Raw genomic sequence first — 448984 nt, 5'->3', positions numbered from 1 at the left:
GAAGCACCCTGACTGTCCTGGGATGAGAAGGGGTGCCCAGAAAGGAAGTGATTGTAGTGCTGAGCAATGACGACTCAGGAAGACAGACACAGGGGAGAGGAGGTGTCTCCACCAGCTGCATAAAAAGAGAAAAGCCCATGTATGGATGGCCAAGACACTTCCCTACCAAGTCAGGTCAAGTTGCCCTACTCCCTTTTACATACCCCCCTTTGCTAAACTCCCTTTGATGACTTATCGTGCCCTTTGACTTCCCCCAGTTCATTCACATCTGTGTGTATCACCACAAAAAGCCCAGCAGAGTAGTTTCTCATACTTTCTTGGGACTTCCATTCAGACCACTACCCTTTGAGACTTCAGCCCTGTCTCTAAAACCTCCTGATTAACTCTTAGACCAATAGGATCTTTGTGTCCATTCCTTAACTCTACTTGAGAAGCAGAGGGGTGGAGGGGAGAGTCAGAAAATAAAAGGAAGGGCTGATCACTAGTGAGCTAATCAAGCTTAGGCAGTTCTGATTATAAGCCTTTAGGATTTCCAGTTTAAGATGGTTACTACAAGCTGACTGTCATTAGAAGGCTCACAAGAAGAGCCTTTCCTTTTTCCCCTCCCTGTCTTTCTTCCCTCGAACCTCCACCATAATAAAGGCTTCATTATTAAGAATTCTCGTAAAATGCCTTTTGCAGAAAACAGTCTTCTCCTACTGCCTTGAATGTGAGCTATTTGACCCTGAAAAGCAACAGCTGTTTAGTGACCTGACATTTTTATGGCTGGTGAGTTCACACTAAAAGCTTGGTCTTCTAACGGCTGTTAGAGGCGCTGCTAGAAATGGGGTCTCTGGAAAGGATTAATGCAATTAAGAAAGGAGATTCTCTTACGTGATCTGGGGAAATGATGCTCCGAGGACAATTGGCATTGACTTTGTCTCAAAAGAAAATAGCAAAGGTGACCCTCATCACTGACTTTCCCTCACAAGAATGTGGCAAAGGTGAACCTGATCCATCAGCCTGATCAGTCCTGAAATTATCCGTAGTCATTAAAGTCTTTCTCACAGAAGATTACCCCCAACTTCCCTTACACAGATTTCTAAGCAACACTAGAATCTAGGAACTGAGTTCCAGAGTTTGTCTATTGCCATCAGATGGGAGCTGTAACCCTAGGTGAGTGCCCTAAACCTTTTTGGGAAGTTCCAAAATGTCCCACCATAGGGGGTTGTAGTCCTGCCTCTGAGGCTCCAAGTCCCTGGATGCTAGGGATTCACTGCAGCCGAGTCACTAAAATTAAACAAATTCTCCCAGTTGCACTGTTTAATGACCTCTGCCCTGGCTGTTTGGGAAGGGGAGGTGGAAAGGCAACTGCTTAGAGCAGATTCTATTTCAGCAGCAAAGAAACTCACTTGAGGGCTTCCTTTTGTTTTACCAGGTAACGGCAGTAACGCTGATCTCAGAGCCCCACTGGGGCTGCACCAAAACCACTTAATGTGTTGATTTAGTCACAAAATCAATGTCTGTCATTAACATGGCTTTCCCCTGTAGAGGTTGTGGTAACCTAGGATGAGTGTGGTTGGAAGAGGAGGAAAGAACAAATCAAACGAAGTGAAGGGGCCCAGCTGCATGCTGTGTTCTCACAGACACTGCATGTTAAGAGCAATTCTGACAAAAGAAAATGCATCCTGTTGAGGAGGTTTAAAAACTGACTCAGAATCATCCACTGACAAGAAGCTTTAAGCCTGCAGAACAAATTACTAAGGAGATATGACAGCTGGCCTTGTCTTTGAAGAAGTAAAAGACTTATTCTGTATTTTACCAGACAAAAGGGCTGTAACCAATGGGGTGAAAGTCACCCAGACTGAGTTCATTTCTCTTAGCTTGTAGAGAACTTTCAGACTCCGTTAGCTGACCAGCCATTGGACAGGCTACCTCCTAAGATACTGAGTTCACTCATCCTTAGAGGCATTCAAACCTATAAACTCAGAAGTTTGGGACTAAGGGGCCGATTGGATAGATGATTTTTTTTTAAGTTTTTTTACTTGGAAATAATTTCAAACTTAGAAAAAGGTTGCAAAAGTAGATATAGTGCAAGGAACACCTTATCGCCTTTTCTCAGATTCACCTATTAACATTTGCCCCATTTGCTTCATCATTTCTCTTGTTCTGTCTCTGTGTGTTTATGCACACATCATGTTTTTTCTGAACCATTTGCTTACGCCATGGCCCTTAATTCCTGAATAGTCCAGTGTGCCTTTCCTAAGAATAGGGATATACTCTTCAATAACCTCAGTACATTGATCAACCTCATAAATATATTGACACTTTTATCTAAGTAACCACCCAAGTTCCAATTTTGTCAGTTGATATAATAATGTCCTTTATAGTATTTCTCCCCTCCAGAAAAGGATCTAGTCCAAGGCCAGACGGTGCTTTAGTTGTCCCCTCTTTCCAGCCTCTTAGACGTTTTAGTCTTTGTTGGTTATGATGTTGACGTTTTTGAGCATTAGTCCTATGGGAGGCAGAATAATACACCCCCCAAAGGTGTCCATGTCCTAATCCCCAGAACCTGTGAGTATGTTACCTTACCTGGCAAAGAGGACTTTGCAGGTGTAAATAAGATAAGGATTTTGAGATAGGTTATCCTGGATCATCCAGGTGGGTCCAATGTAATCACCAGTATCCTTAGGGAGGCAGGAGAGCCAGAGCCAGAGAAGGAGATGTGAGGACAGAAGCAGAGGTTGGAGTAATGTGACTGCTGGCTTTGGAGATTGAAGGGCACCACAAGACAAGTAAACAAGTCCCCCGCCACCCCCCCACCCCCCCTGCTTTTTTAACTATAATTTTCCTCATGTTAGTCTGATTTTTTCTTTCTTTTTTTTTTTTTTTTAATTCAAATTAGTAACCTAACAGTGTAGTCTTGGCTTCAGGAGTAGAACCCAGTGATCATCCCAAAAAGTCCCCTCTTTAATGCCTATCATCCATTTAACCAATCCCCCCACCACTTCCCCTTTAGTAACCCTCAGTTTGTTCTCTGTATTTAAAAGTCTCTTATGGTTTCCCTCCTTCTTTGTTTTTATCTTATTTTTCCTTCCCTTCCCCTATATTCATCTGTTGAGTTTCTCAAATTTCACATGAGTGAAATTATGTGCTATCTTTCTCTGACTGACTTATTTCACTTAGCATAATACACATTGTTGCAAATGGCAAGATTTCATTTTTTCATTGCCAAGTAGTCTTCCATTATATATGTATATCACATTTTCTCTATCCATTCATCAGACAATGGACATTTGGGCTCTTTCCATACTTTGACCATATTGATAGTGCTGCTATAAACATTGGGGTGCATGTGCCCCTTTGAATCAGCATTTTTGTATCCTTTGGACAAATTCCTGGTAGTGCAGTTGCTGGGTTGTATGTAAGATAGTTCTATTCTTAATTTTTTGAAGAAACTCCATGCTCAGAGTGGCTGCACCAGTTTGCATTCCCACCAACAATGTAAAGAGGGTTCCCCTTTCTCTACGTCCTTGCCAACATCTGTTGCTTCCCGAGTTGTTAATGTCAGCCATTCTGACAGGTGTCAGGTGGTATCTATCTCATTGTAGTTTTGATTTGTATTTCCCTGGTGATGAGTCATGTTGAGCCTCTTTTCATGTGTCTGTTAGTCATCTGGATGTCTTCTTTGGAAAAGTGCCTGTTCATGTTTTCTGCCCATTTCTTCACTAGATTATTGGGTTTTTGGGTATTGAGTTTGGTAAGTTCTTTATAGATTGTGGATACTAACCCTTTATCTCATATGTCATTTGCAAATATCTTCTTCTATTCTGTCAGTTGCCTTTTAGTTTTGTTGATTGTTTTCTTTGCTGTGCAGAAGCTTTTTATCTTGATGAGGTCCCAAGGGTTCATTTTTGCTTTTATTTCCCTTGCCTCCAGAGACATGTCTAGTAAGAAATTGCTGTTTTCTCCTGTAGGATTTTGATGGTTTCCTGTCTCACATGATGTTTCTTTTTGTTATTTTAAGGTTATACATTTTTGGCTGGAATGCAGCATAGGTGGCACCAGGGAATCACATCCCGAGCATACAATCTTTGTTTCAAAATCACTTCTTGCACAACAATGTAAAAAACTAACCCACGAGAGAGTGCAGAATTAGTACTTCCTTCCTCTTCTGCTTCCCCTTCCCACATCCTACTCTATTCCATGTTGAGGATGTATTACCAAAAACTGTTCATAAATTACATGGGTTGGTTTTTTCTTTCTCTTCCCTTCAGGATGGTTATAGTAATCATTTGAAATACATTTTGGTCCATTTGTTTCCATTTTCATTTGGTGTTACTTAGGTTTTTCCTCCTTCTCAATGATTTAATTTTTATTTTTGAACATGTAGGCTGCTAACATAATTTTGAAGCCAAAACTATATGAAAAGGTGTAGTCAGAGAAGTGTCACTCTCTCCTGTATCCCTTTTCCTCCCTTCCCACCCCCACCCTTCCTTGTAAGTATCCAACTTTAGTGTTTTCTGGTTTATCTTTCCTTTGTTCCTTTTGTAATGATAAACAGATACATGTGTGTTTACTTATTTTTCCCTTTTTTGCACAAAAGGTAGCATGCTACATGTGCTCTTCTGCAGTGAGTCCTTTACGCTTAATACCTGCTGGAAATCACCCCGTGTCAATTCATATAGATCTTCAACCTCACTCTTTTTTACAGCTGCATGCTACTCCATCGTGTACAGGTAACATCATTTATTCAACCAACCTCCAATATTTTCCAATTACATATGACATTGTAGTGCATAACCTTTTGCATCTTTATTTGCTACTGTTGAAGGTATATTTCCAATCTAAAATCTTAGAAGTAGGATTGCTGGGTCAAAGAGTAGACACATAGGTCATTTTGCTCAAGATTGCTAAATTCCCCTTTATAGGGATTGTACCATTTTGTATTCCCACCAGCAATGTGTACATGTGCCTGCTAAATTCAGTCAGCTCTCACAATCTCCACTGTTAACATCCCGGACACAGCACCATCCTCTTTCTTCTGAATTAAGGCAATGGTCTCCTAACTGGTCTCTTGGCTTCATCCTTCCCCCAACTCTCATCACCACCACCCACCCCCCCCCCAACCCCAGTCTATTCCCAACACAACAGCCAAAGTGATGCTTTCAAACCATATGTAACATCATATCACTCTACTTAAGCTCTCCAAAGGCGTTCTATCTCACTTAGAAGTCAATGTGATAGTTCTCACAGTGGCCTCCTACACCCGGAATGATCTGGACACTTGCCAGCACCGTTACCCCTCTGACCTCATCCTCACTACTTTCCCTCTTCCTCCCTTTGCTACAGCTGCACTGGCTTCCTCTTCCTTGATTGTACCAAGCAGCGAGCTACATCTGAGCTTTTGTGTTGCCTGAACGACTCTTCCCTTAGATATCACATCACTTTCTCTGTCATCTCCTCCCTGCCTTCCTTCCAACTTAACCTTCTCAGTAAGGACTTTCTTGCCACTCATTTTACGATCACCACCCACACCCATCCCAGCACTATCCCTATTCTCCGCTCTATTTTTCTTCATAATACTTACATGTTTTGTGTATCATTGATTATGTCACCTGATCCTACCCTATCCCTTAGAATAAAAGCTCCATAAAGTCAGAGATGTTTATTGTGTTCGCTGAAGATTTGCAGCTCCAGGAACAAGATCTAACATACTAGAGAGGATCTCAATAAATACTTGTTAAATTGAATGAATCGCTTTAATATATCACTCTCTTTCTTTGTTAAATCAAATACACCAACAAACACATGATATTCATTCAATTGACAAGGTTGATCAATAGATACATTTTAAACAAAGATACAGTTTAAAAGATAAAGCTGCCTTTTCAAATGTTAATGGTAGCGTTTCTCAACAGTGTTATATTTTGTGCTAAATAAAATTCTTTATTGTGAGGGCTGTCGTGTGCATCCCAGTCCTCTACCCATTTACACACCTCCCCAACTTGTGACAACCAAAAGTGTCTCCAGACCTTGTCAAACATAGCCCTGGGGAGTAAAATTGTCCCCATTTGGGACCCACTCACCTATGGTTACATTCCCGAAAATGAAACACACATACACAAAAAGAATAGAATTTAACAATAAAAGTTTAAGCAAAAAAGATTAGGTCAAAGTTAACCAAAACTACCATCTAAGATCTATTTATAACAGGGTTTTCCAGATAAAATACAGGACACACAGTTACCTTATAAATTCAGATAATCATTTTTTTTTTTTTAGTGGTAAGCATGTTCTGTGCAGTATTTAGAACATACATGAAAAGTTTGATGTTTGTCTGAAATAAAAATTTAGCTGGGGATCTTGTATTTTTATGTGCTAAATCTGACAAGTCTTATTTATAAAATAATGAATATAACATCATTACATATAAAAATATAGCCACTACATACAGAATACAGCAAAAACTGAACTCCAGGCAAAGGCATGTTTGCGGATGCCTTCATTTCTTAAAAAGAAATGACTAAAACTGAACTGAAAGTTTAGCTTAAAAATGAGAAAACAACCAAAATAAAACAGGAAAAAAAATAAGTGCAGGAATATCACAGCTCAGTTAATTACAGGAATATCTCACAGCTCAGTTAATGTGAAGGAGGAATCTTGCCCATTCCTGCCTTGCCAATGTGACAATAACACTCCAAGACTGGTGACTCTTGATGGTGCTGGGTACATTCCAATGATGCTTTACATCTGCTCATCCTTCTTCTAGGTGCTTTATCAATATCTTCTGTTGATGTCCTTTAAATATACTACTTCATATCTCCATCATCTTGTGTAATGTCCATCAGATTTTGTTTACAGCCCCCTAGAGGAAGCTCTGTAGTCACAAGTACAGATATTATTACTTAAGCTCGTGGCTTCAAGAAAAGGCCTACTTTATGCCTACTTAGTCGATTAAGTTAGATTAACTGAGACCTAGAGAATCTTACTGTCACGTTTATACATGATCCCTCGGCATCTTTACGGAGGAGTCAAGTATTTTCCAGGCATTTCCCTCATACATCCTTTTAGACATTTACAGGGAGATGATAATGGCTCCCTAAAGGCATCAGCACTCAAGAGACATGAACCTGTGAGTGACTGCACTCCCCGAAGGAAGTGATTCTATCAGCCAACTTTGAGAACCAGGATGGAAACAAAGAAGTAAGCCCCATTGTGTTCAATCGGGTATCACCATATTGTCATTTCCTGAGCAACGTTCTTCTTATCAGCCATTTCTCTGTTGCTAAATTTCAATTGGAAAGAGCATTACAAGGGGGGAGGGGGAGGGGGAATCCAAATCTTTATGTAGTATTTCCTAGGTAGTAAACACAGGATTTCCTGTATCCGAACTGACTTCAACAAATTGCCTGTTCCTTCAAACATGACCTGGTGACAAATTTGGACACTGTTTCATTAAGCAGAGATAAGCTTGCTGATTGAAATCTCCAGCTGAGCAAGGGGTTTTTCCAAGTGTACAGGAGAGTTCACAGAGCTGCCCGGACCCACCAGGACTGTGAGCCACAAAAATGAGCCTACATTGCACACTGCTCTCTACTTGGTCCTAGCATTTCATGTGTTTACGTGTCTCCCCAGGTAGAGTCTAGAAGTACCAAGTCACCCTTCTCTTCTGAGAGCACCAGTGGGCAACATGGTGATGAATAAAAAGGTAGGTAGTTGGTAAACAAGTGCTTTTGGCTCATCGCTTTTAGAAATAATAAGTGGGGGAATTCTGGAGAACTGGCATTGAAATTTTGAACACTGGCATTCGCAGCTCTCAACCTCCAAAGGAAGGAAGGGTGCTCTGTCAATGGAGGGACAGGAATCTTTCCCTCTCCAACCCAGATCTGGTCACACGAGGATGATTTGTAAATCTGCACTAGAAACAGTTCCTCTCCTCATTTCCCATCCCTAATAAGGTGCTTATGATGAACTAAGTGAGTGGCATTCTCTCCCCAGACTTCAGTCCCTCTGTTTTAAAAATCCTTTAGGGAGTTGCTTCTGGAAGCATGTGGTCATAACTCCCAGTACACACTGCTGGCCTGAAACTCAGCTGTACTTTAGTCACCACGGTGATGTGCCAAAGAGTCCTAGCAACTGCTTCAGTTTGCCAAGTGACAGAGGCCGTACAGATTTTGATTGGATCAAATTCCTACAGAAATAGGGAATCCATGCCATTATGAGGAAGTTACCAGGCAGGAAACTGTTTCAGGACAAGTCAGGGTAACTCTTTGGCATGAGCATTTGTAATATTCATTCTACAGTGTTGACCCAGTTGAAACGCTAGCTGTGTCCCTGGACACAGTCTCTGTGACAGGTCCCTGTGTTCCTGGAATACAAATCTGCATCTTCAGTGAATTACCAGCGTTCACTTTGTTAGTCTCCTGGGCTCGGTTGCTGAGAATCCGAGAATATCTATCTGTTCGTCCTGTCTCCAAGCTCTAATGGATTTATGAAAATGAACTCATTAAAATGTGACTATAAATATTCATGATTAACATTTGAGATAAAATTCCCTTTCGGGATAATGACAATAACTATCGTTTATTAAGGCAAGGCATGGTAAAAAGCATTTCCCATAAAACAGCCCAATAAAAACCTAATGACTCACATTTTACAGATGAGGAAACTGAGGCCTGGGAAGATTAAGAAATTTACCCAGTGTCACACAAATTCAATCATGATCTGACCAAAAATCTGAGCCCTTAATACATATTCAATAAAAAAGCAATTGCAAAAGACATTGCTATTATCCCCATAATTTTATTTTTACTTCTGTGTTGGTGCTGCTATTTTCTGAGATTAAAATTTGAAATTAGAGGCTCAGCTAGCTCTCTGGGGCCACCTTGATTTGCTGTTGCAAGTGAAAATTTAATTTTCTTCTCTTTTCTTTTCCTTTCTTTCTTTTCTTTCTTTCTTTCTTTCTTTCTTTCTTTCTTTCTTTCTTTCTTTCTTTCTTTCTTTCTTTCTTTTGGCAGGGGAAAGACTGGTCAAATATTTTTCCATCTTAATCAGTGTCTTAGTACAGATTTTTAATTTTATAAAACATTTTCTCTTTTTTTGTTATTTATTGAGATATATTTGGCATACAGCATTATATTAGTTTCAGGTATACAGCATAAATGATCCAATGTGTTTATGTATTGCAAAATGATCACAAGTCTAGTTAACATCCTTCACTATACATAGTTACAGAACTTTTTTTCTTGTGATGAGAGCAAGTAAGAACAGCAATGGAACAGTAGTCATAGAATCCAGGGGTTGGAGGAAACCTCAAAGGACAGTAGTGTACATATTTTAGTTTCCTACAATCAACTCCCCCTTCTGCTAACCATCCTCTCGCACCTGAAAATGTTCCCATCCTTCTGCATCAAGGGATGGACAAGTGACCCAAACAAGGCAATCAGAACTAAGGAACACCAAGTGTGGTTCCAGTGACAATCCCTGAAGAGACTGTCCTTTAGCTCTTGCTACCCAGAACTCCAAAGCATCCCTGATTCCAGTCCTTTCTGAAGTTTGTTTCTTTAGCTTCCCCAGCAATCTGAAAACTGGCCCAAATCAGGTTCTGTTGCTTGGAATTGAAGAATCCTAACTGATGTAAGTGTCCCAATCTGATGTCATCAAGGGTCGCCAATCTGATGCACCAGGCTTCCACTTCTGCAACAGCAAAGGACTGTTTGAACCAAGGGTTTTATTATTAAAATCTGAAACATCACAAATCTAGTCCAAACACCCTCAGTCCTCAGTAGCTCAAACTGACCATTTAGCTCAGCTCTTGGGGCCTTTAATTTGGGCTTTTATATTTATTTTGCACATGAATTAAATATGAGGACAGGGTGGTATTTTAGGAGTTTATTTATTTATTGGAGCTTTTTTAATCTCACCACTGTTTGCACTCAATCCAGACAGACATGGAAACAACTACCATCCCAACTCACCTCTTGTTGACAACTTTCTCAAACACGGTTCCAACTCACAGCTGAACTTTCTTTTAAACAGCTTATTATTACCATCAAATTGTAAATGTGCAACAGCACTTTTGCCTGTGTACATATCCAGCATTGGCAGTTTTCATTATTTCCTACTCCATGCCTGTCAAAAGAGATTTGTTCAATAATTTATTCTTTAGAGTTAGTGAATTTGGAATTTGTAGAATTTTAAGGGACCATTCCAAATTCAGAACTAAGAAAGCTGAATGGAACTTCTAAGCTATATCCTTATTCCTCATATTATCCTTCTCCAAAAAAAGGCAAGAATCCAAAATTCTTTGTAAAAAGAACATAGAGGCTCAAATCTGATTTGTAGTGTTTTGTTCTTAACTTGAGATTGGATGTAATCAATCTTTTTTTTTTTTTTTTTTTTTTAGAAAGGGAGAGAGAGTAACAGAGCATGGTGGGGGTGGGGTCAGAGAAAGGAGACACAGAATCTGAAGAAGGCTCCAGGATCTGAGCTGTCAGCACAGAACTCGGTGTGGGGCTTGAACCAAGGAACCACGAGATCATGACCTGAGCCAAAGTCGGACACTCAACTGACTGAGCCACCCAGGCATCCCTCAATCTTATATTTAATAGTGGCTATCTGTCCTTTTTTTCTCAAAAATACATTTATCTTTTTTCTATTTTGATAAATGGGCCAAAGTCAATGTGAAAAATTGAAGGGCCTCTAAATTATTACATCAAAGTTGGGGTGGTTTTCCAAGTTCTGGTTGGGAACCTTGTGGTATGGAATTTCTAACAGATAGTTGCCTATATGGGAACAAATTGAATCCCAAACGTTCAGATGGGAATTAGTTGTTCAAACTTGAAACATGAAATCAAGTTGTTCAAAACTTGAAACATGGGGCACTTGGGTGGCTCAGTTGGTTAAGCATCTGACTCCTAATTTCAACTCAGGTCATGATCTCATGGTTGTGAGATCAAGCGTTGGTCGGGCTCTGCACTGGGCATGGAGCCTGCTTCAGATTCTCTCTCTCCTTCTCTCTCTTGTGCGCTCTCTCTCTCTCTCTCTCTCTCTCAAAATTAAAAAAAAAATGTTTAAAACTTGAAACATATTTTCCACTAGATATCATGTTTAAAATGATAGCCATGTTCTCAAGTTTAGCTTACAAAGTGCTGTCAGACTATTCAGTAGTCCTATTGTAGTAAACAGTCCTAGTTTATATGGAAAATAAAAGAAGTGTTAAAGTTTGACACCTCCTTTGCCCTTCCTCTAGCTTCCCAGTACCCTTTGCTTCCCCAGGTCTCCCCTAGGGATCTCTCTCCAGCTACTGCCCCCAGACGCTAATACCCTCAGCTTCCCTGCAGCAAAACTACATCAGGGGATCATTAAAAGATGAAGATATCAAGTCTCATCTCTTACATAGAAATTTCTAGAAGTAGGGCCAACGAATCTGCATTTTAGCTAGCTTTTTTACACACTGATCCTTTTACACACTGAGGTTTGAGAGCCCCCGCCATTGTTTTGGATTCTAATTTCCTACTTCCATCTCTGCCACAAAGCCAAATTTCTCTTCACTCAGGCTGGCTGATCTCAGCTGGAGTGAAAATGAAGGCAATAAATTAATGTGAGTTTGCTGAAGATTTAGCTTACGTTGTCCTCAGGGACAATGTTCTTTTCTCTCTTTATGGAAGCTCCTGATCAAAAGATAATCATTTTTAACTACTAGGTATATTTCTCTTCAGATAGAGAAATTTGGGGGAGGAGGATTTGGAATTATTATATATAGAGATTTTCATCTTTTAAAAAAATCCATAAAAGTACTTTTTAACCTTTAGGTATTTTATGACAGCAGAATTTTTAATGACTACCTAATATTTTAATCTTATGAATTTGAAAAGTTCCCTATCTGTTAACCATTTATCACTATTATAAAGCAAGGCTCTGATGAATATTCTTCAATATAAGTCTTTGCCAGAATCTCTCATTTTCCCTTGGCGTTCATTTCTGGAAATAGAATTCATAGTTTCTCACTACAGATTGCCAAAATGCCCTCCGGAAAGGATTGTACCCGTTTACACTCCCAGCATCTGAGTGTGAGTATCCCTTCACCATCATCAACATTGAGTCATCTCAGGATTAGAAAACTTTTAGGCGCTTTTTTTTTTTTAATTTGGGGTAATCCAAACTGTGACTTCAAAGAACAAAGGGACAGGGAAGAGAGATAAATGAGAGTTGCGGGCAGAGCCCTGGAGGGGGTGAATCGGGAGCTGGCTGTATGGTACAGGGACTTGGTGACTGTCAGTCTGTCTGAGTCTCAGTGAACCACACCCATGGGGAGGCTAAGTGGATCATGAAGCCACAGTCCAGGCAGAACGACGCACCTGGAGGTGCCTCTCCTACATTTCCAGGCGGTTACTAAACAGTGATTTGGACATATCAATTTGGATAAAAATTACACAAGGCAAGATTAAAACTCAGATTCCTAGGTCCGCCCAAGGATCCTGACTCAGTTAGCATGAGGTAGTACATAGGAACTTATATTTTTATTAAGAACCCTGCGTGGGTTCAACATAGGTGGCTGGGGACCTCATCTGAAGACATATTAAACTGAAGGAGAGGAAGAACATCTCTGGTGTGTCAACCCTGTAAACCCAAGTTTATTTTGTCTCCAGAAACGACTCCAATATTGCTGTTTCCAAGAGGAATCTACTCTGAACAGCTCCACAATAGTCTTATGATTCTGTTATATATTTTTGAAAAGGACATCTGTCCTCGAAGGCGGAGCTCCTTGAATGATATTCTTCAACTGGCCTACCTTGCAGTCTGGCACTGGGGCTGGATTTCTTCAGCTGTGTGCAGTTCTGGTTTGTAAGCCTTCACTGGTCTTCTTTCTCTCTCCAGCCTCATGCACAAGCCCTAACCTTGTTTGGTGCTAGGTTGGCGGTAACTAGAGAGCAGTTACAGCAAATGCTGGCATAGACTTCCAAGGGCACACTCATTTGTGGTATAAAAGCAGTCTGTGAAAGTAGGCTGCAGCATGTAGAGCCAGGGACCAAGGACCTTTTGACACCCTGCGGAAAGGGTCCCCAGGCCTGGTCCAGCCCATCCAATACTGCAAAGAGGGAGAAGAGAATCTGCATTAGCATCCAGGCTCCACACTGCCAGCTTCAATTACCGTCTAAATGCGTGCTTAAAGGGACTCTGTCAACATTGCTCAGATCTGAAGATGAGTTCAAAGAAGATAAAAAGAGTTTGCAGCACTGACTTATAAAACAAGCCTTAACCCCAGGCAATGTAGGTAGTTACCCACTGTGATGGGCTGAACTGCATCTCATCAAAATTCATATGTTAAAGACCTGACCCCCAGTACCTCGGGAAGTGACTGTATTTGGAGATAAGGTCTTTAAAGACCTTAAATTAAGGTTAAATGAGGTCACTAGGGTGGGTCCTAATCCAACAGGATCGGTGTCCTTATAAGAGATCAGGACACAGAGGCACGCGGGAAAGACCATGGGAAGATGGCGGGTGAAGGCAGCCATCTACAAGGAGCCAAGAAGAGGAGCCTCAGAAGAAACAACCCTGCTGACACCTGGATCGCGGACATCTAGCCTCCAGAATCATGAGAAAATTCTGTTTAAGCCACTCAGTAAGCACTTTGTTATGACAGCAGAGCAAACTAATACACTATAGTATGATTTCAATAAATCTTTCTCCCGTTGGTCCCTGGAATACTTCCATTAAAAACCAGTGGTCCTTTGGCTTTGGCTGGTCCGTTTAATCATTTCTTACTTCGTTTTAAATATTTATTTATTTTGAGAGAGGGAGAGAAGGTGAGAGAGAGTGGGTGAGGGGCAGAGAAAGGGAGAGAGAGAATCCCAACTAGGCTCTGCACTGCAGGATGAAGGGCTCATTCCCATGAACCGTGAGATCATTACTTGAGCTGAAATCAAGAGTCACTTAACCAACTAAGCCACCCAGGCGCCCTTAGTTTCTTACTTGATATTAATCATACACACACACTCACACACAGTATTTGTTGTTCCTTCCGGACCAGGCAGCAGCTGGCTTACTCATCTCTGTTGTCTTAGGCAACATATCAGGACCTCAATGTAATGGAATTCAACAAACATTTATTAAGTCCTTACTATATTCCAGACATGCTATGTGATAGTGACTGTAAAAGAGAAGATGTAATCCTTGTATCTGAGATACTCACTGTCTGGGGAGGGAGAACCATGCACAGTTTCCAGGCTGTGATGGAGATAGCTTTAGGAGGATAGACCTGGAAATGGCTGACTATGCCTGAGGAAGCTGGGGAGGCTTCGCCGAAAAGGTAAGATTGAAAGGATGAGTAGAAGGTTTCCAGAGAAGGAAGAGGGAAATTCTGACTAAAAGGAACGATAGGTACCCAACCACAAGAGTATCAAACAAAATATGTTTGGGAATGATGAGAACTTCAGTGGGGCTCAAGGGTAGGGTTGTTTGGAGAAAGTCAAGTGGTAACACATACCGTCCTCAGGATGGTGGGACAGGAAAAAAAACACTCTGCTTAGCACATGTCGGTCAGGAGGGTTCTCCAGTCTCCTCAGACTTTTTCAGCATCTGTGGAGCAAGTGGACAATTGCCAACCAGAAGCAGCCAACGCCACTCCCGTGCGTTTGGCTTCACAGACACAGGGAGCCCAGCAGAAAGGCAAAGTCCTACATCTCACTTTCAAGCAATCTGTTCTCAGACCCCAATCTCCCCTTCAAGAGAGCTGGAAAGTAACCAAAATCAGAGAGAAAGCTTAAGCTAGCCCCTAACATCTGCTCAGGAGAACATACTGTCTTTTTTGCTGTCCTTGGGTCCAAGGATCAGTCAGCTTGTCAGAAATCCTAATGGCGTCCCTACTCCTTTCTGTGTGGTCACACCAGAATCTGTGTGTTTTGGCAAATAAGTGATATTCTTCCTATTTATAGACTATTTCCCATGTTATTCACTTACGGGGTTTCTGTGGTCCAGCATTCTGTCCAGTCCCAGCTGGCTGGGAGCGTGTAACAGTCATTAACACTACAGCTGCTCATTTTATGGTCTCCGTGGACAGCCTGTTGTTAAATGTTCCTAGATAAGTTTAAAACTGCTGGTGTTAAGACACATATATCCAGCTGGGTAAAAATGCTTATTTATGTTAAGTGCCTTTCACAATTAATATGAAAGCCAAAAGTAAAAGCCCCCCTTTATCCAAATGATAAACTATTCATTTTTACCTTTGCAAGATATAGAACAGTAAAAAAAAAACTTCTTGAAAAAATGTTTCCTGACTGAGCTAAGCCAAAGCAAAATCTTTTATTAAAGTAAATGTACCAGGGGACTGCGCCAAGAACCGAATATCTTTTTCTTTTGTATCTCGTCTTTCTCCTTATAATCCATTTTCGAGAAAGAGAAAGCTTGGTAGATGTCTATTCAAATGTTGAATTTCCCCTTTCAAACAGAATTTTTAGCACCTTATGTAATGATTAACTAGCATCTCCTCATCCCATAATAATCCTAGATACCATTTTGAGTGCTTCCTAAAATAACAGCTTTTTAAAAGTCTTTTTTTCCCCTTCAATGTTTATTTTGAGAGAGGGAGAAAGAGAGAGGGAGAGAGAGAGAGAATCCCAAGCAGATTCCACTGTCAGCACAGAGCCTGACATGGGGTGCAAACCCACGAAACATGAGATCATGACCTGAGCCAAGATCAAGAGTTGGACGCTTAATCAACTGAGCCACCCAGGTGCCCCAATAACAGCTTTATTGAGATACAATTCACATACCATACAATTCACATGATTGAAGTGTACCATTCAATGGCTTTGAGTATATTCGCGAAATTGTGCAATCAGTACCACAATGCATTTTAAAACATTTTCATCACTCCAAAGGGAAACTCCATACCCATTGGCAGTTACTTCTCATTTCTCCCCACTTCCTTCCCCTCCAACCCTAGGCAACCACTACTTTCTATGTCTATAGATTTGCCTATTCTGGATATTTATTGCCTATTCATATGCATGGACTTCTACAATAGATGGTCTTTTGTGTCTGGCTTCTTAGCATTTTTTCATGGTTCATCCATGTTGTAGAATGTGTCAGTGTTTAATTCCTTTTTATTGCTAAGCTTATTGCCGAATATTCAATTACATGGACATACCACTTTTGTTTACCCGCTCATAAGCTGATGAACATTGGGTTGTTGCCACTTTTTGACTGTTATGCAAAAGTTTTTGTGTGGACATGTGTTTTCATATATTTCACATGAAGTGGAACTGTGGGATCATATCAATTTGACTGGTTGTCAGTGTTAAAGGAGGACACCTTTAGATTTCATAACTAATGAACATAGGGGAAGGTATTTGTTAATGTTGCTCTCATGGGCATAGAAAGGAGTCCATTTTGTTGCCAACGTCGCTACATAAATCTCTGACCAAAACAAGAACTGGGTAATTACTCCACTCTGACTTACTGAAGACAAGTCAGCTGGTCAGTAACCATGTCTACTGATTATCTAAGAAGGCATAAATGTTATTCAGATGTACAAACCACACAAACCAGATGTTCAATGTCAAAAGTGAAGCTTTCAATAAGATGTATTCCTCCTTTGTGTCATATCCAGTTGCTTAGTTGCTAGGTAGAATACTGTGATTTCCAGAAAAGACACAGGGACTGTAACATAGGGACGTTTTGCCTTGATTTTTCCAACACTAGTGTCGCATCTTTTCTGTTTATCTGTGGGACAACGCATTTCAACACTGAGCACGTAGAATGTGCCGAGACTTGTGTCCAGTGCAGGGGGGTAAAATATGACTTAAGACGTGGCCACTGCCCTCACAACGCCCACCAATGATGAGCTTGCCAATCATTACTGCCAGGTACATATTACTGCGTGACTGTTCAAATGATGGACAAACTGCCACCGGTTGGGACATCAGGAGAGACCTCAAGGAAGAGGTGGCATTTGACATCTGTCTTGATTTGACATCAAGATTTTGATATGCAAATGTTATGTGTAGAAGATACTGCAGAAATTCACATGAAGGAAACTACATGAATAGAGGCATATACAGTGTAGGGTGTATTTGTGGAGTTTAGATTTAAATTTTCTCAGTGCTCCCTACTAACCATAATACTTTGGACAATTTACCTAAATTTCTGAAGACGCAGTTTCTTCCTATGCAAATGGGCAAAATAATACCATTATATGGGTTAAGGATTAAATGGCATAATATGTTTTAAATGTCCATCACAGTGTCTAAAAAAAGTGTTCATTAAAATGTTGGCTTTGGGTGCCTTGGTTGGAATATAGGTAGGGACAAAGGAGCAGAAAGTAGGTTGGATCCATAACTCAGTGAGCCTTGATGTGGGATGAGAACTTAGAACTTAAATCCCTAAGCAAAAAGAAATTGTAAAGATTTTGGAGCAGGCAAGCACCATCATTGGACTTGGCCTTGGGCAGGAACATGTAAGATGGGATACAACTGGCTACTCTTTAGAAGGCTGTTGCCATAGTCCTAAGGAAAGGTAATGAGGACCTGAGATGAGGCGGGAGGTATAGAAATTTAAATGAAAGGCGCCTAGGTGGCCCAGTTGGTTAAGTATCTGAGTTTCAGCTCAGGTCATGATCTCACGGTTTTGTGGGTTCAAGCCCTGCATCAGGCTCTGTGCTGGCAGCACGGAGCCTGCTTGGGATTCTCTCTCTCCCTCTGTCTCTCTGCTCCTCCCCACTCACGCTATCACTGTCTCTGTCTCTCTCCAAAAAAGAAAAGAAGAAAAAGAAAAACAACAACAACAACAACACACTTAAATAAAAAATTAAAAATAAAGAAATTTAAATGAGTTCATTAGAAAGGCTTTATAAAGGCAGACTATATAGAATACAGCAACTGCTTACATTTTGGAGGCAAAAGAGAAGCCAATATTCTTGAGCCTGTGTCTCTGAGTAGACAGTAATGTCATTAACCAAGATGAATGAGTTCAGAGGAAAGCCAATGAGTTCCACTTTGGCTCTGAGGAGTTGGAGGTATCTGTGAGAGACTAGTGTGAAGCTGTCTGACAGACTGGTGGAATGGGGGCCACAGCATGGGAAGAGAAGTCCATTCGAGAGTTTCTGGAGCTACCTGCCAAGAACTGCTGATGGAAGTGAGGGGGAGCGTGACACAGATCTTCACAGGAGAGTGAAGATTGCCATAAAGAAGAAGAGAAATCAGAGCCAAGGCGAGTGGGATGAAACCAGTCCTGCATACCTCAAGAAGTTACCAGCAGGAAAATCCTTCCCAAGCTGTCAAGCACCGCAAAGACTCAGATGAGAAGCAGAGGAATGAACAGCTGCCATGGAGAAGGTCCCAGGGAGTCCCTTTCTGAACCAATGGTACAACGGTGATTTTTTTTATAGTTCTGATAAACAGTCATATGAAATAATCACACTGCTAGTCCTTGGATAGGATATAATAGCAAAGGATTCCTTAAACCAAGCTTTTTTTTTTTTTTTTTTTTTTAACAAAAGAATTGTTCCCGTATGCTTCAGATAAGTGTGCTGGTAATTCTAACTGCTTTTTGGAATCTGCACTTTCAGCCATGTTTCCAAATTAGGTAATGATGCTTGGTGGCTTTTATGACAAGGCATTGGTATAGGATTCAGTAGTTCCCCCCCACTGTCCCTGTCTTTGGTGGAGACAATTTCCAGAATAAACTTATTTTCTCTGTCACACGTTTTGCATCAGGTCTTCAAAGTATAAACAGTTCCACAGTTTAAAGTTAGTAATCAGTCAAGGGATGATGGCTTGTTGATGACATCTGCCTTTTAAGTTCTAGTGAAATCTTGATGTCTCCCCAGATGTTCATTTGGCAGGTCAGACCCCGAGGCTGGAGGAAGTCAAGGGACCATAATGACAGGAGGTCAAACACTCAACACCTGTAATCACAATGGTTTCTCACAAGGACCTTGAGAGGTAATTACTCTATCTCAAATTTTCAGGCAAGGAAACGGTGACTAAGAAAAGTTAAAGTTGACCAAGGTCAAAATCTAGTAAGGGGCCAACCTAGAAGTTTAACCTACGTTTGTCTAACTCAAGTGTTTTTCCCACTAAATAACTTCTGCCTGGCGTGTTGAACTTCTGCCTACAATGTTCACTACGGTCCCTGATGCAACAATTCTCAGACTCTTCAGGTGATGGAGTAGCTGCGACTCATGACATTGGATTTTTTCCCCCTTAAGTCATTTAACATTTTACCATTTTATGCTATATTCACCATCCCATAGATTTTCTGGATACCTTTTGTTTTCAAATGCCTCTATAATTGAATTAAAGAAAACTACACCTATTTCAGCTTAATTTTATTTCCTTTGCCCTTCTTAGACAAATCTGTAATGAGAGGAGGGTTAAAATAAACCTCACCAATGAAAAAGTGAGTCTCAGATAGCATTTATTATATAAACGCCATTTCATAACCAGGATTGCAGAAGTGAAAAGATAAATTTGAAAATATTTAGCAACAACAAAGCTCTATCCTAAACATGTGAGAATTACTAATAGTTGTATATTTTAGTGTCTCAAGGATAATGCAAATATAACAGCCATTTTGTACAAAATAAATGGCATCTCAGAGTAAGCTAAGAATTCATGTGTAAATTAACTTAGGAATTTAATAGCTTTTATCCTTCCCCCAAACAATATGCTAAAAAAAACTCACTTGCCCTAGGGAAGTACATACACAGTAAAGCATGCCTAGTGAGGTCTGCAATTTTACTAAAATAAATCACTACTTGCCAACATTAAGGGGAAACAGTAATTTATAGGTCTGTAGTAAATACAAGTTTTTAAACTTATGGTATGTCCTTGGGGAAAACTACCCCCATACAAATGCATTTACAAGAAAAAAAAAAAAAACTGGAAAGATTCAGAAGCCTGGGCACTTAGTGTATTTTGCAGTGGCATAATATTTTATTGCCATCATTATTTGCCTAAGTTAAAGTGCTTATCAGACTTGATCTCAACCCTAAGAAAAGTTAAAGTAGTAAAAAAAAAAAAAAAAAAGTGGCATTCAAAGCAGACCCATCTCATTAAAACAATAGTCCTTCTAAAGTTTTCTACATTCTTTATCACATCTCAGAAACAGTTTCTTGCCTAAAATAAATAAGAAATTAAAATATACAGATTTATAAGCCATTTGACAAGGGTAATTTGTAAATTAACTTGGGCCTAAGGATGAGCCTCCATGTTTTATTTAGATTGTGCGCTCACATAGAGCTGTGTGTTTCTGTACATCACCCCTGCCTGAGTTCCACTTCATTGTCTTGCCAGCCTAGGCCCAAGGTCCTCCATGTTAAATCCCCTCTTGCTGATATCCACATCTCCCTTGAGCTCCTGGCAAACTTCTTCCTTGGATTAATTCCATTGTCTGACTTTTCAATGCCTCACAAAGGGCTGCTATGCCCTAATAGTATAAAACAAACAAAGAACACACCCAGTCATGTGGATTAGAGCCACCTCAAATTCCTGTTGCCTGCGTGCCCCCCTTCCCTGGGCCTCAGCTCTGTCCCACAAGATGCCTTCTGTCCCCACAACGCAACCTTCTCTACCATCCTCTTCCGAAGCTTTTGCAAACCTCCTCTTCCTCCCTCAGACCCCATCACCTCCCACATCCTGTGTTCTCAGTACCTCCCGACTCAAACGTTTATCATTCCTTTCATTTCAAGGAACAACTTCTTTCTCAGGAAACTTGCTCCGTTACTATCTCTCTGGTCTGAATACTGTCTCTCTCTTTCTTGGCCGAGTCTTTTCCTTAGCAGACACAGACTCTTCTGTCCAAAAGAGTCTATCCCCAGCACCTCTCTGGTCCACTCTTTGGGCTGACAGCCCTTTAAATGTAGGTAGTTTCAGATTCTTTCCAAGGCTCTCCTCTTCGTGACTCTTTATACTTTCCTTGGGGACCTATATTCACCCTACAACATCCAGGGTCCAGTGAGGAAATGGAACCACACCAGTTATTTTAACCAAGAGAAATTAATATAAAGAATTGTTAACTAGGCATAAAGTTGTTAATGAGGTGACTGAAAGGGTGAAAAGAGAACTCTTAAGATATGGCAGAGATATGGCACCAGCAGGAAGCGACTCCACCTCTAGGGCTGAAGGAACAAAGGAAAAGGCTGAGTTTATTAAAACCAGAACTTAGAGAAAGTTCCTGTGGGGTGGGACCCAGACCTCAGGGAGGGGGTGTAGCTGCGTGTTGAAGTGTCTCTAAGTGGGGAGAAGGAGAAGAAGGTTCTGCAAGTGTTAGACAAACAACACACTGGATCCTGAAATGAACAGTTGCTGGAGTGAAGAAGTGAGGTCAAGGGTGCTCATACCTCTCCCTTCTCCAGTTCCGAGGCTCCCTCTGTTGGCAGAGATTAAGAAGGAGGCAACTGGCAAGGCAGAAATGTGATTTTCCAAGTCCCAGCTCCAGTATCTGAACATGAGCACAGAGAGTGAATTTGGATTGAGAGATAGAAATTGGCACAACCCATCAGGGCGCGTGGGTGGCTCTGTCTGCTAAGCATCCAACTCTTAATTTCGGCTCAGGTCATGGTCTCCCAGTTGAAAGATGGGGCCCTGCATTGGGCTCTGCACTGAGCATGGAGCCTGCTTAAGATTCTCTTTCTCCCTCTCTCTCTGCCCCTCCCTCATTCATGTGCTCGCTCTCTCTCTCTCTCTCTCTGAAATTATTAAAAGAAGGGAGGGAGGCAGGTAAGGAGAGAGGGAGGGAGGAAGGAAGAAATTGGCACAACTCCATAGCCTCAAAAACTATAAGAGGATTCAAAAACCTATTTCCCTTGCCCAAGCCTCTCTCTTGTGCCCCAGACTCATTCAGCGAAACCCTGTTGGAGTATTTACATGGATGCCCCATAATTACTTCAAACTCAACATATTCTAAATTGCTCTCATCCTCCTTCTCCTTCCTGAGCCTGTCCCCTCTTCCACCCTGCCTTCCCCAGCTGAATAAATACCACCATAGTGTATGTGTGGAATATATAAGGGTTACTTTACCGTTGACACCCCTGTCCTTTACCATCCACACTGAATCAGTCCTCAGAGTCCTTCCACTTCCCTTACGGTCTCTCAGGTCTATTCCCTCCTCCCCATCGCCACTTTTAGTCTACACCCTCGTCATTTCTTACTGGATTAAGGCATTGTCTCCTAACTAGTCTCACTATCAAAATTAAACTCTTTTTTTGGCTTGACTTAGAAAGCTCTCCAGTCTTTTTTGGTTTTTTTTTGAAAGAATGCATATGAGCAGGGGAGGGGCAGAGAGAGGGAAAGAAAATCCCAAGCTGACTCTGCACTGTCAGCATAGAGCCCAGTGCAGGGCACAACCACACCAACAATGAGATCATGACTTAAGCTGAGATCCAGAGTCAGACGCTTAATGGACCGGGCCACCCATACCCCGAAAGCTCTTCAGTCCTAATTCCTATTTCTGCTTCAACTCCCCACCCCTCTTGCTCAGTGCAACCAAAATTCAAGTACACTGCCCCTCTTACTTTTGTTCCGCTTTGCACCATTCTCTCTCGCCTCCGCATGCTCGCACATCCCAATTCCCATTCTGGGCTAATCTTTCTATTTCCTACTTCTGACTCTTTGCCATTCCAACTCCTTCCCATCCTCCATGACTGAACACAAGCTTTGACTCCTAGGAGATTTCTCTCCATCTCAGCCCCCACACCTAGCCCATCTGTTAGTGTCTCTCCTGTGAGCCCCCATAACCCATTTGGGTTTCTTCTTGGTGGTATTGCTGAATGGTTTAGCATGACGGCTCTGGAGCCAGTGTTCAATTCCCAGCATCTCATCTCGCTACCTGTGTGACTTTGGGAAAATTATTTAACCTTCCCACCCTTCGGTTCCCAAGTATGTAAACTGGGGCTTCTAATAGTACCTTCCTGACAGGCGGTTATGAAGATTAAGTGAGATGATATTTGTAAATGCCCAACCCAAGTTTTTAATCATTCTTTTCAAGGTGTCTCTCTCACTTCTCTGGTTGTTGGTAGATGTAGATTATTTTGCAACCTGGACACAAATTGAGAGTGTGCTGCTTTAGAACAACGCTGCTCTTCTGCTAAAACTCGTAGCCACATTTATTTTGGAACAGCCAGGACCAGATGGATACTATAATTGCCTTGATTCCATAATTATTTGGGGATGGGCTCAAATCTCACATTTTCTCAGGCACTGGGGCCTTCTACTTCCTCTAAGAAAAAGAGTGAATGCTTTGCCAGCCCTGGATCCTCTGGCTGGTGTTAAAGTGAGTTTTGGTGGGAATGACATTAACTTTTTCATGGGAATGATGGAATTGGCCGGCACCCTCTTTCTGCCTTCCAGTTTTGCTGGGGTCCTTACTGGGCCTGGGAAGGGGAATCCAATGAAGCATGAGTTAAGGCAGCATGAGTGCTTCCCCGGGGCCCAGTCAGCCAGCAGGCCTCTGTTCTACCTTGATGCAAACACTCCTCCTAAACATTTACTTGTGCTTTCAAACCCAAGTTCCAATGGGAACATAAAATATATCATTCCAAAAGAGATTACCCCCCCCCCCAACTAATTCTACCACACACAGAAAGAAAACCACACGCAAGCCAATAGCATGGAACTTCTCCAGAGAGCCTCTGACCACCATGTTTGAAGCCCTCAAATATAGCCGTGGGGATCACAGTATTTGGGGAGGAACATGTGCAGAGTGAAGACACATGAATATGTTTTGTTTTGATTCTCTTTTCACCAGACCTATCCTTGACTTTTCACAGATTTCCCAGCAGAAGAATCGGGATGGATGACAACATGGGAGAAAAAGGTTCCACTGTGGTCAGTTTGTGTTCTGTCGAAGAGCTGTTTGCATACACGTGGATAGGCAGCAGTGAGCCCCAGTTGGCTCACACAGTGGGTGGGGAGGTCATGCTGCTCCCTGGGAGCTGGGATTGAGTGACCTCTGTCTTTCGATCCCCTGGGAGGATGCGGCTCACGTTGGCTCATGTCCTGCCGCAGGCTGTCACCTCAGATGGCCTCACTGAGGCAAACTTGAGTTACTGGCTGGTTTGCATAGCCTGGCTGCATCATGGCCCCTCGTGTCTCCCCTCCAGGGAGGGGACTCTGTTGACTCTGGCACTGTCACCACTAGGCTATGAAAATTACTAGGAAAAGTGTAATAGAGATTCCTTCCTTCCTTCCTTCCTTCCTTCCTTCCTTCCTTCTTTCTTTCTTTTTTTCTTTCTTTCTTTCTTCCTTTCTTTCTAACATGATAACTTTTTTACCCTTGCTCAAAAAGTCCTTAATGAAAAGGCAAGAGGGCCTGAGTATGGGAAGGAAAAGCTAAAAGACTAGTGTCTCCAGGGGAATTTTCAATTTTCTTCCAGAGGAATACAAGATGACAGTGTGACTCATGCTCCCTGGGAATGGTTTATTCTCTAATAATTAATCTACAAGCACAAAATCAGACTGTGTGTAAGCATTTTGCGTGTATTCGTGATCACTGTTAGACATTACAAGTATATTACATTTACATCTAAGATATCGCAGCCACATTACAAGAGCCTTTACTTCGTTTTACTCCTTCTTCCACACTACAGCCCTCCTGCCTGACACGTAGAAGGACAGCTGACACACTGGTCCTACGTGAAAGGAAACTGTGTTCCAGACTGTAGGTGAGAAATGTTTTAACCATTTCTAAATTAGTAAGAGATACAATTTTCACTTTTAAAAGGGAGAGCTTGCAGTCGTTCACTGTAAAGAAACAATACAGTTAAAAAAGAACACACGCTGGCTTTTGAATGTATTTGTATATAAATATAGGTATTTGTTTCTAATTCTGAATTTAGTGTTTGTCTAGGACTTGGGGAAGTCATTTCCTGTCAAATAACCTGTAAGACGGATCAGGTTGATTTTGCATTTCTTTTAAGCAAAGAAAACCTTTTTAAAATGAAATCTTGCTTAAAAGCCTGATACATAAAATAGGCTTAAAAACAATGGAAGGGCTTTGGCAGAAGCAGAGGTTAGAGCTGCTGAGCCTAGCTCTCTTGGCTGTCCTGTCCACCTCAGAGTGACTCCAAGGACACTCAGGAGAGAGTAGTTGAAATAAACAAAAGGAGCACATGGGAAGATGCTCACCATCATTAAGCTGTTAGGGAAACGCAAATTCAAAGCACAACGAAGAGTCAGTGCATACCTATCAGAATCACTAAAATAAAAAAAAGAATGACAATACCAAATACTGGCAAAGATAAAACAAAACCAGATCACTCATGCATTCCTGCTGGGAATATAAAAGGGTACAGCTACTCTGGGAAGTAACTTGGCAATTTTCTTAAAAAAACTAAAAATACGACTACTATACAACCCCAAAATTGCACTCCTGGGCATTCATCCCAGAGAAATGGCAACTTATGTTCACACAAAAGCCTGCGCACACATGTCCATGTGAGCTCTATTTGTAATGGCGCCCAAATAGAAACAACCTAGACGCCTTTCAACAGATGAACGGTTAACCCAACTGTGGTACATCCATGCTACAGAATACGACTCATCAGTAAAAAGGGACCAATTATTAATATATGCAACAACCTGGATCAATCTCCAGAAAATTATGCCATGTGGAGAAAGCCGATCCCAAAATGTCATACACTCTATGATTCAATTGATATAACATTCTTCAAATGACAGAATTATAGAAATGGAGAACAGGTTAGTAGTTTCCAGAGGTTAAGAATGTGGGGGGTGGGGGGAGACGGATGTAGCTATAGAAGGACAACATGAAGGAATCTGATGGTGATGAATAGGTCCTGTATCTTGTCTGTAGCAGCATCAATATCCTGGTTGTAATATCGTACTATCATTTTACAAGATGTTGCTATTGGAAAAAACTGGGTTAAAGGTACATGGGATCTATTATTTCTTACAACTGCATGGGAATCTACAGTTTCCTTAGAATTAAACGTTTAAGAGTAATTTTTTTAAACTACCGAAAAGGTTGATCTCTCTGAGTATTGTGTCTATGATTCTGAATAACCCCATACAGCGATGACTTGGATGTCCCTTGCTGTGGTTTACCCTGTTCAGAACTGATGCAGATATCACTCTAGAGGGGGTCATGACGCCCTCTCAGGCAAACGTCAGGCTCCAGGTTAAGTTCAACTTTCCTCCTTTCCAACTGAGTCAAAAACACTTACTTGAGTAGGTATCATGAATCGACACAGGATTCAGTGTTAAAAATGAACCATTTGTGCTTAAAGTCCGTATCTTCTCTTAACTGCATAAATATTTAGGTGTGAAGGCAGTGAAAGTAAATGAGATAAATACTATCGACAAGAGATGGTTGGTTGGTTGGTTGGTGGCAGGTACCTAGCTAACTCCAAAACACGTACTATATAGTGTGGTAGGCTGAATCATGGTCCCCCCTGATAGGTTCCTGTCCTCCTCTCCAGAACCTGTGAGTATGTTATCTTACATGGCAAAGGGACTTTGCAGATATGATTAACATAAAGGCTTTTGAGGTGAGGAGGCAATCCTGGATTATCCAGGTAGGCCCAATGTAATCAGAAGAGTCTTTACAAAAGGGAGGAAAGAGGTCAGAGAGAAGGCAATGTGATGATGGAGGCAGAGACTGGAATGATGTGGCCCTGAACCAAAGAATGCTGGAAGCCCATAAAAAAAAAAAAAAAAAAGCTAGAAGAGGCAAAGGATAGATTCTTTTCTGGAGCCTCCATAAGGAATCATCTTGCTGGAACCTTGATTTTAGCCTTCTAAGACTCATTTTAGACTTCTGACCTCCAAACGATGAGAAAACAATAAATGTGTGTTGTTTTAAGGCACCAAATTTGTGGTAATTTGTTACAACAGGAACAGGAATTTAGTACATATACCATAAATCCACTAAATTAAGAGAGGAGAAAATAGGGGTGCCTGGCTGGCTCATTCAGTGGAGTATGCAACTCTTGATCTCAGTGTTGTGAGTTTGAGCCCCATGTTGGGTGTAGAGATCACTTAAAAATTAAAATGTTAAAAAAAAAGAGGAGAAAACAAAGAGAAATAAGATAAAGCAAGAACTTATTCTCTATTTCATTTTATTGAAATATTTGTAGGCAAGATTTACTTTTTGTAAATTGCATATAGACTGTATATTTGAAAACTTAAAAAAGGACCTCAGTCAACTCCCATAGCAAGTAGTTGGACCATCTCTAATAATAAACTTTTTTGAACTCTGCTAGTGAACAAGCCCATAGTAGGAATTCTTTAATTATTTTAAGAATTTTATTCAGCATTTCTATCATTTGTCTTGACCTCAGTAAGAGTTGAGCTCAATATTCTCCCTTTTTTTCTTTTACTTTTCTTTCTTTCTTTTTTTTTTTTTTTTTTTGTATTTCCATTTTGGAAAACCAGGAGTCAAGTAAGTCACAGTAAAATTATTTAGAACTGTCCATGCAATTCTCTATTCTTCCCCTGTTTCATATTTTGGAGGTAGCTTTACATTCTCTAGCATCACTCCCATTGTGATTAAATCATAACCATTCATTTATTCTTTCAATGGGCTAATTACTGACATAGATATGTCATTGTGTGTGTATGAATGTATATAGATGTATATATGTGTGTATGTGCATGTGTATACATACACATACACACACATATATACATCTATATACACATGCGCACACACTGACATATATATATATATATAAGCATACACATATATACAAGTATATATGTATTCCATATATACATGGAATTATTCCCTTTATTTATAGTAGATATTTTAGGATAGTGAAGATTCTGTTTTTCAAAAAAGTGAATCTCAGAACGTGATATCATGCCCTAGAGAGATCTTTTAGGACATTACTGCACAGTGGTTTGAGAGCATTTAGAAAAGACTATAATCCTCAGGAGTCAGCAAAATATTTTTCTGGTGGTTCCAGACATGACTAATCCAGACGGAGTAGGCATTCATGTAATATAGGAGCTTCTGCAAAGTGCTGATGTCTCAATATACTCCATATTCCACAGGCTCCACCTGGTATGAGAATCTTGTTTTCCAGAGTACCTATTGATACGTGAATGACCTGATTAGAAATAACGTTCTTGCCAAGCTTCTATATGTGTGGCTTGAAAATTAATCACAAAATACTCTATGAATCTGCCACACTGGTTTATAAACCACAGCGTACCAAGAGTAACCTTAAAGGATCCTTCTATAGCATCTACTTAAATACTCCTAGAGAATGGGACCCTACTCCCTCCCTCTTCAACCTATTCATCAGACATTTCGTTTACATAGAGCTAAATGCTGCCTCTATTTAAAATCAACTCTTTGCTCATCTGTAAATAACAAAGAAAACTCTGTCTCTCTATTCCACGACTTAAAGATAGCTATCAGGCCCTCTTGCCTAAATCTTCATTTTCCACAAATATCCTTTTTTTTTTTTTTTTTATTCACTATTCTTCACGGGAGAGTTACTAGGGAAATGCAAATCAAAACTACCATAAGATACAACTTTATGCCTATTAGAGAGGCTAATATTAAAAACAAACCAATAACCCATAACAAGTGTTAATGAGAATGTGAAGAGCCCTCATACATTGCTGGTAGAAACATAAAATGGTGCAGCCCACCCTGGAAAAGTTTGGCAGTTCTTCCAACTGGTAAACATAGACTTACGTTGAACCTGACATTTCACTGCAAGATATATACCCATGAGAAATGAAAACATACGTCCACACAAAACTTATACATAACGTCCATAGCAGCAATCATTATAGCTAAAAAAAAAAAACAAAAAAACAAAAAAAACCCCACAATATTCATTAGCTGATGAATAAACAAAATATAGTATATGGAATATGATGGAATTCCATCTACGATGGAATACTATTCAGCAATACAAAGACTAAAACAATAAAAAGAACAAAATGCAGATCCCTCTTACCATATGGATGAACTTTGAAAACAAGGTTCATTAATATGCTAAGGGAAAGGAGCCAGTCACAAAAAAAACATATATTGTATGATTCCATTTATACAGAATGTCCACAGCAGGCCAATCCATAGAGACAGAGAGTAGGTTAGAGGTTGCCGGGGGATGGGAGGAGAGGGGACTGGGAAACCTGACGAATATGGGGATTCTTTTCCAGGTGATGAACCAGTTCTAAAGTCATATGTGGTAATGGTTGTGCAAGTCTGTGAATATACGAGATCCGGCTGAATTGCCTACTTTAAAGGGTGAATCATATGAAAGTGAATGATATCTCAACTAAGCTGTTATGAAAAACAAAGATTCTGAACAGCGTTTTCAGTTCTACCTGATCATTCACTATCTCTGAGGCTTCACTGACATCCATAGACTTTTGAAGTGAACTTCTCAAGATGTCTAACGTAGAATCTCCCATTTAGAAAAATAAAATTTCAACACAGTAATTTTTAGTAAATCCTGAAGTTTGTCATGTTAGACAAATGAAACCAAACTATTGACAGCATGAAGTTCAAAAGTAATAAACTGTAGGCTTAAAAATGTGTGTCATGACTGGAAAGCTTGATTGAAATTTTTTTTGATAAATTAAAAACATGACAAAGTAAAAGCATATCATCATTGGTGTTTATTTAATGAACCTCCGATGTTATGAAAAGAACTAAAGCTGTTTGATTTGGCTGAACATATATTAATTACTTAAAAATATAGCATAGTCTGTAAAATAAGCATGTTTAGAATGCCTGTCCAGTGATTTAGAATTACCAAATAATATTCTGTTGCTCAATCTTTATATTTGTTTTACTGAAGTCTGCTAAATTAGTTAACATAAACTCAAACATACCATATTTCTAGCATACTTTTTTAAAAGTTAATTTATTTATTTTGGGGGGGGGGCGGTTGGAGAGAGAGCATGCGTGCACATATGGGGGAGGAGCAGAGAGAGAAGAGAGAGAGAATCCTAAACAGGCTGTGCACTGCCAGCACAGAGCCCAAGGCGGGGCTCGATCTTATGAATTATGAGATCATGACCAGAGCGGAAGTCAAGAGCCACTTAACTGACTAAGCCACCCAAGTGCTGTTCTAGCATACTTTTGATAAAATATGTCACAAACACGTTCTTTTCTTTTCTCTTTTTTAATGTTTATTTATTTTTGAGAGAGCGTGAGCGGAGAGGAGCAGAGAGGGAGACACAGAATTGGAAGCAGGCTCCAGGCTCTGAGCTGTCAGCACAGAGCCTGATGTGGGGCTTGAACTCACTGGCCCTGAGGTCATGACCTGAGCTGAAGTTGGACGCTTAACCCACTGAGCCACCCAGGCTCAGTCCCACAAGCATATACTTTTCTACCTATGTTTAAAATAGTTAATAGGAAGTTCTCTTGCATTGTTTTTTCCCAGGAAAAAGATACAGTAACAGGAAGTTGCACACAGGAAGTTTATTGTAGCGTGGTCTGGGGAATAAAAATTGTAGGGAGTTAAGGAAGCAGAATTGGACAGGAGAAGTTGAACTGTGATGAAATTGCAGGAAAGGCTTCAGTAGATCCCACAGAAGCTCGGGAGCTGGGATGGTCCTCAGAGTTGTCCCAAGTTAAGGTAAGAGGACTGGATGTTTGCACACCCACATCAACCAGTCACGGGGTCTGGGCTGCCCCCGGGGGTAGGTATAACCTTAGGTGAAGCAGTTCCTTTCCTCCGAGGGCAGGCCTTGGGGGAGGGATTAGCGATGAGCCATCAACAGGTAACACTTGTGCAAGCTGGGGAGATGAGAGCCTTACTCCAGAAGGGAGTATCCAGACAAAATACCACAGTTCACCCCTTGCATTGCTTGGATTCTCTTGTTTTATGTAAACCATTCATTCCACCCGAGTACAGCTTCTTCAGCCTTCTGCTTGGTTTCTTTCCCTCGGGAAACTTAGAAAAGTTAGCAGGATGCAGTATGATCCTCGCTACTGCAGTTGATCTCGGGCCTGCAGCTTCGTTCCTCAGCATCTCCCTTCGCTGTTACCCAGCCTGAATTCTCCTCATCCTTGGCTAGAACCTCCGCTAGTCTGGTTGGCTTACCTGCTCGGGTGACCCAGGCCCTCATTACTGTGCGATCCAAACCTCTGCTCACCATGCCCTTACCAAGTTCTGCACTTGTTCTCTGTCACATTAGGCAGGAGAGTACTAAAAAATGCCCAGTTGGGGCGCCTGGGTGGCTCAGTCGGTTAGGCGTCCGACTTCAGCTCAGGTCACGATCTTGCGGTCCGCGAGTTCGAGCCCCGCGTCGGGCTCTGGGCTAATGGCTCGGAGCCTGGAGCCTGCTTCCGATTCTGTGTCTCCCTCTCTCTCTGCCCCTCCCCCATTCATGCTGTGTCTCTCTCTGTCTCAAAAATAAATAAACGTTAAAAAAAAAAATTTTTTTTAAATGCCCAGTAGATCGCATAGGACCAACCTATCCTTTCTTTTTCCCTGTTGTGCCTCCTGCAGCACCTGTGGCTGTTTGCACCGCAGTCCAAAGCATGGTTACGTTCTCCCATCTGGGGCGCTTGGAGTCTCCACCCTTTGACCTCTTTCTCTATGCTTCTCACGGTAAGATTATTGATATTTCAATGTATACTAAGCAAACATCTATCTCCCAATTGCATCGTCTATATTTTTTCAACATGGTGTCGACAACCAACATGCCAGCACGTCAGTTTAGAAATGTTCGGAAGGTCTCCGAAAGTGGAGAATCTGTTCAGGAGGAATGTACCCTCCTCTTTCCCATGTTAGCTATGTTATTTGAGGATGACGGTCATATTAACTCTTCCGAAGGAGTAACCTAATTTCTAATGGGCTGGGGGCAGGGGGCATCTCATTGCATGCTAACTACCTACTAGTTTCCCCATAATTAAGGTGGATATTTATTCAGACAAGATGCATCAAAAAAAGTACAGGTATACAGACAGCATCCGGGTCCATGCTATTCTGGTTTTTAAATATTTTGCCTAACACACCTGCAGTTTGATCGTTCAAAGGTAAAATGTAGATACATAAAGTTGATTAGTCTTTTTGGCAGCAAAGGCAAAGAGCCAGTCTGGAATCTATTTAGAACTTATTTGACAGCATTGACCTCAAGTTCACCTCTGTTATCGACTTAAATGCTTTGGTACACAAGAGTATTTGATTTTTAGTTTTTATTTTTTTGATAGCCTGTCAGGTTATCCGCTTCGTGTTAAATCCAACATTCTACGTTTAATTTCAAATTATATATATCCTGCCTCTATCCCAATTATTGATATTTTTAAAATCCACTCTTTACTCTGACTTTTCTCCTCTATACATTTCTCAGGAAAATTTTGCAAATAGGCTGATAAAGTAGACCACATGGGAAGGAACAAATATATTTTTATCTGCGCCTTTAAAATATGCAGATGTGTACTAATATAAAAACATTACCCCGATTAAGAAAGCAAAGGGAAAAATAAAGTTAAATTGGAGAATATTTTTATGAAGCGATGTTACATTTTAATAGTCCAGAGTAGCTCATTTCTATTTACTTGGGTTTATGAATAAACTTACAGAGGATGAGAGGAATAGTGTAAAAAGAGAATGAACTAAGGATTTACAGCAACCTAATTTACTTTATTTAATAAATTTTGTGCTTCCCTCAACCTGCATGCTCCACAAGACAAAACAGCTGTTTCCCTGCTTTCCATTAGGGTCTGAGAGCCTAGCACATGGCAGACGCTCAAAAAATATACGTCAAGCTAATAAATGCACAAAGTTTTTATTGTTCGTCGGACACGCCATAATTGCAGCCAACTTCTTCCCTCTTTTTATCTTTTAAAGATATTCATTTTTAACAAAAAGTGTTTATTTTGAGAGAGAAAGTGTGTGTGTGTGCACGCAAGCAGGGGAGGGGCAGAGAGAGAAGGAGAGAGAGAATCCCAACCAGCCTTCACACTGTCCGTGTGGAGCCCAACTTGGGGCTCCATCCCATGAACTGTGAGATCGTGACCTGAGCCGAAATCAAGAGCCGGACGCCCAATCAACTGAGCTGCCCAGGTGCCCCTAAAGATGTTCTTTATCCCCTCCACCTCCTTATCAGTCCCCTTTTCTGCCTTTCCTCTCTCTAGGAAGGGATTTCTTCCCCTCCCCTCCCTTCTCCTTTCAAAGTAGGTCACGGGAAGAAACCTAGGAGACAGTCATTAGAGAATGTTCAATAGCAATGAGAGAACAGAAAGTTTACACAGGATCACATTTTCTATTCCTCCTCTACCTTTTTTCATTTTTATCAAATTCAGAGAAACCTGAATTTACATAATTTTATTTAATGTTTAAAGGGGACGTCGTTCTGTTGTGTGGGTGCCTCACATAATTAAGACAAGGAACCCACAACCGAAAAGCATTCCTGTCCAGACCTTGCCTTGTTGCACATGATTTCTAAAAGAATCTGACCAGTTCCATTTCCCAGAGACAACCTTTGTGGGACAGTCTGTCTGCATTAGCCTTAGCGTAAGACCATAAGACTAACTTGCCGTTTCCAAAGACAAAACTGGGAGAATCTTCTCTTTCCTCTAAAGAGGTGGGTCTGTATATAAGTTAAGAGCGGCCAAAGCCAGCTTTCATGCCGTCTCCTGTCCTTTCTATGGGGAGGATAGGAGAGGCTCCTAGCCTTGCCAGTTTTCACCACTACATGCATCGTGGGTGGTGTAATGGCAGAGGGAAGGGAGTGGAGTTGTTAAGGCAGCCTGAACGTCCCCAAGGACACCGGGTTCCTCCACGTGCACAGGGGGCATCTGTGAGTCTCAGTGAGTACCTCACCAGCTGGCTGAGGCTGACCTGAGAAAGGCCACTAGGTCTACTCTCTTAGTAGGGCTGGCTAGGGATGGTCGTGACCTTTAGGAAGCGTGACCAGACTTTCAGAAGCCGGTGGCATAGGTACCCAGTAATCATTAAAAAGTTATCACAGGAAGCATAACATTGATGCTTAAATTCAACTGACTAGAAAAACAGAGACCCATCTGGCAGCAAACAGGCTGATGAAGACGAGGGAGGCTGCTAATGTGGATAAATCACTCTTTTTGTAAGCTCCCAGTTAAGATTGCCCTTGTTGCGTCTCCTCTCATTTCCTCTTTACTTCCAGACTCACAAACCTTCACCCCTATTCACCTCTCTCCCACCCACCCCGGCTCTGGGCTCCAATATCAGTAACTCCGATACCAGCTGTGATTCTGCTAGAAATAAATGAAATAATATAAGCCAATGATCTAATGAGGCACTCAAATGCTAGCTACATCCAAAATCTCACTCTCTAAAGAAGCCTAAAATCTTAGAAGACTAAAACTCCTAAATCACAAACCTACTTCCATTTTCCACGTAAAGAAATGTGCCTCATTTCTCAGTTTCCCTGACGTATTTTATTCGTACATTATGTGTTATAAAATGAATGGTTAAAACACAGGGTTAATTGAACATCTACAGCACTAATCATGTTCTAAATTTGTTTTCAGAGAATTAAGGAGGCAAAAGAAAAAGTTTTAACATCATACAGTGTTATATATCTAGTTTTAACATCGTACGTGGAAAAAAATCTTAATTGTATAAATTATTTGTTATGTAACTAGTCAAATTTATAGCCATTTATAAATGTTACTACCAATATTTTAAGATAATACATCATCCAACAAGAAGTAGTCACTACTTTAATTTTAAAGAGTGATATTTGGGGTGCCTGGGTGGCTCAGTCGATTGAGCGTCCGCCTCTTGATTTTGGCTCTGTTCATGGTCTCATGGTTGTGGAATTGAGCCCTGTGTCAGGCTCAGTATAGAGCCTGCCTCAGATTGTCTCTCCCCCTTCTCATGCTCGCCCCGTTCTCTCTCACTCAAAAGAAATAAATAAACTTAAAAACAAGTGATATTAAAGCAATGCCATGGCCATATGTGTTATTGATGGGGCAAAGAGCTACGAAGCTGGTGATAATGATTAGTTTGCTTTATAAAGAGAAATAATTTTAGCCAAAGATTTTCTTATTTGACTTGGAAAGCCCAAGTTGAATCTCTATGACCATTCTTGGATCAAAGTAATAACAAGCATAAGAAATTTCTTTCAAATTCCTTTTTATTACAATTACCAATCTCCATCTTTTCTCTCTCTGTCTTGTTCTGTATACTCGGCTTGAATTGTGGACTTAACATGTGATACGTTTACCCTAGCTTTGCCTAGCACTAAGATGATACACTACCTTTTTATATGAGAATGAGAACCAGACTGTAATCAATGGGAATGTTAAAGCATGTAAAGACGAAAGGAATTTAATGCACCATGATGGGCTGCTGCTTTTGCATTGGTGGATGCTTTCCCTCTTTGAAAACTGTTGTACTTGATAATGGAGCCTCCTTGTGGGGAATTAGTAGTATTTCAGGCTTCCCAATCACAGGTGAAATGCTGTTTAACACCCCCTCCCAGCTTCACAATGGGAGCGTGGAGTCCTGCTCTCAAGAAATTATGTACTTGCCTTGGGCCCCTGGCATCCAGAAATCCACAGGAGCTCAACGACCACCAAGGAGGGGTGAAGTCTGCTGTCTCTCCTTTAGTTTGTCTCCAGCCCCCTGCAGCTACAGGTAAAACAGGGTTAAGAATGTTTTCAGTTACACTCATTGTTAGGGTCTTTGAGAGAGAACACGTGGACAAATTGTTTCCTTTCAAAAACTGGCCCATGTAGTGGGACCCTTGAGAACGTACTAGGCAGATGTCTCTCTTGGCCAAAGGTCTAGCATCCATTTATGTTCTTGTGTCACTAGTAGTTCTTTTGTATTGCAGAACCCACAAAACGAGGTAGGTGGATGCTTATGCCTCAGTGTAGGATCACAGGGATCGCAGTGGCTGCAAATGCAGACTGAGGCAAACGTTTTCTTCCCATTCCATGACCTCCAGAGCGGGGGCAAAGTGTGATGCAGCCCTCTAAAGTGGTGAATATTGCTTCATAAAAACCCAAACAGAACAAATGTAATAAATTTTCCATTTATAAAACACTTGCATTTTAAGAAACTTTTCATTATATTGAAGTATATTTAGTATATTCAGTATATTGTATATTGAAACCATTTTTTTTTAAACGGAGTTGAATCCTCAGCAGCTTTTTTTTTTTTTTAAGTTTATTTATTTTTGAGACAGAGAGAGACAGAGCATGAATGGGGGAGGGGCAGAGAGAGAGGGAGACACAGAATAGGAAGCAGGCTCCAGGCTCTGAGCCGTCAGCCCAGAGCCCGACGCGGGGCTCGAACTCACGGACAGCGAGATCGTGACCTGAGCTGAAGTCGGACGCTTAACCGACTGAGCCACCCAGGCACCCCGAAACCATTTTAAAATACTATGTTTCGGGCCTCCTGGGTGGCGCAGTCGGTTGAGCGTCCGACTTCAGCCAGGTCACGATCTCGCGGTCCGTGAGTTCGAGCCCCGCGTCGGGCTCTGGGCTGATGGCTCGGAGCCTGGAGCCTGTTTCCGATTCTGTGTCTCCCTCTCTCTCTGCCCCTCCCCCGTTCATGCTCTGTCTATCTCTGTCCCAAAAATAAAAAAATAAAAACGTTGAAAAAAAAAATTAAAAAAAAAATACTATGTTTCTCCGCAGAATGGACTAAAGGTATGCAGTTACCCAAGTGTCCATAGGTTCTCAGCTGTTTCAGGGTCTGGTGGGACATTTGAACACTGTCTGGAATGAGGGAAGATTCTTCCTTGGACAGTATTCCGTTATGCTTCGCAGGACACCTGGCATTCCTAGACACCGCTCGCTAAGCGCCAGTGACATTGTGATACTGAAAATGCTCCCACAGATTTCCAAAGTGCCCCCTTAGGGAGGAGTAATGCTCCTATTGATAAGAATGACCCTGTCTTTTCATCATGGTTGGAATTGTCAAATCCATGTCTTGTTCTGTTTATGTTGAAAAGGGCAAGATAATGAGAAGACAAGCCATAGCCTGGGAAGAAGTTTTTGCAAAAGATAAAGGACTGTTATCCAAAATATACAAAGAACTTTTATTAATTTTTAAATGTTTATTTATTTTGAGTGTGTGTGTGTGTGTGTGCACGCACACAAGCAGGGGTGGGGCAGAGAGAGAGGTAGAGAGAGAAAGACTTCCAAGCAGACTCTGTGCTGCCAGCGCAGAGCCCGACGTGGGGCTTGAACCCGAGAAATGTGAGATCATGACCTGAGCTGAAACCAAGAGTCTGACGACACTTAAGACACTTAACCGACAGAGCTGCCCGGGTGCCCCCAAGGAACGTTTTGAAAAAAAATTTTTTTCAATGTTTATTTTTGAGAGACAGAGCAAGCAGGGGAGGGGCAGAGAGAGAGAGAGAGAGAGCGAGGGAGACACAGAATCAGAAGCAAGCTCCAGGCTCTGAGCCGTCAGCACAGCTGACATGGGGCACGAACTCATGAGCTTTGAGATCATGACCTGAGGGGAGGCCTGACGCTTAACTGACTGAGCCACCCAGGTGCCTCTCCCCCCCCCCCCCCCCCGCCCACACACACACAAACTTTTAAAACTCAGCTATAATAAAAGGGTTTTGTTACTTATTTCTTTCCCTGATTCTCTCTGGTAAACTAGCTGGCAAACGTTTTACCATGTATCTCTCTCATGAAGCTATTAGCCTTCTCAATTTTTTTTTTTTTTACCACCGAAACTCCATTGTTTTGACAATGCCCTTAGACTTAAACTTCCCACGCTCTGTTTCAAATAAAGTTAGTTGCTTTGGGGAGAGCCGTAGCACTGCCTGCTTCGAGGCCTGTCTATACCCCTGGTCAAAATAGCTGAGCCAGAGCTCTAAAGCTGGGGGTCGGAGGGGGGCGGCAGACTTCTTTTGTCACTTCTTTTGGAGTGACACCTTGCTGTAGGAGCAGGGCCCTGGGTGTGGGCAGTGGCCCACGGTCTTCTCAGCTTGTGTCTCCTACAGCGGAGTCTCCATCCTACAAACGCGCTGGGTTGAGCGCACTCACGACCCTGGTATTCCCAGCACACCATCCCTGAGGTCAAGCACCTGTCCTATGGATGGAGGCTAGGCGGAAGAAGAGAACTCCCAGCCCCTTGGGTACACTCACCTGGAATTTAGCCTCTGCAACATGTAGCTGAAAATTTGAGAAGTTCTCATGGCCTGCTCCTTCCAGGGAGATACCCTACCCTCCGGTTGGAAGCTGGGGAAGAGGGAGCCTTGTGTACGTGGTTGTACTCACCTGAAGCGGAGTTTCTGTCACACTGAGAGCAGGGAGAGGGAGTAGGTTATACTTCAAACACCACTGACTCTCGCTACTGAATTATAGTAGACTTTCTCCAATAAATGTTTCTTCATTTGCTGTATGCTGTTACGACAACTTCCAGAGACTTCAAATGGTCGCTTTGTAAATAATTTTTACCGCCTATACTTGTTTCACTGGCTAGCAGGTCCACGGAGACCCTCACTGCCACTCCACAAACGGAACTCCCAAGCCACACTTATGTATCATTTTGATTTATTGACCCAACAATATCAAAAAGTATCAAGCAATCAAAAATATTTAAGGATAATTTTTAGGGGCGCATCGGTAACTCAGGTGGTTAAGCGTCTGACTCTTGATTTTGGTTCAGGTTATGATCTCATGGTTCGTGAGTTCGAGCCTCGCGTCCAGCTCTGCGTTGAAGGTATGGAGCCTGCTTGGGATTTTCTCTTTCCCTCTCTCTCTGCCCCTGCCCCACTGGCTTGCTCTCTCTCTCTCTCAAAAAATAAATACATAAACTCTTAACCTAATTTTTAAAAAGCAGCCTGAGACAGTATTATGGGTGTGGCATAGCCCTCCATGATGCTGAGACAGGGTAATTATCTTTTTGTGTCCAAAGAGGAGCTCTAAAAGTGGTCCATAGTTAGAGCTGGGTCCTCCCAGACTGAGTGAGGGAATAATCATGCATAAATTTTGGATGTGACTGGAGACTGACTGGTGGATGCCAGGACGGATGAATCACCACTGAAGACTGATGTTTACCAATGCTTGGTACTAAATAAGCCCCTAGAACCTAGATACTGCCATGTTAAGTTTCTATGTGGCAGAACAGAGGATTGGGGAAAATTTTAATTGCATAAGAATGACAATTTCTTGCACCATCAAAATTGTAGACTAGGATTTAGATCAGCTGTAAAAGTATAGGCTTTTTTTTTTTTTTTACAAGTTCAGCTGAAGGCAGGGAATTGAGAGAGATAAAAGGGAAGGAGGAATAGGAGAGGCTTTGCGGTTTTTTCCTTTTAAGTGAGAGCTTATGGGTTCACAAGAGGGATTTGGTTCAGTGAGAAAGACTAAGGATACCAGGAAAGTATCGATGGCATGAGGTTCCTGGGGCTAGAAAGGGCCCCACTTTCTTTACTAGTGGAAAGACAGAGCTGAGGACTGGTATAAATCCAGGTTAGCTTGTAATGTTCATCTTTCAAGAGGGGAAGGTCAGTTATAAGTTTGAGCAGAGAAAGTACGAAGGGTCACTAAAGTGAGCAGAAAGAGTGAGCTGGCAAGCAAAAAGGTTTAAATTGTTGGGCAGGGTAGAGGGGCTGAGAGAAGCCATGGACGCTAGGTGCAGAGGGTACTCGATCTGATCTACGATTTTCCTCCGGTTGTGCTCAGCTCTTCTGGAGCAGGAATGGAGAAGACGGACGACTGGGGTCTGCCAGGGCTGAGATTATACTAGAAAATAGCTGCCCAGCGTCTCTTCATATATTTGAAAATCACATATCTTATGTAGCTGTTCTCCAACTCAAACAAATCTTTTCTTTTACATTTGATGATATTTATTTCTCCATCCCTTTAGTGTTGTCTTTATCTTCTCTGGCTCTTCTCCGGGTTTCCCATTTTCTTTTACACGTTAAGAGAGGCAGCACAGTGCCGTGGTTAAGATGGGACTTTTGGCGCCCATCTGCTAGGTACAAATCTTATGTATAGTGCAAACTTCCTGTGTCACCGCGGTCAAATCACATAGCACCTCTGTGCCTCAGTCTTCTCATCTGTAAAATGGGGGCAGTGATAATATAGTATCTTCCTAGAGAGTTGCTTTGAGGAGCAGATGGGGTAATGTATGTACTATGGTGAGCGTGACTCGTGGCTCTTGTCATTCAAAGGAAACACTCAAACTGGGAGCAGAATGACACATGAAGGATTGCATGCTGACCAATATTTAACATATCTCAATATTTCATAGCTTCTCTTTCTCCTTTTTATTTTATTATTTTTTAATTTTTTTAATGTTTATTTATTTTTGAGACAGAGAGAGACAGAGTATGAATGGGGGAGGGTCAGAGAGGGAGGGAGACACAGAATCTGAAGCAGGCTACAGGCTCTGAGCTGTCAGCACAGAGCCCGACGCGGGGCTCGAACTCAACGGACCGCGAGATCATGACCTGAGCCGAAGTCGGACACTTAACCGACTGAGCCACCCAGGCACCCCTCTTTCTCCTTTTTAAACAAAATCACTATAATCGTGCACTCAATGTGAGGAAAGGTCTGTCTTATATTTGAGAGTCAATCTTTCTCCGTCTTTTATTCAAGGCATCGATTTCTGTCTCTAAGTATTTACAACCGAACCAGATTGGTTGCTGGCCTTTATCTACATATCTTTTGCTTCTAAATCCATCTCTTTTGATAACGGTTTCTGAAAATGTGACACCTTTTCTTCCCCACAGGTAGAGTCCGGATTAGGGCCAATTTTTATAAGCTCGAGGTCCTCAATTAGACTGTAAGCCCTCTTAAAGCAGGTACTGTGATTTTTACCTTTCAGTAGACTTAGCACCCAGGAAATTGCCCAATGTGAAGTAGGAAATAAAAACTCTAGATGATGATAATAGTGGTGGTGGTGGTGATGCTAAGTTCTCATCTTTAGTTTCTCTATCCTCTGACCATTGAGGAACAACAGAGGGTAAAGGAAGAGAACACAGGGCTCCAAAGCCAGACAGACTGGTGGTTCAAATCCTAGTTCTATCACTGACTAGTTGTATAGCCTCAAATAAACAAACAAGCAAATAACACTATAATTTTTTTAGTAACTTATTAGCATTGCTTTTTCTTTTCCCTCCCATTTTTGCCAACCATGACTCTTACAGGTCCTGACGGAATGGTTTCTTCCCCAAGCTATCCTTTTCTTAAAACTTCCTACCACTACCTACACCGACAGTTAGGATGGGACTCCTTTCCTGCCTTAAAGTCCCTCGTGCCACCACCTTGTCACTTCCAGTCTCTCAGATTTTCCCTTCACTCACCAGAAGGGTTATTCCACGCCATGTTAATTTTTAAATATCTTCCTTTGAGTTTTCTTTTCAGGGAATACCCCACTTTGTACATTTGCCTCCTTCCCCTAAGATCCCTAACTCTTTGCCATTATTCACAGTCGCTGAATTCCTATCCTCTGATAACTTTCCTAACTGGAAGACTTTATCATGTCCTCCCAAGTGCCAGACATGACTTCCATTTTCTCAGAATGCCAAAAAATACACAATTGTTTTGACTTTAACAGGCAAATACTGTAGATATACGTTAAATATTTGTTCAGCTGCATTAAGTCTGTGTGTGTGTGTATATATATATACACACATATGTATGTAGACATACACACACACACACACACACACACACACACACACATATATACTAAGTGCTAAAGAGTAAAGATTACCTCATCTACTTTGCACTACATTGAGTATAGCAAGATATATACAGATAATGTATAAACTTATGAACTTATGATTGTGATGATGCCTTGAGCATGGGGGAGAAATTAAATACCTTCAGCTCTGACAGAATCATATTTTTCCATCTTTGATTACAAAATACACCCACCTATCACACAGAAGTGTAAAAAATAATTAACATCTTTAAATGCAAGAAAAAAAAGGTGGCTATTTCACATTGAAATTTTAACATGATAGCTGATGTCATTTCATATCTAGTTTAAAGTACTCATTCAATGAAGGCTGTGAAATGTTGAAGGCAAGAGGAGCAAGTGGAGGGAAGGAAAGAAAGAGGGAGAAAACAGTATCTTTCAAAATTCCGAGTAAACGATTCTGTGAACGGTGGCATTTAATGTGCAAAATTTCAGACACACAAACCTGGAATTGTGCTTTTGAATTTTAAGAAGCGTCTTTGTTTTAGGGGCTCCTGGGTGGCTCAGTCGGTTAAGCGACTGACTCTTGATTTCAGCTCAGGTCATGATCTCACGGTTCATGGGTTCAAGCCCCTGCATCAGGCTCCGCACTGACAGTGTGGAACCTGCTTGGGATTCTCTCTCTCCCTCTCTCTCTGTTCCTCCCCACTTGTGCTCTCTCTAAAAATAAATAAATAACTTTAAAAAAAGAAGCATCTTTGGTTTTCACATTTCTGAAAATATTTCCAGCTTGATTGAAGTTACTTTCTGACCTTATGCCCAAATTATTAATATTCTACTATATGCAAGAACACCACATCTATTCTCCCTTTTTAATAATGTTAGTTTAGACAAATCATGTCTATAAAAGCAATGATTCATTTTTTTTCATAAATATAACCAAACTTCCAAATGTAGAAGGGTATGAAGCCCTTGGAAAGCTCTACGCTTATTCTAAGAATACAGCCACTTCTCAAAATATTTTTAGAATTCTTCATTGTACTCATCTTCAGTTAGCCACATAGGAAAGCCAGTCTTGTTACTTTATAGAGCTCTCATTTTTTTATATATATGAAAAAGTGTCATTACTTACCTGATTCAATCAACTTGACTTCAAGTTATATTTTTGGCTGCATCTGAAAATCAAATTTACCTCAAAAGGCAACGATCTTCTATTATGAAAGTTATTTTTTAAAAATGTAAAAGCACTCTGTGAACAGCATCCCCCATGTGATTAGAAACAAAAGTATCAGGTTAGAGTAAGGGTAAAGCCTCAAGACTTCCCAGGGCAGATAATTTGGGGGACACAATGAGGGATATTAATTTTTTTAAGTATAATTTTGGAATACATTTATAAACAGCCACACTTCTTTATTTTCATACTTCTATCTGCCCTTCAGATGGTTGATTTTATGGTAATAAGCTACCTTTCAAAATCCGAAAATGGTTTAAAATGGTCTATGAATATAAAATTTCCCACAAAGATTATAGGGACACGGGTGCGAGGAAGCGCACCAAAACGTGTAAGGACAAGAATTTTTCGTTCCCAACCTAAGCACCCAAAGCACGTGTCAGAGGTGCAAGTTCTAAAAATCTCAACTTTGGTGAATTCTGGTGATTTAGGGGAGCCTTCAAGTGATTCTGAGAGTCTCCATCCTTTCCTGAAACTCTCTGTATTTGAACAAATCCTGGTTGCATTCAATGATTTTGTTTGTTTCACAGTGTGATTCTTATAATAAGAGCTTTTCAGTAATTGTGAATGTTATTTTTCTCATTTTTGGCACTTACAGTTCACAATGCTTGGTTGTGTGGTTTAATATTTTAATTTTTGCATTTTACACTTGGCACTTTTGAAGAAGGGCACATTGTCTTGTATGTTGTTTGGGGGAAGGGGTAAGCCTCCCCCTCTGTCTCTTTTTTAAATGTTTGGCTTTATGAAATACACGATTCTCCCCAGAATCCCGTATCATCAAACGGTGCAGCTGAAAATTTGCCTTTACAAGCTGTGAATCCCAACCTTTCTTAGAGGCTGGTGTCCCCAGCTTCAGACTTAGGCTGTTTGACCGCTGCTGTCACTGGTTCTAGGGGCCCCTCCCTGCAGAAAAGCACAACTGGGTTTTTTCGAGCCCACATGGCCACGTCCCCTCCCATCCCGCTGGACGGGTTGGAAGAGGACATCCTGCTGAAGGCTCCCAGCCGGTTGGCGTAGCGGTTTCGAAGGCGATTGCGGCTTCTGGCCTGCAGACCGGGGCCCTGGTTGGGCAGGAAAGCGTCCACGTTCCTAGTCCGGTAGCCCTCTTCCCGGTTGCGCCCCAGGAGCATCGAAATGTTGGGGTTGCGAATGGCGTAGATGACAGGGTTGATGGCCCCATTGGCCCAGGTCAGCCAGACGGCCACCACATTGAGGAGCGAGGGGGCTTGCGCGGCCTGGGCCTGCCGGGCCGCAGCCAGCAGCACCAGGAAGCAGTAGGGCCCCCAGCAGCAGATGACGAAGACGATCATGATAAGCACGGTGGTGGCCGTGCGCACCTCGCTGAAAAAGCGCAGCACGCGCGCGTACGTGGTCAGGGGCCGCACGCGCACGTCGGACAGGCGCACCGTCTTGCAGATGTGGTAGTGGCAGAAGCACATGAGCAGGAAGGGCAGCAGGTAGCAGGCCACGACCAGCCCCACGCTGTAAGCCGCGCCCAGCTGCGCGGGGTCCGGGGACGTCCGGTACAGGCAGCCGTGGAAGCTCTGGGCCGCCGGGGGCTCCCGGGGCGAGCGGAGCAGCTCCCAGGGCAAGGAGAAGCCCAGGGCCGCCAGCCAGGCGCCCGCCAGCAGCTGCAGCGCGCGGCGGCGACCGATTTTCTCCCGCGGCGGCCGCACGATGGCGCAGTAGCGGTCCAGCGAGATGAGGGCCACGCTGAGCGTCGACACGATGCCGAAGCACGAGCTGAAGAAGCGGCTGGCGGCGCAGAAGCCGCGCCAGGGCCCCGCGGCGGGGGCGACGGGGGCGGCGGCGGCGGCGGCGGGGACCGAGCCCCCTGGCGGCGTGAACAGGTCCAGGAAGGCGGCGGGCAGACAGAGCAGCGCCGTGAGCAGGTCCGACAGGGACAGAGACAGGATGAAGGCGTTGGTGACGGTGCGGAGCTGCCGGTGTTTCACGATCACCCCCATCACCGCGCAGTTGCCCAGGCTAGACAGCAGGAAGATGAGCAGGAGCACGAGCGCCTGGGCTGCCACCGCCGCGCCGTGCGACAGCAGCGGCGCCGCCTCGGGGCCCGGCGGCGGCCTCCCCGCCGCCCCCGCCGCCCGGGGCCCGCCGAGGCCGCCGCCAGCCGAGGCGCCAGTGCTGTCGCCCCCGTTCCCGTCGCTCTGGTTCCCCAGCGCCGCGGCCGCCGCGGTCGCCACGGTGCTGAAGGAGAGCACGGCCGCCGCGGTGGCCGCGGAGGAAGTCCCTCCAGGTGCGCCGGCCGCGGAGGGGGCTCCGGGGTGTGGGCTGCCCAACAAGGTCATTCTCGCTGGCGGGCGGACCGGCGGCGGCGGCTGCTCCTCCATGGGGCCCCGAGGCGGCCGCGGCTGTGTTCATCCCGCACGGGGGGAGGCGGCCGCAAGCCGGGGGGGGGTGGCTCGGGCTGGGGCCAGAGGCCTCTGCCGGGAGTCGGGTCGGCGGGAGGGGTGGCGGTAGCCCCGTACCCGTCGCCCCGTACCCGGCCGATCCTTTGACGTGGGTTCTAGGCGTTGCCGAGGGAACGGTGTTTACGCAGGAGCGCGGGGCGGGACGCCGACCAAGCACCCTCCGAAGAGCCGGCCCACAACATCACTCCTCCACGAGGTTACCCGGCCAGGGAGTCTGGGCTTCAGCGGGGGCCAGGTTGACCCCCACCCCCAAGGGACTTCATTTATACGAGGGCCAGGTGAAGCGGGACGGGCCCTCATATAAATGGCCAAATTCAACAAGGGTTCACTCTTGAACTCTCTTGTCGGATACAAGTGTCCTACAGGAAGGCCTTTGCCGGGGACACTGCTTCCTGTTGATGTTTTTGGCACATGCAAGTAAGGGACCTAGAACCTAAGGTGAAAAACGGTCCAGATCTGGAGATCTTAAGCCTCGGGGGCCGAATAATGTGAACCAGGGTGTTCTCAAACTTGAACATGCAACAGAATCACCTAGAGGGCTCATTAAAACACAAGTGACCGGACCCAACCCCGGTTTCAGATTCAGTAGGTGTGGGGTCCGGTCCCAGAATTTGCATTTCCAACAAGTTAATAGGTAGTGATGATGTTGCTGGTTTGAGGAACACACTTTGAGAACCACTGAGGTGGTGAGCTTATTAAAACGCATGTTTATGGATGACTCCCAGAATTATTGAGGATGGGCCTGTGAATCTACACGCCACAGGTAATTCTGATATAGGTGCTGTGAGGAGCTAGAATATGGATCTCGGGAGACAGCAGGCCATCTTGTTTTCAAGGGCGCAGACCTCGGGACCATAAGTGGTTCACACGTGTGTGGCAGCGTTGGGTGGAGAGTGGAGACCAATGAGTTCCTTGCCCTCTTGGCGGCCTTCCTCAGTTCTCTGGAATGTGGTGTGTAGGAAGTGCTACCAGCCAGGGAGTCACCGCTGTCGCAGCTCCAGGTTTGTGGCTGGGAGATGGAGAACTGAAAGGTCCTGCCTGCCCAGGGAAGCTGCATCTCAAGTTTCTGGGCATGGCCTCTAATGGGGGAAAATGTGATAAACCCTTAGGTTCTCTAAAACCATGGTTTGCAAAGTGTGGACCCTAGACCCGCTGCATTAGCCCCACCTGGGACCTTGTCAGAAATGCAGATTCCCAGGCTCTGCCCCCAGTATACTGAATCTGAACTCTGGAGGTGGGGCCCGGCCATATGCCCCGCGAGTGATTCTGACCCACAGTTGAGAAACACTGCTCTAAAGAATGACCAGTGCACTTGCAGATCTTGGAATCAATGATATTAGTGCTTCGGATGCTTATTTCAATGAGGAAAAATATCTTACTGGAAATTTACAGTATAAATAGAAGTTTATTTAAGGTGGTAAACAAATGCATCATAGGAATTCATTATAGGATGTTTAACAGTAACTCTCGCCTCTGCCCACAACATGCCAGTAGTGACAATTAAAAATGTCCCTGGGGGGTTGGGGGGGGGGGATGACCACAACTGAGAACCACTGAATTAAAACAAAGCTATATAGTAGTTTATTTAGCAGATCTTCTCTGTGCTAGGTATTCAGAAACAACAAATAAGGATCTCAGCCCAAAGAACCTTACAGTTTTAGGCAAACCCAAATATGTTACAGTATTGTACGTGTTGTTAAAAAATATAATGAAATTCTATGGAGGTGATTATTCCTAGGGTAGCTGATGAAGACTTCACACGAGCAGTGACATCGGACTCTCCAAAATGAGAAGACAGAGAAGGGCCTTTGAAATTCATGTGTTAAGTCTGGAGATAAGTGCGTAAGTTACTTGACTCTTGGGTACTGGTGACTGAGGGTAGGGAGTGGAGAGAGAAATGATAAAATGATAAATGATAAAAGTTGACTGCAACCCTCTTATGAAGGCCTCGCATGCCATGTTATAGAGATTGAACTTCATCAGGGGGAGATGGGGTAACGGCACTCGCCATTGAAGGGTAGGCCAGGGTCAGGTATGTTCAGAAAGACAAGAATGACCTCACACGCTCCTGGTTTTCCTCCTCCCTCGGTTGCCTCAGTGGCCTCTCCCGTTCACCCCCATCATCTGGTCTAAATGCTAGAGTCCATCGGGGCCCAGTCCTCAGCAGCTCTGCACTTCCTCCTCTCACCCACACCCAGAGCTTTGAAAGCCCAATGTTCGTAATCCACATTGAATCTCCAGCCTCCAGCCCTGTATCCAGTTATTTGGCAGCTCCCCTTGATGTGCCAAATCACCTCAAACTCCGCGTGACCCAAGTGGACTTCATGGTCTTCCTCCCACTTTTCCTAAAATCCCTCGGTCCTCTCCATTCTGTGTCTCAGAAAATGGCACTACCTCCCATGTAGCTTATAAACCGAAAATTTAGGATTCTAGGCTAATCCCTCTTCCTCACCACCAGCCCATGTACAATTGACCCCCAAGACCTAGGGATTTTACTTGTTAAGTGTCTTTGTTTCCATTCGCTTCCTCCATCACTTCCTCCTCCACCTGAATCTCAGCTTTCGTTCTCTTCTTTGAGCTACCACGGCCACCCACCGGACAGGTCTCCGCACGTCCAGCCTCTACGCTACACTGCAAACCAGATGCCTTTTTAAACAAAATAAATTTGATCATGCCATTCACTTATGTAAACCCCTCTACGGCTTTCTCCTTTTAATTTAGGATAAGGACCCCAATCCTTAATGTTTCCTACGAGGCCCTGCATGAGTTGACATCTGCTCCCTTTCTGGTCTCATTTGGGGCCACTTTCCTTTTTGTCGCTCCAGTCTAGTCACACTGGCCTTTTGCGAGCTTCTTAAGCCTCCCTTCTTAGGTCATCTGCACTTGCTATCCCCTCTGTCTAGAAAGCCCGTTCCCTCGCCTTCCCCCAATGCCCTCGCATCCCCATCTCCCCGCGCATGTTAACCTCATCTCTCGGGAGAAGCCTTCCTTGGCTTGAAGCATATCAGCACTGTCTATAATTATATTGTTGTGATTAATCACTACCTGCCTCTCGCTATAGGCTGTCGGCTTTGTGAAGACTCGAACCTTGTTTGGCGTGTTATTAGATCCCTAACACTTAGCACTTTGGAAAATTGTTAGATACACAAAACCTATTTTTGAGTGACCGTAGGAGAATTTGGCAACCAGGAGACCAGTTAAGAAGAGGCATTGTAAGAAAAGGCATTCTCCCAGGGGAGAAATGAAAAGGGTCTGAATAAAGGCATAGTGGAGAGGGCGAAGAGATTGTAAGGAGGTAGGGTCTTTGGATGTAAACAATACAAACAGAGCATTGTCTCACCTAAGCAAAAAAGGGGTTTATTGAAAGGATAGAGGGAGTTCAAATTATAAAAGGATAATCTGAGGGAAGTCAGGGCAGAGATGGCAGGTAGAGGTGCAGAAACTAATTGAGGGTGATCACTACTGGAATAAGTCCACTTCAGCCGTGTTTCAGACTTTATGTCGTTTCTCTCAAGGTCTCAGGTCCAGGGAGAGAGAGTCTGATGGAGTACCCTCTGCCTGGAAGTCCAAGCAAGGCTACAATGCAGGGGATGGATAGTTTTCCACAGGAAAAGGTGAGTGTTGCTGATAAAGCAAAGGGGAGGGAATGATGCCAGCCGAATCCACTCACATCCACCTCCGGAGCATCAACAGACAGGACAGAATGGCGTGAACAAGGAGCCAAGGATAAATCGCAAGTTCCTGGCTCGATGGATGGTGGTACCATTAATTAAGGTGGAGAACACAGGAGGAGGGGCACATTATAGGGGGCAGAGGAATCTGACTTGTCCATCAGGTAGTGGTATGGCTCTGGACCTGAGGATTTAGAGATTTGGAAGTTGTCAGCCTCTCTTTACAAGAGAGAAAACCACCGGCATGAATGTGATGACTACGGACAGGGTGTTGAGTGAAGAGAGAAAAGAGCCAATGGGTGGAATGCTAGGGAGTAGAAAAAATTAAGAAGCAGGGAAAGGGTGAAAGGCCAGGCAGGTGAGTGAAATATCTAAATGAGGCATACTGGCCAGTTGAGAAGTCAGAAGTCTTGAGCTTGTGGTTTTCGTTTTGATTTGCTTTTCAAAACAAGGTAATCTCAGCTTCTTCTCAGGAAAGCTGCTGTGACCATGAGGTTACTGCTAGGTGGGGAGCTAACAGGCTTCTTTTGTATTTTAGAGCTAAAAGGAGAAGTTGGCAGGTAGGGGAGGCTCAAACTTGTAAAGCCTGGACCCAAATGGGTAATTGAATAGGTCGGTGAAACAGTTTTGTTACTCAGCCACCGTAGCATCAGCCTCACCTGGGAGCTTGCTAGAACTGCCCCACGCCTGCCTAATAAATGAGAATCTGCAACTTAAGATCCCCAGGTAATTCATACCCACCTTGAAGTATGAGAAACATGGTTCTACGGAGGGATGTTATGGAATTTGTGGATTTTAAGAGTTAAAGAGAAGGATGTCCCTATTTTTATGGAGTCTAGAGGACTTGGAGCAAAACTCAGTGCAATTTCATGGTGAAGAGAAGATGGACCTGGGCCCACGCAATTGCAACACCTGGTGGGGCTATGGTTAGGGTTAGGGGTTAGGGTTAGTACTAATGAGGACTGGGTACTAACTTAGTGACCTTGAGAACTTCAGTAAGTGGCTCTGTGGCTGACCCAGCACCAGGGGAATGGAGGTTCTTGCTCTACAATGAACCACACTTGCCTGCCAGGAGCAAGAATGGGTATCCGCCTCGGGTTGCATGAACCCTCGGGTGACTGGTAGACTTAACAGTTAGATCAAGGATAATTTCCAGTGAATAATGAAGTAAAAACCAGATGGCAACAGTCAAATAACAAATGGATGACGAGAAAATGTAACCAATGTGCACAGAATCAGGAATTTAGGAATTTGACTACAAAGATAAGGAAACAGGGGTCATGGCAAGCTAGAGAGGTAAGGCAGACAAAGGATGTTTGTTTCGTTTTGTTTATGATGAGCATATTTAAGTACTTAGAGCTATGAGATCAGTGAGGGAAAGGTGGTTGCTTGAGGGAGGTTCCAAGACCCTTACCAACGGTGGGAAAGGATAATTGTAGGCATATATAGAAGTTAGACTCACTGGGGCTTGTGACTGGTTAGATACATGGAGGTGTGGGAGGGGGCAGTTAATTTCCCTAGTGTCGACTCCAAGAGAGACAGTGAAGTGCAGAAGGGATAAATATTACTTCAAGGGTGAGGCTGTGGCTTGGAATCGAATTTAGGAAGATATAGGCACTATTTTTTAATGTTCAAGAAATATAACATTTTATTAACGTCCTCTATTCCAGAGCAAATTCTGGCTGTATTATCTTAGAAATGGAGGAAGTATAGGAGGGAAATACTCGACTTGGAGTCAGAAGTCCTAGATTCCCAGCCTTTAATGTGGCCTTAGGGGAGTTATTTAACATGTCTGGCTTGTATTTCCCTCATATACAGATCTTCTACTTACAATAGGGTTACATCCCAATAAACCCATCATGAGTGGCAATACCGTAAGTCAAAATGCATTTAATACACCTAACCCACCGAACATCAGAGCTTAGCCTAGCCTAACTGTCACATGCCCAGAACACTTACATTAGCCTGCTGTGTGCCAAATCGCAAAACCTATTCTATAATCAAGTGTTGAATAGATCATGTAGTGTATTGAATGATGTACTGAAAGGGAAAACCAGAATGGCAGTATGGGTACAGAATGTTTGTCAGCGTTCCACTGTTGACCCTCATGACCGCACGGCTGACTCACTGTGGCTGTGGCTCACTTCGGCCACTCAGCGTCACACGAGAGTGTGGTGCCACATATATGGAGCCCAGGAAAAGATGCAAATTCAAAGTCCGGTTTCTTCTGAATGTGTATCATTTTCCCACCATCGTAAACGAAAAATCGCAAGTTGAACTATCGTTGAGGACCATTGGTATATTAATGTGATAGAAACAGTGGTATTCCATGGGTGGGGCAGAGGGAGTGGTCCATCGTGATGCAGTTGATAAGGGAGTGTGCTTTGTCTGTAGAGAATTTTATTTTTTATTTTTTATTTTTTTTAGAAAGAGAGAGGGAGTGGGGCACCTAGGTGGTTCAGTCGGCTACGTGCCCGACTTCAGCTCAGGTCATGATCTCACGGTTTGTGTGCGTCAGGCTCTGTGTTGACAGCTCAGAGCCTGGAGCCTGCTTTGGATTCTGTGTCTCCCTCCTCTGCCCCTCCCCCACTCGCACTCTGTCTCTCTTTCTCAAAAATAAACATTAAAAAATTTGAAACAAAAAGAGAGCGCGAGGATGAGGAGTAGAGAGAGAGGGGGAGAGAGAATCTTAGGCTTCACATCCAGCATGGAGCCCGATGCAGGGCTCAGTCTCATGACCATGAGATCATGATCTGAGTCAAAATCATGAGTCAGATGCTTAACTGAGCCATCCAGGTGCCCTGAGAATTTTAAAACAATAATAAAATCCACTAAAGTCAGTCTGCTTTTTGTCATCACCAAGTGCTGACAATTTAAACAATGTCAGTGATAAAATACTCCCCACTCTTGGTAGCTATAGGACAATATGCATTTCATGCTGGACTTCATTAGAGGATACGGGTGTGGCACATTACAAAATGCTGTAAGGTATAACTTTTAAACAATGTATGTATCTTTTTCAAGTTAATGTGACTTGTGAAATTTGGAGAGAGAATAGTAGTTCTATTTTCATTTTAAAAAGAAAGTACAGCTAATCTCTTTAATGTGTAGAAAATTTCTTGGTCATAGTAAGCTAGTGATGGTGTCATGTTTTGAAGGTAAGTGATTCTTTTACCACAGAATTTTATAGGAGATGAGTAGAAAACATTAGTTTTTGTATAATAGGGAAGTTAAGAAAATTAACTATAAAGTTATAAAGCTATGAAGCCTTCATTTTGGTCAAGTAATTCAATCACAGACTTAACCCGATGACAAACCACTTAAAAGTAATCACTTCAGTTTCTGTATGCTCAGAAAAAATATATATATATACTATTGCTTATCTCACAGGACTCTACTGAATGTTGAGAGCATCACATATTGAATAAGTCTTTCATACTTCATTTTATTTTTTTTTTAATTTTTTTAACGTTTATTTATTTTTGAGACAGAGAGAGACAGAGCATGAACGGGGGAGGGTGAGAGAGAGGGAGACACAGAATCCGAAACAGGCTCCAGGCTCTGAGCTGTCAGCACAGAGCCCGACGCGGGGCTCGAACCCACGGACCGCGAGATCATGACCTGAGCCGAGGTCGGCCGCTTAACCGACTGAGCCACCCAGGCGCCCCGACATACTTCATTTTATAGTGACTGAAAATGATCAAATTTTATTTTTAACAGGCTCACAGACAAGTAACTAGCAAGAATTAATAGTTAACATTTCTTTCAGGTTTTAAATCTACCTGGCATTTAATTGGTAGAGTATGAAATGATTCATTGATTTCCACTGTGTTTATAATGCAGTAAACAACCCCTCTTATAAGAACCTTAACGATACAGCCAAAGTCTGATTATTGGTCTTCTCACATCAGCTTATGGCACTTCACCCACCTCGCTGTAGGAGCAGGCCTTTGCAATAGAGAGAACATCCTGGCAGCAGCTATAACATCTGCCCGAAGAAGCTGACCCATCCCAATGCTTCCCAGGCTATGTATGCTAAGTGCTGAGTACCTTATAATAATCCACCTCCCTTACATCCTGCTCGGAGGGAGGATATTATTTTACTCAAAAACTGGAAGACTAAAACAATGAACTTGTAAGAGGCATTGTTATGAGGGCTACAATTCAAGCTATTATTATCCAACGAGCATCTAAAACAACATACTGTAGTAACTAGCAGAGAATAACATTTTAAGACTAATAAGGACTAAGGTAGTAATTTTACCTGATAGGTTAATGACTAGAAAAACATTCTGAATTTTCAGCATTTTGTAAGCTGACAAAGGTGACATTTATACCAATGACATGTGCAAATATGAGGTATAATGATTACATTTAGTCACAGAAATACTATTTTAGAATGAATGGGACTTGGCTTACATGTACAATGTGGATATCATTTTCCATATAATTCAGAAAGAGTGCTGAAAAGTCACAGAAGTCACTTGAGAAGGAATCCATCCCTCAGTGGGTCATCATTTTCCACTATAAAACTTGCTGTACCTGTATAATGGGCTTGCCCAGATACTTCCACTATAACAGCTTTGAAATCCCCACATTTTGCTTCCTGAGAAAAGATGAAAGGGGTATAATATCAAAATACTGCACTTCTGTTGTGTCTGGCCTAAAAGTCACATTCCTGACTTTTATCATTTTAAAGAAAACCCAGGGTTCATCTTGTAGGTCATAGAAGGTTTTTAAGGAGAGAGACGTGATCAGCTTTGTGTTTTAGAGACGTTAACCTGTAAAATGGAAACAAATCAGAGAGGAAAGCAATTGGAAACCTAGAAACCTCTTCAGAGTAACCTTCTTTCATTGATGGACTCTAGAGTCACTAGGGTAGTTTTTAGGGAGGCTGGAGAAGAACATAACAGATACTTTGCAGGTGTAACTGGCGGGCATGAGGACTCACAAATGGGAGGTGAGGAGTATACATGAGTTAAACATGAGTGTAGTTCCTACTTGGAAGTGAAGCAGATACTCCCATTAACCAAGACAGAATGAGACAGGAAGAGCACATTTAGGAAGGAAGGAAGAACTTTTTGACAAGATGACATATCTCTGGGACTGTCATTTCCCTATGAGTTTGGTGGACAGTTGGGAATATGAGTGTTAGACTCAGGAGAGAGGCCGGCACACGGTGGTGGGCATGGGAGGGATGAAGGTTCAGGAATGATCATCAGTGGAGTGGTTGGGAGTTGAGGCCTCCAAAGTGGGTAAAATTACCCAGTGGCATCAAAATGCAGATGAGATGAAAAGGAAACTAAGGATGAAATGCTGGGGAGCAGAGGAAGCTGAGGCAGGGAAAGAGACTGAGAAGGCACCATCCTAAGAGCTTGGAAGAGCCCAGACAGAGAGGGAAGGCATGTGGTGTGAGTGAAGATATCCTGCCAAGTATGATTACTAACTATAAAGAAAGAACTCCAAATGTTAACTACCGAGTATCTTTATTATTTCTTAATTTTTAAACATGAGAATAACTAACTCTTATGATAAGATGTCAATCATTAGATTAGGACACAGTAGTTTCATTATCTTTTTATAAAGCTGCTATAATAAAAGCCTCATTAAAAATTTGCTTTGTCCAATAGCAATACAGTAGTGCTTAACAGGGCACGGTCTACACAGAGAGGTCCACATTCAGAGTCTGGCTCTGATAATCCGTTAACTGTTTGACCTCTGGCAAATTACCTAACCTCTCGAATCCTCCATTTTATCATCTGTTCAAAAAGGATAATAACAGTACTGACTTGCCAAGATTCTCACGAGGATTAAATGAGATGGTACGTATAAACTGCTTAGCGTGGAAATTAACATATAGTGAAATTAGCTATAGACTTGAAGACAATGTGCATGTCTGCTTTTGCATTCAGTCAGCTGGGATGTCACCCATCATATGGCCTCTGGAGAGCTCCACTATACACCCGTGGGGCAATGAAAGTGAAAAGCAAATAATGCCTTTGTATTAGTGCATGCTAAGTTTTGACCTTGTGGACCCTTAGGAAGGAACTTGGGGGCCCCTAGGGATTCCAAACCACACTTTGAGAACCAATATCCTAGCTGAACAGAAGTTTTTATAGGCCTGATTTAAAAAAAAATTTTGTTTTAAATGTGTGTTTATTTTTGAGACAGAGCACGAGCAGGGGAGGGGCAGAGAGAGGGAGACAGAGGATCTAAACAGGTTCTCCACGCTGACAGCAGAGACCCCAATATGGGGCTTGAAGTCATGAACTGCGAGACCATGACCTGAGCCGAAGGTGGACACTTAACCGACTGAGCCACCCAGGTGCCCCTAAAATTTTTTTCTGAGAGCTGAATGAAGAACCTTCCCTAACAGGGAACTCAGGCCTCTTCAGTTTCAAAAGTCACACACTTACAATTAAGAAGCTAAGGGTGTTACTTACCCTGACAGCCTTCCCTGTGAATACTGAGCCGGTTGTACTACTTTTAAAGGCTCTGGTCTGGTTCAGTTCTAGAAGCCCTTTGTGATACTGTAAGGCAATTCGAGCTGTCACTCCTGATCCAGTAGGACTTCTGTCAACCTGTTTCAGAGTAAATGAAGATAAGAGCATTCACAGTGTTCCAGTTCCACACAATCTGGCTTTTGTGGCAAACGTTACAGTTTTAATACCTGTTCATCTGCAAACACACAGATGTTGGTGGTTGGTTCCTCACTGTAAGTGTCTTTTCCATCTGTTAATATAGTTCCATACAGAAAGGAAAGGTCTTCACTCTCAGGATGATTAATTTTAAACTGAAAATAACAACAACAAAAAATTATCATGTAAAATTGTCAAGTAAAATAAATATTTTGATTCAAATTTATCTTAATAAGTAATGTAGAGGGGGCACTCTTAGGCATAACTTTTCAATCTTTGTCATTTTTAAAATACCTCTTGGGTCAGGGCAGTAAATGATGTCTTTGTGTAGATGAATGCAAATAGTTTTATTGGAAGTTACGGTTCTTATCATTCTTTGAGTCCTTTCTAAGGAATTTGTCCTGCAGATAGCCTCTACTAAAGGAACAGTTCTATTTATACACACACACTCCAAATGCTACACTCTTTGAAATACTGACCCCAGGATGGTTAATCCACAGACTGGCCATGTTTGCTCAAACAGGAGAAGCTAAGACAGTCAGTCATATGCTCACTCTCAGGAGTTTGAAGGGGATAATGTAGAAATATCAGACAATAAACAGCTAGAGCTGAAGTTATTACCATGGGCAGAGACAAGGACCTGGAAGAGAGGCCACGAGCAAGCAAACGTTGTAACAATGCAGAAGCTATTAGGTAAGAGAAATGGTTGGATGAGAAAAAAGATCTACTGTAAAGGATGAAGGCAGTTGGTATTATAAGAAGCAGCAGATACACAGAGAAGCAGGCGCCTGAGTGGTAAAGGATGGTCAGGCCCGAACATGCAATGCTTTCTGTTCTTAGGAGGTCTAGTTGAACTTTTCCTTGGTTTCTCTAATGCCTATTAGATTTCAAACCTGTAGCACCATTACATCACACTATTCACAGATATGGTCCCCCCACTAGACCCCCACTCCTTAAAAGTGGGTTTGCTCTTCCTTCGAATCTCTAGCATCTAGCTTAGCATAGTCCGACTCAGTAAGTTCTTGGCAAATGTTTGTTAAAAGAATGGATACACCTTTATAATACAATGAATATTACACCGTGCTTTAACTAACAGGAATTTAAGTAAAAACTTAAAAAAAATAAATGAAGATGAATTTTTATTAACTTCAGCCCCCACCAAAATGGCCTTTCCCTAAATCTGCATCAGCAGCGTGAATGGTCAACAATTCAGAAAGTAGCTCCGATGCCTGATTTAACACTAACAGATGATGCTATGGTTGGTCATCTCATATGTGATTCTCTCCTATTTTTCTTAGAATCCCTCCTCCCTCAAAGGCCACCCCTTGCCACCTTGGAGAGAAGTTAAAGCTTTAATGAGAAGTTCAAAATTACTCCTTTTATTAAGAAAACTATGTCTTGTGGTGCCTGGGTAGCTCAGTTAAGTGTCTGACTCATGATTTTGTCTCAGGTCATGATCTCATGGTTGTGAGATCGAGCCCCGCATCCAGCTCCGCATTCATTCTTAGTGAAAAGAAAATTGATATAAATTCAGAGCTTCAGAAGGTGCTATGATAAAATAATTCTAGATACTAGTATTGACAGTCCTGGAAAAATGACAATTTAGAACAGGAATACAGTATATATTTTCATCTTGTTTAAGTTATAAATTATGTTATTAAAGTCTCAGGTATGTTAAATAGGCCCATAATATTATTAGAATATTAGAGACTTTTTCACAAATTTTTTTTTTCCTTAGAATAGTAATTCTCATATGCTAAAACATTCAAATACTGTATATGAGTTTTACAGGTCCCAATTTTATTTTATTTTATTTTATTTTTTTACAGGTCCCAATTTTAAATGTAAAATGGCAGGCTTATGCTAGAAATGAAAGAATATTCTAGACTTATTTATCATCCAAGCTGATTTTATCAGAATAGTTTTCCCAAGCCAAAACTAGACTGACTTGAGTAGTTATTTAGGTAACTTCTTAGCAATATGGGAGAAATTCACTAATTAGGAATTACTGTTCTCTGTGAAATAAAAGAATGATCAGATTTAATGAAATCTATTTTGTAAGCTATAACTGACATTATTTTTAAGTTTTGCAGAATGACCACGTATAGCAAAGCATATGCATTTCAAGTTAGTGAAATACTATTTGATACATTTCCTATATGTGTAAATAATCACAAATTATACTAGTATGCATATAAAGTTATTTATTGAACATATATTATAGGTAGGTACTATTCTAAGTCCTTTACACGTATCGAACTTACTTCATTCTTATAACACCCGACGAAGCAGGTATTTCATAATTCCCCTTTTACGACAGGAAGGTTATGTTACTCTTTCAAGGTTACAAAAGTCACAAGTGGCAAAACTAGGACTCCTAGATAGTCTTGCTAGAGAGCCTAAGATTGTAACCAGTACCTTATTCTTAGTACTTCTAATAACCTAAATATATAAATATTTAATTTTCTGTATAGGGACGTAATTTATACTCCCTCCGTGCCACAGAGGAAGGCATTTGTTATGCAAGCAGTGTTTGTACTGACCTGAGCTTTGACTGCTTCCGTCACTGCACTTGCTGCATCCACAAGGTCCCTTGTCTTTGCAGAACAAACATCAAGTCCTACCTTTTCAGCACTAACAAATGCATAAAACGCCCCGCCATATGCAATGTCTACCACCATCTTTCCACGACCAGGAACATCCACTAAGAGATCTAAAAAAGATGTGTTTGAAAAGAAGTTTGTTTTTTAGTATTTTGGCAGGAACAGTTCACAGCATTTTTAATATGTGTGTTTTGGTGGAGGGGTGCTTTTTCCTATCATAAAAAGGAATGAAACAAAAATTTATTTTCAAAATAAGCATCAGATAAATATTAGATTTTTAGCTAAGTGCATCTATTTGTTCTATGTCTTTTATTTATTTATTTATTTATTTATTTATTTATTTATTTATTTATTATTTTTATATAGAATTTATTGTTAAATTGGTTTCCAAACAACACCCAGTGCTCATCCCAGCAGGTGCCCTCTTCAATGCCCATCATGCACTTTCCCCTCTCCACCGCCCCCCATCAGTTTTTAAGAGTCTTCTTATGGTTTGCCTCCTTCCCTCTCTGTAACATTTCCCCCCCCTTCCTCTCCCCCTGGTCTTAAGTTTCTCAGGATCCACATATGAGTGAAAACATATGGTATCTATCTTTCTCTGCCTGACTTATTTCACTTAGCATAATACTCTCCAGTTCCATCCGTGTTGCTACAAATGGCCAGATTTCATTATTTTTCATTGCCAAGTAGTATTTTATTATATATATAAATCACATCTTCTTTATCCATCTGTCAGTTGATGGACATTTAGGCTCTTTCCATAATTTGGCTGTTGTTGAAAGTGCTGCTATAAACATTGGGGTACAAGTGCCCCTATGCATCATTAAGTGCATCTATTTTTAACTTGATAATGCTTGCATAAGTTTTAGAACATCTAGTGCCATGTTTTTCTTAAATCATGTACACTTACTTTATAACTGCTCTGAGGATCTTTGCTAGGAAACCTTAAAGAGGCAGAGAGAGCAGAAATTCTGGGACATCAACATGTGAAAACTATGAAGGAAAATGTAAGTCCCTTTTCATACTATGAGAAATTGTTTAAAATAGGATTTTGGATCCTATTCACAAACTGGCTTTCTTCAACTGTAATGTCAAAACAAAATGAAAAAAAGAGATTTTTCTATTTAAGTTATATATGCTTATTCTATGTATTTTCATCTCATGATGAAAATCTATGTATTTTCATCTCATGATGAAAATCTATGTATTTTCATCTCATGATGAAAATCTATGTATTTTCATCTCATGATGAAAATCTATGTATTTTCATCTCATGATGAAAATCTATGTATTTTCATCTCATGATGAAAATCTATGTATTTTCATCTCATGATGAAAATCTATGTATTTTCATCTCATGATGAAAATCTATGTATTTTCATCTCATGATGAAAATCTATGTATTTTCATCTCATGATGAAAATCTATGTATTTTCATCTCATGATGAAAATCTATGTATTTTCATCTCATGATGAAAATCTATGTATTTTCATCTCATGATGAAAATCTATGTATTTTCATCTCATGAAAGCATCCTGCAAATACTCAGAATAAATCCATTTTAGAATCACTGCTGATGTTTACAGTATCTTTTTGTGTCAGAGTTTTTGAGTATTCTAAGCCCCTGGCATACCCAAAGTTTCACCCGAAGGTCAGTTGTTTGAAATCCTAAATTGGTATTTCCAAAGGAATGGAGCTGGATGATATTTGGAGATACTAAAACTGTTTTACCCCTTCTTGTATTTTCCTCTCTTCCTCCTCCCCAGTTCATTCTGGCTTGGTGATCATTGCCTTTGGGGGAGGCTTATGTCAGGGGAGAAAGCAGGTTTTATGGAAACCTAAGATCTCAGGGGAGAGAGGTTTGTTGGCAAAGCAGTATTCTGAAGGGGAAATATTTCTCCTGGTTTCCTCTGGAGTGAGAAAAGAGGCAGCAGGTCCTCAGTGCAGAGGACCCATGTTGACTTCCCCACAGCATACAGGGAGGCTACAGGGTGTGATAGAGATAGCAAAAAGGAGGGGAAGCAGGGGCAGGAGCCACATGGACAGGGGTAGATTATGCTTCGCTGGTTACTTGTGCAGGCTGATGGCCAAAAGGCCCTCCTCTCCAAGGCCTTGGCTCTTCTAAGAAAACTTTGCTACACATATAGCAGGAAAGGGGACACCACGTGGAGGGATGAGGCTAGGCAAATCCAACAAGGCAGAGTAGGGTCTCAAAATCAGACATTGTGAAAAATACAATGTTTATTATATTCCTTAGTTTGCACACTGAGTCATACAAAGATATTGGTATGCCTTCAGTTCCAGGCTAGCCCACAGAGCCCCTTTTGACACGTGATGTGTCAAAACAGAGCAAGTTGATAATCAAATATGCCTGCGGAACTTAAAAGCAAACACGAATGAAAAAGTTTTTGTCTTTATCGTGATGCTGGTGCAACACAAAAGTCAAACTTAATGAAAAGAGAATGAGGAAGTAGATGGAAATGAAGGACGGCTGGAAAGCTAAGCGTGGCTTTGGTGTCCTCGTGTGTAAAATGGAACTGCTAATTCCACCCTGAAAGGACTGTTTTGTGAATTCCATGCAATAATGTGTGGGGAGTGCCTGGCACAAATCAGGAACATAATAAATGTTGATAGTAAGGTCAAAAGGTTCATTTCCAGTGGGAAGAGGGCTATTAGGGGGATGTTTACATTTGCTAATCAGCATGTTCTCTCAGTTTCATTTATTTACTTATTCTACAAATATTAATTGACTACCTACTGTTCTAGCACTTAAAAAACCAGTTTTCATTTTAGCTGAAGGGAGTGAAAAAGAACCCAGTGGTCCTCTAAGGTGGGTACTGTGGTCATCTTCATTTTGCCGATCATGACTTTGAGGCATTGAATCCCTTTCACAAGGTCATCAAGATGGGGAGGGGCAGAGCAGTGATCTTGAACCCTGTCCACCCTTTTTGTATTTTTCAAAGTAGAGAATTTAGCATATTTTTTTAATGACTCAAAGTGACCATTAGTGCCCACTGATTATTGTATAGTCACACAGTGATGCTCTTGGGAGCTGTTGTGCTTATAGATTGGCTGTCCTGCCCCAACCAGCCCCGAATGATGGTGAACTTGCTGCCAGCTGTCATTTCCCACAATTCTAGAGTGCTTCTAATCTGGTGCTGGGTTTGCCTGGGGAGAAACTGGATAGCCAAGCTACTTAAACTGCTGAGATTTTTGAGATACAATCTTAAACATCCACCTGTCTCAAGTGCCCTCCCAATTAGGATGTGATACCATTCTCTTGTAGAGGGCAAAAATGGCATAAATTTCCCCCAGAGGAATTCTTCATCAACCTGTGTGTTTCAACTGCCTGCGGCTGCTCAGACTGGCAAATACCTGCTCATGCCTGGGCTCTTACTGTATCATCCATAATCAGGCTAATCTAGAATCCAAATCCTCAAGAAAGATTAAGATCTAACAGAATGATTTGCATTCGCTGAAGACTTACAGGAAAGGAAGCGATAACCCTATTCCTGAATGGACTAAATTAGCTCTCAGCTCACTTCCAGTCATGACTATTTTGGAGAGATCTCCCTCTTTGTAAGGGTTATAGTTACACACACTCTGTTTTACATGACTAGGCTCTGTGCTAAGGAACCCACCAAAACCTTTTAGAGGCTCAGCACTTGTAGAACTCTAGCAAACCTATATATTCTGCAGGCTTCTGTCTCTAGAAATGTCTTGTTAAATGCTAAGTACCTTGCATACTCTTATTTAATCTTCACCCAAAACTCAATGAGATAACAAATGAAAAAATAGGGGCACAGAGAGGTTAGTAATTTGATTAAGGTTGCATAGATAGCTTTAAGGGGTTGTCAGGATTTGGCCCCAGGCAACATCTGTTCCTGTTCTTCAAGAGTAAGAGCAGCAACATCTGTAACTTCCCGATTTGTAAATTGCCTAATTCATTCGTTGTTATTTAATTCTTTTCCAAAGAAGTGGAGAAGGCACTTTGTACAGGTGAGGAAAAGGAGACAGGGTTTAGTAACTTGTCAGGGAGTAATAATGTGTCTCATATGTGTATTCTTAACGAGCCAATGAACCCTGGTACATTGGCTGTTCTTTGCTCTTTCTAACCCTATGAGACTTACCCAACTGTGAAGTCTCTAGGAATGCCTGACAGTGAGGAGTGAGGCGCCGAGTAAGGGAGATACGGAATTCTGTACTCCTCAAGGCTCTCCCAAGACCAAGATGAATAAATCTGCGGGATAATCGAATTGCACACACCGCACAAATCCGCAAGGCTGACACGCATTTGATTTGGAATTACCTTTTTATTAACTGCAAAGGCATGAGAGTGTGTTAATTGCTATGCGTGGGTTCCAGGACAGAGAGGCGGTTAGTGGTGTTAGTTGCGTCCCGGAGCTAGGAGGGTGTCCCCGTTTACCTGTGGCCAGCGCGAAGGCCGGGACGCTGTGGAAGCGCACAGGGCCGCGACTGCGGCCGCCCTCACATTCCACGAAGGCGGCCACCAGCCCGCACGGGCAGTGGATGTTGACGCGGGCCTCGCGGGCAGCGGCAGGGGGCGCGGGGACCAGCCCGAAGTCGACTGCGAAGCGGCCCAGCGCCAGCACTGCGTGGCCGCACATGGAGCTGTAGCCCTCGTTATGCAGGAACAGGACGCCCAGGTGCGCGTCCGGCAACTCGCTAGGCACCAACACAGCCCCGTACATGTCCCGGTGCCCGCGTGGCTCGAACATGAGCCGTCGTCGCAGGTGGTCAAGGTGCTGGCGCATGTAGCGCCGCTTGGCCAGTAGTGTGGGGCCGACCACTTCCGGACACCCCGCCAGCACGATGCGCAAGGGCTCGCCGCCCGTGTGCATGTCCACCACCGACAGCGCCGGTGTCCCCGGGTCGTGCGGCGGCAGCCGCGGCACCGCCAGCGCTCTCTCCATCGCTAGCGTCCAGGAGCTCCACCACGTCACCGCCGGACGCGCTTCCAGCCTCGAGCCCACCCGCGCACTCCGCGCGCGAGAGAGGGTGGACGTGCGGCCGCCTCGGGGGCGGGGCCTCAGAGCGGAGACGAGGAAGCGCGAGGGGGCGGGGCTTCGGCGTGGTGGGGCGGGGCGGGGCTTCGGCGTGGCGGGGCGAGGCGGGGCTTCGGCGTGGTGGGGCGGGGCGGGGCTTCGGGTTGGTCGCCCGGGTTACCAGGAGGTGGGGCCGCCCTGGCTGTTGTGGCCCGGATGTCCGGGCGCCGCGAGCCGGGTGGCTGATTTCGGAGCTTCTTCAAGGAAACCTGCAAGCGGCCAATGGGTGAGTGGTCATCGAAGTCCGGGAAAGCGTTTGCCTTAGTCCCTGCTTCTTACCCTCGCTGGCGCCTCTGGGCTCTGCTCCTGCGGGTGGCCTCCGGGTAGCGGTGCATCCTTGCCCCTTGCTCGCACCGCCCTCGAGCGGGCCCGGGACTCCTCCAGGGGTCGGGACGGTCTCGGCCCCTCTCGGGCTGCAGAGGAGACGTGCCGCTTGGGGGATGCCGGCCGTGTGCCAGGGCAAAGGCCAGGTCTTTGTTGTTCGGGAGGTCACTTCGCTGCCCTTGTTTTAGTTCCTTTGTGTAGCGTTCATGGCTGACTTAAGAATTTAAAGCGCGGGCGTTAGTGCCCAGAAAACATTAAAGGAAGCTGAAGCTAATTGCTGCCTAACTGTTGTCGCCCGCTTCAGCGTCAGACGTTAAGTTTACAGGGCCCTTCACAAAGCGGCAAGACCGTTGCAAAAGGAAAAAAAAAAGTCTTAAAATCTTAGCCGTCCTCCAGGAAAGGAGATGGGAGGGGCAATTGAACGGACACGGGGAGCCGCGGTTTTGTTTGATGGGTGATGAGCTGTTGTTGGTTTCAGTCAATCATAGTGGTTTTCAGGCCTTGGATTTGAAATACATACATATGTATTTATAAAACATCTAGGTGCAAAATCCACGTGGAAGAAGCCTCCATTCTTTAATTCTGTCTTCTCAAAAAATCTGAAACAATTCATTTTTTGTCTGTTAGTAATTTAGGACATAGTGATTACAATTGGTTAAAAAGTGCCAAATAAGGTAAAGAAGACCATGGATTAAAAAAAGTAAGTGTGATAAAAGTGACATTAAAGTTGGCAGACTTTTAGTCTGTGCTATTGCTATTGTTTCTCAGCACAAGGAGAAAAAAGTCAAATCTACTTGAATTTGAAAGGGGAAAGGACATAGTGGACCAAGCAGTCTCTAGAGTGAATTCATGAAGAATTTGGGAAATGGTTATTCAAGAATAGTGAAAGGAAGGAAAAATTCTTCTCTACCCTTAGGGTTTTCCAGCTGGGCTAATGATTAAACTCACATGAGACAGATTAACAGGAAAAAAAACCTCAGTTTTATAACAAGTGTATGGAGAAACAATTATGAAATTGAAACCTAAAGAAATGACCAAGGCAGGGAGTTCTTATACGTTTTAGACAAAGAGACAATAAACTTGGAAGGAATTTACGGGTAAAGGAAAACAGATTTTGGGGCCAAGGTAGTAGGTTAGTAAAATAACAAGGTTTACTTCTGCAGCTTTATTATCACTGATAATAAAGGATGTCTTTTTGCTTAGTATAAGAAGGATATTTTTCGTATGGGAGGTTTGTTCCTTGCTTTCAGGAGAGAGGGTCGGAGTGTCCTTGCCCCCTTGTTTCTTAAGTAACATTTGTTTCAAATAATTGGTATGCCAAAGTAGCACATTTTGGGAACCTGCCCTTAGCCCCTGCAATGGTCATAAAATGCTTATTTTCCAAGTTGATTCATACTTGACCACAGGTGTTTAGGATTTATTCCTTAATATATAGTGCAGTATTGGTTTCAGGTGTAGAATTCAGTCATTTATCACTTACATATAACACCTGGTACTCATCATAACACGTGCCCTCCTTAATGCCCATCACCCACCTCCCCTCCAGAAGCTCTCTGTTCTCTATAATTGAGTCTCTTATGGCTTGTTTCCCTCTCTGGTTTTATCTTATTTTTGCTTCCCTTCCCCTATGTTCATCTGTTGTGTTTCTTAACGTCCACATATGAGTGAAATCATATGGTATTTGTCTTTCTCTGACTGACTGATTGATTTCGCTTCTGGATTTACTCTACTCAAGGCTCTAGGTTCTTTGAGGGCAGGGACTCTTGTTATGTTGCTCTGTGGATCTTTAGAAGTCCCTAGCCAGGGAATCTGTGACTTAATGCATGTTTATTGAATGAATAAGTCAATGAACAAAGGCAATCAGATGTCTCTGATGAAAAAACTCCTTTAATAACTTCTTCCTGCTGATGAGGTCACAGACAGTCTGTAGACCCAGAGTTTTTGTTGTTTTGTTTTGTTTTTTTTTTATAAAGAAGACCTGCTTTTTATTTTCCCTAAGCCTTGAGATCAGAGATTCTAAGGTAGTTGTTCCCAAATATTGGGGAGAGGCCCAGTGACAACCTTGATGAGATTTTCACCTGTCCTCGAAAAAAATGACAAAAGTTAGGACAATGTTGTAAGGTTTTTCCTAAAGGTAAATTTATTTATTTTAAAGGCCTGCCCTTTATTTCAAAGTTATGTATTTTCTGCTTTTCTGGTATTAAAATGTGTTCTATTATGAATGAAGGTGATATTTTGTGTGAACGAAAGGTGACGTGTGTGTGAATATGTGCACACTTACTGTTATGGCTGGGCCAAATGTGGGGTGGTGATCGTCTGTTAGTTTCCTGATTAAAAAATGGAAATGCAAAAGTCTAGACCATCTCATCAAGGGGGAGTAGCTCTTGGAGCCATTGGGACATACCGGGTTAAGCTGTTTTAAAAAATTTTTTTAATGTTTATTTTTTATTTTATTTTTGAGAAAGAGACAGAGCGTGAGCAGGGGAGGGGCAGACAGAGGGTGACACAGAATGTGAAGCACGCTCCAGGCTCCAAGCTGTCAACCCAGAGCCAGACGTGAGGCTTGAACTCACGAACCGCAAGATCATGACCTGAGCTGGAGTCTGACACCTAACTGACTGAGCCACCCTGGTGTCCCCCCGTCCCCGCCTTGGGTTAAGCTTTGAATTCTGGGGATAGATCCCACTCAGCTGGCTGAGGGGTCTTAATCATAAGGAATAGCCTTAACATCAAAGTTTCAGTATAACTTTCTGCATTGTTACAGTGTAAAAGGAGAAAGTTAAGTTTAAATATAAGCGTATCAAGACTTTTGTCTAATGCGTATCATTTTTTAATTGAACTGTGTTGAGGTATTTCTGGTACGTGCTTCAGCTGTTATTACTCTTTTTTTTATAATCATAAAAGATGTTACTATACTGGCATTTGTTTTTAAAAAGCTGTCGATATTCAACCAGCATGCCTTGGACTTTACTGTGGGAAGACCCTATTATTTAAAAATGGCTCAACTGAAATATATGGAGAATGTGGGGTAAGTCTTAACATTTAATGTGTTATTTCATTGCTAAAATCTTTTTGCTTTTGTATTTGCATACATAGAATCTTTTTTTCTTCAGTATACTCATAAATTTATAAAAATATGAGGCATTAATAAAATTCTTATTTGTCTTGTCATACTGTCAACATATTGTCATTTTTGACAGTTGCAGTTAGTATTTTTTTTTTAGTATCTTTTAATTTTATAGTAACTTTTACTTGTTATTAATGATATAGTACAGTGACTTGGGCAGTAAGTTAACATTAAAACTCCAGAACTTTTCTTTGCAATTATTTTTATATAGTGTTATTAACTAATCATTTAAAGTTTTAGTAATTTAGTAAAAGGAATTTTTTAGGTGTTATACAACTAAAACCAAATACAATATAGATTTAATTTTACTTAGGAACTTTCTTATTTCTAAAAGATGTACATGTAAACATGTTTAAACTGAAATGACTTTGGGATATCAATGTTCTAAAATAATATATGTACATAAAATATTGTTTTTATATTTTGTAGGTGTGTCCAAGAGGACAGAGAACAAATGCACAGAAATATTGTCAGCCTTGCACAGAGTCTCCAGAACTTTATGATTGGCTGTATCTTGGATTTATGGCTATGCTTCCTCTTGTTTTACATTGGTTCTTCATTGAATGGTACTCGGGGAAAAAGAGGTTAGCACTTTCTATGAATGTATCTGGATGGACTGATGTTGGAATAATCATTTAGAAGACCTTATTAAATAATTATACTTGTGTTGTTTTGAAAGTGGTAAAACTGTTTATATTCTGATTACATTTTAAAATTATTTATTTTTATATTGTAATTACTTTTTAAAAATGATTTATTTAATATAATTTATTGTCAAGTTGGCTAACATACAGTGCATACAGTGTGCTCTTGGTTTGGGGGGTAGGTTCCCATGATTCATCACTTCCATACAACACCCATTGCTCATCCCAACAAGTGGCCTCCTCAATGCCCATCACCCATTTTCCCCTCTTCTCTGCCCCTCCCGTCAACCCTCAGTTTGTTCTCTGTATTCTGATTACTGTTGACTCTGGCAAGAAAACTTAATGATAGGGCATGACTCAGTAATTATCTAGGGAGGTATCCTTTGTTTTAATGTTTAAATGATATTGAAGTAATACTTTTTTCATTTCTCAATTACAATCTTTATGGATTTTCTACAAAGAATTGGTTATGAGTACAAACTGTGTATTGTAGAATACTTTGTGATTTAATTTAATCCTAGTAATCTAAAATGTAGTTAAAATGATATAACTGCCACCTAATTATGAAAACTCATACTAAAACATTAAATCAACAGACATTTATGGAGCACTGTGTTTTACATTTAGATCAAGGGAAGAGGTACAGAAATAATTGATGTGGTTTATAGTCATAATCTTTAGAGAAGACAAATGTGTGTACAACTAGTTATAATGTGATTCAGTCTTAAAAGTGTATAAACAAAAAGTGTATAAAAGCGTTAGAACAGGATGCTCTGGAATCACAAAGAGTAGAAGAGAGAAATTGTGCCTGGTGAGGTCTGAAAGACTTTAGGAAAACATTTTGGGTAGAGGAAGTAGCATGAGCAGTGGCACGGAGGGGTGAAATACGTGCTGTGTTGTGGGTGGGACTGGAAGTGGTTTGGGGTGGTCTGAGTGTGGATTGCACATGAAAGAAAGGTCATAAACAGGAGAGTGGGAAAGTAGGTTGAGGCTAGAATGTGAAGATTCTTGATGAGGATGTGGACTCTGTCTTACTGGGAATGAGGAGCCCAATTAGTACATTTCAGCCCTACTGATTTTTAGTTGCTGTAAATTCTTGGCATCTTTCCTTCCCCTTTCATCAGCTTTTCTCTGCCTCAAATACTCTCTTCCCTATGACTGCACCTTTTTACCTAGCTGCCTTTTTCCCTTCAGATTTCAGTTTAAATTACACCTAGTCATAGAAGCCCTCCCTTCCTCAATCTGCCCCCTCCCTTATTTTTCTTTTTTAATAGCACTCTTCATTTTGTTGTTTTTGTTTTGTATTTAGCACTCAGTACAATTTATGGTTGTGTTTGTCTCCTCCGGTCTCCGACTAGAAGTCCAGAGGGCAGTGGCAATCTCTTGTTCGCCATGGCATTTCCAGAGATCAGCTCAGCAGCTGTCTCATGACAGGTGCTCATTTAGTATTTGCTGCGTGGATGATTTATGGGTAAAAGTTTTGGTTTAGAGAAGTAACATCACTGGCTGTATATTTATTTTAGGAAGGTAACTTCTATAGAGGGTAGATTAGAGGTGAGGCTGTTTCCAAAAAGTAGGGATAGCCAGACTCCAGTACTGTTGAGTGGGAATGGAATGAATGGTCCAGTGGAAATAGAATTAATAGTTTTCTGGATCCCTCCTAATAAATCCAGGGTGATTATTTATGTATTTGGAAAAGCATTCATTCTTTTTCCGATGGCTGTGTAAAAAGGTTTTTGAAAAAATAGCTCTCATCTTGCTTTTAATTTCTGTTACAGAACGTTGAGAGATGAGGGTGAGAAAGGAGATGTGATCAACCGAAAGCTGAAATGGAATGATTGCTCAGCTAGTTGGCTGGAACTTCTTAGCCACAAGCAGGGAAGAGATGGGGGTGTAGAGATGCACCTCACCAAATGTATTTGAATTGAAACATCACGTATGTTTAGAGGGAGAGTCATGGAGCAGAGGGTGGGGTTTGGTTTGAGGGTAGAGCGGAGGAGTGATTAGTGCTTGGGGAAGAAAGGAGGTGGGTTTAAAAAGGAATTCGCATAACTTGGGTGTGCTTTGCCAGAAAGGAAATTGGAAAGGAAACAGGGTGCAAAGAACACAAGAGCCATGTCTTGCATTGTCCTGAGATGTTGCCCTCAGGAAAGGAAGCAGAGGCCCAGCTGTGTGAGGCTAGACCTTTTATTCACTGTCATTTCCTTAAGTAAAGAGCCTATTTGGATATTCTTTTTCTTAATTCCACCTACCCCCATGAGACTTTAATATCATAGATAAACTGTTTATTTGTTTATGTCATGTATGCATATATGTGCGTTATATATATAACAAATGTAAGATTATTTTATCCCCAAGACCTGACTCTTGACCTGCTAGGTGTGAAGTCATCCATTGAGAATGCATGGGCCAGACTCTCCTAGCAGCTTTCCTTTGTGGTAACCTTGTTTTCCCCAGAGTTTAGTATTAAATTTATTTTTCTTTAAGGCCAGAGCAAAGATCAGCAGAATTGCATATTTTTATGTAGTACAGTCAGAAGTTGTGCTCCTTATGTAATTTTTTATAGAATTTGTAACTTTTAGAATGTATTCATTCAGCATCTCTAGGGATGTTTTCATGTGCCCAATGATATGCTGGGTTGTGAGATTCTGAGATGACTAAAATGCAGATGCTCATAGTCCAGTGGATGAGATAGACAAGCCAGGACAGTTTTTGTGAGTTTGTGTAATGGAGATATGTGCACAGTTTTAAGGTTGGCGTGAAGAAGGAAGAAGTTAATTTTGATTCTGAGAATAGGGTGGTGTCACACAAGAAAAAACTGACTTCAAGCTGGACTTTGAAAAGTGAGTAGTTTTTGATAGAGAAATTGAAGAAAGAGTCTATCACACAGCAGGAAAAACATATGCGAAAGGATAGAGGCAAGAAAGAGCACAGTATAATCAAGAAATGAGAGGTGAGGATCCTGTGAAAAAGTAGGGACTAAATGAGAGCAGGACATAAAGAGATGTGGGGCTTCAGGAGTCCTAGGAAATATAAGACCTGGGAATAATGCCAGAGCTGATCTTGAAGGATACACAGCTTGCCAGACAGGTGAGTGAAGCCTGCCCAGATGTGTGGAGGCTTGAGGAAAAAGGCATGTAGCATGGCCAGGAGGTGTGGAAGATAATGCTGGTAAAGAGTATTTTTCCTGAAAGACAGATGGGACTCCTTGAATAGTCTAATAAGGGGAGTTTTAGAATCAGATTTCATTTTGTAAAGATCATGTGGTTGGCTGCAGAAAGATTGAAAGGGAGCTTGATGGGAAGAAGTTACTAAATGATAGCAAGTTGGGGGGCTCAGTTGGTTACGCATCCAGCCCTTGATTTCGGCTCAGGTCATGGTCTCACAGTGTGTGAGATCGAGCCCTGCATCAGGCTTGCTATCCGCGTGGAGCTTGCTTGGTATTCTCTCCTTTTGTCTCTGCCTCTCCCTAACTTGTGCACACTTTCTCTCTTCCTCTCAAAATAAATAAACATTAAAAAATAAAGTAATAGCAAGAAATGATGAGATTGGGATGTTGCCTCTAAAAATACGAATTCTATAAGGAAGCAAAATATGGGAGTATATAAAATGAAGTTGTAGATGTTTATGTATTCATTGTTTCCCTATGTGTAAAATCACGTAGGAGTTCAGCTTCCAACAATATGGAGTAATAAGGGGCTCCAAGTGACCCTTCTGCAGGAAATAACTAAAATTTGAAAAAGGTATACTATTCAAGACATTGCTGGTCTCACTGGAAGCAGGGGAGATCTCCAAGAATTCTTTTAGAAAACAAACCAACCCATTCTAAGCGGGGGCCGGAGTAACAAAGCTGACTGAAAGGATGGGAGAGCTGCCTGAGATTAACTGCTGATAGTTGCAGATACTGAATCTGAGGCAGCCAGTGCTAAGCCTAGACTCTCAAGAGGCTGAAGCCCAGTAGTGACGGGCATGCTTCTGGCAAAAACAGCAAATCCTCTTTGCTGGGAATCTTCCCCATTCTCAGTTTAGGTCCATAAGATTCTTGTTCATTAATATCTATTAATGACCTTGTATTGCATGGTAAACAAATAAGCTTTATGCCTGAGAGTTGGTAGACATAACAATATAGTTATGCTTCCAAAGGACTGCAGATAATGGACTTACGACTATACAGTATAAAACTGCTATCTTTACAGTGTTAAAGAAATAAAGGATGCAGTCCCAAAGATCTCCAAGAGTCAACAAGAGATTGTTGGGAATGAATAAACAGATTTGTTTTAAAAACAAAAGGAACTTCTAGAAATGAAATTTGAAAAATGATAGGTCGATCAGTTGAAGATAGAATTAGTGAATTAGGAAATTGATATGTCTAAAGGAATAACAATACAGTGCTGAAAGAAAAGGATATAGAAAATATGAAACATATTAAGAGAAATGGAGCATAGAATGAGAAGCTATAACATATGTCTGTAATACCTGCCGGGAATCCACCTAGGCTCAATTAAACATTCAGACTTAATGTTTTGAGGTCATACCAAGGAAGCACCAGTGGACCCAGAAGGAACAGCTTGCCCCCAGGGCAGTGTCAGCTTTTGAAGCAATTGAGCTCAGCTGTAGGAAGTTAAAATCCACATCGAGTGGTTGTAGGAGTCCAAGCTTAAAGTATTATGCCTTAAAGGAGCAAGTCTTTCTGTAACATGACCATAAGTATGGTTTCCAGAGTCCTGTAAGGGACATCCCAATTATGGGAATCGCTAAACTCAAGAGAGCCAGACTGTGGTGTCCCCATCATGTATTTATTGCTCATTTATAGTTCTCTCCAGTTCGGATGTAGTTTGCCAGTGAAGAGGTTGTGTGTATCCTAAGTAATGTAACCTAGCAGTAAAGTTGGCATTCTGCCTTTATCAGGCTTCCAGAGGAACAGAGGTAGAGTTAAGTGAAGGTCAGTCTTGTGTACAGGGGGGAAAAGGTTTTATTAACTCTGCATAGTTTCTAATCAGAGTCTTCAGAAAAAATAGAGAAAATGAAGGAAAGCCAGTATTTATTAACTTTAGGTTTTATAGAAATAGTGAAAAACAGATTTGCAGAATTGCTTCTGGGGAAGCAAAACACATTCCAAGCAGAATAAGTAAGAAATTCATACCTGTCCACATTATAATTAAACCTCAGAACACCAAAGATAAGAGGCCACTGGTGCTCTGGTCAGCAGCCAGCTTTGTGCTCACAGCTGGCAGCTAGCATCTACTCCAGCCATTTGAGTTCGTCATTTTGAACTGTGCAGCCCGGTCAAGGCTCTAGGTGAGTACATCCCAATTGGTATCACACGGAACAGAAAGGACTGCTCAGGTGTGCCCAAACCACAAACTGGCGAGAGATAACCAGTGGTGCTGGTTTTAAGCAAAGAAGTGTTGGGATAGTTTGCTATGTAGTGATAGATAACTGAAATATTGTTCAGATAGAAAACTCAAAGGTATCTGTAGAATAGTTAATAGAAATAAGAGAGTTTACTTAGTAAAGAAGCCGGCTGTAAGGGAAATATACAGGATCAATGATCTCCCTATAGTTCACGTATGGTACCATAGTATTGTGAGACAGCTAAGACCAAGGTAGCTAAGCTACATTGGACTCCTATGGTGGTCCCTGACAAGCTAATTCTAAAATCTATATGGAAGTGCAAAAGCCCAAGAATGGCCAAGACCACTGAAGAAGTAGAAGAACATATGTAATATCAAGAATTACTGTCATATTCTCTTGCCTCAGGGATAAATGGACCATAGGAACAAAATAGCGAACCTAAAAACAGTCCAGTTACATATGAAACTTGTATGGCAGAAGTGGCATGGCAGTTAGGGCAGGGGGGGGGGGTGTAGGGTAAACTACTCAGTAAAAGGCTACTCCTGGGACCATTGGATATCCAAGTGGGAAAATCTAATCTACCATATATATATATATATATTATACAGAAATCTATTCTAGGTGAGTCACAGATTTAAATGTGAAAGCAAAACCTTCAAACTTTTAGAAGAAAGTATAGGATCATTTTTCTCAGAGTGAGGATTTCTCAGAACATGAAAATGCTAACCAGAATGTTAAAAATTATTAAAGCCAATTACATCAAAATTTAGAACATCTGTTCGTAAAGATTCCACAGTAGAGTGAAAATTCAGCTCCTAAACTGAGAGACATTTGCAACATATTTGACTAAAACAAATGGATGAACAGTGGAATGTGCATAGTAGTGAAAATGCGTAAAGCAGTGAAAATGACTGAACTTCAGAGGCACCTGGGTGGCTCAGTCGGTTGAGTGTCCGAGTTCAACCTTGGTCATGATCTCACTGTTCCCAAGTTTGAGTCCCCCCACGTTGGGCTCTGTGCTCACAGCTCAGAGCCTGGAGCCTGTTTCAAATTCTGTGTCTCTCTCTGTCTCTCAGCTGCTACCCCACTCACACACTCTCTCTCTCTCTAAAAAATAAACATTAAAAAAAGTAAAATGACTGAACATCTATAAGCAATGCCATGGGTGAATCTTGGAAATGTTATTTTGAATGGAAAAAAAACACCTCAAAAGACATATCACTTTGTAGTATTTAAAAATAAGCAAAACTAGACAGAGTGGTTTTGAAGCATAATCTAGTTGGAATAAAAACTTCAAAAAAAGTGATAAAGAGAGTTTAGTATGATGGTTACCTCTTGGGGGAGAGCCAGGAGTGGGAAATGGGGAAGGAACAGAGGTAAATAGAAGCTGTTAATATTCTAATTACTGGGTTAAATTATGAGCTTATAATGTTTATTATACTTTATAACTAATATATATTATATATAATCTTTTGTGTGCTTTTTATATTTAAGATAATTTAAAATGATGCATAGATAACTAAGACATTTTTTGTTTTGTTTTTTTATTTATTTTTTTTTTTTTTTCAATTTTTTTTTTCAACGTTTATTTATTTTTGGGACAGAGAGAGACAGAGCATGAACGGGGGAGGGGCAGAGAGAGAGGGAGACACAGAATCGGAAACAGGCTCCAGGCTCTGAGCCATCAGCCCAGAGCCTGACACGGGGCTCGAACTCCCGGACCACGAGATCGTGACCTGGCTGAAGTCGGACGCTTAACCAACTGCGCCACCCAGGCGCCCCAAGACATTTTTAATAATAGTTTGGCAATATACTGAATATAAAGGAAGCTCTAATTTCTGCTTTTCTATATACATTTAGATAATCCTGGCACAGTGTTATCTGAGATGATTTCTTTTTAGTAAAGAAGGTTAAATTCTCCTCAAGTGGTTCTCGTGTTCGACTTTTCTTACCTGTTTAGAAGATATTTTCGTTTCAGGATTTATCAGTTAAAATTTCCTTTTAGAATCTGTATTTTGAAACATACGGGTATTCTTAAAAGCCGTTTAAATACTGAAAATTTTCTGGTAATTGTGCTTCTTTTGTTTTATTAGTTCCAGTGCCCTTTTCCAGCACATCACTGCATTATTTGAATGCAGTATGGCAGCTATTATCACCTTACTTGTGAGCGATCCGGTTGGTGTTCTTTATATCCGTTCGTGTCGAGTACTGATGCTTTCTGATTGGTACACAATGCTTTACAACCCAAGTCCCGATTACGTTACCACAGTGCACTGTACTCATGAAGCTGTCTACCCACTGTGAGTATTTATATAGACTTAAGATCATTTTAAAAATGATAATTATAGATTGTATTCAGTTCAACAGATTGAGCATCGAAAAATGGCTTCTAGGCACTGGGGGAGATATACAGAAATGATTTTCTTCTCTCAGGGATACATAGTCTGATAGAAGGAAACAGAAATACATCTTAGTATAATACAAGTCAAAGTATTTTTGTAGTTGGTGTTGAAGTGTGTAAACCATTTCTAAAATAAGCCATAGATGTTTCTTTAAAAAGAATTCTTAGGAAGACCTTTAGGATATGCAGCAGAGAAGCAATATCTGACATAGAGGAAAGAGTATGGGTTCCGGAGCTAAAAACAGGCTTGAGTGTGAATCCCGAGCTGCTGTGGTAACGTGACCATGTTAAGAGCCTCTTGTAACCTCAGTTTTCCCATTGCTAGAAATGGGAATAATGTTATAAGGTGATTGGGAGGATTAAATAAATCGACACGTATCAGATACCACGTGCAGTGCCTCACGTACAGGAAGCACTTAATAAAATAGTAGCCGGCATTAGGAGAGTGCCGGAGTTAATGTTCCTTGTTTGTTTTTCTGAAACAGATGTTTGTAATTTCCGTGAGAATATTTTGTTTTAAAAATACCAAATTCAGAAGACTGTATTAGCCCAGACTACTTCGCTTTTAGAATTTCTCTTTGTGTTCATTTTGATGTGTTTTTCGTGGTAAAGCTCTAATATAACAGTCTGGTGTTTATATTCTCATAGTTGTAGCAAGTTACCGTTACATAATATGCTCAAGAAAATAGTCCTTTTTGTGTAGGTTCTTAAGAGTACTAAGTGTGAAAAATAGCCATGCACATGTGTGGAAAAGGTCATTAAAAAAACATAAGTTCTAGATACAGGGATAAGAAAATCTTTCCACCTGCCTACCGTTAAGTCCTATAAATTATTTATTTCCTGTATATATACTGTCTCTGTCTCTTTATGTACGTGTAATTTATATATAAGACTGCATATAAAACACTGATAATGTGTTCTTTGTTGCTTTCATAGAGCTGTAACTCTCAGCTTTGATTCATCTCTTCTCATATACTCTCCTGGGGACTGCAGAACTTAACCTGCTCTTTAGAAAGCTTAATAAGTGCATCAGATATACATATAACCATCTTATTTAAAACAAAATCAGACTCATTTACTGCTGGTCACATATATAGTGTTTTTTATATCTGTAAAGCACATAGTAGGAGAGTCAAATAGAAATGGCAAATAGGTGCTCTCGGCCCTCATTCTGCAGCCTTAATAGCCACATCCTCACACAACTTCACTGATTATGACATTTTCCATCTGTTCACCATCTTTGAATTAAGTAGATTCTTTTTCTCAGTAGCTTTACCAATAGTCACTGTGCAGTGGCCTGTCTGTGTTCTTGTATCAATCATACAAAACAGTGGTTTTTGAAATTACAAGAAGATTTTATAATATTAACATTGGGTTTATACATATTTTTTACTTCACATAGGCATTTAAATGTAGCTATATGACCAGACTGGGGCTGAACATTTCAAAAAGCAGCAGGACTACCCGGGGCTCCTGGCTGGCTCAGTCAGAAGAGCATGCGACTCTTGATCTCAGGGTTGTGAGTTCAAGCCCCACGTTGGGTGTGGAGATTACTGAAAAATTAAAAAAAAAGCTGCAGGACTACCAAAAGTTATAGTAATTTTTTTCTTTTGTGAGTCAACAAAACGGTACAAAATTATCAGAAACCTTTTGGAACACTGTTACATTGACTAATGGAGGCTGTTTTCTCCATTGGTGGTATATATAAGCTAGTTCCATACAAACTGAAAAATGCCCAGATACTTTACTGATAGTTACAGTTTTGAGAGGAACTTGATTAGATGAGACATGGAAAAGCATGCAACTTTCTATTATTAGAAACTTACTGTAAAAAATGTTTACATTGCTAAAACCTTATTTATGAGTTACTGAAAATGAGCAATAAATACTGTTGTAACAGAAATTAGCTTGTCAGATTTATCCTATCCCCATATGTAGGAGGCATGGCTGAAGGTGGGGTGGGGGCAGGTGGAAGGTAGGGAGTGGGATACGGGGTGGGATACAGGTGTCTGCTTCCAGAGACTGGTTTCCTGGTTCATTAGGAGAGTGACTCATGGTAGTTTTCTTCTGATTAAAATAATCGTCTTTTTGGCACTTTTAAGGAACTACAAGTTGCAGGAATAGACAGATTTTATTTTGTTTTGATGTGTTGGTAGGGTGTAGCCTAACAAGACAAAATTCCTCATCTAAGGAGGTCATATAATAATGTGTTGCAATTAGGGCGGCTGGGCTGAACCTAAAAGCTGTCATGGGAGCACAGGGATGCAGTATGATTATGCTGTGTGGAGAGGAGGCTTGTGGTCTGTGTTCTGAAGGCTCCTGTGCTTCCTGTGACTCGCCCCTGCGTAGGGAGGGGTTTGGGTATTCAGATAGTAAAAAATGATCTGAAAGGCTTCACGAACAGGAGGTTAGAACTATGTGCATAGAAATCCCATTATTCAAAATAAAGAGCTACAAACTATGGCCTGGTGATATAGAGAGATATTTTTACATTTTTCTTGATATAAAACTACATTGTAATACATTTGAAAAACAGAAAAAGCATACAAAAGTAAAATAATATGTAGTTCCGTTTCTTCAGATGACCGCTGTTAAAAAAGTTGTCTTTCCAGTTTCATTCTGAATAGGTGTATATGTTTTTTAAAGGATATTAAGGTGAAACTATACACATGGTTTTTGTAACCTTTTCTTGTCACTTCATGTTTTAGGCACAGTTGCTTTTGTCCTTAGTATTTCTTCCATAACCTGATTTTTAATGGCCACGTGCTATTCCAACATGAATGTACTTTAAAATTTAATTTCCTAATGTTGAGTATGTATTTTCTTCCTGAATTTTCCTTATTACGTGATTCAATAAAAATCCTTGTTTGTAAAGTTTGTGAACAGTCCCTGATTGTTTTCCTTGGATGAGTTTCTGCAAGTAAAAGTGCTGAATCACAGAGTGTAAACATTTCTGGAATTTTTGATCCATGTTTCTAAACTGCCCATTGGAAAGGAAGCAGCATACACTTTCCAGCAGTGTGTGAGTCTTTTTGGCCAACCCTCCCCTAGTCTGAATATTCAATAGGTTGACTTAATGCACTTTTTAAACCTTTTTTAGCATCTTCGATTTTAAATTGATCAGTAATAGATACATTTTTGGTGTCACGATTCCGTGTTTTATTTCACAGATACACCATCGTATTCATCTATTATGCATTCTGCCTGGTATTGATGATGCTGCTCCGACCCCTTCTGGTAAAGAAGATCGCCTGTGGCTTAGGAAAGTCTGATCGATTTAAAAGTATTTATGCTGCACTTTACTTCTTCCCGATTTTAACTGTGCTTCAGGCAGTTGGCGGAGGCCTTTTATGTAAGTTTGATGGGTCAAGTCAGTGAAATATGTTAATTTTTATATGTGATAAACAGTGTTTTCTCTAAGCATAATTTTGTATCTTCTTCTTTAAAATAGCTTTTATGGGGCGCCTGGGTGGCGCAGTCGGTTAGGCGTCCGACTTCAGCCAGGTCACGATCTCGCGGTCCGTGAGTTCGAGCCCCGCGTCGGGCTCTGGGCTGATGGCTCAGAGCCTGGAGCCTGTTTCCGATTCTGTGTCTCCCTCTCTCTCTGCCCCTCCCCCATTCATGCTCTGTCTCTCTCTGTCCCAAAAATAAATAAACGTTGAAAAAAAAAAATTTTTAAATAGCTTTTATAATCCCTGAAAATAATGTATTTTTGCTAAAACATATAATAAGTCTTATAAAAAAGTAAAAATGGGTTTCTTAGAATAGATATTATCAAGCTAATCAAAGCTGATTTCTATTTAGAGAATACTTTGTATCTGAGGCTTATAACCTCAGTAGGAATACTTTAAAAACCTGAGTATAAATTAAAAAGAACTGGTTTTTGTATATAATACATGGAAATTACTGTTGATTTTATATACACACACACACACACACACACACACACACACACTAGTATGTACTACTTATTAAGTTACGTCTTTGGTTTCTGAGTTCCTTTATGAAATCCTTTTGGGTACGGTAAAAGAATCCTCAGTATACTCTTTAGTGTAGCTATTCATTTATTCAGCAACTATTTAGACTGAACTGTGACTCAAAAGAAGAATAAGAAGTTGGTGCTAAAGAACTGACGTACTACTAGGAAAGCTAGAAGTAGCTGAGAGAACACAGTATAGCACTTAACCTGAATATGTGACATTGAATGTTGCAGGGATGTTAGATACCACCTTCTCTGTGGAGCCCACCAGGGTACAGAGGGCAAGGCTTCTGGCCTAAAAGATCTAGGCAAGACTGGGCATCACTATGTAGCTTGGTGATGAATTTGGCTCAAGATGAGGAAGGCACTGTGAAGGTGTGGCCAAGGGAAGAGGAAATTGGAGATTAGTCAGGGGTCTATTATCCCTCATATTCTAGTTACAGATCTATTGTTTCCATTGGGCCTGCATAGTATTTGAAAATGTATATTTCCTTCTAGCTCTTACCATTCCTTGTTTTAGTTTTGGCCCACTTCAGTTGTTTACTTGCCTGGCTGGCCTCTATAGGGGTTTGAGGTCACTATTCTTGCTCTAGAGAATAGGGTCCTACTCTTTAAGGATTTTAGGCAGAAGAGTGACATGCCTAGGTTTGCATTTTGGAAAGAGAACTTGGTAACAGTGTGGAGGATGGATTGGTAGGGGAAGAGAACCTGGGGGATCAGTGAAGAGGTTATTGCAGGTAGCCAAGTCTGTCTGACCTAACACAGAGAAACACTGGGAATGGAGAGCTGCTTTAAAGATAGATTTAACTAGATTACGTAACTGATTAAACATAGGGGTGACAGAGTGCGAGGAGAATATGATAGATAGCTTTTTTTTTTTTTTTTTTTTTGAGTGCACAAGTTGGGGAGGGGGCAGAGGGAGAGAGAGAGATAGAGAGAATCTTAAGCAGGCTCATGTTCAGCAGAGCCCAACGCAGGGCTTGATCCCACGACCCTGGGATCATGACCTGAGCTGAAATCAAGAGTCAGACACTCAACTGACCGAGCCACCCAGGTGCCCCCATAGAGTAGCTTTCTGACTTAGTAACTGGTGAATAGAGCAACAGTGAATATTAGAAAAAGCAAATTAGATATGTTGATGAGAAGTGAATTCAGTTGTAGGTATTCATGGAATATTCACAAGAGTACAGGTAATTATACTAGTCTGGTACTTGGGAGAGCTGTCTAGGAGAGAAAGATTTAAGAATTGTCAGCCTTCAAATCCCTGTGTCCTAACCTATGTATGGTGCTATTGTGTAGGACCTCTTGGTTATACGAGGACAAAAGGGGAAAAAGCTGTGGAAAGTCGGCCAGGGTTTGGGAAGTTAGCCCAAGGAGACTGCCAGGCACCATTGCTTCATATACTGTACCTGCCTACATTGAAAAATGCCTTTTCTGGGGCACCTGGGTGGCTCAGTTGGTCGAGCATTGGATTTCAGCTCAGCTCATGATCTCACGGTTCATGGGTTTGAGCCCCATGTGGGGCTCTGTGCTGACAGCCTGGAGCCTCCTTCAGATTCTGTGTCTCTCTCTATCTCTGCCCTTCTGCCACTCGCAGTCTGTCTCTTTCTCTCTCAAAGATAAACATTTTTTTTTTTTTAAAGAAAAATGCTTTTTCTCACAGTGAGTGTCTGATCATTTTGTTAACAAGCCCCTGCTCAAAACACATTCATTGTGAGGATAGAGGAGTCAGTGTTCACTTGCACTAAATATAAATTCATGAAGGCTCCTGAGATTAGTCACAGAGGACATTATACGAAGTCTTAATTTTATGATAATGAAAAAAATAGATAATTTTTTGTGGGGGTATCTCAGTCGTCTCAGACGGCTGTTACAATACTATAGGTGGCTTGCAAACGACAGAAACTTCCTCCTCGTTCTGGAGAATGGGAAGTCCAAGAGCAAGGCACCAGCAGATTTGGTGTCTGGGTAAGAGCCCACTGTGTCCTCCGTGGCAGGAGGGGAGGGAGCTCTCTGGGGTCTCTGTTTTGAGGGCACTAATTCCATTCACGAGAGCTCTGCCCTCATGTCCCCATCACCTCCCAAAGGCCCCACCTCTACCCTCACGTTGCGAGTTAGGATTTCAACAGGAGAATTTGGGGGGGACACAAACTTTCTGTTCATAACAAGGAGAAACAGAAGTCTGAGCAAAGTAGAGCAGCAAGCATCCTCTGGTAGGTAGCTTAAGAGATACTTGGGTCTAGGGAGAGAGGCACTGGAATTATTAGAGGCCTGTGACAAACTTTTACCTACTTAGAAATATTATTCAAGCCCGTTTTTAAGCGTGATCTGTATCTGAACTACCAGGGGAACTAAAATGTAGATTCTCGGCCCCCCCATCCCCCGGCCTAGTTGCTCAAAATCTTAAATTATTTTATATCCTAGAGTAAGAACCATGCCTGAGCCCAAGATCACCCTCCACTCCCCACAAATTTAGGCCTTGTTAGATGTTAGACCTTAGATGGCTTTTTACTACTCTGTCTTAAATTTGTATCACTATCAACATTGTTTAGCTATTTATAAATATTTATAAATGAATTGTTTGTTGAGGATGCTTATCACTATGAACTAAAATATTCTAAATGTCAAAAAGGTACTTATTAGTAAGTTGGAATCAGGCCTGTATAGATAATTCTGAGTTTCTGCCTTCTGCATTCTGAATTAACATTTGAAATTCTTCTAGACGGATTCCATTGCAATGAAAAATGATAAGTGGTTTCATAAATTGAAGTTGTTTTAAAATAATTATATGAAAAATAATTCAAGATTTCTTTTTCTCAATTTGCTCATTTTAGTGTGCTGTAAATTGAAAACATTTTAAGAGAAAAATAGTATTTTGTAAGAAAAAAAATTTGCTTCAAGTAGAAATAGCTAGAATTTTGACAAAGAATATTGGAGGGGCACCTGGGTGGCTCAGTTGGTTAAGTGTCTGACTTTAGCTCAGGTCATGATCTTACAATTTGTGAGTTCAAGCCCCGTGTAGGGTCGGGCTCTGTACTGACAGCTTGGAGCCTGGAGCTAGCTTCTGATTCTGTGTCTACCTCTCTCTCTCTCTGTCTGCCCCTCCGCTGCTCATGCTCTGTCTCTCTCTCTCTCTCAAAAATAAACATTAAAAAAAAAGAAAAAGATCCATTTATCCTTTAAGGTTTGTTGATACACGAACTTTTCTAAAGAGTAATTAAAACTGAATAACTGTTACATTTAGCATTTCTCAACCAAAGTCCTCTACCTGGATCATGAAACAAAATTATTTGAGTATTTTCTCAATCCTCCCAAGTCAAGTTTCGTACATACTAGTATCATTCTAGATGCATAGATGGAAGTTAATTCTTTACATTCAGTGGATGCCTTAAGGCAGGGGTCTTCAAAGCTAGGCCAAGGATTGTTTTACATTTTTTTAATGTTTTATTTATTTTGAGGGGTGGGGAGAAGGGCAGAGAAAGGGAGAGAGAGAATTCCCAAGCAGGCTCTGTGCTGTCAGTGCAGACATGGGGCTCTATCTCACCATTCACTTTGTGAGATCATGACCTGAGCTGAAATCAAGAGTTGGATGCCTAACTGACTGAGCCACCCAGATGCCCCAAGTTTTGCATTTTTAAATGGTACGGGGAAAAAAAGTAGTTAATTCTTAACATGTTAAAATTATATGAAGTTTGGGTTTTGTTGTTTATAAAGTTTTATTGGAACATAGCCACACCCGTTCATTTATGTATTGTCTGGCTGCTTCCCACTGTAACAGGGACTTGGGTGATTGAGACAGATACTGTATGGCCCACAAAGCCAAACATATTTACTCTCTGGCTGTTTTCAGAAAGTTTGCTGACCGCTTTTAGGGCATTAGGGCTTAAGTCTCTCATGGGACTGGTTGAGAAAGTTTTCAACTATGGGGAGAATTATACTGTTTCAATTTTTTTGATGTTTTATTCAAAATATTCAATTTTCAATATAATACCCATGTTTGTTTTTCAGATTATGCCTTTCCATACATTATATTAGTATTATCTTTGGTTACTCTGGCTGTGTACATGTCGGCTTCTGAAATAGAGGTAGGAAACCTTTTTTCGTTTGTTAACAGGTTGTTTTTTTTTTTTTTTTAATAGATTTGACAACTGAATAGGAAAATAGTACATAAATAGTACTCCTGATTGTTGTAATCCTGTAATCCTTGGTGAATGGCACTCAGTAGCTATTAGATGGTTAGTTCAGTTTATAAAAGGTTGTATGTTACACTGTATATGCTTGGGAAGTCAGTGAAGTAGTAGGCTCGACTATTCAGCATCTTGGAGAAAAAAACTATCGTTTCACAAAATTGACCCACATAGAAAATGTTTAATTACTGAAATGTTGAAAGTTGTTAGCACTATTTTGAAGGAAACATAAAATACTTTATTGTAAGTAGAATTAATTTTACATTTTATTTTATAATGATGATGACTAAGTCATCAATAATTATATACATTCCATACCCTTCTATATTTTGTTCCCAATTTTATCTTCTTGATTATGGATGTTTACTTTCGCACTCTAATATCCAAGATTTTGGTGATTTGAAAGAACATTAATAGTCACATTAGTTTTGATACTGTTCCTGTTTTGAGATCTCCATTTTGTGCCTCTTTTTAAGTGTTTCAGTGGAAGGCCACTGTTTGAAAGAACTCTTTGAGTTATTCCTTTAACTTGAAAGGAATAAAGGTGTAAAGTGTCTTAGTTCTCGTCCATCCTGCTTGCTACTCTAGTGCCTGGGCACTGTCTTCAACCGTGTACTGCAGTCAATAAGATGTGTGCTTTCTCTTAATTCTTTCTTTAAAAAAGTTCTAGAGTTCAGAGACTATTTTGGAGTCCTTGTTGTTGCTCTTTTTTCTGTTATGTTACGGAAAGAATGAGAGGGAATGGCTTTCAGGTAGAATAATAGAGGAAATACACAGAATATTTTTATGGTGATTCAAATGTTTTCATTTGTATACTGTCCCCATTTCTCCTTTGTAATCTTTAATCAACATTACAAGGTGTTTAAAGAAGATAAACAAATTCATTTTGTCACTTTTATCAACTCTAGGGAAAGATTTGAAGGAGGAAATGATTGGATATTTCAATAAAATAAAGCTTTTAAATTTTTGTTTATTATCTACAACTACTGTGGATAGTTAAACCAGCTTGAAACTTATTTCTCTGCCCCAGGAATCTCTCATGTATAAAATGTTTGTGTACTTCAATTAGACTCTATAATGAATCAGAAACAGGGACGTGAATCAGGAAAAGAAAATCTAATTCTAGATGAGTTGATGAGTTGTTTAATAAGAGAAAGTTGGTAACTAACCTACTGCAAATTACATTTCAGTATGTTTAATAGCACCTTCAGATACTACTTTTATAATAACTTGGTCCCTCCAATTTCTACATATTACAGAACTGTTTTAAAGATGAAAGGAAATCCCAGTGTTCATAGGTCATTTCTGTTCCCTTCTAATTATGCAGGCAGCAGACTCGAGGAATACTAGAGACTGAGGAAGTTGGGTGTATGTACCTCCTACTTCCCACCTGTAACCCTCAGCTACAGTGGATCAGGGCAGGAAGCAGGCACATAGTATGGGATTCCCTTCTAGTTCCTATCTCTCAGAAGAAACTGGAGTGTTTCCAGGGTTGAATGCTGGTGTGGACTAGAACTTAAGAGACATGGGCTCCTGTCTTGGTGCTGTCCCAGGAGTGCTTATATGGCTATAGGAAGCCTCAGTTTCCAGTTTCCTCATCTGTAAACTCGTAGCTAGAATGAGTGATTTCTTAGGTCCTTTTTAGGTCAAACATTGTATAATTCTGAGGTTAAGATTTTGTGTGGAAACAATATATTTTATTTTTATTGAAGTATTAACATACAGTGTTCTGTTAGTTTCAGGTGTACAATATAATTACTCAACAAGTCTATACATTACTCAGTGCTCATCAAGATAAGTGTATTCTTAATCCCCTTTATTTCCCCCACCTCCCCTCTGGTAACCACCAGTTCTCTGTATTTGAGTCTTTTTTTTTTCCTTCCAGTCCCTTTTTATCCTTTGTTTCTTAACATATGAGTGAAATTGTATGGTATTTGTCTTTCTCTCAGTGGTTACTTCACTTAGCATTATACCCTAGGTCCATCCATGTTGTTGCAAATGGGAAGATCTCATTCTTTTTTATGGTTAAGTAATGTTCCATTGTTCATCTATATGACATCTTTATCCATTCATTTATCCATGGACATTTGGGTTGTTTCCATATCTTGGCTTTGTAATTAATGCTGCAATAAACGTGGAGGTGCATATGGGGCATCTGGGTGGTTCAGTCAGTTGAGCATCCGACTTCGGCTCAGGTCATGATCTCACAGTCCGTGAGTTCAAGCCCCCGTGTCAGGCTCTGTGCTGACAGCTCGGAGCCTGGAGCCTGGAGCCTGCTTCAGATTCTGTGTCTCCGTCGCTCTGTGCCCCTCCCCCACTCGTGCTCTCTCTGTCAAAAATAAACATTAAGAAAAAAATTTTAAAAAAACAAAACGTGGAGGTGCATATGTATCTTTTCAGATTAGTGTTTTTGTTTTCTGGGTAAATACCCAGTAGTGGAATTTGGTTATTCTGTTTTTAATTTTTTTGAAGAACCTCCATATTTTCCACAGTGGCTGTACCAGTTGGCACTCCTACCAGTGGTACACAAGGGTCCTTTTTCTCCACCTCCTTGCCAATATTTGTCATTTCTTTTTTTTTTTTTTTTATAAATTTTTTTTTTTTTTCCAACGTTTATTTATTTTTGGGACAGAGAGAGACAGAGCATGAACGGGCGAGGGGCAGAGAGAGAGGGAGACACAGAATCGGAAACAGGCTCCAGGCTCTGAGCCATCAGCCCAGAGCCCGACGCGGGGCTCGAACTCACGGACCGCGAGATCGTGACCTGGCTGAAGTCGGACGCTTAACCGACTGCGCCACCCAGGCGCCCCAATATTTGTCATTTCTTATGTCTTGGATGTTAGCCACTGTGGCAGGCATAAGGTGATTTCTCCTGGTGGTTTTAATTTGCATTTCCCAGATGATCGGTGATGTTGATCATCTTTGCATGTGTCTGTTGTCCATCTGTAAATTTTTTTCGAAAACCCTTCATGTCCTCTGCCCATTTTTTAATCGGATTGTTTCTTACAGATATATCACTTGCAAATCTCTTCTCCCCTTCATTAGGTTTCCTTTTGGTTTTGTTGATGATTTCCTTCACTGTGTAAAAGCTTTTTATTCTGGTGTAGTCCTAATACTTTGTTTTTACTTTGTTTCTCTTGCCTGAGGAGACATATATAGGAAAATGTTTCTTTAGCCAATGTCAGATTACTGCCTATTTTGTTCTAGGAACTTTATGGTTTCAAGTCTCACATTTAGGTCTTTAATCCATTTTGAGTGTATTTTTGTGTATGGGGTAAGACAGTGGCCCCGTTTCATTTTTTTGAATGTAGATGTACAGTTTTCACAGCACTGTTGAAGAGACTGTCTTTTCCCCATTGTGTACTTTTGCCTTCATGGTCCTAAATTACTTTACCACATGTGCAGGGGTTTATTTCAGGGGATTCTGTTCCACTGATCTGTGTGTCTCCTTCTGTGTCAGTACAATACTGTTTTGAATACTGTGGCTTTGTAGTATATCTTGAACTCTGGGCTTGTCATACCTCCAGCTTTGTTTTCCTGTCTCAAGATTGCTTTGGCTATTTAAGGGTTTTTTTTGGTTCCATATAAATTTTACAGTTATTCTAGTTCTATAAAAAATGTTGCTATTTTGATAGGGATTGTATTAAATCTGTAGATTTCTTTGGGTATTGTAAACATTTTAACAATATTGGGTCTTCTAATCCATGAGCATGGAATTTCTTTTCCATTTGTTTGTGTCACCCTCAGTTTCTTTCATCAGTGTTTTATAATTTTCAGACTATAGGTCTTTCACTTCCTTGGTTTGTTTTTTTAATTTCTCATTCTCCTACTTCATTATTAGTGTATAGAAATGCAACAGATTTCTGTTTATTAGTTTTGTATCCTGCGACTTCACTGAACGCATTTATCAGTTCTAGGAGGTTTTCAGTGGGTCTTTATGGTTTTCTACATAATACAGTAAAACCTTGGTTTGTGAGCATAATTCCTTCCAGAAACATGCTTGTAATCCAAACTACTTGTATATCAAAGCGAATTTCCAGAACCATTGGCTCAGTTGTGATCATGTGACATTCACTGTCACTTACTACTCGTATTGCAAGACATCGATTGTTTATCAAGTCCAAATTTATTGCAACTGTTTGCTCATCTTGTGGAACACTCGCAGAACAAGTTACAATCCAAGGTTATACTGTATGTCATCTGCAAATCATGTAAGTTTTACTTCTTATCAATTTGGATGCCTTTTATTTTTTCTTATGTGATTGCTGTAGCTTGGACTTCTGGTAGTATGTTGAATAAAAGTGGTGAGAGTGAACATCCTTATCTTGTTCTGGATCTTAGAGGAAAAAGCTTTGTTTTTTACCATTTAGTAAGATTTAAGCTGTGGGGTTTTCATATTTGGCCTTCACTATGTTGAGGTATGTTCTCTCTAGACCTATTTTGTGGAGAGGTTTTATCACAAATGGATGTTGTGCTTTGACAGATAATGCTGTTTTGCATCTGTTGAGCTGATCCTATGGTTTTGATGTCTTCTCTCATTAATGTGATATCGCATGTTGATTGATTTGCAAATATTGAACTTGGAATAAAACCCACTTGGTTGTAGAGAATAATATTTTTAGTATATTTTCCCATTTGGTTTACCAGTATTTTGTTGAGGATTTTTGCGTCTGTGTTCATCAGAGATAATTGTTGAGTAATTATAATATGTAGATGTATAACATATCTGTAGTTTTCTCTTTTTGTGGTATCTTTCTCTGGTTGTGGTATCAGAGTGCTGGCCTCACAGAATAAATTGAGAAGCTTCCCTTCCTATTTTTTGGAATAGTTTGAGAAGAACGGGTATTAACTCTTCTTTAGTTTGTTTGTTTTATTTATTTATTTATTTATTTATTTATTTATTTATTTATTTATTTATTTTGAGAGAGAGAGAGCGCGCGCAAGTGTGGGGGCAGGGAGAGAAAGGGGGACAGAGAATCCCCAGCAGGTTCTATGTTTAGCACGGAGCCTGATGTGGGGCTCGATCTCAGCCCTGAGATATGACCTGACCTGAAGTTGAATCAGACACTTAATCAACTGAGCCACCCAGGCAACCCCTTAACTTTTCTTTTAATGTTTGGTAGAATTCACCTGTAATGCCATGTGGTCCTGGACTTTAGTTTGTTGAGAGTGTTTCAATTACTGATTCCATTTCATTGATAGTAGTTTCCTGATTCAGTTACCTGGTATGTTTCTAGGAATGTATCCATTTCTTCAAGGGTGTCCAATTTATTGGTGTATAATTTTTCATAATCTTTTTTAATCCTTTGTATTTCTGTGGCATCAGTTATTTCTCCACCTTTTCTAGTTTTATTTCAGACCTCTCTTTTCTTGATGAATCTGGCTTACCGATTTTGTTGATCTTCAAAGAACCAGCTCATGGTTTCACTGATCTGTTGTTTTTTTTAACTCTCTTTTATTTACTTCTGCTCTAGTCTTTATTATTTTCTTCCTTCTACTGGCTATGGGCTTTTTGTAGCTTGTTTAGGAGTAAGGTTATTTGAAACTTTTCCTGCTTCTTGAGGTAGCCCTCTGTTGCTATAATGTTCACTCTTAGAACAACTTTTGCCGTGTCCCAAAGATTTGAACCATTGTGGTTTTTTTTTTTTTTTTTACTTATTTACATTATTAAATACAATTTATTGTCAAATTGTTTTCCATAAAACACCCAATGCCCATCCCAACAGGTGCCCTCCTCAATGCCCATCACCCACTTTCCCCTCTCCCTCCTTCCCCCATCAACCCTCAGTTTGTTCTCAGTATTTAAGATTCTCTTATGGTTTGCCTCCCTCCCTCTCTGTAACTTTTTTTCCCCCCTTCCCCTCCTCCGTGGTCGTCTGTTAAATTTCTCAGGATCCACATATGAATGAAACATATTGAACCATTGTGGTTTTCATTTGTCTCATGTATTTTTTTAATTTCCTCTTTGATGTCTTGGTTGACCCATTCATTGTTAGTAGCATGTTATTTAGCCTCCATGTGTTTGTGTTTCTACATTTTTTTTCTTGTGATTGATTTCTAGTTTCATACCTTTGTGGTTAGAAGAGATGCATGATAGGATTTTAATCTTTTTAAGTTTATTGAGACTTGTTTTATAGTCTGACATGTGATCCATTCTGGAGAAGGTCCCGTGTGCACTTGAAAAGAATTTGGAATCCATTGTTTTTGGAAGGAATATTCTGAATATATCTGTAGGTCCATCTGGTTTTATGTGTCATGAAAAGCCACTGGTCTTACTGATTTCTGTCTGAATGACGATGTATCCATTGATGTAAGTATAGTGTTGAAATTAACTATTAGTGGATTACTGTCACCTTTCTTTGTGTCTGTTAATAGTTGCTTTATGTGTTTAGGTGCTTCCATGTTGGCTGCATAGATATTTATGATTGTTATATCCTCTTGTTGGATTGTTCTATTATTATGTAGTGTCCTTTTTTGTCTCTTGGTACAGACTTTGTTTTAAAGTCTGTTTTGTCCGATATAAGTATTGCTATTCCAGCTTTCTTTTCCCTATTTGCATACTTTTTTTTCCATCCCTTCACTTTCAGTCTGCATCTATCTTTTAAGTCTGAAGTAAGTCTGTTAAAGGCAGCACTTAGGTTTTTGTTTTTTATCCACTCAGGACCCTGTGTCTTTTGACTGTAGTATTTAGTCCCATTTATACTCAAAGTGATTATTGCCATTTTCTTACTTTCACTGCTTTCTAGTTTTCTGCTCCTTTTCTTTCTCTGCCCTTGTGGTTTGATGGCTTTACTGTTATGCTTAGAGTCCTTTCTATTTATCTATTATAGGTTTTTGATTTGTGGTTACTGTTATGTCCATATATAACTCCTTATGTGTATATCAGTCTATATTAAGTTGTGAGTGACTTTAGTCTGAGCCCATTCTAAAAGCACTAAATTTTTACTCCCCTCCCCCTCCCTTTTATGTATATAATCATACTTTACATCCTTTTATGAATCCCTTGCCTGATTTTTTTTTTCCCTTGACTGATTCTTATAGATAAAATTGATTTTACTGCTTTTGTGCTTTAATTTCCATACTGGTTTTATATGTGATTAATCTCTTATTATATTTTTGCATTTATCTGTGACATTTTTTTCCTTTCCTAATTTTCTTCTGATTATGGCCTTTTCTTTCCACTCAAAGAATTCCCCTGAATATTTCTTGTAAGGCTGGTTTAGCAGTGATGCACTCCTTTATCTCTCCTCCTATTCTGAATGGTAACTTTGCTAAGTATTCTTGTTTTTGTTTTTTTTTTTTTCCTTTCAGCCCTTTGAATATATTATGCCCTTCCCTTCAGTCCTTCAGAGTTTTTGCTGAAAAATCAGCTCATAGGCTGATGGGGTTGTTTTTTAAATATGTACCTGTGTTCCTTTCTCTTCTTGTAAAAATCTCTGTCACTACTTTTGCCATTTTAATTACTATGTGTCTTGGTGTGGACCTCCTTAGGTTGTCTGTTTCCCCAGATTAGGGAAGTTTTCAGCTAATATTTCAAATTTTCTGCCCCTTTTCTCTCTCTTCTCCTTCTGGGATCCCTATAATGTGACTATTATGCTTGATGGTATCATTGAGTTCCCTTAACCTATTCTTGTTTTTTAGTGTATCTTTTCCTGGTTGCTGTTCAGCTTGGCTACTTTCCATTATATACATCTTCCAAATCATGAATCCTTCTTCTGCCTCCTCTAAATTATTGATTCCCTCTTGTGTATTGTTCATCCCGGTTGAGTTCTTCATCTCTGACTCTGAGATCTTCTACTCTTCTCAAGTCCACCGAGTATTACTTTGAGTTGTTCATCATGCATATTATCTCTGTTTCATTTGGGACGTATTCCTCTGTCTCATTTGTGTATTTTTTTTCCTCCATGTATTAGATGCTAGTCCACTATATCTCCTGATCTTGAAAGCCGTGGTCTTCTGAAGGAGAGGTCCTGTAGTGCCCTATGGCACCCTGGTCACCAGAACCAGGCACTTCAGGGGTGTCTCCTGTGTGGGTACATATGTCCTACCGTTGTGGCCGAGCTGCGTTTGCCTTCAGTCAGCAGCAGTGGCCCCACTTCATCTGCTTGGGGCACACCAGGCAAGGTTTGGTGGGTGTGCTTTTAAAGTGCCAGTCCGGGGCCGCTGAGAACCTGCAGTGTGGCAGTCCTAGCGGTCAGACCAGATGCCTGACCCCATTCTGTCTTTTGGGGCTGCAGTTGCACCTGTTTCCAGAGCGTTCTCCCTGCCTTGTCTCCTGAGAGGTTTTCATTGGTTGGTGGGGCTGGCAGTCCCACCAGAGGCTTGTTCCCAATCTGTCTGTTGAGGCTACATTAGCATGGATCAGCAGGGTCCTTCCTCTGCACATTTGGTTATAAGGTTCGGCTATGTGGACTGCAGGCACACTCGTGTGTGTGATTATCTTCCCTTCTCCCCAGGGCAGGAGCCACTCTGGGGTTGCTCACAGGGTATGTTGGGACATGGTACTAGCAAGACAGGTGGAGAGTCTTCTGCTGGTTCCTGCAAGTGTCTGGGTAGGAGTGGGGAGAAATGGCATTTGCCAGCTCTTTTGTTCTTGGAGAAGTTTCCTAAAGATCCCTGCACTTCTATTGTACATTCTGAAATTAGTAAATCTCCTTCACAGATACCTCTGGTGCTTTTCAAACTGTTGCTTCCATGCTGTATCTCTGCCAGGTTAGGCCGGCTCTTTAATGGCTGGGACTACTCAGTTTCTCTGTTGTCTTCTGGGGCTCTTGGAGCTAAGCGCCACCAATTATAAAAACTCGCAAAGTGAAGGCCCACTATTTTTCAAAGCCTAACGTTATGGGGACTCGCCCTCCCAGTGCTGGACCCCCGTGCCTAGGGTTCCTGGTGTGAGGTCTGAAACTTTGACTTGTGGTGTCCCTCCTCTTTATGGTTAGTCTCTCCCTTCTTACCCTTGTTGATGTGGCCTCCTCTCTACAGTTAACTGTGGAAAATCCTCTGCCAGTCTTTGGGTCATTTTCAGAGTTAGTTGCACTGTTGTGTCTGTTACCTCAGTGTATCCATGGGATGAGGTAAGCTCAGGATCCTCCTGTTCCGCCATCTTCCCAACAAATAATACATTTTAAATTATAATTAATAAATTATCTAGTTTATTTAGCCTGATAATCTGTATTTGTTTTCTCTCTTTTATAACATTATATAGAATTGCTATGATCTTCTGGTGAGAAAGAAAAGACTTATTGTTCTCTTCAGCCACTGGTTACTTCATGCCTATGGAATAATATCCATTTCCAGAGTGGATAAACTCGAGCAAGATTTACCCCTTTTGGCTTTGGTACCCACCCCAGCTCTTTTTTACTTGTTCACCGCAAAATTTACCGAACCTTCACGGATACTGTCCGAAGGAGCCAATGGACACTGAATGTAAGAGCCAAAAAACCTAAAAAGTGTTCCTTGTGAAAAATATAAAATGTATTAATGCTCTTCTGTTGTACATGGAAATAAGATGGGGTTTGTTTGTTAACAGCCTTTATGGTTAGACTTGGAAAAATATAGTAGATATGCTATAGCACACTGGGACACTACAGGCTTGTTAGGAAGCGCTTGCCTCCTGTAACAATATTGTTATTCTTTAGAGCAAAACCATGTTTCTGGAATAAGCTGAAATCTTTAGCATTGACCTAATTTTGCATGTATTTGTTTTTCAAGTGTAATTATAAGGACAAACATACCTTGGTGGTCTGCTAGCAATCATGGAAATGAAGTACGTTGTTTGTTGTTATCTATTTATTTTTACCAATACAGTATTTTGATTATAAAACTAGAGCATAATTTATATAACAGGTTTTTTGTTTATAGGTGGTTTGGTTGAAAACATCTTCTGGTTGTTTCTGTTAAGAAAAAACAATAAAATGTTTACAAAAAAAATCTCAGATGTTCTGACATTTAATTGTATTTTGCCACACGAATTGTGGAAATAATTCAAACTATTTAGTAAGAGTATTCCTTTCCCAAATGAATAAATACATGTATTCACATAGTCCCTCCTTCTTAGGTCTCCTTTTTAAAGGCTGTATACCAGGGCCATATTTTATTGATCCTGAAACTTTTTCACATGTGACATCTCTGAATTAGGATGTATCTCAGAATTGATGCCTTCTTAGATTTAACAAAATACAGAATATATACAATACATAGTTTTCCTGTGGTTGTTGATAGGTGTGCTGTGAATTTTATGCTCTGAAGCCTTTAAGAGACTCATGTGGAACCAAAATAAGGTTTAGCACTTAACCTGATAACCTTCTAAACACCACAAATGGATAAACATGGTCAGATTATTTACCAATTCTGCTGTTTAGTGGGGATTATGCAGGCTTGTTAATCTCAAACTTAAAACTTTCACTGACCATTGCAAAATCTGAAAGAAAGTGCTCACTTTGTGCCTTTTGAATTCACAGCAGTTGTATCTTTGAAGTTATTATGTTATTTTTTCTCTGCTAATGCGTTTTTCATGGTACATTCAACCACCGGGGGGTGGACTTTTTTGATATGAACGTGTTTCTTCTTTTCTGTAGGAATAAAAATAAGAATTTTATGTATTTCATACAAGTTTGGGTGGTTATTAGTGTCCATTAAAATTCTAAATTTCCCAAAGAATCCTCAATTAGATGACTGTATAATCTGGGACTTGGGGGTGGCGTGCAGCCTGGGGAGTCGTCATCTGCTTACCAGTACCATATCTGTCCCGTTACATTTGGAACCATTTTAACAATTATCTCCTTTGATTTCCTAGTCTAGCAGAAAGATGTGTATGCAAAAGGAAAAATCATGTAAGTCATTATTACATTCCTCAAATGCAAAGAATTTCAGGAATACTTAAAGCAAATTAAAAATGCAGATATATATTTAAGAACAAGATCAGAACAATTCATAGCAACTGTGGTTGTTAATGTTAGTAAATCTGTTGAAACACGGTCATTAAAAATATAAAAAATGGGCACCTAGGTTACTCCATCAGTTACACATCATACTCTTGATTTTGGTTCAGGTCATGATCTCATGGTTTGTGAGTTCAAGCCCCACGTCAGGCTCTGCACTGACAGTGCGGAGTCTGCTTGGGATTCTTAAACATTTAAAAACACAACAACAAAAAATAAAAAACAAATTGCCCTTGTCCTAGCTCAGGTTTGTTCAGTTTTAGGTACTCATAGGCAATCATAACCCTCACTGCTATAGTACGTGGTAATTATTTTGCTAACCAGTGCTGAATAGGTAATTTAAAGGTCAAAATATTTTTACTAATTTGGGTCAGTTGATAAATTTAACAATTACACGTTATATATTTGTCTAAAACTATTGGGTTGCAAGACTTGGCTGACAGCATATACAAATTTGCTCTTTCTTTTAAAATATCCCTCAGTCTAAAAAAAAGTCTTCTGTACTACACATACCAAATGAAGATACTTAGTTAATATAAATATCTGTAACTTTAATACTTTTTAAAAAATAATCTGTACTCGGTTACTATTTGATTTAGGAATACACACTAAGAACTTGTTTACTTTTTACCTTAACAGTCCTTCTTCCAAATAAAAGGTAATCTTAGTTTTCAAGATGAATTCTGGCATTTCAAGTTCTGACAAGCCGTTCCTCCACCTGTGCCAACCGGTACCCCCGGTAGATGTCTACTCAGCCAGGCTACCGCGGTCCTTGGCCCAGGGCACGTCTACTGCCCTTTCAGGAAGACATCCTTCTGTATTCCCAACACCTAAAAAAAGGCTTAGAGGTGTCTCCTTTACCCTCTCATAGCCACTCACTAGAAGGAATCCCTTGTTTTCTAATCAGCTCTTTGCTTGTTTGCTCTCACGATGTACGTACTTTGAGGTTCAAGAACTGGGTCTTACTCAACTCAGTAACTGCAGCATTTGCTCTAGTGCTAGGCTCAGAGGTGCCCCCATCTGTTACTGAAGCCTGCAGGGCTACAGTGACAGATTATGTCCAGAAGAGAACAGGAGAGCACTGTTGAGCTGGAAGAGATCAAGGGCTTCTCTACAAGCCCCATCACTTGAGAGAAGCCATTCAAAAGGGAAAATCCAAAAGCCAGATTACAGGTGGCTCAGAGATGATTAAGTAATCCAAGGGGTCAAAGCTGACTGACTTCCTTAGGAGGGCCATAGATTTCAAGAGATCTGATGAGTGCCTAATTTGGGTCCGATGCTTTGTAACTTCCTGTTAACTATCCATATTTTACAATCAGGGAACCTAGGGAGTAGAGGTGAAATAACACATAGGAAGCAGGGCTGAGATCTGAGCCCAGGTCCGCCTACCTTCAAAGCCCACATCGTGCTGATGCTCTTCTAGGAGCAGAGATAAGTGGAGTTAGGGAAACCAGAAACATTCAATGTCAGCTCCATTTCAGAGACCTCTCCTCCCCCCCACTCCTCCCCCGATTCCTTAACTGGGTCAAAGTCTCATTCCCTGTTAGGTTCTCTCACAGTTCTTATGCTTCACCTGGGAAACCCCTATGACAACGGATTTTACATACATTTGTAGGATAACCGATTCTCCCATGATAGCAGAAGTGAGAAGACCAGAGCCTGAGGAGTTCTCTGACCCACACACTCTGCAACTGGCCCAGAATGTCATAACATTAGCACTGACCACTAACTTCCCTACTTTTGACCCTTTTAACCTTGGAACAACCAGAGAAAGCCAGATACGCTTACTAATGACATACCATGTCCTCCTAAGCTGCTCCCAGCTTCCCCATGCTAACAAGCTCCGATCGGAGCACATCAGACACCTTCCCTGTTTTTTCACATTACACCTTTCCCATTCCCCTGTCTTTGGATCTCTGCAAAAAGCAAAGGATGGTGACTCATTCTCTTGCTATACCAAGTTTTATGCCTCAGCTTATTTCCATTTAGCTGGTCTTCCTTTATTTTCACACTGTAATATTCTCCTTTCCCTATAGTTATCAATGAGACAGTCCACAAGATATGTGAAAAAGAGAGTATGGTATTACTCAGTGGGCTTAGCTTTTCAATCTAATCTACTTACATTTGCTCCAACATGAAAGATCCCATCAGGTTTCGGACAAAGATGGGAGACTCATTCATGTGAAAATAGTGCAATTGATGCTTTGAGGTGATTTCACTTTTAAAATTCTGCTTGATATACAGTTGCTGGGGATGTCCTAACTTCCCAAAGAAAATTTTACAAAGTGACCAGGGCCCATCAGCAACCCAATATGCACTGATACATAGTAAGTATCACCAGGCTGAAGCAGGACCGCAAAAATAGCTTTTTAGCTGATAAAGTTTACCCACAAAAGTCTTCAATGGTCACTAAAACATTATTTCCTCTGGTCAAGCAGTGCCCTGAGAACATTGGTTTTTACCAAATATTGGAATGTCTTTAATCCCATCACTTCCTATCTTATTTCATTTTCTACAACCCACCTTTAAAATTGCTTAGCTAATGACCTTCTTTAAAATGACACCTCTAGGGGCACCTGGGGGGCTCAGTCAGTTAAGCGTCTGGCTTCAGCTCAGGTCATGATCTCACAGTTCATGAGTTCGAGCCCCGCATGGGGCTCTGTGCTGACAGCTCAGAGCCTGGAGCCTGCTTCAGATTCTGTGTCTCCCTTTCTGTCTGCCCCTCCCCTGCTTGTGCGCTCGCTCTTTCTCTCAAAAACAAACATTAAAAAAATTTTTTTAAATAAAATGACACCTCTAATCCGTGCATTTGCTAGATGACATTCTCATTTCACCACTCCATTTCTCCTCTACACTCTATTCTCCTTCCTTCTGCCGGCCCTTTGTACCTCCATCATCCCGTCTTCCCCAGGGATTCCACCCCGGGGATCTCAGGGCTGTCCCTGTGCAAGGACTGACCTCCATTTCCTACAGCAGCCAGAATCTGCACAGAGTTCTGTGGCCCTCACGTCTAACGTGACATTAGAGTAAAAATTGAGAATGAAGCTGATAATCCTCTGGAGAGACTGGACTGCTTGCTCGTGACACAATCATGTTATGTAGAATGTGTTACATCTCAGGAGCCCCAGAAGGCATCACTATCACTGATTTTCAGAGAAGGCAATAGTTGCTGTTTTTAATACTAAACTCAACTCAGGAAGAAAAGGTAAAGTGATGTTTCATATCCTCTGCTTAAGAAGATAAGAAAGTGCGTAAAAGGGTTTTTTAAAAAGACCTTGAAAATAAGAGTTTTAAAAAACCAGAAAGAGGGGCGCCTGGGTGGCGCAGTCGGTTGAGCGTCCGACTTCAGCCAGGTCACGATCTCGCGGTCCGTGAGTTCGAGCCCCGCGTCGGGCTCTGGGCTGATGGCTCAGAGCCTGGAGCCTGTTTCCGATTCTGTGTCTCCTTCTCTCTCTCTGCCCCTCCCCCGTTCATGCTCTGTCTCTCTCTGTCCCAAAAATAAATAAACGTTGAAAAAACAAAAAAAAAAAAAAATTAAAAACAAAAAAAAAAAAAAAAAAAAAAAACAGAAAGAAATATTCAGTTATTTGGAAAATTCACATAGGTGGAAGGGATTTGTCTCACACTGCTGATGGACCACATCCAACCCCACAAATGAGAATCCATGTTTAGGTGAATGTGATATTAACTGAGGATGGACTATTAGAGATAACTACGTTCTTTGGTTAGCTTTTTGTTTTAAATGCTTTTTTTGATGTTACCATCAAAATAACAAGAGGTTCTTTGTTACCCAGAGCTTTTGAGGTGTCACTTACTATGGAGGTCCGTTTTCAATTCCTGTTCCATAAGAAAACGCAGCTCTTCAAGATTCCCTTGTAGCCAAATGCTGATACGCTCAATGTTTTCATCCCTTTCCTGCAGCCTCTCTGTTAGCTTTTTTATTCCTTGCAAAGTCTCACCACCACTGTTTACCAGTTCCTTTAAAAAATAATGTTTTGCGGTGTGTAAATATAAATTGCAACAGAAGAAATAAAAACGTTGAGTGAATCGTGTCCAAGACAAAAATATATATGCAAAGTTGGTATTACTCTTGCAAAATAAGTATACACAGCACATTCACAAAGTCCTGTCAAAGATCTCAGGGGAAAAATGGGTTAGCAAAGGAGACTAATGACATGCTCACTGAAGTCCAACTTTTAACTGGGTAGGATGGCGGTGGTGATGGGGTGGCGCCGGCATAAAAAGCCAGCTCACCTTCAAAGCAGCACAGAATTGCAGACCATCTTCTGCATGACTTACAGCTTAAGAGCTTTAGAATCAGGCTGGATCTGAGTTTTAAAGCCCCGTAAGTTCATGAACTGTTTCGTGTTGAGCAAGTTACTTCAACTCTGAGCCTCAGTAGCTTCATCTGAAAAAGGTTAAAAGCTAAGCCAGGATCATATGTAAACCTGAAATACTTAGAAAGTGGCAAAGCAGGATTTAAACTCCATCCTGCCTGCCTTTATAGTGCTGGGGGCGGGAGGCGGGGCGTGGAGAAGCAGCAGGGCTTGGTAACACATGGAGGGTAGATGAACTTCAGACGTGACAACTGTGGCCTCAAATAGTGTGTGTTCAATTTGTGTTTCTGGCTAGGGCGTGGGGGAGTCATTCCCTTTAACCTACTCCTGGTAGAGTAGGAAGACAATTTCCCAAAGGATTACGATTTCATAGTGACATTTGGCCCCGATAAAAATAAGACAACGGTCCCAAATGGAGTCAGATCACCAACGTGAAAATTAATTTAATTACAGTTTTGGTTCTCTGGGAAATGGAATCTTACATTCCTGAATGGTCATTCAGGAATCATCTAATCACCTGATCAGCACTAGTTAGGTCATCTGCCTGATAGATGCCTGCCATCAGCTAAAGGCAAGTGATCCTGCAATAACCAGTCTGCTTTTTTTTGCTTAGTATAACTTCCCTGTTCCTGCTCCCTTCTGCCTATAAAAGTCCTCTGTTTTGTATAGCTCCTCAGAGCACCTTTTTATCTGCTAGCTTGGATGCTGCTCGATTCATGAATCATTGAATAAAGTTAATATGATATTTAAAATTTACTCACATGAATTTTGTTTTTTTAACAACATTTTAAGATGATGGTCATTGTCACTCCCTTTCAATCCTGACCTCCTACACACACACACACACACACACACACACACTTTTTAGAAATATAATATTTGTGGAGACAACACAAAAAAGCTCACCTTAACTGTAGTCTGAAATTCAGCCCACAAATCCAAATACTTCCCTAAAATAAAAATTGTCAAAATTCAAAGGTTATGGAAATCTGAAGATTTTTAGAAAAGTAATGCTATTTGTTTTCCAAAAATTATGTTTATCTACAAATTTCTACTTCCAAAATGACAGAAAAACTGGACCAGACTTGCCCTCCTACTATCAGCAAGGAGAAAATATATGAAATATATTTGTTTTCCTATCCAGTTTTCAGACACTGGGGAATGGGCAGCACAGAACTGTGGTACTTGAAAGGAGAGTACAAATGAGGCAAGCCCTGTGCTCACACGGCTTACCGCTTGGGGACACCTTCGCAGACCCGAGTGCAGACAGAATGAGGCAGGCGTGCACACAGACACAAAAACCTGGACGAAGATTAGCAAGCTGAATCTAGCAACATATAAAAACAATAGCAGCTTTTGAACAAGTGTGTTTTATCCCAGGGATTTGGTTTAACATTCAAAAATTAGCCAATGGAGGTGCACCTGGGTGGCTCGGTCAGTTAAGCGTCTGACTTCAGCTCAGGTCATGATCTCACAGTTCATGGGTTCGAGCCCCACGTCGGGCTCTGTGCTGACAGCTCAGAGCCTGGAGCCTGCATCAGATTCTGTGTCTCCCTCTCTCTGCCCCACCCCAGCTCATATTCTCCCTCCCTCCCTTTCTCTCTCTCTCTCTCTCTCAAAAATATTTTTAAAAAAATCAATGCAATTTACCCTCCTAACACCATGAAGGAGAAATCCCATGTGAGCATCTCCGTAGACGCTGGAGTAGCTGAGGTCTCACAGGCACCGCACACCTTCATGACCAACCACCTCCAATCCATACCTTGAATGCCCAGGTCAGAGCGCCCCCGCTTGGCGCCGCCCTGCAAGTGCTGCACACATCATTACTGGGGAAGTTAAGTGCACCTGTGCGACTACACTGGGTGAGAACACCTGCCATTTTGCACCTGATTTCCTGTACACTTTGCCCCATGTGCCTTTTCCCTTTGCTGATTTTACTCTGTATCCTTCACTGTAATGGGCAATAACCATAACAACTTGAGCCCGGTGGATCCTAGCTAATCACTGAGCCTAAGGATGGTCTTGAGGACCCCTATCACAACACCTGAAAGCTGCAAAATCCTGCTGAGAAAAATAAGTTCTAAACAAATGAAGATATATACGGTGTTCTTGGATTGAAAGACTTAATTTTGTTAATATGTCAATTCTCTCCAAATTGGTTTACAGAGTCGGTGCAAACCCAATTAAGATCCCGACAGGTATGTGTAATTATAGATTAATAAGCTGATTCTAAAACTTATATGGAAATCAAAAGACCTAAAATAGCCGGAATAGTTCTAAGAGTGAAGCACAAGTGTGGAGAACTTACAGTACCCAATTTCCAGGCTGAATATGAAACTACAGTAATCAGGACAGGGTGGTATTGGTGTGAAGTTAGATATTGAGAAGGAACAGATGCATCAAATGGATATCTGAAAAAGTTGGAGTAGTACAATGCTAAAAAGACAGTCTTTCCAACAATGGTGCTAGAACAACTGGATATACAGAAGAGGAAGCAATGAAATTCAACTCTTACCCCACGTGTAAACGTGAACCTGAAATGAACTGGAGATGTAGACATAACAGTGAAAACTAAAAGCTTATAAAGAAAATACTGGAGAAAATCTTTGAGAACTTGGCTTAGGCAAAAATGTCTTAGAACACAGAAAGTACTAACCTTAAAAGATGAAATAAATAAAGCAGACTTTATCCAAAGGAAAGACTTTTGTGTTTTTTTTTTAATGTTTATTTTTGAGAGAGAGACAGAGCGTGAGAGGCGGAGAGACAGAGCGTGAGAGGCAGAGAGAGAAGGAGTCACAGAATCCGAAGCAGGCTCCAGGCTCCGAGCTGTCAGCAAAGAGCCCGATGCGGGGCTCGAACTTACGGACTGAGAGATCATGAACTGAGCTGAAGTTCGACACTTAACCGACTGAGCCACCCAGGCACCCCGACTTTTGCTCTTTTCAAGACAACATTAAGAAAATGAAAACTCAAGCCTCATACTGGAAAAGGACTCATTTCCAGAATACACAAAGATTTTAACGTAACAACACAAACAACACAAAGCAATGAGCAAAAGATTTGGACAAATGGCAGACTGCATTTTCCAGAGATGGCCCCACAATATATTCCATCCCACATGTGCTTCCCAAAATGTGATGCTGACAAGGCCTCCAATTAGTGGTGGCGTCTGTGTCCCCTCCCCTTGTACTTGGGATGCTAGCTTTTGGAACATAGCAGGCCAAGCAACTACATGGAGAGTCCAGCAGAGAGCCAGCGTCAACATAAGACACACTGAGTGAGTGGGTGGCTCTTCAGATGCTTCCAGTCCCCAGCAGCCAAATTAACCCCAGACATCAAGTTGCTCCAGCTAATGTCATGCAGAGCAGACATGAGTGGTCTCTACCAGGCTCTGGCCAAATTGCCAATTTGGGAGCAAAGTAAATGATTTGTAATATTTGTTATGCTGCAATGGATAATTGGTTCAAGGCACTTCACAAAGGATGATGTACAAGTGGCCAGAAAGCACATGAAAAAATAACATCAGTCATCGGAGAAATACAAATAAAAATCACGATGAAATACCATTATATACCTATTAAAAATGGCTTAAATGTTAACAATTTTAAGGGTTCCTTTTAATTTTTTTTTTTAAGTTGGTTCACTTTTGAGAGAGAGAGAGACAGAGCATGAGCAGGGGAGGGGCAGAGGGAGAGAGAGAGAGGGAGGCACAGAATCTGAAGCAGGCTCCAGGCTCTGAGCTGTCAGCACAGAGCCCGATGTGGGGTTCAAACCCACAAACCACGAGATCATGACCTACGCCGAACTCGGATGCTTAACCGACTGAGCCACCCAAGCGCCCCAACAATTGTAAGTGTTTTGACAATTCTGAATGTTGGTGAGGATGGGGAGTATCCCATTGCTAGCGGAATGATAAATTTGTACAACCGCTTTGGCAAACTATTTTGGCAGTTTCTTACTGCCAAGTTAAACATACACTAACTATACAACCCAGCAATTCCACCCCTTGGTATTTACCCAAGAGAAATGAAAACAAATATTCACAAAAACAAGTGTAAACAAAGAGTAACCAAAACCTGGAAAAAATCCAAATGTCCTTCAGCTGGTGAATGGACAAACAAAACATGGTAGATCTTCATAATGGAATACTTAATTAAACAGCTATAAAAGGGAACAAAGCAATGAGACATGCAACACCATGAATGATCTAAAAAAAAAAAGAAAAAAAAAGCTAGCTGAGTGAAAGACATGCGGTACGAAAGTGTGCATACTCCATCATTCCATTTGTATCTAATCCTTAGTGACGGAATGCAAATCAATGGGTTCCAGGAGCCGGAGATAGGTGGGAAAGTAGCCACCAAGGGTCACCAGGGAAACAAAAATGTTCTCTATCTTACTTGGGGTGGCAGTGGTTAGAGTGGCATGTACATTTGTCAAAACTCATTGAACTTAACATGGGTGCATTTTATTGCATGCAAATCAGTAAAATTTATTTAAATAAAACAAAACATTGGGGCACCACCTGGGTGGCTCAGTTGGTTAAGCATCCGACTTCGGCTCAGGTCATGATTCCGTGGTCTGTGAGTTCGAGCCCCGCGTCAGGCTCTATAGTGACAGCTTAGAGCCTGGAGCCTGCTTCAGATTCTGTGTCTCCCTCTCTCTCTGCCCCTCCCCAGTTCATACTCTCTCTCTCTCAAGAATAAATAAACACCAAAAAAAATGTTTAATAAAACAAAACAGTTATTCTTTATATATAAAGATCACCCATGACACATTACTTACTCTGATGAGCTGTCAGTTGCCAACACAGGTCACCTGACGCGCACTTGAGGTCTTCTTCTCTTTTTTTGTATAGCTCTATGTTGTTCTTCATATAGGCAATATACTGGAATTAAAAGCATGTGACTGTTTTAAGCAGTTTAGATACTGTAGATTAATTATCCATGAGTCATTCGGCAAACATTTATTGATCCTCTGTGCCACTGACTATTCTCAGTACAGGGGTAACAGAGCAGAACTCTTGTTAAGCTTACATTCCGGTGAAGGAGATAAGGGGTCTGGCTTCCCAGTCAACATTTAAGCCCCCCAAAACACACCGCATTCAGAATATAATTTGCCGTGAGAAGAAATTAAAAGATATTCTGCTCAAATACATCATGTCCACAAACAAAATATTGCCCTGTACGCAAAATGTGCATGCAGTAAATGTGCCGAGGCAGCCATGCTGCCAGACCGGAGGAGTTTGGTGTAGGACCTCAGAGAAAGGACTTATTGAGACTGGAGACCCCACAGATTTGTTCACTCCATTCAGAGGTTTCACTGGGTTGGTAATGGAGGCAGTAGGGGCTTGGGTATTAAAATCATCACTTTCTGTTCTGACCACCCAATGCTCAGGAATGCTAAACTCCAAAGTCTCTGGGAACTCTGAAAGCACAGACTTTGGATATAAATTTGGCACTCACCCAGTTTTAAGAGAGAAACAAATACTAGAAACTACTGATAAAAAGAATCTAGAAAATGGCATCCAGTACTATAGAAGGTGTAGATGCGGAACTGTTTATAAGCCTGTTGTAGGGTCTAAACATGCAGCCTTGATCTTGTCCCAGTCTGTGTGGCTTGTTGGAAGCTTTTGTAGTAAATCAAAGTGAAAACCCTGTAAGTCAAGTCCAAGTCATCATTCCTGCCCCTCGTTGAACGTGAATCACTGTTTGTAGACTTGCCTAGTTCAGCTGGTTTCCCGTAACTCTCAAATGTTTTAACACACTGAATTGTAACTATCTATTTATTTGCGACTTCCTCAGCTAGACTATGAGCTTCCTAAGGACTTGGGGCAGTGTCTTTTTCATCTCTGTATTCATTATGCCTTCCCCAAGGCCAGGGATTCAGTGGGGGCTTAAAACATTTGCTGAGAGTAGGGATGTAATCAGCAAGATGGAGAGTGGTGAGTGAATACGAGAACAGCACAGGGTCATTCGGGGCCTCGTAGACGGTCAATAGATTAAAGAGAATTTTTAGAATCAGTGTTTTCACATAGTCATCCATTTGCTTACCCATTACTAATGTAGCAAAAACAATTCCAGGTATTTTAGTAAATAATCTATGTCATCTTGATAGGAAGACAGTCTTGTGGAATATTTCCATGGGTAGACGAAATGCCTTATGAGATTGTTTTGAGGGCGAGAAGAATGAACATGTATTGCATGCGTGCAGGTTACCGATGATGGTGCCAGGGCTCTGGAGCACATTTACCTTTCCAAAGTGCATTAGTACCTCTTATGCCACTTTAATTCTGCCAAAAAACACTGGTCCTCATACTGGTAGATAACTGCTGTGATTTAAATGATGGAAAAAATTACCCAGAGAGGTAAAGGAATGTTTCCCTTAGTGTCTTATTGCTGTGGGACGGTTTTGATTTCTCTAGCTATTAAGAGTTATTAAAAAAAATATAGAACCTCAGTTTCCTCATGTATAAAAGGAACATAATATCTTATCCACCTTAAAGGTTACTGTGAGCATCAAATGGGACTGAATCCCCCTCCCGTGGCACTGTGCAAAACCCTTGGGATCCACTGATACAGATCCTCACCTTGAGGTCAATGTAGTTTACTGGAAAAAAATGATACAATCGATACAAGACAGACAGACAACCTAATGTTTTAAATGGGTAAAAAACTTGAACAGGCACTTCACAAAGAGGTATATGCGTGGCCAACAACATATAAATAGATGCTTCATTAACCATCAGGAAAATACAAATTAAAACCACAATGGGGGACACCACTACACCCTCCCAGAATAGTTAAATGGAAAAAAAACCAAGGTTTGGTGAGAATGTAGAACCAGTGGTGTTCTCACAGGCCCCGCTGGGAGTTGCAATTACTGCAACTTCTTGAGAGACGGCACTGTGCACTAGAATGGACAGTCCACATCCCTATGGCCTTGAGATTCCACTTGAGGGGTATACCTCACAGGAGTATGTACGTATGTTCCCCCGAAATACATGTACTAGAATATTCATGGCAACACTATTTGTAATAGGCCCAATTAGAAACTGTCTCACCGCCCCCATCCACAAAGTATATAACTGTAGTACAGTCATACACTTGAATACTATACATCATTAGGGATGAATAAACCATACTACACTCAATAATAAAGATGAACCTTACAAATAGTATTGAGCAAGAGTGCATACTGTATCATTCTATACATATAATGTTCAGAAACAGACAAAACTAATCTTTGGTGTTAGAAGCCAGTATAGTGTTACCCATGTGGGGAGGCCAGTGACAGGAAGGGACACAGAAAATATCTGGATACTGTTAGCGCTTTGTTTCTTGATCTGCATGCTGGTTACCCATGTGTGCTCATTATGCGTTTCACTTATGATTTGTGCACTCTTCTATATGTACTTTAAGCTTTATTTAAAAAGTGTTAAGAGCTATACTCTCCTTTTCTCCCATAACTATTACAGGTCTAGGCAACCAGTCAAACCACCACGCAAAGTGAAGTGCTCGTGAACTTACTTTTCTTAATTTTTCATTTTCCAGGAGCAAAGCATCTACTTTTAAGTCATGTACATAGATTTCATTTTCTAAGTTCTTGAGAGTTTCAAGATGGCTTTTGATCTTATGGCTTTCTTGGTCTCGTAAGTATTTGAGTTCTTTCTTCACTTTTTCCTGCTCAAACATAAAACCCACAATTAACTCAGAGTTAAATAATCAGGACACCAGTGTATTAGATTGCCCTGAACCACATTCAGAGACGGGGGTCTAATTAATTCCTGAATTATCAGCAGAGGCTATGTGGGAAAACTTGATGTGTAAAACTCCACAGTTGATTCACTTCTGGGAAGATGGTGCAGAAAGAGGATGCTGAGCTTATCTCAACCCATGGGCACACTGAGCCACATCTGTGTAACTCTCTGTGAAAGTGGCCTGAAAACTGGCAGAACAGACTTTCACAGAGAGGGGCCACACTGAAAAGGGTAGGGGTGGTAGAGACTGGTTAGGAACCCAAACCATGGCAAAAATGACCACAAACAGGAGAGACACCACAAGAAGCCAGAGGAACAGACCCCATACCAGGCACCCCAGGCATGAGGGACTCACCGTGGGAAGACAAGTCTCCATAATATTTCACTTTGAAAAACAGTGGGGTTTAATCTCTTGAGTCTTTACGATCATCAGGGTTTACTTCCAGTACTTTAAAAAACAGTAGGCTTAGCTTTGGGAGAGCTGGAGGACAATAGGAAACTGAGTCCCCACCCTTAAAGAGTCAGCATAACAAATGACACAACATAGAAACAACTGTTTCAAAAGTAAATCTATGCAGATGTATTTACTAATCTCAGAATGTATGCAGAACGCCCCCAGTCCGAGAAAAAGGGATCTTTAGGAGACCGTTACAGAACAAAAGTGCTAGCAGACGCCATTTCTCTTCCTCGCCCCACCACCCCATGCTAGTTGGCCAGACACTTGCAGGAAACAGCAGGAATGTTCTCCGCCTATCTTGCTGGCAACTAGTGCCCTGCCCCTACATTCCTCTGCAGATCAGCCCACTCAATCTGCCCTACTCCAAAGGCATCCCTCCAAAATGGCTCCAACCATGACACCAACCATGACACCCTGCAAAACAATCCCAGCAGAGACCGGCACCACTCCAAAGTGACTCCTTCCCTGGGGAGAGAGGAAGATATCCACACATACCAGTGTACCCACAGTCCCAGTAGCTGAACCTTATGGCAGCAGCACAATGAGAGTATGCCACTGATCAGTGAGACTGCAGCCCCAGCAGACAGACTGGGGGCAGGCATCTGGATCGGAGTGCGGGCCACACGCACCATAAAGCCTCTCAGAGGATGATGGGGAGCACCCTACAGTTCTATGCAACTATAGCTTCAGCAGACGGACTGAGAGCAGGCATCTGGTCTGAATGCTGATACCACCTAACTAGAAGCCATGTGATGTCTCTTTAACGTCACAGAGACCAAACCCTTCCTGGTGCACCGACAGCAGGCAAAAAGGGCCATTACAACTGACCTGACTGAAGGCAAACGTGGCTCAGCCACAATAGTGGGCTGCACGCAACCCACAAAGAGATGCCACTGAAATGCCTGGTTCTGCTGAACAGGGAGCACCGCATCACAGGACACCATAGGACCTCTTCTTCATAAGGCCACTACTTGTAGCTGAGTTTTCTAATACATAATAAGAAACAGAGTTAGACAGAATGAGGAGACAGAGGACTATGTCCCAAATGAAAGAACAGGATAAAACCACAGCAAAAGAGCCAAATGAAACAGAAATAAGTAACATGCGTGATAAACAACTCCAAGTAATGGTCATAAAGGTATTTACTGGACTTGAGAAAAGAGTGGAAGAGCTCAGAGAGACCTTCAATAGAAATACAAAATATAAACAGAACCAGTCAGAGTGAAGAACTCAATAACTGAAATAAAAAATATACTAGAGGGAATCAATAGCAGACTACAGGAGGCAGAAGAACAAATCAGTGATATGGATGGATGCATGTTATGGAAAACAGCCAAGCTGAACAGTAAACAGAAAAAATATATAATAAAAAATGAGAACAGGCTAAGGCAACTCAGTGATATCATCAAGCATAATAATACTCACATTATAGGGATCCCAGAAGAAGAAGAGAGAGAGAACGGAGCAGAAAATTTATTTGAAGACATAATAGGTGAAAACTTCCCTAATCTGGGGAAGGCAACAGACATCTAGATCCAGGAGGTATAGAGAACCTTCAACAAAATTAAACCCAAAGAGATCCACACATAGTAATTAAAATGGCAGAAAGTAGTGATATATATAGACTTTTAAAAGCAGTAAAAAAATTTTTTTTAATTAATGAAGTAAAATAAAACAGTTAAATACGAGGGAAACTCCATAAACCTATCAGGTGTTTTTTCAGCAGAAACTTTGCGGAACCGAAGGGAGTGGCATGATATATTCAAAGTGCTGAAAGAGGGGCATCTGGCTATCTCAGTCAGTAGAGCATGTGGCTCTTGATCTCTGGGTCATGAGTTCAAACCTCATGTTGGGCTTAGAGCCTACTTAAAAAAAAATAAAAGTGAAATCAAAGTGCTGAAAGAAAAAAAAATGCAACCAAGAATAGTCTTCTCAGCAAGTATGTTATTCATAATTGAAGGAGAGATAAAGAGTTTCCCAGACAAACAAAGTCAAAGGAGTTCATGAGCACTAAAGAGGCCTTACAAGAAATGTTAAAGGGAACTCTTTGAGTGGAAAAAAACCCCCAGCATATCAGGAGTATGAAAACTATGAAAGGAAAAAATTTCACAGGGAAATGCAAACATATAATAAAAGTACATTAATCACTTATAAAACCAGTAAGGAGGTAAAACACAAAAGCAGTAAAATCAATTATATTTATAAAAATCAGTCAAGGGATACACAAAGTTTTAAAAATATAAAGTATGACATCATATACATAAACATGGGGGTTAGTAGAAATTCAGTGCTTTTAGAGTGGGTTCAAATTTAAGTGACCATCAACTTAATATGGAGTACTATACACATAAGAAATTATACGTAAACCCAATGGTAACCACAAATCAAAAACCTGTAACAGACACGCAAAAAATAAAAGAGAAATGAATCAAAGCATAACACTAAAGCTTTCAAACTCTAAGGGAAGTGAACAAGAGAAGAAGAAAGGAACAACCATGAAACAGGTAACAAAAATGGCAATAAGTACACACCTATCAATAATTACTTTGTGTGTAAATGGACTATATGCTCCAATTTAAAAACGTAGAGTGAATGAATGGATAAAAAACAAAGACCCAGCCATATGCTGCCTATAACAGATTCACTTCAGACCTAAAGACACATACAGATTGAAAGTAAAGGGATAGAAAAACATTTACCATGCAGATGGAATAGAAGCAAAAAGAAAGCTGAAGTAGCAATGTTTATATTGAGCAAAATAGACTTTAAGACAAAGACTAAACCAAGAAACAAAAAAGGACACTACATAATGATAAAGGGAGTAATCCAATAAGAGGTTATAACATTTGTATCAAACAGGAGGATATAGCAATTGTAAATATCCATGCACCCAACATGGGAATACCTACATAAGGCAACTATTAACAAACAGAGGAAGAAACTGTTTCTTTCTATTATTGTTGTATAATAATAGCAGGGGACTTTAATACTCCACTTGCATCAATGGATACACCATCCAGACAGAAAATCAACAAGGAAACAGCTTTGAATGACACGTTAGGCCAGACAGACCTGACAGGTACATTGAGAACATTTCATACAAAAACAGTGGATTACACATGGAAACTTCCCCAGAATAGATTATATCTTAGGCCATAAAACAAGTGTCAATAAATCAAAAAAGTCTGAAATCAAATCACACATCTTTTCTTACCACAGCAATACGATACTAGAAATCAATCACAAGAAAAAAATCTGGAAAGAACATAAATACACGGACTTAAATAACAAACGACTGAACAATGAATGGGTCAACCAAGGTATCAAAGAGGAAATAAAAAAATACATGAGACAAATGAAAAAACAGTGGTCTAAAATCCTTGGGATGCAGGAAAAGCTCTTCTCAAAGGAAAGATTACAGTAACAGAGGACTACCTCAAGAAGCAAGAAAAATGTCAAATAAAAAACTTTACCTTACACCTACAGGAGCTAGAAAAAGAACAAAGCCCAAATCCAGTAGAAGAAAGGAAATAATAAAGATTACAGCAGAAATCAATGAAATAGAAACTAAAAAAACAATAGAACAGATCAATGAAATCATGACCTGGGCCTTTGAAAAGATCAATGGAATTGATAAACTGCTAGCTAGACTCATCCAAAAAAAAAAAAAAAAAAAAAAGGAGGACCCCCCCCCCCAAAAAACCCAGAAATGAATGAGTAGAAATAACAACGGACACCACAGAAATACAAGGGATTATAAGAGAATATTGTGAAAAATTACATGCCAAAAAATTGGACAACCTACAAAAAAATGGATATATTCATAGAAACATATAACCTCCCAAAACTAAATCAGAAAAAAATAGAAAACCTGAACAGATCAATTACTATCAATGAAATGAAATCAATAATCAAAACACTCCCAATAAACTAAGTCCAGGACCAGATGGCATCAAGGCTGAATTCCACCAAATTTTTTTTTTAGTTTATTTATTTATTTATTTTATAGAGAGAAAGAGAAACTGTGAGCAGGGGAGGGGAAGAGAGAGAGGTATAGAAAGAGAGAATCCCAAGCAGGCTCCATACTGTCAGTGCAGAGCCTGACACAAGGCTTGAACCCATGAACTGTGAGATAATGACCTGAGCTGAAATTAAGAGTCAGATGCCTAACCGACTAAGCCACCCAGGAGTCCCTCTACCAAACATTTAAAGAAGAGTTAATACCCATTCTTCTCAAACTATTCCAAAAAATAGAAGAAGAAGGGAAGTTTCCAAATTCATTCATTTTGATTGCAAAACCAAATAAAGACATTATAAGAAAAGGAATCTACAGACTAATATCTCTGATGAACACAGATATAAAAATCCTCAACAAATTATTAGCAAACTGGATCCAACAGTACTTTTATTCCAGGGATGCAAGCATGGTTCAATATTCATAAATCAATCAATGTGATACATCACATCAACAAAAGAACAGAGAAAAACCATAGGATCATCTCAATAAATGCAGAAAAAGCATTTGACAAAACATAACATCCATTTGTGATAAAACCTCTCAACAAAGTTGGTCAAGAAGGAACATACCTCAATATAGTAAATGCCATATATGAAAATCCCACAGCTAACATCTTACTAAATGGTGAAAAACTGAGAAATTTTCCTCTAAGATCAGGAACAAGACAAGGATGTTCACTTTCACCACTTTTATTCAACATAGTGCTAGAAGCCCTAGCCACAGCAATCAGACAAGAAAAAAGAAATAAAAGATATCCAAATCAGTAAGGAAGAAGTAAAAATCTCATGATTTACAGATGACATAATACTATATACAGAAAACCCTAAAGACTACTGGAATTGATAAATGAACTCAGTAAAGTCATAGGATACAAAATTTATTTACATAAATCTGTTGTATTTCTAAACATTAATAATGAAGTAGCAGAAAGTAAAATAAAAAAACAATCCCAGGGGCGCCTGGGTGGCGCAGTCGGTTAAGCATCCGACTTCAGCCAGGTCACGATCTCGCGGTCCGTGAGTTCGAGCCCCGCGTCGGGCTCTGGGCTGATGGCTCAGAGCCTGGAGCCTGTTTCCGATTCTGTGTCTCCCTCTCTCTCTGCCCTTCCCCCGTTCATGCTCTGTCTCTCTCTGTCCCAAAAATAAAAACGTTGAAACAAAGAAAAAAAAAAATTAAAAAAAAAAAAATCCCATTTACAGTTATATCAAAAACAATAAGATCCATAGGAATAAACTTAACCAAGGGGGTGAAAGACCTGTACTCTGAGAGCTATAAAAACACCGATGGAAGAAATGGAGGATGACACAAACTAATGAAACAATATGCCATGGTCATGGGTTGGGAGAACAAATATTGTTAAAATGCCCATACTACCCCCAAAAATCCATAAATTTAATACAGTCTCTATCAAAACAAAAACACTTTCTAAAGAACTGGATTAAATAATTCTAAAATTTGAATAGAACCACAAAACACTCCAAATTGACGAAGTAATCATGAGAAAGCAAACGAAGCTGGAAGTATCACAATTCCAGATTTTAAGAGACACTACAAGGCTGCAGTAATCAAAACAGTATGGTATTGGCACAAAAAGAGACACAGATCAATGGAAAAATAGAGAACCCAGAAATAAACCCATGCTTATATGGCCAATTAATCTATGACAAAGAAGGCATGAGTATACAATGGGGAAAAGACAGTCTCCTCAATAAATGGTACTGAGAAAACTGAACACCTTACATGCAAAAGAATGAAACTGGATCACTTTCTTACCCTAAACACAGAAATAAACACAAAATGTATTAAAGACCTAAATGTCAGACTGAAAACCATAAAATTACTAAACAAAAACATAGGCAGTAATTTCTTTCACATCAGCCATAGAAACATTTTCCTAGATAGGTCTCCTCAAGCCAGGGAAACAAAAACAACAATAAACTATTGGGACTACATCAAAATAAAACATCTTTACACAGTGAAGGAAATCCTCAAAACAAAAGGCAACCTACTGAATGGAAGAAGATATTTGCAAATGATATATCTGATAAGGGGTTAATATCCAAAATATATATAAAGAACTTTTTTTTTAAATGTTTAGTTTTGAAAGGCAGAGAGACAGAACACTAGTGGAGGAGGGGCAGAGAAAGCAGGAGAGATAATCTATCTGCAGCAGGCTCCAGGCTCTGAACTGTCAGCACAGAGTCCAACATGGGGCTCGAACTCATGAACTGCAAGATCACGACCTGAGCTAAAGATGGACGCTTAACTGACTGAGCCACCCAGGTGCCCTTATATAAAGAACTTACAAAGCCCAACACCAAACAAGCAAACTAACAATCTGGTTAAAAAATGCACAGAGGACCTGAATAGACATTCTTCCAAAGAAGACACACACATGGCCAACACACACACAAAAAGATGCTTAACATCTCTAATTATCAGGGAAATGCAAATCAAAACTACAATGAGAAATGGTGGAATAGGAGAATCCTAAGCACACTTCATCCCACAGATACACCTAGATAACACCCACATCAGTGCAAATACCTCACTGAACAACCCCAAAACTGTCAGAACAGACTCCACAGCTAAATGTAGAGAAGAGGCCACAATGAAGAGGAGAGGAAGGGCACAGACATGATCAGGAGCCAAACTGATCCGTGGGAGGAAGGGACACCACAAGCATACAGAGGGGAGAGGAAAAGACTCCTCACCAGGCACCCCAGGCAAAGGGGACCAGCATTAGGAAGACATATTCCCATAACATATGGCTTTGAAAACCAGTAGGGTCTAACTTTGTGAGTTCTTACAGTTAGTGTGTTTACGAATCAGTGGGTTGGGCTCTGGGATGGCTAGAGAACAATAGAAAACTGAGTTCCTGCCCTTAAAGGCAAAGCCCAACAAACAGCCCAGCTGACATACAGCATGGAAGCAGCAGTTTGAAAAATGCCTGGGGCATACAGGAAGGATATTTATTTATTAATCTCAGAACTGTGCTGTAAGGACAGGGATGGTTGAGAGATTTCTCCAAGAAAAATAGAGCTGGCAAGCACCGTTTCCCTTCCCACCCCCTCCCACCCCAGACTAGATACACAAACACCCTCAGGAACCAGCACAGCGCAAATGCTTTCCACCTAGTTTGCTCTTCCTCAAACCTCTCCCCTCCAACTTGGTGAGGCAATTTTCTAAAGTGGCTCCAGGTCCCCTCCCACAGAGGACTGGCAGTGACCTTGCTGGCACCACATGCCCCGACCCTGCATTTTCTGCAGAGCAGCCCTTGGCAGTTATCTAGGCCACAAGTTCTCTCCTGCAGCAGACCAGTGCACAACTTTCTAACAATGTGCACCCACCCCCACATGCTCTTATGGACTTGTCCTTGGCAGGAGTCCGTCCGAAGTGGTGCCACAAGCTGACAGTGTGCAAGCAGCCCCAATGGGGCCAGCACCACTCCAAAGTGACTCCTGTTCCTGGAAGTGGGGAAGATAACTGCGTACATTAGTCTGAAACCCCAGCAGTGGGCTGGGGGCAGACATATGGTTTACCTTCAGGTCTCATCCACCAATGAAAGCTTCTCAGAGGACAATACAGGGAGAGCATCTTGGTGTTCAGTGCTACCACACCTCTGGAAAATGCCTGGTCTGACTCAGCTCAAGTCCACAGCAGCCCTAAACTGGCCCAAGAACAACACAGGGACCAAGTCCTGCCAACAACAAGCAGAGAGAGCCACTGAAGACACCTGGATCAAAGGCAAATGCAGCTCCAACACAGAAGTAGGGTACATGCAACACATGTAGGAGATAAGCGTGAAGTGCCAGGTTCTTGTGAACAAGGGACACTGCACTACAGGGCACTACAGGACTCTTCTTCATTAGGCCACTGCTTTCAAGATCAGGATATGCAGCTGACTTTCTTAATACAGAGGAACAGATACCCAGAGTTCAGCAAAGTGAGGAGACAGAGGAATATGTCCCAAATGAAAGAACAGGACAGTATCACAGCAGGAGACCTAAATCAAATGGAAATAAGTAATATGCCTAATAGAGAATTTAAATCAATGGTCATAAAGATACTCACTGGACTGGAGAAGAGTGGAGGGCGCCAGTGAGACCCTCAACAAAGAGAAAACGTAAAAGAAAATCAGAGATGAAGAACACAATAACTAAAATAAAAAATATGCTAGTGGGAATAGTTGGTAGACTAGAGGAAGCAGAAGAATGGATCAGTGACCTGGAGGATACAGTAATGGAAAGCAATCAAGCTGAACAGGAGAGAGAGAGAGAAAAAAGACTAACAAAAATGAAAATAGATTAAGGAAATTCAATGACACCATCAAGCATTAAAACATTCGCGATATAGGAATCCCAGGAGAAGAGTTAGAAAAGAGGGCAGAAAATCTATTTGAAGATATAAGAGTTGAAACATCACTAATCTGGGGAAGGAAATATACATCCAGATCCAGGATGCACAGAGAGCCACTCCCCCCCCAAATCAATCCATAGATATCCACATCAAGATACATAGTAGGGGCACCTACTATGGGTTAAGTATCCAACTTTGGCTCAGGTCATAATCTCTCAGTTTGTGAGTTCAAGTCCTGCATCCAGCTCTGTGCTGACAGTGAGGAGCCTGCTTGGGATTCAATCTCTCTCTCTCTGCCTCTACCCCACTTGTGTGCTCTCTCTCTCTCTCTTTCAAAAATAAGTAAATAAACTTGAAAAAAATAAAGTTAAAAAAAAAGACACCTAATAATTAAAGTGGTAGAAAGCAGTGATGGAGAATATCTAAAGCAGCAAGAAAAAGGAAACAGTTGCATACAAGGAAAACCCCATAAGGCCATCAGCTGATTTTTCAGCAGAAACATTGCATACCAGAAGGGAGGGGCTGATATACTCAAAGTGCTAAAAGGAAAAAGCCTGCATCCAAGAATAATCTACTCAGGAAGGCTATCATTCAGAAAGGAGTTTGGATAGTTTCCCAGACAATCTAAAGTTAAAGGAGTTTATGACCACTAAACCAGGCTCACAAGAAATGTTGAGGGGAATTCTTTGAGTGGAAAGGAAAGACCATAAGCAGGAGTAAGAAAAATAGGAAGCACAAAAGTAGTAAAATTAAGCATATCTATATAAATCATTTAAGGGATTCACAAAATAAAAGGATATGAAGTATAATACCATATACCTAAAACATTGGGGCAGGGGGACGGAGTAAAACTTGACTGCTTTTAGAATAGGTTCAAACTTAAGTGACCATCAATTTAATATAGACTTCTATATGTATAAGATGTTATACATAAACCTAATGGTAACCACAAATCAAGAACTGGTAACAGATATGCAAAAAATAAACAGAAAAAATCCAAGTATATCACTTAAAAAAGCCAGCATACTGTGAGAATAAAGCAAGAGAAAACAAGAACAGAGAAGAATTACAAAACAACCATACAAGTAACAAAATAGCAATAAGTACATACCTATCAATAATTACTTTGAATGTAAATGGACTAAACACTCTAATCAAAAGACATACGGTGATGGAATGGATAAAAAAGCAAGACCCATCTGTATGCTGCCTACAAGAGACTCATTTCGGACCTAAAGATACATGCAGATTAAAAGTGATGGAAAAGCATTTGTCATACAAATGGAAGTGAAAAGAAAGCCAGGGTAGTAATACTTATACTGGACAAAATAGACTTTAAAGCAAAGACTCTAACAAAAGGCAAAGAAAGACATCATGTAATCATAAAGGGAACAATCAACAATGGGGATATTTCTAAATATTTCTGCACCCAACATGGAAGACACAAATACATAGCAGTTAATAACAAATATAAGAAAGTAATCAATAGTAATAGAATAATAGGAGACTTAAATACCCCACTTGCATCAATGGATAGATCATCCAAACAGAAAATCAATATGGAAACAGTGGCTTTGAATGACACATTGGACCAGATGGATTTAACAGATATATTCAGAATATTCCATTCTAACACAGTGGAATACAAATCCTTTTCAAGTGCACATGGGACATTTATCAGAATAGATCACATGTTAGGCCACAAAACAAGTCTCAACAAATTCAAAAAGACTGAAGTTATTACCATGCATCCTTTGTGACCACAATGCTATGAAACTAGAAATCAACCACAAGAAACATTTGGAAGGAACACAAATACATGGAGCTTAAGTAACATGCTACTAAGCAGTGACTGGATCAACCAAGAAATCAAAGAGGAAATTAAAAAAAAAAGTGGAGGGGCGCCTGGGTGGCGCAGTCGGTTAAGCGTCCGACTTCAGCCAGGTCACGATCTCGCGGTCCGTGAGTTCGAGCCCCGCGTCGGGCTCTGGGCTGATGGCTCAGAGCCTGGAGCCTGTTTCCGATTCTGTGTCTCCCTCTCTCTCTGCCCCTCCCCCGTTCATGCTCTGTCTCTCTCTGTCCCAAAAATAAATAAACGTTGAAAAAAAAAAATTAAAAAAAAAAAATAAATAAAAAAATAAAAAAATAAAAAAAGTGGAGAGAAATGAAAAATGGAAACATAACAGTCCAAAATTTTTGATATGCAGCAAAAGCTGTTCTAAGAGGGAAGTTTATAGCAATACAAGCTTTATTCAAGAAGATAGAAAAATCTCAAATAAAAAACCTAATCTTACACATAAAGGAGCTAGAAAAAGAAGAACAAAGCCAAAAACGAGTAGAAGGAAGGAAATAATAAAGATTAGAGCAGAAATAAATGAAATAGAAACTAAAAAAAAAAAAAAAAACACAATAGAACAGATGAATAAAATCAGGAGCTGGTTCTTTGAAAAGATCAACAAAATTGATAAACCTTTGGCCAGACTCATCAAAAATAAAAAAATAAAATAAAAAGAGAGAGAGAGAAAGGACTCAAACAAAATCAGAAATGAAAGAGGAGAAATAACCACAGAAATACAAAGGATGGCAGGAGAATATCATGAAAACTCATATGCCAACAAATTAGACAACCTAGAAGAAATGGAAGCAAATAACTTCCCAAACTATATAACTTCCCAAAACTAACTCAAACATTCAAAAAAAAAGTTAATACCTGTTCTTCTCAATCTATTCCAAAAAAAAAAAAAGAAAAAGAAGGAAAGCTTCCCAATTCATTCTATGAGGCCAAGTACCACCCTAATACCCAAACCGGATAAAGGCACTATAAAAAAAGGAAGCTACAGACCATTATCTCTGATGAACACAGATGCAAAAATCTTCAACAAAACATCAGCAAACTGGATCCAACAGTACATTAAAAAATTATTCACCGGGATCCAGTGGGATTTATTCCTGGGATGCAAGTGTGTTTCAATATTTGCAAATCAATTAACATGATACATCACATCAACAAAGAAATGGAGAAAAATCATATGATCATATAATCATTTCAATAGATACAGAAAAAACATTTGACCAAGTGCAATATCCATTCATGATCAAAATCCTCAACAAAGATGTGAAGAGAACATACTTCAAACATAATAAAGGCCTTATATGAAAACCCCACAGCCAACATCAGACTCCGTGGTAAAAAACTGATAGCTTTCTCCCTAAGATAAGGAACAACACAAGGACATCCACTCTCACAACGTTTTTTTAACATAGTACTGGAAGTCTGAACCACAGCAATCAGACAAGAAAAAGATATAAAAGGCACCCAACTTGGTAAGGAAAAAGTAAAAATGTCACTATTTGCAGATGACATGACACTCTACATAAAAGCCCTGAAGAATTCACCAAAAACTACTAGAATGGATACATGGATTCAGTATGTTTGCAGGATGCAAAATCAGTATACAACCCATTGCATTTCTATACACCAATAATGAAGTAGCAGAAAGAGAAATTAAGAAAATAATCCCATTTACAATTGTACCAAAAATAATAAAATACCTAGGAATAAACTTAACCATGGAGGTGAAAGACCAGGACTATAAAACACCAATGAAAGAAATTGAAGATGACAGAAACAAATGGAAAGATATTCCATGCTCATGGATTGGGAGAACAAATATTGTTAAAATGTCCATACTACCCAAAGCAATCTACAGATTTAATACAATTCCTATCAAAATACCAACAGCATCTTTCACAGAGCTAGCATTAGATCATCCTAAAATTTGTATGGAACTGCAAAAGATCCTGAATAGCCAAAGCAATCATAAAAAGGACTGGGGGTATCACAATTACAGATTTCAAGATATACTACAAAGATATTCTACTAGATCTTGAAATCACAGATTTCATATACTATAAGATATACTACTGATTACTACTGTTCTGTAGTAATCAAAACAGTATGGTACTGGCACAGATAGACATAGAGACCATCAGAACAGAATAGAGAGCCAAGAAATTAGAACACAATTGTATGGTCAATTAATCTTTGACAAGGGAGGCAAGAATATGCAAAAGATGGTCTTCAACAAATGGTGATGGGAAAACTGAACATCTACACGCAAAAGAATGAACTAGATCACTCTTAAACCATAGACAAAAATAAACTCAAAATGCATTAAAGACCCAAATGTAAAACCTGAAACCAGAAAAATCCTAGAAGAGAGTACAGGCAGTAATTTCTCTGACATCAGCTCCCGAGGCAAGGGAAACAAAAGCAAAAATAAACTATTGGGACTACATCAAAATAAAAAGCTTCCACACAGCAAATGAAACAATCAACAAAACTGAACGAGAGCCTAATGAAGAGGAGGAGATATTTGCAAATGACATACCAATGGAGGTTTAGCATCCAAAAATAGAAAGAACTTCTACACTCAACACTAAAAAAAACCAAGTAATCCAATTTAAAAATGGGCAAAAGACATGAATAGACATTTCTCCCAAGACATACAGATGGCCAATAGACACATGAAATGATGCTCAACATCATCCATCATCAGGGAAATGCAAACCAAAAACATGAGTGGGATGCCTGGGTGACTCAGTTGGTTGAGCATCTCCTTCTTGATTTTGGCTCAGGTCATGATCTCGCAGTTTGTGGGATCAAGACCCTCATTAGGCTCTGCACTGACAGCACAGAGCCTGCTTGGGATTCCCTCTCTCCCTCTCTCTCTCTCTGTCTCTGCCTCTCCCCCACTTGTGCTCACTCCCTCTCAAAATAAACAAACATTAAAAAAAAAAAAAAACCCAAACCATGAGATATCACTTCACACCTGTCAGAACGGCTAAAATAAAAAACTCAAGAAACAACAAGTGTTGGCAAGGATGCGGAGGAAAAGGAATACTTGGGCACTGTTGGTAGGAATGCAAACTGGTACAGCCACTGTGGAAGACAGTATGGAGATTCCTCAAAAGATTAAAAATAGAACTACCCTACAATCCAGCAATTGTACTACTGGATATTTGCCCAAAGAATATGAAAATGCTAATTCAAAGTGATGTATCCATATCCATATCTCTATATCTATCTCTATATCTCTATATCTATATTTATACCTACATCTATCTCCTATGTTTATTGCAGCATTATTAACAATAGACAAGATATGGAAGCAACCAAATTGTCCATGGATAGATGAATGGATTTAGAAGATGAGGTACATATGTGCAATGGAATGTTAGTCATTAAAATGAATGAGATCTTGCCATTTGTGACAACATGGATGGACCTGGATTGTATAATGCTAAGTGAAATAAGTCAGAGAAAGACAAATACCATATGACTCACTCTTAAACGACATTTAAGAAAACAAAAACAAAAACAGAAAAAAAAAAGAGACACCTCCCCCTCCCCCAGACTCTTAAATACAGAGAACAAACTGGTAGTTATCAGAGGGGAGGTGGGTGCAGGGATGGGTGAAGTAAATGAAGGGGATTAAGAGTATACTTATTGGGATAAGAATTGAGTAATGTATAGCATTGTTGAATGATTAAATTGTACATCTGAAACTAATATAACACTGTATGTTAATTATATTTGAATAAAAAATAAATAAAACTCCAAAGCTCTGGGAAGCAAGGCCATGGACTTAAGTTAGACAATTAAGACAAATAAGTTGTTGAGACAACTTTATAAATCTGATATTTGAACAACTGTATGCCAAAAATGGGGAAGAGGGAAGTGAAATTTATTGAGGCTTTTTCAGTGAGGATTTAATTTTTTTTTGAAGAGAAAAGAATATAATTTAATGGATTTTTCAGAATATTCTACTGAATTCTCTGTTTGATTCTTAGTTATTATACTGTTACAAGTCACATAATCTTTAGTCATTGTATGACCATCACTAGGAGCATCTTACCAAGCAAATAGAATTGCATATATACTTACTAGTTCTTTTCCCCTTCATATTTCTCTATACCCACATGTTAAAAGTTACTTCTGATATCAATGCTTCTCAAAAATAGAATGTTTCTAGTTTTAATTAACCAATTCTACATACACGTTTATCATTACTGATTATAAATTTTATAAAGGTAGTAAATGTCTCTTTACATGCTCTCATTTCATCTACTCTCACCCCATCTCTGCAACCTTTGTGCATTTATCCTAATATTCATAGGAATTTAACAGAATAAGAGATCTAAAAAGAACCTTAGGAAGCATCATCCCATCTCTACCTCATGAATAAGAAAACTGAGGCCCTCCCCCCCAAGGATATGCTCATGATTACATGTTAGTTGCATCTAGAGTCTCGCTCTCCATATACACACGCACACACACACCATATTATGGTTTGTATATATCAGTATTCCAATAAAAGCAAGAAGAATGAATACACTGACTCTTTACCGAGTTGCTGAAAAATCTTGAAAAGTCTCTTGCCATTTGAGAAGTGTAATCGTTCAGTAAATTCTGCTCCTGCTTTTGTGCTATATAAAAGAAAAAGAAAAAATAACTGCCCACAATGTTTAGTTTAAAAAATTAATCAAAATAAGGCATGTGTCTAGTTTTAAAAGTCAAATACTATGGGGCACCTGGCCGGTTCAGTCGGTTAAGTGTTTGACTTTGATTCAGGTCATGTTCTCACAGTTGGTGAGTTCGAGCCCCTCATCAGGCTCTCTGCCGTCAGCATAGAAACCACTCTGCACCCTCTGTGCTGCTCCCCCTGCCCCACCCCTTCCCTGCTGGTTCTCTCTCTCAAAATAAATAAATACAGGGGCGCCTGGGTGGCGCAGTCGGTTAAGCGTCCGACTTCAGCCAGGTCATGATCTCGCGGTCCGTGAGTTCGAGCCCCGCGTCAGGCTCTGGGCTGATGGCTCAGAGCCTAGAGCCTGTTTCCGATTCTGTGTCTCCCTCTCTCTCTGCCCCTCCCCCGTTCATGCTCTGTCTCTCTCTGTCCCAAAAATAAATAAACGTTGAAAAAAAAAAAATCCTCTCTTTAAAAAAAAAAAATTAAAAAAAAAAATAAATAAATAAATAAATACACTTAAAAAAAAAGTTAAATACTATTATAAGGCTTAAAACAAAAAATAGAAGTTAGATGGTTTCCAATGCAGTGCCTTCCAATGCAGATGTTTCCAACGCAGTGCAGTATCTGACTCCTCAGAATCAACAACTTTTAAACTCAACTTTTTCTTCTTCTATTTTCTTAAAAAATGCTTATATGACTATTTCTTGATTTGTCACTTTAAGACACTTTCTATCTTCTTCCTAATATAGAAAGTAGCACACTTACTCTCACCCCTACATCCCCACGTGCACTTTTTTTTAATTTTTTTTTTTCAACGTTTATTTATTTTTGGGACAGAGAGAGACACAGCATGAACGGGGGAGGGGCAGAGAGAGAGGGAGACACAGAATCGGAAACAGGCTCCAGGCTCCGAGCCATCAGCCCAGAGCCTGACGCGGGGCTCGAACTCACGGAGCGCGAGATCGTGACCTGGCTGAAGTCGGACGCTTAACTGACTGCGCCACCCAGGCGCCCCCCCACGTGCACTTCTAATCTCCCCATAAAGTCATGTTTTTTAAAGCGAATTTTAACTATATTTTTAAAAAAGATTTTGTTTTTAAGTAATCTTTACACCCAACATGCGGCTTGATCAAGAACCTTCGATCAAGAGTCACATGCTCTACCAACTGAGCCAGCCGGGTGTCCCTAATTTTAACTATTTAGATTATGACAATGTAAACATTCACAGATGAGACAAATGGTGTCGTATGATTATTCCTCCCCTCCTGTATAATTTTTTGTTTTTCCTGGAGCTAAAAATACCTCATTTTTTATTTCCTTAGTTTTCCATGTACACATTAATTCATATCTAAATCTATAATAGAATTATAAAATCTTTCCAAATATTACTTCCCACGTGGTCAAACACCTTAGGTGATCTACCAGTTTCATATCTCTTCCCTCCCCCCCTCCCCCCGCCCCACCCACCCCTTGCCCACCGCGGCCTTCTCTTTTCTGAGCACTTGGGACTTTCCTTTGCATTCCCCTTATGTTGGACCTCCTGTTTCCTGAATTTCGTGTCCTTTTCAAGTTATTCCGAGCAAATTCTCTACTAGCTTCCTGAGACAGAGTAAATGAGAAATTTTGATATCTTATATATCTAAACATGTCTCTATTCTCTATTCATATTTGACTAATAGTTTGGATGGGTATCTAATGTTAGATATTATTTTCTCTCAGAATTTTGAAGGCAATGTCTTTTTTTAGTATAATAGTACAGTTAAGAAGCCTAAAACCATTCTGATTGCTCATCTTTTGAGTGAGATCTGCTTTTTCTCTCTAGAAGCCTTTGGAATATTCTTTTTTAGCCTGAAATCCCACAATGATGTGACTTACTGTCTTTTCCTTTAGAAACTGCACTGGGGATTTGATGGGCCTTTTCAAATAGGAAACTCATATTCTCCAATTCTGAGAAATATTTTTGTATTATTTCTTGGATAACTTTATCCTTTCCATTTTCTTTTCTGGCCTCATATTAATTAAATATTCAACATCTCAGAATGGTCTTCTAATTTTCTTACTCTTTTATCCTATTCCTCAACTCCTTATTTTGTTCTATTTTTTGAGAGATTTCCTTTTCTTATAATCCTATTAAATGTTAAGAGTTTCGTTGTCAGGGGTGCCTGGATGGCTCAGTCGGTTAAGCTTATGACCTCGGCTCAGGTCATGATCTCACTGCTCCCGAGATGGAGCCCCAACAGTCAGTCTCTGTGCTGACAGTTCAGAGCCTGAAGCCCATTTCAGATTCTGTGTCTCCCTCTCTCTCTGCCCCTCCCCTGATTGTGCTCTCTCTCTCTCTCAAAAATAAATAAACATTAAAAAATTTTTTTTTAATTTTTTTTTTTCAACGTTTATTTATTTTTGGGACAGAGAGAGACAGAGCACGAACAGGGGAGGGGCAGAGAGAGGGAGACATAGAATCGGAAACAGGCTCCAGGCTCTGAGCCATCAGCCCAGAGCCTGACGCGGGGCTCGAACTCACGGACCGCGAGATCGTGACCTGGCTGAAGCCGGACGCTTAACTGACTGCGCCACCCAGGCGCCCCTAAAAAAATTTTTTTAATACAATAAAATATTGGTTATAGTTTTCATTTCTAGGAGCTCTTTCCTGTTTCTCTGTTCTTTTTCATACATGCAATATATTTTTTCTCTATGAATGTAACTTTAAGATATATTCTCGAAAACATATAGAATGTATATTTTCTTTAAATTTTTTTTTTTTTAACGTTTATTCATTTTTTTGGGACAGAGAGAGACAGAGCATGAACGGGGGAGGGGCAGAGAGAGAGGGAGACACAGAATCCGAAACAGGCTCCAGGCTCTGAGCCATCAGCCCAGAGCCCGACGCGGGGCTCGAACTCACGGACCGCGAGATCGTGACCTGGCTGAAGTCGGACGCTTAACCGACTGCGCCACCCAGGCGCCCCTATATTTTCTTTAATATATAGACTATATATACATTATGCATAATATATAGAGAACAGACATTCTCTAAGAAGATGTATCTTTAAAAGCATTCTTGTATTCATTGTGTCATCTGTTTCCACCAACTTCTGTTTTTCTGTCTGCTTTAGTTTCTGCCTTTCACATTGGAGTTTTTCCTGAGGTGTCTGGTGATCCTTGACTATCTAATCCTATTTAAGCATGAGGCACTAAAAGGCTCAGTTCCTGGGTGGGTTTCACTGTACGGTGATCAGGAAGGGACCAGCCATTTTGTCGGAGGATCCTCAAATGTTAGATTATGTGGGGCTTTTCTCTGGAACTGTTTAGTTTCCTTAGAGAAGAATCCAACCATCTCCTTTTCAAGAGTGGGGAAGGGATTACAGGACAGTCACACACACAATGGGCTGGCAGCCTTCATCAAGTTCAGCAGTGGAAGGGGGTCTCTGTATAGCGTCCGTCTTCCACCCTCTGTCATATCTGATATCCTGCAGTTTAGAACCCCCTGGTCTGACTTCTCTGCCAGCACTGGGAGGAGTAGTCAGTCGCTCAGCTGCACAGAAGATGGCATCTGACCTGGAGGTCTAACCGCTTGTTATAAAGATTTTCAACCAATCTTCAACCCTGTGACTCATTTCAGCTTCCCAGTATCAGGGTCCTCCAATGCCCAAGACTTGCCAGGTCCTTGCTTTCATGGTGTGCTTTTTATGCAGGCACTTGCTAGTCACACTTCCCTTCCTGTTAATTCTTCTAGCCAATTCTACCTTCTAAAGATTTGTTGATGTTTATTTTCTGCACATATCTTCTCTGCCAGTCTCTGTACTTGCAAGTCATAATTTTTCTCCCTAGAAAAATATTTTACACACATTTTTATGAAATTTCACTAGGGAGCACAGATAGATGCATGTTTTATGCATAACATTTAACTGAAAGTCGTAAGTCATAACATTGCTCTTTGTGTGTTCTGAGCCACTTCTATCCTCTGTAAGTCTCACTGCTGGCAGGTGAAGCATATTTTCCTACTCTGGAGCACATTACTCTTATGTTCCCTTTCTCTGGCCTTTCCCTCTTTTCTCTCCTTTCTTTAGTATTTTCTTTCTTTGCCTCAAGAGAATCAGCACTTGCAATATATGGAAACATGTTGCTTATTTTCAAACTCCTCATGTTTCTTACATCCTCCACTTTAGTGCAAGAAGGGATGGGAAGAAGGTTGGGAGAACAGAAAATTGGGGGTGGAGTACATAGGTTTCATGACCCTTCTTAAAGCAGCAAAAGACCAAGAAAATCTACCTGAGTTGACTAAATGAGAATCTGACAAGAATTGGAAAATCAACTGAGGAATGGCAACCAGACCAATTATTCAAGGTACTTATTCTTATAATCTTATATTCTTAAAAAACCACTTTCCTTGGCAATGACCACTATTTGCTTTTATTTTTGAGAGAGGGTGTGCATGTGTGTGCACGCACGCAAGCAGGAGAGAGGGAGAGGGAGAGAGAGAATCTCAAGTGGGCTCCATGCTCAGCACCAAGCCCCACATGGGGCTTGATCTCATGACCATGAGATCATGACCTGAGCTAATATCAAGAGTCAGACATTTAACCAACTGAGCCATCCAGGGCCCCCCCACCACTATTCACTTTTAAGTATTTGTTTTACATTTCAACATATTGGATTTCTATATGATTATATCTTTTTGACACAGACTATTTCGATGTCTCTCCCCATATTCATCTTTGCCAGCTGTTTATTCTCATCACAGTGCACATTTTTGGGGGGCTCCCGTTCTGGTCCTTTCTGTAACTTTTGACCCTGGTCTTCTGATTTTCAGGGTACTTTTTCCATCTAGAAAACAGAAATTCTGGAAGCTTTTCTGCTTATCAACCTTGTGGGACTTGTTGGTTAATGATACTCTGCTTCCCAAATGCAAGACAAAACTCTAGAGATGATTCTGGATTTATGAAATTTTGGGTGCAGAGTTAGATGACTACATCCTATTTTTCTGGAGAAAATAAGTATTTTTATATTTAATATACATGATTGTGCGCTGTAACAAAATGTAAAATATACATACTTTGAGACACATTTCACATCCTCTATAAAGCCTCCATTTCTAAGACTAGCTCTTATATATCTTTGCCTTAGGGGTGAGTTAGGAGGAAAAAAAAATCTGACGAGTACCTACTTGGTAAATGGTTAGAGTCATAACTGGAACAAGATAGAATATTCAAATTCGTGTTAAGAAACAGAAAAAAAGAATCCCACTTGGTACCAGATAAAGGTGCTATTTCTACTTTTACCAAGGAGAGACAGAAACCACATTATATAGTTGTCACTAATTCTTAATTTTAAAGTCTTTAAAAGAGAAAAGGAAACATTTGACAAGGGCAACATCAGGGCTGCGGTGTAAAGAAGAAATTAGTAGATGGGGCAAAAACTAGAGAAGAAAGAGTTAAAGGCGATGGGAAAAGTTTGCAGAGTTTCATCACTGGCTCACGAATGATGACCCACCTTGAGTTAGGGGATATCAGTGAAATCCTTACCTGTCTTAACGTTAATTACTGAGACTTCACACCTACCTGTAATAAAATGAATGAGCTCTTCCAGTTTTCCAGCTTTGCTCATATATTCTTCTTCTGCCACTTGAAGTTGCGGAAGATGCTCGACTAGTTCATCTTCCTTTACTCTGTTACTTTGCGTTTCCCTAGCGAATCTTAGCTTTAAAGAAAATAAAGCTAATTGTGAGGCATGATTTTAGAGAACGGACACAATTTACACTCCAGAGTATAATGTAAGTTCTTTGAGAGGAAGAGCCCTGTCTTAGTGTCCTCTCATCATGAGGTGCATACAAAGGTATCCGGCATATCTAGATATTTGAAACATTTTTGTTGGCTGATTCAGAGAGTCTCTGGAAATCTATGAAGTAAGGAGATTACATTCAATGGCCTCTCCAAGGAGCCCTTCATTTCTCTAGCTCTACTGCTATGATTCCATTAATGCTACCATGTACGTACCCTAAACACCTATTTGAGAAAATCTCTCTTGAGCATATTTTACGGAAAAACAAACAAACAAACAACAGGCAGCAATGGGACACCTGGGTGGCTCAGTTGGTCAAGTGTCTGACTCTTCATTTTGGCTTAGGTTGTGATCTCACAGTTTGTGAGTTCAAGCCCCACACTGGGCTTTGCGCTGACAGTGCGGAACCTGCTTGGGATTCTGTTTCTTCCTCTCTCTCTCTGCCTCTCTCTCTCTCTCTCTCAAAAAAAAAAAAAAAAAAGCAGCAAAACAAAATATACATAAGTCCTAAGAAAAGTGGATTACATAAGAAATGGGGAGGGGGTAGAAATAAGTGGATATATTATTACAATAAATGGGCAAAAAGCACCCAAAACAAAACATGAAGATGCCTGCTTAATTATCCAGGTTTTAGTTAGCTGGACCTCTCTTAGAAAGCCAGGATGGGTTTAAAATGGTGATAAAGCAGTGACAGCCAGCTGATATTTACTAGCCATTCTCCTGTCCCTCGATATCAGGACTCCTCAGTTCTAGCTCAGCATCTGACTGCCAGCTAGACTGATTTTTCAGCTTTCCTTGCAAGTGGGTGCGACTAATGGTTTTGTGAGCAGAAGCGGTGTGGGCCGCTTCCGGGTCCTCCGCCTGCACCAGGAAGCAGTACGTGCCCCCTTGGTCCTTCCCTTCGTCCCCTGGCTGGAAGAGAATGAGAATAGAAACTGCCACTTGGATCCACAGAGGTTAGCCTCAGGCTGAGGATGGCAGAGCTGCCCTTCCAACCTTGGGCCCCTTCCCTTTGGCCTGTAATGGGAGAGAAATAAACCTCTCTCTTCTGTAATGACCACGTCAGGGCGTCTTCTCAACTAGTTAGACTCTTAAGATTCGAATAGGCCATACTTGACCCAATTTATTCTTAACAGCTTTTTCGCTTTTTACCTTTAATCCAGGTTGCACACATACATAATCTGAAGGAAAACCCGGGCGCCAGCAGGGCAATGCCAGGCATGCATCTTCAGTGGGAGGGACCTCACACCACAGCTGACCAGAGGCTACTGTCCTTCGACCCCAGCAAAGTGGTAACTCAGATGTAAGAGGAAGATACCCACATGGGTGGGTGTGATAGGCACCTTGGTTTTGAAGCCTCATGTCCAAATAGGAACCACCTTCTCTTGGGTATACCCTCCAGGTCCCCGAAAGAGACGTGCCTACTTAAAAGAGGCACCAAGCCCAGGGAAGCCCAATGCTCTAGTTTCCCCACCAGTCTTTCTCCCGGGCAAGATGCGGCATACCAGTCATGGGTCACTGTTGACAAACAATGTTGCCTGACGACACAACTTTAGTTGTCTACCTTTGCCAGGGTCTAGGGGAATGACCCAGAAGGTGAAGCCAAGGTCAATTTCCCAATAAAGAAGAGAGGGTTTGCAACCCTTTACTACACATATCCTGCCTGTGTTCACTGTGCCAGATGTATTTTGGCATCTCTGATAGAGCAGCCTGTCTGCACCCTAGTTAATACAGCGATACACCAGCCTGGTATGTTCCCTCCCAAAGTGCAATGAGAATCCTTAGGGATAAATATAGAAAGATCAAAACACATGTAAAAACACCATAATTTAAACACACTACAATGAGGCATCAGGAGTAATTTTCTCCACACTGCATGTTAAGAAATTCAACTGTGTAGGGGTGCCTGGGTGGCTCAGTTGGTTAGGCGACCGTCATGATCTCGCTCAGGTCATGATCTCGCAGTTTGTGAGTTCGAGCCCTGCGTCAGGCTCTGTGCTGACAGCTCAGAGCCTGGAGCCTACTTCAGATTCTGTTCTCCCCCTCTCTACCCATCCCCTGCTCACGCTCTGTGTCTCTCTGTCTCTCAATAATAATAAATAAACATTAAAAAAATAAAGAAAAAAGAAACTCAATTCTGTATTATCTATACCATGTTCTCTAAAGAATAGTTTGAGGGTCTAAGGAAGTATGTGAATGCATTAATTTGTTCCCATTGCCTACATTGACTTAAGCTGCCAGAATTTCCCTGACAAGGAACCATGCTGTTGTTTCATGCTTTGAGGGAGGGTTTGGGTACCAGATGCTGCGGCATCTCAGACAAGTTGGTGTTCGTCTACCGGCTCAGGCAGGCCCACTACTTCTTCAGCTCCTTCAAGCTTCCCTGATTCCGGAGCCACATGCACACTTAGCTCAGTGATAATGGGCTCAGGCTTTTGCTGCAACCCCTTGGAATTGGAGCCTTGGAAAAGAGAGAGACTGATGCAGGTCCCACCCCTGTTCATCAGGATGAGTTCCAGCTCATCCTATAACTTCCTGTCCATCTTTCCTTCCCAACTGCCTGTCCTACAGCCTTCAGGCCCCAGTTCCAGATGGAAAGCAGACAGACTCTCTAGACTGTGTAACCAGCCACCACGATTCCAGAAGGTCAAATCCTTTAAGAAACCTCATTTCTGGTGGCTCTGCTTCTCTGACTGAACTCTGCCAGATATAGGGCTGTAGGACCCAGCAGATCCAATTCATGGTCAAGGTGTCAGCACTAGGTCAGAATGATGTAGAAGCCTGTGGCAAGCTCCAGCAGAATTGTAGCCGAGGCCCCCAGGTATTGGAGCCAAGTCTACAAAGGACTTAGTCACAGTACTGCCTGGGAGAAAAATGCCTCTGGAGATTTGGAAATTTATATTCTGAACCAGTGACTAACATCCAGGACTGTTTTCCTTAGACAAAATATATGGGTCAGGGGCCCAAGTGGTAGTGGACGTCTTACTATTAAATCTTATGATTTTGTTTTCCCTCCCTGTGAATTTGGGCTCTGTTCATTTAGACATTGTACAACACTGGTAAGAACGATTGTACCAGGGGTATAATAATGGTTCCGTAAACCAAAATCGGAGAATGCTTCTTCTCCATTTTGGGCTCCTCATGCTACTGAACCAATTGCAGAAATGGGATTCCAATTTGCTCCAGGTTATTGATAAGGACTATCAAGGGGAAGAAGGGTTGTTGCTTTATAGGAAGGGCACAGGCTGCTCTCTGTGCCTTTCTGTGAATTAGACACAGGTGGACACAGCCCTGCAGGGGGCGCACAGCCTGGCAAGTGGGGTGGACACTGGAAGACTGTCGACTTACCTTGCCTAATTGCACTGTGTAAGCTCAAGTGCAATATTACATAGCAACCTTATCCTATTCCTGACTTTAAGGGGATTGCCTCCATTGGTTCACCATCATGTATGAGAGTAAACTGTCAGCTCTCTCTCAAGAAATACCTGAAATGCTGACTACCTACTTCCAACCACCCCCTCAGCTACCACTCTGGATCAAGCTACTTGAACCACTTGCAATACTGTTGTAGCTTCCTAATTGGTCTTCCTGCACCCACCATTGCTCTCCTAAATTCTGCTCAACATAGCAGCTAGAATGATCCTATTTACATGAAAATCAGACTATTCAGCCCTTCACTCAGAACCCTCTCATCAGGAAACTTACCTTCCCAGCCCAGGCAGAGGAAAGACAAAGTACTCACAATGGCCTATAAGGAGGCAGACCTGGGGAGGCCCCTCTTGAATCATTCCTCATGGAAGGACTCACTCACTGCCTTGTGGCAAGGAGTATGGTCAGCTGCCAGCCTCCAGCGGCCGGCTCCTTTAGAGACTTCTCAGTTATCTGCTGAAGATCATGCTCTTCACGGGGGCCCCCAACCAACTGACTGAGCAAGGAGGTGGTACAAGGGTGTAGCCATTTCTGCCCAAGGCAGGGATCTGCTAATGGACAGGCCTTGCTCAGGAGCTCCCCAGAGATAGTTTGCGGGTTACATAATAGCCTGATGGCTTCCCCTGCCCAGTCCTTTCATAGGTACTACTCCCTAATAAACTTGACACTCCTCGTTCTGTCTCAGCATTTCCTTCCAGAAAATGGATCCCTCTCCCTCCTGGCCACTCCAGCCACACTGCCTCCTTGCTGTTCCTCAGATAGGACAGCCCTGCCTCCTCCCTCCCTGTTTGCAGCAACCCTCTGCCCTTCAGGATTCTACCCTTCCTTGTCCAACAATGCTCTTTAACAGGGCACACAGACCACATCACGTATGCTCGCCCTATCCCCAGCTCTATTTTTCTCCATAGCATTTCTCACTTTTGAATATACTCAAGGTTCCACTTGTTTATCTTGTTTATTTTCAATCTCCGTCCACCAGGATGTAAGCACCATAAGGGCAGAGGGGTTTTTTGTCTGTTTCTTTTTTTGTTTTTCAGCATCTAGAAGAATACTAGGCACCCAGACAGATGGCATCCAGCAGAGAAAGGTTTCCCACCCTGACTCTTCTCCCTTCTGTTTCTTCTCATTTTGTCTGAATTTGGGAATGTTTTCTTTCCCTTGTTTGTTCCCTGAGCTGTGCCAATTTCCATTTCACTTCTTTCTGTTTCTGGCCCATCCCCTTCTGACACCTCTTCCCTGAGTTCCTAGATTTCTATATTGCTGATCTTCCTTGGCACCTGTACGAAACTAAAATATATATTTTTTAATTCACAGAGGGATGCTTGATCGCAGTTTTCGTCTGTTCCAACACCATCTTCCTGAGTGTTCTTCAGTTGTTGGACAGTTTTGTTCCCCCTTCCACTTATTTTTTTAATAGATTTTTTAAAAAGTATTATTATTATTATTTTAATGAATACATTTTTTCCATTTATTTTTTTTAGAGAGATAGAGTGAGTGGGGGAGAGGTTTGGTGGGGGGGCAGGGAGAGAGAGAGAGAATCCCAGGCAGACTTCACACTAACAGCACAGAGCCTGACTCAGGGCTCGATCCCACCACCAACTGATCATGACCTGAGCTGAAATCAGGAGTCAATCACTCAATCCACTGAGCCACCCAGGAGTCCCCTTGTTTTTCTCATGGTATTTTTGTGTGGAGGACATAGCTGCTCCTTTTTTGTTATTCATATTAGAAAGAACTGGCTTTTCTTGGACCAATAATCTGTGGATGGGTTTCTGCAGGATGTGGTGGGGGTTGCGTGGGGAGGCATGGGGTTGGCCCAGGGCAAGATCTGAACTTTGACATGTAAGGACTCTCTGCTTCCCTGCTACAGCAAGGGACTATTGTCTTCAAAACTTATGGAAAGAGCCCAAATGCCCATCAACTGATGAACGGATAAAGAAGTTGTGGTTTATATACACAATGGAATACTACTTGGCAATGAGAAAGAATGAAATGTGGCCTTTTGTAGCGACGTGGATGGAACTGGAGTGTGTTATGCTAAATGAAATAAGTCATACAGAGAAAGACAGATACCATATGTTTTCACTCTTATGCGGATCCTGAGAAACTTAACAGAAGATCATGGGGGAGGGGAATGGGGAAAAAAAAAAGTTACAGAGAGGGAAGGAGGCAAACCATAAGAGACTCTTAAAAACAGAATGAACGGAGGGTTGATGGGGGGTGGGAGGGAGGGGAAAGTGGGTGCTGGGCATTGAGGAGGGCACCTGTTGGAATGAGCACTGGGAGTTTTATGGAAACCAATTTGACAATAAATTTCATATTAAAAACAAATAAATAAAAAAAACAAATAGTAAAAACAAAAAACAAAAAAACAAAACAAAACAAATAAAGCCCCTCTTTGATACAGCCGGGGCCTCTGTTCCTCTTCAAAACGAATCAAGTTCAGGAAGGCTTCTACCACCATCCCTTTTCTCCTCATTCCAATACCAACGTAGGTCTCCAGGCAGCACCCCCTTACCTTTCCGGGTAACACCAGCACCTTGAAAAGGTGTGTTTTCTGTTGTGTTTCCAGAGACCTGCCACCTCCAGGCCCCTTGGGTACTTTCAGTGCCTTTTCGCTCCACCTCCCCCAGCATCCTTGCTCCATTCCATCCCAGGGGGCTCCTGGCAGCTCCCAACTCAGCAGGATGCCCTCTCTGATAAGGATTTCCAAGCTTGGCCTCACTGGCCTCCCTTGCCCTTTGCTGCTTTCCCCAGCTACTCTCGCGCCAGCTCTGCCTGCCTTCCTGCACCGCTCCCCTTGTCCCCGGGGACTTTGCCGGCACTTCTACGTAACTTGGAGTGTCTAATTTTCTTTTTTTAACTGAAAAAATATTTTATGTTGCTCTTTTTTCAGGAAAAAAAGTCCTAATGAAACTAGGCTTGCTCACACTGGAGGTTTTACATTTAACCGCTTAGAGTAGCATGAAATAGGGGCAGCTGGGTGGCTCAGTCGGTTAAGCGTCCAACTTCAGCTCAGGTCACGATCTCACGGCTTATGAGTTTGATCCCTGCATCGGGCTCCGTGCTGACAACTCAGAGCCTGGAGCCCGCTTCGGATTCTGTGTCTCCCTCTTTCTCTGCCCTCCCCCACTCGTGCTCTGTCTCTGTCTCTCAAAAATAAAAACATTAACAAAAATTGTAAAAAGAAAAAAAAAGAGTAGCATGAAATATACCCCTCCCCCCATATGGCAATTTCAAATTGTTTTTAGATGCAAAATAAAACTTACCTCATACTTGCTCAACTCTTGAACTAACTTTTTTTCTTTGACAATAAATTCTTCCTCCACTTGTTTTAATTCTAATGTAAGTTTTTCAGTCTCTGCCAAAAACTCAGTGATCTCTTTTTGTCTAAAATTGGTCTAATCAGAAAGCAAACAAATTGAAGATCTGTCATTTGCCCTGTAGCAGTCAGCCTTACATTTTCAAAACAGCCAAGAATTAATATCTCTTTGCATGATACTTGGCTCTGGTTTCAGGTTATATATTTTCACAGCAACTACTTGAGAGGGAATTTATTTATTTATTTTTCCCTCCAGAGGTTAATTTATTCACCAAACAATACCTATAACCTACATGAGGAAATGGATGATGGGACTGATGGGGGATGGAGGAAGGGCGGAGGGTCAATACCAGCGCTGAGTAATGATGTTTGGTTTCTTTTTTAACAGAGAGCTTCCCTAAAAGTGAACGTCAAACGAGTTTCTGGTTACAGATTTCAAAAGCATATTCTAGAGACAAGTGCGACTTTGTTTGCTAAATTCCTACAGTTCACACACAGCAAATAGGAATTTCTCAAGAAAGTAAATAATTCACTCTAAGCATAAGTCACCAGAAAGGAAAATATCTCTTCATAAGGTTTAATTAAATATTGAAGGAGAATTACTGATATGCAATAATAATACTGGGTCCATACTAATATGGAACAAGAATATTCAAGTTCCTTGAGTTCCTTTACCTCTTGCAATAGTTTGATGCATCTAGATTCAGCAGTCTGTACTTCACCTAAAATTTCTTGTACTTCAGACTCCAGCTTCTTTTTCAAACATGCATGTTTTTTTCGTGAACAAGCAATTTTCCACTGAGTTATGACGCTGGAAATGAGAGCACAAAGAATTCTCGTGAAACTGGCCTAACAGTTTACTGAAAAGATGAAGGAATTCCAAGCAAAACAAATCCTACTATGATCATATAAGACCGTTTGAGCTATTGGCAATGCAGACCACGCACATTAGCTGAAAAAATTAGACAAAGCGATAACTGCTTCAGTGCCGTCGGCTTCACAAGCTTGCTTCGCTGCAACAGCCTGTGTTGGTATGTCCACTAGGACCGCGGACAAACCACACTTGGCCGCTCACCTCCTTTGGGTGAAGGATGGCAATGGGGAAGGTTCAAGGGCGGGCAGAAGTGACCCAGGCAGAAATAGCAGTTAAAACTACCTCATTTCAACCTTCTAGGTTCTCAAATTTTTCTCTCCACCACAATTTTAAAAAGCTGCACTGGAGAATGGGAAAGATGTGCATGTGGAGTCCTACAAATGAGATTAATAACCAGGACAACAACAATATAATACACCTAAGTTTTTGCAAGTACTTCCTAGGTGCCAGGTGGTCCTCTGAATATATAGATCGTCTCACTGGCCATTCACGGTGACTTTGCAGGACGGGTGCTACTATCATTGGCCACTTACTAGGGATGGGAGCAAAGAGAGATTATTAAGTAACGTAGCCTAAGTCACAGAGCTAGTCAGCAACAGAGCAACCAAAGTGGCCTGTCTTCAGAGCCCGTATGTTTAGCCACACTTCTCTGTCACTGCACATAACCTCCCCTACTGGTCCATATAGAGAAGCCTGGTGAGCAAGAGGCACTACACCAATCTTGACAATTTCCTTCTGCGGGGAGCTCACTTGATTGAAATGGAAAACTTTGGTTCCGTTCAAGCCCCCAAATCAAACTAACGAACCGAGAGAACTCACACAATTTAATTTAGGAGAATAATTTCCTTGGACTCTAGCAAGCAACAAGCACTCTGATTTCCTCCCTACTTTGAGGCACTGCGCATTAAGATAACATAGACTTACTCATAACACAAATGAAAAGAAAAAATTTTTTTTTTTTTTTTTTTTTTTTTTACCGTCTCTGACTTTCTCTTTCCCGGTTGTCATTCAGGATTTTTATTTGTCTCCAATATACTTCCTTTGTTGCTCTAAAAACAGGAAGACGTACACTGGGTTTTGCATTTGTGGAAGCTAGTAGACTACACAAAAGACTTTATGTATAATTCTTATGTACAATAAGACTACCATCTAATTGGGAGATAAACCAAACCTCGTGTAACAACGAAAGGTAGTGGTAGACTCGTAGAAGGACAATTATGGTTTTGTGCAAGTGCAAACTGATTTTGCAGAATTGTGGTAAACCCAAGGGAAAGGAAGAATAGATTCTGGGGAGGCAGCTGAGGAAAGGACATCGGAGGTTAATGTTTGACAGAGGGAAGAACACAGATTGCCGGAATGAAGGTGCAATTTCACCATGGGAAGGACGTCATCATTCACAAAGACGTGAAAAAGGTACAACAAGAGTTATGACCAACATAGACTTGCCACAGACAGAGGACACGAAGGGAAGCAACACAGTGACATAGGAGGGGTGAAGGTCAACAAATTGGTGAGGAACTTTGAATTCCTGACTGAGTCCTGGTTTGATGCAATGTATAATTCAGAAAGCCAATAAAGAGTTTTGTACTAGGGGTAAGTAGTAATTAAGGACGGAAGGGTTTCTTGTGAATCTAGGATGGGTGGAAATATGAAGAGTCTAGCATAGGTATTAGAAGCCTTTATTATTTTTATTCCCTCTTTCTCTATGAAGTGCTTCATATGCAGAAATGAAAGTGAAATATAACTTTGTATCTTTTGAAAAATAGAAATATTCAGGGGTGTCTGGGTGACTCAGTTGGTTAAGTGTCCGACTTCGGCTCAGGTCATGATCTCACGGTTTGTGAGTTCGAACCCTGTGTCAGGCTCTGTGCTGATAGCTTAGAGCCTGGAGCCTGCTTCAGATTCTGTGTCTCCCTCTCTCTCTGCCCCTCCCCGACTCGTGTTGTCTCCGTCTCTCAAAAATAAAAACATGAAAAAAATTAAAAGAAAAATAGAAATATTCATAGCTAAAACAGAACACATAATGCTGTTAAACTAGCAACACAAATGTGTTCGTGTTTTTTTTTTTTCCTCCATCTAAAATCACAGTGTGGGTTTTCTTTTTTTTTTTTTTTATGAATTTGATTTATTGTCAAATTGGCTTACTTACATACAACACCCAGTGCTCATCCCAACAAGTGCCCTCCTCAATGCCCATCACCCATTTTCCCCTCCCTCTCCACCTCCCCATCCACCCTTAGTTTGTTCTGTGTATTTAAGAGTCTCTTGTGGGTTTGCCTCCCTCCCTCTCTGTTTGTAACTATTTTTTTCCTTTTTTTCTTTTTCTTTTCCACTTCACCCTTCCCTGGAACTCTAAGATTCTTCGCAATGTGCCCAATCTCATTGATTTTATTTATTTATGTATTTAGTTTAATCCACAAAGTAGTTGAACTAGAGTGAAATAACAACAACATTAAAAGTACTAAATGAAAACCAGTATTGGGTCACAAATTTGGCTCTGAGCTTCCTGGTGATGGGAACCATGATGGCACAATACTTGATTATAGAATCTGCGTTATTCATGTGGAAAACAAACCCCTAACTCAACCCAGTTCTATTTTCCCACTCTTTCACAGGGAAGGGTTCATAGTTTCCTTTCTGAAACCAACATGAGAAACAGATGTTTAAATATGTTGTTCAACAGTGTAAGGACAAGCAACCTGCACATCCTGCTGTGTTCTAGATTTCTGTTGGCAGGAGTCAAATTTCATCTCCACTTGTCTTAGTGCTGTAAGTTAGTTTCTCCACTGCCCTACACTCAAGTCATAAAATATATTCAAATTATAAAAATAAAAAATATGCAACCCCCTATAATCTCGTAATTCAACTTTTAGGACGTTATTATAAAGAAACAGTTGTATACGTGGATATATGCTAAAGGAGGTTAATTTGAAAAATGCTTATAGTAGAGAAAACACAAAAGCCAAAGCATCAGTAGGGTGCTGGTTAAATAAAACATAGCATATTCAGTGAAAGGAATATTAAGCAGCTAAAGAAAGACTGAAGAATGAGGTCCCATCTATATGAATTTTGCCTCCTTCTGAAATAGTTTTAAAATCAACAGATAAGTGTAAAAATTAATACAAAGAATTCCCATATACCTTTCACCAATTTCTCCAAATGTTACCTTTTATCACACTTGTTTTATCGTTTTCCCAGATATATTTTTCCAGCTTTTTATGGAGATATAGTTGAAATATAATATTGTGTAAGTTACCCAGATACAATTTTAAGTGGATAAATTACAGTTCTAGAAAAGTACAATCCTATTTTTGGGTGTACGTACACACTCCTATTATAGAAAGTATGCATAGCAAACTGTTAACAGTGAGATCGCTGTGGGGAGACAGAGATTAGGGTCACTTTTATGCTTCTAAGCCACACTTTTTTTTTTTAATTTTTTTTAACGTTTACTTATTTTTGAGACAGAGAGAGACAGAGCATGAACAGGGGAGGGGCAGAGAGAGAGGGAGACACAGAATCAGAAGCAGGCTCCAGGCTCTGAGCCATCAGCCCAGAGCCCGACACGGGGCTCGAACTCACGGACCGCGAGATCATGACCTGAGCTGAAGTCGGATGCCTAACCGACTGAGCCACCCAGGCGCCCCAAAGCCACACATTTCTACATTTGAATTTTAAAATCACATCAGGTATTACTTATTTTAATCAGAAAAACTAAAATTAAAAATTAAAGTGATTTAGAATGGCAGAAATGAACACCATAGGGGGTCAGTGTTGTGATAATGTTCAGGCACATTCTTGTTCCTAGACTCCTGATGGGTCCATTTCTCATGTCCAGCAGCTTGTCCAGAACTCAGGACCTGTCTACCCTTTCAATGGTAGATTCAATGATAATGACCCTTCTATACTGTAAAACAGAGACAGTGAATTATAAACTTCCTTTTCTATAGGATATCAGAAACTGATAGATCTATGGTTACCATATATTAAAACAAATGCAGAAAAGAATGATTAAATGTTTCAAGGGCAACAAACATACTGATGAAGTTCCTGGAGAGTGACAAGTCCTTCCTCCATATTTTTGATGTCTACTTTTCTTTGCGATAGGAAGTTTTCTTTCCGACTAATAAATGCCATTTGTTTCTGATTCCTACCATGAAAAAAAACCAGAGTTAGCATATGTTGAAAGGTGAAATCATTTTTTTTAACTCTTCAGCATGAGGGGACATTGCAATCACAAATAAGAATGTAGAATGTAGGCTGCCAAGTTTGGTTCATCAACTATTTACTGAACAAATTAGGAAAATAGAAACAAAGTCTTTTTGCTAGTGGTGGTGAAATCTAAACTAATGAAAATTCCTAAGCCATGGAGAGAGCATGAACTGCTGTAGTCACCATAAAACCACAAGAACAGTCCTGTCCCTAGCACTCTGTCCCTCTGAGCAGGGATGTCTCTTTTAATATATATCAATTCTATCATGTTCTTTTGTGAAAGGTGAAGGGGTCAGTTAGACCAACTTTAAATACTGGCTTTGCCTCTTTCTAGCAGTGTGACCCTGAAGGAAACTTCACCTGGCGATGAGCCTCAGTATCTCCATCCATAAAACAGGGATCATAATACCTATCTCAACAGCTATAAGGATTAAATGAGCTATAAAGTGCTCAATCCAGTGCGTGGGACTCATGAGGCACTTTGTAAAAAGTGGTTAATATTTTGTCTCCAATTTGTAGAGAGAATAATAGGAAGTATACAGTTTTGTTCAATTTCAGTTTTTTCCAGACATTGATAGGGGCATTCCTGTAACAGAAAGTGCTTTATACAAGTATCTCGTCTTCTTCAAAACTTCTATGGACTGAACTGTGTTCAGTCCCTAAAATTTGTGTGTTGAAGCCCTAACACCCAATGTGATTGTATTGGAAGGTGAGGCTTTTGTGAAGTGACGAGGTCACCTGATTAGATGAGGTCATGACGAAGAGGCTCCTTGTAAGAAGAGACACCAGGAAGTTTGTTTTCTCCCTATTTCTACCATGTAAAAACACAGCAAGAAGGCAGCCTTGTGCAAGCCAGGAAAAAGGGCTCTCACCAGAACCCAACCATGCTGGCACCCTGATATTGGATCTCCATCCTCTGGAACTGTGAGAAATAAATTTCCGTTGTTTAAACCACCCAGTCTATGGTGCTTAGTCATGGCAGCCCAAGCTGAAGACAAAAACGAGTAACAATAGTAAATGTTTTAGTGTTACAATGATTTGTCATCAGCACATTATCAATTCTACCATGTTATTTTATGAAAGGTGAAGGGGTCAGTTAGACCAACTTTAAATACTGGCTTTACCTCTTTCTAGCAGTGTGACCTTGAAGGAAACTTTACCTGTAGATGAGTACTGATTAACTCAGTACTGATCTGGGGAAATCTTTTTTGCTGAAAAAAGCTACTGAAAGCAGACTCTTGGTAGGTTTTTCAGTTGAATGAGATACAATGATTGTAACTACTCTCTGCAGCTCACATGCTGCAATGACCATAAACTCAGTTTCACCTAACTGTGCCTGGACACTGTAATTACACTTCTGTGTGATCTAACTTTGTCTGTAGTAATGGATCATTACTTATAGAATTCATGCTTGCAAGATGTTATTATGTATTCGTTAAGAAAATATTGGTGAATGCCCACTATCTGCTAAGCAATGTACAAGGTCCTGGGGATGTAGCACTGAGTAAATACCCTGATCTGTTCATAGTTCAGTGGAAACAAGAGATTTATAGACTACTTATGACAATGCAGTGACTGATGAAAAGGAATGGCATCAGAGGGATGTTTCAGAAGGATCATTCCGGTGGAAGGAAGGTGAACAACTTAAGGGTGGTAAAGCAGAAAGTGGGGAGAACTTTGGAGGGACAAGCCAGTGCAAAGAAGCTGAAAGAGGTGACAAGAATGGAGTTGGAGAGAAGAATGGGATATATTTGAGAAATATCCGGGAGGTGGAATTGACAAGCCTTGGTACTTGAATGGAGTCCAACGGGTAGTAAAAGATAGGAATTTCCTTGAATAATTTCCCAGTCTCTGGGTTAGGGGATTGTGTCAATGACCAAACCCTTCACAGAGGTAGGGAAGAGATGGCAGAGCCAGTTTCTGATGAAGGTAGATCTCACAGTTTCTCTAAACAGTCTCATGGAGTAAAAGCAGGATTCTTTTTTCAAGAATCTGACGTAGAAGTAAATATAATGCTCATGGTGTTTATGGATTTGATCTAACCCATATGAGGAAAGCATTACTCAGTGCATATACAGGCAGATGAGGAGTGTGTGTATTTTTAGGTAAATATTTCATCGTTGTCAATAGATTTTAAAGCTAGGATGAACTTAAGTAGAGAGTTACCATTTTTTTTTTACTGTAAATTTTTTACAATGTTTTTTTTAATGTATGAAATTTATTGTCAAATTGGTTTCCATACAACACCCAGTGCTCATCCCAAAAGGTGACCTCCTCAATACCCATCACCCACCCTCCCCTCCCTCCCACCCCCCATCAACCCTCAGTTTGTTCTCAGTTTTTAAGAGTCTCTTATGCTTTGGCTCTCTCCCACTCTAACCTCTTTTTTTTTTCCTTCCCCTCCGCCATGGGTTTCTGTTAAGTTTCTCAGGATCCACATAAGAGTGAAAACATATGGTATCTGTCTTTCTCTGTATGGCTTATTTCACTTAGCATCACACTCTCCAGTTCCATCCATGTTGCTACAAAGGGCCATATTTCATTCTTTAGAGAGTCACCATTTTGATGCCAAGGAAACCCCATAACCATAACATGTTGATTCATGTACAGATCATGGATAGAAACATACTCATTATAAGTGTTCTGTTTCTGTATAAAAACTTTCTCCTCCTCACTTAAGACAATCTTATATTGTCTGGTAAGAGTATGCAATTTCTCCTGTAGATCTTTGCTCTCTAAATGATTTTTGTGTAGTTTTTCAGCCATCTAGGGAAAAAAAAAGCAATTAGAGGACACATTTCCTTTGATGGGAGTCAGTCATGTGGCAACTCTAGAACACTGGGTATGTTGCTTAGCATACAATAACTATGCCATAAATGTTGAGTGATTTAATTCTGTATCAAATATTCAGTTATACATTTTGGGGCCTCTCCTATAAATTATGACAAAAGTATAGAAAGGTAGTAGACACTGATGCAAACACCACAGAGTAAATCATTCATATTGATATAAGCATTGAGATTGATAAACGGAGATCATTCAACAGGATCCATAAGTCCTTTTCCCAGAAGATAAATTACACTAGGGAAAAGAAAATGTAACACCAATAGAAGCTCTTGCTCAAAACCTCTTTGATGAGATACTAGGTCTGCTTCTTGTTAAATATTTCTATTCAAGGACAAAACTAATGTTTATTAGTGAACTTGCTATTCGAGAAGTTTGTGTTTAAAATGTCTCTATTGCTTCAAAAGAGGTAAGAAAGTTATGTTCAGTAGGAGTGATGGGCTGAGCAGTTCACAATAACCTTTTGGCTGAGTATTACTAGAATAGCTGGATGAAAAAATATCTTAGAAGTGTTGAAGAACTAACAAGATAATGACTAATTCTACAAGAAATCAAGACTCCATAATAGAGGGCACTGGGGTGGCTTAGTTGGTTAAGCATCTGAATCTTTATTTTGGCTCGGGTCATGATCCCACAGTCATGGGATCAAGTCCTGCATTATTGGGCTCTGTGATGGGTGTAGAGCTTTCTTAGGGTTCTCTCTCCTTGTTCCTCTTCCCCTCCCCTGCTCTCTCTCTCACTCTCAAAAAAAAAAATCCAGAGTAGTAAATCTAGCACTGAAAACTCCTTTTACCCTAAGGACATTGATTGATATGGAAGAAACCACTTGGAAATAGAATTTTAGTTCTCTTACGTGACAAGAGGGACAAAAATCAACAGAGTTCATCCAGGTATTGAGTTTGATAAATCTTCTACCACTTTAACCTGTGGTCTCAAAAAGCTTCATGCTCTGGAGAAGGGTAAATTGGAAGCTAATAAGCCATGGCCCAGCCTAATTTTGATCACCAGTGAACCTAAGGGTGCATTAAAGTGGTTTGGGACTGGTAATACCCCAGCCATCTGACGGAAGTGAATTAAAGTCTGTTCCTGGAAAAGATATGATCATCCTAAGCTTCAAATTGTTTTTACAAACTCCCCCCCTCCCCCCAAATACAATGTCTGGTATACAGTTTTCTACTAGGAACAGAAGGAAATAAGACAGCATGAAAAAAAATTGGCAGAAGCAAAAGACTACGGAAACAAACCTATAAAAACATCAGATAGTGAGTGGAATTAGATACTGAACTATACAAATATTGTGTTTACTATAATCAAAGAAATGTTAGACATACTTGAAAATTACGGCAAGGAATTGAAATAGACAATGCAGATTTGAAAATTACCAATTTAAAAAATTCAATAACCAAAATTAACAGCTGAAATAAGACCATCCTGCCCAGAATACAGCAGGGGGAGACAAAAGATAGAAAACACGAAAGAGAGGGTAAAAAAACATAGAGGATGTGTTTATTAGCACAAATAATTGTATACACACACGTGCATACATATATATACAATTGGAGTCTCAGACCAAGAGGAAAGGGAATGAAATATGCGAACAGATAACGGCTAAGAATTTTGCAGAACTTGCAAAATACAGCAATTTACAGATCTAAGCAGCCCAATAAATCCCAAAGCAGGAGAAATAAAGAAAATGTGGACATATGATAGTGAAAGTGAATAAGTCAAAGGGAACAAAGAAGACCTAAAATAAATGAGGTACACCACTTTCATGGATTGGAAGCCTTGATATTGTAAGAATGTGACATTCTCCCCAAATTGATTTATAGATATAATGCAACCCCAGTCCAAATGCAAACAGGTTTTTTTGGCAGGACTTGACAGACTGACAGAAATTCAAAGGGCCAAGAACAGTGAAAGCAATCTTGAAGAGCAAAGTGGAAGGATTTATACTGCTAACTATAAAGGCTTATGTTAAAAGCTGCTAATTAAGAAAGTCTGGTTTTAATGTGAGGGGAGACAAGTCCAAAGGAACACAATAGGGAGTCCACAGATCTACACACATATTTACAATGTATTTATGATCTGCCTGTTGATTTATGACAAACTTACCATTACAGTATAGTGCAGGAAAAGATGTTCTTTTCATTAAATGGTGCTAGATAATCTTATGGAAAAATATGAACCTTGACCACCATCTCACAGCATACACACACACACACACACACACACACACACACACACACACACACACAGATTCCAGATGGCTTGTAGTCCTAAATGTGGAAGGGCAAACAATAAATCTTCTAGAAGATCATGAAATAGTATCTTCATGACAAAGGACATAAAAACCAAAAAGGAAAAGATTGATAAACTGTACTTCATTGCAACTAATAAATTATACCCATCAAAAGATATGTATGTACATAAGGATTGTACATTTATAGCGTGGGTACTGTTCTGTGTGTAATATCTTATAATAAAAAAAATTAAAATAAAGTTACAATAGAATTTCATCACTGAACTTGTCTCCTACACCTCATGAGAATTAAGATTGGCTGCCACCGAGAGTCCAGTGGAAATAGTAAATGGGTCAGAGCCCTGATCCCTTTGAAGCAGTCACTGACTTGAACTCATGGAATTTGGCTGACGGCTATGGATTAAAGCGAAACCCCTTTGCATTTGCCCTTTGAGCAAGTAAGCCATGCAGTGTAGGGGTCCTGGATTTTCCAGACAGTTGGGGGCCTGCAAACTACGGAGCTATCATCTGAAGCCTGCCTGACAGCTTCAGGAAATAAACGGAAAGGAAAAAGAAATCCTTTGCCCAGAGAATGAAAGACAACTTTAAAAACCAACCAACTGACCACCCAGCCAACCTACCAACCTTGTCTAGTTTCTGTCTTTCAGAATCTTCACAACTAAAGAATCAGAGTAGGTCTAACCTGGAGGGAAGCGGTCCCTAATGCCATTAGCTCATAACCAAATGGAAAGAATGTAACCGGTTCAAATCATTCTTATGGAAGAGATCCAGTGTACTGTTTTATATTCTATTTGTCACACAATAATATATTATGAGCTATTACTTAACCAAGGCCCTTTTGTTGGACTTTAATTGTATCTTCCCCCTAATTTTTCAATTATTATAAGGAATGCTTTACTGAATACCTTGTGGATAAATTTTGGTTTATACCCGTAGTTAAGTACTTATGATATTTCTTTTAACCAAAATTTAAAATGTCTAGAGAATTCTCCTGGATGCTAATCTGACTCAAATATTTCACTGCTTACTAAGCACAATATGGGTTGCTAGACTTTACAGGTACCACACAACAGCAAGAGGGTCCCATTTTTTTCTAAATAATTCGGATGAAAAATACCCATTGATCTGGATATTTCTAATGTATTATAACCATAACCACATGAAAAGTTACCAAACAAAGATTCACTTTCACATAGACAACATTTGCTTTTTCATATATTTAAAATATTTGGGGAGGGAATAAAATCTTTAAATCAATTACTACAAATGATCATGATTATTATATTATATTATATATATAATACATAATATATACTATAATATATATTATTATATTATCATTATTATATCATGAAAAATCTACTTTTGGAAAATTTCACATTTCTCAAATATATTTAAAATATTAGGGGCGCCTGGGTGGCTCAGTCGGTTAAGCGGCCGACTTTGGCCCAGGTCATGATCTCGTGGTCCGTGAGTTCGAGCCCCGCGTTGGGCTCTGTGCTGACAGCTCAGAGCCTGGAGCCTGTTTCAGATTCTGTGTCTCCCTCTCTCTGACCCTCCCCCGTTCATGCTCTGTCTCTCTCTGTCTCAAAAATAAATAAACATTAAAAAAATTTTTTTAAATATTAACCAAAAATAAAAACGAATAATAATCTAAAAGGCGTAATTTCCATCTTCCTACCTGCTTTATCTTCTGCAAAATTTCATCTTTTTCAACACTAGATGAATCTTCCAGTTTTTCCTTGTTATTCATAAAAAAATGCCTATGATCAAAGGAAGCCAAACAGATTCATATTAGGGCATGTTTTCCAGTAAAGCCACATTTATTTATGACTCCAGAAACTTCCAGTCCCCATCTTCCTATACAACATATTTATGGGTATATTCACAAAACTAAGCAAAAAATTTTTTACTTGTTTGAAGAATTAATACTTCCTTTATTTATTAAGAAGTAATTATTAAACACTTGTCCTCTGCAGGTATTATAGGTACTAGAGATACAGCACAGGTGAAGTCCCTGCCCTCATGGAAATTACACTCTAGTGAAGTAGAATATAAGCAAGTTATCAAAATAACAACAATTATTATTATTATTTCAGATAGTGTTAAGTGCTTTAAAGAACACAAAGTAGGGTGAAGGACAGAGAATTCCTGAGAGTGAGGATATTATTGTAGATAGGTGGTAATGGAAGGCTTCTTGAGATGATCTGTGAAAGACCTGAATGATGAAAAGGAGCCAGATAGGTGAAGATCTGAAGAAAGAGCTTTTCATGTAGAAGGAACAGTCAGTGATAATATCTTGAGGCAAGAACAAGTTTTGGGTATTTGGTGAAGAGACAATTATGAGAAAGTTGGAGAGGCAGAGACTAGATCACGTAGGGTCTCAAGGACAAAGGAGAAGTTCAGATATCATTGTGAAGGGAACCAGGGGAGAATTTAAGCAGAGGAGAGACATGAACTGATTTACATCTTGTAAAGATGACTGTGGCTACTTAGTGGAGAAAGACAGCAATACAGGAAGACAGACTATGTAGAAGGCTACAGCAGTGGTCAAGAAGAGAAAACGGTGGTTCAGACTAAAGTTGAAGTGGTGGAAGTAATGAGGAATAGTTGGATCTGCCTTTGGATTTGGCTGGAGGTTGGGTTAGGGTTAGGTAGTGAGGAAAACAGGATTGACGCATGATTCCTAGGTTTTTGGCTAGAGTAACTAGGTAAATGGCGATATGGAAGACTGACGGAAGAGCTGTTTCAAGGAGGTGGGAAATTAAGAGTTCCGTTTAGGACGTGTTATATTTGAGATATCTAACAGATATCCTTCAAACGGAGAGGTCAAATATGCTGGAGAGGTCAAATATGCATTTAGAACTCTGTGCTGGATATTTAATTTGGGAATCATTGGGGTACAGAAGGTATATAACACCCTAAGACTGGATCAAATCATGTATGGAGAGTATGAAGAGAAGGGCTGAGAACTCCCAAATTTAGAGCCAGAGAGAAGAACTGGAACAAATAAAGGGCCCTAAAAAGGGGCAGTTTAGTGAGTGACATAAGAAAATATGATGTTTGGGAGGCCAAGGGAAGAAAGTATTTCAAGAAGGTGGAAATGTGTCAAATTCCATTAAGAATTCAAGAACTTTAAGGAATAGGCTAAATCATTAACGTTTGGCGGTACAGGTCATTGGTAATCAGGAAAATCTTGAAGTCATTTCAACCCTTCTAAAAAAGCATCTATAATTTTCACAGCCTTCACTGCAATGGTAAGTGTATACTCAGGGTCACAAATTGGATACCATTTATACACAACATTTAGTTTCCAACTTCCTGTGTGCTGAAAACTAGCTGAATGGTGAAGAAAGACCATACTCGGTTAGAAATGCAGACACAGGATTTGCCTTTATTATGCAAACACATCATGCTGGACATCAATAATAATAATGAATAAGGTTTAAACTATCAATGCTTCCTGTGGACTTGTGGAGCATTTATGTTCTCTCAACTGTCCACACACAGAATTTTAACTCATGTTTGAGTGATTTGTTTTTCCTCAATATTTGGACCTCAAAACATGTAACAAGCTTGGAAATTAAAGACTTTATGGGGGAAAAATAAAGTTTATTGATTAATAGGAAGATGAGTTTGTGCAAATTATTTTAGTTTATTGTATCATTTATTCTTTTTTTTTTTTTAATTTTTTTTTCAAAGTTTTTATTTATTTTTGGGACAGAGAGAGACAGAGCATGAACGGGGGAGGGGCAGAGAGAGAGGGAGACACAGAATCGGAAACAGGCTCCAGGCTCCGAGCCATCAGCCCAGAGCCTGACGCGGGGCTCGAACTCACGGACCGTGAGATCGTGACCTGGCTGAAGTCGGAGGCTTAACCGACTGTGCCACCCAGGCGCCCCTGTATCATTTATTCTTAAAGAATCTTATGGACTATTATAAAACAACACTGTTTGGGGCGCCTGGGTGGCTCAGTTGGTTAAGCGTCCAACTTCAGCTCAGGTCACGATCTCGCGGTCTGTGGGTTCGTGCCCCGCGTCAGGCTCTGTGCTGACAGCTCAGAGCCTGGAGCCTGTTTCAGATTCTGTCTCCCTCTTTCTCTGACCCTCCCCTGTTCATGCTCTCTCTCTCTCTCTCTGTCTCAAAAATAAATAAATGTTAAAATAAATAAATAAATAAATAAAAAATAAAACAACACTGTTTGACTCTTCAAATCTACCAACCAAGATTTAGGTGCCTTTTCTCACTTCCATAAATTGAGTAAATGAACTAAAGGAGAAAACAGAAAGAACGTAAGAATTTTCTTTTAATTTGCTTGGTAGTAAAGAAAAAAGGTATAGTTTTATTAGTAACAAAGGGGGTAACTGAAATCTTCAATCACCAAATTAACCAAATGCACTTTTCCTCACAGAGATCCCATATGAATGAAAACTCTTGAAAAGCTGGGATAAAAAAAAAAAATGATGAGCCATTAAAAGTAGAAGATCAATGAATCCCCATTTCATTCTTGAATGTATATTTAAAACAAATTAGCTAACATGAAGACTACTTATCAATAAAACTTCATCAGTATAGCAAGTTTTTAAATCATAACTCCTAGAAATAACTGAAGACCTGATCTGTATCTTCCTCTATGATTATTTGCCTAGTTTTTCTTCAAAATATGCATGAACTAAAACTATTGAATCACTTTCAAAGAAAAAGATTTTTTTATTCTGAGTTTTAGTTATAGACTCGAGCTTTTATACTTCTTTTTAAAAAATTATTTATTTTTAAGTAAACTCTTTGCCCAACATGGACTCAAACTCACAACCCCAAGATCAAGAGTCACAGGCTCCACTGACTGAACCAGCCAGGCACCCCAAGATTTTATATTTTTAAATCTGGTACTGAGTGCAAAGATTATTGCCTATTTTATGGCCTGATGATGGTAGAATAGCACTGTACTGTTGGCAACCGCTGTTTTAGAAAACATAAAAATCACAAAACATTTAATCCTACACAGAAATAAGCTATATTATAATGAGATTACACATGGGAAGTTACTTGCCTTTTGGGGAACCTACTAAGTCCAAAATTTGTCTTTTAAACTGCCAGCAGAATCTAGGGGAAGGCCTGGAAGCCATATTTGTACTACAAGACCCCACTCTTCCTGGTCAGAGCTGAGCCAAACACCTTCTGATGGGAAAAATCTGGGAATTCTCCTGGGAGAAGTCTGTGGGCCAATCTCTAAAGATAGATGGACCTGTGACAGGTAACCTTTGAGGGTTTGGAATGGCCATGTTTAGCCATGGGCTCCCCAAGGAGAGAACATAGTATGTAGATAGAGAATGAAACATGGTTCCCAAAAGGAAGCAGAGACTGTTCCTTGGGATGGACAGATTTCCTTAAGTTTATGGTTCTAGTCCCATGGGTTTTGACCTGAAATATCCTTGTATTTTTTTCAATAAGTTCTGTAAGTCCCCCTTGACTAAGAACCACAACTATCATAGCAAGGGTAGGTGAACCTACAGGAGGTTCCACTAATGCCTTCCCCTGGGGGCATATTTGTTTGTAGGGAATCAGGAACTAAAGTGGGGACAATTCATACAGGATTGTATCCTCCTCAATTTTTTCTCTTGATCATGTGGAAGACTGGTTAATTTCCAAACGAAGAGGTGGTTTTATAAAGCTGACAATTGCAAATTTTAGTAAATTAAGAGAATATAGTTCTCAATCTAATATTAAAAAAATATATAACATCTAGAAACGTTTTAGTAAAAATAAAGCATTGAACTTACATTTTATCCTCCAGGATCTTACAGGATTTCTTCATTTCTTCAATCTCTTGTTCCCAATGCCTTATTGATTCTTGTAGTTGTGCTATCTCTAAATTGTGATCACTAAGAACCTATTGATAATTCAATAAAATTATGGTATTCAATTGTCACCAAATGATTCATGGAAGTGTTCAATTCACTAAATATTCATGTATCACTTATTCAACTTTTACATTGGGGGTACCTTTAGCTAAGATAAAAAGCAATCATTAAAATTATTTATTCATAGAACAAACTTGGACGGAAATAATTCTGAAATCATCAGAAAAAAAAAACCCTACAATTTTGGAGAGAGAGCAAGCAACCAAATATAGCAACAAGAATATGAAAACTATAAAAACAACTTTTAAGACATGAATTCATTTTGGTTACCTTTTAAAATAAGTCTAAACAAATCTGTACTTTCACAATCATTTTCAAAATATTCCAGGACATTAGAATGAGTATTATTTAAAAAAAAAAAAAAAAAAGTAAAAACAAATTACCTTAACTGACAAATATGCTCAGGTTAAGAGAAGTTTTCTTAATATTAATCAGTATTTTGGAAATGTAACAGCTGGGTGCTGTGGTAAAATATTAACATCATTTAAAAGAATGAAGTATGAATAGAGAAAACTCCAAGTGGCACATGTGTTAACAATGCAGTTTTGGAATAAAGAAAGGGGGAGGCAAACAAATTAGAGCCTTGGGTCTGCACTTCAGCTGTGAGGGAGAAATGGAAGGGAGAGAAAGTTCATCAAATTCCACTGCCCCCTGGCATGGAGTCACCACAGGCAGATTAATGGCATCTAACCCTGCACATCAATGTGGAGTCAGAGAAACATCGGTGGGGAACACAGGTGCTCTCATTCCTACTAGACAGGTGCACGAAAGCTCCCCTCAACTGTTTCTTTCTCTGAAGCACCCATATGACTCAACTTCTGGGCAATAACTAGTTTTAGAGTTAACAAGGGTCTGAAGTCGAACATGAGCACAATGTCTAAAGGACTGTGACCGATCATGAGGATTAGTGGCTGTGTGCTGAAGGCCCATTTAGGCCCTTCATCGGTCACCTCTCGCCTTCAGTCCCCCCTGCCCTGGGCATGTAGGCCACCTCAAGAATCACACACCATTATTCTTTTCTGGCAACATCACCTCAGCTTGACCGGGCTGCAGAGTCATCTAAAATGAAGACAACCCTGGAAGATTAACCTGGAATTTCCTGTTGTCTCAGTCCACAGCCAAACCCTGTTTTCTAATCGTGGATGGTGAGAGTAACAACCCCAATAACCACCTTTACCAAATACAAAGCACTCAGCTAAAAGTCTTATGGGCATGACCTCACTTGAGCTTCTAGCCCTTTGAAGTAGGCAGTATTATCACCCCGTTTTATAGGTGCGGAAACTTCAGGTTGATAGAGTTAAAAATGTGAACCCCAGGTCTCTGTGACACTCAAGTTTGTGCTTTAAACACTATTCTCCTGCAGTAAAGTGGAGTTAGGGTGGGCATGTTGGCTTATGGGAGGTGGCGATGACGCTGGAGGTGAGTTTATCCTTGCCATCTTCTAGCCTTGCATAATTTGGTCTTAGAGATCTTTGGAGCACAGGTGAAGGAATATATACTGTGTCTTCCCAATTGAGTTGATGGAGTACCTGACTCATGACCTATGAGATGCAAACAAAGGCAGGAGCTTGGGCCTACAGATAAAGTCTATCTGATATAACCCTTCTGTTCTCCTTTGAATCTAGCCTCACTCATGCTTGCTTACTATACAGATATTTGAAAAACAGATAATGATTATTTATCTATCTACTGATTTATTTATTGCACCTGCATGCAAGAGTGGGGGAGAGGCAGAAGGGGGGAGAGAGACTCCTAAGAAGCCTCCACGCCCAGCACGCAGCCTAATGACCTGGACCCAATCCCACGACCCTGGGATCGTGACCTATGCCAAAATCAAGATTTGGAGGCTTAACTGACTGAGCTGCCCAGGCACCCCAATGATCTTAAAAACACATACTGGGGAGAAATTTTGATTCTACTAATATTCTGTAATTGGATATAATAGACACACTGTAACTAAGATGATCAGAATGATCAGAACCACTCTATAAAAAGTGTAAGGGAAGTAGCTGAGTATTCTGATGAGAAGTGTGATGTTTCTGGTAAGAAATGTGATGACTGTTGCCCCATATAGTTTTACATGTAATTCTCAATACAGATAGAAGAAATACACCAAAGACTCGTTAATTCAACTAATTTCAATAGAAGATTAGCAGGCATTTCTGTTTTAATTAACACAGAAGGGGTATTATCATTACCCTCTTCCATTAGAACCATCTGAATAAGCTTCAGTTTTCTTATCTTTAAAATAAGGATAATCCTCACAAAACATTTATGAGGGCTGGTTTTCAATCAATGTTATCAATTTTAAAAAATAGAAGCACAGAGCTCTGAAGTATTTTCTACTTCATACGAATAGTCCCCTTTCCACATTAATGCTCCTGTAGCCAATATAAATCAAAAGCCTAAGCTGTTTTATTATCACACATTCAGAATTAAGGAATTTGCCCATGGCTATTCATTTTGTTATGTAAAATAAAACAATCTCATGGAGATGTTATATATGGTTCTGTATGCACCTGGTCAGTTCTGTGTGCATTTTAAAAACCCATTTTTACAGTATTCTGGTCCATCGAATGCAGTTTGTACCTAAGGTAATTCAAGCTTCCTTCTTCTGACCATATTCCCAAAGAAAAAACACAATCACACTATACCATTTTAAATAAAGTGTCAGAAAACCTTAGCACGCCAAAAACATTCTCTCAGAATGGCATGCAGATAGATTAAAATCAGCTCCTTTAAAAAAGCACCTGCTGCTGGTTATATTTAAGACAGTGTATATATATATCAAGGTGCCCTGGACAGGCCTGGAGAGACATAGTTTATTCTTTCTTACCACTGTCCTGGTACTAACTGTTTCTCTCATTTTTGACACTTTAAGTTTTAATGTATCCAATTCTTTCTTCTTTTGATAAGTATCCTTTCTCTTCAATTCACAGAGTTTTTTATATTCCTCAATCTGTAGTGATATACAGAATAAGCCAGTCAAAAAGCTTATGAGAACAACAAAGTTTAGACAATCTTTTTATTTTGTCAACCTAATTCATACTCAATCTAAGTATACCATAGTCAGTCTATCAACAACAACAAAATGCACGCGTGCGCGCGCACACACACACACACACACACACACCAAACAAAAAAAAAAAAAGAAAGAAACCAACCCAGGGTTTGCTTGTTTTGCAACATCACAGGAAGAATACTGAACTATAAGTAACTGTAATCATAAATGTCGAAACAGTAAATTTATAAGAGTAATAAGACAATGATCATTAATAGCAAATTATAAAAGCAACAGCCATTGTAGCAATTTGCTAGTAAAACACCTTAGCAATGGTCACCAGATTTATAGTGAGCTAATAAGATCAGGAAAGTCAAAGAAAGAAAATGAAGAACTGCCTGGATACCTGAATTCACTTTTTTTTTAATGGGAAAGAAAGCAGACTAAAAATAGAGTCAACAAAATCACTGGAGACTGGGCAGCATGCAGTCTTGGACAACATCTTACCATTTTACGAAGATGAAACATATTCTGATTACTTGTCAGACCCAATGAGGTAAGTCATCTTCTTATCAAAATCAAATATATCAATGCTGGGAAAGCAAGCTGGTGCAGCCACTCTGGCCAACAGTATGGAGGTTCCTCAAGAAACTGAAAATAGAACTAGCCTATGACCCAGAAATTGCACTACTAGGCATGTATCCAAGGGATTACAGGTGTGCTGTTTCAAAGGGACACATGCACCCCCATGTTTATAGCAGCACTATCAACAGTAGCCAAAGTATGGAAAGAGCCCAAATGTCCATCGATGGATGAATGGATAAAGATGTGTATGTATATACACATACACACACACAATGGAGTATTACTCGGCAATCAAAAAGAATGAAATCTTGCCATTTGCAACTACGTGGATGGAACTGGAGGGTGTTATGCTAAATGAAATTAGTCAGAGAAAGACAAAAACCATATGACTTCACTCATATGAGGACTTTAAGGGACTAAACAGATGAACATAAGGGAAACAGAAATAATATAAAAACAGGGAGGGGGACAAAACAGATATGGAGAACATAAATATGGAGACATAACATAAATATGGAGAACAAACTGAGGGTTACTGGAGAGGTTGTACGGGGGGGGGTGTGGGCTAAATGGGTAAGGGGCACTAAGGAATCTACTCCTGAAGTCGTTGCACTATATGCTAATTTGGATGTAAACTTTAAAAAATAAAAAATAAAATTAAAAAAATATATATATCAATGCATTTTTTTGGCAAAATGAATTATCAAGAACAAGGTAACTAACTGAGTCGTGAGGCCTGAGAAGGCATATTCAACTCTGTATTAAAGAGTTATGACAATGTATGTTTGGGTGGCTTTCTGTCAAACCTATCAGCCATTGCACCCGAAGTGTCTTGTGAATGAACATGACCATTGTCAATTATCTCAGTACCAGGGCACAGGTGCATATGAATGGAACCTTGTGATTAATACATTTTGTTGAAAATTGGAATTCTGTGTTTATTCTTTGGCCTAGGCCTTCTCCCAAGGTCTTGCAATCTCAGAAACAGTACTGGCAAAAAATATTTTGTTTTGTGTAAGGGGAGAGCTTACGATTTGTAGACTCTGACAGCTTTAATAGTTTTTCCTTTCTTGTAGGAAGTAAAGGAAGTTAACAGGTTGTTACCATAGCCTATCATGTGCTTTTAGTGAACAATGGTGGTTGACTCCATAATATCCACCCCACTTGGTCTATCCCACTGGCACACGGCGCTCCCTTAGGATCCATTATTGTTTGAGGGGTGGGTGCTGTCATGACCTGGCCAGATCAGACACAGCAAGAAGACTTACGGTCTTTGGTTGGAGAAGATTTTCCTGTTTCTACTTGAATAAGGAAGCATACAACCCAGTTGTTATTGGTGGCCATCTTATGACCACGAACACAGCCAGCCTTAAGATGAGGGATGGAGGAGAGGAGGGATGAGCCACTAAATTAACTAGTCTTGGAGGCTGCCCTCTACCTTGGGAATTCCTACTGTGTGAGATAATAAATGTTCTATTTAAGACAGATTTGAGTTAGGGCTTCTGCTATTTGCATCTGAAAGTATCTTTTTTTTAATGTCTATTTAATTATTTTGAGAGAGAGAGAGAGCAGAAGAGGGACAGGCAGAAAAAGAGAGGGAGAGAGAAAATCTGAAGCGGGCTCCATGCTGTCAGCACAGAGCCAGATGTGAGGCTCGAACTCACAAACTTGGAGATCATGACCTGAGCTGAAATCAAGAGTCAATGCTTAACCAATGGAGCCACGCAGGTGTCCCTGCATCTGAAAGTATCTTAACTGGTGCCCTTTTCCAGGGAGATAGACCAAAGGTAGGCAAACTTCTAGTAGTGGGCCCCAAATTTAGCAACCTGTTGTTGTAAAACTGCTCTCAGTCATTTAAGTACCATTCCTTTCATGCTAAAATAGCAGAGTTGAGTAGTTGTGACAGAGAGGGCCCACAAAGCCCTAAATATTTCCTATCTGGCCCTTTTCAGAAAAAGTGTGTGGATCTCTGAGAAAGACTAGTCACATATGGAAGAACAATGTGTCATGCTTGCAAATTCCCTAACCAAAGCCCCCCTGGGTTTTCTTTCTTGTGTTTTAGCATTTATATTAAAGAACAGGAAGGGAGGCACCTGGGTAGCTCAGTCAATTGAGCATCTGACTTCAGCTCAGGTCATGATCTCACGGTTAGTGAGTTTGATCCCTGAGTTGGGCTCTGTGCTGAAGGCTCAGAGCCTGGAGCCTGCTTCGGATTCTGGGTCTCCCTCTCTCTCTGCCCCTCCCCCACTGTGTCTGTCTGTCTGTGTCTCTGTCTCCCTCTCAAAAATGAATAAACATTAAAAAAAAAAAAAAAGAACAGGAAGGTGGAAACACTTCCCCTTAAGGCTGAAAAGGAAGTTAGAAACTCATTCATTCAATACATATTATAGAGTGCCTATCATGCGTGTGGTGCTTGGATACAGCAGTGAATTAAAGCCACAATCCCTGCCCCATGGAGCCCAAAAAGATCCAGGGAACTCAGCTTTTACAAATTCTGTTTAGCAGCTATAGACTGCCAGAAAGACTCCTTGCCAGCTACTCCAAAAAGCTCCCATTCCAAAGATGACAAGGGCTAACCTGTCTATAGTTGAGAAAATCCATGGTGTTAGTGTAAAACTATTTCTGAAGATATAGGTGTTTTGAAGGATAAAGAAGCTAAGACCTGATTGGAATTCATGAATAGTCCAAGTCTTTTTTTTTTTTTTTTTTTTACATTGATTCATTTTTTGAGAGACAGAGAGAGACAGAGAGAGACAGAGCACAAGCAGGAGAGGGGCAGAGAGAGGAAGACACAGAATCCGAAGCAGGCTCCAGTCTCCAAGCTGTCAGCACAGAGCCCCACACGAGGCTCGAACTAACAAACCGCGAGATCATGACCCAAGCGGAAGTCGGACGCTTAACCGACTGAGCCACCCGGGCGCCCCAATAGTCCAAGTCTTATCAGAGAATCGTCACTGTAAGAACCATATGTTGGCCACTGCCAGAATGTATTCCACTAAATTTTAACTAAGACTCAAGAAAGGCAATTTAACAAATCTTCCAACTTTCCTTCCAGCAGGGCTGTGAGCCCTGGCCAATTTTCTGCATTAAGTTATGCCCGTTCCCATCATGCACAGGGAAGAGGCAGGAACTCAACAGCAATTCTCATCAGGAGCTAGGCGGCCACACCTGGGGGATAGGGAAGACTACTAGAACACTTCCTATAGAGATAGGCCTGCCGCTCCTGGGGTAACTGGAGCAGAACAGAGAGGAACGATCACAAGCCATTCTGGTGGTGAATTTTAATTAACACAGTCTAGCAGACAACAAAATGCAATAGTTATTCTCACTCCACCCTCCCAATACTGCTAATCTCAAAATTCTCTTAAAAAATTTTTTTTTAATATTTATTTTTTAAGAGAAAGACGGCATGAGCAGGAGAGGCAGAAAGAGGGAAATACAGAATCCAAAGCAGGCAAGGCTCTGAACCGTCAGCCCAGAGCCTGACACGGGGCTCAAACTCGTGAACCATGAGATCATGACCTAAGCTGAAGTCTGTGCTTAACTGACAGAGCCACCACCCAGGTGCCCTTCAAAATACTCTTTTCTGCTGGAGCCCTGGGTTCTGCCTCGCCCCTCTGCAGGCTGCTGTGCTCAGATTCATTCAGTAGGAGCTGAAGCCTCCATCAGGGCTGAACTCCCTCCCCAGTCCTGTCCATAGAGACATGGCCTCAGAACGGTCAGAGGCAACGAGATGCCATGGAGACAAACTCCTTGTCCCTATAGGGGACAAGTCCCTATATGAGCAAGGGGCCACCCCAGTGTTACAAATCCTGTCACTCATAATCTTTCCCATGAGCTGAGATGCTATGACACATCAGTGTCTTCCCCAAGGGGCTCCATTGTGCTTGGGTCTCTGCTCTAGTCCCATCCCAGTGTTCACAGCAGATACCACACAGAACGCTTACTAGCCTTGAGAACACGTAAATGATTTCCCCTTTCCTGCCTGCGATTCTGTACAATTCTGTATTTTTTTAAAAAAGGAAATGGCGTCACTTACCTCTTGATTCAATTTTTGTTTTCTTGCCAAATATTTTGCTTTTTCTTTTTCCATTTGTTCCTGTATTTCTTTGAGACGTTGGTTTTGGAATTCTAACTCTTTTTTCTCCGAGTTTATTTTGGTGTAAGTCTCATTGATGTAAACAGTGACAGCAGCTTTTTCTTCCATCGTGTGGTTGAGTGACAGCACCAACTTTTCGTGCCTCCTCACCAGCTCCTCTTGCTGTTCACTAGGAGGAAAGAACTATTCATGGCCCCAAACGTACGGCTTTGAGGAAAGGAATTTAAAGTCTGTTTGCTGAGATGACCACCACAGAGAGGGAAATTGTAAGGCAGGCTTATTTTAGAGGTGTATTTGTGACTACCTAAACTTGGTTGAGAGGAGGATAAAGGGAACCACAAGACAAATGTAAATCTTGCAACTGTTTACCGCTGCAGAAATGTCATGTGGTCCTACCTCACCCCCCCACCCCTACATACCAGGAAATAACTATGGGTTATTTTCATTTCAAGTGTACAGAGATTCAAAAACAGTTTTGAACAGATGAATGGAATCTGACCAAATGGCTTGATATGTAGCATTGTCATAACTATCTTACCCCGAGACATCCAGTTAAGTCAAAGGAAGATAAACCTCTCACCATCCCCTCCAGCCACCTTCTTACGCCATTGTCCTGCACGGAGGACCCAGGAGAAAGAGAGCCTTCCTCTGACAGACAGGAGTCAGAGACGAGAGGGGAAAGTCTATCTTGAGTGTTCAGAAGAAGCTTGAAAACTAATTTGAATGCTCTTACCCTCTCCCAGCTGCAGCCAAATCTGAGTTCAAGAAGAGACATTAACCTCACATACCTCTTTCTGGCCACATCCATCTGAGAAAGACCTTAAGATTGTGAGAGGAGCCCCTGGGTGGCTCAGTCAGTTGAACATTCAAATCATGCTTTCAGCTCAGGTCATGATCTCAGTTTTGAGTTCAAGTCCCACGTCAGGCTCTACACTGATAGCAAGGAGCCTGTTTGAGATTCTCCCTCTCTTTCTGCCCCTCCCTGCTTGCACTCTCTCCGTCTCTCTCAAAATAAATAAATAAACTTAAAAAAAAATGATTGTGAGAAACACCTACCCCAGAACTAACAATACAGGACTTGAAGGAGGGACAATTGGCACCATTTCTATATTTTCCTTTTTTAAAACTCCTAAAATGTAAAGACTTTTTTCCTCTCTCTAGTCCCCAGGGCTAAAGACTTTGGTTCAGGGGGATTGTGTGCAAAGACTCAGGAAAATGGAAACAGGTTGTTGGTAAGTTTATTTTCCAGAAGTCAATTCTACCATGGAAATGCACTAAAAAGCCTAGAGTAGAGAGGGTAAGATAATGGGTGCTTTGTGGGTCTAGCAGAGGATTCCTTCTAAGAATGAATCAACCTAAGGAGCAAAGCAAAACAAAACAAGTCAAATAAAAAAAAAAACAAAAACCTAGGTGTATTGAGATGGGTTGAGAAGACAGCACCCAAACTGAACACAAGACCTAAGGAAAAACCCACCCAAAGAGCTTTCAGTTTTTGAGGACTGTCCAGGGGAGGACTGCCTGTTAGAGAGTGTTGGCATCTTGATACGCATCATTCTTTGAAAAGTGGATGCAACGAGATTGGACCTTGGGGACACTAGCTTATCAAGAAACCCACCTTATGCTTATGGTTTGCCTTTCTATAAAGATTTCTCTAGAACGGTGATTCTCACAGTATGATCAGGACCAGCAGCCTAAGCATCACCTGGGAACTTGCTAGAAATGCAAGTTCTTATTCCCACCCCCTAGACCTACTAAATGAGAAACTTGGGAGCTTTCTAGTAATTTGTGTTTTAACAAGCACTCCCAAGTGATTCTGATGCACACCCAAGTTTGAGAATCACTGGTCTATGGAGGTGTGATGTGCTGGCCAACTGACTTGAGTATTTCAGCTTGGGTATTATCTTCCTTGTGATTAGTTTAGAAATTGGTAGTCTAATTCATACAGCAGACTGGCGATTGTGACTGGCATGCACCATACATAAATCTGCACTGTGAATCCCCAATAGGGGTTAAGTTCTCATGTACTTTCTTTTTCATAGAACATCCCCCAGAACAGGTGCTCTGAAGGCCTAATATGGGAGAGGCATCCTGGACCTTGAATTCTCCCCCTAATTCCTGATGCTTTGATACCAGGTGCACCAAGCAACTTCCTGATTATTGTAGCTTCCCAAGAAGATTTCTTTGTTTCATGAGGGCTCTTTGAACATTTCTTCCTCTAACAAACCGACATTCTGATATCTATGCATTCGTCTTGTAAATTTGCTCATAAGGCTGAGTTGTCCTTAAGGTTTTGTTGGTTTTTCTTTTAGAAGCTATCTCTTCCTCCATGAGCTGCATAAATTCAAGCTTGTAATCCCCATTTTACAGATGGAGAAAATGAGGCGCACAGGGGTGAAGTTCTGGCACACAGCTCCAGAATAAAGGAAAGAAACTAACAAGTGTCAGAATCTGAGCGACAGGCAGTTATATATATATGAGTTATATATCTCTCCTTTAATTACAGATAAAATTTAGAACCCTCTGCTGGGAACCAATCTCAACCTCAGACCTCCAGTAGTTTATGGCTGAATGTCTTTAAGAAAGTAACCTAGCCACAATATACCAAGGTCGATACTATATTTATATATATATATATTATATTATATTATTATATAATATTATATATTATTATATATAATAATATAATATTTTATATATATATACATATATATGTATATGTATGTATATATATGTATATATATGTATATATATATAAATAAAATACCCAGAAAGACTTCTTTTTAGTGTTGGAGTTTGTAAACTTAATTTTACTAAAATGGAAACCATGGGGTGCCTGGGTGGCTCAGTCGGTTAAGTGTCTGACTTCGGCTTGGGTAATGATCTCACGGTTCATGAGTTCGAGCCCGCGTCAGGCTCTGCTGACATCTTGGAGCCTGGAACCTGCTTCAGATTCTGTGTCTCTCCCTCTCTCTCTGCCCCTCCCCGCTTGCACTCGGTCTCTCTCTCTCTCAAAAATAAATAAACATCACAACAAAAATTTTGTGTGCCTCTGTTTGGAGGGGGCTTGCAAGGACATGTATGAGCTACACACAGTAGCTGCTGCTGAGAAGCTGGGTGGCCTCTGAAATGTTACGGGTCTCCTAACTGCGGTGGTGAAAGAAGTTTTTGCTCTCCTCCCCAGCTCTGTGCAGTCATCACACACCCCTCAGCAGTCAGGGTCATCTGCTAGAAGTGATACCCACCTCCTACTTACCCTGTACCAGTTCAGAAACAGAAGGCAAACCCCTTAGGATAATTTTCACACTCCAGTCACAGACCCCAACTCCCTCATGTACCAAATTAAAAAAAAATACATACCCTAGAATTTCATTAATTGTTTTCAGATCAAGTATTTTCTTCTTCAGGAACTCTATTTCATTATTCATCCTTGTAACGTCCATTTGTAATTGATTTATCTCAAAAAGATTTAATCTGCGGGCATCTCTGACACATTCTTAAAAGTAAATGGAAATGTCACTAGATTATTTGAGAAACAGCACAGTTGTACATACTGACTTTTCCATTTTTTTAAAGTTGGTTTATTTTGAGAGAGACGGAGACAGGGAGTGAGTGGGGGAGGGGCAGAGAGAATCCACGGACCGTGAGATCATGACCTGAGCCGAAGTTGGACATTTGGCCAACTGAGCCACCCAGGCACTCCTGTAATGCTCTTTTAATTACGTTCCTGTATCAGACACCTCTTACCCCTTTGGGTCCTCTCAATCTTACCTATCAATTATTTCCCTTATTTCATCTGCTGCTATTAATAGGGTAAAATAGGATAAAGTAGGTAGAGACGGAAAGGATTAGGACCTGGGGTCCCTGGATGGGGAAAGACACATATTTTGGAACAATGCTGGGAATTTCTAACTAGAGCAAACCCCCTTAGGCGTAAGGTCCCTCTTAAGAATGTAACAGATACCACCTACTCCCCCTCAGGTTCCCCTCTGGAATTTGACAATCAAAATACTTAGCTAAACCATAAAACTTAGGTCATACGAGGGACAGTATGACCCATCTGACTCTTCACACAATGGAATCCAACCAGTCAGGAATGGACAACCCAGCACCTTGAGTTGTCAAGCCAACAAAGATGGGACCTGAGAAGGAACAAGGGGGAAGGGAAGGGGGGCTGACCAGAACCTTATAAAACAAGGACCCTTGCCTGTGGTCGCAAGCATTCACTTTCAAATTTCCCTTCTTCGTAAAGACAGTTTTCATACTATTCTTCTTTTCTAATCTTATACTCTAATAAACTTTTCCATGCTGTTCATTTTGCGTCTACCTCTTCATTCCTTGAAGTGGTGAGACGACGAATCCTGGGTGTTGAGGTAAAAATTCCTGCAGCGCTATGGTGACCAGCTTTCTATGGGCTCTGAACAACTTCAGACTGGTGCGGTCTGGCAGAACCTCATTCCTGCTTATTCTATCCGCTTCTCACCTCCAGTCTAGGACCTTCTTGTCACCTCTCCCATGAGACTTCTTTATGCACGCATACCCATGCTCGTGTAACTTGAAGTGTGGGAGGCTGGTGAACACTAGACTGATGACAGACAGGAGCTGGTGCCTGGACAGTCCAGAGAAGATGTAGCCGTGTATCTTGGGACATATTCCTATACTTACTTAGTTGTGTTTAGCGGCAGTCAGCATGGTATTGCACCCCATATCAGCGTTCTCTTCTCCCTGCTTTTCTCTCCTTATCCCGCCCTCCTCCTCTTTGGATGGTGCTCCCAAATATCAGTGTAAAAGCCTCTGGCTCTGCTTTCTGGGGGGAACTGAATGTGTTAATTCATATGTCATTCTTGTGTGATTGTGTGATCATTCATCAATAAATAACAAATCAGTGTAATCACATAAGACTTCAGAAGCATGATAGATATAAATACAAAAAAATAAAATTTTTAACACTGCTTAGAAGGTCCTGGACTAGCCATTTCCACCCAATAAATTCTCTAGAAACTAGCCAGTAGCTCCATCTGAGAGAGAGAGGTTATTTTTCTAAGGCTACTTATTAAGTTTGCTCATTGTAGCAGGGCATCCTGAACTTTTATGTCTCAAATAGACATATATATCACCTGGGGATATTATTGAAATACAGATTCTGAGAGAGTAAGTCTGGGATGGGCCTAGAGATTCTGGATTTTATAACAAGCTTTCAGATGCTGCTGATCCAAGAACCATACTTTGAGTAGCAAAGCTTTATAACCTAAGACCAATTAACTTTACTTGGTTAAGTATTCAGTGTCTATCAAGAATCTCTTTAGCTCATATGCTATTTACTTTCCTTCTAAATATTTTTCCTGATTATAAAAGTAACCCAACACATTCTTAATTCTCCCTTCAGCAGATTCTTTTTTTTTTCTGTATATAGAGTTTGTCATATTTTTCCTGCCAAACTAGAGTAATACCATGCATATTGTTTTGCAGCTGACTGTGTCACTCAGTGTCTAATTAGGAGACAGAAATCTTACAAATAAAACAGGGAAATTTTAGTATAGAGAATTATTGACTCCAACAGGAGGTTAGAGTAACGAGGGATCGAATGGTAAGAAAGAAAAGAGAACTCTAAAGGATTCAGGAACAGCAGACACGAGGAGCAGCCACTACCCCCAGGGGCCGAGAGAGTTCGTTCAAGGAAGCAGCAACTCCAGCCCTGGGAACCAGGCCTCACGGGAAAGTGCTGTGGCTCACTGGGCACAGAAGTTCTTGAAATGCTGGGCTGGTAGAACTCATGGAAATCTACCTTCTGGAGGAATTGAGGGGACCTGTCCGCAGGGAGTTGCCATACTTCAGAGCTCACTGCCAAACCACCCAAAGAGCGCCAGGGAAGCTGTTCACAGGCTGGTGCCTCACTGGTAGCAATCTACCATGAAGCTGCCCCAGGGGTACTGGAGGAAGCAGCCGGGCACTGTGGACAGCCACACATGGCAGGAGCCGGGCATGGAGAGGCTGTGGGTGCTCCAAGAGCTGGCTGAGAGAAGCACCCTGGGACCAGAAAGACTGCTGCTTTTTCTTCCAGTGTCCCTCCAGGGTTCTCTCCTGATGAAACGCTGTGGCAGCTGGTACAGGGGGGAAATTACAGGGCCCATCTCTCTCAATACCGAGCAGACAATGAAGGTAGATTTGGAGCTGCACGCAAGGCAGTAAATGGATAATGGGAACATCTACTTAAAAAGTGTTTTGTTTTTGTTGCTGCGGTTTGTTGTTTGTTTTGTTTTTAATGTTTGTTTACTTTGGGAGGGAGGGAGAGAGAGAGAGAATCTGAAGCAGGTTCCAGGCTCTGAGCTGTCAGCACAGAGCCCGACCCGGGGCTTGAACCCAGGACTGCCAGATCATGACGTGAGCCAAAGTCAGACGCTTAACTGACTGAGCCACCCAGGTGCCCCCAGTTTGTTTTGAATTTAAACCACTGGGTTGGAGGAGGCAGAGGTTTCACGGTAACAAGCTTTGGAGCGGTGATGACACTTGGGAGTTGTTCTACACTGAGCAAGGAGGCAGACTTCTGCATTCTCACACTGACTGATCACAGAGTGTGGGCCGCACGTGGGGAGAGAATGCTCCAGGATAGGGCAGGGGACGGTGTCAATTCCTGCAGAGGACCTTAGCTCTGAGGCTCACAAGCCTTAGTCAATATTCCTGGCAGTTAGGGAAATGAGGTTGGAGCCTTACTGTATACCACATACAAAATTTAACAAAAGGTGAATAAAAAACCTAAATATAAGAGCTAAACCTATAAAACTCTTAGAAGAAAACATACGAGGAAATCTTCATGACACTGGATTTAGCAATGATTTCTTGGATATGACACCAAAAGCATAGGCAGCCAAAGAAAATCCTAAGGGCACCTGGGTGGCTCAGTCGGTTAAGCGGCCGACTTTGGCTCAGGTCATGATCTCGTGGTTGGTGGCTTCGACCCTGCATCAGGCTCTGTGCTGACAGCTCAGGGCCTGGAGCCTGTTTCGGATTCTGTGTCTCCGTCTCTGCCCCTCCCCTGCTCGCTATCTGTCTCTCTCTCTCTCTCTCTCTCTCTCAAAAATAAATGAACGTTAAAAAAAAGAAAAAAAAACATTGACAAACTGGACTAAATCAAAATTTGAAACTTTTGTGCATCAAAAGTCAGTATCAACACAGTGAAAAGGGGACACCTGGGTGGCTCAGTCAGTTAGTGGATGACTCTTGATCTTGGCTCAGGTCATGGATTTTATTAATTGTGAGATCAAGCCCTGCACTGGGCTCTGTGCTGACAGCACGGAGCACGCACGGGATTCACTCTCTCCCTCTCTCTCTGCCCCCCATCCCCGCCCCAGCATGCATGCTCTCTCAAAATAAAAATTACAAAAAAAAATAGTATGAAAAGGAAAACCATGGAATAGGTCGAAATATTTTCAAACAATATACTTGATAAAGGATTAACATCCAGACTATACAAAGAATTCTCACAACTCACTAACAACCAAACGACCTAGTTGAAAGATGAGCAAAGTACCCGAATAGATATTTCTCCAAAGAAGATATCCCAATGACCAATAAGCACATGAAAAAATGCTCAACATCATTAATCATTAGGGAAATGCAAAACAAAACCACAATGATACAGCATTTCACATCCATTAGGATGACTATATTAAAAAAAAAAAAAAAGAACAGAAAAGAACAAATGTTAACAAGAATGTGAAGAAATTGGGATCCTTGTACATCTGGGGTGGAAATGTAAAATACAGCAGCCACTGTGGAAAACAGTATGGCAGCTTCTCAAAACTTAAAGGACCCCCTTACCATACAATCCAGCAATTCCCTTCTGCATATATGCCCAAAAGCATCGGAAGTAGGGACTCTAATAAATATTTGCACCAAATAAACACATTTGCATCAACTAAACAATTACTTATTTATTTTGAGAGAGACAGAGAGAGCGTGAGCAGGGGAGGGGCAGAGAAAGAGGGAGAATCTTAAGCAGGTTCCGCGCTGTCAGCCCAGAGTCCATCAGGGGCTCAAACTCATGAAACTGTGAGATCATGACCTGGGCCAAAATCAAGAGTTGGAAGTTCAACTGACCGGGCCACACAGGGGCCGCAGCACCCTCATGTTTACAACAGCTTTGTTCACAATAGCTAAAAGGTAGAAACAACCCAAGGGGCCATCAGTGGATGAACAGGTAAAAAAACATGGTACACACACAGTGGAATATCGTTCGACCTTAAAATGAAAGAAAATTCTGACACATGCTACAACGTGGATAAAACTCGAAGACATGCCAAGTGAAATTAGTCACTAAAGGAAAGTACTGTATGGTTCCACTTATATGAGGTACCTATATAGTCTCTAAACTTACAGGGACAGAAAGTAGGATGGTGGTTTAGGTGAGTCAAGTTGCCTAATTTAATTCGATAAATACCAATTTGGAACGGGCTAATCCAGATATCTTTAGTCTATTTAGAAACTAAAATATATAAGTTCAAGTTTTATATATATCATTTCCACTTACAATATGAGGGAGAATGATGATGGATCTGTGTTTGTGTAGTGTATTTTTTCTAGCTACATTTTGACAGAAAATAATGATTCAACTTGTCTTATTACAAGCAGTAGGCTCAATTTTCTTCTAAGATAAACTAAGTTTCCACAGTTGATAACCTTAAAGTACCTTCCAATTCTCTGCCAATGCTATTGGGAAGAGTTTCCAGTAGGAAATATAGTCTGCTGAGTTCCATGCTTTCAATTTCCAGGAGATCAATTGTGGCTTTTCTCATTTCTTCCTGAAATTTTAAATTACATATTTAAAAAGTTAAAGCATTAAAATAATAAAATTGATTTCCCAGGCAATGCCCCATTATAAACATTTTCAGAGATCAAACTTTGATTTTCATTCAATACCTTCTGCTTTTATTTTTATTTGGAATAGAAAAATAACTATTCCATAATCAGTTTTTAAGGTGTCATTGTTAATTTATCTTTTAATCTTTGCAGATTGCCTTCTCAGAAATCATGTTTCTTTGTTTCTTGCATGCAGTTTCAATCAACTTAAAAGGAAAGACTCCAACAAAAAGGGTAATGCTGAGAAAAATCTCCTTCATTAAAAAATGGAAAATGCCTCTAGAAATATGCTTAGGTATAAAAAGAACAATTTTTTTCTTTCTTTTTTCTTTTTTTAATACATACCTACAAATCTAAACAAATAGTCTGGTGGAGATTCTTGACCTTTTTTTGGTGGGGCTTATTTTTAAAGAAAGAAAACCGGGGTGTCTGGGTGGTTCAGTCGGTTGAGTGGCCAACTTCGGCTCAGGTCATGATCTCGGGGTCCGTGAGTTCGAGCCCCGCGTCGGGCTCTGTGCTGACAGCTCGGAGCCTGGAGCCTGTTTCAGATTCTGTGTCTCCCTCTCTCTGACCCTCCCCCGTTCATGCTCTGTCTCTCTCTGTCTCAAAAATAAATAAATGTTAAAAAAAAAAAATTTTTTTAAAGAAAAAAAGAAAACCATCCAAAAATGTTAGTGGAAAAAAATAGATAAATCATCTCTTCAGTAAATGGTTGTAATGGATATAGTTATTTTATGACCTGAGAAATCCATTATATTTTATGAGTAATAAAAAGCAGGTAACATAATTATATATATAGTATGATTGCTTTTCTGTAAAAAATTAAAATTCAAAACAGGCATCATCTATTCCCTGAAAGTGGGAAAGACATTCATCAAAGAGCTAATTATGATTATATTAATTTAGTTTATTATTTTATGATTATGCTGAGATCATGGTGGTTTTTACTTTCTTCCTTTTACTTGTCTATTAAAAAAAATCCAGGGTAGGGGAGCCTGGGTGGCTCAGTCGGTTGAGCGTCCGACTTCAGCTCAGGTCACGATCTCACGGTCCGTGGGTTCGAGCCCCGCGTCGGGCTCTGGGCTGATGGCTCAGAGCCTGGAGCCTGCTTCTGATTCTGTGTCTCCCTCTCTCTCTGTCCCTCCCCCGTTCATGCTCTGTCTCTCTCTGTCTCAAAAATAAATAAACGTTAAAAAAAAAATTAAAAAAAAAAATCCAGGGTAAACTTTCAGAATAGTGAAAATTTGTTACTTTCAAAAACAGAGATTTCACAGCTCAGATATTACATGGAGTCATACTAGATACTTTTAAGAAGCAGCAATAAATATTTTGACCCCTTCAAACTTGGGAGAAAAACGTAACCAAAAAGACAAAGCAGAGGTAAAGGTTTCCATGGGACCACAGTGCGGCACCACACAGACGCCTAGTATTTCCATACATGTATTCAATTAAGTGGGATCCTGAAGTATAATGCTGAGTATACATACACAACTATATATAATCACAGAAAAATATAATTATAAAAGAGGTGAGTTTTTCTCAGCAGTCTGCAGACTCAAACTCATTTACTTTACACCACATTTCTACATTTTTAGGTATTTGATGTATAGATTTTTATTCAATATTTTAAAATCAAATGAAGAGACCTCGCCATTCTCACTCTGTGGGGAAAGCACTGGAAACATCATCCAGGGCCCAGGGGGGCCCAGTTTGTGACACTTCAAAAGGAAATTCTTTAAATATTTCTTTAATGGGGCCAAGTTAGCATAAAAAAGAGTTGCTTTGTTTTCACTGACCGGCACTGTCTGGTCAAATAATCTTTCAACAGTTATATAAGAAATTGCTTATAACGAACTAAGTAAATTGGCACCATGCATGGTTTATACACTGGGGTCAAGCATTTGCCCACGTGGCCCACCCCTTCACTGAGCTCCTTTAGCACAGGTACTGCCTCTCCTAAGCAGGCCGGCCTCCATCCATACATAGCACAGGTCCTTAAGTCAGTGTCCTGAATGGAAAACCAGACAACATTCCACAGCTGATGAACACTGGGGCAAATGCTCAGTAAACTGAGGTAGAAATTTTCTTCACTCAAGGGAAATAGTTTCCCTATTCATCTATTCAAGTACCTTGAACAGAGGTGGTGCTAAATTAAAGGTTAATGAAGAAGTGGAAGATTGAAAAAAATAGCTCTTAGAGATAATACAATACCAATTTCTTAACAGCGATAGCAATGTCCTTAAGAAAGGTCCTAGCTTCTTCGTTGCATTTAAAATAGTCACTGTGCAGTGATTGTTCTAAAAAAAGAAAAAAATTAGAAAATGAAAGATCTCTTACGTGTTAGTCCAAATTCTATTTAACCTTTTAGATCTAGCTCAAATGCCTGCCCAGCTGAAAATTATATCTTCTATCTCTGAATTCTTCTAGTACTTAATATGAATCTCTTTTGAACATGTTTCCTATTTCATAATATTTTAACTTAGGTATATATTTTATGCTTCTTGAAGGCAAACCCTATCTTTGCATCTCTCATGATAGAAAGAGGGAATCTGTATAGAATGGGACAAAAAAATTCAACAAATACTTAGGAAAGGAAGAAATGTAACATGCCTATAATGTAGGTGTGAGAATGTTTTCATATACATATATTTGTATACATGTAAGTATAATATTATGTAAAAAAAAACCCACTCATTTAATTAACTGTTTAAAAGTCCCTTATGTCACTTCTTTTTCTGTGCCAATATTTTAATCCTGGGATGAGAGTAAATGTTTGAAAATTGGTAGGTGTGACGAACACAGAACTTCTAGCCCTTTTCATTCCCTGACATATGAAAAGTGTCTCCTTTCCCTCATACACCGTAAGTAGGAGGCACATGAGAAGAGAGGCTTGTGAAATATTAGCAATGGCAATGGAGACAAGATACATACTGAGTGGAAAGAAGGAAGGGAAAAAGGATGAAAGGAAACAGGAGGGAGAACAGAGGAGGCTTTACTTACCTTGGCTCTGTCACCATTCATGTGAACACCATTCATGTTTTACATGTATTATGTAAGTTGATTACTATAATCTTAGGATGACGCCCATGTCACAGGTGAGAAATCTGACTTTCGAGTTTATGTCATATGTTCATGGTCACAGAACACAGATAAGAGTCTAGATTCAACCCAAGTTGGTGTGACTCGAGTCCTTGCCCTTAATGGTCTCTACTCTCAGGAGAGTAGACAGCAATTTCTGCCCTGAGTTCCGGGGAGCATGGATTCTCTTAATGAACGAAGCTCTCAAACCAAGTGAAAATCAGTTACTGGGTTTGCAAACAAGTGCGCGTTAGGAAGAGACAGGCACTGCCTGTTATCTCCTTCCCCTTCTTCTAATGGAATGAATGAGCACAAGCTGTTCCCACTTGCAAACAGGCCGGAGAGCTGCGTATTTGATAACCCACACCTGAGGCTTCATGAAGTTTTTTTTTTTTTTCCTACAAAAAACTTCCTTAAAGTCCAGAAATTATTCGCAGAAAAATATTTGCACATCGAAGTGCTGGGATTAAATGCACATGCAGATCTAGAGATGGAGTATAAAGAGATTTCAAGGCCCTAGCTCTATCATTTGGCAATGACCTTGGGCACCTGTAACTCATTTAGGTCTCTGGTGGTTAACATTCTTCATGATAATATTCATCCAAGCTTATCTCATAGGAATTGTGAAGTTAAATTAGTTCATCTAAGAAGAAGAAAAGAAACTATCCCAAACTAATAGTAACATTATGATAAAAGTCAAGATGATTACCTTGAACCCATGAGAAGCTGATGTTAAAGACAGGAGATGCTTTGTTGTTTGGCCTAAATGGTTTATGAGCTAAACAAGAAACGCCCTTTCTTGGACCATATCTTACCTTAAACTTAGGTGCCTTGATTGCAGGTTCAGCTTTCTAACTGAAGAGGCATTTTAACCTGGACCTATCCAAGGTATCATGTTTGCATCCACTAAACATTCATGTCTAATTTTCCTTGTCTAACACAACAGGAACTTCTTAAACACTCCCTTTCTTGTTTGCCTGTTAAATTCTCCACGTTACCGTGGCAAAATGTTGGAGGAAGTTAACTTGCAAAGAAAAGGCAAGAAGGGAGACGCTGAAATTAAATGCATAATCTTTTTTTCTTTTGTTTTTTTAAAAGTAGGCTTTGGCCCAACATGGAGCCCAAGGTAGGGCTTGAGCTAAGGAATCTGAGATCAAAGGTCTACCCTTAACTCACCAAGCCACCCAGACACCCCTGAAATTAAATGCATCATCTAAATGTGGGTGGACACCCTAGTCTCAGGCAAATGGCAGTGGCCTGAGAGTTAAGGATTTGTCACCAGTCGCTAGTGTGAGCTGGGCCAAGTCACTTTAGTGGCACTAGAGCAGGAGAGCTGAACCCTGGGTCCCACCAAGCCGCCTCTCTCTCCCCCAAGGAACCTGAGGAGGCTCTGCTTCAGCCAGGGACTCCTGGGGTTCCCGCAGGCAGGTCCCCACTGAGGGAGGCTCCCCCCCCCCCCACCCCCCAACCAGTGCCAGCTAGATGCCACTTCCAAGGCCTCCTCCCTTCCTCCCTGAACCCGCAGGCTTCTTACCCACAACAAAGAGCTGCTCCAGCGCAGCGGTCGCGACCGAGGAGCCCAGGGAGGAGGGGAAGGTGCATAACTCCAGGGAGGGGCCGGTGGAGACGGCTGCCGCCTGCAGCAGCACCTTCCCGCCGAACCCCAGCTCTGGGGACCAGGAGCTCAGGGCCATCTTGCTGCCCCAGCGCGTTGCCTACCAGGCCTGACGCCGCCGGGGCTGCCGGTTGCCACGGGCAACAGAGACGCGAAGGCCTCGGGCGCCCCCTGGGGTAGATACCTCCCAAGTAAAAGAACCTGAAGTTAAAAGAAATTTCAACCACAATAATTAAGCGATCCTGGAGGGCTGGGCCGCTCTTCAGCCGCCCTTTCCTCCTTCAGTTTGCATTTCTTTAGCCTGGGTCCCGGATTTCTCTTGGGCCACTGGAATCATACTAACGATCGCTTTTGAACACACTTCTGTGTCAGGTACTACAGGATGAGCTTTCTGGACAGCAGCTGGCTTAATTTCCACAAAGGCTTTGTGAGGCAGGTTCAAGTACGATCTCCCCTTTTACAGTGGAGGAAACAGGCAGGGGTGACTAAGCGATCTGCCCAGGGTGACAGAACATAATTTTGGATTTAAAGTGGAGTCTTTGTAAAGCTCTCCACTATGCTGCAAAAACCCTCTTCTAGAACCTTCCCTGTATCTTCTGGTCTATCACTGAGCACATTTTTACGTTGAATCAGTGATTCCCCTCTGTCTTCTTGTCAAACGATGAGCTCTTGGAGGCAGGGATATTATTTCTTTTTCTCTGCACCTCGAAAATTCCGCCCAGTGCCAGGCTCAGACTGAGGGCCACTGTTAGTTCCCCTTTCCTCTGATTGGTGAGAAATCAGCAAAGATGCTTTAATCCTCCTCTTATAACTTTACAGATGGCAAAATTAAAATGATAGTAACAATGACAACAGCCATCATTTGTTAAATGCTTACTACGTTCAGGCACCTCCTAAGTCCTTTACAGTAACCCATTTAACGTTTAAAATATCTTCTGAGCTAGGTATTATTTTCCACTTTCAAAGGACGACACTGAGCTTATGCCCTGAGTCACTATGCTATACTGCCTTGGAGAAGACGTGGCACACCAATAACAAAACTAGTTCCAGAATCCAGACCTCCTTCCAGGGAGAGCCATATCCTGGCCGTGAACATCTCCTGGGTCCCCTCTTCTGCTAGACTTGGTCTATTGGCATTCAGATCTCTCCCTGCTTTTCTGTGCACCCCTCTGTGTGGCAGGGGCCAAAACCTGAAAACTACATTTCTCAAATACTCTTGCCAGATGGTTTCCTACGGTCCACCAACAGGGGACACTAGTGGGACGTTAGCGGGCTGGAAGCCATTCTCCAGGAGTGGCAGTTTCAGACCACCATAGTTGAGTGCAAGTCCCAGCCGTTTTGGTGGCTGCAGAGATGGCAGGAGTGGGAGCCGCTGCCTCCTGCAGTCTGTAACTGCTCGGCAGTCAGCGTGGGCATGGTGCAGGGCTGTGGCAGCTCTGTGGGTTCTTTATGTCCCCTTGGGTTCCTACAGACCTGTAGCTCTTTTTCTTTCTTTCTTTCTTTCTTTCTTTCTTTCTTTCTTTCTTTCTTTCTTTCTTTTTTTAGAGAGAGAGAGGGTGCAAGTGAGCGAGGGGCAGAGAGAGAGAGAGAAGTGGGACTCACCCAGGGGTCATACTTTACCCGGAGCAGGGCTTGTGCTCACCCTAAATGGGGGACAAGCTCGCCTGATGTGGGACTTGAACTCACCAACTGTGAGATCATGACCTGAGCCAAAGTCAGATGCTCAATGACGGAGCCACCCAGGCACCCTAAATTCCTCTTTCCTTGAGCTACATAGACTGGACCATCCCAAGCCAACCTTTATGCTGTTACCAGAATGTTCTTTCTACTACCTCATTTGGACCATATTGCTCTCATTGTCTATGAATGAGGACAATCCCTAAGGGGGCACTCAGTGCCCCCTTCCGCCCTTACTGGATTTTTTTTTTTTTTTTAGATTTTGTGTCTATTTCCTTCTTGTTCCTATTCTTTGTCCTGAACATGCTTTCTGAGGTATTTCCAGCTTCTACTTTGACTCATAGTTCCTTTTATGTGGGATGACCTTTACAAAATCCAAACCATCCTTTTCAAAAGGAACTTTATTAATCCCCAAATAGAAATCTAGGCAAACAACATGAACAAGCACTTCATAAAAGAAAAAAAAAATCCCATATTGAAGGAACATTTAAAGAAATTAGCAGTCAAAAAAAATAAATTTTCCTCACCATATTGTTAAGATTAAAAAGAATAATAATTCAAAATGTTGACACTAGGAGTGTGAATAGTATACTATACCTTGTCCTCCAGACAATTTGGAAATACACATAAGAAGACTTAGCATATAGCAATACTTCTAAGAACTGTTTCTTAAAAAATCATTACAGGTGTATCCACGGACACTAGCATGATCTTGTTTATTTCAGTTCTATTTTAAATAGTAAAATATTACAAAGAGCCAAAATGGTTTATGGTAGGACATTAGTTTTATTTTTTATTTATAATTTTTTTCAAACGTTTATTTTTGAGAGAGAGAGAGAAAGAGCATGAGCAGGGGAGGTGCAGAGAGAGAGAGAGAACAGAGGATCCAAAGTGGGCTCTGTGCTGACAGCAGTGAGCCTGATGTGGGGCTCGAACTCAGGAGCCATGAGATCATAATCTGAGCTGAAGTCAGACACTTAACGAACTGAGCCACCCAGGTGCCCTGGGACACTGGTTTTAAATAATCCAAGGGACAGCTGTGTGGCATATCCTGCGAGAGGCAGGCCACCCTGTAGTTCAGAGCATGTTATGAGGTAAAGTGAGAACTACCACTAACCAGATGAGTGTCTCTTGAGCAAGTTAATCTCTCTATGGATGCCCTCCAGGGTCCTGGTTCTGAAGGGATGGTGGTGGTTATAATAGTTCTTAGTCCACGGGATTGTTGTAAGGATTAAATTATGTCAGCATTTAATGCTGTGTTCAACACATGGTATATACTCAAAAAACACTAATGGTAAAATAATAATGTGGTAGCTATTAAAAATAATGGGTAGAAATTTACACCCACACCCACACACACACACAGTTCCCATGAGGTTAAGTGGAAAAAGCAAGTAGCAAAAGAGAGGTGTAATATTCAATTTTTATATATCCATATAAATGAATACAATGCATACAGGTATATATCTCTATATGCATATGCATGGGACATGGTCTGGAAAGAATTATTCAGTAAAACGTTCACTATAGTTATTCCTGGTTAGTAAAATCATGGGTGTGTGTGGTAGGTAAAATAATGTCTCCCCAAAATGTCCTTATCCCTGGAACTTCTGACTCTGTTATGTTACATGGTAAGGGGTAATTAAAGCTGCAGATGGAATTAGGGGTTATAATCAGTAGACCTTGAGATAGGGAAAGTATTCTAGATTATCCAGATGGGCCCAGTGTAACCACAAGAGTCCCTAGAAATGGAAGGAGGGAGACAGGAGAATCAGTATCAGAGTTAGAGATTTAAAGACACTGCCTTGCTGCCTTTAAGGAGGATGAAGGGCCATGAGCCAAGGAATGCAGGTGGCCTCTAGAAAGTGGAAAAGGAAAGGAAAGAGATTCTCCCTTTAAATTTCCAGAAGAAACATAGCCCCGCAGACCCCTTGATTTTTAGCCCAGTGAGACTTCTAAAGTCCAGAAGTGTAAGATAATAAATCTGTGTTGTATTAGGCCATTAAGTTTGTGGTAATTTGTTACAGCAGCCATAGGAAACTAATCCAGTGGGTAATGTGAACTTTTTTCTTCACAGTATTTCTGTATTTAAATATTTTTCCGTAAGCATGTATACCTTTGTAGTTAGAAAAAAAGTAAAGCTTTTTAAAATAAAAACATAAAGAAAACATATGCTTAATATAATTGTCTAAAAAAATTTTCTGATCCTTCAGTAGCTATAGATGCTGTTCACTGAGTCAAAAGCCACATCTCACTTCTCTTATGCATGTTTTTTACTTCAGTAATACAGATAGATTTATGTTTCACTTAATATTTTTTAAGTTTATTTATTTATTTTTTTAGTAATTTCTATACCCAGTATTGGGCTCAAACTCATGACCCAGAGATCAAGAGTTGCATGCTCTTCCAGTTGAGCTAGTCAGGTGCCCCTGTTCCAGTTTTTTTTTTTTTTTTTCAAATTTTTATTTATATTCTAGTTAGTTAACATATAGTCTAATCCTGGTTTCAGGAGCAGAATTTAGTGATTCATCACTTACATTTAATACCCGGTGCTCATCATAACAAGTGGCCTCCTTCATACCCATCACCCATTTAGCTCATCCCCACTCACATCCCTCCATCAACCATCAGTTTGTGTTTGTTCTCTATTATTAAGAATCTCTTATGGTTTTCTTCCCTCTCTCTTTTTTCCCTTCCCCACGTTCATTTGTTTTGTTTCTTAAATTCCACGTATGACTGAGATCATATGATATTTGTCTTTCTCTGACTGACTTAGCTCACTTAGCAAAATACATTCTACTTCCATCCATGCTATTGCAAATGGCAAGATTTCATTCTTTTTTATCACCGAGTAGTATTCCATTGTATATATAAACCACATCTTTATCCATTTATCGGTTGATGGACATTTGGGTTCTTTCCACAGTTTGGCTGTTGTTGATAATGCTTCTATAAACAATGGAGTGCATGTGCCCCTTTTAATCTGTATTTTTGTATCCTTTGGATTAATACCTGGTAGTGCAGTTGCTGGGTTGTAGGGTAGTTCTATTTTTAACTTTTTGAGGAACTTCCATACTGTTCTCCAGAGTGGCTGCACCAGTTTGCCTTCCCAACAACAGTGTAAGACAATTGCCCTTTCTCTGCACCCTCACCAACATCTGTTGTTTCCTGTGCTGTTAATTTTGGCCATTCTGACAGGTGTCAGGTGGTATCTCATTGTGGCTAACAGACACATGAAAAGATGCTCCCCATCACTCATCATCAGGGAAATACTAATCCAGTTAATATTTTTAAGGCAGACTTTTGCTCGGTAGCCAGGACCACATATTAGAATTCCCCAGTCCTATGCTGAAATTGATTTTTATTTATGGCTAACAAGTTGTTTCTGTTTACCTTTCACTGCTAACAGGGCCAAGAGAACCCAACTGCTGCCTGGAGTTTGACCCCTCAGTTGCATAGGAATATATATCCCCCTGTATTTAGGCTCATTGCAGTTTCTGCAGTATCCGATGTTTACATGCTCTTTGAGGATGATACCTCAAATTCTTAATTGTGTTTCTAGACCCTGGGTTAGACCTGGCCCACATACCATTCTTGATAGATGTCTCAAGCATCTCACATTTGGAAAGTGGTTGCATGTTGTAGGGCTTGCATGCAACATCTCACATCTGGAAAGGGTTGTATGTTTAGTGTATCAAGATCCATGATGGTTCAGTACACGACCATGCTCAAATCCTTGAGAAGTGAGACTTCTAGCAAACTGAGTCTCTGTCGTCCTCACTCTTAATGTTACCAGTGCCAAATGCAGGGCCTAATATCTGGCACATGGCCTTGCCTCCCCATCAGTGGTTGGTCAATAGGATCTCTTTATCAGTTTGCCATCGTTAGCATGTTGTCTTTCATTGTCAGGCTTGACATGGTCACAGATGGCTATTGTAACCCCAGACATCATGCCCTTGTACAAATCAGGAAGAAGTGGAAAGGGGCCACATGTAGAAGCCCCTCTTCTCTTTCACCAGGGAAGGAAATCTTCCCAGCTTCCTTCCAACACACTTATGTCTCAATAGCCAGAGCTGGGTCACAAGATCACCCACAAAAGGGACGTTTACAACCGTGAGTGTCTGGATTTCCAGCTTCTGTGGAGGTGGCAAGAGAAGAGGCTTCCAAATAGCTAGAGGATTACCAATGGAATGTCACCCATACATGGGTTCTCCAGACTAATATTTATCATCTGCAACATCAGGCCCAAACCAGTTGGTTGGGTGGGCCTTTCCTAGGGGTTGCAAGGGAATCAGTGAAGCTTCTAGGATTGAATAGAAAGGATGTCTTGGGGGCGCCTGGGTGGCTCAGTAGATTAAGTGTCCGACTTTGGCTCAGGTCATGATCTCACGGTTCGTGAGTTCAAGCCCCATGTCAGGCTCTGTGCTGACAGCTCAGAGCCTGGAGCCTGCTTCAGATTCTGTGTCTCCCTCTCTCTCTGCCCTTCCTCTACTTGTGCTGTCTCTTTCTTTCAAAAATAAGTAAACGTTAAAAAAAAATAAAAAAAGAAAGCATGTCTTGGTTCTCCCCTATATTGGTAGGATCTCCCCCATTTAAGCCTTCACATTGATTTTATGCCTAGGTAAGCAAGATGGTTATACATTAAACAAAGATTCCCTACCCCTTGGACTTCTCGCAGCTTCTAAAGTGCTTATCTCAAAGTTAGGCTATAATTCTCAGCTTCAGTGACTCCATCACACAGTCATTTGTGGCAAAATGGTAGGAAGAGCAAGTCCCCTAGTTAATGCCTGATTGTTAGAGAAGGAAACAGATGGATTAGTGCCCCCTGATGGGAGTTATGCCAAACCAGGAAAACAAGGCATTACCAAAGAAGGATAGACTATGTTGGTGTTTGGAGCAGCACGTGATTAAGAGTTCTCCTTTTCAGGGGCACCTGGGTGGCTTAGTTGGTTAAATATCCAACTCCTGATTTTGGCTCAGGTCATGATCTTGTGGTTCATTTGGTCAAGCCTCACCTTTGGCTGTGTGCTAACATCAGAGATGCTTGGGATTCTCTCTCTCCCTCTCTCTCTCTGCTCCTCCCCCACTTGCACTTGCATTCACTCTCTCTCTAACAAATATTTTTTTTTAAAAGAAGAGTTCTTTTCGACTTTGTCTCTTGACTACTTGTTTTCATCCATCATCGGCAATTTCTTAGGGCTAGACAGATTTGGATCAAATAGTGATGGCATCATTTGCTAGTGATTTTAGATTGGCTTGGGTAGTTTAACCTCTTAGTCTCCATTCTTCATTTGAAAAATGGGATTTTACACACTGGGATTCTGAAGCTTAAGCAGAATAATGATGTCCTCACCACAGACCCCATGCTATTTCCTATCTTTTTCTTCCGCTAAATGGAAAATAAAAAACATTTCTTCTGGGGGTGCCTGGGTGGCTCAGTCGGTTGAGTGTCCGACTTCGGCTCAGGTCACGATCTCACGGCTCGTGAGTTCGAGCCCCGCGTCAGGCTCTGTGCTGACAGCTCGGAGCCTGGAGCCTGCTTCATATTCTGGGTCTCCCTCTCTCTCTCTGCCCTCTCCTGCTCACGCTGTCTCTGTCTCTCAAAAATAAATAAGATAAACATTAAAAAATTTTTTTTAAAAAACAAAACATTTCTTCTGAAATACAAATTCTAATGTCCTTTCTGTCCCCCTCACCTTCCTTAAACCTCTCGGTCATTCAAACATTAGTGAAAATTGTTGTAATTAAATCAAAAGTTGCTGTCCCAGAGGTGGGAAGTCGGTTTTGTTTCCATGTCCTGTCTATTGGATGGCAGGGACTGCCTGGCGTGCTCAGTTAGGGAGAGTTTTGAGGGCAAACATTGGCACAAAGGGAAAGAGCCTGCCAGGCACCAGAGAAAGCCATGGTTGCACATGAGCCAACATCTGACTTATTGGTTCACGTGTTGATTGGGTGCTTGCTGTGTGCTGAACATTGTGCGAGCACTGGGCACATACAACAGAGGCCTATAGGTGGCATCGGGGAAGGCCTCCCGAGGTGAGGAACAGACACCTGAGCCATGAGAAGGAGCCGGATTTCTCTTGTTACTCTCTTAGCGAAGGAAAATCAGGGTTCGGAGAGAGAGAACACAAAAAGAGTACAGTGAAAGAAGAAGAGGAAGGTGAGAGAGTAGAGGTGGGAATCTGGAGATGTCAGCTGTCAATCTCCCAAGATCCTCCTTTCTTTTTGTTATGCCTAGAAGTTTACTTTCTCTGATGAATCCAGGTCAATTGGGCTTTGTCACATCCTAACACTCTAATCAGTGCTTTGACTAAACACATGGATAAGATCTGTCCTCTGTTCTCAAGAAAATGGCCCAGAAGTTAGGGGAAAAGGGTAGCTTCTGAAGTACAGTTCACAACCAAGTGTAATTCCTGTATGGTATAGTGTGGTATCACACCTCCAAAGCATTTTGTGCTTTTACAACATGTGCATTTTATAACTGCTGCCATGAGTTATGTAGTTCTTTATCATCATTCTCCAGGGCAATTATTATGATTATCTTATTTTTCAGAAAATGACACCAAGGTGAGAGTCAATCATCTTGGGGATAACCTTGGGACAATGACAGAACAATCCTTCTGACTCCAAGTCTGAGACACATTCAGCTCTACCAGAGCTGTTTTGTGACTCCCCAACCAGGGCAGGGAGCTGGGGCTGGGGTGGGGATGTCAGCAGAGTCACAGAGTGTGGCCAATGAGCATGGAGCGCATGGAGAGGAGAAGCAGGAGCCCACCAGAAATTTGGGTGGTGATTTCACCGTAAAGGGCCTCGAATTCTAAGCTCAGGAGTTTGGATTTTATGCTTCCGGCCCTGCTGCTGTGAGAATGTTGATGGAGAACAGATTAAGCTGCTCCCTGCTGGCAGCTGCTTGGTAGTTGTTTATTTTTGCCTAAGGTAACATTTTATGGTATACAGAATGTCATTATTAATTACAGGCATTGTGATATTTTCAAGTGAGCATCTGAAGAGTAATTAGAAATTAAATTGGGCCTGAAACAACAATGCCATATTTAGCAAGAATGTGATTCTTCTCTGAAGTCCCTGATGTTTCAGGTGGCATCCTTATTTAAAGTTAGCAATGATTGGGGCACCTGGGTATCTCAGTCCATTAAACGACTAACTCTTGATTTCAGCTCAGGTCATGATCTCACGGTTTGTGGGTTCAAGCCCCATGTCAGGCTCTTTGCTGACAGTGTGAAGCCTGCTTCAGATTCTCTCTCCCTCTGTCTCTGCTCCTCCCCCACTCTCTCTGTCTTAAAAATAAGTAAACATTAAAAAAATCTTAGAAAGGCAGCAATGATGGTATGAATATAGCAATGAAGGTAGCACTTAGCATTTTTTCTAGATATTTCCAACACTCAAGATCTTTAAGTAGCAGTATTCTTATTTTCCTTATTTTAATCTATTTAATTTTTAGAAAAAAAATTTTTAATGTTTATTTTTGAGGGAGAGAGAGCACAAGCTGGGGAGGGGCAGAGTGAGGGGGACACAGAATCCCAAGCAGACTCAGGCTCTGAGCTGTCAGCACAGAGCCAGACACGGGCCTTGAACTCACAGATCATGAAATCATGACCTTGGAGCCAAAGTCGGTCGCTTAACTGACTGAGCCACCCAGATGCCCCAATGTAATTATTTTTAAAAAGTGTTTTAGATATGATGATTCATCTGAAGATGATTCAGTAAAGATCACTGGAGTAGGTAAGCTCTCCATTTGATTTAAAAATCTGTCCTCTCTCTCTTTTTTGTCTTTAGCAAATTTAGAAAATGTCAGATAACACTGGCTGACTGTTCTTTCCATATATGGCTGCAGTTGAGATTTTCCAGATTCATTTGGAAAATACAAATATAAGTAAGTCATTCCAGCTTTCAATCCCATTCCTTCCCACCCCCTCAAGGACCTTTCTCAATCAGCTCCCCCTCACCTCATGTGTTAGTCAGAACTCTTGCCCAGGCATCTTACTAAACCCTTCTGCCACCCTCCCTCTCTGTTTCCCGTCATTACCAAACTTCTTAAGTGTGGTCTACATCTCGGCAGTCGTGCATCCCTTCACCATGAATTCTGAATTGCCTCCTCATCTTCTAACAGCCTTTCCTCAAGCCCCATTCCCACCCATCTTCTTTCCTGAAGGATTCAACATCATTACCCACTTTCCCCAGACCTTCTCTAGAAATTCATTCCTCATTGGTTCTGACTATTCCCCCTTCACTTCCCCTCTCTCTGGCTTCTCGTCTTCTTCCTCCTGTTTGTTACAAGGGGGTGATCTGCCTGGGCTCCATCCTTGGTCTTCTCTTCATGCTCTCTAAACTCCTCCCTCTACGGAAATGAATCTACACAAATAACTCTCAGGGTGTATCTCTTGCCCAACCTCTCCCGAAACTACTGGTCTTGTAAACTAAACATCTTCATCCGGCTGTGCTGCAGCATGTCGAAGTCAACCTGTTCAAGATCAAAGTCTGCATTGCAGGTGGTTTCTCTGCCTACTGAGATGCCAGCCCACCTCAGAGCTGTCTCATTCGTAAATTCTTCCTTGATCCCAATAATCTCAGAGCCTCCAAAGCACTTTGTTCAAACTTTTCACGGATGGCAATTATCTTAGACTGAGTGGTCTTACAGTTTTCTGTGTAGTATCTTATTACTAAATAGCTTGGTAACCTTTCTGCCTTAATTTTCTCATCTGTAAAATGGGGCCTTCATTGTAACATACTCACGAGAATTAAGCAAATTAATATAAAGTGTTTAAAACAATGCCTGGAACAAAATGAGCCACTCCATAAATTTAGTTGTTGCTATTATCTCTATACTAAGAACTCTTTAAAAGAGAGGACTGTGTTTTACAACTCTTTGAATCTCTTGTAGCACCCAGCATAGCAATTCGCACATAACAGATGCTTAAGATATTACTGAAATGGATAATAGGAAAAGAGCCATCCATGCATTCAGAATTTTTAAAAATATATAATTCAGGGGCATCTGGGTGGCTCAGTCGGTTGGGCGTCCGACTTCGGCTCAGGTCATGATCTCACAGTTTGTGAGTTCGAGCCCCGCGTCGGGCTCTGTGCTGACAGCTCAGAGCCTGGAGCCTGCTTCAATTCTGTGTTTCCCTCTCTCTCTGCTCCTACCCTGCTTGTGCTCTCTGTCTCTCATAAATTAATAAACGTTAACAATTAAAAAAATATGTATATATAATTCAAAATCTTCCGCAGTTCAGCATTTATTAGAAAAAAATACTAGAGGAAAAAGGCAACTTCTTCAGGGTCTCATAGCACTTTTATATCCAGGCCAGTATGGCAAGAACTGACATTCATGAAGATATTAATGATCATTGCTATTGCAAGACCCTGAAGGACATTTTGAATCACCAGATTCTAAGTCAATTGGTTCTAAGATTGGTTCCAAGTTAATTTTATTATACCTGAATTATTATTCAATTTTTATTTAAAAATGGTAACTTGAGGCGCCTGCATGGCTCAGTTGGTTAAGCTTCCGACTTCAGTTCAGGTCATGATCTCACGGTTTGTGAGTTCGAGCCCCACGTCAGGCTCTGCGCTGACAGCTCAGAGCCTGGAGCCTGCTTCGGATTCTGTGTCTCTCTAACCCTCCCCACTTGAGCTCTGTCTCTCTCTCAAAAATAAATAAACATTTAAAGAAAAAATGGTAACTCTTACTTAACCATGATTTCACAGTGAATGAGATTTCGGATTTCTCAGTTTTGCCAGATGAATGAGCTTCTGAAGTTGAAAAATGAATGGTCACAGCGGCTTGAGCTATTACGATTTCTTTTTCTGTTGCAATGTGGATGCGTGTTACGGTTTAGGATGAATGTGTGTGTAAAATTAAGTCATGGTATAGAGCTCTTTAAGGTTTGTGCACTTTCTTTTTTGCCCCTGTTGATGGCAGGGTTGTTAGGTAATGCCTGAATAAGTACCTTCTTCTTTAATCACAAAGGTCAAAGCACCAAAATTGTGTGTTTGGGAAAATACTCCATCCTCTGCAGTTAAGCCTTTGGAATTTGTATGTTCTTCCAATAAATGCCCATTTATGGTTCATATACTTTAGTGATTTTCTCTACTAGCAACCAAATAATCTTGCTGAGTCAGCACTGCTTCTGAGCTAGAGACTGTAGGGAGAGGGGCAGAGAAACACAGGAAAGACCGTGTCACTCAATGGTAAGAGCCCAGACAAACAGGGTTCCAAGTCCTTGCTTTATCACTTGGTAGTTGTGTAAACTTGTGTCAGTTATTTAAACATCTTTAGTTACAGTTTACTCATTTGGACAATACATATAAAAATATTAATCATGTAGGATTTTGAAATTCTGAGGATTAGAAACGATGTTTGTAAAGAGCCCAGCATAGTGTCTGACTCAATGATGCTATATCATTGCTAAAAGGTGTCATTTAATAGTCTTAAAATAATTGTTTTAAAATGATCTATTAACTAATAAATCAGATAGCTAAATTACATATATATTAGTCAATTGGCTCAAAACATTTAATATAATACCCAACTTGGAATTTAAAGAATGCAAATAAAACTAAGGTAAATGTTTGTAAAAATGAAAAAAGTTAAATGTACTTTACCTAGTAAGAAACCCTAGAAGCCCAGGAGGAAAGGCTCTTGGTTTAGCACTGTTCTTCCCAATGTAGGTAGGGAGATTAAAGACTCTGCCATAAACTAGGCACCCACATGGATTCACGCAGATAACCTAACAGAACATAATAGAGTCCTGAAGAAATCTCCATCTATTCTGTTAGAAATATATTTTGTGGTAGCCAGCATCTGGGTGTTCCCTCCCACTGATGGGAAACAAAAAGCCACGGGCTACATTCCATTAAGCAAAAAGGAAGACGGTATCAATTTGCCATCAAGAGATTATAGAGGGATAGATTCCCACAATGCGGGGCTCAAACCCACAAACCGTGAGATCATGACCTGAGCTGAAGTTGGATGCTTAACTGACTGAGCCACCCAGCGCCCTTTAAATTCCCTTTTGATTTCCTTTTTGGCCCAGTGATTGTTCAAGATTGTATTGTTTAATTTCCACATATTATGTGAGTTTTCCCATTTTCTTGCTTTTAATGATTTCTAGTTTCATTCCATTGTGGTCAGAAATGATACATGGTATAATTTTATCTTCTTAAATTTGTTAAGACTTGTTTTGTCAGTGATTCTGCGTGCGATTGGAGCGCACGTTGGCCGCTTTCTTCTCCGCTGTTTAAGCCTTCAGCCTTGCTGCCATTGAATTGCCAAGATGTCGCTTTCTAATAAGCTGACTCTGGACAAGCTGAACGTGAAGGCGAAGTGGGTCATCATGAGAGCGGACTTCAACGTTCCAATGAAGAACAACCAGATAACAAACAACCAGAGAATCAAGGCTGCTATCCCAGGCATCAAATTCTGCTTGGACAATGGAGCTAAGTCAGTTGTTCTTATGAGCCATCTGGGCCCGCCTGATGGTGCCCCCACGCCTGACAAGCCAGTTGCTTGGAGCCAGTTGCTGTAGAACTCAAATCTCTGCTTGGCAAGGATGTTTTATTCTTAAAGGACTGTGTGGGCCCAGAAGTGGAGAAAGCTTGTGCTGACCCACCTGCTGGGTCTGTCATCCTGTTGGAGAGCCTCTACTTTCATGTGGAGGAAGAGGGGAAGGGAAAAGACGCTTCTGGGAATAAGGTTAAAGCTGAGCCAGCCAAAATAGAAGCCTTCCAAGCTTCACTTTCCAAGCTAGGAGATGTCTATGTCAATGATGCTTTCGGCACTGCTCACCGAGCCCACAGCTCCATGGTGGGAGTCAATCTGCCACAGAAGGTTGGAGCTTTTCTTGATGAAGAAGGAGCTGAACTACTTTGCCAAGGCCTTGGAGAGCCCAGAGCGACCCTTCCTGGCCATCCTGGGCGGAGCTAAAGTTGTAGACAAGATCCAGCTGATCAATAATATGCTGGACAAAGTCAATGAGATGATTATTGGTGGTGGAATGGCTTTTACCTTCTTCCTTAAGGTGCTCAACAACATGGAGATTGGCACTTCTCTGATGAAGAGGAAGCCAAGATCGTCAAAGATCTGATGTCCAAAGCTGAGAAGAATGGTGTGGAAATTACCTTGCCTGTTGACTTTGTCACTGCTGAAAAGTTTGATGAGAATGCCAAGACAGGGCAAGCCACTGTGGCCTCTGGCATAACTGCTGGCTAGATGGGCTTGGATTGTGGTCCTGAGAGCAGCAAGAAGTATGCTGAGGCAGTCGCTCGGGCTAAGCAGATTCTGTGGAATGGCCCTGTGGGCATATTTGAATGGGAAGCTTTTGCCCAAGGAACCAAAGCCCTCATGGATGTGGTGGTGAAAGCCACTTCCAGGGGCTGCATCACCATCATAGGTGGTGGAGACACTGCCACTTGCTGTGCCAAATGGAACACAGAGGATAAAGTCAGCCATGTGAGCCCCGGGGGTGGTGCCAGTTTAGAGCTCCTGGAAGGTAAAATCCTTCGTGGGGTGGATGCTCTCAGCAGTGTTTAGTACTTTCCTGCCTTTTGGTTCCCGTGCACAGCCCCTAAGTCAACTTAGCACCTGTTGCATCTCTACTTGGCATTAGCTAAAATCTTCCCCCATGTCAAGATTCAGCTAGTGGCTAAGAGATGTAATGCCAGGAACCCCTAAAACAGTTACACGGCATCTCAGCTCTTCTTTACCGCACCAAGATACCATCTGAATTTCTTAGTGACTAAACCGTTGTGCATTCTAGATTGCATATATTTATATTTTGCCTGTTAAAAGAAAATGAGCTGTGTTAGCTTCCCTTTTTGAAGTAGCTTATTCTGATTAGCTCTGTTGTTGTTTCACTGCTCAGCATGGAAATAAGATGAAATTCTAACTGTGTGTAGGTAGGGAGACAAAGTGGTGATCTATTCAATAAATAATAAAAGTATCCATTGAAACTGGAAAAAAAAGACTTGTTTTGTCACCTAACATGTGACCCATCATGGAGAATGTTCCATGTGCACTTCAGAAGATTGTGTATTCTTCTGCTGTTGGGTGAAAAGTTCTGTATATGTCTATTGGGTCTATTTGGTCTCTAGTGTTGTTCAAGTCCCTTGTTTCTTTCAATCTTTCTGTCTGGGTGTTCTGACCATTATTGAATGTAGGGTGTTGAAGTCTCCTACTATTATTGTTTATTGTCAATGTATACTTTCAGATCTGTCAATATTTGTCTTACATATTTAGATGTTCTGATATTGGATGCATATATTTTTACAACTGTTACATGTCCCTGTTAAACTGACCCTTTCATCATTATATAATGACCTTCTTTGTCTCTAAATACAGTTTTTGACCTAAAATCTACTTTAGTAACCAGTTTCATACTTGAGTCTCTTGTGTTGCTGTTTAGTGTCCTTTCATTTCTACTTGAACCCTCCCCCCCTCTTTAAAAGCCAGAAGGAGCTCATTCCAGTAGAATCCCTTTAGAAGGAAACTGTGGCCTAGGATACAAAAGAATTCATTTCAATTTATTCATCAAAGAAAAAGTGAACTAATTCTGTAATGTTGAATGTATCAAAAAGAAAAAAAATCATTTTGAGGAGCTTAAATATGGTGCCCAGTATAAAGCAGTAGAGAAGCAGGTTGGAATCTGAAGGCAAATGGCCCTTTTGCCTGGATCAGCAGAGCACTAAACCACTACTACAATGGCTAACACCAAAACACCAGTGGTGGCTCTTTCATGTCCCCTACCTCTTCTCTGTACTCTAACGAGAGCGCTAAAGTTTGGGTGCTGGGAGCTCTCTTCAAGGACAGTGCGGTGATTACTAGAACCCTGTAGTAGTGAAGTGAGGTCCAGCATTCGGCCACACTCAAGTACCTTTGAGTAAGAAAGGAGCCAGTTCACTTCTTTTCAGCAGTACTTCCCTAGTGGGGAACAAGGGGAGAAATAGGTCTGGGATCTACACAGGAGGCAAAGTCTTCAAAATGGCATAAGGGCCATTGTGAGGCCTGGGGTGGTGTGATGGGTTGAATTGTGTCCTGCCAAAAAGAGACCTTGAAGTCCCTAACCCAGTACCTCAGAATACGACCTTATTTGGAAATAGGGTCTTTTACAGAGACAATCAAATTCAAGTGAGGTCACAAAGGTGTACCCTGATCCACCATGATTGCTATCCTGAAAAGAGGAAATCTGGATACAGAGAGAAGACCATGGGAAGACACACAGGGAGGAGATGGCCATGTGCCTGGAGTGATGTATCTACAAGCCAAAGAGCACCATGCAATGCTGGCAGAGGTAAGGAAGGACTCTCCCCTAGAGCTATCAGAGAGAACATGGCCTTGCCAACACCTTCACTTCAGACTTCTAGCCCCCAGAACTGTGAGGGAGTAAAGTTCTATTGCTTTAAGTCATCCAGTTTTTGGCATTTTGTTAGGGCAACCCCAGAAAACTAACACAGGTGGGGAAAGAAGACCTTTACTCCTGAAATGAGCCATAAGGCATACCACAGCTTCTGTGTCTCCCTACCCTGTGTTTGTTTGGCTTATCCATAGGCCGTAAAATTTTTGTACTGTGCACAGCTTTCAGGATGACCTCACTCACTCTGGGTCCCTGGGAGATCCTGTTCTTGGTCCTCTTCTTACCTGTTCATAGAGTCCTCACATTATATCCATCGCCCAGAATATCATGTTGACTGATATTATGTGTCCCATGCTCCCTTTGGTAAAATTCTATGTCCATACCTATCATTTTGTAAAGACAGGGGTTTCCTCGGGAAACGTTCTCCACCACTGCCAGCAAATGGAAATTTCTCCTTAGATCCTCCTGATGCGTGGCTGCTTAGGAAAGGAATTCTGGGCTAACAGGAGGGAGGAAGATGCTGCGAATGCAGATGTTGGGGGGAGGTTAATTCTACACAATAAAGCTTTTGGAGGAAACTTCATCTCAAAGGGTTGGAGACTGGAAAGCACACATAGAGAAAAAAGATCCTCTTCTGTACCTACTAACCATAAAGAATGGCAGGCACCAAACCCAGTTTAATATCTTCCTCCCCCATACCAGGTCTTCTGGGATTTCTACCCTGAAAAATGGTATTGGGTTCTCCTGAACAGCCAGTCTCAGACAGAGCTGGGCTAAGGCGAGGCACACGAGCTGCCAAGGGCGTGAAATTTGAGGAGGGCCAAGGTCAGCCTTGGTGTTGAAACCCCGCATCTAGTCCATCACCAACTCCGATCCCATCTCCCTCCACATCATCTCCTAGAGGCTCCTCTGGGCACAGTGGGTGCTTGGCACTCAAATTCCTTAGCATTCACGTTTCTTCCTAGTGGTCTCAACCCAGCCTTTCAGCTTCACCTGGCACCACATCTTCAGCCCAAGCACCTTACAACCCATTTCAACTTGTCACTCACCATTCTCAGTGGATGCCATGTATTTCTGTGACTTAGCATCTTAGGTGATGTTCTCTCTTTGTACTGGGATGAACCACCTTCTCCATCTGGAAAACCCAGCTGCGAAGTTCACCTCCTCTGAGAATCCTTCTCTGTTGCTCTAGTCTGGTAAGCCAGCTCGTATTTCCTGCTGCCTTTTATTTAGTTAGTTTATTTAGTTTTCACATAGCCAACTCCCATCTCCCGCCATACTGGCTGTTGGCACAATGTCCAGTTGCCCTTATGGTTGTCACACCACTTTGTACACAAGGGTACCTCCATAAGTGCTTATGGAGCCCAAGCGTAAAACTGGTCAAAGGCAGCGTTTTGTAAGTTACTGTTCCTTTTTTCTCCTACTACTTTTATTTTTCCCACTGCTACTATTTTCATCCACTTCTTCCTCATCATCTTTTGACTTTTGATCTTAACAGTGAAATAAAATACGCAATTGGATTTTTATGAAAAGCAGCAAGCAATCCTTAGAAGATTTGTCTTGATGATGGCAGGAACTGTCATCTCTCTTACTCACAGCCCTCTTCTCTGTGCTTGGCACCCAGTAGGTCCTCAAGAAATAGTTACCAAAAGAGTGGCTTCCTAGCAAATATAATTATTGCATATTATTATAAGAAGTCTATAGAAGGACTTCTATATATATATATATATATATATATATAAAACTACTTAAGATATCTACATCAATCCCACACAGTACAACATGAAGAGTATTTTCCAGTTTTACTACTTTGTAGTGACTTCTATAAAGACCCCAAAGGAACCATATACTAAGTTGAAGTTGGACCATGCAGTCCTGAAGACAGGAATAAAGTGAGCTCTTGGTCTCAGTCTTCCCAGCCTGTCCTCAGAAGATTCTAGCTCTTAGAACTTTTGCATTTTCTGGTAAGACCACAAGAAGAGAGGGAGAAGGTTTTACATTTAGTAACATTTATTTATGCATTCAGTATCAAGTACATAAGTGCAAATATCCAGAGTCCATAATTAGGTCCATTAGGAACTACAGAGAAAGTAATACAAATCGTAATAAAGTTAACATGCTGGTACTTTTTTTTACCATACATGTAAATCAGCCTGTCAGTCCCACACAACAAAAGTACTGCATGTTTTTTTGGGGGGGAGGGCAGGGAGGAGGGGTTATTCATTTATTTAATTATTTTAAGTTATACAAAACTGATTACCAGAAGTACGGTCGACTGTTTTTTTTTTTTATGTTGTGTGTTGGAAAAACACTAAAACATCAGTCTACAATTCTATATATTGTTATTAAAGATTAATCCAACCAGCAACCCAAGGACATATAAGCGATTTCCACTACTGCATCAGTGCACTCGGCAGGAAGGGCCTAGCCACGGGGAACGTCAGAAGCTACAGAAGCATTGCAGAGAGAAGGATAACACCAAAGAAGACAAAATAAGCTGGGCTCTCACCATCATGCACTTTTTTTTTTTTTTTTTTTAGCAACACAAAATTAAAACCACATCTAATACACTTTTCTCTATACTTTAGTGCTTGACACAAGTGACTCAAATATCCTAAGAGTACAGGAACAGCCTAAAAACAGCTGTTTTAAAGTTTGTCTCTAAGATTATGGTACTGGGGGGAGAAACAATCAACTTGCAGTAACATGTAAGAACAGAGTTGTTACCACTCCAGACATTCTGGTTTGTGTCCAGTCCCTGGTGGGATATCAGTTTACTCAGCATGCCTTTTAGCGCCTGGGATTTTAGCCTGAATCCTAAAAAGACAATATCAAAAAACAGTAAGTCACGAGTGTTATTAATAAAATCATTTTGTGACTTCATCATGTGCTGTTGCCGTAATTAGCTAGCTGACCAAATAGGCTAATATTCCAAAAGGTACTGAAGTATGTGAGTGTCTGTGAACACATTTCTATGCAACAATAGAGATCTATTTCTGTGCATCTACCTGAGACCCAGAAATGACTGGGACAGGCTCTATCCATCTATTCCACACAGAGAAGGGAGTGGCACTGAGGTCTACTGCACCAGGTCTAGGACTTTCTCCACACTCCTCTTAACCAATCTCTAGGCAGTAATAGGATGATGGTGCTGAGGGCGATGATCGTGCTGATGTCTAATATTTATTGTGTCTTACGTCCAATCCAAGTAAAAGTACTTTATAGACATTATCTCATTTAATCCCCAACAACCATATGAGTTAAGTATTTAACATTACTGATGTGCAGATAAGGAAACCAGCTCAGAGAGTCAAATAACATTTATGATGAACTCATGTAGCTAAAAATACCAGAAATGGACTCAAAGTAGTCTGATTCCAAAGATCATGTTCTTCACTGTTTTACTAAAATGATGTCGGTTCTTCTGCTGGGAATCATTCTAACATGGGATCAGAATTTCAGAGGCGAAGGAGCCTTAGAGGTAAGACCCCACCAAGAAATTTCCTTCCAGATTTAGTGTCAGGTAAAACAGGTTCTCTTCAAAAACTGCTGTTCCTTCCTTTCTGATAGCAGGACCGATATAACTTACGTAGTTTCTCTTTTTGCTAGCTACCGAGAAGCTCAGATCCAAATCTGAATGAAGCTCAATTATAGAAACCACATTAGTCCTTACGGGTAATGTTTTCTTTCTGTTTCTTTTCACAGCCTTGATTTCCAATTTTAATGAACAATTACATTGCACATGTAGGTTCATACATCGTACATTCTTTGTCTTTTCTCCTTTCCACTTTAACAGGCCTAGACTCTTGTCACCTTTTGTGAATTACCATAGTCTCCTAGCTGACCTGATTACGTTTCCACTCCCCTGTTCAGTTCTCCTCTCACTAGATTGTCACAGTATGCACATCTGTGTGCACATACTGTGCATATCACCCCCGCATAAAAACATCAGGGGCTGTCCATTTCCTGTTGGGCCAGAGTCACCATTCCTTACAGCGTTCAATACTTGACCTCAGCCTCTCTTTCTAGAGTCTTGGCAGTTGATCTTTCCACTCATTTAAGCTTTAGACACACTGGTGGACTCATTATTTCCTACATGACCTACATTTTCATGCTTCTCCCTTTGCTTACATTATCTCTTCTTCCTGCGATGTCTTTCCCCTCATCACCCACATGATGAATGTTTACCCATCCTTCAAGGTTGCCATAGACTGAATATTTGTGTCCCCCACCCCACCCCCCTGCCCCTTGCTCAAATTCGTATGTTGAAATTAACCCGCATTGTGTTGGTATTAGGGGATGAGGCCTTTCAGAGGTGATTAGGTCATGAGGGTGGAACTTTCATGAGTAGGATTAGTGCCCTATAAAAGAAACCCCAGAGAGCTCCCTTCCACTTCCACCGTGCGAGGACAGAGCAAGAAGTCTGTAACCTGAAAGAAGGCCCTAATTAGAGCCTGACCGTGCTGGCACTCTGATCTTGGACCTCCAGCCTCCAGAATGGCGAGACATAAATTTCTGTTGTTTATAAGCCACCAAGTCTATGGTACTTAGTACAGTGGCCTGAACTAAGACAAAGGCCTTCATTTTAGTGAGGATTTAATGCCATTTCCATTATCCCTCCAGGTAGGAACAGTTATTTCCTTATCTCCCTGACCTTAACATTTTATACAACTCCATTGTAGTTCTTATATTGTCTTATACTGATTTATCTCTTTACAGTTTTATCTGCACTGAGAGGCTGGGAGCTCTACTAGAGTGGGGATCAGCTCATTCATCTTTTTACCCTCTGTGCCTGTTCCATGGAGTACCTGGGGCATAACAGGCATGTCTCTTTTTGGAGCCAACCAACCTATTGACCAAATAAAAAAATTAATAGATGTGATTTGTTCAAGATCCCCAAACTAAGTATTGGATAACTTAGGACTAGAATGTCTAGCTTCTGATTTCTAGGCTCCTATTCTGGTGTTCTCCTTCCTATTCCGGTGTTGCTACAGTTCCCCAAAACACAGCTCTAATTGCCAAAAAGTTACCTGGAGAGTTCATTAAAATATGGATTCCAGGTCCCCAATCCTAGAAATTCGAATTCTCTAGGTCTGTTTTAAGAATCTGGGAACTGGGGGCGCCTGGGTGGCTCAGTCGGTTAAGCGTCCGACTTCAGCTCAGGTCATGATCTCGCGGTCTGTGAGTTCAAGCCCCGCGTCGGGCTCTGTGCTGACGGCTCAGAGCCTGGAGCCTGTTTCGGATTCTGTGTCTCCCTCTCTCTCTGACCCTCCCCCACTCATGCTCTGTCTCTCTCTGTCTCAAAAATAAATAAACGTTAAAAAAAAAAAATTAAAAAAAAAAAAAAGAATCTGGGAACTGGTGTCTTTGACAGTTTCCCAGGTTTTGGCAACCACCGACTTTTACACTATACCATGGTGCCATTCCTTAATACGAAATAATGAATACTTTATCCTCAGTTTGTTGATTTTCATGAGGTTTTAGTTGCATTTGGGTCCAAGGAGATAATTTCAGACATTTTGAAATGTGCCACAGATCTGATCTAGATCCAAATTCACCATGAATTTAGGAGGAAGAATTATGAGCAGTACACAATAAAACAAAACAAAAGAAAACAAGACAAAACGCTTCCTATAGTTTAGGAGAGAATCATAACTGATGATGTGCAAATCAAATAGCAGAGGAACTTTAAAATGGTTGCTTTCTCTTATCTGTTGGTGTTGTTGATACATCATTGGCTGTCTAACATATTTCCCTCTAATTCTGACCACCACTGAGGTCTAGCCCCATGATCCTAAGATTAGGAGAGGGAGTTCAATCTCGACATAGTCTAGCCCTTTTGTGACATGTATTTCCAGTTGGAGCCTAGGTCAGCTTTTGATTAAAACAAAATCAGTAACAAAATGACAATATAAAAACTATCATTCCAGGTGGTTTAGACTGACGTAAATTTACAAACACTAAATTTTTTTTTTTTTAATTTTTTTTTTCAACGTTTATTTATTTTTGGGACAGAGAGAGACAGAGCATGAACGGGCGAGGGGCAGAGAGAGAGGGAGACACAGAATCCGAAACAGGCTCCAGGCTCTGAACCATCAGCCCAGAGCCCGACGCGGGGCTCGAACTCACGGACCGCGAGATCGTGACCTGGCTGAAGTCGGACGCTTAACCGACTGTGCCACCCAGGCGCCCCAGCAAACACTAAATTATTTAAAAATTATGAAGAACTAAGTTTAATGTCCATACTAGCTGTGGATACTTATAACTGGAATCTTTATTTGCTAATATACAAAGGAACCATAACGTAGAGTCTGTTTAAAGGGCTCCTGGGTGGTTCGGTCTGTTGAGTGTCCGACTTCGGCTCAGGTCATGAACTTGCGGTTCATGAATTCGAGCCCCGCGTCGGGCTCGCTGCTGTCAGTGCAGAGGCCACTTCAGATCCTCTGTTTCCCTCTCTCCACCCCTCCCCTGCTCAAGCTCTCTCCCTCTCTCAAAAATAAACATTAAAAAGAAGAAAAAATAAAAAGCAATGTTGTTAATTAAATAAGCAAACACACACCCTTGTTGAGTCAAAATGGTGTAACAGAAAATATAACAAATATTACAGATTTAAACATTTTTTCAAGTTGGAAAAATAATTTCAATGGTTTAAAAATCAGTGCTCTTTACAGTGAGTGTTGTATGTAAGCAATGAATCATGGGAATCTACCCCCAAAACCAAGAGCACACTGAGCACACTGTATGTTAGCCAATTTGACGATAAATTATATTTTAAAAAAATCAGTGCTCTTTATTGTTTGAAAGATTGAAAATGTATGTTAATTTGATGGTTTTTATCTCAATCAAACTGTTGTAAATTAATTTTAGTTTTCTGAATCAGGCTTCCTTCTTTCCTCCAACCCATCTTGTTCTTGGACATGAGCCAGTCTCCAGATAAAACATAATATCGTTCATTCATTAGAACTCATTCATCATCATACCTGAATTAAACCACTGAAGTTTTATTTGATTAAGCATTTTAAAGTGTATAATTAATTTTCTGAAATAATATGATTGGGAAAGGTGTAAATGCCTGACTCCAGTAAGTGAATGATCATAAATGAACTTACTATTTTATTGTCCTTTTATTACCCATATCTAATTCACACAAATGCCTGCCTAAGATAGTCTCTCCTTTTGGGGCGCCTGGGTGGCTCAGTCGGTTAAGCGGCCGACTTCAGCTCAGGGCATGATATCTCAGTCCGTGAGTTCAAGCCCCGCGTCAGGCTCTGTGCTGACAGCTCAGAGCCTGGAGCCTGTTTCAGATTCTGTGTCTCCCTCTCTCTGACCCTCCCCCATTCATGCTCTGTCTCTCTCTGTCTCAAAAATAAGTAAACGTAAAAAAAAAAATTAAAAAAAAAAGAGTCTCTCCTTTTTAGGAACTGCACTGTGTAACTTACTTTGCCACAACAGCGTTTATGTGAGTCCTCACAAGTCCCAGATATTGGTCAATCTGTGCCTACAAAGAAGAAGAAATCATGAGCACATCCAAAGGTCACAAGGTCAAAATTTAAGGTGACTATCTGACATCACACAGGACTTACCTGGTGCTTAACATACACTACAGGTAGAGTAAACATTGAAACCACAGCTGGGATGAAAAACAAATACAGTATTAAAATTTTGAGAGTTATCAGTGAGAATAAGCTTTTAGATACATCTTTATATAATTATGTAATCTTATAGCATTATTTTATGGTAGCTAGCATTCTAGCTAAAAGATGGCAGGACTGGGGGCACCTGGGTGGCTCAGCTGGTTAAATGTCCGACTTCGGCTCAGGTCATGATCTCACGGTTTGTGGGTTTGAGCCCCGTGTTGGGCTCTGTGCTGACAGCTCAGAGCCTGGATCCTGCTTCGGGTTCTGTGTCTCCCTCTCTCTGTCTTTCCCCCAGCACCCCCGGCTCTCTCTCTTAAAAAAATAAACATTAAAAAAAATTTAAAAAGATGGCAGGACAGTCCATAAGGAAAACAAAGGGATGTTGAGCCCTTTACAGATACTGAGCCATTATTCCCAGACTCATTCCAGGAATGAGGGATGGATTGTGCTTTCCCACAATGAAAATTTATTTCTATCCATAATTGCCTACTGCAAACAAATATATATTAGAAACCAAATAAAACCAGTTGTGATTCAAGAGAAAAAAATCCTTCAAACTAAGAGATTCATTATTAATGTATAATATACACTCTTAAATTGAACTATGATGGTCAGGGAAATTCCCTGTACTATGGTGTTGTTTCTAGGACTCTACCACAGCAAGCTCACAGCTAACAGCATAGGAAGCTTTATTCTCGTGGAGAGTGTGAAGGAAGACATAACATGCTCATCTGTCCTTACCCATGAGCAGCAGGGTCAGCCCGTTGAAAAGAGCGCCAACGTAAGTCAGGAGCCACATCAGGACTGCAAACTGAAGAATGGAATCTTTATCAGAGCTTCTAAAACCATTTGTGACAGATGAGCGTCTTATTTCATTGACTTTTTTTAGATTAAAAATGGAGGGAAAATACACCATTTCAATAAGAAATGTAAGCATTTAAAGTTCATCACAGAATTACTGAAAGAGAACCTAACCTTTACTTCTCTTAGAATCTTTTGGACATCTTTGTCAGAAGATTTGAAGGACTCCATGAAATAATAAGGGAGGGGTCAGCAAACTATCGCCCTTGGCCTGTTTTTTTATGGGCCCATGAGTTAAGAATAAATTTCATATTTTTAAATGGTTGAAGAAAACCAAAGCAAGAACAACATTTTGTGATATGTAGAAATGATATGAAATGCAACTTTCGGTATTCATAAATAAAGTTTTATTGGCACACAGCCACAGCCATTCATTTATGCATCATGTATGGCCGCTTTCCTACTATGATGGCAAAGCTGAGTAGCTGTGACAGAGATTATGTGGCATGCAAAGCCCTTTACAGATAAGGTTTGATGACCTCTGCTCTAGCCTGTATTTTTACATTACAAATACAAGTAGAAACATCAACCTAAAAGCCCTTGGGTCAGTAATTATCATCTCCCTGGTATCTCTCTTCAGTCATTACTTGGAAAGTAGTATTATTCCAGGAGAGCATCCTCCAAGGCCACATCACTCACTTTTCCTTCTGCCCTTCCTCAAACAGTTGTTGGGCAGCCCCGGCGACAAGACCCCTGCCCAGTGTGCATACAAAGCACTCTGGGAGCACAGGGAACTCACAACAACCTCGCTCAGGCCCTGCTGAATCATGCCCCGTTGACTTCAGTCTTATACATACACCACAGGGTGGGCTGAGCAGCTTGTTCAAAGAAACCTAGTAAGTTCAGTGAGAGTGCCAGGAATCACACACAGGTGCCAAGGTCCTCCATGCTTCCGAGGCTCAGTCTCACAGCACACACCAGGTAAGGACACAGGGACATCTCACCATTAGGAGTCCACAGAGTTTCTTTCAATGAAAAAAGCATATATATATTTTTCACATTTCCAAAACTAGAATTTTTAAAGAACTAATTTTAGGAAATTGGCCAAGGGACTGAAAATGATAAGAAGAAACAACCTGGTGTGTTGTGAAAAGTATAGAATTAGAAGCCATGTGACCCTCGGTTTGATCCCAGCCAGTGACTCTCTGGGCAACCTCAGGCAAGTGACTTAGCCTCTCTGAACCACAGTTGTGGCATCTGTAAAATGAGAGGATTGGACTGGATGCACTCCATGGTACCACACAGCTGGAGGTTTTCTCACTCTAGAATGTAATTAGCACTTGCCTCTTATTCCCCATTATGTGGTGGTTTACGTTATACCATTAGGGAAAACAAAACTCAAGATTGTCAAGTGAATGGCTTAAGCAACCGTACTTTTAAGGAATCCACCAGGTCCTGGACAAGGAAGAGCCTCCTCAGTTCTTTAAGTGTGTTGTTCACATAGAACTGCAGACAGTCTGTGTACTTCTGGATCTGCTCCTGAGAAAGGGTGATCTCGAGCTCCAAGTAGGTCCTGTCAACAAACCATCCCCAGAGAGCTCCATCAGAGGTAACCATGAAACAGCTGAGTTTTCCTCCTCCCACTCTGAGGACAGCCAGGCCATCTCTGGGGGCTTTACGCCAGCCAGTGGGCTGCAGGGACCATACACACCCACTTCCAGTATACTGGAGAACCTGGGAATTATGGCCGTTAATGGTGTGCTGTGACTGTTTCTGTGTCCCCAAGACAGCATGACAGTGTGAGCTGATGATTCAGAGCAACTGGCTTGGACCAGGGAGAAGTCAGTCCAGAATCAGCTCATTCACTGAATTCTCCATAAATCCCTGGTCTGCCAGGTAAGTTGTGAAAGTCCTCATTTCTTCTTGGCTGCATGGAGATGGTTTATTTTTTTAAATAACAGAGGTATCTGAAAATCCTAGCTGCCAATCATTGCTCATCACCTCAACTTTAATATTTCGTGTTTGCATTTTGGAAAATACTCTCAGGTTTTATCTGGAGAGCTCTGAAAGCTCAAGAGACCTGGCCCCTATTCAAAAGCTCACTGTTTCTACTAAGAGCAATATTTTTAGTGACTGCATTTTTCATTTGTTCAAACGATGAAGTGTAACTATGGGCAGATAAACCAGGCTCCCCATGTAGTCCATCCTCCTGTTTGGCCATGTTCCCCCACCGAGGGCCCATCCTCTCTACCTCCTCCCCTCCTTCCGTTCTGTTTTAAGACAGCACTATGTTATCTACCCAGAGGATATTTCTAGATATCTTATCTAGATAAGTGCTTATCTAATTCTGAGAATTGAGAGGGAAAAAATAAAGTAGCATTTGGTTTGAATTTAGAGAGCTTACAATGAAATCTTATGGCTTTCCTACTCTTTAGGAAAAAATACAGAAAAATACTGATTTGTCTAGTTAAGTTTTGATCCCAAAATGTGCTCCTAGTCAGGTATTCCTTTTACTGATAAAAACAACTCAACCACAGGGAAGTTTTGTTTTGTTTTTGTTTTTGTTTTAAATCTGTTTCCTAAAGGAAGAAAAATTAGTTGAACTAATTGAACATGACAGTCTTGTGGGGGGCCAAGAATGTGAAAGAAACTAGCCTTTCTTGGATGGCTGAGGGCAGAGGCTGAGGCAGAGCAGGACTCTGAAGATGTGAACTCTGGTCACAGGCTGGTAGGCATGGTATAACCCTGATGTGAAGACACTGCACTTCTACGCTTTCCCCCCTTTGGGACAGGAATTTGTAGAGACAAGTTATAGCCCAGAAGACCCATTAACTGCATTAGAAGAAAGCCCAATACATCCCAAGGGCAAGAGTGCTCAGACTGTAACTGACACCGAGGCCAGGAACCAGAGGCTGGGAAGGGAGGTTGGATGTGCAGCCTTTTCCCTTCTGTCCCCAAAACACAGGCATCTTTTCACCTTTCAAGGGCCCGGTGCCCTAAGGTCTTCATTCAGCTTACTGGTGTGGGTGAGCCAGGGAGGATTTACTGAGTCTGGCCCAGAAGCCATCTGCAGCAGCATCTACAAGGCTCATCCAGGACTCAGAACTGTCCCCTCCGTTACAGGAACTGAGGACACCTATAGTACAGCTTGCACTCCGGGGCCAACAGCAGGGGAGGGGGTGACTCTGACAGTCAGTGCTGAAATTCCCCGGGCTCACAAGCCAGAGTCAGGAGACAGATTGGGGTGGAGTTGGGTGAGCTGGCAGGACTATTGCCTCCCTCTGCCCTGTTTCATTCATCCTTAGTATATGGCCTTAAAAACAATTCCTCCTCTTTAATATTCATTCTAGTCAGATTTCCCTAGTATAAAAATGCAGAGGAGGGCACGTTATAAGACTATTCATGAACTTGTACCCCTCAGAAAGTTGGCCCTTTGGTATGAAGCTTCCAGAGACCATAGAAATAAAAATCCAAACACCCTAGCCCTGACTCTGTGCTATTTACTGGCCATATGACCTTGGGCAAGTCACTTTACGTCTTAGAGCCTCAGTTTTCCCACCTGTACATAGAGATTAATTACACTGCTCTGCCTTCTTCACAGGGTAGGGAGGATTAATTGTTGCTTACTCCTTAAATTCTAAAACATTGTGCACATATAATGGATTATGATCACTATTAGTAATAATTAAATATAAAATATGAAATATAAGTGTATGCTCTATAAATTTATATTAAATATGCAGCTTAATTCATTAGTAATAATTAAATATAAAAACTCAATACAGCAAGTAAGTGTTACAATGGGGATAACAGAGTTTGCCTTAGAAATTCACCAGAAATATTAGCTATTAGAAGCCAGGGCATTGGGGCGCCTGGGTGGCGCAGTCGGTTAAGCGTCCGACTTCAGCCAGGTCACGATCTCGCGGCCCGTGAGTTCGAGCCCCGCGTCAGGCTCTGGGCTGATGGCTCAGAGCCTGGAGCCTGTTTCTGATTCTGTGTCTCCCTCTCTCTCTGCCCCTCCCCCGTTCATGCTCTGTCTCTCTCTGTCCCAAAAATGGATAAAAATAAATAAAGAAAGAAAGAAAGAAAGAAAGAAAGAAAGAAAGAAAGAAGCCAGGGCATTAAAGAGACTCGGAGACATCTGTCAGGTCCCAGAGACATATCACCCAAATGCCCAGGAGCTGAAACAGAGTCAGGGGGAAGGAGCCCCGTGAGAGACCGGGCCAGGACTGGCCCAGCTGGGGTACTCACTTGAAAGGGTGGCCCTCGTCGGTTTTCTGCACCGCTTGTAACACAGACTTGTAGATGCGGAAACTGATGGTGGCTGAGAGTGCGGCAAGAGCCAGGTAGGCCACGACACTCACAACGCTGAACTGGGTCAGGGAGAAGAGCAGTAGCAGGAAGCTCCCGAACACGATCCCAGTCTGCTTGATGTCCCGCCAGTAGAGCAGGTCAATAGCTGTGGGGAGGAGACCAAAGCCACACACACACTTAGCACTGGCAGAACTGCATCGGGACTCATTCCACGGAGCCGTGGTGGCCGCAGGTCCTCACCTCGACTCAGGATTCCCAAACACCAGCGAGCAGACACAGGGCTTTGGCCAGGGCACTGGCTGCCATTGTGTTTTGCTTTGGAAGACTCTTTCCCGTCCCTGAGGACAGTTTATAAATTGCAGGTAAGAAAAGGCTGGTGAGTCTCCAGCGACCATACCTCTATGAGTGCATCTTGCGGGGCCACACCGTCTGTGACTCTGAAACAAATCTCAAAGTACAGAGGACTCTGAAGTACCTGCTCCGCCTCTCTGGAAGGTACTGACTGCATGCATCTTGATACCCTGCTGACAAGGTTATGTCTTAATGGTGGCCTGGAGATGTGCACAGCAGTCATGTGACTGTTCCTGCTGCTCAGAAAGGGCAGGAACAATGAAAAGGGAGGTTTCAGAGAAGTGGTACCTTCAGAAGCATGGCGACAGGTCCAGAGACCCCAGCCAATGGCAAAGGTTTCTGAGTAAAGACACGGCCTGCCACCAAGGCCAGCAAAACTGAAAAGTTAGTAGCTATCTCAAGAATCCCTGAAGCTGACACTTGGATTAAACCATTTTGTACAACATAATTTATTCACTCCTATTATATGATTTAAAAATACGGAATGCAGCTGTAAAAATCTAGATCACATCTCTCACTCAGTTATTTCCCTCTTTTGCTTACAAACAAAAAACTGAGTTCAAAAGAACAAAGCCACAGCGCTTCAAATATGGTACAAAATGTAAATATTTTCCATATTCCGGTCACCAGATTATGAAAAAACAAAGAAGCCTTGCTGGAGAATGCATGCAAATTTATTCTCCAATTAGGCAAGTTACAAACGTTTTTTTGAGTTGAGATACAATTGGGACGCCTGGGTGGCTCGGTCAGTTGAACATCCAACTTCAGCTCAGGTCCTGATCTTGAGGTTTGTGAGTACAAGCCCCACATCGGGCTCTGTGCTGACAGCTTAGAGGCTGGAGCCTGCTTCAGATTCTGTGTTTTCCTCTCTCTCTGCCCCTTCTCTGCTCAAGCTCTCTCTCTCTCTCTCTCTCTCTCTCTCTCAAAAATGAACATTAAGAAATTTTTTCTAAATAAATACATTGAGATATAATTGACAAATAACATGGCATAAGTTTAAGGTGTACAACATGTTGATTGGATACATTTAAACATTAAACTAACACCTCTATTGTGGCACATAATTATCATTTCTTTTGTGGTGAGAACATTTAGGATCTAGTCTCTCAGCAATTTTGACGTTTATAATACAGTATTGTTGGCTACAATCACTATGCTGTGCATTAGATCTCCAGAATTTACTTACCTTCTAGTTGTGAGTTTGTACCCACCAATCAACAACATCTCTCCAGTCCCCCGACCCCCTAACCCTGGTAACCACGATTCTACTGTTTCTACAAGTTAGGCTATTTTAGATTCCACATATAAATGAGATTAAATCATATTTGTCTTTCTCTGTCTGACGTATTTCACTTAGCATAATGGCCTCAAGGTCCATCCATGTTGTTGCAACAAATGGTTTTTATCGAATGTTACATGAATAAATTTTCAGAAAGAGAAAATGAGACACAAAATCCCCATCTCACACCCGAATGAAAATGGCAGTTGCTTCATGTGCGGTATACCCAAAGGCAGCTGGTTTACTAAAGGATTAGATATCAGTCATTTGCTCAGAGGAAAACGGAAGTGACCAGGTTGAAGACAGCAGGAGCTGCTCCCATCATACACAGGTATGCAGCTAGCTGAAGGACCAGTACTGAAAAGGTCACATAGCCTGTGGCAACTGTCTGACGTTCTAGAGGGGATATAAGGAGTGCTGCGGAGCAAAGTTTTAACCCTCCGCAACAGTTTTACCTCAGGCTGGCTGGAGAGGAAATCAAGGACTTAAGGGGTGGGGTGGGGGCTCTTTTATAACAGGCTGAGGATACCTCAGCAGTGTGAAGCTGGAGGAGAATTTACTTTTTTAAAACAGTTTATTTATTTTGATAGGGGTGGGGGGGGAGGGACAGAAAGAGAGGGAGAGAGAGAGAATCCCAAACAGGCTCCACATTGCAGAGCTCGATGTGGGGGCTCGATCTCATAAACCGTGAGATCATGACCTGAGCCAAAATCAAGAGTTGGATGCTTAACCGACTCAGCCACCCAGGCGCCCCGAGAGAACTTCCTTTTGAGCTGATCTGTCATCCTTCTCCACCGACTCCATATCCACCATGACCTGGTCCACCAATGACATTAACACACAAGATTAGAGTAGTCTGCCATTTTGTTGGGCAAACATTTGTTCTTACAACACTTTTGTGATGTAGGAAGTAGAGGAGAGAAATCACAAGCGTGTTTTGGTGTGAAACAAAAGATTTTTCTTCTCTTGAGTGGGGCTGGTTCTACAAGTAGGTTTCCAGGGGCAAAGGAAAAGCACTGCTGCTCTAAAGCCCCTCTCTTCTCCCAGGCCCAAGCACCAGTCACATGGACTGACATTCTAATATTAGAAATTCACTGCTTTAGGTTAATCCTTTTTATCTTTTTTTTTTTTTTTAAAGAAGGGGATAATACACTGAAGATGAGCTCACCATTAGCAACAAAATTCAAATGAGTTTACCGATTGTGTTTTGTTTTAGAAGAGTTTGTTGAGACAAGAGCACCAAAGTAATACTCCTTTTCAGACAGAGAAGAGGGACGGATCTTTTGGAAGACATGACAACAAGAAACCCCTGGGCTTCTGAGGGCAGGTGATAGAAGTGGGAGAAGGGATGTTCCCAGAAGCCTAGCGCCCCCCTGTTGCGGAAGGGATCTGGAGTAGCACATTGAGGGAAGTCCAGGCCAGCAGGGCTAAAGGTCCCTAGGGAACTGAAGCCTCCTAGCATTTATTCTGTTGGGGAGGTGGGGGGAGGGAAGGAGAACAAAAAGACTAAAACATCACCATTATCTGCAGGGTTGCCTCTTTTACGTTTTATTCATTTATTCAGTATTTATTGAGTAAGAACTTTATTTTAAGTGCCAGGCTTTGTGCTAAGTCCCAGGGATACAAAAATCAATGAATTGTTAAAAAAAAAAAAAAAAGAAAGAAAGAAAAGCCACCCACAAATAACTTGTAATCTTCTATTTCATGACACCCCTAGATTCACATGGCAGACACGTTTAGAAACAAATACATTATAAGACAGAATGATTTGTGCTAAAGGGGGCACTCCTTAGTACTAGAGAAGGTGGGTTTACCTACCTCTGAGATGATGTGAAGTGGCATGGGAGACCCTGCGAGAAACTTTCAGGCAAAGAAAATATAAAGTTTGGTATTATCAAGTGAACCCCCACTTGATAAGTCACTTAACACTTGTTAAAAACGGTGTACCCTTCTAGAAAAGCCTTCTCAGTCTCTGGATACTTGTTTAAATAGCCAAGAATGGCAGGCACCAGGTAAGGGCTTTATGTGAAGAAACTATGGGCAGAGAGTGTGAACTATCAACTAAATTAGTTTGGTGTAGTCATTACACAGCAGGTCTTTCCATCAACGTGTTAAGATTGTTGGAGATTTCTGGGGTATCTGGGTGGCTCAGTCGGTTGAGCGTCCGACTTTGGCTTAGGTCATGATCTCATGGTTCATGGGTTCGAGGCCCGTGTCGGGCTCTGTGCTGACAGCTCAGAGCCTGGAGCCTGCTTTGGATTCTGTATCTCCCTCTCTCTCTGCCTCTCCCCCTACTCTCTCTCTCAAAAAAATAAAAAATAAAAATAAAACAAACAAAAAGATTGCTAGAGGTTTCTAATTAGGAGGTTAGCAAAAGATTCATCTTACAACATCAATGGGATGTTTATTCTGAGTACTTTTCTGATATCAGCTATTTACGTAGATTCTGAAATGTTCAAAGCATCCTCTGATACTATCTCATTTACACCTCACAGTCAACTCTGCTGGATAGGTCTACGTATAACAGATAAAGAAGCTAAAAGTTAAGAAACTTGTGTACTGACTAGTTAATGAGTTCAAACCCTAAGTGTGATGCTTTTTCCAGAAGAAAACAGTTGCCTCTCTCGCATTATATGGTTATAGGTTAAACATTCCCCAAAGTATGCAAAATTAATTTGAGCAACCTGATTTATTTAAATCTGCTTCCAGAGCTAGATATTGAATGTGAAAAAAACTTTTAGGTGATAACATGTCATTATCAACAGTAAATAGTTATTGGCCATCTATTCATCTAGTGAAACCAAGAACGAAGAGATCATACAATTCCGTTCCTGCTTTTAAGGGACTTAAGATCTAGCTGGGAAGACTGGTGCTCATTTACAAAATGCTGAATCAGTACCAATACATTTTGTGCTGTTGGAAGTGGCAAAAGTTGAGTTCAAGGAAGGGACGGTGCTGGAATTGATGAAAGAGGACGTGGGATGGTTTGTGAATGTAGCGAACAATTTGTTAAGGAGATGGAGTGGATAAAGGGAAATATTATGAAGGATTAGTCAACAAGAAGGGTGACTAATTAGCCGTGGGAGAAAGGAGGAAGAGCTAATTAAGGGTGAAGGCAACATTTCAAAGCTGGGTGACTGAGTGATTAATATCACTGACAAAAACAGGAAATCGGAGTGGGAGCTGGTTTGGGATAAAGTGGACACTTGCTTTTAAACCTCCAGGTTCTAACACGATGACATCAAAAAAGGGCATTTTGACACAGTCTAGGGCAGAGATGGGATAGGGATCACAGGTGAGATGAAGCTGACAGTTACAATACTTCCTAAATTTCATAAAGCTTAAAAACCAAATGATTTGGGTTTTCTATAGGCTTTGTCACAGAAGCCCTGAGTTAAATGGTCAGTAATATCATATTCCAATGATATTGAGATGAATATGCACAGTAGGAAACTGGAAATGCAAGACTGAAATTTAGTAAGGAGGGCTGAATATGAGTAGAAAGCATGATTGAGGCCACGAGAGTGGAGGAAGCCCCCATGACAGGAGAGACTAAGAAATGCAACTGAGAATGAAACCATAATTTAAGATTCAAAGAAGTAAATGGAGCATATCAAAGGAGTCCCGTCTGAGTGTCAGAATGGGTACCCCAACAGTGTAGGTTATGGCAGTCAAGAAGAAGGAAACTTCCCAGGACAAAAGGGTAGACTACAGTGAGGGGTGCTGATGACCTAACAAGGGAAATGATAATCGAGAAAGGACCCTGGATTTGGAGACTGGAAGGTCACTCATAACTTGGCAGGGAGTATTAGCAGTAGTGAGAATGGAAGCCATATTGTAAAGCGTTGGATAAATGGTGGGAAGTTCAAAGTAATGAAGAAGATGGCAAATACAATGGTAGTTTGGGAAAGTAGCAGCAAACGCAAACCTTTAGGTTGAGCAAAGCCTGGGGATATTAATAGAAAGGGAGGAGTGAGGATCCTGGAAAGAGGGGAGATTTGGCTGAGCAAAGTCTCAGAGAAGGGGCAAAAGGATGGGATTAGCCATAGCTCTTTGTTTTCAAAGAAGGGAGAAGAATGAAAAGAATGGGCAAAGAGGGAGAGACATTTGGGGAATGTATGGGTGTGGCTACAAATATGTGTTGAGGTGGGAAGGGAACAACATAGAGTGACATAAAGTGGCTTGAGGTAGATTTACTCAAATCCTGGAAAATGAGTTATGAGGTCTTCTTGAGACTGAGGAGGATAAGGATGGGGCTTGAAGAATTTAGGAAAAGTCCAAACCTGCCTTGTTTAATACAGTAGTGATGAGCCACACGTGGCTACTGAGCACCTTAAATGTGACTAGTCCCAAATGAGACGTGCTGTAAACTACCTATCGGATTTCAGACTTAATCCAAAACAAGGATGTAGATTATACATATAATACTTTTTATATTGATTTTGTTGTTGAAAGACTAGTACTCTGGACATGTTGGATTAAATATATTATCAAAATTAACTTTATCTGTTTCTTTTTTACTTTATTATTACTATTAATTTTATTTATTTTGAGAGAGAGAGAGAGAGAGTGGAAGGGGCAGAGAGAGGAGAGAGAAAGTCCCAAGCAGGCTCCACACTGTCAGCACAGAGCCTGACATGGGTTTCAAACTCATGAACCATGAGATCATGACCTGAGCTGAAATCAAGAGTTGAATGCTTAACCGACTGAGCCACCCAGGTGCCCCTCTTTTTACTTTTTAATGAAGAAGCTACTAGAAAATTTAAAATTTCTAGGTAATGACTCACATTATACTTCTATCGGACAGTGCTGATCTAGAAAAATACAGTCTAAATTCAGAAAGCAATCAATAAAAGGGCTGCCAGAAAGTAAAGAGGGTTTGGCTAAAGTCAAGGATCTCTAGTGACTGACAAGCAGCCAAGACTGTTGGAAACTGATGCACTGGGGGAATGGCAATGGCTGCGTGTGGTCAGAGTGACAGCAAATGGCCCATGATGATTCAGTAGGAAGGGTAGGAAGTGGTGAAGTGTGATCAGAGAAGAGAATTTCTGTGTTCCAATCTGCTGTGTAAATGATGATTTTTCACATTTTAATTCTGCTTAGAGTCATGTAAACTTGTGTAGGAAGGTTATAGCAGCTGATCCAGAAAAAATGGGTATTTGAATAAACTTTCCATAAAACCAAAGTAAAAAAAATATAAGTAACTCTATAACTGCAACAAATTAACCCCCATAGTCTTTGGTAAATTACTGTATTGCTTTGTCAATTGCAAAAACCAAAGTTACTTTGCTAAAAACCAAGGAGCAATGCATCGGCTTTGAAATGAGAGATCAGTACATCCTATCAATTGATAAATGGACTGGGCTTGGTGATCTCATCTTAGTCCCCAAACCACATGTGGGAGAACCCACTGCAGCTTGCCTGGGGCTCACCTAGAACTAATTCAGTCAAGGGTGAACTGGCAGATTTGGCAGATTTGAAGATTCCTGATTTCGCATACAGAAATCAGAGCTATCCTTAATTTCCATAATCCAATCAAGAACAGAAAAGAAAAAATAGAAGTGATCCAAGGTTTGAGTTAATAGCTAAATGGAAATAAAATGCTATGTCAAACTTCTAGAGAGAGAGCCCTTAGCTGCTGCCCAAAATGTTTTGGTTGAGGAAACCATTTTAAGTGTAGTCAATTATATGATCCAATAGCGGTACAGTATTCAGAAAGTTTATTAAAAATGTACGAAAGGCAGTGGTGCAGCTACTCCTATTTTATTTATAAGGCAAAATGTGGTATAAATGGATAACAATGAAATGGCAATAAATTATGCATAATTATCTGCATTATTGCACCATATTCTTAAATGTGTTTATTTATAGTCCATCTTGGTCCAGTAAAGATTTCAGGCAGCACTGCACCACTTGCTATGTGATAAGTAAGTGCTACTTTATAAAAGGCCAAGGGAGAAAATCCTGTTTATAGATAGTATCAGCATTTCATTGAAAGGACTGTTGAAAAATTACATGCTGTTGACTTTACATTTTAGTAAGCTTCTGATAATTGACTACAATACTTGACCACCTTCTGAAAAGGATTAGAGGCTCAAAAAACCTCACTTCTTTACAACCCAGTGTCCAAAGCAGTGACAGCCAGTTTCTCTGATTTTCACCGCCTTTTTCAGGCCGACAAAATATCACACCATAAAGAGCTAACAAAAAGAAACAGCAGTAACTTTCCCTACTTTAACTTTCCCTCGTTTGCCATCAAACCAGAGAAACATAATGGGAACTGATGTCATACAAGACATTAAACATGCACGGTGACCTTCAAAGATGACATCTCCTAGTCAACTACTCCATGAGTTTCCTTTGCTATGAAATAGGCTCCTACATATATTTAAACTTTAAATGGTGATCCAGAGGGAAACTGCTGGAAGAGACCTTTGCTGATAAAAACACCTGCAGTGATTCCATTTTCCAGGCTCTTCCCTCTCACTGCATAAATGCAGTCAATATGACTGTGAAGAGAAAAATGCCAACACTATTATTTCTGGATGTTTAAATAATTCAGCAGATGTTTCGAATGAGTAGATACATTACACCTGGCATTCTGTGTAGACAGTAAAAGAACAGAGCATTTAATCCACAGGCTACTTGGGGCGCCTGGGTGGCGCAGTCGGTTAAGCTTCCGACTTCAGCCAGGTCACGATCTCGCGGTCCGTGAGTTCGAGCCCCGCATCAAGCTCTGGGCTGATGGCTCAGAGCCTGGAGACTGTTTCCGATTCTGTGTCTCCCTCTCTCTCTGCTCCTCCCCCGTTCATGCTCTGTCTCTCTGTCCCCAAAATAAATAAACGTTGAAAAAAAAAAAATTTAATCCACAGGCTACTTCTAACCAGTGGGAACACATTCTCCCTGTGCTTGGAAATGAACGCAGTGGTGCTCAGGCCCGTTGTCACCTGGATGGGGTAGAATTGGCCAGGAAATGAAACAGCAGGGCCCAGTATTGAAGACAGTGTGGCCAGATCCTCCTGCTAAATCTTTTAGCAAATGGACTCATTTGGAGGGGTCTCAACAGGGCAACTGGCATCAAAAGAAGAGATGACCATATGGAGAGAAAGACAGGCTTTGGGCACACGGTAGCTGAGGGAAGCACGCACACAGAGAGATTTGCAAGGTAGTAAGTAATGGATGTCCTCATGTGCTTTTCCTTCCTTTAAGCTTTCTGACTTGATCAAAATACAAAACTGTTCGTTTGGTTGGTGGTAATCAGTCGCAATTGTCTGGGCCCTTGTCTGGGCCACATCTTAAAATCCATCATTGTATTGGAATAGAAAAGAACCATGGAGGTAGACAGCTATTGCTTCTTTATAGACACGGACTATATTTAAAATTTTTGACCAAAACCATAATGGCAAAATGTTTTTTGAACTAAAAAGGTAAGGCAAAGGTATGCTCTCTCATGGTACCTCTGTTCCAGTCGATAAAACATTATGTCCATCATAATACTTGTTACCACTCTATTTGATCTTGAAAGCGAGACATACTCATTGCAAAATGGGTGGAACTGTTGATAAATTCTAAAAATTAAAGCTTGTTACATTTGTACTTTTCATCTGTTCAAAATTAACATCAGTTTGGGCAAAGAGCTTGTAAGGAGTGCTTGAATTATAAGACAACTTCACTCAGATTTAACTTAAAAATAGAGCTTAGGGGCGCCTGGGTGGCGCAGTCGGTTAAGCGTCCGACTTCAGCCAGGTCACGATCTCGCGGTCCGTGAGTTCGAGCCCCGCGTCAGGCTCTGGGCTGATGGCTCAGAGCCTGGAGCCTGTTTCCGATTCTGTGTCTCCCTCTCTCTCTGCCCCTCCCCCGTTCATGCTCTGTCTCTCTCTGTCCCAAAAATAAATAAACGTTGAAAAAAAAAATTTTTTAAAAAATAGAGCTTAAACATATAGCTAAACAAATAGCTTAAACAGAACTCTACTTCTAAGTTCTAAAACCTCTAACAAATTTCTTATTTGGAATATATGCTATAAATTTGGAATACATTTACAATGACCAAGGTTTTAATGTAATTATTATTAATTGTCATCTAGACAAAAGATGGCTTTTAAAGGATTATTAATGTCTAATTCTTGACTTTCAAACTGTGAGCTTAATTATAAGGCAATCTTGTTTCTTTGAACGGTTGTGTGTACTTTCATAAGAAATGGAGAGGTGACAATATGTAAATGGTGATACATGGCCAAATGCGTACACAACTTAGGAAATCAAGTTGAGAAGGATGGGAAATTTTGTGGTGATGTACATTTATTTCCAAAAAGAAAGGAGATGTCCTGGGAGTTATCCACCTATGTTAGCTTTTGTTTGCTGGATTCAGTGAATTTTAGGATTTAATTCTATTGTAAGGTGATGTAAAATGTATCAATTACTTCATAGATTCTGTTCCCAAAACGTATTAACTAGTCTAAATATGAAAGAGAAATGAGTCAAGAATATAATTTCAAACATAAGGAGAAAAGTGGGAGAGAAGGAGGCAGGGAAAGGGAGGGAGGGAGAGAAACAGAGGGAGAGAAAGAGGGAGAGAGAGGGAGATGGGGGAGAGAGAGGAAGAGAGAAACCTTTTAAAAATGATTAAGAAAGGGGCCTGCTCATTAAGGATGGACTAGGAATCTGCAATCATAATCCTAAAGCTTTACTCATAGAGTATCAGGAATATTTTTGTTTTTTAATTATTTTATTTTATTTTAGAGAAAGAGAGAGCACATGCAAGCGTGAGAGAGGGGCAGAGGGAGACAGAGAGAGACTCTTAAGCAGGCTTCGTGCTCAGTGTAGAGCCTGATGCGCAGCTCAGTCCCAAGACCTTGGGATCATGACCTGAGCCCAGATCGACCGACTGAGCCACCCAGCACCTGTGTTCTTTTAATGAACTAACTATTAATTCAGGGAAATCTGAGAAAAATAATAGATTTGGAGATGTGGATTTAGATCACCATTTTTGTCAAGTTTTTCTCACTTGTGATGGGTCTTCCTCTAAAAACAAAGTTAGACACTGCACGGAGTCCATCAGTACAGTCTAAAACCCAAACATGAAAGTAAAAAATTATCCTAATCTATTGATGTACCTCATAGACTTTTTCTTAATTTTAGGAAGGAATAGCTCATACAGTAAAGAAACATGTATCTGAAGTTCAGCAATTCTCTGAGTTTCGTGTCAGTTTCTTCCATTAGATTACTTCAAGTATTTTTTGAGACGCATATAATCTTGTCTCATAAAAGCTGTTTTTGTTGCCAACCCAGTCCTCTAGCTTCACGTTACATGGTATGGAGATACTGGGCAATATTCAGCAAAATACTAACACTGATTAACTGTAGGTGGTAGGACTTTGCGTGATTTGCGGCTTTGATTTGAACCTTTCTTTGTACAAATGGAAATTTTCATAATGTGCATGTATCACTTTTAGAGAAAAATAAAGCCATCATTCTCTCCTCAAACTTTGGAATATTCCCTTATAAAGACTCTCTTGAAAATAATCATACACTGTGACAAAGTAGAGTTTTATTTTGCAATGGAGTAGTAACTACCCATATTTGGTATATTATCTGCATAATGAGTTTTCTTTCATTAAAAAAAAAAAAATCCCCAGATCCCCAGCTAAGCCAGTTTCCCCACTGGATCTCATTACAATCTGCAGAGAGGGAGTGTGCAAGTGTAATGCTTATGTTGTAATATTTGTACAGTATTCTAATGAGATTGAGCCCAAATAGAAGGTATTTGATAAAAGGTGGTAATGATCTGCCTTTATGTATGTATTATCTTTACCAAATGCCATTTTCAAAATACAAGCATTTCTTTCAATTACTGTAGCTAAAACAGATATTTTTTTCTGTGTATTCTGGGATGCTTGGCTGTTCTGAACTAGCATCTTTCAGAATGGACCACCATGAATAGCATTTCCCCAGAACACTGCAGACCAGCATAAAATATTTTATTTTATAAAAAAACAGAAACACTTTTAGTGTTTCACCCTTCATTAATATTTTACATGCTGGGAAAGCTTTAATTACAGAATGCTGCCACACAGAGTCAAGTGGCAGTTGAGCAGGAGCCCCAAACAGGTGACAAGTATCAACCCCACTGTATTACCAAGCATCCTGCCAGATGCATTTGTTGAGTACAATGATATCTGGGAAAAATTATCTTTAGAGCACGAATGGAATAATATGGATGAAGGATTTTGCTCAAACTTTATTCCCCTGCCATAGTACCATTTGGATTTAGGCAGTATAGTAAAGTCATTAAAAGCACAGGTTTCAGAATCAGACTGCCTTGTGTTTGGGACCCAGTTAAGCCCAAGGGCAAGCCCAAGCCCTCTCTGCCTCAAAACCCTCAGTTTCTTCCTCTGTAAAATGGGAGTCATACATGTAACAAGCATTTAGGATAGTTACTGGGACATAGCTAATATTTACAGAGAAATGTGGATGATGAGTTGATGATGATGGTGAGGATTACCATAATAGCATAAATTGGTCAAGATCACTGAAATTTTGCTGTCTGTAAAGGGAGAAACTATGTGAAAATATCTCAGCAGGAGTACATGAAAGTTTACTCTATAACTCAGCATGAGAAAAAGAGGTGGAGTGCTGTCACGGGAAGAGTTCTGGATTTGAAGCAGTCACCTTTTCACCACTCAATTCACCACTTATCAAAAAACCTTGGATAAATCACTTATCCTCTTTGAGCCTCATGATGTCCAAGAGTAAACTGAAAGTTCAAATGAGAAGATATGTGGCAAATGAAAACTATGTAAATGTGATGAGTTACTAGGCCCACAAAATCACCATCACCTACATAATTCATATTCTTAGAAAAACCACTGAGGAAAAAGCCATCTACCATTGAGGCAGATGGCAGAGCAGTGAGAAGCGAGGGGATCTGTGGTCAGATAGCCTAGGCCCGAATCTAGTCTCTTCTGCCATTACCAGCCATGTGCCTTGGTGGACGCCTTAGCTCATCACCTATAAGATGAGACGATAATGAAACTTACACATCATAGGATTTGTGAGGATTAAGTGCAATGATCCAAGTAAAGCATTCAGTAAAAGTGCCCGATAAATATTCGTATTGTTGTGATCTGTAAGATTACTATCTACAGAGCTGTTTTATTAGGCGATTGTTTTATTCTCCTTTCACTTTCACTGAGCTGGGTGGGCTTTGTTTTATTAACCAATATAGGGGTAGTTGTATCATGTTTTTTAATTGGAAGCAAAATCTTTGTAATGTATACATTAATGTACTAATGTACTGTAATGTATATAGTCATGTATACATTTTATAATCTATTACAAAGTCTTTGTACTAGCATAATGTGAACTTTTTAGTCTCCTTAAATGTTCTTGTCTCTAGCTGAAATCATGCATATTAATAAAGTAAATATAAGGTTCCTTTTGCATGTGTACTGCAGTTCTTATGACAACTGTATTAGTTTCAGTAGAGTCTTCATGAAATGTTCAATGGGCTGCAATTTCTCCACGGAATGTTTAAGAATATGTAAAAAACCTGAAGCTCACTTCCTTTATTTCTTTTCATAAGCAACACTTTCACCCATAATACTTGTGGAGGACCTTCTCAACAATGTTACACTGCCTCCTGCAACGGTAATTCACAGATGCTCCTGGATCACACCCATTTCATCATTTGTATACTCGACCCTGCTCTGCAGGTCTATGGACTGGGCTCACTAAGAATCACTACGCACCAGTGACTTCAACCCTGATTATGTATTAAACTCACTTGAGGATCTTTTAAAAAATACTGATACTCGACCCAATTGAATCAGAACCCCTAGGGGTGGGCATCCTTTGTGTTTTTAAAAGCTCCCCAGATGATACTAATGTGTAGCCAGGGTTAAGAACTGTTTTTGATAATGAGGGAACTAAGAAGATGCATTGAAAATGCTAAACAAAAATCTTATTGTAGATTTAGTTTAAATGCAAAGTTCTCCTAGTGGAAAGAAAAAGGGATAATTCACTTCTTACTATTCCTCTTTCATGCCTATAAACCCACCCGCCCAGTTATCAGTCAATTTTCAAGATAATGGCTTTGTTCTATCTGACAAAAGGAAATCAATGGTACTGAAAACTACTAAAGGTCACGGAGTGTAAAAGACCTTCAACGATCTTGCATTAATCTTCACAAGTGGCCTTATATTGAAAATGAAAATGATTGTTTTCAATAGACAAATGATGACATTTGCGTTATTTTCTGATTATCAACAGCCATGTACCTTTTTAACCCCTGCAGTGAGAAGGTCAAGTGAGGAAAACCCACAGGACTGTAATGAAATAGTATCTTCTATCGTATACAAAGAAAAAAGAAAATCTGCCATGTTTTGGCATCTACTTTTGGTCAGAATAGAAGAAACCCATAATAGTCTAAAAGCCAACTTTTTTATGTCCTCGTGTTCAACTAAACTTGATATTATATCAATCTATAGTTGTTTAAGTGTGTATCAAATAAACCAGATGAGTTTAACGCATAAGAATGAAATGTCACCAAGAATTTTCACAACTGCCTTCTGTATAAAACATGCTATTTCATGTCATTGTCATCATTCTCTAAAATTATGCCCCTGAACTGCTGGAGATTTCTTACTTCCTAGCTTTTAAATTTATTAGGCCCATTTATTTACTTTTGACAGTTGTTATTTCCAATAGACCTACATAATTTGAACTCGACAATTCTGTTTTATGTCACCGCCACCCGAACCAACAAATAAGAGACAGCAAAAGTGTTCTTAATTCTGAGATTCGTGTTTACTTTTTCTTTGCTTAAAAAATTTACTGAAAAAAATCCTACAGGGGCTCTAAAGATGAAAAGCCATCCTATTCCTTCTGTGATATAACATGACAAGGGGAAGATGCCAGGTTTAAAAAAAAACAAAACACACCAGCTTCTGCTCCAGAGTATTTTTGGTCCCCTGAGGGACGCTGCAACCCTTCAGGTTAAGTCAAAAGCGCCTTCTCCAGAACCTTATTTGTTAAATATTAAAAGACACTTCATCTTACAAACACCAGAGTTTACAACACATAATTCATTCTTCCAAATTCTCTCTTTCTCCTCATAATCTCACACTGCGCAAGGTGAAGGAGAGAATCTTAATGTAACAAAGGAGATGGATGTGTGAAGTATGAGGCTGAATAAAAATGGCTGCAAAGCAATCCAAGCGAGGCTGGAGGGTGGCCACACCCAGTGCTAATATGGACTGTTTCAAAATAAATCTGTTATGCCAGAGGGTACTGGGCACTGCTTTTATTTCCCCTCTACTTCTTCCACAGATGCCCATTATTAATAAATAGTAGTTACAGGTTACTCCAATGACAGACAAAAAACCCTGAAATATTTCAAAGTGAACCATCCTAATATGTGGCTACGCCATCATATTTTCAGGATTTCGAGAGCCAGACTGCATTTCCAGGCTCCTTTGTGTGACCACAAATAACCACCCTGAAATGGGTGTGTCCCTCTTAAAAGGATGCACTAGAGCCCTCTCACTTAATGCTTCTACCAGGAGATTTCAACCTTTCTGCAGAAATTAAATGCAACGGGATTCATGGAACAATAAGAAAGCATTTCAACTCCGGGGAGGAGAACAGATTAAACAAGTACTGAATGATCAATGGATCCCGAAAGAGCTCCCCGAAGAGGCAACTGATGCATTATTTAAATTTCTAGCATTACAACAAGAAAACAAAGGGGTGGGGGCGGGGGGGTGGTTAAAAAAAAAAAGAAAAAGAATGCAAACACCATCCATTTTGATTTTTGACATGACAAGTTTACTCCCCCCAACACAAAGCTCTTGGGTATAAAGCATGCATAGGTCCCACAGGTGAAATGATGCACAATGGCCGAGTCCGGATCCCGGGGTTCCCGTGCACCGCAGGCATGCACTACCGAAATAAAGAGAATACCCTGACTTTTCCAGTTGCTCCACACACAGTCCATCTTGGTGGAATCGGCAGTGGCCTGCATCGTGCGGGTTTTGGAGGTTCGCCGTTGCTCTCCTCGGGGGCGCGGAGCTGGCACTCAGGGTCTGCGCCCCGGCTGCAGCGGCAGGGCTCACCGTGGCCGCGCGGCTGCAGACTGACTGAGGCTGCACCAGCCGGCGCGCGGCGAGGGGCGGGCGCGTCGCGGGCGCCGCAGTCTCCGCGGCAGCGAATCAGCGCGGCGCGGCCCCGGGGCCGCCTGCGCGCACAGGGATGCGGGCGCCGCTCGATGCGAGAGCGCGGGCTCGGCGTCCGTCCTGGGGGCCTGCCCTGGAGACGGCTGAGGCGGCTCTGACCCGGGAGGCACAAAAGCAGGCCAGGTGTGGGAGGCGTGGGAGAAGAGGAGGGGAAAAGGGCCAAGGGCGGGGATCAGAGTGCGGCACTCGGGCTGTTGCTGGGAGTTCCTGACACGGGGTGCATATTCTAGAAATGTCTTAGACACCCAAGAAACCTGTTGGGTAAGACGCAGTTGATGTCAGCACAGATGTCAGGCTTTCAGCATAATGCCCCCTAATTGTCCCCGTTGCTCATTCACCTCTCGCTTCCCCAATTCTTTACATTCCGGCCACGGTTTATTTTAATTGCCTGGCATCTTCCAAGCAATCGCCAGAGCTTTTCCTCTTTCTGGAATATTCCACGGCTATCCAAAACCTTTGTTGGCAAGCCACAATCAGTAAAGAAATCCTGCTGCTCAGTAGGTCTTGTGTATTGCTCCTGTTGCCCCTCTTCTCCAGCTCAGTTTGTGGTTTGAACGAATACATACCATTCGGAATGTGGTGCCTGTAGGCTCTGGTTCAAAGCCCTTGGACTTCCCCACATGGAGTTATTTGTCACTGCACTGATATTCCAAGAGAGGTCAGTTGTGGGGGCCCCAGACAGAAGCCAGGGAAGAAAAGGGCATTCTGCCTCAACAACATCATCTTTGGGCTTGAGTGTTGGGGGGAGATGGAGGTGTGCAGTGTGTATCATTTGGGAGATACAAAATTGGTTTCCAATCCCAGTGAATCAAGATTCAAGTCCCCAGTCACAATGCAGATGCCAATGGGAGGTGTCCTACTATTTAAACCTTACCATGAAATATTTCATCAGATTAAACACCAAGGCTTTGAGAGAATGGACAGGGGATAGGTACATTTTCATGAAGAAAAGAGAGATGGCATAGAGGAAGGCCTTGAATTTGGGCATTATCTGGGGAAAGACAGTCCTGGTGGAAGGAACCCTTGAGGAGACAAAACATAACATGGGGACAGAGGGCACCTTGGGAACCACAGGGGCATACAGAAGGAAGAGTTCCCATTTTATTTGTTGTGGCATGGCATTATCCAGGACACAGGATTCCTCTCTCTCCCTTGAGGACAAATGGAGCCTTCACGATTCTTCCACAGCTCCCAGAGACGTTCCTTGCCAGACCCAAATCTACATTTGCACATCCTGTACCAGCGAGGACTTAATGACAGGAGTCTCAAGGTTATGCTGTAGATATGATTTATCTTTCATTTTATGAAGATTATACACTTTAAAATGGGATCTTTGAGATGATGTGTATTCTTTTTAGGATGCGAGCTTCCAGAGAAACCAAGCCTCTCTCCGTATCTCTGTAACCTAACTGAAACTACTCATGAAGCTTAATAAGAATGAGATTGGGAGGATGATTTGGCACTCCTGGGCAGCTGAAGTCTCCTACAAGAGGAGGAGTGTCAGGGCTACCACGGAGCTTACAGGAAGGAAAAAAGTTATTACAAAGCACTTTTCAAATTGACCTGCTCCAGTGATAGTGGTGACTTTGTAATATTTCTATTTCCATGCCCCCTCCCAATTTTTTTTTTTCAACATCACGGTCATGTTTGGGAATTCAGTCTGCAAAACACTGAAAAGGCAGGTACTGGATGATTTGACCAGCAGTGAATGCTCACTGTATGAGGCAAGGCCGGACGAACTAAAAACAGGTGGGGGGACAAGACTCAGAGGAAGGAGAAGAAAGGGGTTGCCATTGTGGGCTGCTGCCACACTGGCCACTTTTCTGTTGGAACCCTTTGGAGCCTTGGCCACTAGGAGGCACTGCCAGTCCAATGATAGCCCCAGTCTTCAGACCTAAGTCCAGAAGGTGCCCCCCACCAGTTACCTTTAGTGGCGAGTATTAAGTGTCCACTGAGTTACCAGAGCCACTGTTCATTGGTAATCTGACAGTACGGTTCAGCAAGCTGAGGGCAGCAACATCCCTGGTGAGGGAAAGCAGGCAGAGGCAAGCTCTCCCTCAAGTGAAGGGGAGGGTGTCAGACTTCTTGGGCCATGGGTTTCCATTGGCTACAGAGTTGACCTTGGAATGTCAGCTTAGCTGAAAGACCACATTGTGTTTAGTCATGCTGAATCTGAAGACGGAAGCTTGATGACACCCAAAAAATCAAGATAGCAGTTTGACAGCTGAAGGCTGGGGTGAGGCATCTGATGCCACAGAGATACACACAAATGAAATAAGAATTGAGGGGCAGAGGTAGTAGGTGAAACAGGAATGAACTTATTAAAGAAAAGTCAGGCAGAAAAGTATGAAGAACTTGATTGAGAATTGGAGGATGTGGGCATTAGTCCCACTTATGTTGCAAAAGTTAGTTATGTGGCCTTCGGCAAGGTATCACCTTTATCACTTTCTGACCTTCCTCTCATACAGATGAATTACAGCTTTAGATCTTTGTTTTTGTGAAATAATAATTTATTTCTTGTAGACACTGTAAGTGGGTACTTCCTTTGCACAAGTACCCACACAGTATGAATTGGAAGCTCTTGCCAAGATCAAAATGATAAAATGGGTAGAAACGATATGTAAATTTTCCTTGAGGGGTGAAAGAAAACAGAAAGCAAAATCAAGCTTGCTAAATGCGGGCAGGAACGGCCACTGTCTTTAAACCAGGAGAGAACAGACGGGCTTTGTACACAGCCAGCTCAGAACTTGGTTTAGGTGCCTGCCAGGAGAGGAAGTGATTTCTTTAGTGTTCAGGATGAAATCATGCTGTAGGCATTCAGTTCTAAGGAAAAGCAAAACAGTCAAGTTTTGAAATCGCATCCCAGATCAAGAGACGTGTTGAAGACTACAATGCTCAGAATGGCTGCATGGTGTCTGTTTTTGTAGCCCTAGGACTTTACCGATGAGAATCAGTGGCACCTACGCTGATACATTTATTCGATAAATATTATTCAGCACCTATTGTATTCCAGACACTGTTCTAGGCATAAAGCAAAACTGCTACTTTTAAGAAGTTTATATGCTACTACGTGTGGGATGGGCAGCTAATAATAAAAGAGGTAAACATATATTTCACTTGTGGACAAGTGTACAGAGGGAAATAAAGCAGGTAAAGGGGATCGAGAATGGGAGTGGGGTAGAAGTTTTCTATTTTATGAGGGGAGTTAGCAAAGGCCTACCTCATAAGGTAAAATTAGAGCAGACACTAAATGAGAGAGAAGGAGAAAGCCGTTAAGCTATATGGGAGAGTAGCATTTATAAATGCACTTGAGTTTTCAGGACAGAATGTAATAGCTGGTAAACTATATGAAGCTCATAGAACTCCTTGTATAGTGTGTGTGTGTGTGTGTGTGTGTGTGTGTGTGTGTGTGTGTGTGTTTAATGCTTTGAGAAGTATAGCAACTGGAAGGAAAGGCACAAAACCAAAAAAGTACTGCATTATGATCAAAGAACACTAAGAACTCTGCTTTATGCCATATGGAATAAGGAAATTTAAAGTAACAACCAATTTGGTACATAACCCACGGTACCAAAATAATGCATGAATTGCATTCAATTCAAACAACAGATTAGCACTTGTTATTTGCCAGGTGCTTTCTCATATGGTATATATTTAGTTGTTACAGGACCCCTAAGAGGTAGATAGTGTTTACATTCATTTTCTTGATTCATTCATTCATCCAATCTCCAAACAGTTACACAGTCCATACTAAGTGCCTGTCATTGTAAATACAAAGAGAGCTACCCACTAGAAACTTAAGTTTAGTAGGGGGAGATTTACACATAAATAGGTAAATGCAATCAACTGATAGATGTATGAGCAGGAAAGAGTGGATACACAGTGACTGGGGGAAGAAGAGGTTTCAGGAAAAGCTTCAGAGAATAGATGATAATTAGGTTGAGTTATGAAAAAAAGAGGATCACCAGTTTGAGCAGACAGATATGGAAACTTAATCATGGACAGGTGCAAGGGACAGTGAGACAGACTCAAGGAATGATACTGTCAGAAAATGAAGGAAACATTGCAGAGTTTCAAGGGGAGGAATAACACCTTGAGAAGTTGAATAATTTATCCAAATTTGGCTTAAGATTTCCCAGAATTGATAAAAGCCACACATTATAGCACTGAGCAAGACAAGAAAAAATCGATATCCTGACCCACATCATAGTGAAACTGCAGGGCATCAAAGACAAGAGAAAATCCTAAAAGCAGGCATAAGTAAAAGATACATTGCCTCAGAGAAACTGTTGGGCCAGCTGCAGTCTGTTAATTAACTGAAGCCAGAAGACAATGGAATAATGTCCTCAAAGGAGTGGGGGGAAAATAACTGTCATCTAGAATTTTGTACCCAGCAAGACTACTACAGGCATTTTCAACTATGTAAGAAATGAATTTCCCAACTGCAAGCCCTGCAGAAAAAGCTACCAACGTTCATACTTCTGGAAGAAGAAAACTGAACTTAGAAGAAGCGAAATGCATGAAAGAATGCTACGTGTAAAAACTGGTAATGGCTAATTTGGGGGTTTATAAAAGAAAGGTGAAATTAAAGTAGTAGACAAAAAATAGAACATAAGGTAGGAAGGAGTGATGAAAGTGAAAGCATCCTGACTTTCTAGTACTGTTCAGGAGGACAGTAGAGATCTTTAATTTTCTTTGAGACCTTAATTTTAGACTATGAAAAGTCAAATTTGTGTGTTAAATATTTAAGGGTCACCACTAGAAATAACTAAAACATATAACTACTAAATGAGTAAAAGGTATAAACAAGGTAATCAATATATTAAATCACATTGAGGTCAGGAAAGGAAACCATGAGAAACAAAGAAGAACTGGTAAATAGAAAGCATAAAATAAAGTATTAGAAGGCATCTAAATATATCCAAATAATGCCAGCTAAAAAGATGGAAACTCTCAGATTAGATGAAAAAAATCTAGTTTAAGGATGTTTATAAAAAGAAAATCCTAAAACATACTGACACAGTAATGTAAAGGACTACATCAGGTTAATAAATTTTTGCATAGTGATTTTGCTAAACTCGTATTAATTCTAATTGTGTATTCTCTTGAATTTTCTATGTACATAATCATATTCTCTCTGAACAAATATGGTGTTATTTCTTCCCTTCCAATCTTTATACTTTTAACTCTTTACTTTGACTTACTGCACTGTCTAGGACTTTCACATACAATGTTATGTAGAAGTGGTAAAGGTTATATATTCTTTGTTTTACTCTTGAATTTAGGGGAAAAGTGTGCTCAGAATTTTACATTAAATATGATGTTGGCTGTGAATATTTTAGCTGTCTTTTATCAGATTAAGGCAAGTTCCTTCTATCCCTAGTTTTTTTTCAGTTTTTGTCTTGAACAGGTATTGAATCCTATCAAATGCTTCTACTGAAGTTACTGAAATGATCAGAGATTTTTGTCCTTAATTCAGCTAATACATAAATAAAACAGATAGCATTTTGAATGTTAAACCAACCTTGCATTCCTAGGATATACCCCATATGGCTCTGATGTGACATTCTTTTTACATATTGCTACTCAATTTGGATTCAATTTTCTAATGATTTGTGTAGACTTTTCCTATATATATTCATGAGCTCTATCCTCTACCTTTCTTTTCTTGTAATATCCTTCTTGAGTTTTTGTAATATCCTTCTTATGCTGGCCTCACAAAAGAAGCTGAAGAGTGTTACTCCCTCCCATATTTTCTAAAAGAGTTTATGTAAGGTAGTATTATTTCTTTTTGGAATGTTTGGAAGAATTCACCAGTGAACCCATCTAGACCTGGAGGGTTTTTTTGTGAGATGCTTTTTAATTATAGATTTCCTCAGTAGATACTGGATTATTCTAATTTTTAACTTCTGCTTGTGTCAGTTTTAGTAATTTTTATTTTCCTCAAATCAATTCATTCATTTAAAATATATTGTCAAATTTATTGGTATAAATTATTCATAACATCATAATGTTATGATTGTAATTATCTGAGAGGCTATAGCCATGTCTACTTTTTCATTTATGATATTGCTAAGTTTTATTTTTCTCTCATTTCTTGATCATCTTATCGGAGGTCGATCAATATTATGAATGAATTTCAAAGAATAATTTTTTCTTTTTTTTCTTTTGTATATCTTTGTATATGCTATTTCATTGTATTCCTATTTTTATAATTATTATTTCCTTCTTTTACTTTTGTTTTTCTTTTCTTACCTCCACAAAATAGAGGCTTAGATTATTTTCAGCCTTTCTTCTTTGCTAATATATTCATATTCACTTAAAAATATAAAATTCCCTCTAAGTACTGTTTTAGCTGCATCCTACAAGTTTTGAAACATTATATTCATCTTATTTGTCCAGTTCAAAATACTTTCTAACAGTCGTCTGTGACTTTTTTCCTTTGGTCTATTAATTATATAGAATTATAAACTTTCGATGATTGTAACTATCCTATTGTTTATTTTCAGTTTAATTCATCTGTAGTCAGACAACAAACTCTGTACAATTTTAATCCATTGAAAATTTCTTGAGACTTGCATTAGAGCCTGGAATATGATCTATTTTGATACGTGTGTCAAGTGGACATGAATGTATATTCTGAAATGTTAAGAGTGTTCTATAAATGTCAGTTTGGTCATAGTGGTTAATAGCATTATTCAAATAATCTATCTTCCTACTAATTTTTTGGCTGGTTGTCTGCCAGATATTGAAGTATATCACAACATCTAACTTTCATGTTGATTGATCTATTTACCTTTCAATTCTCTCTCTATATATACAAACTTTACATAATAAATGCTATAAATAAATATATATACATCTTTATATATATTGAGCACTTATAAATTTAGAATTATCATGTCTTACTGTTGAGTTAACCTGTTTATCATATTATGAAATGTTCCTCTTTATCTCTAGTAATACTCCTTGACTTCAAGTGTAGTTTGGCTGATATAGATATATACACAACAGCTTTCTTTTGGTTGGTGCTTGTATGATATGTCTTTTTCTGTCCTCCATTTTCAAACTATCTGTATCTTTTTATTTTCTTAAAGACAGTATATTCTTGGGCATTTTTTATTTTTTTAATGTTTATTTATTTATTTGAGAGAGAAAGAGACAGACATTGAGCAGGGGAGGAGCAGAGAGAGGGGGGAAAACCAGAATCCCAAGCAGGCTCCAGGCTCTGAGCTGTTAGCACAGAGCCCCATACGGGGCTCAACTCATGATCCGCAAGATCATGACCTGAGGCAAAGTCAGACGCTTAGCCGACTGAGACACCCACGCACCCCTTGGGTCTTACTTTTAATTCAGGATAGTAATCTTTGTTTTTTTAAATTGAGTGTTAAGTCAATTTACATTTAATGTAATCATTGATATTGTTGGATTTAAGTCCATCAATCTGCTATTTATTTCTTATTTATCACGATATTTTCCTTGCTCCTTTATTTCTCCTTTCTTGCCTTCTTTCAAAATAATCAAGCCTATTTTTTATTAATCCATTTATTTGCTACAATAATTTTCTAGTTATACTTTTTAAATACTTTGGTGATTAGCTTACAGTGATAATGTTCATCCTTAACTTACTGGAGTCTATCTTATATAGTACTTTTACAGTTTCCTATGCAATAAAATAATTTTACAAGTGTAAAATCCAATTACTGCCTGCCACTTTTAAGCTCGGTTGTCATGTTATAGACACCAAACAATGTAATAATTTTTGTTGTTCTAAAAAAGTCAATAGTATTTTACATCTTCTAACATATATACCTTTTTCAATGTTCTTCATCTCATCCTGCATTACTCTATTTCCATCTGGGATCATTTTATTTCAGTCCAAAGAATTTTCTTTACTATCTTTCAGTTCTGGTCATGGCAACTGATTCTCTCAGTTTTGTTTTTCTTACTTTATTTCACTTTCATTTTTGAATGTTAGTTTCACTGGTTAAAGAGCTCTAATTTGGCAGGTTTTTTTTTTTTTCTTTCAACAATTTAAAGAATTAATCCTATTGACCATTGATCACTCCTAGTTTTGGTTGAAAAGTCAGCAGTTGATCTCCTTGTTTCTTTGAAAATAATGTTTCTCATTTTTATGGCTGTTCTTAAGATTTGTATCTTTAGCTTTGGTTTTATGCAGTTTGATTATGATAAGTTCATATTTCCTTTGGTGTCTACTGAACTTCTTAAATCTGTATACTGATTGATGCCTTTTACCAATTTTGAAAAAAAAATGTCAGCCATATTTCTTTAAGTATCCCTTCTGCCTCATTTTCTCTCTTCTTTCCTACAAATCCTATTATTCATAGGTTAGCCCTTCTGACAAGTTTCTTATACTCTCTTCTTTTCATATTTTTATTCAGTTTTTTCACCATTTTGGATTTTTCCTATTGAGCTATCTCTGAGTTCACTAATTTTATCTTCTTCTGTGTCCAAAGAGCTATTAAATGTATCTAAGTTTTAACTTCATAAATTTTATTTTTCAGTTCTCGAGAGTTCACTTGAATTTATTTTTATAAATACCCTTTCTCTGTTGAAATTCTCCATCTTTTTATCCATTTTCTTTCACATATTTATAATAGTTGTTTAAAAGATTTTATTTAATGTCAGTATCCAGATCATCTATGGGTCAGCTTCTATTGTCTTCTGTCTTTTTAAATTCCAGCATAGCTAATACATATTGTTATATTCATTTCAGGTGTACAATATAGTGATGCAACAATTCTATACAGTACTCAGTGCTCATCATGCTAAGTGTACTCTTAATCTCCTATACCTATATCAGCCATCCCCTTACCCACCTTCCCTCTGGTAACCATCAGTTTATTCTCTATAGTTAAGAGTCTGTTTTTTGGTTTATCTCTTTTTTTCTTTGCTCATTTGTTTGTTTCTTAAATTCCCCATATGCATGAAGTCACATGGTATTTGTCTTTCTCTGACTTATTTCATGTAGCATTATACTCTTTAGATCCATTCCCATTGTCTCTTTTTTATGTTTCTCAGTCACATGTTCTTGCCTCTTTTACATGTCTAGTAATTTTTTATAGCATAATAGGTATTGTGTATTCAAGAACTATAAAGACAGGCAGTTGATGCTATTTTCCCACAGAAAGGGCTCACCCCTTTGTCTGTTTAGCAGCTATGGTGAGAGGCTGATCACATCACTTCAATTATATGACAGACCATAAAACAAGACTCAATACATTTTAAAAGAATAGAAATCATACAAAATGTGTTCTTCAACCACTTAGAATAAAATTAGCAATCAATAAGGAAATTTGTAAATTCACAAGTCTGTGAAATTTAATCAATACACTTGTAAATAAGCAATGGGTCAAAGAATAAATCACAAGGGAAATTTAAAAATGTTTCAAAATACATGAAAATGAAACAATCAGAGGGTACAGCCAAAGTAATACTTAGAGGGACATGTATAGCTGTAAACACGCAGGACAGAAAAAAAAGAAATCAATAACCTAAACTCCTGCCTTAAGAGAACAGAAAAGAAGCACAACTTAAACCCAAAGCAAGCAGATGGAAGAAGTAATAGAAATGAGAGTGGAAATTAATGAAATAGAAAAATTAAAGAAAATCAATGAAGCCAAAAGTTGGTTCTTTAAAAGGATCAACAAAGTTGACAAACCTTTAGCTAGAATGACTGAGAAAAAACAAAGACTCAAATTACTATAACCAGCAATGAAAGAGGGGACACTGTTGCCAACCTTATAGAATTAAAAAGATTCTAGGGAAATACTATGAATAACTACAGACAAACAAATTAGGTAACCTGGATGAAAATGAACAGATCTTTAGAAAAACATAAACTACCAAAACTGACTCAAGAAGAGATAGAAAATATGAATGGATTGAGATGAAAAGACATTGAATCACTAGTATTAAAGCTTCCCATGAAGAAACGCCCAGGCCCAGATGGTTTCACTGGTGAGGATCTACCAAACATTTAAAGAATACTTAACACCAATCCTTCACAACTCTTCCAAAAAGAAGAGGAATTGAGAAAACTTTCCATCACACTCTATGAGGTCACTATCACCCTGATACCAAAACCCAACAAGGGTATTATGAAAAAAGAGAATTACAGATCAATATTCCTTATGAATACAGATGCAAAATTCCTCAATAAAATACTGCCAAACTGAAACCAGCAATCTATAGAAAGGATACATCACAACTCAGTGAAATTTAAGCCAGTGTAATACACCAACCAATGTAATACATCATATTAATAGAATAAGGAACAAGACCCACGTGATCATCTCAATGCAGAAAAAACATTTGAGAAATTGATCACCTTTCATGATAAAAAAACACCCAAGAAACTAGGAAAAGAAGGAAACTTCCTTAATCCGCTAAAAAGGAATCTCGAAAAAACTCATAGCTAACGTGAAACTTAATGGCAAAAGATTGAAAGCTTTCCCCCTAAGATCTGGAACAAGACAAGGAAGTTTTCTCTGACAATTTCTATTCAGTATTGCACTGGAGATTCTAGAATATAACAAGGAAAAGAAAGAAAACTCATCCAGATTGGAAATGAAGTAAAACTATCTTCACAAGGAGAGCCCGGGTGGCTCAGTCGGTTAAGCATCTGATTTCAGCTCAGATCATGATCTCTCAGTTCATGGGTTCAAGCTCTGCATTGGGCTCTGTGCTGGCAGCTTGGAGCCTGCTTTGGACTCTCTGTCTCCCTCCTTTTCTCTGCCCCTCCCCTGCTTGGACTTTCTCTCTTTAAAAAGTAAATAAATATTTACAAAGAAACTGCATTTCTACACACTAGCAGTGAGCAACAAAGATAAGGTTAAGAAAACAGTTACATTTACAATAGCATAAAAAATACTTAGGAATAATTTGAACAGAAGAAGTGTAAAGTTTATACTTGAAAACTATAAAACATTGTTGAATGAAATTAAAGAAGACTTAATTAAATGGAGAGACATTTTTGTTCATAGATCAAAAGGCTTAATATTGTTAAGATGGCAATATTCCCCAAATTAATCTACAGATTTAATATAAACTGTCAAAATCCAAGCTGTTTTTTTTGCTTTCAGAAATCAACAAATTGATCCTAAAATTCATATGGAAATGCAAGGAACCCATAACATACAACACAATCTTGAAATAGAACAGAGTTGTGGGTCTCACACATCCTGATTTCAAAACCTACTACAAAGCTACACTGTTTACGACACTGTGGTACTGGCATAAGGCTAGACATGTAGGTCAATGAAATAAAATTGAAAGTCCAGAAATAAACTCTTATATATATAGTCAATTGATTAAGTGTGCCAAGACCATTCAATGGGGATAAGAACAATATTTTCAAAATAGCGCTGGGACAACTTGCTATACAAAAGAACAAAGCTGGACCCCTAACTTACATCATATACAAAAATTAACTCATAATAGATTCAAGACTTAATGTAAGAGATAAAACTAGAAATCTCTTAGAAGAAAACAGGCATAAATTGTCACAACCTTGGATTGGGCAGAGGTTTTTTAATGCCCAAGGAACAAAAGAAAACATAAATTCAAATTTTGAACAAGTTTTTTTGACTTAGAAAAAAACCACTTTTGTGCATCAAAGGATACTGTCAAGAGAGTGAAAAAACAGTATTACCTCATACCTGTTAGAATAGTTAAAATTAAAAAAAAAAAACAAAAAAACAAGAAACAGTGATGCTTGGCTGGCTTGGTCAGAAGAGCATGTGACTCGAGCCCCACATTGAGTGTAGCGATTACTTTAAAATAAATAAATAAAACTTTAAAAAAAACACACAAGAAACAACAAGTGTTGGCAAGGATGTGGAGAAAAAGGAACCCTTATGCACTGTTGGTGGAAATGCAAACTAGTGCAGCCACTGTGGAAAACAGTACGGATGGTCCTCTAAAAATAGAATTACCATATGATCCAGTAATTCCACTACTGGGTATTTACCCAGAGAATACAAAAACATTCACTCAAAAAGATGTATGTGCTCCTATGTTTATTGTAGCATTATTTATAAGGCCAAGATATGGAAGCAGCCCAAGTATGCACTGATAGATGAATGGATGGAGATGCGGTGTATACATATACAACGGAATATTATTCAGTCATAAAAAAGAATGAAATCTTGTCATTTGCAACAACAGGGATGGATCTAGAGAATATAATGCTCAGTGAAATAAGTTAATCAGAGAAAGACAAATACCACATGATTTCATTTATATATGTAATTTAAGAAACCAAACTAACAAGCAAAGAAAAAAAAAGAGACAAATCAAAAAAAGGACTCTTAACTACAGAGAACAAACTGATGGTGACTGGAAGGGAGGTGGCAGGATGGGTGAAATAGATGATGGGTACACTTAAAATAGATGAAGAGTACACTTAAAAATGAACTATTGGGACCTCACCAAGATAAAAAAACTTCTCCACAGTGAAGGAAACAATCAACAAAACTAAAAGGCAGCCAACAGAATGGGAGAAAATATCTGCAAATGACATATTGGATAAAGAGTTAGTATCCAAAATCTATAAAGAATTTGTCAAACTCAACACCCAAAACCAAATAATCCAGTGGGCAGAAGACCACTGGGCAGAAATGGGCAGAAGACATGAATAGACACTTTTCCAAAGAAGACATCCAGCTGGCTAACAGACACATGAAAAGATACTCAACATCACTCCTCATCAGGGAAATACAAATCAAAACCACAATGAGATACCACCTCACACTTATCAGAATGGCTAACATTAACAACTCAGGAAAAAAACAGATGTTGGCAAGGATGTGGAGAAAGGGGAACACTTTTGCACTGTTGGTGGGAATGCAAATTGGTGCAGCTACTCTGAAAAAAGGTATCGAGATTCCTCAAAAACTTAATAATAGAATTACCCTATGATCCAGCAATGGCACTACTAGATATCTATTCAAAGGATACCAAAATGCTGATTCGAAGGGGCACATGCAACCATATATACACAATGGAATATTACTTGGCAACCAAAAAGAATGAAATCTTGCCATTTGCAACAACATGGATGGAACTAGAGTGTATTACGCTAAGCAAAATAGTAAGAGAAAGACAAATATCATATGACTTCACTCATACATGGAATTTAAGAAACACAACAGATGAACATAGGGGAAGGGAAGGAAAAATAAGATAACAGAGAGGGAGGCAAACCATAAGAGAATCTTAAATACAGAGAATGAGCTGAGGGTTGCTGGAGGGGAGGCTGATGGGAGGTGGGTTAAATGGGTGATGGGCATTAAAGAGAGCACTTGTGATGAGCACTGGGTGTTATATGCAAGTCATGAATCACTGGGTTCTACTCCTGAAACCAATACTACACTGTATGTTAACTTGAATTTAAACTTTAAAAAAAGAGTGTATTTGTCATGATGAGTATTGAGTAATGTATAGAATTGTTTAATCACTGTATTGTACACTTGAAGTTAATACAATACTGTATGTTAACTATACTAGAATTAAAAAAAAAGAGATTATATATGCTTTAAAAAAAAGATTCCTCCTCCAGATGGCTACGATGCTGCATCTCGGCATGAGGCCTGGTGAACAGAGTGTGAGCTGGAATCAAGCCTCATTTGCCATGTTGGCCAGGCATTCTTACAAAGGGCACAACCTGGCAACTTCGCATGGCAGCTTGGATTGCTACTCGGCCCACCCTCCAAGCCAGCCTTGTTCTGTCTCAGCCTCTACTGACAACACAACTCTGGCTCCAGCCAAAATCGCTGTCTGGAGTTCCTTGACAACCTGAGTTTATTGCTGTCCCTTTCCTGGTCCTCTCTTCCCATCACATGTCTTAGAATTTCTATTGCTGGACATAACTTGAATTGGTTTTTCCAGTCTACACATTTCCACCAGACCTGGGGCATGACTGTATTTGCAGATTTTTTTTCTTTACTAGGGATTTGGTTGTTCAGATTTGCTTTTCGTACATCCCTGCCTTCTAACTATGGGTGGCTCCAGATTTTATTTTTCTTTTCTTGCTACCTGTTGGTCAGTGGCTAACTGTATATATAATAATGTTATCATGCATGGGAATGCAAGCTGGTGCAGCCACTCTAGAAAGCAGTATGGAGGTTCCTCAAGAAACTAAAAACAGAACTACCCTACGACCCAGCAATTGTACTACTAGGCATTTATCCAAGGGATACAGGTGTGCTGTTTTGAAGGGACACATGCACCCCCATGTTTATAGCAGCACTATCAACAATAGCCAAAGTATGGAAAAAGCCCAAATGTCCATCGATGGATGAATGGATAAAGAAGATGTGGTATATATATACATACAATGGAGTATCACTCGGCAATCAAAAAGAATGAAATCTTGCCATTTGCAATTACGTGGATGGAACTGGAGGGTATTATGCTAAGTGAAATTAGTCAGTCAGAGAAAGACAAAAATCATATGACTTCACTCATATGAGGACTTTAAGAGACAAAACAGATGAACATAAGGGAAGGGAAACAAACATAATATAAAAACAGGGAGGGGGACAAACAGAAGAGATTCATAAATATGGAGAACAAACTGAGGGTTACTGGAGGGGTTGTGGCAGGAGGGGATGGGCTAAATGGGGAAGGGGCACTAAGGAATCTACTCCTGAAACCATTGTTGCGCTATATGCTAACTAATTTGGATGTAAATTTTAAAAAAATAATAAAACAAGTTAAAAAAATAATGTTATCATGCACACACACACAAAATAGCTTTTCCAGAATGCGTTGCACATAGCAGTGGCAATAAGGCCAGGTTTTAGCCAATAAGATATAAAGGAAAAATCTGCTGGAGGGCTTCTGGGAAAGATCGTTTTCCTCATTAAAAAGTAGGGAGAACTCTTTTCTCACTCTGGATTCCCCCAGCTTTCTTTGAGGATGTGATGTTTGGAACTGCTGCAGCGATCTTGTGATCATGAGGAGAAGGCCATAATAACTGTCAAGAGTATAGTGCCCTAATATTGTGGATGTGTTGTGCCATCAGTGTCTCTGGAATCTCCTACTTCTAAGCTTGTTAGTAAGTGCACACCCAGTGTCCTTATGGTTCACACTGATACTAATTCGGATTTTTCTGTCACTTGCAGCCAGAAGCATTCCTACTGACAAATCACTGACTGAGGTTCTATAAAAGGGTTACTTAACAGTGTTGTGGGGTTTTTTTTCTTTACATATAGACTTTAGTATATGGACTCCTTGTTTCAGTGAGGAGGAACAAAACCTTCTCCATTTTCTGCACTTTCTCCAGTCTCTCCATTTTCTGCACTTTCCTCTCACCATGAATGAGTTAGCATTTTCAACTATGCTCTTTGAAGATCATCATGGACCAGTTTGACAGAAAGCTACAGCAAACAGAATAACTAAATAAATGGGTTGCTACTGCAAAAAAATTTGCCTTGTACATCAATGTAAAATAAACATTTTCAATTAACCATATGTCATAGAGGGAGATTCTGATGATTTTGCAAGAGTACCTTATTAGTATAAAGTCACCACACACAAAAAGTTTCCCTCTGCTGAACATGCATTAATGAACAAAGACCAGAAACTAGATTAAAAAAAGATCTCATTAAACATTTACAGCACAGCAGTAAGTTTTTGCAAACAGTTACAGTTTTTCAAACCACCCCTAATATATCTAGAAGGGAAGTTTTAAAAATACTAGCCTAGGAAGCTGCTGGGGCAGCACTGAAAGTTTTTCTCAGCAAGAGGCAACCTGGATCCACAAAACTGGAGTCTCACTGCTTAAGGTTTGGAATTTCAGAGGAGGGCTCTGTATTAGGGAAAAAATAGACAAAGCACAAGAATAATTGATTATTGTGGGGGAATAGGTACTAGAAAAAACCCACTGCAAAGTTCTGTAGCACACAGCCATACGAGCTCAAAGGAATAAAACCACGAAGACTGAAACAATACGCTTCCTAAAATGTGAGCATCTCTTCTCCCTTAGCTAACCTAACAATCATGTAACCTCTCTTTTTTCTTCAACATGTTGGGTGGTATCTGTGTTATAGTAAGTCTAGAAGTTTTAGGGACCAAAGAAGTATTCTTTCTTTCAGAATAGCCACGGCAGGTCCCGGGCAAAAAACTCATGTGAGGTGAATTTTAAAAGATGCTTATAATAGTGACTCTGTTGCTGTTGTTGACCTTTGCAGGAATGCTCCTGAAGTTGGTTAACTGAAGAGATACACAGATCTACTTCTCAAAGGTCTACTGATCTCAGAAATACACTTGGAGACACTTCATTCAGCTTCAGTGTTCTTAGCAAAGACTTACTTTTGCGGTATAAAATATAGAGCCGTGCTCCAATTATATTCTTATTTTTCCTTTAACCTAACTGATGATGGTTTTTAAGAGCCTTGAAGGTTAGAGATACTGACTTAAAAGTAATTCAGCAAAACTGACATCTGATGTAAAACTTGAAGTTAATAGAGATCGGGCATGTGTTGACCAATCTCCTTCAACCACGTTTTAGCAGCTCCCTGGGAGGACAGTGGTCTTTCAGCCCATTCGTGTGCTTGAGGATGAAAAATATGTGCTGGTATAGGCTGAATAAGTGCGTGTATACTAAGTCATTATGCTCAAAGAAAGTAAATGACATCCAATGATCATAAATAATGTCTAGTGTATTTTTGCAATCTATTTTTTTAAGTTTATTTATTTATTTTTGAGAGAGAGAGAGAGAGAGAGAGAGAGAGGGATCACGAGTGGGAGAGGGACAGACAGAGAGGGAAAGAGAGAGAATCCCAATCAGGCTGCACACTATCAGCACAGAGCCTGATGCGGGGCTCAAACCCACGAACTGTGAGATCATGACCCGAGCCGAAGTTGGACACTTAACTGTCTGAGCCACCCAGGTGCCCCTATTTGCAAGGTATTTTGAGCCATGTTAAAAGGTGTTGACTGTAATCAAGTAGTTTCCCTGGAATACTCCTAAATATCAATACGGTTATTAACCAAGTCTTCCTAAGTGATTGTCATTAAAATACAGGCCAGTTGGGCAAGTTATGCTTGCACAATATTCTTTATGTGGACTTTTCTGCCTAAGCCACCACAGAAGCAGCAGCAGTGCTGGCACAGTGAATGCACACCCCTCCTCCTACCACGCCTGCAGCACTACAGACTGACTCAGCCTGGGGTTGGTATGCGTGGAAGTGTACATGGGGTGGAGAGAAGGCTGCTATTTAAGTTTTTATTTTTTTTTTTAATTTTTAGTTTTTTAAATGTAAATTTATATTTAAGAGAGAGACAGTGCATGAGCAGGGGAGGGGCAGAGAGGGAGGGGGACAGAATCTGAAGCAGGCTCCAGGCTCTGAGCTGTCAGCGCCGAGCTCATCGTGGGGCTCGAACTCACAAGCCGGTGAGATCACGACCTGAGCTGAAGTCGGAAGCCTAACCAACTGGGCAACCCAGGCGCTCCTGTTATTAAAGTTTTTGAAGAGATGTTTGTCCTGCAAAGATACATGTCAAAGAGTCAAATTTGTGAAAAGAAAAGGAGACAATGCCCAACGTCAAAGTTGCCCCTCTTTGGACATCCTTCTTTATATAGTATACAGATTTGTGGAGGATTCTTATTTCCTATTTTTAACCATTGTTAAAGACAAACCATCAGGAGTTTGTGGGAAAAAAAGTCCTTCTTATTCCTCCTTTTGCAACTGTCAGATAACACAGAATCAAGATTATACATAACTCATACATAAATCAAAGAGCAGAGAAACATTCCACTCCCAGAAGAATAAGAGTAATACAATGGGGCGCCTGGGTGGCTCAGTCGGTTAAGTGGCCGACTTCAGCTCAGGTCATGATCTCACATCCATGAGTTCGAGCCCTGCATCGGGCTCTGTGCTGACAGCTCAGAGCCTGGAGCCTGTTTCAGATTCTGTGTCTCCCTCTCTCTGACCCTCTCCTGTTCATGCTCTGTCTCTCTCTGTCTCAAAAATAAACGTTAAAAAAAAAAAAGAGTAATACCAATAATAGCACACATTCATTAACATATATACCAAGTGACAAACACTGGGCTAAATGTTTTACACGGGTGCTCTCATTTAATACAACAAACTTATAAGGAAGGGCTGCTAATACTTCCATTTATGGGGATGGAAGGTGCAGAGGGGAGAGGAATCTGAGGCTCAGATTAGGTTAGGTAACTTGATCCCACCCCCAAAGTCCCTTAGAGGCAGAATCAGGTTCAGACCTAGGTTTCTCCTGCTTCAGAACTCCGGCTGTGATCCAGGGCACTTTACTGCCAACTGACATTTCCTAACAACCACCCACTGTCTGTACCAGAGAAGCCAGGGGCTGGGCAAACAAAGGGTCTAAAGCTTCTAAACCCAAAAAGGCCGATCCCAAGGTGGAGGACAGCTCCAAGCCTCTGTGGAGCTGGACTTGGGCTCCGAATTCAATGAAGGGAGAGGATATTGTGTGTTTTGCCTAGTCATTGGCTACTGCCCACAAAATGAAGACAGAAAAGCTCAGATATTACATTTCTGACCTCTAGTTCTTGCCTTTCTCTTTCTTGAAATGGACACCATACAACTTGAGGCCATAGTGATTAGGAAGTGATCAGTTGGATATGCAAATGCTGGGAGTCTCCAAAGTCAGCCTTGCTTTCTCTCTGGACTTTGGGATGTGAGTCTAGTCTGGTTAAGATGCAGCAACGGCAGAAGAAAGATTTCTGGCTCAGCCATTCACTAGTCTCACTCCCTCAGATACAGTTTGACTTCCCTGTGCTTGGGTTTATCAGCAGGAAAAAGAAGAGAATGCTTACCACACACAGGTAACTAGGCCACATGTTGAGTACATAGCAGCTGGTGCCAGTTCAGAAGAGGGCAAAATTGGACAGTGCACCTCAACGTAAAAAGCCATTCCACAGTAGTAAGTAAAGCACTAGTAAGTTACCTCGGAACCTTGAAGGATGTCACTTTAATTTTTTTTTAGTGTTGATTTATTTTTAAGAGACAGAGACAGAACACGAGCAGGGGAGGGGCAGAGAGAGAGGGAGACAGAATCCAAAGCAGACTCCAGACTATGAGTTGTCAGCACAGAGCCCGACGCAGGGCTCGGACTCACGAACTGTGAGATCATGACCTGAGCCAAAGTCAGATGCTTAACCGACTGAGCCACCCAGGCACCCCTTGAAGGATGTTACTTTAAAACCCTATTATATTCCAAGGAGAATTACTATTTTTCTACCATGGTGTTTTGAGTTTCATATAATCCACACAAACGATATATCATGTGGCAAGTTATTTTCTAAATTAATATCAAGGGAGGTGTTACTTTTATAAAATAAATTATGTTTTGTTAGATAATGGCAGTTACTTAACAAATAATTTTGTGTTGAATGAATGAATACAAAGCATTCTTTTTTCGCCTTGACTTTTTTTTGCTCGACCAGGAAGTTCAAAGCCAAATGTAATATAAAATCAGAGGAACTACACTATCATTTATCATAGCACAATTACTTCATTCATTTTTCCTTATGGATTTAGTTTCCTATTTCTTTTTTACTTCCATTTAAAGTTTTTTCTTATTTATTTATTTTTAAGTAAGTTCTTGAACTTGTAGGACTTGAACTTAAAACCCAAGATCAAGAGTTGCATGCTCTGTTGACTGAGCCAGCCAGGCACCCTAACTTTCAGGGGTTTTTAAATGTTTATTTATTTTTGAGAGAAAGAGAGAGAGAGAAAATACACAACCAGGGAAGGGGCAAAGACAGCCGGGGACAGAGGATCCAAAGTGGGCTCCACTCCGACAGCAGAGAGCCTAATGTGGACTCGAACTCATGAATTATGAGATTACGACCTCAGCCAAAGTCAGACACTTAACTGACTGAGCTACCCAAGTGCCCCCAACTTTCAGTTTTTTTAACTGAAATTTTTATTAAGGCACTTGTAGATTCACTTTCGGTTTCAATAAATAACACAGAGAGACCCTGTACACTTTGTATAGTCTCCTCCAATGGTAACATTTTGTAAAACAACAATACGGTAAATACAGCAGCACAATCAGGGTGTGGACATTGATTCAATCCCCTGACTTTCTTCGGATTTCTTGTTTTACTTGTACTGGGGTATGTGTGTGTGTGTGTGTGTGTGTGTGTGTGTGTGTGTATTAAGTTCTCTACAAATATATCACTTGTTTAGGTATGTATATCCATCATCACAGTAGAGACACTGAACAGTTCCCATACCACAAAAAATCCCTCCCGATGCCCTTTTTTTAACCACACTCCCCTTGCACAATCCTCCCGCGTTTAATTCTGTTTTTAACAGGCCTATTTCCTACATGTCTTAGAAGTCCACAGGAGATAAGTAAGAATGAATAAATGTTTTGAAAACAAGGTTATACCTCATCACAGCCTTGTTGGCTACGTTGGCTAACTTGGCCAGAGAGCAAGGTGATGATGTCTCTATGTGTTACCCGTATGGCAGCTTTCCTGGCAGTGAGGAAACATACTTGGGGCAAGCACTCTTCCAGTTTTTAATTTAACAAGCAGTTGTTGATTGCCCAGTGTTTCAGGCATGTGCTGGGTGCTGGAGAAACAAAGATGGATAAAATACATGTGTTCATCAATAATTGGGAGGTGGAAATGTAAAGAGTAATTGCAATGCAGGCAATACCACAATTTCTTTCAAATATTTGGTTTCCAGTGCAGATTAAGCAATTCAGAGTTGGAGAAATAAAGAGCTATTTTAATGATAGCTAAAAATGACCAATTATTAAAAATGCTTTGAACAATGGTTTTACTTAAACGAGGGGGGGTTACTACTAAAGGAGCTATTTAACAAATGGCATTCCAAAACTAACCCAAACATAAAGAGTGTGTGTGTGTGTGTGTGTGTGTGTGTGTGTGTGGTATTCAACATACTGAAAGATCTTCATCTTTTATACTGAAAGAAGTTCTTTACAAACGGAAAGAAGTTTACAGGTTCATACTGTGAAAAGAAAGCAACAGAACATGAATAACTCTAAAATGAACCATGCAAACAACAGAACATACTTGGGCTGAAAGGCAGAAACAGCGAAAGAAGTAAATTAATACTTTAAAAATTGCAAATGGTAAAGAGTGAAAAGACAAGAGAGCTGTAAAGAACTATAATGGGAAGCCAAATAAAGTAAATACTTTCTTCACCTGAAATTAGGGGGAAATTGATATAGTTATTCATTCATTCATTGAGAACCTACCACAGGCTGGGCTTCCTTCTCGGTGCTGGACATAAAAAGGTGAGCAAGTCACATATGAGGCCAGGGAGCCTGGCAGGCCACGCAGATGAGCGCACACACAATTACACAGTGGGAGAGGCACCATTAAGGGGCAGGACAGTGAATCACAGGGCTCGTGAGAGGAATGGTTAACCAACATATGGTGAAGAGGGCCATTAAGGGTTTCCAGGAGGAAGCGGTGTCTAAGCAGAGTCTTGAAGGATGAGTAAACTAAGTCACACAAAGAATGTGTGCATACGGGCAAGAGGTGGGGCAGAGAGGAAAGAAAATATGGGAGTGCACATGCAAAGTTCTTGAGGTGGGCGGGGGGCGGGGGGCGGGGAGAATTGGAGGCAAAAGTCAGAACGCTCAGCAGGAAGCCAGAGTGCTGATTTGGGGGTCAAGAGACTAATTAAAGTACAAAATTCAATTACTTGAGGATGACAGCAGTTGGGGAGAGAAGAGCATTAAAATTTATTGAGCATTTACTATTCCAGACACTGCACTAGATGCTTTTCATGTGTCATTTCACGTTAATTCTCACAACAACCCTCTGATTTAGGGATGATTAATTCTGCTTTACAGATGAGAAGCCTAAGATTTGGAAAGGTTAAGTAACTTGTCCAAAGTCATACCATGTATAAGTGGTAGAGCTTGGATTCAAACTCAGGGGCCCTCAGTTAACTGCGTTATTTTTTATTATCTGTCCTCTACTGCAATTTTATAATTAATATATAAATTATAAGAAAATAAATCCTGGAATTTTATTTTCAATGAAACCAATCATCAAGGACATGATCTAGGGTCAACATATTCAGCCTCCATTCAGATGTTTGGTCCTACTTAACTTTCAGTCCTTCAAGGCCCCTCCCTGAGAGCCCTGCCCCCTCTAATACTGGGTTAGATGCTTCCATGTATGTGCTCAAAATTCCCCTTGTCTTCTTGTCTGCTCCCCAAATAGACTATAAGCTTTCATGAGGGTAGGTTCATCACTGTGTCATTAGCACCTAGTACAGTGCCTGACATATGGCAGTTAGTTTTAAAATAAATATCCATTAAATGGGGCACCTGGGTGGCTCAGTCAGTTAAGCATCTGACTCTTGGTTTCAGCTCAGTCATGATCTCACAGTTTGTGAGTTCAAGCCCATGTCTTGAACTTGGGATTCTTGAGCTTGGGAACTTGAGTCTTGGGATTCTCTGTCTCCCTCTCTCTGCCCCTCCCCCACATGCTCTTGATCTCTCTTTCAAAATAAATAAATAGTCTAAGGCCATATCACCCTGAATGTGCCCGATTTCATCAAAATAAATAAATAAACGTTAAAAAAATAAAGCATCCATTAAATGAATTTTCTAAATCAAGATTAATAGGAAAAAATTAACATTGGAATGTACATTTATGACCAATTATCTTCAATTGGCAAGTGGGAAAAGTAACGTTAGCTAGTTTTTGCACAGAAATTGTGCAGATTAATGAGTCAATGCCTTCTGTACACAGGTTTCTCCCTCTATCTAAGGTTTGCTTTATGCCATTTTGCTTCTACGAAAGACCTACATTAATACCTGTTTTTGTTAGCTGAAAGAAATCCAAAGAGACTTTTCACTTTCACAAAATGTTAATTGCTTCTTCACTGTGCCATTTTAGCTCACGAAAGGTTTCATTAGAGCACTCTACTTTCAGATAGCAGGGGACACCTGTATACCGGGTCCTCAGAAGGTTCTGTGCATATAGCAAATGCTGTTTATTTTCTGTAGCATATAAATGACCTTGAGAATATCATCATCATTATTTGTAACTGCAGTGGCGGCAACCAGGGAACAGGTTCAATTAATACTGGTAGTTTTATGGCCTGAGAGAGAAGTCAGAGTTTGATGCAAAGAAAAATTAATGGAATTCTGTGAGAAGCCCCCAAGAGATAAGCTAAAGCTTAATGGGTACCTAGCTGACTAATGACTGGAAAGGACTTCCGAGGGCAAAGGGCACATACACAAACATGGTGTGTGGTGGAAGAATGCCAAAAAAGGAGGCAGGACAGTATGAAAGATGGAGGAAAAGGGAAGAAGACAGTAGGGCAGTGTAGCTCTGTTCTATCAGCTTTAAAAAATCACTTGGTATATTCATGAAAAACAAAAATTTCTGTATCCACCCTCAAGTCACCAAACCAGAATCACTTGGGCTGAAGCCCTAGAATTTGCATTTTAACAGGATTTGGGGGTCATTATTAAGAACTGGAAAAAAAAATGACCCACTAGTTCTTAAATCCATGAAGCACAATAAATAACCACAGCACAGGGAGCCTGTGGCTCAGTCGGTTAAGCAGCTGACTTCAACTCAGGTCCTGATCTCGTCGTGGTCTCTGAGTTTGAGCCCCGCGTCCGGCTCTGGGCTGACAGCTCAGAGCCTGGAGCTGCTTCGGATTCTGTGTCTCCCTCTCTCTCTGTCCCTCCCCTGCTCTCTGTCTCTCTCTCTCTCTCTCTCTCTCTCCCAAAAATTATAAACATTAAAAAAAATAATAACCACAGCACAGAAAGCAATGAGGTCCAGATATGCTTATTCTCTAGGAGGCAAGATGAGCACCCCAAAGGGATTTCTTTTTTGAGAAAGGCCTTATGAATTCAGATGATGAGAACAGATTTGTCATAGTCACCACACCCTACTTAGGAAGCAGTTCTCACCACAACTCTACCTGTACACCCACTCTACTGCTCTCTGTTCAGGTCTCCCCAAATGTGAGGCACTGGCAGTCACCTCAGGGCTGTCTCTGGGGCTCCTTCTTCCTTCCAACGTGCCTTCTGAACCCCTTCCTCCATAATTCCAGTCGTTGGGGTCTTCTATAAAGAGCACACCCATAGGTGTTGATAGGTTGATTCAATGTATTCATGCATTCTGAATTTAAAAAACAACATCAGTTTGGTTTTTCTCCTATTTTGAGCTTCTAACAGGCAAAGGATCTCGCCATCTGATTTTTTAATTTTTTTTTTTTTTTTTTTTTTTAGTTCATTTTTGAGAGAAAGAGAGAGAGAGCACAAGCGGGGAAGGGGCGTGAGAAGGGGACAGAGGATCCAAAGCAGGCCTTGCACTGGCAGCAACAAGCCCCATGTGGGGCTTGAACTCACAAACTGTGAGATCATGACCTGAGCCAAAGTCGGACGCTCAGTTGAGCCACCCAGGTGTCCCTTTCCATTTGATTTTCATTGTAGATTATTCAGGACATCTTTTTGCAAGGATGATGGTACCTCATGCTCTGGTCAATGGGGTAACACTGGTTATTATCTTAAGACAAAAGCAACACATAAAGACACAAGAAAAGTCCTCCTTTTTTAGGAGGCACGAAGAGAGGCTTATAATTTGATGGGTAGCCCAAGGGATCAAATACTGCATTAAATGGATAGAATACGATGTAATAGGGAATGAAACAAAAGACTGATATTAATACTGGAGACTTTTAATCACCAAAACAATAGAACAAAAAAATCTGGCCCTGGGGAGGGAGATGATACAGGTGGTCATAATTACTCTGCCAAAGGAAGATAAGGACCTGGCTTCCACAGGTAGATGGAAATCAATGAAGCCTATGTTGGCTTTCTCTTAAGTCAATTCAAAGCATTTGGCCAGACTCGTGTATTCCTTTAGCTTTGAGAGGTGCCCCTAAGTCAGGAATCAGGACCTCATTTAAGAGAATGTGAGAAAGTGACAAACCACCTCACTCATATAAGGCAGTAACATGGATTTTATTTGCAAGGAAGTTTCCTAACAAACCATTTGGCCCGTTTCTGTCTTTTAATGTTAGAACAATCCCCTAAAATAGTATTTCTTACAAAAATAACATTCTTTTCCCACTCCCAGTATCTTGGCTTCTAAATGCTATTCTAAGCATTTTAGAAAGATAAATTAGTCAAAGTTATTTACAACAATAACTACACTGTCGTGGCCAGAGATAGACAGCTTCACTTGGATTGCCAAGAAGGGAACAAAGGTGTCACATAAGCCTTGGAAAACAAGCCAAGGGGACAAGTCCTGCTTCAGGCTCTGAGAAGATTTGGAAGTCTGACAAAGCTTAGGCAGTGTGTGTGTGTGTGTGTGTGTGTGTGTGTGTGTGTTGGGGGGGGTGCATGTGGGGAATAAGAAAAGGGCCTTTCTCCAAAGTCTTTTCTTAGGATTGCATGTTAACACTAAAGTGGCCCAGCTCAATTAGTTTAGCTACTCCGGCAAGGCCTTCCTATCAGCAAGAAAGAAGCCACCAATGAGTCACAAAACTTTTCATTTCTCTAAAAGGCTGGGGCCTAGTCTTTGTTTAATGTATGTTCTGGTTTCCACTATCTGGGGGAAAAAAATTGCCTTGAACACTTACGTAACTACAGATAACTCTCACCGACTCAGATTGCGGATCACCATATTCCTGTTTTTGTTTCACCTTGTGCCTCTTTGTAAATACTGAAGGCTTGTTGTTTTTTCATGCACAGACAGATCCAGTCTGATCACAGCACATGCTGAGACCTCAGGGCAGAAGGATCCTTGCTGGGCCCCTAGGCAGAAAGGCACAGGCTTCCCTTCTCCCTGGTACCACTTCCTCAAACTCCCCACTGTCCCCACCATCCCCATGACCACAGGCATGGATGAGGCTGTAACAGACTGAAAAGCTGCCTCTCCGGTGTTTGAAAGTGAGACCCACAGACCACTTGCTTCAAAACCATCAGAAGAGTGCATTAAAATACGGCTTCATGGGCCTACCCCAGGCCTAATGAGTCAGAATGGAGAGTTGGGAATCTGTTTTTAACATGTTCCCAGGTAAGTCTTACACGCAGGTCAGTTTAAGAGTCAAGACTATAGTGGGGGCGCCTGGGTGGCTTAGTCTGTTAGGCATCAGACTTTGGATTTCGGCTCAGGTCATGATCTCACGGTTGGTGAGACTGAGCTGCAAGTCAGGCTCTGTGCTGACAGTGTGGAGCCTGCTTGGGATCCTCTCTCTCTTCCCTGATCTCTCTCTCTCTCTCTGCCCCTCCCCTGCTTGCTCTCTCTCTCTCTCAAAATGAATATAGATAGATATAGATACAGATGACACAGATAGATATAGATACAGATACAGATACAGATATAGATATAGATATTGATATAGATATATAGATATAGACAGAAAAGAATCACAACCGTAGGTGCAAAGTCTTAGTCTCTAATCTGCTTGGCTCTTGAGTTCAATAGTGAATTCAAAAGCAAGGGACAGTATCTGGGTCTTGTTTGTTCCTGGGGTTTAGAAAGTGAGAGACTGGATTGTGAGGGATAATGGTATTTAGGAAGAAGTAGGCACAGGTAGAAACCTACTAAAAAAGACCAGCGTAATCGATGACTTATCCAGTATCATGTGTTAGTGTAACTGTTAGAGTAGCTTGGGTATCAATTCGGGAAGTAGTCTGCGTTTCCCTCTTTAGTGCTAAGAGTCACGGTGGTGCTCCCAAATTAAACAACAGCACAGCGTTCTCTGCTAAATTGCATTATCTATTAATCAGAGCCACGACGATAACCCCATATTTCCTATGACTTAGGTTTCATCTCCGCCATTGTATCAGTTTGTAAAATAAGGCTCGTGCTCAGGGCTTTCACTTTCATCGGTTCAAACTCCACCCATCTCAGCTGAGACTGCGAGGTCTTTATTTCTTCTTTATACCTTCATTTCCTCCATTATGGAATAGGCATGCTTATAGTACCAGTCATATGCACCTTTTAGGGTTGTTAAAGAGGGCTGACCAGTGAAAAAAGCAGGGCACAAAATCAGTATTAACACCAGTAACCACTGCTAATAATTTCACACAGTCACTAAAAATTAACAATGAGAAGAAGCTGATCTGTTTAACTAAAAGTCTGAGGATTACTTATGGATTTCAATTATTCACATTCTGCCTATCACCTACTGCAACACCTCAAAGTTCACAGTTCTTTGGAATACTATATAATTTTCTAGAGCTTCCACACAGACCTGCTTATTCTCTTAAAAGATGGCTGTGAGCCTTGCAAATCGCTCTCATTTCATTTTAGGTCTCATAGGTTAAGTTTGTTTTTCTTATTTTTTTTTATTTTTAAAGAAACTTTCTTTTTAATCTAGGTCAAATCTATCAAGAGAATCTAAATAAGCTTTGGTATGTTGTACAACCTCTACAACACAGCGATAACAAAATGTTTGTGGCAATTGCTGCCCTCATACTGAAAAGCATTTACAATACATCTGACAAAGTGTGTCTATTACCATGGTACCTATCACCATGGTAGCTGAGCAGCACTCCTGGAACAATCGGTAATATAGCCCTTAGCTACTGCCTCCTAAAAGCTTTGCTCCTGAATAAATAAATGGGACACTGTCTGTTTTCAAGAAGCCACAAAACCCCTCCAAAATTGTTGCTAAATACAGCTTAATTTTACTAAAAATAAAATAATAAGTCCCTCTTCCCCTGGATACCAGTTAAAGAAACATTTCTTCTCTCTTTCATTTAGAGAAGCATTTCCAGGGGCGCCTGGGTGGCGCAGTCGGTTAAGCGTCCGACTTCAGCCAGGTCACGATCTCGCGGTCCGTGAGTTCGAGCCCCGCGTCGGGCTCTGGGCTGATAGCTCAGAGCCTGGAGCCTGTTTCCGATTCTGTGTCTCCCTCTCTCTCTGCCCCTCGCCCGTTCATGCTCTGTCTCTCTCTGTCCCAAAAATAAATAAACGTTGAAAAAAAAAAATTTTAGAGAAGCATTTCCAAGTTTCTTGACCATACAAAACATACAGAATGTACTGTGCTTTGAACTACACTTCAAAAAAATTTTTATTTATTTATTTTTGAGAGAGGGAGAGAGCACAGGTGGAGGAGGGGCAGAGAGAGAGAGGCAGACAGAATCTGAAGCAGGCTCTAGGCTCTGAGCTGTCAGCACAGAGCCCAATGTGGGGCTTGAACCCATGACCACACGTCCCTGACCTACATTTTTAAGACTGTTTTGCATAAAGGTTAGCTAACAAAAGAGTCAGCAGTGATTTTTTAAAATAAGACCACCTTTACACTAATTTGAACTGCTCAGTGTATTCATTAAGTCAATAAAGCACAAGGATAGTGCCAGTTCCCAATTTCCCAATGATCCCAAACACAGGCTTTATAATATGCTTCATGGCACTGCCATATAAAGCTGACTGAAGTGTAAACCAATCCTATCTTTTCCAAAAACAACTTGGCAAAAGGAATGTGAAAATGTTCATACCTTTTAGCTTACTCCTTTTGGGCTACTCTTCTAAAATATCACAGCCTCGGTACCTTATAAATAACAGAAACTTACTTCTCATAGTTCTGGAGTTTGGAAAACCCAAGATCAAGGCACCAGCATGGTCACATTCTGGTGAAGGCCTTCATACTGGTTCATAGCCTGTGCCTTCTTGCTATGTTCTCACATGGTGAAAGGGGTGAAGATCTCTATGGGCTTAATTTATGAGAACATTAATCCCATTCAAGAGGGCTCCACCCCCATGTAAGATCACCACATCCAGCAATAGGATTTCAATATATGAACTTGCCGGCAGTGGGGGGTGGGGGAGGTAGGGTGGGGTGCGGAGGGGTGGTGTCCAGGCACAAATATTCAGACCATAGCATCTTTTAATATGGTAATTCTATATTTTCCATTTTTGAGGAACCCATGCATAGATATTATTTTAAATAGACACAAAGCTTTATAAAAAAGATGCTCATTGGAGTGGTATTTAAAATAGAAAAAAAAACCAGATCATTAAATTCTATTCCTGAAAAAAAAAAAATGCACTCTACCAACAGAAAAATAAATTAATTAATTAAATTAATAAAGTGTTGCTGAAATTTCATTCACTCTAAAAAAATAAAATAAATAAAATAGAAAAAACATTGGGGCGCCTGGGTGGCTCAGTCACTTAAGCATCTGACTCGATTTTGGCTCAGTCGTGATCTCACAGTTTGTGAGTTGGAGCCCTGCGTTAGGCTGGGCGCTGATAGCTGGGAGCCTGCTTGGAATTCTCTCTCTGTTTCTCTTTCTCTCTCTCTCTCACAAAATACATACATTTAAAAATGAATAAATAAAATAGAAAAAACAAAAACCTATATGTTGAACAATAAAGAATGTGCAAGCAAATAATTAGAAGATGACTGGTATCTTACGATGTCATTAAAAATCAAGTTTAAAGAAAGTTCTTAATTTAGGAAAATTATTACCATATAAGTAAAAAAACACACAAGATTATACATATAGCACGATATATATAAAGTATGTACAATATGTAAAAAAAACCCTGGAAAATGTTGAAATTGGTGATGGTTACCTTCTGTGATTACATTGTGAATGAGAATTTTTTTTGTCCTCTATACATTACTGAACTAATAGTAACGGTATGTCTATCACCTGAAAAATGGTAATTTGATAATATCAAAATTTTCTCCATCCTACTTTCCTCCAACTGTTTTTTCTAGCTCCAATGCTGATTATAGACAATGAGAACCATATCAATTCCATCCTCAAATGGTGAACAGACATTGCAATAGGCACTGGGAAATAATGAACCTGGGCTATTCATTCTATATGCTCCCCCTGGACTATCTCAGTTACATTCATGGTTACCACCAGAATTCATAGGTACCACCAAGTCTTTATCTCTAGCCTGGATCTTGCTTCTGAGTTCTAGACTCAGGTTACTAAACAGCTCTCCCTGAATGTCTCATAGGCATCTATGAACTCATCCTGCCTGCACTACCTTCTCCTTAGACTGTTCTGGGAACTAACACTCTAGTGCACAGTCAATCAAATGAGAACACAAAGATCACCTTAGATTCTTTGTTTTTTCCCACTGTCTCCTTCATGCCCACTTTCACACCTTCATTTCTACTTCCCAAATCTTTCTCAAATTCATCCCCTTATCTGCTACTGCTTTAGAGTGTATACTCTCATCACTCCTCACTGGATTTTTGTTATGATCGTCTAACAATCCTCTTGGTTGCCAATCTATCCTTCACATGGAGAAATCTTTCTAAATTGTAGATCTCCTTAGCATGCCCTATCTGATCTGGCTACTTCCCATCTGCCCTACTTCATCTGCTATGGCCTCACCACTGACATCCAACATCTCAAGCAAACAGAACCATCCTGGTTCCCTGAACCCACAAGCTATTTCCTTCTTTGGGGACAGATACTCTTCTCTTCAACTGGAATCCTCCCATCTGTCCCATCTCTTTTTTTTCCAAGATTTATTAGTTCAAGGTTCAAATCCTCTTGTGTCCCCTTCCTTATGGCATTACTACTTCTTATAAATGTTCTCATGATATCTTATTCATTCAATCAAAATTTACTAAGGATTCAGTATTATGCCATGCACTGTGCTGGCTACTGGATGTACAGACATGTCGACTCCCACAGAGGGACTCACATTGCCTTTACTGCCCTTCCTAATTATACCTTTTCTCCCCTTAACTTCTAGAGGGCTGGGAGTAGATCATGATCATTCTTGTATACCCAGAACATAGCCAAAGTAGGTTCTTTTTTTAACAAAGTTTATCTATTTATTTTTTAAGTAATCTCTGCCCTCAACATGGGACTCGAACTTATGACCCCAAGATCAAGAATCACATGCTCTTCTGACTGAGCCAGCCAGGTGCTCCAGCAAAAATAGGTTCTTAATAAATGTGTGTTGAACAAACTGCAACTGCATTGTTTTGACTACAGCATCAGAATGATGACATTTTACAACTGTAAAAGGAACTCATAATTTTCAAAGAGTAGTCTTTGATACTTCATAAGAGAGAAACACAACAATTCTATGTTTCCAGGGAGCAAAATGAACTGCATTTAGAAAGCACACGATTCAGGAGTCCTTAGCAATGCTTTAGGATATGAGTGGATAATTTCTAAGCTCCCTCATAATCTTATGATTAAAATCGACTGAGAGTGAGAACTATATTTAGATCTACTGTAGTCCACTTCCAGAAATTGTGATTTCTAATACACACTGCACTGATTTGCCTGATAGAAATCTTACTTGTAGGATTATTCAAGCAGTTAAGGCTACAGGCAAGAGAAAGAAGTAGAAATCTGATTTGTAGCTAGGGAAGTGACATTTTGGTTCTTTCTTTGGGCTGGGGGAGTGGTTTCCACTGAGTTACATACATACATTTATTTATTTGTTTATTTATTTATTTATTTATTTATTTATATTAAGTTTTAAAATTTAATTCCGGTATAGTTAACATACAGTGTTATATTAGTGTCAGGTGTACAATACAGTGATTCAACGATTCTACACATTACTCAGTCTCATGTTGATAAATGCACTCCTTAATCCCCAACATCTACTTCACCCATCCCCCACCCACTTCCCTTCTGGTAACCATAAGTTTGTTCTCTATAGTTAAGAGCCTATTTCTTGGTTTCTCTCTCTCTCTCTTCCCCTTTGTTCATTTGTTTTGTCTAAAATTCCACATGTGAGTGAAATCATATACTATTTGCCTTTATCTGACTGACTTATTTCATTTAGCTTTATATTCTCTATCTCTATCCTAGTTGTTGGAAATGGCAAAGTTTCATTCTTTTTTATGGCCGAATAATATTTCATTGTATATATATACCACTTCTTTATCCACTCATCTATCAATGGACACTTGGGCTGCTTCCATATCTTGGCTATTGTAAATAATGCTGCGATAAACATAGGGGAGCGTGTATCACTTTGAATTAATGTTTTTGTATTTTTTGGGTAAATACCCAGTAGTGCAATTAATACATTATAGGGTAGTTCTATTTTTAACTTTTTGAGGAACCTCCTTACAGTTTTCCAGAGTGGCTGCACCAGCTTGCATTCCCACCAACGGTGCATCAGTGTTCCCTTTTCTCCACTTCCTTGCCAACACCTGTTGTTTCTTGTGTTGTTGATTTTAGCCATTCTGACAGGTGTGAGGTGATATCTCATTATAGTTTTGACTTGTATTTCACTGATGATGAGTGATGTTGAGCATCTTTTCATGTGTCTTTTGGCCATCTTTATGTCTTTGGAGAAATGTCTGTTTGTGTCTTCTGCCTATTATTAAATTGGATTTTTGGGAGTTTTTTTTGGTGTTGAGTTGTATGAGGTCTTTATATATTTTGGATACTAATCCTTTATTGAATATGCCATTTGCAAAAATCTTCTCTCATTCAGTAGGTTGTGACATTTTGGTTCCTGATTAACATTTTAAAAGTCTAATGACACAAAATATTTGATATTTATTCTGTGGTTGATATATGAATCTGTTAATGCCAGTCTCTCTTTCTAATGCATTCTTTTGGCTTTGCAGAGAGGTTTATTCCAAACTCAATTTCATGTTCTGTTTCTATTGGAAATCACTAATTGGCATCCACCTTTTGCTTTTTTTCACTGAACAAATACATTAATTAATCAGTTTAAAAATATATAGGGGTGCCTGTGGCTCAGTCAGTTAGGTTCAGTCAGTCAAAAAATTGCACTAACTGACTGAGCTGACTGACTTGAGCTCAGGTCATGATCTTATGGTTTGTGAGTTCGAGCCCTCTGTCAGGCTCCATGCTGACAGCTTGGAGCCTGGAGCCTGCTTTGGATTCTGTCTCCCTCTCTCTCTGCCCCTCCCCTGCTTGCACTCTCTCTCTCTCTCTCTCTCTCTCTCTCTCTCTCTCTCAAAAGTGAATAACATTAAAAAAATAATAAATAAAAATGTACAGAAGTGGTATTAATTTTCATGAATTCATACCACAACTTATTTATCTAAATATTTCCAAATCATTCTAGGATTGGGTAAGTAAAAAAAAATTGCACATTTGCAATACAGTTGAGATGGAAAATGTATTTTGCGTATTTGAAATGCTATGCATTTAATATAAATCTTTATCATCTTATGAAGCATTAAAGACTAGGGTTTCTTTTTCTTTCTTTTTTTAAAAATTTATTTTAGAAAATTAAAAAAATCTTGGCGAGAGTATGTCTCTGGCCAGTCCTAGAACACTTTGCAGTACTTTCCTAAGATCCATTCATTGTAGGATTGAATGTCACAAATGATGGATTTTACCACAGCTTCTAAAAACTTTCTTTGTTCCTCAAACCAGGTGAGCCAAGTTACAAATCTGTTTATTCATTCTATTTCCTGAAAGATTAGATACTCTAGCTCAATAGCAAGTCCCTTGAAGGGCTCCTTTCTCTTGCTTTAGAATTACTCTTTATTTCCTCTTTGGTTTCAGGTAGTTGACCTTATTAGTCAGAAAAGTGTTTTTGGCTTTTGTCTGCATGAAAGAAAACTGATGACCCATCTAATTTGGTCTTCTTTGGTTTTCTATTCTTGTCAAAGCCAACTCCTTTCACTGTGAATAGTACCCTAGTGTTTTGATGGTCTTTGTGTCATTCTTCTTATCAAGTACCGTGCTTTGAGTAAGTTTCTTAAAAGTAATTTTAGTGATTGACTTTCACAGGCTCAGAAAGCTACTGCATTTAAAGGTTTGTAATGAATCAAGCAAAACAGATAGAGTGCATATTTAGTTTGCAATGGTGTGATAACATAACTGCAAAAGATTCTGTGAATTTTAATTAGAACAGGCTTTTTTTTTAAAGTCTTCCTCAACTCCACCCCATTCTTCTTACTTAGTTTCTGTTTTTTATGTATACTAGTTACTATGATTTATTTAAATGAATCTATTTTGCAACCAGTTCTTGATTTATTAATTTTAGGCAATATCTACTATACAAAAATTTTTAACAAGCTCAGTAAACTTTCACTACCATTCATTTCCTTTCCTGTTACTAATTTTTCACTTTATTTTTAGTGCCAATGTTTACAAAATGTACATTCCTTTAAAGAGTTTTAAGTAGTACTTCTCTGCCTTGTCCAAGGAGGTGATTCTAAAACTTATGGTATTTATAGTTACAACAGTATAACTATTTAAATATTAATTACCACAGAAATAAATAGTGAGTTTAGACTCAAAAAGGGGGAATTAGTCATCTACCACCAAAGCTGCCACAGCTCAACAGAAAAAAAAGCCCTAAACATTGAGATCCAACACATTTTCTAGCAATTTCTTTCCACCTGTCTTTGCTCTCATAGGTCATATTCAGCTACTAGTCTTGCTCATATTTTACTCCATCCTTTCCTTGAATTTACTTGTATTTTGTTAGGGTTATCTCCTTGAGAATTTTATTTTCATAAGGGGTACTTGAGTGCAGAGAGAACCTTTCAGAGTCTGCAAGTCAGAAAATATCTTGATTTTGCTGTTTTATGTGAATAAGAGTTTGGGTGAGTATAGAAGTCTAGGTTCAAAATCATTTCTCCACACAAATCTTAAATCGTTGCTCCTCTGTCTTATGTGTGGTGCCGTTCAGAAATATAATACCTGACTGATTCCCATGCCCTCGACCTATATTCTTCTTTCACTCACCCTACTTGTTCGTGAGGTGTGCTCCCCAGTAGGAAAGATGGCTTTCTTTGGAAAGGGTTCTCTAGTTTTAGCCGAGGGGCTCAAGTCCCATTACCAGCCCCTAGTTAAGGAGGGTAGTGAACCCTGTTTCATATATACAAACTCATGCAGAGGGGTCCCCTAGCCCACTTGGCCATGGTATTTGTTAAGCTGGGTGCGTCTCTGGTTTTCCTGGGGTGAACTGCACCAGGAGCTGATGTCTGGAGCCGATGCCAGTCCAATCCCATCTGCTTTCTGTTTTTCAGAAAAATCTTCAAAACTTCTTGTTCACTAATTTCATTAGATCATATTTTCCAGTGCCTATATATAAATTTACAATTTAAAAAAGTATTTTCTGTCATTTCAATGGGAAAATGGGAGGGAGAAGAAGTGGACACAACTGCTTGTTTTGTCATCTTGAACCAAAAGATCCTCAGGCCATTCTAGACATCTTCTTGAGACTAGTAAAAGCTTAAGTCTGTTGACATATTTTGCTCTGAATATGTAATCATTGTTTTATTAATACACACCTGTTCCTGGATTTGCTATAAATCAATTATAATTATCGGGGAAGCCACTGAACATCTTTGTGTCAGTTTCCTTCATTTTTATTTTTATTTTTTTAACATAATTTATTGTCAAATTGGCTAACATACAGTGTGTAAAGTGTTCTCTTGGTTTTTGGGGTAGAATCCTATGGAGTTTCCCTCATTTTTAAGTGAAGCGGGCTAATAAGGACTTCCTAAATTTCTTTCCAGCATTAATATTTAAGCATTCTAAACTTTTCTTTAGTATCACAGGATTCTGCCAATATTTGCAAAGCAGAGTGTCTGCACAAAATGTCTAATACCTCTTAAACGTGAAGGGTAGGTCCTGCATGTATTATATAACTAGAATCCTGATAGATCCCCGAGTTTAATTAGCTACTTCAGAGAGAAAACTAAAATACGATCATGTACAAGCAGCTAACTAACTGGTAGGTACTTTAGATTTAGTGGTCATGAGATGTTTCTCTGAGGAGGTATCATGCAGGTTGAGAACAGAATAACAAGCCAGATATAGCCATAGAAAAATCAGAAAAGGAGAGAATGCTGGGCAAAGAGAATGGCTAGTGCAAATGCCCTGAGGCAGGAACAAACTTGGTGTGTTACAGAAATGTGAAGAAGGTAAGTGCATGAGAAGGAAAGTGGTGGGAAGTAAGGTCAGGGAGTGAGACAGGAATGAGATCTTTCAGGGCTTTTTCAGTCCCATTAAGGAGCTCAGTCCACACTGGGAAGACAATGAATGGTTTTTAACTAGTAGTTGACATCCTCTGAATCAAGCTTCTCGGGTTGCCATGTGGAGAACAGCCTGTATGGGGCCAGAGTGGAAGCAAAAGACCAGTAAGAAATAATGAGCAACCCTGAAGATCAATTTTTGCACAATTCATCTTTTGCAGCATTTCCTAGAATATTTAACTCTATAGTCCAATTCAACATGGATATCACTGTCCAAAGTTGTTTTTCTCTTTGTGCCTTACTTTCGCTTAGAACACACTCAGACAATGCTAGTAGAGAAAAATGTATGCAGTCAGAGTCCCAGAGAATCCAAACAAAGGCTAGTCTATACTACAACAGGTACATGAGTTCAGCCAAAAAAGCAAGTTGGCCTATTCCATGGCAACACATCTAAAGGTGATTGCTACCAGACTCAACATGCTCAGAACCAGGACGACATTTTTCAGTTCCCTTTACACCTTTGTCCACACTTCGATTTGGTTTAAAGGAGATGCATCTCATAGCAAATGGTCCACTTAGGTTCTGGAACCTTACTTTAATTCTAAATACCATCTTTCAGCATAAGGTCTTCAACGTGTTCACTGTCTTCAGCCAGGTGTTTTGTTACTCAGCTCTTACTCCTCCGTCGCAGTCATTATTTTGTTTTTTAAAATCAGGGCTTTTTAATTTCAATAAAGTATTGATCACAGTTCGCAATAAAAGTAATGCCAGCATGACAGTTAAATGCAGCAGATTATCTATCTAGAAACAAGCAGAGCCACAGTTCAGGACAAGTGGGAGGGAGGGAGTGAGTGGAAAATCACTCCCAATGGGCATAAATGATTGACAACACTACACGAATGGAAGGAAGATATAACATGTGTGAATGTATGTGCACTCTTCCTCAGAAGCTCGTCAAAATATATTTCATAGGACAAGGATAATGAAATATCTTTTCAAAGAAATGTTAATTATAGGTTTCTGAAAATAATTCTGAAAATTTGCACGGTGCAAAAACATTAAGGTACATCAATTACAAAACTGAGAAAATGCCATATGGCGTCTCAGAACCTCAAAAATTCAGGTTGAAAAGAAAATTTCCCTTGTAACTTTAAACCTAATATGATATTCAAAACTGATTGGCAACCTCCCAACATTATGGATCAATTTGTAGTTAGGATATGCAAATTACTGGTTACACAACACAAAGTAGCCAGATAAGACTGGGAATTTACACCAGTTGCTTCTCCCTCCCTCTCCCCATTCCCAGTCTAACCCTGGAGATGCCACAGAAAGGAAAAAGAGGCTGACACATCTCAGAAACTCAGGCACAAATGGGGAAACTCTCAGGGGACAGTAGTGGCTGGGTTCCAGTGTGGACAGCAGACACAGTCCAGAGTGGGAGAGAGTAGGCACTCACAGAATTAAGAAGGGAATGGAGCTTCTTAGGGTTTTTTTCCCCCTTTTATTACTCTGGCCACTGGTCACTGGAAGCAGAAAAACAGCAATGCTAGCTTCTCAGAGTGGCAGAGCATTCCCTCCTCCTCCCAGGGGAGGATAACAAAGAGGTTCCAGAAAGACAAGGTCTCTTGGTGGTGTTACATGTTGAGTGATGTGGCGTGGTAGGTAGTGAGGAGATAGAGCAGGAGCAGGGGGAAGTCAAACCCAGATCATAACAGGAGAGGCTCTGAAGAACATTCCCTCTGCCATTCCCCAGGCTTACCATGTGGGACTCAGCTAGAGGCTCAAAATATATGAAGTATAACTGATCGAACTATGAGGCGAAAGAAATTCATCACAAATTGAAAGTGTAACAAACCCTGCACAGAAATTCATAGATCAAGCACACAGACGTTGTCAAAGATATATAAGATTTAAATATCATAATTAATAAACTCAAATTAATAGAGAAGTTTACATCCAATAGAAAAGATGTATTTTGCTTTCTTATGAATATAAGAAATATTCACAAAAATCAACTACTTGCTAGGGAATGTTCAAAACCTTCATAAATCCTAGAAAATCAACATTATAGACATTTAAACTAACCAAAATGTGATAAAATTAAAAGGCATACGAGAAGGGCTCCTGGGTGGCTCAGTCAGTTAAGCATCAGACTCTTGATTTCAGCTCAGGTCACGATCCCACAGTTAGTTCATGAGATCAAGCCTGCATCGGGCTCTAAACTGACAGCACAGTGCTTGCTTGGGACTGTCTCTCTCCCTCTCTCTGCCCCTTCCCCACTCCTGCTCACATGCACTCTCTCTTTCTCTCAAAAATAAATAAACATTTAAAAAAAGCCATGGAGGGGCGCCTGGGTGGCTCAGTTGGTTAAGCGTCTGACTTCGGCTCAGGTCATGATCTTGCAGTTTGTGAGTTCAAGCCCTGCGTCGGGCTCTGTGCTGACAACTCAGAGCCTGGAGCCTGCTTCGGTTTCTGTGTCTCCTTCTCCCTCTGCCACTCCCCTGCTCACGCTCTGACTCTCTCTTTGTTTCGATAATAAATAAACGTTAAAAAATAAATAAAATAAAATAAGCCATGGAGGAAATTTTAAAAATTTAGATCTGAATGACAGTGAAAATTCATGTCAAAATTTGTAAGTTTTAAATATATCAGTCAGAAAATAAGAAGGCAAAAGCAAACAAGCTATATTTTTGTCTCAAGTGTTAGTAAAGCAACAGAGTAAATCCAAAGACACAAGAATTAAGGAAATAATATCCGTATGAAAAGAAATCCATGAATGAGACAAGAAAACAATGAAAATGGAGATTAAAAAGAAAAAAAAAATGCTGGGGCACTTGGCTGGCTCAGTCAATGCAGCATGCAATTCTCAATCTCAGGGTCATGAGTTCAAACCCCACATTGGGTGTGGAACCTACTTAAACATGAAACAGAAAAAAGGAAAAGAAAAGGCTGCTTCTTTGAAAAGATTAATGACGGACAGGACTGATCAAGAAAAAGAGAAAGGAGCAGCAAACGGAATGCAACATGACCAAGAAGAATTAGCTATAGACACAACAGAGATTATAAAATAATATTGTGGGCAACTCTACATCAGTAATTTGAAACCTGGAACAAAATGGATATGTTTTGGGAAAATTTTGTACAAATTAGTATAAAGAAAAATAGAAATCTTACACTAAACAATAATCTTCAAAGAAACTGAAACAGTAATCAAAGACGTCTTCCACAAAAGAAACCCATAGGTTCTAGATGATTCTACAGTTCACTTCTACCACACTTTCAAAGACTCAATGATGCATATTTTATGCAAGTTGTTCCAGAAAGAGACAAAAAGGAAAAACTATCCACATAATTTTATGTTGCAAGTATAATCTTGATTCCAAAATGGGATGAGGGCAGTATGAGAAAAAAATGATTGTAGGCTCCATTCATTATAAGAGGCAGTAAAGCACAGTATGTAGAAATACAGATTCCAGAGCCAAATTCTCTGAGTTCAAGGTGCAGCTCCACCATTGACTAGCTGTGTGATCTTGGGAATGTTACTTTTTTGGTGCCCCAGACTCCTCATCAGTAAAATGAGAATGACAAATATTAGTATACATGTCATAGATTGTTGGGAGGATTAAACGAGTTAATATATGTAAAGTCCTGGGTCACTGTCTGGCATGGAGTAAATGTTCTCTGATTGTTAGTGATTATTAATATTGATATGAATATCCAAGTTGTAAATAAATATTAGCCAACCAACAGATATTAAAATGCTACATAAAATAGCAGTTAATCAAACCAGAGTTTATTTTAGGAATGTAAGACTATCTAGCTTTAGAAAGTCTACCAGTTTAGGGGAGCCTGGGTGGCGCAGTCGGTTACGTCCGACTTCAGCCAGGTCACGATCTCGTGGTCCGTGAGTTCGAGCCCCGCCTCAGGCTCTGGGCTGATGGCTCCGAGCCTGGAGCCTGTTTCCGATTCTGTGTCTCCCTCTCTCTCTGCCCCTCCCCCGTTCATGCTCTGTCTCTCTCTGTCCCAAAAATAAATAAACGTTGAAAAAAAAAATTAAAAAAAAAAAAAGTCTACCAGTTTAATTCACCACATTGATTGACCAAGAGAGAAAAATCACATGATTATCATAATAAATTGTTTAAAGTTAAATTTCTATTTTAGGACTAAAAATATTAGAGAACTGGGAATATAAAGAAACTTCCTTCATAAAGGCTATATGTCAAAATCAAATTATAGACATCATACTTAGTTGAGGAAGTTTAAATTCATTCCTTTAGATCAGGCATAAGACAAGTATGATCATCTATATAGAAACTCCAGAGGTTCAGCAGACATGATATGGAACTAACACACAAGTTTGGCAAACTTGTCAGATATAAAATGTATATGTACATATGTATGCACACATGCACACACACACACACACACACACACACACACACACACACAGTATTCCTCTGTATTAGTAATAACCAACAAAAATATGTTGCCTTTACAATAGCAATGGAAACTATTGGAATTAACCTGAAAAGGTAAAAGAACTTTATGAGGAAAAAGTTTAAACTTTATTAAATAATCATACAAATAAATGACTCCAGTAAGTGAAGGTATATACTGCTTGCATGAATGAAAAAGTTAACAAATGGCAATTTTCTCCTAGTTAAATATACAAATGCAATGCAATTCTAATAAAAATTCCAATATGATTTTTTGAGAATGCAAAAATTTTTTTCTAAAACTTACATGGAAGAATAAAAAAACAGGCCAAAGAGTCAATTTTGGAGAAAAGAGAGAGTAGATTCACCCTAGCAACTATTAAGACAGACAACTAAAGTATAATAGCAACAAAAACAAATGTGGCTCTGACACAAAAAGAGAAAATTAAAGCAATGGAAGAGAAACCAGAGCTCCGAAATAGAACCACAGAGATTGAGACTTGATATATGATAAAAGTGGTACCACAGTTCTGTGGGGAAAAGATAAATTATTCAATAAATTCTGTTGAGAAAATCAACTCTATAATTATATGAAGGAAAGATGCTAGCTTCCCAACTTACAAGTATATGCAAAAGTAAACGACAAATGGCTTAAGTATTTGTAGAGGCAAGTCTAGATATTAGAAGATAATGTAAGAAAATAAAACTTTTTACCTCAAAAATGTTTGTTGTTTTTATGTTTATTTATTTGTTTTTATTTTGAGGTGGGGGCAGAGAGAGAGAGAGTGGGAAAGAGAGAGAGAGAGAGAGAGAGAGAGAGAGAGAGAGAATCCCAAGCAAGCTCCACACCACCAGTGCAGAGCCCTACACAGGGCTTGAACCCAGAACCACGAGATCATGACCTGAACCAAAACCAAGAGCCAGGCGCTTAACTGGCTGAGCCACTCAAGTACCCCAAATGTTTGTTGTTTTTAAACCTGAACTAAAAAGCACAAACCACAAGGTAAAAATTTATGTATCTGACTACATCAAAATAAGGATTTCTGTTCAACAGCACAACAGTCAACAAATGGGTGACAAACTAGAAGTTCTAAACCAACAGGAGAATGAACAACAAAAAAAAGATGGAAGATCAACTATAATTAGTCAATTTACATATAAGAGGCCTCAATAGCTAACAAGTATTTGAAAAGATGCTCAACCACTCTGGCTGGTAGGAAAGTAAACTAAGAAATCTGGAAAAAAAAATCTGGTAATATTTAGTTAAATAATGTATTCAAATACCTAATGAGGTAGCAACCCCACCATATGATGAGTAGACCATAGATATTCTGCCACAGGTTAATAAAATGACACATATAGGATTTTTATGACAGTTATGTATATGGATGGAAAGCCAGCTAGGAGTCCATCATTGGGGATTAGGGAATGGGTAAGTGAAATCTGATGGATGCATTCAATGAAATATTATGTAGTAGTTGGAAGCAATGAACTAGGTGCACATAGAACATATTTGAAGCAGAAAATATAAGAAACAAAATTAGAATTGTAGCACAATACCACTCTTTAAAATTAAAAATACACCAAACGTTTGGTTCATACATACAAATCCAAGGATATAGATCAATCCCGTTCAAGTGGGTGATGGGAAGGAGAGAGGGGTGGGAATAAGCAGAAAGAAGGGCTAAAGGCAAATAACATAAAATGAGAGCTAGGACTTCAATGAAATACATTTCATTATAGTAAAGAGCATGATTAACTTATATCTCTGCATTTGAGAAATATCTTCCCTCCACTCACCGTGAATAAAAAACAACAGCCAACCATTTTATCTACGTGCCCAAGCAGAAACTGAGGTTTCAAGATTAAAAGATTTCACTTATTCACAGTCATAGGTATAATTAAATCCACTTTTTTATGTCTTTTTGTGGACCCTCAGGCTTAATCAACATTTAGCACTGTTGATTGGGAAGTGTCTCCTGTTCAAGACCTGGTCAGATTAATCTCCTCCAACTGGTCACTCTGACATAACAGCAGCATATTACAAATGTCTTAAATAATACGACATACTCTGATTGGCAATGTATTTTCTCAGAGTTTGAATTACCCTTCATTTGCAATGACTATATTATTGATGCATTTGTTCCAATGACTCATAGCTGATTTCTCTGCAACATCAAAGTATAGTTTGAAAATGGGGTATTTCTGCATTTCATAGATAATATCCATCATGGTCAGAAAGATACTTCGATCAGTGCTGACTTCTATTAAATTTGTGAATTTTACGTTTCAAGAAAGGATTTAACCCTAATATCAACAATAGTCACTGCGATGTGGACATTATTTAAATAATGCTCAAAACACAAATGGTTTTTGGGTCATTTCCATTTGTACTCGTTTTGGGCAATGCTGATGTTTTCCAGCTTGGGTGTCTACTCAAACTGCCTATTACAACTTGAGATGGTTACCCCAGATTTCCCTAGAAGCCCATCAGAAGGGCTCTGCTTTGTTACAAAACAATCAACCCCAGTAATTGCGGAGGAACCTAAACACCCCAGAAGCTCTGCTGTGTGGATTAAAAGGATCTGATTACAGTAATGTCATGTTTTCAAGGTTCCAAGTACAGTACTATCTAAGTAAAGCCTCACAAATCTCCCCAATGTATACTGAACTAAAAGGCTTTTATTTTCAGTTAGATCATTTTCAATGCGGGACATCACTTTTTATAGCAATGTAGCTGGATGCCAGGAAGTCCAACAAATATGACTACAATTCTAATGTTGATGTGCTACACTGTGTAATTATTTGTTCACATTATTTTCTCCCTCCTTTCTTTCAGCTTACTTACCCATCCATTGACTTTGAGCTTGGCTCTGTGGCATGCTTTGGCTAATGGGATGTGAGGGAACATGACATTTGCCATCTCTGAGCAGAAACTTACTGTGGCCATGTGGCTTGGTGGGGGCCCTCTTGCTCATCCTTGCACCAGAAGAAAGAACAACATGTCCTAGATAGAGGCTGCTCCTTTAGCCTGGCTTCCACAATTAAAACACACCAACAACAGCAACAGCAACAAAATACAAGTGGAGCAGAGCCCAACAGAGTTTAGTGGAGTCAAATGCTGATACAATGTGTGGAGGAAAAACTATTTCTTGTTGTAAGTCACTGAGATCTGGGGCTTACTTGTTCTAAAATAGTAAAAGATGAAAACTTACTGACTTAGTGGGTGACAAAAGGATTTCTCATCTGTTTTATCCATACAAACTAAAGATCATTCTTTATTTTTCCCTCTGAGGAATATTATCTGATTTTAATTATTGATCCCTAAAAACACCTTTGATTATTTCAGCACTATTTTGATATATCCTGATATTATCTATCTGTCTATCTATCTGTCCATTCATCCATTCATCCATCCACCCATCAAACTATCTCAAAAAAATTCTAGCACCATACTGGTGGAGTCTATAGAAAAATACTCAAATAATATGTTTATTTGGCCCCAAATCTTACACTATATATATTGCCCATGCATCATAACGATGGGGGTGGAGGGATGGTAATCTCAAGCAGACTTTATGCAGAAGAGCCAAAGGTGGCAGACGAGTGGTAAACCAGAACCAACAAGTACCTGAAGGTATATGTCATCATGTATACCTCCTTCAAGCAAATCCTTCGAGTCACCCTGGTCAACCTTCTGGTTTGATATTCGCCAGTACATTATTCCCCCAGCCTTGTAGGGAACCACCAGAGGGAAATGCTGATGTGATTTTCATATTTTTATTTATTTTTTATTCTTTATTTTCATGTAGGGTCTAGTATGGGGCTTGCAAATAATAGGCAATTAATAATGTTTTCTGGATGAGTGAAAGAAGAAATATATACATGATGGAATCCCCTATTGATGGTTTAAACCACAGGCAAAAAAGAGGCTGAGAGAAAACACGTGTGAGTTACATTCACTATTTCTCATCTTAGACACATGTCTGTAAGTGCTGCTTCTGCTTTTGCCTTTGACCAGAAGGAAAGAGATTGCCAGGGAAGATTCTTCTCTGGTACTCACTTTGCCTTAAGAACCTTCACCCAGTGGTACCATTCTTTAGAAACATTCAGCTCTAGGCTGATACGTGCAAAACCAATAAGGAAGCCAGGCTGAGAGCTTGAGAGGCAGAGGCAGGAGGACTAGTAATTGTCACTTGTCTTCCACTGAATTCTCAGTTGCTTCACATCAAACAAGACTGTGCTAGGTAGTCAGCATTTCAACCATGACAAAACACAATCCATGCCCTCCTGGAGCGTACACTCTAGTGGGAACACAATCATTAATGAATGAATACAGGGACAAATCTGTGTTTAAAAACCATGATAAAAGCTACAAAGAATAGCAAACTACCAGAAATTTAACGTAGTTTTGAAAGTTTTACTTTTTTAGGGCCCTTATATTATTCTTGGCTTCCCTGGAGATTTAGACAGATTTAGCAGGTAACTTTGTTGAAGTCAGAGCAACTATTCAACTAAGTTTCCAACAATTCAGCTAAGTTTTAAACTTCTCCACTTACCTTCTGTCAACACCAATTTAATGCCTGCATTTACCTGCCTGGCAGTGGACGAGGTCATGTGCCTTTACGCTGAGGCAGCAGGTAGAATGACTTTGCTTTTAAAAAATGCAGGATCATTGCTAAATGGCTTGGACACTTTGGACTAAATGAACGACTTGGCCTGCAGCAGAATTACCTTGGTCTTCAGCTGGCTTTCTGCCTGAGTCACTCATCATTCCCAGGGCCAAGACATCACTTAAAAGGTCAGCAGCTTAACTTAATAAAAGGACAAGTACTTTTTATATTCTCAAGTCTTGTTGTGAAAGAAGACAGACAGCTTTAATTTTGTTACAGTTTTTAAAGGAGAAAATCTCTTGTTAAATTTATTGTCCTTGTAGAGATACTAAATAAAAAATGTTATTCACTATAGCTGCACGAGCCGGTCCTGGCTTTTGGGCTCGCAGGCCTAGTGACAAATCCATTTATTGTCAGCAACAAATTTCTGAATTTCAATGCAGGTATGGAGTCCACTGTGAGTCTCAGGGGTCCCAAATACTTTGAAGAAGTTGGAAGATACTATAATCTAGCTGTTGGAGGATCTAATCTAGATAAGAGTTTTTCCTCCACAATGGATGAGTCAGTCACAAAGGAGAGACTTGGGACAATAAAGATAAGCTGTCAAGAAACAATTTTTCAGGATTTCCTATTCTTGGCTCATAGAGCCTAAATCTAAGGAACATTAATTAGTAAGAGCTTCCTAACCACCCGCAAGAGACAAAAAAACAGGAAAACACATGATCTAGAAAATCTCAAAATGGAATTTCCCATTTTGATAGAATGTAATTGCAATATCATTGTGAAGGAACCACTGGATACTCTGGAGTTTATAGGTTAGGTTGTCTATCATCGTCTATAGTGGTAGAGTCTCATCTTTTTGGTCTACTTGCTCTTCAACAGAAGAACTCTCAGGAAATTAACATTTTGTTTTCCTATGAATACATAACGATTAACAAACGACAATCAGACTCTCCTTTTCTCTCACAAATACTTCCTCCTCTTTCAAGACTTGGCTCAAAGGGTACCTGGGTGGCTTAGTTGGTTAAGTGTCTGACTCCTGGCTTCAGCTCAGGACATGATCTCATCATTTTGGGGTTTGAGCCCCACATCAGGCTCTGTGCTGACAGCTAGGGGCCTGCTTGGGATTCTCTCCTTCCTTCTCTCTCTGCCCCTCCCCCACTTGCACTGTCTCTGTCTCTCTCAAAAATAAACTTAAAAAAAAAAAAAGACTAGGGGCACCTGGGTGGCTCAGTTGGTTAAGCATCTGACTTCACCTCAGGTCACATTCTTAGAGTTCATGGGTTCAAGCCCCATGTTGGGCTCTGTGCTAACAGCTCAGAGCCTGGAGCCTGCTTTGGATTCTGTGTCTCCTCTCTCTGCTCCTCCCCTGCTCACACTTTGTCTGTCTCTCTCCCAAAAATAAATAAACATTAAAAAAATTAAAAAAAATGACTTGGCTCAAATATCACTTGGTCTTGGTACACATCATTTACCTCCCTGGGTAATTATTGACCTCTCCTCTGCATTCCTTGTTCACATCTTTGTTACTGTGCTCCTTATTTTATACTATAGTTATTTGTTTGGATGTCTTCCTCTTTACATAGACTACTGATTTGGTTGCGACATCTTACCTTGTTCATCACTGAATTCCCAACTCTGACTATAGTTCATTACCAAGCACATGCTGAATAAATGTTTACGGAATTAAGTTTAAATCTGGAGAGAAGTTTCTAATAGCCAATCACAGGATTTGGGCTCTCAAACCTTTCATCAATGATACATAAAAGCAAGTGATCATGCCCATAAATAACGTAAAAGTTAGCAGAGGTAGCAAATGTATTGAGTAACAGAATCCTCTCAAATCTTGGCAGACTACGAAAATGGAATTAACCTAACAAGGTTAAGTTTAACAGAGATAAAATGCAAGGTCTCGTACTTCCTTCCAAAGTGCCAACTATAATAATGTGAGATAGAAGAAATGTAACTTATTGATAGCCCATATAGATAAAATCTTAAGAGTATTAGATGATGTAAACTCAACACAAGTCAATAGTGTGATAGAGCTGACAAACAGGTAATGTGCCCATAGGTTGGATTGGTAGAAATTGGGTGTCCACAGTGAGAGAAGCCATGGTTTTGCTGTGGAATGTACTAACTTGCTCACACATTACTCAGAATGATGTTCTTCTTGGGGTATGATGCTCAGAAAAGGGGTTTGGAGGAACCAAAAGGCTACAAAAGACTTGAAACCAACCAACAAATGTTGGTTGATAGCAATGGAAATTTAGAGTATAGAAAAGCAAAAATGCAAGCTTATTATGACAGTTATCGTTTTATTTATGGCCCCATATGATACAATAGATTTAGTGGATATGTAGCATCAACATATGAGATAAACTTCAGAAGTGACCAAGGATGGAAAGTCAGTTTAACAGGCAGTGAGTTCCCTGTCACTGAGAATGTTTATAAGGTCTTTTGTACAGGTTCCTTCCAACCCAGAAGTTCTCGAATTCTGAGCTCTTTGATCAGTCAGGTTTTTGTTTTTTTGTTTTTGTTTTTGTTTTTAAAGAAGTTCCCTGATTTCCAGAAAAAGACAATATTATCTCAACATCTCTTTCTTTCTTTTTTAATATTTATTTATTTATTTTGAGAAAGAGACAGACTGTGTGAGCAGAGGAGAGACAGAGAGGGAGACACAGAATCTGAAGCAGGCTCCAGGCTCTGAGCTGTCAGCACAGAGCCCGATGCAGGGCTCGAACCCACAAACCACGAGATCATGACTTGAGCCAAAGTCAGACACTCAACCAACTGAGCCACCCAGGCACCCCAACACTTGGTCATTTCTAATATTATGCCCCACTGGAAAGAAAGAGTAGTCATAATAGCCTGCTGTTTTATTAAAAGATTACAACAGCTATTTTTTTTTTTTTTTTTTGTAAAGCATTAAGAATCAAGGCAAAAAGGGGCGCCTGGGTGGCACAGTCGGTTAAGCGTCCGACTTCAGCCAGGTCACGATCTCGCGGTCCGTGAGTTCGAGCCCCGCATCAGGCTCTGGGCTGATGGCTCAGAGCCTGGAGCCTGTTTCCGATTCTGTGTCTCCCTCTCTCTCTGCCCCTCCCCCGTTCATGCTCTGTCTCTCTCTGTCCCAAAAATAAATAAAAAAACGTTGAAAAAAAAATTAAAAAAAAAAAGAATCAAGGCAAAAAAAATATGGTGACTGAGAGAGGCCTTTCTGTAAGCACTAGATTTCGGATAACCATAGGGTTACACTTCTAAAGGCTTTTGAAACTTTCCGTTGTGACTGGAAGTCTGACTTTTATGTGTACAACTGGAGTTGTTGAGGAACATTTTAATCCGTTTTGGTATAGTCAACATTCTTCTGGCGTAGATTCAAAAAAGGAGCAAGAGGAAACCCATTTGAATATATTCCAGCTGGAAGTCTGTTGTCATCTATACCGACAAAATAGATACTGCAGAGAAATGCTTTTGGTGGCTGAAACTGCTATGTGTTCCATTTCATCAGATCTAATGTAAATACGTCCTATATGTTTATGGGCCAAACCAGAACATCATTACTAAGAAACGGAGGTAACATCTTTTCTGTAAGGGGACAGCAAAACCAAGCAAAACTTATTCCAATATCACCTAATATTGAGTAACCAACATATTTTTTAGCACTTAAATTTTTGTGGAAAAGAAGCAAACGGTATAAATAATTAAGAAAGGCACATCTAGCAAGCTGATGTTAAGAATTTAGTGTGGCAGGGGGTACATGGGTGCTCAGTTGTTAAGCATATGACTTCAGCTCAGATCATGATCTCATGGTTCATGAGTTTGAGTCCCACATCGGGTGAGCATGAGCCCCGCATTGGGTGAGCACGAGCCCTACTTCAGATAAGCCCTGCTTCTCTCTTTCTCTGTCCTGCTCCCCTGCCTCTTGTGGATTCTCTTCCTCTCTCTCTCTCTCTCTCTGCCCCTCATTCACTTGTACCCTCTCTCTCTCTCAAAAAAAAAAAAAAAAAAAAGAATTTAGTGTGGGAAGTAGGGAAGGAGCAACTTTTAAATTATATCTCCCAGAGACTTAACTTCTAAGCTGTGGAAATGAAAATGGACAAAAAGGTAGAAGCTCTGGAATTCTGGGCTGAGTTCTGGGCCCAGTTATTGACAGTGGCTCTTACATATGACTTTAACAAGTCACTTTCTTCCCTCATAAGAAAAGGATACTAAAATTTCAAGGAACAGGAACAGAATATCAGAGAGATCCAATGGAAAAAGTGATAGTCTAGGATTTGAACCTATGTCTCGCTAACCCCAAAACTCACCCTATCCAACATTATTTGTATTTCTCATCATCAAATAAATGATTCTGATTCCTCTTCCATCTTACCCCACAGAATATCTGAGGGAGAAAAAGAAGAGAATCAGCACTGTCTGAGAATACATTATGTTGATTAGCTAACTGTTTCTGTGAAGGGCCAGACAGCAAATACTTTACGCTTTGTGGGCCATATAGTCTCAGTTGCAACTACTCAACTATGTCCTTGCAATACAAAAGCCAAAGACGATGTCTAAGCAAATAAGTGTGGCTGTGTTCCAATAAAATTGTATTTTAAAAATCAGGTGGTGGTACAATATTATCATAGAGAATAAACTAATTAGGAATAAATTTAATAAAAGAAGGACAAGACTTGTACAATGATAACTACAAAACATTGTTGAAAGAAATGAAATATGACCTAAATAAATGGAAAGATCTGCCATGATCATGGATTTGAAAACATAATATTGTTAAGATGGCAATATTCTGCGATTACAGATTCAGTGCAATCCCTAACAATGGATCTCTACCAAGGTCTAAGCAATCCCTATCAAGTTCTGTTTTTCAGAAACTGACAAGTTGATTCTAAAATTCATATGGAAGTGCAAGGGACCCAGAATAGCCAAAATAATATTGAAAAAGAAGAACAAGTTTGGAGGACTTATACTTCCAGATTTCCCTTACTACAGAGCTGCACAATCAAAATACTGTGGTACTAACATAAGGCTAGACATACTGACCAATGGAATAGAACTAAGAGTATAGAAATAAGTCCTAACACTTGGTCAATTGTTGTTTGAGCAGGATGACAAGATGCTTCAATGGGAAATAAACAATCTTTTTAACAAATGATTCTAGGACAACTATATATCCACATACTAAAGAATGAAGTTGGATTCCTGTCTCATGCTAAATATAAAAATTAACTCAAAAGAAACCAAAGACCTAAGTATAAGAGTTGAACTATAAAACTCAGAAGAAAACATAGGAGTGTATCTTTGTGACTTTGGGTTGGGCAACGGTTTCTTACGCACCTCCCAAAGACCCCACCTCTTAATACCATCATCTTTGGGGATTAAGATTTCAACATATGAATTTGGTGGGGGGGATACAACTTTCACACCACAGGAGGGGTCCAGCATAAGAATCTCTGAATTCTAATCCCTTTAGGAATCCCCTTAAAATAGTTAAATCTCTGTCAGCTTCAAAGATCTACTTAGAAAATTATTTGGCATTGCTCAGAAATCCCATCCAATATTTAACAATGTTCCCTCTTAGCAAACTACTCCTTATGTCTTTGTGAGGATAGAATGAAAGAGCAGTGAGTACAATATGGTCTGCCATCAGGAAAAGGAGAAACAGAAATAGAGCTTTGAAAATCTGCTGGCACTTAAAGAGTCAGCTTTCAGAGTTCCAAAGGCAGGGAGTCACTAGAATCTACACGCTGGTCCTTGTTTGCAATGACAGGGTGTCCCTGCGATGGAATAAAGTGATGGCTGGGTTCTTCTGTTTTGAATGCAGCATTGTTCTGTGCAGACAGTACAGAAGTAAAGGAATATGGAGAAATAATCAAGCTGCCAGCTACCGAAAGAGAGGAGAGAAGATGTAGAAATGACAATAAAACCGTCTGGGGAGAGCCCTTGTTGGTCCTGGAGTTTGACTTGCTGCTGCCTCCACTGATTTTCCCCAACGCTGTGATCAGGAGGGAAATCCATCTCTCCCAAAGGCTGTGCCAGAGACCAGAGAGATGTCATTTTGATGCCAACCAAGCATATTGGATTGGGGAAAAGGAGGAGAAGTGGGTAACCAGAGGGCTGGATCATCGATATAAACACTCAGCAAAAAGCCATATTTACAGCTTTTAGTTAGCCCAGCAAATATATTCCTGGCCTTGAAAAGTGGTACTCAACTGATGGAAATTTTATATACAGTAAGGGTAATATGGCAGACTTAAATCTCTCCTTTATGCCCAGAAAAATCACACTAAAAGTACTCCAGAGAGTAGGAAATAAATAAGACACTTAACAGCCTCCTCCTATTCCCAAACTCAGTTTTACTCTTGCTTCCACACAGGCTACCGCTGGCTCCCAGGCACATGGCAGGAGAGACTGCATACTTAGGAGGGAGTACATACAGCACCCGCGCCTCTCAATTTGCAGCTACCCTGCCATCAGCCTCTACTGAGGTGGGCATTTACATTTAACAGTACAGAGGGCTAATGAGTCTCTAAAGTTAGCCAGTAACTCCATGTACATTGTATAAAGAGGAAAACAGGGAGACAAAACATTCTCACCATTCGCTTCTCTCCCACTGATGTGCTAGCACTTTAGCATCTGATAATGGTACTCCAGCTAATAAAAAACGATTCTAAGGGCACCTGGGTGGCTCAGTCAGTGAAGCATTCAGCTCTTGATTTTGGCTTAGGTCATGATCTCACAGTTCATGAGATCGAGCCCCGTGCTGGGCTCTGTGCTGACAGCACGGAGCCTGTTTGGGATTCTCTCTCTCTCTCTCTCTCTCTCTCTCTCTCTGTCTCTCTCTCTCTGTCTCTCTCTCTCTCTCTCTCTCCCTCTCTCCCTTCTCCCTCTTTCTCTCTGTCTCCGTCCCTCCCCCACAATCTCTCAAAATAAATAAATAAACTATTTTTAAAAACTGATTTTATTTATATGGCTTATTTTTCAGTAAACTAAAACAAATACTCTCACCTCTTTGGAACAATTCAACCTTCCTCCTTAAGGTAAGAAAGGGATAGGAATCATTCTGCTAACACTTCTCTCTGCCCCAGATTTTTTAAGAAATGAGAAAAGAGGCACAGAAAGGTCAGAATACTCATATAGCATCTCAGCCAATGCAGCATAAATCAATAACACAGACAGGGCTAGGACAAGTATAGCTTTGTTGCTCCTGTAACTCTTTATTGCACTAATTTATCTGTATCCTTGTCCCTACAAATACCTGTAGGCATTATTTATCTTAGCTCCCTCAGCCACAGCCCAGTCACTCACATGTAATAAGGTGTCTGAGACTTGATTCCTGAATGAATGAATGCCCATGTGAGTGCACGCACACACACACGCACATACAGAGGAATCCAATCGGTGGCTCAAGGTTCTAATGACCTCAGAATCTCCTTTGTTTCTAATTACAGAAATATTAGAAATTTCCATGGGGCTCAATGTTCAGCTCAAACTGACATTTAAAGAGGGTAGGTGAAGAGAGATGCATGGGACATTTTAACACTTCTCTCTTCTCTGAAGTCCAACATGATTGCACTTAAGATTGGTAGCATTTCTAGAGAGAGTTAATTTTAACAGTGCCTGGAATTTTTACTTCAATGTTCCATATGCATTTATTCCATCCCCTGGATAGGTTGAGAGTTGCTGAAGTATTCAGTGAAAAGCAACTGCTGGAGAGCAGGTCCTGGCTTAAAACCCCCCACGGTCCCCCATGGAACCCAGCAAAGAACTAGACAACATATAGAAGCTATAATTGTACGCTGAATTAAAGAACTGTCAACCTGAGGCAAGTCCAAGATTTACCTAGTTCCATCGCAATAGCAGAATCTGACAGCTTTCAAAGAATAGATTTGTTTTTCATCTGTGCAATGTCGCTGGTTAATGTTCAAAAATAATTGACTAACAATAAGTATCTGTCTTTAATAAGAGCCTCAAGGCACAGGCTTGGAGGACACATCTGTTGTCCTTGTTAGCAACCATAATACATTAGAGATGTCCATTGCAATATTTTAATCTTATCATCCATCTTTAACCATCCTATTTAAAGTAGCTTTGCCGCCTTCATTTTTTAATTCACAGCCCTTACCACTGCATGACACTGTAATATGTGTGTTCACTTGGATACTGCTAGTCTCCCCTGTAACGGAACTCCATGGTCCATGCAAGCAGGGCGTCTGCTTTGTTCTCTCCTCCCACCACCCACCCTGCCTCGGAAAAGAGCCTAGCACATGATAGGTTCTCCAGAATTATTTATTTAGTGATGTTGCTGAATTTACAACTGTTCACTCATGAAGAGTCAGGCATTCGTTTGAGATAAAGCAGAGAGGTCTAGGAATGTGTTAACTGCTTGGTAATTATCACACGCGTGCTTGCGTACAGCCACTAGGCTGAAGCAGAAGTCGTCAGGAAATGGATACCTAGAGCCAAGGGAATATATTTCTCTGACAGAAGCCTCATCCAGTGACCAGTAGGAAGAAACAGGGCCAATCAGTATAAAACATTTGGAAGGAGATTTGCTGCGTTCTACTAAGACTAAAAAAGAAAGTGGCGGCGGGAGGTGGTGGTGGGGATTGCTGCAAATAAGCCAGATGGGGTAGAATGCCATGAAACTTACAGCAGATGGCACTAAAATATTAAACTAGCATTTCCTTATGCTCCAAGCTGAGCTCTATGTTAACGCTGATTAGGAGAGTCAGTCTATTTTAAAACATTCAAATGAAAAAACGAATCCTGTACTGTTAAATCACTCTGCTAAAAACAACTCCAAGCATTAGCATCTAATGTGCTTTCACACAAGTGATATGTTAATATTATTCAGGCAAGGTTACGTCTAACAAAACCACCCAGAATAGGAGAGAGAAAAAAAGCCCACAGTCTCATGAATCTGTTCAAAAACAAGCTCAGTGTGGTAAAGCCATGAAAATCTGCTTCTCTGATCTCCATAGCAACAGTAGCAACCCTCAGACAGACGCTTTAGAAACCAGATTTGTTTTTCTCTTTTCCAAGTACCTTTGCATGATATTTTTGGATAATGTTGAAATACAACTGACATTGCATAAGGTGTAAACACACTGCCTGTTCCAATTGCTCCAGTATTAGGGTGGCTTGTCATTTTTCTCACCTAACCCACAATGGTGGTGCCACTGTCACAGTGCAGCACCTGGCTCTCCGGGGATACCCCAGAAAAGTACTGTCAACTGAAAGTCAGGCTTAATAATATTTACAGGCTGCCAGTTGGAGAAGAAGATACTCTCAAGATTTATAAACCGTGCAAAGTAATAAGTACACTATCTATCTGCTTTGCAAATATTATTTAAAGCTTCTACCTAAAAAGAAGCCATAGAATATTCACTGTCTAACTGAATCCAAGGTATGGACACTATCCAGTCTCAGTCACCTCAGCAAGTCAGAGAAGGAATTAAAAATAGTACCATGTAAACAGAGGTGCACTGAAGAACTCTTTCAACTATTCCATATGCTTGAAAATTTTTATAATAAAATATTGGGAAGAAAGGAAATACATCTGATCATCATATAACATACAACCCAAAGGAACTCTCCATTGTTCCATGTTATTACAGGCAACGTAGTGGAAAAATAAAAGCTGAGAGATATTTGCTCATTGGCTAATTAAAAGTGACCAACTGAAGGGGTGCCTGGCTGGCTCAGTCAGTAAAGCATGTGACTCTTGATCTTGGGGTCATGGGTTTGAGTCTCATATTGGGGGTAGAGATGACTTAAAAAATAAAATCTTTTAAAAAAAGTGACCAACTGAAAAAACAATTGGAGGAATCTTGAGAGAATTTGAATATGACCTGGGCATTAGATAACGGAAGGTATTTGTTTTATTCGATGTAACAATGGTCCCATGGTTACCTAACTAAAAATTCCTATTTTTAGAGATGTACACTAAAGTATATAGAGGTAAAATATCTTGATGGCTGTAACTTCATTTTAAAATGCTCCCCTCAAAAGCAATTGAAACAAGTGTGCAAAAATGGTAATGACTGTTAAATTTTGTTTATCTTTATGTGGTAGTTCATAATAGTATTTTCTCCAATCTGTATGCAACTTTCTATAATAACCTCTTTTAAATAGCTTTTTAAAAAGAACCAGGAGTACTCATTTCCAAATCATAGATAAGAGTTAAGTGTTTGAAGAGCTGACCATAACCTTGTCTTCTCTAAAGGATAATTAAAATACATACTAGGTTATGGATGACAAGTCTTTGTCAGTGCCTATGAAATGCCCTGTATGGATTTTGGGAGTTAATACACAATTATTTTTGAAAGTATGAAATTGGTGGAAAAGAAAGATGAAGCAAAATGCACTAACCAAGGAAGATATTACAAGAAAACTCCAGAGACGGAGATAGAACTTCTGTGTAAATCCCGTCTGCGCGGTGCCAGGTCCACCTATATGGGACCAGGCAGACAAGAAGAGACTGCCCTTGAATTGAACGCCCAGCTTACGTCCTACTTAGGACTGCCGAGAGCATATAACAGAAGTGGAAGAGATTTTTGAGAGAAATGGCAGTCATTTGAAGCATTTTATGTAAGCAACACACCCTCAAGGATATGCCTATCCATTTTAAAGAGGTTATTCCACGTTTATCATCGTGACAACATAGCTAAACCTTTACCCCAAACAATATTTCAAATATTCCTAAAGAATCTGATTGTTCAGAAAGTAGCTTTCCATAAAAATAAATCATAGGGATGAATCTTCTTTGTGTGCATAGTTACGCTTGGGGAATTGGGAAAGAAGAATCTGCAATTCTAAGCTTGCCATGAATTCAGTCCCTTTTAAAGGAAAGTAGCCTTAATGGTTCTGCTAAAGCTGCTACCACCCTGAGCCCTCTTCTGTGTTGGGAGGAATCCATCCTGCTAGCCTGTGCTGGTGGCTTGAACTAAACGTTGATGAAGGGGAGTAATGTCCCTGAGAAGGGGCTGTGACAGGCGAGCATCAGATGGTGATGAAGCAGCCCACTCAGATCCTCCCCATCCTGGGGAACAGTAATGCTGACTGTGTAGAAGGAAGATGGATGGGCTGCTGATGGAGCTCAGGTGCATGGCTGGGCTGCCACCACTGTGCTAGAGAGGCTTGCCATACTGCCAGCCTCCAAGGCTAGGAGGCTGATTCACTGAGGGGAGCCCATCCCCACTGCCTCACATTTTCTCGTATCCTTGGCAACTCCCATTACTGACTATAGCTGGGGTGTACACCTTATCTAGTATAGAAAACATGATCCAGCCATGGAATGTGGTAATAACTGCTGCCATTTACAATGTGCCAGATCTTCTACTAACCTAAGCCCCTTCAAACATCATTTAATGAATTCAATTTGAATCTCATTCCAATTCTAAGAGTAGGAATTATTGGCCACATTTTACAGATGAGGCTTGCGAAATTTTAGGTCAGCAACTGGTAGACTGGGGTTCAAACCCATATCTGTCTTATTCCAGAGCTCATGCCTTAGTCACCCCATAATACTGCCTGTCTCCACACCAACCTTAATAACAAGTCCTGTTTTTAAATTGGGTTCTGCTGCGTTCAAAATAACAAGAAGCATTCACCGCAGAAAGTTTTCCCATTTTATGGGGGTTATACAGTTTCAATAGACCGGACTTGTACAAATTCCATAGGCTCAGCAAAGAAAGGCTGCACACAGGCCTACAGTGATGTCGTCACCTTCTGCTTTGTCAACCCAAATCTGTTATTGGCTATGTCAGCTGAACCGCAGAAAAGCATCTTTCTCTGCTGACTCTGTTTGCCCTTTCCTGAGCTGATCACTCCAGGAGTGCACAGCCAAGAGGTAAATGCTCTTCATGAATAACAGTAGGGGATCCACACACAGTATTCTCTACTTAATTGGCCTATTATTCTTTAACCTTTCACTGGACTCAATAACATTTAAATGAGCTCTTGGGAAAGAGCACAGCTATAAAACACACTGACATACCACAAAATCCCATAATATACTCCAGTGTCTTCACCTATGTGTCTGGTGTCACTATTCGTTTATTCATCAAATGTTTGGTGTGTCCCTACTATTTACCAGGCACCATTGGAGGCACTGGAGACACAGCAGCAAATCAAAGTGTGTGATGTTAAAGAACTTAAAATCTACATGGCAGCAACAAGCAATAAATAAACAAACAAATGCGTGTATAATATAGTAAGTAATGGTAAGTGCTATGAAGTTCTAAAACAAGAGATATTTGTTCAAGAGGTCTGTGATAAGGACTTCATGCTCATTGAATTTCTAGTGTGTCCCATGCATCAGCAGAGAGTCATGTCACTAATTCTGGCTAATGGATGGTAGCAAAACTTAAATGTATCATTTCCAGGAGGAAGCTGTGAAGAATGAGCGTGCCCCTCCAGCTTTCTCTTCTGTCATGGTGACCTGGGAAACCATACATTGATATTCGGTGGCATAGAAGAGAAGAAGCTTGGATCTCTTTATAGTTGGACAAAGAAGAGCCCCCACCAACTAGCAACAGATTCTGTAGGAGCTAGAAGTAAATATTTGTTGAGCTAAGCCATTGAGATTTGGCGGTTTGTTACTCCAATATGGCCTGACAGAGTCAGAAAACTATAAATGCCGAAGCCTGGGGGGAAAAAACAAATGGGACTGAAGATTCAGGGAACTGCATACCACAGTTGGGGTCAACTCAGTGGCTTCAAACCTTACATGGGCATTTCAGATCACCCTGGGGGATTCTAAAAAATTCTGATATATGGATGTTACACGCAAAGATTATACTCTGGGATATTTAGGGTGGGACCTAAGCATATATATTTTGGGTAAAAAAATCAACACTTAACAGAAGAAGATAAATTGGGCCAGCTGGATTTAAAAAGCCTTCCCAGAAGCAACCTGTCCCACAATATGCTTGGGAAGGAGCTTATTAGTGAGATCAAGTCAACTTCCTATAAATCACTGGAAAGCAGCCAATCAAACTGTGACATATGAAGAAAACCTATAAACTTATTAATTGAAATTTTATGAAAGAATATGTTGTAGAAAGAATTCCTGCATTAAATTAGTAACTGGGCTAGATTCTTCCAAAGTCCTATCTCATTGTATAATTATTATTAACATAAATATTTAAATAGTAATAAAATGAGAGAGTAATTACTTAACCTATGATTTCAATTAACCCTCACAAGAATCCTGTGACGCATGTACTATTCTCCCCTTCGAACAAATGAAAAAAATTGAAGTGCAGACAGGTTAAATTGCCCAAAATTACACAGCTGGTAGTAAGTGGTGGAACAGGATCCAAACCCAGCTGGCCCCTGAGTCCTTGTCCCAGCGAAGAGAAGGATATACAATCAAAATCATACAGAATGAAGATACAGATTCAGAGAAGGGGAATCTAGACAAGGGGCCACTGGAGAGGGAAGGACCTTAGGCCTGGCTCCGGGATCCTGCTCTAATTCTAATTGAGGATCCCAGTTCTTAGAGAACAGTTCACAGGTTGCCAGAGTGAGATGGAAATTTCCGATGAAGCCATCCACTCTTCTTGCTCTAATTCTGTATCAGGCAACAATGAACTGATCTCCACACTAGGATGTAGTTCTCCTGGTACATATGCAGTGCAAATTTAGAAAAGGCATCCTAGTTTATTCCAGAGTCTAATATGTTTGTGTTTCAGAACATATACTACTGGGAATGGAGTCTTGGACTGAGGAAACTACTCCCTAAAACAGTGGACTAGACTTACCCTAAGGTGGCTCCTTCCTTCAGAGCCTTCTGGAGATCTGCTGCATAGGAAGAATCATACCCTAGCTCACTAACACATGAAAAAGAATTGGTTTATCAAATTAAACCTGTATAGTACACCCTAAGAAATGGGAAGCGTGAAGGACTCTGAGGATACAGAATATAGGGAATGCATGTTTTGAAAAGGAAGCAAGGAGAGCTCAGGAGCACTGGGAGCCTTCAAGTAGCTGAAGGACGGTGTTGAGGTGAAGGATGCGAGAGTGGTGGGAGGCAGAGGACCCCAAGATACTGTGTTTATGTCCCAATTTTGCCTGGGGCTAGCACTAGGCAGAGGGACTTTTCTAGTTCTCCCAGCAGTTTATCTCACAAAAACTTTATATGCTTTTGCTCTGGTGAACCTGATGGTCACCACGAGGGCTACTTCTTACTTTGCACAATTCCAGAGGGCACCAGCTACTCACCCTGCAGTTATTAAAGATCTCTTCCATTTTTCTGACAATATTTCACTAAGTTGCAACACAATGTCTTGAGGACAGGATTGTCTTCTTCAAACAGGATCAGAATTATGCTACCAGTAATTCTGGCAGAAGGACTGACCAACATCAGTAGAGGAGAGTACAAAATAGGTATAGAGAAGGAGAAGCAAGACATAAAATTGTGCAGCTATGGGACACGTGTTCCAACATACGTCCTAACTGTAGGCTTTTCTCAACCTCATGTTCCATGTTATCATATCAGTCAGGAGGAGGCTAGCTATAGTAACAACCCCAAAATTTCAGTGGCTTACCATGGGAGAAATTTATTTTGAGCTAATGTAATCGATCAACATGGAGTGCATTAGCAAGCAGATTTCCTCCAGGTAGCTGGTCCAGGACCTTGCTTCTTTTCCCTTTGTCATTCCCTAGCTGTAGAGCCTTGAAGGACAAGGTACAACTGTGTCTTCAACATTGCCCCAGATGTGACCCATCTCACTTCCACTCACACTCTATTGGTATGAACGAGGCTCATAGCTTCACCTAGATGCAAGGAAGGCTGGGAAATGCAATGCCGAACTGAGAAGCCACTTCCCAGCAGTGACTGTACTACGGAAGAGGATGTATCAACGTGGTAGAAAATCTGTCTTTACCTATCACAAAATAGCCATCATATAAATTATAAGGGCAAATATTATGTACAGTTGGAGGTATAAAACTTACAATTCAAGTGAATGATCTGTATCTCATCCTAGAGGCATAACAGTCCAGATGTGACCCATGAACAGTAACACTGAAATCCAAAAAGTGTCTCTTCAAGAGGATTTTGCCCTCAGCCTCTAGGGTTTGGCTCGGGGATTTCTCAATCAAGGAGTCCTTTTGTGTTCTTAGACACACTAATGGGATCTGAGGGAAAGGTGTGGTGTCCACAAGAATGAGAATGTGAACCACGAAAAGTTTTAGAAATCAAAGTCAAAGCCAGGATTTTTGGCTTTGAAATTAGAGCACATCTTTGCAGAATATAAAAAAATCTACCCTGAATTTCAAGATTCTGTTCAGAGGAATATAAAAGGGCATAAAAATGTGGACTCCAACAAAGGGGAAGAGTAAGAAAATAAAAGGGACAAATTCACAATGAGGCCATTTTACCCATATCAAAATTATCTAGAATCAAATTACTTATGATATTATTTATTTCCAACTTTAGAGTTGGAAATGTAAAACTGACGTAAAATCAATGTAAAATTGATTCATTATCAGTTGGCTAGCCTAAAATTAAAGAAAAATTAAATCCTTTCCAGGGTACTGGACTGAATTTCCAGCTGACTGATAAAGATAACACTTGACCTAACTGCACATATTGTGTACTATTATAAAAGTCCTATTTACGTACATATACATTTATGATAATAAATCTTACATCTTTATATTCTAAAGTAACTTGGCATAGAGAAACTTTTAAATTTTCTTAAAAACAACTAAACTACTTGGAAATCAATTTATTTGGAAAAGGGCACTAGATGCGAATCAATCAGATTATTATTTCAAATCCTGGTTCTTCTCCCCCTGAAATATCATTTGGAACAACTGACTATACCTAAGTTTTTGACTTCAATTTAAAATGATCCAAAAACTCCAATTAGTAGGAAACTATGGTTCATAAATTCTACATCGTGTTATATTTTGTGTTTTGTTACAGGCCAAATGGTATAGCTCAAAATTAATTCTGATAAAAACTAGGTTACCCATTTAGGAATATCTTTTGAAACACTGTCCTTGTGCTGGTTCCCCCCCCAAAAATATGGATAATAATTTAACTGATCAATCACCTCATAAATGGCCCAGCCATTTAGCCATTTAGTGGCCACTGTAAAATCATTCAAAGACATATTTTCTTATATCATATCCCAAGAGATCTTTAAATTTCAAATCCTGGCAGTTTGAGATGAGGCTAAAAAGTAAAGGTTGGATATTTTCATCACAACCACTGGATGGCAACAGACATTAACACTCAGTTGAGATAATGAATACAAAAACCACTCTTCTGCTTTACTTAATTTCCTCTGCATTTTTAAGGTGTAGAATCAAATCTCCTCGAGATGTTAGGGGCTGGTAAAAAAAAAAAAAAAACAAAAAGTGAGTTTGGAAGTAAAAGAATTAGTTTGGGAACACATAATCTGCTTTTGCTACTAGTTTGTGTGTAGAAAAATCCCCCATGCTTTCAGTGCTCAGCCAAGAGTTGTAAGAAAATAACTGCCAGAAGGGAAGACTTAAGCCAGAATGCTATATTTACCAGAATATGCAGCTTTGAACTGAATCATTAGTGGTAGTGAAATCTTTTATCTTGTATGAGATCAAGCTTGTAACTCCTCACTGTGCCTGGTAGTATACAGCCCAACTCCACCCTCAGGCCTTTTTTCTCTTCCATGAATTTTCCAAGCTATAAACAGAGGCCACCTGGGGGACTCTTCTGACTCAGGAGGCCCTACACTACTGGGAATGTGAATGGTTAGCTGTCTGTGTTCCCACCATGTCCTTCTGGGGTCTTTGTTCTGGAGGCTTTGTGAGGTCGGGAGATGTTAGAAGCATCCTCCAGAGTGAGCTGGTAAGACTCACATGACCTCCCCTCCCTTTCTCCCATGAGGAGGTGGAAGTCTCAGAGTTAACAGTATTATCTTCATTCTAAACTCCATACAAGAACCATTTTAATTAATCTCTAAGCCCAAACAGAAAAGCCAACTTTGAGGATTCTGGCTCAAGCCCTGAAGAAGTTGGGGCACTACAGGAAAAAAACTGCCAAAGATTACTCTGAGTGTTCTGAAAGTTCAGCCTCATAATTCCTCAAAATTCCCTCATCATTCTCCAATTCTGGTGTGCCTAGGATTCACTGGAAGCTACTTAATGAAGCAGATTCCTCAAGCCCCTCCCTAGGAGACCGTGGGGTGAGCCTAGGAATTTGTATTTTAAAAAACAAATTTGTTTCTGACATAAATGGCCTACCAACAACACTTTGAGAAACACTGTCGACAAGAAGCAAACAGTTCCACTGAGCACCTAGTCCTCTCTCCCTACCAAGTGTCCCAAATTTCCACAAGGAGAGAGAAAGTTCCTGTATCAATACTTCACCAGGCACAGGAGGACTACTGCCTCAAGCATAGGTCATTTAAAACTCAGAAGGACTATTACAGAGCCTACTGACTCCTAAGCACTGAGTAATCACAGACAAAGCCCACGGTCAGCCGTAGCCTTGGGCTGAGGTAACTACACCCAATGAAATGCTTGTCCCTCCTTCAGACCCAATTTGAGGGTTTGCCTTAAAGCTACCTTTCCTTTGACTTTAACCTCTGCTCTCTGCCAGGGTGCTATCTTTTCTTTGCCTGTTAGTATAATTTTTATTCATATTTAGGACTGTACTTTAGGATTTCTGAAGCTTTTATGAGTTCCAGCCTCTACCCAACCTTGTATCTAATTCTATTTTTTTTTTATTATTTTTATTTTAGAGAGAAGTCAGGGGGTGGGGAAGAATATGAGGAGGGGAGAGGGGCAGAGGGAGAAAGAGAGAGACAGAGAGACAGATTCCGAAGCAGACTCCACACTCAGCGCCGAGCCTGATGCAAGGCTTGATGCCACGACCCTAGGATTATGACCTGAGCTGAAATCAAGAGTCAGATGCTCAACCAACCAAGCTGCCCAGGTGCCCCTTATCTAATTCTATTTAAATAACTGACTTGCTTGTCCACAATCCCTGCCCACCTTACCACATGCCTTATTTAATCTCCACAGGTACCATATTTGACCCTCATTTCAGTTCCAGCCCCAGCCACCCAAACATCCCTGTCATCTAAACACACTGATGACCATTAGGCCCTCAGCTGCTTGGCCATGGAAATATACTAGATATACAGCTCAAACTGTGAGAGTATTTCAGTGCCATCATCAGCCAAATGGATGGTTTCTAGCAGCAGACACAAAAACACAGATTCAATGACAGCATCAAAGTGTAGGGTATTTTTCCCTTTGTAAATCTTTTTGCATCTACTTGTAATCATTATGGTGACGGAAAACTGAAATGGAACCGAGAGGTGTTGGGAATAAGATCACTGCAACCACCCATCCAATGCATCAGTAAGTCCTATGAAGTCAGTCTCCCAAATCCACCTCAAATCCATCCATTCCTCTCCACCTGCATTGCTACCACTCTCTCCCAGTCACCATCATCCCATGCCCCCACTACTGCAATACCTTCCTAATCAGCCTTCCTGCTTCCATACTTGTCCTCCTCCAATCTTTCCCCCCTACAACAGCCAATGTGACCTCAAAAAAATGGAAAGCAGGTCATGTTACTTCCAAGTTTCAAAATCTTTTGGTGGCTCCCTGCAATGTTTGATATAAAGACCAAACTCTGCACCTTGGTCTGGGTATGAAAGGGCACTGCCAACCTTCCAATCCCACTTCTTGTCACTGTCCCCTTTGCCTACCACACTCTATCTACACAGACCTTTTTTTTTTCAGTTTCTAGAATGACCCCAGAACTTTCTTGCCTCTGGGCTTGGTATTTTCTGTTATTTAGAATTTTGATTATTTCTCTCTCTTTTTTTTAAATGTGTATTTATTTTGAAAGAGAGTGAGCAAGCACACGTGAGCAGGGGAGGGGCAGAGAGAGACTAAGAGAGAGAATCCCAAGCAGGCTCTGCACTGTCAGCTCAGAGCCTGATGCGGGGCTGGATCTCACAACCATGAGATCATGATCTGAACCAAAATCAAGAGTCAGACACTTAACTAACTGAGCCACCCAGGAGCCCCTCTTGAATAATCTCCTGCGATAGTGGACTACGCAATTTCCTCCTTCTCTGACCTTTCTATCTAAGTGTCACTACCACCAGGAAACTCTCACTCTCATACACATCATTCTATTGATTTCCTTTTTCATCGAAACCCCTCCTCCCCACCAGTGTAAGCCCACAAAGGTGGATTCATGTCTGCCTTAGTCACCATTATATGGATAGCATCAGGCATGTAGTATACCTTATTGGTTGAATCAAAAGAAGGATAAATGAATTGGTAACATCTTGCTTTTGCAAGGCTGGCATACATTCAGTAAAATTTATTTCATTCTGTATTAGAGTGTTTTGTGGGGTTGCAAAGATAGAATCCAGAAGTGCAGAGACTATATCTGTGAATATCTCATCCAGACTTCAGTGGAAGGTGAGGCTAGCATTTAAAAGGGGCGGGGAATACCCTGGAGCAGGTCTTGGCTCTGAGAATTAGAAGTATGTGAGTTATATCCTCCAAGCTGCATGATTACATCAGCAAGAAAGGATGATTTACGTGAGTGGTAAAAGAGCTGGATGATGAATCAGAATCACCATCTAACAGGGTCATTATTTCTTAGAGGCACCATAATGCTTGCCATCTGTGAACTGTGTCTCTACAGGCAAGTTCAAGGTTGACCTGAATCCATCTTAGGAGCGAATCTATGCTCCACTCTGTGCCCAGGCAAAATTTACTAGGGAGTTGGGGTTTACTACGTCCCCCAAAATGACACTGAAATATAACAGAGATGTAATCAGCATATCAGATCTTTATTATACACACCCTACTGAAGTATCAAAGAATATCTGTCACTAGAAAGAATAGGCTCTGGGGCCACCAAGGGGTGGAGCAATTCTACCCAAGCCTGAAAAGAAAATCTCCCCAGTGTTCTGAAGTCACCATTTAAAAATCATAGATCAATATGCAATCCGGGCCAATGCTTGCCTTGTGACTACTTCAGAAGGTAAAGGCAGTGAGGTGAGAGGCTTACAGGCAGTCTCGTTTGGGATGCCTAGGCCAGGACAGCACCTTCTATCGCGGGGCAAAGTCTCATAAAAGTAGCTTAATTGTTGTGAGTAGTCTGAGAAGGAAGGCTCAGTGTCTCCATCTAAGTATTACATTGCATTCATCCTCACAGAAGCCAAACTTTATCCAGCAGCTACCAGGTCCGTCTTGTTGAAAGCTGGCACCGGGGGCAGCCGCTACAAGGGAAGGGGCCTAAGTCCTCAGAATGATTCTGAAATGTGCGCTGTGAAAGGTAGCGACTCTCCAGGAATCTTGACAGCCTGACTTATGAATTCAGTCTCATGAAAGCAAATAAAATATGGGACTAGAAGATGGTTTGTTTTTTTTTTTGCTTAGAATTACGGGAAGAAAAGTAAGTGGGTCACACTTATTTTGGTTCTCTTCAAATGTTTTAGGACAGAAGCAATATCTGGCCTAATAATGAGAAGCAATAATAAACATCATAAATGTTAGGTCTATTTAGAAGACCTCCATCTGGTAGCCTTCCTGCAAATCACTCCCCCAGGGAAGAGAGAAGCTTTTCCCTGCCATGAGGGGCAGAGCCCGGCAAGCTCCAGCTGCTGCAGCTGGTGTCCACAGAGAGAAAAGGTGCAGAGGCCTGCTTCCCGGGGCATGAGAGGGGATGGAAGCAGCTGAGAGCCCCCTCAGTCTCTCTAATTAAAAAGCAACATATACCTAGGGGCACACTCACCAAGGTGTTTTTTTACTATGGGTCTGGGCTGCCCGGCTCATCTGCTTATAACCAGAATGCTCTTCAGCACGCTCATTAAAAGTACAGGTTTATGCCCTGGCGTATTCTGATTCTGTAGTTCTGGGGTATGGGCAGAGTGGGAACCTGCATTTTTTAATTGGTACTCTAGGAGATTCTGAGAAACCTGGTGCTCAGGCAACACTTTGAGGACCACTGGCTTAACCTGGTATTTCTCAAACTGGTATCACTGCATGAGTTCTTAAGAGTGCCACAAAGAGGATTTTTACATTTTATAGTTTTTATTTTGATAATCGTTCAACTATTAAGAACATTCTGGATCATCTGGATGATAATTTTATAACCAAACACTACCACAAGACTTCCACTGAAGTGTTTACATTCAGGTTGCACTTTTAACCTTGTCTCAGGCTAGGGAGTCTTTATTTAGATCTAGACCCGATCTGAATGTTCAAGCCAACGTGAAGCCCAAATGATAACCTGTCATCAGCTCAGGAAGGGCACAGAGGAAGGAAAGGAGCAGAGTTTGACAAATAACATCAACATATTACATTTGGAGGGTCTATGGGATGTCCAGCCAACAGTGGGGAAATGGGCGTGGAGCTCAGGAGAATTCTCCAAAGCCAGAGATCTGCGAGGTGGGGCACCAAAGGCAGTGGCTAAAAACCTGTGTGGGGGACAGCAAGGAAATGAGGGACAAAGAAAGACAGGGACAGAACTCAGAGGCAAGACAGGAACTGGAAGGAAGGTGGCAAAAAAGAGCAGAAATGAGGTCAGAGAGTAAGGGGTGGAGCAGGAAGGGGAAACATCAGGGAAATAAGGAGGAAAAAGTTCCGAGAAGGAGAGAACAATGTTCACAAGAGTGGGGATTGTCCTGGAATTTACTGTTACAGGAAGTAAGTTACAAAGCAGTCAGTTCAATGTGATAGCACTTGTGGGGTAACAAATTGTATGTGCCCAAATACTTCAAGAAAATTTCTGAAAGGAACAGGAATGGCAAAACCAAACCAAAATCCTATGATTATCTCTGAGAATTAGATCAGGATGGTGGAGAAGGGGGACTGTAACTTTTATTTTGCACTATTTTGTGCAGTTTAAATGTATTATTTTGAACATACACCACTTTCTCTCTAGTGTTTTCAGGACTGGCCAGCAGGATGATATTAAATTACCAGAGAGGACAAAAAGATGAGATTCAAAAGAGGCCATTTTAGGGGCAAGAAGGTATCACTGGTGACTTTCATCAGGATGGTTACAGGTAGGAATGTGAAAGCTGGCTGCCACAGTCTAAAACACTGCTTCTCAAGCTCTGCCATGCCTAGGAACTACTAGGGGATCTTGTCAGAACGCAGATTCTGATTCTGTAGGTCTGGGATGGAGTGACATTTCTAATAGCTGTCACATAAGACTCACATGGCTGGTCCAAGCACCCTACTTTTGAGTTGCAAGGTAAAGAAATCAGAATGTAGGGAGTTCGTGAGTAGGAAGAGAACACTATTTCCCAAAAATGTGTTCCCTAGAAGATGAGCCATGAGGAACACTGATTAAAAAAAAAAAAAATCTACAGGTTTGGTAAATACCACACATACATCCTGATGAGTCACACTGGGTATCAGTGTTTTATTGAGAATCTCTTCATTGGCTTTTCACTCAGATGTTCCTAACAGTCAGGGTCAACCTTGCGGCAATGAAAACTTATCCATGCTCTCAGATTCTGATGTTCCTCACACACCTTCCTGGAAGGCGTGGGAGAGCAGAATTATAGGGCAGCAGAAGTTCAAGGGTGCACAGAGGAAGGGAACTGGAATATGACAAACTGCATTTCGTCTCCGGTGCAATAGCTCTAGAGGCCTCTGAAGGGCAAAAAGATCCAAAAATAAACCTTATCAGGGCGTGTGCACCAGTAAACCCCGAAACTCCTTGACAGTACATATTACGATGCCATCAGGTATTTGCCAAACCTTATTCTAAATAAATATTTCTGGACCTTTCTGCAACTTAGTTCAGCCTCAGCAACATGGCTCCAAAGCCAGGGAGATGAGCATGCTGTGAATACTTGAACTTGAATGCACTCATACGGCCAGAGGCTTCAGTGGGCAAGAGCAGGAAACCACAGAAGCTGACCTGACTTTACTGCTGACAGAGTCCTCCTTGACGTGAGCACAATCCTACTGTCCACTGACAGTGATTAAGAACGGCCTGGGGGATGCTGGGCAGCACTGATCCTCTCACCTGCTGAGATGGAGCAGGTGAGACAAGGCGGAACCTCAGAGCTCAGATAACATGCTGGCAGCGCTGAGTCATCCGCCCAAGACCTCGGGCGCTTGGCTGCCCCAGAACGGCCTTTTAGACTCTCTTTATACATAATGCAGCTGAGCGGTAAGTTTCAGCAGGAGACTGGATTTCAAAGGACCCCTTGGTGCAGAGAGCAGAGGTTATTCACCCTGGCATGCCTGAATCATTTAAAAAGACTGCCACTCTCTTCTCTCTAATGTCTAAACTTGGCAGCAGAGGGTCCAAGCCATATGGGGCAACTTGCACAGAGACTAGAATGACACTAGAATTGGCTCGGAAGCCTTTGCTTTCACAGCTGCGGTTGTCCATCGCCTTAGCTCTTCATGAGACGTCTGGTCACTCAGTCAGTCCCAGCTGTCACACTTACGTCTCAGATTTACTAGGGAGAGAAATGGGCCTGCACAATTCAATTTTCTCCTTATTAGCTTCCCAATTTATTTGCTTTTGAGAATATATATACTTGAACAGCGCTGCACACATGGTGACTATTTCAGGGATGCTATTTAGGGGATAAAATGGAAACACGTGTCTGTTAAAGTACAGTGATAGGAACTCAGGTTCAGCAAGACTCAAGCTCAACTGCTTCATGACCGGAAGGGATGGCACATGGTTTGTGCTTATGCTATTCCCCAGGGCTCCCTGCAAGTTTCAGGGTCCATCTCCATCACAGTCAGAGTGGTAGGAAAAGAATCCAAATTGGTTTCACTATTCACCCAACAAACACACACTGCCACTGTTAAATGTCATCAAATATCCTCACTATTGCACACACTAAATATACTTCAAACTCTCAGGGAAGAGTTATTTGGGAAATTCAAAGTCAGTTATATCGGCCCCTACATGATAAATGCCATGTGTCTAAGCCACCAGTAACCATGCAGCAGGGTTATCTTTTTATTACATCCCTCTAGATTCCCCTGTTCCAATGTGTTAATTTTAAAGAATTTAGAAGCTAGCTTTCAATCTATAACGGGAAAGATTTTGCCCTCTATTTTTATATGAAGCACTTTAATCACCACCAAGATCACTGGTTAGCATATACACAGGAAGGAGGGTGTACTCTTGAACTCATTTACCCGCAAAAGGCAAAATACTCCTAAGGAAGCGACAAGCAGAGGAGATGGGTGGAAGGGGACTTTGAATAAAGCTGTGCCTTTAGGGTTTGTTTTAAAGTTCTACATGGGTGTTCCCACCCAGGAGCTGGAGAGAGGTTCCCTCCTTTCCCTCAATGCAGCCCATGAACTAGACTGCACAGGGCTTAATTTATTCACTGACTCTTTGATTCCTTTCTGAATTCTGTAACACAACTGCAGTCAGGTGTAGTCGATGATTTGGGAAGAAGAATGCTACACGCTCTTCACGTACAAATATCTGTAAGACAAAACGACTTCCATTTCTTGCCCGTTTAAGTCTTCAACTCACAGGAAAATTTCTCACAGGAAGATTATAACGGCCAAATTAAAATCATTCTAAATTATACGTGACTTTAAAAATCAACTTAGGTCTTGCTTGAAGAACAAGAGAAATTCTGGCGTTAACTTTGGTCCCTGTCTTTCCTGACTAGTTGGGACACAAAAACCTTTATCAAGGTCCAAATGCCTTGTTCCCTGGGTAAGACAGAGGAAGGTGCTGAGATCCTACCAGGGCCATTTAAATGGGTGCGAATTTGGGTGCAAAATAGATGTGCTGATGATGGGTTGATGCAGCCACTCTCCATCACTGAGGGGTGGAAGATTGGAAATGAGCCTTGACAATCACAAAACACCCACCCTTCCCCAGTGAGGAAATCCAACCCCGGGATGAAAGCAAGGACACATTCCCTCCATTCAGGAGATCCAGGCGCGTCCACAAAAGTGCTCATCACTGGGGACACGCGGGGATTGAGCCAGCGCAGCGCGGCCCCCTGGAGCACGTGCCTCCCACGCAAGTCCCAGCTGCGAAGCCCGCTCTCTCCATCATCTCCTCACCCTCCTCCCCTGGCTGTTCTCTGGGCAACTGGTCGACCAGCCAGGCCAGGCTGAGTACCTGAGAGCACCCAGGGGAAGAACACTACTGCGCAGACAAGTCGCTTCAATGAGGAAAGCGGTCACTTTACCTTGCTGCTTACTGAGGAACAGCAGAGGAGGCGGGACGCCGGGACCCCGCGGCTCAGGGCCCTGGGCGGCCGCCGGGCTTGGACCGGAGCTCGTGGCTTCCGCAGGTTTGCACTGCTGCGCCGGGGGCCCGTCGGACGCCGGAGCCCGGTCCCCGGAGGGCAGCTCGGGGCCGGTCTGGGGGGCGGCCGAGGGGAACTTGGGGAAGGGGCCGGGCGCGCCCTCCTCGGCCCGGGCGCCGGGCTCCTCCCGGATGGCGTCCAGGGCGCCGGGCTTCATCGGGGGCGAGTCCTGCTCCCGTTTGGGGCTCTCCTCCGAGGCGGAGGACGCGTCGCATGACTCGATGATGAGCTCGCTGTCCAGCTCGGCCTCGCGCTCCTCCCTCAGGATGCTGTACTGGATGGACGGCGACGCGGGCGACGGCGGCGGGCCGCCCACGTGTCCGAAGGTCACGTAGCCCGAGGGCAGCGCATCCTCGGCGGCCAGCGGGTCCTCGGACACCAGCTCGATCTCCGAGTCCCCTGACTCGGCGCTGCTGGCCTCGTGGTCCAGGGGGCTGGGGATGGCCGGCAGCCCGGACCTGGCCTTGGCCTCGGGCCTGCTGGCCACCTGGCCTACCGGCCGTGGGCTCTCCGCCGTTTCATAGGATAACCCCTTTGCTTCTTTAATGGCAGTGATCAGCTCGTCCTCAGAGATGCTGCATTTTCCCTGGGATTCTGCAGCAGATGGTTCTGTCGTCCCACAAAGCAAAAAAGAGCCAGAGAGGCACGCACACGGACAGACAGATGGACATAGAGAGAAGAAATAAAACAAAATTCCATTAGGGGAGATGTTTTCTTGTTGCTGGAGAAACACATTTATCTCATTAGCACAAAAATAGTCTGTTTCCAGGGCTATGCTGAAAAGGCAGGCCACCTGAAGGAGAAGGCTAATTACTGTTATGGCCCAATTAATCAGTGCTTTACATACCTATCTATCTTAATCTAGCTACTTAAAAAAAAAATGACAAAGCAATTTCTTAGCAACAGCACCTCGGTTGGTTTTTCCCTTTCAATGTGGCAAACATCCTGGAAGTCATGGTTTTAATTTCTGATACCTTCTCTCAGGGAAGTGTTCCAAGTTCACAGATTTCATCAGGTAATCTGACGTATGTAACTCTCTAATGTGGCCCACCAATATCAACAAATCTGAACATCATCCATTACTCCTTGTCCATTGCTTTTCATGTTGCCTCCTTCAGTGAGCAAAGAAAGCTTAGTCTGGACCCTACACACAATGGCTTCTGAGCTTTACATTTCCCATAAGAATCAATACTTTTACTCATTTTTAGTGAAAAGTGTAACAAAGTAGGGCAATATAAGAGAAAGGTTTTGCTAGTTCTACCAAGCAGGCTGTGAAGATTACCATAATGCACAATCCCCCCTGGGCTTCTAATGGATGGTGGAGCCCACCATCATTCTTTTTCCTCTCCTCCCCTCCTCTTGAGAAGAACAAAACCTGAGAATCACCCCCAGTCCCCTGGGTGAATGCCTGCCTTCTGCCTGATGTTTATCCAGATGGCCTGAAAACTTCACCAGCAATCTTGCTGATATTTCTCTCCCTTAGACGAGACTACCTGGGAACACCATAACAACAGTTTTCAGGAGCTTGGTTTTTCCCTTGCCATACAGCAGGTCCTTATTTCAGAATATCTCAGACGGTAGTCTCTGGCCCTTTTATTTATTTTTTTTTTTTTAATTTTTTTTTCAACATTTTTTATTTATTTTGGGACAGAGAGAGACAGAGCATGAACGGGGGAGGGGCAGAGAGAGAGGAAGACACAGAATCGGAAACAGGCTCCAGGCTCCGAGCCATCAGCCCAGAGCCTGACGCGGGGCTCGAACTCACGGACCGCGAGATCGTGACCTGGCTGAAGTCGGACGCTTAACCGACTGCGCCACCCAGGCGCCCCTCTGGCCCTTTTATAAGCAAGAAATACTCGTCATTTCTCCAAAGCTTTGAGGTCACTGATTTGGGAGGGTGGTAAGGAGAGCAGACTATGGCTAGGTCATCTGTTGCTTTAGGACTGTGGGAGAACCTCAGTGGATCAAACATTTTAGATTTGTCTAATTCTTTATAGAGCAGGATTGATTTTATCCTTTAACCTGACAGTATTCACTCATCTGTTACAGGTTAGGCTTTCTTATAGGTGTTTGGGGGGCACCTGGGTGGCTCAGTTGGTTAAGTGTCTGACTTTGGCTCAGGTCATGATCTCACAGTTTGTGAGTTCAAGCCCCACATAGGGCTCTGTGCTCACAGCTCAGAGCCTGGAGCCTGTTTGGAATTCTGTCTCCTTCTCTCTCTCCCCCTCCCCCCACACTCACCAGTGCTCGCTCGCTCTCCCTCTCTCTCTCTCTCTCAAAAATAAACATTAAAAAAAAATTTCATAGGTATTTAGGATATATTAATGAATGAAACAGGTAACAAAATGTCTGCTTATATTTTAGTGGGAGAACACAGTACATCAACTATATATAATAAATGAGTAAAGTATATAGTATATAAGAAGATGTTGAGTGCTGTGAAAAAAAAAAAAGTAGAGTAGGGTTTAGGGATCAGGAGTGCTGGGACAGGGTGGGGTGAATTTGCAATTTTAAATAGGATAGTCAAGATAGACCTCATCTGGAAGGTAACCTATATTCAACACTCAAGGAGGTAAGAGAGTGACTCATGAGGATAATTAGAGGAAAAAGCATGCCAAACAAAGGGAACAGATAGTGCAAAGGCCCAGAGGTAGGAGCTGCGATGATTTCTAGGTATCACAAGGAGGCCCAAGGGGTCTGACCAACATCACCACTGCTTGTACACCATTCCTAGTAAACCACGAAACAGGCAGGCAGGGCCTGGGGCTCAAAGGCTACAAGGTCCTGTAAGGCAGCCTGCCCTGTGTGCAAGCCGACCTGGCGCTGCATGGTTCAGGAGACTGGCTAGACTGGCTAGGAGACATCGCTTCCTCCAAGTGAGGAAGGGGCAGAGAGAGAGAGAGAGAGGGAGGGAGAGAGAATCCCAAGCAGGCTCCACACTGTCAGTTCAGAGCTGGACTTGGGGCTCAAACTCACAACCATGAAATCATGACCTGAGCCAAAATCAAGAGTCGGACACTTAACCGACTGAGTCAGCCAGGTGCCCCACTCCAAGGGCAATTCTTTTTTTTTTTTTTTTTTTTTTTTTTTTAATTTTTTTTTTTTCAACATTTATTTATTTTTGGGACAGAGAGAGACAGAGCATGAATGGGGGAGGGGCAGAGAGAGAGGGAGACACAGAATCAGAAACAGGCTCCAGGCTCTGAGCCATCAGCCCAGAGCCTGACGCGGGGCTCGAACTCACGGACCACGAGATCGTGACCTGGCTGAAGTCGGACGCTTAACCGACTGCGCCACCCAGGCGCCCCTCCAAGGGCAATTCTAAAGTCACCTCCAGTTAGGGTTGGCAGAGTTAGCAAATAAAAATACAGGACATCCAGTCACATTTGAATCTGTGCTAAACTTTGAATTTTTTAAGTGTAAGGATATCCTATGAAGTATGAGTGTTTTATTTGGCAACCCTATCTCCAGTTGAAAACCACTGAGGTACAGCACTCAGAAAAGGCTCAAGGATCTTGCTTTATTTACTCAAGAATAGGATGGTATCAGACAGCTGTGGGGTGTGGGATGAAAGGCCCTAATGCCTTTCATCTTGGGCAGGTGAAGGTACTACCCTGAAAAGAATCCATCCTTAATATGAGTTAAAAGTCTCAGTAGAAATTATAGATGCTATCCTTTGTTCTTTTTTTTTTTTTTTAATTTTTTTTTTCAACGTTTATTTATTTTTGGGACAGAAAGAGACAGAGCATGAACGGGGGAGGGGCAGAGAGAGAGGGAGACATAGAATCGGAAACAGGCTCCAGGCTCCGAGCCATCAGCCCAGAGCCTGACGCGGGGCTCGAAATCACGGACCGCGAGATCGTGACCTGGCTGAAGTCGGACGCTTAACCGACTGCGCCACCCAGGCGCCCCACTATCCTTTGTTCTTAATAGGAACCAAAAGTTTAACAAAGTGCTAAGAGGAATCAGGGAAAAAAACTAAAACAAAATAGAAGTTTTTTGTACTCTTGCTTTTAAAATTTATGGACCTGTAGCTGAGATATTGGTTAGTATGTGTCACAACTGACCCAGCAAATCTAGAAAGAGTCAGTAAAAATAATTGAACAGATTATAAAAACTGGGAAGGTTAGAACTGCCCTGCCTGGGGAGATGTGTTTGCTGCTGCTGCTAATTATGACAATATAATTTAGAATGATAAAAGGAAAGGTGAACATGGGCCAGTTTACCAAGTCACAGATGCCACCATCCAACTGTGAATGATGTTGCCATTCAGGTCTCCCCTTTGCCCCTGGCTCATTCTTCAGTCACCATCCAGAGGAATCGTTTGAGAACACACATCTGATTCTGCCCCTCTTCCCTTCCTTCTCCCCAATCTGGCCACACTGACCTTGCAGCTGCTCCTTGAACACACAAAACATTCCCAGCTCCAAGCCTGGTACCTCCTCCTCATGTGTCTTCATGATTTGCTCCTTCCCTACCCCACTTCAGGTCTCTGCTCAGAGGCATCAGCAAGGAGAAGACTTTCCTCATAACCACCCCATCACTCTTTCACTCTATATCTTGCTTTATTTTTCTTCATTACCATTATAAATACCTAATATTATATTACACATTTATTTATTTGTATGTAAGTCTTCCCAATAGAATATAAGTTCTGTGCAGGCAGAAACCTTGTTAGGTTTCAGCACTGCTTCCCCAGTGGTGATGGGACAATGCCTGGCATGCATGACCATAAACGGTCAACACATATTTGTTAACTGAATGGATGAGTGAATGAGTGATGTCACTTCCCACATCAAAACCCTCTAGCAGTTTCCCATTGCATTTGGAACAAAATCCAAATTCTTCATCCTAGCATGTGAATCCCTGAACAATCTGGGCCCTGCCCCCCGCGCCCCCCGCCCCCCCCCCCCCGACTCTGATCTATGCCATACTTTTCCTTTGTCCCTGTAAAAACTAATAAAGGGAAACCTCACTAACAACTGAGAGGCTAGAAGGGGGTGCTATTCCACTCAATGTCAATTACAGGAAGAATTGTCAATTGCAGACCTCAACAGAAGAACCATCAACAGGAAAGAATGATCACTTACAGGCCCCAACAGAAAAAGATGTACATTGACTCTTCTAGAAGAAATTGATTACCCCTGCAATTTGGCCAATGAGAAACCATCATCACTCTGAACGCCTGCTTTTCTCTGATGGACTTTCATTCAGAACAACCCCTCCCAACTTCCTTGGTCTTATCCATAAAATAATGTTCTTCTCCTTTGTTGGACTTGCCTATGGTTTTACCATAGATAGCATGTCCTGAGTTGTAATGCTCTGCCATTCCTGAATAAATCAATGTTTTCTGGCAAAATAGCTATTTTTAAGGTTAACAGTTCTTTGCATCATCTTTCAGTTCCCAAATAATACAGCCTTGGGGCCTGTGCACTTGCTTTCCTCTGTACCTGGGGTCCCCATTTAACCCCCTCCTTTGAATTGTAAGCTCCTTCTCCTCATTCAGATCTCTGACCACATGTCACCTCCTCAAAGAGGCCATCCTTGACCCCTTCACGCCCAACACTCTATCACTCATTATTGTAATCAGACTCTGTGAAATTTCAGATGCTGCAAAACTGATTTACTTTTTATTGCTTATTTGTTTTACCAAGGGAAGCTGGGATGGTTTAACAATGACCTCTCGATTGCTGTCCTTTCTGAGGCTAACATCCTGAAGAACATCCATGACCTCCATAACATACTCTTAGGCACTGTGTCAGAAACACTGTGGTATCAGTAGGCCAATGGTCTGGCGTGTGTCAGGGACCTTAGTACGTTTTCCTAGAATGCTTTACTTGTGTTCATGACTGGTCTTTGCTGAGAAGACATTTCCAATATGTAAGCTGTAAGAATTTTTGCCTCTGTACCTCAGAATATATTATTTAACATGATGAAAATAGCTCAGTACTTTGGAGAAACTTACAAAATGGAATAATTTATTGGAAGTGAAGGAAATATATTAGACTCCTTGCTTAAGCTTCAGGGTGTGTGGCGAAAATTGTTCTAAATGAGAATTTCTCCTGATTCATAATTCACATAATTAGAATTATTAGACTTGGACAGATAATTAGAATGCTACTAATAATTATTAGAATCATTATTATTATCAGAGTGTCACATGCCTGGAGTGCCAGGGGCTCTCAAGACAGGGAAGGGAGTTATGGTAACCTCTTAGGATAAAAAGAACAAGGAGAAAGGCCTCAGTGACAAGTTAATTCCTCCTATCTTTCCTGTTAGTTTTATTCTTATCTGTTGTCATTGGACTCCGGTGTTATGAGGTGAAGTGTCTGTGGAGAGAGGAGCAGCTGAACATGGGAGAGGACTGTGTACTGGGTCTGGGGCCTTTCTTTTTCTTCAATAAGCTTTGGTTAGAATGTTTATTTGGAGCAACTGAAAAGAAAACATTGTCCTAATCCTGTGCTGTCAAGTGGACAACCCAAGGTTATAAAACTCCAAGATCATGTCAGCCAGATCTGTCTTTGTCTTATCTTGAAGTTGCTCCAAACCCCAATGGGCTATGGCCACTAAAAGAAAAAAAAGGATATTCCTTAATAATTCATAAACCCTACATCATATCAGGTCTTTCTCATCAGCTCTGTAAACTGTAGTTTTTACATGAGGCAGGTGCCATGTAAATGGACCTGTATTGCTGGGGCATTTCACTCTTCATGAAGATGGGCTGAAGTTCTTCTAAACTGATCCCCAGACAACCCTGGAGCTTGAGAAAGCACAGCTGATACTACAGCTTACATCTTCCAAGCATCAGTATCTTCAACTCATTGGATAACAGAAGGGTTTTACGATGCATTGTCACAAAGACCACAAGGAGGCTTTGAGACTTGGACATGTCCCTACCTTATGCTGTAATCTGGGACAAGTCATATCTAGTTCACTTGGAGCCTCAGTTTTCTTATTTGTCATCACTATCCAAACCTCAATTTATGTCACATGGAAATTCACTGTGACCTCACACCTCCATGTCCTTGAGCCTTCTCGGACTGGAAGGCCACCCCTCCCCCTCACCTTTATTTCCTCCTGCTCTGTTCACCTGGGGAGCTGCTGGACTCCGATGTTCCTCAGCATGCTATGTTTCCCTCTCTCGGAACACAGATCACACTAGTGTGACTATTTCCTTGGTCATCTATCCCACTGGAAGGTAGAAACTGGTTTTTGTTTTTTCAGTTCTAACCTCACCAGTGCCTAGCAGAGTGCCTGACCAAAAGAAAGTATGTGGAACGTGTTTGTTGAGTGAATGAATGAATTTGAAAATCAGGGAGGTGGCGCAGTGGATCTTTAAGACCCTTGGAGCTTTTTAGTTGAATGAGTCTGAGATCAGGTTGGGGAAGGAGAGGAATTGATGATAAAATCTTTAGAGAAACAGGGCAGGAGAGACTTACATTAAGTCCTCTCTAACACTTGGACTTACTGCATTATCAGGATTTAGAGCAATCGCTCCTAATAGGCTTTGGATCTGTTTTAAGACTTCAGTAAAAGCTCCTTCCTGACATACTGAAAATCTTTTTTTTTTTTTTTTTTTTTTTTTAATCAGAAAGGTTTGTAAATCACTCTTGAGTCAGGTAAGAATGCCAGACACTGGAGGCAGGAGAAGATCCAAAGACATCTCATGGTTCTCTCTATCCTGATACCTCGTGAACATTCAAAAGAAGTAGAGATACAAAGGCTCCACTTTTGCCACCTGGGACTAGGTCCCCAGGGTGGGGTGGGGACACTCCTGCTACCACTCTGGCCTTTCACCCGTGTATAGGAGACCCCTTTGTGTTTGAGAGGATATACTGAGTATGGTTTAACACCCAGCCTTAGGTCACAGTAGGAGAATGTCCAAGATGAAAAAGATCATAGTTTAGTGAATTTGGAACTTTTTTACTCTAATCAAATGAATCCTTTAAGTTTAAGAAATAAAACTGTATGCAGCACTTCAACAAACTAAAAAGACCAAAATGATCCTGCTGAGATTGAAGGGAGGGGAAGAGTATCCTGTTTTTAGGTTTCCTCTCACTGTTCATGTCCCTCTGAAGACCCTGAAGTCCACCCCAGCCCTCCTCCATGGTACAGACATGGAGCTGGGCCGAGGAATGTGAAATGCCCTGTCCCAGGTGGCCTGGCTGGTCTGGGGAGGACAGCTAAGGTGCTCTCTCTGGGATGCCTCCAGGTGACCTGGAGGTCTAGCTGCAAAGCAGCACCTCCCTCTCTGCTCTGAATAGTGGAGCCACATGAGGATTGTCATGTTTCAGTGATCTTTACCTCTGTCTTCAAATGAGGAAAGAAACACTTTATAAGGCAAATCTGATAGGACTTTAAGGAAAATCCCAGATTTCAAACTTTGTACCATGGGCACAAAACTGACAAAGTTGTATGTTAGGGGGCCTGGGTGGCTCAGTCAGTTAAGAGTCCAACTCTTGATTTCAGCTTGGGTCATGATCTCACAGTTCATGAGATTGAGGCCCGTGTTGGGCTCTGCACTGACAGTGTGGAGCCTGCTTGGGATTCTCTCTCTGCCCCCCACCCCTCGAAATAAATAAACACTAAAAAAAGACTGAAAAAGTTGTATGTTTAATTAAATTAGTTAAACTGAGACTTAAAGGGACCCTTATAGTAAAATATTTTGAATGCAGATTTACATCCCTTTAAAATCCAGATTTCCAAATCCTGGGTCTTCCCAAGGCAAGCAACACTAGTTCCCTTACCTGTTCCAGAAGATGGGGGAGTGACAGATCCTGGGCTGTCATCTTCAGGCTCTGAGACGGTGACTGTGGGGACTGTATCAGGACTTGGTTTCAGACAGATATCTTGCTTCTCGGGGGTCTTCTCTTGGGCCGCAGTTTCAACAGAAGGTTCGATCTCAGTGAGTGTGATTTTGACGGGGGCAGTGATCAGAGGAGCACTGTGCTGCTCTTCAGAGAGATCATCTACGTAAGGTGCAAATGTTGGTTCTTCAAATAAATGGTCCTTGAGGATTTTTCCCTCTACAGGAGCTGGTTTCTCTGGTTCACGGGCCTCTTCAGATTTTGTTGGGATTTCAATGTCCTTATTCTTAAAGTCCAAGCCTTTCTCTTCCAAGTTGGGGTGACACTGCTCCTGATACTTCACTTCCTCTGGCCTGGTTATGTCAATGTACTTATAGGCTTCTGCTTTCATCTGGTCTAGGGGGTCTGCTAAGATCTTGTTCACTTCAGTGGACTCTGCAGGAGTCATCTCTATTCCAGAATCAGAACTAAATAAGCCACGAGGCTCTGTCCCAGGCACATCTGGTAAGGAGGGCCCAGGGGTACTCAACTCCTCAGGGCTCTCTGAAGTGGTGACATGGCCATTTTCCTTCTGAAGAATTCCAGTGAAATATGTAGAATCCTCCCGAGGTGGGTAACAGATGTTGGAAATCAGAGATGTGTAACACGATCCTTCTCCATCTTTTGATGCTGTTGAAAAGGTATGATCCGTGGCACTGGAGACATCTGCCGCACCTATGAATCAAAACAGCAGTAGACAAGGAGTGGGTGTCTGGCTTCATTTCTCTCTCCTGCCTAACCCATCACCCACCCGGTCCTGTGGAGACATGGTATCCTTTCTCCTGAAGCCCTCGGAGTCCCCTCAGAGCACACTCATGTTCATTTTCCTGGTCTCCCTCACAGCCCTCAGCACTGCTGTTTTCTGGGTGGCAGATCACACAGGTTCACAGAAGCTGCCACACCAAGAAAAGTTGGGGACAGATCCCAGAGGACTAGAAAGCTGATTTTCAACATTTACTATCTCAATATACAGTGACTTGGTCCTTCTTGACCCTCTTAGGATCTCAAGTGTTAATGACTCCAAATAGAGCTGGAAATGTAGGCTGATTCGAGTTTGTAAATCCAACAATCGGATAGCCAAGTGGGGAGAGGGGCTGTTCTTGGAGACTCAGCGAGCTGGGAGAGGCCACAAGAGACCCTCTGGCCTGGCCCTTTCAGTCAGGGCCACTTGCTCCACCTGGATTTATGTTGTCCCTTCTCTTTTTAAAGGTCTTCAGAGAAAGGGACTCCCAGTTTTCCAATAGCCTCATCCCAAAGAAGTATCACCTTAATAAGCACTTCCCTATTTCTTCGGTTTTCCCCTCATTTTGTTTCCCTCTTTATTCACCCGCCTACTGCCCATCTTCTACCTCCCAATGATATTCAAAGTGATCCACTGGGAATCTATTGGTTCCACTGGTGGTGCTAAGAACAAAGCAAATTTCTAAAGTTTGACTCAATGCAATGGTTTCACCTGGATTTCATGCCCATAAACCAGCCCAAAACTTCACTAATAGCAAGAAGAGGGGAAACCTCTGTAATTTTTCTTTGCTGTAAAATGCTGCCAGAGGGGGGGAAACCTAACATTTATTGAGGGCTTATCATGTGTTAAGCAGTGTGATTTTACCTAATTCTCACAACTCTTTTATAAACTAAGCCCCACATTCCCAACACATCACACACATACATATGCACAAATATACACTAAACTCTTAGGACACACTGGAAGAATATTCCAGGGCACCAACTCATAAAAGTAAAAAAAAGTAGTAGCAGTGATACAATAATACTAATAGCTAATATCTGAACGCTTGCTATGCGTCAGAGAGAGTTCCAAGCTTTTAATTAATATTGATTCATTTAATCATCAAAGCAATCCTAGAAGATAGGTACTATCATTAACTACGTTTTACAGATGAGGAAACAGAGGAACAGAGTGGCCAAAAAACTCACCTAAGATCTCACAAAGAGAAGGTGGCCCAGCCAGGATTCAAATCCAGTAAGTCTCAAAGTCAGGGAACATCCCCTAACACCGTTTTTACCACCTTAAATCAATTTGTAGAATTTTCTTCGAAGTAATTTTGAGCCAGTTTTATCACAAATAAACTTGGCTTCTGTCTTCTCCTAGCTCTTTTCTTGGTTGCTTAAGCCACTGCTTGGGGAATGGAAAAACACAACGTCTCTAGCACCCCCCTGCCTCTGCACTTACTGTTTTCCTTCCTTGGAGCTCTCTTCCCCCGGATACCTGCCTACCTGACCCCTTCACCACCAAGTCTGCTCAAAGGTCACCTTCGTAAGGAAGATGACTCCAACCACTCTCTCTCAAATTGCAACCAGCCCTCACGTCCCCACTCCCTGGTGATCCTGTGCCTTCCTACCTTTCTCTCTACCTTTTCTTTTTCCTGTAACACTTGTCTCCTTCTAAAATACCACTTAATTAACCTATTTATTTATTTATTACCTATTTATTGATTGTTGAAATATGCTCTATGAGAGCAGGAATCTTTGAATATTTGATTCATTGAGGCAGTCCAACACCTAGAAGAGGGCCTGGCACATAGTAAGTACTCAATAAATACTTGCAAAGTAAAAGAAGGTAATCTGAAGTTTAGAATAAAACACAAATAACACGATTGTGTGAGAAGACACATTGGAAGATCCCCCAAAGTTGATAATGATCCTCTATTGAGCAAGTGGCAGAATTTTGTGAAAAACAGACCAGTTCAAATCTGTATATTTTGGCAAAGCTTCTAATTGTACTTCCTTTACCCAAGGCAGCTCCTCTTTGCAAGTTAGACAACAACAACAACAACAACAACAACAAAAAGCTCAATTACAGAAGGAATAATGGTAATGATGGACTTTATTACCGAAGCATACATACACCATTAAAGAAAAAGCTGTAAAGTTAAATCCATACGTGCACACATAACCTCTACCCTAAAGTATTTCAAAGCTTCTTTCATTATATGGGTTCAGTCTACATGTAGACCTCACCGGAGGCAGGAAATCAAACCTGAGGTATTTCACTACAGACATCTGGATCTGGGGATTGTCTACCACAATTCTCTGGAAGCACTTCCATGCATTACTAAGTAAGTGTTCGCCAGAAAGTAAGGAGGGGCTTGCCCATGGATATAAACAGTGTGGAGGTGTGGGCCGTGGGGACAAGGATGCTCTCCTGGAGAATATGCAGTAGGTGGTTTCCAGGACTGTGGCACAGTCATTGTCATTCAACTCCCACTTGACACTGTCACTGCAGGGGCCACCTCAGGGCTCCTGGCCCATAACGTCTATACCTGGCATGTTGCCCACGGTCTTCTGCCATCAGTTATCATACTACACACAGCTGTCAACAGCTCAGCCACTGGCCCCAGGGCTTTGCCCTGAATCACTGGATAATCCTTAAACTCTGCAGGCTGGCATTTGGGATGAGGTGAACGCCACATGGCCTCACTCACAGCCCTATCTCTACTGCTCCTCTCGCTGACCCTCCACTCCAGGCACACAAAACCCCTCACAGTCTCACACTTACTCCACCGGCTTTTCTAGACCTACCTTCCACGCACCAATTCAAACTCTGAGCTCTGGTTCACATGAAGTACCTATCACTTCTCCAACACTTCATCCTTCCAATCTTCACGTCCAAATCTCTGCCTTTTAGCCTCAAGCCATTAAAGATAAGTAGCTTTTAAATGCTTCATCCTCCATGATGAATTTGCTGACCATACTGTCAGGACCTGACCCCTTCCTATATTCCTCCCTCCTCTTTCCTGTTGCAGCTAATTTATTCTGCTCCTATGGCATGTGTCCATGTTATGTCCTACTAACCTGTCACCTCCTGGAATTTGAGGCTCATGTCTTGCACACTATACTGCACATAGTAAGTGTCTGATAGAAAATGAATAAACGGACCAATCGATCAATGAGTAGACTTATTCTATGCAGCTCCTCAGAACAAATTAGAACTGATGCAAGTTACAAAGAGGATGTTTTTAATCTATCATGTGAAAGAACAGTCTAGAATTCCAGTTACTCAACAAGGGTATGGTCCTGCATCTTGGGAACAAGAGTGTTTTGATCCCTGTGGGCACCCAGATAGAGAGAGGCCCAGCATCTGTCTAGGCAGGAGCAAGCATGTGGGCGGAAGTTGCTGAGACAAGTGCTGAAGTCCCTTCCACCTTTCTATGATTATTTATACTGACTGGCTGCCCCTGTCATCAGACACAACCTCCTCTACTTCTTTTTTATTTATTTATTTTTACTCTTTATTTATATTTTTGAGAGAGAGAGACAGAGTGTGAGCATTGGAGGGGCAGAGAGGGGGGTACACACAGAATCTGAAGCAGGCTCCAGGCTCCGAGCTGTCAGCACAGAGCCTGATGCGGGGCTTGAACTCACGGACTGCGAGGTCATGACCTGAGCCACCCAACAGACTGAGCCACCCAGGTGTCCCTCCTCTACTTCTGCCTTACCTGTAAAAGAGAATCAATATAATTTTCCCTGAGGTGATGCCACAAAGAATAGGGGCTTCCCAGATGTACGTTGGTAATTAAGGGAATAGGATCTAGAGTGCATTTACATCATCTGCGAGTCTATAAACAGAATCAACAGTTAGGAAGAACTCCCACCCCTGAAATTCCTGGCCTACCAGCTCTGTCTTGCTTAAAGAGCCTGACATCAAATTGGAAGGACCCCTCTGCCACACCAACAAGAGGAGGAAGAATAAAGTCATTTGTATAAACCACACGTTTTAGGTGCGAACATGTCAGGACCCTTGTAAAAACAACAAATAATGTCCCCTTTTCTTAAACTGAGCTAAATACCCCGAAAGTTTCTCTAAGGTCTAACTTACTGAAATGTGTATGCATTATATAGTGCCTATCAGACAGAACTCTTGAAAACTGAAAGTCCTTCTAGACAGTAAATTATGTGAGGGCAGAGTCCTGTGGGACTATAGATCTGAGAAGTTGAACTGAGCCTCAAGGCTCAGGAAAGCCAATTAATTCTTGTCAGCGCTTCCTGTAGAGCTGGCAGATGTGAGAACTGAGGCAGAGAGCAAAAGCCAGTTGCCCTCAGTAGGAACACTGTTAAATACAAATCCACCAAATAAAAGTGCTTTCCTTGTCTGTGCTAGAAATTACTACTTTTCTTTATATAACCGAAGACTCCTTGGAACGTCTGACTTCCTCATTCTCTCCAGCTGTTTCCTTGGCCATCTAGAAGTCTGACTTGCGTGGAGGCAGACGCACTTTGAGAGTCAATGTGCGGACCCACAGATGCTCTCTCGGGAGGCAGCTATACAGGAAGGCACAGCAAATTCACAACTTGGATGCATTTAAACGGGATTGACATTAAAATTTTCAATTTACAAGCAACTTTTCCGGAACGGGCTCACGATAAAAAAACCAAAGGATTCCCAGGCCACTATTTCTAGCCAAAAGCTAAGAGGAAGAAGAATGAAAATAAGCTAAAACTATTGTCATTAAAGCACAGGTGGGAATCAAATTAGGCTTTTGCCTCCGTCCATGTCCCAGGTCAGAAATACTAATCATGAGTTAGACAAATTCAGTAACTGCATAAAGGGTGGGTGTTTTGTTTTGTTTTATTTTATATTCTTAATCCTCTGGCGATACTAAGGAATGAGGTAGTAAAGATGGCTTGTGGAAGGTGGTTTTTACATTTCCCGAGGAAAGTTTCAATCCTAAAATCCTTCAGCTCCTAAACTCTGACTCCTCCTCACAGAGTTGAGCTTAAGGGACTGGTGGCCTGCAGCTTAGTTTTGTATTGTGGCTCTACTACTATCTGTTGGGAGACTCTGCGGACGCCTCTCTGTGTGTCAGTTTATTCATTTTGAAAATGGAGGCAGTAATAGCTCCTTTCGTATCAGGCTGTTACAAGGATTAGAGGACATAATGCACTTAGCTCTGTGCGTGGCACGGAGCACACACTCAATAAATGAGAGCTGTAGATTTGATTACTACCTCTATTTTCCAAAGAGGATACTAGCCATTTGCAACACACTCCCATCTATTTATTAGTTTGGGTCTTTATCTGTAACGAGGTGTGATCAAGGTCTTACGGGCTAAGAGTTAAGTATAGCCAAATCACCCTTGTGTTGCACTCTGGGGTCTGCCTTAGATGCTAAAGTCCCCAGAGTGCAAGGCCACGGCTCTCCGCACAGCATCAGGAGCAGGTAGTGGTTCCTTAAGTACTTTCTAGTGATGCAAATGACATAGATCCTTTCATGGATGTGGTGATGACCGACTTGAATGTGAAAAGCTGAAACTTACCAAGACAATAGACAGTCAAGGAACAGAAGAATTCAGTGTCCAAGGATGAGCTTTCTCCCTTGTGACTAGAGCTCATTCTGACTCCTCAGGGTGAAGAGAAGGCGTTTATGGTTTAACGTAATACTTATTATATTCAATAAAGCCCCCCCCCTTCCTGCTTTGAATGGAAACAGAGAGTACCAGAAAGCAAGACTGATTATACCAAAAAGGTTTTCTGAGCACAGAGGTAGATGTGCTCTATTAGAGAAACATCTGGTTTACCCTTCTCCCTGGATAAAAAACAAAACAAAACAAAAGAAAACAAAAGAAAACAAAACAAACAAAACAAAACAGAAAACACCAATTATTGTTTGAATAGAGCCAATGCTTAACAGAGTTTGGGGACATTAGCCCCATTAATTGAGAAGTATATTTTTAAAAAGGGGGTATAATTAATTTTTTTTTTTCAACGTTTATTTATTTTTGGGACAGAGAGAGACAGAGCATGAACGGGGGAGGGGCAGAGAGAGAGGGAGACACAGAATCGGAAACAGGCTCCAGGCTCTGAGCCATCAGCCCAGAGCCCGACGCGGGGCTCGAACTCACGGACCGCGAGATCGTGACCTGGCTGAAGTCGGACGCTTAACCGACTGCGCCACCCAGGCGCCCCGAAAAAAAAGGGGGTATAATTAAAAAATTGTGATGACAGTGGGGGTGGAGAGAGAGATACACATTAAAATTCAAGACTTAAAGGCCAGAAGCACTGACCCAAAGTAAATCTGCATTCCCTCTGCCCACAGTTGTCTGCCCTTAGGCTGCCGGTGTGATGGATGGCAGTAGCCTGCACCCGAGTTTAGGCTGTAAGGTTTTTTCCCTGAAACTCCCACTCATCTTTTCTGAGTGCGGAGATATCAGCAGGCCCACAGCACGGAGGCTGTGACACATTTGACAACAGAGCCATTTAAGAAGGATGAATATACCAGGGAGGCTGTAGGAGCCTCTATGTCACCTAGAAAACATTCTCCCTCTGAAGTTAAATGGCCTGTGATTTAACATGAAAAATGGGTGCTGAAAAATCCAGGTACACCATTCTTTAAAAATTTATCTAGGTGATTAGTTAATAGAGTGAAAAAAGAAGAAAAATGAGCCTGCATTCTCTAGCAAAAGACTCTAAGCCAAAGCTGATGGCAAGTTTGGGGGTTTAAGAATATGAGTAACTGGGGCGCCTGGGTGGCGCAGTCGGTTAAGCGTCCGACTTCAGCCAGGTCACGATCTCGCGGTCCGTGAGTTCGAGCCCCGCGTCGGGCTCTGGGCTGATGGCTCAGAGCCTGGAGCCTGTTTCCGATTCTGTGTCTCCCTCTCTCTCTGCCCCTCCCCCGTTCATGCTCTGTCTCTCTCTATCCCAAAAATAAATAAACGTTGAAAAAAAAAAATTAAAAAAAAAAAAAAATATGAGTAACTACTCTTTCTTCCCCAATTTGCTGACTTATTGAAAGCTTGTTTGTCAGGATAATAGATTTAGCTGTTGAGACTGCAAAATTAATGTTTAATAAAAAATGATTCAGCAAGTTTTTGGTTTTGGTGGGGGTTGTTACATTCTTTTTTTTTTTTTTTTTTTTTTTTTTTTTTTGTCATCTTCCTGTATGAAGAGCCAGGGTATGTACTGCCTGTGAGTTTTCACTTTAGCAGAAAATTCTGTTAGAGGAGAAATCCTGGCCTGGCAGACAAACCACTGTCTAAGTTTCTCTGACAGTTCTCAGCAGCGCCTTGGAAAACACAAAGCTGCAGAGCATGGAGATAAAACGGGACCAGAAATTCTGAAGAGCTTGGGGTGTGAGATACATTTTTGCTTGCCATCCAAGGTAAAAATGCAATTCTGTGATCTTCCCTGGGGGGCAATCATTTTTGGAGGGAGAGAGGAGATAATATTTCTAATTTACTTAGATCTTCAGAAAAGGTCCTTAAAACCCTACATAGACTTACCCTTGCCTTTTTTTAAACAGCTTTATTGATTCATAATTCACAAACCATAAAATTCCCTCTTGAAGTGTACAATCAGCAGTTTTTATATATTCACTGAGTTATACAACCATTATCACTATCTAATCTACCCACCCAATTCAGATGCATTCTCCTCTTAATGCTATCAATACAGAGAAAGCTCTAAGTTACCCCTGCCATGTAAAGAATTCTCTTTGGAACATAAAAAAGAACTATCCTATCCTATTTATCATTTGTTGATAGAATATTGCTCTTTGATTCCCAAGGAGGAAAATAATTGTTTTGGGTCACATTACTCCAATGCTATGTACACACAGGTAGTAGGGAAAAAAAAGGTAGGGGCACCTGGGTGGCTCAGTCAGTTGAACGATTGACTTCGGCTCAGGTCATGATAGTAACTGTTCGTGAGTTTGAGCCCCACATCGGGCTCTCTGCTCTCAGCGCAGAGCCTGCTTTGGATCCTCTGTCCCCCTCTCTCTGACCCTCCCGTGCTCATGTTCTTTCTCTCTTAAAAAATAAACATTTAAAAAAGAAAAAAGAAAGGTATACTATAACCTTGTACATTAATGGTTCATTTGCTCCCTCCCCCCACATAGAATCATCTAGCTAATCCCCATAATGCCTCTTACATGATCTTTCTCCCTTCCTTCCCACTCCATGGCCACCTCCTCAGTGAGACTCTAATCACCTTCCACTTGAATGACTGTGGCCAGTTCCTAAGTGTCTGGCTTCTGCCCTCACGTCTTCCATCCCCCACCTCTAGTCCCAGGTTTGTGGAAACAGACATCTGAAATAACTGGTAAACAATACGGCATAAAAAGAGCTTATCTCCCTAATATATAATGAGTTCCTAGGAATCAAGAAGAAAAAGCCACCAATCCATTTACTTAATAATAGACAAAGGACAAGAATAAACACTTTGCACGGGAAAATCAATATAAGTGACCCCAGAACATAAAAATACAAATTAAAACAAACTTAAAATAACATTTCTCCATTTTCAGATTGGGAAACACTCAAAAAAGTTTGGCAATACACTCTAGTGAGGCTGGGAGAAACAGGCATTCTCATACTGAGTGGAGGCTGGTAGGATTGGAATATGATATACCTCTAAGGAGGGCAATTTGGAGTGTCTATCCATATTATAAATTCATTTACTCTTTGAACCAGCACTCTTACTTACAGAAGCTAGTCTATAGACATATTTGCACATGTGTAAAATAAATATGAACAAAGCTGTTCATCACAGCATAGTTTAAAGTAACAAAAATTGGAATTAAGTCAAATATTCATGAGCAGGGCTGGGTCAAACACATTATATGCTTCCGCACATAGAATGCTGTGTGGTTGTATGAAGTAATGAAGACACTGTGCATGCACTGATACGGAAAGATTTCCAGAAAAATATTGCTAAGTGAAAAGTAAGGTGCAGAAAATATGGTCTCGAAATAACTATGGATATGCGGAATGATAAGTCTCTTGTAAGAAAAGGTGAAAATAAGAATATATATTTGCATTACAAGCATATATTTTTGCATAAACACTGGAAGAATTCATGAGAAATTATTTATTAACCACGGGGTTGGGACAGGACAGAGAGTAACAGAAGTAGAAGGAAGCCTTTTCATTGTGTCCTTCTTTTTAAAAACCATTTTCCTTTTTCCACAAAATGAATGTATACTATTTAAAGTTTTAATTTCATTTTAAAACAAAGAAAACGAAAAACAACAGGATTGCACAAGCTCTGATGGGAAGCCCCAACCCAGCTTCCTTCTTCCACAAGACAGATGCTCAAAGGTGTGAAGACAAATATGTCCTCTCTGAGGTTCTCCTGGCTCAGGCTAACACTTTCTTCATTCTCTCCTTCACGTGTTCTGTTCTCTGCACACTGAATTGCTAGGAGACACAGACTGCACCTTGTGCCTCATTGCTTCCCTCATGCTGTGCACACTTGCTAGCCAGCAAATAGATTTTACTTGGTAAATACTTATGGAGTGAATAAATATGTTTCCAGGTTCATCACACTGGTGGTTTCCATTGGGGAATGCACTGCAATATGTCCTTTTCCCCCTAAAATCTGAGTTGGACCTGACCATAAGCTGATGAATACAGGGTGGGACAGTGAGATAATTTCCCCTACCAGTTTTGATTCCCATGACTTAAACTTTCTATTTTTACTTACAAACTTTTTCATTTAATTTAATTTAATTTTAATCTCAGTATAGTTACCATACAGTGTTATATTAGTTTCAGGTGTACAATAGAGTGATTCAGAAATTCCATACATCACTCGGTGCTCATCACAAGTGCACTCCTTCATCCCCATCCCCTATTTCACCCATCCCGCCACCCTCCACCCCTCTGGTAACCGTTAATTTGTTCTCTACAGATAAGAGTCTGTTTCTTGATTCACAAACTTTTACACCTGCTGCCCTGCACTACTGGCTCATGTTCCATCTGCAAGCTAACCAAAACCTGTGGGCATAGAAGTTGTTCTTTTGTTTCTAAATAACTGCATAATTTCAAAATACACTTAACCCATAGCACTGGGTGTTTTTCATAAGCTTGGAAGACATCAAATTCAGATGCAAAGAATTTTCATGATAATTGCCTATGACCTGCATCTATCATTTTTTAAAAATATTATTTATTGCCAAGTTGGCTAACATACAGTGAGTAAAATGTGCTCTTGGTTTTGGGGTAGATTCCCATGATTCATCACTTACGTACAACACCCAGTGCTCATCCCAACAAGTGCCCTCCTCAATGCCCATCACCCACTTTCCCCTCTCCCCCCACCCCTCCATCAACCCTCAGTTTGTTTTCTGTAGTAAGAGTCTCTTATGGTTTGCCTCCCTCCCTCTCTGTTTGTAACTATTTTTTTCCCTTTCCATTCCCCCATGGTCTTCTGTTAAGTTTCTAAAGTTCTAGATATGAGTGAAAACACAGGATATGTGTCTTTCTCTGACTTATTTCACTTAGCATAATACCCTCCAGTTCTATCCATGTTGCTGCAAATGGCAGGATTTCATTCTTTCTCATCTGCATCTACCATTTAGAACACACTGAAGACCCTAGGAATGGAATTTACCTCAGTTTGGCATAATCCACAAAATCAAGCTAATGCTGGCATTAGGGACTTCACATTAGAATATGTTTCATAGGGGCGCCTGGGTGGCTCAGTCGGTTAAGCGTCCGACTTCGGCTCAGGTCACGATCTCACGGTCCGTGAGTTCGAGCCCCGCGTCAGGCTCTGGGCTGATGGCTCAGAGCCTGGAGCCTGCTTCCGATTCTGTGTCTCCCTCTCTCTCTGCCCCTCCCCCATTCATGCTCTGTCTCTCTCTGTCTCAAAAATAAATAAACGTTAAAAAAAAAAATTTAAAAAAAAAAAAAGAATATGTTTCATAAAGGGAAATGTACAGCCACAAAGCATAGGGCCGTCCCTGTAGGGCTGCCTGCCACCAGTCCATACTGTGTCTTGATGGAAAAAAAAAAAAAGATATCCTTCTTCTGGTGGACACAGACCTGTACCGCAGGCTTGCATCCTCTGCTGAAGGTCTTGGGTTTTGTGCCCGTGTGGAGAACTGATCATAGGTCGCATATGTCACTGGGATCTAAGACAACGTCATGTACCGCTTTGAGAGGTACATAAGGAAGGACAAATGAGGATGACAATGGAGGGATAATTCTGTTAGAAAGATGACGTGGCATGTGATGTGTCATGATGCGGTAGGAAGTCTGTTATGCCACAGTATAGTGTGGTGCGCAGTGCTGTGCTGTGGTACACGGTGGCGTGACATGACGACAAGACAGGACATGGTGTGTGGTGTGGTGGGCTTCAGGGTATGGCGTTTTGTGACAGAAAAATCACAGGCGTCAAGAGGACCTGGAGCTCCATTTTCGTCGAGTTACTGATCTTTAATGTCATTAAACTCTCAGGAAAAGAGGAAGGTCACAACGACAAACATGTAAGTTACATGCTTACTATGCTCCAAACAAGATAATTACACAGATTATCTCATTTCCAGCTTCAACGGTTTATGAGACATTTTTTAAATCACACTCATGCTATTGAAGAAGATATCGAAACTTCGAGAGGTTAAGGAACTTGCTCTGAGGAACACAACCAGAAATGGCAGGACCAAAAGTTGGATTTAGGGCAATCGGACTGCAAAGCGGATGCTATTAGCACTATTCTCAGAATTGCTGCAAGGATTAAAGTAGACTAAACGGTTTGTGGCTGGCTTCTTAAGCAAAGCTAGATGGATCTGATTTGGAGTCACGTCATAGCTAATAATGCAGTAGAGTGGGAAGAAACTGTCTTGCACAACCTGTACAAAGTAGACTTCAATGGCTGATCAATGTTCTTTTCTTACATAAATTGTTAAGTGGTTGTGGCAAGGAAGTGTGTGTTCTAGAACTTATGATTTAACTGAGAGTGTATCAAAGTGGATTTTAAAAACTCTTAAACTGACTGCCTTTTTGAGGTACCTGGGTAGAAGGAAGACTTCTGTTTTGAAATGTTAATATTTTGAAATATTTTATTTTCAATATTATCATTACTTGTCATTTTGCCTTTATACAGCATTTCTTCTTCCTCGAGTTTTCAAAATCTAACTCCTATATTTTGGTAGTCATGGAATATTTGAAATGTAATTTTGTGTTTTGAGCATTGTTGATTTCAAACATAATCTAATATTGGAATGCATCTTATAAAACAGAAACAGGTGAATGACATCTTGGGGCAAATTAGCTTCAAACTGGAATTTGGGGCACATCACTTGGTAGACTCAAAGGCAAATCTTTTGACTTTTACACACACACACACACACACACACACACGTGTGCACATGTGTACACAAGTACACAAACACACACAGAGTCAAGATCAAAATATACAGAGAAAATGTATTCTACTAGGTGTACAGAAAATAGACCCCAGGGGTAGCCGTACTAACCAAGGGAAGTGACAAGAAAGATTAATGTCCTTTATCAACAACAGCATTCATTTTGCTCCCCTGAGCTATCTGATCTATGGGCTGAGGTAAACTGTGTGTTTAAAGCAAGACAATAACTCAGCCATTGAGGTGCCAAAGTTTGGGAGTATTGATCCAAGTGGCTCTCAGTGCTAAGTCAGGAAACTCTATCAACATTTCTTTTCTTCCCACTTTCTTTCCTTTTAACCCCAGGAAGAAAAGGACAATAAACAATAAGCAATCAATTAAAAAAAATGCATAATTTCTGACATTCATCCAAAATTTCAATCACCTGAACATTCTGAGGGGTAACTAGAATATTGCATTTTTCTAGTACAAACTACCTAAATGATGATCATAAAAATACTTTGTTTTTTTAGGAATTTGAAGAAGGACCGCTACTGAAAGGATAGCAAGACTTGCTCCGGGGCTTTGAAAATAGGTATGATTTTAGAGAGGCAGAGGGAAGCAGTTAGAGGTTATTTCAGGGGCAGAAATAATAGCAAAGTCAAAGGCAAAATAATGAGTTGGAAAGAATCCCGGCTCCAACAGGAGGGATTGCTTGGGAAGCAGAGGGAATTCAGGCCAGAAGGGGTAGCTGGGAAGATGGAGCCAGCATGAGGACTTTAAAAAGTGGTGGGAAGGGGCGCCTGGGTGGCGCAGTCGGTTAAGCGTCCGACTTCAGCCAGGTCACGATCTCGCGGTCCGTGAGTTCGAGCCCTGCGTCGGGCTCTGGGCTGATGGCTCAGAGCCTGGAGCCTGTTTCCGATTCTGTGTCTCCCTCTCTCTCTGCCCCTCCCCTGTTCATGCTCTGTCTCTCTCTGTCCCAAAAATAAATAAACGTAAAAAAAAAAAAAAAAAAAAAAAAAAGTGGTGGGAAACAAGGACCCAGTGATTGTTCTAGTCCAAAAATAGCTTCCACAATGGCAGCATATACATTTGGGGTCATGTCAAATAAATGCGTGATTTTTAAAATTATAAACGTAATAATACATGATCACTATAAAAATTTTTTAAAAATATAAACATACATAACTTAAAAAGTTACAGTCCCTATCCCTACTTCCTAGTCTCTCTCTGAGAGAGAGAGAGACAGAGAGAGAGATCTGCTTTATATTTTAAAAGTCAGTATTCCATAGAATGAATGTTCTCATTCAGGCACTCCCCTTCTGTTGGACATTTATGATGCCACCATTCTTTTGCTATTAAAAATTATGCTGTAGGGGCGCCTGGGCGCCTCAATTGGTTAAGCGTCCAACTTCAGCTCAGGTCATGATCTCACGGTTTGTAGGTTCGAGCCCGTGTCCTGTTCCGTGCTGATGGCTCAGAGCCTGGAGCCTGCTTCAGATTCTGTGTCTTCGTCTCTCTCTATCCCTTCCCGCTCGTTCTCTGTCTCTCTCTCTCACAAAATAAATATATAAACATTTTTTAAAAATATGCTGCAGTAAACATCCCTTGAGTACATGACTTTTTGATGAGACCACTGGAGTTCAAGAATGTAACTATTTTGAACTTTACTACATAGCTATTTGAAAATGGCCTAGTAAAACATTCTTCTTTGTGCCAAACCTGTATGTCAAACTGGAAGAATTAGAAGAAAACAAAGAAGGAGCAGGATTCAACAATACAGAGGCTAAGAAAAGGGCTGTTTCCAGCAGATGCTATGAAACAAGAGTAAACATCCACCAGGACTCGCATTTAAGTAGAGCCTGGAGCTCCAGACTTCAGACAGAATTGCTGTCAAAGAGACTGGAGAAAGTGGGTTCAAAAGAAAGACTTTTTTAGTGCAGAAATGGCTGATTAGGAAAGTTTCACAGAATTGAAAGCATTGAAGCTCAACCTTGAAGGATGTGGAGGATTCATAATAGGCTAAAAAATAGGTAAAGAATTTCTAAGGACGGAAGTGTGGCTGCTTTGATGTTCAGTCAGATACATTCACAAAGTTATTTGAATTTCCATATATTCCATCTAAAGTTTGGACACCGTCTCACAGTCATCTTCTTTGAATAGTCTGAAAGGAATCTGTCATGTTTGAGGTAAAAAAGTTGACTAAACCCTAAGCAAGCTAGTACGTGAACAGTTAAAATATTCTGGGTAAAACCATAAATATAAATAAGATTTCATGACATGAGTGAGAGCAGAAGCCACAATCAAATGTGTCCTGGAAGAGGAACCAGCAACCAATTACTACGTCAATAATTCAATATAAGCATTAAATTTTCATAGTTTTTAAAAACTCTTTAAAATAATCTGTAGGACATTATCTTCTGCATCTGGTGTTCAGAGCTCTCTCGCGAATCATGACTCCTATGAATTATACTTTGCTCTAGTTAAGGACCGAATTAACAGATTGGGCCACAAACAAAAGTCAATTCTATTTAAGGGTGTGTTTTTTAAAAATTGGTTAACAGCTGGAATTTTAATCTGCCTCTCAAGACAATGTAGTTTTTTTTTTGAAATAGACATTTCTTGAAAAGAGCAGTTGGAAAGAAAACAGAGAATCAAGTTTCCTCTTTCCTAAAGTGTGTAGAAAACAGGCAAGAGTCGATGTATACCTTCTGTTCTATCTTTGCTTTATTATTTTTGCTCCAAACTCATGCATATTATTCAAACATATTGCAGTTGACTCTTCAACAAAGTGGGGGCTAGGGGCACCAACACCCTTCACAGTGAAAATCCACATATAACTTTTGACTCCCCCAAAACTCAACTACCAATAGCCCACTGTTAACTGGAAGCCTTACCAGTAACATAAACAGCCAATTAGCACACATTTTGTGTGCTATATGGATTATATACTGTATTCTTAAACTAAGTAAGCTAGAGAAAAGAAAAGAGTAAGTTATTTTAAGAAAATCATAAGAGAAAAAATACATTTACAGTACTGTACTGTATTTATCCACAAAATTCTCATGTAAGTAGACCCTTGCAGTTCAAAACTATGTTGTTTAAGGGTCAGCTGTATTTTTTATTTACTTGGAAGTGTGTAAGGCAGATGCTCTTACATTCTGGAAAGAAACCAAGGATTAAAACAGCTGTACAGTTGCCAGTTAGCTGCTGCTAATTGTTCATCAGATGATCCCAGAGACCTGATTTTTTGAAAATGATACCCTTTAAGGGAATTCTTTAATTCAATTCTTTAATGCTTCAGATTTCTTCTGTGAATGGCAAAATTAATACTTTCAAAGTTATTTCTTAACATACCTTATAGTCTATACATGAATCTTTTCTTCTTGACTGAAAGAAATGGAAGGAAATTTATCATTTGTTGAATATTTGCTGTGTACCTGCCAGTCAGCATGTTAATGCTTAAGGTTTCCATCATGCCAATCAATAAATATTCTAAAAAGCCAAACCTGATAATGATATAACAAACTTGATTTGTATTTAAAAATCAGTGTTTATTTTTCAGTGTTTTTTTTTTTTTTTCTTTTTGAGAGAGGGAGCACACATATGAACAGGGAAAGAGCAGAGACAGAGAGAGAGAATCTTAAGCAGCCTCCACACCCAGTGCAGAGCCCGACACAGGGCTCAATCTCACAACTGTGAGATCATGACCTGAGCAGAAATCAAGACCATCACACTTAACCAGCTGAGCCACCCAGGTGCCCCTATTTCACAGTGTTTTAAAACTTCATTCATTCAATACTTCCTGAATGCCTATAATGTGCTAATGAGCACTTATCCTGGTTTCTGGGGAAATAACAGTGAATGAGATGGATATATACCCCCTAGCCCCACAGAAGAGAGAAACAAACAACAAACAAAGAAAAACACAACTATGCAGGCATGACAGAGACTGCTAATTGTCCCCCTGTGTCTATTCTTTCTCTCCTTTAGAAATAGATAACCCCCCCCCGCCCCCAGGAATCTACCATATGGTCACCCAGCTAAATACTAAACAGAGTGACTCAAACAAACTCAAATTTCATTTCTCTTATTTAACTGTCCAGAAGCATGTGGCCATATCTAGGAGGATCCCAACCTCAATATGGCCACATGACTGGGATGTGAATGAGAGCCATGTGTGTTGCTTCTGGCTCACGTCTTCAAAGAAGACGTTCATTCAAGACAGAAGGAATCAAGTTCTGGATGCCCTCCTGGGACAGACCCTCACCTGCTTCTGGGCTGTTAAGAGAAATAAAATTCTAGCTTGTTTGAGCCACTCTATTTTTGCATCTCTTTGCTACAGCAGCTTAAGTTGTGCTCTAACAAAGCAGATAAATAAAACAACTTACAGTTATAATAAGTGGTCTGAAGGAAACAAACAATAGAAAAAATAAAAGGCTATCAGTGGGGAGGGGTGAATTACTTTCAAGAAGATGCACAGGCCACTCTGAGGAGGGAGACCAAAAGATGAGAAGAGGCAATATGTAGCTTTCAAATTTCCCTATTGTGCTTTTAGTTCTTTTTCCTTGCCTGTATTTTGACTGCACTGTTTTTCTTACTCTTGTCCACATACCAGGGTGCAATTACTATACCCCTATATCAAGTCTTGGGATTGGTCCCTTCCTGGAGTACCTGATCTCTCTGGATGTACCATTGTTATCCCCTTTATGTAAAAAGCCACATGCATCAGTTAACCAGTCGGCGACGAACCATATGAATGGTTGTCTACCTCGTCTTGTAGTCACACTAGACAGGGAGATATTTGAGGGCAAGCACGGTCCTATTGTCTCTGTACCCCTAGCACAGTACTTAGCACTTAATAAGAGTTCAATAAATTTTCTCGAATGATTACGTTTACAAGGTAGGACTCACCAAATGTTTAAGAGATTCCTTCTTCTTTGCAGCAAAAAGATAAAACCTCAAAGCAGCTGTATCTTTTAAGACAAGCTTTTCCAAAGGCCTGGTAATGGTGTAGTGACTACAATCAGAATGTATATCATGTATCTTGCCCTCAGTTTGGCTGGATCACTGGAGGTAACTGAGGGGTCGCTGTACCTCAGAACGGTGGATGTATCATGGCTCTCAATCTGGTCTGGTTTTGGCATCTTCGCCCACATGCCACAGGGCCCTGGACTGTACTTAGAGAACTAAACATCTCCTCCACACTCACTCCTCTGCCCCAGTTTCTACTATCAGTGACTCAAGGATGGGAGGGGGGGGCAGTCTTAGCCATGAAATGACTATACTTTGCCACTAACATGTTAACCTAGTCCTGCTTCCCCCCTTTCATGAAATTCCATGTGTCTCACCGTTAAACAAAATTATATTGCCTAATAAAAAGAATGACAATAACCAATTTATTTAACTTCCCTATGTGTTAAGCACCGTGCTGACAGCTGTCAGTGTATTAATTCATTTAAACTCTGTGACAACCCTCTGAGGCAGGTGTTATTATTGTGCCAATTTTACAGATGAATAAACTGAGAATGAGGGAAGGTAAGTGACTTAAACAAGGCATCACATAATGCTAAGGTGAGCATCATCTTGGTTTGCCCACGACCATGGGGTTTTCCAGGACTTAGGCCTGTCAGTGTTAAAAGTGGGAGTGTCTTGGACAAACCGAGACAAACTAGTCATCCTGTCAGTAGCTGAAGCATCTGAACCTGGGTAGTTGGATTCTAAACCAATTGCTTTTTTTGTTGTTGTTATTAATGTATTATTTATTTTTGAGAGAGAGTATGTAAGTGGGGAGGGGCAGGAAGAGTGGGGGACAGAGGATCCGAAGCAGGCTGTGTTGACAGCAGTGAGCCTGATGCTGGGCTTGAACTCACGAACTGTGTGATCATGACCTGAGTCAAAGTCAGATGCTCAACCAACTGAGCCGCCCAGGTGCCCTGTAAAGCACTTGCTTTTAACTCTGATGTTATACTGCTTGACTTTTTGTGTGTTCATTATTGTTATAGACTGAATGTAACCCCCAAAATTCACATATTGAGACCCTACCCCTCCAGTGTGTTGGTATTAGGAGGTGGAACTCGCGGTGGTAGATTTAGAAGAGGTCATGAGGGTAGAGCGCTCATGAATGGGATTAGCGCCCCTAGTGGTGACAGTGCTTGCTGCTGTCCGCTCCCCACCATGTGAGGACACGGTGAGAAGTCTGTGGTCCGGAACACGACCCTCACCAGAACTGGACCACACTGGCACCCTACCTCAGACTTCCAGCCTCCACAACTGTGAGAAATAGAAATACATTTTTGTTGTTTATAAGCCTCCTGTTTTAGGGTATTTTGTTATAGCAGTCTGAGCTGATGAAGACAATTACTCAAAAGAATGGAAATTCTCTCTGGGGTATCTAGCAAATGTTAAGTGAAAACAGTGGTAGCCGGAAAGCCTTTCTCATGAAGTCATAACATTATGCACTGCAATCTCCATTATAGGGTTTTTCAAAACACTATTAACACTCTTGTACTTTAAGAAACATGCTTTTTGATTTGCCACCTGAATAAATTCAGTATCGATACATAGCAAGCATTTCCCTTAGTCTGTATAATACGAACATGAATATGAAAAGACTCACTACTAAACCTCATTAGAAATGAATTACATTTTTGGTGAACACTTTCCCCAGCAATGAGTTGTTTTGCCTCAAGAATTCCAGAATTACTGATGAGAACTGTCCTAGGCCCCATTACTTACAGAACCGATCCCAGGGGGGCAAGAAGCTGAGAACGCTGAAATGCAGTCTTGTAAGATCAGCCATGCAGGTCTTGTTTTGCATTAAGAGTAAATTTAAACAGAAGTTAGATAAAAAGGGTTATTTCTCTTTGCCTTTATCACACAATAGTCTACACAATCCCTGTAAACATCAAAGCCCTATGCACCTCTTGGCTGGTTCGGGGGGGAGAAAACCCACTGCATCAACAAGCACTTCTTATGATACCAAGGAAGGGGTAGTCTGCTGCCCTTCAGGAGTTTACAGTACATTGGCGACAGCTGGGATGAAAGGTAATGAACGGAAGATACAGGACAATGCACTGTGGGAATGTGGGAGGAGAAAGCCATCCTTTCTGACCTGTGGGATATGGAGGAGCATCAACAGGAGCTGGTTTTTGGGTGGATGGATAAGATGGCAACAGGAGGAGATAGGAGTCTCACCCTCCCCAAACAGAGACCACAGAATGAGTAAAGCCATGGGAAAGTCCAAGTCTTAAGAAAAAGATTATCTGATGTAATTGACACCAGCTATGTGGAACACAATAGAATAAACAAAGCAAAAGCCAAAACAATATAACACTTGGGATTTCAAGGATTAATGCATGGTTTCCTTTTATTTAGATTCTTGGGGTATGCAAATGTACCTAGTTTGCATTAAGGCCAATTCAATATTCTCAGACCTCTACTCGCGTCTAAGAATTTATCATTGAAAACCTTAATGATGTGGTTAAGCTCTATGTATGTACGTATGTATGTATGTATGTATGTATCTTCATTTTTATAAACTAGAGATTCATGGGAATTAACAGTGATTGCATCAACTACAAATATTCAGAAATAAAAATAAAGACTTAGATTTTCAAACCAAGTCTATTTCCCAGAAGCCTTGGCAGCTTTGAATATTTTATTTAAAGAATTATGTAATGACACGAGCTCTTCTTCTCATATCAAAGTCACCCATCACCGACAGGATCTGTATTTTAAATTATTTCTCTAAAACCTGTGATGGATTTGTGATGACCCTTTTATACTCTCATTCCCCAACTGATATTTTGATTCCATACTTACAAAATGGCAGAGTAGGCAGAGGGAGCCAACTGTAGCCATGGAATCTATCAAAATCATGGGCCTCTGCAGGGGTCTTCAGTGGGCTGCTCACCAAACAGGCTAAGAATAACCAAGAATTGCCGGTAAATTCATCAGTCTGAACTATGTGCAAGAAGTGCAGGCATTGCTTTTTAAGGTGCCAAGTTGGCTCCTTAACTTTTACAAAATTAAAACCCAAGTGCATCTGTGAGCACCATGGAGGTGTGTGAATCATAAGCATTCATAAAATGTCATGCCTAATTTAAGTCTTATCATCAAATAGTATTTATTAAACGCCCACATCCTGCACAGGCATGGCAGTGTTCGAGGCACATTAGCAAAAGAATGCTGTATCTTCAAGCCATGAAAATACTTCATAATAAAATGCCAAACTGCTGCTGGAGGCCATAACGATTATTCTTCTACTGTGAATATTCTCACCATAAATTTCAAATAAACAGTGGAATGGAGTAACTTCTCCCATATGGTGAAATCTTCACTGAAGTGCTTCATGTTCAATTATCCTTATCAGTAAATAAAAGGCTTATATGCAGCTCCAATTATGCTTCTTGTGGATATGACAAGACATTCTCAGAAGAATTACTCATGTATGGAATCCTGTCATTTTGCATTGTGCTTTTTAAAATTATGAGACCACAAGAAACACAGTGAGAAGGAATGTCTACATTTAAATTGTCAAAGAAATATTTTATTTCAGACTCGAGTATCCTATTCATTATTTATTGCTATTGCCTTTGATAATCACTTCTGAGAATACATAGACTAAAAAATTCCATAAAAGCTGAACAAATAGAACATTTGAAGACAATAGTACCGAAATTACTTTTTATATCTGGAGGCTGAGGACGCACATAATTGCTAGGAAAATAAGATTTTTAGTCGATCAACTGGTGTTTCATCTACAGAACATTAAAAAAAAATCTGATTGTTTTTATATCATGTAATTGGCTTTAAAAAACTAAACTGTATTAACCTGTTGTTTGCACATTTTTAGACCGATCCTGAGATACTTTTAAATTTGAATGAGTTATGCTATCCTCAGGGATTTTTTTTTTTTTACTGCTTAGTTACTTTCATTTACAAATGTGCTTACTATATGTCAATTCCATTGTTCAACTTATCCACAATTACATTTAGCTGCCTTCAATGTGCTCTGCATTCTACTAGGAAATTTGAGTGCTACCAAAGAAGCAAAAGAAGGTCGAAATAACAGCTTATGTCTTTCTAAATTAAGTTCCATGACAGCCTAATTCCTTCCTTTCCTTACCAATGATTTAAGAAAAGAAGAAGAAGAAGAAGGCCCAATAAGAGGAAATCTTTGCTTCTGGCTGATTCCTTTGCTAACATGATGCTAAATCGGGCAACTATGACTATGCATCTTTTAGGTTCCTGCTTTTCTGCTCAAGGAAGCTCCTAAGCTGTGAAAAACACTCATCCCCTAAGATGAATGTGACTGAGACACAGCTCTTGTCCTTCATTATTTAATAGCTCAGGTTCTCAAACATGTAGGCAACCTACTAATAATATCCTCATTGGTCAATAAACGACTTTTCCCCATTTTAGATATGGGGGTATTTAGGGCTTAGAAAACGATTAAAGGATGTAATATTTATAAAACCCTGTAGCTAAGTCTGTGGGATCCCTGTGACTGAATTCCAGGTAAATGGTCCAGCTCTAGGTAGTGAAGCTCTTCGGTATGCCAGTCATCATGCTCCTTTGGATGAGGTTCAAGTTGTGTCCAATTCACACTGGATTCCATCTCTAATGAACACCAGTACAGTAAAATTTCAGAGCAATGAATTTCAGATGGTTTGATATAAATTAGTATAATAGTAAATTTGTTAATAAGGGATATCATTCCTTACCATAAAATAGTTCGTAAATTAAGACTTAACTACATTGTCCTTTCCTTAAGTATTGTAAGTGGCTTCTCAGGTCAAAGCCCCAAGACAATAAAGTGCAAATCTGTGAGACACATTTCAAAGTGTGTTCTATCTCATTAGCTATGAACTATTCCTATGCCTAGTCGGTTATATTGGAAGAAACATTCTCATCATTTATTTCTTGTTACAGTAAACAAAACCATATTAAATCTCCCTAAGAAAAAATTAAAGATAGTATTATATCATATAATTTACTGTTGTGGTTCCAGGAATAAATGAGGAAGCATTCTATATCTATTATGTATATTCTGCTGCCAAAAGCTAATTTCTGGTAGAGAACGAACATGGAAAAGAGAACTCACTTTAAACCAATAACAATATTCATTTAGAGAGCATAAATACTCTCATTTTGGATTGAACCTTTAAATATCTCATGAGAGCTAAATTTTCCATCATCAAGTATCAAAAATAGTTGTTCCATCACATGAAGAGTCTCCTGAAGGCACTGCTGTGTCCCCACCTGAGCTACCAGCTCATCCCTCTATGTCTAAGACTCAGCAAGGACAAGCACATGAAATTACAAGCAGGTGGGAGCAGTGCCATTTCTCAGGTACGCAGGGGATGATGTATCTCGACTTTTCACTTCCTGTCTTTCTTCTCCTTTCCACCCTGCTTTTTGACAATCTCATTAATTATCACACCCCAGAGAAGATGAAAGAAAAGGACAAGAGGCAGGAAAAGAAATGAATATTCAGTCCATCCTCTGGTACTTCATTTTTGGCACATCCAGAAAGGGATATCATACCAGGATGATGGAATGTAATGATGGAAATAAGGATTTTAAATCATCTGAAGTTTTGTCCACCTAAACCTTTCTTTCTTCTGTGTTAGTAACAGTTACTGCTATTTTTCCATCATTGAAAAGATTGGGATAAACCTGCACACAGGTTTGCTAACCAGAAAGTCCCGTTCACAAATCTTGGGTTCACCACACGTTGGTCAAAGAGTATCTATAGTCAGCTGTGAGCACCACTTAAGTGAAAGGAAAATTTTAAGTGCCTTAAGCAGCAGAATTAAAACTTAATGCAACTGCTGAGTTAATGATAGCATAATTCTTTACTGTTCTGTAACAACAACTGGGACTTTCTTACTAAGTTGACTTTAAAAATTGCTGATTATCCTCCCAAAGCATTCTGCATCCCACCTGGTGGAATGTGGAATCAACTCTGAATAAAAAGTGTACAAAGTGATGTATACTCTATACAACGCTCTACAGATTATTGTAATTTGGCTCCGAGGGGCTGGTTTCTTTCCACCTCTGCAATCTTAGCTGTGTCACCTGCTGTTTTAGCTGTGTCGACACGGGCAAGATTAAGAGCTGAAGTAATTAGGCAAATACAATTCAGGCCAAAAATATGATGGAGAAATAAACTATTTGGCAGTCTTTCTCTACACTGATAAATTCAGTTCATGAGAGTCCAATTCTTTACTTTTTTTTTCCTCAAGAAGGCTCAAATAAAAACTTGTGAAGTCAATGAAACTTAAGTAATTTTCACTCAGAATCTAATATTTGCATATGTTCTTAATATTCCCTTCTGAACAAACCACAAGCTAGGTGGATAAATCTGGTCACAGTATTTCACCACCCACCAAGAGCTGAGCTCTGAGGAGTGGTACAGTAAAATCAGCCAATAGGCAACTCATAAAACATCCACAAATATCCCCACAGGGAGACGGCATGATTGGAAGTCACTCCTCTAAAAAAATCTTCCTGATAATCAAAGTACCATCTTTTTCTCATTAATCGGAGAGGCAACGCTGGCCAAGCAACCACTTTTATATTGCTTTACTGAATTAGCATTTCAGGGGGAAACTGTCACAATAATAAGCAAACACAGGCTGTAATCTCTTTGACATTGGCCTTAGCAACATTTTTCTAGACATGTCTCCTCAGGCAAGGAAAACAAAAGCAAAAATAAACTATTGGGACTACACCAAAATAAAAAGCACAGCAAAAGAAAGTATCAACAAAACGAAAAGACAACCTACTGAATGGGAGAAGATATTTGCAAATGATATCTCCAACAGGGACTAATATCCAAAATACATAAAGAACTCACACACTTCAACACCAAAAAACCAAGTAATCCAATTAAAAAATGGGCAGAGGACCTAAACAGACATTTTTCCAAAGTAGACATTCAGATGGCCAATAGACACATGAAAAGATGTTCAACATCACTAACTATCAGAGAAATGCAAATCAAAATAAAATGTGACATCATATTACACCTGTCAGAAATGGCTAAAATAAATAACAAATGTTGGTGAGGATGTGGAGAAAAAAGGACCTTGGTGCGCTGTTGGTGGGAATGTAAATTGGTGCAGCCATTGTGGAAAATGGTATGGAGGTTCCTCGAAAAAGTAAAAATAGAAATACCATATAATTCAGTAATTCCACTACTGGGCATTTACCCTCCAAGAATGAAAACACAAATTTGGAAAGATATATGCACCCCCATATTTATTTAAAATATTGCAGTATTTATTTATAAAAATACAGCATTATTTACAATAGCCAAGATATGGAAGCAACCTAAGTGTCCGCCAATAGATGAATGGATAAAGAAGATGATGTATATACATATACAATGGAATATTACTCAGCCGTAAAAAAGGATGAGATCTTGTCATTTGTGACAATATGGAGGGAACTAGAGGGCATTATGCTACATGAAATAAGTCAGAGAAACACAAATATCATATGATTTCACTTATATGTGGAATCTAAAAAACAAAACAATGGAATAAACAAAAAATACAAATGAGTGAAGGGGAGTGGGAGATACAGCTGTCCAGTTATGGAATGAATAAGTCACAGGGATGACAGGTACAGCATGGGGAATATAGTCAATGGTACTATATGATGACAGATGGCAGCTACACTTGTGAGCAAAGCATAAACTATAAGAGTTACCAAATCACTACGTTGTACACCTGAAACTAATATAAATTGTGTGTCAACTATACTTCCATAAAAATAATAATAATAAACAGAAACCTCCTTCAAGGGTATGGCAAAGACATTTGCTTGGGTGGGACCATGTGACTAGTTCTTGCCAACAGGATGTAAGCAGAAGTGATGTGTGTCACCTGCAACCTGAGGTGGGTAAAAAGGGAGTACCTTCGCTCCTCTCTTCTGTCTACTGGCTGAATATCCCTGTCTGTGTAACATTGAAAACCTCATATTAAAGGTGACAGAAACAAAATAGGGAGAGAGACTGGCTTCTTGAATCACCATTTGAGGGAGAGCTGCACGCTGCTTAGGGACACACACATTAGACTTCATGTGAGTGAGAAATAAACCTCGATTGTGTTTGAGCATTAAACATCTTTGATTTGTTTAAAAAATGGCAGCTAGCATTACTGTAACTCAGACAAAGCCTATCACAGCATTTTGAACATGATGCTTCTTGATAATGATGCTGATATCTAACAATTATGAATTGTTAACTGGGCATCACACATGTTCTAAATCCTCTACAGATATCAACTCAATCCTTGTAACAGCTTCATGAGGTAGGTACTATTCATTATTCCTATTTTACAGATGAGAAAATTGAGGCACAGTGAGTTTAAGAACACACAATAACAGAAATTGAACTGAAATACCAGATGATGCATCTCCAGACCAAAAATAAGACAATTTGTATTCTATATTTTATATGACAAATACCAAAATCCTCTGATTTAATGTATTTTTAAAAAAAATTCTGTTTAATTTTTTATTTTGAGAGAGAGAGAGAGAGAGAGAGAGAGCGAGCGCCAGTGGGGGAGGGGCAGAGAGAGGGGGAGAGACAAAATCCAAAGCAGGCTCCAGGCTCTGAGCTGTCAGCACAGAGTCTGAGGTGGGACTCAAACTCATGAACCGCAAGATCATGACCTGAGCTGCAGTCGGACGCTCAACCAGCAGAGCTGCCCAGGCGCCCTGATTCAATATATATTTTAATACACTCTGCAAATAGGCAATAAAAATTGTGGACTGGTAGCCTGGTTTATTAAACTGACCGTTTATTCATTCTTGGAATGGCAAGTTGTTTCTAATAACTTAAATAAAGAGGAGAAGCCAGTTGAAGTCTGAAACTGTTACTCTTACAACTAGGAATATGAAGTTTTAAATTGAGGGTACCAGAGATCAATCAATATAAATAATGTCCAATAAGAAAATTAAATAAAATGTGATTTGATAAGATGCCATATTATAATTGAGTTTAGCCCCATTCTATCATTGTCCTTTTTATCCCACAGTCAAAATTCTATGTCTTGGGGAATAAATACTTTGTGCTAACACTTGTGAGAAAAAAATCAGTTGCCCAGCCATTGTTCTTCTTTCTCCTGATTTCTGACAAGATTCATAAAATAGGAGCTTCCTTTGCCTTGAAAGTGTTTTAGGGAGAAAAGCTATTTAGTTCTGCTCTCTGCCTCATTCGTCCCTGTTGGAAAGAAAAGGCCGAGCCTTCCTCTGCTGGGTGGAGCTAAGGAGTTTCAATCTGCCTCCCCAGGCCTCTCGTCTCCTCTCTGACTCTCCTTTGTTACTGGACACTCCTCTTTTCTGTCATCAGTAGGAAGCTATGCTGGGGATTGGATGGGAAACTCATTTCTGGAGGAGTAACAAGCCCATTTTACCACTGCAGGTCCGAGCTGTGCCCTCCAACCCAGGTTTACCAGAAACACCATTTATTTATTTTTGGGAGAGACAGAGAGAATAGGAGAGGGGCAGAGAGAGGGAGACACAGAATCTGAAGCAGACTCCAGGCTCCGAGCTGTCAGCACAGAGCCTGACGTGGGACTCGAACTCAGGAACTGTGAGATCATGACCTGAGCTGAAGTTGGACGCTTAACTGACTGAGCCACCCAGGCACCCTAGGTTTACCATAAATAAAGCAATCATGTAGGCTAGACTGACTGGATTGGTTCGGAACTCAGAGAGAAGGCCTGAAATTAATCCACACTGAAATTCCTGTGGATATCCTAAATTATTTATTGTTATAGCTCCCAAACTAGAAATAATCCACCTGCCATTACTGACAGGCAACTATGCGCAAGTGTTCATCATAGGGCGACATGCCCCTCACCTAAGAAGACTGAATGTGTCAGCAGGAGTAAATGTAGTCCCTCAGCATGGAGAACCTCAGCATGGGAATTCTGCCCACGTCGCAGAGCATGCAGGCTCTCCACCTTGCACTCTTCTTTCTCTGACACTATGTTACTGGAGGAGAGCAAATGCTACCCATCATTGTTGTGGGTGTGATGGGCCATCCATCTTCTCTTGGTTTAGAGACATATCCTAAAATTCTGGGGTGTCTGCTTGCTTTTCCTGTTTGTCTTTCAACATGGCGTATAGACTTCTTACCTCTCAGCGCTTCCTTTTCTCCCAGTAATAGTTACTGGCCAGCTGGAAGTAGAACACTTATACTTGTTGAAGCTACATTTCCCATCTTAGCAATATCTCCTTTTAAACTTATGCCAACCCAGTGACTTTGTTGTCTAAATGCCCTTCTATTATGACTGGTACCTACCGCTGGCTCTTTCTTCACTTTGGTCATTAACTTGGTGGCACTTTTTCTAAATAACCTCTTCGTGGAGGAAAATGGAAGTCAACGATGGTTTCTTTGGCTCAGCTAAGGACGTTTTAACGCTGGACTCTGAATCCTAGCCCTTTAGCCCCTTTTTAGGACGACTCTTAGGTAGGTATTATATCCTACCCTTCCTGGGGAAGGAGTGGGTGTCTAATGAGATTGACACTACATTTTCAGCAAAGCAGAATGAGTTGTTCCCCCGTTTTTTTCTAAGTCTTTAGAAATCAAAGATGAGAAAGAATCAAGACAAGGATAGCTACATGTCTTTCTTGTGCCAAGTCAAGGGCTTCACAATATAGCCTCCACCTGCCTCTGTTTCTTGCTCCACATTCACCCCTTGCCCTCAATGTCCCAGGGACATTGATTTTCTTTCAGTTCCTTGGATGTGCTGCGCTCTGATGTGTCCTATCTGGAAAATACTTTCCTCCCTCTTTACTTGACTCCTCATCCTTCAGATCTCTGCTCACTCACTGCATCCTCCAGGAAGGCTTCCCAGACTTTTCTGACTAGGTCAGTACCTCTATAAGAGATTCACCAGGCCCCATGTGGTTCTGTTTTGAAGTACTAGTCATGGTTGTGATTTGGCATTTATTTCTGTGATTATTTTATTTTCTCTAACTAGATTGTATGCTCCATGACAGCAGGGACCATATATGTTTTTGTTCATCATGGCAGTTTAAGCCATGTTTTGAATTTTGAATTCTTCTAATGAATAAGTGGCTTTAATAAATTCCTAGAAAGTCCTGTGCTATAGATATTTTAAATCCAATTTTTTAAGATAAAGAAGCACTGTTTGCTGGGCTAAATGATTTGTCCAAGTCACTATAAGTGATAGAGCCTGAGACCATACTTATTCATGCATTCATCCAATATTTATTCAGTGCTCACTACTTACTTTGCTCTGTGCCAGACAGTGAAATAAAATAACAAGTAAGCCACAATTCTTTAAGGAGATCCTAGTCTTTCTGAGCGAGAGAGGTTTGCAAACAAGTAAGTCAAATAAAATGTTGTGCAGGTTAGGATGTTTGTCTAGCATATGCCAGGCATACATAGGAGAGGGAAGACTGGTCTCCCAGAAAAGCAGTGAATCCTGAAATATAAGCAAGTGCTTACCAAACAGACAAGGAGTAAGGGCTTTAGGATTGAGGCAGCCCTGGAAGCAAAGGCATGGAATATCATGACAGTGGGGCTCCCTGAGATAGAGCAACTACTCGTGGTGCAGGAACACAGATTATGAGGCTGGGAGGAGTGGGCACGGTCGGGTCAGGGAGGGCTTCATATACCATACAAAGACCTTGGGTGTTATGCTATAGCTATGGGAAATCACTGAAGGGTCTTAAGCAAGGAATATCTGACAAGATTTCAGAAAAGTCAGTCTGAAGTGGAGAGTGGTAGACAGATTAGGCACAGGTGAGTCTGGGAATTGGAAGATCAGTGGCCCAGGGTAGCAGTAATAATGATCACAACTATGGCAGTAGCGGGAGAGATGGAGGGGAACAGATATAGGAGACGCTAATGAAAGAGAAATCAACATGATCTGACACCCACTGGGTATGAAAGTAGAGAGGGAGGGAGGGGTCTGGGGGTGATCCTCGAGTTAGGGGCATGACTAATTAGGTGAATGGTAGTTTAAGTTTCCCACATATGAAGGACAGAAAGAGGTTTGGGAAGACAGAAAGCAAATTCTATTTGGAGGTCCACTGAATTTAAACAGCCTGGGAAACATGGGGGTGGAGCTATTCACTGGGCTAGAGGAAGGAAGGTGGGAAACCTGAGCTCAATGTTGGTAGGTAAAGCCATGGATATGAATGAGGTCATGGAGAAAGCTGCAGGGAGGGAAGCCAGAATCCCAAGGAAGCAAACCTGCATTTGTGGTGTGGACTGATGAGCTGGGGCCAGTAACGGAGGCAGTTATTCCCAACATTTTTATTCTAAACAATAAAGAACAGAAAATGGTTCCCACCATACTCTCCTTCTAATACATTATGTTTTTTTTTTCTGGGCATTTTCATGGTGTTTTGGCATATTCTGACCAGGTTACTTAGTGATTTTGAGAATCTGCCTGACCCCTTTTGGAGAACCTAATCCAGCTCTGTGCATACACATTTAAAATGCCCATATATTACTCAGTTCTTTCATTATTGTTCATAACCTCATTGCCTTTCTGCTTTCCCCTGCCTCCACTCTGTAATCTCAGAGGAGAACATTAACACCAAGATGTTAAATGATTTAGCAAGGATTACATCACTAGTCAATAGTAAAGCAGGAATTTAAACCCAGAATCATTTCCTCCTACAGTTAAGTTCTATCAGGACTAGAAAAAAAAAAAGTCCATAGATAACCTACTACTTGGTATTTCCTGCAAATTCTGGCCTCAGTCCTTCATTTACCGCTCTTGTGCCAGGCACGGCTTAGGTACTAGGAATAAAAGATGGAAAAGCATGATTTTTGTCCTCAAGGAGCTTCTAGGAGGCTGGACTGGTTGACACTTAGAAAACACTATGATTCGTGCTGTGAAAGAGGTCTTTGCAGGTGCCATTGAGGGTGGAATCCTATCTGAAGGTCTGGAGAGGAGATTCAATGCTTGTACTGAAACCTGACTTCCTTAGCATGTAAATATCACCATAAAAGCGAAGAAATTCAAATAAATTAAGGAAAATCTATGACCAATATTAACAAAACTTAACATCATCTTGGATTTATATCCAACTGTCATGAAACCAAGAGGAAGCTTGGAGGAAGAAAAACCATAACAAGCAAATGTTACCTAATAGTGCCAACCATCCAGGAGGTGATCAAAGCTGGTGGTTATCAAAGCGGAGAGAGAATGTGGAACAGCCTCATTTTAACTGAATGAAGAAGCTTTTGAAAGTAGAGAGCCAAAGTCTAGTGCAGATCTCAGATCTCAGATCTCATACAATTCGCCAGTTTTTCATTTGTCTTTCTCTCTTCTGCCTTTGCCTTTCTCTCTCCCTCCCTCCCTCCCTCCCTCCCTCCCTCCCTCCCTCCCTCCCTCTCTCTGTCTCACTCTCACTATTTAAGGGCAACTCTATTTCTATTTCTTTCTTCTCATTGCTACTTAAATAAAGGACTGAAAAGACTGAATTACCATAACATAAGCTTATTTTAGTAGCAGTGAATCTAATTATATCATAGAAAAAAGCAAGGTAAATACAAGAAGGTGCTGCAAAACAATTACTGCCACAAATATTTATTCACTTTACTTGCAACTTGTAACAGCAAAAGATATCATATCAAGAGGTGGAGGTATTTATCTTAGAAACAGAATGAAAGCTTCTACGTCCATCTGCATGTACTAATATTTACATTTTATTAGTATACAATAATATGTTCTAATTACATGATAATAATGAGTAGACCATGCAAAGCACCTTTTACTTCTATCACCTCACTTAGTCCCCCCAAGCAATTCTGTGGAACTGGTGTCTTATCCCCACTATGCAAATAAGGAAATGGAAGTGCTTGGACCAAGGTCACACGGACAGGATGGGACTGGGATCTGAATCCAGGAAAGTCTCTCCATCACTCAGCCATCTCCTTTCTACTTGTTCAGAGCAGACCAGAACAAAGATCAGAGCAGACCTCATGGATGATTCTTTCTTTCTTTTAATGACTTCACTGTAGACTTTACCATCTTTAGAGAAACAAAAATCTCTAAATTTTAGTTATCAACTGTTTATGTACCTGTTCCTATTCTATTCCAATTGTTGTCTCTATATATGCTAATGTTCTACTCAGTTGTAATCAGGATAGAATTTTGAGTCTCTGCTTTTTCTACTCAATGTTATTTAAATCTGGCCCCATCTTCTGATAGGGTTCACACCATTTGTCATTTTTAAGGCTATAAAATATTATATTCTGCCATTATTTTGTTTTCTTTCAAATAACCATAGACAGATTTCATATATCCATTCCCTCCTATTCCCATTGTTATTAATTGCTATTGAGATGTTTACAAATTATAAGAATTTCTAAAGTGCCTGTCATTTAAACCTTACTTTTCTTATGCATTGAGTTCCCTGGACACATGACTTGATTAAAATCACAAATATAATGAAATGAGTAGGTTAGATAAGAATTAGTTTTAAAAACCAAAATAACATATAGCTTTTAAAACATCTCTGGGATGGGGGCACCTGATCCCCTGATGATCAGGGGCACCCCAGTTAGTTAAGCACCTAACTCTTGATTTCGACTCAGATCATGATCTTGCAGTCGTGAGATTGAGCCCTGCATCAGGCTCTGCACTGAGCATGGAGCCTGCTTAGGATTCCCTCTTTGTCCTTCCCCCACTTGCATGCATGCTCACACACACACACACACACACACACACACACACTCTCTCTCTCTCTCTCTCTCTCTCTCTCTCTCTCTCAAAATAAATATATATTAAAATATTTTTTAAGGAAAAAAAAATCTCTGGACTGAAAGACAGACATTTCTTAAAGATATGATGAAAGAGTACATAGACTCAGCACAGAAAGGTGGGTCATGCAGGCACTGTTATTGGAAGATACTTACCTACCCAGCAATCTATCCCTCAAAATCTATGCACAGGAAGTGGAAAATATACTCTCATTTTGGGCTACTCTAGTTTGGGGCTTCTTTTACAATGAAAGTAGCTGGGAATAAGAATGCAAGTTGAAAAGACTAAATAAGTCTCTATCAACTTAGCTAGTGCAATTTTCCCCTGGGTTGACAGAACTAGAACCATCCTGAAGGACCAATAAAACTTCACTGCACACGGTTGCAGAAATGGAAAGGAGTCAAGTCAGCCTTTTATCCTAAGTCTCTTACCTAAATTAATTATTAACAGCCAATAAAGAGGCAAAATGTGGCCAAATGGATGAAGTAGAATAATATGTGATGACTACTTTTTATAATTTTTTTTTCAGGATGAAGCCCTAGTTTATAGCTGCCCTATTAACACCAGGAAAAGCATGCACTTCACCAATACCTTTTCCAAGTCTGCTATGTAATGTTGCTAAATTGCAGCAATCATGTGTCGGTGCAATTTTTCTTTTCTTGTCTCAGTCATGAGTTTCTCTTTCTTTTTGAGCAGAATGATGGTCTGATCAGCACCCACAGAGGAGGAGTGGAGATGGTGGAAGACAAGTTTACCCAGTGGGCTATATTCAGTGACTGTTTGGTGATGGCAGCAATGGCCCTGCTTACCATGATGAGCCTCTGTTCTGTGCTAAGCACTTGGTGCATTTTGCATATATCATCTCATTTATGCCCTACAACAACTGCACAAGGGAGGCTCTGTTGATCTGACTGTATAGATGAAGAAAGACAGAAAGTTTAAGAAAGTTGTCCAAGGACACACAGTGGCTAAATTTCTAGTCTAGAGTATTTCTTGAACCCTATGCTGTGTTACCTCCCTACATGCCTATGTATTTGTATTTTGGGTCAATCACAAATATCTCCAAATTTCTAATGTATGTGCAATAAGATGGAGAAAAATATACTCACGGAAATTCCACATGAGGTGTGGTGCAGAGAAGGAACCAGGTAAGAAAATTACCCTGGTGGGGCCATAACCCACAGGAGAAGCAACTGGAGTAGACCCTGGATTACATTCCCAGGAGGATTGGTGCACTAGAGAATACTTTCACCAGAATTTTAGAAGGGGTGGAGGGTGACAGGAATAGTAGGTGGGGTAGTCAAAGCTGTGTGATATGGGATAGGATTCCTCCTCCACAGTCCTGATTTTCAGCAGAGACTAAACTCACAAAATGCTCTAGGTGTTAGGATTCCTTATTGAGAGCAGTGAAGAACAGCCTCCAGACTCCAAATCACACATGTAATGGAAACAGTGAAACCAAACCTTCTGCTTTCCCCCATAGCAAAGAGGGGGAAGGCAGTGGGGCCAGTGACACATGAATAACATGGGGGTATCACTGAAGGTCATCACCAAGACATTGAGGGTATTGTTCCTTCCTTTGGGAAAATGCAAAGAAAAAAAAAATTAAGGGGCATTTTCCTCACCAGCTAGCAACATGCACTATATACCTTGAGTAATTAAAACAGTGTGCGAATGACTGGGCCTATAGGATAGAGCGGCCAAAACACAATAGCAGAGCACACTCAACACACACCAGAGACTCCCGGAAGTGTGAGGCCCTGGACACTACATGACATCTTCTTTATAAAGCCATTACTTTCAGGAGGAGACATAACTGGCTTTGCTAACAGAGAAGAAGGCAGAAACTTAGACAAAATGCCAAGATGGGGGAATTCATTCCAAAGGAAAGAACAAGATAGATACAGCCACAGCCAGAGCTCTAAATTAAACACACATAAGTAACATCCCTAATGGAGAATTTAAAGCAACAATAATAAGGATGTTCACTGGGCTTGAGAAAAGAATAGAAGACATTAGTGAGACCCTTACCACAGAGATAAAAGAGTTAAGAGTCAGTCAGAGATGAAGAATGCAATAAACGAGATTAGAAATAGGCTTGATACAATGAACAGCAGATTGGAAGAAGCAGGGGAAAACATTAGTGGCCTAGAAGACAAAATAATGCAAAATAATGAAGCTGAACAAAAGAGAGAAAAAAGAATTATGCAACACGAGAATAGACTTAGGAAAATCACTGACTCCATCAAACAAAATAACATTCATATTATAGGAGTCCCAAAAGAAGAAGAGAGAGAAAAGGGGGCAGAAAAATTATTTCAGGAAATAATAGCAGAAAACTTCCCTAATGTGGGGAAGGAAACAGACATCCAGATCCAGGAAGCACAGAGAACTCCCATCAAAATCAACAAAAGCAGGCCAACATCAAGACATATTGTAATTACATTTGCAAAATATAGTGATAAAGGAAACATCTTAAAAGCAGCGAGACAAAAGAAGTCCTTCACTTACAAAGGAAGACCCATAAGGCTAGCTGGAGATTTCTCAACAGAAACTTGGCAGGCCAGAAGAGAATGGCATGGCATATTTGAAATGCTGAATGGGGAAAATCTGCAGCCAAGAATACTCTATCCAGCAAGGCTATCATTCAGAACAGGACACTTATGTGTTTCCCAGACAAACAAAAACCAAAGGAGTTCATGACTGCTAAACCAGCCCTGCAAGAAATATTAAAGGGAACTCTGAGCACAAAGGTGAGACCTAAAGTGTCAAAGACAAGCAAGGATCAGAGAAAATCTCCAGAAACAATGACAAAACAAGTAATGAAATGGCAATAAATACACATCTATCAATAATTACTTTGAATGTAAATGGACTAAATGACTCCAATCAAAAGACATAAGGTGTCAGAATAGATTAAAAAAAAAAAAAAAAAAAAGACAAGACCAAACTATATGCTCCCTACAAGAGATTCATTTTAGACCTAAAGACACCTGCAGATTGAAAGTGAGGGGATGGAGAAACAATGATCATGCAAATGGATGTCAACAGAAAGAGTAGCAACACTTATAGCAGAAAAACTAGACTTTTTTGTTCTCGTATTGTTTTTATTCTGCTTTGGTATCAGAGTAATACTGGCTTCATGGAATGATTTTGAATGTGTTCCTTCCATTCCATCATTTGTAACATTTTGATAAAGTTTGTCATTAATTTTTTTTTAATGTTTAGTAGAATTCACCAATGAAACCATGTGGTCTTGGGCTTTTCTGTGCTGGGAGATTTTTGATTCCTAATTCAAATTTCATTCTTGTTATTGGTCTTAGATGATTTCCTATTTCTTGGTTTCAAGATTCATGTTTCAATCACCATAATGTGCGTTTTCCGGAATTATCTGGGTTTTTTTCTTAAGTTATCTGATTTGTTAGTATTTGTTTACAGTAATCTGTTATCAAACTGTATTTCTCTGGTTATCTATTGTATTGTTTTCTCTTTCATTTCTCATTTTAGTTTTTGAGGCTTCTCTCTTTGTCTTAGTTAATGTTGTTAAAGCATTGCCAATTTTTTTAAAACTGGTCGTTATTTTCAATGTCATGTTATTGTTTATTCTGGTCTCTATTTTATTTATTTATGATTTTTCTTTGTTATTTCCTTCCTCTACTAATGTCAGCTAAGTTTCTTCTTCTTCTAGTTCCTTGTGGTATGTTGTTGTTTACTTAAACTTTTTTTCTCAGTATAAGCATTTATAGCATAAATTTCACTCTAGCATCTGATTTTGCTTTATCCCATAGGTATTGGAATATTGTGTTTTCTTTTTCTCTTGAGATAAATTTTGATTTACCATTTGATTTCTTATTTGGCCCATTGCTTGTGCAGTATGTTGCTTCATTGTTACATATTAAATATTTAATATTTACATTGTAAATACTTCAGCTTTGCTTTATTGTTGATCTTTAGTTTTGTACCACTGTGGTTGGAAAAATATACTTGGTATGATTTCAATCTACTTTAAAAAAGACAAAACAGTGTAATACAGACAAAAAAATGAAAAAGGTAGGTAGTAAAGTCTTTCTTACAATTTTCTAACCTGGTGGCCAAAAAAAAATTGTGTTTCATGGTTTAAATTTGCTTTTCCTGGTTTCAAGAAAAGGTATGAATCTTTACAAATGCTTATTGGCTATTTATTATTTCTTTTTCTGTGCACTGACTCTTCATATCCTTTTCTTATTTTCTATTGGGTCATTTTTCTTTTTTATGTAACTTTGTTGAAACTCTACATTTCATGATTCTTGATCTTATCTTTACATATTTCAAAAAAAAATCCGCATCATACGATTTTCAACTTTAATAACGGCATCTTTGGCTGTACAGAAGTTTTAGTTTATTTGTGGTCAAATCTGTGTATCTTTGCTGATGACACTCTTGGGTTGTGTCTATTGTGCAGAAAATACTGCTGGAGTACACTTGGAAGTATGCTCTGAGAGAGCCTTTTGGAAAGAAAGGCGATTCAGAAGTTTCTTTTTCATAACCACAATTCACTTTTGTGAAACATGTTATTCTGTTTTTCTCAACTTGAATATTTTGGTAGAAAAAACTATACACCACATGCAAATTCATATTGCTGGGATTGCTCAGTGACTCTTAGCGGCTGAGGAGAAAGCAATGATACTTTCGCTCCTGTAACTATTGGGGCATATACTGCAGGGAAAATAAGATTGAAAATGAGAGTGGGAACTGGTAAACTTTTTGGAGGCATAGTTCTATCTTTTAATTGATACATTTTAAGAACAGAAATCCTTCCTGAACCTCCTGATAGATTTAAATACCTTTCCAATTGTCACTTTTTGTTTCCAGTTTGACCTGTTTTCACAGATATTATTAGAACGCAAAACTTAATCCAGAGTTTATCTTGCTGGATAAATCCTGCACTGACTGCTTCAAACAGAGAGGTGTCTGTATCTTACAATACTAAAGATATGGTTCATGTTCTAAATGGCTTTTTACAAACCCTAATGCAGCAGAAACTGCCCTTATACTTTTCCAATTACAATGTTTTTTTCCCAATCCTTATGTTAATCAAGTTAATAAAACTCATCAATGCTCAAGGTGTTTCATCTTAATTCTTCCTGCAATACTGATTTCATTTTTCTTCTTAAAAGTCTCATTTTGCATTACGTGAGTTAATCTTAGCGCCTAATGATATAAGTACATTGCTAAAACCCATATGAAAAATTATAACAAAAGTAAAACACATAAGATCTGAGTGCCAAGATAAATTTTGTCATCTGGTGCTTTGTCTCTACCTAAGTACATTTGTTTCTCTCCCATCTGTTTGGAAACTTATTTAAGCAAATTAACATTTGTCCCAGAATTAATCTGGCTGCCATATCAAATGGCAAATATCTTTATTTGAAGAAACTCTTCATACTTTATTATTTAGTCCCCATCACACACTTTGTGTTATAACTATTATCTCCATTATACATATAAAGAAACAGTATGAAAAAGGTAAAGGAAGTTGTTAAAGCCATACAGTTCTTAAGTGGTTTACCTGGAATTTCAACTAGTCTTGTCTAGCTTGTCCCTGCTTTTTCCAATATATGACACTTCCATGCTTCCCCTCATCCATGAAGGTCAGGATGGTGTTGTTTGGCACTCCAGCATTGGGACTCTCAACGGTATCTCTTAAGAAAGGGTAGATTTGAAAGGGGTCTTAAGGGCTGAAACCCCAGCAGGCATGGATAACACTGGGCCACCCAAAGAGGCAGACCTTTCCTCTTTCTTCCAAAAGTCTTCCCTGTGCTTCCTCTTTTTGGCCACAAAGGCTAAGAAAATTTCCCTCCAATCAGCAAACAGGAGGGTATAGAAAGTTCTCTGCTTAGGGATACCACTTAGAAGGTGGAAAATACCATCAATAACTCACAGAATTTAGGGGCCCATTGAAGGCAACCTAGAGTAGAAAAAGGGACAGGTGTCTTTCTTGCTAGATATTACTAAATTTACCTATGTGTCTAACATTGCCTGCTTGAAACCCTCTTTCAAACAGAAGTTCATAGGAAAAAACAAAGAATTTATAGTCAGGTAGGCCCACGTTTAAATTCTAGCGACACTATTTACTACTCTGTGACTTTGGGTACAACTTTTTAGAGCCTGTATTTAACCATAAAATGGAGTGAATAGAATCACCTCATAAGACTCCATAAATGGCAGTTAAAATTAGGATTATTAGTAGCAGAAGTGTAGGCTTGACCTTCTGTCTTTCTTCTATGCAGAGAAATAAATGATACTAAACATAAAGTACCTGCAATAAATTCTTGGCTCATCATGGGCACCCAGTGATAGTTATTATTATTATTATTAATTATTATTATTATTACTGCTGCTGCTGCTGCTGCTGTTACTGCTACTACTACTAGTAATAGTAGGGAAGATAACAACCAGCCTTGTTAAAGTCCCTTTCAGCTTCTGGATTTTAGGGAAGGGCAGTAAGAGTTATGAGAAAGGGTAAGAGTATAGGCTTAAGAGGGAAGATGGGGATTAAGAGGAAAGAACACGAAAAGGCAAACTTTTAGAACCTAAGGAAAACTCCTCTTTAATTTCTGTTCAAAGAGTCTCATGAATTTATAGGCTAAAACTCTACCATGCTGGGCCAAGTTTTTACCCTCGTTTGTCAGAGCAATATAGCCTTTGAGAGAAAAATTGCAGCTTGCCTGAAACAATGTTTAGCCGTAAGAGTCATCCTGTCAGAACGCAGTAAGTGAACTGAAGTCAAATGAGTAAGTCCGAAAATACACCTTTGAAGCACCAAAAATAGTCCTGACAACTATAAAATTGAGGAATCAGAAATTATTTGGGGAAAGCAGTCAAGGGACAGAAAAGTACTTAAGGAACTCTGGCTGTATATGTATTATTGAAGGGAAAAGAACATTCAGTTGAGATGGTTCTCAGCTTATAAAGGACTTACATTTCCCCAAGTCCATCTGAGTCAGGCTTTGGGACCTGAGACACATATTCCCATCAAGAGGAAGAAGTCATAAGTATGGTTTGCCCGGCCGAGGGAACGTTGTTTGACTCCCCCAGGGCTGAAGAGTGTCACAGTGGTACTGTGATAGTGTTGAAAGTTCTAGCTGGGTTTGGGTGCACCACGGTTTGAAGTTTTGACCTGCTTCTTATTAGACAGGTAAAGGCCTGGGAAATTACTTACATCTGGATAATCCTCAGTCTACCTCTTCCCCCACTCCCCTCCCAGCTTTATTGATGTAGAACTGTAGTAGAAAAAACTGCACATAATTAATGCGTACAATTTGATGAGTTTGGAAATATGTATACACTGTGTGACCATCACTACAATCCAGGTAATAAACATATCCATCACCTCCAAAAGTTTCCTCCTGTCCCGTTTCTATTTATTTTGTTTTGTCTTTTGTGGCAAGAACGCTTAATGTGAGATCTACACTCCTAACAAATTTTTAAGTCCATAACACCTTATTGTTAATCATATGCACTGTGTTGAACAGCAGATATCTGGAACTTGCTCATCTTGTATAACCTTAACTTTATACCCATTGAACAACTCCCATAACCCACCGCATGCCCTTGTAACCATCATTCTATCATGTACTTCTATAACTTTTAGTATTTTAGACACCTCCTATAAGAGGAAGCGTGTAGTGTTTGTCCCTCTGTGACTGACTGAACATAATGCCTTCTAGGTCCATCCATGTGGTGCTAAATGGTAAGATTCTCTGGTCAAATGGACATGAAAATAGTACCAGTCTCATGAGTCCCTGTGAACAGGAACTGAGACCATGCCTGGGAAGCCCTCAACACAATCAGCACTCAGTAAACATCAGTGACAACTAGTATTGGTAACAGAAGTACAGGCTTGATGATCTTCCTCTATGCACCTTCTGCCTGCCAGTGTGAAGTCAGCACTAAAGAAAGCCCTTGAGCATGGTAGAAGCGTACTCCCCTGATAGGGATAAAAAGAAGAGGCTGGCAGCAGAACTGCTGTGGCTGGGTTCCCACGTAGACTGGATGATATGTATAACCTTTATATGCGCACATGATCAAAAATGCAAACAGGACAAAAGGCAGAAGATTGAAAGACATGTGCTTCTTCACCTTCTGATACCTAGTGTTGCATATTTTTACGTGTCCCTCAGGAAATCTTTTATGCCTATATTAGCCTAAATCGACCTCTATACTTTTCAAGCCCTGCACCTGTGTCAAAACCTCTTCCTCTTTATTTACACAAAGGGGCCATTGACATGTGATCTTTCCCACCTGTTTCCTCTTTTCATTAAATAGTACATCCCAGAGCTCGTTCCACATGTGCAATTATTCATCTGGCTTTTCTCAGTAATGATTCAGAGGTATTTCATTGTATGAATGTACTTTAGTTCTTTTTAATCTGACCCCTATCAGTGGACATTTACATTTAATACAATACTTCAGTAAACATCCTTGTACATATAAATTTTACATATTTTTGCATAACTTATCCAGAGGGTAAATTTCCAGTAACGGAGCTGCTAAATTAGAGGGTATGTATGCTTTTTTTTTTTTTTTTCTGTTGAGAAATACTGCCAAATATTTTCCTTTAAAGATAATGCATTAATTTGCACTCCTACCCACAGCGTGAGAGTTCCTGCTTCCGCTCAGCCTGGCCAACAGAGTGTGTTAGCAAGTGCCGAAAACACTGCCATCAGGTACACAAAAAATAACATGTCATTTTATTTGGCTTTTCTGTGATTATAAGTGATATAATTATCATATTTGTTTTTCATGTTTGTTTGCCACTTGTATTTATTTTTCTATGAAATTCCTGTGCATACTCCTTATCCAGCTTTCTATTTTTTTTTTTAATTTTTTTTTCAACGTTTATTTATTTTTGGGACAGAGAGAGACAGAGCATGAACAGGGGAGGGGCAGAGAGAGAGAGGGAGACACAGAATCGGAAACAGGCTCCAGGCTCTGTGCCATCAGCCCAGAGCCCGACGCGGGGCTGGAACTCACGGACCGCGAGATCGTGACCTGGCTGAAGTCAGACGCTTAACCGACTGCGCCACCCAGGCGCCCCTCCAGCTTTCTATTTTGAAAGGTTTTGTTCTTTGTCGGCTAAGTAGATTGGCCTTTTATCATCTTTTCTTATATTAATTTGGAATGCCTCATTTTTTAATACCAAACGTTTATATGAATTTTAGTTTACTTCTAGAATCTTTATTCTCTTGTGCTGATCAATTTTTTTTCAGTTTTGGTTATTAGAACTTCATAATTTATTTTTAAATCTTGACTGTTTATTACTGTTCTCCTCTCCCTGTAATCTTCTGGCCGTTCTTACAAGTTTATTTTTCCACATGGTCTTGACAGTCATTCTGTCAAATTCCAAAAAGGATACCTTGACTTCTAGTTGATATTTACTTAGAGATTAATTTAGGGGAAAACAACATCTTTTAGAATTTTCCTAGTCAAGAATAAAGTACAAATTTACATAAGTCTTCTCATATGTCCTTTGGTAGAGTTTTAATGCTGTTTTAAAGTTTATTTATTTATTTTGATAAAGAGAGAGAGAGAGAGAGAGAGAGAGAGAGAGAGAGAGAATAAGTGGGTGTGGGGGGGGGGGCAGAGATAGAATCCCAAGCAGGCTCCACTTGGAACCTGAGTGGAAGTCAGATGCTTAACCGACTGAGCCACCCAAGTGTCCCAGTGGATTTTTAAAAAATGTTTATTTACCTATGAGAGATAAAGAGAGGACTAGCAAGGGAGGGGCAGAGAGAGAAAGAGAGAGAGAATCCCAAGCAGGCTCTGCACTGTCAGCTAGAGCCCAACGCATGACCTGAGCCAAAATCAAGAGTCAGACACTTAACCAAATGAGCCACCCAGGCGCCCCCTCAGTGGATTTTTTAATGTTAATTTTACACTGGCCTTTCACATATTGAGGAATATTGTAAAATTCTTCCCACATATTTTTATCATTTGACTATTATTATAATAGGATCTCTTCTTCCTTTGCATTTCCTAATATTTATTTCCTTACCAATTACATAATGAGCCACCTTGCCATATTCTGTTAACATGTTGAGCAGTATTTTCAGTTAAATTCTCTCAGCTTTTCTTAATATACTGTATTTTGCCTTTCTAGCACTATTTCTTTCTTTGGTCTAAGTTCATTTGCCATATCGAAAAATGGTAAATAATAAAGATAGATGGCATTTGTTCATGATTTTAATGGGAGAACATTTAAGGTTGTATGATTGATTTTTTTAAACTAATGTAAGAAAACTTTCAGCCATTCCTATTTTGCTAAAAGGTACTTGTTCTCTTTTCAGAACCGAATTTTATCAAGTGCCTATTTGGCATCTACTAAAATGACTATGCTTTTTATCCTTTGACAAAGAAAAACAAATGAATTATGAGATAATACTTTGCAAGCTTTTAGGCAAATAAACTTGAAAGTCTAGTTGAAATAAATGCTTCTCTAGGAATAATATGCCTGAAGGTCCTCCATATTTGAAAATATTCTGTTGTTCTTAGATGTCAAACAATTTGGCTGGGTATAACATGCTTGGGATGAACTAAAAAAATGCACAAATCCTGCAACTTAGAAATGCTAATGTTTACCTTAGACATTCAAATTTGTGCATAAACACTTATGGGTGTCCATTGCAGCTTTATTTGTAAAACTAACAAAATTAGAAACAATCTAAATATCTACATACAATATAACAAAGTACGTAAGTTAAAGGGAATAAGGAACATTAAATGGGTATCAATGAGGACAGATGTAAAACTTTTTTTAAAACATAAACCAAGTTGCAAAATGATGTATACAGCATAATACCATTTATATACATTAAAGAAAACATGTAAAAACATTGTAGAGTTTTGATAGGTACAGATGTATAAAAGTATAGCAGGAAGACTGGAATGACAAACATACTAAATTTAGAGTCTAGATATGTGTCTTGGGGGTGCCTGGGTGGCTCCGTTGGTTTAGCACCAGACTTCGGCTCAGGTCATGGTCTCACGGTCCATGAGTTCGAGTCCCACATAGGGCTCTGTGCTGACAGCTCAGAGCCTGGAGCCTGCTTTGGATTCTGTCTCCCTCCCTCTCTGCTCCTCCCCTGCTCACGCTTTCTCTCTCTCTCTCTCTCTCTCTCTCTCTCTCTCAAAAAGAAATAAACATTAAAAAATAGGTATGTGTCTTGGATCATTTTTTTTTTTCAACGTTTATTTATTTTTGGGACAGAGAGAGACAGAGCATGAACGGGGGAGGGGCAGAGAGAGAGGGAGACACAGAATCGGAAACAGGCTCCAGGCTCTGAGCCATCAGCCCAGAGCCTGACGCGGGGCTCGAACTCACGGACCGCGAGATCGTGACCTGGCTGAAGTCGGACGCTTAACTGACTGCGCCACCCAGGCGCCCCATGTCTTGGATCATTTTAACTTATCTGTAATCATGTAACTTTTTAAATGGTAACAATATACTCATTCATTATGTCTGATACACACGTACACACACATTCACACACTTAGGAAAATGTGGCAGGAATGTGACAAAACATTAATAGTAATTATTGCTGAGCGGTAGCCATCATTGTTTTGTTTAGCAAGGAATAGGGGTTTGTATTCTTCTTTTTTTGCTTATTTTTATTTAAATTTTAAACTAATAATTATATGAAATTCTTGAGTGACTCTTTTTCTTTCGAATTTTGTATAATTTGTTCTCTTGCCTTCTGGCTGGGAGTATTGTTTTGGAGAATTCTAAGGTGAGCCTGATTTTTCCTGCTTGTAAGTGATTTGTTTTTATGTATGAAGAAGATGCCCGAAGAATTAATAATTCTCTAGCTTCTAAGTTTAACCAGAGAATATGTATCTTGGTATTGAGACTTCTATGTCAATTTTTCCTGGAACATACTATGTTCTTTTGATCTAGAGAATCGGCGATTTCAGAGTTGGGGGGATCATTTCTTTTAATATTTTTTCTATCCCATTTGTTCTATTTTCTAACTCAGACATACCAATTTTCCTTTTGCTGTGATCATCTTTGAGCTCCATAACTATTATCTTCTAATGTTTAAATCTCTGTCTTTCCCTTTTACACCCACTGATTCTTTCAAACCTCTCTTCTATGCCATTATTTCAGGTTTTGTCTGTGTCTATCCTCTTCCTCCTATTTCTAATTTATTTATCACTGGGGTAACAATATTGTTTGGGCCCCCCATTTATTTTCTTGACTCTGGCATTTCCTTTTTTTATCTCATTCTATAGCTTTATCAGCTTTATCATCTTGTCTCAAGTGCCCTTTTCATGGAATTCATGCCCTTTTAAGTTCTTTATAGCAAAATGCAACATTTAGATGTTTCTTTTTCACAGCTAGTATTCTTACAGAACAAATTCTTTTTCTCTCGCTGACATTCTATTCTCCTCTCTCTTGTTTTTCCTCTTTGCTCCTTTACTCTTGCCTAGCTTCTATGTGTTTTCTTTTCACCTTGCTCATGTTTAACCTGAACAGCTGACCATAAAATTGCGCTCTTCCATATGATCAGACACCTTCATCTTCTTTTACTTTCCGTGTGAGAGTTGGGAATTTCCAGTTCTATTGGAGGGGAGCTCAGCTGGGACTATGGGCAGCTATGGCCAGCAGACCCCGCTGCTGTGCTCGCATCTCTGCTCCTAATAAGTACAGATGCTGTACCTGGGCACACACCTTCTAATTCTCCCTATGCGGATGGGTGTTATCCTCATTTCCCCAATTTCCCGAAAAGGCTGAGCCGAGGAAAATTCATTTAGACCAAGCCGTGTCTACTTTCCCTGCATCCCCCTCCTCCACCAGCAGTGGATCTCACTCTCTTCCCAGCCAACAGAGACCAAAGAAAAGAAACATCCTGCTATGGTCTTAACAACTGGATAGTCTGAGTACCTCTTTCTCTAGGCTCCTACCTCTCTCCTTCACGTTACCCTTCATCCTTCATTCATCTAAATCACCAATTAGTGCTGGAGATCGTTTGCTCAGGGTAATTACAGTCACTCCCAATTCCCTCTCAGCTTTCTTTCCACCTGGTCAGTTTCATAAAGGTTAGTCGTGATGCTTTTCTTCCTTTGGTGAGACACTGAGGGCACAGAAAGAGCTTTTCAAATTCCTCCCTAGGCCTGCCCACACATTCCACAGACTGCTTCTATCTAAATTGAGGAATAATGGAGAGACTCCTTAGGACATTTCCACTCACATCCTATTCCCTCAATTGCATCAGGGGAGCAGGAAGGAAAGGAATGGAATTAAGAGCCACCAAGGTTCCTGCAGCCTTGTGCTTCTTTCTGGCTGTTAACATTGCAGGAAGCTGTGCCTGTACTTTTATTTGATGGCTGCCAGCATACTTTTTGCTGGTTTTTAAATTTATTTGGTCTCTGGGCATGCCACATGTGTACTTTTTGGGAGAGGGGATTCTGTGATTTGGCTTCACTCTGCCATCTCATCCTGCAAGCAGAGTTAAGGTTATATATCTCCTCCCAAAAGTAACTCAGTAAATTTTGCTCTTCAACAGTGAAAACATAAAACATATCAATTTAGCCTGAGAAAAAAAGGTTCTGAGGTAACATCTATTGAAATACATTCATGCACGTGTATGAGTCCGTACGTAAATGTGAAAGCCAAATAAAGAATGGGACATACTTAATTGGATAAGCTTAATGTGTTTATAAAAAATGATAACAACTGTTTTAGTATCACTGGGGAATTAAAACCAGGATCAACAGCACTCTTTATGGCTCAGTTCTGAAAAAGGGGGTCAAAATCCTCCATTTCATACTTTCTTTGTATTTATTATCATTCCAATTTCTCCAGAAGTGCCAAGGTATAGTCAACATATTTTCAACCCAACCATACTTAATGAATATCTAAACAGAATTGAAAAGCAGAATCCTTCAAAAATGTACCAGTAGGAAGAAAGAAATGGTCAATAATACTTTACAGATTTCCTGGGAGTTCTAGTCATTATTTTTCTATCAGTTAAGAGAATGGTTAAATGGAGATTTTCTTTTGTGGCCCCCAGAATGAACACAAAAGCTTCCTTTACATTCTGTCATGCTGAATTGAAATGATCTATATTACTTCATAAGCCAATAGCAAGGTAATAAGACAATGAAAACCTACCTGAAATCATATGACAATCTTAGCCTGATTTTTTTTAACTCTAAAAATACTGTTTGAAACAGTATTGACCCACTCTGGCTCCAAGGTCAAGCCATGACAAGCCTAAGGAGAAATTATTGAAACTGGCAAAATCTGAAGAACATACATCATAATAATTCTTCTGAGAAACAAAGACTTGGCTTTAACAGAGCTGCCTTTAATAATTAACATAGAATACACATTAAAAAAATTTTTAATGTTTATTTATTTTTGAGAGAGAGAGAGAGAGAGAGAGAGAGCGCATGAGTGGGGGAGGGACAGAGAGAAAGGGAGACACAGAACCTGAACCAGGCTCCAGGTTCTGAGCTGTCAGCACAGAGCCCAACGCAGGGCTCAAACTCACAAACTGTGAGATCATGACCTTGACCGAAATCAGACGCTTAACCGACCAGGCCACCCAGGTGCCCCTAGAATGCACATTTTAAAACCAACATGTAGTATTTTACTTTGTTCTAGATAAAACTAAGATTTTTTTTTTTTTCTATAGAAACTTGATTTCCCAGTTTCATTCATCCTGCAACGTGACAGAAGCAGAGCTCTCTGCTGGGCACAGCCAGAGGATTCGGGATATGTAAACCATAGTCGCGCCTTTACTTTCAGCCACTCATAGGATGGAAAGTGGTGCTACATTATAAGTGCACCATAAGAAGCACCAGGCTCCATTCCAAGTCTTTTCAGCCAGGTCAAAGCAGGCGATTGTGTTAGTCATCTGGATAATTTAGGCAAAATCAAAACAAGGGCAACAACAACAACAAACAGTCGACTCATAACCTTAGAATTCTAGTAAGAGACTTATTACTGTATGTAGGTGTGTGGGTGTGCTTTTAACCATGTAGAATTCATTCCCTGTGCCCAGAGGCTTTTAACAGGAAATTCACAAGAATCCCATTGCCTTCTCAGGTGTGTCTCAGACCCATGCACACGGAGTAATAAGATCAAAAAGCTCTCCAAACATATATTCCCTTGGACTCTCTTAGGGGTCATTCTATTAATTTACACTTACTGTTGTGCTACTACCAAAATTCACTTTCATTGAGTCCTGCTCTAGCCACAGCCCAAATGCCCAACTTACATGCAAAATGTGGATTATGACTTCCAAACACCTTCTGCAGCAGCCCCACCCAACCTTATACACATTGCCTCTACACCACAGCATCCATTATGCTCCTCTGCCACTGAGCAGCAGCCATGAAGCCTGAATGAGTCTGGCCTTTCCTCTAGGCCCAGGGATGCTCACTGGCTTAAGCTATTCAGGATGATACATCCCCTTTACCACAGAGATAAGCCAGTAAGTATATGGCATTATCTTGGACATAGTAATGAATTCAGGTGTAGACACGAGAACTAAATTTGTTTCATTTGAAATGAAACTCAATTTCTTCGTTCAGTGGCCACCACCTGCCCTCACAGTGTTAACAAAAATGAATGTAGCCCTAGGAGCTGCCAGCAGTATCTTTTTGACTTACAGAAGAAGACAAATGGAAAGAATTGTGGACAAAAAGTATCAGAGCCCTGAAGGTATTATAAATCACTGGATTAAATCACCCCTGAAGCCTGTCTACTTCTAGAGTTTTCATTCAGAAGCCAATAGATTTCCTAATTGTTTTAACCAGTCTGGATTGAGTTTCTGTTATTCGTAGCACAAGACCTTTCTCCTTCTTCCTAACCATATTAGAATAAAGTTTTGGTTGTCCAAAATATTTATTATCCAAAATAACAATGCCTTAGCCCAAGGCCAATATGGCTGCTTTATGGAATTGGGGCCCAAGTTCTTAATATCTTATTGTCATCACATCTTGGTTATGCTGTAATCTCTGTGGTTGAAGGTGGCTCATCACTAGGTCTGTGTTCCTGGCTCAAAGATGCGGAGGGAAGAAGAAGAAGAAGAAAGAGCATGCATCTTCTTTTCATTTAAGGGCAGAATTCGGTAGCAGCACATACCACTTGTAGCCATAGTCTATTGGCCAGAGGATGGTTGTATGGGCACATTTAGCTATAGGGGAGGCTGAGATATGTGATCATCATCTGGTCAGTGATCGGTTGAGACAAAAAGTCTTCCACTATGGGAGAAAAAAAAATGAATACTGGATGAAAACTACTCATTCTGCACCCTGACCTTTACCCGGATTGTCACATATAGATGCAATAATCTATTCCCTATGACTTCCCAATTCACGTCTATTTGTTCTTTTAAACCCATTTCATATCCACTCCAATTTAGCAGAATTTCAACTCCATCTGCTGAGTGCTACATGAAAATAATTCCATATTGTGTGTATGTTTGTGTGCATACCAACTAAAGTTCAAATTCTGGCTAATTTCAATAATCTGTGACTAATTTTTAACCTTTGATAGGAAAAACTGGAATTAGCCCAAATTGTTTTCACTTGATGACATTAAAGATTTTTAAAGAATGGTGGTATACCAAGTGCCAGCACTTACTCTCTAAGGTCTGTTAGGAAGAGAATGGCTTGTTTTTTAACCATTTCAAAATAACTAGGTTAATGTCAAATATTGTAGATAATGGCAACTTTAGCCAAAATTCTGAACTTGTTCTAGTACATAAAATATGTTTGCTTATATTATCTGTTAGTGTTCCTAGTTTGTTATACATAGTTTATTATAAATAACTTCCCAGTACCTAGGAACCTACATTCACTTACAGAGGTTTTTATTTTTTATTTTATCTTATCTTATCTTGTTTTATATAAAGATAGAGTGCATGAATAGGGGAGAGGGGCCAGAGGGAGAGAGAGAATCCTAAGCAGGCTCCCCACTCAGTGTAGAGCCCAATGCAGGGCTTGATCCCACCACCCTGGGATCATGACCTGAGCCAGAATCAAGAGCTAATCAATCTTAGCTCAACCAACTAAGCCACCCAGGAACCTCTACTCACTTACTTTTTTAAATATTTATTTATTTTTGAGAGAAAGAGACAGAGAGAGAGAGAGAGAGAGAGAGAGAGCATGTAAGCAGGAGAGGGGCAGAGAGAGAGGGAGACAGAATCTGAGGCAGGCTCCACGCTGTCAGCACAAAGCCTGATGTGGGGCTCAAACCCATGAACTCTGAGATCATGACCTAAACCGAAGTCAGACACTCAACCAACTAAGCCAGATGTCCCACTACTTACAGATGTTTTAAACAAACATCTCTTACTTACAGATGTTTTAAACAAACATCTCTTTAAGGTATTTACCAAGATATAAAGGCCAAAATTTGACACTGATATTTGGTACCTAGGCAGCACACAGGTACACGAAGACTGACAGATTTAGATGTATATGCATGTAATTGTTGCTGACTAATGTCACAGAAGATGAGGGTTTTTTGGAATCCCAACAATCTAATAGGAACTTGGGATGTAATAGGAACTTGGGATGAGGAAAAGACCAGAACTGGGCTTTATAATAAATATGATCGTTAAAATAATCTACTAATAATCAATCCAAAAATCATGTACTAATCACCAACTATGTCCCAAATACTGTGTGAGTACAGGGGCAGATAAAGAATGAGACAAGGTCCCCACCGCCATGATATATTTAGTCTGGTAATATAGTCAATGTCATGTTATCAATAAAGCGCTGCTCATATCATTTTTGTTGTTGTTGTATAAAACCTTCAATGTTCCCTTTGCTTGCAGGGAAACACCCCTACTTCTTGGCAAGATATACAGGACTTTAATAATGTACTGGCTCTTGTTTACTTAGCACTTCCCTGTAACACTCTATATCCTATCCTAACATCAGTATTTATGGCTGCAGGAACATGCTATCCTGTCTCAAACCTCCATGCCTTTATATAAAATCCTACCTCAGCCTGGTCTCCTTGTTTGCTACTCATTCTTTAACATTCAGCTCAGGTTTAATCATCTTTGGGAAGAAAATTTTCCTTAACCACTGTAAAGAGTGTTAGGTACTCTTTCTAATTCTATCCAAACAAATCATTCTCTCTGATTGCATACACTGCATTATTTCTAACTGTTAATTTGCTGACCTCTTCAATTCACTAGACTGTGGGATCCTGGGAGGGCAGTGATATTATCGTGTCCATCTTTATACCTTCTGTGCCTAGAATAGTGCCTTGTACAACATAAGAGTTCAATAAATATTTGTTGAGTTAATGAATAAAAGATATGGTGTGTTAAGTTTGTAAATGAACTGAATGCAAATTAGTGTAATTCATGAATAACTTCTTCAAATTCTAAGGGAGTTACTTGAATTCTCTGAACATTTCCCCCAACAGTGTTTGGAATAACATGAGCTTTCGGCTTTCAAGGAGGGTTCTTTCGGAAGGTTCATTATTTATTATACATGAAGCCGTGTGAACTTCTTATTCTTTGTAACAAACTACTGCTAAGCACTACATAAATCATCATCATCACCATTCTACACCATTTTCCGAGCAATTTCTACAAGCACAGAGAATACGAGACAGTGATATACTGTAGGGAAAATCCCCTTGTCCAGCAAGCACGTTGGGTTCCCTACATCAATAGGCGTTTGTAATTGTATTTGTAATGCAACCTACTGTTCCATTTAAAAATCAAAACTGGAACTGGGGAGATTGGGTGGCTCAGACAGTTAAGTGTCTGACTCTTCATGTCAGCTCAGGTCTTGATCTCAGGGTCATGATTTCAAGCCGTGTGATGGGCTCCATGCTGTGTATGGAGCCTACTTAAAAAAAAAAGAAATCAAAGTTGGAAAGAGTCAAAGCAGGAAGCAGTAGCTTCTGATTTGGAAAGGCATGCAATATCCAGCAGTTTTCTTTCCTGTAAAGCTATGGAGAGAGCTTTCTTTTTAGCTACCCAAAAGTCCATTGTGCAAAGAGAGCCTCTACAGATGACTGGGCCTGAAGGAAGAGCCAGGCAAAACACAACAGCAGAGCACACACAACACATACCGGAGACTCCCTGAAGTGTGAGACCCTGGACACTACATGACCTCTTCTTCATAAAGCCCTTACTTTCAGGAGCAGGAGACATAACACACAGAAGAAGGTGGCTTTTCTAACACACAGAAGAAGGTGGAGATTTAGACAAAAATGCTAAGATGGAGGAAATTATTCCAAAATGAAAGAACAAGATGAGGCCATGGCCAGAGATCTAAATGAAACAGATATAAGTAACATGCCCAGTGGAGAATTTAAAGCAACACTGGACCTGAGAAAAGAATGGAAGACATCAGTGAGACCCTTACTACAGAGATAAGAGTTAAGGAAGAATCAGTCACAGATGAAGGGTGTAATAAATGAGATTGGAAACATGCTTGATACAATGAACAGCAGATTGGAAGAAGCAGAGGAAAACATTAGTGGCCTAGAAGACAAAATAATGCAAAATAATGAAGCTGAACAAAAGAGAGAAAAAAGAATTATGCAACACGAGAATAGACTTAGGAAAATCATTGACTCCATCAAACAAAATAACATTCATATTATAGGAGTCCCAGAGGAAGAAGAGAGAGAAAAGGGGGCAGAAAATTTATTTCAGGAAATAATAGCAGAAAATTTCCCTAATGTGGGGAAGGAAACAGACATCCGGATCCAGGAAGCACAGAGAACTCCCATCAAAATCAACAAAAGCAGGCCAACACCAAGACATACTGTAATTACATTGGCAAAATATAGTGATAAAGGAAACATCTTAAAAGCAGCGAGACAAAAGAAGTCCTTAACTTCCAAAGCAAGACACATAATGCTAACTGGAGATTTCTCGAAAAGTTGTCAAGCCTGAAGGGAGTGCCATGATATGTCTGAAGTACTGAATGGGGAAAATCTGCAGCCAAGAATACTCTATCCAGCAAGACTGTCATTCAGAATAAAGGAGAGAGGGGCGCCTGGGTGGCGCAGTCGGTTAAGCGTCCGACTTCAGCCAGGTCACGATCTCGCGGTCCGGGAGTTCGAGCCCTGCGTCAGGCTCTGGGCTGATGGCTCGGAGCCTGGAGCCTGTTTCCGATTCTGTGTCTCCCTCTCTCTCTGCCCCTCCCCCGTTCATGCTCTGTCTCTCTCTGTCCCAAAAATAAATAAACGTTGAAAAAAAAAATTAAAAAAAATAAAAAAAAAAGAATAAAAGGAGAAATAAAGAGCTTCCTAGACAAACAAAAACCAAAGGAGTTCATGACTGCTAAACCAGCCCTCAAGAAATATTAAAGGGAACTCTGAGTGTAAAGGGGAGACCAAAACTGACAAAGACAAGAAAGGATCAGAGAAAATCTCCAGAAACAATGGCAATAAATACATATTTATCAATAATTAGTTTGCTTTTTTTTTTTTTTTTTGGTAAAGTCAACTTACCAAGGTATAATTTGCAAACAACAAAATGTACCCATTTTAAGTGTATACTTCAGTGAGTTTTACAGATTTATGTATCAATAATTACTTTTTTTTTTAAACATATATTTATTTTTGAGACAGAGAGAGACAGAGCATGAAGAGGGGAGGGGCAGAGAGAGAGGGAGACACAGAATCTGAAACAGGCTCCAGGCTCTGAGCTGTCAGCACAGAGCCCGACGCGGGGCTCGAACTCACGGACCGTGAGATCATGACCTGAGCCGAAGTCGGACGCTCAACCGACCAAGCCACCTAGGCGCCCCTCAATAATTACTTTTAATGTAAATGGACTAAACGCTCCAATCAAAGGACATAGGGAGGAGGTGCCTAGGTGGCTGAGTTGTTTGAATGTCTGACTGTATTTTGGCTCAGGCCATGATCCCAGGGTTGTGGGATCAAGCTCCATGTTAAGCTCCGCAGTGAGTGTGGAGTCTGCTTAAGATTCTCTCTCTCTCCCTCTGCCCCTCTCCTCCACTCCTGCTCTCTCTCTCTCTCTCAAAAAAAAAAAAAAAAAGTAGGGTGCCAAAATGCATTAAAAGAAAAAAAAGACAAAACTATATGCTGCCTACAAGAGATTCATTTTAGACCTAAAGACACCTGAAGATTGCAAGTGAGGGGAAGAGGGGAGGAGCCTAGGGAGCTCAGTTGGTTAAGTGTCTGACTCTTGATCTCGGTTCAGGTTATGATCTCACTGTTTATGGGTTTAAGCCCTGCATTGGGCTCTGCACTGACAGTGTGGATCCTGCTTGGGATTTTCTCTCTGTCCCTCTCTCTCTCTCTCTCTGCCCCTCCTCTGCTTGTTCTCTTTTTCAAAATAAACAAATAAACTTAAACAAAAAAGAAAGTGAGGAAATGGAGAAACATTTATCATGCAAACAGATGTCAAAAGAAAACCAGTGTAGCAACACTTTTATTGAACAAACTAGACTTTAAAACAGACTGTAACAAGAGACAAAGAAGGGCACTATATCTTAATAAAGGGGACAATACAACAAGAATATCTAAGAATTGTAAATATTTATGAACCCAACATGAAAGCACCCAAATATATAAAGCATTTAATAACAAACATGAAGGAACTAATTGATAATAACACAATAATAGTAGGGGATTTTAACACCCTATTTACACCAATGGACAAATCTTCTTAGCAGAAAATCAACAAGGAAACAATGGCTTTGAATGTCACACTGGACCAGATGCACTTAGCAGATATATTAAGAACAGCCCATCCTAAAACAGCAGAATACACATTCTTTTCAAGTACACGTGGGACATTCTCCAGAATAGATCACATATTAGGTCAAAAATCAGACCTCAACAAATACAAAAAGATTGGAATCATACCTTGCACCTTTTTTGGCCATAATGTTATGAAACTAGAAATCAATCACAAGAAAAAAAAAATTGGAAAGACCACAAAAACATGGAGTTTAAAAAAGCATGCTACTAAACAATGAGTGAGTCAGCCAGGAAATCAAAGAAAAAAAATTTTAAATACATGGAAACAAATGAAAATAAAAGCACAATGGTCCAAAAATCTTTGGGATGATGCAAAAGCAGTCCTAAGAGGAAAGTATATAGCAATACAGGCTTAACCCAAGAAGCAATAAAATTCTCAAATAAACAACCCAACCCTACACCTCATGGAGCTAGAAAAAGAACAACAAATGAGACCAAAGACAGCAGAAGGAAGGAAATAATAAAGATTAGAGCAGAAATGAATGACATAGAGACTACAAAACAAAAACAAAAACAAACAAACAAAACAATAGAATAGATCAATGAAACCAGGAGCATGTTCTTTGAAAAAATTAATAAAACTGATAAACCTCCAGCCAGACTAATCAAAAAGAAATGAGAGGGGCGCCTGTGTGGCTCAGTCGGTTAAGCGTCCGACTTCAGCTCAGGTCACGATCTCGCGGTCCGTGAGTTCAAGCCCCGCGTCGGGCTCTGGGCTGATGGCTCAGAGCCTGGAGCCTGCTTCTGATTCTGTGTCTCCCTCTCTCTCTGCCCCTCCCCCGTTCATGCTGTGTCTCTCTCTGTCTCAAAAATAAATAAATGTTAAAAAAAATTTTAAAAAAAAGAAATGAGAAAGGACCAAAATAAATAAAATCACAAATCAGAGAAGAAAAATAGCAACCAACACCAACACAAAAATACACTTATAAGAGAATTTTATGGAAAACTATATGCCAAGAAATTGGACAACCTAGAAGAAATGGATAAATTCCTAGAAACATAAATTACTAAAACTGAAACAGAAAGAAATACAAAACTTGAATAGACCAATAACCAACAAAGAAATTAATGGTAATAAAAAAAAAAAAAAACCTCCCAACAAACAAAAGTCCAGGGCCAGACAGCTTCACAGGAAAATTCTACTAAACATTTAAAGAGGAATTAATACCTATTCTCAAACTATTCCAAAAATAGAAAAGGAAGAAAAACTTCCAAACTCATTCTATGAGGCCAGCATTACCCTGACACCAAAACAAGGTAAAGACTCCACTAAAAAAGAGAACTACAGGCCAATATCCCTGATGAACACAGATGCAAAAATTCTCAATTAAATACTGGCAAACCGAATCTAACAATACATTAAAAAAATCGTTGACCACAATCAAGCGGGATTTATTTCTGGGACATAAAGGTGGTTCAACATTTGCAAGTCAATCAACACAATACACTACATTAATAAAACAAAGTATAAGTATCATATGATCATTTCAATAGACACAGAAAAAGCAGAAAAAGCAAATTACAACATCCATGATAAAAAAAAAAATCCTTCACAAAATAGGTGTAGAGGGAACATACCTCAACATAATAAAGGCCATCTATGAAAAACACACAACAAATATCATCCTCAGTGGGGAAAACCTGAGAGCTTTTCCTCTAAGGTCAGGAATAAGACAAGGATATCCACTCTCAACACTGTTACTTAACATAGTACAGGAAGTCCTAGTCATAGCAATTAGGCGAAAAAAAGAAGTAAAAGGCATCCAAATCAGCAAGGAAAAAGTAAAACTTTCACTAGTTGCAGATGACACCATACTCTATATAGAAAACCCAAAAGACTCCATCCAAAAAATGCTAGAACTGATACATGAATTCAGTAAAGTTACAGGATACAAAATCAGCGTACAGAAATCTGTTGCATTTCTATACACCAATAATAAAGCATCAGAAAGAGAAATTAAGGAATCAATCTCATTTACAATTACATCAAAAACAATAAGATACCTAGGAATAAACCTAACCAAAGAGGTGAAAGGCCTGTAATCTGAAAACTATAAAACACTGATGAAAGAAATTGAAGATGACACAATGAAATGAAAAGACATTTCATGTTCATAGATTGGAAGAACAAGTATTGTTAAAATGTCTACACTACTCAAAGCAATCTACACATTTAATGCAATCCCTATCAAAATACCGGCAGCATTTTTCACAAAGCTAGAAAAAACAATCCCAAAATTTGTGTGGAAACATAAAAGACCATGAATAGCCAAAGCAATCTTGAAAAAGAAAAGCAAAGCTGGAGGCATCACAATTCCAAACTTCAAGTTATATTACAAAACTCTAGTGATCAAAACATTATGGTACTGGCACAAAAATAGATAAATCATTAGAACAGAATAGAAAACCCAGAAATGAACCCACAATTATATGGCCAGTTGACCTTTGACAAAACTGGAAAGACTATCCAATAGGAAAAAGATAGTTTCCTCAACAAATGTGTTGGGAAAACTGGACAGCAACATGCAAAAGAATGAAACTGGACCACTTTCTTTTTTTTTTTTAATGTTTATTTATTTTTGAGAGAGAGAGACAGCATGTGAAGGGGGAGAGGAAGAGAGAGAGGGGGGATAAAGAATCCAAAGCAGGCTCTGCACTGACAGCAGACAGCCCAATGCAGGACTCAAACTTACAAACCGCCCAATCATTACCTGAGCCAAAGTTGGAGGCTTAACCAAGTGAGCCACCCAGGTGCCCATGGACCACTTTCTCACACCACACACAAAAATAAATTCAAAATGGATGGAAGACCTAAATGTGAGATAGGAAACCATAGAAATCCTAGAGGAGAACACAGGCAGCAGTCTCTGTGACATCAGTAGCAACTTCTTTCCAGATATGGCTCCTGAGGCAAGGAAAACAAAAGCAAAAATAAACTACTGGGACTTCATCAAAAAGCTTTTGCACAGCAAAGGAAACAATCAACGGAACCAAAAAGGCAACCTCTGGAATGGGGGAAGATATTTGCAAATAACATATCAGATAAAGGGCTAGTATCCAAAATCTATAAAGAATTTATCAGACTCAACACCCAAAAACCAAATAACCCAGTTAAGAAATGGGCAGAAGACAGGAATAGACATTTTTCCAAAGAAGACATCCAGATGGCCAGTAGACACATGAAAAGATCTTCAACATCACCCATCATCAGGGAAATACAAATCAAAACTACAATGAGATAACCATCTCACACCTGTCAGAATGGCTACAATTAACAACTCAGGAAACAACAGATGTTGGCGAGGAGGCAGAGAAAGGGGAACCCTGTTACACTCTTGGTGTTAGTGGTGCAGCCACTCTGGAAAACAGTATGGAGGTTCCTCAAAAAGTTACAAACAGAACTACCCTATCATCCAGCAATTGCACTACTACATATTTACCCAAACAATACAAAAACACTAATTCAAAGGGATACATGTACCCTGATGTTTATAGCGGCATTATCTACAATAGCCAAATTATGGAAACAACCCAGTGTCCATTGACTAATGAATGACAAAGAAGATGAGGTGTGTACACACACACACACACTGGGATATTAGTCAGCCATCAAAAAGTATGAAAATTGCCATTTGCAACGTCATAGATAAAGCTGGAGAGTATTATGCTAAGTGAAATAAGTCAGTCAGAGAAAGACGATGAATACTATATGACTTCACTCATACGTGGAATTTAAGAAACAAAACAAATGAGCAAAGGGGAAGAAAAGAGAAAACCAAGAAACAGACTCTTAACTATAGAGATGATGGTTACCACATGGGAGGGAAGTAGAGGGTGGTGGGGGAAATTGGGGATGGTGATTAAGGACTGCACTTCTCATGATGAGTACTGCGTGTTGTATGGAAGTGTTGAATCACTATATTGTACACCTAAAACTATTATTGCACTGTGTGTTAACTAATAGGAATTTAAATTAAAACTTAAGAAAACATCCCTTGTGCAACCAGTAATCAGAACCTACTATTTAGAAAGCATAACCCAAGGATTAGCAGCAGCTACCTACGTGGCACAACATTAAAGATATAACAAAAGGTCTGAATGCTTAGTCATATTAATGCATATGAATGCAAATCATATTAATGATAAAAACCTACCTTTCTGTTACTTTTGCCTAGTGCCATCTATGTTAGCACTACTGAGGAGTAGTGTTTTATTATAGCAATGAGGATCATAAGATTTAGAGACATAGGTCTCTTAGTACAAACTTAGCTCCTCCACTGATTCGTTGTATGACCTTGGGCAAGTTACATCAACTTTCTGAGCTTTACTAAAGTAGTGAAAAGAGTACTTACTTCTAAAACTATGAGGATTATATGAGATAAATGTTAGGTGGCTCACATAGTTTATGGCTCACAATAAATGGAAATTTATTATTGCTGTTGTTGTTACTGCTACAAATAATAATAGCACAGCTTTAATTCATCATGGCCACAAATTCTACAGTGAAGAGAAAATGCATATATATTGAGCCAGAAAAAAAACCCAGATAATATGCTCCCCATTATAAAGACAGGTTGTTGTCTATTATTATCCATGTTACAACAGGATATCACATTAAATCTCTGGAATAAAGGGTGTAATACCCACTTTCCCAGAATAAGAGGCCACTAAAAATCATGACTCTTCTCCTTCATTAAAGTGAATCATTTATCATGAATTTATATCTGCTAAAATCATAGGATAAAATGCATTAAGCAGTTCAAGTGACAATATCAAGTACCCATTTTAGGATTACCAACTAAATGCTCATTTGCCTGAATGTTCTTTAAAATGGTCACATCTGCTGGATAATTCCTTTTCTTATGCTATGAAGGCATAAGAAATAGGATTTGAACTTTCCCAAGTTTAGTTTCCTATTACTGCTATAACAAACTGTCACAAATCTATTGGCTTAAGCAACACAAATTTATTACCTTACCGTTATGGAGGTCAGAGGTCCTAAAATCAAGGTATAGGCATGGGTTCTTTCTGGAGGCTCTAGGAGACAATCAGTTTCCCTGCCTTTTTTACCCTTTCAAAGTGGCTGCCTATATTCCTCAGCTAGTGTCCCATCCCCATCTTCGTAGCCAACATTGTAGCATTTCCTGATCTCTCTCTCTGATACAACCTTTGCTTCGATCATCACATCTCTCTTGATTCAGACCCTCTTGCCTCTCTTTTATCAGGACTTGTAATAACACTGGGCCCACCTACATAACCTCTCCATTTCAATGTCCATAATGTAAACTGCACACATCTGCAAAGTCCCTTTTGTGATATAAGGTAACATATTCACATGTTTGCTATATAAGGTAACATATTCAGGGATTAGGACATGGACATCTTTGGGGGTGTATTATTTTGTTTATAACATATTGAGATTAATACATTTATAAATAAAACATTTCAAATAATGATGACCTAAGAAGTGACTCCAACTATTAAAACGAGAATAAGCAAAGGATTTTCAGGTCTCCAGTAACAGTCAGTGATTTGCCAAGGTCACTTGAAAAACAATTCCCAGACTTCATAAGCAATTGATATGTCTGACTTTTCTAAAAATGTAATAATTCCTTTCTTTCCAATGAGGTCAGGTGAATTATGACTGGACTTCAAAAACAAGTGTTGTGTTACTCTAAATGTATGATTTGCTTTATACAACTCAGGATAGTACCTCACAATTTGGGATGAAAAAAAAAAAGTATTTAGGGTTGCCTGGGTGGCTCAGTCAGTTAAGCATCTGACTCTTGATTTCAGCTCAGGTCATGATTTCATGGTTAGCGAGACTAAGCCCTGTGTCAGAGTGAGGCTCTGCACTGACAGTGGATCCTGCTTGGGATTCTCTCTCACTTTCTCTCTCTCCCCTCCTCCTGCTCATACGCTCTCTCTTTCTCAAAAACAAATAGATAAACTTGAAAAAAGAAAAAGAAAAAAAGTATTTAAAATTCTTTCAAACTGCCACTCAGAGACCAGGCCGGCAATGGTACACTCAGTGTGAATGAAAACAAAATACCTATGGAATGAAAATAAGCTGCTGAGCCACACTCATCAAGTTTCACTCATCATAATAACATGAAGGAAGAAATTCTCCTTCTTCTTCAGAAGACAGCTTCAAGAGAACATCACTCCCATTCTAACACTGAGGAAAATTTGGATAAACTACAAAATCATCAATTTTCTCAAGGCCATCAGAGAGATGAGGTTATAAGGCAACCAGTGAACTAAATTTCAGAGACATCTTCCCCAGGAAGATATGGGACACACAAACTCTCTCACCTTTGCCAGAGCATAGAGGGAATAGATAGTCACCATAAAACATCAGCTAAAGTTCTAACAAATTTGTAGAGGCTAAATGTGGGCTAGTGCATAAGTTTAGAATAACTAGGAATCCCAAATACAGAGAGTTCATATTCTTCTCCACGGACCTTATTTGGTGCTCACAAGAAAGATTTGTAAAGGGCAAGAGAGCAGGAAAGCCCCACTTGAGTAGCATAGAGTTTCAGGTAATGATCAGCTGCCAGTTGGGAACAGACATGAAATAACCCGGGACAGACATGAATTAACCCGCACTTCAACAGACTCTTCTCTCCTACAAAGCAGGTATTTTGAGCCACTGGAGGAAGGGATAAGAAATCTTCTCACTTCAAGACTCAAGAAGAAATCTACTGCTTCTAGAAAGGTAGATATAAGAGCCTCTTATAAGGAAAACCTGTTGGGGCCAGGATCCTGAGCAGACATCTGGTCTCACTGGGCAGGGTACGGAGTGGGTGGGGTGAGGAATCTATACTTCTCAAGAGCTTCCAGAGATAACAGGACAGAGTCTGACAGCCAAAGGGGGAGAGAGACAAGAGCAATGAGAAGGCCTTACCTTCAAGCTCTAAACACAGAAGACTTGTCTAAAACTAAAGCTGGACCAGGAGAATTCCCACCTCCACAAGCCTTGCACCAAGTAATAAGCAAAATAAATCTACAGGTAGGGGAGAAACAAAAGCAGAGAGAGAGAGAAAGAGAGAGAGAGAGACTGACTCCTTCTGTGGAGTAGATATGTAGGGCCTACTACAAGCTGAGAGTGAGGCAGGAAAAATAAGAAAAACCCTTTGGCACTACATGACCACAGTAAGCACAAAATAACAGTAACCCACTGTGAGAGGAATTTGAAGACTGTGTGAGGCAGTGAAAATAACTATAGAAACAACAAAACCTGGGGCACCTGGGTGGCTCAGTTGGTTGAGCATCGACTTCAGCTCAGGTCATGATTTCACAGTTCATGAGTTTGAGCCCCGTGTTGGGCCCTGTGCTGACAGCTCAGAGCCTGGAGCCTGCTTCAGATTCTGTGTCTCCCTCTCTCTCTGCCCCTCCCCCACTCGTCCTTGGTCTCTCTCTGTCTCTAAAAAATGAATAAACATTTAAAAAATTAAAAAAGAAAAACAACAAAACCCAAGATTGATCAACCAACTCATCCCCTGACACAAACAGCCTTACAGAAGAAGGGCATGCCTACTTCTAGGCATAAATACTGTTTACCTAATTCTCTATTGCTCTCCTGCACATGATGTTTGACATTTATTCAAAATTTGTAGGAAACACAAAAAGACAATTTAAAATACATTTTCTTAATTGTCAAGAGATAAAGCAATCAACAGAATCAGACTCAGAGCCTCTACAGATGTCAAAAATACCATTCAGTGACTTTAACTGATTTGCATGATAAAAGGTCCAGTAGAAAAGGTTTTTTTTTTCTTTTTTAAGTTTTTAAATTCCAGTTAGTTGCATATAGTGTAATATCAGCCTAGTATAAAAGGTTAAAAAAAAATGAACAGAGAAAGAGAAAAAATAAAAAGAGATACAGAAAACATAAAAAAAATTCTAATGTGAATACTAGAAATAAATTAAAAGATGTAAAAAAGTTCCTTCAACAAGCTTATCAGGTTACTGAATACATCTGAGAAAAGAAAGCAAACTACAGATAAGCAAATAGAATTTTTTTTTAATTCTAAAAACAGGCACTATAAAAAAAAGAATTTATGGAAACATACAAAGAGTAGGGGGGGAAAAAAGAACAGAGGATCCAAGATCTGTGGGACAACATCAAATAATTAACATACAGGTAAGTAGAATCCCAGAAGGGGAAGAAAGAGAGAATAAGGCAGAAAAATATTTGAAAAGAGAATGGCTGAGACTTGGCACCTGAAAAACGGTTGAATTTCTAGGAGGAAATTCACCTCCCACCCAGTTTTGCCAGGGGATGGCTTTCTAGTTCTTACTTGCTTTTCATAATAATTCTGATTACCTCTGCTCATACCAGACATTTATTAAAACACTTTTTGAACCTGGGATATGAATAATCTTTTATGCCCTCAGTGACTTCTTCAGACTCTAGAATTTGCTATACAGATGAGTGTTCTGTAATTCTTTTTAAAACAAATTACTTTAAGGGCCAGTATTTTTTAAAATATATTTGTATTTATATATAAATGGATATAGATTTATAATAAGTGTGGCATTAACAGTTTATATCAGTACCTTTACAGTAAGTAGAGAAAACCAGCAAATACCACCTCAGGTAATCAACATGAACATGGCCAATGATAAGTCATGTCAATATCTTGCATTCCTGATTGATATGCTGAGAATGGCACGGTACTCAATGGTATTCATCCCAGAGATCCATAACCCCAGAAAAATCGGGAGCAACACACCAGACAAATTCCAACTGAGGGCATTCTACAAAATATCTGACCAGCACTCCTCAAAATTGTCAGGGTCATCAAAAACAAGGGAAGTCTGACAGCCAAGAGGAGCCTAAGGAGATGTGACAAGTAAATATAATGTGACATCCTAGATGGGATCTAAAAAAACGACACTAGGGGAAAACCGAGCAAATATGAATTATGGACTTTAATTATAGTATATCAATATTAATTCATTAATTTTAACAACTGTACCCTCCTAAGGTAAGATGGTAATGAGAGAGGAAACTGGATGGGGGGCATATGGGAACTCTGGGCCATCTTCACAATTTTTCTGTAAACCCAAAACTATTCTGGATAATGTGCAAATAAATAATTGTTAAAATAAATAAATAATAAATGAAGTCCTCGGTGTGGAAACAGAGTCTTTATCACATACAGACAATAGAATACTGGGGCCTCCGATTTCTGAACTTCCAAGTCAAGAGTCCTAAACCACCCACCTGATTACTGCCTCCTTTGCTACTTACTACTGTTTCTCCCTCAGGTCACAGTGCAGCGCAGGAAAGGAAAGTGCTGTTTAGAATGGAAAGCAAACTGGGGCGCCTGGGTGGTTCAGTCGGTTAAGCGTCCAACTTGGGCTTAGGTCATGATCTCACGGTTCGTGAGTTCGGCCCTGCGTCGGGCTCTGTGCTGACAGCTCAGGGCCTGGAGCCTGCTTCTGATTCTGTGTCTCCCTCCCCTCAGCTCCTCCCCTGCTCACACTCTGTCTGTCCCTCTCAAAAATAAATAAAGATGAAAAAAAATTTTTTTTAGAATGGAAAGCAAACTGTAATGTACCCAGGCAAAGAGAGTCACAGGACAGATGTAAGTGGATTACATTAATACTCTTACCTCTCTTGGCTGAGGCAGAAAATGATGCCAACTTCCCAAATTAAGAAAATACTGGAGGATCTCAACCCCCCTGAAATATATGTGAGACCAGATCTTGCAAAGAAGGTTGCTTTTTAACTTGAATAATTCAGGCCAACGTAGATTTGGGTGGCCTGAATTATCTGGATAGTTGCCCTAATTCTTTGCTTTGACTGTGGAGACCTGGCCTTTGAGGGAAATAGGCCATCCATTCTCTACGATACTCATTCCCTTCCTGGAGGATGAAAACTTACTACTGACAGGTCTGGAAACGATTCACATCCGGCTTGACTTATTAGCGTGTACAGGCATTTACTCAATTGTACACTCCTTGGGAGAAGAGGTGAGTCACACACAGCTCAGTGTCTTGTACAGAATCGACTCTGCTCTCCCCTCATCAGGCCATCAGGCGAGCCAGGGAGAATCACAGCTTCAGGGGGCTCTGATTACAGGTGTCCTAGCACCAGCTGTTTTTAGTCAAATGAGAAGGAAGGCATCCTTTCCTTGTGATTTCATCTAGACAGACAGCTATTTTCTGCCTGGCCGGTGTGCTTATCCCAGAGTAAATGACAGGTTGTTGTCTTTATCAGTTTCATCAAAGGGGTGGTGGATTTTTTGTGTGGGTTTTTTTTTTTTTAAGTGGTGAAAGCTGAAAGAATTAAATGTCACCTGTAAATTCCCAACTCTATCTCTCCTCTCTGTAAAAGCAATCTTTTGCAAAGGGCTATCTCCATTTTATTGTTACACTGAGACATGCAAAAAGATGGTACCTGGCCTGCCTCTGGCTTAAGCAAGATTGTGACTTCATTCTGGGGAAAGGCAAAAAGATTTGTTAATAAATTAAAATTAGTTGCCATTTTAGCAAGTGAGATTTTGGTTTAGATTATGGTTAGATATTGGGAGGGCAAAATCTCTGAAGCTTCCCCAGGGGTGAAATTCATGGACAATCCAGAAGCCTCCTTCCTGGTGTAGCTGCTTAAATATTGAAAATGGAAACTAAGGAAAATCTCAGATGTTAAATACATAAGTTTGAAGTGGATGACTGAATTCCAAATGCTTATTTCATCTGAAATTACATATAAACATTAAGTGTCAAGAAGGTGCATTAACAACCAGAGTTTGGATTAAGGGTTTCTTTCTACCAGTCATTGAAGCAAAGGCAAACTCTGATGCTCCTACAGCTCAGATTCAGATAGATTTGAATTGTATCCCCAGGAGTAAAATGACATATGGGAAGTCATATTCCACTCCTGTGCAGCCTAGTGCCACATATTTTTCTAGCCTGGTACAGATTGGGATCCAGGAGGTCTTTGACTTGGCCTGAAATTCTGTATTTCAAACAAGCTCCCAGGTAATGCTAGGCCGTAGACCACACTTTGACTAGAAATGTCCTAGCCCCTGCCTCTGAAAAGGTCACAATTCTGTTTATCTGGGTTTTAACTAATCAATCCTTACATTTTCCATGATTTTATTTTTACTAGTCAGTAAATGGATCCAGTGAGAAAAAAGAGCCCCTCTTTTTTTTTTTTTGCAGATTTCATTCAACATTAGTAACTTTACCAGTTGCTTCAAAAACTTAATTGTCCATGATGTGCTATACTAGGCACCACTGCCCCAACTGGATGTCTTGGGACATAAGTGAGTCGTGAGATGTTTCCATATTCACATACACTTAGCAAATGCTGCATAAGATGGAATAGTATGTTAACATGTCTCAGAAGTTTGCTAAACACTGTCTGACTCCAAACCTATTTGATTATGGGATACTTTTTTTCATGTGTTATCCATGAATTACTGAGATATCCCATGGAATAGTATGGGAAGAACACTAATAGTGGAATTTTCTCTAATTATAGAAGACTTGAATTCATCACAATCTATCTTTAAGTAGTATGATATATCTTCACGGACAGTGTCATCTGTTCAAAGGTCCCGTCCAGAGGTAGGTCTTTCCTAACAATCTTACCTATAATGGCACCCCCAAGCCCTAGTCTCTGTCTCTTTATTCTGGACATTTTTCTTTTTGATACTTACACATTGTGACATTATTTATTGTACTCCCCCCATCTCCACTAGAATATAAATTCTATAATAGCAGGGACTTTTCTTTGTTCATTGCTTCACTGCCAAAGTCCAAAATAGTTTCTGTCACACAGGCTTACAGACTTAAGCAAGGTAGGGGAAGACAGGGAGGTCACCAGCCTGGAATGCCAAAGAACCTAGCTATGTCTGGCCAAGTCTCTAATCTGAACATCCTGATTGGGACTGAACCACTGACATGGCCTCCCCCCTGCCTCCCAATAAGGCCTCATTTTTATCAAAGAATGAAACATTAGGATCAGATAACAGCTTAGATTCAAAATCACTAATGCTCAAATTAATTACAATCACAAGTGAGCCTTTCCTGGAAGGCCTACATAGAGTCATAAACCTGGATTATAACAAAACAAATAAGTTTGACCTAAAATTATTATCAAAAAAGTTTTTCCATCACTAATCATCAGGGAAATGCAAATCAAAATCACAATGAGATATCATCTCACACCTGTCAGAATGACTATCAAAAAAGATGATAAGACAAGAGATAACAAATATTGGCAATGTGGAGAAAAGAGAACATTTGTGCACTGTTAGAGGGAATGTAAATTGGTGCAGCTATTATTGAAATCAATATGGAGGTTCTTCAAAAAATCAAAACCTATAACTACTATATGATATAGTAATTCCATTTCTGGTTATTTCTCTAAAGAAAGCTAGGGGTGCCTGGATGACTCAGTTGGTTAAGTGTCTGACTCTTGATTTCAGCTCAGATCATGATCTTGCTCCATGCTTGGTGTGGAACCTGCTTAAGATTCTCTTTTCTTCTCCCTCTGCCCCTCTCTCCCATCTCAAAAAAAAAAAAAAAAAAAAAAAGCCAAGATATGGAAACAATCTAAGGCCCACTGAAGGATGACTAGATAAGGAAAATGTGGTATACATGTACAATGACTATTACTCAGTTGTAAAAAAAACAAAAAAACAAAAAAAAAAACCCCAAAATCGTCGCCATTTGCGACAATCTGGATAGACCTTGAGGGCATTATGCTAAGTGAAGTAAGTCAGACAGAGAAAGATCAATACTGTATGTGGAATACTTACATGTGGAATCTAAAAAACAAAAAAAAAACCAAGCTCATAGATACAGAGAACAGATTTATGGTTGCCAGAGATTGGGGGGTGGGGGGTGGGGGGTAGGCCAAATGGATAAAAGGAGCCAAAAGGCACAATAAACTTCCAATTAGGAACTTTCAAAAGGCACCTACACTTCCAATTATAAAATAAGTCATGGGGATATAATGTATGGCATGGTGATTGTAGTTAATAATACCATACTGAATCTCTGAAAGTCACTAAGAGAGTAGATCTTTAAAGTTCTCATCACTTTAAGAAAAAAAATTCTGTAACTATGTGTAGTGATGACCATTAACTTATTGTGGTGATCACTTCATAATATATACAAATAATGAATCATTATGTTGTACACCTGAAACTAATATAATGTTGCATGTCAATTACACCTCAATTAACCAAAAAGTTTCTTCTATAGAAGACTTTATTCTTCATCAGTTAGGTTTCCTAGATGATTCCTCCTGATTTTTTTTTTTAATTAAAAAAAAATTTTTTTTTAATGTTTATTTATTTTTGAGACAGAGAGAGACAGAGCATGAATGCGGGAGGGTCAGAGAGAGGAGACACAGAATCTGAAACAGGCTCCAAGCTCCAAGCTGTCAGCACAGAGCCCGATGCGGGGCTCGAACTCACGGACGTGAGATCACGACCTGGGCTGAAGTTGGACGCTCAACCGACTGAGCCACCCAGGTGCCCCGATTCCTCCTGATTTTTACAATTAAAGGGAATATTATGAATTCTATGTTATTTGGTACTTTCCCAAATTACATTATGAAGACCCAGAAAAGAAAGAGCACAAAACAAAGATAAACAATGTATAATGCCTTCATTTTGTTTACTGAACTCATTCCTACTTGAGAGGCATACATAAAATTGGGACCAGAGGATATCTGCTATGGATTATATTAATTTCATACATAAGTAATTATATATGTTTGATTTAATAAATTTATGAACCACAGTCCATAAAATTATATTTCTTTCCCATTATACATCTTTCTTTTCAATGTTGATCTGTGGAGATAGAATTTTTTCCAAGTCTGACTGTAATCCAGCAAAAATAATTGAATTGACAAACATAGATTGCAGTATATATATATTTTTTTTTTAAGTTTATTTATTTATTTTGAGATAGAGAGAGGGCACGTGTGCGCGTGGGGGAAGGGAAGAGAGAGAGGAGGAGGGAGAACCACACCTGATGCAGGGTTTGAAGTGGGGCTCGATCACACAATCATGAGATCACAACCTGAGCAGGTATCAAGAGTCCGACACTTAACCGGCTGAGCCACGTAGGCACCCCTGCAATGCATTTTTGTATTTTGCCTTTCAAAGCTAAATTTTTTAAATAGGATTCTTTATCTCAGATTTGGCTGAGGCCCCAAAAGGCTGAGAACAAAAGACTAGGTGGCTAGCACTCCCGTATTCCAAAGGAAATGGGAAAATCAAATTTGTAACTCTTTGCCCCTAACTCATTTGATGTGATTAAGGTGTTAAAGTTGGACTGGCTGAGTTACCAACTGAAACGAATATTTCAGTGAAGGAAGGTGTCAGTAAGGCTTCAGGTCAAATGAAAGTGCCTTCCAGGAGAACCTACCCAAGTTTGGGATATATTCTAGTGCCTGGAAGCACTATGGTTGCAGACTGAAGAGCTGAGTTTGGGAAGTAAATGCATCCTACCTATTAACAGCCAAAGGAGACCTGACCCGCATTGTCTTAGATCCATCCCCGGGGTCAGCCGGGACCTGTTAGGGGACCTTCGCAAAATGAGGCCAGAGTTGGTCTTCAGGATGTGGAAGTCTACTGGAGACGCAAAGTAATTGCACATGAGAGATATTTAGGGAGGAGGACAATCTGCAAATAATTCCTAGTATCCCATAAAGGCTTTAAACACGTACCACACTCAGAGGAAGTCAATAGTCTTTTACATCAGTGCCTTTCAAGTGAAACCTTTCCTGATGCTTTCTCTCCCCACTGCCACCTTAACCCTGGAAAGTCACAGGCTGCACTAGGACATGGCAGAGTTCACAGAAAAGCTGACTGGCTCCCTCTTTTCCAAAGCAACCTCCCGCATGGAGTAGCCCTGAAGGTCGTGGTAGTGGAATGCTTGAACTTTCAGTGAATTGACATGAAGTTTTATAAGGACATGACATTTTGTCACATTTACAAGGGCATGTACAACGTGATACTTTTTTTTGCTATTCAAAGTAACTGAGGATGTTTTGTTTTACAACAGTGACTAAATTGTGGAACTACTCTTGCATTTATCAAAAAAGCAAGGAAGAACTCACCTCACAAATCAGACGGGAAAGGGGGCGAGGGGTAAGAGTACAGTTGCTTTTGTTTGAACTCCATGAGCCCTATTACTTCAATACAGCCTAAAGTACATTAGTAAGTGGTTTTTACTCATAATAAATAAAAGTGTGTTTTCATCTCTATAAGCATGTTCGAATTTCCCAACATTTTACACCACGAGTCAGATTCAGCAAACACTTTATTAGGCTAATATCACTGAGCCAAGGAAAAAGGCCATATTATATAAATTATTGAGATTTAGTGTGATATAAGGGTAAACAGAAGTTTAATGAATCTGTTAATTGTCCTTTAGAGTAGGCATGAGCATTCAGTATTTAGCTTTAACATATCCTTTGGACGGGAAATAACAGTGTTTCCCAGACTGCCTAGAAGTTTGGTTTTTTCCTTGTGCCCACTCCCACAAAGCAGCTGAATGAAGGCTGAGAATTTGCCAAAGGTGGAGGGCACAACAGAGCATTCAGATGCACCTAGCAAGGTAGAGAGAGTGTCTCAGGATGATAGGATGATTTCCATGTTATTTATATATATATATTTTTTTCATGTTATTTATATATATATATATATATATTTCCATGTTTTATATATATATATATATATTTAAAGAAATTGATCTCTGCTCAAAGATTTTTGAAAGCAAACCTCTGCCCCACCCTTCCTTTTTTCAATTTCCAGCTGCTTTCAATCATCCATCAACAAATATTTACTGAATATCCATTATGTTCCCAACCCTGTGCTAGCTGCCAGAAAGAACAAAGATTAATGTGTGTGTGTGTGGGGGGGGGGGGTGATAATTCTTCATGGGTCTCTTGCATTTCTGCATGCCTTATAATGAGGTGTTGACAGCTTTGTTGAGGATCCTTTTGAGAATGTTTGTATAGCAAATGGTCTTGGAAGATGGGGAGAGCATCTCCCCCCTACGCAGAGGGCAGGTTTGTTTCCCAACCAGGATACGATGTCTCCACTGGGGGCAAAGGTGGCACAGGTTTGTTAGTGGACACTTAGAAGACTGGAGGTTTTCCCAAGCTCAGAGTACTGGCTGTGACATGAGCCCACTGTGTGTGCAGCATCTACCTGAGGTACTCTGCATCACCCCCATGGGATTTGGGGACAGGCAAACTCATGCAAACAGGAAGTTGATGCTGCCTGCCATGCTGTAATGGAGTTCTCTATCTCTAACCCAGAATCTCTATCAGCATCCATGAAGCTGTGGTTTGTAAGCATGGTAAAGTCTCCAACCATTTATATTCTTGACATTCAATTCCTCAGATCCAGGAGCTCATGATCTCTTGGGGAAGTAACAACAACAAAAAATTCCAAAAAAAAACCATGTACACATTGTGATAGAACTATCCTTCAGGTGTTATGTGTACAAAGTGAAATCAAGGAGGAGGGACAGTCAGCAAAGGTTTTTGGGAGGCAGTCATACATGAAACAGTATCTTCTAGTATTTGTTGGAATCAGCCAAATGAAGAAGAGAACAAGCATACACAAAGACATGACAGCAAAATAGCATGGTGTATGCAGGGGACCAAACCATTCACTGATGCTGGAGCATCAAATGTGAACTCGGGATTGACCCAGACTATGGCTGGAATGGTATGCAGAAGCCCTCCTATCTCTTCATAGGAGCCTAAAGTTTAGTTGTAGCCCTGTGGTCTCCAAAGAAAGGCACACAAGGCAATCTACTATAGCACCTATAATATTAAATGTATGGGTTGACATAGACTCCCTCACTTGATGATCTGTATTTTTCACCTTGTGGATGACACAGTATATACAGGGGATTCCCAAGAGTGTGAAGCTCCTTTTAGCACGTTGTGACAATGCAGTCTGTGAATACCGGGTGAACAATATATGAAGATGATGCTACATAGTTTTAAGACAACCTTCACGACATGGACAAGTGGCTTAAAGAGATTCCAGCGAAGAAACCACAGCCTGGCAATAGCAGTAATAACGCAAGCACAGACAAATGACTTAAACATGGGCTGCCGTTTCTAGTCTGATTTCTTCATCAGCCACATTACAAGCTGTAATCAATGACAATTTAATCAGATCTGACCACAGGAATTTGTTTTCTTGTTAACAGAAATATGGATCTATACCTGCTATGGGTAAAGATTAACTGCACTGTAAGTGCCTGTTGATTCTTGATATATTAGCTAATGCTAGTGTCAGGTCATCACAATTAACAAGACATTTAAAAACCAAGTATCTTAAGCAGGGAGTCAACAATTACAATTTTTTCAGTATTGCTTAATATTATACTTGCTTCAACCCAGAAAATATTGTTGGAAGGTGCGTTAAAAAATATTTCTGCATATTTGAATAGACTTGTATTAGGACAAATTATACAATGTGGGAGGTTGGCTACACAGTTGGATACAAGTACTAGGGTTTCAACATGTCTCAGCTTACGGTAATTAAACTCTGTTTCAAGGATAAAATACACAAAGAGTTACTTTGCATGAAGTACTGAAGCGGTGATGCTCAACCCTAACTACACATTAGAATTAACGGAGTACGTTTTAAAAATGCCTCGAGTCAGGTCCCTTCCCGGACCAATTAAATTAGAATCACTGTAAATACTTCTTGCATTAGGAAGGAGACTAGGAAGGAAGTTGCAGTGATGGAATCTCACTTGAATCATTCCCCAGCAAACCATTAAGCAAAGCTGCTAAAGCCAGGATGGTACAACCTGCTACTGGAGGTCATCAGTGTATGGTCACGTCTGCTGTAACATGACATATACATTCCTAAGAATCACAGCACTATAGCATGCAAAATTGCAATAAAACCCACAGGGCTTATTCAGAAAATGCCCCAAACACTCAAAAACTCATCAGTGGCAGATTTGTTTTTTAAAGGATAGAAATTTAATAAAAACGGAAGCACAGAAGCTTTACATGTGTTCAACGGCTAAGAAATACACAAATATAGGGAAAAAATTTGGCACTGTAGTTTGAAAAAGGCCTGAAGGTTTGTGGAAACAGTTGATGGGAGGATTGTAGTTTGTGGGTTAATGAGAAGTGATAAAGAAGGTAAAGTGGTAGGGGCACTTGGGTGCCTCGGTCGGTGAAGTGTCTGACTTCGGCTCAGGTCGTGATCTTACGGTTTGTGGGTTTGAGCCCCGCATTGGGCTGTGTGCTGACAGCTCAGAGCCTGGAGCCTGCTTCGGATTCTGTGTCTCCTTCTCTCTCTGCTCCTCCCCCACTCATGCTCTGTCTCTCAAAAATAAATAAACATTAAAAAAAAAAAAAGGTGAAGTGGTAATGAAATTAGATGGACGGTTGTAACACCAGATGAGAACAAGTATGGCTCACATGCTTTTTTGCTGAAAATGATGTGTGTCATATATGAGTAAACTCTCATATCTACACACATTAAATTGGAAACTGCATTTCCCAATCTATCTAAAAATCTTCCACATGAGGAATTCCTGTCTGTGGGTTTTGAAACCAATTGTTGAAAGTAAAAAAGCATTGCTCCCACAATTAGCCTGCATGGAAAGTCATCAGGGAAGAGTGAGGTTTACTGGCCAAATTTAATAATTTAAAAAAACAACTTTGCATTATTGACAGATGGAATTGAACAATGAGTATCTATATTTAATAAGCTCAACCAATGCTCTACTTATGCCTTTTGAAAATATGTATCTTTGTGAGACATCTTTCTCAGATTTGACAGCCAATAAAGGCAGGCAGTGAGCTAAGCTACTCTTGAGGACAGACCTCCAGATCATTCCATCACAAAAGTACTAGGCTAAGATTTTCAAAAAATTTGAAAACAAAATTGAAAGCATATTAATCATAGTCACACTGCTCTCTATTTTGCTCAGTATTGAGAGTAAAAAAAGATTTCGTACCATTAATAAACAGAATAGAATATGAAATTATTTTAAAATGTTTTTTGCCTTTAACTTATCTCTTTGTCTCTATGTCTAATATACTAGCACATGTAGGTAGTTTATAAATTAAGAATACACATCAATATATAGAAATACATTTTCTTTTTTTTTTTTTTTTTACTGCTAGACATCATGATCAAAAAAGTTTTGGGGACCACTGCAAGATTATAGTTAGACTGCACTCGACCGCATGTTATCAGAAATCCTACTTTAGAGGTTTAATTTTCTCATAAAAAGAAGCCCAGGTGTAGGCAGTCCTAGGTTGGGACTCATGAAAGGCCCAGACTCCTATCTTTCCGCAGAGACTTATTTAACATAGGGATTTGCCCTCATGTACGCAAGATGTCTGCTGGACTCTTAGAAATCATGTCCACATTACAGGCAAGAAGAAGAGGGAAAGGTGAAGGAAAAAAAAAAGACAGAATACACACATTAGCCAAAGGCTTGGACAGATAACCCAGGTCTGGGCAACCAGAGGAAAAAATCCCAGGGGGTCAACTAAGCCTCTTACAGTATTGTTATCTAAATCAAGGCAGACAACAGAGCCAGAGGCTGAAATTGGGCTCAACAAGAGTTACTGCAGAGAAGTGAGCAGAACGCAGGATTGCTAGCTGCCTGTACCTGGGCAGGGAGGGGCCAAGGAAAGCCCTGTCCTAGAGTGGGGCCAGGGCATGGGGTCCTCACCAGCAACAGCCTAGAGCCTGCTCTACATCTGAAGAGGCAGGCTCTGAACACATAAAGTCAGCACTTCTCTGCAAAGAGTCATCAGCTCAAAGTAGAGGAAGACTATGAGAAGGAAAAGCCAAATGAACCTCTCAGTCTTACTCCCTCTCACACTTTTTAATTCATTGACTTATTTTTGCAAACAATAGTGCATTGGAGCATCTACAGCTTTAACAAGCCAGACTGATGCCTACTTCAAAATATTCTTCCTGATGGGAAGTGGCTGAAAATTAACCTATGAATGGTCTCATTCATTCACCCTTGTAAAGCGGCCTCAATGATTTTAGGCTATGACGGACAGCCCAAACAAAGAAATAAATACGGAATGGCCACAGCTTAGAATGGCAGCCACATTCTCTCTGGGATAATTTCATCCTGATAAGGAAAAGTCATCCTGGTTTGTGTTCTGCCTGATTTTCTCATATACAGTATTTTTGAGATTTTGCTCTGTAATAGAATCAGTGACTGCTGAAACAGCAGAAATAGTAATATTTAAGGTCAAGATTATGCATCTCTTGCTCAGTGTGTCCTGGCTATTTTACGTTGCTCAAGACCCAAAAGGCGTGTGCATTATTCATTTACTTCCAACAAGGCGTGTAATATATTACGGCTGAGATGCTACCACTTACAGCAAGACAGCTCGTATTTACTCTGAAAAGTGATTTCTTCTCAAAGAGCTTTTTTCTTTCAGGTCACTGTCATGGGCACTGACAACCCTCCTAATAATATTTATTCTTTGTCCTCCTGCACACTGCACCGTGTAAAGCTCCATTCTAGAACTTGAAACGGAAATCGAATTTTGGATTTTACACTCTGCGGGTGATAGTGATGAGTGATGAAGGAGCGTAAGGCAAGCTGACACCCCACAAACACCCTTGCTCCCCCCCCACCCCCACCCAGGGCACTCAGGCACTCCTGGCTGCCCAAGAACGAAGGAAAGAGAAAACCAATGGTAAACTGATAGAGATCAGTCATGCAGGACTTCAGTCTCCATCAGTTTACAAATATCTCAGTAAATTATAAGAAAAAGGCAATCTTACCAGTAGCCTAATCTCCAGAAACCTACAGACTCAGTTTCCTAAAGCCCCAACATCACCCTTCCCTCCATAGTCATGTGGGCAACAAAGGCAAGAAGGAAATGGTAGGTAAAATTAAATTTCCTTATAACCTGCAGCTCATTGACAAATACTTGAGACAGGCAGAGTATAACCTTTCTCAAGGAACCCCCTACTGTCTTAAAGTTAATGCTTTACTAGGTGGAAAAAAACCACCTTAGCTTGACAATAGCTAGGCCTCCCATATTTTAGGAGTCCTCTTTAGCATATGAAAGTCCTTTTGAAGGTCTCCCTTTTGCCTTTACCTCCCCCCAACTCCACTGTATATAACCAGTCACTCCTTATAAACCCAGTGCAACTCTTTCTGCCCATAGGTCCTGTCCCCATGCTTTAATAAAATCACCTTTCTGCACCAAAGATGTCCCAAGAATTCTCTCTTGGCCATCAGCTCTGGACCCCCACCCCCACCCCCACCATTCCAAAACCGCATCAATAGGTCTGGAAGAACTTGAATTTGGGGCCCTGAGTACAGAGTCCAAGTCTCCTCCCAGCCCATAGGAGCCCTCTCTGCTGCTTCCTTGAAGACATCACTCCATTGCTCATCCTCTGTCTCTCATACTGAAATCTCCCTCCTGACTTTAACAATCCCCCCACCCCCTGAATCCTACAAACCCCTGAAGTTGCCATGGGCTCCTTATCTCATCTCTTCACCTCAGTTTCAGATGGTGGATCATCTATACTGTCTTAACCTCTCAACTCCTGCTTTCTCAACTTATCAAAAGCTCCAGGTCCATCAACTAGTGCCTACTGAGCCAGGCAGGCTCTTCTGCAGAAGGTATCTATGGACCCTTACCTTCTCTGTGGCCTCACAGAGACAGAAAGGCGTTCCCTGGTGGTTTTTCCTTCTTCATTCCAGTTCCCCATCCTTCAGCCCTTCACCCATCCTTCCCAATCCTGGGGTCAGCCTGTTCAATACCCAACCTCCCTTCTTAGAGTCTTCCTGTCTACCTCATTTCCATAATTCTGATTTCCAGACTTGAAGCATCCCCCATCCCCACTTGGGCCCTTTTTGTATCTGCATCCTTTTCCAGTAACCCAGTTAATCTGCTATTTCCTGTGTTGCTTACCAACTCCTCATGCCTTTGCTCAGGGTACCACTTCCATTAGCAGTGCTGCTTCTCCTTGCCACTGAGAAGTCACTTGTGCCACCTGTTCTTAGAGACATTAAGTACCACCATGTGGCCTTCCCTGATTAATCCTCACACCAGTTATTTTACTCAACATCCCTGATGCTTTGTCCCTGATGCTTGAGTGTAGGATTCTTGTCTCCTATTTCTTTTACGATTATCTTTATTTATTTTTAAAAAAAATTTTTTTTAACGTCTATTTATTTTTGAGACAGAGAGAGACAGAGCATGAACGGGGGAGGGTCAGAGAGAGGGAGACACAGAATCCGAAACAGGCTCCAGACTCTGAGCTGTCAGCACAGAGCCTGACGCGGGGCTCGAACTCACGGACCGTGAGATCATGACCTGAGCCGAAGTCGGACGTCCAACCGACTGAGCCACCCAGGCGCCCCTCTTTTACGATTATCTTTAATACAACATGCATAATTTCAGAAACTAAAGTATGTAAATATACACGCATACATAAACGTAAATACAAACATTAACAAGTGAGTCAGATTTTTTGCAAAGAACGAAATAGCCGTTCCCTGGGAAGTCACTGTACACCCTCACACATCTCCACTAGCACCTTGTCTATTTCCCTACCCCTACAGAGCTGACCACATGGTAATGCGTGCACTGTCTGCCTTCTCTGATCCCCAAGTACCTCCTAGGAAACCAGAACAGAATCAGATTGAGCTCTGTATCTCCAGCCCTCACACAGTGCCTGAGACAGAACAGGGGCTTAATGAATATTTATTGCATGTAGAAATGAATTTTGAGACGGAGGACACAAACCAGGTTGTTACCAGCACCCAGGATAAAATTAAGACCTGCTGGGAGTTGGGGGTGGGGACCTGTGAAATAATAATATTGTGAAGGATCAAATTATAAAATACCCAGAACTAATAAAGGTTGTTTTAGGTACGTTTTCAAGGCAAGGGGCATGTGGGTGGCTCAGTTAATCATCTGACTTCAGCTCAGGTCATGATCTTACGGTTCGGTTCGTGAGCTTGAGGCCCACGTCAGGATCTGTGCTGACAGCTCAGAGCCTGGGGCCTGCTTTGGATTTTGTGTCTCCCTCTCACTCAGCTCCTCCCCCATTCATGCTCTAATCTCAAAAACAAATAAATGTTTAAAAATTTTTAAAAATAAAGGCAAATCTCAGTACGATGAACAGTATATGGTGAACTTACAAGAAAACAGGAGAAAGCATCTTAAGAAATATTTCTGTTTACGGGGCGCCTGGGTGGCGCAGTCGGTTAAGCGTCCGACTTCAGCCAGGTCACGATCTCGCGGTCCGTGAGTTCGAGCCCCGCGTCAGGCTCTAGGCTGATGGCTCAGAGCCTGGAGCCTGTTTCCGATTCTGTGTCTCCCTCTCTCTCTGCCCCTCCCCCGTTCATGCTCTGTCTCTCTCTGTCCCAAAAATAAATAAACGTTGAAAAAAAAAATTTTTTTAAAAAGAAATATTTCTGTTTTGAAGGCAATAGTCAAACATAGAGCTCAAGTTCTAATATATATGCACTCCCTTATGCAGGAAATTGTTATTAAGGGTCTATGTGTGACATGCATCAAGCCAAACCTTAGGGTTACAAGAGTGATGGTTCATATCCTTAAGGGACCTCTTATAGGCCAGTGGGGAAAAGGGTTACGTATGAACTAGTAATAAAGAAAATAAAAATGTAATTGCAAATGGTGTCAAGGGCTATAAAGAAAAAAATAAAGGCTGCTATGAGCTTTTATACAGAACCAAGATGATGCTTCATAGGTGGAAAACTGCATTTTTAAAACAAAAAGCCAGGGGAAAAAAGCCTATCTGCATCAGTTTCTTAAAAAGCCATCAAGTTGCCATATAATCTCCTCCACCTGTCTGTAAAAATAACCCCACCTTCCAAGATCCTGACAAAGAGGGTATTCTGAAGAAGAAACTCTTCACATTTCTTGTTTATAGAGACTGTCATGTGGCCCTCTTTATAAACCCACCACAATGCTCTTCACCACTTCCTTATTAATGGGCGATTGCTAACATACTAAAACATCTATCTACCTACATATTTATTCTCCCTTTCATTTTTTTTCTTTAAGAAAAATTCTGTGGAGTGGGAGTGCTGGTGAATCGTATATGCACTTCCATGCCTCCTGGAATACCCAGCCAGCCCAGGACACTGCAGCGCTCAATGGTGGAGTGCACCTGACGGCCCACAGCTTTGTCAGCAGCCCGTTTCAGTGTCTTCTCTATTTTTGCTAGCTGCATAGCTACAAACCAATGCCTAATTCTTGCTTCTTTGCTGTGAAGTTCAACAGCTTTCAAAAAGCTGATTAACTGGTTTCTCTCTTTTATGTCATTTGAACAAATTACTTACCTTCTCGAAGCTTAACCTTCTTTATGTATCTAATAGGGATAATAATAGTACCTGTCCCTGCAGTGCTGTTTAGAATCAAATGAAATTATGTTCTTAAAATGCTAAACCCAGTATCTAGGATATAGCAAACATTCAATAGATAATGGTTGTGTCTATTTATCCATTATCAATTTAACGATGTACTTTTACATTTGGACATATTCATTATATTCTGTGCAATAAACATTAACCTGGCAAAATGATTGAAAATATTTTCTCCCATTCTACCATTTTCTTTATTATTTCAATGTTGCTTGTTTTTGTTGTGCAAAGCCTTCGTAAAATACATACATTTTGAAGGAGAACCCATGGACCTCTGCTAATATTTCAGCTTCATTTTGGATGCTGTGACCCTTATTTTGATGGTTTAAATTTATGGGGGGGGGGTGGTGAGGGTAGGGTAGAGAGTTCACTCTTTGGTTCATAAACATTTCCGAAAGTTGCCCAAAATATGATTTCTAGAAAAATAAGATGTTGTATAGTATTTACCATGCAAATGTTTGTATTTGTGGTGATCCTTTAAATCTGTTGTTAGGAAATACTTCCCCCCCACCCCCACCCCACCGCCCCCATGCTGTTCTGAAGGAAAATGTGGTGACAGCTCCCATACTGAAGTCCTTCCCTTTAAGAGGTAGCTAATTTTTTCAAAATATAGTTCAAAGAACTGTAGCAACAAGAAGTTCTGGTCAGCAACTAGCTGAAAAAGTCATTATGCTTTTATTTTACTTTACAATTTTTTTATTCACCACCTGAGAAGTCTAGATCCTCAACTTCAAGCATCATTAAAATTAACATCATCAGAATATGTGAAATTCCTGATTTCATTAATGACATCTGTTCAATGAAAGATGACAAAATTCTCCCAAATTCCCATGTGCTAACATCTGAGCATAAACCGCACACTCCTTCACTGACCACTTCCTTTCCATCTTTCAGCTTTGATGAAGGAGACTCTGGAGAACTATCCTTATCCTAACCCCGGGCCTTGCCTATTCTAGCCCACGTGACCTGACTTTGGCCTCCACCCTTCTCAGTCAAACAAGTCTAAGACTTGGGGGCTGAAGACTCTGTTACTTAATTACTGTGTAATAAGTGGCAATCACATAGCCCCTCACAGCCTCAGAAGGCCCAGCAGTAAAATGGAAATAATAATAACGGCCATGCCTATCTCAAATAGCTGTAGTGAGGATCAGATGCTACAAGTATGCCTGGCTATTTCCTTTTTTTGTTTTTTTAATTTTTATTGTTGAGAGAGAGAGAGAGAGAGAGAGAGACAGAATCCAAGCAGGCTCCAGGCTCTGAGCTGTCAGCACAGAGCCTGACGAAGGGCTTGAACTCACGTGAGGTCATGACCTGAGCCTAAATCAGATGCTTAACCGTCTGAGCCACCCAGGCGCCCCCACCAGACTTGATCCAAAGCAAGAAGCTTGCATCAGGAGGGTCCTTACAAACATAAAGAGGCTCCTGTTTCAGAAAGCAGATGGCACATTAGATGTTTTATGCTGCTGGTGGCCTGTGCCTATTTCCAGATGTCTGGCCTGAATCCTAATCCTTAGCTGGGTTTCTAACATTCTGTGGCCCAAACCTCCAACTTTGCATTGCCTGCCTGCTGTTATTCAGTTTGCTTCTAACCTGGGTTCTGATCTCTGATCTCAGATTTTTCTGGATGTGACTCTTTGTGTGATCTCCCACCTTAGTTTAGGGTTTCTTCACCTTGGCACTGTTGACATTTAGAGCCAGATAATTCTGTTGTGGACAGCTGTCGTATGCACTGTAGGACGTTTAGCAACATCCCTGGCGTCTACCCACTAGATGCCAATGGCACTCCTGAGTCACGTCAATCAAAATTACCTACAGACATTGCCAAACGTTCCCTGAGGGAAAAACTGCTCCCCCTACTGAGAAAGTGATGTAACTCTCCTGAACTTGACCTCTGGACTATCTGACCTCTGACCCTTGCCTGCCAGCTCTACAATGTTTAGGGCACACTGTTCTTGCTCTCCTTCTAGCTTCCCCCTAGAAAGCCTGCAGGGGGTCCAGGAAAAGTGCTTTAACTCAGAGTAAGTTGCTGTCAAATAATACTTAAGTCATTAAAATGCGTTTTCTGTGTTTTCCAAAGTTTTATCAGCCTGAGGGGGAGCTGTCCACTACGCAGCCTGCCGTGACCACTGAGTCCACACAAAGCACAACAGGCCATGCAGAAAAGTTATCACGTGTTCTTAGCGTTTACAAGGAAGTTTAAGTTCAACCTGCCTTGAGGCCCCATCTTACCCTCAGTTTTGGAGAAAACAAAACAGAGGCTGTACAGGCTAAATGGCACACACAATGTCACCAAGCCATTTAGCCACGGAATTCAGGCTCGAAGCCTGTAACCTCATCATGTGCCGCTCGTTCCAGGCCTGGTGGAGTTAAGCGCCCGCCAGTTTGGGGTGGCCAGGCTCTGTAGCCTGGCTCACACAGTTCATTCTTCAGCACTGGCTCTTCTATGGGCACCCGCACATTTTGAACGATTAAACATGTCACGGTATACTTATATTTCCCCACCAGACAGAAAAAAAAAAGGGAAGCTGATATAAAAGCATTAAACCACAATATCAAGGGATCAGAAAAGCACCAAGAAGAAGAGAAAAAGAGAAAGAAAGAGGAGGGATGAAGAAAACACACATTTATGAGCACAAAGTACACTTTCAAGTAACCATCTCACTTCTCAGCATGAGCCGATGATGTACATTTGAGTGCTGGCTCCACCATTGAAAACCTAGGTGATGTGTGGTAAGTCACTTGAACGCTCTGTGCCTCAGCTTCCTCATCTGTAAAATGGGTACAATAATAGAACTCACTCCTTTATTCTGTTGCGAGGATTCAGTGACACAGTGTATATAAAGTGCTCAGTGCAAGAGCTGGCACATAGTAAGTGCTTCATAACTATTAGTGATTATTGTTCTATGTTCTAGCAAGCTGTGTCTATTTCATCTCCATATTCAGACTGCCACGTTTCCAATCCCAGTCTGACCATAAAACCACAATTTTGAGCAGCTCACTGGAAGCCCCTGAGTTCCTTCCACACTTTGTTTTGGCTGACAGCTCCTGGGACCAAATGACAAGGAAGACAAAGGTGACAGGAATTATCTCCCCGCTTTACAGTAGCCTACATTTGCTCAATAAATGCTTTGGAGCCAGAAATTTAAAATTCAAAGATGAGTCATACAGGATTTCCTCACAAGCAGTACGCAGTTTTTCGTCTAGCAAATGTTTACTGAGCCCCTACTCGGTGCTAGGATCCATGCAAGGCTCTGAGGATACCATGGGGGAAGGACAGGCACCTGATTTCATGGTAATTACATGCTAGTGACAGTACACAAATAACCCAAAACACAACATCAGCTAATGATGAGTACAAAGAAAAGAAACAGACTTGACTGGCAGAGAGTGCTGGGACGTGGGGTGTGGTATTTAGAGCAGGTGGTCAAGGAGGGCCCTTCTGAGGAAGCAATGTTCCAGCTGGTATCTGGATGGCAAGAAGCATGCAACCAGATGAAGATCTGGGGGCACTAAATGAATCTACAGCCAACAAAGGACATGCACATGTGTGATTCTTACTGCACTTTTCTCCTTTGCATCGGTTGGGTTCATTTTCTCACCGGACTTGCCCTCCTGTTGGCTGTCATAGCAACCTGAGCAGACCATTTTATTTTGCCCACCCAGTCATTCACCAGCCCACACTCATTGCATACGCAGTCCTAGCAACTAGTCATGGAAACATTGAGAAAACAATAGACTCCATAACTCTTTACATCCGCTCCAAGGACTATCGGGCTGGAACTGAAAATAAGTCAGGCAGCCTCATCCCAGGAGAAAGCCTCAGTCATTGTCTGTCCTTCACAAATAAGAAGCTCAGCCTTCTCAAATCGGTTGCTACCTTGCTTTCAACAAAAGGCTCAGGTCAGCCACCCCAAGTAACCCATAATAGCCCTGTCTGATGCCTTCTCTCCTCTGCTCTGTATCAAACTTCCTTATGATTTCCTCTGGATATATTTTCACTTGAGACAAGTATTTTGATCTCAAATAGTTCTTTAAGACATACTCCCAGAAGTTGCAGCGTAGGTATGATTTGTTTCCACTCATCTTGGTATCTGCTCTAAGCTCTCCCATACAAGCCAATGGACAGGGTGTTTGTGTGTTTAATGAGCCATGTAGGCCCAAAATAAGTTTTCACCCTACTTACCTCCCTGGGAATGAGTTCAGGAGGCTTGTTTACTTTCGTTCGTCTCACGTTGGAATGTAGCTTGGCAAATGCAACCTTACATCTTTAACGATAGTTCAGAATCATCTCTCCTGACGTGGACATTTGGTGTGTATCTTTTCAATTATTTCCTGAAGGCCTTCAAACATTTGTCCTTCATTTTTATTCTAAAAGGAGAGCTGAAGAATTCAACAAATGTGATCGAGTCTACACCATGATGGAATCATTTTCTCGGTATTGAAGTATCGGGTTAAGTAGAACCATTATAATGGAGGGGGTGCAGGGGAAGAGGGAGGGCAAGAGGAAAAAAGGGAGAGAGAGGCTGGCTGTAATACCTAAACCGAAGCCAGGGATTATGTTCCGACAAGCCTGACTCTCCCTGGAGAGCTGTGCTCATTTCTGGGCTGGACAAAACCCACCTTAAGAGGATTGTGGAAGACACTAGATAGGAACACAGAGGGAAGATGACAGAGGCCTGAAAGAAGAGATTGGTGAGGATGAGCGGGTGTTTTGTGGCCTGCAGTGAAGGTATGCATCTTTTTGCATACCAGCAGCACAGGAAGTGCAAACTGCCTTAATCCAGACACCAGTGGTCCAAATATGTCCCAGCTCTTGTCTGGCCAGCTCCTCCCTGCTATGCCACAGGGGTAAATGCACTGCTAACTATAAGTGGCAGTGTGATTTTGGGGTCTCATAGGCCAAAAGTAGATGGTGGAAAAATCTATTAGTGGGGAAGAGAGAGGTACCACGATTTCAGTATGAAAACCATGACTCTAAAAAGATACACGTTCGGCGCACCTGGGTGGCTCAGTCGGCTAAGCATCTGACTTCGGCTCAGGTCATGATCTCATGGTTCGTGAGTTTGAGCCCCACATTGGGCTCTGTGCTGACAGCTCAGAGCCTGGAGCCTGCTTCAGATTCTATGTTTGCCCCTCTCTCTCTTCCCCTCCCCCACCCCTCCCCCCTCTCTCTCCCTTTCTCTCTCAAAAATAACATGAAAAAAACTTTTTTAAAGACATACATTCACAGATAAAGTTTCTAAACCACTAAAAAGTTATAGGCAATAAGGAACCAAGGTGGCCTAAAAATAGTGCAAGACAGAATTCTATGCCTAATGAATAAAGCTGTATGGTAAGTGCCTTCTCTGCCAGCCCCACTTCTGCCAACTATTGTATTATGCAACCTCCTAGGCTTTTACCACATCTCTGCTTGATCTCATAGCTGAATATTGAAGCAGCTGGATGATGGTGAATTTCAGGGTATTTAGCACCTTTTAGGTCCCCAGATGAGCTTCTTATTTCCCATCCTTTCTACACAGCAATCTATCATTCATTCACTAATACGCATTTTAGAGTGCACAACACACACTGCTGTGTTGGGAGGGATTCAAAGGTAAATCAGATGTGCTCTCTTAGGGAGCCTGTGATCTGACAGAAAGAGAATAAATATATGTGTGTATATAAATATATATATTTATATAAAAATATATATACTGTTTGATAAAAGAGGGGAAATTAAAATATGATGTGAGTCTGAAAGAGTTTCATGTCCCTGCAAATAAGGTACATACTTTTAAAAAGGAAAGCATCCCTATTAATCAAAATAGAATAGATAATGCTGAGGTAACCTCCAAATCTCAGCAACTTAACGCAGCGTTTTATGGTTATGTAAGATCGAACCATTGGAGAAAACTGAGTGAAGGGTACAAGGGACCTCTCTGTACTATTTTTGCAATTTCTTATAAATCTGTAATTACTGTCATATGAAAAGTACAAACAAACAGGCAAGCAAAGGGGTACAGAACGTTTCATTTCTCGCTCATGCGGCCTGTCCAGGCAGGCTCCACAGTCCTCACACGCCGACCAGCCTGAGAAAGGCCCCACCTCTCCACCTATAGGAAGCAGGGCAAGGGGAATGTGGCCAAGCACACAGCTCTTAAAACTTTCACCTCAGTGAGGTGCATGACATTGCCATTCATGTTCCATCGACCAAAGTAAATCACACGGCCATTCCTAATTTCCAGGGAATGGGAGTGTGCCCCGAGGAAAACCAAAAATACTTGTCAAATAACACTAATGACTATGGTATCCCAAGGTACACAACTGTACCTTGTATACACAAACTGTACAATCGGGCACTGGTTTTTGAAGAGTTTTCTCTCAAAAATAGTATTTTTGGCACGTGTTTACTCTTACGTATGATTTTCTTGTGACAGCAGAGTAAACTCTGAAAGGATTTTAACTGGAACACAGTCACCCAAACAGCTCAGCCACAGAATGGGCAACTCTGAAGCCCTCTCTGCATGGTCAGCTGTCTGCCCACCAGCACCACACAGCTGTTACGATGCCTTCCTGAAGGCATTATAGGGAATCTGGATCGATGTGGGTAATGCCTGCTGGAAAGCAATCCCAGCTTCATCGGATATGAGTCTGAATATTAAAGTAGCCAAACTTCTTCAGTGCCAGCATTAAAGACGCTTTGTGCTGACTCTTCAAGTGCATGCTGTAAGAAAATGATCAAACAGCAAGCCACAAGGGACGACCCAACCCTCTCACTCACAGAACCTGCAACACCAGCACTGCTCATTAAGTCAGGAAGCTTAGGGAGTGCTCCAGCCCAGGCAGGGATAACAGAAAGAGAGCTCTGTGAGACTTGAAGAAAGGGAAGCCCAGGGGAAAGGGGACTATAGTCAGGCAACAGAGGGTAGCAGGGAAAAAGCACTGTGGAAAAGCACCCACCAGGGAGTGACAAGTACCTGAGGACAAATCCCTGCTCTGGCTCCTAGACAGCGGGTGCCTCTGAGGCAGATCATTTACCCTCTTCAGTCCTCTCTTCATTTAAAATCAGAGGATTGAGTCCCCTCCCAACTAAGAAGCAGATCACTTGTGTTTAAGTAACAGCTCTGTTCCTAACTGTGTGACCTCAGCGAGTGCTTAACTTCTCTGTGCCTCAATTTTCTGTAAAATAAGGCTAGAAATAGACCTCATCCACAGGGTGGTTGTCATGAATGAATGAGTTAACATATGTAAGTCCCTTAGAACAGTGCCTGGCATGTAGTAAGGGCTAAATAACTATTACCTACCATTATTATTGTTATTACTATTATTAATCAAGGTGGAAGGAATCAAGGTGGAAGGAATAACTATCACCTACCATTATTATTGTTATTACTATTATTAATCAAGGTGTCCTGGACAAGTTCATAAGAAGATACAAGGGTGTTTTAGATCAGTTTCCCAGCAAGTATGGGTTTAAAGATAAAAGTTAAAGTTATAGGTTATAAATCAAAAGAAAAAATGTTAAATTATGACTGTGCTAGCTTCTTGACATTAGAAAACACCAATTGCCTTCCACTATACTCTAAAGAAGGGCCACCTGCCTTTACACAGCCAACATTCTGCACCGTTCACGCCTCACCCTCTCGAGAACAGAAGATGGCCCCTCTAGTTGAGGCCTTCTGAGGCAGCATTTCCCTGGAATCACATAGATCATCCCCCTTAACTCTGGCAAATCTGGCTTAGATTCAAAACCATGGGTTTCTGAGAGTCACAGTTCATGCCAAGCACCTAAAGAGCAGAGACAGGAAAAACTATAACCTGAAATCAGGGTTGTAAGGATCAGAACAGGGTCATTATATTTACCTATAAATATAATTAATTATATTTAGATTTTTTAAAGATAAAAAGATTAGTATCTTTTATAAAGATATATTTTATAATTATATTTGTTCTCCACTTCACAATAATTTTTTATAATTATAATAAGTTATAGACAATGTATTTATCTTTTCTCTTCTCATTTATCTTTAATAGGCAATCAACCCACTTTGTCACTTTCCCCCTCATTCCCTTTACAGCAGGGTAGTCAAGAAAAAAACTATGCAAAGCAAGTCAAGACTGCACTCTAAAAAGATTACACATCAGGAAGCATCTTTATAAATGAGGTACACAGAGCACGTCTGGAAGAGAGTATGACAAAGGGCCTCAGGAGAAAAATAAATGACAAGACACATCTGGGTAACTGCAAAACTGAAGCTTGAACAAATATTTTCCAAGATGCAGAGCTTACAAACCTAGAAAAAGAGCTCATAACTCAAAGATTTATCTGAAAACAAGACATTTATATCCACATGGATTCACATGGGTGATATAAATCTAAGGGGTAGAGAAAGATTGAAAAAGAATAGAGTAAATATTGACTGTCTCATTGTGATTGGAAAATATTCAAACTAGTAATGTAAAATTTTAAACTGCCGGAAAACATTAAATAATAGTTAAAAAGTTAGTGACATGATTTATACATTAGCTTTAGAGATTGTGCATGCTCCAGTAAATAATATGGTAACTCCATTTTTTTCAGAGCACAAACAATAACAAAGGTCACATAGACATCTTTGCTCCCCAAAACAAATTCTAGCTCTGAAACACTGAAGATTCTTCTAAACGATACTTCAGAATTTCCCTTTGATTCAAAAATCATTTCTTTAAGGAGACCCAAGTCGGAGGACAAACACTACCTAATGTCCAAACTTATTGTAAAACTATAATAATCAAGAGAGTATAGTACTGGCTTAAAGACAGATCAATAGAACAGAATAGAGTCCAAAAATAGACCCCACACTTACATGGACAACTTTTTTTTTTAAGTTTTTATTTTAATTCTGATTAGCTAACATAAAGTGTTATATTAGTTTCAGGTGTACAATATAGCAATTCAACAATTCCATACAACACCCAGTGCTCATCAGGACAAGTGCACTCCTTAATCCCCATCCCCTACTTCACCGATCCCCCTATCCCCTCCCCTCTGATAACCATCAGCTTGTTCTCTATAGTTAAGAGTCTGTTTCTTGGTTTGCCTCTCTCCCTCTCTTTTTCTCTTTGCTAGTTTTGTCTGTTTATTTCTTAAATTCCACATATGAGTGAAATCATATGGTGTTTGTCTTTCTCTGAGCTTATTTCACTTAGCATAATGTTATATATATAATATATATATATATAATGTTATATATATAATATATATAGTAATAAAGTAATATAAGTAATAAAGTAATATATATATAACATCTTCTTTATCCATCAATTAATGGACACTTGAGCCACTTCCCTAATATGGCTATTATATATAATGCTGCTATAACATAGAGGTACATGTATCCCTTTGAATTAGTATTTTTACATTCTTTGGGTAAATACCTAGTAGTGCAATTGCTGGCTCATAGGGTAGTTCTATTTTTAACTTTCCGAGGAACCTCCATACTGTTTTCCAGAGTGGCTGTACCAGTTTGCATTCCCACTAACAGTGCAAGAGAGTTTATGCACAACTTGTTTTCAAAAAAGGCAATTCAGGAGAGAAGGGAGAGTCTTTCCACAAATAATGCCAGAAAAAACAGATATCCACTTAAGGTAGGGAGGAAGGAAGGAAGGAGGGAAGGAAAGAAAGGAGGGAGGGAGGAAGGAAAGGGGGAAGGAAGTTAGTTCTTGCCGTATTTCACACCATATACAAATCTAACTCAAAATGGATCTTAGACTTATTTGCAAAACTTGAAATTATAAAAGTTCCAGAAAAAAAAATAGGAGAAAACCTTTGTCAGCCTTGTGTTAGGCAAAGATTTCTTAGATACAAGAGTAAAATCCATAAAAGACAGCAATCCATAACAGAGCAAATCGATTAATTGGACTTAATAAAAAATAAGTCTTCTGCTCTTCCAAGAGACTGTTAAGAGAATGAAAAGACAAGCCACAGAATGAGAGAAAACATCTGTAAATCATATCTGAGAAAGGATTTGTGTGCAGAATATATAAAGTACACTCAAAACTCAGTAAGAAAAAAATGTAATAATAACATGGGCAAAAGATTCGAACAGATACTTCATCAAAGAAGATATGTGGATGGCAAATATGAACAGAAAAGATGTTCAACATTATGAGTCATCAGGGAAGTTCAAGTTAACAGTGCAATGAAACATCACTACACACCTATTAGAATGGCCACAATTAAAAAGACTGACGATACGACATGTCAGTGAGGATACAAAGGAACTGGAACTCTCACAAGGTGGTGGGAATATAAAATGGTACAAGCACTTTGAAAAAAAGTTTGGTGGTTTCTTATAAACTTAAAACTATACCTACCTTATGATCCAGCCATTCTCTCCCAGGTATTTACCCAAGAGAAATGAAAGCATATGTCCATATGAACACTTGTACATAGTGTTCACGACAGCTTCATTTGTAGCAGCCCCAAATCAGAAACAATTCAAGTGGTTCTCAATAGATAAAATTGATAAACAAATTATGGTGTTTCCATGCAATGGACTTAGCAATAAAAAAGGAGTGAAATATTGACACACCCAACAATATGGATGAATTTTATAATAATGATACTGAATAAAAGAAGCTAAACCAAAAAGGAGTACATATTATATAATTACATTTATGTAAAATCTTAAAAAATGAAAACTAGTATAGTAACAGAAATCAGACTGGGGGCTAGGGGTGGAAGGGATGGAATATAAAGGGGCACCAAAAAACTTTTTCGGGTGTGGGAATGTTCATTATTTTGATTGTCACGATGGTTACACAGATTTATACATGTCAAACTCAATACACCCTTTAAATACGTGCAGTTTGTTGTATGTCAATTATACCTCAATAAAATTGTTTTTTGAAGAAGAAAATAGTAATTTTATGCATTTACTCACCAAAATGTGTTGAGCACCCACTCTGTACCAGGCACCCCTACAGGTATAGGATATAACAGTGAACAAATTAGACAAAAAGCCATTCTGTGGTCACCTCTAAACAAAAATATTATCTTCTTTTTTTATTTTAAAAAATTATTTGTTTAAGTCCAAGATAAAAGTTAAAAGCTGGTAGAGTCAGAAGAAGGTCCTCCCCTAACATTTGCTGGGCCTGAGGCAAGAGTGCAAATAGAGGCTTACAGCACAAATTTCATATATAAAAGCAATAAATCACACTGTGCCTCTTCCCAGCCCACATTCTCTCCTGGGCCCCAAGAGCTAGAGGCTAAGAAGCTGCTCTTACAGGGCCCTCCCTACTCCTGGCAAGCCTGAACGAGGGCATGAAAATGCGGGGGCAGGACAGAAGCTGGGCCTCCGGGAACCCTGAGAGGACTCACAGAACCAAGCTTCTCCTGCAACTCCCAATTCCCAGACTTGGGATTTCCAGAGGCCTCCCAAAACAAGCCTGCCTGAGCAGAGCAGAGAGCAGGAGTGCAGTTACCTGGGGAGCCCGGGCAGCCTCAGCACCCTTTAGAGTCCAGGACAGAAGCTGTAATATTCTCCTTCTTCCTTGTGGACTCCCACAATCTCACCTCTGAGTCCTTGCCTGGTCTCATTTGCTCAATTGGTTTCTGAACTTGGAAAAAAATAAGTTCTACAAGATGGGAGAGTTTTTAAGTCTTTAAATCTTTGGGTCTCAGTGTTCGTGATACACAGAGCCCTCTTAAGAACAAGATCCAGGTCACAGAGTTCCCTCTGGCCTGGGTTTAAGGTTGGTACAGATCAGGAATAGAATTCAAGTTTCCAAGAGACTGCATGGATTTCAAAAATCCTGCAGGCAAATCGTATAAAAGACAAATGGAAAGCATTTAGTAATAGGAAGCCTACAAACTTAGGGTCTTAAAACAACACTAATTATCTCAGAGATTTTAAGGCGGAGAAGTAGACATTCCTTTCAACAGGTATTACCCACATGTCCTGGGTTTCATAACTTCATGAAAATAAAAATCCGAATCAACATTAAAATAACTGCAGAAATAGTCTCTCATTCCATGAACCAACCCAAAGGAAGATGGATGAAAATATGAATATTTTATACACTTGAACTGTGATGAATTTAATCTTTCCTTCAACATATTTTTGGTGAGCTCGAGAAACCATGCCAAGCCATGTGAAAGTTACTAAGTTGTGCAAGACACTGACCAGGTTCTCAAGAGTCCTGGAATCTAAATATTTAACATAAGGTCATATGTGATAAATACCATGGAGGTGGGACATCCAAGAGTAATGGGAACAAAACACAGAGAGAATGTGCATAAGCAATCGCTTTTGTTGGCATGACAATGAAAACACACCAAAAGGAAAGGCATGCAAGCTAGGTTCAAAGACTGAAATTTTGTCCCAATCTCTACAGGGTGCATGAACAACTTATTCAATAAGAGGTCATCCAGTGGCTGCTTCAACTACTCCAATATAGCAGTAATTTACTTTTATTGTACTTTTGGGAAGTGATTTTTTTAATTACTCAAAATGTCTTTCCTTATAACTTCCAACCATTAACCTTGGTTCTGCCACCAGGACCACCTAGAATCACTCTTCCATATGAAAATTCCTTAATTGTATGAATACTGTGATCATATCCTAAGGCTTCTTTTTTCCAGGTTTAATAATTACTCTAATGATGATGGTAAAATTAATTATAACATTGTATTCATTTCCTATTAGTGCAATAACAAATTACCACACGCTTAAGGGCTTCAAACAACATATATTTATCAGCCTACATTTATGCAGCTGAGAAGTCTGGGCTAAAATCAAGTTGTGGTCAGGGTTGCATTCCTTCTGGAGGTTCTGAGGGGAGAATCATTTCCTTGCCTCGATTCCTTCCTCCCATCGCTCTGACCTCTGCTTCTGCAATCACATCTCCTTCTCTGACTTTGACCCTCCAGTCCCTCTCTTATGAGGCCCATTGTGATTACACTGGGCCCACCTGGATAATCCAGGATAATCTCCCCATCTCAAGGTCCTTATTAATCTCATCCGCAAAGTCCTTTTTGCCCTGTAACGTTCACAGGTTGCTGGGATTGGTACATGGACATCTTTGGATGGAGAACACTTTATTTCGCCTCCCACGTCAGTTAAATTTTTTTAGCATTCACTGCATTCACTATGCCTCAAGCATGCTGCCGAGTGCTTTACCTGCATCACCCCATGTTATCGCTCCAACAATCCTATGAGGTGGGTCCTATTCTTGTCCTCATTCTACAGAGAGATTAATTAAGGCTCAGAGGCATTAAGGGCCTTCCCAGGCCATATGCCTAATTTTGTCAGTTCTCACAACTCCTCTTCATAACACATGGTTTCCAGAGGTTTTAGTCTCTTGTTCTCATCAGTAGACATGCTGCTATAACTTGTTACCATTAGGAAAAACAGAAGGGATGACAACCCAGACAGAGAAAATTATGTGAACAAAGGAGCAGAGGCAAGAAAACTAAAATTCTTCATTGAGGGAAGGCAAAAAAGCCAAATTGTTCTGGGCAAAAGGCATGTGTTGGGGAGTAACAGGAGATAAAATTGGAAAGGGGAGGGGGTGGAAGCTGGATTTTAAAGGGAACGGGATTTGGATTTAGGTAAAGGTGGACTTAGATAGGTAAACACTTCTATATGTCAAGGAGGAAAGTCGCCATTACAGAGGCAGAGATGACAACAACCTTAGGAATGCTTCAGGCAAATTAGTCCAGAAGACTACCTGGGGAAAAAAGGGAGCAAAGAAGAAGGAAAAGTGTACAGAAAGTACATGAGAAAAACTGTGAAACACCTCTGAAAAAACATAAAAGAATACCTGAATAAATGGAGAGCATATCCATCTCAACCAAATATTTGCTGTCTTTTATTTTATTTTTGTAGTCCAAGAAAAAAATGTTAAGGTTCATGAATAAGGACAAAAGAATGGCCAAGTGCATGTTTTGTTTTTTTAATGCTACTTTTTCTTTTTAAGTAGGTGCTACACCCAACGTGGAACTTGAACTCATGACCCTGAGATCAAGCATCACATGTTCTACCAACTGAGCCAGCCAGATGCCCCTGGCCAAGTACATGTTTAAAAAAAAACACAAAAGTGTGCTGGGCCCATAAAAAAAAAACACAAAAATAAAGGGGAAACCATACTACCTGACAATAAAATATATTACTAAGCTACAATCATTAAAATAGAGTAGAACTAGTATGCTAATAAGCAGATCAGTGTAACAGAACAGAAAGTTCAGAAGCAATATAAGTAAAAATACATATTTAGTAGATTGTAAAGGTAGTAATTCAAATCAGAGGATGATAATAAATAATCAGTGAATGATGCTAAAGTGATTGATTAAGTTGGAAATAAAGATGGGTTTCCATATCCAATTCAAAACTGATGAAATGTTGAAATATAAAAAAATATGACATTCAAGGAATAGAAAAAAATGAGTATTTTTTAATCTCAAGGTGAAGGAATCTTTTTTATGCATAAAAGTAAAGAAAGGAAATTAGTAATAGATTTGATCACACACATAGAATAACACTTCTATATGTCAAAAACACCAGTAAACACATCAAACAAAAAGCTGAAAAATATTAATAAAATATACGTAACAGAAAAAGTTACCGTCTTTATTGCATAAAGATTTTTTACCAAGAGAAATACTACAGTAGAAAACCAAGTAAAAGATCTGAACTAAGAATTCATAAGTAAATGCAAATGGCAACAAATATAACAACAACAACAAAAAAACACTGGCTTCATTAGTATTCAAAAAATTAAATAAGTATGTCTTTGCTTCTAAAATTGATAAAAATTATTTTAGGGATAATACCTAATTTTTTTGGATAAACAGGCAATCTCACACAGTGGAAATACATATTAGGTCAATCCTTCTGAAAGGAAATTTCCTTTCTGAAAGGAATTTGTATCAAAAGTCTTAAGAACATTCATATCTTTTGACCCAGAACTTCACTTCAAAGAATTCATCCAAAGGAAATAACAAAAAAAAGTGACCAAAGACTCAAATACAAAGATGTTCAAAATCAAGGAGTATTTCAGTAGTGAAAAAATGGAAAAAAAAAAAACCCACAAAGTTTCAGTGCTGGAAAACTTGATGCTTATAGGGCATCTACAAAATGGTATACTAGACAGACTTCATGTTGATAAAAAACAGTGATATTAGAAGATGTCGAAAATATCCAGTAAAGTGAAAAAAAAAGTCAGTATACAGTATGTAGAAGACGAGCCCAAATGTTTTTGGCATATATGTACATTTGTGTGTATATAACAAAATACTAATTTATTTCATCTACTGAAGTTCTCCAGGTGGACACTGCAACCATAAGATTTAATTCCATGTGAAACTTGAGTGGGCTCAAAAAAACCTGATGTTATATTTTGTCCGTTACAGACATATGTGATTCAGGATATTAAGATCGTTGATATATAGCTGTGCTTCTCACCTATAAAATCTCCTCTAAATCTGTCTCTGCTTATCTCAAATATTGCCATTTTTCTCTAGAATGGTCCAGTCTTGTTTACTTAGCCCTTTTCATGGACCCTAGTGAAATATATATCATTAAAGCTTAAAAAGGAAACAGCATCAGGCAAAAATAAAGAGAAGCTTTCTCCAGACTACTTTACTAACAGAATCCTTCAGATTTCTCACTGATTCCTCATTATGAATCAAAGAGAAAGACTGAAAATGATCAATAAAATTGGATTATCAAGTAAATTCATTTGAATGGATAATAGATTTTTTTTTGCTTTCTACTATTTTGTTCAAGTCCCTAACAAACACACGTAGATGTAATTCAGTTTATACTAGAAATCAAAGTTCAATATATCTATTACTACAAAAAAACTTTCTGATTACAGGAAGGAACCCTGTTCTTCCTCTCAGAAGCTCAAAACACACATTAGCTTGTCTTTAGTATTAGCTCATAAAATATACTATGATTTCCTTTCATTATTACTATAATTATTGCTATTTCAAAAGTGATGCCTACTTAATTTTTTTTTTTTTTTTTTTTTTTTTTTTTTTTTTTTTTTTTTTGGGACAGAGAGAGACAGAGCATGAACGGGGGAGGGGCAGAGAGAGAGGGAGACACAGAATCGGAAACAGGCTCCAGGCTCCGAGCCATCAGCCCAGAGCCTGACGCGGGGCTCGAACTCACGGACCGCGAGATCGTGACCTGGCTGAAGTCGGACGCTTAACCGACTGCGCCACCCAGGTGCCCCCACTTATTATTGTAACCTGTCAAACAAATTGGAGCAATCGAAAGAAAGAGCTGGTAATCTTCTTTCAATAAATCCATTCTAGTGAGGAACCAAGGTTAACTGTTTGGCTGTTGTCCTTTGGCATTCTCTAAAGCACTTACTTTACTTCAGTTTTATAGGCTTAAAAAGAAAAAGTTCAGGCCATTAGCAAAATGTGCTGTGGTTTTGCAAAGTATGAATCTATATACTTACAAGAAAACCAATGGAAATACATCAAAAGTGATTCAAAACCTTTACTAAGTCCAATTCTGAAGTAGGAATTTTTTTCCATAAATTAAGGTTAAAAATTCAACAAATTCAGCTTCACCCACAGGGAAAACTCAGCTTTTTCTCTAATACATATAACTAATTTTAGACAGTGAACTTCCTTTGCAGAATTCTCATTCATATAGAGAATAAGTGAAAATCTGTTTTTGGTGTGAAACTTGCAGGAGAAAAAAAATTTTAATTGGATCTTTTCTGCAGTGTAAACTTAGCCTTTCCTAGACTCTAAGATTACCTGATTTCTCGGTATTCTAGAATGGAACTTTCTTGCCACGTTTTGCTTTTTTTGTTGTTGTTCTCTCAAACTTTTCAAAATAGGTATCCAGAATCATTTTCAAACTCTTCCACTTTCAGCCTTTGGAACCCACTACATGCTCTGTACTTCATTTGATCTGGTTCTGCCTCTTCTGATTCTATTCCATTCCAGGATAGGTCCATCCTGGTGACTTGGAGGAGTCTTGGACACAGCAGACCTTTCCTGATGGCAATACTAGATGTATTGCCTAGCCACTGCCTCCATCTTTCCATCATTAAAATCATAACTGCATTTATCGACTTCACAAAGTTGTTGTGAGGCTTACACAAAATAGAGTCCAGAAGAGCTGGAAACTGAAAACCACCCTCTCCTCTGTACCTTCAGCTTGTATAGTGGTTAAGAACAAAGACTTTCAAGTTGACCTGACTAGTTCTCTTTTTCCAGGTATGTGATCCTGGGCACATTGCATCCTTTCTGTGCTTTAATTTCCTCATCTGCAAATTAGATATGAAAACATATCCACCACATATGATTATTGTAAGAATTACATGTGCTAATATTTGGATCCAGCAGTCCCAGTTCTGGGTACATATCCAAAGAAAATATCTCAAAGACATATCTGCATTTCCATGCTCATAATATATAATAACATATATATATATAATGGAATATACATGTATGTAAAGGACTATTACTCAGCCTTTAAAAAAAGGAAGAAAATCCTGCGAATCACGACAATATGAATGAACCTGGAGGACATTATGCTAAGTGAAATAAGCCAGATACAGAAAGATAAATACTTCATGATCTCACTTCAATGTGGAATCTAAAAAAGTTGACCTCATAGAAACAAAGAGTAGAAGAGTGGTTACCAGGGGCTAGGAGGTAGAGGGTTTAGGAAGAGGTTGGTCAACATATGCCAAGAAATAAAGAGAAAAAAAATGTGATAATATTTGAAAAGCACTTAATACATAGTATATGATCAATAAATGTAGGCTACCTTCATTTTATATCACTTCAGCCTTTCATTCTCATAATAAACCCAAAGTTAAAATATTCTTCCACCTCCAAAGTTTAAAACATTCATTATTTTCCCTCTGTAATTCCTCGACTTGTTCTCCTGGGGAAACTTATCAATAATAATTCCATGTAGTTAAAGAATTTTTCAACAAGAAAGCAACAATCTTATAGTCTCAAAATGTCAATTTCTTTCATGAGAAGCATTGAGGATATTTCACCAAGTCCTTAGTGCAAATATTTTTTATGCTATTCATAAAGGTCATTTGCATAAGCAATGACTATATGGAAAAAAAACACTGAACTACATATCATCAGAGCCATTTGAGTACCTACCATTCTTTAGATGATGTCTTTGTTCCACATATTCCCATATATTACTTTAAACAACTTATGTACCCTCTTTGGGCATGTTTATTCATCTGTCTACAAAGTCTGGATAATAATACATACTTCATAGAGCAGATGTAAAGATTAAGTGGTTAAAGATGCTAAATTTCCATTCCAAGTAAAATTTGATAAATTAAGGATATTAGCTGTATAGCAACTATTAAAAATAACAGACCATATCATGATCTCATGGTATTGAGATCAAGCCCCTCATTGGGCTTTGCACTGGGCATAGAGCCTGCACTGAGCATAGAGCCTGCTTAAGATTCTCTCTCCCTCTCTCTCTCTCTCTCTCTCTCTCTCTCTCTGCCCCTCTCCCACTTGCGTGTGCTCTCTCTCTCTCTCACACACATGCGACAAAAAATAATAATTAATTTTAAAAATAAAAATAAAATTGAAGGAAAAAAGAAGAGATTGTTAGACTGAATAAAACAGCAAGACTCAAAGGTATGCAGTCTATACAAGACATGCTTTATAAAGATTTAGATAAACTAAAAGCTGGGGAGTAGACAAAGATACATGCAAACAATAAACATAAGAAAGGAACATGAGGTCCACTTCAAAATAAGGAGCATTAGCATACTTTTATAATTACTTGAGAGACTATCAGAAAGATATAACACTCATAAATGTGTATGCAACAAATAACAGAGCTTCAATTATATCAAGCAAAGCCTGAAAAAACTAAAGGGATAAATAGAAAAAATCCACTTTCATAATTGGAGACTTAAAAATCCCTCTTTCAGGGGCGCGTGGGTGGCTCAGCCAGTTGAGCAAGCATCCAACTTTGGCTCAGGTCATGAACTCTCGGTTTGTGAGTTTGAGTCCTGCATCAGGCTCTGTGCTGACAGCTCAGAGCCTGGAGTCTGCTTTGAATTCTGTGTCTCCCTCTCTCTCTGCCCCTCCCCTGCTCATGCTCTGTCTCTCTCTGTCTCTTAAAAATAAATAAATGTTAAAAAAAAGTTTGTTTTTAATCCCTGTTTCAGAAATGGTTAAGGAGTGCCTGGGTGGCTCAATCGGTTAAGCGTCTGACTCTTGGTTTTGGCTCAGGTCGTGATTTCACAGTTTGTGACTTTGAGCCCCACATCTGGCTTTATGATGGCAGCACAGAACTTGCTTGGGATTGTCTCTCTCTCTCTGTCCCTCCCCCATTCATGCTGTCTCTGTCTCTCTCAAATAAATAAATAAACTTAAAAAAAAAAAAAGAAATAGTTAAAATAGACAAAAAACAGAAAAACAGTAAGGATATAGAAAAGCTTTCCTGAACTAGAGTTGTAAAAAAAAATTTTAACTTAAAAAATCATTTGAATAACTATTTTTTACAATTTTTCCAAATATGATATGTAACTAGCACCATTCCACATCCATAAAATGCATGCATTAGGCATTATGAGTTATCGCAGAACCCCAGACATAGAAAATATGAAAAAAAGATATTAATGTGACCTAATTGGCAATTACAGAACATTTATACCTAAAAATGGATTGGGATGGTGGTTACGTGGTTTTATACAATTTTGGAGACTCATCAACTCATACACTTAAAATGAGCGCATTTTATTATATGTAAATTATATTTTGATACATTTCAGTGGGGGAAAAAGCACTAGGAGATTCCATTAGTCCATTAGAATGTCTGAAATTAAAGAGTCTAAACAATAGCAAGTAATGGTGAGGATATGGAAAACTTCAACTTTCATGTGTTGTTGATAGGAGTACAAAATGACAGAATTACATTGGAAAACTGTTTAGAATTCTAATAAAACTAAAAGAGCCCTACCCGATGCCTTTCCATTATACCTCTAGGTACATAATTAAGAGAAATGTTTCTACAGGTCCACAAAATGGTATGTTCAATAATGTGCCTAGTAGCTTTGCTCATCATAGCCAAAAAATAAGGGTAGAACCCAAATGTTTATCAACAAGTAAATGTTAATTGTGGTATATTCACATTGTAGAATATTTCACAATAATACAAAAATAACAAACTCTTAATATATATAATGACATGAATGAATCTCAAAAGCATGTATTAAGAAAAAAAAGCCAGACACATGAAAAGATGCTGATCATCACCCATCATCGGGGAAATGCAAATCAATACTACAGTGAGATATCATGTCACACCCATCAGAATGGCTAAAATCAAATCACCAAAAAATAACAATTTTTGGCCAGGATATGGAGAAAAAGAAACCCTCTCACATTTTTGATGGGAATGCAAACTGGTGCAGCCACTATGGAAAACAGTATGGAGGATCCTCAGAAATTTAACCGCACCACTAGGTATTTACCCCCAAAAAATACAGAAATACTCATTCAAAAGGATACATGCACCCCTATGTTTATAGCAACATTATTTATGATAGCCAAGATATGGAAGCAGCCCAAGTATCCACCGATTAATAAATGGAAAAAGAGGATGTGGGGTGTGTGTGTTTATACACAGACATACACACACACACAGACACACACAGACACACACAGACACACACACACACACACACACACACACACACACACACACACACACACACACACGGAATATTACTCAGCCATAAAAAAGAACGAAAGCTCGCCATTTACTATAGCATGGCTAGAGCTAAAGAGTCTAATGCTAAGCAAAATGAGTTGGTCAGAAAAGACAAATACTGTATGATCTCACTCATATGTGGAATTTAAGAAACAAAACAAATGAGAAGGAAAAAGAGTGAGAGAGACAAACCAAGAAACAGATTTTAAACTATAGGGAACTGATGGCTACCAGAGGGGAGGTGGGTGGGAGGATGGGTGAAATAAGTGATGGGGATTAAGGAGTGCACTTGTGATGAGCACCAGGTGATGTATGGAAGTGCTGAATCACTATATTTTACACCTGCAACTAATATAACACTGTATGTTAACTGGAATTAAAATAAAGTAAAATTTAAAAGAAGAGAAGGGAAAAAAGTCAGATACAAAAATATTCCCTTCATACAGGTACAACTATTATGTGGTGATAGAAGCCAGAATAACGATTGCCTCTGGAAATGGGGGACTGGGAGCAGTTGTATGAATGAGCCTTCCTGCATGAAATGTTCTTTCTTGATTTAGGGAATTGGTACCTGATGTGCATCTACCTGCCAGTACAAATAAGATTTGTTTGTTTTTCTATATGTAAATTACATCTCAGTATTTTTAAAAAATTAAATAGTATAATGAAATTAAATTAAAAGTCAGCCTGACATGTGGAGGATGTTTAATAGATTATGCATATCACTATTATACGAACTTAAATACCTGCTACTAACATCTGCTAAGTGTAACTGTATGCACTTGGAAAGATAAGCTAAAACAAATTGACAAAGGAAGGCACATGTGATTTAAGAAGTGAAATTGCAAAGGGGCCCCTGGGTGGCTCAGTGGGTTAAGTGTCCAATTTCATCTCAGGTCATGATCTCATGGTTCATGAGTTCAAGCCCCACATCAAGTCTGTGCTGACAGCTCAGAGCCTGGAGCCTGCTTCAGATTTTGTGTCTCCCTCTCTCTCTGCCCCTCCCCTGCTCATTCTCTCTCTCTCTCTCAAAAACAAACAAACATTAAAAATTTAAAAAGAAATAAAATTGTGAGTTGCAATTTCACAAAAGTGAGACACTGGAAAAAAAATGCAAAACTTGTAGAGCCTATTGCCTTACAAATGGTTAGATAAACTTCAAAAAAGGTTCATTAATTACAAGCCATTGGAGTTTTGTCACTCGTATCATTTATTTTCAAAGTCTTCCATTTAGAAAGCAACAATGATAGCATGGTGCTTTTTTTTTTTACAAACGTTTTAAAGGCACTAGAAAAAAAAGGGATTTATTTTAAGAAAATAAATGGGTTAAGATTTAGGTCAAAATCCCACAATGATTTGTATTTGTCCTTAATTTGCTCCATGAGAAAAGCTGCTTTGGGAATCTCAGCATCCTCTTGGGATGCCCTTACTCCCAGGCTCTCTGCAAGAATACAGGCTGGTTTAGCAATGGAGGAGTGAGTCCTGTCTGGCAAAAGAACAAAGAAAACTTGTGCGTGTTCTCACAGGCACAAGTACACAGGGCTTAGACTTTTTTGCTTCTAGATGTCTCCCTGTGATCTCCTCACTTCTCCACCAGAGAAAACTAGCTATTCATTGATTCATTTATGTATTCGTTCATTCAAAAAATATGTTTTGAACACTCTTTTTAAAGTTTTTTTTTTCCATGTTTACTCATTTTGAGAGAGAGAGAGAGCACAAGCACGTGAGTGGGGAAGGGCAGAGAGAGAGAGAGAGGGAGAGAAAAAGAATCCCAAGCAGGTACTATGCTGTCATCACACAGCCAGACACTGGACTCTATCTCGAGAACCTTGGGATCATGACCTGAGCCTAAATCAAGAGTTGAATGTTTAACCGACTGAGCCATCCAGGCACCCCTTGAACACTCTTTCATGCCAAGCATTGTTATGGGCCATGGAGATATAACAGTGAGAATCAGACTTCAGAGAACACAAAGTTTTCAAACAAGAAAAATCAACCAGGTATTTACAAGTGAGTTGCTATCACCAGGCTTCTGAATACAGGGCTGCTGATATAATCCTTCTTGCCTTACCATATCAATCAGAAAATATTGTAAATAAGTGACAAAACCTCTATCCTTAGAGAAAGAACAACCCTGTTTTAGCCTGTGAATGTGGAAAAATAGGAAGGAAACTATTAAAGAATAGGGCTGAATGGGGGGAACCTCTTGAGTTTTCAAGTGAAGCAATCAATTTCTTCCACTGTGTCCTGGGGGAAGCAGAAGAGGATTCCAACTAATGGAAAGGAAGAAAATCCCTACCTGGAACCACAGTCCACCTCATGCCCAGATTCTGTCATGATACAGAGGAACCTGGACAACCCTTGATGCTTTGATTCACAATCTTTTTGAATAGTAGACAGTGTAGTCAGGGTTGTGAGTCACCATGTTAAGGCCTTATTAATTTTCACACTTCATATTTCCATCATCAAAACTATAGAAACACATAGGCCCAAAGTAGAACTCCATAAACTTTACTAACCATGACCATATTTTATAGACCAGTTCTAGCTGATTTCAAATACATTGACTGCAGCGATGTCTTAAAATATTCTATAACCATGGTTCAATTGTGCTCCCTGGTCAGCTCAGACTGACAATACAAGGTATCAGGAAAGCAACTTACCTGAGAAATAATAGTATTTAATACTGATTAAATGCTTATAGTATAAGCCAGCCTCTGTTCTAAGTGCTTTCATACATAATAACTCATTGAAGCCTCATAACAACACTGTACGGAAGGGTCTACTGATTTACAGATGAAGAAACTGAGACTCCCCTAGTTCAATCAACTTGCTCAACCCTGCACAATTAGAAAATAGTGGCCCATGGTTCAAACACAAAGCAACTCCAGATTCTATACTCTCAGACTACTGCCTGTCAGCTACTGCTGGTTAGCTCCTGATCTGAACTGGACAGCATCTCAAGGACTTTTCCAAGGATCATGAATATGCTACTTTTCTACCAAGCCCAATGCACTGTGCTGCTTTAAAACCTTTCAAAAGTAGGGGCACCTGGGTGGCGCAGTCGGTTAAGCGTCCGACTTCAGCCAGGTCACGATATCGCGGTCTGTGGGTTCGAGCCCCGCGTCGGGCTCTGGGCTGATGGCTCAGAGCCTGGAGCCTGTTTCCGATTCTGTGTCTCCCTCTCTCTCTGCCCCTCCGCCGTTCATGCTCTGTCTCTCTCTGTCCCAAAAATAAATTTAAAAACGTTGGAGAAAAAAAAATTAAAAAAAAAAAAAAAACCCTTTCAAAAGTTATTCTGACAATGAGTCAGTCACATGTTAGCCAACACAGAGCATCAATCAGAGGTTATAGGAAACTATATTATTTTCTCTTGCTGAAGAAATAATGAGTCCTCCTAGAGTACTCAGATTTATAGACAGAAAGGACATTGGTGTGGCCAGGGATTGGGAGTGGGGAGAATGGGGAGCTATTGTTTAATGGGTAGAGTGAGTTCTTGAGATGGATGGCAATGATGGTTGCACAATGTGAATGCACTTAACATCACTAAACTACATTTAAAAATGGTTAAGATGGTAAATATTACATTATGTGCTTCTTACCACAATTTGAAATAATATTTTAAAAAGATAATCATGGGGCGCCTGGGTGGCGCAGTCGGTTGAGCATCCGACTTCAGCCAGGTCACGATCTTGCGGTCCGTGAGTTCGAGCCCCGCGTCAGGCTCTGGGCTGATGGCTCGGAGCCTGGAGCCTGTTTCCGATTCTGTGTCTCCCTCTCTCTCTGCCCCTCCCCCGTTCATGCTCTGTCTCTCTCTGTCCCAAAAATAAATAAAAACGTTGAAAAAAAAAATAAAAAAAAAAAGATAATCATGAGTAAAAGTTAAATAAATAGCAAATCCTCCTGTTGCTTTAATAAATTACCAAATAGGCTAATATATTATCAAGGATCTTTTTGATACATCTTATCAGAACTTGTCAAGCTTTTATTTTGATCTCTAAGGTTTAAAACTTCATTAACGTTTATGGATGCTAAATAATGATATTATAAGGATACAGTTATGCAATCAACCTATATTCAGTCAGAACTGGTTAGTGCTTCTCCCTATCATAAATTGCTAATAAAGTAAAATCTATAAAACTTAATCAGCTTATACATGAACTTGACATTGCAGATTCCCTGCATCAATTAAAAATTAAAAGCGCTTATAGTTTGCACTTTTTGTATGGTTTTTACAAAAGCACTAGCTTTGTGATTCCTAATGGTTCCTCTACATCTGTATAATCAATACTGTGTATGACCATTTCCTTAAAGAAAAGTTCAGTGAAATGTGATTTTAATATTAATACATTACATTTGCAATGGAGTGCTATTATCTCTGAAAGTGTTTTACATTGATTGTCTCTTTCTATATCCGCATTTCACTTAACAGTATCACCATGCACCCACGTGTTCAAGCCAGAAACAGAAATGATTTTGAAGTCTTTTTCATCTCCAAGTTCTACCCACTGTACTTTGTAAAATCTCTGCATCCCAACCCCTCTTGCTACCCACTGGCCAAAGGTCTGGCCTCACCATGTCTCAAAGGACTGCTGTGGAAGCCCCTAACTTACCTCCCACCCATCACCCTGCTCCCCACTCTGACCTTCCACATTTGCCAGAGTGCTTTCTTAACACCAATCTGAAAGAGCTCCTGTCTTGAGGAAGAAAACCTCAAATGATTCTCCATTATCAACAGAGAATAAAAGCTGAAGTTCTCAGTATGGCATCCAGCAGCTTTGAGTGTTTCACAGCCCAGCCCCTATCCACCTTTCCCTCGTCCTTCCCCTTTGCCCAGGAGGGTCTCAGCACACACAGAACCACTTGTCAGTATCCCCTCATGTCAGCTTTACAAGTGTATTCATTTGCACTCACTGAACCCTCTCCCTAAAAGATCCTCCCGCACAATTTTCCAGCATGTGGAAACTCCTGAACTCCAGCATCATACATGCCAGAACTATCGTAGATTAGGAACAGCAGTAGTTGAAATGATAAACATAGAGTTGATCAAGGCTCTCTATATAAAACTCTGAATTTAGAACAACTGCAAAATAGCTGAGAACTCTCTGCAATAACACTTTTGATGTCTGTAAGCCATCAGTCTGGGGTGAGCCATTAAAGGCCATGAACCAGGTTGGGATATAAGAGAATGGCAGTGACATCACGGTACAAGGAAGATGGAAGGAAAGAATCAGGACTAGAATAGTGACATGTCTCCTACCCCTTCCTGGCTACAGGTTCACTGGTGCTTTTACGAGGAAGGAGAAATAAAGTGATCTCAGGGATAAATCCTGGCCCAAATTTGCTTCTCTCCCTTCTCATTTTTCATACATGGCAAACATCACTCATCAAGCCCAGCATTCTTTTCCACACCATTCTTCTCATCCCAGCACCCATACCTAGAAGTTGGTATACACATGTGTACACACACACACACACACACACACACACACACACTTCTGTGCCACCTTGTTCTCAAGGTCCTCAGTATTCACCCGGAGCACCTAGCCAGACATTTTTCTGCCTAGTGTTTCTCAAATATCCAATTAAGTAAGCATCATAAAGAAGAGTAAGTTTGTATCCCAAGGGCCTGTGAATGTAACCTAGATGCATGATGCAGGAAGCTTAAAGTCTCACATTTGAAAACTGCATGTGAATTTCCTCCCTAATGCATCCATTTATTTTGTAATAAAACCTAATGATTTAAAAGGCTTACTACTGGAGAAAATTGACTTGGTCTAGTCTGGATTTGAGTTTCCTTGGTCCTTAGCCAGGTGCCTGCACATCTGTTTGTGATGCATAGTCTGTCCAATTCTGAAAACCATATGCAGTTTCATAGAAGCAGCCACTTCGAGGAGGCTGATTTTGCTTATGAACCAGCTATAATCTAGAGGCTTAAAGACAAAGGGGAATAAAGAGCTCTATACCCCTTCATCACCATTCTAGAAACCTAGACTCTGAGAGACTCAAAAAAAAAAGGATTCCTTTTTGAAAAGCAAGAAGGAAGAAATACGGTTTTAAGCAGGTTCTGAATAGTCTTCTCCATGCTTTCTCTTGCTAATTTCTCATTCTTTAAAACTCAGTTCCAGAACCGCTTTCAGTCAAAGTGAAAGAAAAAGCATTTTCCAACCTTCCCTTCTGTTAAGATGCTTGACATAGCATTAAGTACATAGGTCTATCATATTTTTCCACTATAAAATATAATTGTTGCTTAATATATCCTTTATTAGACTATAAGTTTCTTGAGAAAAGAGGTTTTTAAAAACATTCTATTAGGGTGCCTGGGTGGCTCAGTCAAACGGCCAACTATAACTCAGGTAGTGATCTCATGGTTCATGAGTTTGAGCCCCATGTTGGGCTCTCTGCTGACAGCTCAGAGCCTGGAGCCTGCTTTGGATTCTGTATCTCCCTCTCTTTCTGCCCCTCCCCAGCTCATGCGCGCTGTCTCTCTCTCCTCTCTCTCTCTCTCAAAATAAATAAACATTAAAAACATAAATAAATAGGGGCGCCTGGGTGGCGCAGTCGGTTAAGCGTCCGACTTCAGTCAGGTCACGATCTCACGGTCCATGAGTTCGAGCCCCACGTCGGGCTCTGGGCTGATGGCTCAGAGCCTGGAGCCTGTTTCTGATTCTGTGTCTCTCTCTCTCTCTGCCCCTCCCCCGTTCATGCTCTGTCTCTCTCTGTCCCAAAAAATAAATAAACGTTGAAAAAAAAAAAAAACATAAATAAATAAAAATGTTCTATCAACACTTAGCATAACACCTGGCATGTAAGTGTATAATAATAATCAGTGCCCATCTTTTCATTACTGTCCCTCATGGGCACTACCTTATAAAATATTGTCTACCAATAGTATTTTTAAAAAAATTTTTTAATGTTTATTTATTTTTGAGAGAGACAAAGACAGAATGCGAGTGGGTTGGGGCAGAGAGAGAGGGAGGCACAGAATCTGAAGCAGGCTCCAGGCTCTGAGCTGTCAGCACAGAGCTTGACATGGGGCTTGAACTCACGAGCTGTGAGATCATGACCTGAGCTGAAGTCAGATGATTAACTGACTGAGCCACCCAGGCGCCCCTACCAAAAGCATTTTAAAGAATAAAACCATTAACCAATGTTTCCATTTTATTAATCAAAGACCTTTTATCTGGCTATGCCATAAACATAATTGAAAAATGTTTCTCAGTATTAAAATTACTTGTTATAACTTAGGTTGTTGGTTTTTGGTTTGCTCATGTGGGCTCATGTAAGTTTTAGCTAAGGATATAAAGCCCCAATATTAAAAACATATGTGTCAATTTAAAGTCATTCATAGGACTTAGCACATAACAAACCTCAGTTTTTGCTGTAAAATCATGGAATCCTAAGACAAAAGGAATATAAAGAATATTGCGAGTAATCTAGTTCAACTTCCCTGTTGAAAATAAGCCTCCTTTTAAACATCCCTGAAAAGAGATCACACAGTCTCTGCTCAAACCTTCCAGGGACAGAGAGTGCCCTACTTCATGCTACATTTGCTTTTGAACAAGTCTAACTCCTGAACCCACAGACTATTCCTGCCACATGAAGAGACAGCAGCAGACAGAGGCCAAGTGGACATGGAGGAAGCTGGCACGGGCCACCCCACCTGGCAGTCAGAAAGTGGGCCCAGGGCCCGAACCGATTTACAAATCCCACGTGAAGACTTTTAGCCTGGCCATCTTTGCTGGGGTACCTGAAATCTTTTTTTTTTTTTTTTTTTTTTTGAGCAGACCCACACCTGTCCTCAAGCTGCCTTCCAGGGCAGCCTCCTTCATCTCAAGTGAATGCCCAGATTTCAAAGGCCAAGAATTGAATTGGAAAGAGACTGCAATGTCTTGCTACCTACGAAATTCACCATTATTATTCTTATGAATAGAAAATGAGGATCTAACCTGTACCAGTCAGTACCTCAAGGCCACATCCCCTGTTTGAGGGCAAGGCTGCCAGGTGAGCCTGCCAGGGGCCGAGGAGGAGCTCTTAATGACAATTGTGCCAAACTAATCTCAGTGCAAACTACTGCATTTTATTATGTAAATTCTCAGGAATATTGAACACCTTATCAAGGGCATCCACTTAGTTAATTTAAAAAATATTAACAGAATTCATTGATCATCATCTTTAATCATAACTGACAAGAATTCTTATTTTTTAAGTTAGCACTTTAGAGTTTTAAAGACATTCAAAGTGGTATGACATGTGAAATTTTTTTGCTGATTAGTCTTATAACTCATATAAACAGGAGCAAGAATTTACACTGTAATTGATTTAATAGTGGTCACATAAGTAATACATAAAAGATCCAAATCCTGGGGTGCCTGGGTGGCTCTGTCGGTTAAGCATCTGACTCTTGATTTTGGCTCAGGTCATGATCTCCTAGTTCGTGAGTTTGAGTCCCACATCGGGCTCTGTGCTGACGGCACAGAGCCTGACTGGGACTCTCTCTCCCTCTCTCTCTGCTCTCCTCTCTCTCTCTCCCTCTCTCTTTCTCAAAATAAATAAATAAACTTAAAAAAATGTTTTTAAAAAATCCAAATCCTACTTCTAAATACTTTGAATAGTTATTGATTCTGTGAACTCTGAAAGCTTATGAAAACGTGCTATGATCCCAATATGATATTAAGATCTTTTTATGTAATCAAAGAATGAAATAAATCATCAAATGATGAAATTCTGACACAGATATATTTGACCTTCAGCTAGGGATTATAGACTATTGGAGACTTTACACTTACCTCTAGGGACTTTCATCCAAAGAAAAAACAACATGCATATATCTGATGCAATAAGAACACGTACCTGTACGTAAATCATCATTGATGAAAGGATAGGGAGGATCCCAAATCCTTAGCTGGCTATTTCAGTAGGCCCCCCCAAAAGAATGTGGCTTAATGTTTGTTTATTTTTGGGAGAGAGAGACAGGGTGTGAGCAGGGGAGGGGCAGAGAGAGGGGGAGACACAGCTCTGAGCTGTCAGCACAGAGCCTGATACAGGGCTCGAACTCACGAACCCTGAGATCATCACCCGAGCCAAAGTCAGATGCTTAACTAACTGAGCTACCCCAGGCGCCCCAAGAATGTGGTTTAAATAAACATCCCTGAAAATATACCCCTGTTACCAGCTAGGACTTAAACCCCCATATCTCGTCCCTGCTCCTAATCGGCCTAGCAGGATTTCACTGGAAGACTCGTGTTCCGTGTCTAATTTCCGGCCTTGGCTAGAAGTAAATAAAGGGAATTATGAAAATTAGTGGTCAACGCTACTCAGATTAACCAAATGACTGTGCTGTTGTCTGCCACCCATTCAAAGGCCACTGGATACTGCAACTAACCTAAGAAGATACATACAATGGGCATCAAGTGCTGCCTGCATAACACTCTGTGCTAAATAAATGTTAACTTTTTCTTTACTTTGTTTTCTTTCCTCTCTTTTCCTTAACTACTCCCATTTCCCAGTCAAGGTATAGAGTACATCTTTACATTTGAGCACGGTAAAGAAAACCCAGGTAACTCTCTCATACTGCTATCCAAACCGCTGCATTGATGAATCTCAGGGCTACTTGTGCAGAGGAGAAAAGTTTACAAATAATCCTTTATTTCTGAGAGAAAGCTCTGAGCTAATTTTTTCTCCATTTAGACCAGGCTAATTGCGAATCCTTTGGAAAATCCCCAGATGGAAGAAGGACCACTTGGGCCCACAGGCCTGACTCAGCCCACTACTTGATTTCATTCAGCCTGAAGGTGAGAAGGCTCTGGGCGGCCCTGCACAGAACACCCCAAGCTTCTTCCCCTAGGCCCCGGGGCCTACTGAGGTCACCCCACTTAGAAAACCTCTGCCAAGGTTTAATCTAAACAATTAAAAAGATGCAAATTATAACTGCAGAGGAAAGTAAGGCCAAGACCCTAATTCTAGACTTTAGGAAAGCTTTGTTACCTATCTCTCTTCACCCCCCCCAACTTTTTTTTTTTTTTTTTTTTTTTAGAAATCCATATATACATATATATTGGATTTTTTACAAATCCAATATATTCCCCCACCTTCCCATCCCTGTAGTCTATTTGGGTCCATTCCAAGCATCAAGCCTTCTCCCTCTATCACCATCACCCCAGGCGGAGATGCAGCTTTGGCCTTTCTCAGCTTCCACATTTGTAAAATGAGGATCACTAGATAAATGATATCAGCACTCCATCCATTCTACAGCACTTAAGGAAGATAAATGAAAAAATTAATAGTGAATTAAAACAATAATAAGAATGGCAAACATTTATAAGGTCCTTACTAAGTGTCAAGCATTACAAATATTTCATTGAACCCTAAAACCACTATACAGAGTTGGCACTAAGGATTGTGCAAAGAGGGTGAGATGGTAAGTTTTTTCTCTTGCAAACATTTATTGTTTCTATAATTTTAAATTTTTTTAATGTTTATTTATTTATTTTTTTTTTTTTTTAATTTTTTTTCAATGTTTATTTATTTTTGCGACAGAGAGAGACAGAGCATGAACGGGGGAGGGGCAGAGAGAGAGGGAGACACAGAATCGGAAACAGGCTCCAGGCTCTGAGCCATCAGCCCAGAGCCCGACACGGGGCTCGAACTCACGGACCGCGAGATCATGACCTGGCTGAAGTCGGAGCTTAACCGACTGCGCCACCCAGGCGCCCCAATGTTTATTTATTTTTGAGAGAGAGAGAGAGACACAGAGTGTGAGAGGGAAAGTGTCAGAGAGAGAGAGAGAGAGAGAGAGACACAGAATCTGAAGCAGGCTCCAGGCTCCGAGCTATCAGCACTGTGCCTGACGTGGGGCTTGAACTCACGGACCGGACTGTGAGATCAGACCTGAGTCAAAGTCAGATGCCCAACTGACTAAGCCACCCAGGGGCCCCTTTTGTTTTTATAATTTTAAAACAAGACTGCGGAATTACATACTTCCATGACAAAGAAAATCAACTAAATTGGGGCACCTGGGTGGCTCAGTCAGTTAAGTGTCCTACGTTAGATTTCAGCTCAGGTCATGATCTCATGGTTGGTGAGATCGAGCTCCAAGTTGGGCTCTGTACTGTCAGTACAGAGCCTGCTTGGGATTCTCTCTCTCCCTCTCTCTCTCCCTCCCTCTCTCTTTTGCTCAAAATAAATAAACATTAAAAAATCAATTAAATTATATTCCAGTTAACTCATACACAGTCATCTGCTGGTATCTTCTTTCCCTGCAGGACAGGGCCCTTCATAGAAGAAAAGAAGTTCTGGGCTCTTATTTTCAACCTATGTACCAATTTTCCCTTTTATGAACTGAAAACTCCGCTTCACAAGATTCATTATACAATGGAACATATCAATATCAATTCAATACGCAAAAGACATTTTCACACAAACTATCACAGGGGAAACCTAATCACTGCATGTTAAGTGATACAGTTAAAGGTTGACTTTGATGTCTCCTGTCTGACAGAATGGCAGAGCTTTCTTGTTAACAAATTGATTGAGATTTCATTTAGGAACCAACGTTCCTGGAAGTTATAATAATGGTTAAATAAGTACTGAGCACAAAGCACAGTATGATACTTAAAAAGGAAAACAAACAAACAAACAAACACAAAGGGCCCGATAGCCCACTGCAAACTATTCCCTACTCCTAATACATATTTACTTACCTTCAAGACAGGTTATTTCTGGGGCTCATTTCTTTAGAAAGAAGTATATTACCTCTCTTCAAAAAATTTTGATTGTTCCACATTATTTATAGAAATGAAGCTGATACTTCTGGACTGCTGATGTGCAAACATCCAAATTATAAACTGCTTGGCCTTTAAAAGATTATGCAGTTTTAGGGAACAGTACTAGGTGTCCATTCTTTTTCACATTTCTGGTAAAACAAAATATAAAGACTTCTCTAACACCATGGATTTGAGTAAATAAATAAACTCATACGAGTTCAGTTCCGGTAATGCAAACATGCTGGGTTACAATTTACCCTTGTATTATCTACAGTAAAAGGTCTGTTAAACAAAACTCATAGTAGGAGCCACTCCAAACTTCCTATATTCTAGTGCTTAGGAGCCAGAGGCTGGTAAGACGTCTTCTGAAGCTGCCTTTGTGCAAGAATAACCCTGTTTTTTACTTTGACGATGTATCCAGACACAAATAAAAGTAGTACAGAATTTTTAAAATATTATATGCACTTTTCACATAAAATTGAGAACACATTACTTGTCCACATCAGAGGTTATTTGTTTGTTTGTTTGCTTATTTATTTCCTTACTGTGGCATTAGATGGCCCGTGGAAATATTAGAGGGAGAAGTAACATCTTCTCCTACCCTACCTTCAAGCATCTCCTGATAATAACACTAAAGGGATGCTGCCTTAAGTAAAACTGGTTCCAAAAACTTGAGCAACGACTGAAGTATACACAGAAGGGTACAGCATACAGAAAAGCAGCAAATGAACAAATGTTACCTCATTTACGTGGACACTGAAGATCCACCCAGAGCCACCATTTAGCCCTTCCCACGGAGGTGGAGACTAGCTACTGGCCCTTGGAAGAGCTTGGCTGGAATCCAGTATGGTGACTCTAAGTACACACTCTTTCTCCCACCGCATTTATTTTTATATCCTGGTATGTAGTTAAGTGTCACCTACTCATACCTAGTACATACCTTGTATACACACATATAGAGAGAGTGCTTAATAAATATTTGTTGGATAAATAAATGGATGACTCAGTGAGATTTTACTGAATTGTAAAACTAGTGCCCTCAGAACACATTGTAAGTGCTACATAAGTGCTTGTTAGATAAATACTTTAGCCAATATGTGCATATATCTAGTTACCTAAATACTGGAGGGTCACAAATACCTAAGTACTAGAGGGTCACAAATCAGTGAGTACTGTAAATGTAAAAAGATGGCTCAAGGACTTAAAACAGTACTGTTCGGTTATTCTCCCTAAAACCCGCATCTAGACCAACACAGCTTCGATTGTACGCACTTAGCAAATGTGAGGCACACACCTCTCAGTCTGTTTTCACTATAGTCTGCTCACATGAACACGGAGGGAACATCTGACAAAGGGAACAAGTCCCGGTCAGTATGCCTGTGCTGCACAGTTGGAAGCATTTCATTATTTATTATCATTTATTATTATTATTTATTATTTATTTATTATTGTCAGTTGATTCTCTCTGTTGTTCTTGGTCATTTCTGTTGTTCATCTACAGGTTCGCCAATTCTTTCCTTTATCCTCTCCGTTCTACTGTTAGCTCATCCACTGAATTTCTGTGGTTTTTCTTTTTCTTCAATTCTTTCAGTTACTGTATTGGTCACTCCTAAAATTTCCCTTTGGTTCTTCATTATATCTTCTATTTTTTCACTGAAACTTTTTATTTCCTTACTGGGACTTTCCATTTTATTACTTGTTTCACGTGTGTCCATCATAGCTTATGGAAGTATTTTTGTGATGGCTGCTTTAAAATCCTCCCCAGACAGGGGTGTCTGGGTGGTTCAGTTGGTTAAGCATCTGACTTCAGTTCAGGTCATGATCTCATGGCTCATGAGTTCGAGGCCTGCATCAGGCTCTGTGCTGAAGCTCGGCGCCCAGAGCCTGCCTTAGATTCTGTGGCTCCCTCTCTCTCTGCCCCCCTCCCCCACTCACACTCTGTCTCTCTCCCTCAAAAATAAACATTAAAAATAAGTTAAAATCCTCGTCAGATAATTCAGATATCTGTGTCATCTTGGTGTTGATCATCCCTCTGTCATTTAAATTCAGATCTTCCTGGGTTCTGGTATGACAAGTGATTTTCAGTTAAAATCTGGACATTTGAGGTGTTTTGTTATGAGACAAAGATCTTTTTAAATGCCACACTAGGGGCGCCTGGGTGGCGCAGTCGGTTAAGCGTCCGACTTCAGTCAGGTCACGATCTCGCGGTCCGTGAGTTCGAGCCCCACGTCGGGCTCTGGGCTGATGGCTCGGAGCCTGGAGCCTGTTTCCGATTCTGTGTCTCCCTCTCTGTCTGCCCCTCCCCCGTTCATGCTCTGTCTCTCTCTGTCCCAAAAATAAATAAAAAACGTTGAAAAAAAAAATTTAAAAAAAAAAAAAAAAAGAAAGTAAAAAAAAAAAAATAAATGCCACACTAATAGGGAAGGGGGATACTGCCATATCACTGCCAGAGGAAGGTGGGAGCTTAGGCTCTCCACCCTATCTCATTACTGGGGAGCAGTGTTAAAACTCATACCTCTCCTCTAGGCTTCCTCTGTCACCACACTAGCTGGCAGGCCTATTAGGTCCCAGCCTCCTGCCTGGGTAGAGGCAGAAGCCCAGGACTCCCACATGGTCGCCTCTGGCACTGGGATTGTTGGGCAGGGCTGTTGGGGTGCCTCTCACAGCTTCTCATGGGTGGAAGTCTAGGCTCCTCACTCAGCATTTGCTGGTGGGATAGAGGTGGGGGCAGCTGTTTATTTTGTGGTGTTTGGCTGGAGCAGAGAAGTTATTGTCAAAACATTTTCTGTCTTGTTAGGCTGTCCCTTTCCTGGTCATCTGGTGAGAGCAGGCTTTCTTGTGGGTGCTTTTTTCTGTGCCCATTGGCATTGCCCACTTGCTGGCTTCTCCCATACCCAGTCTGAGCTACGTAAGGAAAAAAGAAAACCCAGAGAACTCACTGCTGTGTCATCCTCGGTCCCAGAGTCCCTAGTAAGATTGCCTTCCTCTCTCTACCTTTCAGAGTCTTTTTATGTTTAGTGTGTGTGTGTGTGTGTGTGTGTGTGTGTGTGTGTGTGTGTGTTCAGGGTTTTTAGCTCTACTTAGCAGGAAAGATAAAGAAAAGCATATTTGTTCCATCTTTCCAGAAGCATTAGTCTATTTATAAAAGACTTTAACCTACAGAGCTATGAGACTTGCTTGCAGATACCCACAAGTCCACAGGACCAGCTGATTTAGTCTTGCCCTTGGGGTCAAGAGGTGGGCGCGATAGGTAGTGGCAGGAGCTGGCTTTCACTCTAGTACCCTCTTTGGTGAGAGAAGCAGCCTCTTCCAGACCCACTCCCACACACATCTAAGACAGCTTCCTACATTTATTGCCTTTCCGTCTGCTGCCCGCACTCACTCCAGCAGGCCCCCATGAGCACACCTTAGCCCTGGTCAGTCACAGATCACTTATCAGGACATGAGGAATGGAGCCAAAATGCACTCCCCGTAGCCAAAATGTCTTCCAATGTGCTCCACCGGAACTCACTTCTCCCCACCCCCATTCTTCCTTGCTCTCCTGCCATTCCCTGCTGATACTTGGCTGAGGTCCAGGTAAGCACAGCAAGCATTTTCTATTAAAAAGCCTAAGGCTAAGGTAACATGACTTTTTCTCCGTCTTTGTTCTCCTAGACCTCTCTTCTGCATCTGACAGTGCTGACCGGGCTTCCTATTAATAGCACCTTACAGATAATTAGTTCTTTCCAATTTGCATTTACCTCCCTGTGTTACTTCATTTTACCTTCACACAGCTCTGTAAGATAGCCAGGAAACAGTATCATGCCCATTTTACATACGAAGAAACTGAGTCGTAAAGCAGAGTTGCCCACATTGACATGGTATTAGGTGCCAGAGCCAAGAGGAGACAAATCTGCTTTCCCAGTCAGAGCTCATTCTATACCGTGCCATCTTGGCTTTCATGATACTCTCATAATAAGAATACTTACCATTTGATTGCCAGACTCTCTACAACCCCTAGTACCATATACATTGCTATGGAATCTGAGGCTCAGGGAGGTTCCAAAATTTACCGATTGCCACTCAGCTAGTAAGAGGCAAAGAGCTCTTGCTCTGTTCTTGGCCCTTTGTTCTTCCCATACAACGTGCTTTCTTTCACAAACTGAACGTATTCTAGGGCTTCTCTTCTGACTTTCTATATCTGTATCAACAATCCTGTTTTCATCTCTAAAATCCATTCTTTTATCTTCAGCACCAAGGGGAGACTTCCACTCAAGGTGCTCTGTCATCATATGAAGCCTCACATGACTAAAAATGAATCAATTACCCTCATCTCTCTAACCAGTTCCTCCTCCTATGTCTCTATATCTACATCCTCCCTGCCATAGGACATGGAACTTTAGAGTTGAATTATTCCTTTCCGCACCCCCTGTATTCTGTCAGTCACAAAGTCCTATGGAATGTTCCTGGGGAGTTGCTCATCTTTCTTCCTTTTCCTTCCCATGGCTATTTATTCAAGGCCCTGACCCTGACAGCGGATCAGGCTTCCCCACCAAGTTCATCTTCTATGCCACTGTGCAACAGTTTTATACAGTTTAACAAAGCTTTATAATATTACATGCCCCACCCACAAGCTTTCAAAGGTCCCAGAATACATATACAAGGAGTCTAGAGTCCCCTGAGTAGCTTTCAAGCCCCCCAGAATCTGTCTCCCCTCACCCAGCTGGGCAGGTTCAACCAGCCTAGTCATTGGTCATCCCCAGGTCATCGCCCATCGCCCATATTTCTCCCCTCACCCCAACTGCCTTTCTGCTCACTTCTGCTTATTCCTATTCTATCTATAATTTAGGCCAAAGTCACATCCCACCTCTTTCAAAAGACCAGTAGCTCTAAGACCCATAAAATCATGAAGTTTGCACAGCACTTAAAGCTCATACCATCCATCCAAGCACCCAGGCTGTACTCTGACTTGTTCACCTTTGTTTTGTGTAAGTTAGTCTTATCTCCCATCTAGACAGTAAGCTCAGAGGAATGGGGAATGGGGAGCTCACAGCTCCTAACAAAATGCTGAACATAATAAGGAGGGGCTCCAATAAATCTGTGCTTCTTGAAGTTTTAATATGCAGCTGCCAGACTTGTTTCCCTGGTTTGAGGTCTATGGATCACCTCCTGTGATCTTGAAACAGACAACCTCCAGACAACATTTTGAGAAGTCCTCTCATTTTTCAGGATCAGTTGCAAAATTCATGCCAAAGATAGACATGACATTGGTTTTTATTCTTAGGCTCATCAACCAGATCAACAATAACTTGAGCACGCATAATTTTTGGTTATCCAAGGGTTGTTACTTGAAAATGCATCAAGATTTGCTATGCCTAAAACAAAATTCTAAGTATTTTGAAAGATATGATATACAACAAATTCCTCACATGCAAGAAGCAATAATTTGGTCTATTACTGGCTTTATAATAATCTCATGCAGTAGATGAATTAGAAAATCCATTTGGGGATAGGACGTGGAAGTCAGAATGCAGAACTGTTCTAACTAAAAATGTAATTCATTAAGAAACCCAGCCAACATGGTTTTACAATGAATAATCTCACAAAAATATACACAGGACTAAGGAGAGATTTATATGATGCTTTTAGCACCACAGAATTATTTAATGAATTCCCAAAATATTTTAGAATATGCTAAATATTTATGGAATTAGATATGGTAGCAAAAAATGAAAAAGATAGTCCAGGAAAAAGAATAAATAAAAGAGATGGTTGAAATATCATGCTTCACATTTAGGTTAATAACCCCAAATGGATAAAATTGAGTAGTTCTTTTGTGTGTGTGTGTTTGTGTGTGTGTGTGTGTGTAGTTCTTAAGCAAGTATGTTATAATATGAAGTTTTTCCTTTTTAAAAAATTTTTTAATGTTTATTTATTTTTGAGAGAGAGAGAGAGAGAGAGACTCTAGATACAGAGTGAGTGGGGGAGGGGAGCAGAGAGACAGGGAGACACAGAATTTGAAGCAGGCTCCAGGCTCTGAGCTGTCAACACAGAGCCCGATGTGGGGCTCGAACCCACAAACCATGAGATCATGACCTGAGCTGAAGTCTGGCACTTAACCAACTGAGCCACGCAGGCATCCCTGGAGTTTTTCTGGACAATGGAGAACAACAGAGTTGCAAGAAGGCCACAATTTTGTGGAGAGTGAACTTTTGGTAATTTGGAGTTAACCATGGTTTTTGAGATGGACTCTGTTTCTGGTTTCATTAGCGTGCTGTTTGTTTTTGAGAAATATGTTCCTGTTAAAAAACACAATGTAAAGTTAGGCACATTGTTTTCTTTTAGGAAGGTATAAAGTTCTTGGTATAGCCTAATACCTTCCTTTCAGAGTTTCACCCAATAAACAACAACCTCACTTTTGCTTGAATATCAGTAACTGATGGGCAATCTATCTCTTTTCCAAGTAGTTCTAATTATTAGAACTTTCTCCTTCACTAAGTAAAAATCTGCTTCTCTAATTTTCCCACCATTCCAATTTTGCCCTGTGAAACCACCTGGGTCACATCTCTGCTTCATAAGATTGTTTCCAGTATTTGAATTTAATATTCAGATCTCCTTTAATTCCTCCTTTATTATGGCTAAAAATTACTAATTTCTTCAACTGTTTCTCAAGTGGCATTTTTTCCAGAAGCCTCACAATCTGGTCACCCTTCTATCACTATTCTATAATCCATTAATGTCTCTCAAAGCATAGTATCCATTTGTTTAGTACAGGACTCCAAATCTGCCTAGAGCAGAATCTAGAGGAATTAGTACGTCATATAATGTGTACCCAAGACTTTCTATTAATACGATCTAAAATTACATAAGAGATTTTAGTAATTTCACCATACCACTAGCTCATATTTAGTTAATTACAACCCTCAAAGTTCCCATCCCCCACCATGAACCATTTTAAGTTGCATCTCCTACGTTCTGTACATATTAAGTAGAGTTTGCAGAACCTACAATAAGGACTTTACATTTATAATTTTTTTTAATTTTTTTTTTCAACGTTTATTTATTTTTAGGACAGAGAGAGACAGAGCATGAATGGGGGAGGGGCAGAGAGAGAGGGAGACACAGAATCGGAAACAGGCTCCAGGCTCCGAGCCATCAGCCCAGAGCCTCACGCAGGGCTCGAACTCACGGACCGCGAGATCGTGACCTGGCTGAAGTCGGACGCTGAACCGACTGCACCACCCAGGCGCCCCTACATTTATAATTTTATAGGACACTGCTCTTCCTTCTCCTCTAAAAACCCCTAGCACTGAAGCTGAGGCCACTATGACCTTTACTAAAGATATCAGCACGAGTTCACCGTCCTTCTCCAATCTCTGCCATGGTTCCTTGTGATTTGAGTAATCATACAGATGACTATTTCACTCCTGCCCTTGCCGTTCTTCTGGACCCCACTCCTCCAATGACCTTGTCTTCCACTCCCGCTCAGTCTCCTACTCCCCTCAATAACTGTGCCCCCTCCTTAATCTGTCTCCAACCCCACTCTGGAAGCACCACCTCTTATCCTTTCAGCTCCCTCACTCGGGAAACCCTGGCCCATCTGTTCTTCTGCCCTGCCAGCACATGCAACCCATTTATATCATCTTCTCACTGTGCGTCATCCCCCTCTTGTCTTCCTTCCTTTCTCCCCGGATTCCATAACCCGTCAGTATCCTCACTGCCTTATACACAGCTCACCTCCTCCATGGACCCTCTCTTTTTCTCAAAATCAAAACCAGTTCAACCATCCACCTAATCCAAACCAATGCCCAGACAGCTGGACATGGCTGGGAAAAAAAAAAAAAAAAGATAACATGTATGATAACTAGTCTCACATCAAGCTCATGACCACAAATTCCAAGTGAGCCTGAGGGCTTCTCAGAATTCTCAGCTTCCCCTAGTCCTTTCACTCTGCTATTTTACACCATTTCATACTTTCTCCCCTCCCCTCAAACTTCCAGCTCCACTCCTGCCTTCATGTGCTCTTGACCTTGCTTCCTATTTCATCGAAAATAGAAGCAGTTGGAAGAGAACCCCAACCTGTTCTCAGACCCATCCCTGTACCTGTGCCCCCCTCCTCTGTCTTTCCTCCAGTTATATCCACAAACTGTCCTAAAGTCCATCTACCGTCAACCCTCCACTATGCGTTGGATCCATTTCCCCTCACCTACTCAGTTGCAAGAAATGCACTCTCTCTCCTACTTTATCCATCTTTCCATCCCTACTGAATTATTTGTATCACTTTATTTTTTAATGTTTATTTATATATTTATATTTGAGAGAAAGAGAGTGAGAGGAAGAGCGAATGAGGGGCAGAGAGAGAGGGAGACAGAGAATCCCAGGTAGGCTCCATGCTGCCAGCACAGAGCCTGACACAGGGCTCAAACTCATGAACTGTGGGATCATAACCTGAGCCAAAATCATGGCTCAATCGACTGAGCCACCCAGGTGTCTCACGTATTACTTTACTAATATGCTTTAAAGTCTCCCATAGTAAGAAAATAAATAAAACCTTCCCTTCTCTTGACCTCAATCCCATAGATTGACACAAAGATACATAGGTTTTGTTTTCCCACAGCTGTGTGGTCTGAGCAAGTCATGCTCATGTTTATTGATCCTGTGTTGACCTTGGAAAACTAATTCATGCCCTTGTGCCCATGTGGGTAGATGATCATAATCTCTTCTAGACAAGCTTCCAGCAATGACTTGGGAATAAGGAAAATGAGAAATGACACCAAAGGAATTGTTTCATTAAACTAAATATTAATGTGACACAGAAAGATGTACATATTCTAGGAAACCACGATACTTAAAAAAGTAGGCATTCAATGAATGTTTACTAAATTGAATTGAACCGCAATGGTTTCTCACTTTGCAGATAATAAAAACTTTTTGTGATCTGTATCCTACTCAGGATACAGTATAATGAGCAAAATAATACAAAACTCGCCTGCAGAATCAGAAGTAGATGAACACTAGAATCAGAATAAGAAGTAGATGAACCCTAGAAAAAAGATGGCAAGAAGGCCTATGGAAGATTTGAGGGGCAATGACCAGGATGGGTTTCCAGAACAGTGAGCTCATGAAGAGGAAGTTATGCTGGAAGCCTTGATAAAATTTATCATAATATTCTTTTTTTTAACATTTATTTATTTTTGAGAGACAGAGAGAAACAGAGCACAAGCGGGGGAGGGCAGAGCGAGGGAGACACAGAATCCAAAACAGGCTTCAGGCTCTGAGCTGTCAGCACAGAGCCCGACACAGGGCCAAACCCATTAACTGTGAGATCATGACCTGAGCCAAAGTCTGACGCTTAACCCACTGAGCCACCCAGGCACCCCGCCTTGATAAAATTTATAATCAATGTATTTTTAGGGTATGTAAGTGTTTCTAAATTTTAATGTAACCTGATTTGAATTCCCTATATGAAAGGACATATACATACTTTCTAGCAGAAATATTGATTATAACCAGAGACTATGTCCAGAGAAATAAATTACATTAGAAACTCTTTTATTTGAACCAGAATGCTAATAAAAACTGAAAAATAAATTCTTTTATTCTTCTTACGTGTTCTGTAAAATACTGTAAAAGCATGTGCAGTGTTTCTGCTCATTTCAACAGAACTGTAGCTTTCTCAAAAGATGAAAGAAAACAGAAAACTGAAATTTACACCTTCTGAAGGGGATTACTGGGAATGACTCCAAATAAAAAATGTACACACATCTATCAAACACACCCACAGGTTAAGACAGTCAATCCAGCCTCCATGTGAATTTTAGAAGATGATCAGTAATGTATATGGTATAATTTACTATATTAAACAGAACACAGGATATATAAAAACTCTGAAGTTATTTAAATCATGATAGACAATTTATAGTTTTTCCCATAGAGTATCACATTGAGCATTTGAAAAATGTAAATTTATGAGCACTGTGATCCAAGTAAAGTAAAAATCTTTCTCTCTTCTCTCCCTCTCCAATCATCTAGTAATTTAAGTCAAATTATCTATAAGTCAATATTACAGAAGGAAATCATATTTATTTATCTGGACCACTCTCCATTCTGTTCTTCATTTTGCCTTGCATGCATGAAGCGGTCAATGAGTTAATTTCCAAAGCAACCATGAGTTAACTTCTTACCACTGCATTTTGCTCAAATGTTCTATTTTAAATTCTTCCTTTAAACAAAGGGCCATTCTTCTATCCTTGTGTTATTGTATGCTCCTTTTGAATGGTTTCCAGGAATAAAATAACTGATCATGAAAAAACAAAACAGTTGCTCTCACCATCCTTTGTATAAAGTTATTAGATGATGGCACTGATTCATGATTTAACAACTCTAACATGTTGTAGCCTACACACGGTGTATTAAATGTTCCCTTGGCAACAGACATCATGTTGCATGCCCATTATCAATTTTAGACATGAAAAGTTGTAGCTTTAAAAGAATTACTTTTTTTAAGAACATGTCCAATCCACAAAAGGGACGGAAGCAATGAGAATACTAGAAACTACAGTGCAGTTTTAGTGATGTTTAAACACATTCATTGCAGGACATTACTAAGAAATATTTTTGGAAATGTTTCTTTAGGAACTTTAATTACCATCAATGTATAAAAATAAATAACAGAATTTCTGTCCAGATGGCATGATTAGTGGTGTTTTTCAGAAAAAAAAAAAGCTTTTAAAATATCAGTATCTGTCTTACACTTTATAATTCTATCTGTAAAAGAAACAAAATCTGTTTACAGTGCCTCATGCTCAAAGTCTAAGTTACTTCTTAGTTTGAGTCCCAAAGAGCACCATTCTTTTAAAAAAGTAAATCAGTCTAATAGGCTTCTTCTAGATTTTGTCTCTGATAAAGTTAAAGATGTACTTACTGACTTTGCTTATCGGTTAAAACTGTCATAATAACAGACAAGGAAGCTGGCCCAGATTTTGTTTGTATTTTTCACGACATAGTTGTTTATTTAGATATCATTTCTAGCATCTAGGTCTCCTATAGTAGTCTCTCCAGTATAGGAAATATGAAACGTAAAGATTTAAAACATTAAACAGTCAACAACTATATGAGACATTCCTTCAAGCAGTGATAATAAACTAAAAATTTTCTATGTAAATATGCAAAGTATGTACTCCTTTTCCCTCCCTTCATTCTCCTCCCATCCAAACGTAGAATCATCATGTTCTATTTTATTAGTGTATTTATGGTCTAGGATAGGAAACCCCCAACACATTCAACAAAGCAAAATATTTCTCTAAATTTCTATAATAATAATGGTAAATATTACAAATGCCTGCTTTGTGACAGGAGTTCTCCTAAGCATATATATAGCAACTCATTCTAGTGTATAGTAAGTTACTGAACACAGGGCACTTAGCTTCCTTTCCCCGGTTCCCCTAACCTTGGTGACACTAATGGGAGGTGGGCAATATTTAAAAAGAAATAATTAACTTTATTTGATGACAGTGGATAAAGGTTCTGAACTATGAGTTACAAAGAATGATAATGGTAAACCAACAAAAAAAAGGTGCCTCCCTTTGTCTATTATCTTTTTCTACCTTCCTTTGCAATTATAAAGAGTTTTGTTTTCTTTTCATTTAGATGAAGAAGTTGAGAGAGGCGAGGCAGTCTTTCCTAGTCTTAAATCTTTCCCACCCCCACAGCCTGAGTTAACAATCAATATAAGACAAATGGAGTTTTATTTTCTTCCTTTTCTTTTTTTTTTTTTTTTCTGATTATGGTCCCCATTTTTTCTCTTTCCATCAGAATGTTTATGTTTTAGTTAACGCATTCCCCAAACCTCCTTTCCTCAGCTCAAATCTCTATACTAACTAGATCAGAGTTAAGACTACCTAATGCACTCCACCTGACCCTTACGAGAGCTGCTGGCTTCAGAAAGGGGTTCCCCTAAATCGGCTGCCAAAAGCACGCAGGCCAATCCCACCCCCTTTCCTTCCTCCGGAAGCACCCATCACCCCAGATCCTCAAGGGCTACGTGTCCAAATCTACACAACTCCCATTCCACTACAACAAAGCTTTTTCAGAAAACAACACAACACGGCCCCTCTCGAACCTCCTGCCTGGAAACACAGGGCTGCCCAGGCCGGCAGCCCTTACTCAAAGCTCGCCTCCCGCATCCTTTGGCCGGGATGCCCCAAGGCCCTGGTCCCAGCTGGGCACCCAAGCGCTCCGGTTCTCGAAAGGGGGAGTCAGGCTGAGGGGGGCCGAGCCCAGGGCAATTTCCAAATGCCCGGGCCGTCCACACACTGCCTGTAAACTGTACCTCGTCCACTCACCACCACCACTCAAGCCCTCTCACACCGCAGCCAGGCCGGCCGCTCTTAGGGGTTCCAAGTTTCAATAATGCTTCCTGCAAGATGGGGGCATCTGGGCAGTTAGGAAGGAAAGGTTGTGGGCGGGGGCAGCCACAACTCCCAACCCTCTAGCAACGCTGCCCCTCCAGAAAGAGACACATACACCTTGGGGTTTCTGTTTTCTGGGGCGAGGAGGAGGAGGAGGTGGAGGCCGGGAGAGGGGACTGGGAGGGAGTAGGGTGTGGCGATGTGTGGAGGGAAGGGGTAAGGAAGACTTAAGCCACATCCCTGCCCGGGACCGAGCCCGGTGTAGCGGCAGCCGGCCTGCCCGTCGCTTTGTTGTCAGCGTCCCCGGGAGCCCGCGCGCACGCGGAGCGCAAACACGCCCCAGAAAATCATCGCAACTGGCCGGGCGGGCCCTCCGGCCCCCAACCCCTTGGCGGAAGGAAGAAACTTGTACGCGGGCGCGCCGGCAGCCAGGATGCTGCCGTTTGCCCCTGAGGACAATTTTTAAAGCCCAGATAACAATGATAACGACATAAAAAGAATTAATAGTATTTTGACTTCTTCGGAGCATTTGGAAGAAAAAAGAATTCCTGTTTTCTACAGTCCGCCAATATTCAGTCGCCCGTGGCGACGAAGCAGGGCTGAGGTTGGTGCTCCAGGTAGAGAGCGCAAGCGAGGTGCAGAGCCGAGCTGCGGAGCAGGGGACCGGCTGGGGGACCCGGGTCCCCGACGCCATTTGCGGGGCAGTGGCGCCCGTCGCCCGCCTTACCTGTGGATGCAGTTTCCATGGCAACGGGCGGCGGCCGGGCGGGGCCCGAGTCCAGTTCCCGCGGCGCCGCGTCCCCGGCCCCAGCGCCCAGCCCCCGGCCGGGCTCCCCCGCCTGCGGCGCCGGCTTGGCCCCTGTCGGCGTCACGGCTTCGTTCTCCCCCTCCCCCCGGTCCCCGAACCACTGGGACCCGGAGCCTGCCAGCGGCAGCAGCTCGTCTTGGGGATCGGGCGGCGCGGCCATGGCTGGCGGTGCCCCCGGCGCGGCGACGGCGGTGTGGCGGGGCCGAGGTGCGGTGCCTGGGGCGGCCGGGCGCTCCCTGCTGCTGCCCCCGCCTGGACTCGGGGCTCGGGGAGGCTGCGGTGTCAGCGCCGCCGCCGCCGCCGCTGCTGCTGCAACTCCGGCGGAGCCGCTGGCTGCCGCTCTCCCCGCTTCAGCTCCTCCTCCTCCCCCTCCTCTTCCTCCCGGCCCCGCCGCGGCCGCTGCTTGCGCTCCTCCTCCTACTCCAGCCGCCGCCGCCGCCGCCGCCACCGCCTCGCTACTCCCAAGCCTGTTATTACGCAGGTGGAAATGGCCTGCCTGGTCCTGGGCTCCCTCGGCCCACGTCAGCCCCCGGCCTGCTAGTGGCAGGCCCAGATTAGGGGATGTGCCAAATCCACTCGAGTCTTCCTTGAATCCAAGGAGAAGATGAGCAGGTAGAAGCAGTCCCCAGCTGAAGCGTGACTGATTAGGCAAGCTGCCCTCCCAACTCCTAAAGTTAAGCCCGGACTGGCGTCTTGGGACCTGAGGCAGAGAAGGGAAGCTTAGAGACCTCAAGGCCACGGTTCTGAGGGTGACCAGTCTCAGCGGTGGAGGGGATGTGGGGCTGCGCGGGGAGGGGTGAAGATGGGTGTTGGCAGAGGGAGGCAACTGCAACCCCGAAGTTAAATACTGCGTTCTTAAAAACTGTTGTTTCCAGAACGGGGCTGAACACAGCGGAGTACAGGAAAGAACTATGAGGAGAGTCCCAGAAAAAAGCTTACCAGACTTCATCCGTACCAGCAACGAAAGCAAATAGGATGTCACTAGGCAGGACAAAAAGCAGCTACGCTTCCTTTCAGAAACACTGAGCCAAAGCCATACTGATTATCAGCTGTCTGCGCAGTCTATTTCATTTGAGAACGTGGACATCTCAGGAACCTTGCTTCTTTTTGTTTTCTTTTACAGCTGTCTCTGACAAGGTGGAACGATACATGAGAAAAACCAAAACTCAGAGGAGTTGGCTTATAATGTGTCATTCCCATATTTTGACCCATCTTTTCAAACAAAACTTGTGCGCTATTGGTTCATAAATGGTCTATAAAATGATGAAGCTGAAAAAAAAATAAGGTTCAAGCCAACACACAGGGTAGAGGAATAGGCTTATCCACTGCTTTTTCTCTAAAAATGGTAGGGCTAGAACTACTTGAGGCTTTGTGGGACTGCTAAGCCACCATAGGCCTGTCAAGGGTCTCCACCTGTTGATTTTTATATTCAAAGGCTATTCAGATGCTCTTCAAAAATTCTGAAAATTAAAAGCCTAGATTCTGTCCAACTCTTTGTTCTTCTAGTACACTATTGTTCAAAACATGTTCAGTGACAACAAATTAGAGAAAATGTATTCACTCAGTAGACCATAGATATGGCCTACTAGTGCCAGATGTCCCTGGGGATATGATGATCACAAAAATTTATCTGCAAAAATTATGATGGACATGTTCATAATCTTGATTATGGTGATAGCTTCATAGGTGTATACATGTCATAACTCATCAAATTGTTTACTATAAATATGTGCAATTTAGTGGATATCTATTTTACCTCAATAAAGCTATAAAAAATCACCCCCTCCAACAACAACAACCAAAAAATTCTTGGTTATCATGAATCATCGTGGTTTTTGAAATCTTTCCATGGGTAAAACAAGCCTGTTTAAGAAATCTTTAAGACAAAAAGCTATTCCACTGCGGTCTTTCTGTGTAGCTTAATCCTGTTGTGTAATCAGGGGGCACTTGTGAGATTTTTTCAAATCTATTGTTTAGAACCCCTTGAAGCCATCAGAGATACCAGAAGGGAATTTCCCAGTTTTATTATAACATGCCAAGAACACAGAAAGCTCTAACTCTATAACATTAAGTGGTTATCAATGGGTACTGAATATTTGAGAATTGTTCTGGTAGGGCAGTTTCATATAGAATTACACAGAATATGTTATTTTATTTCCCTGAGAAACACTCATGAAAGTCATCATTAAAAAACTGCAATAGCAACACAAGCCTCTTAGCTTCCTTGTGCCTAAATAGATAAATAATTTGGGAATATGATTCTAATTATTTTCCATATTTCATCAGATGCTAATCAGTACTCTGAGAATGTGAGGAGAAAATAGCCAGTTAAGTATATTTAGATTTTACTTGTTAGAGGAAATTGAAAATTTCCATTGTGACTGAAAATTTCCATTTTCATTTCCAATTTGATGGAAATTTTATTTTAATAAATAATTCTATTTTGCCTTGCTGAAAAGAGGTTCATTCGCTGTTTCTGTTTTAGCAATTTTCACAACTATCTTTATGTTTTAGGTTCTTCCTCTGGATATACACAAATCATCGTCTATTTGGGTGAAGAAATCTTCAAGTTTGTGTTTTTGGGGTTTTTTTTTTTAAGTTTATTTTTAAGCGAGAGAGAGAGAGAGAGAGGGACAACGAGAATGAGCAGGGGAGGGGCAGAGAGAGAGGGAGAGAGAGAATCCCAAGCAGGCTCCACACTGTCAGCACAGAGCCCGATGTGGGGCTCAAACTCACAAACCATGAGATCATGACCTGAGCCAAACCAAGAGTAGGACACTTAACTGACTGAGCCACCCAGGTGCCCCTCAGGTTTGTGCTTTGGTGTGAATTTACCAATGTTTATCAATGTTATATTTGCACCCTTGCAGACTGACAAAGCTTGACTACTTTGAAGATTTATGGGCATGATACAGTCGGCTGTGAAATTGCAGGGCTTGCATAGTTGCTCTAAGTTATGAATTGCTCTAACATGCTTTTGATACAAAAAAAAAAAAAATAAGGTTGGCACTTTTAAAGAATTCTGGGCAAGAAGAGTCGAGACAAAAGAACTGTCAGGTTTTGTCTCCTGCTATTGTTTTCTGGAAAAGAAGTTTTGTTCATTATTTCAAAAGAAGGAATCTAGTGAAGAGCATTTATTTAACACTAGCTTCTTAACTTAGACCAACTCTTATATCATGGGGAAAGGGAGCATGGAGTATGCCAAAGGAGCACTACAAGTAACAAACTTTAACGAATATGAAACCCTTTCCAGCTTCAATATTAAAGTTACATAAGAGTTCTGTGCCTCAGTTTCCTTAACTGTAACCTAGATATTTTAATAGTATCTTCTGCACTGGGTTTGGCGGGGGGCACACCAAATGGGTTGACATAAGTAGTTATATTATTAAGGTATAATAGCACATGCCAAATTACTTCCAGAGAATGGCTTATAATGGTAAAAGCTCTGCCTGGGTATTTATATTTGCAAAGATGAAAGAGTCAAAGCCAAAGAATCAAAGAGTTCATTTCAAACAAATTTAAAGGCATTTAAATCAAATTAGATGAGAAATGTTCCCCTATATTGAGTGACCATTGGTCTGTTTCTACTTGTAAGTCCTATAATTCTGAAAGGCAAACCTTACATAAAAATAAATATATTTCAATGCTTCTGTTTTTATTATTTTAGAGAGAGAGAGAGAGAGAGAGAGAATCTTAAGCAGACGCCACACTCAGCGTGGAGCCTGATGCACGGCTTGATCCCACAATCCTGGGATCATGACCTGAGCTGGAATCAAGAGCCAGATCCTCAGCCAACTGAGTCACCCAGGTGTCCCCTTCAAAGATTCTTTCAAGTAGTTGGGTAACACACACACACAAATACATCTCAACTTGGAATAGCCTATATCAGGAATGGCAAATACAATTCATTGACTGATTAGTAATGAGTGCTTGGGGCACTGTGCTGAGAGTCTTAGGCCATGTTCAGATTCAGTAGGAAAAAGTGCCTAGAAAGATAATATCTACATGCAGGCAAGTGAAGGAGATATGGCAACACATACCAAGTATTTTCCTTCTCTGGATTATATATGTTTATTAGCACCCAAGCCAAGGCTCTACTTTTGAAACTTTTTAGAAAAAAATGCAACTGTGAAATCACTCCCATTGATTTAGTAAGATAAAGTGTTTGACTCAAGATGAGACTCATTCTGCAGCCTCAGATTTTTCTGAAATCATTGTGTGTGGGATTGGTTCAAAGCTCATTTTGTCTATAGCATCTAGCTCATTTTGCAACATGGGTTTTACTCTACCCCAATGAGTGGAAGCTCTTGAATTTCATATGGAAAACAGTTCTCCATTTCCTACTGCAGTGAAAGAATACTTAGATTGAAACTAATTTATAGAGACCATAGGCTGGTGCACAAGAGCGCTGTGTTTTCTCCACTACAACACTCACAATGTCTCACAATGCATTTGGAATGCATTGGGCTCCTTCTGTCCATAGGAAGTGGCTGCTGTTACTCTGCCATCCATGGGGATAAAACATAGATGCTTCTGGGGCTCCTGGGTGGCTTGGTCGGTTAAGCCTCTGACTTCGGCTCAGGTCATGATCTCGCGGTCCGTGAGTTCGAGCCCCGCGTCGGGCTCTGCGCTGACAGCTCAGAGCCTGGAGCCTGTTTCAGATTCTGTGTCTCCCTCTCTCTCTTCCCCTCCCCCCATTCATGCTCTGTCTCTCTCTGTCTCAAAAATAAATAAAAACGTTAAAATTTAAAAAAAAAAAACCATAGATGCTTCTAATGTCCTCTAGTAGGGATGGAAAGAAGAGACTTGATCACTTTTCACTAAACCCAGTTTTGGTTTCCTTATAGAATTTGTGCCTTTGAACAAAACTGGAAAGCTTTTTTTTTTTCTCTTTGGGTGAAATTATGAATTAGGAGATCTGTAACATGAATGCTCCATGCTTTGGACTCACAAAACACCTTTTAAGACGTTCTGAGCTTGAGGAGAAAAACCAAAATATACATTATGGAAGTAAATTGAATAGTTCTTTGCAGTTTGTAAACAGATCTCATTGAGTACACACACATGCATACTTTTAATTTCCAAAATCTGATGAGAGATATGGTATCTTCACAGTAAGTTTTATACTAATGTGATGACCAATGAATTAGGAGATTTCAAATGCGCTTTTGGTAATTTGTATTTTTTTGTTTCAATAATAGCTTTATTGAGATATAACTTGCATACAATATAAAGTGTCTAATTCAATGATTTTAAGTATATCCACATAGTTCTGCAACCATTATCACGATCAACTAGAAAACATTTTCATCTCTCCAAAAAGAAACTTTGTGCCCATTAGCAGTCGCCCTCCATCCCCACAATCTAAATCCAGTCCTAGGCAATCACTAATCTACTTTCTGACTCCATAACTTTGCCTAGTCTGGACACTCCATTTGAATGAAATCATACCATATGTGCCCTTTTGTGACTGGCTTATTTTCCTTAGTATAATGTTTTCAAGGTTCACTTACGTTATAGCACAGATCAGTACTTTATTCCTTTTTTTGTATGGATTCTCCTACACTGTATGTATACACTATAATTTGTTTAACCACTCACCAGTTGATGGACAGTTAGGTTGTTTCTACTGCTATAAATGTTTTTGTACAAGTTTTTTTGCAAGCATGTTTTCTTTCATCTTGCATAGGTACCTAGGATTAGAATTGCTGGGTCATATAGGGTCTCTGTGTTTCATTGTTTGAGGAATTGTCAATTTTTAATTTTGTTTTCCAAATTAACTGCACCATTTAAAAATCCTGTTGGCAATGTATAAGGGTTTCAATTTGTCCACCTCCTTCTCAGCACTTGTCATTATCTTCTTGTTTTTATTACAGCCATCCTAGTGGGTGTGAAGTAATATCACATTGTGGTTTTGATTTGCATTTCCCTGATAGCTAATGATGTTCATTCAGCATCTTTTCATGTGCTTCTTGGCCATTGGTATAGCTTCAGACTCTGGAGAAATGTCTGCTCATTCCTATGCTTATTTTTGAATTGGGTTATTTGTCTTTTATTATTTAGTTGTAAAAGTTCTTTCTAATTTTGGATATAAGTCTTTTATCAGATATATGATTTGCAATTTTTTTTTCTCCCAGACTGTGAATTGTCTTTTTTACTTTCTTGATGGCATCCTTTGCAGCACAAACATGTTTACTTTTTATGAAGTCCAATTCATCTATTTTCCCTTTTGTTGCTTATGGTCTGGTGTCATATCTAAGAAACCATTGCCTAATCCTAGGTCAAAAGATTTACAGCTAAATTTTCTTCTAAGATTTTCATAGTTTTACATCTTATGTTTAGGTACACTTTGAATTAATTTTTATATACCATGTGGGTAATTTGTTTTTCTTATTTTGTGAATTGCCTTTTGTGTCCAGTGTTTACTTTTCCAATCAGGTATTTTTCCTTAAATATTTTTAAATGCTCTTTGTTTTGTATTTTTGTCATTTATGTTGCAGATATTCATCACATTTTATTGTGCAGGGATAATGAGAAAACTAAGGTTCTGAACAAACTTCAGAGATTTTATTAAAGTCACAGGCTAAAGCAGCTGTTACTGAAGTCTAAGCCTTCTGACTCTATGACTTAAGCTCTCCAAATGTAAAGTCCTCACATAGTATAATCAATTTTTCAGTTTGCACATAGTATGCCATTGACAAGAGCCCAGCAGAGCTCTTATGCCACTATAGAGCTCAATATAGACCACAGAGGTATTCAAGATTAGTAATTACAGACTACATCCAAAGTATTCTGAGTCTGAAGCAAAATCATCAGCATGAAGACCAGGATGAGAAAGGTACTGATGGCCTGTGTGGAAGTCAGAACCCTGGACAGCTCAGTAGGAGCATTAGGCAAAACCAGTTTTCTTTTAACTTTAAATGGTAATTACTGAAACTCCAGATTCATGGTTGGGCCACAATTATGGGGTTAGTTCCAGTTTAAAGGGCACTGGTCTTATTCATATGGCCCCAATATATCCTGAGGAAAGTGTCATACCATCTTCCAAGAGTCTGTAGTCTTTATGAACTGGCATGGCCTCATCTTTGAGCCTGACAAATACTTTAAGAAATCCCGGATCCCCGGGGCTTCCGTGGGGTTAGTCAGTCTGAGGAGAAATTGTTTTCTCTCCCTCCTTGCTTGAAGCTCTTTATCCTTAAAGCTGCTTTTTCATCAAAGTTAGGGACTGGCAGGAACTCCACTGTAAGTGGGGTTCCTGAAACATTACTTGGCTTAAGTTTACATGAGAGTTCCAAGAAGAGTTGAGGGGAATACTGATGTAAAAGTGCCCAGAGCCAGACCATATTTAAGATTCCATATATACCGTAACACAAGTTTGACCACTGGTGTTGTAGAGCAGATGGGACCACCAAAACTCTGTGTCTCAGAATCAGTAAATTCTATACCTGAAACTAATATCACATTGTAGGTTAACTAACTGGTGATGCATGAAATAATGTTATTCTTTAACAGAATTATAACTTCTTATGCAGCTTAACTGTGGAGAGTTTAGATAGATCTTTCTGCCAAAAGTTGCTTCTACTCTAGCCTGTAATTGGTATTGGAAATTCAACATTTTGACTTTATAAATTTGTCAGGTCAGCACTGTTGTAAATGGCAGTATCCCCAGAAATGATAACTTGGCATTCATAGTACTGACATCTCATAGTGAATTACCAGACAGCTTTACTAAGCTTAGCTTAGATTTTGATAAGGAGAGAAGTCAAGAGCCAAAGCATTCTGCCCTGCCCAGGGAAGACAGCCCACAGAATTGCAATGGCATGCCCTTGAGAGTCAGAGGAATATGCTTAACTTCTTCCGGGATGAATTCATTTCAACAAACTATAACCCTGCTCACCAAGCCTTACAGATTGTAATATTGTAACCGAAGTTATCTCTGGGATTGTGAAAACATTTATTTTCTTCCTAAACTTTTTTCATCTTTTCTGAATACTCTGAGAAAAAAAAGTTATATTAAATATCTCAAAGGTAAACAACCAGCATCCTTTGGATACTAGTAAGTTTTGCTTATAAATTTTTCATGTAAAGTCGTTTTAAGCATCAAAAATCAATTCATTAAAGAAATGCTATAGGCTGTTGATAAACCAGAGGAAGATAAGGATTATGCATTTGACTGCATCAAGAAAACTTCATGTTAGCTTTCAATGAGCAAGCATGTCTAATACCTAACTTCAAATTTTGCTACACCCCCCCAAAAGAAAACAAACCATGAAACTACATACAAAGTAAACTATAAAATGAATTTTTTAAAGCAAAAGGTTTATAAGATATTTGTAGGAAGAATGATATCAAACGGTTGACTACTTACAATCTGATGATATTGCCTTTTTTGTGCAGACACCTATGAAACTGGAACCTCCTACGGGCTGTGGATCATGCTTCTTGAGCAATTCCACCGACACAATTTATTCAATAGACACCTTCATTTGTTCATTCATAAATGTACTGAATACTTCCTCTATTTGTCAGGCTAAGACAGGCTATGCTGCAGTAAAGTATTAATTCTGAAATCTCAGAGGCTTAGACACACAACTAGTACAGTTCAGAGGAAGCCCTGATCTACACAATCAGAGACTCATACATAGAAACTCCACCAAGTTGTAGCTGGAACACATGGCCTTGTAGACTGTCACAGAAGGATAAGAAGGGAGAAGGAGTGGAGAATTCTCATCTGTTCCCAAATATGTCAAACTCCAAGTGTTACACATAACTCCTTACAGAGTACTTGCCAGAACTAGTTACATGCCCCAAGTCTAATGGCAAAGGATCCTGGAAAATATAAAGAAGTACATGGAATATCTGGTGAGTCCAATCAAATTTGTTCAAATGTTTATACCAGGCACTTTGGGAATACAAAGATGAATCCGTTTTTCTTTTTTTTTTTTATTTTTTTTATTTTTATTTTTTAAAAAAAAATTTTTTTTTCAACGTTTATTTATTTTTGGGACAGAGAGAGACCGAGCATGAACGGGGGAGGGGCAGAGAGAGAGAGGGAGACACAGAATCGGAAACAGGCTCCCGGCTCCGAGCCATCAGCCCAGAGCCTGACGCGGGGCTCGAACTCACGGGCCGCGAGATCGTGACCTGGCTGAAGTCGGACGCTTAACCGACTGCGCCACCCAGGCGCCCCTGAATCCGTTTTTCAATACGTGTACAATCAAATCATGGAGATAATAAAATGAGCATGTGAATAATCAAAATCCAAAGCAGAAGGTGATAAGCACTAGGAACAAGGTACAGATAAAGTCATATGATAAACCAGAAGACATAAAGATTACTGCTATCTGGAGAGGTCAAAAAAGCTACATGGGATAAGTATTTGAGGTAGGCTTTGAAAGTTGTAGGATTTGTACATGAGGAGCTGATGACTAGAGATCATTCTGGTCTAAGAAACAATAAGGGCCTGGGAGAGAGAAATTATAGGACACTTACAGAGAAGAATAAGTCTGTTTTTCTAGAGCAAAGGTTTGACAAAGTCAGAAATAAAAATAGAAAAATTGGTTGGTCTCAGATTGTGAAGGAATTAGAATGCTATATTAAGATGCTTAGTTTTTTTTAAAGGTAAGAGTCTTAATGAGAGGTATGACAGATGTTATTCAGGAAAAGAGAGTAGCAACTCAAGTGGTTTGGAAGGGAAGAAAATTAATGGTAGAAAGGTCAGCTATCAGGCTATTAAAGTTGTTTTGATGAAGAACACTGAGAAAGAGGAAGTAAAAATAGAAATTAGGGGACATATATTAAAAATATTTCAATCAACAGAATTTGATAGCTGATTAAACATGGAAAGAGTAAAGATTGACCAAAAGGTCTAGAATTTGGGGGAATGGAGAGTTCATATATATCATTAACAGGAATTTTAAAAAACACAGGAAGAGTAGCTGGTTGTGGAAGAATAATTAGTTAATGTTTGGCCACACAGAATTTAATGTGCAGATGAGACACAAGTGAAGGTATCCATCTGGATACTGAAATGTGAAAGGTCAATCAAGGTCAAAGCTGGTGATTCAGATTGAAGTGTCACCTGGGTAGAGAGGATAATCTAAGTCATACAGTTGGATAGGTATACCAGGGGAGATAGTAGAGGGCTAATAAACAGGCCAAGAATATATCCTTAAGAAAAACATATTTAGGGGTGTCTGGGTGGCTCAGTCGGTTAAGCATCTGACTCTTGGTTCTGTTCAGGTACTCATCTCACAGTTTGTGAGTTCAATCCCTATAGTGGACTCTGAGCTGACAGCATGGAGCCTGCTTAGGATTCTTTCTCTCTCCCTCTTTCTGCACCTCCCCCCCCCCCCCCGCCTGCTCACTTACTCTCTCTCTCAAAATAAAGAAATAAACATTAAAAAAAGAAATACATATTTAAGAGCCCAAAGAAGAAAAAACAGCATCCAAGGAGGTAGGGGGAGAGCAAAGTTGAGGGAGGAGTTTCAAGTATGGGCATCTTCAACAATATTTAATGCCTGATGGTGATGATAACTCAATTGGCAACTGAATTTCACCATTGAATTTGGCCACTGGAAAGGAAGTGGGGGGAAAGATGACACTTGCTTAAAAAATAAAGAGATTAAGGGAATGTGCCTTTTGGAAAGGGAGAGAAAAAGTGTATAGGCTAAGAGGAAAGATAAAATATAGAAAGAAAAATTGTAGATTCAAGAAAAGGAGGAGATATTGAAGAAGCCAGTGGATAAGGACAGAATGAGCACCTGGTTCTCTTCACCTACTATACTCATCACCCAAAGAAGTTCCCATTGTTCTTGCCTATGTTTTAAACCATTTTAGGTGGACCCACCATAACTCCACTTTCTGGTCTCTTCCTGCCTCTCTTGGATCTTGACTGCTTCCCTGTAGCCCTGAAGTCTCTCCTTGCTGTGGGTGCTTAATACTTACCTCCAATACTGATATTGGCCTTCTTCTTGGTCTACAGCTCATGTGCACCCCTAGAATTTAGCCAGCTCCCATCTAGTGTAGGAAAACACCCTACCCAATCTAGTCTCTCCATAAGACCCTAACCTGGTACAGGCCCTTGAGAGCAAGGATTAAATTTAGAATGTAGGAAATTGACTTCTTTTTCAGAAATGAAAAGAGAACACAAGAGAGATGAATATTGAGAAAAAGTTTGAGCTGGAGATGAGGGAGGCTTCATGTCAGAGAGCTTGTAGCTTTTCAGTGAAGTAGAAGGCAGAGTCATCTTTAAAGCATGAAGGTGGCAATAGCAGAGTTTCTGAAGGATAGGAAAGGTTGCATGTAAGCCTAATATTTGTAATTTGTATTGCTTTTTCCAATTGATTTATATTATAATATTACAGCATATTATTACTCAGATCTGCTAGACTCTAATTCTCCAAATGGAGAATTCCAATATTATCAAAGACTTTTCTAACTGCTCTTTACCAAAGGCATTCTAATATCTCTCTCTGGAAGGCAAATGAATAATCAACATAAGATTTCATACAAAAAGCATCTTAAGACATTCTGTTTCTAAAAGTTCCTCAATAACTCCAGTGGAGTTAAATGGCACAATAGTTATCCCACTGCTTCTAAACCTTAGTATAAATCATTAATCAAAACAGACAAACAAAGAGAACTGTGTGAGATTGACTGGAACTGGATTGGTTAGGGATTCTGAAATCAGATGGGATTCAAATTCCAATTGTATTACATACTGGCAGTATAGTACAGCAAGAAAGAGCAAAAGGGCATGGTGGCATCAGACTTCCTGGGTCCAAACCTACCTACTCGATGATGGCAAATGATTCCCTTAAGGCCTCAGTTTCTTTTCTTTTTACTAAAAATTTTTTTATGTTTATTTATTTTTGAGAGAGAGAGAGAGAGAGAGAGAGAGAGAGCAGGCAAGGAAGGAGCAGAGAGAGAGACACACACAGAATCTGAAGCAGGCTCCAGGCTCTGAGCCGTCAGCACAGAGCCCGACACGGGGCTTGAACCCACAAGGGTGAGATCATGACCTCAGCTGCAGCCGGATGCTTAACCAACTGAGCCACCCAGGCACCCCAAGCCCCATTTCTAATATCTATAATATTGATGTTATAACCTGTAAAAGAGCAGTCACAATGTAGACAGACCTCATAGGATTATTGTGAACATTACATGAAGTGGGTCATATATTTAGGGTTAAGAGCATGAGCTCTGCAATCAGGCTGTTTGAGTTTGGATACCAGCTCTGCCACAGTCTAGCTGTGAGACTTTAGGTGAGCTAGTCTCTGCGTCTCCATTTTCTCAACTCAAAAATGGGAATAATAGTCTGTTCTTCACAGGACTGCTGTGAATATTGAGCGACATGATAATATAAGGCCCTTAACATAGTGTCTGACATATAGTGAGCTCTTTATAAACACTATTATTATGATATAGTCAGCACAGTGCCTGACATATAGTCAGCACTCAATAAATTGTTTCAAATTATTCTAAAGGGAATGTTTTTAGTGTCTCTTCAAGATGATTCTGATCAATAATAAACATTGGTTTGCCTAAAGCCCAACTGATAATGCCAGCATTCCAACTACCACTAGTGGAATATGTTTTTACACAGTTGTAGGAAGTTGGACTTTGAAAATTAAATTATATTAGAAATAAGGATGCATTGGGGCGCCTGGGTGGCGCAGTCGGTTAAGCGTCCGACTTCAGCCAGGTCACGATCTCGCGGTCCGTGAGTTCGAGCCCCGCATCGGGCTCTGGGCTGATGGCTCAGAGCCTGGAGCCTGTTTCACATTCTGTGTCTCCCTCTCTCTCTGCCCCTCCCCCGTTCATGCTCTGTCTCTCTCTGTCCCAAAAATAAACGTTGAAAAAAAATAAAAAAAATAAAAAAAAAAAGAAATAAGGATGCATTTAACACTGCACCTGAGCATACATATATAAAGCATGAATGCTCTCAAGACTTGAAGTAGCTGCTCTAACAAGAACAAAAACGTGAAATAATTTCAAGTTGAAGAAACACCATAAAAATCAATGAATGCAGAGCCACAGGCAATGATGCCCCTGCTTGGTTAGGAAATGCTAGGAAACAGCAGTGCTGGCTGACCAGCTGGGCCTGCCGCCAAGAGTGCCAATGTGAAAGAGCATTGGGAAGATGGATACATGCTGACTAAGAGTTATTTTGGTTGTGTAAAAATGAATTTCTTCCTATATGTTGTGTAGAACAGGGTAGCACTGAGTTCTTGGATGTCTTTTTTCTCACTGATTTATATGGACATTTTATAGCAGTGACTAGCACATAGTAGGTACTTAATATATGATGTCTGTATAAATGAAGGAAGAAGTGTGGAGTCCCAGTAGAAGACACATTGGGGATCCTTTGGACTAAGAAGGGTCACCTCCTTCAAGGGACACTGCTCCTCCTTCCCAACTCTGAGATGTCTCCACCAGGCACCTTGAGATCTTGTAATATACTGGGTCCTGGCTTTGACCAATATTTGCCTTATGGAAATGGACTGGCTTAGATTTAAGCTTTCAATCCCTGCTTGTCCTGGTTTCTCCCTCAGATGTGGCTTCAATTCTGGTGACTTGCCCTTTCCTAGTTTCATTTCATCTTGCTTTTACTTTGCATGCCTCCACCCACTTCCCAGTTAAACCCAAGTCATTGGTTTTCACTTCTTGGCTTTCTGCTCTCTACATCTATCACCCATGGGATAGAGGCTTTTATGCAACTCTGGTACCTGAAAGCTCTGAAGTTAACCTCATGGGTTCTGTCAGTAGTACCTACTCTGCCCATTACCCCCCAAATATGCATGGAGGAATACCACCCCCAGCTCAAGGCCACGTTGAAGGCCATTGAATTCCTAAATATTTTGAAAACTGAAGTCCATCACCTAATTCTCTTATTTCTCCTAAAATCTTTCTCCTTAGCCTTCCAAATACCTTTGAAAGAAACAAGAATCTGTCCAGCCTCTTGGCATGGCTTTACTTTTAGCTAAAATCTTTAACCTATAAACTTAAGCACAGCTACCTTAAAGTTTAGACTTCCTCATAAACCTCCAATCCAAGAGGGTTAGAGATAAAAGCCTCTAGTGATAATAATTACAGTTTCCTGCTTGACTATTTTGGATAATCCACAGCTTAATTGTGGTGGATTTTGAAGGATGCCTAAATGTGGTTGACTGGGTCTGGAAGTTTCAATGGTAATCACCAGAGCTATGTCTTAGTCTTGGCCTAGATCGCTAATTTCATTTAGTTTACTCAATTTGGTCTGGAATAAAGCCATTCTAAATGAGTTTCAGGAAGTTCTCAATAGTCAGTCCATTTGGGTCACCGAAGTGGAAATAGTTGTGACTCTGTGCAGATTACTGTGCCTACTGATGAAACTGATTCAATGCCCCCCTTAAATACCAGCTCAGGTATCTTCACTATTCTCAAACTTGGTGGCTTCCTTAAAGATCATCTTAAACTGAGGCACTTAAGCTAACCTGACTCCAACGTTCTCTTCCTCTTTGCACTTGGGGAGGTGAGGCACTATGCCATTTACAAGCCCCCAGTGGGGAGAGAGTGGAAAACAATCAACTCTGGAGTAATGAGGCCCTTATTAAAGGATGAATATTATCATGGAACAATCCCAGAACCTACATCTGTCAATCTACATCCTTCAAAAGCTCTACCAAGCTAAGTGGTTTCAGGAACTATAAACTTTGCCTGATAACTAGAGACCACATCTATTTTTATACAATGTTGTCCCCAGTATTACTATATTAAAAATAGTCCATGGAGCTCCATTCCCATTGCATTCTATGTGAATGACACCTTCAGAAACCAAACAGTGCTGCAGCCTTTTTTGCCCCACTGAAATTGAAACCATTGATGGCCAACTTGAGAAACCAGCTACTCATGGTAACTGTTCAATTTTACTAAAAAACTCTAACCCTTAATGTAATATATATCCCTCTTTTCCCTATAGGTCTCAGAATTTGTGGTTCACCTTAGACTTAGCACTTTGCTCCCCTAGAGAGGTCTATGGTTTTCTTGGACTCTGTCCAGAAACCAGCAGCCAAGCAAAGCCTTCTTGAGATATGCTAGAAGCATCAATACTTCCAGTGAACTTGTAGTACAATGGAAGCTGCCATCTTGGTGCTGGGAGCCCTGGTTCTAATGGGCTATGTTCATCCCTCCCAGAATACAGATGTAGGGACTCTGAGACAGATACCTGCCTAATGCACGTACATCATTGATGTCTTAAGGGGAGATGATTTTAGAGAACTGACATTTACAGTATCATATTCTGATTAATATGTATATATTATATATACATTATAATACATATTATAATATATATATACACCCATATTTCTCCATCCTGACTTCCAAGCTTACCAGACTGCTTAAGGAAAACAAGCCAAGCATCATAAAAGACCCAAAAGGATTTGAAAATCACAAAGATGATATACCCTATATCTATTCTAGTATACCCAGACTATCAGGGTCTTTCCTCCCCCAAGCAAATGTTCTGAACACACCATGGAGAAATATTTCCCAGAGTATGCTCTAGAGACTAACTACATCAGAATCACTTGATATTTTTACTTAACATGCTTAATCCTAGGCCCTACCCCAGACCTACTGAGTCAGAGTCACTGGAAACAGGCTCAGAAATATGCAATTTAAATAAGCCCCTGAAGTTATTCTTATATCCACAAAATCTGAAAACTATAGCTGTAGCAGCATCCTTCTTAACTCAGCCCTGAGTCATCATTTTCAAAAATCTATTCTGCAAGTTTACCACTCTCCATCCCCTGCCCCAACCATCCACCCAAAGTTACATAATATGGGAGAGGAAGTTCTTGACCACTAAAGCAGCATAAAGCCCAAAAGAATTATTTGGAAATAGACCATGTTTCCAATAATGACAAAAACAGGCTGTTTCAACCAAGATCAACATTCAAGTGTCTAAAGATTAAGCCAAAGTTCCATTCACTGGTTTTCAGTCCCTTCTGGTGCCAAGGTCAGGCCAGGTTAAACAAGGACTAGAGCAAACCATGGCCAAGGTATAGTCAAGTAGGTCAAGGAGAAGTGTTGGCAGCCAGGAACCCAGAAAGACTGGTGGAGCTGAGAGCATTAAATACTGGCAAAGAGCTGGAAGAAATGTGGTTGGATATTTAAAGTAAGGTATAGTGCTAGAAGAGCTAAGACAGAGGGGGCGAGGAGATACTGAACACAGTTATGGCAGGGAGATATCCCTGACAAATACCCAGCAGAATTCAAAAAACAAGCTAATTGAAAGAAAGAAAGAAAGAAAGAAAGAAAGAAAGAAAGAAAGAAAGAATACAAAAGAAAAGAAAAAAAGAAACAGGCTATTCTAATAAAGGCCATGTTACCAGACACATCAAACCAATGTAAGACAGGCAGTCATATGACATTGGTCAGAGGAGAACAATTTATATTTTAAGAGTCCTGTATTACAGCTTTTAACCTAGTCAGCTCTAATTTCTCACAAAATGAGAAAGGTTTCTAGTAGCTAAGTGCATGCCATGATTTACAAGCTGCCTTCTATTCAAGGTACCCACTACATTAAGCCAGGCTAGAAGCCAAATCCAAACTTATGCAGAAGAAAAAGTTTATAAGTTCATGTCACTGAAAGGTCCCTAAGTAGTCTTGCTTTAGGCTCAGCTGGATCAAGATGATCATCAGGGATGAGGATTTATCTTTATCTATCAGACAGAAATTCTCCCTGTAGTGGTTGAAATGACCTTTGGCAGATCATGACATCCATCCCACTAACATCCGTCCCACTAACTTAGTCCAGCCAGGAGCAATAGCATTGTCTTTACTGATAGCTTTGAGAAGAATGTCCCTCATGAGGACTTCCATCAGCCTCACTTGTGATACGTGCAGTGCGTTATGGGAGGGGTGGTGGTTGGTTGTACTGTGGGACACAGTGACCAACACATCCCAGTTTGCCTGGAATTCTTCCAGTTTTAAAGCTGAAAAAAAAATCTATGTCCTGGGGAATCCCCTCGGTTCCAGGCAAACCAGGAAAACTGGTCACCTTACTTTTTTCCCCACAGGAAAGAGCACTTCTGTTACAAGATGAAGAGGAAGAGGGGCTGAAGTAGGGGGAATAGTCACTTCACTCAGGCTGGATCCATCTGGTATCTGGGTAGAATCATGGTAAAAGCCTCCACCCCTTCTCTATGACCACACTGGGGCAGGTTGTCTTTTGGATCAGGCTGGGCCAGTGTGGCTGGCCCAGGCTACCACCTCAAAGGATTTCATCCCTCACTAGGCTCAACCAGGCCCTGAAATTTCTCTCTCAATATTCTTTGCACCCTCTCCGGGTCCTTAACTGTTCCTAATTCCTGACCTTGATCTGATTCTCCTCTCTGGTGACCTGGTGGCTCGCTCTTTGGCTTTCATGCTTGGGTTCACCCTGGTTTCTGGCTTCTGGCTTCCGTGTCTCTGTACCTCATGCTAACTCTGATCTGCGTGCTCCTCTGACGCCACAGCTGCAGCTTGCTTGGATGGGCCTCTTGTTCTTTCAGTAGGGTCTTTGCAGTCTATCTGCAGCTAAGGTGTGCCAAAGCCTTCCTACTCATACAGTTCACCACGGCCCCCACCTGTTTCCAGGTGGAATTCAGCATGGCTGTCCATCAAAATCCATGCTACATTGTGAGATTGAGACTTAATCTTTATAGTCACAGCTATTACCGCATCCCACACTTGCTGGCACTTGTCCTTTCAGTTCTCCAGTGCAGGTATTTGTATTCCCATTTCACAAATGGGAACACTGAGGCTTAGAGGAGTGAAGTAACTCATCTACATTCATACAGTCAGTCAATTCTGAAGTTAGAATTCAGAACCTTGAGCTATTTCTACTGTGCCATGCTGACTCTGCCAGGCAATATGATGGTGCTAACTGCTTAAAAAAAAGGTAGGATCACAAGTGACAACTTCCGAAGACATGTTTTTAAGGTGGTCTTCAAGCCCAGCTCAGAGACCAACACAGGGCTTGCACTCATGACCCCATGATCAGAACCTGAGCTGAGATCAAAAGTTGGAGGCCTAACCAACTGAGCCATCCAGGCACCCCTTCTAAAGACTTTTTAAAGTTCTGCTCAATATGTATATATACCCTCATATTATGTCGATAATGTCAACACTGAATAATGTCAAACACATATGTGGAATTTTTCAGAATTTTAAAGCTTATCTTGACCTCTACAAGCTAAATAGTGAAGAAATTATTTTAAAAGATATTTAAAACTTGTGTCCCAATGACTAATGGAGTAACTTCTAGGCCTAGAATTATAAACGTCTTTACTCTCAATTATGAATATTAAACCTTTTTTATTCATACACCAAATGTTGTTCAAGACCAATGGTTCACAATATGTGGCCAATGACTTTCAGGGTTTGTGAAGTCAAAACCAGTTTCATAACATTATGCTGTAATACTCCCATTCACTCATGAGTGTATGAAACTCCGTGAGCTGAGATTTTGCAACAGCTGACTACAAAAGCAGATGTAAGAATCAAAACATATGCTCTTAGGTCAGACACTAAAGGACTTTCAAAACATGTAAAACAATGCTGTTTCTCATTAAAGTTTTTCTTTCAGAAACTACAATTATTTGTATAAACATGCTTTTTATGTTAACATGTAATTATTTATTCTTTTTAAAATAAACATGTTTTGAATTTCTGAGTTTTAATTCCTAATATGGTAAGTCTCAGTTAGTATAACTCACACAAACAAAAGCTTTTGGGCGTCCTCAATAATTTTTAAGAGTATAAAGGAGACCAAAACCTTGAGAATAGTTGTTCTAATCAAGAGATTTTTGTACTGAAATTCTAAATTTAAAGCCCTCCCTTGTAGATATGCTTTGATCGTCTAGAACACTGGGAAATATTGAGATTTTCTACAAATTAGAACAGTGTGTTGTTATTATAAAAAAAAAAAGGAAACATGATAAGCTTATAATTTGAAGTACCTGTCAGTTACTCATTACAGCTGTTCATCAATGTCTAGGGTGACTCTCATTTGAGTCCCTGTATTTCTGGCTCATATAGCACTCCTAATGCTTAGCAACTCACTTAAACTGAACTTAGAAATAAAACCAAAGGGAAGAAGATTAGTGACAAAAATCTAAGAATATTTTGAAAATCCTTGAAGAAATGAACATTTTTTTTCTTCAAATGGAATATCCAGTTGGAAAATTCTCAGGGCAATCTAAAGAATTGAGGCATTCAAAACAATGATTGCAGATGAATTAAGTAATCGCTTCAACTGAATGAGAAGTAAAAGTGATTACGTAAAGAATTAAAAATATAAAGTGCACCCGAGGGAAGGAGAAATGTTTCGGACTGTGAAACACAAAGATCTCACCTGCAAGCATCTCAGTTATTCTCTCGTGTCCCTTCTCTCATCTACAACTTAGGGGCTTATATCTTTTCCAGTTTATTTTCCCTCTTTGAACCCAGTTGAGAGGCTGCTGAAATAGTTGTAAATGAGAATCGCAATCATGATTAAACTTAAAAGAGTTTGATGTGATTTCTTTAAAATCACCACTTTTACTCAAGTATCTTTTTAACTCAACCAGCTTAGGTTAGTAAAAGAATATTGGCAACATTCCTGGGGTCTCTATAATGAGGAAGAGTGCTCCTTTACTTCACAACACACACTTGTCAAGTAACCACGATGTGGCAAGTGCACTTCTAAGACCTGAAGACAGAGACTGAGAGAGCAACCCTGCTGCCTGAGAGTGGCCCAGTCTAGTAAAGAAAATAACAGTGAGACTCCAACTGACATAGTGAATCTCTCCCATTTATTTGGTTGTATGACATTTTACTTCCCTTCATTGTTTCCTCTGTCCTTCCTCTTCTCAAACAATCCCAAACTGTCTACTAATGCATTCACTTACTAAATTAAAAACAAATGAACTCATTTTAAGAATTTTTACTGTATCTGGGTGCCAGGGTGGCTCAGTTGGTTAAGCCTCCTACTTTGGCTCAGGTCATGATTTCCTGGTTCGTGAATTCCAGCCCCGTGTAGGCTCTGTGCTGACCGCTCCAAGCCTGGAGCCTGCTTCAGATTCTGTGTCTCCCTCTCTCTCTGCCCCTCCCCTGCTCGCACTCTGTCTTTCTCTCTCAAAAATAAAATTAACATTAAGAAAAAGACAATCTCTTCAGAAACCCATTGAGTTTTCAAAGACCCTCTTGAAACAGATTACTAGTTTCCCCTCCTTCCCCATTTCCTTTTCTTCTGTAGTAAAAGAACGTTCAATTTTAAGCTAGACATAGGGCTAACTTGAATTTACAGTAAATTTTCCAGTCTCTCTCGCAGTTATCTGTAGACTTGTGACTAAGTTGACGGTATATGATTATTATATAAAACTTCTCCTTCTCTCTTCTCCTATCTGCTGGCTGGCAAGCAGATGTGAAGACTGGAGATGAGGCAAGCATCTTAGACCATGAGGCAACCCTGTTAATAAAGGCCATACACAGCAGAGAAACAAGGTGAAAAAGCTGGGTCCTGACACCTTACTAACCCTAGACCATTATCTCCAAACTTTGTATAAGAGAGAAATAAATTTCTTTCTTTATAAAGCTATGATTATTTTGTGCTTTCTTTCAGTGAAGCCAAGCCTAAGTTTAGTATGCATCCAAATTCTAAATGAAAACATTAAAAACAATCATTTAGAACTATACAATTGAATATAGTAGCCACAATTCACAGGCACTTAAAATGTGGCTGGTCTGAGTTCAGAAAGGATAAAATATACTCTGAATTTTGAAATTTTCATAGGAAAAGAATAAAAATAGCCATTAATGACTTTTTCTATTACATGTTGAAATGAAAATATTTTTATATTTTGGGTAAAAAAATCATTAAACTTTATTTCACCTTCACAGGAAAGGAAGCCATCAACAAAATAAGTCAACTTATTGAATGAAAGAAAATATTTGTAAACCATATATCTGATAAGGGGTTAATATACAAAATATTTAAAGTACTCATTCAACTGAATAGAAAAAAATCCCCAAACAATCCAATTAAAAAACTAAAAACTGGCAGAGGATTTGAATAGATATTTTCCCAAAAGAGACATACAGATGGCTGACAATCACATGAAAAGTTGCTTAACATAATTAATCATCACAAAAATGCAAATCCAAACCACAAGATCTATCACCTCACACCTGTCGGAAAGACTATTACCAAAAAGATGAGAAAAAACAAGTGTTGGTGAGGATGTGGAGAAAAAGGAATCCTCATGCACTGTTGGTAGAAATGTAAATTGGTACAGCCACTGTGGAAAACGGTATAGAGGGGGCGCCTGGGTGGCTCAGTCGGTTGAGTGCCGACTTCGGCTCAGGTCACGATCTCGCGGTCCGTGAGTTCGAGCCCCGCATCGGGCCCCTGTGCTGACAGCTCAGAGCCTGGAGCCTGTTTCAGATTCTGTGTCTCCCTCTCTCTGAACCTCCCCCGTTCATGCACTGTCTCTCTCTGTCTCAAAAATAAATAAACGTTAAAAAAAAAAATTAAAAAAAAAGAAAATGGTATAGAGGTTCATCAAAAAAATTAAAAGTAGAACTACTATATGATCCATCAATTCCACCTCTGTGTATTTATTCAAAGAAAATGAAAATACTAACTCGAAACATTATTTACAGCAGCCAAAATATGGAAACAATCTAAATGCCTATTGACAGATGAATGGATAAAGAATATGTTGGCCAAAATATACATTCAGCCATTTAAAAAAATGAAATCTTGCCATTTGTGACAACACGGATGGAGTTTGAGGGCATCATGCTAAGTGCAATAAGTCAGAGGAAGACAAATGCTGTATGAGCTCATTTATATACAGAATGCAAAAACAAAGCAAAACAAACAAACAAGCTCATGAATATAGAAAACAGATTGGAGGTTGCCAGAGGCTGGGGTTGGGGCTTGGGCAAAATAGGTAAAGAGAACCAAAGGTACAGATTTCCAGTTATAATGAGGATGCAATATACAGCATCATGACTATAGTTAATAACACTGTATTGCATATTTGAAAATGGCTAAGACAGTAAATCTTTTTTTTTTTTTTTTTATATATGAAATTTATTGTCAAATTGGTTTCCATACAACACCCAGTGCTCATCCCAAAAGGTGCCCTCCTCAGTACCCATCACCCACCCTCTCCTCCCTCCCACCCCCCATCAACCCTTAGTTTGTTCTCAGTTCTCAACAGTCTCTTAGGCTTTGGCTCTCTCCCACTCTAACCTCTTTTTTTTTTTTTTTTTGTTCCCCTCCCCCATGGGTTTCTCTTAAGTTTCTCAGGATCCACATAAGAGTGAAACCATATGGTATCTGCTAAGACAGTAAATCTTAAAAGTTCTCCTCTCAAGAAAAAAAAAAACAATTCTGTAGCTTACATGATGATGGATATTAACTACATTTATTACGGTGATCATTTTGCAATATATACAAACATCAAATTTGCATACCTGAAATAAATATAATGTATGCCAATTATACTCAAATTTTTTTGTAATGCAGGAAATAGTTTATTTTTTACTTAAAGTTTATTTATTTTGAGAAAGAGAGAGAGAGAGAGAGAGAGAGAGAGCGGATGAGCTGAGGAGGGGCAGAGAGAGAGGAGGAGAGAGAATCCCAAGCAAGCTCCCCACTGTCAGTGCAGAGCCCCACGCAGGGCTTGAACCCCCAAACTGCAAGATCCAGACCTGAGCCAAAATCAAGAGTCGGTCATTCAAATGACTGAGCCACCCAGGTGCCCCAGAAAGTTTATTTTTTACTTTTTTTTCTTCTCAAATTTTTATTTAAGTTCTAGTCAGTTGGCATACAGCGCAATATTGGTTTCGGGAGTAGAATTCAGTGATTCATCACTTGCATACAACACCTAGTGCTCATCACAAGTGTTCTCTTTAGTCCCTATCACCTACCTAGCTCGTCCCCCATTCACCTCCCTATTATACCTCAATCTTTTTAAAAAAGACTTTTCTGATGATAATGTGATTTTTAAAATATCGTAAAAAATTAATTTCACCTGTTTCTTTTTACTTTTTTAATATGCCTAATAGAACATTTAAAATTACATATATAGCCCACATTTTATTTCTATTGAACAGAACTGATCTAAAATATGGACTTTTTAAAATGTTTATTTATTTTGAGAAAGAGAATGAGAGAGTGCATGTGAGAGGGAAGGGCAGGGAGTGAGGAGAGAGAGAATCCCAAGCAAGCTCTCTCTCCTGAGAGAGAATCCCAAGCAGCACAGAGGCTCGCTTGGGGCTTGATCTTACAAACCGAACCGTGATATCATGACCTAAGCAGAAACTAAGAGTCAGACTCTCAACTTACTGACCCATCAGACACCCCTACAGTATGGACTTTTAAATATTGGAATAAATAGCTATCTTTATTGAAGATCAAAAAAGACAAAGATAACAGGGTCTGTAGCATTTCAGGTTTAGATCAGGTATGGGGTACATGTCCAGCCGATAGAGATTTTTTTTTTAAATTTTTTAACTTTATTCATTTTGAGAGAGAGAGAGAGAGAGCAAGCAGGAGTAGGGCAGAGAGAGGGGGAGAGAGAGAATCCCAAGCAGGCTCCGTGCTGTCAGTACAAAGGCTGATGCAGGGTTCGAACTCACAAATGGTGAGATCATGACCTGAGCCAAAATCAAGCGTCAGTTGCTTAACAAACTGAGCCACTCAGGCGCCGCAGAGATTTTTAAAATAAGAATGAAAGACTGCTAATATATCTTCCAAAGAAAAATATCTGGGATGATTTTAAATGTGATTATGCATTAAAACAAAAGGTGAATTAAATGCTTAGTCTTCTAAGCACAATAATTTAAAAACTTGGTAACTGACACAAAACCTGGTACCTTAGGTAAAATTCTTATTTATGAATACATATATACAAATGAAAATACACATGAGACATTCGCACTATATATGTGCTAGCTTTTATTATATGTTACTAAATGTTTTCAAGGGCATGAATGCCTTTCTTATTTTTGATGTCCTGGATATGATTTAAGTGGGTCATTTAAAGTTACTAATTACAGTCCAATGTTCTGCTTGGTGGAGTTCATCTTGTGTTTGCACAATTAAAATTCTGCTTCTACTCGGGTGTTGGATTTGCAGGTTGGCTCATGCAATGATCATTCTGCAGAGCTAGCAAAATGGTGCTGGCCACAACTAGTAATTGTCTTAGAGTTCCTTGTTTAATAACAGTGCTACATCCCTTTCCCAAGACCTCTTGTCAGGTGCATAGATGTGCACGTCAGCCATGCTTTATAAAGCAAATCAAGTGTTTCCGTGTAGGCTGGCTCTAGATCCTACAGATACTATCATTTCTGTGTGCGTGTGGCTAGGAGGTAGATCTATAGTAACTGTACAGCACACTTTCACTTTCCTAAAATGGAAAAAGAGCTCTTTATTCTGACTTGTAGAATATTCTGTCTTTTTCAGGGTCAATATGCATTTTAAGTTTCAAACATTTGGATTATACAAAAATACACTTAAACCAGACTATAGAATCAGGCTTTTGAAGGCAAAAACCCTTTCTTTCCCTCTCAAGCTTCAAACCAACTGGGAAACAGACATGGGACATATACATAGAGCTCAAAATGTCAACTTTAATACTGGAAATTCCACTGGGAAAAATGACTGCATATCTGTACAGAAAAGGACCCACTAACATTCTGTCTTCCCACTAGATCTTGCAACAGTCCACCTGAGGGAAAGTTTGGTTCAATGTAGAAGATTCACTTAGTGAACCCCACTAGTCTGGGGTATAGACAGATGAAAACAGGAGTAAATCCCCAGTGTTTTTAATCCTGTTGTAGATTAGCTTCACGAAATCAAGAAACGTGAGACAATGGTCAGGAGGTGGGGGGGGGGGGGTGTCTCACAGATGATCTGTTACTTTCTCAAGTATTTTATTATAAAATTTTACAGATAGAAAAAATTTCAATAAATCTCTACAGAGTCAAAGTAGCACTGGTTTGGGGTATATGAGGTAATACTTAACAACACGCTGTGATATATAGATTGTGAAGACATCTTCTTTACCCATTCATCTGTCAATAGACACTGGGGTTGCTTCCAAGTATATACACATCATTCAGCCATACAAAAGAATGAAATCTTGCCATTTGCAACAATATGGATGAACCTAGAGAGTATTATGCTAGGTGAAAAAGCCAGACAGAAAGATAATACCACACCATTTCACTTAAATGTGGAATCTAAAAAACAAAACAACACAAAACAAATGAACAAACAAAACAAATAGATCCATATGTACAAAAAGCAAAATGATGGTTGCTGGAGGGGAGGGAAGTGGGGGGTTGGATGAAGCAGGTAACGAGGATTAAGAGGTACAAACTTCCAGTAATAAAATAGTCATGGGGATGAAAAGTGCAGCATAGGGAATATAGTGAGTAATATTATGATAACTTTGGTGACAGGTGGTAACTACTCTTGTATACAATTGTTGAACTACTGTTGTACATCTACCTGAAACTAATACAATATTGTATGTTAATTATACTTCAACTAAAAAAAAAGAGTGTTTGTCAATTGCACCCTTGTGTCCCAGTTTCTGTGGGAGGGTAAAAACCAACTTTGCCTTGCTCCCAAACTACCTTCTGTCATGAAGACGTTATGTCAAAAAGAGTTCATTTTTCCTTTGGATAAAGTCAATTAGCTAACACAGAGGGTCATCCCAGTTACCAGGTGAACTTAGGATGAACTGAATGTCAATCCCAAAGTTGTGACAAATGGTGCTGTCAAATCCTCTTATTTGAGGACTAGTTATTATTTGAGAACATGCATGGGATAGGTTGTATCTGCTTGCTATACAAAGGGTAAGTTTTCTTTTTGTCTGCAGTCTCTTTAGGGGATTGTCTGTGACATCCATCATATTCTGCTTTAATGTGTAATTTTTTCAGTAATAAAATTGATTTTCTTTTCCTTCTACTTTTGTGGAGAGGTGTTTTGTGTTGTCAGGAGATCTGAGTTTTAATTATATTTCCCCAGTAAGGTGAATAAGAATTGTCAAGCACTGTTGGAGGGAGGAGAATCTGAGACAGCTATTTTGGAAAGTTATCAGAAGGTATTCAGGAAACTGTTTGCTTTTGGGCCAGTAATTTTGTTCCTGACATATGTCTTGGAGAAATTGTCTGTAAGAAAGCAATCACAAGGCTGTTCAACACAGTGTTGTTTATTGGAGTCAACCTAGGTGCCCAAGATAGGGGAACAAGCAAAAGGTAAACCTTGGTAGATGTGTATTACGGGATACTGTTCAGAGTATAGAAACAATAATCTACCTGAACATTCAGAAACAAAGATCATAAAATAGTACTGAATGGATTGATTCAGTACTTAATAGTACTGAATAGAACTGAAGTATTGATTCTTTATCAATAAAATTTATAGCACAGTGCCATTTATATAAATCAAAAATACAGGCCTACAAAACAATACCGCCTGTTTTTCAAAGAGAAATACACAACTCTAGGTTTATAAGAAATATTAGATTGTGGGGGGTGTGGTTGAGATGGGGGTGGGATTGGAGAAGGAACTGGAGATAAAAGAAAGGGCTTCATATGGACAAATGATGATAATGTGCTATAACCTGAGGGATGTAATCAACTTTCTGAGCCAGAGGTATAAATAAAAGACTCAAAAGAAAGGAGGTAAAGAAAGAGTTCTCACACACAAAGAACTGCTCAGCTCTCTAGTGAATTAAGTAAGACTACCATCCCTGGTTAAATTCACTGTTATTCAAGTTGCTACTTTATAGCTAAATATAACTGGGATAGTAAAATGAAAAGGTTATGTTGTCTGCAACAGAGTAACACCTTTACAATTCCATTGGGGCTGTCTTTTAAGAAAATCTTGTCCATTAATTATATGTTACCAAATCATGGACAAAGATTATTTAACTTTTTCAGATAGACCATTTAGAAATACCATTCTGTTCATCTAATTAAAAATGTCACTTCAGAAAACTCCTTTTAATTGAATAATATATGTTCATTACCAGATATTAACAATGAGAGCCTCTGATGATGACTTTATAGGAACTACGTAATTATCTCTCCACTGCCAAAGTAAGCCCTAAATTATACTGCGTTCACTTTTTTATGATACATCAAATTCAAACATGGGACAGGGAATTTCACAGATAATCTAATAACATCATTAACAGAAAAGTACTAATTTGCAGAAGGATCAAATGCCAACAAGAACACAAAAATTAAACTAGCATTTGAAATCTTCAAGTTTTTGGTTCTCTGGAATTAAAGGCATTAAAAAGCCAAACTGTAATTAGATGTCTCCACGGTTCTCCAGCAATAAGGATAGGGCTTTTGGGGAAATAAATTTAACAACCAATTCAAAAGGTTTTAATTAACAATTAGCATGCAACTCAAGATTTTCTCATGTAGGTTTGAGAAGTCACCTCTATTTTGTTGAAATGATTCTTGTTTAAATCAGGCAGTGGTACAGTAAGCTTGCTACCAGTTTACAATGTATTTTCAGATTCAAGATACTTTTACCCATAAGTAAACAGATTTAAATATGTATGTATTAGTCTTTGTCTAGGAATATAAATAGAGAGATGAATGAAGTCTTAATTCACTAGAATGTTTATTTAACACATTGGAGTTTTAGCAGTCTCATTTTCTACTGTTTCTTGAACAGACACATAAACCACATTATAAACTTTAAAGTTGAGAAAAGGAGATTAACAAGATCATCACTGGTTTCGTATTCTTCCTGTGGCTTTTAACTGTCATCCAATACCATCCCAATACCATCTAGAATATGTTAACAACAGGCAATTCTTCCTTTAAGAATTGCTCAGGACAAAGGCTTTAGTTTGGCAAATCACCAATGATTACTAGCCTACAGCTACACAGGAACTCTGATTCCGTTGCTGACTGGCCAAATCCTTGAGTCTTAAAATTACTTGTTTATATAACATAAAGAAAACTGTGTGTTAGCTCTCTCTTAGTCTTTTACTGGTCAGGAGATTCACAACAGATTTCTAACAATGTACTTTGATAATCTCTGTACTTTATCCAAAAGACCTGCATTTCCCAAAATGAGAAGCTTGATGTATAAAGTTCACCTCTTGATTTCTGATCCCAATTTTTAATCTAAAAGTTTAGATTCCTAAACTATCCTTATGTAGTCTTTATATCCTAAGATGAATACTTGCTCAGGCAGCTAATATTGTTTATCTAGGTTTTCAAATAATATTAAACATACAGATCTGAATCAGATTTCCCTGGTATTTGTTTCAAATCCTTAAGCCACAAACACTTCAATTAATTTATTTTTAATTCAGCAATTAATGACAAATGTAAACAAATTCCTGTGAAATAAGAAATGTACAAGGAAAATTAGTCTATTTTTTCCATGTTCGTGTTTACAGTGAATATAGAAAAAAACAATTGAATCATGACAAGTATGTTGAATTGTTGATAGTTATAAACGGAAAGAGACATTTTTAAAATCTGCACTTCTATTTTTCTTGAGAAAGTTTAAAACTAGTCTATTGAATGAGGCGGCCATCTGGTGACGGAAAAGAGCACTACAGGCACTATTTTGCATGAACTGAACGTCATAAATATTCTATGCAAACCAACTGAACCACAAAAAATTCAGCAGCGCTGTCCAACAGAAACATAATAGAAGTCGCATGTGTAATTTAAAAATTTCTAATCGCCTCTTTTAAAAAGTAAAATTTTAATAACGCATTTTTATTTAACCCGATATATCAAAAATAATACCGAGTCTTCAAAATACAATGTGTATTTTATAGTACACTTCAATTCAAGTGTTCAAGAGCCACGTGTGGCTGTGGCTAGTGGCTCCCATATTGGGACAGGCAGATCTAGAAAATGAAATGACAGCTACAGTTCCTTTGATTTTCCTTTTACTGAATGCATTCATTTCTCAGCCCTTCTGCTCACCCTTTAAAAAAAAAAAAGTTCCTCCCTGTCCCTCTTTAAGTTCTACTTTATTTTATAAATATGTTTTGCCTCCTGAACAT

General features: G+C 40.3%; 5 protein-coding genes, 2 long non-coding RNA genes and 1 pseudogene across 12 annotated transcripts; 4 read left to right on the top strand and 4 right to left on the bottom strand.

Annotated features, from left to right (window-relative positions):
- Positions 1 to 43373: 43373 nt before the first annotated feature.
- GPR135 (G protein-coupled receptor 135) lies at positions 43374 to 45308 on the bottom strand. The gene has a single exon (XM_086709635.1). The coding sequence runs from the start codon at positions 45107 to 45109 to the stop codon at positions 43592 to 43594; it is 1518 nt and encodes a 505-aa protein (XP_086565761.1). The 5' UTR covers positions 45110 to 45308; the 3' UTR covers positions 43374 to 43591.
- Positions 45309 to 45474: 166 nt separating this feature from the next.
- LOC147579929 (uncharacterized) lies at positions 45475 to 54334 on the top strand. 2 transcript variants are annotated; one of them, XR_015252336.1, is made up of 4 exons: positions 45475 to 45607; positions 46929 to 47032; positions 48706 to 48804; positions 52773 to 54334. It is a non-coding gene; the product is annotated as an uncharacterized LOC147579929 (long non-coding RNA). The 2 variants fall into 2 exon arrangements; XR_015252335.1 differs by having other exon boundaries at positions 45475 to 47032.
- Positions 52541 to 63147, bottom strand: L3HYPDH (trans-L-3-hydroxyproline dehydratase). Its single transcript, XM_025919807.2, has 5 exons — positions 62530 to 63147; positions 58043 to 58212; positions 55532 to 55654; positions 55305 to 55442; positions 52541 to 53467 (listed from the first exon to the last, which is right to left on the bottom strand). The coding sequence occupies exons 1-5, from the start codon at positions 63035 to 63037 to the stop codon at positions 53342 to 53344; spliced, it is 1065 nt and encodes a 354-aa protein (XP_025775592.2). The 5' UTR covers positions 63038 to 63147; the 3' UTR covers positions 52541 to 53341.
- Positions 63148 to 63278: 131 nt separating this feature from the next.
- JKAMP (JNK1/MAPK8 associated membrane protein) lies at positions 63279 to 93230 on the top strand. Of its 2 annotated transcripts, none has more exons than XM_025918926.2 (7): positions 63279 to 63395; positions 66448 to 66521; positions 67050 to 67204; positions 74713 to 74919; positions 78191 to 78372; positions 83008 to 83084; positions 92392 to 93230. In XM_025918926.2, exons 1-7 carry the CDS (start codon positions 63392 to 63394, stop codon positions 92608 to 92610), a joined length of 918 nt encoding a protein of 305 aa, XP_025774711.1. In that variant the 5' UTR covers positions 63279 to 63391; the 3' UTR covers positions 92611 to 93230. The 2 variants fall into 2 exon arrangements, with proteins under 2 accessions (XP_025774711.1, XP_025774710.1); XM_025918925.2 differs by having other exon boundaries at positions 66430 to 66521.
- A 394-nt stretch (positions 93231 to 93624) lies between these two features.
- Positions 93625 to 171553, bottom strand: CCDC175 (coiled-coil domain containing 175). 3 transcript variants are annotated; one of them, XM_086709633.1, is made up of 20 exons: positions 171374 to 171553; positions 168973 to 169058; positions 166592 to 166703; positions 161266 to 161401; positions 157849 to 158077; positions 153060 to 153182; positions 150083 to 150192; positions 145984 to 146065; positions 141828 to 141964; positions 139026 to 139136; positions 135964 to 136035; positions 134788 to 134923; positions 134060 to 134191; positions 127142 to 127280; positions 121463 to 121542; positions 105990 to 106142; positions 103246 to 103348; positions 99370 to 99413; positions 97931 to 98104; positions 93625 to 93743 (listed from the first exon to the last, which is right to left on the bottom strand). In XM_086709633.1, exons 1-19 carry the CDS (start codon positions 171531 to 171533, stop codon positions 97934 to 97936), a joined length of 2316 nt encoding a protein of 771 aa, XP_086565759.1. In that variant the 5' UTR covers positions 171534 to 171553; the 3' UTR covers positions 93625 to 93743; positions 97931 to 97933. The 3 variants fall into 3 exon arrangements, with proteins under 3 accessions (XP_086565759.1, XP_025775680.1, XP_086565760.1); XM_025919895.2 differs by having other exon boundaries at positions 93625 to 93757; positions 97942 to 98104; XM_086709634.1 differs by lacking the exon at positions 153060 to 153182 and having other exon boundaries at positions 93625 to 93757; positions 97942 to 98104.
- A 12793-nt stretch (positions 171554 to 184346) lies between these two features.
- On the top strand, positions 184347 to 186100 carry LOC112855353 (phosphoglycerate kinase 1 pseudogene; annotated as a pseudogene).
- Positions 186101 to 189492: 3392 nt separating this feature from the next.
- Positions 189493 to 420209, bottom strand: RTN1 (reticulon 1). 2 transcript variants are annotated; one of them, XM_086709632.1, is made up of 9 exons: positions 419820 to 420209; positions 295111 to 295884; positions 286244 to 286972; positions 200190 to 200397; positions 197373 to 197511; positions 195879 to 195948; positions 195084 to 195130; positions 194940 to 194998; positions 189493 to 190317 (listed from the first exon to the last, which is right to left on the bottom strand). In XM_086709632.1, exons 1-9 carry the CDS (start codon positions 420058 to 420060, stop codon positions 190275 to 190277), a joined length of 2310 nt encoding a protein of 769 aa, XP_086565758.1. In that variant the 5' UTR covers positions 420061 to 420209; the 3' UTR covers positions 189493 to 190274. The 2 variants fall into 2 exon arrangements, with proteins under 2 accessions (XP_086565758.1, XP_025774839.1); XM_025919054.2 differs by lacking the exons at positions 286244 to 286972; positions 295111 to 295884; positions 419820 to 420209 and adding an exon at positions 215842 to 216035.
- LOC147579928 (uncharacterized) lies at positions 220464 to 232487 on the top strand. Its single transcript, XR_015251849.1, has 2 exons — positions 220464 to 220659; positions 232331 to 232487. It is a non-coding gene; the product is annotated as an uncharacterized LOC147579928 (long non-coding RNA).
- Positions 420210 to 448984: the final 28775 nt, after the last annotated feature.

This window comes from Puma concolor, chromosome B3 (assembly GCF_028749965.1).
Source record: "Puma concolor isolate L17-30 chromosome B3, mPumCon1.1.hap2, whole genome shotgun sequence".
Classification (NCBI taxonomy): domain Eukaryota; kingdom Metazoa; phylum Chordata; class Mammalia; order Carnivora; family Felidae; genus Puma; species Puma concolor.
The sequence above is the reverse complement of the archived record's forward strand: the minus strand, read 5'-3'. Positions and strand labels throughout refer to the sequence as shown.

Coding starts and splice junctions, on each gene's coding strand:
- GPR135 (XM_086709635.1), bottom strand. CDS start 45,109: ATGGAGGAGCAGCCGCCGCCGCCGGTCCGCCCGCCAGCGAGAATGACC.
- L3HYPDH (XM_025919807.2), bottom strand. CDS start 63,037: ATGGAGAGAGCGCTGGCGGTGCCGCGGCTGCCGCCGCACGACCCGGGG. Junction 55,655..58,042: donor CGGAAGCAGTCAAAGCTCAG/GTCAGTACAAAC, acceptor TGTTATTTTCAG/TTTAAAATTAATCATCCTGA. Junction 53,468..55,304: donor TCACAGGGAAGGCTGTCAGG/GTAAGTAACACC, acceptor ATCTTTTCTCAG/GAAGCAAAATGTGGGGATTT.
- JKAMP (XM_025918925.2), top strand. Junction 74,920..78,190: donor CATGAAGCTGTCTACCCACT/GTGAGTATTTAT, acceptor TTTATTTCACAG/ATACACCATCGTATTCATCT. Junction 83,085..92,391: donor TGTCGGCTTCTGAAATAGAG/GTAGGAAACCTT, acceptor AACATTATATAG/AATTGCTATGATCTTCTGGT.
- CCDC175 (XM_025919895.2), bottom strand. CDS start 171,533: ATGGCCCTGAGCTCCTGGTCCCCAGAGCTGGGGTTCGGCGGGAAGGTG. Junction 139,137..141,827: donor AAACAGAACACTTATAATGA/GTATGTTTCTAT, acceptor TTTTCATGGTAG/GAATCAGAAACAAATGGCAT. Junction 134,192..134,787: donor GCATCAAACTATTGCAAGAG/GTAAAGGAACTC, acceptor CTTTCTGATTAG/ACCAATTTTAGACAAAAAGA.
- RTN1 (XM_086709632.1), bottom strand. CDS start 420,060: ATGGCCGCGCCGCCCGATCCCCAAGACGAGCTGCTGCCGCTGGCAGGC. Junction 286,973..295,110: donor TCCCCCATCTTCTGGAACAG/GTAAGGGAACTA, acceptor GTGGGACGACAG/AACCATCTGCTGCAGAATCC. Junction 190,318..194,939: donor ATAAACGCTGTTGTGGCAAA/GTAAGTTACACA, acceptor TTGTCTTTTTAG/GATTCAGGCTAAAATCCCAG.